Source organism: Equus asinus, chromosome 15 (genome assembly GCF_041296235.1).
Source record: "Equus asinus isolate D_3611 breed Donkey chromosome 15, EquAss-T2T_v2, whole genome shotgun sequence".
Lineage (NCBI taxonomy): Eukaryota > Metazoa > Chordata > Mammalia > Perissodactyla > Equidae > Equus > Equus asinus.
Genome location: NC_091804.1, coordinates 8252159 through 8828874, shown reverse-complemented (window position 1 = coordinate 8828874; position 576716 = coordinate 8252159). Strand labels below are relative to the sequence as shown.

At 41.5% G+C, this 576716-nt stretch overlaps 2 protein-coding genes and 2 pseudogenes across 21 annotated transcripts in view; 1 reads left to right on the top strand and 3 right to left on the bottom strand.

Annotated features, from left to right (window-relative positions):
• The window catches only part of MACROD2 (mono-ADP ribosylhydrolase 2), a 1879180-nt gene extending 1775373 nt beyond the window's left edge, over window positions 1-103807 (top strand). For 3 of the 6 annotated variants that reach the window (XM_070485545.1, XM_070485544.1, XM_044748614.2), the window contains 6 exons: window positions 26206-26283; window positions 40097-40171; window positions 40430-40522; window positions 93938-94015; window positions 96860-96928; window positions 100417-103807. In XM_070485545.1, the coding sequence (XP_070341646.1) occupies window positions 26206-26283; window positions 40097-40171; window positions 40430-40522; window positions 93938-94015; window positions 96860-96921 (386 nt within the window). In that variant the 3' untranslated portion in view covers window positions 96922-96928; window positions 100417-103807. The remainder of the gene's footprint in view (window positions 1-26205; window positions 26284-40096; window positions 40172-40429; window positions 40523-93937; window positions 94016-96859; window positions 96929-100416) is intronic. The other 3 variants (XM_070485547.1, XM_070485546.1, XM_044748615.2) reach the window with 1 other exon arrangement.
• A 176163-nt stretch (window positions 103808-279970) lies between these two features.
• Window positions 279971-557201, bottom strand: KIF16B (kinesin family member 16B). Of its 15 annotated transcripts, XM_044747821.2 has the most exons (27): window positions 555558-555736; window positions 517163-517232; window positions 514358-514471; window positions 508823-508939; window positions 506479-506576; window positions 505630-505739; window positions 502870-503012; window positions 501241-501409; window positions 500930-501061; window positions 499590-499765; window positions 493204-493269; window positions 489402-489461; window positions 420994-421113; window positions 420046-420097; window positions 417937-418074; window positions 404916-404998; window positions 403403-403491; window positions 379606-379638; window positions 379205-379258; window positions 376110-377459; window positions 372216-372368; window positions 370210-370306; window positions 369445-369495; window positions 355043-355165; window positions 334356-334445; window positions 315237-315320; window positions 279971-281273 (listed from the first exon to the last, which is right to left on the bottom strand). In XM_044747821.2, the coding sequence occupies exons 1-27, from the start codon at window positions 555602-555604 to the stop codon at window positions 281115-281117; spliced, it is 3978 nt and encodes a 1325-aa protein (XP_044603756.1). In that variant the 5' UTR covers window positions 555605-555736; the 3' UTR covers window positions 279971-281114. The 15 variants fall into 15 exon arrangements, with proteins under 15 accessions (XP_044603756.1, XP_070341642.1, XP_044603758.1 ...); XM_070485541.1 differs by lacking the exons at window positions 379606-379638; window positions 555558-555736 and adding an exon at window positions 556657-557201; XM_044747823.2 differs by lacking the exon at window positions 315237-315320 and having other exon boundaries at window positions 555558-555737.
• On the bottom strand, window positions 311705-314269 carry LOC106836357 (sentrin-specific protease 2 pseudogene; annotated as a pseudogene).
• A 10236-nt stretch (window positions 557202-567437) lies between the features above and the next one.
• LOC123277447 (large ribosomal subunit protein uL10 pseudogene) lies at window positions 567438-567940 on the bottom strand (annotated as a pseudogene).
• Between the last annotated feature and the right edge of the window lie 8776 nt (window positions 567941-576716).

Genomic DNA, 576716 nt, shown 5'->3' with positions numbered 1-576716 from the left:
TTTTAGGGTATTCTGCAATGCATATCATTTTCACACTGTCTTTTAAATATAACAATAGATTGTAAAATTCTTCCTACGTCTTTTGATAGTCTAACATCACTTAGGTGTATGTTCCAATGAATGAATGTCCATAATTTATTTACCAAGTCTCCACTTTCAGTCATTTTTTTGGTTTCAGTTTTAAATTCTGTACTGACTAGGAACATCCTTTTAACTTTGTAAGTGTTCATGATCATTTCTATAAGAAAATTCCAGTAAATGGAAATGTATGCAAATCTTTGTTTTTTCTGTAACGAATAGAGTTTATTCCTCGTTTTGATTCCTTAAATAATATATGTTCATTCAAGAAAATTCAAATAATGAAAGAGAGTATAAAGAACAGAATAAAAGCCATGTGCAATCACAGCACTCTGAGATGACCAGTCTCATTTGGGGGACCATCCCTTCCTACATCACTTTCCAAATATATGCACACACACAAAATTATATATAAATCAATCATATAATGTGTGATTTTTAATGCAATTTTCCCCTTTTTATTGTTTGCTTACTTCCCACCTTCCAATTAGGGAATAAAGTATACTGATTAACAATCTAGTCTCTGGTCCCAACTTCCAGAATCCAGATTCCAGCTCTACCCTGACCTGGGTAACCTGGGGCTAATTTCTTAGTGTCTGTGCATCTCAGTTTCCTCATGTGTAAAATAGGACTGATAATAGCACCTCCCTCACAAGATATTGAACATTAAAAGGAGTCAATCCATTTAAATATGTCAAGTAGTGCCTGATACACAGTAGGAGACTCAACATTTTTATCCATGTTAAATATATATGTTTATTTCATAAATATTGCATCATATTCTACACACTTTTCTTAATCTGGTTTTATTACAGGCAGCAAAACTTTGTGGAAATCCCTCTGAGTCATTTCATGTCGATCAAATTCATCCATTTTAAAGCTCACGTGATATTCCATAGCTTGGAAGTACTATAATTTATTCTATCATTCTCCTACGATGAGCAGGCACTTTCTTTCCACTTTATTGCCATACCAACAATGCTGCAATAGCCGTCCTTGCCCATATATCCTTATAAGCAGTGCTTTTACTTGTATGGGAAAGATTCCAGGAGTGTGAGTTCTGCTTTGAGGAGTATGTGTTTTTAATAGATACTGCCAAATTGCTTTCCCAAAAGGCTGTAACAATTTGTATTTCCATCAGCTATCATTATTTTTGCCTTTTCTAATTTTTGCCGATGCAATGGGTGCAAAGTGATATCTCATTACTTTTAAAAGTCCAGTATAATTATCCTAATTTTGCAGGTAACTGAGGCTCAGAAAATTCAAATAGCTGACCTGGTTACCCAAAAGGTAGAACCAGAATTTGGAAAGCAAGCCTGCCTGAACCCCAAACCCATACTTTTTCCATCCCCCCGTACTGCCTCCCAAATCATACTTTTGGAGCAAGGGACATTCCTCGCCTGAGGAGGATAGGATGCTGTAGGCCCAGAGCAGTGAGACGGCAGCATGGGAAAGCTGAGACCCAAGCAAAGTGAGCAGGGGAGTGAGACTGAGAGAACAGAGAGGGGACTTTGAAGCCAGCCTACTTGGTCCACATCACAGCCTTGACCCTAATCTGGATCCTACAATGAAATACGTACACAGACACTTCCAATTATATACTCACCAGATATAAAGCCCAAACCCTCCATGCTTCCTCATACTCCACATGTACCCTGTCCTGTAGCCCAAATCACTTATTTGTCATTTCCCAAACACCACTGGCCTGCAACATTCTGCCATCATTCCGCCATTTCTATTTTATTCAAGAATCACTTCCAGTATCTTACCCTTACATTGATCTCTTACCCCATTGTTCCCTTCCTCCTTCCTTCCCTCCCTTCCTCTTTCCTTCCCTTTATTCCTTCTTTTCTTCCTTCCTTGCATCAAAAGTTATCTGAGCAAACATTTCAATGACAGGTATTATACTAGATGATTCGGCGGGGGGAAGGATGCACATTTTCCCCTTTATTGATTTCTCCCCTCCTTATTACATTTCATCCCATACCATAGTGAACTGTCTCTTCTACTGTTTCTTGTAAATTTGTTTGTAAAACTTCAAAAATCATCATGTACCTTGTATCAATATTAGTTACATAACACGTCTAAATCACTAGAATATAAATATCCCAAAATCAGGTACCAAGTCTCATTCATTTTCTTGTTCTGTACAAGCCCAACACAGTGACTTTTGCATAGTAGGTCCTCAAGATTGGATATAAAGCCAATTGTAGAAAATAAACCACTTCTACCTCTCCTAATATCATGGCCACTTTCCCAAAATATTTATTACTATCACTAGGGCTCCTAATAGAGGAAATTCCTATTTCAGAAGTGAATTTTCCCCAAAATATCATGCTGCAAAAACACAAAGGTAAATTCAAGCCAAAGAGTTCTCTCGTCGCTTTCAGAGAACAAACTAAATTTCCTCTAATTAGTGAATGTATCCAGATTATTTGCTATTACTGAAGCTAGTTATTTAAGCTTAATTTATGATGAAGCTTTTCAGATAAGCTTTTTAAATGCTTTGATTAAATATGTTTGAAACTGGATTAAACAGGTGAAAATAGCTAAAATCAATTATCCACTTTTTAGTATTAAAAGTATATTTCTCTACCATTTAATAAAGTTTAAACTATTTTTCAGTGGCAATTGGAAGGCAAGTAGCAATTGCCTTCCAATTACACTTTCACAAATATATTATTTTTCCTTACAAATTAAGTGTGGCTCTAATTATACATTTGTAACATTCAATTCAGTTATATGAGCTCTTCGGACATATTTCTAAAGATCTGGTGAGTGAGGGTTGGAAACAAAATGATCCCAGACTAGGAATTGGAGATTATTTGAGTGGGATGCCAACTGCTTTTTCCAACATGCAATTTTGGACCTAAATTTAGGACCAAATAGGTCAGAATTAATATGAGCATTCCTGGAATCTATTTTCAGATTCACTGGCTGAGTTTTTGAGTTCTTTGAGGCAAGCCATGCAGCCTCAGTTTATTTGGAATTCATGTCACCACTGCTGTGTGACCTTAGGTAACTTTCTTAGGTAGTGCCTCAGTTTTCTCCTCTGTAAAATGGGGATAATAATAGTATTTATATCATGGGGTTGTAAACACTAAAAGAGCTAATATATTTAAAGTGCTTATAATAGCTTCTCAAACATAGTACACTTTCAACAGGTGTTGGCAGCATTATTTTTTCAGGTTATTGTTATTATTAAATTTATGTGCTGGCTTTAGAGTCCTAACTACTCCAAGTAGGACTCTCATGTCTCAGTGAATCGTCGTCAAATCAATTGATGGGTATTAAGCTTAGAGAGGCTCAATCATGTGTGATAGTTGAAATATTTAGCAAAAGATGAGGCCCAGTCCTTGACCATCAAGATGAACAACATCTAGCACATCGTGCTGGTGTGGACCAGTTGGATATTGAAAAGCACCTGGACTAAATGATACGGGCAAGCAGGAACTCTGCAGAACTCCCTGCTAGCCCCCGTTCACCTCTAGGGATCTGATAGCTGGGTAGCCCGGCCTGAACACCAGACACAGACTCTCTTTTTGTCCCTTCTATAGATCCTTTTACCTGTTTGATGTTTTATTCTTTTAGAGATGACACCTAGAATGGAAGATCTGTAAATCCATATTTTAGGATGCTTTTGTCAGCATGACCCAATAAGAGTGATCATATATCTTCAAAATGAGCAGACTTTAGAGAGTGATGGGGGTGCTATTAATAATTACACCAGGACAATAGACCCTACTGGCACCAGAGAATGTGCACTCATCCTACCTAAAATGCACCAAGTCTTTTCTGTCTACAAATTAAAATCACAATATCTCTCACTCATACTTAACAATGTTTCTGGAACTTTGATTTCTAAAATTCTTAGAGCATAATTTTTCTGGCCTTGTCACTTTCTTGTTAATTAGTATAAAAATAATATTTGGAGTAACTCTTTAGAATATTCCCACAAAAGGTGTATTCCTAGACAATCTGGATAAACCCAGAACATGTGGAACTAAGTGCAGTCTATTTCTACATGAAATGTCTTTCATACCAGCTCAGCGACTCTCAAAATTTAATGTGCATTGGAATCAAATACATATTTGAATTTAAAAAATGAATACTGTATTTTAAAGGTGTTTTAAAGGATTTCCAGAGTTAATTTTTAAGATATATGTTTTTGCCGCTACTTAAGATATGACTTCACTGAAAAACAGAGATCATGACAATGGTTCATGTAGAATGGCACGTTATCGTTTTGCAACTAGGCAAAGACACAAGAGAAAGGCAAAGTAAAAGAACTCACTTCAACTTCATAAGCAACATGGTGGGGCTCTTTCTCAGATAGTCCCATCTTTAAAATTTTATAGCATCCATCAAGATGTTAATAAGTGTTCCTTGATAAAAGAGTTCAGCCGCCAAAAAATGTATGAACTACAAGGTTAGAGAACGTTAAGTAGTTTCTATAGTGCAGGATTTATCAGAACCTTCAACATGCTAACATGCATTGAGAAGCTCAAGGGAGACTGAAACATGAGACGTTTCCCACAATAACTGACCAAATCTTATTCTAACTTTTTTGTTGTTTGATGCACGTGTTTTTTTACATAGTACATTTTTTAAAAATCCAGCAAAATACAGTTTGGGAAACAATCCCACATCCAATCCAGAAGAATTAAAGAACATAGTTTAAAGTTTTGATTTCAATAAATCATACTCACTATTATAATACAAAATAAGCAATAGTGAAATTACTTTTTAAAAAATGGAGTGTGAATTTCTTAAATTCATGACGGTACAATGTTATTGAGAAAACATTCTCCTAAGTTTCAGAAAAGGACTTAGCCTATCATAGTTTTTGACAATAGATTTTCAAGTGCAGAAATGTATTGTCCTGCCTCATTCCTAACAATGTTTTTTGTCATCTATTTTTCCCACCACTGTTCCCAGGGGGGTATATTTCTTGAGTGAGAGAGACAGAGAGACAGAGAATATCTCAGAACTGCTACATTCCTTAACAAAAAGAAAGAGAGAATTGGCTAGCTAGTGGCAAAGACTGGCACATTTTTTAATCAAGTACAAAGACAAGATTTCCTAACAAGCATCGATGGCATTTAATGAAAAGTTTGTCTTCCTCTTTCATTTAGAAATTAGCCCTGATATTTTGCACCAGATGTGTCAAACTAAAGTGGAAAGGCAAATAGGTTATTTTCCTCAGGGAGAAGGGACAGCAACAGTCACATACACATGTGTGCATACACAAAACACATGTGCACATATACACACGTGTGTGTGCAGGTACTCACGTATATGTACACACAGACACACCCTGTTTTGAGACCCAACACAAAGCTGTACAAGACAACATTTTTCCCAGCTTGATCTGTGATTGATGATGTTTCTCTGATACTAGGAGACTCATAAAGATCTCAGCTTTCAAAAGGCATGTCTCAAGTGCCATGCAACTGCTTCAGTTTACCTGCATTGGTAAACTGTATTTATCTATATTTTGTTAGATTTTTAAACCATCCGTAGGTGTTGTCTGTGTCAACCACATTTTAAAGCAGAATTAATTACTAAATATTCACTCCATAATTCTATCCTAACCATGTAATAAGATGAATATCTCTGTCAAGCTCTTCCTCAGAGTAGACAGTGAAGGCCTTGAGACCACCCTAAGTACCAGGTATTGGGTTTTTATGAATCTTTCTTTTCAATTTCAGGAAAATAAACAACCATCTTTTCTTATCCTTAGTTCCCTGCTTCCTGCTTTCTGCAACTTCCTTCCAACCAGAAGTCCTGGTGCAGATTAGTCTGGAGAATTTGGATCTATAGCTACTTCTTTATGACCTAACACTGGTGTTTACCAGGATCAGTGGGAGGAGCAGGAGGAGCACAAGCAAAGTCTGCCACACATAAGCCCTCCCCCTCTTGATGACATTCTTTGTCCACAGTCGAAGCCCCTCCCCAGTTCTTCCCCAGTGCTTCCCCCAAGATTGAGCTAATAGAGCACGGCAGACTCTGCTCCTACTTTACTGCCTGAAACAGTGTCTCCTGGATTTATAAGCATCCGTTCTTGCATCTCCAACTTATTACTTTCCTCTCTTTCTACTTACCGGGTCTCCTCTCTGAACCATACTTCCTACTCAACAATCTCCCTCTTTCATCAAGAATAGAGAAACCAGGAATTTGCTTGTGGTCCATATGGTGACCATATGCCCTGGATTTTTAAGTACAATTCTAACTGCAAGATTCTATCTTCTTATCAGACCACATAATATGATTTCTGGGAGGAAAATATAAAAGAAAAAAAATTAACTTCCTCCTGAGTATGGACTATCACCTTATGGGAAACAAGATTCGACTGTTGTCACCACAAGTATTTTGCTAGTTTTTCAGGAGAAAAAATGGAGCTGGGATTAAATAGTAATATTTATATTCCTCTTCCTTGCCCTCAAAATATCTTTGCTGTCATGTCATGTCATCTTTGCTATTTTCTTCCTTTGTTTTGAAAATCCTTCAGCAGTTATAAAGAAATTGTGTTCTGAGAGCTTTGTGCACAGAAGCTAACTGGTTGCATTGAATAATAATGACAATCTACAGAATATCTTATAGTGCCCAAATATCATCTCACTTAATTCTTTCAATGACTCTTTAAGATGGAATATGAGTTAGGTAATGCTAGCAGCTGTAAGAAAAACGTCAAATTTACACAAGAGAAGTAAAATTCACAGTGAGAGGTCATGTTCCATGTAGTCATTCAGGGACTCAAGCTGATGGAGGCTTGTGAATTTCAACCTGTGGTCCCAAAGTTGTCTTGAGTCTTGAAATCTAGTCAGCAATTAGGGAGGGATGCACAGGAGGTTTGTATGGCCAGGCCTAAAAGTGGCATACATCACTTCTGCCTACTTTCCATTGGCCATAACTCAGTGACATGGCCCCACCAGATTGCAAGGAAGGTCTTCCTGAGTCCTGAAAGTTCCTCCTTCCTGTGTGATTAAGATAAGGGAAATGGATTTGTTAAACAACTATCTGGTGTCTTTCAGAGATGGGTGGTCTTATTATCATTATTATTGATATTTCCCTAATTTTACAAATGAGTCAACCAAGTTACCAGATTGAGAAACTTGCCCAGGGCTACACAAGTATTGAGAGCTAAAGAACAGACTTGAGCTTAAGACTTTTTTGGGAAAAAAAAAAACAAAAACTGACAACCTCCCATTTCTATGTGTTTTTTTTTCTCCTTATGCCATGCATCTGCTCTGTATTAAGAAACACATACACATGCTATTAAGGCTTTATGGAAAGTTAGCTAATCCCGCAGGGAAAAAATGAATGGTAAATCCTCGATGTTTCCACATTTCTGTTTTCAAGGACAATAGTGTGTTTCAAATTGTCTGCTGGTTTTTAAAGTCAGTAATGCCTAGAACTAAATGATAATATGTTTAGAGTTTTGCATGCTGTGTTTTATGGCAGACTCACTCTATAATTTTTATAATGTTTTCATTCTTTATATCTTTCCTTATTCCAAAATCATATTTGAAGTTGTTCTCTTAAAAATGACAGCTGTCATGAGCAACAGGGTCTTTACATAAGCTAATAAATGAGAATATGTCACAAGGAAGGCTCAAACAGAACTCTGATTCATGAATTTGCTTATTGGGTTTCCTAGTGGCAGATATCTTATTATATTTGGTATTGGATTTTAGACAGCTGGTTTTAACAAGTCTAAGGTCAAGTGTATATATTTGACCCTATATGAATCAGCTAACCTTAAATAGGTCGAAGTTCATGGCCGTGTTAATATATCATACTTGAATATGATTTCATTTCATAAGTCAAGTAAAAGGTGACAGCTCCCAAGCCCTATTGCCATTAGCAGACAAAGCAAAATAAACAGCTCACAGTCCACTCCTTCTTGAATTCCTGTGATACCTTCATGTTTCCCTCAAAGTAAAAGGCAAACACCTAACTGTGACCTGCAAGGCGCATCATTATGGACTCTTCTTGTCCCTCCATTCTTATCTCATAGAATCCCCTCTCCTCTCTGCTTCAGTCTCATTGCAGCCTTCACTGGTCATCTTTTGTAGAGCCCTTCTCCACTGAACCTCCCTCCCAGCCCCCCGTTTGTTACTTCACTACACTTGCTACTATCTGGAACTGTGGAGACCTTTTTTCTTTGGCATACTTACCTTTTGTCCATCTCCCTCCACTATAATTTAAGTTTCAGGGGGAGGAACGGCGTCTATGCTGTCCATCGTCTTTATCCTGAATGATTAGTACACAGTCTGCCCTACAGAAAGTACCAATTAAAATGTATTGGAGTTTGTTATGGCATCAACAGATATTTATTGGGTTTTAACTCTTTGTAAGATCTTCTGCAATATGATGAAGAAAACTTAGTTGTTGCCCTTCAAGGAATTTACAATCTAGATGGAAAAATGAGATATGCAGGCATGTGTTACATAGTAATATCACTGACAATAATAATAATAGAGGCTAATATTTATCTAATCCTTATTATATTCCATATTCTACTCTAAGAACTTTACATGGTTTCATTCATTCTCCTCTCATCTATGAGATAAATACAGTCATCATCCCACTTTACAGACGAGGAAAGCGAAGTACGGACCAATAAGCTGAGTTGTCTGAGGCCAAATAGCTAGGATGGGAGACAGCTAACAAACCAGACAGAGCATGACAAGTACAAAGGAAGGATTACACTGAAACACGTTAAAGGAGCTTGGGGTCAAGGAGGGTCCCTGGCTTGCGGTTGTCTGTGGTATGTGTGTAGAGAATATGAGATTTGAGCTGGGATATGAAAGATGCACAAAAGCAGTAGAGTGGAAAGAAGCTATTCTAGATGCTCAGAAAAGCATCATGAAAGTTTGGAAGTAGGACACCAAAAAACTATTTTAGATTCAATGAACAGACCATCTTTGCTTAAAGGATGGATCCATCCATCTACTTATTAATTGGTTGCTAATGTAGAGCCCTTATTATGGAGAACTCTGAATGCCGAGCTAAGAAATTTGGGTCAAATCAACATGAAGCAAAAAATTTTCAACCATTGGATACTGTTTGGCTGTAAGTAGTTTTTTAGTGTGGTAGTTGTTACAAGTTTATCATTCTCTTTTTTCCTCTAATTCCTTCTCATAACATCCTCTCCACTTATACCTAATTAGAGTCTTCTTCTTCTCAGCCTTTCCAGTTGGCATTTGTAGATGCTTCTTTATAAGCCAAATTAGATTTTCTGGTTTCTGATGGACCATCCTTTGGCAAGCTGCAATTTTCCATCTTCATAACTCTGGATTTCAAATAAACATGTCTTTAATTATTTGTATAAGTCAGGCTAATACTAAATTCTTTAGAACAGCACTGTCCAATAGAAATAAATGCAAGCCACAAATGAGAGCCATGTATGTAACTTTAAATTTTCTAATAGCTACATTAAGGAAGAGAAAAGGGACAGGTGAAGGTAGTTTTGTTGTTGTTGTTATTTGTTTTTTAAGTTCATAACAGTTACATCAAGGTAAGATTTCAGTTGTACATTATTTCTTGACTGTCATCACATAAGTGCTCCCCTTCACCTCCTGTGCCCAGCCCCCAACCATCTTCCCCCGGTAACCATTGAGCTGTTTTCTTTGTCCATGTGTTTGTTTATATTCCACATATGAGTGAAATCATCTCATGTTTTTCCTTCTCAGTCTGGCTTACTTCACTTAGCATAATTCCCTCCAGGTCCTTCCATGTTGTTGCAAATGGGATGAATTTGTCTTTTTTTATGGCTGAGTAGTATTCCATTGTATATATGTATACTACATATTCTTTATTCAATCATCAGTCGATGGGCACTTGGATTGTTTCCATGTCTTGGCTATCATGAATAGTGCTGCTATGAACATAGGGGTACATATGTTACTTTGGATTGTTGATTTCACATTGTTTGGGTAGATACCCAGTAGTGGAATGGCTGGATCATATGGTAGTTCTATTTTTAATTTTTTGAGGAATCTCCATACTGTTTTCCATAGTGGCCACAGCAGTTTGCACTCCCACCAGCAGTGTATGAGGGTTCCCTCTTCTCCACACCCTCTCCAACATTTGTTATTTTTAGTCTTAGTGATTATATCCATTTTAACAGGTGTAAGGTGGTATCTTAGTGTAGTTTTGATTTGCATTTCCCTGATGATTAGTGATGTTGAAAATCTTTTCATGTGTTTATTGGCCATCTGTATATCTTCTTTGGAAAAATGTCTGTTCACATCCTCTGCCTATTTTTTGATTGGGCTGTTTGTTTTTTTATTGTTCAGTTGTGTGAGTTCCTTATATATTGTGGAGATTAACCCTTGTCAGATATATGATTTGCAAATATTTTCTCCCAATTGGTGGGTTGTCTCTTTGTTTTGATTCCAGTTTCTTTTGCCTTGCAGAAGCTCTTTAGTCTGATGAACTCCACTTGTTTATTTTTTCTTTTGTTTCCCTTGCCTGAGAAGACATGGTATTCGAAAAAATCCTTTTAAGTTCAATATCAAAGAGTGTACTACCTATATTATCTTCCAGAAGTTTTATGATTTCAGGACTTATCTTCAAGTCTTTGATCCATTTTGAGTTTATTTTTGCATAGGCCATGAGATAATGGTCTACCTTCATTCCTTTGCATGTGGTTGTCCAGTTTCCCAACACCGTTTATTGAAGAGACCTTTTTTTCTCCATTGTGTGTTCTTGGCACCTTTGTCGAAGATTAGCTGTCCATAGATGTGCAGTTTTATTTTTGGGCTTTCAGTTCTGTTCCATTGATCTGTGTGCCTGTTTTTCTACCAGGACCATACCACTATGGCTTTCTAGTACATTTTGAAGTCAGGGATTGTGATGCCTCCAGCTATGTTCTTCTTTCTCAGGATTGCCTTAGCAATTTGGGGTCTTTGGTTGCCCCATATGAATTTTAGGATTCTTTGCTCTATTTGCATGAAGAATGACATTGTGATTCTCATTGGGATTGCATTGAATCTGTAGATTGCTTTGGGTAGTATGGACATTTTAATTATGTTTATTCTTCCAATCCATGTGCATGGAATCTCTTTCCCTCTTGTTATGTCATTATCAATTTCTTTCAGTAATGTCTTAATAGTTTTTGTTGTATGAGTCCTTCACCTCCTTGGTTAAATGCATTCCTAGGTACTTTATTCTTTTAGTTGTGATTGTAAATGGAATTGTATTCTTGAGTTCTCTTTCTGTAAGTTCGTCATTAGAGTATAGAAAAGCAACTGGTTTTTCTAAGTTTATTTTGTACCTTGTAACTGTACCGTAGTTGTGAATTATTTCTGTTAGTTTTCCGATGGATTCTTTGGAGTTTTCTATATGTAAGATCATGTCATCTGCAAACAGTGAGAGTTTCACTTCTTCACTCCCTATTTGGATTCCTTTTATTCCTTTCTCTTGCCTATTTGCTCTGGCCAAAACCTCCAGTACTGTGTTGAATAAAAGTGGTGATAGTGGGCATCCTTGTCTTGTTCCTGTTCTCAGGGAGATGATGTTCAGTTTTAGCCCATTGAGTATGATGTTGGCTAAGGGTTTGTCATATATGGCCTTTATTATGTTGATGCAATTTCCTTCTATCTCCATTTTCTTAAGAGTTTTTATCATGAATCGTTGTTGGATCTTGTCAAATGCTTTCTCTGCATCTATTGAGATGACCATGTGGTTTTTATTCCTCAATTTGTTGATGTGGTGTATCATGATTGATTTGCAGATGTTGAACCATCCCTGTGTCCCTGGTATAAATCCCACTTGATCATGATGGATAATCTTTTTGATGTATTGCTGAATTCTAGTTGCCAAAATTTTCTTGAGGATTTTTGCATCTATGTTCATCAGTGATATTGGCCTGTAGTTTTCCTTTTTTGTGCTGTCCTTGTCAGGCTTTGGTATCAGAGTGATGTTTGCCTTGTAGAATGTGTTAGGAAGTGTTCCATCCTCCCTAATTTTTTGGAATAGCTTGAGGATAGGTATTAAATCCTCTCTGAAAGTTTGGTAAAACTCTCCAGGGAAACTGTCTAGTCCTGAGGTTTTATTCTTTGCGATGCTTTTGATTATTGTTTCAATCTCTTTCCTTGTATTTGGTCTATTCAGACTATCTGTTTCTTTTTGATTCAGCTTTGATAGGCTGTAAGAGTCTAAGAATTTGTCCATTTCCTCTAGATTATCCATTTTGTTGGCATATAGTTTTTCATAGTATTTTCTTATAATCCATTGTATTTCTGTGGTGTCTGTTGTTATTTCTCCTCTTTCATTTCTAATTTTGTTTATCTGAGCTTTCTCTCTTTTTTTCTTTGTAAGTCTGGCTAGGGGTTTGTCAATTTTATTTATCTTCTCAAAGAACCAGCTCTTTGTTTCATTGATTCTTTCTACTGTCTTTTTTGTTTCAATAGCATTTATTTCTATTCTGATTTTTATTTTTTCTCTCCTTCTGCTGACTTTGGGCTTTGTTCTTCTTTTTCTAATTCAGTTAGGTGTAATTTGAGATTGCTCATTTGGGATTTTTCTTGTTTGTTAAGGTGTGCATGTATTGCGATGAATTTCCCTCTTAACACGTTTTTTGCTGCATCCCATATGATTTGGTATGGTATGTTATTTTCATTTGTCGCCAGGTATTTTTTTATTTCTCCTTTAATTTCTTCAATGATCTACTGCTTGTTCAATAGCGTGTTGTTTAGTCTCCACGTCTTTGTCCCTTTCTCACCTTTTTTCTTGTAATTAATTTCCAGCTTTGTCATTCATTTTTGCCAGTTTTCCTACTATATGCCTTGCAGTAGGTCTTTTTACATTGACATATCTAGGAGATATGGAAGCCTCTTCCATGCAGATTTCCCTCCCTTTCCCTAGGTCTGAGAAGTTCTCTGATATTATTTCTTTGAACATGTTTTCTGCTCCATTCTCCTCTTCTCCTTCTTGAATATCTATAATTCTGATGTTGCATTTCCTAATTGAGTTGGATATTTCTCAGAGACTTTCTTCATTTCTTTTTAGTCTTAGTTCCTTCTCCTCCTCTGTTTTGAGCATTTCAACATATCTATCTTTGATTATGCTGATACTCTCCTCTACAATGGCCACTCCAGCTGTCAGGGAATCCGTATTTTGCTTTATCTCTTCCATTGTGCCTTTCACCTCTAACATTTCTGATTGATTCTTCTTTATAGTTTCAATCTCTTTTGTGAAGCAGCTCCTGAACTCGTTAAATTGTTTCTCTACATTCTCTTTTACCTCATTGAGCTTTTTGATGATAGCTATTTTGAATTCATTGTCATTTAAATTACATATTTTTGTGTCTTCAGGACTGAATTCTGGGTACTTGTCATTTTCTCTCTGGTCTGGAGATTTGATAGAGTATTTGATATTGCTAGAGGAGGTGGATTGGATCTTACACATCCTGATATTATTTGGTTGCAGTTACCACCTATTGCCACTGGGTGGGGCAGGTCAAGGGCCACACATTCTGAGCCCTCCACCTTCAGCTGAGATCCCAGGCAGCAGAGTGGGTGTAAGGCGGGTTGGGGGAGAGGTGCTTTCTCCTCCATGCTCCCTGGGCTTTCTCACTCTTCTCTCACTATCTGGTCTCCTGGGGTGTTGGCTTGATGAGGTCACCCCCCACGAAAGCCCTCCCACGATAGAGGTCTTCCCTCTAGGCTGAATGGGCCCTCAGGGGTCCTTGATGTTCCCATAAACAAATGTCTCCTCCCCGGTTCCTTCCCTCACGGAGCCTCCTGCAGTCATGGATTGCAATCTTTAGGGGAGGAAGCAAAGTTCTCTCTTGCCCTGTTCCAGCTCCTCCAAAGGGGCTCCAGCCTCTCCACCTTCCGTCGTATGGCTGCATGTCTCTCTGACATTTTTGTGTTGTGCTAGGATGTCCTCTGTTGGAGTATGGATGCCCCTTTTTGTTGTATGTTGTAGGGGAGAGAGTCCCAGGCAAGTTCACACCACCATGATGCTGATGTGACTCAAGAACCATTTCAAAAATAGTTTTAATAGTATACTTTAACAAATATGTTCAAAATATAGTAAATTCAACATGTAGTCAATATAAAAATTATTGATGAAATATTAACAATCTTTTTTGCTTTGTTTTGTACTAAGTCTGTGAAACCCAGTATATATTTCACACTTATAGAATATGTTATTTAAACTCACCACATTGAAAGGACTTAGTGACCACATGTGGCTGGTGGCTAATATATTGGACAGTGTCTAGAGTTGGCTTGCAATAAATATGTTGTAGCAATGGTTTATTCCTTTTAGTCTTAAAGCTTTATTCTTTAGGACTTCTTGCCTGCAAGACTTGATGCAAAGACCTGGACTTTTCCTGATATTTGGGCAGGTGTTTTTCGGGATACATGTCAAACTGCAAGGAGTTTCAGATTTTTAACAGTAAGATCCAGTAGATCTAATATTAAGGAGAGGATTCTCTGAAAATGGCTCTCACATCTTCACATATTGATATGGATCTTACAGATTCAGCCACTCCTAGAGCTTTGTGTTCTTCCTCACCACATGTGGGATCTTGCCCTTCCTGCAATGGAAAATCCATGGTGAGGCTACATAAGGATACTTATTTTTAAAAATCCTACTTTAAATGAAAGATAACTTTGATATAGAAAAGAATACACACATATGGCTTTGGTTAACAAATTCAGTATATCCTAAGGCAGTAGATCTTAAAGAGTGGTCCTTGGAGCAGCAGCATCACCTGGGAACTTGTTAGAAATGCAGATTCTCAGGCCTCACTCCAGACCTGCCCAATCAGAAATTCCGGGGGAGGAGCCAGCAGTCTGTGTGCTAAAAAGCCCTCCAGGAGCTCCCAGTGCACGCTAACATTTAAGATCTGCTACAGTACGAAAATAATATGTTGAGGGCAAAGTATGGGGAAGCAGTGAGTGTTTGATGCTTAAAAAGAGAAAAAAGGTAATTTTCACACCTCAAATAAGATTCACCATTAGATACATTGACATGGCCATAGTGCAATTAAAATACACTTTCACGTGCAAAAATATTAATGAATTTCGCCAACACAACATTGAGCAAAAGAAACCAGACATGGAAGAGCACATATTGTGTGTAATTCTATTTATTTTTTTGATTTCTTAAAGCTGTCCACTCGATTCCAACTCCTAAACCCTGTGTACAGCAGAGCAAAACCCTGCCCTGTCGTTTTGCACCAGCCTCTCACCTTCCAGCACTATATTAGACAATGCTCCACTGCCAGACGTAGGGTTTTCATGACCAATTTTTTGGAGGTTGGTGTCCAGGTCCTCTTCCTACCCTGTCTTAGTTTGGAAGCTCTGCTGAAATCTCTCCACCATGGGTGACACTGCTGGTGTTTGAAATACCAGTGGCATATCTTTCAGCATCACAGCAACATGCAACCACCACAAGATGACAACCGACAGATGGATGGTGTGGTTCCCTGACTGGGAAATGAACTCAGGCCAAATCTTAACCGCTAGACCACCAGGGCTGGCAATGCCATTTATATAAATTCTGAAAACAAGAAGAAATGATAAATGCTGTTAGAAGTCAGAGGGGTGATTTTTGGAGTGAGCATGGTGACTGGAGGGGAAAATGAGTGGGGCTTCCAGAATGCTAGATATGTTCTATTTCTTGAGCTGGTGCTGGTCATACAGGAGCATTCAATTTGTGATAATTCATCAAGCTGTACACTGATGAAATTTGCACTTTTCTTTATGTATATCTTCAATGAAAAGTTAAGAACTCAAGTTTTTTCAAAAATTATGAAGACAACTTTTTAGGCAAGTGTTCAGTAATGTAAGTAACATACACTTTAATTCAGCAGTCTCTCTCTCCCCCAGTTGCCCCTCCTAAACGACAAATAGAGATTTCACCTTAAAGAGACCCCATTTAGCAATTCTCTGAGTTAGAAGATAAATGTAAACTGCCTTGATGCTCTCTTGCATCATTTGTTTAATTAAGGTCCTTCCCTCCCTCTTGGTCTCTGCTCAGTGCCATCCTTTTCTTATTCTTGATTGGACCCAGACCCACCTCTAGCATTTGATTAATGAATCCTTAAAGCAAATCTGGCTCAAGTGGGATCCTCCCAAAGAGATCTGCATTTTGAAAACTCCCAAAAGACAGAAGATATGTCAAGTCCCAAAAGAATGAAATGCTCCTCTGGGAACCATGAGAGGACAGGGTGGATATTTTAGAACAGATGGTTTTATGTGGTGCCCTCTTATATCTCACAACCCAGATGGCCTTCAGCCCATCAGCTTCATCCACTAACGTAGTTGCCCTATTAGATGTGTTTTCCTCACCAGTGCCGTAAGAGCAGTAGAACAGTGTGTGTGTAGCAAAGGGGCAAGAGGGTGATGCCTAAACAGAATGTGGTCTTCCAGACAGAAGTACCACTAACCTCGAGTTTTTGCTGATTCTATCTGCAGTGGTGCTTTATCAGGTAAGGCCACCAAAGAAGAGGTGACTACCAATGTGTGTTTGAGGATTATCCAGTCCTTACATTGTAGGCTCTTTTGGTCTATAACAACAAAACTACTTCTCATTCTTTTCACCAATAACAGAACATTAGAAACTGTTGGTTATTAAACTACTCTGATTATCTTTTTTTAGAAACTTATCAATATAATTTTCTACTATTAACAGAACTGATATTCGCCAGTACACCCTGGTACTGCTGCAAGAATTTTTGAAATACTGAAATATTTACAGGCTCTTTGGCAAATAGTGACTTAAGTCCCGTCCTTGCAAGTAACTGCCATTACTACCCTGCCATCCAAGACACACCAGTGAGGCTCCAGGCCCTTGCCCCAGTGCTGTGGACATGTTCATTCTCATTGGCTGACACTACTGCCAATTAGTAAGTGTTTTGAATATCACCTCAGACTCCCTTATTCATGCTGTCAACTTATTCATGCTACTTTATCCATGTTATCCAAACACCGACTACTTGATGCATTTAAGGATGGATGAAAATTGACTCCAGAGAATTGGGATGGGGAAAGTGAACCTTGCATTTAGGGAAGGTTCTATTTCAAAATCCATTTTGAAACTTTGTTCTGGTGTATGGCAGGGATGCCAAACTTGAATAGCTAACATTTGAAAGATAAATCATCCAAACAGCCATGCGCACAAGTGCATACTGTCACTTTTACAGAGAGAATATTTCTGTTCCCCCAAACACATACAAACTTTATACGTTGCCCTAGCCAACATGATGGTATTTGGAGATGGGGTCTGTGGGAGGTAATGGGAGTTAGATTAGGTCATTGATGGTGGGGTCCTCATGGTAGGACTAGCTGCCTTATTAAGAAGAGGAAGAGAGCGCGATCTCAATCTTTGTCTCTCCAAGTTCCCACACTGAGGAAAGGCCATGTGAGGACACAGCAAGAAGGTGGCAGCTGTCTGTAAGCCAGGAAGAGGGTGTTCACCAGAAGCCGAATCAGCCAGTATCTTATCTGGGACTTCTGGCCTCCAGAAGTATGAGAAAATACATTTCTGTTGTTTAAGTCACCCAATCTATGGTATTTTGTTACAGCAGCCCCAGCCGACTGATAGAGTCAGTCATTGCATTAGGAAAATCTATTATAATGATTCCAGAACTCATGGTTAAACTTAGTCTAAAATAGGAGTGGATTAAAACAAAATCTTCGTGGAAATACAAAATAACAGTTTTAAGTTAATCCTTAGTCTACTGCCCAAAGTCCTCATAAAATAACATTTTACAGGATTTTAACACATTTTTCTCGGTTTATGAGGCAAAACGTTGCCCTCATCATACGAATGCCTCTATACACCCCATTTCCTGTAATACCAGATGCCATCTAACTTTTTTTCCCACCAGGGTCATTTTTGAAAACGAATTTTACTGAACTTGTTTTATTCTGCATGATCAGGCTGTTCCCCTCTTTAACTCTCTCTGTTTCTTGGTCTAGTATCTTTCAAACTGTGTACAAAGTTCATGAGGGTGCCGAACACTTGAAATGAGGAAAAAGGTGAATCTTGAAAAATGGATCTAAAAGAATAGCAAACTTCTTAAAGTAATGTTTCTAAAAATCATTTTAGAAATGCTTAAAGTATATATACACCTTAAAATTAGATAATGAACTTGCAAGAACCACAAAATAAGCAAAGTCAAACTCTTTTGGGTTATGCAGAAGCGACACACATTGAGGTCTCCTCAGGTGGTAGGAAAGTCAGAGCGCAAGGGAACCATTTCATCCGCTCCAGGAACTGGATCGTCCAGGAGGCCGCAGCAGCTCAAATGGTTCTTCTAGCAACTCAACAACTTCTCTAAAAGTTGGCCACTCAAGGGGCACCCAAGACTTTTACTACCTTCTTTTCCTCTTTCACTCTTCTAATGCTACCAAGTAACTCTCTATGCTTCTTTGTTCTACCCCATCCACAGCTTGTGTTTCTTCCCTTCCCCTTCAGTGAATCATTGCTTTTAAACCATTCTATGCTTCGAAGCTTTCTCTGTATATTTTACCACCAAATACTCGAAGGCAAAGTTGCTGATGGATTCCTTTCATCATAATCTAATATTAATTATCTCCTGGTGAGTGGAGCTCTCGTGTCAGGCCAGCTTTATGTCTGTTGGCCAACCTATAGGTGACTGCCCAGGACCCATCTCTCACCAATCACCTGTGTCCAGCTCTCAGGGTTATATGGTGTAAAACCTGGCAACCTCTTTTTCCAACTTCTCTTAGATAGGTGGCAGGCACTTTTCCCAACATTCGCTAATTAAAGGCAGCCTGGTATAAGAAAGCAGCAGACTGTAAGTTAGGAGAATAGGGTAAACATTCACATTTTTGCTACTAAGTAGTGCAAGACAGGTTAGTGACTATCTTGGCTGTCTTTGTTTGGGTTCTCCAAAAGCAAATTCTGAGACAAGGATGTAGGAGCAAATGGTTTATTTGGAAGATGGTCCCAGGAAGCACAGGTGAGGCTTGGGGAAGTGGGGTGGGTTCCTGCTGAAGGGAACTCAAACGCCATTGCTCTAAAAAATATGCAGAGCATACTCAGAATTATCTCCCTGAGGGGTGAGGAACCTGGGGTTTTATCTCCTGAATCCTGTGGGAGTCAGGAATTGGGCACTAGCTCCTGGGTACTTCTGGCCCACCTGGGGCAAGAATGCCCTTGCTCAGAGTCTCAGAAAGCAGTTCAGCTCATGGAACCATCTGCTGCAATTTCAGGAGTTGTCCGAAGGGATATGGGTGAGGCACTGTCAGCTACAAGTCTTAACGGACATGGGCTGTTTCTATTCTAGTTACTCTGGCTCTAGAGAGATCTAAACTCTATATCTCAGAGGTGGGAGTGGGCTGAGAAGAAGTAAGAGACAGAGGAGAGGAGTGAATGCAGCCTTGGGATACCCAATACAACAATACAACTGGTTTATTTAAAATGGATGAAAATTGGATTCGATTTGAATGTTCAGTAGTAAGGACAATAGTAAAATAGCTTGTGGTAGATCCACATAATGAACCATTCTGCAGCCATCCAAATTATAGAATTATAGTTTTGGATATATAGAACAATACCCAAAATATATAATTTTGTATATATAATTATATATTCATCCAAATTATAGTTATACATATTATAGAATTATATGGGAAGAAAACAGAAAAAAGTAAGCACATCCATTTTAATTTGGATGGGTTTGTGGATCCTTCTAGGTGTGAGGAACAAATAGGTGTTAATAAGAAGCCATCCACATCTTTGAAACTCACGTAAAATGAGTAACTCCCGCGAAGGGTCCAAATGCTTATCTTAGTTTCCAAACATGTCCCTTTCCATCATTTGGGAAAAAAGACTTAAGTTGTGCTTCAACAGGGTGGGTTATGACGCAGTCCCGGGGACTGTAGGAATCCCTGGATCTCAGCAGGGTGAGGTGCTGGTTTCCCAGCCACACTCTCCCAGTGTCTGGCTGCAAACAACCTGAGCCCAGAACTCGAAGCATTTATGATCCTACAGGCAGACTGTCTACTGTCTCAACGTCTCCGTGAGACAAAATTACTGAGAAGCAGTGGCCAGCCGCTGGGCTGTGACTCTACTCAGTTAGGGCCGAAAGGCCTCATCCTTTCCCCTAGTTGGAGGGTCCTCTCAGTAGTACAGTCACACAGACTTTTCATTATCAGATTGAATTAAACGACAGTGTAAATAAAACACTTGTATTCTCCCTAAGTTATAGATGAATGTTCTAATAGAATTCCAAGTCAGTTAACATCTAGAACAGTAGCTACTTTTCAAGCCTGCGGCCTGATCAGACTGGTAGAAAAGTATTGTCGAGAGAGCCTGCGGTTCGTGGGTTAGCAAGAGAGGGAGGCAAGATCAGAAAGGAATCAGAAGGATGGAGGGCAAGGATAGCAGGTCACAGACGACTGAAAACAAGAGCAGATTTGCCTTTGTTTACATGGCCAAAGGGGAAACATTAACTTGATGGAAAGGGTAATTAAGCATTTCTTTTTCCATCCTGGTCCAGCTCGGCTTCATATCCAGCTGTTCTGTCTTACATTGTGATGATTCTTTGTTCAGTTTCTGAGTTAACGATGGCCAGTGTGGCATGGATGTCACATGGCACTACTTCTCCTGCTATTAACCTGTAGTTTATAAATAGACAGTAAAAATCTGACTGTGAACTGTCCAACTCAGGTATGCAGACAATGAGGGAAGCGTGGGAATGTTTACAGAGAAGTGTTGTCCAGAACAAAGAGATAATTTGAACAAATCAGCAGATTAGCACCATAAAGTATTTTAGAAGGATTATCTGGCTGAACACCCTCACTTCCTAGATGTAGAAACTGAGATTATGTGAAGTGAATGGATTTTCCTACATTAATGAAGTTTGTAGTTGTAAATCTAGAATCACAACCCCAACTAGTGCCCATCCTCTCATGACGGATTCTCTTATTTGCTTGTATTTTCAGTAACCTGCAGAAGACTATCACCTCCAATGGAGGAATGAGCTGGTTCATACAAATTTACTGTCTGGAATTTGGAATGTGTTTTTTTTTACTTCACTTTTTTTGAGGTAACATTAGTTTATAACATCATATAAATTTCAGGTGTAGATCATTATATTTCAACTTCTGATGGAATATGTTTTCTAATAGAAACAAAGTTAGTGGTACACAATGGTGGTTTTCCCAGCCATCTCTCAAAGACTGTTAGTACCTGGATTCCATATCTCTTGGGATGATCGGCCCCCTTTTAATAGGGGTTAATAATTGTATAATGAAGACAGATGACCAACCATAGCTCAATTGAGCCTCCCGATGCTCAGGGCAGTGTCCTGTCCTATGGACCCAGTTACTTTTCAGGTAAATATAGATCAGCCTTGTATATCCAGCTTCACCAGGACAAAGCACAGTTCATATCCTCACCATCTGAAAACTCTGGGACATATTACAGGATATATTTTTCCTACATAGAGGAATAGTCACTGCAAAGCTTCAATTAGACCATAATTGGCTGTGGAGACTCTAGTTTATTGTGGATAAGCAAACTCTTCAGATGGAGGAGAAACTACTTTATTCTAATTGCTTCACATAATAAACCAGTGATTCAAATGAGTAGGCCAAGACAAATGTTTTGCTTGGTCTAAACAAATCAGTGTACAAGAATCAAAGGAAATCCAGGGGATTGTGTTTCTGTACAACTTTTGCGTCAAGCTAAGATCTTCATGTGTGGATTTTACGTGTTACAGAGCAAGGAGATTTTACATGTAGGTGTTTGTGGATGGCATTTGTTTTGTTCAGACCCATTAGACCTTTTACACCAAAATGACCTTCTGCCACTGTGCTAAATAGCAGTCGGGGCCCCTCTCTTACTAGATGGATTTTGTATACCTCCTGAATTGAAAAATGTCTTCAAAGACAGTTAATGATCTGTTCAGTTTTAGACTTTATAGTAGCCTCTAATTTTGGTGCAAAGTGTTTTTTGCCAGCTGGATTTTCCTCCTCATTTATTAAACACATCTCTATAGTTTTTTGGCAACTTCCTTGAGTCAGATCTACCTTAAGAGTTCAAGAATTGCCGTCATTGATGAATCCGCAGAGTAGGCATCAAGTTCTGTAGCTCATTCCTCATTAACAGTCCTAGAAATCTTTTGTAAAATGGCAGTGTCACTGGCATTAGGGTATACATGTCTATAGTCATTTTTACCCTTGTTGGGGTTGTGAGTCCCTATAAGAATATAATGGAAACTATCTCCTCCCAGACAAATAAACATATGAATATATGCACACATTTTGCATATCATTTAAAAAGGGTTTGTGGACCCCTAGGGTATATTCAGGGATCTCCTAGGGTTAAAAACTTTTGTTTTAAAGGGACGTCTTTGAAAGGCATAGCATTTATTTTGATTTGTAGTTTAGATATATTTATTAAAATTCAATGTTTTTATCATTTCTCATCACAGCTTAAATCTATACATGTGCTATACTGTGTGGACATGTGTAGTTGACTACATTAAAAATGATCCACTTTTTAGAATTTCTGTTTTATTTTTTTAATTTTAATCTATTTAAAATATTCTTTTAAACCTTTTTCAACTTCCTAAATGAGGAGATTTTTTATGAAAACATTTCTTTTTTATTCTTGCTAATCTTAAAAGATAATCTATCTTTAGAACTTTGGCTTGAATGTTTGATGTGATATTTGCATTTGAAAAAATTCTCTAATAGGACATTGACCTTAAAGATTTTGAAAGTCAGAATCTACATATAAATTTAATTCTAGTCCTCTGCTATTCAAATAACACTGACTGACTCTCAGAATTAGGTGAGAACTCGTTTGCTTTTTTTATGCTTTCTTTTTTTGTGAGGAAGATTGGCCCTGAGCTAACATCAGTTGCCAATCTTCCCCCCTTTTTTTTTCTCCCCAAAGCCCCAGTACATAGTTGTATGTCCTAGTTGTAAGTCCTTCTAGTTTTTCTATGTGGGACGCCACCACAGCATGGCTTGATGAGCGGTGTGTAGGTCCGCGCCCAGGATCTGAGCCAGTGAACCCTGGGCCACTGAAGTGGAGCATACGAACTTAACCACTATGCCATGAGGCTGGCCCCAACTCTTCTACATTTTTTTGAACATTACCAAATCATAAGGTTTAGAATTAAACAAAATGTGAATCCATGGTGCAGCAAGAATTTAGTATATACAACTACATTTTTCATGGCAGTTTTTAGAACTGACAGAAAGAATAAGCTCTTTTAGTGACCTTATATACTAAATATATCCTCTCTCTTTCTCATTATGAATAATGATTTTATATACATATATGGTGCAGCTTTCATCACCTCCTAAGCAGAAAAGCTCCACTGTCATTTCAAACCCACAACTAAGGGTAATGTAATAGGACTCATGATTTAAAGCATTCAGGATCAAATCCAGTCTTGCTTAGGTTCATGAGACTGGAAATTCAAATAGCCTTTTTAATAGAGAAACTACAATAGAAATTTTCCACAGCCACCTGGTTATGTGTGGATGCTATCATGAGTTTATATTTTTTATCCTGCTTTATTGCTGTATGTAGAGGTGGAACATTTCTGGAGAAGAAGCTCACATACAAGACAAAATGAGCTTGTGGTTTTGATGATGGGGCATGTTGATACAAAATCCTTATCATCACATAAAGATGTGTATTTGTGTACACGTAGAATATACTCAAATATAATATTTCTAGGATGCACAGTCTTTCATAAATTTTATTTCTGAAATCAAGACACATTCTTAGGATTGATGGTGTGTTATAGTTAATTTGGTAGCATTTTTTTCTAATCCTACACAAAATAATAGTGCAAATAATAATCGATGGTGTCTTGAGTTCAGTGAAATACATTATATATAGTTTAGGACACATAAGATCAGAGACACCTGAGCAATGTTAAAACAACTCCCCCAAGGAAACTGAAATTAAAGGGTCAATTAATTTGCTAAAGAAACAAATATAGGTGATAAAACAGGTACATTCTAGAGATTAATTTTTCAAATACTTTCACCCATCTTATGTGAATCATTAGACCATAAACTTTTAAGCTCAATGCAAATCATTATTTAAAAGACATTTCTTATGTAATATTTGGTGTGTGAAACATAATGTTTATGTAAGTTTAGAAAACATAATGAGTTATTGTTGAGTGTAAATGAACAAATTTTAACTACATGCAAAATCTTGGATAATCTTAAAATGTTAAGGTTGACAGAAATGAGCTTTGCCCAAGATAACATATCAAATAATGCCATTTTCTATAAACAAACTAACAAAAATACTAAAACACTTTCAAAATTAAAAGTTAGCCTGATTTGTGTGGTAGCTTTTTCAATCTTTGCTCATTTTCAGCGTTAAGGTGGAAAAAAGTATTCAAAGGATTTTTTTTTATCCACATGTTAGAGCCAAAATTAAAAAGGCATATTTTAATGGGAGCTAGTTTAAAACAGTTTGACATGAGTGAGATAACAGTTTGGAAAATGTGTCTATGATCAATTTTGCTTCCAAATTTGGGTGTTGAAACTTATTGTCAGTCTCAGGAAGAAATAAGAAGCTGTGCAGATAATTAAACATTTGCCTTGGGGGAATTATTTGCAGTTAATTAAAACCATACACTTTGGGTGTATACTTGCTTCGCTGGTTATTAAATTTGAATCATATGTTAACTACCCAGGTTTCTCACTTGTCCATCAAACGTTGCTTGTGGCAGTTTCAAGAAACAAACTTTCTCATAATATTCCAAACCATATTGTTTAAGGCTATCTTCTAGTCTGAGAAGCAAGAGAGGGAAGACGGAAAAGGAAACAAAGAAAGAATAACATGTTAGACTCCATTTGATTCATTCTGTTAGGGAATCTGTTAAAACTCAACTGAGTGATACTAACTCAGTAGAGAACCTATCTGTAAGTAATAACAAGTGTCGATCCACCATCCCCAGCTTTCTCCACAGCCACATGCATCCAATGTTAGCTCATGGCACCAGAGGGGAAGGGGTTGGGGGGAGAGAAAAAGGGGTAAATGGGCACATACATATGGTGATGGATAAAAACCAGACTATTGATGGTGAACACTATGGAGTCTATACAGAAACTGAAATATAATAATGTACGCTTGAAATTTATGCAATGTTATAAGCCAATATGACCTCAATAAAATAATTTTTAGAAAAGGATTAGCTTATGGCTTTTGGATATCTTTCACTTATGACCCTTTTAGCTGCGTGAAAAATATCATAGAGGTTACTGGATTGTAACCTCCATAAGGACAGAGATTTGGTGCTCTGTTTACTATTGACTCTCTAGCATCAAGAACAGCGTCTGGCATACAGTTGACCCTTAAAAAATATTTGTGGAATGAATGAAAGAACCTATTTTCTGTCTTTCTGCTGACCCACTCACATGCTCTTTCCAATGACTTTTAAAGAGCCTCCAGAGAGGCCTCAAACATCCAACAAGGGACCCTTTCTTGCTTTGCAAGAGTCCATTGTCACTGAAATTCTTTTAGCTACGTTATTTCCTGTAAAGTATACCATATGACAAAAAAAAGATGACCTTGTGCTGATTCCACGTTTAAACATGCTATATGAGGTAGCGGATGAAATTGCACAGAACAGAAGGCTTGCATGCCCCTTTTGCTATTGTTCTACTGGTATGGTTCCTGAGGAAGACAAACTTAATTACCGCTGGATCTCAAAGATCTGCATCTGGCTCTTTCAAGGACTCCAGGCTCCCATATATGAACAACTACAGTAATGGAAGCATTAAGAACATTAAAATTAGGTATTCCTTTAATCTTCTCTATTTTGCCTTCCTTTCATATCCTTTTGCACAATTCTCCTAAGACTTTCACAGATGCATAAAATCTTCTTATATTTTCTTGTTTGTTGCAAAAAGATGTCTCAACCAAATCTCTATCATCTTTACCTTGTAAACTTCGTGCAGATAGCTTATGTAGTATTTTAAGAAAATCTAACTTATTGATTCAAGTATTAAAGTATTTTAATGGTATTCTTAAAAAATAGTAAGTTCTGTCCCCCAAACATAAATCTATCATGTTAGTTCTGGAAGCTACTCTATTTCATGATTAAAAATGCTTACTAGAGGTTTTGTTTGTTTGTTGTGTCAGATTCTGCAAAGGATGACAATATTACAAAAGACAATGAAGTAACAGATCATTCTATGTGTGACCAAGATCAACCCAATGGTAAGTTGTGAGATCTTTTTCCAGTTTTTATTCTACTAAGAAATATTGTATTTTTAAAAACTCAGATTTTAGTTTTTCTGGCAAAATACTGAATCTGGTACTACTTTATTAGAGCTGAATACTATCGGTAGCTACCACATTCAGAAAGGACATTTGCTCTCTACAATTATCATCATTCATTATTTTTTGTACCAGGCTGGCTTCATTTATTTTTGTTACCTGCCTGAACTCTACAGGCATTGGGTTTGCAACTACTGAAATGAAGATATGATAACAAGGAGAATAAATGTGAGACATATACAGAATAGATCCAGGAGATTAAATCTACATATCCTTGGATACCAATAAAAGACAATAGAACAAACAGAAATGAAGCAATCTTTAGAAAAAGAGCAGAAAAAAAGTTTTCCTAATGCAAACCAGTTCCTCGACCCCAAACATGAGAGTACACATTATATTTATAGGCAAAGATAATAAACGCTCAAATGGGAACAGAAGCCTGCAAAGCCTCATGGAATTTCTAAAGATCAGTGATAAAGAAAAGCTTTTAAAGCATAGAGGAAAGTCAAAGTTAGGTTACAAACAAAATCACCAAAATCAGATTAGCCTTAGCCTTCTTCTCCCACAACTTTACTAGAAGAAAATGAAGCAACATTTCCAGGCTCTAAAGGACACAGTTTCTATATTTAGTAAAGTTATTATTCATGCATGAGGTCAAGAGTAATATTTTCTCAGTAATACAAAGATTAAGAAAATATGCCACCCCGTATTCTTTCTGAATAATGTAACAGAAGGCCTGCGCAAAAAACAATATGTATAGAAAGGAAGGAAAAATTCAAGACTGAGAAAGCACAATTGCAAAAGACTATATAGTAAGAGACTCATTAAATGTACGAAAACGTCAAAATAATTGTTTCAAAATTAGTATCAACATATCTCACATAAATGTTTGCTTTTACCTTTGAAAATTATGGTATATGTTGTTTAAAAATGAGAAAGAAAAAGCAGTCACTTCTGCTCTCAGTAATGAAAGTCTAAATAAGGTAGACCGTTGCTCCCACTGAAGACAACTAGACAACCTAGACAAAAAACAAAACAAAACAAAAACAGCTACATATATATGTACGGAGGGAGAATGTCTGCTTAAAGTTGTCAGAGAGCAACAAGATAGAGAATTGTCAGCATAGATTATGGGAGAAAATGGATATCCAGAGATGTGAGCTCAGAATTGAAACTGTTCTTATTTAGTGCATTTGCTGATTCTGTAAAAGGTGTCTTGAGTCCCACTGCTCAAAAGGACAAAGAACTCTGGTAAACCCCCTGTGTTTTGGGTTGAAACTCCAGATATGTACCCTAACCCTAACCCTAGCAGGAAGAATGAATCAGCAGATCAGCCTTCTAAAAGACTGCTGCCCAACTCTGAATCATCTCCATCCTCCAACTAAATTAAGACCAACCCAGATTGTTAGTCCCTCTAGGCACCTGAAAAAAACACATGTAAAATATTTACTAGATGAACAAAAAAGAGTGTTGTAGGTTTCAAACCATTTACCTAAAGAATTTGTTAAATATAATGTCCAGCACACACATACAAAAAATAGCCAGAAAAAATGAAACAAGGTAACACGAAAGCAGTCAAGAAAAGCAAGCCCATTTGGGCTTAAAATATTAGACTTATAAACGCAAAGTATAAAATAATTATGCTGACTATGTGTAAGGAGATAAAGGCAAGATTGAAAATTTTAGCTGAGAACTAGAAATTCAAAACAAAAAAAGAAAAAGAAAACACGAAAAGAAAGTCTAGAAGTAAAAGATACCACAACCGAAATGAAGATTTCAGTTAAGTGGATTTGTAGTTTAACAGCATATTAGATATAGATGAAAAAGAATTTGTGAACTAGCATTTAGGTCAGAAGAATATATCCAGAATAAAAACAGTAGAGGAAGAAAGGATGGCAAACATTAAAGAAAAGGAAAAGATGAAGGATAAAATGACAATGTCTATCACATATGTAATTTGGAGTCCCAGACAGAAAGGAGAGAGGGAATTGTGCAGAAGTAAATCTGAAGAAAGCATGATGAGAAATTTCCTACATTGAAAGACATCAAGCCACATGTTCTAAAAGCCCCTTGACCGCCAAGCAAAATAAATCCACAAGTAGGCCCATCATAATAAAATTGCTGAAATCCAATAAACAGAATATCCAAAAAGCAATCTTCAAACAAACCATTGGATGGATAGCTGACTTTTCAATAGATATAATGGAAATAAAAAGACAATATGACAGAACAGCTGCCAATCAAGAATTCTAAACCCAGGGAAAATGTATGTTTCAAGATTAGAGGTTAATTAAGGACATTTCAGACCCAAAAAGGAAAGGAAAGTTCATCACCAGAGAATTCTGATGTTCTTCAGATAGGAACAAATTGATCTCAGATAGAAGGTCAAAGATAAAGAAGGAATTAAAAGCAAGGTAAATGGTAAGTATTGGATAAGTCTAAATGAATATTGATGGTACAAATCAATAATGATAATAATAATTTTTTACGGGAGTTAAGATATACATAGAACTAAAACATACCACAGTAATGGCATTTATTGGAATGAGGTAAACTAAAGTGTTCTAATGTTTTTCCATTGTCATGGAGAGTAAACGTATGAAGTAATATTAAAATTTGCTAAGTCTCAATAATACCTGAGAGTTAAGAAATTATGTTTCCCTGTAGTTACCCCAACTAACTGCCTGAAGAGACTTCCCAGGCCACAGTGCAGAGAGGAAGAACTCAGGCAGAGCCCAGCAGACTCTTTGAGTTGGAGAGACAGAGCTGAGAGTCTTGGGAGGCCAGGGTGTCTGCTGTTTACAGGGCAGAGTACTGGAGAGGAGAGAGCTCCACAGAGTGAACACTCTAGACAGCCACAGAGGAAATCCCTCAAGTCTTCTACTAAGCACTAATCAGTTCATGCATGGGGAGAAATTGACCAAGGCTGGGTAAAGAACACTAAAGGATTTGAGGGAATGATACCTGGAACTTACACAAGGCTGGACGAAGTACCTGTTCCCACCAGCCAGACTGGAAAACCTAAAAAATTATAGAGGGCTTAGAAGGGTTTGCCTCAGTAATGCAGCAAAACTGACGATATACTAAATGCTGCTCTTGTCCTCCCTAATATAACATAAAAGCAAGACTTGAAAGGATCAAACTGTTTCTGAGTAATTTAACTGCATCCCAGAAGGAAGCTCAAGAACATCATAGGAAAATAAATGTATCTCATGTCCAACAAAGTAAAATCAATAAAATTACCAGGCATGCAAAGAAGTATTGGAAAACAAATCTCCATGCATCTCTAGTGTTTCTGCACACTTTATGAGCAGAGGCATTGCCTGTCTTTGTTTTGGTCAACATTTTCAAGGCTGTTTGTATGGCGAACAATCTTGGAAGACAGAGAACGTGTCTCCCTTTGGAGCAAAGAGCAGTCTTGCTTACAGCCTTGGAAGATAGGAATGGTGCCTCCCTCCAGATCAAAGAGTAGGCATGCTTACTGTTCATTAAAAAAGCTTCAGATTCTCTAAGCTCAAGTTTCCTCCCCTATAATACAACCCACTGATACGGGTGGTACCTGTATCACCTGGTCACCCTGTGAGAATTAGGGCTCAGGAAAGAGTACAAATACTCTGGCTACTGCTATTGTCTGAATAATAAACTGTTCTTTATCTCTGACCTGGAGTCTTAATGTCTTCTGTCAGCATCCAAGGAATTGTGGGTAGCTAACTTGTTAATCTGCAAGTAGGATAAAATCTCAGACCCTTTCCAATTCTTGACAAGAAGTAGGAAAGTATGACCTATAGGAGAAGAAAAATCAATTAATAGGAATTGATGCAGAAATGCACAGATGGTATAATTAATATGAAAGGCCATGTTAAAAGTCATTATAACTGTATTCCACATCTTCTAGAAGCTAAAGGAAGGATTGTCCATGTTAATTAGAGACATTGAAGATATAAAAAGACCCAAATTCAATGTCTAGAGATGAAAAACAAGAACATCTGAGATGAAAATTACACTTGCTGGGAATGATGGCAGATTAGACTCTGCAGAAGAAAAGATTAGTGAATTTGACAATGTGGCAATAGATACTACCCAAATTGAAACACAGAGAGAATAAATGATGGAAGAAAATGAAGAGAGCATCAATGATGAGCTACGGAACAACTCCAAAGGTGATTCCAATTCCAATATACATGAATTGGAGTCTCTGGAGACAGGCATGGGAGCGGGAGACAGAAAAAATATTTGAAGTAAAAATGGATGAAATTTTTCAGAAATTTGATGGAAACTATGAACCCACATATCCAAGAGTTCTATGGCCCCAAGCACAAGAAACATCAAAAAAATTACACCTATGTACATCACAATTAATTTACTCAGCACCAGTGATAAAGAGAAAAATCTCAAAAACAATCAGAGGAAAAAGACACGTTACATACAGATATAAACATGAAGCAGAACTCTCATTGAAAACTAAAAACCACAATTACAAGCTAAAATACAAATGAACCTCACAAGCATAATGTTAAACTAAACAAGGTTAAAAAGCATATATATTGTACAATTTCATTTATAAGTTCAAAAAGCAGGAAAAAAGTAACTATAATGTTTAGAAAGGCATGTTTAAGTGGTAAAACGATAAAGAAAATCTAGGTAGTGATGACTATGACAGCCAGAGTGTTGATTAAATTCTGGTGACTGGGGAAGAGGTACTGATGGGGCTATGAGCTTCTGGCTGTCATAAGCATATACAGTTTTTCTATTTGCTTTTGGTTATTTAATTGAGCTCTCTATATTGTTTGTGTGCTTTCCTGTATGCATGTTGCATTGTAATAGAATATTTAAAAGAGGAAGGAAGAAAAGGAAGAAATAAAAAAGGAAATGAGGAGACAGAAAAGAAAGGAAGTATCAATGGCAGAGTTTATAAAACAAAGATTATGGTCGGGGCAGGGAGAGTTGCACACAATGCTGACTGCAGTAAAGATAATCAAAAACCGGAGATCCGACTCTGCTGTGGGTTCTGACAATATACGTTCAGTTTCAGAATAACAGAAAACTTTTATGATTATCACAAATAGAATTAAATCACAATAGAATTAAAAGAAGGTGTCTTACTTTCTAAGTTTCCCCAAAAGATCATACCAAACATAAGGGTATATTCAGTGATACAAATAATAATAAACAAATAGCAGTGTAACAGAAACACAATATATCAAATAAGATGACAGAAACACAGGCAAATAGCCATGAGAGTAAGTGTAGTTAGGTTATTTATTAGGTGTGAGAAATACTCAGGTTGAATTAATTTCAATAAAATAGTAAAAGTTTAAAGTGTAAAGTTAGAAAAAGGTATATTTGGGAAAGGAACAACAAAAGAAAACATGAAAAACTACTTTAGAATCTATCCAGTTAGAATTCTAGCAGAAAGTCTCAAGTGAGAAAGAGTTGGTCATTTTATATCAATAAAAATTGAAATCCATGATTAAATATAGTAATGATGGGTTTTCATGTGTCAGATGATATGGCAAGATACAATATGAATAAAATCCTATTGGAAATGCAATGGGGAATTCATAGATATAATATTATCAGTCAATGACAGAATAAATAGGCTGAAAATGACATGGAATCTTTGAAAAATGTGATTAACAGTGTAGTTCTATTGTAGGAATGGACAGGCTGATCAATGAAACCAAATAAAGAGTTTAGAAACAGACTCAAGTAGATCTGGGATTTCAGTATATATTCGGGTTGACATTTCAAAGACAGATGACTCAATAAATGGCATTAAGACAGCTAGTTGGCCATTTGGAAAAATAAGCTGAATTTCAATCTCATTCCTAATACCAACTTAACTTCCAGAAGGAGCAAGGAAGAAACATAGAAATGAAACTATAAAAATACTAGACTAAAAGAACTAAAGTGTATTTTTTAAAATTTTAAAATAAGGACTGCTTTTTGAGCTTGAATGCATATGCACAGATACATGATTGTACACATGTATGTTATAAAGTACACACAAACGTACACATCCGCAATATGCGCGTACATATGTCATTATATGTCATAAAGAGGGAAATGGCTACAGCTGAATATATAGATTTTGACATGATAAATAACGTTATAATCAGATTCTAAAGAAAAACTACTAGAAAAAATATCCTCAGCCTAACTCACAAAGAATTAAGTTTTTTATTACAAAAAACACAATTCATAAACAAATAAGAAAAAAAAACAAACAACGCAAGAGGAAAATGGGCAAAGGACTCAATTATAATTTACAAAGGAAGAAATACAGTCATTATAAATATGCAGAAATGACCTATTTCTTCATTACTTAAGGAAATGCAAATAAAACATGATTTCGGTGTCTTCTTTTGAATATCAGATGTTGAAGTAGGATTGAAAATGCACAGAATTGGTATGAATAGGGTATCCAAATATGCTCACACATCATTGGAGGGAGACTAAAGGGCATGACCTACTCCTCAGCAATTTTGACAAAATCTAACAAAAGATAAACTGTTCATACTTTGATCCAAGAATTATACGGTAGGAATTTATCTTTAAAGTAACCCCCACTAAGAGTATAGAGTGAGTTATTCACAAAAATCTTTGTGATACTGCGTTTAATGGCAAAAAAAAAGAGAGGAACCATCCAAAAGTTTGTCATAACATGGAATATAATGCATCTTTTAGAAATAAGACTCCTGAAGAAATTCTAATGGCAGCATAAGATGCTTATAAAAATATAAACTAAAAAAGCAAGAATGAAGGGAAAATTCATTTTGATCCCAGGAGAGAGGATATATTCAGACACATACATAAAGATACACACACACACACACACACACACACGTGTGTGTGTATATATATATACAGATACATATATTTCTGTACACATATACATATATTACAAACAAATGGATACACACACAGGAGAAAGATAGCAGTTTATAATATTAACAGTGGCAATCCCTTAGTTGTAAAAGTATCCATGATTCTCAATACTTGAATGTATTTTTTAGTGTTTCTGTAAGGAAATTGCTTCTCTTTTGTAACTACAGAAAAATAGTAATTTTATAAATAACTTCCATTACGAGAGTAGGTTGTATTGACCCTAGGCGAAAACTAAGGATGAGTAAAAGAAATTCACACTTACCTAGGTTTAACTTTTGCTCTTATTCTGGGGTATTTTTAGACATGGTAAAAAGTAGCAGCAATCACATTCCAAATTTAACAAAAGAATACAATTTCTAATCTTCATGACAAGCATCAAAGAAACAAAATCTTTGTTCGTATCAGATTTGGACATCTGATAATCTGCAAACAATAAAACTATATTGTGGTTGCTATTGTTGAAAAACAGTCCATTTACAAAGTGAGTTTAGGTTCATTCTCTAGAAATGTTTAATTCCAAACTGACGTTCCTAGACCAATTTTTATGCAAATTAATTAGAGCATTAGCTTGAGCCAAACTTAATTACCAGGGCTCCAAGAAGCAATCAGGTGATCTATTTCTAAAGAAAAGCGAACGGATTTTTGGATTATGTGTTCTAATGGTTCCCTCCCATTAGTATGGATGATTGAATTCACTGTATAAAATATATATATATAAACTGTGGGACCCTTTCTGTTCTTTTGTTTCCTCTGCCAGGAGGGATTAGGGCAGAGGATAGTGCATGGAATTCAACTAGACTGAATGCAGAGAGGCAAACATAAAGATTGCCCCCATGGGGTCAAGAAAGCAAGATGGAATGTGGAATGTCTAAGTGCACTGAAAAGAAAGGCAGATGGGCTGGAGACCCCTGAGTCATGATTAACACAAAGCAGGCCTGGGTGCAGGGCAAGGAGCCCACACATACCTCCTCTGTGTAACAGGCCAAATCCTGGCTTGGCTCAGGAATGAGCACATACGATTATTCTTGGATTTCAAAACTGTGCACCTCATTTCTTTCCCCATTTTTTACTAACTTTATTTCAGAAAATTAGAAAGAAGAAAATATATGTATTTCCATTTCAAGGAAAGATTGCCAAAATATGTAAAGCACACAAGTTAAACAGATCAAGAGTTGAGATACATGGAAAAGGCAGGGGAGAGAAATACTCCAAAAATGCTTTGCAATCTACTTTCATCCTCAAAATGAAGCGCCAGACCCTACTAGTCACAAATAATACACAAAGAAAATCCCTAGTATTCATCAACAGCCTTAGGCTGCCAATTCAGGCAGTCTCACCTTATCAGCAGTGCCCTTGGCCCCTTGGATTGTGATCTTCCTGTTCCTGATTGAATTCCTCTGAAAATGTGTCAAGTAGAGCACTGGACTGGAGACAGAAGAACATGAAGTGGCTGCTCCTATCCTTCAGGTGCTCTACTCCTTCCCTTCGTTGTACAGACAAAGCAAATCACAAATTCTGAGTTAAAGGTCCCAGCGACAACCTGGGAGTAGATGTGATTGTCAGTTCCCATATCAACAGTGAGAGAAGGAGGCTGACTCAGTGAACAGTGAAGCTTCCCTCTCAACACCATGCTCCCAACAAACAAACGTCAGTGGTGACTGGGAACTTTACCAGCAGACATATCCTCAGATAATGCCAAAGACAGAGGGAATCTAAGATGTTATCTAGTTTTTCAGCCCTTTTTTAAAATCGATAGTGAAACTGAAGTGCAAAGAGATGTGATTTTCCTAAAACATTCAGTTCTTCTTCCAGGGTTCTTTGCAATAAATATTGTATTTGAAGTGTTTAGTAGTCTAAGGCACTTACCTTGTTGCTAAAGGGTGAAACAGGAAGTAAGTTACATTCCCTGATTACTTTTTACAGACAGCACTGTAATAAAGGGCCAATTAGGGCTGGCTAGGTGGTGCAGCAGTTAAGTTCTCATGTTCTGCTTCTGTGGCCTGGGATTCACCGGTTGAGATCCTGGCTGTGGACGTACACACTGCTTGTCAAGCCATGCTGTGGCAGGTGTCCCGAATACAAAGTAGAGGAAGATGGGCATGTTAGCTCAGGGCCAGTCTTCCTCAGCAAAAAAGAGGAGGATTGGCAGCAGATGTTAGCTCAGGGCTAATCTTCCTCAAAAAACAAATAAATAAAATAAAGGGCCAATTAAGTAGATATTTATTGACTACTCTTTATTAGTAGGTGCTGGAAAGGGAAATATGAATAAAACACAATTTCTATCTTCAAAGTGCTTATAACTTAGTAAGAGAGACAAAGACAGATACAACTATGTTTCAGTGTGGTAAGGAGAATAATACACAGATGAATGAACAAAGGAACTCAATAAGCAAAGATGTGAAAATAAATCACTCCTGCCTAGTGACTCAGAGACTGTTAATAAAAAAGGTAAATTGATGGCTTAGCTTTGACAGATGAGAAGAATTTTACCAGGTAGAAATGGGGAAAAAGGGAATGTCACCAGTGGGAACACATGCTAACAAAGACAAGAAATAAAGTAAAGTGTTTAGAAAATGTTTAGTAGGTTGGGATATAGAGAGAATACGGAATGGTAGGTGATTTGGCCAACAAGCAAAAAAAGCAGACATTGAAGAAGAAAGTTACTCAACTGTTGAATTTCTCAAGTGTTTTCTAGAGTTAAGTAGAATAGACACTGAGAAAAAGTAATGGGTTAGATACACACACACATACACACACACATTTTAGCTAGAAATTTTTCTTCTGTGATATCACTGAAAGCGTTTTTTCTCTATTTTTTAAATTGTTTCATAATAATTATTAAATTATAGAATATGCAATTGTACAAGTATAAATATAAATGCAGTTTAGTGAAACAAAAATCCTATAAGTTAAAATCTCACCTACTGTTCCAAGATAGTCAATGATAACACCTAAGGTGTTCTAGTTTTTGTCCCTGCTGATACAAATATGTATAAGGGCACATGTGATATGCATGTAGTTACAAAAAATGAAATTGTATTCTACCTTCTACAATCTTTTTAAACCTTATAATATGTTATTTAATGGTTGCCATCACATAGATAAAAGCTGCTGCTTAGACTTCCTGTAATCATTAGATTAGAAATTCTATTGCTATTTTCTGTCCTCTGTATCTATCACCTTTTCATGTTTCATTTTGCTCACCACCTTTGCTTTCTAAGTGAACAAGTTAAGAGTTTGATCTCTAAAACATTAATTTGTTAATCTATAGTATATATTCTCTTTTAGGGCATCCATTACAGATGTTAAGACTGTCATTACATTTTTAGGATTGAAGATTTTTCTTATTGTCTTAGTCAATTTCCTCTTCATTCAGTCCATCTTTTCATTTCCTTATTCATCAGTTCTTCCATTTCATTGTAAACACCAAGACATTTTCTATATTTTTTCTTTTTCTAAATATATCTTTAACAAAAATATTTTTCTCTTAGTATTATTCTCCTCTTGTATTATGTTTCAATTTTTAAGTGCCCTGTTTGTTGTTGGATAGCTAAAAATCACTGTCCAGGCAAGATGTTTGCCAGGAGATACAGTGAGAATATTCCTTCTACTTTCCATGTGACAGAATCCTTCTCTCTATCCAGCCATTCTGGTATTCATCCAGTATTTGTCGAGAGGAGAACTAGAATGCAAAACCTGTGGCTTTACTTTTATCAGAAATGGGATTGATTTCCTCCCATTTCATTCCTTGAGGTTGAATTGTAATCTTGATTTTAGAATTTTACATTTGTGCTTGTCAAATTTCATCGTTTATTTAGTCTATTTAAGAGTGTTCCAGTCTTGATTTTGTTGTTTAATACATTAGTTATCCCTCTCAATTTCCTGCGATCTAAAAATCTGTTAAAAGTGAATTTTTCAAAAATTTGAAACTCTGTTTCACGTCTTACTAGAAAAAACTTCTTCCACCTTTAATGCCTGTGTCCTTACAACCATATGCATTTTGAGGACAAGCACTCTATTTTATTTAAGATCTACTCCCAACACCTGACATATCTGCCACTTAGTAGCCCTCAATACATCGTAGAATAAATAACCAGTAGTGTGGTATCATCCCTCTATATGGTACCCAAAGGTGAAAAGGGTGGAAATGGACTTTGGGGGAAAGATTTCCTCAGTTTTATTCTCCATATTAAAGAATTATGGGACCAGTAGTACCATGACATAATCTAAAGAATAAAGTACACACTTGGAAGTCTCATACATTTCTGGTGGGAGTGTAAAATAGAATAAACTCTTTAGAACACTGTCAGAATCTAGTAAAGCTAAACATATGTGTTGCCTATTGCTTAGTGATTTCACTCCTGGGTTTACACCCAGGAGATATGAATACACATGTCCACCAAAAAACATGCACAAGAATGTTTTTAGTAGTGTTATTCATAATGTCCCCAAACTGAAAACAATTCAACATCCATATAACATAATATATCCAGACAGTGGAATAGTATACATCAATGAAAAAACAAATGATTGATATATGCAGCAACTGGGATTAATCTCACAGAAAAGGTATTAAAAAAGTAAGATATAAGAGAGCATATGCTGTATGTTCTGTTTACATGAATTTCAAAAACAGACCAAATTGTTACCATTTACCTGTAGGGGGGTATCCACAGGTATCAACAGAGGGAACCACTGGTGCTAGAAATGTTCTTGATTTGGGAGATGTTCGCACAGGGAGATGATGTGTGTATATGTAAAAAGTCATCAAGCTATATATTTACAGCTTGTGTGTTTTACTATATACCAAGTATACTTCAATTTAAAAATTAAAAGGCAAAATAAAGACATTTCCAGGCAAAACAAAAAGGAAAAAGGGATCTGTAGTCAGATAAACCTAGCTATAAATTTTGAAAGCAGAATGGAGATCACAATACTTACTTTACAGGACTAACACAATGATTGGAGATGGATGTGAAATGTCTAGGTAGGCTGGCATTTTTCATGGGATCAATAATTTGCAGATATAACCTCTAGGCAGTGCTTCTCAAGCTTTAATGTGCATCACCTAGAGGTTTTGTTAAAATGCAAACTCTGATTCTGTATGTCTGGGATGAGGCCTGAAATCTCGTGTTTTTTTAAAAGCTCCCAGGTAATTCCAGTGTTGCTTTTCCATGGACCATACTTTGAGTAGCAATGGGGAGAAATTTTGGATGAATGGGGTTTATTAGCAGGAGACATGTCTTGATTAAATCCATGTTTTAAAAGATAATTCTGCTAGCAATTTACAGGATAGATTTTAAGAGAAGAAAATGACAAATCCAAGAGAAATGGGAAGGGGACTGGAAAGTGGGAAAAGAGAAACATTTTGTAGAATCATAAAAACTTGGCATTTCATAGAATTTTAGGAGTGATGAGAGAAAGTCATCAAAGACAGCTTGAATTTTTAGCTTCCATGACCAGATAGATAAACTTACCTCAGTTATAATTATTTTATCAGATCCTTTTGATTAAAATTGAGCTCAAAAGGAACGGACGTCAAAAAAAACCCATTTTGTTTTTTCAGTCTGGGTCACCTCAGCAGGGAATGAACCAAGGGGAAGTGGTATAGTGGGCAGTTCAAGAATAGCTGTATTAAAGAGCAAGCTATAAAGATGAGAGGTTGTTTAAGGCTTTGATACATTAACAAATAAGCCTAGAAGTCCCATTAGCTTACAACAACAAAAGTTCACTGTGTCCATGCTTGGCTCTGCTCCGCATGTTCTCATTCCAGGATCCAGGCTGAAGGAGCATGCTCTATTAGGAGCAAGAGATCTTGAGGAAACATGCAATGGATCTTGAAGATTCTGCTCAAATGTAGTACACATCGTGTCTCTTGTCATGCCATTTTCTAAACCAAGTTATGTGAATAAGCCTAGTGTCAACAAGGTGGGAGCATACACTTGTCCCACAGGGGTCGCTGCAGGTCACATGGTCACAGACAGAGACATGGAATCTTCTTATAGGAAGAAATTGAGACAAGTTGGAAGAACAATGCAATCTACCACAGGGATGTCCCCAGGAAAAGAGCCCAGCTCCTCTGCATCCCCTTTATGCCTATAACCAAACCTGGCTCTGGAAGGTTTTTTTTTTAATTCAACAGCTAAAAATCCTCAGCATACAATCTTTCATTGAAATGAGGCAAAATGGACAGATTTCAATTTCCTCTCTTAATGAGCACTTAAATGTTTTAAACTCTACAGGGGAGGGGAGGAGGAGAAGCCAGGGGGTGTGGAAGAAAAACCATTACTAGGTAATTAGGCTTGGAGTAATCAAGAGTTGGCTGAATTCTCTCCTGACCTTTGCTATATTTAGTAGGTGTCTTAAGAGAGCGGTTGAGCTATTAGGTGACACAATCCCTGTGTGCTCACATTAATCAAGTTTTTTATGCTCTGTTGATGGAAGAATGAAAATACAAGTAGTGTTTCAATTTTCTAGCAATCCTCAGTATGGGAAATATCTATATCCAAAGGAAAATTAAATGTAGATAACCCATACATCCCAGAAATTATTTAAAATTTCAAAACTTCCAGGTTGTGTCCATTGATGTTCAATGCATTGATAAACTAAATACTAATTACACAAACTGTTCAAAGAAGAGGTTTTTGCCTAAATTATCTGGATATTTCTCAGAAAATAATTGACATAAATTTGATGATTTGCAAAATAATATCTTCACCCTCTGCTTTGATTCAAAACTGTTCTCTACCTCTCCATGCACGATTGGAGCATGGTTTCTGAAAATTTTGCTTTTTTCAAACCAAGGATAAAGCTATGGTCATGCATATCAGAATTTCCTTCATTTTTCAATCACTGTTCTTAACAGGACAAGAGAATGATTCAACGAAGAATGAAATAAAAATTGAGGCAGAGTCCCAGAGCTCATGTATGGAAACAGAAGGTATTGAAAACAGAATATACTGTTATCAAAGAATGAGATAAAACTGTGAACCATGACTTCTGTATATACTTGTGTGTGTTAGTGATATGCATGTGTTTTAGACAATGATTACTAGAGAATGGCAACAATGTTCTGCTCTGTGTGCCTGCTAAAATTGGAGGAAAAATGAACTTTAAGTTTTTATGCTTTAGTCATTGTGTTTTCTCAATGAGTCCAACTAAAATACCCCTGAGCATCTTTCTGTCTCATTCTATTCAGAGCTTTCATCAAACCAAGAAGATGCCACAATTGGGGAGCAACCAGAAGTGATTCCACTAACAGATGACCAAGAAGAAAAAGAAGGTGAAAAAGGTAGGACTGCTCTTAAATGAACCCGTCAAGAACAGAGGGTTTCTTTGGATTCCTGCCTAGGATTCAGCCGTCAGTTACCTTCATGCACCTGCAGCCTGTGAAGGGAGGAAACAAACATTTCTTTAAGCCTAAACCTACTTTTGAGAGTAGAATAAAATCTAGAAGTGGCAAAAGAAGATACTTGTAACAGTTTTTTGACCTTCCAAATAGTATAAAGATGTTCTTATTCATTTAGATTCAATTTAATTTAAAGTTTGTAGTATTGAGAAAGCCTGTAAGAAATCGAAGTTACAGACTAGATGGGTAAGAGTCTTAGAAAACTGAAATGACTTTAAAACTAATAGATTAAGCCTTGTGTATTGATTTCATTCTGTCATCCTTTGTATGGTAGTGATGAAAGGAAGCAATTTATGTAAAATATGCACATTGTATGAACATTCTAAATTGCAAGCTTTGTCTGCTAATAATAGGATAATATAATATTGAATACTGTTAAAAAATAAGTGAACATTATAATGATTTCTGAAGACATGGGAGGAATGAACACTTAGTAAATTTTAAAGCAGTATTGGGAGGAAGAAGCCAATATATTGGAGTAAAGATAGTCATCTTCTTTAAAAATCTATTTTAAAAATTGTTATCAAAGAAATTTAGTATTTACTGAAGAATTTGAAGAAGTCTATTTTCAAATATAAAACAATCTCTTAAAAGAAGCTCAAATATGAAATAAATAATGAAGTAATTTGTCTGGTGTAGTATATCATAAATCATGCTGCTCTTAAATAAATATGTGTTTGTAAAGCAGTTTCAAAGTAATAACTTGACAGGCCTTGTTTACAGAACACAATGATCAATTTTGCTTCCAAATTAAAATGTAGACATGATCTCAATTGTAAAATCAGGTCAATAGTAACTACAGCTTCCAAATTATGAACTCTTCTTGGCAGGAGCATTCACCTAGTTTAATTACTAAGTCATGTTAGTGATTTTGACATCTTTTTTTTTATTTCCACTGCATTCACAGCACAATGTTCTTCCCTGTCTATGCCTCTAACAACTTTTTCTCTAGTGTAAATCCTAGTTCAGGCTCAGGGCACCATGTTCCTGGCAAGTCAATTAACTGGTATGTTTGGAGTAATTCCTGTCTGATGATGATAATAGAGAATTGATACAACCGTTACTTCAGATACAGGTACATGGCATTGCTCCCTTCAATTGTACTTCTGAAAAGTGAAATACACAATGCCATGCCTATTTTCTTAATTTCTCTGCAGCAGAAATTATTTACTTTGTATATTATGCTTCAAGACATGCAAATGAGGAACATCAAACAACTGGTACCTTTTCCTCTTTTTAACTTGACCTACCAGGAATAGCGCACATTCAGTGTACATTGACATGCTACCCTTCTCCCAGTGGCTACTCCAACCTTCAACACTCTTCCAATTACCGAAGAGTTAAATACCCACTTTTCCCCTCTCCCTTGTAGGATGTCAGTCTTCTGCAAATGGTGTAATGGCGTGTGAGAAAGAAGGGAAGTCAAACTCTGCTACTTGCTTGTAAAAACTTTGAAGTTGAATTTCATTATTAAAATTTGATTTTTCTCTGTAGGACGGTAATAATGCCTGTGGGCTTGAATTAGAAAGTTCCATTCCACAGATACTTAATTTGACCCTGCCTTGAATATTTCTGCTTAAATTTGAAATAACTTAAAATGCATCACTTTTATCATCTTATTCTTTGCTTCAAAGTAAGAGTTAAAAGCTATTCTGTTACATATGCGAAAAGTAACTGAAGGAAAATGGGACAACGTGGGTTCATCGGTTCGGGGTACAGTGCAGTAGCTCAGCCCCCTGCTGATAAGCTGTGTGACCTTGGGCAAGTTATTTAACCTTTCAGTGCCTCAGTTTCCTTATCTGTAAGATGGTGATGACAAAAGTACCTGTCATACAGTTGTGATGAAAATTTAACAGGTTAATACGTGTAAAGCAATTACAACAATACCTGGCACATAGAAAGCATCCATACCTGTTTAGTATTTATCATAATTTGATAAATCGAAGACAAAGTCAAGAGAACCTGCATGTGGAATTTCTCAGGCCCATTCATTGTCTTTCCTAACTATTTTGAATCCATAAAAACTCCACATATTCTACATTATCCTTCAACAAGTTGTTCTGCACATTTCATTTTCAGCACCGTCCCCGGCAGGCAGTTTGGATACGCATATTTTATTCTGTAAAGATAGAACAACTAATGAGACGGGGTTGGGGGGGGCATCTCCCTTATTTGTGAAGCCCTTCGTCTTTGTCCAGATCTCAATCTTCTGTTTGAGAAATGCTGATTCCACCATAATTTCTATTTTTTTAAAAAATGCCATTGATTATTCAGAGATCCAGAGAATAGAAGTAGTAAATAAATTCACAGTATTAGAATTTTATCTTTGCTTTCTTTTGATTCATGTAGTCATTAGAGTCTTGTCTGAAAAAATTTTGAGAATATAGCTTCAGATTTTGTGTATATTCACAGTGTCTCTTAGTGGAGAGTTACGCATATCTGTTAATTACTTTTATCTGCAAATAAAAGCAAATGAGCGTTCTATTACATTTGTAGGGATATTCTTTAGTTTTAGAAATATGGGTTCTCTTTTATTTTGAGAATCTTTCTAAGGAGACAGAAAGTGGTTCCCTTCAAAAAATTCCAGACCGGGAAAAATGTATAACATTTTCTCTCATTTTGTAGCATTCTATAAGATTAGAAAATGTAGATAATCTTCAGGAAACATCTTCTATGGCTCCCAGGTGTACGGGCACAGATGTTGCAACATTAAGTTTTGAAGTTAGCTCTACCAAAATATGGGTTTTGAAAAGAAGAGAAAATATTCAGCAGAAGTTCATGCTGATAAAATTACACAATAGCACAATGGACATGTCCCTAGGAGACCTGAAACACAGAAATTTCAACAGGCATAAAGTGAGGCTTCGCATATGGCAGCTTTTCTCATATGGCCACATTGCCTCTTCCTAAATGAGTCCAGTTTTATGCTTTCCCAGCAGGATTTGCAGCACATATGAAATTCAGTAAAATAACATCATTTAGGTTAATAACCAAATAGGAAAGTAATATTATAGGAGATCTCTTCTAAAAAGGACCTCTAAAAAATCTAAAAAGGATTTTTTAGCATAAAGTATAAACCCAGCATTAAAACATTTTTTGAAGATTTTTATTTCTAGTTGAATTTAGAAATATTTGACATAAAATCTTAACTATATCAACATTGTGTCATTACTATATCACATAAGTTTCATATGTTTTATCATGAATATTGTTGGATATTTTCCCCAAGTGTTATACAGAATATATCCATCCCAATTATTTTTCTTGAATCAATTAATAAGTATAATTATTACTGGAATTATAATGGAATAGTAATCCTTTATCTGTTTACCTAAGGTTGTCCAAAATGTTGATGGAGACTTAAGTTAAATTATGGTTTGAGGTCTTCCTGAAAAAAGATGGATATCGAAAAGCATACAAGTAGAAAACGAAGTGCAAGCCAGCATCGAGTATAAATGATCATGTCCTTAGGCTCATGTTTTGCCCTCTGACTAGCAGGACTGTGTAACAAAGTGTACAGAGATCCACGGCTTCTAGCTCTGGCTGTGTGATTCCCAGCAATTATTTAACTTCTGTGAATCCCAGCTTCTGGGGTAGCAAGAAGGGGCATTAACTCAATAATGTATAGATTTTCTCAGAAGACCAGCTCTGAAGAACCACATTCTTGATGCAGCAGGAGATGATGACATGGGAGCCAGCAGTCATCAATACATTGAGAAAGCTGAAATCATAGGTTTTACTCAGTTTTGTTTATTGCATTCTATTGATAAAAATGCAGAGGTGCTGTAGACCAGACAAAAAGATCAGCCAAATTAACCATATTTTATTTCAGGACTTAACCAATAATGAGACAGCTAATTATTCCCTGGAGATACTTTAAATGGGAGAAAATGCCTTTTGGCTCAAATTAGGTTTACTCATAAACCCTGCTCAGGACCAGGCTGGATTTCCATCGCCATCTTTCTTAGTCCATATGGGACTCATCTTTTCTTGCAGCTCCTCTGGCCACTGTTTCATCTTTCAGTGAACACATAGTTAGTGAACCATTTCCTCTACTGCTCCTACCAATCAAATCCATTTGAGATTTATTTCATCTACAAAGCACCACTACAGAGCCCTTGGTGTTTTCCATTATTGATGGGATTCTTACATTGCTGACAGCCCTTTTCTCTCTTCTTGAAAAGCAGCCTCCACACTAGCATTGCAGCAACACACAGCATCCATGATATTCAGCTTTCACGCTCCAGTCTGTGTTCTTTGCTACAGAGAATCACAGTTTGGGTATATTTTTGATCCATGCAAAATATTATATGAACTTGCATCTTAATTAATTAACTTACTGGAACTATATTTTCAGAAGGCTTTTGTATCTCATCTTTTCAAATGAAGTCAACTTTAGTAGTACTGTATTTTTCACATTAGCAGCACTATAATTTAGGTTTTTAGGGAAGTTTCATTTTCAGATGGTTTCTGCTGGTATTGGCCTTCTTTCCTTATCACATTTTGTAGCTGGAACTTGCTTTAGGATATAAGATAAATTAATAATGCTGGTATCTGTTCAGGTTTTATGAATATTTTTAAGTGTTTAATGAAATTCTTTGCACAGGTTAAATACATTGAACAGAAAAATTATAAAGTTTTAAGCTAAATTATTTAGGTTTTCTGCATTTCTATATGTATGCAATATATACATATAGAGAACCAGTGTATTTAAATTTTACTGTATATGATAAGAAGATACATTTTTTATATTCACATATAAGATGATTTTTTAAAATTTGATTTTAGAATGCTAATCTTCATGTCTCCATCTCAAATAAAAATGTAACTAACATAATTTTAAAGTTAAAAAACGTAGAAGAATGAAAAGTATATTCACTGATACAATAATAATTTTGGTTTACATAGTGCCTATGTGTAAATTTAGATTAAACACGTATAAATTTCACATGGAGCTACCCAATAAGGAAGCATATATCAGATCTCTTGAATGTGGCCAAATCCTCCAGCTTACTGTGATCGTCTTGTTTCTAAAATTTAGATAAAATTGCCCTGAACTTCCATTTTACATGTGAATGGGAACCTATGGTCCTTCTCTGAGCGTTTTTTGGGGTAAGGATTATTTCTTCTAAACTCAGGCACCAATTTCCTGCCTCTGATGACTTCTCATTTCAGCTCATGTCTTTTCTTTTCATCATAAGCTGTCTCTGATCCTCACTGTGCCTACCACTCAGACACCCCTTCTTGGACACCTCTCCTCTCTGCAGTCCCTGCAGTACCATGAAGCCAAGGATACATGTAGGCTTGAGTGAAAATTAGGATTGAAACCTGGAATTATCAGTCCATCCCCACCTGGGGAATTTTCAGAGACCATCTCTTCTAATCTATCTATGTTCCCAGATCTCCTTTGTCTTTTTTAAATTTCTCCCCTCGCTAACTCCCCAATTTCACTTACAGTTTAATTTCATATCATGCCTAGGTCTCGTCTTGCCCTGAGGCATATGGCAATGTGGCTTACCAAAGTAATTTGCAAAGACAAAACATGAATACATGCAAAAGATTTTATTTAAGTCATTAACTCATGAGGGGACCATAAGATGTTAAAAATGGTTCACAAGAACTGGCTCGCGCGTCTTTTTGTCCCGGGCCTCCGCGCCTAGTGGAGCGGTCACGGCGGTCTTTGTGCGGTTGACTCGTCCTCGCTGAGGCCCGTGAAGGGAGTGCTCTGGGCGCACGGAGGGCGTTAAAGGACAGGTGCGGCCCGGGACCCGAGGGGCTCCGTAGAGAGGCCGGGCCCTCCGCTCGTCCGCCCGGCCGCTGGGCCCCGCACTGAGCCGCGCCGGGAAGGGCGCCTTGCGGGGCCTTGGCGTCCCTTTCGCTTCCCTAGTCAGAGCCTCTGAGTCACCTTTGAGACTTTTCCCCAGAAGGAGAAGCAGCTCCGCTGTGCGAGTCCCGTTGCTCAGGCACCGCGCCCTCCGGTTCTCACGACCTGCGACCCCGTCGTGTGCCTGTGAGTCCGGGGGAAAGTGGGTCAGGGGCCTCTGCTGCTTTTCCTGGGCGAGAGAACGTGTCACCTGGGACTGTGGCCTTGTCTTTGCGCGTTGTTTATTTTGAACATTACATGAAGATAAGATAGTTTCTTAGGGTCAAGGGTGAGCATATTTGTGTATATAATTATAAGCAGATGTTGACCACAGGTCTTGCATCTAAAGAAAAGCAGGAATAGTCAGCTTTCTCGTCATCTGAACTTCTAGGCCCCTCCATCCCCACAGAGCTTTTAATCGGGCCTCCAGGAGAAAAAGATGGAGACTTTATGACACCAGTTCTAGAATAATGAAGTTTACCACTAACAGGGTGTTTGGACTAAGTATTTCTCCCCCCACGTTTTTCTTTTGTAAAATCCTAAACTTACGGAAAATTTGAACATCCAGCACGAGTGTCATGGTAGTAGATTCACCATTTTTAGCATTTTGCGTGTTTTCTCTCTCCATAGATAAATATGTTTTATGATAACTATTTGAAAGTAAGTGAGTTGAAAATAAATTGCAGACATGATACTTGACCTTTAAATACTTGGTAATCCATCCCCCAAAGATAAGGACATTATCCTATTAAAACCACAATAATACTGTTTCACCCAAGAAAGTTAAAAAGAATAATGTCATCAAATATCCACTCTGTAAAAAGTAAAATTCTCTACATTGTTCCGAAATATGTTTTTGGAACTAGGACTCAATCACTGTTTATATACGGCGGTCATTTATGTCTTTTCCTCTTTGACCTGGATCAGTTGGTATTGTTTGTCCATTGTATTGACTCTTTGAAGAATCACACACATTCTTTTAGAAAGTAGTGCATTGTGATATTTCAGATTTTATTATCTTGGTGTGTTTAAATGTTACTTTCATTTCTTGTATTTCCTGCCAACTGGTAATTGGGTCCAGAACAGAGGTTGGCAAACTTTTTGTCTGAAAAGGTCCAGATAGTAAGTACTTGATGCTTTGCAGGCCATAAGGTATCCAGATTACTCAGCTCTGCCTTTATAGTGGGCAAGCAGCCATAGACCCAAGTAAAGAAATGGGCACAGCTGTGTTCCCACAAAGCTTTATTTACACAAACAGGCCTGTGCCCAAAGTGTGCCAGCTCCTGGTGTAGAGGCTTCAAAAGACTATTTCATAATATTTTGCAAGTGGTGTGTACATCAAATTGCACTCCACAGGGAAGACAAAAATTTATGCCATCCCTCCGTCAGTGGCACTAACTTTGGTTACTTTCTTAAGGTAGTGATCAGCAGAACACTCTGTTTTAAAGGTAGACTTCTCCTTGTGAATAAAAAAGTCCTATGTGGGGTCATAGTTTGATACTCAGAATGTCTTGTTCCCCAACAACCTTTCTAACAATTATCTTAGCAGCTGTTAATCGCCCGCAGTGAATAAACTTCTGTATAGGTTGTCTCGCATTTGTGGGGGTGTATTTTCAGGGCAAGCTTCTCAGGTTGTTTTTCTAGGTCAAAGGGAAAATATACATTTACTTTAGCTGGATATTATAAATTTCCTTCTACAGGTCTTGTGCCATTTAGTAGTTTCTGAATGAACTTTTTAAAAACATATCTAAAAATATGGAGAAACATAAGGAACAAATTTTAGTTTTAACATCAAGGTGCTTGTTTTCAAAAAGAACATCCTGTCCACTTTCATCTTGATTAAAAATATTCAAATATTAAAAAAATGGTTCACAAGAGAATTTATGTATATACACATACAGTCGGGAATACTGAATACATACATACATTCACACATACACACACTCTTTAGGAGTACTGAGACTTGAAAGACTGCTTAATATCATATAGGACAATAAAATGTATTCTTTCTTCTCCACCAGACAGAATACATTTGCACTGCTACGAACAAGTTTCATTTTTATTACTACAAGCATTCCACAAGTTAACTTCTACTCATACAGATATGTAAAATAGTCTAGCTAATAAAAACTTAGTCAAAGGAATAACACCCCTGTAGAAGCAGATAGTCCTGGAAAGTATGCTGCACCACCCCCAGCATCCCAGCAAAAGGACACCCAGGGATGCCTTTTATCCATTATCAAGTCTTGGACAATTTTTCTTGACAGTATACTGAAGGTAAAACTGTCATTTTTACCCTTTTTTCCATTTCACTGAATTCATCAGCGTTAGCTATTTGACAGGTTTAACAGGCAGTGATAAAATAGCAAGACAGCATTGGGGTAGGGCAATGTAATCTCTAGTCACATCTGTGAGGTTGTAGTTGACTTGCTATCGTTTGTGCCGAGGGCTGCTATCCTACATGTACTGCAGATGTACACATACTGTGGACGCAGAAGGTACCTCAATTGTAAGATGCACCATCATTTTATGTATCCTTAAAATTTTTTTTTTAAATCTTGCCTATTAAAGTAAGATAGAATGTTTTCTTATCAGACTTTTTATTCTATGACAATTGAAATAATGCTTTTAGACTAAACAAAACATAGAATTTTATCAAAATTAACTTTTGAGAATACATAAAAGAGAAATTTGTTTAATAAATTAGTGAAGGTATTCCTAAAGCTTCATCAGATGCAGGGTCCTACTTCCGAATCACTTTCGGTCAGAGTTGTCAATAGCTGTGTTGTTTCATACACATTGTCCTCTGTGCCATTAAACAGTTTGATGGTTCAGAATTTAAGAGAATCCACAAAGGAATGAAAAGTCTAGGCTCTGTGCTCAAGTCTGCCATGCTGTTATGTAGAGCTACCCTACTTTTTTGCTTCTACTCAAGACAGTTGCTAACACTTCTGATTCACCACTTCCCCGGCTCGCTCCCTATTTCACTGTTATTTTCAGAGATTTTCATCCAAGCCATTGAAACCCATTCTGCAAGTTTTGATACTTTTGTTTTTGATGTTAGTGGCATTATGGATACAGTCAACTTCATCATGATGTCTTGGCCAACAAAAATTGTACAATTCACTATTCATAGATTTTAACATGTGACAACAATGCACCCTTGTATTATGAATTATATTTATTTCACAGTGCAAACTGCACTAAGTCCAGATAAGGAGCTTAATTACTGGTGATATAATCAAGTAAAATTTTTTTCCTACCTAGCTCATAAATATGACTAGAAGTAGGATCCTTGCCAGCGCATATGTACATCATTTCCTACTGCATAGCCCATAACTGAGAGTGGTAACTTGCTTCATTCATTCATTCAATCAACAAATACTTATTGAGTACATAATATTGATGTATATAGTCAATAAGGACTATATATGTGTTACAGTTATTGCAGTCTGCTGGCCTTTGGTATAAGATTGTTATGGAATAGTGAAAAACAGCATAGGAAATATGAATTTGATGTAAGTAAAAGTAAGCAAACTATATATTATATATTTTCTTATATACAATGTATACATACTTTGCTTATTTTATATATGAAATTTATATGTGCAAATTATACATACAATATATTACTATATGTAATATATTTTACATATATATTACATATATATTTTTATCCTACTTTTATATAATTCACCTTTCTTATGCTTTTTTTTACTATTTTATATGAATCTTATACCAAAGGAACATGTGTGTGTGTGTACGTGTGTGTGTTTCATAGGGTTAAGATTCAGAAGGTCTGACCTTTAGTTCTGGCTTTGACACTAACTATATCTATCAATAAGCTGCTTAAGTCTCTAGGAGCCTCAGTTTCCTCTTTAGTGAGGGATGTACTTGTCCTCATGCTTCTTAGAGTTGTTGAAAAGATGAAATAGAACAATATTTGAAGAATGAGCTCTGGCCTCTACCAGGGGCTAGCAAACTATGACCCACAGGCCAAATAAGGCCTGCTGCCTCTTTTCATATGGCTTGTGAGCTAAGAATGGTTTTTTAAATGGTTGGGAAAAAAAGAAGAAGAATTTGTGAGACATGAAAATTACATTAAATTCAAATTTCAGCATCCACAAGTAAAATTTTATTAACACACGCAAGGTCTAAAACATTTAATATCTGGCCCTTTACAGAAAAAAATTTGCCAACCCCTAGTCTATAGCATACGTGAATATAGCCCAGATTACGCCAAATGTGCAACCCCTTGTTTTCATGCAGGAACTCCTAAATTCTGCAGTCTTCATCAATACTCACAGACTTATGTGCATGCATATTTCACTAGGACTGGGAAAGCAGGTTTCTGCCCACAATGCCTTGTGCCTCTGTAGGCACAGTGTGTGCTCTGTTCACGCCGCTCCCCAAGGTGGTGGGTTGGAAGAAAATAGCTCCCTCTGGTGTCAGCCTCCAGGAGAGGGTCCCAAAGCAGTGTGGCTTGGGCCACAAGCCTTTCAGGCTAGAAATGGCGTGAAGTCACCGCTACTGCCCTGTCCTCAGAGGCCTACTCCCTTTGACTTTGCCTTGTCACCTGGTTAGGCTCATTTGGCTGGGCTCTTTCTCCCTTAGGATAAAAATTTAAGTTTCCTTTAAACACATTTCTTTGCCACTGTCTTTAAAAGGGGGTTGCACCTCCTTAACAGTAAACTGCTCTTTGATTTCTGTGAGTATACTACAAATGAGACTTGCATTATGACTATGAACTAAATATCATAATCATAACCATGCTTACAGAACAAATAACAAATGCTGATCTAACCTATAAAGAGAGTGGGATGCACAGTTAAAGATTGCAATAATATGGATGTGTAAATATGTTCATTTATACATTTTGTTGTTAAGACTAAAATTATTGTCAACCAAAATTTTAACATATAAACTGAAACTCAGATATTGGTTGTAGTAACTGCTTTCAAAGACCACAGAAGTTCAACATCTATTTTAAAAGACTTTTAAAAAAATAACATATAGCTGAAAGCTATCATGTCATATATATTGGATAAAATATTTACTGTACTTGGGTTTAAACTTAACTACTTCACTTGACTCATCAGATGAAGAAATTTCCAGACCCTGTTGATTGTACAAAAGTATATCCATTCTGATCTGGATTTCAAATTTAAGTGCTACTTTTCTCTCTATTTTAGAAGAAAGCTCAATTTGTCTTCATTACTCTTTATACATCAGATGTCTTCATTTCAGCACAGTATGTAAAGAGCAGGTGGTATAAGGAGTATTTTGAATGTTAATTATTTTTTTCATTTATTTCACTGTGAGGATTTACCTTTCAATGTGTTTTTATAATCAAGATGGAAACAATTAGAGAGCTTGCTGCTCGAATGTTTCACTACATTTATTTTATGACACCTGCTGCAATGATTAAAAAAAATAGGAAAAGGGTGGTAAGCATTTTAACAATAACAAAGGGTTTGGGTTGATTGTATACAGTTGCTTTATTTCATTGTGAATCTTCAAAGGAAATGCTGTTGAGGTGGATCAGTCATGTTTCTAACCAATAAATAGCATCTGATTGTTAGAGCTAACATTTTTGACGTAAAAGCATGTCTGCTCATTCTTCAGAGATGTTGTCACAGTGTATTAGCTTTGGATTTTAATTGAAACTAATTTAAAAAAATCCCCACAGGGAAATACGAATGGAAGGGAAAAAAATGGATATTTCTCCTTAAAGACAGATTTCAAAGGAGAATGTTGCTTTTTTCCATTTATCCTATTTAGTTTATTCCACAGATATACACAAAATTTATTTCACTTGCCCTTCATTTTTCATATACTTTCAAGTATAGTTTATAAAATAATATTCAGGATTAAGAGATGCATGTTTCATAACATAATAAGATGACGTACAATTTCAGTGTCAGGGAGTGCTTTTCAAAATTAATATAGTCATCTCGTACTGTGTTACATTACTCTTGTTTTCCCCATTAACAAAATGTTATAGACAATCTTATGCAATCATAAAATAAAACTTGCATAAAATCTAGTAATTATATCTGATTAGATAAGATAAATAATAGACAAGATAAATATAGATATAACATGTACGTCTGTGTGAGAGAGAGAGAGAGAGGCAGAGAGAAGGGGAAAGTGGGAGACAGAGAGAGGCTGTGAGGCTGAGATTTGAAGATGCTATGTTGCGAGCTTTGAAGATGGATGAGGAGGCCATGAGACAAGGAATGCAGGCAACCTCTAAAATCAGGAATAGATAAGGAAATGGATTGTTCCCCAGAGCCTCCAGAAGGAAGGCAACTCTGCCTATACCTTGATTTTAGCCCCGTAAGATCCATTTCAGATTTCTGGTCTCCAGAACTGTAAGATAATAAATTTGTGTTATGTTAAGACACTGAGTCTTTGATAATTTGTTACACCAGCAATAGGAAATGAATACATTACCTCTTGACATCATTTCTCCAAACTATGTTGAGAAATTCAGGCTTGTCTTAATAGCTCCCCAGAGAAAGGAGAAGCTCCAATATCTTTCCATGTTTTAGTTGAAAATTACCATAAAGTTATCCCTTCTATAATCCATGCTAAATTAGGCAGCATTTTTATTATCATGACCCATCCCTTTTTAATGTCAGTCTCTGTTGGTTGCACAACTGGAATTTAATTCAAGTAAGTCTAGTTACTGTGGCCAAAGTAAGTGCCGGTGGAATAGTTATGCAACTCTGGGAGAGAAGAAGAAAAGGAATTAAAGGCGTTAGGGAAATGAAGGAAGGGAGGCGAGAAGGAGAAAGAAATGAAAGAGATGGGACGAAAGGAGGAAGAGAAAGAGGAGGGATTGAAGGAAGAGCAAGAGTTGGTTCCTATTTTCTGGTCTGAAAAAAATAATTATTAAGGTAAGTATGCAACCAATACTTCTTGGAAATGGAGGAGATATAAAATTCATGTCCAACAAACTTTCCAATTTGGCTCTTCTTGAGTGAAAAATAACACAAAATGGGAATAGAGAACTTGCTCTTTTCTAATAGTTTTCTAATAGTTTAAGGTCAAACTAACCATAAGCATAATTGATATACTGTCAACTCTGTACAGCGGCTCTGGCTTAGGTGTGTTTAAGAATTAGAGTGTTTGTTAAAACACAGATTCCTGGACCCTACCTCCAGAGATTCTGATACAATAAGTCTTGTTGGGCCTGGGAATCTACACTTCTTTCAAGCTCCCAGGTGATGATGAAGCTGCTGGTCTGTGGACCACATTTTTGAATGGCACCACTACTCTCGTATTTTGCATCCAAATGTGGAGCCATCCTTTCGAAATTCTCTTAGACCTTTCCCCCTGCCTTATTTTTGTTGGGGGTAGGGTGTTTGAACAAGGCAAAGATACATAGATAGATGATAGATAGATAGAAAGATAGATGGATGGATAGACAGACAGACAGACAGATAGATAGATAGATAGATAGATAGATAGATAGATAGATAGATTATAGAATATACCCCTTCTCAGTAGATCCAAATTACCCGCAAGCTTTGTTACAGCATGTATCGCTGGACCCTATACCTTGAGTTCCTGATTCAGCAGGCGTGGGGGTGGCGGGCAGGCAAGAGTATGCAGTTTTAACAAGTTCCCAGGTGATACTGATGCTGCTGGTCCAGGGACCACACTTGAGAACCATTGGCAAAGTCCTCATTCATTATCCAAACCAGCTGACTCACATCAGACACAACGGGAGGAGATGCTCTTTTAGCATTATTGTGAATTCCCAGGACCTGCAGCTGAGACACTGGGCATTAGGGTAGCTGTGGAAAGAATGGGACCTCTTCCCAACTCGAAGCCCAGTATGTCTGAGCTCAGCTGCCCTTAAACCTGTCTTCCCACATGTGTTCTCCTTGTGGTCAATGTCACAATGCTTGCCTCCCACAGAGACAGGTCTGGGAGGTGATGTGGACGAGGGAACAGAGACTGCATACCTAGGTTAGGAGGGCGCCGAAGAGGGCTGTGTTTGTCCATCAGAAAGCAGACCTGGGGTACTCAGGGTCTGAGTACATCCTGAGTATACATTTGACTTGTGTATCTGAAAAATGTGTTCACCACTCAAGGCTCATTCTTTCCTGGTTTTGATGAAAAGAAAATAAGGAAGATTTAAAAAAAAACTTCCCATCATTTTAGTAGTTTTACCCATCTTCAGACACAGAAGCAAGACAGAGTAACATGAAAGGAAATGGCATTCCCTCTGCAAAGGTTACGAAGAAAGGAAAAAAATAGGATTTGGGGCATAACTGCTGCTCAGCTTGCAGGAGTTAACCTACACAAAGTAAAAATAAACTGATTTACCAGTCCCCTATCTGATTTAAGTCAGTTTGTCTTCCAAAATCTAACATTTTCTCAGCTGAATTTGAGGGGATTAGTTATTTTAAAAAAATAAAAGAAAAGAAGAAACTGCACAGGGCCTTTGGAGCAATGCACATAAGCTGTTTGCCATATTGAATCAACACCTGGGGCATTGATTTGAAAGCTAAACGCAGGCTGTTCACCTGGATTGCCAAGTATAACAGAAGCAACTGCCTGGCTGACAGCATCAGCGCGAACACGCTCCGCCAGGGCTGCATCTGAAACTGCCTCTGAGGATCACAGAAACCTGAAAAGAAGGACAGAGGTTGTTCTGAAACCTAATTCCAATTTAGGGGCATACCTTTCTCTCCTTTCCATAACTACCTGTGATTTCTAATGAGAACTGCTTTTCTAAACCAGCCTTTTCTAAACTGCTCTTCTAATCCCCTTTCTCTCTCAAAAATGTGTCCCTTTTTTGGTGTCGAGGTTTGGCTTTGCTTATTCCCTAAGCACTGTTCTTGCGTAGTCCTCTGAGCTTGCTTGGCCTGCCTTTCCCCACACTCTGAGCGGTAATAGTCTCATTGACCCAGTAATTAAAGAAATCCTGTACCTTTCCACTCTGGCTAGCTGCCCTCCCCTTCTCCCCTATTGTTCTTGTAGGAACACCACCAGCAGATGGTTAGAGATTTTTCACCCTTTCAAAAGCTTTATATTTTTCCCATCTCATCAAGCATATCTCAGCCAAATGTAATTAGCTTAAGGCTTTTGAGCCCTCACGGGAGATCAGTTAAAGACCTGAGCAATTTCAATAAAGAGCTTGAAAAGCCAATCCTGGAAGACTACGCACAACCACAGGAGAGCCTCCATTATTTAGAAGCAAAGAAGGCTCTTCTTTTCCCCATCCACCCGTCTTTTGGCTCTTTAAAGTCTCAGAATATTCATGAGGCCTCTAGGGCCTTGGAGCTCTATCGGGACCATTATTGGGGAGGTGGGATATTTAAGCTTCCTTCAGGGAGGTCAGTGTTTGGTTCCTTTTAATTGATTTCAATCAAGGGGCGCTTTTTGGGTAGCCCTAAGTTACTCCCAAATGGCAAACAGTTTGTTTGCTAAATCTGTTAGCCTTTTCATTCAGTTTTTTATCCTCCGGTTGTTGGAAACTAAGTGGTAAGCCTTCTTTGTGGTTCGGAGCGTTTGATACAAAGGCTAAATTAATTAACTGCAATACAGATTTGCACCTAGCCTTTGAGTGGTGGCGAACCCCCTTTATTTCGGAAAAGCCACATGTAATGTGGCGGTGGATCCCACAGCCCAAGCCTTTTATCCCCATACTTGGGAAAAAGCATGTTTTTGAGACCAAATTAAACTCTCTTTTTATTGAAATGGAGTGAAGTAGCGCTTAAGAATGTGAAGCCCAGATTTTTCGTGGGATGTTAGGAGAGGGGCGTGGGCTCGCACTTGAATTATATGATGTGTATTTTCCCCAAGCACTCAAGTGGGAGGCTCGGAGCCTCAGGTGTTGGGTAGTAGGATGATTAAGTGTGTTCTGTCGGTTTCTCATTACCAAGATTTGGGCAAAAGGGGAATTACTCTTTGTAAATCCACTACCATCTTTTTCAGATAAAAGGAGCCAATGCCAACATTTGATTAGAATGACTTTTTTTTTTGTCTCAAGTGAGCTAATCAGTTTCTTTTTGGATACTGATGCATAAATCTGGATATGTGCCTATAATGAAGATTTTATATATCTGCCACAACTTTAGAGGACATTACGATCACAACTTAGTGGAAAATTACTTTTCAAACATGGGAAGTGTGTTCTGAGCAATGTTATGCCATTGAGTAGGCTTGCAAAGCAGACTGCGAACACTTATGAATTAACTTATTGTCTCCAAAATATGACATAATATTTGAAGTACGTATTGACTTACAAAGAGATATAAGCAGAGTGAAAGTTTTCTGTAGGTAGGATAAATAAGAACTTGGTCTTTTAGACATGCTTTTTATAAATGTTAGTTTTGCATAGAAGAATGAAAAATTAATTACAGTAAAGCTGCACTATTATTGCTTTGAGTACATTACGCCCAAAGAATCTAGACTATCCCAGCCAGCAGGACAGTTCTGAATCACAGAAATATGGGTACAGAATGGATAAGACGAAGAGGGAAGGAAAAGAAATTGCACACAAGACCTTCACTTTATAACACGATACGGAGGGGCACAAGGACCATCAGCAAACTGGATGTCCAGAAAATGTGCAGAAGATATCTTCTATAGAGCTCCTTATACAACAGTTTTGCCATTAGCCAGAGTGCTGTGGGCAGGATAACATTCGTTACATTCCATTTTCCAAATAACTGATGCTTAATCAGAAAACTTTCGGGGCTAGTTACCACCAATTTAGAAATTTCCAAAATGATGATATTCCTTTTCCTCTATTTCGAAGATGTAGAAATTAAGGGTGTGAGGAGTTAATGTACTTGGCCAGGGTCATACCTTTAGTTGGTGGATCCAGGATGTAACATTTGCTGTCTAAGTTGTGGCCCAGTATTCTTTCCACCCTCCCCTTTTCCCCCATAAGCTGCTCTAAGAGGTTGTGCCTGATGGAGTATGATCTCAAGGAAGTGTCTGCTGCATTTCAGCTTAGCTCCTTTCTCAAATGGTAAAATCACCGTCCTGTAAATCTTTAGAGTTGGAATTGTTCCTAGAGGTCACCCAGTTTAACCTCCCAGCCTGATGCACAAAGGCCCTATTCCTTCCAAGTGGATGATGTAGCCTCTGCCACAGGACATACATGATGGGGAGCTCACTACCATTCATAGCAGTTCTTCCATTCTCCGATGATTGTGAGTGTTCAAAAATGGATTTGACTTTCCTGTAGCTTCTGTTCATCCATCCCAATTCTGCCCTGCGTAGGGACCTGAAATGAGCCTGGCCCATAGAATGAGAGCCCCTGAATATTTGAAGGCAACTTGCACAGCCACCTCCTGTATCTTCTTGTTATTCACTTAATTCATTCCTTATTTATTCCAGACACCCCTCATATGACAAGGCTTTCAAACCCTTCATCATCTTGGCTGCATACCTGTTAGCAAGCTAGATTTGCCAACTTCTCTCTCAAAACATGGCTATAGAATTGCACACAATGATCCAGACCTTCATTTATCAAATCAAAAACTAGAGATTTATTTTAAAAGAAATTGCTTCAAGCCCTGGCAACTCTGTGTCTGAACATCTCCCTGGGTGAGATGATGAAGCAGCTGAGCAGTGAGACTAAGAGCCAGCCTGATTCTGCAGCCAGACTATCTGGGCTTCCAGGCAGGCTCTTCTCTAATGAGCCATGAACAGGTGATTTACCCCAGACTTGGTTTCCCCAACTGTGCATGTGGATTGTTTACACAGATAATATGATTTAATATGTGTAAAGTTCTAGCAATAGCTCCAGGCACCTAGAAAACTCTTAATCAATATTAGTTATTGTTGTCATTGTTCTGAAAAGTAGCCCATACTTCAAACCAAGGAAAATCCTCACATTTTTGTGATGAACAATGAGAAACCTAAGAACTACAGGGACATCCGATTAAATGTTACCTTCTGCCCTATAATTATTTGACTAATCTACTCCCTTAGTCCCTACAAGCACAATGTGGGACCACAAGGGTGCCCTGAGAGCCGTCAGCTACTTTCTTCCTCCATATGTGCCCCAGCTAGAAGTCTAGTAGTTTCCTTTGGCTGCTGACGTATTTGATAATAAGAGACCTCATTAAAGGGATACAGCTGATCAAGAAAAACACCCTGCAGCTCTTGGCTTCTGGCAGATGTTCTATGTCATGGGAATGTATCTGTCGCAGCTGGTTCTGTACCCCTGGAGAAATGACAGGGCTGTGGAAACAACTCCAAAATCTGGCAAAAGTGGGCCTGCAAACTTAAGGAATAAAACATGAATAGAGGTAGATCTATGCCCTCCCAGTGACATTATTTTGACTTAGACACCAAATAGTGAAAGCAGCAGCATATAGAACACGTCATAATCACGGTTGACATTTGAATAGAAACATGGCAAAGTGCGGACACAGGGGCATGGAAGCAGCTATCCCTCAGCTTGGAGATTTAAAGTTTCAGGATTTATCATTAATTCCATTCCTTTACTCATGTTCTCTGTTATGGGGTTTTATATTCACTAGAACTTCTTCCAACTCTTGCTATTGGAATCAAAGCGTATTCTAAAGCAGGAGACAGAAACAACATCCCCCACCTTGCTCTGTATCGTTCCCTCTACTACCCATCCTATAAAGAAACTCAAACTCCCCAAAGAATTCACGTTCTCAGGGAGAAGTACTGGACTGAGGACAAACAGAAATTTGGATTCTGGCAAATCTGTAACTGGAAGGAATTGCTGAGAGAGACAGTGGCGAACTCTTTTTAATCCTTCTAGGTCATTGCTGATAGGTTCAATCTTAAACTATAATGGCAGCAGTCCAGTTTTTCTCTCTACTCTACTTGATTTTAAATGCCAGCGTTGAGGTTCTTGCTTTATATAAGCTACATTGTTGATATTTCTTTATTATTCTTAGGATTATTAACAATTATGAACATCTTCCCTTAGGAAAAAATGAGAGAGAGGCAGATGGGCTTGTGATGCAGGTCCTGGGGCATTTGGGTCACCCAAGCAGCACTACACAGCCCAACTGCAGAGAGCTGACCTTCAAAGGGTCTTCTCTGCAGGGCTCCCACAGGACCAGCATCTCGTGACATTTTGTGCTGGGTACAGAATCTCACAGGCACTCACCTCTTATCTCAGCATATGCCAGTGATCACAGCCACAAAGACCAGGGGACAGAATGTGAAAGAATGGTGCTTTGTCTTCTTACCATTTTATCTTATTTTCCCTCTAGAATTTATATTTTGTACCACCCATATTATAACAATAAAGGCAGTTCTAGAGAATGGGGAAAAATGGCACTTTGACATTATATCAAACTGCTTCGGGCTTTACCCTCTTTAAAGTGTGTTCATGTTTTCAGCTACAAGGAGGTTTCTGAAAGCCTTCATGGGCTCCTTCCCATATCTGCCAAGTGTGCTGCTCCTGGGTTATGGTCCTATGGGGTGTTTAGGAGCTTAGGGTATGAGAGTCATGCTGGGAGATTTAGCCTCCCCTCCATCCCTCGTGGGGAACAGACTAGAAGATCCTGGCAATCACTTTCCCTTAATCACATTTTGGGCCCCATGAATCCAGATTCTTCATGATTTGGAATCTAGCAAATCAGCAACTGGAATAAAAACAGCCAGATGAGGGAAGACAGGCTTGGGAACCCAGAGACAGAGACTGTACCCTCTCAACACACAATTTTCTATGGTCTTATCAAAATCGCGTCCCGGGGCTGGCCCTGTGGCCGAGTGGTGAAGTTCGTGCGCTCTGCTGCAGGCAGCCTGGTGTTTCTTTGGTTCAAATCCTGGGCGCGGACATGGCACTGCTCATCAAACCACGCTGAGGCAGCGTCCCACATGCCACAGCTAGAAGGACCCACAACAAAGAATATACAACTATGTACTGGGGGGCTTTGGGGAGAAAAAGGAAAAAAAAAAATCTTAAAAAAAAAAAACCAAGTCCTTTTGCCCCAAATGACATTCACTCTTTGCAAAACCAAGCCAGTCCTTTCAAATGGCAGGAATGCATTTTGAATATTTTACAAGTTGTGAGGAAAAGCTTCCCTGAACAAACCAAACCCATTAAGCTTGGGGCTTTGAATTTCTTACCCTGAGTGGGAAACAAGATGGTGTGCGTCAGCTCGTGCTGGGGCTGTGTTGCTGGGGCAGAAATGTTTGGTGTCACTGAAGCACTGTGAACTGGGAATCTGAAGAAGTGTGTCCTAATCCAGATTCTGGCAGTCTGCTCCCTATTGAACAATGGGGTGTGAGACCAAATACTGAGGTTGCGACACTCGCTTGTTGAAAGTCTGTCATTGTTCACCAACAGGATAAATGGTACCAGCTGGGTATGGTCAGGGTTTGTGAGGCCAAAACAATAACTACTGTCTTAGAATGAACCAGTTAACTGCACCCTTTGGCTGAAATTGCTTCTGTCTGATGTCTCTGAGGTAGATGCAAAGCCCTAATTGTCCAGAGTTGAAGCATAGGTTGAATTACCAGCAAATTCTACTGGTTCTGAGCAGTGCAAGTTGTTCTAAGGTGCAGAATATTAGTCTAGGTCTTCCTAGGAGCAGATGGTAAAATGGGATTTATTTGAGAAATACAAGGTATTTCTTAAGGGAAATGCCTGTGTGAGAGAAAAGGAGGGGTCTGGTTAAGGCTGGGAGAGCCATCAGACCGCATTGTAAGTTGGACTCGCAAGTGAAGGAGATGGGGAAGGAAGGTCGGGAGGTGTGCGGTGTAAGACAGATTTGACAAATCACCTGGGAGTCCTTGAGGCAAATTCAGCCAAGAACAGCCCTGCTTTTGTTCACCTCAGCCATTGGCTGAGAGCAGCCTGTAGGAAACACGGCCTCGGAACAGCAGCTGGGCGCTCTGTGTGTGCTCCCTGTGATGGGAGGTCTGCATGGGGCATTCTTGTGGCTGCCACACAGAGTCCTAGAAACTCAGATAAACATCTAATAAATTACTCCCCTCCTAAGCGCACAATGTGGGAGTCCAGCTAATTCTCAAAAACAAGTCCATTTATCTCCTAAATTGATTATAAAGTGTAGGAACCAAGATTTAGACATCCAAAATAAGCAAAATTTCGTTCAAAACAATTTCTTTGAGAAGTTGTATGCTGTTATTGAGGGCTCTGAAGTCCATCCTAATTGTAGTCGTCTCTGAAAGTTTACTCAGTCCTCGACTTCTCTACCCCACTCTGAGTATGTGTGTGGCAAAGAAAGCAAGACTGAGGCTGTGCGGAGGGTTCCTCCATAAGAACACCCGGGGGAGCCCCACACGCCACGCTTACCCTGCAGTGGACGTGAAGGACCAAAAGGTAGAAGATTTCTGTAGCAGCACCTCAATTTGCACCCCTCCTTTTCCCCCATATTCCTCACACACCACATAGAAGGTAGGGAGTTTGTGTTCTCTTTTCTCTGGCCCAGATTTCTCATTTTGGTGAGTTAAGTTTCTCCTCTGCGTATTCTATCACTCTAAGGTGGTGCTAGTACATATAAAGGGCAGAATGTGACAACACGAGGCCAATTCGTTGGCTCTGTATTTATGTAGCACTTGACTTTCATTCCAATGAGTAGAAAGTATTTTGACACCAATGATCCCTCCCTTTTTTGGGGCCAGAACAACAGATTTACTGGCTCTCTATGTTATAATTGTTGTAGTACCTCATCTGGAACATGCTCTTAGCAGCCAAGTGACCTTTGATCATCAAAGATCTGGGGAACATATTCGTGTTCTCAGGTCACCAGGGATCATGCTTAGAATATGGGAGACAAAGAGTGGTGCCTTATGGGAATACTCTTTGCTCTTGGGAGCAAAATATGCCCGATAATTTGTATCACCTACATGCTTTATCATCTTTGTACTTTTGGAATATGTCACGGATGCTTAGTTGTCTCAAAAGTATAATAATAGCCAGAGACTATGAAATGAAAAAGGAGTATAAAGACTTCACTTCCCTATTATAACTAATACATTTTGAATTGAATACAGTTCTATGTATATAGACTTGTGTGTGTGAGGAAGATTGGCCCTGAGCTAACTTCTGTTGTCACTCTTCCTCTTTTTGCTTGAGGAAGATTGTCACTGAGCTAACATCTGTGCCAGTGTTCCTCTATTTTGTATGTGTGACTCCGCCACAATATGGCTTAAGGAGCAATGTGTAGGTCTGCACCCAGGATCCGAACCTGTGAACCTCAGGCTGCCGAAGTGGAGTGAGCAAACTTAACCACTGCACCACAGGGCCAGCCCCTATATAGACTTTTCTTAATATGCAACCACATTTCTAATGTTATTTAAACTTTAGGATGATGTTTTCCCCTGTATTGTCAAGTTGAATTAAATGAGGAACAATATTGTCATTAATAGTTCTCACATGGACGACAATGTATTAAAATTCAGCCCTGATCATTGCTCTGCTCAGAAAACTATATTCATGGCTACGATTTGCTTAAATTCAAGTTGTCCTAAGAAATACACATTTTACAATGAACATTAAACTGAGCTTTCTGGCTTTCTGGTGATTAGCAGATGTCAATAATCTCAGACCATTGGTAGATGGGTATGCTTAGTGGGTCAGTGGCGATATGTTTTGGAAAATAATGTTGTTCTAGGTATTGCAATATTGAACAGAGACTGGGGCCTTCGATCTCATATTTTCAGTTTAGTTTAAAACCAAACAGGATATCGGTTCAAGATTGCAGACGAACATACGTGTCCACTTCCCTCCCTCCAAAGCACCCCATTGGAATAATCGTATAGAAACATAAATTTGTAGTAAACACCAACAGTGAAGAAATCAGGAGATGGACAATGAATTCCAACAAATCTGTGAACGTTGGGAAGCAAATGGAAATACATTGAAGATGAAACAGAGCCTGGCATAGACTGTAAGAGGCCACAGTGCAGGAGGAAGCAGATCTTCCATTTAGGGACCCAAGAAAGCTGAGGGTTGGTGGTCAGCAGTAGAGTGACCATATAATTTATTTGCTAAACTAGGACACTTTTGGAAGTAAAAGGTGGGACTGCCAGTAATTACACTGAATAGGACAATAGGCATAACCTGACACTGTGCTGGGAAACTAGGATGTATGGTCAGTAGGTAAGATGGAAGTCAAGGCTGAGAAGATGAGCTGGATATGGAGGGTTAGCTGAAGTTCTCTTTGGAATAACCAAAACAGTCAGCCTCCCCACCATGGTACCTAAGGGACCTGGGAGCTCAATTCTAAAGAAATCAGGCAAATAAAATGAGGAGAATTAGGGTTATTTGTTTGGATGCTACTATCCTAGATTAACGCCCCCCTCATTCTGGCATTTGGGGCCTGACATCTGTCTCCTTGTCATTTTACCCCAAGGTAAACACATACATCAACGCATACCACTTGCTTATATAGAACCCCCACCCAATCAGAAATCCTTCTATGGGGGCAGTGGGCAGGGAGCCAGACCCATGTCCCTATCAGAGGAAACCTATATCATCCTTGTTTCTCATTTGTGAACGTGAATGGCAACCTTGAATCAGCAGACATAAGACGAAATCCAGCACTGTAAATAAATATGAGTAGGAGAAAGATTGAAAAATAGAAGTGAAAGAAATGGATAATTCAGAGTGGTAATTTTCAAAAGAACTATTACAAGAAACAAAAAGAAATCACAATAACATAATCTCTTAAAGGAAAAGAAAATTAATCTTCAAAATAAGAGGATGTAATGTAAAAAGCAACAATTATAAAATAAGGAGTGTTTAAAATGTAAAATGAAATTGTCAAAATTAAGAATTAAATCAATACATGAGCTGAAAGATAAAGCTATGCAAGAAGACCAAGAAATAGAAAATATGAGAGAAAAGTAGAAGTCTAATTATCAAAGTAGTTGAAGGAAAGTTCCCAGAGCCAAAAGATGTGATCGAAAGGACCCAAACAGTATTAACCGTACGAATGACAAAGGACTCACACTGAGACGCATCATCATGAAATTTCAGATTGGAAAACTAGCAATAAAACAAACAACAGAAATCAGTCTCACAGAGTCTTTTTCTCAGCAACTCCTAACGTTAGAAGTCAATAGAACACAGCCTTCAAAGTTCTGGGGGAAAAAATGATTTTGAACTTGAATACCCTTCTCTAATAAGGGTGTAGCTACAAGAAATATATTTTGAGATATACAAAGCCTCAAAATTTTTTACCTCTAATATACTCTTTCTTAGGAAATTGAAGAAGCACACCAACAAAATGAAGGAGAAAACCAAAATAGAAGAAAACAGGGGATCCAGTAAATATCAGATTCAACCCCGAAGGGAAACAAAATACTGTACAAGAAAATTTGCTCTAATATGATGCAAACTAAAATGTGGTACCGTTTTAATTGATTTGACTTTGATGCCATGAACATTCTCTATTGAGGGATCCTAGTGCCACACATTGGTTTTGTGGAGAAGATCCATGACTTTAGTGCACCCTTTGACCACTTGGAAACAATATTCATATCATTTTGTAAGATAGTCAACAATTTACATCTATTAATTCAGAAATGCAAAAGGATAGATATGATAATCCATACATAGATTAGATAGTACTGGTAGGCACAATAATCCTTAAGACCCTATCCTATTATGTAACAAAGAGATGAAATTAAATTTGATCCAACAATTTAAAGTATCTATGGGAATTTAACCCCTTTCATATATATTCTCAGTCTTTCATCTTTTCTCCTCTTTCTTTATCTTCTGGCTTCTCTGGCAATGTCCTTTCGCCAACTAATGACTGAGCACCCTGCTGCCATTTAACACCAAAACCCGTAGTCTGTTTCTCTCTGGTCCAGTCCAGACTTGGTGATTCTCTGATGACTCTCCCACCCCTTGACTCTAGTTGGCCTCTCAGTGTGACAGTGATTTCTGGTCTTTTCCTACCCCTGGTGGTTCACATTACACTTTTCAGCTGCAGGATCAATGCTGTACATCTCACAACTCTGTACAGTGACTTCTGGTCACCACTAGGCCTGAAGAGCTGCTGGGAGCTAAAGCTGATCAAACATAGACACCATCTTTTCTCAGCTTATGCAGAAGGGTGGAGGGGGACACCTTCCTAGGACGTATGTTCTAAATCCCAAATAAGAAGTGGAACAAAAGCCCCTCCACAATTCCTGGCTTTCCCCTCAACCTATCTACATGCCTCCCGATTCTAGGTCTTTGGAATTTTTCCCACATTGAAAGGCAGTGCCATAAGGGGTAGACTTTCCATTTACTTTTCCTTTCTGATCCATACTTCCTCTCATCTTTAACTTTAAGTCAAAATTACCTGGGGAGCTTTCAAAAATCCAAAATCACAAGCCGTACTCCAGATCAATTATATTAGACACTCTTGAAATGGGAACCATGTATCAGTAGTTGCTAAAGCTCCCCAGCTGATTCCAATGTGTAGCCAAGGCTGAGAAACCCCGCTCTACATTTCCCCTCCTTCCTGGGGTGGGATTAGCCTTTCCCACTTGCCAGTGGCTAAAATGGTCATTGGCTGCTAGAAAATGTAACGTGTAGGGAAGAGGAATAAAGCATAATCAGAATATTTTTAACATTACAGCCTTCATAATAAAATGCTATGTGTTAATTTTAACATTTAGAATAGATTATTTTGGCTTATTATGGTTACAGAACAGAATAGAAATTTTCTTCTTAACCACGTAAGAGTAAATGTGTGATAGGAGGTGCAAGTGTAAAAGCAATAAGGGAAGCTAGAGGGAAAGGTTGGAGAACTTGTACACTCCAGGTGCATTCATCAACGATTCAAAGGTAACTAATAGAAAAGCTAGAAAAATAATTTTCTAGCTTTTCAAAATCTAGGAAGAGAGGGGGTGGCATTGGTCATTGCAAGAGTCAATCGCTATTGTCTAAGAAAGATAAATAAAAATAGCAACTTGATTCCATGTTATTTAAAAGTAAGAAGGTGACCACCCAGAGAACTAGAAGCAGATATTGTAAAGGCTATCTCATAAGGGTGGGTCTGGAATAGAGAAGAAGAGTTCTGTATTTCTGAAGTTTTGCCTTGTACAGACATCTAACGAAAATTACAAATTTAAAAAATGATAATAAAATTGGGCTTCCACACTGTGGTGCATATCCAGGGAGGGTTTGGGAGAATATCCTCTCAAGGCCGTTTTATTGGGAGTAACTACAGCCCCCCCTCTGGCATAGGTGGAATGCTAGAGCCTCTGCCCTTGCTCACGGCAGTACGACACGCCTAGATTCTCCATGGCCAAGTCCTTCCATTTTAATTAGTAAACAGCCCACCACAGGGTTGCTGCATTTATAGTCTTTAAATTTTGTACGCTCCCAGGAGAGATACAGAGAAAGTAACATTTATGGAGAATCCAGAGTGGCATTCCAGTTTACCACCTTGCAGATTCTTCTGATTGTAACTATAAGTAATAGCATTCTACTAGGGCCACAAGGTTTTAGCAAATGGTTTTGGTCTGTGTGTCACATACCTTTAAATGTTCTGAGAAATATCTGTTGAGCTGGTAAATGGAGCACCGAATTGAATAGAGGAGCTGTCATGTCTCGTCCTGGCTGTACCAGCCATCAACTAGTTCTGCATCCTCAACTGTGTCACTTAACTTCTGGAAGATCTGCAAAATGTGGGGATCCCCTGACTCAAGTTCTAAATTTCTGTCGGCCTTAACACTTTGCACATCAAGGGTTTCTTCTAGAATAGAAAGTGTCAGAGTTTGTCTCTGGGCTTTCTTAAATTTTTCTCTACCACCTCTATTGGGCTTTAAACTATGGGCCTGGCTGTTATGCAGGTCAGCAACATGCCTTGTCTTCATAAATGGGATTAAAATTCCAGCTCTATCACCTTTTTGATTGGATGACCATGAGCACGTTTCTTAACTCCTTCAAGCCTCGGTTCCTCATCTATAAAATGGAGCTCAGATGTTCATTACTGTTAGGAGGATTTGATGTAGTATATACTTTCTAGTCCAAAAAGATTCTCAATAAATGGCAGCTTGTAATGCTGAGGAAGAAGATAATATTAACAGCCTAACACATGCTCCCTAGATTGGAAGACAGATTGTCATAAACTCACAAGAAGCCCCGTGTGAGTTTGCGGATAGCTAGGTCAGATTTCCTGATTTTCCTCATTCGCGAAGCAACAAGCCTTCAGTTCTCATATGGAGTGTGTGTGTTTGGGGAACCCCTGATGGCCATCTGGGTTCAACAGAAGCCAAGAAAAATAACAGGATAGCAGATTAAATATCCCCAGGCCATGTCTCTTTCCTATCCTTGGCCACCTTCCCCAGCCTAAGCATCTGCTGAAGTGTTCGATGCACTTGACATTCCTTTTGGGACAGATCTCCCTTTTGCCGAGAAAGGGCCCTGCCCTTCCCTCCCAAGTTAACCAATGGTCACCATTTGGAGTTCCTTGACTTGGTGCCTTCTGTCTGTGTTGGGGTTAGAGCGCCCTGATAATTAGTTAAACCAAGTCCTGTATCCTCATCTTCAGCCTACAGAAAGGTGAGAGAGAGGCAGGAAAGGAGGACTGGATCCCAACGCCAATGACTTATTTGCTGTGAGCCATCACTTACTCTTCACAGTTTTCCTATTTTTTAGTATGAAAGTAATATTATCTCTTCAGTCTTACAAAGGGGATTTTTTTTTTTTTTACCTTAGAACTATATGCTATTGGGCCTTGAAGATTAAGAAGGAAGAAACTGTTTATATGTTTGGAAATCTTGTTCTTTGTTTTTATTCAACCATTTTGTCATAAAGTTCCTTACTAGTGATTTAACCATTACAATTAAGCAATTGAAATTCAACTGAAATACCATGTCTTAAGTGTACAGCAGGCTGAAACACTACAGCATTCTTCCTAGAAGTAAAACCCTGAATAGTTTAATATCAATGGTGCCCACAAAGTATATTACTATTTTTGTCGTCTCTGTAGAAAATAAAACTGTGATGACCTGAGGAATTGGAGGAGAGTCCACATCCAGTTGCTTTTTATTGAACTCACCCAGTGCTAATTCAGGTGTGTTGCTCTGTTCATGCCCTTAAAGCAAAAGGAGTTCTAGATTGAATGAGTTCATTGAGAGAATTTTCCTGCATAGAAAATAAGCTTAGAATGTTTATTTTTCCATACAGATTTCATAGTTAATTTGTCTTTTCTACCAATAAAAAAACAATGGGTAGGTACTTTTATGGGGAGCAAGCTAAATTTAGGCCATTCTTACAATCAGTCTTCATTACCAAACTTATAGATCCTCCATAGCATTTAAATTTCCATTTATATAAATTTTTGTTTTCTTGAGTTTATTTTTAAATATATTTTATTGTTATTGTTCCTATTGCATAATTAATTTTTAAAATTTTATTCATATTATTGAATCTGAGTGCCAAAACTATTTTTGGTTATTTATTGCTATTTTTATTTTTTCTTTGTATCCTTTGAATATTCTAGTAGAATATTCATCTTTTCTTCTTGTTGATTTATAAGAATCCTTTATAAATTATGTCTATTGATTTTTCATGTTTAGTTTAGAGGATGTAGGGAACTTAGAGATCATCTTATTCTACCCATTTGTTATACAAATTAGGAAGCTGAGGTGCGATGACCTTTCCACTGACACGTAGAAAGTTAGCGGACAAGCAGGACTGAAAAATAGGTCTCCTGGATCCTTCTTCAGAAGTTTCCCTCCCAACCACTTGCCTCCTTGCCTCCACCCTTCTCCTTCTCCTCTTAAGTTAAGCGTTGTCAGGTTTCTTGATTTGATTCAAAGTTACAATAACTTGGTTTCCTACCTCAACAAATTCATCACCAATAGCTGCTGACTCCCAAATCTTATCTTAATTCCTGATATTTCCCGTGAACTCTAGATTTATCTAATAAACCTCTCCACTCGGATTTCTCATTGGCAATCCCAATTTAGCCTTTTCAAGACTGAGCTTTTACTATCCGGCCCGCCATCTGCAATTCTTACAGTCTTCCTCACCTGAGCCAATGCCGATCCCATTGTTCTTGGTGGTCAGATCCAAAATTTTGAAGTCATCTTTGACTCTACTTCTTATCTCAAACTCCTGATCCAATTCATCACCAAATCCTGTCAGTCTATTTTCAAAATATACTCGAATATGGTAACATCTCCCATCTCCTCCACCTCCTCCCCAGTCAAAACTACTTCTCACATCAGTTATCACCATAACCTCCCATTTGATTCCCCGTCTTCATTTTTGGCTTCTTACAGTTTATTGTGTCACCACAGTTGGAGTGATCCTGTTACAGAATAACAATATAATGTCCCACTTCTCCTCAAAATCCTCCAATGACTCCCAGTTTCATCTAGAATATAACCCAACATCTGTATAGTGGCCCATCTTGACCCGCTGCCTCCCATGTAGGTTTTTTTCCTCTGCTGTCAGTTTCCCTTCATTCACTAAGGTCTCTGCTTTTCTTCAAACATTATAAGCATACTCTTGCCTCAGGGCCTTTGTACTTACTGCTCCTTTACCTGAAATGCTCACCTACACTCACACTCAAATATAAACACCAGGACTGCAAGGACTTTTTCTGCTTGTAGCTGCTGAATCCTCAGCACCTAGAACAGTGAGACTCAGCAGGTGCGCAATATATGATTGTTGAAAGACTGAATGAACCATACTTACTAGCAATCATTGTTTGGTGGTGTTGTAAAGAATTTTTTGTGACATCATGTGGCCTTTGCAGAACTACTTGAATTCCTAGAACTAAGATGATACTGCTCAGGTACTAAATCCTTGCATTAAAATAAAATTCAAACTCTTTACCCCTGTCAATCTCTCCAACAGCATCTCCTTCCTTTCTCTCCTCCCTCACTACTCTCCAGCCATACTAGCATCCTCTCTGCTCCTTAAATAGGCCAGGTATGTATGAGCCTCTGGGCCATTTTGCTGGCTATGTCCTCTGCAGGGAAACATCTGTTCCTGCATCTTTGCATGGGTGACTCCTCACTCAGGTCTCATTTGGAAGCTCCCTTCTTGGTCAGACCTTCCCCAATCACTCAAACTAAATAAGTCCCTTTGCTGCATCTCTTTCACACCATACTCTTATTTTCCTCAAAGCACATATCCAGAGAGCAAAGACCTCATCTGTTATTTCCACCACCATGTTGCCAGAGGTTCACATTACAAGACACATAGTGGGCACTCACAGAATATTTGGAGGATGAGTGAATGTCCTTAGTCTAGCTGCTCAAGATCATAAGAGCTGTGCCTCCAAGAGAACACTAGCCACATGGTGCTGAAATCATATATCTGTGATTCTGCCTCCCACAGAGTCTGTGAGAACCACTGGGACAGGTAAATGTTTAATTCATAGTCACTTCCCTGCCATTTCCCACAGCTCCTGGCACCTGCTGGTACTCCACAGATGTTGGCTGAACTAACATGAAGTGGCAGAAAGGCCATACGGCCTCTTCACCGAGTTCATTTCACTTGGAGGGTAGAGAATATGAATCACAGAAGGTTAAATATTAAAAAGTGAATATTATGAGATGACCAAGGGAAGCCATATGAGGAAGGGTACACAGAAGAGTTAACGTGGAGAAATTAAGCGCCTAGAATTAGCTTTCATAGGGAGAAGAAATACAACAGTGAGATCATCAACTCAGGTACTCCTTTCAGAGCAATGCCAAGCTTCCGGTGCTATAAATTTACATGGTCTCTTTTTTCTAGGATAAAAAAATAATGTTATTGATGTGCTACATTTAATGATTCCTGTGAGTAAGTCAGCTTTTTGATTACCCAACTACCCTCCTTACAGTAGCTGTTTTAAACTTTTTCCTTTTTTTTGTCTTCTTTGGTCTCCAAATCCCTTCTCTTCATAGATGGTCCTATTTTCCACTTTGCTGAGAAAATCAAGGTCATTAAAGGGGAAATCCTCCAACTTTCTATCTTCACCACCAAAAATATGTTTGATCCCACACACATCCCTTTCTTATTCTCTTCTGTCTCAGCGTGATAGCTACATTTCTCCTTTCTAAAAATTAATCTTAACAGTACATCTGGATCCCTTTCCCTTTTCTTATCAAACAATACCTTGTCTCCTCAAGTATTTCCAATTTCCCAGCATTCTGCCTATCTTTCTTTCTACCAGTTCCTTATCTTTGGCCTTCAAACATACGCAGGCCTTCCCTGTCTTAGAAAAGCAGTGGTTGCTATTGTTGCCCACCTCTCAAGCTGCCGTATTTTCCTCCGTGGCTGGGTGTCTTATCGGCATGACATACTATCTTTCTTCTTTCACAGTATAGCCCCTCCACTGACATGGAATTCTACTCATGCTTCAGGTCTCAGCTCTGTCAACGTTGGACTCGCATGCTACAAACATGGATACCAAACATTGGCTTTCGCCATTTCACAGTCAGTGGCCTCCTCCCAGTGTTGACTCTGCCTGGCGGTTAGGCAGCATTCCTCCCATGAGTTTCCCTTGACTTTCAAGCATGATGCATATACATCCTCCAACTCCATCTCGGAATTATTTTATTTCCTAATTGTGGACAACATCTCAAGGACTTCTACTCTTTTTTATTTAAACGGTTTTCCTTGGAGAGTTTGTCTACATTTATGGCTTCAGTTAAACAATAAATCAATTTCCAAGATTACTGAGCACATTCTCAGGAACAGACAATGTTTGGGCATCATTCATCAACTATTTGAATGATTCATAGAAATAGGACACTGGACTAGCTGCATAACCATTGAGTCAAACATAAATATGGTTTTACAGGGCTACAAAGAGAACTAAAATTTGAAAAAAGTTTAAAAAGAACAAGCTTACTTAGAATAATAGGTTACAAAATAGTATGATACATATATACACATACATACTTTACAAACTGTAGAGGAAAGCAAATGGAAATAAGATGAGCAAGTAGCTGGGATTTCACCTGAGTAGCATGCTGGTAGAAGTGACGCCTAAGCTGAGTAGGGTTAGCTACCTTGGGATGGAGGTGGGTGAATGTCACAGGGAGAAGGAGCAGCATGTACAAAGGACTGCAGGAGAAGACAATATGGTGCACACCTTCATCTACTCACATTCACTGGGCACTTGCATGTCTACTGACACATCATCAAGATGACTAATAATTATTTCTTGAACACTTCATTTCATGTGAAGCTTCAGGTACTGTAAGAATATTAAGTAGGACTCCTGGCTGTCTAAAGGCCCAAGGCCCAGCGGGGGAAAGGCCAAAAGAGTGATCACAATAAGTCCACTGTGAAAAGGAAGGGCAAGTCCTAGGCTGAGGCCTACCAGGAGGGAAAGGTAAGGTGAGCCTTGAAACAGCATTTGCAGTCCATCCGGTTGTGATAAAAATGATCACTCTGCCAGATAGACAGTAGTGGCAATCACACACATGATGACTTTTTCGAATATGTCCCTTCTGCAGGTGCCTCCTGTGTTAATATGAGTAGGCTAACTGCAGAATAACCTCAGAATCTCAATGACTTAACACGAGAAAAGTATATTGCTTACTCACCTCATACTCCAAAGAGGTTCTGAGGAGAGAGAAGGCTGCTCCACACAGTCATTCAGGAACCCAGGATAATTCCTTCTTATACATCTTGTAACTTTGCATTTCTTGGGATCTCAGTATCCAAAATGTGGTTCCTGGCCAAGCAGCATCAACAACGTGGTAACTTGTTAAAAATGCAAATCTTTGAGTCTCACCACAAATGGGCCCAATCAGAGGCTCTGGCTCTAGGATCCAGAAATATGTGTTTAACAAGCTCTGGAGGTGATTCTCAAGTTTGAGAACCACTGCCAAGGCCTGGCAGATGAGGCCAGGGAGTAGGGGGCTCACACAAGAGGGTTTTTAGGTGCCAGTCCTGGAAGTAGCACAAATGGCTTCCACTCACAGTCCATTGGCTGCTACTCAGTCATGAAGCCCCGCCTACCTATTTAAGAAGCTGAGACACACAGTTCAGCACTGTGCCCAGGAAGAAAAGTGCTCTTCTCCTGACTGTTCTTCTCACTTTTAGTCTCTCCCCCTTAAATTCATTCTCCCTTCAGCAGTCGGACGAATCTTCCTAACAGGCAAATCTGTTATGCCAGTCTCTAACTAAAACCTCCATGAGCCTCTTAGCTTTCCGAATGACACTTCTTAGCCCTCCAAGGACTAGTCCCTGTTGCCTCTCTGTCCTCATGGTTTGCCACCCTCTCTTGAGCTCTAAACTCCAGCTGCAATAACAAGTGGCTGGTCCTTTCACTGGCCACCTGCCCTCTTCTCTGGGCCCTTGTACCTGCTTCTCTTCCCATGCTCCTTTCCTCCTGGCCACTCCCATTCATCCTTCAGGGCTCAGCTGGGAAGTGACTTTGTCTAGAAACATCTCCCTGAAGCTGTTCCCTATCCCTCCCTCAAGACTGGGTTAGAAGCCCTCTACTATCCCAGAATAATTCTTACCACTTTGAATTTCAATCACAGAAGTCTATGGAGGGCAGAAACTGTATCCCACATAGTGTTGCTTCCTCGTTGGCCATGAGGAGCCTGACACATGGTAGATGCTCAGTGAGTATCTGCTAAGTAATTAATTAAAAGTGGTTTAATGGCTGCTCAGTGGGTGCATATAGATGAGAATGTTGATTGTATCGTACTTTGGCCAGAATTTGTTATTAAGTCCAATATGCTCCCTCTTCCTTAATTACGTACTGCGGTTAAAGCACAGGCAAAATCTTCACCCCTGAACAAAAAGAGGCTGCCTACAATAGGGACTAGGGTGAAGCAAACCCATCCCTATCACAAGAAATCAACTCAAAGCCCCACTCTGGTCATAGTCAGCCCATCCTTTTTATAGACAGAAGTCTGCATATCTTTATCCAATGTGAATTTACAAACGTGATTTACATAATAAATAGGAAAATACAGAAGCTCAGGATGTGAAGTGTAATCAAATTACATTGTTTAGAAAACAGAAAATAAAGCTTACTGGTGCTGGTAGGACAAACAGGGATGTCTCAGTAGCTTAATTATTGGATGAATCAGTCCTCTATTCCCATCAATGCTTCCACCATGACTCATTCTGATGGACTAATTTTTAATTGAAAATGAGAAACTCAGAGGACGTCAGAGGGATATGAAAATAAGTATTAGCCTCCAAAAGTTAAAATAATTCCTATGCACAGAACACGAGCAGCGGCAACTGTTACTGGCCCAGGTCTTCCCCTTGCCTTCGATTACCTCTGATCTCCTTCCCTCCTAGACTTGGCCTCATCAGTGACTTCCATCTCTTTCTCTGTTGAATGTCTCCTTAGCCTATAAGCACGACTGCTGCTCCCATCCCAAAACGTATACCAAATGACAGCTGCATCAGTTGGGTTCTCTTGGAAGTAGACACCTGGATGGAATTAGGAGCAAAGGGTTTATTGAGGAAGAAGATACGTAAAAGTCAAAGAAAGGAAGCAGAGTTGTTCAGGGGGAGGTGGCCACCTGCCCAGAGTCACACAGCTAGTAAGCGGCAGAGCCAGGATTGAAACCCCACAAATCTGGCTCCAGAATCCAGGTGTATAACCACCATGTGTACTGCCTGTATCTTCTTCTGCCCTGACAGCGCATTTTATCATTATGCAAATCATAGCTTCTCATAATTCTTTATTGTGGGCCATGCACTCCACTAAGTGCCCTGTTACATACATTACCTATTTTTAAGGTAGGCATTACTTTCTGCCCTTTACATATTAGAAACCTGAGTCTCAGTGAGGTTATGCCCTTTACATATTAGAAACCTGAGTCTCAGTGAGGTTAAATAACATGCCCAAAATCGTTCAGCAAACAAACAACAGAATCAGGCTTCACACTTCAAATTCATGCTCTCAACCCTGACTCCATGGTCCTTTATGCTGTCATTGCCTTTGAGTGAGGACAGAGTTTCAGCCATCTTTGTAATCACATAACCTAACAAATTATAGGAATTGAATAAGAATTTGCTAAATGAATGAATGAATGAATAACGTGCTTTTCCAGTCTGTCTCGAGTTATAGAATTGTGGTCAGTTTTTTAAAAGGGCATATTATTAAGATAACACTCTTCCTAATGTTTCAGTTTTCTTTTTTAAAATACTACTATAGCTTTTATGCCATGAATAAAATTTCTTTTTTTTTCCTAAAGATTGGCACCTGGGCTAACAACTGTTGCCAATCTTTTTTTTTCCTGCTTTATCTCCCCAAACCCCCTCTGTACATAGTTGTATATCTTAGTTGCAGGTCCTTCTAGTTGTGGGATGAATAAAATTTCTAATAGTCAATAGCTTAAGCACACACATTAGACAAGGTCATGGAACCTTAAGGATGCTATGTTGGTGAAAAGCAGCCAATAAGCAGATGATTCTCAACTGTCCATGCACATAGGAAATACTGAGGAAGCTTATTAAAATGCAGATTACCAGGCCACACCAACCACAGAATTGTATTCAATAGATTTGATTAGAAGCCTAGAAATCTGCATTTTATATAATCTCTGAGTGAGTCCAGTGCAGATGGTCTATGAACCAGATTTTTAAAAACTCAAGTGGATCACTGGGGTTGCCATCAGCTAATCAACCTCCATGTCATGTCACATATGAGAAGTCTTAAAAAACATATAGCTTTTCCAAAGGGTAAAATCACTGCTGGAATGAAACTATTTGATGTCCATTATTTCCGATAATGATTTTTAAAACTGTAAGAAGAGACCAAAGACCTAGCATGAAACATGTGGGGGCCAACTTAGCTTAATTGGATCAAGGTGGACAGAACATTTCACAACTATTTAAAAGTTCATACTGATTTTGGGGGGAAAAGCTAATGACTCATTTTGCGTATTCACTGTGTTTATGTCATCCCAGCAAAGTTTTATTTTTCCACTATGTCATTGATATTAAGATACCATTAATTATAAGAATTCTTCTTCGGGGCTGGCCCAGTGGCACAGCAGTTAAGGTTGCAAGTTCCACTTCTCGGCAGGCCGGAGTTCGCTGGTTCAGATCCTGGGTGCGGACATGGCACCACTGTGGTGGGTGTACCACGTATAAACTAGAGGAAGATGGGTATGGATGTTAGCTCAGGGCCAGTCTTCCTCAGCAAAAATAGGAGAATTGGCAGTAGTTAGCTCAGGGCTAATTTTCCTCAAAATAAATAAATAAAAAGAAAAATAATTCTTCTTCTATTAAATGTCACTGAGAAAGAAGAAAAATCCCCAAATGGAGGATTCAATATAGGACAACAAGGAGCTACAGCCTCAGGTGGCTTTAAAGGAGCAATAGGGGACAGTGCCTTAGTTTGTGTCCCTCCAAAAGCAAATCCAGACCTTGCATGCAGGTAGTTTATCTGGGAGACAGCCCCTGGATGCACAAGAGAGGGAGCAGGGAATCAAGACAAGGAAGGGAAGACAACCAACGAAGTATGGGTCATGAGCAGATTACCGCTGTGAGCAAACGGGCTCAGTCCCGCTGAAGGCCCTTTGAGGAACCCTGAGGAACATACCTCAGAATTGCTGCATTGAGGGATGGGGAAGCTGGGGTGTTATCCAATGACTCCTTTCCCTCATTGATTGAGGGTTACTTGGGGGTGTTAGATCCCCAGCACTTTTTAGTGAAGAGCAGTCAATAATCAAATAAATCTCAGACGTCCATATGCACAGGACCCAGGGCCGTCTTATGATTAGGCTGAACAAGCTACCTTCACATGGCTAGTGGAGAAGGAGAGAGATGCAGGCAATCAAAGGGGGAAACTGCCCTCTGCAGCTGCAAGGGGACGCACAGGTGGCCTGAGGGTGATGGTCCAGGCACCAACAATAGCTGCTCCAAAAAGCTAGGAGACTTGGGTGTCTGATCTTTGGCACTGATGGAAGGTTAAAAAAATGTCTCCCTTAAGAAGTTGAATCACAAGCTAGTGCTAACCATGCAGGTTTGTGTCCTGAATTCATATCCTAGTGTGGTCCACAGAAACCTCAGGCAGGGAACTTAATTTAAGTGATCTCAAGTTGGTAATGCTGTCCAGTGACTAACAAGCAAATGCAAATCCTCTGTCTGAATTTGGCTTCCATCCAGGTTGTAGCAATTGTTGGGCCATTGATTGTTCAATTCATCTCAACTCCCCGATGATAAAATGTAGAAAAATATGTGCTCAAATCAATGAAATACAAAAGTAGCAGTTTATCCACAAAACAGATACAACCTCTTTCCTACATAATAAAACCTTAAAGAGCACTCCTTTTCTGTCCCCCAGCACACACACATGTGCTCTTAAGCATACACACGCACACACGCACCCCCCACCACCCCTCTAAGAGACGTCTCTTTATAGTGGAGGACACTTACTGGGATATGAGAACCTGTCTTCTCTCCTTCGCTAAGTTTTACAACCACACAAATGATCGTTGTTCTATTGAAGTCAGCCAGATAGCAATCAGATTAAATGCGACAGAACTAGAAAGCTGAAATCTGAGGCCAGCTTTTAGTATAACACTTCCCATTTTCCCAGAGGAAGCCACAGGGTAGGGGAAATATTCCTGCTTCTAGCTGCGTTATTTTGAACGTTCAAAAATATTTTTACAAGCAACGATGTCTATATAATTCTGTAAAAAGAAAGAAATTCTTGTTTTTTTCCCCTTTAAAAAACCTGGTCAGGGCTGGCCGGGTGGCATAGTGGTTAAGTGCACGCGCTCCACTTTGGCAGCCTGAGGTTTGTGGGTTTGGATCCCAGGTATGGACCTACACACCCTGCATCCAGCCATGCCGTGGCAGCATCCCATATGCAAAATAGAGGAAGATCGGCACAGATGTTGGCTCAGAGACAATCTTCCTCACCAAAAAATAAAAAGGCCTAGTCTTCAGGCTTTTATTTGACAATCATATACAGACTGGTCTACACTTTTTTTAGTAAAGCATTATGTCCTGAGATCAATAAATCAAAACTGGATTCCTCCTCCTCAAGAGTGAATTGTTATCTTCTGAAGAAGTTATGTGACAGGATCTCTAGTTTGGTAAAATAAGTGAACAAAAAAAGGATTGAGATTCCTTTGCCTGAAAGGAAAATTCTGGATGTTATTTTTTCTATTCTGGGAGAGTTTCCTGAATTGTCTCCTAGAACAAGAGATTAAATGTCAAGAGAGAAAGCAGGTGCAAGACCCATTATTTAGTGCCGCTGGAGTCCATTCTCTCACTGGAGTCACTGTTTCCACACAGAGAAGGAAGGCAGCTTGACTACTACAGAAGGAGTATCTATGACAGTCTGAGAGAAGAGGCAAAAAGGCAGCCAAGCAGAGAGCTAGGGATCCCTCAGTTGTAAAAATTCTGAAACGAGCAAGAGACTCGTGACTATGGGAGAGACCACGGTGCCTGGAGATATCAGCAGTTAAGACAAAAGCAAAATTTAGCAGTCAGAAGTCGATCACAACTGGACTTGTGAAGCAACAGTCCAGTTAAGATGCTCAGCATCCAGGAGTTCAGGAAGAGTAGTGAGCAACCCAGTGATGTCAGCTCCTAGAGGGGCTGGTCCTCTAGGAAGGCCATTCTAGAGGGGCATGAATCCAGGAAGACACCAGAGGCCTGGAGGGTGACATCAGCACAGACCCAGCTGCTGTTAATTGACCACCCCCTTTACTCCTGGGCCCCCCAGATCCTCTGATGCCCAAGGAGCCCAGGAAGCCTTGTGCTGCCTCATTTTTAGAATCTTTTTCCTAGATTCCAAATCAAGCCATAATACACTTCTAACCCCAGTGGTAGGAGTTCCAGAGTAACATTAACCTGGTTTTCCAGATTAATGAGGCTACAGAGTGAGCCCATCTTCAAAAGGAAAATCAAACCACCAAGACTTGACCCTGAAATATCTGGCAGGGGAATGTGGTCCCTGCTATGGGACCCTACAGATCCTGTGGAAGGGAGCACCTTTGGCATGCCACCATTTCTACTGAGCTTGCTGCTGCTGACCACAGGGAAGTCCTTGATATTCGACAGGGACTTACTCTCTTGTGAATAAGTTTTTGCTCCTTTCCCTCCCCCAGGCCATCTTAGCGATATGGAAGACATTTACGTACATTGCTTTCAAATGGATTAGAGTTGAAAGAACATGGCCTAGACACTCTTTTAGATATGTGTGTGTGTGTGTGTGTGTGTGTGTGTGCATGTGTGCATGCACTCTGGTAGTGATAAACTCTCAGAAGGCATAAAAATGGTTAAATCCAAAGAACTTCACAGATTAAGATTCAGGTTGCTGTGATAGGGCTTTAGGAAGAAAAGCTAAATGGAAAGTGGGCTTTAGTTTAATACCAGGTATGTTTGAAAACTTCTCCTAGAAGACAACATTCTATCATTTTTCTTTGAAAATGAAGGAATGGTGTTGAGGCGTCAAGAAGAGAAATGGAACTAGCTAAGCAGAACTGACTGAACTTACTTCCAGTGCAAAGCCCTCTGATAACCGTCCTCTGGTGCTTTTATAGATCTGCCAGTTATTTCTTGGCTGCAGCTTTCTTCCTAGGTATAGATTTCTAGTACATTGATCATGGACAAAGGTGATGCATTAGATTTTATTAAATGTTCAGAATAAATTGTGCTATTTAGGAAAATAACATCCAAAGAAGGCAAAATGTAGTGGAAATAATGAAGGAATCTGTAATTAAGAATATAGGATCAAATTATTCTTTGACTAAATAGCCATATACATAACCATGCAAGATTTCAACCCAAGCAGGCAGAGATGCTTTCTTTTGGGAACCTTAAGTGTATGATAAAGTTTCTGAGAATCCAGCATTGGTTATTTTCAGCAGGAAGTTCCTTCCTTAGGAAAGATTCCACATAGAGAACCATGGAAAAGCCTGAAGCTGCCCCACTGTGGCTTCTTACATAGTTAAAACCCTATTAAAGTGAAAGAATCAAGAGACTCCTCTGGAAAAAATACTTATCTCTGCGTTCACTAGGACCCTGCTGCGTGCAGATTTATCTGGTTGCTGTAGAGAAACAAAAGCCACATAAGGGTGTGTGATGGTGGGTGGGGAGTTTGAGAGACACCCAATTTGTATTGTTCCTGCTGGAAAGACCCTGATCTGAGACCAGCACTGACAGCCCCTGTCTGAAAAGGACCTCCTGGTAGTCTTCATTCCCGCCAGGCCCTGGAAGGGATGGGGAATGCATAATGAGACTGAATAAGAATTAGATACCCTAATTGGGGCCTGGAAAAGGGAAAGAAAAAGCCAGATGTGTAGCATGTGATCAGAATCCAGCTCAGTTAAGCCAAACGTGACAACGCCTGGGAAGGCTTCGGTGGTTGTGATCACGTACAGAGGAGCTGGAGCCACCTTGTAGATTTCCATGGGAGCACAACCAGCGAGGGGAGTTGGAGGAAGGGTAAAAGGGCCAAGTCCAAGGTAGTCTGGTTGAAGACATCAAAAACCGAGTCCTCCAGATGTTTTACACTCGGGGGATAGTATACCTATCTAAATGCTTGGCATGGGTGCAAAACATTTGAAACTGACTCAGTCATCCAGCTGCAGTTTAAATGTAATCTCCTTGTCCTCAAAGATTTTTCTTGACCCCCTTCAGAAAAGGCGAATCCCTCTCCTTGTGCGTCCACAGTTCTTGATTCTCTCCACAGTTCTTGTCACTTGGCTTGTGGTTGGTTAACTCTCTCTCTCCTTCTCTCTCTCTCTCTCTCTCAGCTAGCCTGCGAACTCCATGAAGGCATCAATATGCCTCATTCATTTTGTATCCCAGCACATGGTAGGCGCAAAAATATCTGGTGGACATTTTTATTTTGTTTTTCTTCCTAAATAGTAAGTTTCTCTGTAGTTATTCTGACAATAACTCTTGATGAATTTCCAAACCATTCTCAAAGTGACTGTATAGAGGCATATCATCTGGTTAAAGAGAAAAGAAGAGTTTATTATATTTATCAGGATCTCATGCCCGCCTCCAGCTACCACCGCTGTCTTTCATCTCCTACTAAAGACAGCTTCTGATTTTAATTATGGTAGATTATTCCCAATTAAAACATGAAGAGGTGTGTTGCCATGGAAAGTGTGTTTTGTGGAAACATGCGAATTTTCCACCAATATGATCCTATCAGCTTAATCATTCATTATTTGACTTTGGAGAGGAAGCCGAGGGCATGTGTCTACAGGTGACAAAGAGAAGTATAGTAGTCAAGAAGCAGCTTTAGGATTGGGGTTATTTGGGCGAAAATAGATTAGATGAGGGATGGATGGTTTACAGTTGGAGCTTTGTCCCAAAGAAGTATGAGCTAAATGTAAATCAAGTGTATCAGTCTGCTCAGGCTGCCGTAAGAAAAGACCATAGCCTGGGTGCCTTAAACAACAGAATTTTATTTTCTCACAGTTTTGGAGGCTGGGAAGTCCATGATCAAGGTCCTGGCTGATTTGGTTTCTGGTGGGGGCTCTCTTCCTGGCCTGCAGGTGGCCTCCATTTCACTATGTCCTCACATGGCAGAAGAAGAGAGAGATCGAGTTCTCTCTTTATAAGGCCACAGCCCTATCAGATCAGGGCCTCCCTGTGATGACCTCATCTAACCTTCACTACCTCCGTAAAGGCCCTATCTCCAAATATAGTCACATTGCATGTTGGGACGTCAACATATGAATTTGGGGGGGTCACAAACATTCAGTCCATAACATCAAGTCTGATCAGAAGTATCATTTGATAAATATTCCTTAAACCAGACGCGGACAAAGACCAGGTGTGTCAGATACCTGTAGTGAATACCCACTCACACAAATCAAAGGAGTCTGTGCACCTGGTCTTGGGTTTAAGAGGGTAGTGTGAGGTCAGATTTCAAGTCTTACTCTCCCCCAGACATAACAATATGAAAACAGATAAGTTAACAAAGCCAAAAAACAACAACAGAAAACAGTAATCACACAAAAGAATGGGCCGATAGCCAGCAAAAGGAAAGATACATTTCCAGAAATGTGGGAGGCATGAGCCTGATGTCTCCCCAACCCACCCCCTAATTCCACCAGGCACAGAAATAATCCTGAATAGAATCGTGTTAGCAACCACTGACTTGCCCAACTGGGAGAGGAGCAGCCCAGGGAAATTTCCACAAGTGCATGAAGTCATCCAAGAACACCATTTATTCTTCCTTTCCCCAAAGAAATAGGAAAACCTGCTGTAATTCTCCATTTCACTATTTCCTGCTGGGAGGAAAATGGGAGAGAAAGGCAGACCAACGACAAATGACTAGAACTAATTATCTCTAGCAAAAATCCCCAGCAATTTCACCAAATACAAAACAAAGAAGAAAATAAGTAAGGCACAATCTTTGGAGTGAGCAGGAAGCAGGGAGGGGGCGCCCGAGAGCCCCAGATCAAGCCTCCTTGAAGAAGGAGCCCCCTTCCTTCTCTGAGGAATCTGTGTAGAGTTTGCACAGGCTTAATCACCTTCTGGGTTGGGAGGCTGAGAGAGGAAACAGTGAAACAAAACAGAGAAGTTCCGAGGCTGACTCTCTCACTCCTAGAAAGTTCTAAGTCTCATGTTGAATTGAAAAAACCATCCAAACCCCAAAGATAGCCCCCACCATGACAGGCAACAGTGCAGACAAAGTGGGGCGAACCTGGGCTGGGCACAGGACACACTGGCTGAGAAATCCAGCACAACTAATATGGCAAATGCTCTGGCCTCCCCAAAGAAAAGCCCCAAAAGAAAACCCTTCTTCTAGGTGGCTCCTGGAGGACCAACAGGGCACAGATACTGTGAGAAAGGAGTAGCTTGTTACTGTGTATGTGTCACACGCCTCACCTGCAAGCACACAGATACCATAACTAAGGGAGAGAGAGAGAAGGAAAGGAGAAAGCTGGGATGCATGCAAGCCAGCAAAAGACAGATGAGGAATCTAATATGGAAGAAAACACAACCCAAGAAAGATTACAGTCTCCTACAATTACTATAGAAGAACTTCTAAAGAACATTAAAGAGCTTGAAGATAAGGTGATAAAATGGCAGAATGATCTGAAAAGTAACAACTAAGGAGATAAATTTTTGTATCATTACTGAAATAAATCAATTAAGAACAGCAAAGACCAAATTACTGACAAAGAAAAAAAGCTGGAGATTATCACAGTGAAAAAGAACACGGAGACTCAAAAAATTAGAGAAAAAAATAATATATATGGAAGAGAGAAGAAATAAACTGTTCTATGTGGGAACAATTGGTATCACTGAAATTTAGAAGTCAACAGTAGAAGAGAAAATTCCCTAAAATGAAGGGAAAACCGAACTGATGATCTAATGCACAAACCATGTTCCAAAAAGTCAAAACAGAAATCTCACCCCAAGAAGACATCTTTGAAAAGTTAATTAATTTGAATAAAGAATTTTACAGCCATCTTGGCATACACGTGTCACTTTAAAAAATTTCTAAAACTTTTAGAAGAAAGCATAGTCAAATTTCTTTGCTATATCTTAAAATCAAAAGACAGATGACAATCCAGGAGAAAATATTTGACAGATACAGGGTTAATTTTCTTAACTTAGGAAGATTATAGAAAAGTCAGTAAGGAAAAAATTGAACAATCAAATAGGAAAACTGGTAAAATACAAAAACAAATGACAAAAGAGAGGAAGAAAGCAAACAAGGAAGGAAGAGTGGGTGCTTAACCTCACTCATAATATAATGCAAATCAAAACAATGAGGACATAGGACATTCTCCTCGGAAAGTTTGAGGATACTCAGTGCTGGTGAGACTGTGGGGAAATCAAGCACTCTCATAGCCCGCTAATTGTGGCACAGATTGATCTGACCTTTCTAGAAGGCAATTTTGCAACATTTATGAAAATTAGAAGTGCACATACACTTCATCTGGAAATCCACTAAGAATTCATCCCAGAGAAATATTTATAAAATTTGACAAGATATAAGTATAAGAATATTCACCACAGCCATTTGTAAAAGCAACAATATAGAAACACACCAGAAGTCCACCAATATGGGGCTGGTAAAAGAAAATTATGCCTATATCCATGTAATGCGACATTAATTAATACATCATACAATGGAAAACTCATTGATACATATTAAATTTGCATTAAAATGAATGACTATATTAAAATGCAATACTAATCAATGCATATATATAATGTTATTAATCTGTTAAAATAACAAGCTATGTATATATCTTGTAAATGCATACACCCATGTGGAATATGAAAAGCCTATACTTCAGAGAATATAAAGTATCATACAAATTTTATGTAAATGAAAAGAAAGATGAGAGAGATTGTGAGGGAAAGCAAGAGTGAGAGACGAAAGAACAGAGAGAGCGAGAGAGGTTGGGTTGCGTGCATTATTTTTTCCGAGAAGGTAATGGGAGAAACGTAAATGGAGAGAGTAGTTCAGCGTGATTTTTCATTAGCATTTTTCTGAACAGTTTGAAAGTCATAATCATGTATGTGTTCTTTGGTTTTGGTTTTTAATGTCACTAGACTTATGTAAGGGTTAGGTTTATTGAATTTTTTCTATCTTGATTTATTTCTATTTAGAAATAAATTGCATGTTATTTTTTTAGTTAGTATATATCTCATTAAATTGTAGTTTCAATTAATTAAATCTTCATAAAACATGAAGATCTCCTTAATAACAGATCTTAAATTCCGGAAACAAAGAAAGAAGGAGGGAGAGAGAGAGGAAGAGAGGGGGCAGGAAGGAAGGAGGAGAAGAAGGGAAGGAAGAAGGAAGGAAGGAAAGAGGGAGGGAGGGGAGTGAGGGAAGGAGGGAGAGAAAGAGAAAAGAAGGAAAAGAAAGGGAAGGGAGGGGGAGGACAGGAGAGCAAGAATCTAGACCCCCCACATGCCAAGAGGTAAAAATGAAAATGTCTTTGAAATTCAGGACAGTGGGTTAAAAGCACCTGACTTATTTTAAATGATGTGGTTACAGAATTTAAGCATTAGCTTCTGACAAAGAAATAATCCATTCTTGACACTGCTTAATTAAAACATCCCATTTCCAACCAAACTCTTAAAGAAGGGTATAAAAATAGACACGTTAATAAAATTTATATCTAAAATTTGACTTTTTATGGAAGACTCTGGACCAACTTACCTTTAGCAAATTGAAAAGAATGAGTCTTGTTTCAAAGCCAGAAAAAGAGAAATGTGTGGCATTTTATTTTTGATACTTATTTGTTCTTCATCTAGAATGCAAAATAGCTAATTATGGACAAGAAGAAGTAATAAAAGAAAAATGCATTACTTAATAGCAGTAGTGCTTTCGCCTCTGAGATTTAATCCACCTAAGCCAGACCTCCACTCCATTCAGTTATTTTCACTAAGCTTCATACATAGCAGGGACTCAACATATAGGCTGGCTGCATTCATGAATGAATGATACCAAGTAGGAGAGCAATGTGATAAATTCTTGAATGATACAGAGGTGATTCAGCTAAGTTTGAGTGCTTACGGGTCGGTGATGAAGAGGTATCCAGAAGTAGATATTAAACCTGTTGTTTCTCTCAACAAATAAATATTAATCAAGCATTTGTTATAGTCAGTCATTACCTCTTTTGATCCTCAAATGTTATGAGGGAGCTCTCATTACCTCAATCTATAAGGGACAAAATTGAGACTCTGGATGTGAACAGGACTTGCCCAGGATCACACCAATAGAGATGCCAGAGCTTGGAATTGAAACCGGCTCTGCCGACTCTAGAGAGTCACGCTCCATCCCCTTTCACTAATGGTGACCCTCCTCCTGGGAAAGGTGGCCAGAAATTGGCAGTCCTGAGGTTCAGAATCTATCACAGGCAACAGGAAAGGAAGTTACAAAAAACAAAACAAAGGCATATTCAAGGGAGAGAAGGAATTTATAGAGGCTGGGCTTGCGGGTTGTTGTGTGGCATTTGTTGTCGGGAGGTAGGTAGTAAATCTCTGTTAGAAGCTGCCTGGTGTATTTGGTCTTCCTTCCCTTTGAGCAGATGTTTACCACACACCCTTACATGTTATGCAGAACACCTGAATATGAAACCTCCATGCTATTCAAGCAGCTGTGTGAATAGATAAGCCCATGTCATTACCAAAGGCTGGAAATTTCTTTTCTGAGGTTAAATGTATTTATTGTATTTGCTGTTGGAACCACATCACTGAGAAGAGTGACTTCTATGATAATTTAAACAGTGTTGGTGACTTGATTGTAAAGAATAGTTTGTGGGAAAGTACCATCACCACACAGTGTACCGCAAAGACTCAACTTCTCTTCAAGTCCTATATTTCCATTGACACTCTGTTCTTCCTCAATAAGTTGGTATTTGATCTCTTTTCACTTAGTCGCACTTGGATTTTACACCTAAAAAGTGATTTTGGCAGTTGAGGGTAAAGTAAGGTCTAATGGAGCTCATCTCCCCTCTCAGTAGCTTAAAAAGAATGTAAACTAATGCCTATGCGTGTGGAATAAGAGCCACCTTCCATCTGAGTTTGGAAGTTAAATGTATGTGACAAATGCCCTAAACTCTAAGACTGGTTTTCTTCCATTTTAGTACCATAACGATGTCAGCAGAATTTAGCCAGTTAAGGGACTTTTCATCTGTATACATTAATTTAGGATTTCTTAAGGTTTAATACATGCACCATTTGTAGCTCCGTAGACTGATGTAGAAATTGATATATTTATTATCATGTATTTAAAACTTAGGCACAAATCAAGCTCATGATTTTACAGCTACAATTGCTATGAGACAAAATTAAGAAGCCATGTTAGGACTGAGTCAATTAAAAATATATTATTAATTGTTAGCTATCACCACAATAATGTTGCATAACAAGCCATCTTCAATCACGAGGGCTTAGAACAATAATCATCTATTCTTCGGTTCATGGATATGAGGATCAACCGCATTGAGTCTGGGTTAGGAAGGGCGCCAGGCTGTGAGTTGAGTACGAGTCTTATTCTCCTTGGATCAGCCACTCCCTAAAGCATGTGCTTCTTGGGGTAAAAGGCACAAGAGGGCAAGCCCCAACTGTACAAATGCATTTCAAGGCTCTGTTTGACTCGCTTCTACTAATATCCCATTGGCCAAAGCAAATTCTATGGCCAAGCCCAATGTCAAGAGACAGTGAAGTCCACTCCCATGGGAGTAGAAGATAGAGAGTGAACATTTCTGAATAATTACCTAATCCATTACATTAATAGTAAAGTTGGAACATAGATATGGCCAAGTTGTCAAGACGGTTCAAGAGTGTTTGCTCTGGGTCAGCACCACTTTAACTGAATCCAGACAGGCCCTGCTCTCTATAGCTGTCATGACACCTGTGCAACTACATACTCTGAGAAATAATTATTCATAATTCTATTTGTTGCCTGGAGTTTATTGTCGACACAAATCTCAAAAGAAAAACTTGGAGGATCCTCCAACATCTCTCCATGTTTATGTATTTAAAAATCTGGTTAACTACATTCTATATGGATCTCAGTATCTTTTCTTTGTGATGAGACCTGCTTCATTTCTTACTTTCTTTGTAATACAACTGACCTGAAAAAGCTTACCACAATCAAGGCTGAGAGGAGCACAGTTGCAGGTGGTAATTGAAAATGAAAACGGTACTGAATTTCCCAGACTCTTCCTATTTCCGTATCTTTTATCTCCTACTAAGAGCCCTGAAGTTTACCTCTTGTTTGTGCTCCAAGCAGCAGCAATCAAAATGGGGGAGGGTCAGGCAAACTGGAATAAATAAGCTGTAGAGGCAATTTTTGTTTTGATCAGGTTCTGTTGTCTATGTGAAATGGACTCGTTTCTCTGGGGCACTCAGTCGCATTGCCCAGCAGGAGAGAAGCCATTAGGATAATACCAGTTCCACATGCATGTCACAGTTACAAACGTCTGTTCTTCCTTTTTCCCTCTTTCCAAATATACAACACACATGCACCTGAATGCACATATGCACATTCACATAAGCATGCCACGGCATACACACAGTCATGTATTCGTGCCACATTCACACATACATGCATGCATCATGCACACTCATGATATTAAATAAATGAATAATGTCTACCAAACATAATTTTAGAGTCTTCGAAAGCAGATCTAACAAACTATGCCTCCCTCTGCTCTAGGAGCATAGCAGTATACAGAGCTACAACTTTGATTTCTGTTTGTATCTCTCTGTCATGGATCTCAAACCTGCTGCTGCATCTCATGCTAATCTGTGCCAATATGGTGGCACAACCCGAGATTTCTCATATGAATTTATCATGCTGTAAAACAGTGAGGTTGAAAAGACAAAACATAAGGCAAGCAACTTAAATGTTTACTATTTTCCAATATGCCTTTTGGGTTTTGCTCTCTTCAACTTCTTCCTTCCTCTCTCATCCAGTTCTTGAAAGAGTTTTCTATGCTCCTTCATTTTCACTGAACATTGTTTAATTGACTAGCATCCCTCCTGTTAGATAAAAAGTGCCCCATGATGCCACAGGGGCTTCTCCATTGTAATATCACTGGGGCTATTACGGTTGATAGCAATGACTTTGAAAGAGATTTCATGGTAGAATCAGCCACAGGTACCTCCAGATCCCATTGCAAACACCAACCCTGAGGAGAAGTCAAGGAAGTAATGTTTAAATAGTGTTACACTAATTTCCTTTCCACAATAATCATTTTTTATAAAAAATAATAATAATGTTATGTTTTAGTGAGTTCGGATGGTGTCCTGGAGAGTTAGACAAGGACTTAGAACATTTTATTTTCATTTTGATAGTGAAAAAGCCAAAGCTTTTAAATAATATGAGATTTGGCAAAAGTCATTAAAAAAATTAAGTGACTAACAGGATATCCTCTTTTGTGACATGTTTGTTTGTGTCTTGCCCATTTTCTCTTGGATTCCTTGTCTTTTCTATGTTATTTTGTATATTGATTTCTTTACATATTCAGTACAGGAGTCATTTGTAAGTTATATATATTACAAATACTTTCTTCCACTCTGGCTTATTTTGCCCTCTCTTAATGGTGTGCTTTGATAAACTAATGATGCTAATTTTAATGTTTTCCTGATTACCAGTCTTTTCCAGAATAGTTAGTGTTTTGTTTTTCCTGTGTAAGAAATTTTTGCCCAATGATGTGAAGGTATTTTTCCACGTTGTCTTCCCCATTTAGTTTTATAATCTATCTGGAATTTATTTTTGAGTATGGTGAAAACTGTTCTTTCAGTGTAGGTCTACTGACAACAAATTCCATTTTTTTCTCTGAAAATGGTTTAATTTCAAATTTGAAAGAAGTTTTGTTAGGTAGGGAATTTTATGTTGGAGATATTATCTTTGGTATGTTGAAGATGCCATTGCATTGTCTCTGGCTTCCATTATTCTTGTTGAGAAGACATCTCTATAAGTCCTATTGTTGCTATTTTGAAGTTAATGGGTCTTAGTTCACTCAATAATCTTATATTTTTCTAACCTTGGTTTTCAGCAATTTTACAATAATTGCCCTGAGTGAAGTTTGCTTGGAGATCATAACACTCTTGAAACAATGGTTTGCTATCTTCCATTAATTGTGGGAAATTATCAGCCATTATCTCTTAAAATATTGCTTTTGTCCCGTGACACATAGGATAGACCCTATCTGATATTTGTGCTCTTTTCTGTGTTTTCCATCTGTACTTTATTCTTTATATTTTCTTATGACCTAGGTTTCAGTTTGCTAATCCCTTTTTTGGCTTTGTCTAATTGATGCCAAATCCACCTAATTGAATTCTTTAATTATTGTGTATTTTTCAGTTCTAGAATTTACATCTGGCTTTTTTAATAGTGTCCAGTTATTTGATAAACTGTATTTTAAAGTTGTGTCTACAATACAGTCATGCACCCTATAATGACATTTTGGTCAACAATGGACCACATATATGATGGTGGTCCCATGATATTAGGACCATATAGCCTAGGGATATAGTAGGCTGTACCTTAGATTTGTGTAAATACTGTAGAGGAGGATCAAATTTTTCTCTTCCCTTCTAGGTTCTTCTGCCTGGTCTAAGAATTAAATTGACATGAGACAGATTAACCATTCTCAGCTAAAGACAAAAGAAGATGTTGGGGGTGGGGAGAGTCAGGGACTTCCAAAAGGAAGAAGGCAATTCACAAGTAGATGAAAAGGAGAAAAAGTCTGGAAAACAAATATTTGGCCACACAGAAACAGAAGAACATAGAGCAGAGCCCAACAAATAGGATTTTCTAGATTCCTCCCAGTCTACCACCTAGTTCATGTTATGCTAAGGTGATAGCGCACTTCCTGAGACAAGTTTTTCAAATCTGAATTCTTTTAGGCAGTGAAAGGCCATGTGACAAGAAAAACTTTCTGAGTCTTTTGTTTCTTAAAAATAATCATCCTAAAATAATCTTCAGGTTAAAGAGATGCATTTTGGGGTGGCAAATTTTGTTCCACTTCAGTACATTCTATGATGTTCCTACAATGACAAAATAGCTTAATAATGCATTTCTCAGAACAGATCTCCATTGTTAAGTGATGCACGACTGTATCTGGATCTCTGATGTGTCTATTTATTTTGGCCTATTCTCTTGCTTTTGAGTGACTTGTTCTTGTTCTTCTGAAATGCCAGGTAATTTTTGATTGAATGCTGGACACTGTGATTGAAAAATTGTAGAGATAACTTGAGGATCTGGGTGGTTTTATCTTCTTCCAGACAGGATTTATTTTTGCTTCAGACAGGCAGGTATATAGAATAGAACACTGTAATCTAATCAAGAATTGGTTTAATTAAAAATTGAACTTCAGTTTTACTTTTTTGTTTTTTGTTTTCAAAGTTGGTCAGAGACCTTTATTCCGGTCCTCATCATTCATTAAGCAACCTACACAAAACATTTTCTTTATCTCTGCCCCAAGCAGCAGTAGCTGCATCCAGGCCTGAAATAGAAGACACAAGTAGTGGAAGAGCTTGTGGAGAAAACTTATCAAGTGAGATCTCTGCATATCCTGGCTTAGGTGAAGGTAGAATAGGAAAAGTGTAAAGGATAATATTCCAAGGACTATTTGAAGGACTCTGTTCTTCAAAGCTGAGGCCTGCAGAAGAGGTGCTAGCTGAAGGATGCAGGTGAAGGCTCACAAAACTGCCCAGCTCAGCAATATGAAGAAACCAAGCAGATGGGCTTCACTTTTTCTAAGAGCTGGTCTGTTTTAAGTTCATCCTTACCCTCAGAGTATAACACTGCAGGGAGCCCCACAGAAAACTCAAGGTACTTATTAGGGTACCTCTTCTTGTGTGGTCCCTGACATCCAAGTTTTGCCCCTCCTTCCTGCCCCTGCCCCCTCCAAACCTCATAAAACATTTGGAGGTTCTGTTCAATTTCTTGGCATGTGTGGAATGTCAGACTCACCATTTTGTACCTCCTCAAGTTTCTGCTGCATTGATGGCTCTCTGCTGCTTTAAAATAATTTCTTAAATAATTTGTTCAGTGTTTCTAGCTGTTCTTGGTAGGAGGGTTAGTCTACAATATGATAGTCCACCTTAGGCAGAAATCCCTTTCTCAGTGTGACTTTAATTTGCATTTCTTTCACTATTAGCAAAGTGAATCATCTTTTCTCATGACTACAAGCCATTTTTCTTTCTTTTTTAATGAACTATCTGTCAAATTTCTTGCTTAATTTTCTATCAGGTTGTTGACCTTCCTCATCCCTATTTTTAGAAGTACTTTATATCTTAAAGATATTATTAACCTTTTGTCTATGGTAAAAGGTGTAAACGTTTTTCCTCAATTTGTAATCTTCCTTTTTTTAAACATTTCTTATATATTTTCCATCCAAAAGTTTATTATGTTTATAAAATCAAATATTTCCATTTTTCCCTTATTTCTTCTGTGTTTTCAGGGATAATTAGCAAAGATTTCCTGCTCCCAGGCTTAGGAAATTACATCAATGTTTTCTTCTTTAATTATGTCTCTAAGGAATGTGTTGACAAACTATTGAAGAATGGTCCACTTTCTAGAATTGGCAGAGTGAAAAAGGATATGATATGGTGTTATGTCCAGTTGGAAGTTTCAAGTTTTGTTTTCCCTTTCCCAACCTCATCCTCAGAAACTGACGAAAAGAACTCATGGACACAGTTACTGTTTCCTTGAAGGGCTTGGGAACCCATGAGTCATTTTTTCTTCTTGTGTTATCCTTTTCCTGACTTCTCTCATCTACTCTCATACCATCAATGTTACTTCTATATTGACATCTCCCAAATACCTACATGTCTAATTCACAGTTCTCTCCCTCAGCAATAGGTGCAAAAGTTTGTTTGGCATCTCCACTTCGATGACCCTGCACTTGAGACTTCCAATCTAAAATGGCTTTCTTCACCTTCCCCCATTCTACTTGTTTAATATTTCGCCAAGAACTGACCTCCCTACCGTTCATCCACCCAGGCTCAGAGAGTAGTCACCTTTGAGTCATACTTCTTGATTCTCAGCTTTAGTCAATCATTACCAAGAGTGCAAGTTCTATCTTTGAAGGTATCTTCCTTTGAAGAGATTATAAACTGGACCTTTCCCATTCTTGCTTCATCCTCACCAACAGGCACATCAAATTTAACATACTCTGGGCTCAATAAGTACTTATAATGAAATGAATTTAATCTTCTGTTTAAAAAATGTGAAAAAAATAAAAATTTTGAAATTATGGATTTTCCAGTACTTTATCTATATTCATATTTTCAAATGCCTGGTTCTTCAAGTTGTGAAAACATAACAGATATTTAACTAAGACGTAAGAGATTATTGTTCTTTTGACTCTCTGGAAAATTTATCACGATAAAAAAAACAGATGTTAACTAGACATTGTGATGATCGTTTTTCAATATATACAAATATTGAATCATTAAGAAAAAAGAAGAATGGCCCCCTTACTGCTACATTTAAACATGTTATACAGCTCAGTCACAGCAATGGATGACATGCCTTCTGAAGCAGTGCAAATGGAGAACAATCACAATGGAAATTAGTTACAGACTGGATTCTCAGCAATCCAAAATGGCGGCATCTGAGAAGGTCTCCTAGGAAAGCAACTAAGCCATTCATTTGTGTTTAAACAAACAAAAAACCCTCACTGCCAGAAGAATGAGTCTTTCAGCTTTCGGGCATGCCTAACCAAAATGTTTTCTTTTTTTTTGCTCTTCGAAGGTTAAGCTACACAAACTCATACACACACAAATTTCCCTAAATTTAAATTGTAGGTTGTTCTGATTAAACCAAGTTTTCCTGCTTTCATGCTACCAGATTTCTAATTTGAGAAATTGTGGATGTCTGTATGTGATTATCTCATAAATTAAAGAGGATTTAGAAGATGACAGCACTAAAGTATTCAAGCAACTCAACCCACTATTTCCTCTTTTAACCTTTTCTGCAAAAGAAGTTGAATCCCAAGAGTATTTTTAAATTTAAGAGGGCAGTGGAAGGTGACAGAATAATTGGCAGTCAGGCTGTTCTAACTCTCTATTAATCAAAGACTATCTTCTTTCACTCTTCCAGCTCAAGGCGAGGACACACCTAGAGTTCCTGTGAAATGTGAAGGCTCCTGTGATGCAGAAAACACTACAAATCCTGACGGTAACGTTCTGAGCTATTTACGCTTGTGCAAACTACACATCTGGCACATTCTCTATGTGTAATCTAGGATTAAGGGAGCTAGCTATTCTATGAATCAACATATTCAATTAGAACAAGGTAAAGTTAAAAAACCATTTACTGCTAAGAACTAATAAAACTGGCAGCCTTTTTAAAAAACTGACGCTAGCTATTTTAAAACAGCACGTGCCACAGTTTAAACATGCCTTGCAATACTGAGGCCACAGCACATAATTCCAAGGCTAAACTGGACAGAAGTGTAGTTGGTGAACTTTACAGAAATACCTCTTACTTCTGCCAAAAGGACTTCCCTAACTGTGAGCCCTGCCCCACTCAGCATTCAGGGGGACCGTGGCTTGAGTGGTTCTTGGACCTTCATCACTTCACCGCCCCTCAAAGCCATATCAGATGGCTTTGCCCAAAACATAGTGAGTCTGTAAAAGCACCTTAGAAACAAAATTGACAAAAACCTTTCTCTGTTCACATCTCATTTTGAAGGCAACTAAAGATTCTGAGCCTCTTTGCCCCTGCACAACAATGCTGGGAACCCTTTGAAATATCATTACCTGCATTAGAAAAACACCTATTTAAGCACACATGATTTAATAAATATTTAATTCCCCTGGCTCATAGAGTTTAGGAAAACCAGAATTGGTCAGTCATCAACTACGTATATATATTTGCTAATTGGGTTATTTTAGCCAAAAAAAAAAAAGAAAATTACTTGGAGTTGATAATGACCTTGGGAAAAATTCAGCCACTGGTAGAAGTTCCTTGGTGGTTTTAAACAGTTTCATATACCAGGTATCCCCCCATGCTATAGGTTTGCCATCATCTGAATTACCTCCCTTAATTATGAGCCTTTCTGCACAAACTGACTGTTTTTGCTCATGGGTATGCATTATCTAGGAGAATAATGTTTTTAAGTCCCAGATTCGTTGATTAAAAGCCACCACATTAGTCAAGGTCAGTTGAAGAAGACCAGACCCAGCCTATTTGTGACGCTATAGACATGGTTCTTAACTAGTTCTTTACAAAGCATGTTGTGAGGAATATCAGGCCCACACAATGCTCATTGAATAAACAGGAAATAGATGTGAGAAATACTAAGTTTTAGTCCTCACTTGGATGTTTACCATTCACATTTCAGGCTCTCAGATGTCTTTGCTGTAAAGAAACTTATTAACATGGTTTAACATTGCTTTCCCCAAACTCATTTGATCATAGAATGCTTTTTATATTAACACTTGTTAATAGGCTTTGGAACTAGTGACCCTTGGGTGGGAGGAAGAAACAGAAAACGAATGCTCTCCTATACTTTATTCTGCACACTCCCACACTGAGATGGGCGGATGTAGAATAATGGAAAGCGCATGCATTATCCTCTTTATATAGGTAAAGTTGCTGCAGCTGGCCAGTTTACACCTGGGGTTTAGAATGAGCTCACACATCATTAGAAACTCAGGATAGTTTGCAGATGGAACAAAGAGACTTGCTTTTAAAACCTTCCTCCTTGAGAGAGAGTTGGGTGGGATGCCATACAATGTAATTCCCTCTTTTAAGCCTCTTTGGAGTGTGAAAACCAGCATCTCCAACCATTTTACTTTAATCGAGCTTTCATGTTCAAGAAAAAGGGGTTTGGGTTGTTGATTTTGTGCAAATAAATGAAGACTACCCAAATGAGAATAGAGGTTACTTATTCTTAATAGAGTTTACTATCGCAAGGGTGTCAACCATTATCACTTGTCTTTGGCCAACTTAAGGGCAGAGAGGGAAGTGGGAAATCTTTATAGTTAACAAAAGAGAAGTCTTCAAGCATCCTCTGATTGGAGGTTGTTGGCATGGGGAAGCTGGACATGGGCTAACTTAGGTGACTGGGAGATCTAAGTGGGACATCTTAGGTGATTGGCTTACGAACATATTTGGCTTTCCTTGCTTGGTCCTATGTTAGAAGTATGGGGCAAAATATAGGGAAACTGGTGGCCACTGATCAAGTCTTGACCATTCTGGGCTGATTGCTGTACAGGCTGTGGTTTCGTTGCTCAGGCTGGTTGCTTCAGAGGTTTTGAGTTAGAGCTCTCTTGTTATAAATGGTCTGGCCGTTGTCCTTTTATATATTAAGTCTCTCATTTTATAGCATGAGCTTTGATGCTTTAAAAATATCAATCTAATTAAACCTACTGACCCTTGAAAATTTCCGGAGTAACTGCTATGCCTGCTCCGGGCTACTTCTGGACAATGGCAGTAATTATGCATTTGTATTTTTATGCAAATACTCACATAGAACAACACACACAGTAAAGTAAAAGCACATTCTTTATCCTCACTGTTTGATCTCGTTAGTTGTTTTGTTTTTCTATTTCGTGGTGTCCACTGCCACTGCCTCCATTGGCAAGTTTACAGGGTCTGTTTGGAATTTTAGAATTGAAACCATGGCAAACCAAACAGGCCTATTGACATTGCCGTTTTAGAGGGAACCGCTTACCTCCCCGTCTGTTTTCCTTTGTTTTCTCTTTATTTTCTTAGGCATCCAATAAGACTTTAAATTTACCTAAGGATAGTAGTAAGTACACCCAAAATGTCAACCCAAAAATCTGGTATGAAATAATACCTCAGCTTCCACAGTTCAGTAAAGAGGTAGTTCCACCCTCCCTGCGCCCCACCAGAAAAATCTACAAGAATGGTCCCCAAATCTTAAATGAAGGAAAATGCACTGAAAAGAGTTAGGAAATCAGAAAAGTATTAACTCATAAGCTATTTTAATGTGTTTGAGAAATTTGGGTTTAATAAATATTTAACCTTTTTTGTTTTCGTTTCTGGTTACAGTTGAAATGAATAGTCAAGTTGACAGTGTAAATGACCCAACAGAGAGTCAGCAAGAAGATTAAGTAGTGGGTAAGTTGCCCCTGTGGTGGGATTTTCAATTGATTAAACCGGCCATAGAAACTGTTTGTAAGTGGCTTTTAATTTCTCTCAGTTCTACCAAGTCCCTCAGCATGGCTAAGGCTAAACTTTAAAAATTGTTATACCAAATAACACAGTGTAAAGAGCAAGGATTACCCCTAGAAGCTTGCCATCTTTAAGGGAAAAAGATAAGCCACAACATATCTAAATCATGCAGTTCCCTGGTTTTCTGAGCTTTGACAACAAGAAAAAAATGTTTCCTTCCATCTCACCCCCTGGCCTCCTGGAGTGATCAAATTATTTCAGCAACCCCCAGCTGATTCTGAAGCATTGCTTTTCCAGAAGTTACCTGCTGAGTTGTTTAGTATGTCTGTTTTTAAGCATAACACTAAATCTTTGCCCTGGAGAATGTAGAAAGGCTCTTGCGTGTGATAAGGCAGAAACAAGCCTGCCTTGTGTCTTATCCTCTCACACCACTACCTGTGGACCTGTGTGTCTGCACAAAGGTTTGCTGGGTTGAACAAGCCTCAGGGAGCTCAACAGGAAAATAAAAGCCTGGAGCAAACCATATTTAGGAGTTTTTCCAGGCCAATGCTCTAACTCTCTCAGCAAAGACTGAAGTATGTCTAGAATGATGAGTAATCTGTAACCCTTTTCCATATCTTGAGGGCTGGTGAGAAGAATTAGAGGAAAGAAGTCAGGCTCGCTATTCCAATTCCTAGCTTAAAATACTTAGCTATGAAAAAAAAAACCCATAGAATAAATGAACTGTGGGACATCCAGTATAAGACACAGACATATTGACCCCGTTGCCCCCAGCTCCTCCCTGCACCCCCTGCATTTTCTCGGTAGGTCTCTGCACTCTCCCAGGAGCCATGTGGCACCAGCCCCTTGAGCTTCTACATCGTGGCTGAATAGTTGAGAATGTGGGAAAGTAGCAAGCATCTGCCCTTCCCATCATGGTCTTGAACATCACTTAAAACTAAATATATAGCATTTGTATAATACCTGTATGGCATAGGACTGTTAAAAAATATAAACTCATGCAAACATGGTCTTATAAACATTTCTTCTTTCTTTTTTTTTGACCTTGTTCGTGTATTTTAAATATTCTGCTAAGCTGCAGGAATGATCTGGTAGAGAAGATTCCATTAAAAAGTAATGAAATGAGACTAATCCTGAACAATTTAAATTCATGTTCCTCAGTGTTGACTTACTCTTTGCCCTTTTGTGGCCAACCAACTATAGCCTTCTTGTGTATATTTTTTTCTTACAGACACTATTATTTTCCTGTGTGATCAGTATCCAGATAAAGTACCAGGATAAATCTGTTTTCCTTGGCTAATGTGAAAATACTTTCCTTGACCATAAAGATGAATCTGTACCTTTACCCGAATGAATAAGTCGTCCAAACTTAAAGTTCAAACTTAATTTAAGGAAACTCAATTCCAGGAAGGGGCAGTGACTTGCACAGCATCACCTGGCTGGTAATGGAAACCTCTCAGCCCAAAATTCTTTGATGACACTACACTGCTTCCCAGACAATAGTGAGTTTCTGAACACAGTCGTCACAGTCGTCACAGAGAACAGTATGACCTGAGGAACTTTGCGGATTCCCACAGAAAGATTTACACAGCTGGGTTTGTAGAGGTTATCGGGTAGTTCAACAGGAAGAAGGAGCCTTTCATCTGTGCCTCATGCCTTCAAGGAAATTAAAGAAATACAGTGAAATGGAATTAGAATTAGAATTATAGAGTTCAAAGACATAACATAAGGATGTTTAGTGTTGTGTCATTTAATTTATAATTGTAAAAAATTAGGAATATCTGGGGCCAGCCCCATGGCCTAGTGGTTAATTTCAGCACACTCCACTTCAGTAGTCCAGGGTTCGGTTCCCCAGTGTGTACCTACACCACTCACCAGTAGCCAAGCTGAGGTGGTGACCCACATACAAAATAGAGGAAGATTGACGCAGATGTTAGCTCAGGGTTAATCTTCCTCAACCAAAAAAAAAAATCAGGAATATCATAAATGACAATAGGAGAATGGTTCAATGAATCAACAGAATGTTCTGCAAATGTAAAAATAACTTTTCAACAAGTATTTGAAGGCATGTATAGATGTTTATGGAATCTGAACCTTTAGTTCTAGAGAAACATGGCAGGCTGAGTGTGGCTTCCAGGTTGGGCTTTAAGAGCCCTTGTAACTTCCATTTTTGCACTCCCGGAATGCTTTTTCTTGGAATCCAGCCACCTTGTAAAAAGCTCAGGCTCTACTATAAAATGAGGAAGGCCATATGGAGAAATCCTGGAAAGCGAGAGGCCATTTTGATGTTCTAGCCCTAGTGCATACCACCTGGAGCAGATGAACTGGCCAGCTGAGGCCAGGCCAGATTATAGAATTGTGAGAAATAATAAATCATTGATGTTTTTAGCCACTAAGTTTTGGGGTTGTTTGTTATAAAGCAACAGATAACTGAAACAGTGGGGTAATGCAGAACCCCTCCCAATATAAATGCTTAGAAATAAGAGACAAACTATAACAAAAGTATTTTAAAATACATAGCTCAACTGACACGAAAGTAGAAGGGCCAGAAGTGAAGAGGAATTTGAGAGCCAAAGCAATCACCTAGTGAGCTGAAGATGGCTGCAGATGGGTTGTTGATGCAGAGATAGGCCCTTTGGTTAGGGACTTGGGTTCTAATGGCCACCTGGGACCTTGAGCCACCCAAGGTAAGGAAACAGAACTGAAACCTCTACAGAAAAAATCTGCGACTCCCAGATCAAGAAATTAACAGGATACTCGTCTCTGCCCAGGGTGCTGCTTAGGGAAAGAAAAAGGTTCCCAGGATAAGTAGAAAGTACACCATGAGTTTTAAACACAAATTTATGCCATTCAAAGTCATATCGTAATATACAAATTGACATTAATTTAATAGTTGATTGTAGACCAATATTATCCCTGCTGCGGGTGGCAAATCGAAATGTGAAACTATCACTTGGAATTCCTACAGAAGAAAAAAGTTCCTGAAGATGAGTCAATCTTGATGAGCCAAAAGACCATCAAAGACTTTTGCAAATCAGCATTATGTATATTGTTATTGTTACTGTTATTATTTCTATGTTGAGCTCTGGAAACTAGAGTGTATGAATGGGTCCCAAAAGGGAGGACATATCAATTCAAGGTTAGATTTTTCAAAGAATACTTTGAAAAGTTGAGTTAATCGGCCCCATCAGCCGAAGCAAGTTGTCATTGTGGCATACGTTTATTGACAGTGATTTACATGCTTTTCAAAGATACTCTGTGCCAGCAATTACAGCTCAGGTATCCAAAACTCTTTGATAGTCAAATAAAATATTCCTAGCCTGTTTGAGAGGTGAGAAACATTTAAATGTCTGCATTAAAAAGCTATTCCTTGCTAAACCTACGAAGGCGCCTTATCTTTAATCTAACAAATGGTTTCTCCTTGTCTTTGGCAGGGGCACAAGATGAAGCAAAGGAACGAAGACATGGAAGTCGATGACAGTGCTCAGCACTGCTGGCCTCTCCTGGCCCTGGGGAGTGTGGGAAGACAGCAGCACCTGCTGTGGAGGCGGGTGGGGGTGGGGGGAGGCGATCTCACGGAAGGACAGGGAATCCTTTGCTGTAATTTTTCCAGCTGCATTTCGTTCTGTTTACCTGCAGAAAAAGAAAAAGAAAAAAAAAAGAAGTTTCCTTTAATTTGGTGGGGGGACCCACGTTAACACATCTTTTCAGGCACTATTCCTGTAATTTCTGTCTTTTCTCTCAGACCTTTGCCCCAGGGTCACAGTGGCACGGCTGATCCCTCACGTGTGTACCCTGGCTCCTGTCTGCTTTCTGGGTTATTTCACAAAGCTGGTCATACAGTGGTTTCTTCAAAGAAAGAGAAGGAAGATGATTGTTTGATAAGCTGCAGGCTAGATTTCAGGAATCACCAGGCCCAATATCAGTCTAATCCACAAACAAAGGAGGCAGGATAGAAAATGGGCAAAAACCTCAAAAATCACTTGGAAAAAGGTCAGGATGGTGAATTGAAAATAATATTTTATTCAGGGATTCCCAAGATACAGTTTCGTTCCCTGTGGTTAATAAGGAATATGGAAGCAGGATTTAATCCAGAGCAGAGCGCAGAAGCGTAACTAGGAACAAGGGCCTGACAGATGTCGGGTCTCTTCCTCCATCGCCAAGACAGCAGGTGCCTTCTCTGACAGAGACTTTCAGCAGAGCGTACTCGGTTCATGAGGTCTTTGCCGTGTGCTTCAGCATGGAGCCCACGGGTAAGATGTGACTCTGTGCCACCAGTTGTAAGGGATGGCACTTTTCTAGGTGTTTTAATTAAGAGAGGGGTCTGCTGCATTTCGGATCCAAACATATGCCTATGAATATTAAAAGTTCCACTTGAAATCTCTCTTTATGTATAAACTTTTCATAAAAGAACATCTTGTCTTTACCCAAGGTTTGCTGGCCCACAGAGCAGATTCTCACTGGAAGTTAGAGGCAATCAGAGATGTGCTTGCAGTCTCGGCTCCCTGGTCTGCTTTTAAATGGTGTGGTTTGCTCATGCCAAGTCCAAGACTAATTTGATGGCTGGTTCCCTCTCCCAGCCAACCGTTGATTATGGCTTTGAAGGGGAGCAGCAGTACTAATGAGCCAAGATGCCAATGGCACAGTGGGTACAGGGACAAAGGCCCCAGGAGGAAGTCAGAAGTTGTCGCATACATCTACCCGAGAGCCAACATGAACAGCGACCCTCACGAGGCAAGACGCCTGCTTCCCCCAGCCTCCCTGGGTTCTCAGGCAGTTCTGTTTTTTTCTGTGGAAACTAATATCATTTCTTGCATATCTTCTTCAATCCGTCTTCCCTATAAGGCCTTTAGAATTGTGAGTTATTTATATGTTTTTTTCTTAGTACAGGGAGAAAAGTAATGGATCTAATTGAGTATTTCTAAAATAAAAGGATGCTCTGCTTTCTAAATATTCCATGAAATTCTTCAGGTTTGCCCTCTCCTCTATGGAAAATTCACCTTCTTATCTTCCTGTGACTTTTGTTTTGGCTTTTCTGAATTTGTTGCCCCTCTGCATGGCTTATTTGGTATATTTGAATAATTAGCAAGTTATATTTCTGCATAGGTAGTATGTTTTAACATGCTGTATTTTTTTAAAAGCTGCTCATCATCCTAGCAGCAATGCTATCTAAGTGACCTCATGATTTTGGAACATGGCCATTTCTCCTTCTGCCATTATTCTAGAGTTTGATATGGAACCATATATGTCCTCTATTGCCATTAGACATTGCTTTCTAGAAAAACAAGGAAAAAGTTCATTTTAAATAATTCAGGAAATGATGCCATATGGATACTGATAGTTTCCATAATTTATGTCATCTTTATAACAGTTGAAACTCCCCATCATTCTTGTGAAGTACTTGACAAGTGCAATCTGCTAGGAGCACATTTCCCTGTGACTCCAAAACGTTAGTGCTCTCATGCTCAGTGATGAGTTGCTGTTGAAAACAACATGAGAGAGAAAAGAGGGTTGGGGATTTTTAATGGACAAAGATGAAAGGCACTAGTATTCCTGCTAGGAGCAGTCAGGATTGGGATGATTTCAGTCCTGGTGTTCTCCTTATCATCAATGACAGCTACTTTATTCATTTTAAACGTGGGTGGGGTAGGAATGGAAGGAGGGAGTTCTCTGCCTGAAAACAGCAGAAAAAGGAAAGTAAGCTTTGTATCCAGGAAACTAAGAGAATGAGTAGTGAGTATCATCAGCCCCACTCTTGAATTTCTTTAAACTTCATTTTATGATTAGATTGTATTTTCATTTTTGCCTCATTAAGCTTTTTGGTTGCTATTTGGCTATAAGATTAGATGCGTGAAAACCAATAACGAAGTTAAATTTCCATTTCAATAGTAAAATATTAAAAATATAGCTATTGGCCAGATTGAAGACACCTCAACACAGGAAACCTTTATTTCACTGGCGCTGTCATTGTACAGGCTGTACAATGGAAAATCTGAAAGGCTGATTGATGCTCCCACACATGGATTCTGGATGTCAGTTTCCAACCACACTCAGCCAGGCTGTGGTGTGAGGGGTTACAGGAGTGAGGGGGAGGAAGATAGCCCTGTATTAGTCATGTTTGCATACAGAGGACTGAAGTAGGCTTTCAGCATAATAGTCCTAATTAAAAAGGTACTCATTGTAGGAGAGACAAAGGGGCTTTTCCTCTAGCTGGTAACTATTCAGATGATGGACAAGTCTTCCTTCATAAAAGCTTACAAAGGAGGCATCCGAAACACTGTCTCTGATACTGGGTCACATATTAGTCACCGCAGCTAATTGTAAATCTTTCTATGAAACACTGAAAAGCCTCTTTGTGAATTAATACAGTTCTGCTTGATGCACTTGATTTGAAATGACATTTTTCTGTATGTGGTGCATGTTGGCTTTGCTTTGAAAAATAACAAAGTTAGCAGAATATGTTCAATATATTTTCTTGGGGAATAGGGTTTTTATCACATGATTCATTAAGGATTTGCCTTACCCTGACATTTGTGATATAAAGGAAAACCAGAAAAAAAAGTAATTTTCTTGATCAAGATATGTTTTTACCTAATGCAAATAAATGTAGTCTGTGGCTTGCAAGGAAAAAAGTTGTCTTCTGATATCTGGTATAAACTGCTAACTAGAATAATATGTGCCTCTTTTGTTAAACCAGCATTTAAATGCTGGACTGCTTCTAAATCTGTTTCTTTTCATCTATGCCATACACTGAGAAACTTAAACAACTGTTGCCTTCATACTATATTTGTTAGAGCAGAATACAAATAAAATTTGTTTGAGAGGATAAGGTGGAATTATCTGTGTTTTGTGAAATTTATTCGTTAGCCATGAGCAATTAATAACTCAAAATGTTCATTTAATACTATATTTGTTGTTAGTGCCATCGAGTCGATTCCAACTCCCAGCAGCCCTGTGCACAGCAGAGCAGAACCCTGCCCGGTCTTGTTGTGCCATTCTCTCCCCTTCCAGAGCTATAGCAGACAATGCTCCACTGCTATTCATACGGTTTTTGTGGCCAGTTTGTTTGGAACTGGCAGGTCCTTCTTCCTAGTCTGTCTTAGTCCCGAACCTCACTGCAACCTGTCCACCATGGGTGACCCCGCCTGTATCTGAAATATAGGTGGCATAGGTTTCAACATCACAGCAACATGCAGCCACCACAGTATGACAACCAACAGATGAGTGGTGGTTCCCTGGCCAGGAAATGAACCCAGGCTTTGATGGTGACAGCACCAGGTCTTAACCAACAGACCACAAGGGCTGGCCTGAGTACTACGTACGTATTTTGTTGCAAATGTGTGTATTTAAGATTGCCCCTGTAAGTCACCTTTAACTTACCGGTAGTCTTCCCTTGCTAAGACTGGTCACTATTTTGACCATGTTTTTCGAAATTAAACTATAGAGAAGTTTGTACAGACACAAATCCCCATGCATAATTTTTCTCTGAATACTATATAGCTAATTACCCTAGCAACAGCCTCTGAGGTGCAAGATATAAGTTGATGAGATGAAGCCAATGATTCCATGAACATTGGTCCATTCTTTGGAACTCATCATCTACTACTGGAATTCTTTTTGAGCACCTTTTATGAGCCAGTCACCATGCTGGCTATGTGATCGTCACAGCCATGATCCTCCTCAGTGTATTGTTGATGGAATTATGATTGAATTATACAATTGGTAAGAGTTTGGCAATGGATCAACAAAAATCGCTATGGGAAAAACTGAATGTTCTTTTGAAAATGGAAATCTGTATCCCATCAGAGTTAATTCCCTCAGTCTCCTACAGAAGAGGTGCTATCAGGTTTATTGTTCTAGAAGGCAAAAAAGAAAGTGAATCCCTTTATCCAACAAAGACAGAGACTTCATAGGTAAAGGATAATAAGGTTTTTTAAATTGTTGTACCAGAGGGAGATTTCTCCAGTAATAAAAAAGGTTTGATGAGAAAAAAATATAGGCAGGACCATCTTATGCTGCAGTAGGCAACCTCACCACAAATGCTTCAGAGTGACAGTAAAGATAATTTGACATGATTGTAACATTGCCAAATGCACTTTTTTATCTACATCCAATTTTTCATCTCTTTTCCTGTCACTCTTATGTTTCTCTCCCATATTTCTGCCCCTTTGCCTCACTTCAATCAAAGTTGCCATTAAACATTGTTCAACTTTACTGGTGGTTCTCAGGACTAAAAGGAATAATGGTACCCATTTATGTTGTTCTTGCCAGGACTCTGGCCCAGTTGTGGGGCTTTGAGAAGCAAAGTACCTCCATTTCTTGGTTTGAAAGATGGAAATACTAACGCATTCCTGAACTCTCTTAGAAATGTAAACACGAAGACAGTGCCAAGATACTATACTTTGCCATTTGGAAAAGCACTTGGTGAGTTATCAGCACTGAATTCTGCTATTTGATACTTAGGCAAATAGCCTTTTCTTGATCTCGAGACTTTTTACCAAAAGAGTAAGTGATCCTTACAACTGGGTAAGAAATAGGAAATTCTTTCTACTGAAATTGGTTTAAATTTTGCCCCTAAATTAAAGACCCAAGAGAATAAGAGAAAATTGTTTCATAAAATTTAGAGAAATGAGAGATTTGAGTTCTCAAAATATGTACATACAAAATACTGACAGAGTGTAAATCTTTCTAAGTAATCATATCTCTGATAGTAACTACAGTGGATCTATGAACAAAGAAGAAGGTAGGAGCAACATCCTGTATCTCTTGGTTAACATCCATGGAAGGAGACAGATTGTTAAAGAGATAGTTATACCTCCCCTTCCCTGAGGAGGAGTAGACTTCCTTGCCCCACTGAAATTGGACTTGATGATGTAATTTGATTTGGCCAATGATTTGTGGGCAGAAATGGCATGTGTCACTTCAGGCAGAAGCTTGAAGACTCATGCTCTTTTTTTTCTTCTACCATAATGAGCAGCAACCTCCCAGATGGACTGCTCTGTCAGCGTGGCACCTCGAATAACACACAGAGTTGGGTTTCAGGCAAGACTCACTGAGAAAGTGACATGAATGAGAACTAAACCTGTGTTTTGAGATTTGGGTGCCATTTGTTTCCCTGCATAACCTAGCCTATACTAACTGATACACATGCCATCAAAGCATTTAAATGAAAAGTCCAAGTATCTGTACGATCTGCCTCTCCAGCCTCATCTTGTGTGACTCTCAACCTGGCTCACAATGCTGCCAGCGTACTGACCTTCTGTCCACTCCTAAAACAGCCCAAATTCGTTCCAGGCTCAAGGCCTTCGACCTAGTAAACATTTTCTTCCCAGTTTCACTTGACTGGTGCCTTTTCATCCTTGAGACCTCAGCTATAATGTCACTTCCTAGAGATGCCTTCCCCAGCTACCTTTTTTCAAAGCAGATCCTCCTCCGCAACTCGTGTTTGCCTACCTAATGGCTGCATTTGCTACTTCAGAACACAATAAATGTATTGTTTATTTGTTTACAGAGCAGGGATAAAAATTCATATGTCTCAAATGAGATGTGCAAAATATGTAGCTTTTCTTCCCCCCAATAACTTAGCTTACCTCTGTCAAACTGGTTAGAGAGGATTATGGGAAAATAATTTAATCTGCCAATTAAAGTATTTAAAATACTCATTTTGGGATAAAGCTTTGGTCAAATTCAAGTTTTAAACTCTCCACTGAGGCTACTTCTTGCCACCCATATTTTTGTGTCCCCTCTGTTAGATAAAGGCTTTATTTTCTAATCATTATGCAATAAAACTAAGAATAAATAAATTTAAATGCTAAAACAATAGTATAACAATTAAAAGTAATTTTCTAAATTTTTTGTCAAGGAGGAATATCTAGAATAACATAATAGATTATTTAGAAAATAACAAAAATGTGAATACTAACTATAAAAAATGTGAGATAAAGTCAAAGCTGTACTTAGAGAAAAATTGTTTTAAATACCTTAATTATTTAAAATGAGGGTAAAAAAGAGAAAAAAGACTTTTGGAAGCATTCAAATTTAGATTTTGGGAAAAGAAAAACATCTGGAGAAACTGAGAAATTTTTTTAAATGTAAAATGTTAAAAATGAAAATGTTGGTTCTTTGAAAAATCCATTAAAATAGACAACTCTTGAGCAACTATCATGAATAATTTTAAAAGGATAGCAGCATAGGAATTTTAAGTACAATTAAATTAAATTTTATACATAACTATGTAACCAATAACAAGTCAAAGAAATTGGAGATTTTTTGAAATAAAAATTATCATAATTGATACAACATGAAACAGAAAAACCACATAAAACAAATTCATTGCAGAAATGAGAAAAGATATCAAAATCTCCCAAACTAACCATCTATGCCTGTTTATCAGTCTATAACTATCTATCAAAATAATGTGTACAAATTGTCAAAAACCTAAGAATGATCACAGGTAATGTTCTCTGCTTTCATTTCATAATATTTTCATAATTGAATCATACAGTACACTGTTTTTTCACTTGGTCGTGTCACAAGCACTTTCTTGTCAATCAAAGATTTTTCTAAGTCATTTAAAAATATTTCATCATAGGGCTCAAATTTATATTACCAATTCCCTATTCTATGGCACTTAGGTTACTTCATGGCTTTCCCTATTTTAAATAAAACCACAATGAACACTTTAGGTCACAAATTTTTGTCTTCCTCAGGGTATATTCCCAGAAGAAGGCTACCAGGGTTCATAGACACTTGATGATTTTCACCAAATTTGCAAAGCCATACTGCTAGCAATTAGAAAATGAGAATCTCCATTTTGTGGAGTCCTCACTCACCTTCAGGGTCCTACAAATATTGACACTAAAAGATGTCAGTGTGAAAACTGGTTTGTCATTGTTGTTTTAACTATCATTTCTTCATTTACTAATGAGGTTGGACGGATTTCTGCCAGCTATTTGTATTTCCTGATTGGGAAATTAATCTGTCATGTTATTTGGTCATGTGTCAATTGAGATTTTGATTTTTTTGTGGACATTTATGAACTGTTTGCATATTGAGAGTATTACCTTTTCGTCGTATTTCCTGCATATAATTTTCTACTTGTGCTTTGTTTTATAATTTTGATTGTGATATTTTCCAACATACAGACTACTTTTTATGTTTCTTTGCAATCAAATCTCTCTTTCCCTTCGTACTGGCTTTCATTACTATTGTAGTTGACATTTAGTGTTTTTGCATGCTGAGCATCCATTCCTGCTTCTTCAGGTGATGAAGCCCAGCAGAAAACTCCTTTTATGTGTTTTCTGGAGCTGACCTTCCAACCCTACTCTAGAGGTGACAGACATGGGATCCAGGCTGACAAATCACAAGACATTATCTCCCTGTCCTCAGTAGACAGGCCATGTGACCTGAACTGGGCCAATCAGCATCTTCCCTAAGACTTGACATGTGGTTACTGGGAGAGAGAAATTCACAAGTCACAGTGAACATGTCAATCTGGAGATTTTGGCAGCTTTTTCCCTGATTCAGCTATGTGAGCCAATGAATTCCCTTTTTAAGCAAGTTTGAATTAGGTTTCTGGCTCTTGTAACGGAATGGCTCTCCACTTGTCTCAGATTAAAGAATAAAGTTCTCAAAATGTCCTGAAGGTCGCATGTGATTTCACACACACACCTTCCATTAGCTCTGCAAACTCATCTCTTCCAATTCTCCTCCATGGCCTTCACTACTGCAGCCGCACTGGCCTCCTCAAATACGCCAGCCTGTCTCTTGCCTTAAAGTTGGACACTAGCCCTTCTAGAATTCTCTTTCTCCGGAAGTGCATATGGCTACTTTGCTTACCTCCGTGGAGTCTGTTCCAAACTTTCCCAGCAAGGCTTATCGTGATGACCCTCTCTAATGCTGCAAAAGGCACAAGCTCTGGCCCTCCTCCTGGGCTCTATTTTTTCCCCTCCCCATGGCACTTATCACTTTCTAATATACCATATAATTTCCTTAGTCATTAAATTCATTTCACAAAAAATTATTGAAAAGCTCCTCCTGGGGCAAGCCCAGTGGCACAGTGGTTAAGTTCACACTTCAGCTTCTCAGTGGCCCGGGGTTCGCCGTTTCAGATCCCGGGCGCAGACATGGCACCGCTTGGCACACCATGCTGTGGTAGGCATCCCACGTATAAAGTAGAGGAAGATGGGCACGATGTTAGCTCAGGGCCAGGCTTCCTCAGCAAAAAGAGGAGGACTGGCAGTAGTTAGCTTAGGGCTAATCTTCCTCCAAAAAAAAAAAAGAAAAGTTCCTTAATTCTATGAGGAAAAGCTAGGCTCAATGATGGCAGGGATTTTTGTCTGTTTTATTTCCTGGCGAATCCCAAGCACCAGAGCAGTACCTGGCACATATTAGGTGCTCATTAAATAGTTGTTGAATAAATGAAGGAATCCTGCTCAACACTTTGTTCCGGGAAACCCTTGGCAAATTTTCTCTTATGAGGCTGGTGACCACCTCAGTGAGTTTTTTCTTTATTTCTTTCTTTTTTGGAAAAAATATAGAGGGGAGATGAGGTTAAACTGTGGCTATTAAGCAATGCACCCTGTCCCAGGAGACAAGTATCAGAACAATGGGAGAGTTAATAATGTTTGCAAAATTACTGTGAGAATGCCCTTTGGTTCAGAAATTGTGCCTACTCGCTATTGAATACAAAAAAAAAAGAAAAGAAAGGAAAAGAAAAGAAAAGAAAGGTATCAGTTCATTGATCCTACCTCAAATAAAGCAAGGATTGTGTTTGAATATTACCATGGTCCTTCTCTTTGTCTGAGGGTAGGTGATGGCGGGGGGTGTTGTGGTAGGATTGGCTACTCTGGGAAAACAATGCCATCTCAATGGCTGAACACAATGAAGGTTGACTCTTCACTTGCATCCCAGCCCCTTGCGAGTTGGACAGCTTTCCTACAGGCAGTGACACAGAGGCCCCTGCTTCTTCCATCCTGTAGTGTCATCACTTTGGGCCTGTTTTCTCCAAGGTCACCATCGAACAAGAAGAGAGAATGGAGATTGTCATGAGCCAAGCACAGGAGGGACTGCACAACTGCTGCCCGTATTCATTGGCCACAACTCAGTCACCTGGCTCCACTCTAACAGGGAAACGTGGAAATTTTCTAACCTGGAAAATGCAGCTTGACCAAGTACCCAACAGGAAAATGAAATATGTTTGATGATTGCCCAGCATTGCATCTGCCTTGAAAACAAAACAACTCCCTCTTTTGAGACATAGCTGTTTGCTGACAGCAAGCCCTTTACTTCCCCTCCTCAAGAACGAAGGAGCCACACTGGCTTGGAGAGAGTGTTGTCTGGGCATCTTAGACGATTGAAACAACTCCATGATGGGCAAAGGGCTTAACAATGGGGTGGAAAAAAGTCCAAATGTTGTTCTGCATTGTAGAAACTTAAGGATGTAGCAGAATAAGCCTTTGACTGACCTCTATCACTTGTCCTGGAAATGTTTTTTTCATTCGTTTTAAGGAAAATCAAAAGAAGACCTGGTCTATGTGTCTGATTTTTCTAGGTCCTCAAATGTACAGCATTTGAACTTCAAAAGTCTTTCCCTGTCTAGAGAGAGGGAATGGTTCCAGGTGTTTACCTATATTTCCTTTTCTTTTTTTGTTCTTTGTGTGTTTGTGTGTGTTTCCATTTCTACATCTACATCTTTAATGTGCCTTGAATTTATTTTGATATTTGGTATTTGATGAGAAGTAACTTGATTGAGTAGCTTTAAAAATATTCCAAGCCCTAATTATTACATAACATCTGGATCCCATTGCCTTAAATTTATTTGTTTAACATACACTTATTTTACATTTATACAAGCATCTAGTTTATTGGCTACATCTTCCTTTGGGTTATCTAGTGCCACTGTGTTTTAATTAATGTAGTTTTATAATATGTGTCTATGATGGCAAATTCAACGCGTCCACCTTTCTTCATTTTCAAATGTTCTTGGCTATTACTCATTGTTTAGTGTTCCAGATAAACCTTAAAATAGCTTTGTCACATTTCCCTCCCATGGATAGTCTTCCTATTCAATTCTTCCTCTCTAAACATCCCCAGAAACATGGAGGAGCCAAGCAGTTTGGTGAGCCCACGCTTAGTTCAGACAGTAAGAGGAGAGGATATCTGTTTTAAATGCAGCTTCCTGAAATGTTCCAGAGAAGAACAACACTCCTGTTCGTCCTTGGCCTCCTGATGAGGCTGGGCTGTGGTCTGAATAACAATCGTTTTCCAAACATTCTGCTCCAAAGCCTTTTCCTGCCTGCTTGGCCTCCAGTCCCTTCAATCTCATCTGAGTAATTTCATTCTGCATAGTGAGTCAGGAGGTAAAACCTAGGTAAATATCACTGTGTCTTGACTAATCATCATCCACTTTGCAAACAAGTACTAAAGGGCCCAACAGAGCTGGTCCACAGGACTCTATCTGTAGAATTCAAAGACACAGGAGTATGACATTCGCTTACCAAGCGCTCCCGCTGCCACTGCATGGGTCTGAGTTCTTCCTGAAGCAAACTGAAATGCAATCCCCTGGTTTTTGATTCCACTTCACCTGATACTGGGCACCAGTATTTTCTGGCTCAGCAGAGGCTCATTAGCTGCCTAGCCTGACAAAGACTTACACAACTGCATCAGATGTGTTGGGGCCTCTTAAAGGATCGAGGCCAGCCAGGAAAAAAAATAGGGTTTTTTGGCAAACAGAAAGTACAGTAAATATGGAAAGAGAATACAGCTGTTAATATTATTCATTGTTCAACTCACTTTATATATGTTAACTCATTTAATCTTGACAATCAGTTAGGTACTATTATTCCCATTTTATATATGTGCAAACTGAGATGCCAAGAGATTAAGTATTTCACACAAGGCCACGTGGCTAGTCAGCTATAGGGCTATGATTTGGACATGGGGAGTCTGGAGCTAGAGGTTGCTAGCCTAACCTTTGTACTAGGGATTCTCAAAGTTGGGCAGGTGTCAGAATCACCAGGAAGCTCGATGAATCCTGGATTCCTGGACCCAACCTCAGAATTTCTCATTCATGACGTGAGGGGTGGGAAGCTAGGATTTTGCATTGCTATTAACTCCCATGTGCTACTGCTACTGCCCCAGGGGACACACTTGGAGAACCATAGTACTGCACTACACAGAAATGGTTGGCAGATGTGTTCCTGTGAAGGTGAGAAAGGATAAACAGACCTGGAGAGGGATTAAGCCATGCAGCTAATACTCCATTTCTAAAACCAGAATATCTATGTTCTGGTTCCTAAAGCAACCCAAAGCTGGCATTTCCTGCAAGGTACCACTTTCATCCTATTTATGTTTGGCTGTAGGCAGCTATCCAAATACTGGAGAGTATTAAGAGCACTGATTGGAGCACTAAAACATCTGGGCTTAAATCTCAGTCCCATTGTTTACCAGCTGATTAACCTTTCTAAGCCTCAGTTGTCATGTCTATAAAATAGTGATGATAATTATTTACCACTTGGGATTTTAGTAAAGGTAAATTTTATACACACATACACGCACACACAGACTGCTTACACATAGAAATAATGATAGTTATTTATTTCATAAGAAGAGGGTATCTAGTTTCCTTCCTTCCTCTCAGACACAAACAGAGAAATTTAACTTTGAGAAACCACTGCAGTAAGACTTGCCAGAGTCACATCAGGCACTCATCCTTCTTTACAGCTTATAACTGTGACAAGGATAAAAAAGAAAGTATGTGTATTTGACAGTCTGCTCCCACCCACTCCTGTTGAAAGGAGAGGGAATTATTGGCTGACTCATCTCAGGGACCATCTTTCCTTGTGCAGAAGAAACAGGTGAACTGGAAAAATGGAAGATGTCAGAAAGCGCAGAGGGGGTGCAATCTACACAATGGGAGTCTGGGCAAGAAAAGAAAAGAGAGATCTTGAAATAATCTTACTTAGTGTTATAAATGAGAACTCTCAGTCAATCAATAATTAAACTCTTCTTTAAATTCTCTTTAACTACTATTTCATTCATTTATTTAGCAAATATATATTAAGCCCGTGCTATTTGTCAGCCACTACTCTAGGTTCCAGAGAAACAAGGGTAAATAAAATGGGCAAAGATTCCCTCCACATGGAGAAGAGAGGGAGCTATAGAGACTAAGGGGGGGAAAGTGGGAAAGACCAGAGAGTAAAGACCTGAAAGCAATGAGGTCACCAGTCATGTGGCCATCTAAAGGAAGAGCATTTAGTCTAGGGAACAGTAAGTGCAAAGGCCTGGAGGCTGGCTCATGCCCGGCTTCCAAGAGCTCCCAGTGTGAGTGAGTGGATGATAGGGGGGTGAGAGATGGGGTAGAGCAGAGACCAGCTTCCATCACAGAAGGCCTTGTAGAAAGGTGAGTCAACATTCACAGGCTTTTAAGCAGAAGGAGGGACAGGATCCAACTTTGAAAGTGAACCGATGTCAGCGCAGCATGAGGGAGTTGGACTGATACCAAATGAAGCATCTAATTTGGGTCCTGGAGACAGAAGAAGAAAGAGAGAAAAAGAGAATAAAGAGCAGAGGTCCAGGAGAAAGACCTGGGTAGAGACCAAACCAGAGATGCATCCAGATTCTGTTGGCCCTGACTCTCTTCTCCAGTCCTCACCCCACAGTTTTCCCATGATCATAAGGGATAATGTACCAAATATAATGATCTTGTCCCCAATCACCTTGGGTCAGTGTCCTCAATCTCAGTTGCATGTCAGAATCATCAAGGGGGATTTTTCAACATGCCCTGCCCAAAACCAAATTAAGGGACATTCTACAAAATAACTGGCCAGTAGTCTTCCAAGGTATCAAGGTTAAGAAAGACAAAGAAAGAGGGAAGAACTATTCCAGATTAAAGGAGATCAAGAAGACATGGCAACTAAATGAAATGTGGGAGCCTGGAAAAGGACACAGGTGGGACAATCGACAAAATTTGAGTAAGATCTGTAGAACAGATCATTACATGTATCAATGTTAATTTCCTGATTTTGATCATGGTACTGTGGTACATAAATTACGAACATTAGGGAAAGCTGGATGAAGGATGCATAGTAATCCTTTGTACTTTTTTTTGCACCTTTTTTGAAAGTCTAAGTTATTTAAAAATAAAATCTGAAAAAAATGCCATTGCTCAGGCCACACCCCAGACCCATACATCAACATCTTGGGGCCCATGGCCTGGCTATAGGCGCTTTTTAAAAGCTCTCTAGATTATTCTAAAGTGCAACCATGTTTGAGAAGCCACCATCTTGGATTCTGGAAGTCTTTAGGGGGCTTTGCCTTAAAGTTTTCTTCTGTCCAAGAGGCACTAAAAGGCCTCTCCTTTCTGAGGTTGTGTCAGCTCCTCCGAGAGCGTCTGTCTGCTGCCTGAGGCTCTGGGCAGAATCAGAGATGAGGTTGGAGTAAGGGGGATGGGATCATGTAGTCACAAGAGAAGCATCCTTTGAGATTCTGAAAGATGTTTCTCTAGAAGAATCTGGGTCTTTCTCCTGGAAGAGATCAGCGCTGAGAAAGGTAGCTATAGTTCCAAAACCATCTCTGCCTTTTGGGAAAAGGAAAGAGATCAGGTGACATCTTAGGATGTCTCCAGACTGGGACAAGTATTTACCTCCACTGTCAGCTTTGGGGATGTTCCTTTTTCAAACAATTTTATTTTATTGCTACACAGTAGGATGAGTCCTTCCCTACAGAAACTGGCAAACACTAAATACCAACCTCTCCCAGAAAACGCAGCTATGAGAAAATGAAGTTCAATCCGCTTTGATTAATAAGGAGGCAGCAAAAGGCTGACCATGGACTGGAGGCTGCCAGAGAAATAACAAAAGACAGGTAGAAATGTGCCCAGAAGAGCAAAGGGAAAAATCACGAAGGTTAAGCAACAGGAAAAGACCTCTAGATTCTAATTCAGTTTTAGTGGCTGCAAAAACAAGGCTCTTGGCTATTTGCATATAAATGTGCTGGGGGTGGAGGAACCGCAGTACTCAGCTGTGCATCCTAACTTTCGCCTCAAAATCTGTTCCAAAGCAGCTGCAGAAATCAGCTGCAAATCCCATATCTAAAAATGAAAGTCACATGGCTGAGCTGGGGAGGAGGCAAATAGAGGAGGGAGGCAAGGACACCAGATGATGTTCCAATTAACCCATTGGGGCCTACAGCCCAGTTGCATGTCCTGGGAGCCTTTAGACATCTCAATGCCCAGAGCAATTATATCAGACTCCCTAGGGGTCGGTCCCAAGCACAGTGTGTTTGAGAACTTCCCAGATTTGAATAAAGAGCCTGATTGAATACCACGGTTCCACTCTATAGCAGGGGTCCATAAACCTTTTCTGTACAAAGCCAGATGGTAAATATTTTAAGCCTTGTGTCCCACACAGTGTCAACCCCACTACTCAAACTCTGCCGCTGTGGCATGAAAGCAGCCATAGACAGACATAAACTAGAGGTTCTGGCTGTGCACAATCAACTTTATTCACCAGAACAGCAGTTTGCATCCTCTGCTCTAGACTGTTGCTAGCCAAAGTATGGTCCTTGGGCCAGCAGCATCAGCATCCCATGGGAGCTCGTTAGAAATGCTGAATCTCCTACCCCACCCCAGAACCTTCCTGCATCAGAGTCTGTTTTTAAGCAAGGTCCCAAGATGCCCAGAGCACAGTGAAGTCAGAGAAGTAGGCAAAGGTCACGGGTGCTGAGAGTTGACCAGCCCTGGGACCCAGGGAGCTGGCCTGAGTCTTGGAGCATCAATTCTTTTGTCCATAAAACTGTCTTTGGCATTCAGTGTTACTCAGGTGTTCCAGGGGCATTTTGCCTGTATAAGGACTTTGAAAGGCAAAAGTGCTATATGGGGGCTGGCCCGTGGCATAGTGGTTAAGTTCATGCATTCTGCTTTGGCAGCCCTGGGTTCATCAGTTCGGATCCTGGGCTCGGACCTATGCACTGCTCATCAAGTCATGCTGTGGAAGCATCTCACATATAAAATAGAGGAAGATGGGCACAGATGTTAGCTCAGGGCCAATCTTCCTCAGCAAAAAGAGGAGGATTGGTGGCAGATGTTAGCTCAGGGCCAATCTTCCTGAAAAAAAAAGAAAAGTGCTGCAGGAATGTGAATTGACAATATGTCACAGACAGCCTGGCCTCTGGCCAGTGAGGTAGCTGTCCCTTCAGCAGTTGCTGGCCTCTCCATCATCAGTCGTGATGAAGTGGGAAGGGCTGGTCATGCAGGCCCTCATTTCAGAGGCCAGGACACTGAAACCCCAGTCTCCGCCAACCTTGCCACTCACGGCAGCACAACTGCAGAGCCTGACGCAATCACACTGAATCTGAAGGACTCGGGCTCGGAATAAGCTGGTAAGGCTGAATGCCACCAACCTGATTTACAACCCTAACACGTGGCTTTCTGCTTTTACATCTCTCTGCCTCATGCTGTGCGGGGGCCTGTTCGCTGCTGCATCCCCAGTGCCTGGCACAGCATCAGAGCTCAAAAATCTGTGATGACTAAATGATCACAGAGGCTAAGCTGCTCACTTCAGTGGCATCAGTCTTCAGGTCATAAGTGTCCATAACTGACGACTGACCTTCGTACATTAGCAAGGAGAAAGGCTGTGGGTTTTCATTTTTTCCAAAATAGCCATCTCCACATCCCTTGCATGTATAAACCTCTGACAAGTGACAACAGAAGCTATTTTTTAATCTATTGCCTGGAGCAGAAGGCCTAAGGGCCTGTGTCCTGGCCCAGAGAGTTAATGGGACTTCTGAAGGGGCTTTGAGTATGTTCTGTTTTCCCACAAGCCCAGGCTGTGTCATTGTGCAGGAAGTAATGGACTGAGTAGCTCTCTCTCCAAGTGCCTGCCTGCCAGTCAGCTGGGACTAGCCTGTTGTCAGAGGATGTTTGCCAGGTGCTAGAAAAATGCTCTCTCCGAAAGCCCTGCCAGTGATTAAAGTGCGAGAGGGAGCATGTACACACTGCTTCATAAACTCCTGCACCTGCCCGAGGTGTCTCTGTGGACTGCGGTTTCGACACATTGTGTATAGTGGACTCGGAGAGGAGGCATGAGGGGAAATCCATGCAACACTTGAGATCTAGGATGATGCCCTGGGCAACAGCAGCCAGAAGAGTCAGCGTGGCATAGAGAAATATTCTCAAATCTACGGTGCAGATGCATCTCCTGGGCACCTATTTGACTACAGGCCCCGAGGCAGGGCTGGGATTCTGCATTTCTGACGAGTCCCAGGTGGTACTGATGCTGATGCTCTGTGGATCACTCTTCCAATCACCTGAGCATAGAGGAAAAAGCACCAGATTTGCAGTCAGGGTACCTGAGCTAATTCTGTCTCTCAGATGTCCCCCAAAAGCATTGGGTGTGGTAGATCTATTTTCCAAAGATAGCCAAATAGTATCTCACATTCACATACTCTTCTTCTGGTGTGACTTCAACTCTCCTCCCATTGAGAGGTGGAGCCTGTGTTCTCTCGCCTTAAAGAGGGGCGGCCTTGTGACTGCAAGGAAGCGATGCTGTGACTTCCAAGGGGAAGTCGTAAAAGGTGATGCAGTTTCCTCCTGGTTCTTTTGGGATGTTCCCTCTTTGAAGCCAGCCACCATACTGGGAGGAAGCCCAAGCATCCACTGAAAGCTCCAAATGAAAAGGAATTGAGGCCCCACCCACAGCCCCAGCTGAGCTCCCAGCTGACAGCTAGCACCAACTTGCCAGCTCTAGAAGTGAGCTGTGCTTTAAACTCCTCTGATCCATCTGGGAAGTGGATCCTCTCCCTCCAGTCAGGTTGCCCCATCTGAAAGTATGTGGAGTAGAGGTGAGTGGTCCCCACTGAGCCCTGTCCACATGGCAGACTTGTGAGCAAACTAAATGATCATTGTTCCTTTAAGCCTCAAGGTTTGGAGGTATTTTTTTAATGCAACAGTAGTATTTGGAAGCTGCCTTTACTCGCTGGGTCTTCTTTTCATTCTGCAAATCTGATCACTCCCATTATTTAAATTACCACCTGCCTGGATCCCCCTTCTGAGCTACAGAGTTGTATATCTAATTGCCTAGGAGAAATCTCGATATATACAAATCTTTATCTCCCCCTCTATCCCCATCTCCACCTGTTGGTTTGAAATCTCGGGAGCTGCCCAGTTGAAATCTGAAACTGGCCCTTGTACAAGGAGGGCAAGGAGAGACCAAAGAAAGAGGCAGACCCCTCCAGATCAGTAGGTGGCAGGTTTAATAAGCAATGAGACTTACAAACAAGGTCTGTCTTGGGCAGCTGCAAAATGAATAGATCTCTACACCTGCCCACCAGAATCTTAAAAGTTTAAATAGAGGCCTTAACAGGGTTCAGTGGCGTATCCAGTCCAGATGGTCTCAGCAACACATTACTCTCTCAAGGCTGCATCCTTGAAAATGGCTCCCACTGTGAGAATGGTGGACAGAACAGACATTCAAAGGACAGGGGACTGGGTGAGGAGCCTTCGATTGCCTGGGTCCAGCTCACAGGTCAAATAGGGGTCATTTCAACTCAGTGACCTCCTCCAACACTACCCCACCCCTAAATACCTTACTTCTTGTTTGTTTAGTGCCGCTATCAATTTGGTTAATTGAGCCAGCATTCCCTAACCCCAACTCCAACATCAGGTTAGTGATGCCATAAACTTAATTCCCTTAACAGCTCTGGTTTCTGTCCATCCCTCTGCATTCTCATGGGCTCCCTCTGCCCTGATTTATGCCCTCAGTGTCTCCATCCTGAGTTGTTCCAAATACCTCCAGGTGCATCTGTTGTTTCTGAGACCCACCCACATCACTATCCTCCAGGCTTATATCACGATCACCTTGGCCCTCCTCTTCACTGGCTCCTTACACTCTGAGAATGAAGTCTAAGAATATCATGGAAGGCCCCTCATGGTTTGGTCCTCACCTGCTGATCAAGCCTCATGTCCTATAGTAACTACCTTGTTCTGAGTTTATGCTGTCACAATCAAACTTCATGGAGTCCCCCAAATGCACCCTGCCCTTTCATCTCTGTGCACCTTTGTACATGTTCTCTCTGGCTAAAATTGTTTCCTTCACCTCTCCTCCCCATTCTCCTTGTCCTTCTAATCCCAACTCAGACATCACCTCCTCCATGAAGCCCTCTCTGACCCAGGACCCTCCCTCTCGCTCCCACTGTATATGGTTCTATCACTGAATTCCTCACATTTTACTGCAATTCATCTACTCACATGTCTTTCTTGCTTCTAAACTCGAGGTTCTCAACACACATTCCCCAGACCAATAGCATCAGCATCACCCGAGAACTTGTTAGAAATGCAAATTCTCAGGGCCTGCCTCAGACTTACTGGATCAGACACTCTGAGGTGGGGCCCAGCAATGTGTATTTTAGTAAGTTCTCCAGGGGAGTCTGGTGCGTGCTGAGGTTTCAGAACCACTGTCCTGGACCAGTTGGATGAATATTAGAATCACCTTTGAAATTTTCAAAACTCCCGGCCTAATTAAATCAGAGTGTCCAGGCTTGGGACCCAGGTATCAATATTTGTAAAGCTCCTCAGGGAATCTTAATGTGTAACCAAGGTTGACAACCACTAACCTGGATCCTTTCTTCTCAAACTATAGTCCCCAGGCCAGCAGCCTAAGCATCACCTGAGAACTTGTTAGAAATACAGAAGCGCAGGTTCCATTCCAGACATGTTGATTCAGAACCTTCAGTTTAATAAGATTTCCGGGTGGTTTGAGTGCACATGGAAGTGTGAGAAGCACTGTCTTAAATATCTTTGTACCCCAGCTCCTAGCAAAGAGCTTGGACCATAATAGCCACTTGATAAATTCTTTAAAAAAAATACTAAAAATGTCTATTCTGTTTCTCATGGTTTTAAAGAATAAAATGGGAATTTATGGTAAAGTGCTTTGTAAGTAGCTTTATAAATGTGAGGTACTAATATTAATTGATGTATAAAAAAAATGGTTCATTAGGTCATTCATTCCAAAACGTTCAGTGAGAGTCTACCATTTGCCAAATACAATTTTAGGCACGAAAGAGATTATAGTGAACAAGATAGACCCAGCCTCCAAAGTCTAGTGGGAAAGACAGATGTTAAACACATAAGTACACAAATAACTAATTAAAAATACAATGTTGATGAATGCCATAAAAGGGAAGTAATCAGTGATGTGAGTACACGTTACATTCGCTTCCCTTTGTCTCAGTTGAGTGGATTTTACCTCTCTGAGCCACCTAAGGTGGGGTGGGAATATAGCAGAGAAAATCAGTGATTACAGTCAAGGGACCTAGAGTGATGTGGATAAAAGACTTTGACAGTTTTGAGTTCCTTGCAAAGCAGAGTTGGAGATAAGGACTAGGGTGCAGATAGCTTATGTATGAGGAGATCCCATGAAACACAAATCGGGAAATGGGGGAGGGAAACGAGGGGAGCCAATAAAGGAAACATCAGTGAGGAGCTGGGGCCCAATCCCACTGGGACCCTCTGGGAACCGTGTGGGATGTACTTCAGAATCATCCCATGGGAAGTTCAGAAAGCTGGAGCAGTTGTCCAGTGATTCCAATTCCCCAGTGGTTAAGGGTTCCCAGGAGGCATTGATTCCCCCACACTTACAGGTCATTCATTTGAGCAGCTGAGCTACTTCACTGGAACAACGGTTCTCAAACTGTAGTTCCCAGACGGGCAGCAATAGCAGAGCAGCATCACCCTGGGAACTTGTTAGAATGCACGTTATCAGGGCCCAACTGAGACCTACTGAACCAGAGTCTCTGAGGGTGGAGCCCAGCAATCTGTTTTAACAAGGCTTCCAGGCGATTCTGACACCCAATGAAGGTTGAGAACCACTCTATTGGAGAATGTCCTCTGGCAAAAGAGAAGAGATAGCAGGATTTCAGATGGGAAGATGAGACTGTCCTTCCCATGTGTTGAAGTATCTACCGCAACTTCAGGTGACCTCAGACAGGCTGTGGGGCTATGGGGTGGGGCATCAACAGCATCTACCACAGGCTACCTGTTTTTACTTCATATAATCTGGGTTTTTCCATTCATTCATCTACACAAATATTTGCTAAAAGTCTACACTTTGTCATGTGTTATACTCAGGGCTCAGAACTTTATTAAGAAACAAGACAGACTTGCCCCTGCTCTTGTGAAATTTGTAGTCTAATGGGGAGGACAGTTGTCTACGATCTGGTCTGAGAGGTCAGGACAGCTTCCCTGAAGCTTTTAAAATTTAAATGTTCATCTGAATCACCTTGAGATGGCATTAAACTGTAGAATTAGTTAAGTAGGATTGTGGTGGTAGTCCAGGGAGAACTCAACTTGAACAATTTGAGTTAAGGTGCCTTGAGGATGCTTAGGTTGAGACCTGAAGGGTAAGTAATAGGTAGCCAAGTTAAAAATAGGTAGACCAACTGTTCTGGTTTGCCTGGGACTGAGGTGTTTCCTGGGATATTGGGACTTTAAGTGTCCAAATGGGGCTGTGTGGCCACCTAGTATAAATGGTGGTGGAAGGATGAGGAAGAGTAGGCCAAGTGTTTTTGGAGCCCTTGAGGTGAGAAGAGCATAGTATGTTGTAGAAATGGAAGAGCCAATGAGACTGAGAGCATGCAGGAAAGAGTCTTAAGAGTGTCTTATAGGCTTGGGCAAAGCAAACTTTGACGTACATTTCTGAGCCTCCACTCGCAGTGAGATTTCCCTTGCTACATCTCCAGCTAGGCATTTCACAGGGGCCTCTATACGGTAGCCCTACTATGTGGGACTACTGTTTGAGTACTTGAAATATGGCTATTGCAACTGAGGAACTGAACTTTTAACTGTATTTAATCTTACTTATAAATTTAAATTTAAATTGCCACATATGGCTAGTGGCTACTATATTGGACAGTGCAGGTGCAGAGAATGGAATGATGGGAGATAGCCAAAAGTGGATGCTAGGACCAATAGAGTAACTACTTCAGAAGAGAAATTATATTGGCTTAAATGAGGTGGTGACAGCAGGAAATGGAGAAAATATTATATCTGGCTCAGAGAGTATAAAGATATAAGAGGTGAGAGAGAAGGAGTTAGGGATAATTTCTAGGTATCTGCTTTGAACAACTGGATATATGGCAGAGCCATGCACTATGGAGGGTCAGGTTTGGGGACAGCATGAGGAAAAGACGTTGAGTTTGAAGTGCTTGTGAAACATTCATGGGAGATGTAGAGTAGGAAGTCCCATATGTAGGTGGGAAGCTCAGAAGTGGGTAAAGTGGAAAGCTAATGTTTGTTCTACTCAAAATGGCCATCCCCTGACTCCAACCTGCTGGTTCAAATTAGAATGCCATCTTCATACAGCCCCCACTCTTCCTTGGTGGGGGGCAACATGACACAAGGGGGGCCACACTCTCCTAAAGATAGTGATTGCCCAGTGGTGGGCATCCAACCCAAACTCAAGCTCTCAGAGCTCTTCCTGGGCTTTTAAAGTTGGGTCCAGAAAGACAGGAGCTCAGTGACTCTCAGGCTAGGGGCTCTTGATATCCATGTTTCTACCACTTGGGAAAGCTGGCATGGGGTAATTAAGTGGGCATGCAGAGAAAAGCAGAAATGGAAAAAGACAGAGAGAGACAGACATGCAGGCCCTATTGAAAGGTCTAAGAACTCCAACAGTACACTCTTGACTCTCAGTTAATTAATCAACCAAATTTCTGGGCATTTCCTTCTTACAAGGCACTATGCTGGGCTTTGAGGGAATCCTAGAAAAGCATGCCTAAAAGAACTCACTGTCTAGTTTGGGGGACAAAAATGGTGAGAAAAGTGTAACAGCAGTAAAACTGGAAGATGCTACAACAGAGGGCAGACCTGAAAGCATAGTGTGGTCTTTACATTACTTTCTACTACATTCTTCCCATCCAGTAAGTTGCCAAAACCTGTCCACTCTGGGGGAAAAATATCTGTTAAATCAATTCCTCCTATAAATCCTGTGAAGTCTGTAAAAAGCTTTAACTGAACACTCTAACAATGAAAAATAAAACCAAACATTTTCAAATACTGAAATTATCAAGTAAGATTAATAGAAAATGCCATTATGTAAATAAATAAATAAGCAAGCTTAAGACAAGGATTGCTAGTAAATTAAGTCTTTCCTACTTAGATTAATCTCTTTCAACTCAAGGTCTTTAAATTTCATGGTAATTAATCAAAAGCTTAGTTTGCATTAACATTTTTCTGGAAATAAGTCCCCAGGTTAAAACCCTCCAGTGGCTCCCATCACATTTGAGAGTAAAATCCAAATGCTTTATAACAATCGCTAACAACCTATATCATTTATTCTTGCCCATTTTCTTGCCTCGTTTCCCACCATCTTCCCACTATCACCCTCGCTCTCCATACTCCACCCTCACTGACCATGTTTGTTTCTAGAGTAACCTCTTCACTGGCTGGAGTATTGTTTCCCCAGATATTTTCTGGTCTTGGCTTAAAAATTTGCCTTTTCTCCCATTCCATCTCTCTCTGTGAAATAATTCTGATTTATTTCCCCTCTTAATAGATGATCTCTTTATGTATGTGTTCATTGTTTATTTTCTGTCTTTGCTACTAGAATATACTCCCGAAGAGGGCTGAGACCTTGGGTCTCTTTCAGTACTACATTCTCAAGAGTTTGGAATAGTGCCTGGCATGTGGTACATCCTCCAAGCAATAGGCAGAGGACATGAGGCAAAGGTTTTATCTTCAGATGTCTCATATTTTATGTGGGGAGAGCTAACCTTCAAAGACTTCTCTCATGCCTTATTGGCTCAACCTGAATCACATGTTTACTTCTGGACCAATCACCAGCAACGAGAAGTGGGGTTGTCATGATTGCATTGAACCAATTATGACTCATTCCTGGGGAGAGACCAGCCTTCCTGGAAATCACAGGATTGCCACTAGCTACCTGAAAACAAAACTGGAATTTTATTAGCAAGGAAGAAGAAAAGATGACTGATGGATAGGCAAACAGTAGTATCAGTCATTGTACTTGATGTCTCATTTTCCATGTTGAAGTCAAGCCCTTTGAAACCATGAGGAATGTGTGCCTGTCACATAGGATCACACCTATTGCTTTACATTCTTTAGTTTACCCATTAATTTGTTCATTCGTTCTCACAAACATCTTTGAGAACCTACTATCAGTCGGATTGCATCAAACTATATTAAAACCTGGGGATATGAAGAATCAGATAGTTGTCATTTTAGGAGAGATCACAGTTTATTGTATAGATAGGCAGTTACAAAAACAGTTATAATACTGTATGTCAAGTGCCTTAGTGGCATGAAGTGAAAACTGCAATTAGACGTGAGAAGTGTTATTAAATCTCCAAATAGGGGGAATTCAACAAATATTTGTTGAATGAACAATGGGTGATTAAATGAACAAACAAAATAAATGAATGAATGTACCTGCACTATGAAAGCTTGAACTAGCCCTTGTGTTAATGTCTATGTTCTACAGGGGGGAAGAATTATAGGGACATGCGCCCAGATCCGTACCAACACCACCTTTATTTTTTAAACCTTAGTAAAATAAACGAGAGACTGATAGAGGAACTATATAGTATTGCTTGACTAAATTAAACCCAAGCTTTGGTAACCTCAGGTGATCTAAATAGAAAAGAGCTCCCAAAGAAGAGAACTTGCTCTGTGTAGCAGGTATTTTCTTTTTAAAACAATGCTTTCTTAAACTTTGAATGGGTGTAACAATATCTCCCTGACAACAATTTTCTGGGAGATTATGTCTATACGAGCCAATTATGCAAGACCCGTCTAGAAAAGAATGCCATTAATGTGTTATCATTGATTTCTCCACACTTCTCACATTTCATCAGGGTAAAAAAAGACACATCCAAATATCAATTAATGTAATACACCGTATTAATAGACTAAAGGACAAAAATCACATGATCTCAATAGATGCAGAAAAAGCATTTGAAAAAATTCAACACTACTTGATAAAAACTCTCAATAAACTGGGAATAGAAGGGAACTTTCTCAACCTGATAAAGGGCGTTTACAAAAAACTCACAGCTAACATCATGCTTGATGGTGTTACATTAGGAAATGGTGTTACTTAAAAACAACTGAATACTTTCTCGCTAAGATCAAGAACAAGGGTATCTGCTCTTGCCACTTCTATTCAGCATTATCCTGGAGTTTCTAGCCAGGGCAATTGGGCTAGAAAGTTAAATAAAAGGCATCCAGTTTGGAAAGGAAGAACTAAAACTACATCTATTTGCAGATGATGTGATTTTATATATAGCAAATCTTAAGGAATCCACCAAAAAATATTAAGACTAATAAATGAGTTTAGCAAGGTTGTGGGATGTAAGATTGATATCAAAAATCAATCATATTTCTATATAGTACCAATAAACAAACTGAAATGACATTAAGAAAGCAATAGTATTTACAATAGCATCAAAAAGAATAAAATACTTAGGAATAAATTTAACAAAAGAGGTATAAAACATTGTTTAAAAAAATGAAAGACCCAAATAAGTGGAAGGATATCTCATGTCCACAGATTGAAAGGTAATAATGTTAAGATAGCAATACACCCCAAATTGATCTACCAACAACAAAAGAAAAAATAGACAAATTGGATTTCAACAAAATTAAAAATGTTTGTGCTGCAGAGGACACCATGAAAAAAATGAAAAGACAATCCGTAAAATGAGAGAAAGTATTTTTGAATCATATATCTGATAAGAAATTATATCTGGAATATAAAAAGAATGCATAATTCAATGATAAAAAGATAAATTACTCAATTAAAAAATGGGCAAAAGATTTCAGTAGATATTTTCCCAAGAAGATACACAATCAGCCCAAAAGCACATGAAAAGATGTTCATTACCAGCCATTTGGACAATGCAAATCAAATGCATCGATTGCAAACCAATGCAAAAACCGCAATGAGATACCATGTCACAGCCATTTGGATAGCTACAATAAAAAAGACAGACAATAACAAGTGTTGGCAAGGATATGGAGAAATTGGAACCATCATACACTGCTAGTAAGAATGTAAAATGGTGTAGCTGTTGTGGAAAGCAGTCCAGCAGTTCCTCAAAATGTTAAAGATAGAGTTATCCTATGACCCAGAAATTCTACTGCTGGTTACACATCCAAGAGAAATAAAAACACATGTCCACTCAACAACTAGTATGTGAATGTTCATAGCAACACAATTCATAGTAGTCAAAAAGGGGATACAATCCAAATGTCCATCAACTGACAAATGCATAGACAAAATGTTGCATATCCATTCAAGGAAATATTATTTGGCAACAAAAAGAAATGAAGTAGTGATACATAGTACAACATACATGAGCCTCGAGAATATAATGCTAAGCAAAAGAATCCAGACACAAAAGCCCACATATTGTACAATTCCATTTATATGAAATGTCTAGACCAGGCCAATTTATAGAGACGGAAAGCAGATTCATGGTTGCCTAGGGCTGGGGCTGGGGGTGTTGGAGGGAAAGGGGAAATAACTTCTACGGGGTATGGGTTTTCTTTTTGGAGTGATAAAATGTTTCTTTTTGGATATTTGCACAATTTTGTGAGTAAGCTAAAAATCACTGCATTGTACTCTTTAAAGGAGTGAATTATGTGGTAAGTTATGTTTTAATAAAGCTATTACTAAAAAAATACATACCTTTCTGTTTTCTATATTCCACAGAGATTTTGCTGACTGAAACAAGTTAAAAGCCATGCAGATAAAACCACTGGTCTGAGGCAGGCACCATGGTTCGGATGTTAGGGACATTTTCTCTCACAGCTGCAAGCCACCATTTGAGAACAGCTCAACCAGGGCAATGTTTGTTGCAGTTTTCAGCAGCAAAAATTGATCTGGGCCCGTATGTGCAAACTTCATCCCTGACACGGAAGTCCTATATCTTCCAACTCTAATATCCAACTTCCTGATTTTTCTTCAGCCTGAAACACCACACACTTTTCCAGGGCAGCTCCGTGAAATCGCCGAGACTATCTTGGCATTGCTGCCTCCTCCCCAGCACACACTGAGTGCTGTCTCGTTTGCCATCCTTGCCCTCCTCCTTGTTCCTTGTCCACCATGCTCCCTGCCCAGGCAGGCCTTGGGCGCCCCAGGCAGCTACCTGCCTGGCCCACCTGCCCTCTGGGGAAACCACCTTTTCCAGTTCTTTCAAGATCTCTGTCTCTAACACCAGTAGTCACCTGTTTAGCTTCCTTCCTGCACAGTAATTATACTGTATTCATAGCCTGATTTGACATTTCCAAAGAAAAATGCAATTATAGCATCTCAAAAGGCGGAAATAACCTGCTGATGATATTTGAGGGGAAGAAAATCGCTTTTGAGATGTGCTTCAGCGAAATCGCTCAGAACAGTGTCACTAAATGCTTTTGGATGCTGCAGCCTCGCTCATTTTCTTTCACCTACATCTTAAACCTTGCCCACCCTCAAGTTTCTAAAAGACTCCAGTTAGGACAACTCACACTGAGCAACTTAAAACTTTAAGAAGAAACGTGTTTTGTGGGGCATAGAAGACAAGACTAAGGCTATGAAAGCTCTTATAAACTCATCTCATTCATGAACAAAAGACCGCTAAGTGCTGATTAGGAGAGTACTATTTGTATTTTCCTCATTTTAAATTAGGAGCATAGGGTACTGTAGTATTCATTTCCATCTGCCATTACCGGCTGGCCAGAAGATTTCAGAATTTCGATGATCATCTTTTACTACACCTACCAACAACAGGTACATGTTTGAGCACTTACTGAATGTCAGCATTGTGCTAAGCACTTAATACACATTATCAAGTCACACAGACCTGCGTTCAGATTGTTATTTCACAGCCTGTTCGTTGTATGACCTTGATCTGCAAGCCCAGGTTCTCCATCATTTCTAAACAACAAAACGCTCTACAAATTTGAAATATTATTGTAACTTTGCCATACTGTGAGGCATCTGCTTTGCTTGAGAGATATGGACTCTGCCCTGTGTTCACAGGAGATTGTTAGACATCAGGGTATTACAACTGAAGGTCCTTCGTGAAGTTGAGGATGAGTCCTTGAGTGGCAGCCTGGGGCCCCAGAACCCTCAACGGACCAGAGCACTGATGCTATTTTCCCTAGACACCCATCCAAGCAGTCTTCCTCCTCACCAGGCCTTTTTTTGTTTTTCTCTAGCCAATCATCATTTTGGAGGCAGCTCAGTCCAAGGGCAGCTTTAATTAACGAGCCAGGTTGCTGGCATTGATAAGAATTGCAAAGTTAAGGTCGAGTGTGGAGGGCAGTTTTAATTAAAGACACTAAATGTGGTTGCAATTTGAAATGATATTGTCTCTCTATTGCTGAGCTGCTGTTTTATTACAACAGAAATGATGGCCCTCCCAATTCAAAAGCAATAGTAAAGGACTCTGTGGGGAGAGATGTTTCCTTGTACTTCAACTCTTAAAACTAAACGGTGCCTCTGCTTGTTTCCCAGGGTGAGACCAAGTGACATCCCTGCAGATGGTCTGCTGAAGGACCCCTCTAAACCTGAGCGTCCCCAGTACTTGTTCTGAGGCTCCTGATCTGTTCTCATGACAACCAGACATCAGACATTTTGGGTGATGCTTCGCAATCCAAAAACCTAAAACAGAATCACAATAGCATTTTTTTACTATTATTTTTTACTCGTATTCATTGTTTTTTATTTTCAGCATTTTTTAGTGTTACATAGAGCTTTTATTCTTTCAGAAATGTTAATTTTATAGAGCTTTTCTGTTTTTTTCCCTCCCCTGCTATCAACATCTCACACCAGACTGATACATTTATTACAATCTACGTTGACACATCGTTACCACCCAGAGTCCATAGTTTACATTAGGGTTCATTTTTGATGTTGTATATTCTCTGAGTTTGGACAAATGTATAATGACACATGTCCACCATGATAGGATAATAGAGAGAGAAGTTTCACTGCCCTAAAAATCCTCTGTACTCTGCCTATTCATCCCTTTCCCCCTTACCTCTCAGCCATTGGCCACCACTGATCTTTTTACTGTCTCCATAGTTGTGCCTTTTCCAAAATGTCATGTAGCTGGAATTATACAGTACATTGCCTTTTCAGAGTGGCTTCTTTGTCTTAGTAATGTGCATTTAAGTTTCTTTCATGTCTTTTCATAGCTTGATAGCTATAGAGCTTCTCTAGAGGGAACATATTATTTTCTATTTACATTTATTTATAATATTTGACAATTGATTTATTTATACATATTTAAATATTTACATCTTCAAAACCCAATGAGTGAAACCATAGGCACCAAAAAGAATGAATCGCCAGAGATTATAATATTTTTTTAATGGTAAGACTGCCAGTCCATAAGCATGGGAGCTAGGCCTCAACATTAACAACAAATATTGGTACTCCTGAGTTAGTTATAAGAGAGCAATAGACAAAATTTTAAACAGCAATAGACAAAAAGCAAGAAGAATTGTGATTGTGACAAGACACCCTTTAGTGTAGCAAAAATACTTAGGCTTTACTCTACCCTAGATTTGCCACACTGTGCAACCAAAGAAACTCAATACACCATCATTAAACCACAGCATGACCCTGTCATGTCAGGTTAAAGGCAGGTATGACGAGGCTCTTACCCAAGTAGTTTCAATGGTGAAAGTCGCTATCTTGATCCAGTCTTAAGATAAGGGATGGCTTAGTGAGAGCAGATCTTGTGTAGAAGGGGATACGGCCCTTCCCTGCAAGGTCTGACTTGAGGAAGAAAGCTCGTTGTCTCCTCCTGGCCCAGCCAGAGATGTCTGGCATTCCAACTCCTGTCTGTTTACTAAAGGCAAAAGTTTTCAAAGTGGTAGCGTTCATCACCAGCTACAGGTTGTGTTCACTAGCTGCAGGCTAGCTAGGTCCTAATCTTCCTGACCCTTCATCTTTGAATAACTTGCTCAAGGTTCAAAGTCCCATCAGGACTCTATCCCTTAGTGAATCAACTGAATTGTCCCACTCACAAATTTGTCCTTTCTCAAAGTTAGTCACCTTTTATATCCAAATGACCCGTTTTGTCTTCCTTCTCATCCCCATCCCCCAACCCCACCTCTCAACACTGAGATGAGGCTGAGTAGGAGAATAAGTGTGAAAGAGCTGGGCTGGTGCCTCGGGGCTGGTGATGGAGTGGGACTTGCTCAAAGGAACGGGCGGAGTCTCATCAGGAGCAGCCAGTTGGCTGTGACCCTAAGCCAGATGCTCAGCTCTGGCTGTTAAGATGCCAAGAGAACAAGCATCACTCACATTTTTTTCTTTCTTAGTGAAAAGTGGGCTCTGCCTCTTGTTAATTGCAGATTCCCCCCAAAATTAGGAAATGGTCTCAGAGCAGGGCTGCTAACAAGTGACATATATATATATATATATATATATCTACTATACCTTCTTTATCTTCCTTGACAATACCAGCTAAGAAATGAAATAAAGAACACAATCCCATTTACAATTGCATCAAAAAGAATAAAATACCCAGAAATAAATTTGACCAAGGAAGTGAAAGACCTATATATTGAAAAACACAAGACATTAATGAAAGAAATTGAAGAAGATACAAATAAATGGAAAGATACTCTGTGCTTGTGGATTGGAAGAATTAATATTGTTAAAATGTTCACACTACCCAAAGCAATCTTGATAGATTCAATGCAATCCCTATCAAAATTCCAATGGCATTTTTCACATAAATAGAACAAACAATCCTAAAATTTGTATGGAACCACAAAAGACTCCAAATAGCTAAAGCAATCTTGAGAAAGAGGAACAAAGCCAGAGACATCAAGCTCCCTGATTTCAAATTATATTACAAAGCTATAGTAATCAAAACAGTATGATATTGTCATAAAAACACACATAGATCATTGGAATAGAATAGAGATGCCAGAAATAAACCCACTCATATATGATCAATTAATTTACAACAAAGGAGCCAAGAATATACAACAGGGAAATGATTGTCTCTTCAATAAATAATGTTGGGAAAACTGGACAGTCACATGCAAAAGAATGAAATTAACCACTATCTTACAGCATACACAAAAATTAACTCAAAATGGATTAAAGATTTGTATGTAAGACCTGAAACCATAAAACTCCTAAAAGAAGCATGGTTTTTTATGGTTTTTATGTGGTCAGCTCCTTCACATAGGTCTTGGCAATGATTTTTCAAGTCTCACATCAAAAGCAATGGCAGCAAAAGTAAAAATAAACAAGTGGGGTGACATCAAACTAAAACCTTCTGCACAGCAAAGGAAACCATCAACAAAATGAAAAGGCAACCTACCGAATGGGAGAAAATATTTGCAAATCATATGTCTGATAAGCAGCTAATATCCAAAATATATAAGGAACTCATACAACTCAATAGCTAAAAAACCCAAACAATCTGTTTAAAAGATGGACAGCAGATCCAGCAGCTGGTCTGGTGGCATAGTGCTTAAGTTTGTGCACTCTGCTTCAGCCATCCAAGTTGCACGAGTTTGGATCCCAGGTGCGGACATACATACCACTCATCAAGCCAGCTGTGGCGGCATCCCACATACAAAATAGAGGAAGATTGGCACAGATGTTAGCTTAAGGCCGATCTTCCTCACACACACACACAAAATGGGCAGAAGATCCGAATAGACAGTTTTCCAAAGAAGACATACAGATGGCCAACAGGTACATGAAAAGATGCTCAACATCACTAATCATCAGAGAAAGGCAAATCAAAACCACAATGAGATATCGCCTCACATTTGGTAGAATAGCTATTATCAAAAAGACAAGAAATAAGTGCTGGTGAGGATGTGGAGAAAGGGAAAGCTTGTGCACTGTTGGTGGGAATGTAAATTGGTGCAGCCACTATGGAAAATAGTATGGAGGTTCCCCAAGAAATTAAAAACAGAACTACTATATGATCCAGCAATTCCAGGTCTGAGTATTTATCCAAAGAAAACAAAAACACTAACTTTAAAAATATATGCACCTCCATGTTCCTTATAGCGTTATTTACAATAGCCAAGATAGGGAAACAACCTAAGCGTCCATAAGTGGATAAATGGATTTTAAAAAGTGTGGTGTATATATAAAATGGAATATTATCCAGCCATGAAAAAGAATGTAATCTTGCAATGTGCAAGGACATGAATGGACCTCAAAGGCATTCTACTAAGTGAACTCAGTTGGACAGAGAAGACAAATACCATACAATCTCTCTTACATGTGGGATCTAAAAAAATCAATAAACCAAGCTCATGGATACAGAGAACAGATTGGTCACTGCCAGAGGCAGGAGTAGGGGTGGGAGAGATGGGTGAACTGCTTTTTTTTTTTTTTTAGTTTAAATAAATTGGAAAAAAAAGAAAATGACAGTTTTGTCCCTTTTTCATGATCTTTGCTCTTGCAGTTTCCCCTGCCAGCCACTCTTCCCCACTTTAATGTGGCTGGTTCCTTCCCATTCTTCAGATTTGAGCTCTTCTGACCACATCTAACGCCTGTTCTCCCTGAAGTCACTTGTAAGCATCTCTCCCTTTCTTTCCTGACTCTCATCACTCTGAGATAATTACCTTGAACTCTGTGTTTTCCTTGTGTATTGTGCATCCTGTTCACTCCACTAGACTCTAACCTCCATGAAACCAGAGATATTGGCTGTCCGCTGCTCAGTTCTTTCCCCACTGTAGTGCCCACCATGATCACTGTTCACTAAACGTTTGGGAAGAGTGACTTAATGGCCTCCAAACTCTGCCGTAACTTTCTTTTGCCCTCATTTATTATGAATGCATCTGCCTCCATTTCTCAGGCACCTAGATTCTGGTTTAGGACCCTGACTAAACATCTGGCTCCAGCAGCCAGCTGGACATTCCAGCTGTTTTCTTGGTCTTCTCCATGCATCATTCCTTTGAGCCAGCCAAACTTCAGCCACCAGCCCTGAGACACCAGCCCCAACTCTTTCACACTTATCCTCCTACCCAGGCTCATCTCAGTGTTGAGAGAAGGCAAGGGGTGGGGGATGAGGAGGAAGTCAAGAGGGGTCATTTGGACACATAAGGTGACTAGCTTTGAGAAAGGACAAATTTGTGAGTAGGACAATTCAGCTGATTCACCAGGGGGTGGAGATGGAGAAAAGCATTGGGCATTTCCTAGGGTTGGAGCAGGGCCCTCTACGAAGAGGAACAGCAGGAGAACCATGAATGAGGTTAAACTGAGCGTGAAAATAACTCTTGCCTTCAAGAGTCTGACCCCAGACTGACAGATGGGATCACAGTTCAAAATACAATTTGATAAATATTTTTAAGCCTCTGTTTACTTAATACCAGCATTGTGCTGGCCACCACAGGGGTGGGAACACAAAGACAAAAGTTACACCCTCCAGAAGCCCCTGGAAGCTCCTGATGAAGGCATCTCCCGCAGGACTCCGGGCAAGCAGCTCTGTGTGTTCTTGTGCCGTGCACCAAAATGTTCTACACGTTTGGGCTAAAATTAATGTAACAGGAAGAAAACATCACAACATGAGACACCCTTTCTGCCTATGGCTGAAACAATAATAGCTCATATTCATTAAGCCTTTCAAAAGCATTGAACTAAATACTTTTCATGAATCATTTCATTGAATTCTCATAAACCATTTGAAGTCTTATTGTTATGACCAGCATTTACAGATGAGGAGACTAAACGTGTTCCAAAGGTCACACAGCTGGCAAGGGGTGAAGCTGGGCTTCCTACAAGAAAGTTCCTTCTCAGTGGCCTTGCACTCAGTATCTGCCTTAATGCATGCTGTTCCAGGCAGCCTTTCCCCACATCATTTTCTTTTTATTAAAATGACACTGATTCTTCAAGGCTCTGCTCCTGTAAGACTTCCTTTCATGAACTCAGCATCAGCTTCTCTTTCTTCTGCACTTCCATACTGACTCCATTCCACCACTGTTCCGCCCCTATCCAATGCTGACTTTTGTGGTAATTAGTTAGTTCGTTCAGCACTTAGTTGCATGCAGGAGCCATACAGTCATGGGTTCAAGTCCAGCTCTGTCTTTTACTGTGGGGCCATTACTTACAAGCTTTTCTGAGCCTCAGTTTCTCCATCTATTATCCAGGAGTGATAGAACTCACCTTGAAAGGTCGTCATAAAGACTGGAATGGATGTTTACAATAAGGTAGCAATTTTCCCGGTTGCTTCTCTACCCAACTCACTTGTAAGCTTTGTGAGGATAAGGGCTCATGTTATATTCATATCTGTTTCTGGCCACAATTCCTCCCACAGACCCCACCACCTGCTCAGCCCCAAATACACGCCAGCTGGCTGGAGGGTTTAATCAGATGTGGGGATGTGGCGAGAGGAGAAGCACCTCCACTTGTTACTCTGTCACTGCTTCCCCACCTACGGTCACTTGAGTATCGCAATCTTTGTCCCATCCACATATAACCACTATTATTTTATTTCATATTTTTCTCCATATGTATCCACATTCACCCAAACTTTTATTATGAAAATTTTCATAATAAGAAAAAGTTGAAGGAATTTTACAGAAAATATCTATATACCTACTACCTAGATTCCACCATCAATATGTTATTATATTTGCTTTCTCACACTCCTGTCTTTCCATCAATTCACCCTTCTTTTGATGCATTTATAAGTAAGTTGCAGACATCAGTCCACTTCTGGCTTACCACTTCAGACGCATATCATTGACTAGAGTTAAATACCTTTTATAATGTGTTTTATAAAGTTTACATAAAATAAAATGCAAAAACCTTGAGTGTAGTATTTGATGAGTTTTGAACCAAGCCTCTATTAAGATATAGAATATTACTATGACCCCAGGAAGTCCCTTCATGTCAATCCCCATCCCCACCATAAGACAACTATTGTCCTGATATTTTTCCTACTGCTGCCTATTCGAAAACTCTATATAAATAAAATTATATAGTAATGGGGCCAGTCCGGTAGTGCAGTGGTTAAGTTTGCACGTTCCACTTCTCGGCGGCCCAGGGTTCGCTGGTTCAGGTCCCGGTGCGGACATGGCACTGCTTGGCAAAAGCCATGCTGTGGTAGGCATCCCACATATAAAGTAGAGGAAGATGGGCACAGATGTTAGCTCAGGGCCAGCCTTCCTCAGCAAAAAGAGGAAGACTGGCAGTAGTAAGCTCAGGGTAATCTTCCTCAAAAAAAAAAAAAATTATATAGTAATAACTTTTAAAAAACTAAATAAATTTATTTCTAGAAGTAACTTTTTACCACTAGGTATAAATAAAAATCATATCACTTGCCTAAAGTAGGATATACCCATTAGTATACATAAACATAAAAAATAACAGCAAAAAATGAGTATCTGTATGCCATATAAAATTACCCTTGACAAACCTGTGTTTATTTACTATTGTGGTTCTCAGAGTGTGGTCCAGGGACTTCTGGGGCCTCCAAAGACCCTTACATGTTCACTAGATCAAAACTATTTTCATAATAACCCTAAAATATTATTTGCCTTTTCACTCTCATTGGTCCCATGAGCGTACAGTGGAGTTTCCTGGAGGCTATATGGTACATGATACCACGAAAGGCTGAGGGCAGAAGCAGATATGAGAATCCAGCTAGTTTTCTTCCTTTAGGCCAGATATTAAGGAGATTTGCAAAAATGTAAAGCAATCCTGCTCTTTCCACTAATTCTTTTGTTTGGAAAATATAGGTTATTTTAATATAACATGTTTTTTATGTTGACATGCTCTGGGTTTATTGTTATTTTTAAGTGAATAAATATAATATTTAATTTTTTCCAATTTTATTGCCTGATATGGTAAAGATTGGTAGGTTTAATCTATATAAACAAAAGCTCTTTGGGGTCTACAGTAATTTTTAAGAATGTAAACAGTGAGGAGAACAAAATGTTTGAGAACAGTGATATGCTGCATTTGGGGAGACTCTCTCCTAGTGGTAGGAGAGGTTCCTGTGTGAGTCACAGGAAAAGAGGACCTGTTCTTTTCCAGTCATGCTGGCCAAGGTCAGCTCCTGCTCCTCCATTACTCACCCCTCTGGGCTCATCCTGGCAGAGAGTTGGCTGCAACACCTACAAAAATGCACTGATGTGCAGTGCTCCAGAAGCTGCACGTCTCCGCAGGGTGCCTCCATTTGTTTTCTAATTCTCCGTGTACTGGCTTAGTTAGGAGTGTCTCCAATTGAGGGAACCTCAAGGAAATCAGGGGACACTGAAAAAGCCAGCCTTGACTTGGCCTCCCCTGTCTCTGAAATTATACATGCTCCATTGCTAAATGTTGGGGCCAATCTCACTCTGTGAGCAGACACTTCATGCAGTCTGGCTGGAAACACATTTTAAGCCAAACCACTTTTTATGCTTATTTGGATTTTAAAAAAAAGCTCTAATTACAAGATTTAAAGCCAATTTTTAAAAATCAAGCTATAGGTCTAACCTGCAGAAAAGTAATTCAGCACATAGAGAAGCAAAATGAACAGAGGAAATGAGAAAGGAATCAGATCATTACGAATGGGATGCAAGGCACGTGTTTACGAAGGATTGATTTGAACAGCCCAAGTAAACAGTTCGGGCTGTGGGGGAAAGGTTCTTCACATTTGTCTTCTCTCAAAACCAGCATAGAGTTCGCTAGTCTGTGTTTTTTCCCAGTAGCTCTGAAGTCTTAAAAAAATTGTACTCTATTCTTATGTTGCAACACCTTTGCTATTTATCCCACCTGAAGAAGAAAATCAGGTTTCTGGCTTATACAGAATTTATGAATTTCAAAACCTGGGCTTATGTTGCACTATTGTTCTTCAGCTTTATTTTTTAAGTTTTGTGGGGGGGTTTGGGCATTAATACAAGCTAAGCTGTATCCTTGCCCTCACTCCTTTATACCTTTAGCCCAAAATGCAAGGTCAGGAGGCAGCATTTAAAGACATCATCCCACCCAGTCTATTTTTGGTCTTTCTTCCTTGATGATATATAGTTTCGGCCAACATAACTTGGAGATATTCACCTAGTACCCTTGACGAGGTGACAAATATCACAAGAACTGAGAAGCCCTCTCTTCCTCATGACCCCAAGATCTCCAGCTATTTTTTATCTCAGATCAGACTGATGAAAACCAGCTTCTTCAAATACAAATGAGAGCCTCCTTTCGTCAATCTGGAAAGATGAGTTTTTGTGAAGGTGGGCATTCTGTCCCCGCCCCTGCCCCACGAAGACCAAACAGAGGAGGAAGAACTTCAACTGTGACCACAGGGATTTAGGCTATACATTGGGCAAATGCCCTCTACCAGCTGAAGAGTGACCCAAAGCAACCGTCAGATAGGGGGTCTCTTCCAGAGAGAGAATGGTACCTACCAATTTCAGTTGAGAAACAAAGTCAACATCAGTTGCCAAAAGCCCTTGATTGGCAAAGTCAAGAAGGTCAGTGATAAATGGACCAAAGGAGAAAACATGGGGAGCAAAGAGGTGGGTGTGAGTGGGCATGCTACAGAGCCCCTTTTCTTTTCTCATCTTCCCTTCACATCCATCACTCCTGGGAAAAGCAATTAGAGATGAGACAATTTTGAAAATCTTAGGGAAGAGAACAAATCAAAAATGCAACCCTATGCTAGTGTAGCTAAAGAGAAACCTTGGAGAACAGAAATTTCCGTGAGGATTTTAGGTCATTTGCCTTGGAGTATGCAACAGAAACTCCTTCCCCCTTCATACTGATCTAAATTATTTAGCCAAATCTATTAGGCCACCGCCGCTTTTGTGAGAGTAGATCCTTCAGGGAAACTCGAAGGTGTAATTAGATCTGTACTCAAGCTGGTGCACAGAGAACATAGAAATAGCACTGTGGACAGCAAGAGCAGAGGAAGGGACAGCTGACTTCTGGGTGCACACTGCTGAGGCAATTAAGAGATTGTTACTCTCATTAAAGGCGGTTTTCAAAGTTAGAAAAGAAGCCACCTGCTCATGCTGCATGCAGACAGCTGCTTCCAAGACTTTAGTCTTCCTCTTTCTCTTCCTTCTTCTCCCTCTCCCTCATCTTTGCCTTCTCCTACCGCCCCCTCTCCAATCCCTTCTGCTGCTTCCAGGCTCACAATATCAAGAGGCAATGGAACAGACTCGTGAAATCAATCACACAGGTGAATTGCCCATCGGGGCAGCCATCCAAATCAGAAGGCTTTATTTTCTAACTTGAAGTTAAATCACCCCACACATCTCTTAAGGATGGAGTCGCTATAGAGACAGAGCGTTGCTCAAGTTGAGCCTGACAGTGTCAGAGGGTCAGACTCATTGCTTCATCTTCAGAGCCCCAGAGAGAGAAGGCAGCTGGAAGAAACCAGCAGGATGAGCTCACTGAGCGATGTAATAAAAGCCGAAGGGGCGGGCCTGTTTTATAAGCCTTTTGATTAAATTCAATGATGCTAAACGGACTGAGGGACTTTAATAGGCAAAGGCATTTATGAGTAAGAAATGCCTTTTCTGATTTTAGCTCCTAAAGAAGGAAAATCTCATCTTGGACTAAGCCTCTGTATTAAAACAGATTCACATCACGTCTGTCATGGCATTTGGTCCTCTTGAGATCCTGTCCTTTTTCTCTGTCTTGCACCAGTAAATGACTCTCCCATACCAAGAAATTGAAGGAGAATAAAGGGGAAAACAGCCTAAGTTATCAGTGGGACCGTCTATGGTGATAGAATTTATGAGTTAATACCAGATTCCCTGCTTTACCTTGCCTGTGAGACTCAGTCTGTTTTTGAAGAGTTTTTAGGTCAATTTTGTTTTTTATGGTCTTTATTTTCAGCCATCAGTAACAGTTGCAATGGAAAAGACTACTTGTGCAGTCAATTTAATTTGATTATTTGCAGTGGTTTTAAAGCAATAGCTCCCTTTCTTGGCTCACAATGGAATCATCTAGAGAGTTTTTAAAAATACTGATGCCTGGGTCTCACTTGCAGAGATTTTGATTTAATTGGTCTGAGGTATGTTTCGGGCATGAAGTTTTTAAATCTCCCCAGATGATTCTAATGTGTAGCCAAGGTTGAAATCCACTGGCTTAAAGCAATGGTTCTCAAATTTAGCATGTGTCAGACTGGTCTAGCAGGCTTGATAAAACCCAAATTGCAGGGCTGTACCCCAAGAGTTTCTAATTCGTAAGTGCAAGGGGAGGCTCCAGTTCTAACAAGTCCCTAGGCAATGCTGATGCTTCTTATCCAGTTACCACCCTTTGCAAACCACTTGGCTTAAAACATTAGGGCAAACACTTTTCCCTATGGTGCCTTTCATTACCTTGATCTGGCTCCAAGGAGAGTGTTCCAAGAAGCTGACATCCAATAATGACAATATCCATTGGAAAGAGAGAGAGTCTTCCTGTTCCTTAGATCCTGTGGAAGTTTCCTGGGTTCTGATCCTTGTTCTTATATTTTCTAAGAGAATAGACCAGACTTTGGAATGGGTATCTAGTAAAGTGGAACTAGATATAGCTTCTGCTGTAGTTTCTGGCCTTGCTTCTCTCTTTTATGTGTCCTGTCAACACCCAGAAGGCACCTGAGTGAGTGTACATGCTTTCCAGTTTCATGAAGAGGGTGGGCTCTGGTTTACAGCCAAGGCTGAAAGCCCCTCTAGACTCTGCAACCTTGTAGCTTGAGGACCAGGTTGAGTGTGGAGTGTGTGTGTGTCTGTAAAAGTATGGTGTCTTTGGGACCCAATAAGAGGGCAATTCTAGAACCTGTCAAGACTGGCAAGAGCAACACCAGGCAGGGAAGAGTGTCCCCTGGGCTGCACAGATCCTTCTGTGTGGGAGAAGAGGCAGAAGGAGCCATGGTGCCCACTGATCACGCTCCAGGGCTCTCTCTGAGCAGCATCTGGAAGCAGGTCTGATGCTTTAGTTCCAGAGAAGGAAATCCTAGACCATGTCAGACAACTGGGGGTGGTGGAGGCCCCAGTGAGGAACTCCGATATCCCTTGGCATGTGGGTTATCAAAGGAATATGATTTATAACTTTGCTTTTTCCCAAGCAGAGGAAAGTAGTCATGCCAGTTGCATGTACATGAGACAAGAACAAGCCTTTCATTAATATTCTTCCTGCTGAACAGTGATCATAAAACACTATGAAATCTCACCTGTGAAATCTCGTTTGGCCTTCTTAGAACTGTAAGATAGATGATTCAGTTGATGCAAATCATGTCATACACTCAGGACGAGGAAACAAAGACACAGAGAGGTCACACGATTAACTTAGTGCCAGAACTAGGGCTGAATTTCCCAGTACCCACTCCATGTTGAGGGGTAAGGGGGAGGGACCTCAGGCACTGCCTTGGAGGTCAGAGCAAGATGGGTGTGCAAAGCCCTTCCTCCTCTCTGGCCTAAGAAACCTCCTTAGTTCTGTAGATACCCCATGTTTCTATCTAAGGTTTTATTTCAAAGATTTTTGATGGAACTTCCAGAACTCTGTACTTGCAAACTGCATATCACCCCTCCAGAGCTCCTCTTGCAAAGAACAGGGGCATTGAAGGAGCTCTTCTAAGATGGTTCTCACAGACCCCATTTCATTTGAAAGAGCTGCTGAATCAAACTTCAGTGTGCATCAGATTCACCTGGAGGGCTTGTTAAACCATGGATTGCTGGGTCTCATCCCCAGAGTTTCTCATTCAGCAGGTCTAGGGTAGGGCCTGGGAATTTTCGTTTCTAGCAAGTTCCCGAGTGCTGCTGCTGCAGGTCTAGGGACGAATTTTTGAGAAGCGTTACGATAAGACATTGGTCCTCAGCCATGGTTGTGTATTAGAATCACCCAGGGATCTTTGTAAAACTATAAATACCGGAGTCCACCCAGACAAATTAAATCAGACTTTCCACCGGTGAAGGCTGGGCGTTAATGTTTTTAAAATGGTCCCCAGGTACAGCCAAGGTTGAGAACCTCTGCAACAAGGGGAACCCAACAAAGAGTTATAAGGTATTCAGTCCCTTAGGTCAGGACCAGCAGCATCAGCATCACCATGTATCATCCCCCAGAAACTTGTTAGAAATGCAAATACTTAGGCCCCATCCCAGGCCTATAGAATCAGAAATCCTGGGGGTGGGGCCCAGCAATCTGTTTAACAAACTCTCTAGGTAAATCTGAGGTTTGCTAAAGTTTGAGAACTACTACTCTAAGCTCTGGCTTCCCTCCAAATGACCCCCTGAAAGTTGGACTCTTGTCTAGGAGCAGTAATTGAGGCAGGGCCCACAACAGGCCAGATGCACCAGCTGTTCAGTCAGTAACTGGGTTGGTAGAGGCATGAGGAAGGAGATAATTTATCAGGCTGTCAGTGGGCCACCATGACACACTGCTAACACCTTTCCTGGACATCTGGCTTATAAGTTCTTTGAGGTAAGTTCTGCAAATGACTTTGTAATGGGTCTTTCCCCTGAATACCCAAATGCAGGTCCAACTTCAGGCAAAATTGGGATGTAGCTAAAACCCACCTTGGGTCTCCCTCTTTGCTTTTCCTATCCCCCTTCTCCTATGTTCCATCCACTTCCACCAATTCTCCAATGAAGTTGCTGTCGTGGTCTTTCTTGCTATTAGGTTATTCCTGCCCTAGAGGACAGCTCAAACAAAGCAACTAATTATAGTTGCTTATGTCACCACCTCCCAAGGGTATATTCATTCCCAAAGAGGACAACTGGCATGGGCAATGCTTAACACAACAGAATGCATCTTCAAAGATGGAATATTGGACGCTTGACACCTAGTTGGGAAATAGATTGTATCATTTAGATGATCACCTGTTTCTTTGGCATCAAGCTCTCTGTACTCCAGATTTCAAATATCCCTGCCCCCTTTTGCCCTCTGTGTTCTAAATATAAACAATATAATAGATTGAAAAGATGGCCAAAACCTCTTATGCTTCCATCAAGAGGTGGAGTCTATTGTAACATCTCTTGAATCCAGGTTGGCCTTGTGACTTGTTTTGGCTAATGGGACACTAGAAACTATGATGCGGGCAGAGACTTGAACAGCACTTGAGCATTAGAGCTTTATTTCTTGATGAAACCACACGTAAATGAGCCTAAGCTAGCGGCTTGAGAATGAGAGGCTATGTGGAGGGGAAGCAATGCACTCCAGCTGTGACAGAGGCCATCCTAGATCATCCAACCAGCCAACTTACCAAATGACCACAGACGAGAAAGCCCAGCAGAGATCAGCTAAGCTAGCCTGGACAAAAGAACTACCCACCTGACCTCCATAATTTTGAACTAAATAAATTATTGTCTAGAGCCACTAATGTTTGGGTTATTTGTTAGGCAGCAAAAGCTAACTAATACACTTGATCATACTAAAAATTATCTTGATTACATCTAAAGATCACATGGAAAGAGAAATCTTCTTGGAAGTGTTGCCTCCTCTGTGATGTCTTCCCTGAAAATCCCTCCCCCATATGCCCTCTGTTGCTAGGTTGGTGACCCCTTATATGTTCTCCTACAGAATCAGTGTTTACATCTGCCTAATACTTGTCACTGTAATTTCCAGTTATGCTTCTCTGCCTGCTTCTGCCTATTGACTGTGAGACCTTTAAGAGCAGAAACCATATCTCAATTGTTTTTGTATTTTAAGCCCCTAACTCATTTACTTGTTTGTTATGTTGAGCTGAACAAAATGGAATACTTTATTAAGAGGGGTGTGGGAGTGAGGTGGTGAAAGTAGTCGGCAATGATTTGTATTACTCGCAGGCTGGAGCCTAGAATCTCCCCCCAGAACAATCCATATCCACCAAGCTCACAAGATCCAAATGAACTGCTGCTTATCTGGCCCAGGACCCAACAGAACATGGAAGTCTTTGTCTTATGAGCCATGGTCTGTCTGCCTACTTCACTTCACAAGACTTCTCAGGAAAAAAAGTTGTTTTATTCAAACATTCCAAAACCATCGAGTTTACATCATTTTCCCCATTTTACCACCTACGATGCGGCAGGGAGGGGCTCTGTTTACCCATAATGACACATCACAAATCCAGGATTACCATTTTGACTCCTTTCTCCAAAATCCTGTTTCCCTCGGTCACAGCAAAGAGCTGGACAGAACTAATGATACAAAATAGCTCACCCTCAGCCAGCCGTCTTTGGGGTCCAGCATTGTGCTCTGAGCTATACATGCATCACCTTGCCCCGTCCTTACTAAACTCCCTGAGAAGTTATTATGATGCCTATTTAACAGATGAGGGCTCAGAGACACAGAGATGAAAAGATCCATGCACCGGAAGAAGAACCAGATCTTTCTGACTCTAAAATGGTGTTCTTAAAACCATGGTGGTGCTGAAATGGATGATATAGATGCTGTATAGCTATCATTTTGATTCTTGCTTCTCTCATCCACCCATGGAGCTGACTCACTTTGCAAGGGAAAGAGAGAGAGGAAAACTTTGTCAAAGGGTGCACAGCAAGGGAAGGCAGTGGGTCCCTGACTGGGCAATCTTGCATCACAGTTTGGCCTGTTACGAAGATGAGCTGCCTGAAAGGGCCACTGCAAAGCTGCCACCTGAGTACGTTGTTAACAGAAAGGGTCGATGGGCAGTGGCAGGCAGTCAGACAGGGACAGCAAAGAAGAAGATTAAAATAATTACAGCTCTAATTGATCAGCTCTGCTCAAGAGGAGATTAAAAGGGAAAAGGCATATTGAAGAAGGCACTCGACATCCGCCCTGGGCCAGAGTCCATCTGCTGCTGCAGCCAGATCTCCTCCTCTCCCTCCTGGCCCTCGGTCCAGCAGCCCCCACTGCAACACCCCATGTCACAGCCTTGATGAAAGTCATTCTTTGTGGAAGGCATCAGGCTGTGCTCCCGTGAAAAACTGCTATCGCAAACAGCAAGGAGGAAGCGGCTCCAAGCAACAGACAGTGTCCTCCTGTTGGCAAACCCCCAGCATCAGATTGCCAACAGCATGTAGAAAATGGGGAAAGAGATGCCAAGAGCAAGGCCAGCACAGGGCAGGGGACTGGAGCAGCAAAGACAAGCCTGTGCCTTGTCATCTGATAACCTCACCCCAGCAGACGCAGCCTGGGCTCCAAGTGGCATTAGCCCCAATTTCAGCTTAGCACACTTCCTGAGTCAGCTTTTGGCTTCTCGTCATTTGGGAACAGGGCCAGGAAGCAGTTTTGTCTTGTCCCTGGCACCCTTCTGTAGGAATAGTAGAGGAAGGGCAGAAGCAGGGACTGTGGCCAGGGAGGAAATGGGAAGGCAGATTAGGGGGGATAGCAGCAGCCGAAGCATTTGCCAAGTCCATTTGTTTACATGGGGGCTGAGCAAGGTCAAGAGCAGGAGATGGGGGCAGGGAACAGGAAAAAACCTCCAGGTTGCCTTTCCCACGTAGATGGCAGATGACAACACCTAGAGGAAGGATTGGATACTCATTCCTTGTGTTTGGACCCCCTTCTGACTTGTGACACGATGCAAAGAGGACCAGAGTAACCAGGGGCCAGAAACCTCAAGAGTCACTTTGTATGATAGGAGCTGCAGCAGGAATCTGTGCAGGATTCAAAAGAGGAAATGGTGGGTCGAGAGGTCAGGGCAGAGTAATTAGACATTCATCCACCATGGAGGCTGTGGAAGCTGAGGAAAACCAAATCATTCCTCTCTCCTCACTGCCAAGTATAAGCCAGTGCTTCTCATACTGGAATGTCTCATACTGGGGTTACTTTTAAAATGTGGATTATGATGCAGAAGGTCTGGGGTGGAACTTGAGATTCTGCATTTCCAACAAGCGCTCACGTGACACTGATGCTGCTGGTTCATGGATCACAGTTTGAGTAGCAAAACTCTAAGCCATTCTAGAAACAGACAAAAGAACTTAGGTGGAATCAAAGCACTCTTAATAATGCTAATGTGATATTGGAGATCAAGGCTGGACATAAGGCTACAATGGTCTCCATGTCCCTTTCTCCCTTCGCCCCATCAACCAATTGAGGACAGCTGTGCCTTCAGACCAGAGTCATGACTTATCCAGAGTCATAGCAAGAGAAAATGGAAACTACAGAGCTGAGGCTTGACTGGGCCAACCAGGGGCAGACCTTGTTTGGTCTGCTGTATCAGTCAGGATAGGCTAGGTTGTACTGTGGGAACAAACAACCCATAAGTCTCAATAGCTTAGGAAACAAATGTTTCTTTCTCACTCGTGTAAAACCTGCTGTGGGTATGGGCGACTCTCCAAGAACTTTCAGAATTCCAGGTTGGCTTCCATCTTCTGGCACCTCCACAGGAACCTGAGCTCTCATGATCTCCTGGACGATGGGGGAGTGAGCTGTAGAGCCAAACACTGGCAATGAAATGCCTTCATCTGGAAGTGACTCGTGTCACTTTTGCTCACATCTGTGGCCAAAGCAAGCCACAAAGGGAAAAGCAGATGTGGAAGAGGAAAGAAGGACAAAAAGAAATCACTTCCTTCTGGGGGGAGAATGAAGTAGGAGTCCCCTGCCTGCCTTCTGCCACAACAGTTTGTTTTGGGGATGAATCCTATTTTTATAAGAAGCACTTTTTATATAATTGTATTTTTGTATTTTGCATATTCTAATATGATAGTCTCCTTTGGGGGACTAGTATAGTTTTCATATTTAGATTTTTCAATGCTCTTAGGTTCCAATCAGAAGGGCCTAGACCAGAGATCCAGAAGACCTGACTTTTAACTCCAACTCATCCTCTTCTAGTATGTGACATTAGACCATTGACTCATCTTCTTTTTTTCCGTAAAACGGCACTATGTTGAAAGTAGTGTTATTATAAATATACAATAAAATAACAGATGAGGAAACGCTTAAAAATGTTAAAAGTACAAATGTGCTGGGCTATTGTTATATACATGCTTGTCTGAAGACATCTTGGTCTTTCTCTCACCATTTGTTTGAGAACACTAGACTGTCCTCAATTATTTCTGAAATAATTCTGGGTTTCTCAGGAACTATCTTCTGAGTCTTCTAGAGTCTTCAGACATTCCCTGGCTCTATAGCAGTGTCATCGTTTTCCTCTCTCCTTCTAGCTCAGGGATGGAGCAAGAGAAGTGTTGAAACTCAGAAGCTGAATGCAGCAGTCTGTGCTCATAACCCTTGCCACAGCTGAAACTCTAACAGCTTGTTATAGGACCTTTAAAAACACACAGGCTCAAAACTGACCCTGTGTGTTTTTAAAGGATCTATAACATGACATGTTGTCATGTTCTCATGCCTTAATTTGACAAAGGATATTTAATAACAAAGCAAAACTATACCCAAAAGCCATCCAACATCATCCTTGATGGTAAAATGATGAATGCTTCCCCTAGGAGAGGGGAATGCTTCAGAATAAATCTAATAAAAGACGTTTGAGGCTTCTACCCATAAAAGCATGAAATTTCATTGAGAGAAATTAAAGAATACCCAAATAAATGGGTTTGTAAGACAATATTATAAAGATGTAAATTCTCACTAAATTTATGTATAGATTTAATGTAATACTGAACAATATCCCCGCTGTCTATGTGTGTGTCAAAATTCATAAGCTGATTTTAAAATTTTAAACAAATGCAAAACGCCAAAATGCCAAAACAATCTTGAACAAGAGGAATAACGTTGGATGATTTACTCTCCCAGATATCAAAAATTATTACGAGCTACAGTAAATCAGTAAACAAGAATAGACAAATAGAGCAAATGGGGCAGAATGAAGGTGGGAAACAGACCCATGCATAGATGGACACTTGATTTAGGACAAAATTTGCACTACAGAGCAGTAGAAAAAGGACAGATTTTTTCATTAAATGGGAATGGATCAACTGAATATCCACATGGAAGAAAATGAGGCTTTTAGACACAGTATTCATATCCATAGGGAAACAGTGAAAAATGATGTATGAAAATCAATTAATCAGTTCCACATGGATTGTAGATCTGAATGAGAAAAGTAAAGTAATAAAACTTCTCAAAAACACATAAGAGAATATCTTCATGATCCTAGCATAAGCTAAGATTGTTTTAAGAGTATACAAAAAAGCTAACCATACGGAAAAAAATTATTAAATTGAGTACATTAAAATGAGAAATTTTTGTTCACCAAAAGACACCATTAAGAAAGTGAAAAGTCAAATCACAGAGTGGGAGAAGATATTTTCAACACATACAACTGATAAAGGGCTCATGTTCAAACTATATAAAGAGCTCCTTCAAATCATTAAGTAAAAGACAGAAAACCCAATAGAAAAATGAACAAAATATTTGAGTAGGCACACACTTAAGGAGTATATCCAAAATCAGTAAATACACGAAAAAGTAAATGCACATCTAACCTCATTCATCAGCAAGAGATTACAAACCAAAACCACAAAGAGATACCACTACACATTCTCCAGAATGGTCAAAATTGTAAAGACTGGTGCTACCTAGTGTTGGGAAGGTTATGGAGCAACCGGGATCAGTGAGAGTGTAAATTGGTGCAGCCACTTGGGAAGACTGATTACAAATATCCATTAAAGTTGAATATATATTTACCCTACGACCCAGAAATTTCACATGCACCAAAAAATATGTACAAGAATGCTCCACAGCAGCATTATTTGTAATAGCATAAACCTGGTAACAACCCAAATATCCATAAAGAGTGAAATGGATAAGTGATTATGATATACTATACAATAAAATACCAAATACAATTAAAATGAATCTACATATCAATAAGCATGAATCTCACACACATAATGTGTACTGAAAAAAGCCAACCACAAAAAGTATATGTCATATGATACATGATAAAACAGGTAAAACTAATCATGATGTTATAATTCTGGATAATAGTTACCTTTAGGGAGAAAGGAGGAAGAGAAAGTGATGGGATGGGGTATGAAGGGGCTTCCGCAGTACTGATAATGTTCTGTCTTGACCTGGGGGTTGGATATACAAATGTCATCGCTTCGTAATAATTAATTGAGCCAAATATTTACCATTTGTGCACTTTTCTGTAGGCATATTATACTTCAATAAAACATTTATTATTAAACATTTAAAATCAATTTTTAAATGTCATGTTTCCTATTGGACTTAGGAGTGAAAGAAAATCAATTATCTATAAGACAACGTCTCCAAGGAATTTTTCTAATGAAAGGAGAACAAGCATGCAAAATAGTTGGGAAAATAATATTATTTTCTCCAAAAGGAGAAAATATTTTCAAGCTTTTGTGATGATTATTATTTGTGCAAGAATAATAATTATCTTATCCACTGAAAGAAGGTTCACTAAGCCAAAGAATGGGGTTCAATATTCTCCAGCAAAGAAGACTTAGAAAAGTGGGGGCGTCCTTGGATAGTTTTACTTGGAAAGGTTCATGTGAGGATACCTCTGGCCTTGCCAAGAGTCAAATGGATGGGATGAAGAATTGGAATCCCCTAGAAGTCCTATAATTAATTGCTAACTCTGCTGTCTTGGAATTCGGTGTTTCTCAAAGACAACCTTTTTGTCCATCCATCATTTGGCACACGACTCTCGACATTTATTGGTATTGACTAACTTAAAGGGCACCATCACTCACTAACCAGGCTGTGCCCAGGCTGAGATTCCTGCAGAGGAACTGAGCAGGGTCAAGCTGAGAAGCCCTCTGTACTTCTGCCAGTGTTGGTATATCTACGAGTAATACAGAGCGACATGTGTAAGGACATGAGTCCCCTCTCCTCAGGTCCTTGCGTTTCAGAAGCAAACTGTGAGGAATCAGGACCAGAGATGATAAATCTGGCAGAACTGCTCTTGTCTTTCCCAGAAAGTTTCCTCTGCCTATAGTCTTAATAGATGGGGATCACAAATAAGAGCATCTTGATATTGTTTTTGAGAATAATAATGCTTCAAATATTTGGAGCATCATTCCTCTAAAGCTCTCAAAATACTTCCCACTTGATGCTCTCATGAGCGTTTATAGCACTTAGCTCTTCAGGTTTCTCAGACACCAAAGAGTAAGCATTTCAAAGAAACCAACTTAGGGTGAAAATTACTGGTATTGTTAAAGACGCACAATACCCACTCCTGGAACACTTGTCAAACGTTGCCCCACAAGCAACAAAAATCTACTTTCAAACACTCAACAAAAATGAGAGTTCAACAGCAGACTTCAGTCTAATTGTATCAGGGAGAAGCTAACCAAACTCGTACTCTAAAAAGCATAGATGTCTCACTCCATTTCCACTGCCACTGCCTCTTTCAAGGGCCTTCTTGTTTCTCCCTGGACTGCTGCAGTAGCCTCCTAATTTGACCAATACCAATGCCATCCAATAGAACATTCTGTGACTTTGGAAATGTTCTGTATCTGCACAGTACAACATGGAAGCCATGAGCCACATATGTCCAGTGAGCACTAGAAATTGTGGCTCATGTGACTGAGAAATTGAGGCTTTTTAAATTTAATTTAATTTGTAATTTAAATTTAAGCAGGTACATACACTCATGGCTGCCATATTGAACAGCACACGGTAGCTCCTCCACAGTTCTCCCATCTGATGTCCTCAGGAAGATGGCCTACAGCAGTGAGGCAAGGGACAAAATGCACAGAAGTGGGGAACGAGGGTTGTAGAAAACTACAGAAATGCAGCCCGGCAGTTACAGATCTCTGGTTTTTTTCTTAAAGAAAAGTTTGAAATCTGCATTAGTTTTATAATATTAAATCTCTGTCATGAAAAAAAATTATTAAAAACAAAATATCTTGGAACCAAACCAATCCTTCCTGCTGGCCCCATGCAACTTGAAGGCCACCAGTTTGCAATCTCTACTGCAGTTGACTTCTGAAGAGTAGATATACATTTGTTACACCTCTGCTTCAGAACTTGCTCTCCATCACCTATAAATAAAGTCCAGACTCCTAACCTGCCACTGGAAGCCTTCCCCATTGCGCCTTTAACTTCTTCTCTCAGCCTCCCACACACCTGGCCATCCACTTGTGCTGGATTGATCTTGGGGTTAGTTTCTCACTTCACCCTCTCAAAGGGTTTTCCATTTCTCCCAACCCTGAAGTAAAACTCCTCTCTCCTTCTCCTATGATGCTTACCCTCTGGCTTGCCACAGAGCCAGGACTCAGCCCGCATGCCTCTTGGACTAGGTGTTAGCCCCTGGAAACCTTTCCTGTACAGCCCTGGTGTGTGAGCTGAGCCTGGCCAGAAGCAGCTACTTCATGAATGTTTGCCAAAGTCAGCTGGATTGAACAGAGATTTCTTATTTCACCCTTTCATAGCATTTTCCAGAGCTCCCTGGACACCTTGAACACTTAGTTTGTTCTGGAATGAACAGGCAATTCACCCGGGGAAAGACAACAAAGCTAATTTAAGAAGGAGTATATTGTTTGAGTGCTTGGTCACATGGTAACACAATTCTTGGATTTTTATAGTTCAAATAGTTTACAGTTTGGGGCCCAGAAGAAAGAAATCACATCCTAACCAAAGAAGATAACAAAATGACTCAGGTGATATGTGACCACCCCCGAGAAGGTATATAACAATGGTAGTAATTTTTCCAGAGTAAAAGCATAAAGAATAATCCCAAGAGGAGTTATATTCTTCTTGCTTTTTAAACATTTTTAACAAAAATGTATTATAATTATAAAAGTAGGAGTGATTATTGAAGAAAATAATAGAAGTAAAAAATAATCACTCATAGGGGCTGGCCCCGTGGCCGAGTGGTTAAGTTCGCACGCTCCACTGCAGGCGGCCCAGTGTTTCGGTGGTTCGAATCCTGGCGCGGACATGGCACTGCTCATCAAACCATGCTGAGGCAGCGTCCCATATGCCACAACCAGAAGGACCCACAACGAAGAATATACAACTATGTACCGGGGGAGCTTTGGGGAGAAAAAGGAAAAAATAAAATCTTTAAAAAATAATAATAATAATAATCACTCATAATCCCGTTATGCCCAAAAGAACAATATGGATACATTAAGCTTTTATACATCTTTCTATATTTTTTCTTTCTGCCAGTATTTGATAATCCATTTTAAAATTATCATTATAATAGGAAAATTTTTTCTGATTATTATACACATAAACATAATTTCACTTTTCATAACATTCCCTCAAGTGGATGTACTATTACCCACTCCTCTTTTGTTGGCCATTTAATTATTTACATTTTGCATTCCTATGAATAAAGTTTGAGAAATATCATCATGCATGCAACTTTTTCCATAATTAGAATTATTTACTTGGAAAAAATTTTAAGTAGAATTCCTGAGGCAAGGAATCTGAATATTTTAACAGTTCTTATATATAGTACTAAATTCACCACTTTTAGGTTGAGATCTCAAGATGGAAAAAAAAATTTAATGAGAGGAAGGGAAAACGGGCTCTTGATCAGCACAGCCAGTCTTTCTCTGGTCCTTCCTGATCTGCCTGATCTTTTGGCAATACTGCATGCTGTGGTGGATTGCAAACATGGCTACAAATTCTTTCCATGGCTGTTTCCATGTCCCTCAATGTGACTTTGAAGCTACTCTCATTAAGATGTGGAGTCTATTTCTCTTCCCCTTGAATCTGGGCTTAGCCACGCGACCCGGCTTGACCAATGGACATCAGTACACATCACGCAACAGAGGCTCAGGAAGTGCTCACTCATGGAGTCTTGCCCTCTGGCTGCCTTCAGAACTGAGCCATCATGTGAAGAAGTCTGAGATAGAAGACATGGAGCAGGGACAAGTTGTCCCATTTGAGTTCCCCCAAAACCAACCAGCCTGCTGATCTCCAGGCACGAAAGTGAGGCCATCCTAGACCATCTAGCTCCAAACTGGCTATAGATGCATAAAAGATCCCAGCAAATGTCAGTGAAGCCACCCAGCCAACCCAAAGAATCATGATCTGAATAAAATTGTTGTTTTTATGCCACGAAGTTTAAAGGGAGTTTGTTATGCAGCAAAAGCTAATTGATACACATATACAGTCTAAACAGAATGAAATAATTATCAACATACCTGTATCATCAAGAAAGCAAGAAACAATTTCTCCATTTTGACATCTTCAAGACCTCAGTCTCACAAGCAGTAGCACCCAGCTTCTTGCTATGTGATAACACATCTTTGCTAGGTTGCATATACCAACAGTCATTCTAAAGCGGGGTTGAAGCAAATCTGATAACTGCGTCTCCCCTATAAGTGGAATTTTTCCTTCAAAAGCATGACCCTTCATTCTATAAATTTTAGTTTCAGATATAAAAAGGGCTCCATTTTTCTCTCACTTTGTCTTGGAGTCTCCTTGCCTGTGGGAAGAAAGGGAAAAAGATGTGTATAGAATCATAACCTGAACCCAGTCAAGAAAACTCTGGCTCACACCTTGAACACACAGAGCACTCCATCTCCCCACTCCCCCACCTCACACCAACCACCAGACACTATGAGCCAAAGGATGCTATAAAGGGGAAGGGAGAAGTGTGGATTGGGAATGGACACATCTAGGCAACATGCCATATGGCAGAAGTCAACTTGCAGAATTTTTCGTTTTTCAAAATATCATTACAGAGAATGTTATGCCTGCTATTTCCCCCATGAGATCCCAGAAAGCAGCCCCTTTACAACTGGCTTGGCTGAACTTTTAAATGGGTCCGTCTCTCATGGAAAGGGGCCATACCGCTGCATGCCTGTCAACTCTGGCTCCAAAGGAGAGTCTCCTGTCCCTTTGGTCATGTCTTTCATAGTCTGGCATCAAGAGGCCCAGTGCTTTGGCTGATAGTTACAACACCTGTAGCCCAAAGAACAGCCAGTGTCCTCGCTGAAACCTGGCAGCACTCCCAGAGAATAACGGGAGTCCAAGTACCAGCTCTCATTCAAAGGCTTTGTGACCTGGGGCAAGTCATCTAACACCACTGAGTCTCAATCTCCTTAATCATTTCACTGATTTCCCTAGGGGGCTGAGAAAGTGCAGAGTCGATTTCCAAATGCAGAATGTTAAACCAATTTAGCACTAATGAAGACAATTGGCAAAGGGTAGTGTTGAACAGACTCTATGTTTCGAAGTCTTCTGTTAGATTCTAAAAGGCTGTCCAAATTCTTTGCTGTAAGGTTTCGCTGTATGGAAGATTTCAAACTATAATTGCCAGTTTTAGTTGTTGTATGTTGAGGTTTTGCTTTGATGGGATTTTGTTCTGCAACAGTTAGTTGGACCACAAAATACGAGATGTAGCTTCTGGGAAGCTCTGAAGACATATGTATTTTAGAATCCGTGTTAATCAATGGTTCAAAACTGTCAATAGACTATAAAATCACAGAAGACACCAAAATCTGTTCTTATCCTTCTTTTCAGACTTTCATTCCAATTCATCTTTATGTTCTCCTTGAGTGAAGTTTAGGCTGATTATCTATCGATGTGCGTTAATACTTGCAAGGGGGTTTAAAGCAATGCCTGGTACATTGTAAGTGCTCAGTAAGTGTCATATAGCATTGTCATTACATTCATTCTGAGGGAAAATGGTCATAACTGCAATATCCCAAGTAAAACACTTATATTTAAGGACCCTACTTACTATTTTTGATATGTATGCTCTCTTAGACAGAGGTGGGAATGCTTCTTCTTTTTCATCTTAAATAAGGCAGAAGCAAATTATAATTGTATCTCCCTATGAGCCTGTGATTTCCATCCCAAAGAAAGAGGAAGAGAGAGAAGGTGTCGGGGAGGAGATAGAAAGAGAAATATTTTTAGCTTGGTCATCCCTCCACGAACTTGGCTGCAGGCTCTGTATAAGGTCTCTCCCAGCCCCAAACATTGAGCAATGAACAGTTTCTCCAGGGCTTAGGATGGTTCATATAAATGATGGGCTGGGGGCAGCATGGTTAATACGCACATGTTCTTGAAAACATGAATACATAAAGATACATGCACACTATGTTCAACACAACACTGTTCACGATAGCCAAGACTTGGAACCAACTTAGATGACCATCAAGGGATGAATGGATAAAGAAGATGTGGCATATATACACAATGGAATACTAATCAGCCATAAGAAATGATGAAATCTGGCCATTTGTGACAACATGAATGGACCTTGAGGGTATTATGCTAAACAAAATAAGCCAGAGGGAAAAAGTCAAATACCATATGATCTCACTCATAAGTAGAAGACAAAAACAACAGCAAACCATCACGAAGAGACAGAGATTGGATTGGTGGTTACCAGAGGGTAAGGAGGTAGGGACGAGGGCAAGAGGGGTGATTAGGCAAATGTGTGTGGTATGGATGGTGATTAGTCTGTGGGTGGTGAACATGACGTAATCTACACAGAAATCAAAATATATAATGATCCATACCTGAAATTTATATAATGTTAGAAATCAATGTTACCACAACAAAAAAAATTTCTTTAATTATATTCTCTTAGGAAAAAATATGCATATCTTCTTTGGCTTTATCCTTGATGATATACGTGCGAACTGCTGACCATCACTTTCTCTTAGAGTCTTGAATGCCCATTTTGTTGTGATCAAAGGACACAAAAAATGGCCTAGCACAAAGCAAGCGAAAGAACACCCCCACAAGTGTAATGGATTCTTGTGCGAAATCTCTGTTTAACATTCCCAAAACACTATAGAGCACCAGAAATTCTTAAAAAGGAGTGTTATCTGGACTGTTGTCTTTGGTGTGCTGGTAAATAACAATCAGCTTTCCAGGCCTGGGGAGGGGGAAGCAGGGGTGTGGAGGGAGTTCTGATTTGTAGCATTTGCCAATTTCCATGGTGTGAAGTCTTCCAACATGACTAATTTCAAGCAATAATGGCTCACAAAATTCCTTAAAATTTATCAGCTCTCGTGAGACAGAAGGAACTGGCTCACACCACCAATTCTATTCTGGTTTGCCTGTGGCAAAAGAAAATGTAACTGTTGGTTGCCTGAGTATTTTCTCTTCCTTTTTTAATAAACAAAGTGTTCTTTCTTTCACCACAGTCGTTGTGTATGCAAGGGTATGCCCATTGGATTATCCAGTAGAAGCATTTTCTCAGAGCTTAAGCCAGCAGTAGGGTAACCCGTGAAAAGCTTCTCAGACCTTCCTCTTGCTAATTTCTTTTGACTTATTAAAAAAATATGTTGCCCCTATAACCAAGCCAGAATTTGACCTTTAGCTATAGTTTCAAACAGACTCACAAAATTCAAAAAACAAAGTCTCCGTACTTGAGGCTTGTTCTGTCTTCTTTAGTCAGAGGCATACAAAGTAACACTAGAGTATACCTTTGGGATGGAGGGGTGAGGCGCACAGGAGAACATGGTGGGAGGACACAGCCCCAACTCCAGCCTCCACCTTCTGGTTTGTTCATCCTCTTCCTCTTTTCAACTGCTGTGGCAGGACAAGAGACAGAGGGCATCTGGAGAACCTACTATTGTATATAAATAGCCTCTTCGATAATCCTGAGAAAAGAAGAAATTCTGTTCTTCTTTCAAACTGGGAACCAGTATTCTTTTGAATCAATGTTTATTCTCATCTTTCCATTGACAAATGAGGAAATCAAGTTCTCGTGATTAAGCTCTTGCCCAGGTGACTGAATATATTTTTGTCTGCCTTTTTTGTTTTTTTTAAGGGATGACCAACCTGTTCATGACCAATTAACAAGAAAGTTTAAGGAAGGCAGGGCAGTGGCTTCATCTGCACACAGCTTTGATCGGCTGTAGCTCAACCTCTCATCTTCCTCGTGCCTTCTGAGTATTTGTCAATATGGCCTCTCAGTCGTGGGCGCTCAGAGCCGTGATCATCATTAATCCAATACCTAAAATGCCACTTCTGCTCCAGATTACTTTTTATGTGTGTGTTCTTGGACACAGAACATCAGAGCTATAATGAAGTATTAAGGGAATTATTAAGCAAGAGAATATGCCTGACACACTTCCCACACTGACAGTTACACCACAGTGGAGCCAAGCAAAGCTTTGGGTTGTTTCCACAGGGCAGCCAGAATTTGTTTTGAGAAGTCTTGAGTCTGACATATCTGGACCAATTCTCCCCTGGTACATTTTGAAGGAGGTAGAGTAGATGCTCATCTAACATCAACAAAGAGAATGAAGCCCCTCAGCAGAATTCAGGCACAAAAACCTGAAAGCAAAGACAATTTTTTTGGTGAAGAAGATTGACCCTGAGCTAACATCTGTGCCAACCTTCCTCTGTTTTATATATAGGACGCTGCCATGGCTTGATGAGCAGTGCGTGGGTCCACACGTGGGATCCAAACCCGCCAACCCCAGGCCACTAAAGCGGAGCACATGGACTTAACCACTACGCCACCGGGCCGGCCCAAGCAAAGAAAATATTTTGCTATTGACATTTCTTTGGAAACCTCTCAGGAAGTGTAGACTTCGGGAAAGTATCTTAGAAGTTTAATGAGTCCAGAAGTCATCTGAAATGAAAATCAGCAATCTCAGCTTGTCTCTTTGAGACGAAACTCTGTCTTTGAGGATAGGGTCTGAGATCCAGTGAACATCACCTCCTGCTGTCCACACAGTGAGTGCCGTGGTGCTTCTGGCCAGCTTTGCCACTTTCTGATTAATCCCCTAAGAAAAGAAAATCTCTCTCCTTGGTACAGCTTTGTCGTCGCCTTCCCTTTTGAAGGTTTTATCAAAGCAAACAAAACAAAGCCCCTTTTGATTCATCACACTGATGGTGACCTGAACAAGAAAGAGTAAACTTCATAGGTTTGACTATTACAGGCCCTCCTAAAGGACCCCACTCTTCCTGTGTACCCTTATCCCCACTGTGGCCAACCTGGGCACTTTGCTCCAACTAGGCCAGTCTTCTCGATTCCTCTGAACACCCCTGCAATTCCAGCCAGAGTTTATACTGCTCCCTTCCCAAATGGTCTTCTTCTGAGCTGGTTTTTAACTAATACCTCCCTCACCTTTGAGGCTGATCTTCCACGATTCATGCAGCCCTGCTTCATCTCCTCCTTCTCTGAACATCTCCCCATCCCACACAGTTCTTTTCCTTCCAGAATTTCACCTGTGGCCATTTCCCCCTCAGTTTCCCAGCCATGCTACAAGAATCCCCAGGGCAAGCAGCAGATCTTAATTTAACTATATTTTTATCTTCCCGAGAACCTAGCAAAAAGTGGAGTTTGTAAGTGCTTGGTAAATGTTCCCGCGGTAGGGAGATGAAAACACCAAGGATCAGAGAAGTTAAAAAGTTTGTCCAAGGACAGAAGTTAATAAATAACAGAGCCACTATTCAAATCCATATTCTCCATATGTACAAATATATATATACATTTGTATAACATTTTCTTTATACATTCACCCATCAATGGACACTTAGATTGTTTCCATATTTTGAGTGGCTATTTTGAGTAATTCTGCAAGGAACGTAGAAGTGCAGATACCTCTTTGAGATGCCGATTTCCTTTCCTTTGGGTATATACCCAGAAGTGGAATAGCTGGATCATATGGTAGTTCCATTTTCAATTGTTTGAGAAACTTCCATACTATTTCCCGTAATGGCTGCACCAATTTACATTCCCACCCACAGTGCACAAGGAGCACAAGGGTTCCCTTTTCTCCACACCCTTGTCAACACATATCTTTTCTCTTTTTGCTGATACCATTCTAATAAGTGTGAGGTGATGTCTCGTTGTGGTTTTGATAGCATTTCTCTAATTACTAGTGATGTTGAGCACTTTTCCATAGACCTGGTGGCCATTTGTCTTAAGAACCATGTATCTGACCCGCTCCAGTCATGACTGGCTTAGCTCCCGGTTACACATGGGAGTCCCCTAGGTTACAGAAAGGATGATATTCCCAAGAGTTTTGAATTCCTTCTGAACTTAGCTAGAGTTCACTTTGTTATACTTATTTTACAGACTATATCAAATAGTTGAGACTTTTACTTGACAATCAGGTTAAGGATAGAAACAAGATTAGAAGCAGGCAGGGTAGCTAACAAATGCTTACAGAATGAATGCATGAGTGAATGATGAAAGGATGCTTTAAAGAAGAAGGACCATTGATGAGCCTCCAAATCACACTGCCTAAGCTGCCGTCTTCTGTTTTCCCATGAGAGCAGTGTGAATGGAATTTTCATGCCCACTGAGAGCAGAATCAAAGAAAATAGTCTTAGATATTTGGGCTAACAATGCAGAGGAACCTCTTACCCCAGCAAAGGGAGGATCTGTAATATTCTCTTTGAACATCTGAATTGTCTCTGCTCATCAGATTCAGAGCAGTGCACATTACGAAGATAAGATGCTCTTGATTTAGCCTTAGTTGGAGATAGAAGCTGTACCCCATGACCTGTGGCAGCATTGCTGGGCCTGCCTGGCTTATTGCAAGAGGAAGTGGGGTATAGTGTGGAGGTCATGAGCCTCCTGGGTTTGAACCTCACTGGTTGTGAACCTTGAGTGAGTTATTAAACATCACTGGGCAATGAGTCCCCTCTGTAAGTGGGGAGTGAGAATAACACCTGCTGCGTTGTAACGATTAGAGATGTTATTCATAAAGTGACTAATCATAGACCTGTTCAATAATTGGTGGTGGTTATTAGTACTGCTTGTTAACACTATGAAGATAAAACATCATTGCTCCCAGCCTCCTGCCAAGCCTGGGCAAGAAAGAGTTGACTGGAGTTAGCACATGCACAGATTTCCCTCCTCTCCTATAGGCTTTGTTCTGGTCACAATAGTCAGAAAATATGTTATATGATCCACACAAATAATCCTACAGGGCAGGTAATTTTGTGACCACTTCACAGAGAAGGGAAATAAGGCTCAAACAGGGAAGTGACTAGTCCAAGGTTGCCTCTGTACCATAAATGGTAGAAATGAGATTTGAACCCAGTTTCATCTGAGGCCAATTTTCAAGCTCTTAACAATCTATTTTACAACTACCCCTCCCCATAAACCACTGAATGTTTTTTAAAACAGTTTAGCAGATCCCTTTTCAATTATGAGGCATCAAATAATTTGCTAAAGCGGAAGGTAATTACTATGCATACATTGCCACAGGCAGATGTGTCTGCTTCCAGAAGTCACTTCCTCAAGGACCAGGGAAGCCAAATGGTGAAGACAATAAAAAGACCCAGCTCTGCCTTCAGGCCTCTTCTGAAATGGGGCAGGTGAGCACCTGGGAACAGCGGAGGCCAACATCTGTAGGTCCTGCAGTGGCATTCGTGGCTGCTGGGGGCCTGCCTGAGGGTATGACAAGACACTCCAAAGACAGAAAAGAGAAAAGAGAGTCATTCTCTCACTTTCCAAGATGTCAAAGTCAGCCTTCTAAAGTTTTCTTGCCTCACAGAGAACTTTGGAAAACTAACCATGATTGGCAAAGAGCTTGGACGGTGAAAATGCCCTAGGACTGCTCAGGGCTCTCAGATAAGACCCCTAAAGATAAGAATCTCCGATTCTTACTGCCTGGTTCCATCCACAGAAAGGAAGCCACTGTTGCGTCAGTGCCTCCCTCTAAGGGGAGCCCTTGGAGTCTCCCCTCTTCGCCCTCCCTCTTCCAGCCTTGTGCTAGCAGTGGCCTGCAGAATTACAAGCTGCCACTTTTTAAGAAAAGTCTGAAAAACCAGATGGGCTGGATCTGTGGGAAATGAGCAGGCGCTGGAAGCAGAACAAGTTTGCTGCCCTTTTTCATTACACTGACAAGGAGACTGATTAGAGCGCTGCAGCATGTAAGGTGTTTGACTTACAGAGTCTTATTATACTTTTATTACAGCCCTGGAAGGAAGGTCGGGAAGGGACAATCAGCTAGATTTGCAGATGAAGGCACTAATCTCACTAAACTCAGCGGATATCTTGCCCAGGATAACTCAATGACTGGGTGGCTTGGATAGGAGCCACAACCAGGTCTTCCAGCACCATGGTTTATGTTTTATCTTACTTTAAATTTTCTTTTGTGGTTGGCCTTATTTCGATGCCCTTGATTCTTAAATAGTTGGAGGAGATGCTTGTTTCTGTAACTCTAAGTGAGGCATCATCTGCCTCCCTAGTTCAGTTCTCGCAGCCACAAATAAGACCCTAAAACCAATTCCTGCTGTGGCTTATGGCACCGATCTGGAACATATGAGAATCAACACAGTAGCCACTACTTGCTTCTATTTTCAAGTAATTTCAACAATATTTGTGGATACCTCTCAAAGAACAAATTGCTGAGCCAATTGGCCTGAAGAAGTGATTCGATAAGTGTTTAGGGTCTCACTGACTTATTTCCAAGGCTCGAAAGTCCTGTGGCTTGAAAACTTCTGGTCATCTTCCTGTGCATATAGGACAACTGCCATGTTTGTCAGCATGGTCCACAAGATCTGCCACCATTTATCATGCACTTTTATTCATTTTCCCCACATCCTCAGCTTTGACCAACTACCCCCACCCCACCCCACCCCCGCCCCCCCACCCGCAGAGGTCTCCCCAGTTCCCCTTTGTATGAGATGGACTTCCGTTTAGAATTCTCTCCATCCCCTTCTTAGGGAAATCCTGCGCATCCTCACAGTATAGCTAACAACAAAACCTCCTCCTTCCAGTCTACAGCAATCAATGGCAACCGTATTGGTTTTGTGGCTCAGGCAAAAGACCCTAAAATCATCCTTGATTCTTTTTCTTTACATTCCACATTCGGTCCATCAGCAAGCTCTGTTGGCTCTACCCAGTGGCTCAGCCATTTTCCTTGCTCCCATTACACTGTGGCTGGTCCAAACACGAAGACTCTTCAGTGTTTATTATTTGATGTGATCACTTACTACACTTTTTTGTAGTTATTTTTACTACATCGGATACTTTTTGAGGACAAAAACCATGATTTATATATCTTTGTATAATGATGCCACCACCTTATGTGTGAATGGCAATGTATAGTTCGCAAGCATTTTTATTCTCAAATACTGCCCCTCCCCCCCATTTCATAGGTGAGGTAAGAGGTTCAGAGGGGTTACCTGTCGCAGCCAAAGGCGCAGATCTCCCAAGAGGGAGAGCCCGATCTTTGGGTCCCAATCCATTGCTTTGTGCCCAGCAGGAACTCATTAAATTGTCAGTGAAAATGTGTCTTTGCCCTTTCAAAACAAGAGTATTGGGAAGGTGGAAGGGCCCATAATGTAAGCAGACTTGAACCCTGCATCTATTCAGATATATATTCTCAAAGTACGCACTAGGGAAATTCATCAATTTAATTAACATGGTGACCAGTCAAGATATTATCCAGGGTTTTGTTTGCCTTTTTATAAACTCCTCAAAAGGAACTGAAGAATTTCTTTCACCCCAGGAGTATTTATAATACTAAAGAAATTTACAATTTGTAGTACTAAACAATTATAAATTTTAGTATTCCTAATAGCCCGAAACAATCCAAATTTCCATCAACAGGAGAACAGATAAATTGTAATACAGTCACACAATGGAACCCTACCAAGCAACTATAACAAATATAAATGAACTGCTGCTAAATGCAACAACATGCATGAATCATATATACACGATGTTGAATGAAAAAGCCAAGACACAAAGAATACGTACTGTATGATTCCATTCACATGAAGTCCAAGAACAGGAAAAGCTAAAACATTGTGACAGATGTCAAAATTGTAGCTTTCTCTGGATGAGTGGAGAGGGTTACCATTGATTATGAAAAGGAAAAGGGAGCATTCTGAGGTGAATATTCCATGTCAGAGAATATTCCATATCAACATTCAGCAAGCTATAGCCATGGGCCAAACCTGACCCACTGCCTGATTTTGTAAATAAAGTTTTCTTGGAACTCAGCCACACCCATTGACTCACATATGGCCAAGGCTGCGTTCTCACTGCAATGGAAGAGTTGAGCATTGTAACAGAGACTGTACGGCCAGCAAAGCCTAAATTGTTTACTGTCTGACTCTCTACAGAAAAGTCTGCTGACTTCTCTCCTACAGCATCATCTACATAGTGGTTACACGCACGTTTATGAGTGAAAAATTTCATCAAGCTATATACTTTCCATTACAATACTGAACACTGTAGAAGTAAGACAGGGCAGGGAGGAGGGAGAAATACAAATTTAAAATACAGAAATATGTCCTAGAGCAAGTCATTTGTAAAGGTCATGTCGTGTAGCACACAAGTGCATGGGAGTAGATACAACCACTTTGTGAGTGAGACCCACGTCTTGAGCCACCAGGAAGAAGGAAGTAATGCTATTTTCTAAATGGCCTCATTCAGACAAGGCATCATAAGGTTTTTGGGTGACAGACACTCCTGTGGTAGAAACTGAGCTTGAAGACTTGCTCTCCCACTTCTTCAACATGTCACCTTAAACAAGTCACTTTCCGTCTCCAGCCTTCAATTTCTTCACCTGTAAAATGATTATGGTATTAATACCTACCTCACTGGGTTATAATAAGAATTAAATGGCATAAATGTATGTTAAGTGCTTAGGACAGCACCTGGAAAAAAATCTTGGCAACTGTCAATTAGAGAATATAATGAAAACTACAGATGCTCTTGCCAGAAAAATAAACTCGTTCACATTCACACACTTTGAAACAGAATAATAAGCAGAGTCGGGGCTGTCCCTAAAGCCCCCCGTGGGCCCTAGTTCTTGCTGTTAAGGCATCACAAAGGGATGGCAGGCCCTGTGCTGCCTCCAAAGCCCCGAGAACGCTCAGGGCTGACACGCAGCATCCCTTCTCATCGCAGACAACCATCCACAGCCCTGAGGGGGCCCATGCCAGCCTGGTGGCAAACTGACATCTAATTGTACTGGCTTCAACGCTAACTTGCCAGGTGAGCAATGCAGGGAAAGCACTGCATGGCACCTGCCGTGGGATGAAGCCAGCCCCCCACCTGGAGCTGTGCCTGCAAGCGTGGAGATGCAGACAGTAGAGCCTATGGCAGCAACACTGAGACTAGAGCAGCCGGGATAATGACTACTCAAATTCGTTCATCTTCAGAGGCAATTTGTCATTTGCTGGAGCACAGCTGGCCTCCCCAGAGGTACATTGTTTGTGAGAACCAGGGGCAGTCATGTGCCAGCCAGCTGGAGAGGCCCAGCCTCCGCCAGACAGGTGTAGTGCTGTATTCCTTGGTGTGGGTGCACAGACTTTCTCCACACCCACCTTGGGGAAGGCAAGAGCAGGTGCCTGCTGGCGCTCACACTGCTGGGAGATGTGCATTTGATATTCCCTGGCACTGTGGGGAATCAGGTGGGGGATGGGGCCACTTGCTTCTCCTGTAGCCAGGCCTCACTGGCATCTGCCTGAGGGCCCTCCATCAGGTGCGGTGGAAGGACTAGGAATCAGACAAATTGCAGCCCAAGCACAGGGAAAGGGTGCAGGAAGCTTTGTGATTCCTCTGTGAAGGACAAGATAGTCTCTTATCTTCCCACTGTTTCTCCAGCAGGAAGACAGCCTAGATTCCTTACTGTTTTCTGACACCTTTGTGTTTGAGCAGTGGCAATCAGACAATCTCACCATCTCAAAACCTTTTTTTCTAAGTAGAGATTATCTTTCTGTTCTATTTGGCTTTTGGTATTCTTGTAAGAGTCATTGGCTGCTCATGGATCTGCTTCCAAATTCACTCAAGTTGTTGACAGAATTCATTTCCTTGCAGTCACAAAACAAAGCTGTTGGCCAAAAGCCACCCTCAGCTTCTAGAAGCCTCCCACAGTTCCTTGTCATGTGGCCCTTCCCACAGGCCATGTCGCACAACATGGAAACTTGCTTCTGCAAAGCCAGCAAAAGACAAAAAGAGCAAGTCTAACAGCAAGATAGAGTGGTACATAACATAATATCACAGGGGCAACATTTTATTACTTTGTCATATTCTCTTGGTTAGAAGAATGTCACAGGTCCCACCCACATTCAAAGGGAGATCATTATCCAAAGGCAGGAATTCCAGGAGGCAGGAATCATGGGGCCACCTTAAAATCAATTCATCACAGAGAGCAAAAAGAGAAGTCCCAACTTGAGGAGCTATGGGGATCAAGAGGATATGATCAGATATTTGGGGTCTTGAGATCCAGAAGAAAAGATAAATACCCATGGGCATTACTGAACTGCTCTTTGAAGTGTAGGGTTAGAAAAAGAAATATCTTGTATATGCAAAGCTCTTAGAGTTTCCATTGCAATCTCATATGTCATTTAATAGTCCCACATATCCTGCAATGGAGCTTGTTTTGACAGGAGAAAAAGCTGAGATTTTGAGAGGTTAAGTAACTTCCCCAAGGTCACCAGCTGAGAGATGATTAAGCCAGAATTATTCTGCAGGATTTATAATCTCAAAGCCTGTGTACTTCTGTGGTCAGGTTGAAAAGGTGGATGAACCGACAGTGGCTTCAGCAGGAATGGAGTAATGACTTCTGAAAATCCTCTCTTCCATAAAAGCCATAAGAATATTAGCCAAAAAGTAAAAACAAAAAAAAATTGTCAAAATAAACTTTTAAGATCTCTGAAAATTAACCAAAGTCTTGCAACAATGTGCAGAGTGTTTATTTAAGAAAAATATCTGAATCTCGGTAAGAACAGAGAGATTTGTGGTGCTTTAACTTGTCCTGTACCCATCTCCCTCTTCCCAGCTCCATAGCAGCCTAGAAAACTAACAGCCACAATCACAGTGAAAACCAGCAACTTAGGCGCCGCTGTAGGGCAATACTCCCTAGACTGATGTACAAAATCAATATAATCTCTATCAAAATCCCAGCTGACTTTCTAAAAAAAATTAACAAAGTTATCCTAAAATTTTTATGGAAATGCAAAGGACCCAGAAAAACCAAAACAATCTTGAAAAAGAACAAAGTTGGAGGAGTCACACTTCCTCATTTCAAAACTTAGTATAAAGTTACAGGAATCAAGACCATGTGGTACTAGCATAAGGATAGGCACATAGATCAATGGAACAGAAGTGAGATTCCAAAAATAATTGCTTATATTTATAGTCAATTGATTTTCAACAAGGATGCCAAGACAATTTAATGGGGAAAGAACAGTCTTTTCAAAAAATCGTATTTAGACAATTGGATATCCACATGCAAAAGAAGGAAGTTGGATCCCTACTTCACATCATATAAACATATTAACTCAAAATAGATCAAAGACATAAATATGAGCTAAAACTTTTAAGAAGAAACCTTAAGCATACATCTTATGACTTTGGCTTAGGTAATAGTTTCTTAGATATGGCACAAAAAGCACAAACAACAAAAGAAAAAACAGATAAGTTGTGCTTCATCAAAATTAAAAACTTGTGCTTTAAAGGACATTGTTAAGAAAGTGAAAAGACAACCCACAGGATGGGAGAAAATATTTGTAAATCATATGTCTGAGAAGGGACTTGTACTCATAATACATAAAGAACTCTTACAACTCAATGATAAAAAGAAAAAAATCCAATTTTTAAAAATGGGGAAAAGATTTGAGTAGGCATATATACGAATGACCAATAAGCACATGAAATGATGCTCAACATCATTAGTTGTTAGGGAAATTCAAATCAAATCCACAATGAGACACAACCTTGCACCCCCTCAGATAGCTTCAGTCAAAAAGACAGATAATAACAAGTGTTGGAAAGAATGTGGAAAAATTGGAACCCTCACACATTGCTGGTGTGAATGTAAGATGATGCAGCTATGGAACACTGTCTGGCAGTTCCTCGAATGGTTAAAGACCATATAGCCCAACAATTTCACTCAAAAATATATACAAGAAAATTGAGAATATATGTCCACACATAAACTTGTACACAAATGTCTGAAGCAGTATTATTCATAACAGCCAAAAAATGGAAACAATCCAAATGTACATTAATTGATGAGCAGAGAAACAAAATTTGGTATATTCAGACAAATGAGTATCATTGAGCCATATAAATAAATGAAGTACTGACATTCTGCAACATGGATGAACCTTGAAATCATTACACTAAGTGAAAAAAGCCAGATCCAAAAGGCCACATATTATGTGATTCCACCTATAGGAAATGTCCAAGGTAGGCAAATCCATAGAAACATAAAATTGATTAGTAGTTGCTGTGGACTCAGGGAAGGGCAGAATGGGAAGTGACTGCCAACAGGTACAGGGTTTCCTTTTGGGATGATGAAAATGTTCTGGAATTAGATGGTAGTGAAGGTTGTACAACTTTGGTATTGTGCTGAAAACCACTGTCTTAAGCACGTTTAAACGGGTGGATTTTATGGTATATAATTATATCTCAATGTTTTAAAAGACCAATGAGCTAATGAATGGAAAAGAAAGTTGAATTGTGAGAACTATATAATCAGACAAATTCACATGCTTATTATTAGCATTTGGATCTTTTCCAAGATTGCTACTTAAATATTTGCCTGAATAGACCATAAGTATACAGAACTTTATCCACAAATGCTTAGAGCATCTTAAACAGTGTGTCTGAGTGGGATGAGAGGGCAGACATCTCTAATTTTAGAAAGCTACTCAAGAAGCACATACATTTCTGGTTGGAGTATAAAGTGGTATAATCGTTGTTTGGCAGCTTCTTATAAAATTAAACAATATATATTTACCCTACGATCCAGCAATTTCATTCTTAAATATTTACCCAAGAGCAATGAAAGAATATGTCTACAAAAAGACTTGTACAAGAATGTTCATAAAAGCCTAATAAAAATAACTCCAAACTGGAAAATAATCCAAATGTCATCAATAGGAGGCTAAATAAATTGTGGTATATTCATGCAGTGGAATACCACTCAGCAATAAAAACTGAATGAATCTCTCACAACAATAAAAATTGAACTTCATCAACATTATACTGAGCAAAAGAAGCCAGCCTCAAGACAGTATACTCCGTATGGGAACAAGCTAAATTAATTTATGTAATAGAACTCAGAAAGTGATGGTCTCGAGGGGAGAAGAGAATTGACTGGAAAGAAGCACAAGGCAACCTTCTGGAGTAACAAAAAGGTTCTTTATCATATTTTGGCTAGTGGAAATGTGATTGTCTAGAATAATCCAAACTCATCAACTGAACACTTACAATCTGACACATTTTATTATATGTAATTTATGTCTCAAAACAAAAAGGTTATATGATTGTAAATTCGTTTTTAAATCTTGGATAATTCTGATGTGCAACCACATTTAGGAGACACTGATTTAATCTAAGAACTCTTCTTTTTCTTAAGTTTCAGGAATAGCCTGTACAGAAATTTCTATTCACCAGCATTTTTTGTACTCCCAATGGTCTCTCAAGAGAATCAGCCTCAACAGCATAAGGAATCAGTGTTTTAAGGAATTAAATGGTACATTAACTTATTTTATAATTACAAATCCAGCTTTCTTCCAAGCCTTTAGTTTCAATCATCTGTCACCTCAGGCCAGAGCCTGGCTAAATTTTGTGCCTATGTTATTTCCCTGAAATTCCTAATGGGGACAGAGAATATAGTCCCAAGACATAACTGATATTTTAGAGAGCACACTGTCACAGTCTCTGTCATGGCTGTTGTAGGTGCACCTAGAATGGAATGCGAGGTTTGTGTTTACAAGCTTGGCAAAAGAGAACATCAAAGTGTCTCAGCTACAGCTTTGGTCACATTTATTTTATGGAGAGAGAAGTTGGCGGGAGAGTCTGTGTACAGAAAATGCCACACCACATCAGAAAGTCCTGCGTCTAGTGCAAGAGGTGCCTTTGTCAACAGAGGCTCGCCAGTGACCTCCCACCCCCCAGAGCTCCTCTCGGCGGGGGAAAGATTAAATAAGCACTGGAGGTGAAACGCATCCAGAGATTACCGGGACTGCACACCAAGAAAATCCAAAACCATCTCCAGAGCTCAAGGCGACGACTTTGACCAAGCACACTGAACAACCGGGATGCAGAACCCCTAAAGTTAAGGAAGAATGTTCAATGCTCCCATAAATATGAACATTGACACTAACCCCGGAAGCATCAACCACACATTTTCACTTTTGATTTCCCCCCAGGTGAAAAAAAAGAAACGAAAACAGTGTTCAAGTATGAGCCTTGCAATGCAGTAACGTCTGAGTTACGTAAATAAGTGAAGCTTGGAAAGATTCTGGTTAGCTCGTATTTTCTAATTAAAATATTAATAACTTTAATTGAGGGCATGTATGACAGGTACTGTTTCAAGTCTTTAAATGTAGTAAGTTATTTATTTCCTCAAAACAACCCTATGCGTTCAGTAATAATATCATCAACATTCTGTAGTTGAGGAAACTGAGGCCCACAATGGAATTTAGGGATTCCCAACATCAGGCAGCATGTAAGTGTCCCAGCTAGGTTCTTGGAGGTTTCCTGGGAGTTTTCTGATTTATAACAGCATAAATCGTGGCATGGTCTGGCAAATTTGGCTGTGATTTGAAATCTCCTGGGGAAATTTATAAATTCTGATGCCCGGGACAAACCCCCAGAGATTCTGATCGAGCTGGTCCAGGGTGCAGCCTGGGCAGCAATTTTTTAAATCTCTCCAGGTGACTCTGATGAGCAACCCGAGTCAAGAACCAGTGGTCTGAACTCCTTGTATTTCACACCTCTGATCCAGTGCCTTCTCCGAATCAATTGACTCAAATTCTCCTAAAGCAGGTCTTCTTAACCCAGGATTTATGGACACCCAGGCTGCAAATGTATCTAAAATTTGATACTTGGGCCTGTACAATTTCCTCAGTAAGATCATCTCATCAGACTCTCTGTAATAACCTTGACTCAAAAAAAGGTTAAGAACTATTCCAAAGGGTAATAAAAATCGCAGTGCATTATAGCAAATGCCTCAGCGAATATTTCATTTGTTTTCAGGGGTTTTAAAAAATTTCTCTATTTTGGCGACAGAGGAGCCAGAAAGTCACTTAGCTGTTTTCAGAAGTAAATCACAGCAGAACCACAAAGATGTCCCTTTCCCCTCAGAAGGAAGTAGAAGCCCCGGAAGCAATCAGTGTAGCTCTGTGGTCTAGAAAAAGGAGTGAAATGAGAGTTTATTGTGCTTGAGGGAGGAGAAGCTGCCATTCCCCTGAGAGGGAATGGTGTCAAGAGGCAGGAGGCCCATGATGGCTGACAACCAATATACCTGCTGACTTCCTAGGGGTCCTCGTTATATTTAGGACTGATAAGTTCAGCACTTGAAAACCAAAAACAGGTATGCTTGGTGCAGCTGGCCCTGATCGAATAGGTGGCTTCCCCAGGACCCCTCGCAGCTTGGGCCAGCATTGCCCAGCAGATGTTGCCACAGAGACCATGAAACGCCTCAGGTCTTTTAGAGGATCTGTAAACAAATAAAATAGTTTTCCTTGGTGGTGCACCCAACTGCCAACTGCCACTTTGCTGGCTGGAAGTCAATCAGCCTCTTACTCGAAAAGAGAAACAAGGAGGACAAGGTTTCTTGGGAATTTTCTGATTTATGAGAGCATAAGGATCAAGGAGGGCTTCCTCTGCAGAGTAAGATAAATCCAAAATTGAACGTCCTTTCTGCCATTGACAAGTGATGTTGCTTTGAAAAAACTCTTAGTCTCTCCAAGCTCTTATCTGGGAAATGGGGATAATAATGTTATTTACCTCCTGGGGTTGTTAGGAACAGCAATGAGATACGCATATAGAGTGTTGACAGTGTCCCACACACAGCAGGCCCTCAAGAAATACTAGCTATTATCCTTGAAAGGTGTTTGTTGTGGTGTGTAGTTGGTGCTCAGTCAACGTTTCTTTCCTTCACTTCTTTTCTTTCTTCCCTTCCCCTCCTGTGATAGATTAAAATGGCCACAGAGTCTCTGCAGCTATTCCCATTAAATGATGGAGTCAGTTCCCTCATAACTTGACTCTGGGCTGGCCTTTTAACTTGCTTTGATGTCATGCAAATTCTGAGTTTAGGCCTCAAGTGGTCTTTCAGTGTCTGCTCTTGCCTGTTGGAATGCTGCTGCCATGTGAAGAAGCCTGAGCTGGCCTGCTGGGAATGGGTGGCCCAGCTGCAAGCCAGAACCAACCTCAGACCTGGGAAGGAGGTCATCTCAGAACTTCCAGCCCCAGAGGAGCCTCCAGATGACTGCAGCCACAGAGTGACCTCAGGCAAGACCAGCAGAAGAACCACCTGGACATGCCTAACCCAGATGGCTGACCCACAGAATCACAAACAAATACAATAATTGTTGTTTTAGGCCACTAAATTTTGGGGTGTTTTGTTATACAGCAATGGATAACTGACACATCTTCCTCCTTCCTTGTTCAATACCAGTGAATCTCCAGATGATTCAAATTCATTAGAAAGAGTTGAGAACCAAGGGTTAGAGGACAATAGGAGGAGCCAGAATTTTCCAATAGAAGGGACTCAAATGCTCCCTGGCAGTGGCAGTAGGGCTGCTTCCACTGGAGCAATGGATGGATGTGTTTGCTTCATTGTCTTAAGTACGCTCAGTAACTGCCATCGATATCTCTGCAATTGCCTATTATCCCAGCTGTAAAGTAAAATGCAGAACTGAAGGGAAAACAATCAATTTAATTGCACTATATGGACATAACCTATAGATAACAGCAGCTTAAAGAGCAAAATGCCAACCCCAGAAATGTGCACCGCAGAAAATGTGCACCATGCAATTTTTATGTTAACTGGTTAAAAACTCAAGCCCAGTTAAGCCTATATCACTCGGTTGCCAATATAATATAAACAGTCTCATTTATCAAGAGCTTTGCATGAGATGCTACCTAAATGCTTTATTTGTGATTAGTCCTCTCAACTAACCATAAAATGGAGGTACTGTTTTGTCCATTTTACAGACTAGAAAACTATGCTATGCCTCATTTAACTGACTTCCCATGCTCTCACAACTAATCACTGGCTTAAGTAAAATACAAACTATCAGATTCTTTAATTAGAGCTCTTGATCACCTCTAAATGCTTCAACCTATAGGTCCAAAATTGAGGCTTTCAGGTTATTTGGCAATAAAAACAAAAATGTTTAGAGCACACCCTCTATAGATGGGCTTGGAAATGTACTCAAGGGCAGCTTTTCTACCTCTGTCATTCTGTCTGGAGACAAAACCATACAAACATCACTATAAAACGGGTTGTTGGTAAAGTCTGCCTGCAATGTTCCTAACCTGCCTTGAGAGTCAGAGGCTGGAATATGAAGGAAGGGGTGCTCAGAAAACCAGTGTGCAAGCTCACAGGAGATCTGCTTTCTGAGATGAGACCCAAATCTACCCAGTGCCTGGCCCCGGAAACTAAGTAAGTGATGATTTTCCTTGGGCTCTGGTTCTTTAAGGACTTGAAGGCCTCACCTTCCAGAGAAGTGGTTCTTAATCTTCACTGAACTTTAGAACTACCTGGGGATTAAACTGAGTCATTTTTTTCAACAATTCCTAATTAACCTGTTCAACTTTCCACTCCTGGTAATGTCGTAGGTCACGGTCAGTCTACGGATTGGCTGCCCATTGATAGAGAATCTACTCTTGGGGTAATAAGTTCTGCTCTTAGAAGTGAGGGGAAAACATGGCAGAAAACATGGCTATTCTTTTAGACACGCTGTGTCCTGGGAGAGATGCACATTTCCTTAGGAGTAACCATGGACTTATCAAGCAATGTACTACAAAGACTGGACAGATCCATCTTCTTACTTCTCAGCCTGCAGCTTTATATAATGTGTGCCTGGTTTGAAGAAGAAAAATTCTTGTATTCTGAAAGGAACGTGAAATTCATGAGTTCCACTAAGGATTGATGGCTGTTTTGTAAACTATATCCAGATAATGCTGTCTGGATCTAGCTCTAACTAGATCTCCTGACATGGCTCCTCAACCTCCAGGAACACTTTGCTCCAGACCAGATACAAGTTCTGCCTTCAGCCATCCCCCAGTTCCAAAAATAAAGCCGCACAATTGTGTAAGCACCAATACATAGTTGGGCAAGTCTCCATATCGCCCGCACATCTTAATTCATCATGGTAGACATCTAAGCTCCAAGTAAGGAACACTGAAGCTGCAGCCAAAACCCATTGCCCTACAGTCATTGTCCTTGTTCAGATCTCTCCGCCTGGTGTCCTAACATATCTAATGCCTGAGATTTAGGATGGTACATGGCATTTTAGGGCCACTTGTGATATCATAAACCAGAGTATTTTCTCCACCTGTCACCCTATCACAAGGTGCCCAGAGCAACATACTCCATAAATATTTATTGAATTAGATACTATTGAGTGACCACACCACTGACCACTTCACAAGCCAAAATTATGCTGCAATCACTATGGTCCTGAAACAGGCATGAAACAACCCAGATACTTGATAGAAGCACCCAGCCCTACCTAGAATTCAACCAGGCTCGAGCCTCCACAGACTCCCAGATGAGATTATTTCAGACTATGAGCCCCTAATTCATATTGCAATTTTACTAAAACTTCTTTTTGTTTTTCAAAGTCCAATACCAACACTACCTCCATCTCTTCACAGGGAAACCAAGCGAATAAATCATACCTTACAATGTGCCTTCATGATTGTACTACTCACCACAGACTATTCATGCCATCCCCTAGAATCATCCACTTACCAGCTTGCTCTTGGTCTTCCCAACACAGATCAATTGTCAGTGTAGATTTTTCTAGCCTATGAGGTTCCACTATCTCTATTTTTAAAAGGTATTCAAAGATGTTGAGGACATTTCCCAAGACCACCCTGCTAATCTGCAAGAGGATAAGATCTAGAAACAAGGTGTTTTGACTCCTGGTCCAAAGATTCTTTTACCAATATCATAATTTAATGATCACTTGGAAAGTGGTAAAATTTAGAATATATGAGGGGGGGAAAGCCACACATAAGGTGGATTCAGTTGTTATCTCTCCCTCTATCCTAGAAGAACATTTTATTATTATATTATTATTATTTTGGTGAATTTTACCAAGCTTTTATTTTTTTAGTTTTTTTTAAATTGAGATAACACTGGTTTATAACATTATATAAATTTAAGGTGTACATTATTATATTTCGATTTCTGTATAGACTACATCAAGTTCACCACCCAAAGACTAATTACCATCTGTCACCGTACATATGTGCCCTAGAAGAACGTTATTAAGTATTAGTTTTCTTAAGTATGCCAAGAAAGTGAGCCATCCAATAATTGCTTTTCTTGTATAAAGGAGAAATGAATGCCAACTCAAGTATCTAGCTTGAGTACAGGAGAATAAAGGAGTCCAATACAGAAATGATCCATTTGATCAAGGAGTTTCACCAGGGAGAGCCTTCTTTTTTCTCTATTTCACTGGAAAATAAAAAGAGTTACTATCTATTGAGTGCCTAACCTGTGCCAGCCCTGTTATGAGTATTTTAGACATACATACTCAGTTCTCACTTTATCCTCAAAATAACTAACGCAGTGGTTGCCATCATTATCTCAATCCTATATATGAGGAAACTGAGGCATGGCATAGATTGTTTACCTAAATTAACAAAAGCCATGCTGCAAGTTAGTAGTGAAATTTGGATTCAAATTCAGGCTGTCTGGGTCCAGAGTGATGCCCTATGCTGATACTACTTCATCATGTGATAGGCAATATTAAGGCCAAGGCAGATGAATTTTTAGGGATAAGTCATGTTGTTTCTCCTGGATGTATTTCGTTCTGCTAACAGTCAAATATGGGATTTCCAAAGTCTCATAGCCTTAAGATATGAATCATGGTGGCTTCCATCTGACAGAGCAGATTGCACTGTCTTCCAGAAATATAGTCTGTAACAGGTTTCCTGGAGAGCAGGATAGAAACCACAGATGCCCCCATCCTCTTCCTGCTGCCCACTTAGGATAAATTCAGCTGGTGCCATCTTGTCCTGTGAACTTTTCCAGCTCGGACTAGAACTAGGTGCCCACTCATAGAATCAGTCTTAGATACTACCAGGCACACACAGGCCTTCCTTTTATTCATTCCTTGTCACTTTTTTTTTTTTTTTTTTTTTTTTTTTTTTTTTAAATTTTTTTTTTTTTTATTAATGTTATGATGGATTACAGGCTTGTGAAATTTCAGTTGTACATTTTTGTTAGTCATGTTGTGGGTACACCACTACCCCCTCCGTGCCCTCCCCCCACCCCCCCTTTTCCCTGGTAACCACCGATCAGATCTCCTTCTCAATATACTAATTTCCACCTATGAGTGGAGTCATATAGAGTTCGTCTTTCTCTGACTGACTTATTTCGCTTAACATAATGCCCTCGAGGTCCATCCACATTGTTGTGAATGGGCCAATTTCGTCTTTTTTTATGGCTGAGTAGTATTCCATTGTGTATATATACCACATCTTCTTTATCCAATCATCAGTTTCTGGGCATGTAGGCTGGTTCCACGTCTTGGCTATTGTAAATAATGCTGCGATGAACATAGGGGTGCAACGGACTCTTGAGATATCTGATATCAGGTTCTTAGGATAGATACCCAGTAATGGGATGGCTGGGTCATAGGGTATTTCTATTTTTAACTTTTTGAGAAATCTCCATACTGTTTTCCATAATGGCTGTACCAGTTTGCATTCCCACCAACAGTGTATGAGGGTTCCTCTTTCTCCACAACCTCTCCAACATTTGTCGTTCTTGGTATTCCTTGTCACTTTTAAGCTTCACAGCTGAAGCCAGGGTTAGTTCTTTTATTGGTTGTTGAATATATTGGCGACAAAGCCAAGCAGGAAAATGGCGTCTTTCTAAAGGGCAATCCTGTAGAATAACTTGGGGATTGTCTTGAGAAATCACGGCTTACACACGGTGGGGCAAATTGAAAAAATGACCAGAATTTTGCAATTCCTCCAATCAAGGGGCGGAATCTACGTTTCTACCCCTTTAATCTTGGTTATCCATGTAACATGCTTGAGAACGTTGGCAAATGTGACACAAATTGAAGATTAGAGTGTGTATTGAGGCTTGTCTTCTCTAGTTGTGCTTGAGACCACCATACAAATGAGTCCTAACCAGCCTGATGAAAATGAAGAACCAAATGGAGGAAAACCTAGCCAGCCCAGTCACTAGCCACCAAACCATCAGACATGTGATGCCCTCTTAGATCTACCAGCTGTCACAGGGTCCACCAGTTGACCACAAATGCACGATGAAGCCCAGTAGAAACCAGATCAGCTGGCCCAGTCCAGAAGACCCTCCCAGCCAACCCACAGGATTATAAAATAGATAAAATGGTTGATATTTTAAGCCTCTAAGTTCTGCAGTAGTTTGTTACATAGCAAAAGCTGATCCACACAGCTAGCTTTGCTAAACTAGTTTGAAAAACGAAAGCACACAGTTCAAATCACACCAATTTAAAAGACAAGTAAGAAATGAGAATGCAGTGAATTTTGTTTCTGTATACCTGCAGCTAATTAAAGAGCAGATGTTACACTTTCCAAAGCAGAATTATGAAATGATAGGAAATTTTAGAAAACAGAGCTTTGGTTAAAAGAACCAGTGGTCTCTTCTAGATTAAAGAGAGCATCTTGCGGATTGTCAAAAGGTCACCTGAGATATTTTAAACAACACTACGCAACACTTGTGACCCATTGGACCTTGTCCATGTGCAGTATAGAAGAAAATGGTTCTGTTTAACCGTTGAAACCTTGCATATTCTGTTTAGCAGTTCTATCAAAAAGATTCCACCTTCGTTCACGTAATCATTCCACACATATGTGTCAACATGTATTGTGTGTTAAAGCACTGGGCTTGATTCTAGAGCAAAACCCGTCAGGGATGGAGCTTACTCATCAGGGAGGTTGTGGAAGCCTTCCCTTTGGAAATAATACTTGAGCTGATGTCTCAAGGATGAATAACATTTAGCACACAATCTGAGGAGTGAAGACTTATCTGAGAAGAGTGATCAACAGATGCAAAGCCCTACATTGGGGAAGAGGAAATGAGCAAAGGATGAGAGATTGGAAAAAAAGATCAGGATGCCTGTGTCAGTGAGTGATGAAGGCCACAACTCAATAGAAGCTTATAGTAGTATTGACCTTCAACCTAGCTAAGAGAGGCCCCAGGCTTTAGAAGGACCCATCTTTAGAAGACTGGTTTAATCCAGCCCAACGTTTCCTCACAGGGCAAGGAGCTTCTGGAGCTGAGGAGATGTTGCTTTCCCAGAGTCCATGCTCTCCTTTTTCTAGATGGTTCTTCAGGTAGAGGACGCACAGAATTCTGAATTCCTTCTTCAAAGAAACTCCACCCTGCTTGCTAGGCCTACGTGACCTCTCTCCTGGGTTCATACTTCTAAGGGTGGACCATGTTGTTGACAAGTTACCTCTAGGCCTGAAAAGTGGCCACAGTACAACTGTTGGTGAGGCTATGGACAGATGTTGGATAGGTAGGTGGGATGTCCATTCACGTTCAAGACTTCTTTGGTATGTGATGGCATAGAAAAACAAAAGAGTCCAGGAATTTTAAAGGAAACGTGGCTTTCTAGATGATTATGAAGGCATGGTTGTCAAGATAGACAGATAGAAGATATTTTATTTAACAGCTACCTTGATTTATTATTTTTAAATATTTAAGCATAGGCTCATGTTCCTCCATTTCCACTCTTGCCCAGGGACCCACAAATGTTAGGTGGTTTGCTCAATAGGTAGATAGTGGCCAAAGAACACAAAACCTTGCAGGTCAGGGCCTCTTAAACTTGAATGTACCTGGGAATTATCCAGGGATCTTGTGAAAATGCAGGCCCCGATTCTGCATCTCTAAGAGGCTCTCAAGAGATGCTCGCATTGCTGGTATAGGGAACGCACTTTCAGCAGCAAGGTGGTACAACATACTAAGAAGTTTTATTTCTATTTTATTTGTATCCGAAGAGTTATTACAAGTTCTTAAGGAATTTCAGGCAACAGATTTTCACTCTGAAAAAAGAACAATAGCTGGGAGGTGAAGAACAGATTAAAGGGCAGAGGAATGTGCTGACTACATGGGGCAGGAGAGGAAGTAAACACACTCAGTAGGTAAGATCAGCAAGACTTGTTGAATTGGATAATGGAGGAAGAAAGTGGTATGACCTCAGGAAGGACCAAGTTCAAAAGAGTGAATGAATAAATAAATGAACTGATGAATTACCTCTCTGTCATTCTCCCAACAAAGGTTTCAGGATGGCAGGACTTAGGATAGTTAGTTGTGTCTGATTTCAGAGAATTGAGGGGCATTTTTTCTGTCCCCTAGTAGATAGTTGGAAGCTGTTTTCACCCAAATTACCTTTAACCTTCTTTTTTTTTTCTCAGAGAGCTAAAATAATAGAAATGATAGCAATTATAATTATAACCATAGCCATCTTCTTTCATCTGCATTCCTTCCGCATTTAGTAAGGCCATCTGAGCAGTTTCTTCCTTTAACTGAGTGGTTGTAACAGCCACACACTCTCCTCTAAGTGATTTCTCCAGAGCCCAGTGATTAAATGCAGAACTCGGCTCACGCTACCTTATTTGGAGAGACACTCTGGACCCCCATGAGCCCAATCATCCTACAGGAAGATGCTCTGTCCCTGGGGGCAGCCCTCCCAGGAGAGGCTTGCTTGCATCCAGGCTGGGCTCTTGGGAACGTTTCCTGACTTCAGAGGAAGCTTCACTTTGTTTGGGATGTAGGAATCGGATCCAAGGTCTTGATGGGTTAAACTCAGCTGCACCAGCTGCAGAAGCACGCGGTCCCAGAGGAGCCGGTGGGCTTCAGAAGCTGTGATTATCTCCAGCAGCACATGGCATCCTGGGGTATGATGCCTACAATGGTCTGCTGCTCTGCTAATCTGCACCCCTCCCCGCAACTTTCTGCTGTGACTCACAAAAGGCGTAAGAGGTAACACTTGGAGGAGCTTCTAGGCTAAATTCAGGGAAGTGTCTTAGCTTTCTCACAAATATCCAAGGAAAAAATTAAATTTAATGTACAGCACTCTCAGCCTTGTGTATTTCCCATTCTCATACTGTTAATAATCCCAAAGATGGCTGGCTTGCTTTGCATACATTTCAAATGCATCTTTAGCTTTTTTATCTTTATCAGCCTCTCCCTGTCCTACTTGCTGCTTTAGAACTCTATCAAGTTTTTATATGCGTTTGCTTCTTGGCTTTAACCCATTTCATTATTCCCTTCTATGGAGCTTTATACTTTATGAAACCTACTGCTTCCCACAACCCCCATGCACACCCTCTGCCTTCTTCCTCCACAGTCACCGTGTGAAGTTGCCACCTTGAGCTTAATTCACGGAGTCCCTGTTTCTCCCTCTCTCTATAATACCGTTAGAAGAAAACATTTGGGAGATGTGCTCCACCCTTAGCATTTCTTTTGCCAGGTCATGAATATTAATAGAGAGACCCAGGTGCCTGGAGCTCACAGCTCCTAATAGAATATGGGGCCTGGGTGGGCAGGGGATCAAGAACGACATGGGCCTGGCAGGCTTAGTAAGGAGTGCTGGGGCTTGCGGCAAGCTGAAGAGCACACATCCCACTGGAAGGGGACAGCCACTGCTCAGGTCCAGACAGTAATGTCACATGGAAAGTTATTCTCATACCTTTCAGTTTTATACCAGAAATTGGAAGTTCAATTTTAATATGGAACCTTCAGACTTTTGTCTTCTGGCTCAATTAAATAAGAAATAATGAAATAGCATATCTACAGGCCAGCAGTTTATTTCCCCTAGTCTGTAGTTCTTGGGGCTTAAAGCACCCCATAAACACATCCCCACTCCCAGGGATTTGGAAATACATTGTATTAGCTCACCTGGAACTTCTTACTCACAGTGCCCTGGACATTGAAAAGAAGATTCATTCAAAGAGCTCAAAATGTTAGCCTACGTCTCCCAACACATCTTCTATCAGATTGTAACCTGAACAGAGCTGGGCAACTTTGAGGCCCTTCTTTGCTTGTCAGTGCATTTAACAACAATAAAATCTGCTTTTAGAAGCTTGGGAAATGACATTTGTCTTTATTCTAGACTTTCTTAAAGGGGTAGCACAAGAGCGTTACCAAGATCATGGAATTCCTCTTAAAACTAATCTTTAGTTCTCTCCTTTGCTGCCCAGAGTTTCCCACTCTGCAGCTGTCAAGCATCTCCCCATCTCTCATCCTGCCTGTATGTAATCCCCAAACATTCATTTCCCACTTTTAGTACTTTTCTGCTCAGCTCTCAAATCTCCCATTTTGGGGAGAATACACTGCTTTTTTCCTCAAATGGATCAGCCCTCCTGCCCTGGAATTGTGGCAAGAAAAGTCGTCCCCCTAGTATATATAGAAGGGTTATCTTCATTATTTGAATATTCTGATAGTCCTCCACACAACCATGTGAGCTCTAAAGAGTTTGTCTTGCAAGGTTCCAGCATCACTCAAAATCCTGGGAGCATTAGCCATGATCACTCACAGCTCCCGGGGAATGTTTTTGATCTTGAGCTAATTGTCCTTAAAGCTAATTTGCTTAATGATTAGTCATCTAAGGATCAAGTTACTTAATATTTAATCCCTCTGTGAATTCCTTCCAGTATCTATCCTTTTTTGAAATCTATTTGACTTTTTAATCATTTTTAAGCAAATTTACCTATGGGCACTTCTGAATTATTCTTATGCTTTAAGTACCAAACTCGCACTGACCTTTGGGTGCCTCTTGCTATTTTCTGTGCAATTCAACAATTTAAGAATATTTTAGCCAACTATCTAAAGAACTTATTTTTGTATCTTATTGACATTTTATGTTTAAGATCAAAAACATTTGGATTCTGGATAATCTCTAGGTGAAGTGATATGCAGTGGAACTTTCTCCACTGCCAGGGGCAGAGCGACTGCACTGCTGTGTGCGCCCTCTCCTCAATACCGGTTCTACCCAGGGATGCCTTCCCGGGCTGGCCCCTGCAGTCATAGGTCACCCAAGCGTCTCTCTGTTGGAGAGGATTTCTTGTCTCTTCTGGAGAGACAGTGACCCTGAATCTGCATCACCCAAAACTCTTCCTGGAGAACTTTATATCTGCTCCAGGGAGCCCAACACTAACTACCAAAAGTAGTCAGGTTTCCCACCCCCAAGACACAAAACCTCCCAATACAGCATGGATTTGATGCCCACCTCAATAATTTAGTAGGTGGGGGCTTTGAGCAAGTAACTAACCTCTATGGACCTCTAGTCTAGAGGTCCTTTCATCTTTAAATGAGAAGAATCCTAACTACCCTCATAAAGTTCTTGTGAGAATTTTTAAAAATCTATGTAACATGTGGGATAAATGGGAGGCGCTCAATGCGGGAGGAGGAGGAGCAAGAAGAGGCGGTATCGTTATTATTCTACACAAAAGAGCATCTGAAATAGACCCCACAGAGGAACACGGTCTAATTAAGGAAAACTGCTCATATCCTTTGGATTTATGACCTGATGAAAAAAAAAATCATTCTTTGACATATTCTCTGGAAATAGCCAGAAAAAACTATGAAAACAATCCATAAAATGTTACTTCTAGTTAAATTAAAATTGTGGGGAAAATTAATCATAGTAGTATAACTCTTTGCTCCACAGTTTGTGACCTTGGAAGTATTTTGGGCCTTGGCCTTGCCCGGGAAACCCTCTGAATTACTGAGCCCAGGTGATGAGTGTTTGTTCTCTCCTGGTTCCTTCAGCCAACCTCACCCTCTCGCCCAACGATCACCTTTCCATCTGCACTGCCTCAGGCAACTTCTCTTTATTAACAGGTTAACAGGTGACAAGAGAAGGTATGAAAGGCCAGAAACACCTATACGTGGCTTTTTCCCTAACAGCATGAAACTTGAAAGTGAAAATAGAGACTTTTTTTTTCAAGCAAACTTACTGAGATTATAATGGTTTATAACATTGTCTAATTTTGGGTGCACATTATTGTTTATCAATTTCTGAATACACTTCATGCTCACCCCCCGTAGTCTAATTTTTATCCGTCACCTTACATACGTGCCCCTTTATCCCTTTCGCCCACCCCCCCAACCCTCTTCCCTGTGGTAACCACTAATCTGTTCTCTTTATCCATATATTAGTTATCTTCCACATATGAATGAAATCATGCAGTATTTGTCTTTGCCTGGCTCATTTCACTTAACATCATACCCTCAAGGTCCATCCATGTTGTTGCAAATGGACAATTTGTCTTTTTTGTGGCTGAGTAGTATTCCATTGTGTATATATATATATATATATATATATATATATATACCATATCATCTTTATTCATTCATCTGTAGAAGGGTACTTGGATTGCTTCCACGTCTTGGCTATTGTAAATAATGCTGCAATGAACATAGCAGTGCATAAATCTCTTTGGATCATTGATTTCAAGTTCTTTGGATAAATACCCATTAGTGGGATAGCTGGATCATATGGCATTTCTATTTTTAATTTTTTGAGAAATCTCCATACTGTTTTCTACAGTGGCTGCACCAGTTTGCATTCCCACCAGCAGTGTATGAGCATTCCCTTTTCTCAACATCCTCTCCAACATTTGTTATTTTTTGTCTTGGTAATTATAGCTGTTCTGACTGGTGTAAGGTGATATCTCATGGTAGTTTTTATTTGCATTTCCCTCATAATTAGTGATGTTGAGCATCGTTTCATGTGTCTATTAGCCATCTGTGTATCTTCCTTGAAAAAATGTCTTTTCATGTCCTCTGCCCATTTTTTGATCAGGTTGTTTGTTTTTTTGTTGTTGAGTTGTATGAGTTCTTTATATATTTTGGAGATAAATCCCTTGTCTGAGAAACGATTTGTAAATATTTTCTCCCTGTTGGTGGTTAGCATTTCCATTTTGCTCATGGTTTCCTTGGCTTTGCAGAAGCTTTCTAGTCTGATGTAGTCCCATTTGTTAACTTTTTCTTCTGTTTCCCTTGCCCCAGCAGACATGGTATTCAAAAAGATGTTGCTAAGACCAATGTCAAGGAGTGTGCTGCCTATATTTTCTTGTAGGAGTTTTATGGTTTCAGGTCTTACATTCAAATCTTTAATCAATTTAGAGTTGTTTTTTATGTATGGGGCAAGGTAATGGTCTACATTCATACTTTTGCATGTTGCTGTCCAGTTTTCCCAACACCACTTATTAAAGAGACTTTCCTTTCTCCATTGCATGTTCTTGGCTCCTTTGTCAAAGATTAACTGTGCATAGACGTGTGGTTTTATTTCTGGGTTTTCAATTCTGATCCATCAATCTGTTTGTCTGTTTTCGTGCCACAACCATGCTGTTTTGATTACTGTAGCTTTGTAGTATGTTTTTAAGTCAGGGATTGTGATGCCTCCAGCTTTGTTCTTTTCCTCAGATTTTCTTTGGCTATTTGCGGTCTTTTATTGTTCCATACAAATTTTTGGATTCTTTATTCTATTTCTGTGAAGAGCATCATTGGGATTCTGATTGGGATTGCATTGAATCTGTAGATTTCTTTAGGTACTCTGGCCATTTTAACAGTGTTTATTCTTTCAACCCATAAACATGAAATATCTTTCCATTACTTTATGTCTTCTTCAATTTCTTTCAATAATGTCTTATAGTTTTCAGTGTGTAGGTCTTTCACCTCTTTGGTTAAGTTTATTCCTAGATATTTTATTCTTTTTGTTGTGATTGTAAATGGGATTGTATTCTTGACTTCTCTTTCTGCTAGTTCATTGTTAGTGTATAGGAATGCAACTGATTTTTTTAAATTGATTTTGTACCCTGAAACTTTGGCAAAATGCTTATATCTTGCACTCTGTTTCCAGGGATCTGTAGAACATGTGTCTCATAATACAAAGGGAGAATATGTTAGAGACGGAGAAGATACGTTCTTTCTGAGCTGCTTTTAGATGCACCAACACCATCTGGCCCCCTAGAAAGCTGTGGAAATGGAATATCTGAAGTGTGGGGTTCCTTCTCTGCTAAAGCTTGATCTTTCTCATTTTCCCCTCGGTGGAGGAAGCTCACTGTCATTAAACTTTTTCCCATTCCTCACTCTCAAGTTCAGCCTCTTATAGAATAAAATTGTCACCTGTCATTGGATATGACCAACGACTGGTAAGTTTATGGCAACAAACAGTCCAATTTCCTTAAAATCACACTCAGCTTTCCTAAACCAGAATCATCCAGGAGTCCTCAATAGACACAGTGCTGCAGGCAAGATGCCCACTGGGAGTGGAAGTGTGCCAGTCCATGTAAGGTGCAGGCAGCTGCTGCTTGTCAGTTCACAACCAATGGCAGCATGTGGAGGAGAAATCGTCCTGGTCGGGGATTAAGAGGCCTGTGCTCCCTGCCAGGCCCTGCCACTAACAGCCCTTTGGCCTTGCATAAGTCTCTCCCCATCCGACTTCCTCCTCCCCAAAGCTAGAGACTGCGCATGATGATTTGAAGGTTCCCTCCAGCTTCACATTTCTCCTCCATCTGCTCAACCTCCCAAGGCCCCTAGACCCCAGAAGTTCAGCTCCCAGCACACACATGCAGTAACAATAGCTTGGCCCCAAACATTTTCTTGGTCTTTTGAAATTAATACAGATGTACCTTTCCAAATCCCTCCTTCTTTCTATCTGATTAATTTTTTCCTTATTACAAAAGCAGTATATGTTTACTATAAAAATATTCACACATATAGATAAGCAGAAGAGAAGAGAAATCATCCATAATGCCAAATTATTTCAATCTGTGATGTGTAGGTAGAGGTTCTATACACTATTTGTAGCATTTTTCAACTTAACCATACATTGACATATTTCTCCTTATATTTTTATATCATTTGAAAACATCATTTTAATGGCTACAATTGCTGTATCATAAGATTGTACCATGACTCAATTTACCAATTTGGATTTTTTCTTTTGCTCTTCTTTGGGTTGCCCTGTCCTCTCTTTGAATGATACACCTAGTTGTTCTAAAGAATATTAATACATGAGCGAAGAGCTCTTTACTCATTTGTGGCAGTGTTTTGAATAGCTGGAAATTCTTTGAAACTCCTCTAATGGAAAGGAAGAATGTAATCCCACTCCTCTTTAATCTTGGCTGGTTTATTACTCACTTGTACCTAAGAGAACAAGGCAGAAATGATGCTGTGTGACTACTAAGTCTTGATTAGAATAGGCCATGAAGCTCCCATCTGAGTATCTTGGAAGATCTGCTGTAAGACTGCTCACTCTCAACATACTTTCTTGGAACCTAGCTTCCATGTTGTGAGGAAGCCCAAGCCATGTGGAGAGCCCATGTGTAGGTGTTCTGGTTGACAGCCTGTCCCTCAGCCCAAGCATCATACATGTGAGTAGGGAAACCAATGGTGGAAACTAATCCTCCAGCCTCAGCTCTCCAACCTCCAGATGTTCAAGTCACCCCCAGCCAATCAAGTCTTTCCAGCTGAGTTCTCAGTCATCATGGACCAGGGAAGAGTCTTCCACCTTGCCAAGTTTTAATTCCTGGCCCACAGAATCTGTGAGCAAATAACAGTTGTTAATTTACACCACCAAGTTCAGGTGCTACTATTACTGTTAGAGTTTTTCCAGCCTAGCCGAGGAGGAAGGATGATTGTTTTGTTGGAGAAAGAGAAAACACAATAATGAATATATTATTGCATCTGTGACTTGAAGGCCTCTTTTATTATTCTTTTTTTTTTTTTTTGAGATTGGCACCTGAGCTAACAACTCTTGCCAATATTCTTTTCCTTCTTTTTTTTTTCTTCCTGCTTTTTCTCCCCGAGTCCCCCTAGTACATAGCTGCATATTTCAGTTGTGAGTCCTCCAGTTGTTGCATGTGGGACACTGCCTCAGCATGGCCTGATGAGTGGTGCCAAGTCTACGCCCAGGATCCGAACCAGTGAAACCCTGGGCCACCAAAGCTGAGCATGTGAACTTAACCACTCGGCCATGGAGCCAGCCCCTTCTTTCATTATTCCAGTCACTGCAGTAAGGGAGAGAGTTTACAGAGTAAAGGGGAAGACAGAGACAGAGTGGGATGGTTGAATGAAAAAGGGAGAAAGGATAATGTTCAGTCCGTGTGGACTACCAGGGTAGAGTCCCAAGGGATTTATATTTAAGTCAGAAAACCAAAGGCCTTGAGTATATTCCCTTTCTTTACTTCATTGGTTGGGGTTAAAGTTCACTCGCTCAATTGCTCATTCATTTAGCAGGTGCTTACTAAGTATCAGTATATGTTGGGATCCTGGGTAGGCCGTGACAATACAGAAGAATTAATAATAAACAGGACTCAGTGCTGTGTAAGCCCTCCTTGTTCACAGGTACTGTGAGGTGAGACTCTAACAACTACAACATGCCCTTGAGGGGAAAAAAGGGAAGAAAAACAACTACAAAAGTTCAAATAGAATCTAATGCTTTACAAAACCCTACATTCACATTCTACATTCACATTTACCATATCAACTAGTCCTCTGAACAACCCTGAGAATAGATATTACTATTATAATACCCGTTTCACAGATGAGAAAACCGAGACAAAAAGGATAGAAGGAGTGTCCAAGGTCACAGAGCAAGTAAGCAAAAGAGCTGGACAGTGGACTCTATCTCCTCCATCTGTGCTGGGCCAACGTGCGTGTGGTATCACTGGAGCTCCATCAGCTGCACGGCTTTGCTGCACTGTGACAAAGGCAGTAATCCGTCACTGAAGGCTGCCTGTGCTTTGAAGCCTCCCTTGCAGTCAGTTTGGGCCACGTGACTAGGATTTTGAGCTAAAGCAACATGAGCACTTCCGGGTTAAAGCAGTTCAGAACCAGCATGCCTCCTCCATGGCTCTCTTCCTCTTGGGAAGGTACTGTGAAGACCGCATGTTGAAATGGCAGAGCCTCTAGCAGAAGGAGCATGGATATCTGAGTGTCTGTTACAAGGAGAGCCTCTGCCAGAACATCTCAGATCTTGCACAAGGGAGAAATTGCTCCTTGTTGTGTGAAGCCTCTGAGATTTCAGGGCTTATTTGTTATGCAGCAGGTGTTCTCCTACCTGACAAATACAATACCCCATAATCCTGTATCTGGCATCATACTGGGTGCTGAGGGTAAATGGAATTCTAAGACGTTCTCTGCCTTCAAGGAACTGATAAAGTTGCTGAGCCATTACTCAAAGTGAAGGGTTTTCTGAACAGATGGTCAGGCTGAGTCAGCAACTTAAGACCTGTAAATACCATTGACAGGTCCTGTCACCACATTTGAGAAGAGTAGTTATGGAGCACTGTTAGGTGGTGGCTGCCATTTTTAAGATGTTACTGCAGTGTGAGCTGGAAGACCAGCACTGAACCTGGGTTCTTAGAATAACCCAAGGTGCCTATGTCTCCTCCTGGAGCCTCCACATTTATTTTGCTTCATCTCAGGTCTGTGGTTGTGGCATCTCTCTAGGCATCTTTTGCCCAGGCACCTGGTCAATGGCCTTGGCTTCATTTCCCTACTTGGTTCTTGCCTCTTGTCTTGGAGCTGAAGATTTCCCATGATGGCTTGTTTCAATCGTGCTGTAAGCCCTCTCTTGGCAGCCAAGGAAAGGCACTATGCTCAACATCCTGTTGCCTAAGTAGCTGGTCACCTCAGTGAGGAGGAAAGGTCTGTCTCACCTCAGCCAGTGCCTTGCATGTAAACTTTACAAGTCGGTTAACTGCTCTGGGACTCAGTCTGCTCATTTGCAAAGTGAGAGAGTTGGCCAAGATATGCCTTCTGGTTGAAACACTAATCCCCAAGGTCACATAACTAGTCAGAGCCAGAGAAGAAAGTAGAACCAGAATTTTGGCCCTTTGTCCTTTTGCATCTGACACATGTAGGGTTCAATGATTAAATTTCATTTGACACAGGGAATTTCTCAGGATGGCCACCCAGAAGCTGGGACAATTCTTATTCCTTTCACAAGTGGTGAGTGTTTTAAAATCCTGGTTATTGGTTCAGAAAGCGTGCCCCCATAGCATTGCCTTTTAACCCCTGTCTCTTGTTTTCTCTCCACTCTGTGAGAATTTGCTCCTTGTTCATTCCCTTAATAAACATTTATTGAGCATCCACACCATTCCAGTGCTGTGTTAGAGCTGGAGATACAAAGATAAAGAAAATGTGAATCCTGTTCAGAGAACCAAAGGATTTTTTCAGAAGACAGGTCCATAATCGGGGGGATTATGGAAGTTGTAAGATTGGGTCTCCAACTCAGGGTCACTTAGAAAGGGATTTTGAAGTTAAATCTTAAAGCATTAGTAAGAGTTTGCCAACTCTCATATTTTTGTGAAGATTGTGCCCAAATTTACCTTTCAAGGATAAACTGTCAGGTCTCCAAAGGAGAAATAACAAACAGCATATTCCTTTCCTTTCTCAACTGCCTGGCTCTTTCACTTGACTTTTAAGACTCTTGTCTCACCATAAACTCAATAGCACCTATTTAGAATCCCAAAAGCCAATAACTCAACCTTTGGTTTCCTCTGAGTAGTTTTGTACCCTCCTTTTTCTGGGGCAATCAAACTCAGCTTCTCTAGTTTCAAAGGCGCAAACCCTATAGGGAAAATGATTTCCAAAAAGAGTAATTTCAAAGGACAATATTTCAAAATATTATCCCCATTACAGAGTTAGGCCCAAATATCCATGAGGTAGCAACGTGGTCTTCTTCTGAGCCAAGGAATCCAATCCTACATACTATGGAACTGGTACAAGGCCAAAAATTTGAATCTCACTTGCTGTATGGCTGTTATGCAAGGAAAGGTCCCTCAGTGAGAGAGGCATGACCAGGCCTCCAGACATGTCACGGGTGGGCTTTGTGCTTCTCTTGTCTTCATATAAGCGCTAATCCCCTTTAAGGGTCTGAAGCAGCCTTTTACATTTTCAGTAATGTATTGATTTCTCAGGGAATAGCTCTCAGAGAAACTGTCCTCACCTCCCTGACCCTCTCACATACAGCATCAAATGCTCCTCTGCAATAGAGCGCATGCCCTTGTGAGTCCTTGATTCTGAATTAATTTAGCAAAGGGATCTCTGCTTTTGCTCACTATTGAGTTCTCATGCTTGAAGAACAGTGACTAGAACATAGTAGGGACTCAAAAAACTATGTTTTTGAGTGAATAATATTTGCAAATAGAAGGATTTACAAAATCTTTAAGGAGAGTCTACAGTTTGCTTCCCTTATTAGCCTGCCACTTGATTCTGTCCTTGGGGAGATACTTGAAATGAAAACTCCTGCCAAAATGCAGATATGTTTTCTGAGAAGGTTAAGAAAGGAAGTTATGTCAAACCCAAGTCATTATGGCAAATACCTAAGATTGTCTACATCCAAAATGAACCCCAGAGAGTCCCAAGGAGCATATGGGATCTCACCTACTCTTCATAAGGAGAGCCAGGGATGGGCTGGGTAATACCCAAGGAGTCATACCCATGATTCTGGGGATAGGAACACAGCCCCTCAGTCAAAACAAGGGGAAGGAAGAGGGGGACAAAGAGGAGAAATAAGTCAGAAACAAATTCTGGAGGTCAATGTGGAAAGCATCAGGAGAGTTATTAAATCCCAGAGTAGAAGTCTGAGTTATACACTAAAGTCTGGCCACAAATCCAAGAGTCGGTTCTGGGAGGTGAGTCCATCACAGCTAGGTAAGCGTTGTGTAGGAGCGAGTGGGACTGGGAGTGAAAGGAGAGAGCAATCTTAGAACATTATCACTGTGAGACCATTACACCAAGACGACCAGGGCTGCTGCCCTGGGCCCCATTCTTTAGTGCAGCACTTTCTGAGAGAGCTATAAATGCAAGCCATGTAGGTAATTAAAATTTTTCTATAACCACACAAGAAAAAGAAAAAAGAAACAATTGAAATACACTTAATGAGATATTTTGCATTCTCTTTTTTTTCCTTTATACTGTTTTCAAAATCTGATATTCCCTTTATAATCAACTTGTTCAGCACATCTCAATTCGGACTAGCCACACTGCAAGTACTCAAAAGCCACATGTGGTTAGTGACTATCATATTGGGTAGCACAGCCCTAAGGGGCTCCACTCTGGTCCTCTTCTGGCTATACCCCTGACTGTGGGGTGAGAAATCTGTGCAGCCAAAACTACCTGCCCACCTACAGCCCCCACACCTCATTCTAGATCATACATTAGGTCTCTGAGACTTTCACATTCCCTGCCCAAACGGTCCACAGCCCACTTCCAGGGTTTTCATGGACCCTTTCCCTGGGTCCATCACAGGGGAGGTCTACTCTTCTGAGGGTGAACTATCCTGCTGCTCTGTGCACTTGTGGATTTGAGATGGTCTGAAGGGATGCCTGCTTATGGGGAGGTATGGACAGAGCATGGACACGTGGGTTGAGATTCCTGTGCAGGACAGAGTTGCAAGTGGGAAAAGAAGAGGGACAGGTCATTCACCGGCACAGGGAGCCTGGCCATCTCTCTCCACGCTGCCCGATGCCAGTAGAGAACTCTGAGGTGTCTGAAAATTCTACATTCAAAGCTAAATTTGACAAGTAATTTGAAAATAAAAGATACTTTATTTAAGAGTTTATTAGCCTAATTTATAACTTTAAAATGTTTAGCCATAGGATGTGAGCCTCCATTTTAACTCCTGCCCATGACCCCACAAATGCGGGAAGCAAACCTGATCCTCAGATTTATTATTTACTGTGGTATCCATTATTTATTTATTTATTTACTAAATAACTTATTTAAATTTAATAAATTTATTAAATTATTATTTGTCTTTAGGAAAAGTGTGAGGAAATTGGGCCGTCTTAAAGATCAGAGGTACAATGAACTCTATGCAACACACGAGGAGAAATAAATTATTTGGCGTAAGGGTTCCAGTCTCAATTCTACTGAAGGTGATCTCAAAGAGATGAAGTTATATCACTTCTACTGTGACAGCCCCCCAATTCCAATTAGCATAATTAATCACTCCTTTCTTTTTGTTCCAACAGAGTGCCTTATTCAAAATTTCTTTTGTAGAATATATTATGCATCTATATTTTCTTCTGAAAGACTCGTTCTTTATTTTTGGGAATCAAAGATCCTTTAGAGAATAGTACAGTGAAAGCCATGAGTCCTCTCACCAGGAAAAAATGTGACATTTGCACAATTGGGAATATGATTTCAAGAAGTTTGTGGACTTGAGGTTAAAACCCCTGAATCTGGGGACTGGCCCCGTGGCTGAGTGGTTAAGTTCACGCACTCCGCTGTAGGTGGCCCAGTGTTTCGTTGGTTTGAATCCTGGGCGCGGACACGGCACTGCTCATCAAACCACGCTGAGGCAGCGTCCCACATGCCACAACTAGAAGGACCCACAACAAAGAATATACAACTATGTACCAGGGGGCTTTGGGGAGAAAAAGGAAAAAAATAAAATCTTTAAAAAAAAAAAAAAAAAAAAACCCTGAATCTGAGTAGACTACATAAGGGAAGGCACTGATTCCATTCTGTGCTATTGAAAACACAGTAAGTGCCCAAATCAGATAGGATGAGTAAGCAGCATGTTTTAGGTATCTATGCTGTGTAACAAACAATCCCAAAACTTGTGGCTTAAAAGAAGAGTGTTATTGGTCAGGATTCTACAATTCAGGCAGGACATAGTAGGGACGGCTCTGCCCCACATACCGCTGGCTAGGGCGGCTTGACTGAGGAATGGCAGAGCCAAGATGTCTTCACTCACACTTCTGGTGCCTTGGCCGGAACCAAGGGGGGCTAGCTGGACTTCATTCTTTCTATCTCTCTCTCACTTTCCCTATAGCCTCATAGCTTCCAGGGATCTTTGCATATGAACTCTCTGTCAGGACTAGTCAAACTTCTTCATGGTGATCCAAGGCTTCAAGAGGGAGCCTCTGCTTGTTTCTTTAGCCAAAACCAGTCACATGACCACGCCCAGAGTCAGTGTGAGAGGGAATTATGCAAAAGTATGAATACCAGGATACATGGTTTATCGAGGGGCACCAAGTAAGCAGTCTACAACATAGCTTTCCTGAAAAACAAAAAAGGGCAATTATTGAAAGAGCAAATAATCCCTTAAAGATACTCCACAGTGGGGTGGGGTTTCTAACTAATTCCTCCCATTGTTTAGGCCTCAGACAAAAAAAACCTCTTTCTTAGGGCACGTGCCTAGAGCACATCTTCTTCTTGGGCACCATCCAAGAACCCCACACCTTTCTTGATATGTGATAGATACATATCATAGCTCTTAATGATGTATTAGGGTGACTGTCTGATTTCCTATCGCCCAGACTAAATTATGTACTCTGTGAGGACAGACACCATAGCTATTTTGCTGACCATTACATCTCAGCTCCTGGCACAGGATCAGCCACGTGGTAGACTTCCATAAATATCTGAAGAAAGAAGGGAAGAAGGGAAGAAAGAAGGAAAGAATGAAAAGATAAAGGGAGGAAGAAGGGAAGGAAAAGGATTCCATATGATGTAAGTTACAGGAATTCAAGATATGATTTGATTAACAGTAACATTCATTGGATAGTAGTTATGTGCCAGATATGATGCTAAGGCTAACATTTCATTTAATCTCCAACAACCCTGTGAGAGAATTAATATTATTCATTCCATTTTATGGATGAGAAGCCTGAGGTTTACAGTGGTTATGTGATTTGCCCACGGCTAAAGAGCGGGCAAGTGGTAGAGATGGCATCTGACTCTGAGCAGTCTGACCTCAGAGCCCACACTCTTAATCACTCAACCAGTAGATGACCTCGAAGGACAAATTAGTGTTTAGAAGCAAAGAAGAACACTTACTTGAGTGCCCTCTCAAGGACTTTCAGAAAAAAGATGAACACATAGTAGAAAAAGAAAGAAATGCTTATTGCTTTGTGGGGGAAGAAAAGGTTTCAAAAGAACAGTAGAGATCAAGCAGAAAAATGGAGTGAAAAATGAAAGCATCAGGGAGATAATGAGGCAGAAAGGAATGATGGGGTGGGATGTCTGGGTGGGTGGACCCACATTTTATAAGAAAGGGGGTGATGCAAACACCTCCCAGGAGGTGGGAAGGAGAATTAGCTAGTTAAAGCACTCAAATTGGCTTAGCAAAAGGCAGCTCCTAAGATGAGTCATAGTTTCAAAGAATTATGGACAAAAAATGTGCAAAATAGAAAATTTTATAGCAGGTACAAATTTTTATTAATCACAAAACTCTCATATGAGACTTGTGGTTTTCTGCTGCAAACAGATAAAATGCATAAATCTTTCTCTATAGAAAAGTTAAAAAGGCATAGCCTACACCCACCAGAATACCTAAAATGAGAAAAGATGAATAAAATCAAGCATTAGTGAAGACGTTGAACAATGGAACTCTCATACTCTGTTGGTACAAGCATAACACCACTAAAGAAAACTGTCAGCATCTACTCAAGCTGAACAGTCACATGTGTTCTATGACCCAACAATGTCACTCCTGAGCATGTTCCCAACAGAAATGCATCCATGTATTCATCAAAAGATGTACTAGAATGCTCATAGCAGCACTATTCATAATGCACTCCAACTAGAAACCATCCAATTGTCCAGTAACCATAGAGCAGATAGATTGACCATGGTTATTCATACACTGGAATACCACACAATAATGACCATGAACAATGCACAATTATGTACAAAACTCTGGATGAAAATCACCAACACTAACATTTAAAGTAAAGAAAAAAAAGAGGCAAACCACCCTACAGGAAGTCCAGATAGTGATTCTCCTTGTGGGGAGATGGAGTTGTGCCTGGAAGGGGCCTGAGGGAGACTCTTGGGCGACACATGCACTTCTCTGTATGGATATTATGCTTCAATAAAAACTTTCAAAGAAGTTATAGCCATGTTCAAAAACAAGATAAACATCTGCAAGAACTCAAAACTGAAGAGAAACACAAAGAGATAAGAAGAGAAGTAGTGGGCAGGAAAAAAGTCAACAGGAGTCATGTAGCAATTTCCTGTTCACAGTCTGTTTAGGGGTCATGGGGGAGCATTCTGGAGGCTCTGGAGGAATCCTCAGGCTGGAGATCTTGGAAGAGTTCACATCCCTCTCTTGTGATGTTGTTGTTTTAAGTCAATTTTAAGAAACAGGAAGTACGGCTCTTATCTTTTTTCCCCAGCTCCTAAATTGTGCCGTACACATGGTGGGTTCGAGTAAAAGTATGATGAACAAGCAATGAATAAACAGAAGTAAGTGTCTCTTTTTCAAAAGTGTGTCTTGCTTCAGTTGAATTTCTCTAGCCACAGACCATGACACAAGGAATGTATGAGTTTATGTGGGTGATGCCCTCAGGAAGTACCTGTAATGGAATGGGGAAGTGAGACAGAGAAGGGAAGAAGACAACACCAGGTGAGTTAATCAATAGATTTCTACCCTGGTCACCTGGGGCTCAATCCCACTGAGGAGCTCACAGTACGAAACATACCTCAGAGTGGTCCCACCCAAGGTGTGAGGAAGCTGGAGTATTGATCCTCCAGCTTGCATTTGTCCATGGCTAAAGGCTGTGCTCAGAAGGTTAACTCCCTGGCGTGTCTTGAGAGTCACAAGTGCTTCCACAGAATATCTTGTAATGCGAGGCACTGAGGGAAAGAGGGAGGGGCACTAAAAACACTTGCTACAGGTGGTCATGAGAAATCCTCATTGGAAACATAATTTTGTTTTCCTCTGGTGATGGATATGGGCCATGACTGAGGACCAGAAAGATAGAATTGGGGTTCAAGAGCTAAAAATGAAAATCATAAAAATCTCAGTAGGAAACAACCTTCAGATCCTCTTCCCTGGCCACTATTTGATGTTTAAATCCCTTCCTCACACTGTTCATTCAATGAAAACCCCTGAAGCAACCTACCCGAGAAGCTTTAAGAAAAACAACAACTGAACACCACATGTTTCGTGTGCCTCTTTCCATCTGTCTGGAGCCCCACACTTTTAAATAGTTCACTCCGAGAAAGGATATAGCCTGCTTGGTCCATCTTCCTATTGCAACTTACATGAGCTACCATAGTTTTCAACAATGAGGCATGGTACTAATTGGCTTTCTCTCTTCTGTTTCCATTCCAGGATCAATTAGAGGCTGGAAAGAACACAAGATTCATTTGAAATCTCCAGGAAAGGCATTTGGATGCCAAAATTTAGTATCAGTGTTTAGAAGATCTAAGCCTCAGCTACTTTGGAAGAAAAGATACTCTTGCCCTGCTCTCATGCAACCCCATCCATCTCATTAGAATTCTCCCCCACCATGGGTGTTAATACTAATTCCATAATGACAGGGGAGCATTGACGTAAAATTTAACAATGCCTCAGTTAATCATTGAAATTAGCTTATTATGGTAAAGAGGGGATCTTCTACTTTTTCAGTGCCAAGTAATTTCAGATAATAAGCAAGATGATGAAATAAGATTTTAATGTATTATAACCGCACAGAAGGCATTGAGATTGCTTGCACAGAAGTTTTGAAATGCCCAAAAAACCTACAAAACCTAGCCCTGAGCGAAGGCTATTTGACTACGGTTTCCAAAGGGGAAGTCATCCAGGGCCTGACGATTTGACGAGGAAAGGTCATTTAGAGATGCTCGTTCAGAACCGCTCCTTGGAAAAAAGCAAAATCCTTGAACTGCTTTCTGGTTTGTGATATGGTGAGAACTTAAAGCCACCGAAGCTAAGACCAGGTCTCTATTTTGAAACGACTGATGACTGATTGTGAATCTAAAACAATTTACAGCACAAGGAATACTTGCACGTTGAGAGTTATTATCAGCTTCTTAAAGGGACTGACCGTACCTGAGTAACAACAAGTATTATTGTTTATTAACCTGCAATGGCATCCAGCCCAGTAGTGAATACATAATAGGTTCTCAATAAACTACTGATTGGAATAAATATTTTAAGGTGGTTTCCATGGAGCTGCATTTAAAAAAATTTTTATCTAGAAATAATTTTCAAACCTACAAAATTCACAAAATGAGCTATAGCTTTTAAAAAATTGAAATCATCTAGTATACCTGGGAAACAGCTGCAAAACCCAGAAACACATTTATAAGGGCACTGGTAAGAGCTGCTTTCTCGTCCTAGAGTAGGAGCATCTTGTGGTGGGAAGGAACTGGTTTAGAAGACACGACTTGCCCTCACAGCCTACTTCTGTTTCTTTGCCTTGGTGCCTCATCTTGTGGGAAACTGCAAATGAGAGCATTTAAACTGTGAGCAACAGCCCCTCTCTTTTATTTTCCGTTTCTATTTAGCTTTTGCACTAGTTGAACAACATTTCCCCAGTGTCTATAATCCCAGGGTTTCTAGAAGTTGTATAGACATTAAATCAGTTGCACACAAAAGATCTGAAAAATATGTGAGATAATGATGTGTACAAGGTGAGTTCGATCTGGGCAGCGCCTCTCAGCTTCCTTCCTTCTCATGGGAGTTGAATTCAAGACTATTCTGATTAATGATTTTTTGGGCTGTTGTTTTCTTTAACCCGCTGTTCTCCCAGACTTCTGAATTTCCTTGTCTATTAAACAGAGCAGAACTACTCAGTGACCAGCTAAAACCTCTTTGGTCTTGGACAATTGTTTTCATCTTTGCCACTGGCTTTCATTCTGGGCTTTTGGGTTTAACTTTGCTTTGTAAATGACCTGTAGCTGGACATTGATGGAGGCAGGTAGTTGGGGAAAAGGACCCAAAGGATAACACTGTGTCAATTCTATTAATGTCAGGGAAACATGGATCAAGAAATAGGTCTAAGATTAAGTCAGAGATTTTGCCTTTGCCATCTGCAGCAGATCCTATTTCTAATGATAGCCACAATGATATCTCCCATCCACTTCTCTTTGTAACACGTGACTGACACTCCTCCCATTGAGATGTGAGGTCTATACCCTCTCCCCTTGAGTTGAGGCTTGTGACTAAGGCAGAAGTAATGCTATGTGACTTCTAAGGATAAGTTATAAAAGGCCAGATAGTGTTCTCCTGGGACACTGACTTGGAGTCTTAAGCTGCCATGTAAGCAGTCTGACTGTCCTGAGGCAGCCATGATGTGAGGAAGCCCAAAATAGACCAAGCAGAAACCACATTGAGAGGCTCTGAGAGCACACAAAGGGAGAGAGAGGTCTGACAGCCGCCAGCTTCAACAGCCCTATAGGTGCGTGGCTGCAACCACTGGAAACCGGAACCAGAACCACCCCACCAGGCCCTTCCTGAATTCCTGACCCTCAGGAACCGTGAAAGACAACAAAATGCCTGTTGTTGTTTCGAGTCACTACGTTTTGGAGTGATTTGTTACCCAGCAATGGATATCCAGAACACCATCCATATCTGAAAAAGTTTAACAATATCAGGAAGAAATAGTAATCAGATGAGACTCCATTGATGTTATATTATTTTCTTAATGATAATTGGTGTAACACATTTTTGAAAACCTGAATATGGATCAGCAATCATGTGATGTTAGTACTTCTCAACTAATTTATCTGTTTCCAAACCCTTGGTTTACAAGACCATTTTAGGAATGTAAACCTAACCAGGTAGACTCAACAAACCAAGTTATGATCTTGGCGTGTAGGGAGGAAATTATTTTTATTCAGTCTGCCAGATATTCTTGAAAATTGTAACATGTTATATAATTGGTTTTGAACAGGAATTATCCCCATTATTGATAGTCTGATCTTACAAAAGGTTAACTCAATAGAAACTTGGTTTACTTGATCTGCATTGTGTAAGGTGAGAGAGCAGAGCTAAGATGTGTGCTGAATATTAATTTATCATTGAAAGGGGACTTAGTGATGTCCCTGATAACTAAATTCTTGGAAGCTCAGTCCTTCAGCACATGAACTTTTCACATTATTCAGTCTTCTTGACATTAAATGTACCCCATTTGGGTAAGCTGCCACATACTTTGAGAAGAAAGGAGTGCACCAGTCAGCTTTGGCTGTGTAGCAAACCATCCCAAAACTTAGTTGCTTAGGACAATAAGATTTTATTTAGGGGGCCAGCGCTGTGGCTGAGTGGTTAAGTTCGCGCACTCCGCTGCAGCAGCCCAGGGTTAGGATCCTGGGCACAGACATGGCACTGCTCGTCAGGCCACATTGAGGCGGTGTCCCACATCCCACAACTAGAAGGACCTGCAACTGAGATATACAACTGTGTACGGGGCGGGGTGGGGGGGGGGGTGGGGTGTTGGGGAGATAAAGCAGAAAAAAAAAAAGATTGGCAACTGTTGTTAGCCCAGGTGCCAATCTTTAAAAAAAAAAAAAAGATTTTATTTAGCTCATGATTCTGTGGGCAGTTCTTCTGGTCTGGATTGTCTCAGTTTATTTCTATTGGACTCATGTATCTATGCTCAGTCAGCAGGTTAGCTGGATGATCTAGGATGGCCTCACTCACATGCTTGACAGTTGGCAGGCTCTCAGTCAACTAGGGTTCTTGAGCTCTTCTCTTCATGTTCTCTCATCCTCTGGCAGGATAGCTCAGGCTGGGTGACATAAGGGTCTTAAGTTTCCAGGTGCAGCAAGAGAGAGGAAACCCCAAAGCAGAAATGTCCTTCAAACCTCTGCTAACATCCCACGGGACAAAACAGATTGTCTAAGGCTAGATTCAAGGTGTGGAGTACAGGCTCCACCTCTAGAGGAGAAGAGTGACCAAGTTACACTGCAAAGAAGTGTGCGTTCAGGGAAGGGAGGAATCCGGGGCCATTTTTGCAATCTGCCATTGGGAATGCTCATGGTCATACCGTAAACCTACAGCAAAAGTCTGAGAACCGCAGCTTTCACCTCATTTCTCAGCTCCTGCCAAGAGGACCCCAGAAACAAACAAACAAACAAACCCCCACCCTTTCCAGATTTCTAACAGCCTGTCATCTCCTAAGAAAAGGGGCTAGAATATTCGGTTCTGGAGAGTTAGCTCTGAGACACAGAGCATAATATTTTTTTAAACACATAATGATACTGATTCAATGTAACAGCCGTGAAAAGATCGTAAAAGGAGAAGTTAGTGAGAGGTTCATAGGAAATAAGATTAGAGATGCTGTTTCAGCTCCGTGGCTTGCACTGGGCCCTGGGAAAAGAAACAGAAAAAAAGGTTAGTTAACTTTCTCCCTCCTAATGAACATTATGAGGACAAATATTCTGTTCACATGTACCCCTTCAGCAGCCTGGTTAATTTGTCAAGCCCAACTGGACACGTAAAGAGAGCCCCTTTATCTTCATTAAACCCTATGAGAATGAATGGCAAACAATCATTAGTCTGGCCTGATTGGTTTCATCAAGGGCCTGGAAAGCTCTTAAAAACCCAGATGCCTTTAGGGTTGACTGGCTTGGGACTTGTTCATCTCTTGTAACAAACATTGGCTGTTCTTACCTCAATCCATAGACTCAGATAAGCCATAATCAGCTTCCAAGTGCATGCAGCAGAGAAAAGCATGGGTACACAAGCACACGTGATTGTGTGCACACACACATACACAGATTGATCAACCAGCATAACTGAGATGGAGATGTGAGAGACACAAGGAAGACAGAGGAGGTAGTGTGGTCTCTGTCCTCTCCCGGCCACATTGACTAGATATGAGCCCATAAGGAACCATCAGAGACAGGGGTTAAAAGCATGGACTTTTGAGCAGACTGCCTAGATGTGAATCCTGGCTCTACCACTTTCTAGCTGGGTGACCCTGGGAAAGTTACTTAGCTTCACTGTGCCTCAGTATCCTCATCTTTTAAAACAAGGTAACAAGGAAACTCATGAGGTTATTATAAAGGTTAAGTAAGTTAATACTGTTAAAGTGCTTATAATAGTGTTTGCCCTGTAATAAGCACTATGTGAGTGTTGCTGAAGAAGTATGGCTACCAGGGCCAGCATGAAACTGTTGAGGAGTGGCTTTGTAACACTCTGAGATGCTTTGGAGCCCAAGTGACAAAGTGTGACTGAAAATTGGAGACATAGTTCTCTTCCTGCCCCAACACTGAGTCTTCACCAGCCTTGGAATGTACTGAAAGTCTCGGAATCATTCTTCTTTAACAGGGACGTGGAAATGAGAGTTGGGGGAAGGGCAAAGGCAGGGATGGGGAATCTCCAGGCAGAGTCACAAACAGGAGAAGAAAGGCAATGACAATGATGGATCATGTGACAACAGCTGAGACAGCAGACAGACTGCTTTGTAGATGTCTGTGAGAGACCCTTTGTGGACCTCCCAGAAATACCATGCTGGGAATGACTTGACGGTTGGGGTTTGGGATCCTCTGGAGGTATCTTCATCTATTATCTGGGAATTGATGCTGACTTTCACCTAGGATCTTCTCTTGAAGTATCCATTGGAGCACCCACATATGGCCTCTCCCTTGGCCTGAGCTTCCCCACAGCGTGGTGGCCTCAGGGGAATCAAATTTCCTCTGTGGCAGGCCAGGGCTCCCAAATAAAGTGTCCCAGCTAGCAAGGTCAAGGCAGCATTGTTTTTATGACCTAGCCTCAGAAGTCACACAGCATTACTTCTGTCACCTTCTATTCATTACTAATGAGATACGAGCTTGCCCAGCTCTGAAGGAAGGGAACAGAGACTGCACATCTTGGCGGATGAAGTATCAAGATCACATTGCAGAAGAATATACAGAATAGGAGATATTGTTACAGCTAAAATGCAATCAGCAGAAGGGGATATTAGGCCAGAAGACATTTGCATTACATATTTTTCATTTAATTTCATTTAACTTTATCTGGATGAGTAAATTATCCACTTAGCCTACACAATTTTTATCTTTCTCTATGACAGTATTACAAAGGTTCACAGAAGTCAAAGGAAGACCTACACAGCTCAGGACCTCCAGGACAATAACCGGGGTCTCAGTCCGACCAGAAACTCTCTGCCATCTCTTTTTGTATGTTGTCCTTGTTGTCTCCTACCAAACCCGGGGAACCTTCTCCAGGAGGCTGGGAAAATGACCAACCAGTAACCACATAGTAAGACAGAGCTTCTTTGTTCCAGTGTCAATATATCGGTTCCAGGGAAAGACACTGATTGCTCTGCTTGGGTCACAAGAACTTGCCTTGGAATTGTTCTTGCTGGAGAATGATGCTCTATACTTAGCCAGGGGGCCACACATTTACTCCTTCACCTAGGGGTCAGGATCAGTTGCATCTACTGAGTACATTTCTTTATCTAAACATATGTGTGTGTGTGCATGCTTGGTCATGAAAATAAATAGTAACTCAAAGCCCTTATTTGCACATATTCTAATGTATTCTATTTTTCCATAGGAAACTTGGTTGGGAGAAATAGTTGACTGTCTGAGCTGTAAGAGCAGACCAGTTTTTCTGTCCAGCAAGGACTTGAAAATACCTACGAACATTACTTGGGGCTGGCTAGAATTCACAGGCAAAGGAATTAGATGGTGCATAGTCCTCAATGCTAGTACGTCGAATCTTGGAGGGTCTCTCACCATTTGGAAAGTTGATTTTGGGTGTTATGTCATCCTATCCTTCTAGAAACATGGGTAGCTCCTGGTCCCAGCTAGCTTGTTGCTAAGCAACCATGGAAGAGCTCCCGGGATCATTCACTGGCAATGAGAGGGGGTGATCCTGGAAAATGATGGCAAGGATGAAATAAACATTTTAGCAGCCTAATGGAACCCAAAAATAAGGTTTTTATAAAGGACACAAGGTTTGTCCAACACAAGGTGATGAAGAAATGTCTCAAAATTAACTAGCCAGCTAGACAGCTCCCTAGAGTCCCTCCAGAAGATATTAGGGGACTGACTTCAGCTCCATATTGTTTAGCTCAATAACGTAAATTCAGTTTTAATCAGTCACCTCTTTGAAAGATATCTTTAAACCAGCTGACAGACAGATGACTGTGGAAGCCAGATCATCAGTGAGGACCTTGACTACTCTGTAGTATCACCTTGCTAGCATGTTGGCTTATCTGGTGTCCATACCACATGTGATGGCCAAACTTTGGACAGTGGTGCTGATGGAAAGAGACAACATACCTCAGCTGTTTCTCTAACTATAGTGCTCAGGGATAAAAGGGCATGGCACTGACTTCCAAAGCTGATTGAACATTCAAAAGTGATTATAGCATCACCATCCGTGGTAGATTGTCTCCTAAGATGACCAAATCAATCCTTCCCATCCTCATGCTCTTGGCGGTGTGAATTTGCTGCTCTCCCCACCAAAAGGTGAAGTCTATTTTCCCCTCTCCTTGAGCCTCAGCTATCCTGTGACCTGCATTCACCAAAAGAATGTGGCAGAAGGGAGGCTGTGGGACATCTGAGTCCAGGCCTGAAGGCACGGCAGCTTCCTTTTTTGTCCTCTTGCCATTTGAAGAAGACCAGTAACCTGGCAGAGTGGGAGGCCGTGGGGAGCAAAAAGCCCTGAAGGAGAGAAACCATACAGAGGAGAACCCAGTTGCTCCAGTTGACAGCCATTATCAAAGCCCCAGCTGGGTGAGTGGGGGCATCTTGGCTCCTCCATCACCAGTGGAGATGCCCAGCTGGCACCATGTGGAGCAGAGATGAGCCATCACCCTTCCCCTACTGTCCTTGCTGAAATCATTGACCCTCAGAGTAGTGAGCAATAAAATAGCTGTTGTTTCAGCCACTGAATTGTGGAGTGACTGCACGTCAACAGGAAACTCACCCACCCTCTTGTTCCATTTGGAGGAATTGGTTCCCCAAACTGGGGAGGCCTGCCAAAGCGGGCTGTTAAAAGGATCATAATATGCTTCATGTCATTATCACTGTCATTATCACTGGGTACAGAGCATGTCTCTCAAAAGGCTAAAACCAAAACTAAATGAGCTGCTTTTCTGCAGGGCCAGGCCGTGCCATTCAACTCCAACCATCTTATTTAGTCCTAAAAACGTTTCCAGTGACCCTCGTAGGGTCAGCGAGCATCCTCAGTTTTCTGAGCACCACTGTGTGCCATTTTAGCAACCCTGAATCTCTTCAACCTTTATGACTCTTCTCATTGTGCTTGACAAATGGCTGTTGACAGAAAATTGTTAGAATATGAGATTTGATCTCTCACGGGTGTAACTCTGCAGCAAAGCTTCTATTGGATATCAATGGGGACGTTCAGGCTGCTGGACTAGTTGTTTCCCATGTTAACACCTAGATCCTGAAAACTATCAATTCTGCCCATTGGTCTCCATGGACTGAGGAAAACTTTCCAGCGCCTTAGGCAGGTCCCCTCACTATCAGGTGGTCAATAAATCATTTGCCTAGCTGCCTTTTATGGCTGCCCAACACATTAGCATAATAAAAGTTTGAATTAGGTAATGCTCCTTTTTATTGTCAGCAATGAATTACCTCATGGGGCCAGCAGATGCACAAATCCAGTGTGCCCTTCCACATAGCGGAAGGCTTCTGACAAACGCAGAAGGTAAAAACAAAATAACAACATTCCAAGATTGCTCAGCATCAATATTATAGGTTTGTTTTACTAGATTCATTTTTGCTCTTCATTCAATAATAAACACTATCATAATTTCCAGAACAACCATGGCATACCATCGGGGCAACATTATACACAAACTTCCAATGGTTTTTCTGAGCCCAGAATGAGAGGCTTTCTGCGGGGTGTGGTGAAATCTTCATGCTGGAGAAAAGTTCCATTTCTGTTCCAGTCGACCCCAGAATGAGGGTAAAACAGCACATTCTGCTAATAAATATATGTAATAACACTAGCATCCATGTTTGCCATAGAAGGGAATATCATACTTAGATATCTAAATGGTGACATAGTGCTGTGACTTTGAAAGTTATGCTACGTTTTTAACTTTTAAGCAAAATTCATCACATAATGATTAAACGCTTACTGTATACAATGAATGGTCCCTTGATTTTCTCACTCTTTGAAGCCCACAGACTAGAACCAGGACACTTGGATATCCAGTCTGTTGGCTCCTCGAGGGTGAAGCCCGAGTCTTCATCTCTGCTCTATCACTAACATCTGGCATACAGTAGGCACTCAATAAATGCTTACAACTGAACAAATACTTCGGCAATGAGAGTGCGGGAAGGTTTCCCGGAATGAGAGACCCACAAATTGAATCTTAAAGGATAAGTAGAGTTTGGCCCAGTAAGGAAAATAGGAGAAGGACATCCCAGAGAGAAACAATAGGAAGGAGGCATGGACAGAAGAAACAGGAGGTTGTGGACTCTGAGGATCTCAGAGCGCTACAGCTCTGGTAGGCTGAGGGCAGAAACGAAGCCAGCGAGGGAGGCACCAGCCAGGTCACGGAGCACCATAGAGCACCGGCTTGAGTCTATGCATCATGGGGAATATTGAGGGATAGGAAGAAGAGACAGGTCTCACTCGTGTTTCTGATTTAGAAAGATTCTTCAGGCTTCTGTATGGAGATGCCTACCCGGGAGGTACAGCTAAAGAGAAGGAGACAACCTGGGAGGCCAGTAGAGTTTTGGCCATCCTGACAACCCTTCACTGCCCCCACGGGTGCATAGCACAGGCTGGTTCTGGCACTCTTTTCATCTCAAGGCCACCTGAGACTCTCAACAACGTCAAACAAAGTAGCTCAGGGTCCCAGTTCTTTAGGCATCTCAAGTCCTGCTTGCTGTGTTTCAGGGGAGTGCTTTGTTCTCAGTTAGAATGCTGCCCTTCCTCCTCACCCCTTCTCTCCACCCGACCCCCTTCTCATCCTCCCATTAGCGGGCACAGCCAGGAGGATGGGCAGAGTAGAGAAGGCGGACAAAGCGTCATCATCTCTTTCCCAATTTCAACATTTCTGAGGAAATCTTCCCTTGCGGGACAAAGAATCCTCCAGGTCTTGAGTTGGCATTGGGAGGACAAATCTTAAATAGCTACATTTGCCAACAGAGAGCTTTCCACCAGACTGGGGGAGGAAGCCACTTTTTATTCCCTGATGATTGCCATCAGAAACAGATCGAAAATTGTAGGTATTCAGGTTCACAGGCCTTTCCAGACCAGAGCACACCGTGAACCCATTTGAGCAGCAGGCATTGTTTTCAAGAACACTATGGGTTTTGGAAGAGAAAAGGCCAAACCTTGTACTATTTTGTAAAGATCAGAAACTGCCCACCTAATGTGGGCCCTTTTCAGATTAGTCTGTGAAAATAGTAAGTTTCTGAGGAAATATTCAAGACATCAAAATTACTCACAGTAGATGAGAAAAATGTCAGCAAATCCTTCGAAGGCAGGTTACTGTTTCTCATGGCAAAGGGAGCCTAACTGGTTTGCCAGACAAGGCGACAGGCTTGCTTTGCAGCAGAGGGATTTCGTTTGAACAGAGAGAAAAAATTACTGATAGGAGAGGCTGTTCGGAACTGCAATGGATTGTAAAGAAAATCCCTTCAAATTCGTTCCTCCTACAAATATTTATTGAGCACCCACTATGTGCTGAGCACTGCTCTGTGTTAAGGGAACTTATTTGTGAGTACAACAAAGATTCCTGCCCACGTGGAACTTATATTCCAGCACAGGGTCTAAGAGAGACCAGACCAATGAGGCTCAGAGAGACTGAGAGCTGCCATACACCTGAGCCCAGTGTGGGACAGGCCAGTGTGGGACAGTGGGGACAGTTCAGTTTGGGTATAGTCCAGTATGGCACAGTCCGGTATGGTACAGTCCAGGGTGGGGACAGTCCAGTGTGGGACAGTGGGGACAGTTCAGTGAGGGGACAGTCCAGTGTGATACAGTCCAGTAGGGTACAGCCCAGCGTGGAAGAGTACAGCGTGGTGTAGCCAAATGAAAGTACAGTCCAGTGAGAGTTCAGCCCAGTGTGGTATACCTCAGTGAGGGTACGGTCAAGTGTGTGGTACAGTCCAGTGTGGGACAGTGCAGGGGGCACAGCCCGGCATGGTAGAGTGTACTCTGGTACAGTCCAGTGTGGGGACAGTCCAGCGTGATACAGCCCAGTGAGGGGACAGTCCAGAGTGTGGAAAATCCACTATGGTAGTCCAGTGTGTGGTACAGGTCTGTGTGGTACAGTCCAGTGTGGGGACAGTCCAGTGTGATACAGCCCCATAAGGTTACAGTCAAGAGTGTAGACCAGTCCACTGTGGTATAGTCCAGAGTATGGTACAGTCCAGTGTGTGGTACAAGCCAGTGTGGGGACAGTCCAGTGTGATACAGTCCATTGTGGGGATGGTGTGTACAGCCAAGTACAGTGATCTGAAGGACATGGCTTACCTCCAGGAGAAACCAGGACATGAATAAAGTATTTGGATGGGCTAAGAGGCAGGGAGTGAGGGTGAACCTAGAAATGTGTTTTCGAGTTTAGACAAGGGCAGAACATGAAGTTCCTAGGCCATGCTAAGGAATTTGGGCTGCCTCCTGGAGAGAAAAGCAATTGCGGCAAGGTGGGAGGTGAGAGCTGACCTAATGAGATGAGTAGAGGAAGCAAGGAGAACAGCAGGGTCCAGAGCAGGAGATCAGTCAGGCCACTTTAGTGACGACATAAGTGAGAAATGATGAGACCCTGAGTGAATGGCTCAAAGGATAGGATTCAGTGGTCATTGGGATGGAAGCTGGGAGAAGCAGTGGCCTTTGAAAAAGTGGCCAGGCCTTGCACTGAGGTGACAGGATGTCAGGTGGTGCCATGGACACACACGGGCAAAGAGTGCAGGAGTGCTGAGCCAAGTTCAGATTGACTCTGAAGTACCTCCTGGGACGTGTGGGCAGACACACTCCAGCATGAGTCTGCACCAGGAGAGATGACTCAGGGAAATTCCCTTCTGGGGTTATCTGGATGTGCTATGCATGACCCCTGGTCTGGTGGCTCAACGTATATGAGGACGGTGGATGTGGGTAAATGAGATGACGTGGCCTCGGAAGAGAGCAACACAAGCCTTCTTCAGGTAGACGGTGGGTGAATCAGCAAAATGCAAAATTCTCACTGCCTGCCCTTTGCCGAGGCCAGCTCTAGCCTGGGGTAGAGGCTCTTTTACTGATCAGAGCCCTTTAGAAATGCGCTCTCCAAACCCCTCACCTACAGTACGACTCAAACCTCCAGGCTCTGACTTTCCCTGGGTGTCTGACAATTGATTCAGTCCTGGTCCTCAGAGAGCTCAGAGGGGACCTATCTGAACAGGGACAGCTTATCCACCTCGCTGCTAAGCCACCCTGCAACTGACTGGACTTAGCCCTCTTGACATCCAGACTCTCAAAACAGATGCCTAGTTTGAGGGGCACAGTGACTAAAAGAGAAGCACAGCATGCCTTATAAGTTCTCCAGACCCTGGTCCTCAGTCCTAAAGGTAACGTGATCTACAGCCAGGGTTCCCTGCTCTGTGGTCCCCTTGGAGGAGAAGCAGCGGCTATGCTAGAGTGAGTCCTTCTCCACCTCGCCCTGGCAGCCTGACCACTGCAGGACTTCACAGTTGCTTGTGCTGCAGGAGGACAACAGAGCGGCTGGATCTCTACTGATGTGTCCAACAGTGGTCAAGACACAGCTGCATTTGCCCATCCCCCTGGCTTGGCTCTGCGACACTGTGGTTTTGATTTTTTGTTTCTTGACGTCAGAGGTTCAGGAACAGTCCCAGGCAGGTCAGCAATTCTATTATTCATAATCAGAAAATCTCCTCCTATTCTTCACAGACTCCTAATAAGGACCTGTGGGGTGTCATTGTGGTCCTCTCATATCTATCCACCCAACATGAGACATCCCAAGGCATAACTCCCCATGAGATGCTTAAGGAACTTTTCACAGCAACAAGGACACGATCCTGTTGGAAACACCATGTAATTTCCAATAATAGCAGGCACCAAAAGATGACATACAGAACGCAACAATGAGACACTTTGGACACCTTCATCCTCTTACAAAGGGACAATCAGAGCCACAAGTATGAGCAGAAGAGCACAAGGGTCCGTAAACTCCCTCTAGAAAGGGGCAGAGAGTAAATATTTCAGGCTTTGTGGACCAGAAGGCCTCTGTCGAAACTGTTCTACTCTGCCGTTACAGCAGCCATTGACAACACAGCAACAATTGGATGCGGTTGTGTTTGTGTAACACTTCATTTACAAAGCAGGCAGTGGGCCACATGTGGCCTGCGAGCAGCAGGCAGTAGTTTGACGTAGAACAAAGACATGGAACAGGAGAAAAGAGAGGACAAAGCCTTCAGTGACGGCAAAATGTAAAGGATGGGCAAGTGGAGAAGGGGTGAAAGCCAGGTTACAGTGGGGTAAAGAGTCACGATTACGCATGTATGTATGCATCTACACACGTCTACACACATATAAAATACTTGCATGCATACATATAAGTATAGATATCTATATGTTTATGGGCACACATATTTCTCGTGTGTGTGTATATCACACACATATGCTTGAGGATTTTTGTTTCTGGCATTTTAGAAAATTGGATATACTGAATAAGCTGCCTATTGGAAAAGCAATTCTGAATAAAATAATACATCCCTGATCTGGATTGGGAGTAAGGAATCCTCCAAAGAATCCAGAAACAGAGTGAAAGGAGGAGCCCTGTGTGTTTGCAGCAAACCGTGAAAAACATTGAGCTCCCTCTTTGTCAGCTGCATGGGGCCCCAGGGAAAGATCTTGAGATGTCACCCAAGCAAGGCAGGGAAGCTGATAGGAGCCCCTCAGTGTGTTTACTACACCCCCGTCACCGTAGGTGTTCCCCTGCTGCAAGGCCTCCCCAGACTCAGCTGATACTCACAGAATAGCTGACAAGGAATTCAGCGCAGCAGCAGCAGGACATGCTCGGAAAGGGATCAGGAGACCGAAGGCCATGGCTTCTTTGTCCTCTCGTGGCTGGGCCTCATTGGAGAGCTTTGTTTCCAGATCTCTAACAAGCACTGGTGTGTGCGCACATGTGTGCGTGTGTGCACATGCATCTGTAAGTGCGTGTGTGTGTGTGTGTGTGCTTGGGGTGGGGAGGCAGATGAGCGAAGCACCTGGGTACCTTGGTACCAGGTAACCTGTTCATGGTGGGGTTCTCTTACAGACACATTCTAGCTACATAGCCAGCCTCAACCACTGAAACCCAGCCCCTCTCTCCAGCCTCCACCAAAACCAGAACAAGGCATAGGTCCAAATATTGTTACTAAACAATGCTGACAGGTTGCCCCCTTCTGCTGTGAAACAACTCACTGTCCAAGATTACAGAGCACTTTTTATTGTTAGTGAACAGATGCCAGAGGCTTGGCCAAGGGTCAGTAGCTCGGGAGATGAGCATGTGTCAGTACAGTCCAGTGGAGGCGACCCCATGCTATGCCCCACTTCCAGCCAGGACTCCTTAGTGTCAGGAATACCTCTGTGGTCCAAGAAACCTGAAGAGAGAGTTTGACTTACAATGGTCCCGAGTTGGTACTGACCTAGGTAATAGACAGGAACAGATACAAATCTTTTGTGGAGAAACTCAACTTCATCCAGAGCCTCAAAGAACTCACATGGGTCAAGTTTCAGGGAAAATGGGCAGCTCATAAACAGGAACCACCCATGAGTGAGCAGGAATAATACCCATGAGTGAGCAGGAACAACATAAGGCAGGAACAGAATCACAATGTCTTCAGATATTGGAGTCATCAGGCTCATGGTGTAAAATGACTATTTTTCATATTCTTAAAGAAATAAAAGAGAAATTTGAACATATGAAAAAAGAATCGGATACTCCAAGGACTGGTCAAAAAAACTGAAAAAGAGCCAGATAAAATTTCTCAAAATGAAAACTATAATAATTGAATTTTTTTTTAAATGAATTAAACAAAATATTTGACACACATAAAAAGAGAATAAATGAAAATGACAGAATAAAATTATTCATTATTTAATCCAAAGGTACAAAGGAATGGACCAAGTGAAAGAAAGAGGCGTGGTGGGCCCTCTGCAAGGAACAGTCGAGACTCCCTGCAGGCATTGCCGCCAGTTAGCCCAATTTGCTAGGTTGTCTCTTTTGTTTCTTTTAGGGTGTTAATGAGAAAAAATAATGACTTTTTTGTGACATCTCCTGATCTTTAAATGCTGCATACTAATTCAATGAAAACAAAACAGGTCTGTAAAACAAAACATTGCTGCAAATTTGTGGCCAAGGTGTGACTTGTTGACAGGTCTGATGATAGCAAGAAAGTGGAACTCTAGGAGAGGAGAGAGGGAACCAATGGTGAGAGGTCATTAGGGGCCAGGAGGGATGTGGTCTCGGGAACGGAAGGGGATTGAGCCGTGGGCATTTAGGGTAGCTGCTTTTCCTCCTAGACAGGAGGGACAGAGCTGCACATGGATGTGTGTTAGGCTTACTACATCCTGACCAGCTTGAGGAGTTTAACCTAAGACCCTGGTAGTCCGTGAACAAACTGCTCTTGACCTTTACCTAAGGTCATTCAAGTCAGGGAGTTTCTATAGAACCAAACTGAACCTTCATGTCATACATAGCACTGGGACGGTAAACATCCTAAGTGAATAAAACACTGGGGCACTGGATCTTACATAGGCTATGATCACAGCTGAATCGTCAGAAAGAATCATGAAAACGGTCTCTCTTGCTGCCACGCAAGATGACAGAAATTTCCTACAGGCAAATAATCCTTAAATATTCACCAGAGGATTAATGGGAATCCTGGAACAACGTAATAAGGAAATAGCTTTTCTGATGCTGATTTCTAAAGGCAGACTATCTATAGTTTAAGAATCCAGGGAACAAAGAGGTGACAAGCAAGGTAAGATGAAGAAGGGAAGAGAACGGATAAAATACCATCCTGATGTTCTGAAAAGCACTAAAAAGTGGCAAGGTGGATTCTGGGCCTCAAGTAAAAAAATGACATTGTTCACTGAGGTCCTCAAGAACTTCCAGATGACCTGGCATCACAGAGAAAGCAAAGAGGTCTGGGTTCACATCCACCTCCACTCCACAGGAAAGGAGCTTCCCTTCAAAGACCCAGTCAGCTTGCCACCCCCTGTATTTGGAGCACCCAGCATGGGAGCCAGCAAATAAAAATGCTCAATAAAGGCAAAAGGCAATTTCTCTTTTCAGCCTAGACATCCCCGTATGTGGGTGGTTATTTTTTTGTGTGCTCATTCTCAGCAGCTACTGACCTCTCTTTTCTGCTATTTCAAATAACCAACACTCCATGTACAAAGGCTGTGTGCTGTGCCAAAGTCTTCAGCTTAGCATGGGAAGGCATATTTAATCAAGATCTATGTAAATTCCACCCACCAAGACAGTGAATATTTTCCTTTGCTTTGAAAATACAGTTCACCTCTGTCTGTATTTGTGTTTCCACAAGCGGCAAAGCCTTCATTTATTGTTTTCAATCTCCCTTTTATATTCAACCTCTCCCATTTTAAATTCCTTCTTAAAAAAGTAATGTCTGCCCCAATAGATACAGGTCTTTACACACAAAAAAATCACAAAATAATTTTTTTCTCCCTTGTGTCCTTTATATTAGATGCTTTCAAGAGTATTACTAAGCCAAACACAGCCCAATGCTTGCCATTTATCTTACTATTATCTTGGCTACAATTTCAAATCACATTTTGCCAGCAAAATGATTAGGCAGCCTTTCCTAAAGCCCAAACACATCCTTTTATTTTAGGTATTTAAGTAGTATTTTTTAACACATTAAAAATGTGTAATAACATGGGAGTCATTTTCACTTTAAGACAAAAAATATAGATTGCCTTTTTTCCCTCCGCTAGAAAGCCTTGTTACTAGATTGTCCAGAGGGGCAATAAGAACTGTGTGGGCCTTTTGTTAAAATGCAAGGTCTGATTTGGAAGATCTGGGCGAGAACTAACATTCTGCATTTCCAACAAGCTCCCGGGTAAGGCCGATGCTGCTGATCCAGGACCACATTTGGAGAAGCAAAGTGACCAGAGCAGTAGTTCTCAGCCTTGGCTCCGTATGGGAGTCCCCTGAGGAACTGTAAAAGCACAGCTTCCCTGGTCTCACCCCAGAAAATCCCATCGAAAAGCCTGGAGGGTGGCCTGGCTCTCAGACATACGTGAAAGCACCCTGGGTGACTGTAAAGTGCAGCCTAGGTGGCGAACTGTGATCTAAGGCAGGACCCAGCTGGCGGACATTCCACCTCCTGGACTGCGAGTTCCTGCGGGGCGGAGTCTACAGCTCTGACATCGCCTCCTTCATGAACACTTTATATCTAGCTCATTATGGAAGTACAGCATTGTTCGCAATGTCATCAGTGTGCTTAAAATTAAACATGGGCCCCATGGGGGGAATGATCAGGTTCCCTTTACCATTTACATTGAGAACCAGCACAGTTGGGTCAGTGGCCCCCATGGACACCATCTGAGTGGTCTAATGTGAGAGGTTTCGGAGTCTTGTATCGTTGATCTCATTTAAGCACCACATACAAAAACTCTGGGAGGAAGACAGTCTTCTCCATTCTCCAGATTAGAAGACTGAGGCCAACCTAAACGGAATACTTAAATAATTAGGGGCTAGTCTAAGGCTGTATTTCCTAAAGAGAAATATTATTCTGTCTCCTCCTTGAACAACATAAGCACACTAAAGACCTTGACAAAGACTTAAGGTAAGGAAGTTGTGTGCTGAGGGCTCCACGGACTGCTTGCAATTTCTCAAAGATCCCCAGGCTTTGGCCCAGCTGATATTGAAGACAAGCAGTCTCAGGTCCCTGCCTGGCTTAATGATCCAGCAGGGTGTCCTCACATCTTCAGAGACCCACCTGTAAAGATCTGTACTGTGTGACTATCAAGTTCCCAACATATGATGAAATGGACACAAATGCAATAAAAGAAATGCATTGTGAAAGACAGATCTGGCTGAGGACACAGGTATAGAAGAGATGCTACATTCAGAGGATTCCTCGGGCAAATTTAAAAAGCCTCAGGCATCTACTCCCTGGTTTGGAATTGATGATAGTGATACTCCTCCACTGACTCACTTTTGGAAACCCATCTTAGCTCTACAGTTAGAACTCATCACATTACTATCTATTGGCAATGGGAGTCTGGGTTCTGGTGAATTTTTCTAATATAGTTGAACTTCTGTATGAAAGGTCATCATTTCCTCCATTTACTTTTATTTCCTCTCTATGACCTCTAGAAAACAATCCATAAACACTATTGAATAATGAGATGACATTGAGGACACCAGATGAACACTCCAGTGACCAGTTCTGCTGGGTCAGAAAGGATTCAGGGGTTCACTTATGGCAAGCTTCCTACTACACACATCATACTCTGCCACATTGCTGTTGGTAAAACAAACCACTGCAAAAGGATTGTTTCAATGGAGAGTCCAAGTCCAGGACTCATGGTGAAGGCCAAGTATAAGCAATCATCACTGGTATGTGAGTGCAGATGAGGATCACAAGGTCAGAGTGACCGTTAGCTTACATTCAGACTTCAGTAAATCTGTTCCATTTTCTGAGTCTCCCAAGGTAGGGTTCTGATATGTGTTCAAAAGTCTCAAGTGGCATGGCTGCTGTCCTGCCAGGTCCCACTCCCCTCTGACATCGAGCCAATAAGTACTGTTGGTCTGTAATCTTGCCCACAGGGCACCAAGTTAATACACATTAGAGGGCTCCCCAAGAAGGTCTGCTTGTATCCCAGCACGTTCCAGTATTTCAGACTGTATCTAGAACCCTGGTATCCTTGAGTCTCTCTAAAACAAACCAAATTTGAGTCTTAGCCACCACATCTATTCACAATGTATATTCCCCTCCTGCGTCATCGAAGGACTCTTCCTAAAGCCCTTCTTATGATGAGTTTTCTTCCAGGAGACCCCAAGCAGACAAATGTCAGTTGGGTTCTCCCACCAGCCAACTAGTCACATCCAAACCTTCTGGACACAAGCAGTGGGCACAACCGAGACTGAGACAAAAATCAGTAAATGCAAAACGGTGTTCGGCCATAGATCCAAGGAAATGAAGGGAGGAAATGCCATTTTTACTTAAGGCTCCTTTTTCAAAGACAACAAACACATGTTTAGGCTGACAAATGGTGGGCTGTTTGCTGCATCTGACATTTGAAATGAAGCCCAAAATTTCCAGAACAATAGGAATCTACCATGTCATCTCGTAATAGATTTTACTAGGATCAGAATAAACTTGCCAAATGGGAAAACCCAAATCAAATTATTATTCAAGCAAACAAATTGAAAATGAAGGCATTCCCGGATGCTTTTGACAAGGGGCAAATGGACTAGTAAATCAAACATTTCATAAATAAATTAGCAAAACGCATTAAGTAACACTAACATTAATGTCACATCCCAGACTGTCAAGGTTCTTAATCAAATCTTTTCAATCTAGGCCCTGATATTGTGAAAGGGTCAGTTCTTACAGGTAGCTCACAACACAAAGCAAGTCACTCCAATGACATTTCTGCCATCACCAAATGTTTTTCTTCTGATCTGTCTTCAGGTCTGACATTTCTGCAAATTAAACTGGATTACATTATCCAAGATGGCTTAAATTCAATTATCCAAATACTAACCAGCCAGCTCCATGACTAAATTCTCCACCTGCTGCCTGAGCTTTTTGGGCTTGACATCATGCTGGTTTCATTTCTGTTTTGAAATGGACAAGTAGACCTGGATTTCCCCTGGAAAAGAACCTGGACATTGTCTTTCCTTTTCAAATTACTTCAAGGATCATGGTGAGATTCTCACTGTAAAGGATTCAACAACGCAGAAGTGCTCTCAAGCAAGGGCTCAATGTTCTTCATCTCCTCCCTTCCCCTCTCTTCCCAATCTTATTCCCCGGTCTGCTTTCTTGGCCATTTATTTAGACTTCCAATTTTACACAATTTCAAACGATGTCAGAATAGACATCTCTACCTTTGTGCACTTCTCTAGGTGAAAGGGAAGTCATGTTCATTATTTATGAAAAGACTGTCATGTTGCCTTTCCATAAAAGACTCTGTAGGTTTGTATTCCCTGGAACTGTGTATCAAAGTGCACATTTCCCTTCAGGCTCATCAACACTTCATATTACACATCTTTTCATCTTTGCCATATGACAGGCCAGAACAACGCATTCCTTGTACTTACAGTCCCATGGTTACTTGAGATTGTACATCTTTTCAGCTTTATTGGTCTCTTTTACACATAGTTTTTAAACCTGGCATAGAAAGTTAGAACAGTCTTTTAAATCTGTGGCAAACGTCACCACCTGGGTACCCCAGCAGCACGGCTTCCATTGCCAAGTCTCTTGTGAAAATGGTTTCTCCTGCTCCTCAAGAGTCTTGGGAGGAGCTGGGTGACATGTAAGGATCCCTTCTAATGTCTCTCTTCTCTCCTTAGTAGGGGAAAAAAATCAGGCAAATTGACACCCAGTAGGTCATAGCTCATCAGATACGTTCAGAGGGGTCTGATTCTCATGTATATATGCATACACACTCACACATATGTATGCATGTATAAATGTGTACATATATATGTGTGGACACATATATATGAGAGACAGACACACACAGGAGAAAACAAATAATCCACTTTTCTCCCAAGGAGTTCAAAATACTGTTTTTATTACATTATTTATCATAAATAGGTAGACTTATTAGTCTCATTTGCCAGACAACAAATAGTGTCGTTTGCCAGATTGCAACACTTCAACCTGAGAATAAATCTTTCTCTCAAGCTCTTCGGGACAACTGCAGCCATCAACCGTGGCACAAGGCAGTCTTGACTGGAAATGGACGGTCATTAGCTCTACCCAAAGAGTTTATGTCTAAGGAGACAACCTACACTACACGCTATGCTCTAAGGAAGCTTAGACCTTTGGTGAGATGCCTCCACTTTAGAATCCTTCCCTATGGCCTTCTCCAAGTGGAGGGAGGAAAAAGCCTATTCCCCAGGAACAACAGAGCACACAGGGCTGTGGCTAGTTGTTGGCTTCCTATTAAACATTAACATCCCCAAAGACGGCATATGTTTCAACGTAGCAGCACTGCTAGGACTTTCTGTCTGGGGACGAACCTGAAGACTTGAGCGCTGTGGTCAGGAATTTACTGTGATCTCTGCCCTACTATGTACACTAGGATAAAAAACTAAGTAAGATGGTATTTTTACAGCAGAAATGATTTTATCCAAAATGTTAAGATAATGGAGCTGTGTTTTAATCAACTCAGAATCCTGGGAAATTAAGATATCATGTAGAACCACTGATGGGGCTTTCAAGTTTACCTAACCCAATGCCTCATTTCACAGAAAGTAAAACTCAACAAGAGGCAACGACTTGCTCAAGGGCATGCAGCTAGTTCATGTCAAAGCTGGGTCACCAAACTCCCTGTGACTCCGCTGCCCTCTGTGCTCTGCTACCTTTCTGTCACTCGCAGGTTCCTGATATTGAAAGAATGAAATCAACAGGCTTCTGGTTCAAGATGTCACATGGAGTACACTCTTGTAAATCCGCCTCCTTCCCAAGCTCCACTGAGGCAACAGTAAGGAAATAAAAGAAGGCATAGAAACAAAGTGTTGGAATCTCAGAAGCAGATGGATCAGTGTTAGTTAACTCCAGAAATCTGAATCCTTAGCCAAAAAGAACCTAAAATACATCAAAGAACTCCCCAAAGTTTCAGGAATCATTTGCACCAAGGACCTCTGGAATGGCGAGGTGTTGGTGGAGTGTGTAAAAGGAGAATTGGTAGAAAGTCTGCTTATGAGGCAGTTAAAACCCAGATCTCTTCCATATGTCCGTGCCGCAAAGTCACTGGCCCTCCCTCACTGCAGTGGAAGAATGGGAGCTGATAAGTGAGATCTAGTTTGTAGGCAGTTTGTAGATGTTGAATAACAGTCTTGACTGCAGAACCAAGGGCTGATGAGTCTGACAAGATCAGGTACCCAGTACCCATCACTAATAGTACTAACAATTGTTTCCTTAAATATTTGCCAAGGATCAACTCCCAAATTAAACACAAAACATAAACGGTGAAGACCAGAGCTACTCCTGCTGTAGATTGACACTGGGTATGACACCAAAAACTGCCAAGGTCATTCCCTCTTCTGGAGACTTTGAGTTAATCAAAAGGAAGTTGCCCTGGCTCGACCTGACTTAATCAGAGGAGCCTTATAAGAAGGTGAAGCATCAGAGAGACATTCTCCTGCTGAACTGAAAGTAGAGAGCCATGCTGTGAACTGCATAGGGTGCCATGGGGCAAGGAACCGCAAGTGGACCCTGGAGCAGTCCCAGATGATAGCTAGCAGGAAGGGGGCCTTTTTTCTATAACCGCATAGTGAATTCTGCCAATAATCAGTGACAGAGAACCCTGAGCCTCAGATGAGAATCACAACTGTGGCCAACACCTTGATCTCAGCCCAAAAAAACTCTGACCAGAGAAGCCAGCCAACCAATACCAGACTCTTGAACCATGGAAATTGAGAAAGTGAATTTGTGTCACTTTAAGTCACTATGTTTGTGGTCATTTGCTATGCAGCAATAGAAAACCGATACCTCTGGGTAGTATCTGTGGAAAAAAATGGCCGTGAAAGAATAAGGCAGAAGTAGGCCACAGGCCAAGTCCACTGTTTCTTCAGCAGGAGTGAATTTTTAATCGTATATTCTCTACATTTTCCTCCCACTTCTAACTGGAAAGCGGACGATGTTTCTCATTTCCCTGACTCAAATGGAAACAAGCTTTCAAACTTACTCCTCTCAATGGAGGTAACGGAGAGCCCAGATCAGGATCTCACCACATTGACTCCTGAGCAGGGGCGGGCTCATTCAAAAGTGACCAGACTGAAGGCAGAGGGCTCTGAACAATATCATCCCAAGGTGAAGGTGGCTGCAAACGTGAGTCAGAATCCACAGCCCAAGAGAGAAAAGGCAAAGGCAGAAAGAACAAAACCTGGAGCTCTGATTACAGCTGGAAACAGAGATCCAAAGCAAAGGAGGCCCTGTGCCATTTCTGGGAAAAGCCACGGCGCAGCGGGCACCTGGGAGGTCAGCAGGTGAGTGGTGTGGGGGTTCCAGGATAGCAAAAAAGTATACAGCTAGGAGATGCACCCTTCCTGGGGGCCTTCACCAAGCGCTAGCCCCCAGTTTGGGAAGCCTCCGTGGCAAGCCCTCATTAGCTTCTCCAGAAAGCTTCTACACATCTACTGTGGAATCTGTGTATGAGGAAGTAAGCCAAAAAAACCCACATGCCATGGCTGGAATCAGCTGTGTATAGGAAACTTCCCCCTGGAAGCCACTCAGCTTAAGGCAGGCCTTGCTGGGAACATGCTGATGGAAGTCTCAATGGGTCTCTAATGGATGTCTCAGAAGGAATCATCATTAGGACAATTCGTAATCTCAGACGTGCCTCGTGTGGTAAGTCAATTTGTTCTATCATAGAACAGTAAAACAGAAGACCCAGAACATTTTGGCACTGGCTCACCCTTTCATAGCCCACCGTGGAATCTAAAAGTTGGGAGGTCCCTTAGTGAGCACTGGCCTCAATCTCCCTATACAGGTAGGGAAAGTTCAAAGAGAGGATGTGACTCCAGAAGAATCCAATACTTATTTTCAAATATCCAAACACTGCTACAGGACAGAGTGACAAAGAAAGGACTGGGTTGGCATCCCAACTCTGCATCACGAGTGGTGTGACCTCAGGCAAGTCACTTCACTTCTTTGAACTTGAGTTCTGCAGAAATGGATATAATAAATACACGCATAGGATTGCTATGAAAATTGCACAAAGCAATCATGGAGAAACCCACAGCATAGTGCATAGCATATAAATTTTCTATCCATTTCCTTGTGGGTCTTAGGACAAACTCTTCTTTCCTCTCTACTCTTTGGACCCATTCCCCAGAATCATCTTGGAAGAAACCAAAAATCCTGAGTTTCTGAATCTGTAGTCGTAAACCCTGAATCTTAGAACAAACCCATCACACTCTCGAGACCCAGAATAAAATATCGCTGATACTCTCAGCCTCCCACAACAGCCTCCTGACCTTGTAAGAAAATTCGTAGCATGGTCCACAGAGAAAAGGCAGGAAAGATCAAAGCCCCGAGTCCCAGTCCTGAACACAGGGAAAGACAAGCTGTCTTGAAGGGATCAGCTTGCTCAATTGTAGATGCTTCCAGCATGTTAAACAGAAACTGAACAGCAACAATGGAAACAAGACTCAGGGCAACAAAAGTGCAAGCATTAAATTTTCATGATTTCAGAGCTTACGACATGCATGTTCATCACTATGGCACTTTTTATGTCAGTGAATTTATAACAAACATAGCTGTTGAAAATCAGCGTTATTCATGGCAATAGCTTAGCACATAATGCTGGCATTTTAGAAATTGTTATCAAAACTATTTGACTATAAAAACTAAGGAAACCTTTAATAAGTAAAGGAATGTAAATGCCCCAACACCACTACCATTTTTAAATAGGCTAAAAATGGTTCACTGCTGCCAGCTAATGCTCTCCTATCCTGGCACCTTGGTGAGGTCAGCTGGGCACATTTTTTTCAGAAAGGAAATCGATACAGAAAGTTTAGCATTTGTTTAATTCATAGGTACTGAAATCTAGCTGGTTTCTAGGTCACATCCCCCATTCCAGAGTTGTTTTCACAATATTTCAATCCCCAACCCACCACACACACACACACACACACACACACACACACACATACACACATTGAGTAAGAGGAATTCCTCAAGGGGCCAATTTGTGTTTTGAAGTTTTCACTGCCTCTTATATCCTAGGAGCATCACTCCAACTTGCTACCTAGTAACTCCACAGTTTGAGGACCATCTTTTTAGGCTGGGTTCTCCTAGACAACAGACCCTGAGACAAGGATTTGAGCATAAACGGCTTATTGGGAGAAAAGGGTGACCTCAGGAAGCACCATAGGGAGTGGGGAATGAGACAGATGGGAAGGCAGCCAACATAGGCTGTGTTGATGAGCAGGTCACCCCTGTGGACAATTGGGCTCCATCCCACAGGGACCACTGGGAGACCGTGTAGAGCACACCTCACAGGAGGTCCCCCTCCAAGGGGTGAAAGAGCTGAGGTATTTATCCACCAATTTCTTTTTGTCATTGGTTCAAGGCTGCTCCAGGTAAACTCCTCTGCGCTTCTGGCCCGCCCCACACACAGACCAAGCACAGTCCTGCAGCTAGCAAAAGCCCTCAGGTTTTTTTCAGGTGCTAGCAATGGGAAGCCATCAGCACAGCACACACAGAAATGCGGAGCGGCAAGTGAACATAGGCAGCACACCGACAATGTCTGCTTCATGCTATATACAAACCTCCTCAATTCCAGAATCTCCTAAGTCGCCCTTTACCACTTGTCTTCTCTCTCCTAACAGTCAGGCCACTCAGAGATGGCCCCTGGAAGCTCCCTCTCTAGAGGATTCTACCTGTGACTTGCCCTCGTACACAGTCCTGACCAGGATCAACACTGGCAAAATAAGAGGGGCAGATGCAGACAGGCACCCAAAGAGAGGCAGTATATGTAGTGGTTAAGAGCATGGATGCTAGTGCCCCACAGCCTGGGACTGGATGCAGATCTCTTATTTCTCATTCCAAAGTTGTTTCAACACTGGACCATGATCTTTTCCATGAGCCAACCCCATCAGCCAGATTTCTAAAAGACCCTCCAAAAAGCAACAATGAAGATGTGTCAGATTAGTACCAGACCTATACAAACACCACCACACACCTGGCCGCAGGGGCTTAGTGCTTGGAGAGCTGAGCCATGGAGCAAGAAAAGGCCATTGTTTTCTGGAAGAGTCTGAAGACATTCTGGGAAGGAGCTGTAAGGGATAAGTTCCAGCTTGGCAAGTGAAAAGCAATGGCAGAGACTCACAGATTCATTGCAATCTCACAGACCACCAGCCAGGCAAGGAGAGCCGTGTGGAAGTGATTGGGCATAAGAAAGACCCAGAAGATTTTAATTTAAAAACAATTTAATTATACAAAGAAAAGAAGTAGATCCTGAAGGGACAAAAAAGGTGGAGGATGCATGGGAGGAAAATTCTTGCGTATGTATATCTCTGAAAAGAAAAAGAGAAAAGCACAGAAATAAATAGACAGAGAACTAAGTTGGGGAGAGAACGAATGAGAGAAAAAATTAAGGAGGGGACAAGGAGGGAAATAATTTGCCAGTTGAGATTTTTAGTTCTAAACAACAGAAAATAATTCTGATTGATTCAAATCTAAAACTACCTATTGGTGGGGGCTGGCCCCGTGGCCGAGTGGTTAAGTTCGTCGTGCTCTGCTTCGGGGCCCAGGGTTTCGCCGGTTGGGATCCTGGGCGCGGACGTGGTACTGCTCATCAAGCCACGCTGAGGCGATGTCCCACATGCCACAACTAGAAGGACCCACAACTAAAAATACACAACTATGTACCAAGGGGCTTTGGGGAGAAAAAGGAAAAAATAAAACCTTTAAAAATAAATAAAATTACCTATTGGAAGAATAGTTCAGAAACCAGGTGGTAGCTGGGGGGAATTAAATAAGCAGGCCTCAGGACAGAATGAGGCAGCTTCCCAGATTTAGGGAGCAGGAAGAAATGGGTCATCTCTTCAAGTGTCTGCACTCAGTACTCACCATTTTCTATCAATACTCCACTGAAGACTCAAATTCCCTGGAGAAAGATTCTGGGTCTATTTTTGATCACATGACCTGCCTTTAGCTGTGGGTTTGGGCGACGGGTCATGATTGACAGTCTCACACAGATCACAAAGAATGGGGGAGGGGCGTCTCCATGACAGCACTAAAACAAAGAGCAAGAGATGCCAGGCAGGCACAAGCAACAGCTGTCTACTACAAACGGAACTCAAAAGAGATGAAGGCAGTGGGACTCAGGGGCTTTGGGGAGGACCAGTTACAAACCTTGGAAAAAGTTGGATATAGGAAGGGGAAGAGACAGACAAAGAGAAAAAAGATAAAAAAAAAAGATACATAGGAAAAGGATACAGAGGAGAGAAGCTAGATAAAAAACGAAGAAAACTAGCTTCTGTTGGGGAAATAGAAGGCAAACAAGGGGAAGGGAGAGAAGAAACTGATATGGGAATGGAGATGAGGGCAGGGAATCATGTAAGGCTCGCTCATGACTTCACGGGTCTGTGATGATATTAACTACAGGCACACTACCTCTTGTGCCCGTGAAGTGGATGGCAAGTAGGAGGGGTCCCAGGCTACCCCAAGAGAATGACATTTGGCATCCCCTCCTCTCAGCATGGACATCCACTAAGCGATTTGGTATCCACAATTGGTATTGTTCCAGTCCTCTACTGCTGTGCACCAAACCACCCCAAACTTAGCTTGAAACCAATTATTCTTCTCTCTCATGATTCTTTGGTTTGACTGGACTCAGCTAAGCAGTTTTCACTTGGTGTGTCTCATGCAATATGGCCAGGTGTCAGCTGGGGCTGCAATTATCTGAAGGCTCAACTGGGCTGGAATGTTCAAGCTGAGTGTTCACATGACTGGCAGTTGATACTGCAGCTCAGCTAAGGCTGTCAACTGAAATACCTCCATGTGGCTTAGGAGTTTCACAGCATGGCAGTTGGTTTAGGAGAGAGGGTGTCCCCAGACTGAACGTTCCAAGAAGCAGAAAGATGGAGCTGTCAATCAAGTAAAGCTAAGCCTGAAACTGGCACAGCATGACGTCTGCCGTATGCTATTGATCAAGGCAGTCATGAGGCACACCCAGACTCAAGGGAGTGGAAAACAGATTCCTCCCCTTGATGGAGGGTTTGGCAAAGTTATACCACAGAGGAGGATGTGGGATGAATGGCTATCTTTAGAAAATATGATCTGCCATCAGTACCTAGCCTCTTGACAATGAAGAATGATTTATTGTCTCTTTACACCTTTCTGAGCTGTTAGTTGCAAATTGAGCACATAAATTATGAACTTCCAATACCATGCCACCCTCCAGAATGGCCTCATTTCAATGCAAGTTGATTGGTCAGAGAAAATGCTATCATTTCTAAGAATCTAACTGCCACATTCTTCTTGAATGTAATTGTCCAGTTGAGGGCACACTTAGTCTGTACAGAGCCCACATAAGACAGGTGTTTGCAGTAATATCTTCTCATTCATTCCACAAATGCTTTAGTCCTAGGCACCACGGTAAGTACTGAGGATGCAGAGATTGGGGATATAGAGGCATAGTCTCTACCCTCATGTATATCTCATCTTATAAAAGCCCTGAGGGGGTTAGAGTTTAAATTCAGCAAATAAGCTTAAAATTGCATATCATCAAAATCACTCTTAAAAATCCCTTAGGAAGTCATCACTTTGTATATTCTCTTGAAACAAGCCCACCACAGATGTTTTTCATCCATTGTTGGAAACTGATCATTATTTTATTTTGTTGAACATCAAATAAAATAGCTGCTTTCCATTTAGGAACCACTTTTCCTTTCCTCCACTCTTACAATCCTAGTCTTCCAGACTGAAATGGCCTCTCAGTTGCTCTCCCTGCTTACACCCTTGCCCAACTATAGCCCAAGTAATCCTGCTTAAGCTGAAGTCAGAACACATCACTCCTTTGCTCAAAATAATCTAATGATGGCCATCTCACTCAAAATATTATCCAAGGTCTTCTCCGGACATCACAGCCCTACCTGATGAGGCTCCTCTGTACCTCTCCAACGTCATTTCTCACAGCATTCTCCTTCACACCCTGCACTCCAGCCACATAGACTACTTCCTCCTTCATGGGAAACTCACTTATGTCTCAGGACCTTTGAACTTACTGTTCTTTCTGCCTGGAACATTCTTTCCTGAATTAACTCTGTTAGCTCCTTCACCTCCTTCAGGTCACTGCTTAAAAGGAACCTGGGCAGAAAATTCTTCCCTAAGCACAGTATATAAAATAGCATCCTCTGTAATTTTCTGTCCTCCTTATCTTGCTTTATGCTTCTCCAGAGCATGTATTACTACTTGAAATTGATCATCTGCTCCCTCATTGGAATGCAGCTTCCATGTGGGCAGCCCTGTACACTAGTGTATTCTCCACCCCTAGGATAGTGACTGACACACAGTACTCACTGAATATGTACTGAGTGAATGAAAGGATGGATGGATGGATGGATGGAAGGATATATGAATGAGCAGATAGATAAATAGGTATATGCAGTAGAGGCTGTACCTGATCACTCTTTTAGGACCAAGGCGGCTGTTTCCCCATTGCCAGGAAGATTAGTTGCTATTAGGGCCCAGCTGTTTGCCCAAGGTTGTGCCTCCTCCCTGGGGGCAGCCTGCCTCCACTGCCTGGTTGATTTAGGGTATGTAGGCCTGGCCCCCTTGACTCAATTTGGGACAATTCTAAAGCCTCAGTTGCAATTGCACCACAGTTTAACTTCTCCTTGCGCAATTCTTCTCCCCCAGTCTCTACAGATCTAGGTCCCAAGATCACTCCCCAATAAATCTCCTGACCACAAAATTCCACCTCAGAATCTGTTTCCTGGACACCTGACCTAAGACAAGTGGTACCAAAAACACCCATGTCAAAACACTGGACTCACAAGCAGTTCACATAGGAACTGAGAAAAGCTGAGTCACCAGTAGATGTGAACCTTCTATTTCAATCATATCCCAAGGTATTTGCTCACAAGTAGAAATGCTGACAAAGTCACATGTGCCATTTGAACTCTGGTGCTCCCCTTTCCCCTCCTTCTGTCCCTCTCTTTTTCTCTCTCCATGCAGCTTACGTAGTTGAGTTCAATTATATACAGATAAGGTGCAATTCCACCATGTCCACCTTGACCAAGAAAAGCATCTAACCCAAGGTAGCCAGACTAAAGCTTGTTGTATAGTCTGGAAGAAAAATCTCTCCCCCAAGAGGGGTGAGGTAGATTCTGATATACCTGAAATATGAACTGTTAATTATGGAAAGGTCAGTGAGAACTGAAAAGATGCCCCAACCAGCTGTTAGAAGGGGAGAGCAAGGAAGATACAATCAGAAACATGTAAATGGAGGAGTCCGGTTAACAGGGAAACTCCAGAATAGAGAACCCCAGGCTCCAGCTGCTGACATGCCAGAGTTCCCTTGCATGCTGAGTCACGGTCCAGTTCCGTACTCTGAGACTCAGACATGCCATGGGCCCCCTAGCCCTCACTGCTTGTTGAGCTTTCCCCACTTTCATTACTACTATTGTGGCTGTGATTCCTGTTTTTCTAATTCCCATATGTATTCTTTCAATAGATCCATTACTCGAGGCTTATGGAGTTTTTTAAACCCCGAAATATCTTACTGGCAAATACAATTATTACAAAATAATAACAGCCAATGCTAAAGAATGCTTACTACATACCAGGCATTCTCTATCATAAATTCTCACAATAATTTGAAAGAATGTACAGGTAAAGACACTGTGTTTAGAGAGCACGTCCAATACTAGGGGATCGGTTGAATAAATTATTCAGTCAGCTCAAAGTAGCTGAACTGGCTTCAAAACTAGGTCCACCACATTCTAAATTCCAAATCAGTCTGATTCTTCAACAGCGTCTGCAGTAGCTGAGGTCTCTTCTGCAGTAATATGTACCATCTTCACCACCCATCAAAGAAAGAGACGGAGTTAGGTGGAGAGCTCGACACTGCCATTAGCACCACAGTTTGCTCTTTGGGAAGCCTCAGTGGATCCTAAAGGCCGACATTCAGGAGAGTTTGCCTCCAGTGAACTCCTCATACAAGAGAGGAACAGGAGGCCTGCCATGCAGACCAACCCTAAGGAAGTTCCACTGTGGATTCTTAAAGAGAACCAGGTGAAAGACTGCAAAGGAAAGTCATCCTGCCACTTGATCTACTGGCCATGTGGAAAAGCAGAAACCATCCACAGCAAAGTTCCTCTCTCGCGTAGGTGATCCAAACATCTGTTTACCTAACTGTGCCCCTTTTTATGCACATACATACAGGTATATTTTACAACAGTGCCGTCTGTGTTACCAGAGTTATGGTCCTGTCAGTATTTCCATAAAAATGACAGCAAATCTTTGGTTTTTGAGGTTCAGAAATATCCTATAAAAACCAGGTCTAGGCTGAAACTCATTCCCACCAAGTTCCAGCCAAGAAACTAATAGATTTTGTTGGCAAATTAAACAAATGTCCATTTACTTGGCAGGCTAAAAAAGTACAAAAGTTTACAATTTCCAGAGGCAAATATGTATTCATAATGGAGAAAAAAGTTAAATCCCAGTAAAAACAAGATTATAGACTTAACCTTTATTTTAATAAGTCTGTAGGCCATTCCTCTGATTAATTTAAAATGTTAAAAAGTCAGGTTAGTAGTGTACAATCTACAGATGTTTCCTGATTGCATTTGCTAGAGATTCTTTTGATAACAAGCAGCAGAAATGGTCAATGGCTACCTCAGGCAAGAAGGAAATTCATCAGAGGGCTTTGCAGGCTCTCACAGATTAAGGAGAGGAAGGGGGGTTGCCAAAGAACCAAGGCTGAAATCGATGGAAACATATCCAAGCGGTCTTGGTAGCATCAACTGCTTGGTAGCACCATGTCTAGAATGAAGACACTCTAACACTTTCATCCTTCTCTGTCTCATTTCAGTCTAGATTCAAAATCCCAGGAAAGAGTATGGTTAGTCAAGCCTGTCATGTGGCTGCCCCTTGTTTCTACTGCATCTGTTCCTTGGGGCTATCACAGTGGTGGAAGAAGCATCCAGCAGCAGCATTTATGACTTCCAAGAAAAAGAGAGAGACAAAAAAGAAGAAGAGGAAAGACAAAAAAAGGGGAGAAGGAGGGAGAGAAAGAAAGAGAGAGAGAAAGAGGGGGAAAAAAGAAAGAAAGAAGGAAAGAAAGAGAGAGAAAGACAGACAGAAAGAAAAACAGAAAGAGAGAGAAAACCACATGAATGTCCAATACTAGGGAATTGGTTGGATAAATTATGCCATAAATGCACAATGGGATAGTAGGTAATCATTAAAAGTTATAGGAAAAATATTTAATGACTTGGAAAACTGTGGTAAATATAGTGTTAAGTAATAAAGAGGGTTCCCAAACAGTATGCCCAATATAATCCCAATTTAGGAAGGAAGGAAGGAGAGAAGCAAGGAAGGAAATAATAAATAAGAAAGCATGAATGCATGAAAAAAATTGGTAACAGGATTTCAAGTTATTCTTAGTTTCTTATTTTAGGTAATTTCTGTGATCTAAGTTTTTAAAAATAAATGTATATTGCTTTTGAAAGGATGATAAAAAACAAAAGTACTTTTTAGGTTTCAAAACCTCCTCCTACCTGTACCCCCATGTTCACTGCAGCATTATTCACAATAGCCAAGACATGGAAACAACCAATGTTCATCGATGGATGAATGGATAAAGAAGATGTGGCATATACATACAAAAAAATATATATACATACGCAAAATGGAATATTATTCAGCCATAAAAAAGAAGGAATTCCTACCATTTGCGACAGCAGTGGATGGACCTCGAGGACATTATGCTAAGTGACATAAGTTAGACGGAGAAAGACAAATACTCTATGATCTCACTTATGTGTAGAATCTAAAAAAAAAAATCAAATTCATGGATAGAACAGATTGGTGGTTGCCAGAGATGGGAGGTGGGGAGTAAGGGAAATGGGTAAAGGGGGTCAAAAGGTACAAGCTTCCAGTTATAAGATAAATAAGTCCTGGGCATGTAATGTAAAAAACAAGTAAACAAAAAACACCTCCATATGAATCTCTGAGGTAAATACAACAAATAGCATTATTACTCCATTCCATAGTTGGAGAAGTTGAGGTCCAGAGAAGATCTGCTCAGGAAGAATCACAAAGCAGAGCTGAGAAAGGAATCTAGAGCCTTAGTCTCAGTCTTGGCTCTCTTTTCCTCTCTCTTCTTGGAGGGCTGGAGTCACCTGGATATGACCTCTGACAAAGGGAGTGAAAACTGACAGTCAACACCCTTCTTGTGAACCAGTCAGCCTCACTTGCTTTCTTCAGCTTTGAAAGCTGCCTTTGAAGCATATCAAGCTTGGGTTTTTTCTCCTTCTTTGCAAGAGAAGGTCATTAAAGTGAGATTGGAAATTCTGCATGTTGTATTGGAATTGCTGAATGTTATCTTTGACATGCCATTTTAAAATCATCTCTGTGTCTGAAAGGTCACTACCGCTGACTAAACGGCATTGATTTCCAGGCATTTACAGATGTACATGACGACTCCTGAAAGGGGCTTCCATGGATTGAGGAGCTGAGCCAATGGGATGCGAGTGGTAAATATCTCCTTGGAACAGACTCATTATAAGAGAAACTAAACCTGGAGGCAGGTGTCACCAGCTGGCTTGAAATGGAGCCATGCTTTCCTGAGATGACAGCTTTCGCTGTAACATCCTCATAGCCCAGCCTACCATGGCCAAGGCTATGATGCCCAAGAGCTCATTTGCAGCTCCTCCCTCCACGTACCCAAGTGACTGATATTCCAGAAAAGAAACTCAAGCTAGGCTTAATGGTCTGCAGGGAGTGGGGCTGAGGCACAGGGTCTATGGATGCTTCTTTTCACTGGGAATTCTGAAAGCTCTTAGAAAGAGCAGTCAGATTTCATTTAAATGCTTTTAATTTGAGATACTTTTGTCATTGCTGAGGGCTCATGGTAATTTCTGATTTCGGGAAGTCAATTGAACCAAGACCTACCATTTTTTAGCATCAAATGCAATGGCCGAAAGTCAGCAATGGGTCTGCCTCATGTGCCTTTGTTGGGTGGCTTCTCCTTACACCCCACAGACTAGCCTTCAGACTAGCCTGTGTGTGGGGAGACACGAGAATTTCATCCCAGGGAAGAGATCAGACTGAAAGATTAGCAAGTTAGTTTGCTAATCCTCCAAATCAATACACATGCCAAACCAATCCAAAGAAATCTGTATTGCAGTAGAGATGACTCCTGCCTACTGTGTGGGTTTCTATTGCTTGCGCTTTTCCTAGGCATTTAGGTAAAGATTCTTGATTCTTTCCTGTATGGTGTCCAGTTTTTGATAAGGGTAACAGGAACATTGGATTTAGCAGCAGACCTGGACTGAAATACTAGCTTTACACTTCCCAACCACATCACCTCAGAAAAGTTATCTAATCCAGCGGTTCTCAAAGTATGGTCCAGGATCCCCTGAAGGTCTGTGAGACCTTTCAGGGCTATGCAAAGTCAAAACTACGTTCAAAAAAATACTACGATTTTATTAGTCTTTTTCACTCTCATTCTCTCACAAGAGTACAATGGAGTTTTCCAGAGACTATAAGACACATGATGTGGTTATCCCACTGATGGCTAATAGAATGTGCGTTTGTATATACTTTTGTCTTAAATTTTTGTTTTAATTTCTAATAATTACTGATAGAAATAATCCACATAACAAAAATCTCTTTTAGATCCTTAGCAAATTTTAAGAGTATTTGAGAATCGCTAATCTAATCTCTTTGTGCCTCTGCCCCCCAGTGTATCAATAGGCTGTTGGGAAGATTAAATTAGATGAAGTACATGACATTGGGAGCAACACGCCAAAATCTCTCCTTCCCTGGTCAAATACAGGCATTGTTCCAGCTTGCTCTCAGCACTCAACTTCACCCTCTATGGGAATGAGTTTCGTGCCTGCTTAGAAACACCTATTGCCCTCTCTCCATAATGCCGGACCCTTGACAGTCTCAGATTCAGTGCTCCTGGGGCCTTCCTCTTGGATCCAATTTCCTGCCTCAACTTCTCACCCCTGGCTTCTCTGTGTGTCATTTCTATAGATATTAGGTGCACTGCACCTTATTCAACTATATCCTGTAGATACTATGAGACCACACCTCTGTGGGATGGGGGCAAGGTCTTTCTTAAAATGAGTGGTCATCTCTGGTGTCAACCATTCCATTAAGTAAAGTGTTGTAAGATAGCACCCAGAGCTTGGAGAGGAACACTTCAACAGTGTCGCTCAAGGTCTCATTCTTGGGCCAGGATTGTGAGGAATGTAAGTGGATTTGTGGTGGCTCCTGAAAGTAGAGGAAAAATGGCCTCTGGCACTTGGAGCTTGGCAAAAAGGATGGTCACATTGGCAGGTTTCTGCACACAAGTTAATTCCCAAATCCTCTGTATTAACTTCTCATTGGTTCTTCAGAAAAATACAACCCCCTCATTTCCTCATCTTGTTATATCTGAGATCCTGGCATACCCATTTCATCTATAAGAGGTTGACTCTGGCATTCTGTGTCAGATGAAATAGAGCAGGAAAAGTTTTGTGGCAGGAGAACCCAGCAGAGGCAGTGGGGACAGAAAGGAAATTTGGACTGAATAGATATTTCTCAAGTAAGATATAAGGATTTGTGATTGATTAGATGGGAGGAGTCAGAGGGAGAAACTGAGGTAACATCAAGGATTCCGGCTTGGAATACTGATGGAAGAGAGGTCATTAATTGAGACAGAGAGTAGTGCAAAGAGAGATGGATTGGGAGGGAAGGACAGTAGTTAGAAATTCTGGCCTAAAGCTTAGACTAGAGGTCAGCCTGAAGGTCACAAAATGGCAGCTGAATCCCACAGGGACCGTGCTATGCCTCTGAGACATTTCTGAAGCAAGCATACCTGAATTTGCAGCTGGAACAACAGGGCTGGCAGAAAAGCCACAATCTGTTTTCTAAGATTCTCCAGAGTCCCTATTGCTGATTCTTATTGTTAACTGCCTTTCCTGCCTACACTTCTGGTCCCTGACTGGATTTCCCACCTTGGGCTTCAGATCTGCTTTTGTACTCCAAAGTCTTGGCTCTCCTTCTACTCCTCATATCATCCCTCTTTGCATACTTTGCCCTCCTGAATTTACCTAGAATGCTTAGAACAAACAAGGCAAACTCCCCATGGTGAGTCCTGCTGCTTAGTTCAGCACACACTCTCATATTTTGCACGTTCGCAAGACCAGGCAAGGAAATCCTTCATTCTTCCTTTGCTGAGTCCCTTTATTAGAAGCTAAGGGAGGGGTGAGATCACAAAGGAAGAACGTGAAGAGCAAGAAGACAGAAGGATCCCAGGAGTATAGGAACAATAAAGTACCCATTAGCAAACTTGAAAAACTCTTTTTTTTCTGTGGAGTGCATTTCCAAGTCCTGCTTTCAAGGGAATTATTTTAAATGGCTAACCAGGAGAACTCATGTCATTTTGGTAAATTTGGATTCGAGTCAGTTCTCTTCCCCTAAAAATGATTCAATTCATTGTAGCAAACGTTATTCCATTCAAACATCATATGTAACAACAGAAACAATAACAACAAAAATATCTGTCAACTGTGCAGTGGTTTGTTGGTTTCTAACAATTGTTTATACAAGTAATCTCTTAAATTTTAAGAATATAAACTGTCCCTTATAATTCATTTTTGAATGAAATTGATTGTTTACTAAATATTTTGCAGGAAGATGAAAAACGATACTAGCTGGGGTCAAAAGTTTGTTTAGTTTGGATCACTTACAAGTTTTTGCTCAGTGATGAGTAAACTAAAGCTCTATCATGGCTAAGTTTCTTCTTAGGTCGTGTTACAGTGTCAGAGGTATGGTTTATCTGTCAATTTTGACCTAAGTAACAATCAACAAATTCCCCAAAATGCTACTTGTCAATAATCGACTTGAAATGGATGAAGAAAGTTGTACTAGTCAGGATAGGCTAGGTTATGCTGCAGTGACAAACAATCCCCAGATCTCAGTGGTTTAAACAGCAAAGATTTATTTATGATATATGTCCATTACTTGTAGATGAAGGGGTTTGCTCCACATCATCTTCACTTGGAGACCCAGGCTAGTCACAGTCGCAGGAGGGAGCGGGAGAATGAAGAATCATCATTCACTCTTAATCCTAGAAGTGACATATGTCATTCTGCTCATACTGTTTTAATCCACAAGTCATACGAGTTGGCCTAAAGTCAAAGGGGAATTGAAAACAGAAAATCAATTATATATTAATAAGTGTAAAACTTAACAGAACATGAATAAAGACATCTTCATTTTTAAACTCTAAGCTCATCAGCAAGACATTCTGCACAAAGACAAAAGCAAAGAGAGTAAAAAAAGTAATGACCCCAGAACATATGTTGAGAATTTGAATTGTTTCAAATTATTTCCTAATGTTAGGAGCAACATATTTGGGGAAAATAGATCATATCATTCATGTTTTACTTTATTGATGAGATTCAAGCACTTTAAGTGACTTGTCCAAGAGCACACACCTAGTTTGCAGTGGCCACTCACTTTCTAGTAGTCTTTGAAGTGGGAGCCCTGCAAAGGCTGAATTTAAAACCCACAATGGTAATAAAGGCACACCTTGCATTAGAACTTTTTCATGCTAAAAATCATTGAATACTTCTGTATTCTATTTGTAAGGAGCTAATTGCCACTTATTCCAATGGGAATAAAATTAAATCACCACTCAGAGACCCCATGTGCTCTGCTGTAAACCTGGACAATCTAGACAGATAAGCAGTTGCTTGTTACTTTCTCTATGAGCTTATGTTTCAGTAAAACCTCAGGGTAAACTCTGAACATATGCTTAAGCATGTCATTTGAAGTCAAGTAGAAGGACTGGCAAATATTAAAGAGACCTGAGAGAGCTTGATTCACCCCAAACAGAGTTCTCCAATAACCATATGCTGTTAATATTCCACAGAGGAAATGAAAGATATGGGAAATTAATTGCAGAAAAAAATATCTTGACCATAACTTAGGCAAATTAATTTTCCTTCTGAGCTTGCTTAACAATCAAAAATGGAAACTTCAAGTTGGCATGCCTTCCTTTCTTATAAGACATTTTTTGTTGGAATCAAAGACTTGTCTCTAAGAATTACAGAGAAACATAAAAACAAAAATAATAAAGCAATTTCATGATAAGAAATGATACCTCTACCATGAGGTCTGATTCCACTATTCTTTCAAGTACTTAAAAGCAGCTTCATGTTCAAAATTTCAAAATACAAAATACAAAATACAAAATTTAATAAAACAAAGAGCTTCCTACTAAGAACATTATGGATACCTCAAGTGTGTCAGGGTATTAAGTAGCCAAACCATGAGTCTGTGCTCTGTTTCCTATAGAGAGTGTGTCCTCTGAGGTCACATATGCTGTCAGATGTCAGAAGCTGACACTACCTCGCTGACTGTGTTTTCTGGGTGAGGATTTCTGAAAAGAGAAAAGGTAAATTGAGGAAAGCTGAGACCCTAAGGGCACAACTCTTAATAGAAGAACTTTAAACTCCTGTATATTGGGAGTGAAAGTTACTCTGCCATCACAATGATCAGGAAGCTTTTTGCCATGTTGTTGTTGTTTGTACTGCGGCTCTTTTGGTTATATTTGAGGGGGTGAGAGAGCTTACCACTACAGGGACACAAGCACATTGTTTCTTGTTTAGCTTTTATTTAATCATCACAAAATTAAATGTGAAATTCATCTAGACTTGGAAGGAGGTAAGGAAGATACGAAGCCAAACAACTACAGCAAATGATTACAGCCCAAAGATTATAGGATATGAGAACAAACTAGGGATGGAGGGTGTTCTCTTCTGCTAAAGAAGGAATTTTTTGGTGGTTAAGATAAAAATGCAAAATCAAATCTATGAAAGTTGCCTACACTTAATAGCAATCTTCCTGCTGTGTAGCCAATCTTAGATCTAATGCATTCCATAGATTCCACAATATTCATATCAAAGACCATATGCTTGCCATCCAGCCATTCAATCTTAACAGTGTAGATAAAAAACCAGGAACAATTTGTGTTGTGTCCATCATTTGTCATGGATAAAATCTCAAAATTCATATGATTTGGTATGGAGTACTCACCAGGAAATTTCTTCCCATAGATGGACTTGCTACCAGCCCATTATGGCAGGTGAAGTCTCCACCCTGGCACTAAATTGTAGAATAATTCTGTTAAAGCATAATCCTTAAAACCATATCTGTTTTCTCCAGTGCTGAAAGCACTGACATTTTCTGCTGTCCTCTGGAACTGGGACTGAAAACAGTTTGAGAGGCTATAACCTAGGCTCTCCCTCAATGTTGATGTGTTGAATAATACAAGTGGGTTGACCATGGCTGGGACTAAAAGCAGAAAGGGCTCATAGTTAACTGGCAAGATTGTGGCTCTGAGTGATGTCATCTGCAAATCAGGGACCCAAACATTTTTAAAAGAACAAAACTTTAGAAGAATGTTAGCACATTTATGATTTCAATAGCATCCCTTACGTGAGTACAGGATGAATTATACAACAGTATTTAGAATATGCTAGAACAGAATTAAGAGTTGAATGTATAGAGCATCTTACCATCTCAGTAACGTCATTGCCTTACAGAATGCCTTTGCTAAATAGGAGCTGCTAATCTGAACTTTGTCCATGTCACAAGCAAGTAAATTGAAGCACAAAATATTGACCACCCTTCTTGATCTCTCAGCCACACTCAAAACGATTGACCTGACCCCCTCCTTGAAATATTCTCTTAGCATGAGTGGGGCCCCATGAAAACCATACAATCTCAATCCTTGTACGTACTTAACCACAAGCACTGCTTCTGTCTGGGGAGACCTGTTGTTGAGCTTCACCCTCTGGAGAGACACCAGATGATAGAGAGCCAGGTCTTTGACTTTTATGACTCAACAGTGTTTTGGTTTTATTCCCACTTCTCTGGCCCTTCTCTATCTCTACTATAGGCCCGCCCTCCTCTCTCTAGCCATTTAAAGTTGGAGCTCCCAAAAGTTTGGTCATTAACTCTTTTTTCTTCTCTCTCTGTACTCTCTTTATTATAATCTGTTAAACTGAGCATTCTATGGTAATTCACAGCAGTGTGGTACTGTAGTCACCCATTCCCACTGGTTCTCTGAGACTAGATTGGCTCTAGATCCAAACATGATAAATGCCCTGTGGTGAACCATGGCATCCCAATCCTTGCACCTGCCTGACCACAAGCACTGTTTTTGTCTGGGAAGGCGTACTGTTGAGTTACACCCTTTCGAGAGACACCAGGGGATAGAGAGCCAGACCTTTCCACATACCCATAGAAATTGTGATTCTGACTGACAATCCCTCCCGGAGCATCCTATCCCCACACACGAGTGATCCACGAGTCTGAATATCATCTGCACCAGCTTACTTCTCCCTCCTGCCAGGCTGCTATTGGGCCTGAGGGGAGTTGAGACACAAAATTCATCTTCCTTGAGATTGGTTTTCATTTAATGTCTTTGCTACTGAGTGTAAGTCATGTTTTCCTGTTTCTTTGTATGTCTAGTAATTTTAGATTGTATTCTGAGCATTGTGAGTGTTATGTCATAGAGACGCTGGATTCTGTTATGTTCCTCCAAAGAGTTTTGTTTTTATTGTTGTTTTTGTCTTGTTTTGTTTTAGTAAGCATTTAACTTGGCTGTATTCAGACTCAAAGCCCTATGCTCCTTGCAGTAGGTGGCAGTTCAAATCTCAGATCAGTTCTTTTAGCCTTAACTGGGATACTTGGATTCTGCCCCATGCACCCACTGTTGAGGGCTCAGCAAGAGAACTGGGTGAGTTTTTACATAGAATTTGGATCTTCTCCTTTGTGATCCTTATCTTTTTAAGATTCTCTCTCTTTTCAGTAACTGGGTAGTCCTGGACTCTGTCCTCTGGTTCCTCAAACCAGATAAAAGCCTGTGGGTTTTATTGAGTTTTAGCCTACTCACATGGTGCTGAGTGAGGCCTTTCCTTGTGTTAAAAGTTGTAAAGTATGGGAACATCACCCAATGCTGGTCCCTTCTTCCAAGGGTAAAACCCATTCCAGTTTCTGCTTGATCTTGGTCACTTTCCATTGCCTACAGTATATATGTTGTCCAAAGTTGCTTCATTCGTATTACTTTTCCTTAGAACCAGCTTCAAGGCAACTCCAGGGTTTGAATCTTCAATTCACTAGTTGCATTAGTTGTGTGACTCTGGGACAGTTTTCTAAAATATAAAATAAATATAATGATCTCTATCTTATAAAATCATTTTGAAAATAAGAGAGAGAATGCATCAGTCACACAATAAATTCTGGTTTATTCTCCCCACCTCAGCCCCAAAAGGAGCTCATAGTTAATCATCAAATATAGACTACTGAGTCTATCACAATCACATGAGAGGTTTTTTGTTTGTTTTTTTAATGGAGCATTGCAAGATGCTGAAACTTCAGGGAAGGGGTTTGTATTTTGAAAGATCTTCCCATGGACTATTTCTTAGACAGCTAAGCTATTTTTCCAATCAAATTGATTATGATATGTTTTCTTTCCTTTGCTGAAAATATTCAAGAATTTCCTGAGCAACAGTTATATTCTATGACCGAGCAATTTGCTACAGAATTTCCAGTGTCTATTTAAGGAAGAGAAATAAAAACAGTATCATAAAACTATTCATAATAACACCAATAAATGCAGTAGCACATAATTTATTTTCTTAACTTTCCCACAAGACTGAAATGCAAAGCCATAATAATATGTACAAAAATAACATGAAGTTTGGAGTACATACACAGAGGTTTATTAACAGGAAACCAAACTAATGTACAATTGAGTATGAGAATCAAATTATAAATAGATCAATAATTTTTAAATTTCATTTGCTTATCAAAAACTACCTATATCATGTACATAACCCCCTAATGAAGACACAGCCATGAGTTAGGCAAAGTAGAATGGATTAACCCTGGGGTTGCTTGGTAGTCATTGGCCATGAGGGATATATAGAAGACAGTGCCTGTTCCAAGAATGGGCATTTCCTGGAAATGGTCTCCCTCTTATGTCTATTCTCTTGAAAGTCCTATTACTATCTACATACCTTGACCACCAATGAGTGGATTAGTGGTGCCTTTCAAAGTAGATGGTGTTCCCTATACACTTAATTAAAGTGGACCTCATTCCATCATCCTTAAGAGCAATATTATGCAGAAAAATCCCTATGTGCAGACATTGACTACAAATTTGTCTCCCACTTCAGTCCTTAAAGTGATCCAGTTGGCCAAAGAGTTCTGCATTTCTGGAATAACATATAAGTTCAATGCTTTTTCTCCTGAGAATTTCCTTCCATGAACGGAAAGGAAGTAGGGATGGTTATGTTCCTGACATGATGTGAATCTCACACTTTCTAATAAGGTCCCACTTGCAAGTCATTTTGTTAAATGGTAAAAATATTAATGTCCTCCTCACGTTGATAAACTTGCAAAGGGAGAAGTCAAATCAGGATGTTTCTCTGGCTCACAGATGGACTCAGGTCATTATGCACCTTCTCATCAGACAGTACCATCTCAGGCCTTGTGTGCCATAAACATCAAAAGAAATTATCTCACAGATGGGCTGGTAGCTTTGGTCTGCAGGCTCTGGTCTGCAGCTGTGTTGCCATTTTTTCTCACAATAGCAAATATTTCAGCCCTGAGACATTTTATGACTAAAAACGCACTTATTACTTGACTTTTCACAAGGACCCTAACAAATGACCACAAAAACTCCTACCCCAGTGGTTTGCAATTATGGCTACCCATTAGAATCACTTAGGAATCATTTTAAAAATTGCATACCTGAGCCTCACTCTCAGAAATTCTAATTCAACTAGTCTCGAGTGGGGCCCAGGCATAGCACTTTTTAAAAGCACCCAAGATAATTTTGCAGACAAAGTGGAGAGTCAAGGTGGAGAACTGCTGCTCTCTCCAAGTCTCTCTCTGTCTAGGGCTTGCAAAAGTAGCCTTTGTGGATTCCAAAAAGAGAACAATATTTCTTTCTTGCCTTTTTGGTTAATTTCCCAAATAATATTTTTATTTAGACTAAAGAGAATATCCATCTCTTGCATCTGACTTTCCCTCTATTGTTTGGCTTTCAAAATGGTGATGGACAATGGGGAAGGGAGCAGAGGGGCAGAGCACTTGGGAGGGGAGTCTAGGCTCATCTCATTCCTGCTGCTCTTTGAGGTGTACATAGACATCAAGATAATGACAGGGGACGGAGACGACAGTAATGCAGAATGCTACTGTCCTACTGGGCATCAGAGGAGATCATAAGTGGTTTGTGGGCTGGTGGAAGGCTAGTTGGGAGGGAAAAAATCAAACAATAAAGAATGATCAAGTGGAATATCTATGGTTGTGGACATTGCTGACCATAGCCACTGTGTGGACCAAGTGACCAAGGGACTCTCCCAAGAGCTGTCTCTAACTTGTTGCTTCTTTGGTTGTAACAGAGTCGGCAAAGCCTCAGGGCATTTCCTTTCTCCCCCAGCTTCATAGGTCCGTGTTTTAAGATACCATTTTGCCAAGTCTGTTTCTCTTTATCATGTGCTTATCTCTCACACACATACAAAATCTTCACCCTAGTGATTGGATTGGGTTTTACAGATGCTTCCTCAGTGATCCACAAAAATGATGTAATGGCAATGCCTTATCTGTGAGGGCACCTGAGAAAGGACAAAATAACACAAATGAGACTCGACTTGAACCACTGATGATACCAAGTTCTAAATTTACTTCTGATTCAAAATTTACCAGAAATAACAAGACAGCCAAGCAGCATTCCCTCAGAAGGATCCCAAACTGTCAAGCCAGCTCTCCACGTGTCTGTTCTCTCCTGCACTAGGACTGATCTGGCTCTGGTTTCACGTGTGAGGTGTAAGCGCTGCGTGTTCTACATTGCTTGAACAGAGGGGCCATTTCCATCGTGAAACATCTCCTTTTTATCCCTATACCTCTGATGGCAGCTGACGTAACACAGATAATGCAAATGAGATCCAACATGAAGCACTGATCAGATCTAGTACCAAGTTTTCTTCTGATTCAGTTTATAAACAATAGCAAGATACAGTAATTAGCAAATAAATTATATAGCTTATGCAACATTTTCCACTGAGCCATGTTCCGTAAATCCATAAATTTCAGGTTTATTTACAATAAGCAACTGACATAGACTAGGTATATCCTGATAAAAGTAGCTCATAGACAAGGATTCTCCTTTATCTTTCTGCTGATAAATGCCATGTGTGTGTTTTCCAGGAAATCTGGTTACCAGTGAGTCTGCAAGGGAATTTGTCTGGTTCATCTCTTTCTTTCCCAGGTGTCCCAAGATAAGGCCAAAAATAGGTGGCAGGCCTACTGCTAACCTTTTTCTTTTTAACACTTATAAATTTTTTAAAATGGTTCCATACTCATTGCCATCTTGACTTCCCAAGAAACCTCTGGAGCAGACAGATCAAGATTCTTCTTTCGTGAGTAGAGCAGAAGAAATTCAAACACAGAAAAATTGAGTGAGTCATCCAGTACCTTAAAGCAAGTTGGGAATGAAGCAGCTTAAAAAATTCAGCCCTTGCTTTTTAATATTTTGTCTTATACTTTCCCTCATGGGTCATGATTCTTCATCAAGAACAATACGTGAGTCACCCTTGAAACTCTCATATATATAAAGGCAGAAAAAAAATCAGAAGCACTGTTTTAAACAATGACCATTGGATAATGTAGCATGCGCTATTGCAACTACTGAGAGCAATAAATCCTAGAGCTCTAAGCTGTGTGGGTGATGGAGGTGCCAACAGACGTCTTTCCAGCCATTGCTTCCAAGGAGAATGGAGCAGGCCTGGAGGTTATAATAACAATGATCCATTTTTTTATGTATACCTAATATTCCATCTTTTAGCATACAAAGCATGTTCTTGCCATATTCATCTTTGAATCTCTGGTGCCTGACATAATGTACCTTACACATAGTGGGTGCACAGTAAAATTTTTTGTTGGACTAAATCACCTATATTTGGAAACTCACAATAAGCTTTCAAAGCAGGCATTTCAGAAATAATTATCTTTACTTTGCAAAGGAGGGAAACAATGCTTAAGGAAATTAAATGGCATTTTCAAGTTTACAGCTGGTAAGTACCCAAATCAGGGCTTACCCCCAGATCTCCATGAACCCAAAGAAGATTCTCCCCCCGATGTCGGGTTATGTGAATACTATGGCAGTGACTTCTTGTCTCTTTTCACAACCAAGGTCAGCATTGATATTCAACAATCTATTCATTGATTATGTGACATTTGCCCCTAACAAACTCCAGTGCAATTTTGTTATTCAAAATGCAGATGCTGAAAACCTTCTGGAATCTTGTAGTCAACGAGGCTTCACAGTGAGGAATAACAACTGGGCACTTAGTGCAAAGGTCTTTGGCACTAAATACCCATGTGCCTTGAGCAAGTCCCTTAAGCTAACAAGCCTCTGTTTGCTTAACTGTAAAAGAAAAGGCTTAGAAGAGTTTGTCACTATGTCTGCTTTGATTTCTAAACTCTCTGCTAACTCTCCACTTTTTATTTTTATTTCATTTTATTCCTACATTATGCACCTATTTAGGTGGGTCTGAAGAAACTGGAATTATGTTTTCTTTTACTTCCTATTCTTATGATGAGGCAGTTTAATTTCACTACCTGTAAGGTCCCCCAGGTGAGATGCCTGGCCACCATCTTCAAGCACCTTCTGGATTAATCCAGAGTAGAGCAATGAACCTCATCCTGACTCAGGGGTGATTGACTCAGTGCTGAGTCACTTTTGTGCCTTTTAGATATGTCTCTTTCAATCTAGAAATTGTGGGGGACTGGAAGACACATTTAATACAACTTTCACTCCAGAATAAGCCAGAATAACCCGGAGCTCCCGTTGACTAATGAAACCCTGTTTAAGGTTTACTGAAGAGATAAAATAAATATCAAAGCATCACAAAAGAAAAAAGGACAAAGAGGGAGAGGAATAAGAAAGGGGGCAAGAGAAAAGAGAAAGAAGCAAGGAAAGAAAGCGAAAGTAGCTGAGTTCACGCAGAGCTAACCCTGGGCTGGGCATCGTATCCACGTTGTTGCGTTAGATTCTCACCACGACCCTGTGGAGCAGGCCTCATTCACGCTTGGCAGCTGAGAAGAATGAGGCTGAGGGTGGCTACAGGCGTACATCACTCCAAGAACAGTCAGATAACAGACACCAGTCAAGTGGGCAACAGGCAGTTGAGGCGACAGTGAGAGTGGGAGGGGGAGGTGAGCTGGAGAGGGCTTGTCACACTGAAAAGAGAAAATCTCACACTCCTACCAGCTAAATCAAATATGTCCGCCGGCCAAATTCAGCCGTGGACTGCCAGCTTTCAACTTCTGGTAAAACAAAGCTGCTATATAGGGGAACCACACTTCAGACCTGTGCTTTGGGCACACAGTGCCGGATTTTCCATCAGTGGAGGCCAGGATCAATTTTGTCAAGGCTTATTTTATTTCTGTCCCTGTTCCTGGCAGCCCAGCAGAGTCAGCATTTCCAGATCCTGCAAGTCCTGCATCACGAACTTTCCCCAACACTCAGTAAGCGATGGGGGACATGCAAGCTCAAGTATTACTTTTGAGGACCTGTAAGCACTGGATCAAACATAGCTAGTATAAGAAACCCAGAAGCCTTTTAGGGATCCTCCGTCAGCCCACTTATCTCCATCCTTAGTGGGGCAGGGGGTGGTTCTACCAGGAAGGCCATCGCTTACAGTGATGATTGCTTCTCCTAGCTACCATGGCTCCACATGTTTGGAAAGGAGGGAGGATGACACAGCCAAAGCCCAGACCTTTACCCAGACACACCTCAGTCAACCCATGACGCCTCCCAGGTGCACATCTTCGTTGGCCAAGAGCACTGGAGCCCGGTGACATGCCCGCCACTGGTTTAATTTTTCAAAAATGCATGCAACTCAGCGATACGTATTTACAGGAACGCTTTGTTTAGCTAAAAGCCAAACAAGAGCCACTTTCTGATAATTCAAGTGAGAAAAACCTGTTTAAGAAACCTTACAGAGCTCATGAAATTGTGATTTTATCCCAAAATTCTAGTCATACAAGAATCTGGGAGGAACTCCCCAAACTTAGTCACAGTAATGACTACCTACCTAGAGGTATCATTTATGTATAATTAATTCATGATATGCTGAAATACATTTGTGTATTTTTCTTATCTTTTTACTTATAACCATCAGCAAGTCAGGGTAGAGGAGAGAGACCTTTGGGTGTCCTTTGGGATAATTTCAGTGTTCTTTGCCCCAACTGCACAGCTGATGCTCAGAGCATCAGTGTTAATACTCTTATCTCTCTCTGATGCTGTCTTTTGTCCTAATTCTGGGTCCAGTGTGAAGTCTTATTACTCTTATGTGATAGATTTGATTATTGTTACACTCCTTCATTCCCCCTCCCACTATAAAATTATACATCCACACGCTTTGTCGTGGGACTTTGGAAAAGCTCCCTCTACACGAGACAGAGTACATTGCCCCACCTACTTGGTGTTGGGCTTGGCCCAATGATTGCTTTGGCTAACGTAATCTCAGCAGATGTGAAACAAGCAGAGGCTTTCAATGTGCTGGCATGGTTTGGCCTGTGACCCACCGCCATGAGCAGGGCAGACACAGGAAGCCGCCTCCTTTGAAGAGCCTGGGCCCCAGAATGAAGATACCTGAGCAGCCCTGAACCCAGCCCGTAGCTTCAAGCAGAGCCATCCATTCGACCTGAAGTCACACAAGCAAGAAAAGAAACCTCTGTTGTTGTAAGCAATTGACGTTTTGATGGTTTTTGTGCAGCATTATTTTAGTCATAGTGATTAAGGCACATCTCCAATAGACATCCCATGAATCTGAACATTGTGAGGCCTCTGTTAAAGATTACAACCAAGAGCAATTGTTGCCTAGAAGACAAGGCCAATTAGATACACGTAGAAAATAAATATGAGTGGCCCTCAAACCAGCAGCCAATCAGTTTCTGCCTAAACATTAACTATTTGCCTGTAAATCTGTAGGTTACAGAGCCCCTCCAGAATATAAAAGTTCACATTCGTGGGCTCCATATTTTGTGCTGTCATCATTGAACAGGATGTGAAAGGCACAACTCCTATAAGAAAACGGAGCTTTTAGAATACAGGTCTTCCCTTCACCCGCTCCTGATTACAGGCACAGAAGAAGAACTGCTTAGGGGACAGGCAGTTTGCTAGAGTTCAAGTGTACACTGATGTACATGGATACACCAGCTAGATTTTATACAATCTCCTGACCATTCCCTCCTGCTTAACATAGGCAAAACTTATTTGCAATTAAACTATTAATTACAAATCAGGTACCATTATTGAATACTTGCCACATACCAAACCTTTCATCAAATCCTTTGTGAGCATTATTTCATTCAAAAGTCACAGCAATTCTATAAACTTGGGACAATTAGAATTCCCATCTTGCAGATGAGGACATGAGGCTTAGAGGGTTAAGTAATTTGTCTGAAACTACACATCTAACTTATAAGCCAGAATTTCAGTCCAGTCTTTCTGAGTCCAAAGCAATCCCTTTCTCTAGCATTTGCCCATCTTTTTGCCATCACTCTTCTCCTCTCTCCAATTTTAGGAAATTTCTCAAGCACCAAAGGCCAGGGCTTGAGCTCTCTCAGGCTCCCAAAGGTTCCCTATCCCTGGGCTCAACCAGTTGTTTTGCAGGCAGATAACAATGACAGGATCATGACAGTGGTTGCCTGACCTCTGGCTTTCAAAGAAAATAAACACAAAACAATCATGCCTCACTGTGATACATCCCATATGCCAGTGCCATGTTGGCATGGAAGATAATTTGGGCATCGAAGAAGCTATAAATCCACTTATAAGGAAGGTGTCTTTTGGGATAATTCTACCGTAGAAAAATCCATTGACCCTTGCATTCAAATTTTAGCAAAAACCAAATGAAATACACCTTCTGAGAAATCCTAACAAGAAGATTGCATTCTTCCCAAGAGTTGCTGCTGAAGGTGTCTTGACTTTGACCAACTCTTGGTCCCCCAAGCAGAAATACTCTTAAAAGGGAACAAAAATATTACAATAAGCATGAGCTTTTCTCCGTGTTTTCCATACACAAATCCTTCCTCTTGGGAAATAGGTTCTGCAGGTGATATAAAAGAAACTCTGGAGTCAGATAGGACTCGTAAATCCCAGCTCAGCCATTTACCTGTGTGACCTTGGGTAAGCGAGTGACTTCATTTCACTATAAGTTTCAGTTTTCTAACTTACAAATCAGGGATAATGTCTTAAGTTAGGTTTCCCAGAAGCAGATCCCAAGATAAGGATTTGAATTATTAAAGAGCGCTCCCAGGGGAAACTGGAAATTGAATAGGGGAAGCAGGAGAGAAAGGTGGAGGAAGCCAAGCAAGAGTGCAATCTCGGGCTAAAGTCCTGCAAACGGCAGCTTCAGGCTAACCCTGAAGGGCACTCGGGGCTGCATATTCTGCCTCAGAATTGGCTCCACACAAAGGTGCTTTCAGATCTCTGCCCCCATTAGTCATTGGTCAAGGGCTGTGGGAAGGAGGGTGGACGTAAATTCTGAGGCACTTCTAGATCTGCCAAGCCAGCTCCACTAGCCCAAGAGAAATCTTAGGAAGAACAGCCAAAGTGCTCTCTGCTGGAAGCAAACACACACCCAAGCCTGGGAGTGCACAGAGTACAAAACGGGTGAAAAGGGACCGAAGGTGATCTGGGTGGAGCACCAACATTTTTTGCCAGAAGCAATAATACCTCTCTTGCTTCTGTATTTATCTCTCTCTCCAGACACACAGAACACACTTTATAAATAACATGTTAATGCTGTTATTATTATTATTGCACTAATCTTGCCCATAAAAGCTTCCTCTCCATAAAAGATGGCCTCTCCAGGTGGCAGCCGGAGGTCCATTTACTGTGCATTGCGATGCTCATGTGTTCCATTGGCCAGCCAGGTTGACGCCTAAATGCTGATTTCATGTCATTGGCTTCCTCCAGTTGGCACCATGCTTGTCGCCCAGTCTCATGACCACTGTCTTTTTGGGGTCTCCTCTACTAGGGTCAGAAAGGCCCCACTTCCTGCTAGGTGGGATGTTTGAGAGGGAGGCAGGTGGCCGAGGGCTCTGGCGTGAGTGCTGCTTTCTCTCTCGGCAATGCCATAGGCCCCCAGCAGAACTTCCCAGCCCCAGCTCCTCCTCGCTCATTACATAAACCCTTGGCCCTTTTAAGTTTCGCCTATTCATCTTCCCCTGAAGGGCTATGGATTTCTTGGAATGATCCACAGTCCACAAAAGGGCTTCCTTGCCCTTTATGCCTAAGATCCTATCCCAAAAGACCTGGTGCAGCCCTTTCACCCCTAGGGAGCCTGGGACTCCTACAGGAACAATGCAGCCTGCACTTTATTTAATTAATCTTCCTTTACAATCAGCTTTTTCCATGTGGCAGCCAGGCAAGCTCATCTATGAAGCAGCCTCCCCTCCATGACTAATCTTCTATGTGAAAAGATTGTGCTTTGCTCCAAAGCCACCCTTTACATACATCAGCTCACAAGAGTCGCATCTTCTCACAGTGCCAGACAGCCTCCTTGGCCATGCTACCCTGAGGCCTCATTTTTTGGGCTGTCATGATGCCTGAAATTAATCTAAGAGGGACCTCTCTTACAAGAGTGGCATCAAACATCCAATTCAATTTGCTATCACCCAAGATTTCCCAGGAGTCACGCCGAATGAGATAATCAACGATGATTACAGGCCTTGGCCTGCCTCGCTGAGCCAAAGTGTTAAAAGGAGGGAGAATTTCTGCTTCGGTGCTCACCCAAGTCAGGTGCTAATTCGGGCAGATCCATTACTTTTCTCAGCGGCTCTAAACCCTACGGGCTGCAGTAATCATGCAGGGTGGGTAGAGGAGATGGGCCCTCCCACCTAAGAAAAGAGAATTCATTTTTGCTTCTCCTCCCACCCCAGAACAACAACAACAAAAATGTATAGAGCATCTGGAGCAAAAATAAGTAGGCTATTCGAACAAATGATGCCAAAGAGATTTAATTTAGACGGCTAACTTTGCTTGTCTCAGCTAGAGACTAGTCAACACGTTTGCTACTAATCCAATCACAGGAAAGTATTAAATTACTTGTTGCTACCATCCTAACCCTGCCAGGACTGTTTTCTGCTTGGCTGATGGTTCTGAAAGACCACAACCCCCAGGGAAGGCAAGTACACAAATGGCTGGAGGAGGCCAAAGAAATCCTCCACATCCCACGCCCTCCCATCACTCTGCTCTTTCTTGCCTCAGCCAGTCTTGTACTCACCATCTGGGGGTGGGGGGTCCTGGGCTCTGCACATTTGTACAAAGGCTATGCCCTAAAGTGGAGAGGTAATTGTGTATTAGTTACCTATTGCTGTGTAACAAATGACCCCAAACGTAGCAGATGGCAACAATAAACATGTACAGTCTCACAGTTCCTGGGGGTCTGGAACCTAGGAACGTCTCAGTGGCATGGTTCTGCCTCGAGGGTCTCTCACAAGGCTGCTCTCAGGGTGTCAGCCAGGGTTGCAGTCATGCCAAGGGTCAGCTTGGGGAGGATCAGCTCTGAGCTCACTCATTCACACAGCTGTTGGCGGGAGGCCTCAGAAGATCATCTAAGCATGAAAATGGAAAGGTGTTGTATTGTTAGGCCCTGAGTTCATGCGTGAGGCAAAGCCCAGTGGTGGCTGCATGTCTGTGGTGCAGAGTGTTCTCTCTGACTCCATAGAAAGAAGAAGGGGTGTCTGCATGTCTACAGAATTGGTCCAGATGCACAAGCTCAGAACCAGAGCTGGAAGTAGGGCCTGCCCTCCCGAAAACTTCACCAAGGGCAATGGGCGAAGGATGTGCATGCTGGCCTGGGAGTTGCCCGGGTCCATTGTCTAGCGCCAATCGTCAGCAGCACACAAAGGACTGCAGGTACGAACTGCAGACGTCAAAAGGTAGAAGAGGAGAGACAGGACCTTGCTAGGGAGGTCTGGTTGTTGATCTCCTGTCTCCTTTTGTGCAAGACGGTTACAGTCACGGTCTGATGAATCTCACCTCCCATTAGCCACACCTCTGGGCGTTGTTCCCCTCCCACACTGGCTCAGGGCTTATCTATGAGCCCTGCTTTGGCCAAGTCAACCGGATGTAAGCACTTGGTACGGGCTATGAATTGGGGTTTGTTCTCTGGAAATGCTGCCCTAAAACCATGATGCCATGAAGACTCTTACTGAGAAGAAAGCAGGATATAGACCCCATGGCAGGAAGTTCCAGACATCCTTGCTGAGCCCAGACCCAGCCAACCTGCCCCTCCAGCTGGGTGCAGTCTCATGAATGATCCCAGACAAAACTGACAGAGGATCAATCCAGGAAACTCTCAGAATTGTGAGAAGTGATCAATTGTTACTGTTTCAGGCCACTAAGGTGAGGGGTGATTTGTTACACAGAAATAGTTAATCGATACACTCTCACCACCACCAGAACTGTCAAACCTACCCAGGGAGGCAATGGTGGAATTTGGAACAATCCTCTGGTCCAGAGGCTCCCAAGCCAGAAAGCAGCCCCTGCCCAATGGCTGCTCTCTCTCTCTCGGTTCTGTCATGGAAGTTGTTAACAAACGTCATTGGACTCAGCCCAAACAGCTGAATTCCACCACAGACAACGTGATGCAAAGGAGATTACCCTAAGAAATCACAAAGCAGAGGCCTTTGCCAAGCCAGTGCTTCCGGAGAGTGCAGGGGGTCGGACCAGGCCCACACTGTGCTCCGAAGAGGCCTCGTGGAAAACAAGGCCTCCACACATCCCAGCGTGTGATTCCTCAGGACAGTGCTCAGCACAGCAGCCATAGCGCCACAACGTCACCCAGCCAGGTTGTTTCTCAGGGGAAAATGTTTTTCATTTCACCAGCAGGAGAGCAGACTGGACCACTCGGGTGACGCGAAATGTCCTGGGATGCAATCAGGCCATCCTTCTGCCTATTGAGAAGGACGTGCTGTCTGGGCAACATGGTACCACAAACACGGACAATTCCTTCTCCATATTACCTTGGGACCAAGTCTGTCCCCTGAATCAGTCTGCAGAGTGAAACTGCTGGATGTGAGGGACAGCTCTGCCACCCTGCTCCTCTGCCTGATAAAATTCCACTCGCTTGTTCAGATCCAGGCCCAGGGTCGCCTGCTTGGGAAACATCACTTGCTTTAATCCACTCCGCCGCCTGGCAGAACAAGACCCCCTAGGGCGGCATCCTTTCCACTGCTGTGCAGCATTACCCAATCACTAGGGTTGGCTGTGCCTCCATCCCAAGGACTCCGGGTCACTTTAAGAGGAAGGATCTTGCTGTGATCATCTTGATACACTTCATACGCATCTGACACATGGGAGACATTTGGTGAATAGCTGCTGAATTCATTCATTCAGTAAATATTTATCAAATTCCTACTTTGTGCCATATTCTGGCTCTGAGGTCACAACAAGTAACACAGCACACAAATTCCCACCTTCAGAGAGCTTACATTCCACTCAGAGGAGACAAGCAATAGGCAGAAAATAATAGGTAAAATATGGAGCATATGAGAAGGTAATAGGTGCTACACAGAAAAATAAAACAGGAAAGAGGAACGAGGAGCAGCAGTAACAGTAGTAGTAGTAACAGAAGCTGACGTTTGAGCAAAGGCTTGAAGGCAGAGAAGGATTTAGCCAAGTGGATCTGGGGGAGGAGCGTTCTAGGCACAGGAAACAGCTAGTGCAAAAGCCCTGAGGCAGGGGGATGCCTGGATCATCTGAGGAACAGCAAGGAGGCCAGGGTGGCTGTACCTGTCTGAACAGGGAGCACCTTTTAGAAGATGAGATTGAACTAGTAGTGGCAGGGCCGGGGATGGGGGAGGGCGGTGCAGATCCTGAAGAGCTTCGCAGGACAGAGTAAGAATTTCAGCTTTTACTCTGAGTGAGATGGGAAACTACTATGGGAGTTTTGAGCAGAGGAGTGACATGATCTGACTCAGGCTTTAAGAGGAATGACTTTGTTCAATTCAGTGAAAGAAGGGCTGTGGGAAGGTACGAGCGGAAGCAGTCTGGAGGTAATAATAATGACCCCAGGGAGAGACGATGGGGGCCCAGAACAGGTGGTGAGAAGAGGTCAGACTCCGGATGTATTCTGAATAGTATTTTCTAACAGACTGGATGTGATGTGTGAAAGAAGAAGATGTGAGGAGTCACGAGTAATTTCAAGATGTGGGGATCTGAGCAACTGGCAGAGAAGACCTGCTGTTGGCTGGAGTGGGAGACAGAGGGCGGCTCTTGTTTGGGAGAGACAGGGGCCCTGCCCGGCCATGGCGAGTTTCATATTTCTGTTAGTGGAGATGTTAGGAAGCAGCAGGATATTCAAGTCTGAAACCCTGGAGGAGGTGCAGGCTGGAGACATGAATTTGAACGAACTAATAAACTTAGGTGCCTCATTTTATTTTGATTTTTCTTTCCTCAACAGTAACCTGGGGAAGAAGGAGAGGATATTAGGTGAGATTTTAGCCTAGATGATTATCTACAATCCTTTCCCGTGCTAACACTAGTCAGTCATCTAAACCACAATTCAGCATCCTACCCTGTTCACCTCTTTGGCATTCTGCCCTGGCTGGCCTCTGCATTTCTGATCCACTTTTTGGGCGCCTGCAAGACATCCCTCTTTCAAACAGAGAGCCAGTCTGTGGCCATTGGTGAGCAGCCCAGCTCTCGGGGACCCCAGGCTTCTGGGTGAAGAGAGGGCAAAGCCAGCAAAGGGAGGCACAACTGTCCCATCGCTGGACAGCAGTGGCTGCAGAGGACAGGCTTGCGGCTGCCCACCTTGTACAAGAAGCCAGTGCTGCCCACTGGGCAGGGACACAGATGACTTCATTCCTTCTAACACGGAGCAGGAGGCTCTTGGCAAGACTGCCTTAGAAGGCGGGTGAATTTGTGTCCTGCTTTGCCCAGGACAGCCCAGGCTGGTGTCTTTTATTCCAGAATAATTATTAATAGCATCTCCTTTCACTCTCAAAATTACTACCTCAAAATTACTCTCAAAATTGCATGGTCACCCATCTTGTAAGCTTGCCTCTAGACACGTTTAACTCAAAAAGCCCCCAGCCTTTCCATGATGACCCAGAACTTTGTGACTTTTGAGCGGTTATGAATTAATTTGATCTTTGTGGACCAACCCTGGAAACTAGGCAAAAGCACTAAATTCTCCTCTTCTTGAGCCCCCATTGGAGACGGAAGGACAAGGACGCAGGCAGCAATCTCCTATGACCCCCACTTAGGAATCACTGGGGTCACTGTAGCTTTCAAAGTCCCTGGACTTACTTTCTTTGAGTCCAATGCTCCTAAGTGTTCTGTGGCCAACAGTGACAGTGTAAACGGCTCAGGTCACCTATGCAGCGGGGGCAGAGAACACACTCCCTGGTTCTAGATCCATTCATATAATTGATCGTTAATACCCTTCTCTATCCTCTCAAGGCAACAAGTGTTTATCAGAAGTCTTCATCTATGCAAGGCATAACGTTGTTGTTGTTAGTGTTGTCCAGTCAATTCCGACTCCCAGAACCCTAGGGACCGCAGAGCAGAACGATGCCGGGTCTCCTTGCACCTTCCTCTCACCTTCCAGAGCTGCTATTCACAGGGTTTTCAGGGCTGACTTTTTCAGAAGTGGTGGCCAGGTCCCTCTTCCTAGTCTAGTCTGGAAGCTCTGCTGAACCCTGTCCACCATGGGTGACCCTGCTGGTATTTGAAATCCCAGTGGCATAGCTTTCAGCATCACAGCAACACACAGCCACCACAGTATGACAACCAACAGATGGATGGTATGGTTCCCTGACCAGGAAATGAACCGGGGCCACAGCGCTGCAATCTTATCCACTAGAGCACCAGGGCTGGTACAGGCATAATGATGGATTCGGAAAAGATTCATACATTAACCTCACACTTGGACTGGATCTAGCACAGAACATAAATATGTACAGAAATCATGAAGACCTGATGTACAAAGTGAAATGACAAGAAAAATCCAGCTGATCAGAAGGCAGTCTGATGATATAAAATCCTCCTGTCCTTCAACCAACATTTTGTGCATTGATTATTCACTCTACAAACATTTGTTGAAGTGTCATTTATCTAGTGCCAGCCCCTTGACATACTTTATCTCATTTAATCTTCACAGCCCTCCTGAGGTCAATGTAATTATTTCAGCTTTGCAGATGGGTAGCATGAGGCTCAGAGAACTTAGACAACTTGCTGAAGGTCACATGATTGTGGAACAAGAATTGGAACCAAGGTCTGTATGTGTGCTCTTTCCAGATGCCAACTCCCCACAAGGTGCTGGCGAACCCTTCTTCCCTGACTCTGCTAAATGTCACAGTCATTTCCTTGGAACACACAGCTAAGCCTTTGTGGGAGGACCCACACCCACTTCCTCTCTGGCTGAAGGCCAGAGCCGGGACTAAGGTGAAGAGGTGGGGCACCCGCCTCCGGGTTGAGACTTAAGGGGGGGTACCAAAACCCTTAATAATAATCAAGATAAATAATATATTAATGCAATATTTTTTTTAAAAACAATCAAACTGACAAACTACAGCGCTTGGGCTGGCTGCCTGTTTTTATAAATAAGGTTTTGCTACACTTCACATGCTAAGACAGACCACATCCATGGCCCCGTGTGCCTGGTTTCATGTGTGGAAAAGAGACTTTCTTTGCCTTTTTAGCCTGGAGCGCTTGTCTGTAAATAAAGCCCACAAGGTCCTGGACAATCACAAAGAGTGACCCCGGGAGGTGGGGTGCTCTCTGCTTCCCCCTCAGAGCCGGGGCCACCCGGACGCGATTTTCACACTTGGAGAGCTCGGGAGAGTAACCGGAAGGGCCGAGGGCTGCGTGGACAGATGCTCAAGTCCCGATGCCCGGGAGGGGTTAACTTGGCGTGCGGTGGGCACGTAGAGGGGCTCCGTGCGCGTCTCCACGCCGTAAATGGGATGGGAGCTGGAGTCACTTAACACACATTCCCTGCAGCTGCGTCGGCTCGACCGCACACATGCAGGGACTCCAGCACCAGCGCCGAGTAATTATTAGTGGGAAAAAAGAGTGCTGGAGCCCCCAACAGCCATTTTTAACTGTGGACATTATTGCTTGATTTTGAGCTACACCCAGGGACTCGTAAGAGGAAGACATAATGCTTGTTTGTGGAAATTTTATAGCTAATTGACATTTTTCCAGTGCTCCCCCGACGGCTGTAGTTACTCCTGATTAGAGGGGCCGCGGAAAGCATCAAGTTGTACACTATTTCCAGACGGGGCCATATTTCTGATATACCACTGGAAAAAAAAGAATAAATAAAAAGCTGTCAAAATAAAAACACTCAAAAGTGATAAAGTGGAGCTGAAGTGATTGGCAAAAGCAGTTCTCTTTGTGCAGAAATAATGCATGCTATTTTCATATTAACTGAGGATGTTTTACTATCTGGGGCTGTCAGATTTCCTCCCTTCTTGAGAATATTCTCTTCCTTTTTATGTCTGCTGTTTGCTCTCCTGAGAAAGGAGAACATGGAAGCAAATTTCTTCTTTCCCAATCTGTGCACCTCTTCCCACTTATAGGGTCCCAGACTCTGTCCTTGGTGCTAGCAGTAGAAGTCAGTGCATCACATTCTGCCTGCTCTAAGTCAAGTCCATGAGAAAACACGATTAGAAGTCAAACTAATGCTAGAAATTCCACTTTCGTCTCTGGCCATATTCACATACAGATTATCCAGGAAGATTAGTAATTAGGATAGCACAAGATACAGCAATAGAAGTGAGGAATCACTTGGCATAAATGCCAGTTTGGGTTTGTAGAAACTAATGAGTGTATGTATGGATCTATTTACTCTAGGTTTCATTCTAATTTTCTTGGCTTGAAAAAGTCACTGCTTCATGTGGAATGAGTTCATATGAGAACATTATTTCCAAGATGGAACAGTATTCCAGATGGAGACCAGCCCATATCAACCAAGTTTTCTGGTTGCATGGTTGAATATCACATTCACCCATATGGAGGTCTCCTAGCCCACACATTTCTTGATTAAAAACATATCTCACGACAAATATAAAAATCATAAAATGCAATTGAATAGCCATATTTAATATCTAACGTCTGTATATCAAAAACATATGCACTTAAGGCATAGCAGAGTCAAGTGTTTGCTTAAAACCTGTGTTCATGTAGTTTACACACAATTCACATAAACTCAGAAATCAGATTTCTAAGTCAAAGTGGCAGTGAAGGAGGAAGAGAGAGATTGCTACAAGCAATCACAGCGACGGCAGAGAAGAAAAGCCTGGCAGCAATGGGAAAGATTTTTAATTCAAAGCAATTAGACATGAGAATTCAGTGAGCCCTATATACCAAGTCTACTGAATGCAGATGCAAGGGCCCGAGGTAGCCCTGTGGGCACTAGTGTAAAATGCCAGACAGTGTGACAAGGAATGTCCTGGAGCCATTCAGGAAAAAGTCATGTTCTGGAGCTCTGTTTAAGAAGTAGGAAAGGATATATTTTGGAAAAAAATTCTAATTCTAAATGTTCATTATTATTGTTATTATTATTAATTGAAGGCAATTAAAGAGTAAACTCTGTATCAGGTAGGACTCTTTTGGTGTCAATTAAGAGAAACCCAATCAAATTAATTTAAGCAAACAGAATTTATGAATTCGAGTGAAACTTGATAGTTCAGAAACAGCTGGATTCAGGTGGTTAAATGATGTCATCAAGCATTTCCATCTTTTCATCCCGCTTTCCTCTGAAATTTGCTCTCCTCCAGTCAGTTCAGTATCCAGGACAAAGAGGGTTTCTTTGTGTCAATGGCTGAAGCCCAAGCCCTGGGAAGGGTTCTTATCGGCCCAGCTCAGGTCACGTGCCATCCCCCAACCAATCGCTGTGCCCAGGGCAATGCAGAGTTCTGATTGGCCAGGCCTGGGTCACAGACACAGGAGGCTGGAGAGGGGTGGGCTCAGTTCCGTTGCAGCGTGGGCTGAGAGGAGGGGTCCTCCGGATACCCAGAGGAAAATCTGCAGGCTGAGACAGGAAGAAGGAGTAAAACAAATAAAACAAATGGTGTTCGTTGCACCATTAGCTATCATAAAATCAGTTTTCTAGAATGACTCAGTGTCACAGAGTTTTAGAATCCTGGATCCCAAAGAAACAGAGTCTGAGAGGGAGAATTAGGTGCAGGTAGATTGTTGCAGAGGACTCCTGGGACAGCATCAGGGAGGGAGGGAGGGAAGCTGGACCGGGCAGAGAGAGGAGTTGAGCTGTTATGAAGCAGCAACAGCAGCCTCAGCCCATCCCACGAAATTGGTAGAGTTTGCGCAGCCCTTCCAAGTTACTCTGAACTGAGGCGCGGGGCCGGCCCTTTGCACTTCCCGCACTGAGCAGTCATCGGATGTGGACTGCCCCTAGGGAAGGGTCCTAGTCTTGAGGGAGGACGCTCCCTTCAGGCAAGTGCAATTCTTGGGGGAGGGACTCAGCGGAGAGCCATCACCAGGCAACATTCCCAGCCTCCAGAGAAACGGTGCCCTAAGCTGAAGGGCAGATTTGGGAGGAGCACCAGAAAGAAGAGTGCCCACGTAGGAGGCAGTGTAGTGAGGGGAGTGAGAGCAACACTCCTGAGTGTGAGGCCGTGGGCTTCAGATTCTATCTACCCTGATGCCAGTGACCAGCGCCACCTGAGTACACCGACCTCAGAAAAGGAGGTGGGCGCTAGTGCAGACGGGCAGAGGCAACGCAGCAGGCTGGCGCCCTTTGTGCTGAAATGATGGGAAAAGGAAAGACATTATCCTTTATTGAACACCTACTATGTGCTAGTTCCATGTAGGCTCTTTCTATCACACAAGGGATTCTGTGAGTATCAGACGACGAGAATGAAGAGTCTCTGTAGTTAATAATCTATAATTAAGAAAAAAAGCACAAGGAAATTAAATGCTAGTTCTTGGGGCTTCATTTTAAGAAAAATCTTTCCAAGTTTGGATTACAGAAACCATACCAACAGAAAAGGAAAGAGGGACACAAGGTTTATACAAAATCAATTCAAAGATAAGGAAAAGAATAATTATTCAAAAGTGAGCCCCAGAGGTAAACAAAAGTGTATTTCTAAAAGCATGTCAGGGAAAGCAATTCCCAAGAAGAGGTAGGAAATTAAGGGAAAGTTTTAACAAGTGTAATCACAAAATTAGCCTAATTTCTGAAGGTTTCTTTTTAAAGGAGAATCACAAAGAAATCCAGAACATTAGGTAAAAAGAAGGATGGGTGTTCTAAAAAAAGAACAATCAGATAAATATGGTGGGACATGACCAATACGTACAGTATCTAAGAGGGAAAGATGTGAGAAAAAAGATCCTCCCATTTGCCCTCCATTGTTCACAGTTTTTTCTTTTTGTACAGGAGTTATCAACCTGGAGTTTGTAACTGAACTGAAGAGGTCCGCGGATCCCCCGAAATTGAATATAAGCTTATGTGTGTGGACACGTGTACATTCTTTTGAGGAGACGTTCCGTGGATTTCAGCAGACTTAAAAGCAACCATAATTCCCAAAATGTTTAAGGACCAATGTCCCAGCCCAAATAGTGACTCTCGTGGGTAAACAGTTGCAACAGGAAGAGGAAAAGATTTAGGAAATACCTTTCTTCCCTTTTTTCATAGACTTCTCATTTTCAGGCTTCAAAATTAGAAATAATGAATATTCAGTGAAAGGTTTCCCACCTTCCCCTGCCCACATCCACCTAATTTTCCTCCACACAGCAAATAAAGTTATCTACCATGTTTTGTGCAGCTTCCCAAATGTATTCTCTATATATTTGTGTGTGTGTGTTCTATAAGCATATATTATTATATGGGCAAATTTATAAAATACACAATAATATGTATATAGTATATGGGCATATATATGTATATATAATAAAATTATACCATAATATATGTGTGTGCATTCTTTTATCTATGTATGTTTTTACCCAAAGAGTAGTGTATTATAGACACTATCCTCTACTTTCTTTCTTTCACTTAGTGTATCTCTATCTGGACATAAAGATCTTATTATTTTTTTAAGGCTCTTAGTATTCCTATTCATGGATGTATCGTAATTTATTTAACCAGTCTCGATGATAAACATCTTGGTTATATAAAAATATTTTACTAGTATGGAAACTGCAATAAGTAAGCTTGACAATGCATAAATTTGTGTGTGAAAATATCTGTAAGATAAGCTCCTATAACTGAATTGCTGGACAAAATGGTAAGTGCATTTGTAATTTTGATAAATATTGCCAAATTGCTCTTTGAGCTTGTACCCATTTGACCTCCCTCCGGCAATTATATGAGGGTGCCCACTTCCTCACGCTCTTGCCAACAGAGTGTGTCAACATACTCTTTATCTTTTCCAGGATAATAACTGCGAAAAGTATCTCAATGAAATTTCACATTTCTCTTATTTTGAGAAAAGTAGCACCTTTTCGTACTAGTACTATTTGTATTTACTTTTCTGTGAACCATCTATGTATATGCCTTTCCCATTTTTCTATTAATTTGCAGGAAATCTTTATATATTAAGGTAATCATCTCTTTGAGATATGCTTCAGAACGGGGTTTAAGTGATTGTCAGATGTATAAAAAGAAAAAGAAGCTCAACTGTAAATATGTTCCAAGAGAAGTGGAAAGATACAAAAAAAGGCAGAAAGAATTAGAAGGAATTAGGATAACTAAGCTGAAAGCGACTAAAGGCAAAGGATTCCTGAGAGTTAAAATTTAAATCTTAGAAGAGAGACAGATCTCCCATGGAATAGGAAACAAGGGAAATGTACTAGTTCAGACAGGCTCAACAACTGCAACAAGTATGCCCTACAATGCAACAAATTAAATGTAGTAACAATTGATTTGTTGCCCAGTAACTCTCTGCGCCTGGTGGCTCTCCTCAGTATGTCGATTGTAGGGCACACATCCACCACCTAGGGTCTTGTCATGGTTTGTAGCCACTTGTGGAAAGAAAAGAAAGTATAAGCAGGTACAGGCACTTCTTAAAAGCATTGGCCTTGAACTGGTTCACATCACCTCCACGTATATTCCATTGGTTAGAAGCAATCACAGCCCATACCTAGGTGGGATATAAAGAGCCTGGCTGGGTAGCTACTTCCTAGCTACAACTCTGTTACTATGGAAGCAGGGAACAAATTTTCATAGTCAGCTAGCCATCTCCATTACAACTGGTAAGAGACGCAAAGGGTCTGATACCCACAACTCTGGGAAATGGGGACAAAAGTCATTCTTAGTGAGCAGAAGACCTTATCCAGCTTAGTGGTCAGATGCTCATGGCCTGCCCTGCTGTCTGCTCTTTTCCCTGTTATCTCATCCGTGTCTAGAAGAGTACCCAACACATTGCAGGTGCTCAGTAAAGATCTGTCAAATAAACATTTTATACCAAAGAGGAACAGAAGCTGAGGCTAGAGGGTGGGAAGCTGGCCTTGCGGGGAGCGTCAGAAAGCAGCTCACGGAAGCTCAAGCCCCACCTGGTTTTTCCAAGCGCCTCCTTACTCTCGGCCCCAGGATCTTCATGTGTCACTTGGGGGACTTCTGAGCATCCGAGCCTGGCCTCCATATTTCCAAAGAAGCTCAAAGTGGTTTGTCATCAACCCTCAAACTCCTAAGGGCTTCTCTCTAAAAGTCTTCATTTTTAGTACGAACAATAAATATTTTAGTATGAACAAGAGCAAAAATAATAATATTTGATTATTTTTTATTACTTTCCATACATTCAGCTACTCCTCCCGATTTTCTGCTCCTCCTCCTATCCCCAACCCTCAAAGAACACAAGACACAGAAGAGACTGGGCCACTGCCATTCCTATTCCTTCCCCCAAAACAATTGGGTCCCTTTAACCAGCATTATAGACTGGGGCGATTTTTTAATCAGAAATCAGGTTCCAATTGATACATTCATAAATATTTCAGCCTCAGGACCTACAATTGCAGGCTTAGAGTCATAACACTTGTAACAACCCCACTAGCTGCAGGCACCGTCCCTGACAGGATGGTGTGTTCCAATGCCATGGCCGCCAATGGAGGGTGCCGCTCTCTTGTCAGGAGATCTGCCTCTGAATTTTTAATTTTTTAATTTGAAACGGTATGTTTTACACAATGGAAGTCATTAAAGCTGTATGAAGCAAAACAAAACAAGCCCAGGCATAGCTTGTTGTGGCAGAATTGATGTATGCGGTAGTTCGGGCAGGGTTTCTGCAGGGGGAGGAACAGATACAGACATGATCTTGGCTTCTGTTTACTGCCCTCCTGATTTGAGACAGGTCAGGCTCAGGAGCCACCAAGCACTGATGCTGACCAGGTGGGCCTGGTGGGGACAGGCCAGCAGACAGTGGGAAGAGAGCAGAGGACATTTTGAAGCGTGTACTGTGTCTAGAAGTGCGGTGGGTTTCTGATGTGTATTATCTTATTTAACCAGTAAAACAAACCTGGGAAGCCCTCTCCCTATTTCATAGGCAAGGAAGTAAGAGGACCTGGTATGAATGGCTCTACAAAATGTGCATGTAAAACAGGTCTACAATCCTTATCAAAATCCCTTCAAGCCAGCTGAATTCAGAATGTTCCAGATTTGGAAAAGGTGATGTGGGGCAGCGATCCCAGATTCTGTGACACCCCAGCAGGGGCTGAGGGGAAGCCCCATCATCTAAGAGGAATACTTCTGCAGCAAAACACAGGAATATTCTCACCGAGAGGGATCAATGAAGAATACAAATACCCTTATGTCACTTCCGGTCAAGTTTTGCTAGCTAATGAGACTGCATCAAACCTGCGGGGAAACAACTTTCTGCTTTCCTAGCATTCTTGAGTTTGGAATCATGAATTATAAATGATGGACCTTATTTATCTTCTCCCCTACGTCGTTTCCCACTTTCCTTCTTTGTTTCATTTCTCCCTCCGGCTCTTCTTTCCCTCCATCCTTTAGTCCATCCATCTCATAATCACTAGAGTGTGTTCTGTGAGGTAATAATAGGTCCTACTTCAACCAACCTCCCCTCCCATCCTAAATAAACAAATCAACAAACAAAAAGATTCCATACTCCAACGATTTGGGAAATGTTGGATAAAAATGTTTCTTACTGCCTCAATTACAGAAAATCTCAACATTATAAAATGTGGTGTAAGTTTCCAAAAAAGAAGATATGGTGCGTATTTGACCCTGGACAGCCCTGTAGGCTTTTAAAGAGAGGACTCCTCTCGAAGGATCCATGCTGTGAGTCCCCTACACTCCTGGGCCTTTCTTATCCATCTCCCAAACTTCAGCTAGTCCCATGTATTAGCTCGGGAAAAATTAGCTGAGACTTCTAAGGATCTCTGTTGCAATGCTGAAAACTAACCCTTAAGTTTGTCTAGAAAGATGCCACACTTTAGGGATCTTTTAGTGCTAATATTATAAATATCTTAATAGTATATAGTAAAGCAGAAGTTCTTTATTAAGATAAAAACTGATTTTTGTCTACCTCTTTTCTGTATTTTATGCATCACAAATGACTCTATGATTTTTTAAAAATGCTGTCACATTTCCATAAGCAATTTGTCACCAGATTTAGGGGAGATGAGACATTCTAATACATCTAGCAGATTCCAGTGGAAAGTACAGATTTGCTCAATGCTTTGGTAAGTAGCATGTTCAAATCAACAATATTGGAGCTCAGTCTCGATCGTGGGCTCCCCAGTTTTGGATCAGCAGCATCCTATGTGAGGAACACAGACACACAGAATCTAGGGAAACTCTTCATAAACACAGCCAAAGCAAATTATCAAGAAGTGTGGAAAACAAAATGCTTTCTGGTTGGCTTCTTAAAATTTAGAAATGGGCATAAAAAGTCAAATATATAGCCCACTATAAAAATTCTGAAAATAGAAAAAAGAATAAAGAGAAAATAAAATGTCCGCTAACTCCACCATCTTGTGTGTGTGTGTGTGTGTGTATATACTTTATATATGTGTGTATATTATATATGTTTTAGGTATATATGTAAAGGTATATATTTTTGTAATAAAATAGTTTTATTTTTTACTTATTAATAGTATACATTATATAATATAATAAACTAATAATTATATTATATTAATAAACATATATTTTAACAATGGGATCATGATCATAATGGTAGTTACTGCTAATTGAGCTTCTACTATGAGTTAAATTTATACATACTATTAATAAGCTGTTTACTTAATTAACTCCTTTAATTCTCTTAAATTTCGGACAGGTGCTGTGATGAATCTCCATTTTCCAGATGAGAAAACTGAGAGATCAGAAAGGTCAAGTGCCTTTCCCCAGGTCACACAGCAGGGTGGTGGTGGAGACTACTGTGCAAACTCAGTCTGGCTCTGCAGCCTCCACGTTCCATCACTAGGCTAGTCACACTCTCCTATAATCTGCTTTTATCATGTAACTGATCACATTTATATTTCCATGTCAATAAATATGGACTGCATTCTCATTTTTAATGGCTGCCTTGCATTGCACTATAATAGAGGCACCACAATTTATTAAGCGATTCCTCTATTTACAGGCTTCACGTCAGCTCTGTCCCAGTATTTTTGTTATCACAGAACTGCAATAAGTGTTCCTGTACCTTCTTGTGCATTTGTCTGATTATTTTTATAGAATTCTAAATATATGTGTCAGGTGTCTATTGCTCTGTAACAAACCATCCTAAAACAAGACACTTTCTAAAAGCACCAATGTATTACTTCTCATTCTTGTGTGGGCTGGCCGGGCTCAGCGGGGCAGTTCTCCTGCTCCGTGAGATGCTGGCTGGGATCACTGCCACGGCTGCAGCATCTGGAGGGGCAGCTGGAGCTAGAACATGTATGTTGGTATCCCTGTCACATCTCTACCAGCCAGAGCCTCGGTCTCCAAGTGGTCTCCCCAGTTGAACAGCCTGACTTTGTCACATGGTGGCTCAGGTTCCAAAGCGGCAAAAACGGAAACTGTGGACTCGTTAATGGCAAGCTTCTGAAGTTGTACACTTCACTTCTGCTGCCTTCTACTGGTCAAAGCAAGTCTCCAGGCGAGCCCAGATATCCGATGGGAGAACAGCAAATCACGCTGCCGTGGGCATCTGGGATGGGAGGAATTGTGCTTTACAATCTATGGACAAGTTAAAGCACACGAAAATTATTAAGGCTTTTGACAAACTCTGTCCCCTAGCAAAAGAACACAGGCAACTCCCCTACAGCAGAGAGTCTGAGCCTCTGTCCCTCCTTCCGTTCACTAGCAGGGGACCAGAAGCCTTTTTTTCTTTTTCACCTTTTATTAAGATTATGATAGTTTACAACCTTGTGAAATTACAGTTGTGCATTATTATTATTCATGTTGTAGGTGCACCACTTCACCCTTTGTGCCCTCCCCTGACCTCCCCCCTTCCCCCTGGTAACCACCGGTCAGTTCTCTTTGTCTATATGTTAACTACCAACTATGAGTGGAGTCATACAGAGTTCGTCTTTCTCTATCTGGCTTATTTCACTTAACATAATTCCCTCAAGGTCCATCCATGTTGTTGTGAATGGGACGATTTTATCCTTTTTTATGGCTGAGTAGTATTCCATTGTATATATATACCATATCTTCTTTATCCAATCCTCAGTTGATGGGCACTTAGGTTGCTTCCATGTCTTGGCTGTTGTAAATAATGCTGCAATGAACATAGGGGTGCATGGGACTTTTGGAATTGCTGATTTCAAGTTGTTTGGATAGATACCCAGTAGTGGGATGGCTGGGTCATATGGTATTTCTATTTTTAATTTTTTGACAAATCTCTGTACTGTTTTCCATACTGCCTGCACCAGTTTGCATTCCCACCAGCAGTGTATGAGGGTTCCTTTTTCTCTGCAACCTCTCCAACATTTGTCACTTTTTGTTTTGGTTATTTTTGCCATTCTAACAGGTGTAAGGTGATATCTTAGTGTAGTTTTGATTTGCATTTCCCTGATGATTAGTGATGATGAGCATCTTTTCATGTGTCTATTGGCCATCTGTATATCTTCTTTGGAGAAATGTCTGTTCATGTCCCCTGCCCATTTTTTGATTGGGTTATTTGATTTTTTGTTGTTGAGCTGTGTGAGTTCTTTATAAATTATGGAGATTAACCCTTTGTCAGATATATAACTTGTAAATATTTTTTCCCAATTAGTGGGTTGTTTTTTGTTTCAATCCTGTTTTCCCTTGCCTTGAAGAAGCTCTTTAGTCTGATGAAGTCCCATTTGTTTATTCTTTCTATTGTTTCCCTTGCCTGAGAAGACATGGTGTCCGAAAAGATCCTTTTGATACTGATGTTAAAGAATGTACTGCCTATATTTCCTTCTAGAAGCCTTATGGTTTTAGGTCTAATCTTTACGTCTTTGATACATTTTGAGTTTATTTTGTGAAGGGTGAAAAAGAATGGTCAATTTTCATTCTTTTACATGTGGCTGTCCAGTTTTCCCAGCACCATTTGTTGAAGAGACTTTCTTTTCTCCATTGTATGACCTCAGCTCCTTTGTCGAAGATAAGCTGTCCACAGATGTGTGGTTTTATTTCTGGGCTTTCAATTCTGTTCCATTGATCTGTGTACCTGTTTTTGTATCAGTACCATGCTGTTTTGATTACTGTAGCTTTGTAGTATGCTTTGAAGTCAGGGATTGTGATGCCTCCAGCTTTGTTCTTCTTTCTCAGGATTGCTTTAGCAATTCGGGGTCTTTTATTACCCCATATGAATTTTAGGATTCTTTGTTCTATTTCTGTAAAGAATGTCATTGGGATTCTGATTGGGATAGCGTTGAATCTGTAGATTGCTTTAGGTAGTACGGACATTTTAACTATGTTTATTCTTCTAATCCATGTGCATGGAATGTCTTTCCACCTCTTTATGTCATCATCAATTTCTTTCAGGAAAGTCTTGTAGTTTTCGTTGTACAGGTTTTTCACTTCCTTGGTTAAATTTACCCCAAGGTATTTTATTCTTTTTGTTGCGATTGTGAATGGGATTGTGTTGTTGAGTTCTTTTTCTGTTAGTTCGTTGTTAGAGTATAGAAATGCTACTGATTTATGTATGTTGGTTTTATACCCTGCAACTTTGCTGTAGTTGTTGGTTATTTCTAATAGTTTTCCAACGGATTCTTTAGGGTTTTCTCTATATAAGATCATGTTGTCTGCAAACAGCAAGAGTTTCACTTCTTCATTGCCTATTTGGATTCCTTTTATTTCTTTTTCCTGCCAGATTGCTCTGGCCAAAACCTCCAGTACTATGTTGAATAAGAGTGGTGAGAGTGGACACACTTGTCTTGTTCCTATTCTCAGAGGGGTGGTTTTCAGTTTCTGTCCATTGAGTATGATGTTGGCTGTGGCTGTGTCATATACGGCCTTTATTATGCTGAGGTACTTTCCTTCTATATGCATTTTATTGAGGGTTTTTATCATAAATGGATGTTGGATCTTGTCGAATGCTTTCTCTGCATCTATGGAGATGATCATGAGGTTTTTGTTTCTCATTTTGTTAATGTGGTATCACGTTCATTGACTTGTGGATGTTGAACCATCCATGTGTCCCTAGTATAAATCCCACTTGATCATGGTATATAATCTTTTTAATGTATTTCTGTATTCAGTTTACCAAAATTTTGTTGGGGATTTTTGCATCTATGTTCATCAGTGATATTGGCCTGTAGTTTTCCTTCTTTGCGTTGTCCTTGTCTGGTTTTGGGATCAGGGTGATGTTGGCTTCATAGAATGTGTTAGGAAGTGCTCCACCTTCCTTAATTTTCTGGAATAGTTTGAGAAAGATAGGTATTAAACCTTCTTTGAATGTTTGGTAGAATTCTCCAGAGAAGCTGTCTGGTCCTGGACTTTTATTTTTTGGGGGGGTTTTGATTACTGATTCAATTTCTTTACTTGTGATTGGTCTATTCAGATGCTCTATTTCTTCCTGCTTCAGTTTTGGGAGGCTGTAAGAGTCTAACAATTTATCCATTTCTTCTAGGTTGTCCAACTTGTTGGCATATAGTTTTTCACAGTATTCTCTTATGATCTTTTGTATTTCTGTGGTATCTGTTATGATTCCTCCTCTCTCATTTCTAATTTTATTGATTTGAGTCTTCTCTCTTTTTTTCTTAGTGAGCCTGGCTAAGGGTTTCTCAATTTTGTTTACTTTTTTAAAGAACCAACTCTTTGTTTCATTGATCCTTTCTACTGTCTTTTTTGTTTCAATTTCATTTATTTCTGCTCTAATTTTTATTATTTCCCTCCTTCTACTGACTTTGGCCTTTGTTTGTTCTTCTTTTTCTAATTCTATTAGGTGTCGTTTAGATTGCTTATCTGAGATTTTTCTTGTTTATTAAGGTGAGCCTGTATTACAATGAATTTCCCTCTTAGGACCGCTTTTGCTGCGTCCCAAATGAGTTGGTATGGCATGTTTTCATTTTCATTTGTCTCCAGATAATATTTGATTTCTTCTTTACTTTCTTCAATGATGCATTGTTTCTTCAGTAGCATGTTGTTTAGTCTCCACATTTTTGCCCCTTTCCCAGCTTTATTCTTGTAGTTGACTTCTAGTTTCATAGCATTATGGTCAGAAAAGAAGCTTGATATTATTTCTACCCTCTTGAATTTGTTGAGGCTTGCTTTGTTTCCCAAGGTATGGGCTATCCTTGAGAATGTTCCATGCACACTTGAGAAGAATGTGTAACCTGCTGTTTTGGGATAGAGTGTTCTACATATATCTATTAAGTCCATCTGGTCTAGTTTTTCATTTAATTCTATAATTTCCTTGTTGACTTTCTGTCTGGATGATCTATCCATTGGTGTTAGTGGGGTGTTGAGGTCCCCTACTATTATTGTATTGTTGTTGATGTCTCCTTTTAGTTTTGTTAATAGTTGCTTTACATACTTTTATGCACCTATGTTGGATGTGTATATATTTATAAGTGTTATGTCATCTTGGTGGAGTGTCCCTTTTATCATTATAAACTGCCCGTCTTTGTCTTTCTTTATCTGTTTTGCTTTGAAGTCTACTTTGTCTGATATACGTATGGTGACACCTGCTTTCCTATGTTCATTATTAGCTTGGAGTATTGTCTTCTATCCCTTCACTCTGAGTCTGTGTTTGCCTGTGGGGCTGAGGTGTGTTTCCTGGAGGCAGCATATTGTTGGGTCTTGTTCTTTAATCCATCCTGCCACTCTGTGTCTTTTGATTGGAGAGTTCAACCCATTTACATTTAGAGTGATTATTGAAATTTGGGGGCTAATGCTGCCATTTTATTGCTTGTTTTCCAGTTCTCTTGCATTTCCTTTGTTTCTCGTCCCATGATTTTTGGACTACCAATTCAGGTAGGTAGTTTTCTATATTGTCTTTCTTCTTGTTTGTAATTTGTGTCTTTATTCTTGTTATTTGTTTAGTGGTTACCACGTGATTTGTATAAAACATCTCATAGAGAAGATAGTCCACTTTCTCGTAGCCTCTTATTTCCTTAGATTAAGCCATTCCATCCCTTTACTCTTCCCCTTCTAGGTTGTTGATTTTTTTTCTTCCTTCTTGTGTTGTGAGTTTGTGGTTAAAATGACAAGATTATATTTATTCTTGGTGTTTCCCTTCCTTTTATCGTTAATGCTATACTTAGCCTTTGCTAACCTGTTCTGATGGAGAGCTGTAACTATCTGATTTTGTCTTTTGTGGCTGGTTCCGTGGCCGAGTGGTTAAGTTCGAGTGCTCTGCTGCAGTGGCCCAGGTTTCGGATCCTGGGCAGGGACATGGCACTGCTCGTCAGGCCACATTGAGGCTGTGTCCCACATCCCACAACTAGAACGACCTGCAACTAAGATATACAACTATGTACGGGGTGGGGGGGGGGGGCGGTGGGCAGTGGGTTTGGGAAATAAAGCAGAAAGAAAAAAAGGAAGATTGATTTTGTCTTTCTACTTACCTCCTTTGCTCTGGGTTTTGGAACCCCTTTCCTTTTATTGTTTTTTCAGGTATGAGGGTATTCCTGAGCCTTTCTTGTAGGGGAGGTCTTGTGGTGATGAACTCCCTTAACTTTTGTTTATCTGGGAAAGATTTTATTTCTCCAGCATATTTGAAGGATGTTTTCGCTGGATAGAGTATTCTTGGCTGCAAGTTTTTGTCCTTCAGAGTTTTGAATATATCATTTCACTCTCTTCTAGCCTGTAAGGTATCTGCTGACAGCCTTATGGGGGTCCCTTTGTAGGTTATTTTCTTCTGCCTTGCTGCCCTTAGTATTTTCTCTTTGTCATTGACTTTTGCAAGTTTCACTACTATATGCCTTGGGGTTGGTCTTTTTACATTGATAAAGTTTGGAGATATATTAGCTTCTGTCACATGGAGCTCCATCTCTCTCCCCAGGTTTGGAAAGTTCTCAGCCATTACTTCTTTGAACAGAATTTCTGCCCCCTTCTGCTCTTCTCCCTCTTGGATACCTATAATCCTTATGTTCCATTTCCTAATTGAGTTGGATATTTCTTGGAGAGTTTCTTCATTTCTTTTTAGTCTTATTTCTCTCTCCTCCTCTATCTGCAGCATTTCTATATTCCTATCCTCCAAAGTGTTAATCCTGTATTCCATTTATTGACCCTATTGTTCAGAGAGTCCAGATTTTTCTTAACCTCCTCCATTGAGTTCTTCATCTCCAACATTTCTGATTGGTTCTTCTTTATAATTTCAAGCTCTTTTGTGACATAGCTCCTGAACTCGTTGAGTTGTCTATCTGTATTCTCTTTTAACTCCTTGAGTTTTATAATGATGGCTATTTTAAATTTGTTGTCATTTAGGTTATAGATTTCAGTGTCTTCGGGATTGTTTTCTGGGTACTTGTCATTTTCCTTCTGTTCTGGAGATTTAATATAGTTTTTCATACTGCTCAATGGTGTGGATTTGTGGCTCTGCACAGAGATAGAATTTAGTTACTGCTTCCACTTGCTTCTACTGGGGCAGAGGGAGCAGCAGCTGTGTAATCTGCACCTACCAGAATCCCTGTCAGCTGTTGCTGACCAGACCTGGGCCCCTCCTTGTGATCAGACTGGCCCTGTGGGGTCTCTCGTCAGCTGTGGGGACAATCGCAAGGGGACATCAGGTTGCTGGTGCCTACTGTCACAGACCACCTAGACAAGCTCCCTCCTTAGAGTCTGCAGCAGTGTTATGGGCTTTCACAGCAGCCGGGAGCAGGTTCACCTAGACTTGCAGCTCTGCCACCATCAAGGCCCGCAAGATCTCACTTGTCCACTGTGGGCCACAGCAGAGCTATGGGTATCTAATGCAGTCATGATATGGAGCTCATGGGTATCTAATGCTTGTAAAGATGCCTGGAGACCATCAGCTTCCCCTCGCCAGCATCAGAGCCCAGCCTGGGGCACCTCAGAAGAATGTCAATTGGCCTATGGAATAAATTAGACTTCGTAGCACTTTTCCAGGTTTAGAGTGGATTGAGCAACAGGTTGCTGGGCCTGAAAGCTCTGAACTGAGAGCCAGGCCTCTGGGATGAGTTTTTGACAGTGAGGTTCCAGTCTCCAATTATTAAATCAAATACTAACCTAGGTGTTGCTGTGAAAGTATTTTGCTGATATAAGTAAAACACCTAATCAGCTGACTTTAAGTAAGGCAATTGTCTTGGATAATTTGGGTGGTCAGGACTGAATTCATCGGAAGGCTTAAAAACAGGACCGAGATTTTCAAGACAGAGAGGGAAGAAATTCCACTTGTGGATGACAGCTTCTGTCCACGCCTGTGGAGTTGCACTCCATGCACGGTCAGTCTTCCCTTCATTAACGCTGCCCTATGGATCTCAGACTTGCCTTCCAGCCCATAATTGCACAAGCATCCTTTTTGGGTGAGGATCTGAGCTCACTGAAACCACTGCAATGACCAGAATGCCTTAGCTAGTCCTGTACTTGGGGACTCCAGGCCTGGGTTTTAAATTTTGCCCCTGGATGGAACAGTGGAGAGAAAGGGTAGAAAGGAGGGAAGAAGTGTGAGCAAGTGTGCTTCAGAGCCTGGGCCAAACCTAAACCTGCTGAGGACAGAAGAGAAAGAGAAGGAAGACTGGCAGATTCACTACAGTGTTTGATGGTGGGTCATACAAGACAGGACAACTGAGTGTCCGAGTTGACCTGGAGCCGTGGGGAGACTGCACTAGGGCACTCCAGAGCATGCCTTCCCTCCCCTCACAGCTGACTTGTTGTTTGTAAAGCTAGGCCGTCTCTGCCTGGGATCCCACACAAACCTCTGGCTGCGAATCCACCCTGCCAGGCCTCTGCCAAACCACGCCCTCCTCTCCCTCCGAAATCTGATTTCATGCTCCAGTGTACCATGACGTTTCCCCAGGTTGGGGCCATCTGGCTGCAGTTTGCTGTTTCCAGACTTCCTAGAAACCCAAGTTTCTCCCTTCTTCCATGTCCCACAGACACACACAGGCATCCGTTGCACCTGGAATGTCTGTGAGCCTCCGGTTATAAACCTTCCCTTTGCTTGCTATCCGCTTGAGCCTTGTACTAAAACAAGAAATAACAACACGTTTAGAAGCCTGGAAGAAGCTCTCCATCTTGGGGTTTTGGGGCAGCACCTCCAGTTTGCTCATGCTGAAGCAAGGAAGGTCAATCAACCCAAAACTTGACTTTTCCTTTCCTCTCAACACTAAAAGGCTCAGGGATTTGGGCCAGAACAGTTTTAGAAAGCCGTAATCCTTTTCATCAGCTTTGGGGGTTTTTTTTGTCCCCAAAGCCCCAGTACATAGTTGTATATCCTAGTTGCAAGTCATTCTAGTTCCTCTATGTGGGATGCTGCCACAGCATGGCTTGATGAGAGGTGCATTATGTCTGTGCCAAGGATCCGAACTGGGGAACCCCGGGCCGCTGAAGCGGAGCATGTGAACTTAACCACTCAGGCCCTGGGTCGGCCCCTATCACCTTTGTTTTGGAATCACATTTGATGCCCATCCATCAAATTTTGTTGGTCACACCTCTGTGGGCACTGTCTTTCTATCTCCACAAAGGCTGCCCCAGCTGAGGCTCCCATCACCTGTGGCACCCTAACTTGTCTCACTCCTTCCACTTTGGGCCCCCAGTCCATTTCCCAGCAATAGCCTGAGGGATATTTTTAGAATCTTAGTCATTGTGGGGGGTCAGAATTGGCCACCCCAAAATGTGTCTCTTTGGCTTGCTTAAAAACAAAAGATTCTGAAAGAAACTTTGACCTCCCCCCCAACAGACTAAAAGAAACTTAAGATAAAAGGCCTGTCCCAGGCTGGTGACAGGCCATCATCATAGATAACTCTGGGTATCCTAGCCTGGGAGGATCCTTGCTAAGTCCATTCTTATCAAAGTTCTATCTACCAAACCTTTGCTTTTCCATCTCCTTGTAAATTTCCTTCTTCCCCGTTGAAGGCCCAAATCACTACCCCAACATCCTCCTTTGTCTTTAGCTAAAGATGCTATTTAAGGTGACAGCTTTGGCCCTTCTGGCAAGTTAAAAAGTTTTCCTGGGTTTCTCTCAAGTGTACATGTTGTAAAGCTTTGTTTGATTTTCTCCTGTTATTCTGTCTCATGTCAATTTAATTCATAGACCAGCCAGAAGGACCTAGAATGGGTAGGTAGAATTCTCATCCTGCCCTACTTCATCATTAACCCCAAGACCCTAGCCAAAAACACACATACCAGTTCAACTTAATAACCATGGAACATGCTTGGCACTGAACTAGGGGAACTGATGATGAACAGAAGAATACGGTCCTCCCAGAACTCACCATGTAGAAGGGAGTCAGACAGGGAACCTGAAGCCTTCCAGACAGTTGTTAAATGTCCTGTATTTCCTACTGAACTTGGGATTAAGTCTAACCTCTCACTGGGGGCTTTTCTAACACGGCCCTAGCAGCCTCAGCGTTCACCCTACCTCTCCATGAAGACTTACCACACTGGGTCCCCGCAGGCCCCTAACACACTGAGGTCATCCTTGTCTTCCACTCCTGCATGCAAGCTGCTCCATATGTTTGGAGAGCCTCTGTCACTTCCCCGGTAAAATACTGGTGTTTCAGGTGAGTTCTGATATCGTACCTCTGGGAGTTCTCCTAGAGACTTGTAGAGCTGGGAAGAAATCCCTCTGGGTCCCTTTCCTGTAAGAATCACCCTGACCTAATCTAGGCCAATGGTCTTTTAGCTGCAAGATGGTGGAAACACTTTAGTAGGGATGGGGCTGGGGAAGGAACTGAAAGGGAGGGGAAAGGTGGAGAGGGAGAGAGGGAAGAAGGAAGAGAGAGAAAGAAGGGAGTGTGGTGGGAGAGGGAAGAGAGCTGCATAGCTGGCTTGGTCAATGGACCACCATCCCTATCATCTATTCCACAACTTTTATTGAGCACCTGCTGTCTGTGGAATGAGCAGTGGAATGGTCCCTGCCATCTGCATGCTGATAGGCTAGTGGGAGGAGACAGATTTGCAAACAAGCCCATGCCCCCACCCCAGACAGGCCCTGGGGCGCAAGCTCACAACTGGAGTGTGGAGGCTGAAGTTCTGTTTTTATTTTTCTCCCACAGGACTGTTGGCTGTCTGATACAAAAGAAAAAGAAACAGGCATGGTATGGAATAGAGTCACCAGGGCAATACCCTTTACTGACTAAATTACTGAATATATATAAGGTACAATTTAAATATAGTCAAATTCACCCTTTGCAATGTATGGTTCTATGAGCTTCCACAAATACATATGGTGTGCACCCACCCCCACAATCAAGATACAGAACAGTCCCCTCACCTCAAACATTCTCCCCGGCGCTGCCCCTCCATGGTGAGCCCTCCCCCACCTCACCCCAGACACCGGCCACCACAAATCTGTCTCCTTTCCCTGTAGTTTTGCCTTTCCAAGATTGCTATATAAAAGGAATCTTACAGTAATTATATTAAAGAATCATTATTGATTTATAGCTTGGCCCAGTTCTATGACTGGTTTCCCACTTTCTTTTGCTGCATTATCTTTGATCACCTCTGCATCAGACCATGATGTAACATCATCTTTAGAGAGAATAGAAAGACAGTCAGGCTTTCCTTGGCGTCACAACTTGTTACTGGCAATGCCACATCTTGTGGGCAGTGCTTCTTGCCTAAGGGCAGGTCCTGGGAGAGCACTAGCTCCTCCAGCTCACTAGCGCCAGCCCCTCAGGCCTTGGCCTTGGCACTGCTGGTCCAGCTCAGCCAGATCCATCCCCTCCCCCACCCACACCACTCTGCAGCTGCTCTAGGTGATGGAGGGAGCCTGTGGGTCCCACCGCAGTGCCGCCAGGACTACCAGGTATGGGGAGTGATCCTCAAGAGGGGGCAGAGCTCTCACACCCCCAGCCCCTCCCACAAATGGCGGGGCTGCTGCTCCCTCCTTAGGTCTTCACAGGAGAACCCACGGACCTTAGAAGGAGCTCAAGCATGTGAGATGCTTAAGCTTAAACAACTTCACAGGAAGTCTGCCTCTGCCTTTGAATTTCCCTCAGGAAAGCAGGGGATTTTCAGGAAGCAGCAATTCCCCTGAGCTTCAAAAGATGTATACCACTGTTCATGACTCTTCGACACTGGGGTGCAGAGATGGCGCACGAGGCCGTTCTGTGTGTGCCCTCCAGGCCTCCGGAGGCCTCTCTTCCAGCTCTCAGAAAAGGAAAAGGGGCACAACTCAAATTAGTAGATTCTGACCTAGAGATTTTATGTTACAAGGAAGAGGAAGACAAACCTAAGCACTTGAACAAATTTTCTGAATTACCTGTATTCTGCCATTTTCCTCTTTACTAAGTGGATGATGGCTAAGTATCAAGATTGCTTAAAACATGTTTTATCTATTCAGACTTCCCCTTCTGAAAAATCTCACTTTTAATTGAGTTCCCTTGAATTCATAGGTCTGGTTTTGGCTTGTCTTCACTGATGAGCCCAGTGACAGCGTATTTCTCAGATGGCAAACAGAGGCTGTCACAGCTCATGCTCCTGGCACCTTCACAAGACAAAGCTCTTTGTGATCAGATGTCCTCTCAGCCACTTGTCATCCCCTATGCCAATGAGCTGATCGTCTGTCATTGATACCAGCAAATTTAATGAAAATAAATGAAGTTCTTTGAGCTTCCTGGACAGCATCCATTTCAAGAGGAAGACAGACAAACACTAGCCCAGCCATTGTGGGCTGGCTGGAGGGGTGAGAGACGAAAGTAACCACGTATTAGAGGTTCATTTCACTTCTTGAGGATTTAATTATGTATTTACATATTTTTGAGCCCCAGAGCCAGAAGGCTTTTCTATGCCATTGGAGTTATTTCTCGTGATCCTGGAAGCTTTGGTCAGTTCTCTTCCAGCACTCCTTTCCTTCATGACTCCTCTACTACCCAACCCCGCCCATTCCCCTTTGACTTACCTCCTGGCATAGGTAAGAAGGAAAGCCCAGATGGGAAGACTAGTCTTGGAATCCATGGCTTAGCAGAACTGGCCTCCTCATGAGAAAGGCAGTCATGTGGAAAGGACAACTAGAGACTGGGAAACACAAGACTAAGACTACACCACCCATGCCTTTGCTCATGGGATGTTAAATGTCTTCAGGAAATAGCTATTCCCAAGTTCTGAAGTTCAGAACAGCCAGGAAAATAGCCGTCTCAGGTCTCTGAAGGTCAATGTCATGATTCAGTGCCAGGAATGTTATGGCTGATCATGTGGATAAATAGAGAAGTCATTTCTCAGGTGAGTAGCACTTCAAATTGCTCAGGCAGAAGAGATGAAGCTGCCTAAATTGAATGGAGGGTCCAAGGGGAATAGAGGCAATTCCAATACAGATTAGTAAGGGCACTATTGCCAGCTGCAAACAGACCACTAGAAACCACTGCATCTAGTCCACAGCACGGAAACTCTGGGTTCTCCAAGCCTTTGACCATAAAGCTTACTCTCCTGCCAGATGCTCTAGAAACATCCTCATCTATGCCTGTAGGGCCTACACAGACTGTAGCTCAGCCTTACACAGCCATGGAATTAGAGCAAATCTTCCCAAATCTATTGTCTTAGTTACCAAAGTAACTTTCTTGGTCACATAAAGGAAGAAGAACCAAAAACCAACTATCGTTTTGGTCCAGGGATAGGTATCCTAAGATGTTTTGGTTCCTTGCCTTTTATTTTATTTTTTTGTAAGGAAGATTGTCCCTGAGCTCACATCTGTGCTCACCTCCCTCTATTTTGTATGTGGGACGCCACCATAGCATGGTTTGATGAGCAGTGTGTAGGTCCACACTTGAGATCTGAACCCGCAAATCCTGGACCGTCAAAGCAGAATGTGTAACCTTAACCACTATGCACCAGGGCCAGTCCCAGTTCCTTGCATTTTAAAGCAGTCTTTGAACAATTCTTTCCATTTGAAAGGTCTGGGAGAGGCAGAAGATGCTCATGGTATCATTTCCTGCATGATGAGCATTGCACCATGCAGGCACCACATGGCCACGGCTGCTTCAAGAGAGAAAAGTGTCCAGTGTATTAGGCCACCTGATAAAGGTTTCGGAACAAATTTTACCTTTGCAGGTAAGCTTCCAGAAAGCAGAGGCCATGCAGATTAACTCCCAGGCTAGAATGTTCCTTGCCCAGCAACTGGTGTAGACAGCAACTCAAGGATGCCTGGTGATGGGTTGTTGTGGGGGACTGGAGGACATAGATTCCGGATTGTTCTCCCAGAATCAATTGATAGTTGATGAGTGTTAGTTAGGTTAAGGCTTCAACTGGAGCGAAATCTCAGAGTGCCAGTTAGTGAACACTCATCTCCCAGCTCCAAGCCTATCCTTCTCTACTCCACTCTGGGACACTGGCGCTGGGACTCTGCAAAACTTACTTCTGCTTTGCCAGCTGCTCCTGTTAGGCTCTGCCAAGACAGGGTACCAGAGGGAGACCACAAGGCTGGAGGAGAGAGAAGGGAATTGCTCCTTTTGCTTTCTGTTCCTGTGAACATCATCCCAGCAACACTTCCTGTCTGCTTTCTGTTTCTGATTAGATTACTTCCTGTTCTTATCAGTGTTACCTCAGCCTCACTCCTGCCCCCCAGCAGCAGCAGCTGAATCCAGTTTTCAGTTTTCCCAGCATTTGCCAACAAGCCTCATTTTGGCCTGACCCTCAGAGAATGCCAGCACCCCCTCCTCAGGGGCCAGGGTCCCTGTCCCACAGGAACTTGCCCCCGGCTCAGAACCCAGCACCAGCACCGGGGCCCCCTCCTCTTTGGGGGGGTCACAGTTTCAGCTCCATGGGGCCTTTCCTCAATGCTTCTAAGTTTTAATAATTCCAACCTCCTTCTTATGTTCCCCCAGCCCTCAGGGTGGCAGCTGCTTCCTGTGGTTACTACTCCCTGATACCTTGGAGTTCTCTTGTTTTGACCTTTTCAGTTAACCATAATTATTTTAAATTCTCTTTATGAAAATACTGCCGTGATCTCTATCTCTTGATGCCCCCATGACTGATGCACTCAGGGTTTTCATCTAACCCGGGCAGTGGCAGGGGACCTGGAGTTAACACAGGACATTGAGACACAGGTCCCAATTAGCTCTGTGACTTGAGTGAGCCACAACCTCCTTCGAGCTGCTTTACCTTTAGTAAAATTAAGAGATCGATTTCAAGCAGAGATTGCAAATGGTAACCATGGGCAGAGCGCAGCCTCATGAGAGAGGTTCGCCTGGCGCCTGTGAGTGCGCCTCTATGACACAGTCTGAACTTCCTTCGGTGGAGCATGCCCTCTCCACTCACATCTGTATTGTCTAGCTCCTGCATGGAGGCTGGATCCAGACTGTTTCCAAGGCTCCTTCCAGCTCTGACATCCTTTCATCGCTGGCCAGGAGCAATGCTGTCCTGCTCATGACTTGAGGTTTTGCTGGGAGCTTGGAGAATGTCCCACAGGCAGTCCAACTGATGGAATTTCTGTCCAGTTACAGGCACAGGAAAAAATGCAAGAAATAACTGGCCCCTCTGTGCCAGCTGCTCTGGGCAACACAGACGCCCCACAGATATTAAAAGTGTGCTAAAGTTGTGCTCTTTTGAGTCCACGTGGATTGTAACCATTCCTCATGCACAATGATTGCTGCCTACTGGCAGGTTTGCTGGAACAGATGGAGACTTTGCTTCCATGCTTTGAATGCTTTGCCTGGCTCAAAGATGCAGCAAGAGTTTGGCCGCTGGTGGCAGAATGTTTTTGGTTTTCTGGGACACTAACAGGGCTCCTGCCATCCCCAAGGGTCTCTGAGCCTCTCAGGTGGGAGCCCTGCACTGCTCACTGAGGTCACAGCCACATGTGTCAGGAGGTGGCACACTGACATGGCATGGCACTCGGCAGAGGCAGCAGGAAGCCAACTTACCTGATATTGAAAAGACGCCTCCTGTGAAGCCGGAAGGCCCTAGAGGACCCGTCTTCTTTCACCTGCAACAGATTCGTCCCTGGACAGGGGCTACTAGGGAGACTGCCTTTGAAGGGTTCCCGCCTCCACCGCCACCAAAATTAACTCTTGCCTTCACACATACACACACCCTGACTCTGAGAAAGGTGGCCTTTGAGCCAGCACAGCTGAGGAGTATTGTCCCCTTAAAGAGAAGGCCTGTGGGCCTGGCTGTTTGAGATACATGGGGGCCGCTCTGCAGCTCGGGCCCCCTTGTCAGGCTGAGCACAGCCCGTCCCCCTCCATTCCTGCAGCACCGTCTCCTCACCCGAGATGTGTCCTGGGCCCCACGGCCTCTTGCTTTTGTGGGAAGTATCACTAACTTGGCCATAGCCAATGGCAGTCTGTCCCCTATTGGTGACGCAGGTGTTGCTGGGGGGCCAAGGAGGACCCTTTCTGCTTGTATCCAGTGAAGAAGCTAGTCCACTAAATAGCCTGATGAATTAATGCATGAAGAGCAATAGTTGTTTTGAATGACAGCACTGAATTCATGTGAACGAGACCTCACTGAGACTTTTTGGAGGCTCCGGGTTCGGGGTATCAGTCTATGAGCCACCTGATAGATAGAAACCGACCTGCTTCACTGACCCACAGTCTCGGCGGCTGAGAGGCTTCTGTTTTCTATTCTAGGAAAGGGGCTTCTCTGAATATCCAAGGGATGGGTTATAGGCTCTCTGTTTAATCTAAAAGCAATCTTTTCTCTTATGGGGGAGGTTGGGATGATTATGTTCAGGCCCAGAAGGTAGAGAGATGACTTGATGTCAGGGTGGGGCTGCAGGTCCCAGCATCCCCAGGCTTAATGAGGACATAGTGCTCCTGTGAAATTGCTGGCCTAAGTCATAAACTGAGCCCCACAACCAGCACGTAGCTTATGGACAGCTGCGCCTGCATGGGGCTCCCTGCGCTTCCATTTACAAAGTAAGGATTGGGTTGGAGCCCAGAGACAGGACAGGAACTATCCGTGGGCTGCTGGCTACTGCAGTACAAGGTTTAGACACACCCCAGCTGGGCATCTGAGGGTGTGGGGAGAGCCTCATGCTTCTCAATGGCAAGAACCTCTGACATCTCCGAAGCCCAAACACACCCAAGGTCAAAGTACAGGAGGAGAACAGCTGGCCTCTGGGTGGCACTGGACAGGACGCTGGGTGCTGAACTTGTCCCATGGTTGTTCATGTGCCTTTCATCAGGAAGGTCGTTTCTCTCCATTATATGTGATTTTAAAGGATGCGGCCTTGTTGCACAAGCTCTTACCTTCCTCCCCTGGGAATATCCTTTCGAAATGGTGGAGCTGATGGGAAACTCGATTCCACTTACTAAGTTCTGCTCTGCAAGTTTCCAGGTGCCCTTTCAGCTGCCTCTGTGTCCCTCCCCAGTCTGTCACTCTCTCTGAGGTTCTCTTCATGTTAAAACTACGATGGGTTTCTTCCCTCCTGCGTGCTCTTTCCTCAATTTGGGGCAGTCTCTGCCAACTCGGCACTCACTGCTCCTCATTGCTCAGGTCCTTGCTCAAACGTCACCTGCTCCAAGAAACCTCGGAGCCTCCCAGATTAAATCATTTCTCCAGTACGTTCTCTCCCACACCCTCTACTCTTCCTTCGTAACAATTATCACATTTTGTAGTCATGTAATTATGCAATTATTGGTCTGAGTGGAATGACAGCGTTCCGAGGACAAGCCCTCGGCCACCCTGCTCACCACTGTGCGGGAGGCCTGGTCCCATGCCCAGACATAAGAGGCTCATGGGTATGTGTTGAATGACTGAATGGTGAAGTGTGGGGTACCGCTGATAAGCAGGCTAGTTCTCTAACAACCAGGAATATGGAGAACACAGCCAGTTTGCTCTACACTTTCTGTGCCATGCTCTTTCTCAGCGAGGAACTTGACTCTTAGCATGAGGCCAGTGGAGTCACAGGAATGGCCAGAGTTTGGTCTGACCCTCCCTGCTGCAACCCCATTGTATAAGGGGCTGGGGCAGTGGCCGGGATACGAGTCTACATAGGCGGCTTCAAGTAGGGCAAGGGTCATCCATACCTTATGAACTTTGTTGAGGCTCACCTCACTGTGCTTGTCCCTCCCTCTCCCAGCCCCCCAGGGGTACACAGCAGGAGAGGGGTCAGTGCAGTGTGAAAGGCAGGGCGAATGGCTTACACTGGGTGCTAACAAGGTAGGGAGCCTCGTGCTGGGGGCCAGGCGGTGGTGTCTGCAGTGGGGGCCGGGCCAGCCAGCACCAGTTTTCTGATCAGATTTGCACACATGGGTGACATGTCCAACAGACAGCGAGCCCATGGACCGCAAGTTGTTCAGATGAGGAGTCACCCAAGGACACTCCACGCTCCACACCCCGAGGGGAGCGCTGCCCTCTTTGGTCACGAATTCTTTACTCAAAAATAGCCTACATGCGGGTACACCGAGGCTGCTGTTCTTGTATCAGAAGGCATGGAAAATCTTTTATAAATGCAAACATGATCTTCCTCATCCGCTTATAAAGGATAAATAGCCAGTATTTTAATACTACTCTGCAACCGAAGGCTTGCACCCTCTGTGAATCAACTTTATTACATTCATGGAAATTAGGGCTTAAAACATCATAAATTTTAAAAAGTCATTTATGATTGCCTCATCTCCTCTCCTTTTCCATGGCTTCCACCTTGTTTTCAGGAGAAAAGCTGACAGAGTTTAGAATCAGCCCAAGTGCGACCATTAATGAAGCTCTTCCTCACCACAACTGGCATTAGGTCCGCAGTGGTTCTGCTCTGGGAAGCTGCTCCCCGGCAGCTTTGAGGCTGCAGCTGCAGCCTCCCGCCCTCCTCCGGGCCCTTCCTGGCAGCTGAGAGGGAGGAAGGAGCCTCGGGGACAGCAGCCGCTCAGGCTGTTCTCTGGTGAGAAGTGCTCAGGCACAACTTGAAGTGCTACTGGAAAGACACAAACACTTCTGCCAACATTCACTGGGCATAAGGATTCGTGACACTTGGAGGAAAATAACTCTGCTTTCATATATTTTTCACATATGTTTTTCTTCCAGATTTAAATTCTGGAGGAAGGTCTCTCTCTCTGGTGACCTGCTTTAATGGTGGCAAGCAGCTCTGTTGCTAACCCTAAGCGGCTTTTCGCATTCTAGCGATGCATCTTCCTCTGTGCATTCCCAGTTTTGTGCCTCACGTACCTCCCTGTCTTCAAGTGCTTAAACAGAGATGGCTTGTGCATCTTTTTGCAAAGACATCTATTTGTCTCTCTCCGAAAGGGGAAGATTCTGCCTTTCCAGCAACGCAGAAGGAGCAAAACCAAACTGATGACTCTCAAATTCTCACAGAAGAGGTAGTTTTTGGAGAGGTAACCCCTAGGAAAAAAGCCTCATTATTTAATTTTCAAATAAAGGGGTATCACATGAGTATAGTAAAAGAAAAGACGTTTTGTATTTAGTCATTTTGCAAGAGATGCACAAAAGGGAGAACCTTCTAGAAAGTCATGGGGTAACCTTAGGAGATACTAGCTTAGTGCCTGGAATTCTGCAGTGTAAGTGTGCACAAATACTATCTGCAGGGAACAAGGACAAGCTCATATCCTTCAACCCCTTCAGCTCAGTCAACTGCCTTTTTGTCTCTCCCACCATTCTAAAATGTAACAGGTTTCTACTGGGTTCCCAAACGAGGGGCCTCCTGAAGGGAACAGTCTGGCCAAGACCAACATGGCCCCAACAACTCTCAGGTACCACTGTAGGATCAATGTGAAACATGAGGCTTTAGAAATTTATAGTAAGAAATGGGTGGATTTGTTACAACTTGGAAATAATTCTGTATGTGCGAAATTCAAACATTTGAGCAGCACAGAATCGTTATCAATATAATGTGTTATCATCAGAAAAAGCACCCTAAACAACAGGGAAAAAAGTCAATAGTCCGGTGCTCTTCTTGCACATGGAAAGAGCCCTGCCAGTAAAGGGGGGCTACGCAGGCTTCATTTGCCAAGAATGAGTCTCCTTAGATTAATGGCCTTTAATTAGTTTTCCCAAAACATAGATCACCTGTCATGCTAATTTAAACTGAAGCAGTTGATTGTGCCATGGAGTTATTTCACCTAAATTTCCTTACTCCTCTTATTCAAAAACAAATAAAGACCTTTCCAGTGACAAAGTCCGATCTGAAACACCCCTGCACGTGTGTGCAGGAATATGGGAGGACAGGGGCCTCACGTGGTAGAAATGTCCAACGCGGACTAACGACACCTTGAGGCATCATTTCCAGCATTTGTGAAAGAGACTGCCTCTTTCCAACACCACTGTTTGGAAGCAGGACGTCATGTCAGGCTTGAGTTATTACCGCACTCCTCTGGGGGGCTGAGGCTTGCCTTGTGGTGGGCTCGGCAGGAGCAATAAGGAGCCAGGTCACAATATAGCACTGCTCTCCGCCTTTGAGAGCACATTTGAGGACATGGGGGGGGGGGCATGGATGGGATTGTGTGCTGGAGGAGATGTGTCCAGGGGGAGAAAGTCTTGTCTTTAAAAGTTGAACCCAATACACTAACGTGCCCCAGCTCTCAGGTTGGGGACTGCAGCCTCATAGCAGCTACACTTGCAAGTTCCCGAAAATTCTAATCTGTGAGAGCTTCTGGTTGCTTCTGCCCAGACTTCCAAGCATCTACTGTCTAAAGCAGTGAGCGGGTAGATAGGGACCCAGTGAGCAGAACTAGCTCTTTCTGCATACGAGTGTAACAAGAAGTGGTCCCAGGGCCTGGGTATCCTGTTCATGAATCGTCAAAGCATCTCCACATTATGGGCCAGAGAGTCTTCCAGATGTCCCTCGTTAGGAAGCCAGCATGATTGGTTACTCCCTACTCACATGCCAAAATCAATCACAGGGTTGAATTTGAATCTTTTTAATTCAGAAACAGCAAAGTCTGGGTGGGAGCGAGGCTGAAGGTGATCATACTACTTGTGATTATAAACAAGTTTGGTGCACATATTTTATTAGAAGCAAGACCTAGCGTGCTAATACTAAAGAATTCTGTTTAAGCTCCTTAGATTTGTCAAACTGACTACGAAAATATTTCTACGTTGCTGGCGCCTCCATGTGAACCGCCCGAAGTGCGCAGGGTGGTGTTACCTTGTTGTTTGATGCACTTGAAAGGAAGAAAATAAATGTGCTAATTTCCTCTCACTCCTTTGAATTAGTTCAAATTAACGAAGCTTCAGCGTTGTCATCCGGACTGTCATCTGTCTTATCTTCACTCCAGAGAGGGATTCCACTGTTTGTTTGGACAAGACTTCCCAGCGCCTTTTCACCATCCCCTCATTTTATTCAAATCAAGCTGCCTTTGAGTCCGATTAGAAGTTTGTATTTCACATCCACACACCAAGGACTTCACTGGTCCAGCTGAAGCAGTTAGTCCTCTGCTTGTTACCTAACCGTGGGCTAGGACGGAACCGAGAGAGCATCCTGTGTGACGGCTTCAGATGAGAGACTCAGGCTCAGAGAGGTGAAAGGACTCCCTCACGTTACAGCGGTGAGAGCCAGAGCCAGCGGGTGCTTGATCCACGCTCAACGCTGATTCCTTCAGATGGGGATCGGACACAAACATCTTCTGAGTCCTGCACCTCTGACAAATACGTGCCCAATTATTCTCGCCAAGTTATTACTGCATCTGTGTGACTTCACTGAAACACTTGCCATGAGCCTAGCCTCCGACACGGGTCCAAAGGGCAGGAGACAGATTATCTGGTAAGTTGAAAACCATTTAGTTTACTCAGCAAATGAGGGACAATCTTCCTCGACTCCTTTGAAATGAAGGACCTCCGGTTAATTATTATCTCCTGCCTTTTATCCTTTAATCCCTGCTAGGAATTGCCCCTACATGTGTCTGCAGTCCTTACTGCAGACAAAAGCAAGTCTTTCGGTAGCAATTTTTAAAAGTCCTCATTTTTCTCATGCTGAACTGTGATATCTAATTAGTGCAAGCACAGTTTTTCCTCTTACTGGGACAACTGCATCTTTAAACTATTTTTCAGGTTGTACGGCTCTGTTGTGCAGGCATATTCTAGAAGCCTGAAGGCAAACATGTTTTGTTAGCCATTCACTTGTGACTTCAATCACTACTATGACTGTGTCTTCTGCAACACAAATGCTAAATTATACATTGTGTATCTTTCCAAGCACATTAGATAAACTTTTAAACAGACCAGTAAGAATGAGCACGTTGAAAGCTTAAAATCAACTGAACTACAGAGTAGATTCCATAACTTCATTTAATACTGATAGCAGCTCAACTTAAATTTTGAAAAAGCAAATACCTTTAATAAATTTGGTGTGAATGATTATATATTTCGATACAATTGTACAGGGCTGTGTACATGTATAATCTGTAGGTAGAATTATATGCATGTCAATGTATACCCCATATATATTTTTTCTACTCACATTTTTCTGTAGTGAAAGAAAGCCATTTTACTGCACACAGATGTGCGGTGCTACATGAAGTCCTGAGTAATTTAAGGGATCATTAATAAACCACTGTAAGTTCTAGTGTTTCAGCTAAAGATGCAGTAGATTCTGTAACCAGAATGTGAACGAAATAATGTTTAAAAATATGCATTCAGCTATGCGCTCATTTTGTGCTTAGCAGGGAAAGCTGGAGAATGCACAGCAGCCATTTACATCTGGGGAAATTTTCTTGAATTTCAAGATTAAACAAGCATCTTATTTGTATCGATTTATAGAAGTTTTAAGTGATGTCACCTACATCCAATGTGTCAAGCACGGAAGACTCCAGTCACAATTGGACTGAAAATCCCTTTTGCAGAATATGAAATTCTGTGTAAACATCAGTATTTAGGTCTTATACAAAAGTTCTGACTCAAACAAGGGGGAAAAGAAAAAATCCAATGAAATAATTTAAAATGCTTTTCTTGGGATATAGCCAGCCAGGTGGAAGGAATATAAAAAATAAGAGTATATTTTGGTGAAAGAGGAAACCAGATGAAAGTCACCAAAGGGAGGTCTGCTAAGCCACCCACTTTGGGAGGTTCCAGGTTGACCTGGCTCGAGGAGCCCAAGATAGTCAAGCCACATCCACCTTTCCACAGAGGATGGACTCCACTGTGCAATGAGAAGGAAGCCCTGTGGGGAAAAGGCCACATTCAACCGCAACGGAACAGCAACAGCTGCCCGTGAGGGTCACTATCTGCAAGCAAAGCATCCCAGGCCCAAACCCAAGCACTAGGTATGAACTCGTGAGGGGGCTGGGCCAGCCACGGGCATCTGCCGGCACCACGTGGAGGCCGGCCCGGACCTCGTGTGGAGGCTCCCTGCACAGGGGGCCTGCTTCGACGATGAGAAGGCACTGCGTTGGTGGTTCCTCCGTCACTCCCAGCTCTACCCGGTCCCGTGGCTGCTGTAGTCAAAGACTCCTTTCTTGAAGAATGGCGAGAACTCACAAATGGTGTGTTTCGAAAGAGTCAGCCCCACTTTGCTGATGTGAAGGGGAGACGTGGCAGACTGGAGCATCACACTGAAAAAGTCCCTGAGGTATTTCTGGGGGAGAGACAAGAGTTAAAAACATGGTCAAGACACTACTGGGTGGAGTCAAGGAGAAGAGATGTCCAGAAACAACTTCCCGTGCCCCTGGAACTGCTGTGACTGTCATTAGAAATGGCACACAGGGAGTCTCCTCAACTCCTCCGCTATCACCAGACCAGCTTAGGACAGACAGCCACGATATCCATGACACACACAGGTGACATCTCTTTGGCTCAGAGCTCTGATTCATGGCAACATGGCCTCGGGCCTATGTGCAGACAACGTCCAGAGAAACGCCAATGCCGGGCACAGGGGGTCTGCTTTTCAGCATCAGTGTCACTAGTTAATATCCTATTTTTTTTAAGTTATTTTTCCTCTAACTTACTCATTAAATAGAAAGATGATTAAAAGGGGGATATAAAGGCTAGCCACCTGTATAGTGCTGAACGTGCTGTGGACTGGCACAGTCACTATCTGCTTTGGATCCTTCTTATAAACTAAAGGAAAAGGAAGAGGCTGGACAAGAGCAGCAGTGCTGAGTACCAACATTTACAGATCATTTTGCAAATCCTATAATCATCAATGAAAAGAAATTCTTACTAAGAGCACTTGCTCAGGACCCCCTCTCCCCGCCGCCGCCACCCAACGCCTCCCCCGCCTCCGCTGCACGTGTCTGTCACTGCATCCTTAGCCTTTTCCGGCACTCAAGAAGCAAAGCATGTCTGGGACTAGGGTCAGAGATGCTGGAGATGAGATCAGACATGGCTGCTGGCAGGATGTATTAAGGGAAAAGAGGACACACAAGAATAGTTAATATATTTCAGGTCAGGCCAATCTCATCTATACCAGAAAATGGGGTGCATGGGGGCGGTTTTAAGCCTAACTCACTATTACCATTTCAGCTTGTTTAAAAAATATAAATGATCCTGTCACAAACTTAGAAATTAAATATAATTTTGGACCCCGAGTAACAAAAAAAATTGTCTAAGAAACATGGCCTAGGCCTAGAGCAGTGCCTCCTAACCAGGGGTGACTTGCCCCATAGAATATATTCAGAAATGTCTGGAGACATTTTTGATTGTCACTCTCGGGGGGAAGGTACATCTAGTGAGTGGAAGCCAGAGATGTGGCTTACATCCTACAGTGCACAGGACAACCCCGATGACAAAGAATGATTTGGCTCCAGATGTCAACAGCGCCACAGAGGAGAAACCTTGCCCTAAAGGAAGCAGACTTCACCTACGTCTATGAATTGCCAACCTGAAATTTACCTCTGAAAGAGGACACTCAGCTCAAGGAAAATTTGTCAGGTTTCTTAAAAATAGTAACAAGGATTATTAATAATTAACATTTGTACAGTAAGTTATAGTTTCTAAAAATCTAATTTTTTATGCTTTATGACAATACAACTGATGCCTAATAACTGCATATTCTTCAAATGTACAATCTTATGAGGCTTAACACATGGATACACCTGTGAAACCATCAGCAAAGCAAGATAAACATATGCACTGCCCCCAAAAGTTTCCCAAGTCACCTGATTTTATGTTATCATCATACTCTGCGTAGAATTACCTCTTTTTATTACTGTCATACCCATTTTCAGGTGAGGAAACTTGCAGGAAATGTGAGCAACACCAGTAATCAAGAGAGGAGACTTGAAAACAAGTGTTTTTAATTCAGACTCTGTTTCCCCTGTTCAGTATTCCTAACTTACTGGCCTCATGGCAATCTCTTATGAAAAGATCTTGAAACGGAAATCAGGTCGAAGTAAGAAGGCGCCAAAACCAACTGCTGAAAAACGAAGATCTTGGCCCAGGGCTTCCTTGCATCAGAGCGGCAAAGGGGAAGCTAACTGCCACTTTTCTGGGGGAAGGGAAGCTGAGTATCACCTTTAGAGGGACCTGCATTCCATCAGACATGGTTACTAGTCAATATTGTGGACCACACCTGACCAGCCACGGCTCCCAGTGAAACTCAGGTGCACAACTAATTGTTTTTGGAAGATCAAGTGTGAAACGATTTAGAGTGGGGAAGACAAGGAGCTCATCCACTTGGGCATGCAGCTGCCACCCTTCACAGCGTAAAGCGTGGACAGAGCTGGGCCGGCTGCGCAGACGTCACCTCAGCAGCCTTGGCAGCTCCTGCTTCAGGTCTCCCACAGGCTGCAACAACCTGCAGACTAATGCTCACGACACACCTGCCTTCAAGATGGATTCTGACAGAAGAGAAGGTATTTAAATAGGAGGAACAGATGTTGTATCAGCATTTGTCATAATTAGTTCACAAAGCAGAAGCCCTTTAAAGGGCCAACAAAGCCTGAAGGGTATAATGAAGAGAGAAGTGAAAGTTAAAAATATAAATAAAAGAAAAAGAGAAAGTCTTTGAGACGTCTTCCCTGCCAGAGCACCACCATAAAAAGAGAACAGTATATTAGCTGCAGGTAATGCCTTTTTCTTTAAATGAACTCATTAGCATGTCTTGATGAAAACTCAAGATAGATCTGATTTGACTAATTATAAACATTACAGAAGAGTTTTTCTTTGCAAAACAAATCTCTGCTTAGCAGAATTGGGCAGCTTCAGCTTTCTTTACACAGACTGCTTCCTTGGTGCAAAGAAACGCTTTGAGGAGGAAGTGTTCTTCGCAGTGAACTCAAGTGCTCTACAGCATACGAGGGGAGGCACGAACACAGCGGCTGCGTCCAGAGCCACGGGCTGGAAGTGGGCTGGGCACATTCTTCCTCATGAATGACAAAACCAAAGGACTAGGGCTAGGGCTGGGGACAGAAGACAGAACTAAAATTCCAGAAAGTTCTTGAGGTCACAGACAGCATCTCACTCTTGGCACACTGCCAAGCTTGTGACAAAATGCTTAGATGAAACTGTGATGATTGATTTTGATGAGTTCATTTTTACAAAATTGAAGCATACACAGAGAAAACAGCACACATCATAAGTGTACAGCTTAATGAATTTTCAAAAAGTGAACATACGTGTGTGATCAGCATCTAGATAAAAATAACACAATGTCTCTAGCACCCAGGCAGCCTGCCTCACACTCCCTCACAACCTTCCCCTCAAGGGTAACCACTATCTTGACTTCTCCCACTAGGGATGAGTTGTGCCAGTTTTTGAACTTCATATTAATGGAATCACACAGGATATACTCTTTTGTATCTGGTATTCACTGCTTAACACAACACTTGGGAGATTCATGCACCCTGTTGGATCATGATCACTGCTATATAGTATTCCATGTGTGAACGTACCCGCTGACTGACTTGAGCGGAGCGGCGTGCAATGGCGATGGGTTTGGGTCTTTCGTCTGAGCTCTTCCTCAATAATGAAATCTGCTTCCACATGACGGTGTCTGGTGCATCAAGTTTACTATTACTATTCCTCCAATAAACAAGTTTCTCCTCAGGGTTTTAGGCTCAATCCAAGATCAGCTAATTACTTGAACTCTGCTATCATATATATTTAAGATACATTATAATTATATATAAAATACATACTTAAATGCACACATTTATGTTAGTAATTTTTGGCACCTGTGCTCACAATGTTTTCTACAGCATCTGTGGCTGAAGGGAGAAAATTAAAGTTCTTCCCGTCAAAGCTATCCCTTTACTGCTGAGCCAAAGACATCCTAGCCCTCCCTGGGATGTGAAAAATAAGTCCAGGAGCTGAGCTGCATCCCCAGGGCGGTATACTTTATAAAAGAGTATTACAAAAATGGAAGGACATTAGGAGTTTAAGTGGCTTATCAGGGTCAGAAGGGCAAAGGAGGAAAAGGATTTGTGAAATCCAATATCCAATTTCTGTTTCTTTCACGTGGCACTTTCTCCATTAAAAAAAGAAATAGAAGCAGACATATTTAAATCTCTGTAGCCATTAGAGACCAGAGAAGGCCTGAAACCCTTGTCCACCCAGGCGGGGGGTGTCACACCTGAGTCTTTGCTTTGTTAAACACCCTAGATTGGGGCTCCCAGGAACAGAAGCCGCACCCCTGGGGTTGTGCAATGTTTCAGCCCTGCCGTGGGTCCTGGGAAGATGAAAGTCAGATTAAACCAAATCCTCTTTCAATAAGACTGCAAACCGGGAAACGGAGAGGCAGAGTGAGAGGGGGTCTGGAAAAGGTCTGTCTTAGAGTGAGCGATGGAGGGGAGGGGAAGGGGCCGAGAGGAGAAGGGGGCCAGAGAGAGATGGAGGGGCTGGCTGGGGGAGGGCAGGAGAGGAAGGGCTGGGAGAGGGGGAGAAGAGAAGAGGCGCGGAGAGAAGGGAAACAGCACAACAACGTTGGAGATGAACGTCATTGTTTCCCAAGTTGGCAAAAAGATTTAAGAATAGGAAATATATTAGACGTTTATCTAGGTTTTCACTTTTTGCTACTTGGACCAACACTAAAGTATAAGGAGTTTTCCTATCACTACTTTCAGAAGGTCGAACTTAGATGGCTAACCTTTAAGGGTCTTTCGGTACTGACAGAGCCTTGACTTCACGAAGAGCCTTTCTTCTGCAGGTGGTGGGCGTATTTTATTGTTTTTAAAGTCAGTCTATGGAGGCGCAGTGAACAGGGTGTAGAAGTAACTGGGAGAGATGGGCCCCCAGGGGTCAGTTGCAAAAAAAGTGTTGAATTGGCACAAGCTTTTAAAATCCCCCCAAAACAAAGACAAAATCCGCAGAGGGCCTGAGAGCTTTTAAAGGGGAGGCCAAGAGACACCAAGGGAAGGTGTCAGAGACGCCCCACGCCAGGCTCCTGACCCCTTCTTTCCAAAGTGGTCCTTTTGTAACTCTACCCTGCCAAGACCCCTCCGAGAATTTCCTCAGGAGGAACGAGGGCACACACCAGGCTGAGCAGTTCCCATCGCATTACTTTATGGAGGGGCCGTTGATGAAGGGCTTGCAATGTACTGGGCACAGTGAGAACTATTAATGGTCTGTCTCATTTAATCACCACCACAACTTTATGAGGTAGGGACTATTATTATCTTCATTTTCTAGATGTAGAGACTGAGGGCCAGGAAGCTAATATAATGCCCTAACCATCACAGAGCACGGAAGTGGAAGAGCCAGGACTTGCATCCAGATCATCCCACTCCAGAGGCTGGGTCTCCTTCACCAGGCTGCCATCCACAGGGGCTGCCATGCCCTCTTCTCTGGGCACTGCTGTCTCTCACTGGGCAAGGCCATCTACACTGGGCATCTTGGCTGCTTGGGCCAGATAAGCTGCCTTGCCCAGGCCTGAAGGTGCTCTCATAGAGACCAGTGGGCGCTGCGTTCTCTAGAGCTAATGTTCCATACAAGCATGGGGAAAGACCTCTTTCCTGTAAGGCTTAGACTCTTCTACAGGAGTCCCATGCAGCTGTGCTCATGCTCCGATATCTCACTCACAGAGCCTTGGTGGGCACTGGCCATTTTTTGACTGTCTTGACTCCATTTGCCTTCTCAAACAACACTCACATTCCCTCTGAAAAAGCACCTTTCCCTTCTTTGGGGATTGGTTATCTGGCTGACGTAGGGCAGAGAGGCTGGTGAATTTTTCCTATTCACAGCACACCCTAGCGGAACATCCCCAGCCAAGCGTTTACCAGGAAGGCTCCTGCCCCAGACCCTGATATACACACAGGCCAATCTTTAAAATTCCAACACCATTTCGAAAGACAACAACTAAACATTTTAATCTTTTGAACCACAACACAGGGTAATGTGGTCTATTGGCTGTGTTAATGAGTTCTGAGAGGAGAAACATACTCCCTACAGCAATACAGGGCAATTCAGCAAGAATTCAGTCAACTACTTTAGAGCTTTAGCCTGGTACCACAATCAATACACAGCATCACGGAAAAGAAGGAAAGCAGAATGTGCTGCTACATGCTATTTCACTGTAGACGTTCCTGATGAAGATCATTATGTTAACACGATTCACTTGTGACCTACAATACAATTTCAGTCTGAAAGGAAAAGTACTGAAGTTACTGGAACAACTTGGGCATAAGCTGGTCTTTAGACAGCCTCTGCTGGTTTTTTCTTTTCAACTCTGGAGCTTCTGGATGAAATGCTAGTCTGGTCATAGGGACTGACCACGTGCTCTATGGTCCATCTAGGCAAAAACTAGTGACATCAGCAGGGTGTTAAATGGTGTGGCCCCTCTCATCTTGCAGCCATTCCCTTTCAGGTCTGGGATCTAGAAAGAAGGGAAGGTTTGAGACTAGGGAAAAGAGGGACGGTGGGAGGAGTGGTACCCAGGCTCAGCCAACAACGTGAACAAGGGAGCAAGACCAGCAGGTGTAGGGCTCTGTGTGGGAACAGCAGGACTTGAAGGAGAACACAGAGGCCCCTGAATCTGGATTTGGGTCTGCAGGCACATTGTACAAAGCCATTCCCAGTTCATGAGCTCAGATGACCCCCAAGACACACTGAAGAGGAGGAGGACAGGTATACGTATCCTTTGTTTACAGATGAGGAGACTGAGATCCCAAGAGGCAGTGACTTAGCCAAGACCTACAGACTATAAGAAGCTGACAAAATGACTGGCTCTTCAAATTCAGGAGAAACAACAGCAAATATAATCCTTAAGGCGCACTCCTTCAAGGCTGAAATGTAATGTGTAAATGTAAATGTAAATGCAGCCCCTCTCTTTGGGGGCTGTCCATGCCATGTTCACGTAGGCTCTCAGAATTTACTTTGAATTTCAATCAACCACTCTGTGTAGGGTGTGTGTGTGTGTGTGTGTGTGTGTGTAGAAGATATAGGCATGAGGATGGGCCACAGAAGCACTTGGAAGACCTTAACTTCTTATCTTTTGGCTCCTCTATTTTAATTAGCAGGGGGATAAAATCATGACCACTTTATGCAATTAAAAAGTGTCTTTTTTAATAGGGCTCATGACTGTAACCACAGCCTATTGCTTATTTCACGTGCAATATATCACCCCAGCTATGACACTCTGTTTTCTACCCATCTCATTGTTGTGGAGCCCTCTTCATTTTACAATATTTTTACTTAAGTCCACATTTTAAAGTTATTGAAATTATTAAAATTGAAATGTTCTTTAAAATGTAACAGGGCCTTATCCACCTTTTCCATTGTGACATATTAACAGGGAAGATAGTTCAATGGCATCGCTCATTTCTAGAAGTCATCAGCCACAGTGGTTGCTTAAGGCAACATTATGAGTCTAATAAGACTTAGAGGTGTCATCTACCTTGCAGCACTTGGAAAATTCACCATCGACTGATGGGCTCTGAAGATAGAGTAAGCCCAGACGAACACACACTGGGATGGTTCCAGACCGGAGAGAGATCTGATCACCATGGGCCATGTCATGAATCGATCCAGTGGGGTCAATATTATTCACTCAGTCAAGTCTTCCCAGTTCTAAACTCTCATAAATTCTAGTCTGCACATCTCTCTCTGGCTATTTAGGAATCCTAAAATTTGTCTCCATTGGATCAAATATGCTGGGTTCCTTTCCAGACATGCCCCAAATGTCCTCTATACGCTGATGAAATTAGGACAGTCTCATTCAAACAACTCATTCATCCACCACACAGTTACTGCACACCTGCTCTACACGAAGTGTGCCAGACACTGGGTGTCCCGTGTCGAATAAAACACAGTGCCTGGCCTCACAAGGTGCCTGGGCTGCCCTGCACCATCCCTTCAGTGTTCAGAATCGTTCTTACTGGTGCTCTGCTCCCATGATCTAAATTCTACTTATCTTTTAAGGACTGGATCAAGGTTTGTTCTTTGTTGACTCCTCTCTCTTCATGCTTCATTCACACACCCAACAAATATTTATTGAGAGCTTTCTACATGCCAGCGCTGCTGGGGGTTTAGTAGTGAATTAAACAAGACAGTTCCTGTCCTGAATAACTTGCAGGCCTCACAGGGACATGGATAGGTAAAGCAGTAATTAAAATATGGCTACAAGAAAACAGGGATGAGATGCTTTTGGAGCACCTAGAAACAGCACCCAGCCTAGTCCTGGGTATTGGAGACATTTATGCCAAGACCTGAGGGGTGAGTAAGAAGCAAGCAGATGAAGATATTGGGGGAAGATACTGGAGGAAGGCTGTTCCAGGCAGTGGGGAGAGCATGTACACTGTTTCACGGTAAGGAAGCAGAGCTAGGGGCACCACCGATGGTCCAGCAGGACTGGACTGTGTACCATGTGTGGCCCATTCAACCTGGGGGACACACTCCTGGAATGCACTGCTCACCAATCAGCTCTCTACCCATTCTCACACTGGGGGTCCTGCACCGTGTGCTGGTGGTCTCTCTTCTCTCTGACCCACGGAGTCCCACCAGGCCTTCTGGGTGGAACCTGTTACTTGTTTTAACCGAAAGAATGCACCAGAGGTAATGTTGTGAATGAAGAGGCCACCTTGCAGGTTCTGGTGCCCCAGTTGAGCCCAGTCCTTAGCGGACCCATGATCAGAATGTAGCCATACAAGTGGCCTGACCTGACACCTGACACTTGGAAAAGATGAACCACTTGGCTGAGCCCTGCCCAAATTCCAGAACTACAGCACCAAAAGCAATACAAAGGCGGCTGCTTTAAGGCACTAAGTTTCGGGGTAGTTTATTACACAGTGACAGATAACCAAAGTACATGTGTGTGGGAATAAGGTAAGAGATGAAGGAATAAATGAAATTAAGTCAAAGCAGGATAAAAAAAAGTTACTTTGCTTTCTATCTATAATTTATGACCAAGCATAAATTACAGTTCTATTCTACTGAATGCCAACCTCTTCCAACCTTTTTAGTATTTCTAATGAATAATTCTGTCTTAGCAGGTACTTCTTTTCTATCTATCTTAGGCTTTAAAGTAAATACTTGAAATAAGTAGTTATCATTTGAAATATGGCATTTATTTCTTGATGTTATAGAGAATTCTGAGAGCTCCTGGTTAAAATTCATCAGGGTGAAAATGTTAGTCTGTGATTACAGAATCAGAACTATTCATTACAGCTATTCAGAGAATCTTTTTTATGAGTTTAATGACATAAGCATATTGTATTGAATTATTATGGTGCTGCATCAATTGGGCTCATAAATTTAATATACTCAGTCTGGTTCACATATTCTAATAAAATCCAGCAAGCTTTAAAAATTTTATAAGCAATGTGCATTTAAAGTCCATGTGATATTCAATTTTTACAGGTTGACGTGCTTGCTTGGGGTATTAAGTAGCTTTAACGGCCATGATGACCTGGCCGACCAGCAAGCTTAGGGTGATACTCCACGAACAAGCTACCTTAGAAAGCCCAGAATCTGCTTGGACCATGAAGCTGATTGATTTTTTTCTCTAGAGCACAAGTCAACACCAGTCCCATCTTTTTGGATCCTGGAGGGGAAGAGAGGAATTGAGTTTGTCCTGCACCTGTGAGCCAGAAGCACAACATGTGTCAGCTCTAACAAAGTAGGCAAATAGCTTCCAAACAGTCTGGTAGGCCCTACTCTCAGCTTCATTTGGTTGAAGCAAAAAATGGGAGGATGCTGTGGGGGTAGGCCAGTTTCTAGTGCTCACCTGGTGTCTTTGACTTTTGTTTATTGGTATTTTGGATCGAGGTAGGAGATTGCTAACAGGCTAAACATTGATGCATAGCAACCCAACTTCCTCAGCACGGAGTTGGTGGCGAGGCCAGAAGAGAGCCCTGGAGGCTTCCATCGGCCTGTTTAGACTGTACACCTGCTGGAGTCTAACTTCGCACTGCAAGCCGGCTCCTCGGCACTCAGCAACCATGCAGCCACCGTGCTGGGCATGGGCGACATTACAGCACAGGGGTTTGGAGAAGTCCCTGAAGGCCTCTGCACCTCAGCTTCCTCATTTGATTATATTATCTTCTTTTTAAGATTAGAAGATTAAATGAGCTACTGTCTGTAAAGTGGGCAGGGCCCAATTCACCTTATTAGCTACATAGCTTTGTCCTCAGGGAGTTAAAAGGCAAGTATGTTAATTTTCTCCTCTTTTAGATATCTAGAAACACATGGGCTTAAAAGGTGGAAGTATTTAACTTTAATGTTTTCCCCTTCAAAGGAAAGTGGAAGACAGCAAGTATTGGAATGGTTGTTTTCTAAAGTCACCTTATATCAGATATTGGCAGACCCTTTATTTGAAGAATTGCTTTAAAGTAAGCAAGAACTAACATTTTTTCAAAATTGGGAACCATATTAAAAATAATAAAAAAATCTAACCTATACCGGGTAAATTAACGATCCCCCAAAAGCTCATTTTAAGATACATTTTGGATACTGAGATTCCGAAAAGTGCCGTCTGGGGGAAAAAACACAACTATTCTTTTCTTTGTTTCTAAGCTCACGATTCCTTCCTGCATGGAGGAAACCTTCAAAGAGGTTCCTGGCATTCTGAGAGAGAATGAGTGTTCCAAATGACCGATTTGACTGGCAGACTTTCAAATGAGAATCTTGTTGTGTGGTACCTCTCGGCTATAATGTACTTAAATTCAAAGACCCAGGTCCTAAAAAACTCAAGAATCAAGAAGTCGTTGCACATTAATCAGTGGCATCCCCAATTCTCCCTTTTAGTAAAAGCCGAGACCTGGATGCAGAGAGAGGCTTCGGAAACGCTGAACGACCTTCTCGTCCTTTCTGCCAGCTGTGGCTGCAGTTGAGCAGAACAATCCGTGCCTCTAAGGTCTGACCTAAGGTCGTTTGTGTATCCATGGCAAGTTTTCTTTGGCTGGCCTTGGATGGGGCCACCACTGAATAAGACTAAGTCTCTGAATACCAGGAAAAGAGTACGCTTTTCAGACTCAGGGAGGCAAGACCCATTGCCCCTTTTTTATTCTCTGGACCAGGGGCTCCTGATGATCCCTGTGGGACTATTTGCCCTGCAGATTATCCTGCCTGGGGAATTATTCCTCAGTGTCCACACACTGCCCTACGTCCTGGGGGAGCCATGGTCATACCCCAGGTGTGATGAGGACTGTGGCCCTGAGCGGTGGGCCTGTGACCCCACCCCACATAGAGGATTAGCTGGGGATTTGGATTATCTGCACCAATGATCCCCTTCACTGCGACAATGACCGAGGCTTTATGTCAGGGAAGGTGAAGGCAGGGAGAACAGCCAGATTGAAAATTCTCTAACAGAACATTTCTCATTCTAAAACAGGATGGAATAGGTATATACTTGATACATGGAAATGAAAATAAATTTCTTTACCAAATAGATATTATCTACAGAATTTAGCATCTAAGTTAAAATAGATAGACACTGAACACATGTACTTCCTGCACAGGACTTTGCTCATGAGACACTGTCCATTAGATGACCAATGGGTTAATGGCTCTTAGGGAATGTTAATAAATCTTGATAAACAATGCGAAGTTCACTTCCTTAGGAGCTTACCTTGCAGCAAAACTTCATAGAAAGCAAAACTTTCTCTTGAACAAAGGTTATTTACTAAATTACTATAGAGAAGGAAGCCTATCAAAGAATTTATGCTTCAAAGCCAAACTTAAAAACTTAAAACTATCCTGGACATCTGTCAAAGTCTAAGAAGCTGCTGCGGAAGAGAAGTGAAGAACGCTGCCGGCTGGGCAGGTGACTAAACGTGAGCTTCCTCGGACCCTCGCGTCTGCTGCGCTCAGCACCCAAGAAGCCTGAAAACCGTGCAAGCAGCAGGCCTTCAGGTGACAAGACTTCCAGCATCTGTGGCTGTTCTCAACTGAAAGGCTGTGCAAGTAGTGCAGTGAAAGGCAAAAAGAAGTACTGGCAAATGTGGATGGAAAGAAAGTCTTACAGATCACAAGGAAATCTCACTAGCTAGGGGATCTTGCAGAAAACTATGGGGCCATTTAATGTAAAAAATAATGGGCTAATTTTACTTAATTTGACATCCACAGATTCTGCCACAAGGAAACTTGCCTTTCAAAGTAAGAACTGACAGTTTATACTGACTGACCTATTACTTGAACTTGCCCAGATTCTTTCAAATAAGAAACTGCAAATCAATGCAGTTTTGTGAACTGGAAGACAAGCACTATAAACAGAAAAGGAAAGATGAATTGGCAACAACATGTACCAAGAAGTGCAAATAGCCCAGACCATGGAAACAGTAAGAGCAGACAGGGTCCTCGGCGGCTCAGGACACTCAGCTAAAGCCCTGCGATCCCCTGGGGATCTGATCCCAGCCGGCTACAGAAACCCATGGAGCAAAAGGCGACGCCTTCATTTACTACCATTTGTAACTTTGATTAGCAAAAGCTTTCTTAATTTCAATACCAGTTTCTTAATATTACTTATAAATAATATGAAACAGGTGATCGCAATTAGAAAACAGATTAGAGAAACAATTTTTTTTTTGGTTGACTGGAATGAATACTCTATATGTAAATGTAAATGCATTGCAGTGAATTGCTGGGAATAGAAATAAGTCCATCTAAAACTGGAGGGGAGCTTAACATGGGCAAACAATGAAGATAAAAAGTTACAAGGAATTGGAACAAACTGATGTTCTATCCACTTGTTTCCCCCAAATATTGTCCCAAAGGGCTGCAACATATGCTGTGATTCATTAACACACGTATGGAAGAAAAAAAGATTGCCAAGGGAAAAAACCAACTAGCTGAATTCTAAAATAAAGATGCACTTTACAAAGGTAACAAAAAACAGGCTGTAGGTTCACTGGCACAGGCCATGGTGAGCACCTTTCATCTGAGAAAAGCACAATTTATTTGGGAAACAAAACTGAATAAATGGAGTTAAGGCGAACTAAGCATCTTCAAGAAAGCCAAATGCAAATGGGGCAAGGCTTTATAAAAGAGAAAAGGTGATTTCCAAATGTATATATAAACAGTGAGTAGAGAACTTAGTGGAGACAGGACCGAGACAGCAGTTCTTAAAATAAATGAATGTGCAGGAAGAATTTTGAGCACGTCTTTTGGCCAGATGCAACAAAGGAAATGTATAAAGAGGAACTGTGCAGACATCAGTGGAAATAAACAAAATTGACTATTTCAGGGAGCAAGAAGCTTGGCCTTCAGGTTTATAACAACACTAGAAGATACAATAGAAAGTGGAATGTTACAACAAGCGAAGAAGGAGTGGGGTGGACCACAAAGCTCCAGGCTTCTCAAACAATCTGTGGAGATGGACCAACAGAAACAGAAATGGCAAATAGAGGAGAGAGGAAAATGAGAGGAGGACCAGGCCAGCAGGTTCAACACAAACAAACGGGATTTCAGAAAGAAACAAAAGAAAAAACTTTAAGAGAGGAAGTCATCACAAAAACCTCCCAGAGATGAAGGACGTGAGAGAGATGAGGGCCACGCAGGTAAGTGCAGCAGAAGTGATGGAGTGCTTACCAAAGCACAACTGTGAAAGCTCAGAACACGGGAGATGGAGGAAAGGCCCTACAAGCTTCTGGTAGGGGAGAGAGAAGGATCATATCACAAACAAAGGATCAAGAATCAAAATGGCTTTAACTGCTAAACAGCAGAGAGTTAGAAGATAATGAAGCAAGCCCTTTGAAATTCTCAAAGAAAATGGTTTCCAGCTAATATATCTAGCTAGTGTGTTGGTGAGGAAAGTTACTTTCAGACATCTCTCTAGAAATTTACTTCTTCTACATCCTTTCTCAGGAAGCTACTAGAGATGTGCTCCAACAGAATGAAGGAGCAAATCAAGAAAGGGGGAAAAACCCAGGGCACAGAAAGCAGGGGCAACAATTCAAGAGAGAGCAAAGGATGATGGAGAAGGGAGATAAGAGCAGATGTGACTCCGTTTGACTCCAACAGGCATGAAGTTTCCAGGATAGACTTCTTCAAGGAGGCTGTATTCATGAAATACCTGATGGTCAATGTCTTCAGAAGAGATTCGTACAAATGACCAGGCATTTGAAGTTGAATTAGTGGTCAGGACACAATAAACGAAGCAAGCAAATAAGCTGCTCGCGTGTACTCCTGACACACTGTGTGGAAAGGCTGAGCAGGGAATGGCAAGTGCTCTGCCTGTTTAAGGACATCGGGGTTTGGGGTGCATGTTAGGGAACCACCGTCCACAGTGGGACGTCAATAGATAAGACCTCAGATTAAAACAAAAATCAAGAAGCAACAGAAATGCGATTTTAGTTTGGAGGAAAATACCAAAAAGTATTGAAAGGTTGCTGCTGGGGAGAGAGAAGGGGGCGTCAAACAGAGGGCAGAGAGTGCTCTTCAGAGAAGCCCAGAGAACGATTTCAGCAGATCCACAATGACAGTGACTTAAAAAACGTTTTGAAAACTACATATGTACACAACACAGCAATAGGTTCTCTGTCCGTCTCTCTCTCACACTCACACACACATACACACTCATGGAAAAATGGTCAGATGGATATAGGCCCAACCCACAAGAGCAGCTCCCTGTGGGCAAGTGACTCAGTGTGAGATCCTCTCAAAGCAGACCTGAGGTCCTTTACTTAGGGGTGATCCTGGCCGTAGAGCAAAGGGGAGGGAAGGTGAGAGAGGGAAAAGGAGAAAAACCAACACAGGGGGTGTTGTCAGTGGGTTCCTGCTGCAGGTGCCTAGACTCAGGCCTGCTGGGGACGCTGTGAGAAGCATGTGGCATGTGCCTCCGAATGGACCCTGTGAAGGACGGGAGGCAGGCACACCTGTCCAGAGACTTTCAACTCTCACTGCTGGAGAGTCACCTCCAGGACCTGACCTCCCTCCAACCATGGACTGGCCTGGTCACGGCTTGAGGGAGCTGCCTCAGCTTCGGAGAAGGCTCAGAGCCCCAGTGGGATGCTGCCAGCACACAGTGGAACTGTCTGCCATGGTCACAGCCAATACCACGGTATGTGAAGGGGACATGGGGCACACGACATGTGTCAGCTATGAGATGGGAGCGGGGTGGTGGTGATTAATGGGGATCCTGGCTTTAGCTGCTAAGAGGGAGCCCTTCATTTAGTGGAGCCTGCTATCCACCTGGGGGGCCAGGCTGTTGGGGTAGTCGGTCTTTGCTCCTGGCTCCAGCTGCTTTGTTTCCTCCCCAGTGTTCTTACTGTGTCTTTAGCATCTCCTTTTCTGATGAGGACTTTCTGATTTACAGCAAGCTTACTCATTATTTGCCTAAGGGGAAACAAGCAGTTTTAAAGAATTTAAAATGCAAGTTTTATTGCAACGTTAGGTGATAAGAACTCAGGAGAACGTGGCTCATGCACTGGGCCTACCTGTATCTGTCATCAAAATGATTCTAGAGCATTCAGAAGACGAAGAGCCCAACTTGCCCACTGTCTTAGCTAATATCCACTTGGCCGGACCGTGGCGTCTCCACGGGACCAAGTCAGAAGAGCTGCCAGTGCCAAGGTCCCCGGGGGCTGGGCTATGCTGCAATCATTTCCACAAACTCCTGTGTTTTATGTTTTTATGACAAAAGTGGATTCTTATTTTATTCTACTATATAACTCTATTTATCTATATACAATATTGAATTATATCTGTCATTGGCGTCTCTATCACATCTAGAACCTATACAGCTATAATCTACATCTATATTATACATCTATAACTATATTTATAAATTAGAGCTCTATCTATAGACAATCAAATCCATATAATTATATCTTATTATATCATGCTTTATTATTCTAAATTAATAATATGTCACTGTATGTCCCCTCCTCCAATGAGTATTAACAAGATTGTGACTGCATTTAAAACAACAAAATCAGGGGGCTCTAAATGACAATCCGGTCGCATGATGGTGCCAGGAAGGGACTAAGAACCTTACTGATGGGCCATCCCTTCATCCTCACCCAGGATGATGTGTGCACTGGGGGGAAAGAAAAAAAAAAAAGCTCTGGCAGAAATACGCAACTCTAACTGAATAAACAGGAATGCTACTAGAATCAAAATGGTCACTAATTCCAAAACAATAATTCAGGCATAATCAGAAGGTGGTCACTGTTTTTTCTACCATCAATCATCGTATCTCCTGCTATTCTCTTCCCCTACTCTTAGCTCTGTTTCCATCTGACACTTCCCCTGGGGCCTGGGAGCTAATTAAGTGCTTCAGTTTTAAAAACCTTCCCTTCTTGCTCCTGTTGTGCAGCAGCATGACTGTAAGATGTAAGGGGAGGCAGAATGAGAAAATATTAAAATAGTATTTAATTAAGCAGAGTAAACAGTAAGGTCAATAGTAACTTGGAGCTAACATCTGCCTCTGAACAAGGCAGGCAAGCTACCTCCAGGTACGGGCGACAGAGGAGTGAGCTGTGCTGCATGCTCCTTCGTCTGTGCCACTTGCGACAGCTACTTCTGCTTCAGAGGCAATGAGACATTTAATAAAAGAAAACAAACAGTGATGCCTCGCTGGATCTAGGAGCAGGGCAGAACAACCCTCCAGCTGTTTAACACTGCAATGTTCAGGCCTCATTTCTTTTTGCTTTTAAAAGTAACCAGGGAAATAAAAAACGTTCTACACTGAACAGAGCGCAGAGCTCTGAAGCCTGCCGTCTTGAGCTGTGCTGCAGTGCTCTCACCTGATGCTATTTCCATAAATAGGAAGGAGCTGGAGAATCTCTGCTATAGATTTGTTGAGCCCCAAAGACCTTGTAAACGAGCACGGGAGCTGGGGAGATGACAGATGTTGCTGAGTCAATGCTAGGACTGTGCATGAGGTGGGACTGTAATTGGGATTGATATTAGAATCTCAAAAGCTCAACAAACAGGAAAAGTGCCACTGCGGCTGTATCTGGGGGGAACAGAAATGACTTCTGTCGTGGTTAATTTTGTGCCAACTTGACTGGGCTACATGTGCCCAGATATTTGGTGAAACATTATCCTACTGTGTCTGTGAGGGCCTTACTGGATGAGATTAACATTTGAGTCAACAGACTGAGTAAAGCAGATTGCCCTCCCTAATGTGGGTGAGCATCACCAAATCAGTTGAAGGCCTGAAGAGAACAAAAAGGCTGACCCTCCCATGAGTAAAAGGGAACTCCTCCTGCCTGACTGCATTGAACTGGGACATTGGTCTTTTCCTGACATTGGACTTGAATGGAAACATCAGCTCTTCTTGGGTCTCAAAACCGCTGGCTTTTGGAATGGAACTTACACCATCAGCTCCCCTGGTTCTCAGGCCTCTGGACTCCGACTGGAAGGACACCATTTGCTCTCCTTGATCTCCAGCTTGTGGAGAGCAGATCTTGGGACTTCTCACTCTCCATAAACGCGTGGGCCAATTCCTTATAATAAATGACTTTACACACACATATACGTACATTCTATTGCTTCTGTTTCTCTGAAGAATACTGACTAATGCAGTTTCCAAACACTAAATTAGTGGAGTGGCAAAAAGGCACTATTTCAACACCATGGGTTGTGTGTAGAAACGTAAAATTCACAAATATATTTAATACTGGATTTCACTGTCTTGTTAAGATTAACGTCCAGGGTCTTCGGCATTCATACTAATTTCATCATCACCCCCCAGCTCTCATTCAGTTGAATAACAAGCCATGCTAATTGTACCTCCTGTGTATCTCTCTAATATCCCCACTTTTCTTCAGCCCAACTGCCATCACATCCTCCTTCAGGCCACAGTCATATCTTACCTGACAAGAGCAACAGCCTGGTCATTGCCCTTCCTGCCTCCCATCTCCCCTGCTCCCACACATTCTCTCCACAGTAATAAAATCTCATCCTTCCACGTGTCTGCTTAAAACATTCCATTGGCTCCTCACTTTCCTCTGGATCAGGTCCGAAGTCACGGAGATGGCTTTAGGATCTTACTTTTACTTCCCTGTCTACCCCTGTACCAGTCTCATCTTTCCACAATAGGTTCGGATTTCCTGGGTCCCAGCCTAGTCCTGCTATATCAGAATATATTGGAACAAAGTCTGAGAACCTGCATCTTTCAAAAAGCTGCTGGAGATAATTTGAAAGATCAGCTTGACAGGTTTGAGAACCACTGCTTTGGGAAGCACATCCTCTCAAAACCACAAAGGCAGTTCATCACTATCCCCATAGTTACGACAGTGGCCTGTAATCACTTGTTGAGTTGTCTCTGCTCTGACAGGACTGTGAGCTCTTTCAAGACAAGAACCATAGATGACACAAGCAGGGCAGGCTCAATCTGGGCATGTGAAGTAGCCCTGAGCATGGACAATGACTGCCATTGTCACAGAATTGTTTTAATGAAGGCAGCAAACGCTACAAGAGACAGACCACCAGACATCACACGCTTCCTCTGAGATGCAATGGGAACAACATTACCACCTATATAGTGTTCTTGCCAAAAAGAAAAAATCAAACCTGAACTTGATCAAGCCTCTCAATCTAACTACTGGTTTTCAGAAAACGCAGGACTAGAGGAGCATGGTGAATGACACCATGGGGAGGCAGTTAGCAAAGTATGAAATATGAGAATTCAATGGATAAATGACATGGTTTCTCCAACAACAGATGGTGAAGAAAAAAGAGGGAGGGGAAACCTACAGATTATTAGACACTTTAGAGATGGATCAACCAATACTACATGTGGATATAATCTGAGCCTTGATTTATCCATTGGAAAATAAAGAGAGAAAATTGATGTGGCATGAACATTGACTGGATATTTGTTTATGCTGAGAGATTGGTTAATTCCTAGGATGTGTGTATGTGTAATGATAACGACATTGTGGTTATGTTTAAAAAAATAAAGTTTTGCTTTTTAAGAGATACATCCTAAAATTCTTACAGATAAAATAATATGATGTCTGGTATTTGCTCTAAAATAATTGTGTGAGTGTGTGTAGTGGCTAGGGGTATAAATAAAACAAGATTGGTCACATGGTGATTAAATATTGAAGCTGGGTGATATGGGAGGGTACACTCAGGTTCATTACATTATTCTTTCTGGTTTGGATATATTGTCATAAGAAATAAAGTGAAAAAAGAAACTACAGGTTATTGATTTCTATGTCATGATATCTCAAAGTTCCTTTAATGCACTAAAGTTTGGAAAGATATGGTTGTATAACCCTTACATAGAGAGATTTGCTAATATAATAGGATTGCATTCTTTGATTATAGGAATTCTTTTAATATCTAATATTAACAAATCTAACACTCCCAGGTAGAGGCAATTTCTCTTTTGAGTCTGAAGCAGTTGCAAAGGATTGTCAAAGAAGGTCACTCTATACCAAGGAGAACCGGGGCCATGTCCTTAAATGAAGATGTTCTTCTCTTTCCCATGGGAAATTCTAACCACAATTGGATGCTAAAATTAATGCGCTCCAGTCCTTTTGGCTCTTCACATTAGCTTGACAGATTGTTTCAACTTTTTTGTCTGAAAGAACTAAGGGGAATTTAGTTTCAGTACAGTAGAAAGTTAAGAGGCAGAGGAAGGGGCAACCTGTATTGAGATTTCTTAAGTGACTCGAATAAAAAAATCTTTACAAATTATACTGACATTGTAGTTAAATGTAATAATAGGTCACTTAGGATATCCAAAGTACTACTACAAGATAGAAGAAAACAAAGGTCATCTGAACCAAAAATCAGCGTGCAAAAGTCTTTGTAGTAATATATGAAGATTATAGGGAAAAAGGATCTTTACAACTGTTTGTCATTTACACTGGTATTCCACCTGATCTCTAACCTACTTGATGGCTACATGTGATTACAAGAGATTTCCTTCCTGGTTTCTGTGTTCAAATGTTTTAATTTGCAAAGGTGGTCTGCTGAGTGGGCACCTCATTCAATTTGCAGACTCTGAAAAGTATTGATTCATATAGACAGATATCTACTTTGCGTTTGGAAAGAACAAGTGAATAAAAATGGTGCTTGGTAAACACAGATGAAATAGTGACTTTCAAATTTCAGAGTAATAAGAGAGCCACTCTTAATGAAATGTAAATTACCATATGCCAAGCAGTGGAGAAAATATGTAAGAAAAACACAATCTATTTAGAGGAGGATTACCTTCCTTTTAACTATACTTCAACCTTAGACTCTTAAGAAAAATGTGTAAAAGTGTCAAATCCACTCACCTACTCATTCATCCATCCATTCTCCTTCCTTCCTTTTGTTTAACAAAGTAATAAAAGGACAATGGAAAAACAAGAGGATAGAAGGAAGATAGAAATGAAAGAGGAATGAAAAGAGAAAATGAGGAAAGGAAGGCGGTTATAAATGCATGATTGCACAATTATTTATTTTTAAATGTTTTCTTATAGGCTATTTTTAAAAGCAGTTATAGCTTGACAGAAAATTGAGAGCAAGGTACAGAGATTTCCCATATACACCCCTTCTCCCGCATCAGAGGATTGTATTTGTTACAACTGATGAACCTACACTGACACATCATATCACCCAAACTCCATAGTTTACAATAGGGTCCACTCTCGGGGTTGCACCTTCTATGGGCTTTGACAGATGTATATGTTGGGGGAGGTCATCTAAAGGATGTGACTGTTAGTTGACCCCTGAGCTGGACCTGGGCAATCAGAGGCTCCTCACCCCCTTCTCTGTGCCTGGAATGTCTATTCTGCCCACCGTTCCCAGCCATGGAAGCCATTTTCAAGGATGCAGCCTTGACAGAGCAATGTGTTGCTGAGACCATCTGGACAGAATACGTGACTGAACCCTATTAAGTCCTCTATATAAACTTTTTAAGATTCTGGCAGGCGGGTGCAGAGATCTCTAGTCTTGCAGCTGCCCAAGACAAGTCTTGTATGTACTTGCTTATTAAAACTGCCACCTACCAATCTGGGGTGGTCTGCCTCTTTCTTCAGTCTCTCCTTGCCCTCTGTGTATGGAAGCCAGCTTCAGATTTCACCAGAAAGCTCCTGAGGTTTCAAACCAACAGGATAATAGCATGTATCCACCATGATAGGATCACACAGAGTAGTTTCACTGCCCTAAAAACCCCTGGAAACAACTGATCCTTTTATTATCTCCATAGTTTTGCCTTTTCCAGAATGTCATCTAGTTGGAATCATGAGTATATAGTCTTTTCAGATTGCTCATTTCACTTAGTAATATGCAGTACTTTTCATGGCTTGATTACTTGGTTTTTCTAAGTGCTGAATAATACTTCACTGTCTGGATGCACCACAGTTTATTTTTCCATTCACCTACCGAAGGACATCTTGGTTGCTTCCAAGTTTCGGCAATTATGACTAAAGCTGTTATAAACATTCATGTATAGGTTTTTATGTGAACATATGTTTTCAACTCATTTGAGTAAATACCAAGGAGTGCAACTGCTGAATCATGTGGTAAGAGTGTTTAGTTTTGTAAGAAACTTCCAAACTGTCTTCCAAAGTGGCTGTATCATTTTGCATTCCTACCAGCAATGAATGAGAGTTCCTGATGCTTGACATCCTCACCAGCATTTGATGTCCTTAGTGTTTTGGATTTGGGCCATTCTAATAGGTGTACAAAGGTATCTCATTGTTATTTCAATTTGCAGTTCCCTAAAGACACACGATGTTGATGAGCATCATTTTATGCCTATTTGCCTCCTGTATATCTTCTTTGGTGAGGTGTCTGTTAGATCTTTTGCCCATTTTTCAATTGGCTTTTTAATTTTCTTATTGTTGAGTTTTAAAAGTTCACTGTATATTTTGGATAAGAGTCTTTGTTCAGACGTGTCTTTTGCAAATGTTTTTTTCCCAGTCTGTATCTGGTCTTCTCATTCTCTTGGCATTGTCTTTTGTAGAGCAGAAGTTTTCAATTTTAACAAAATCCACCTTATCAATGACTTCTTTCATGGATCATGCCTTTGATATTGTATCTAAAACATCATCAACCTATCCACAGTCATCTACATTTTCTCCTATGTTATCTACTAGGAGTTTTATAGTTTCACGTTTTACATTTAGGTCCATGATCCAGATTGAGTTACTTTTTGTGAAGAGTCTAAGGTCTGTTTCTATATTAATTTTTTTTTTCTGCATGTGGATGTCCAGTTGTTCCAGTACCATTTGTTGAAAAGACTATTTCTGCTCCACTGTATTGCCTTTGCTCCTCTGTTAAAGATCAATTGACTATATTTACTTGGGTCTATTTCTGGATTGCCTAATCTGTTCCATTGATTTGTCTATTCTTTCACCAATAACACACTCTCTTCATTACTGTAGCTTTAAAATAAGTCTTGAAGTTGGGTAGTGTATATCCTCCAATTTTGTTCTTCTCCTTCAATATTGTATTGGCTATTCTTGGTCTTTTGCCTTTCCATATAAATTTTAGACTCAGTTTGTCCATATTCACAAAATGACTTGCTGGGATTTTGATTGGAATTGCATTGAATCTATAGATCAAGTTGAGAAAAACTGATGTCTTGACAATATTGAGTCTTCCTATCCATGAACATGGAATATCTCTTCATTTGTTTAGTTCTTTGATTTCTTTTCTTAGAGCTTTATAGTTTTCCTCATATAGATCTTATTACATATTTTGTTAGAATTTTACCTAATTACTTAATTTTTGGGAGTGCTAATATAAATGGTATTATGTTTTTAATTTCAAATTCCATTTGTTTATTGCTGTTATACAGGAATGTGATTGACTATTGTATATTAACCTTGTATCCTACAATCTTGCCATAATTGCTTATCAATTGCAGAAGAATTTTTTTTGTTAATTATTTTGGATTTTCTACATAGACAATATGTCACCTGCAAAAAAAGACAGTTTTATGTCTTCTTTCTGAATCAGTACACCTTTTATTTCCTTTTCTTGTCTTATTGCATTAATTAGGACTTTAAATGTTTAATTTTAAAAGTATACTGTAAGTCACTGTATGGCAACTGCAGTGTAGCAATATTTTTAAAAATGATTATCATTGCTAGTGTTTGCTGCGTGCTTGGCACTTGTCTAAGTATTTTACATGAATCATCTCATTTAACCCTCACAACAACTCTATGAAGTGGGTATCACTATCCCACATTTATAAACCCCTTTATCCCCATTTTATAGATGAGGAAACTGATTCACAGAGAGGTTAAGTAACTTGTCCAAGGTCACCGAGTCAGAACAGATTCACAACCATGTCTGCTGGACTCTATAGTGTATGCTTTTAATGATTATCCTTTATCAATTTCTTCTATTAGGTGATTTTTACATAACATTCTCATTTGATGCCCTCAATAACTCTGAAAGTTAGCTCTTATTTATCCCTGTTTCACATTGAGATTAATGGAGCTCACAGTGGGTAAGAAACTTACCCAATGGCATATACAAAGTGGCAGAGCTAGGATTTAAACCCACGTTTAAGCACATGCTCTCATTTTAAAATGGTTAGGGGCTGGCCCCATGGCCGAGTGGTTAAGTCCTCACGCTCTGCTTCGGCAGCCCAGGGTTCGGATTCTGGGCACGGACATGGCACTGCTGGTTAGGCCATGTTGAGGCGGCATCCCACATGCCACAACTAGAAGGACCCACAACTAAAATATACAACTACGTACTGGGGGGATTTGAGGAGGAAAAAGTAGGAAAAAAAAAAAAAAAGAAGAAGATTGGCAACAGTTGTTAGCTCAGGTGCCAATCTTCAGAAAAAAAATAAATAAAATGGTTTTTCGTCAGAATAAATATGTGCTATTTGCTGTTCAATACAGCTTTAACTGCGCATTCAGCAAACATTCACTGAGGGCCTGTTAAGGGCCAGATGCTGTTGTAGGCACTGAGGACAAGGCAGTTGGAATCCCCATCCTCAGAGGACTTAGCTTTTAGTAAAACATGAATCACTTAAAAATCAACCAACAAACAAACCCCTCCAACCACTGCTAAGTGCTGTGCCCAAGAAACAAGAGGGGTGCCTGGTGGGGAGGGCAGGGGAGGGTTGCGTCCACTTGAGGGCAGGCATCTCTGAGGAGAAGACTGAGGGAGCTGCTCCAAGCTCAGAGATTCTTTGGCTGACTTAAATTACAACCAATAAGGAAATAAAGGTCGTGATCGCCAGCCTAGAGTTTTAGATTGGGAGCACAACGGTGGAGAACAATTTCTCCACTGTTTGTGTGTTTTCAGTCCCACAATTGTTAGCTATCATCCCATACAGGATGCCATTTGGGGAAGGAGAAGGAGAAAACGGCAGAGAGTAAAACTGTTTGATGACAGTATGATGCGTGCAGCCCTTCCCCCTCCAAGCCTCCATCTGAGTTTGGAAGTTGTTGCCTTCCTTCAAAACATTTGTTTTGATTTTGGTTTCCTCTTAAACCAAGGACTGTTCACGGAAACCAAAGTGAGATTTCTCCCTTTGGTTGGGATACACACTCTTTGATGCGACCATAAAGCACCAACTTATATTGATACTGTAAGGCCTTTTATTGTATAAAATGATTTCTTGACAGGCAGTCTGCCTCTAGAGTTTGCTGTTTCTTATGCTTCCTTCTCTCCCTCTGTGGCACTGCTTACTTCTGCAATATATGCTTTCTCATGTAATTCCAATGATTCTATGGAGTAGATATGATTTCTGCCATTTAATAAGTAAGGAAGTGAAGTTTAGGGAGGAAACTAACTTAGTGAAGTTAGGGAGGGTCACAGATACTAGTGTACGATATCAAAGGGTTTCAAACCCAGGTCTAACTCTAGAATTTTCCACAGTTTTCCAATACCACACTGAGTTCCCCATCCCCTTCCCAAATCTTAACCCCAGGATTACACCATTTTCAGCTTCTCCGACTCCACGAAGCACCAAAATGGACCAGCTGCCACAGTCCAGCTCAATCTCCTCTAAGCATCAACAGCCACTTAACCTCCTTCAAAAAAGCTTTGCTGCTGACAATGGTGATAATAGACTAATAACAGAAAACATCCCCTGCTAACGTGAATAACTAGATAACCAGAAGAAAAAATAAAAACATAAATGAGAAAGAAAATGGTTCTTTCTGTGAGGTGTTTCCTAAATCGCTGCCTATGTTTGATAATGGTTCTATCATCATCAATTTTGTAAGATCAGCAGAGAGTAGATGGGAAGAATGTTAAATTAAGCACAGAATTGCTAGATATCTTTCAGATAGCCAAATGAATGAGAAGATGCAAGGATTTTAGCTCCTGAAATTTACTGTGCAACTGAAAGGGCTCAACCTATAAAATCTCTTAACCAAATGACTCCATTGTTGGAAATTTAAGGTTTGAAAGTAAAATAAAACTAAAGTAAAATGAGAAACTTGTTAGAAAAGCTAGACGGTGTGTGTTGCAGACACCATCAGCCAGAAAAGTGACTCTGGGCAGTGGGGGGAGTGGTAGTGGAGATACATCAGTGCTGACAGCCACTACTAACACCTATGTTTGGCAGATAAGGCATTTGAACTAACGATTTTATTTTGAAAACAACATGTTCATTTAGCTCACTGTTCCCATTAGAAGGGACAATGCCTATCAACCCTGGGCATCCCTTTACTCTAAGAAAAAGATAAGAAAAGCCGCTGGGAGCCAAGCTGGTACTCACAGCTAACCTGCAGTGTTCTTCTGTCAACTGCAGACAATTTCAAAGAATATCAACATGAGTCAAGGCTACTCTGTGACCATGAAGGAGTAAAACAAACAAACAAACAAAAGATCACTTCACAACCACGTCTGAACACAGACAAAAACATGAACATTGTACAACCACAGATACGATCAAATTCCCCCAATTCTGGCTAATATGGGTGACTGCTACTTTTTCATTAATCACAGTTTTAACTTTACTCTGTGCTTCTTGCCTTCTAGATAAAAATCATTAAGACACCTAATCATACAATTCGCCCAGCATCCAATCTAGAGCAAGCCCCACTTTCTTGCACACTCCCCAAAATCACCTAAGCTAAGCCCAAATCCTATCCTAAGTTCTCTGTAATACCTTCTTGCCGAGATGCCCCACCCCACACTTCCCATGGTATTTGTTCCCCCTTAGTGCAGTGAGCTAATAAATCTAACATTGTTAAAAAATAGGTGTATTTCTAGGGATCTCTCACTGAAAGGCAATGACATTTGTCTATTTTTTTCACAGGCAGAAGCTCATGGGATAAATCAGGTGAGTCGAGAACTCCACAGTGGGCTGTCTAGCAGTCAATAACCCAGGAGACATGCAAAGAAAACTAAATAGCTGTGAGTAACAGCTATGTAAATGTGGAGGAACTGTGCTCATTTCATAACGATCTCATGCCTCCAATCTTTTTCACTCTGGACAATAGCTCCATCATGATTATATCATCCGAAAGCCATTTCTGCTTTTCAGATTACAATATTACAGGTTGAAAGAAAGGCTGATATTACAACAAGAGATTCCTGGTATCTTCCAGGTATCACTATGAATAAGAATACTCACATAATTTTAGAGTCTTTGCCCTAAGAAATTGATTGTGCAAGATGTGACAAACTGAGATACTCTCTTGTTACACTTAATGACTGCTGGTGGGGGTGATCTTCTGTCCTTCCTTGGCTCTCAAAGCAGATCTAAGATGTGCCATATCTTAGATCTCGTCATTGTCGTCATCATTACCACCACCACCATCTTCACTGTCATTATCGAACCACCTACCACTTTTGAGTGTTCTTCTCTGTACCAGATTCCACGTTACGTACATGACCCATTTAATCCTCGGTCAACTCTAAGAAGGTGGTATTATCACTATCCTCATTTTACAGATAAGGAAACTGACGCAGTGACATTAAATAACTCCAAAGCGACAGAGCCAGGATTCAAGACTGGGCTGATCCACTCCAAGGCCCACACTCTTAGCTACCACATTATTTTTATCCATCTTGATGTTTTAACTATTGAGATGAAAATGGGGAAGAAAGAAAGAAGTGGCCCTGGGCTGCTGCCTGCTCTAGTACTTTGAAGAAACCTTCCTAGAAGTTTCTCAGGTTCTTACTTCCAAAGGTGGCTGCATTATTCTTGAAAGCTTTATGGTTTTAGAAGGTTTCACTTGTTTTCATTAATTACAGTTACTCCTTGAAATGAGAGACTATTAAGATGATTAGTAGAAATGTTTCCAAGTAGATGATAACATCTCTGAAATTAGTAACCCAAAATGCACCTCTTATCAATCAACAAAAACAAAACAAAAAACTCACCAATTTGGGGCTAATGTGGGTAGATTTTCTGATAATTCAGTGAATAATGCAATGAATGTGAGGCTCGTACGAAATAGCATAGGAGATTAGGAATCTAATTTGATGTCAAGTCTGCTGCCTTCTAACTTGGGAGTACATGAGAAGTTTTGAGACATAAACATATCTTTAGGTACAAGTGAGAAAGTGACAGAAGTCTTAAAAGAAGTAGAAGTGAGGTTTCATGTAGTTTCCAGAAAAGTGGCATGCAAAGTCTGGTTTGTATTTTAGACACATCACAATTTAACAGAGTAATTTTACGCCTGTTGAATCTACATATAGTAAAAAGAGAGCTGGGCTTGTATTTTATACAATCTTTTTGTTTCATTTTTTTCATTTCATTTTTCTAGTAATTAATTCTCACTCATCTTGCAAAAGTACTGATAAAGGATGGAGTGTAAATAACTGGTCCTTTACCACTGCAGTTTTGAGAAGCAGTATATTCTAGAGTCATGTGTTCAACTCGGGATGTTTAAGGCCTATTGTTAATGAATATCATATCACATTTTAATTATTAGAACTCAATTTGATATCCATTTGGATATCCATGTAATATTTATATGCTATATATTTTTATATAATACATATAATATTTAAAGTCACAAAAATCTCTTTAAAGATATGCTGAGTTTATATTCCTCAGTAATTCAGATAGGAAATAAATCTGCATAGGAAAATGTGACATCTCATATCTTTAAAAATAAAAAAATCTATAAGCACTTGAGATTCAGAACCTTTGATGAGCCATGAAGCAAATCTTAAAAAATTAACGATTGCAATACACATCTTTCCTTAAACAACAACAAAAATACAGCCATCCCTACTGCCAGGGTCAGTTAAGAGATGAGGAAAAGGAGCACCACGTTGCTCGAGAGTGTCTTCAGTTCCAGAACACTGCTTGGCACAGAATAGGTGCTTAATAATTGCTGAATGAATAAAATGGTACTTAAGAATAAATAATTAGGGAACGGATCTTAGTTAATATTTTGGTGATAATGCTGGAAGATGACGTTTCCTCAAAAGAAATACATTTATTTACAGGAAGACCCAACGCCATTTCAAACGTGGAGCGTGTTGATCGTGGAGGGAAGGTGCATGCTCTGAAAGTCACTCTAGCAGGAACTGAGCCTTCACCACTTACTAGCTATATGGTCTTGTTTATCATCCCTAAGACTTCATTTTCTCGCCCGTAAAATGGAGATAATAATAGAACTTGTCTCATAAACCGGTTGGGAGGAGTAAATGACATGATACATTAGCATTTTCCTCATGCCTACTACTTAGTAGACACCTAGTAAATGTGAGGTAGCAGTAGCATTATGCGGGAGCGTACGAAATTGCCAATACTCCACCATTTTTGACTTACAACAAGGGCAGTTTCCAATGGTTCAACCTAATAGTAATGGGTATCTGTCTTCAAATATAGTAAAAATCACATTTCTGCACAAAATAAGTCATCAGGCAGAGTGATGTATACTTTTCCAGTTATTCTACAGCTTTATCTGCCCTACATGTCTCCTGGACTGCTGTCTGGGTTACAAGAAGGGCTGGATGAGCCTGGGAAGCACGTCACACAGAGGGTGTGCTGCCCTCATAATCCTCTGACTGCCTGATGGCAGGGTCTGCCCATGACACGCACACTTCTATTGACCTGGTTCCAGCACGGCTATGGCGGCAGTAATAGGCAGATCCGTCCACCTTGGAAACCTTCAAAGATTCTGCGGCTCTTTCTGAGCAAAAGCGCTGGGAAGCGTTTAAGCATGAGATGCAAAACAATAACAGGCCAGATTCTGGAAAAACTGGCTCCAGGTATAAACCAGAGTTGGCCTGATAACTTTGTGAGGGTGAAGCTGATACAGGTTTATCAGTAAGAGTTAGCACCGGAGGCCAAATGTATACTCCTCCATTTACCAGCATCATGTTCTTTCTTACTCCTTTTATCGTGCAATATATTCAATGTGACCATCCCCAGGCCCCACACTGCTACTACCACCACCGCCACACACACCACTAATACTCCTCTCTCCAAAACATCTCACGACAGAAATTTCTGTTACTACCTATCATTTTGACAAACAATCACTTTAACAGATTTAACTTATATAACTTGGCAAGTGGCAACATGGTGTCTATGTCTTTAACATGAAAACACTTTATATTTTTTGCTGATAAACTCAAACACAAGATCCAAATGTTGGAAATATTTTAATAGCAAGAAAGATCAAAACACAACTGAATGCTTGCTTAAAACACTGCTTTTTACAGCTCAATCAGGGCGAGACTTATAAAGTTGTAATTCTGGCTTTTAAAAATCGTCAGGTAATTCCTTTTCAGCAAACACTATGTAAGTTAGTGTGTATTAGTTCAACAAATGTGTCCTACTGGAATCCACCTTTCTGGATGTGCTTATGTATTTAATATACCTCCAGGTAAAGTTTCATATAGGAATTTAAATACATGCTCTTAGAGGGAAAGAAATGTCTCATTTATCTTTATATTCTATATAATACCTAGCACTGTCTCCAGCATGTATTAGGAACTAAATAAATGTATAACTAAAGTAAATAGAATAGGAAGTTCAGGGAAGATAGTTATGTTAATTTTCACATGAAAATGCACTAAATCAAATAGTGATTTGTTACAATAGTCTTAGGAAATTAACCCAAGAAGCTCAGATTAATTTTCCATCTAAGTGAAGCTGAATTATGCTCACTCCTTGAAAAGAGCAAAGATTTAAAAATCAACATTAGATGACATACATTTAATTTAAAATATAAGTGCCTATTTCCATGAGATATGGAATCCATTCTATAAAGGCTAATACCACACTTGAGTAACAGTCATAGGCAATGGAAGGGATCCTCGTATTGGTAGAGACATTGACACAGAACTCTACTCATCAACAGTTGATGGCTTGGTAGGACTAAGTGATTAAGTAGGTGACACTGAAAGAACAAACATGGGCCCACCCAAAAGTACCAAGAGTGAAAGAGTGCCCTGAACTTTGTTGACTCTGGAAGCTGGAATGGAAAGACGAAAGTCACAAATGTATAGCACACCAAATGCCCCATCTGTTGTGGCACAGCTAGGCACTGTGTGAATTTAATTAGAGTCCTGAGTAGCTAGGAATGACAACAGTCTATTTTCTGTTGGTTTATAAGCGTGTTTTTATATACTATCATTCTCCATGTTTCCATTAAAGACAGTCTAGATAACTGAGGCAGGTAAGAGTTAGGTAAAGGAAACTATCATTAGTTTTATTGTTATTTTTTAATGATGAAATCAACTTTTAAGAGAACTTGATAAAGTAGACTCACCATGGTAATCTTTCTCTTGAAGGCAAATTCTTCAGCTGGGTATTAGGATCATGCTATCTTTTTTTTTTTTTTTTTTTTTTTTAGAGTTAACTGTAAAAGAGCAGCAGAAAACCACTGCCCGTTATGTTTGCAAATGAGTGAGTGAATGAATACTTGTGAACAAACACACACACAAAAGAAATCATAGAATAAATCTTGCATTTCCCACATTCATAGGGAAAATAAATCTTAAAAAAAAGTATTAATTAGCGTTTCTTCTTGTCGGGGTTGAAGAGTCCAGGGCTCTGAGCAGGCACAGCCTTCCGAGCAGGGTTGCAAGCAGCCCTCCGCACGCCAAGTCAGGACTAGGGTGCTGCGAGAGGCCTGGTGGGCTCTGACAGCTCAGTACCTGTGCGAGAACAGAGTGATGCAGGGACTTCTTAACCCACAATGCATGAGGTATATGGAAACGTCCGTCTGTGAAAGAACCACCAGCAGCTAGAGGGACCGGGCAGGGCATTCTCACAGTAACTGCTGATGAAGGATTTCCCACACCATCTTCTTCCGGAAGAGAGGCATCTGGTGCTGAGTAAATGTGATAGGTTTGTCCCTAGAGATATAATCTGCATATTTACAAGTAAACATTCCACAATCACTCCCATTCACCTGTTGAGGAATCTCATGTGGCTTCATGCTGTAGTGGGTCCACTCTAAAAGATCAATATTTCTTTTGGTCTTACTTTCCTCCTGTAAATACTGAAGGAGAATCTCACAGATCCTGTGGCCCTTTTGTCCCATAGAATCCAGATATTTAAGACACTTTTTTCTTAGGTCTATCACCACCAGGCTCCAATGTACCTTCCGATGAATAGGCACCAGAATAAGTTCCTGTTCAAAGAGATTGACCCCTTTGGTCCATCTTTTCACTGCTTGGTAACCCCCAGACTTTAATTTGGGATAGAAGAAAGTACTGAATGCATGAAGTGCTGGATACCCTTGTTTTTTATTTCTTTCCACCAGAAGATTCATGTAAAAATTAATGACTTCGTCATTGAGCCAGTGATAGTTCTTCAAGGTCTGGATATCTCCTCGAGTGATTCGGAGTTTGAAAGCGCTACTTAGAATCTCATCCTGAGGGCCATGGCCTAGGGCATTACTGATTTCCTTTTCCATGTCCTCTGTAAGTTCAAGAAGATCATCTGTCCTCTTATGCCTGTCTCTGCCTGAGCAATTTTTCTCTTTAGTCTCAAGTATTGACATCTTCCTCCTGAGTAAGCCATTGCTTCCACTGCCTAGGCGGAGCCGGGCTGACACTTCTTCAGACAGGTCAGGTTCCAGCTGGTGTCCTCTCCTACCTTCATTTTCGAGTCTGATTCCAACTGTCTTCTCTATATCAGAAATTTTCCCCTTTGAACATCTCTTTTCACTTCTCACAGAACACAGAGGTCCCCTTGTTTCAACAACTCTATATGATTTTGGAACAAACTGAGCTGTTTTGACTCCGTGACTTTGCTCTTCCCCCCAGCCTTTGGTCTTTAATGTGTCCGTGTGACTTCTTTGAGAACTATGATGAGCTGAAGTTACAGGAGGAACAGTGTTTCCATGACCACCTTCTTTAAGTCGCTCCAATAACCTCCGGTACTTCTCTCTTTCTTCTTTTTGAACACCCTCCTCCACTGTACAATGGGGACGCCTCAGACCCTTGCCACCCTCTTCAGAGATCATCTCTGTTACAACCTGCTCTTGAGGTTTCCACGTTAAGGAACTCTCTGGATTGCTTTTGCTATGGCGACGGCCACCGGGTCTTCTATTATAGCCTTCTGAGTTCAAGGTAAAACCAAAGGAAGGCAGGACTCTGCGAGGCTGATCTCGGGTTACTGTCACTCTGATCTTTGGATAGTCACTTATTCCATTAGGAGATTTATTACCCAGTTTCAGCATGTTGTTCCAGGATCCAGAACCTGTCAGTTCACAAGATGAGGAGTTTGAAAATACCTCTTCTGAAGGGGCCACATTCCGTGTTCCATTACAAGCAGCATTTACCATGGGCTTTGTGTTCAGCTGGAATGGGAATCCAAATAAGCCGGCAGCATTGTAGAGACTGGTTTTCACTTGGTGAATAAAACAATCTAATCTTGGTCTTTTGGCTGGTATTTCATCAGTGTCCACTGTAGACGACAGAGTGCTGTTCGAGCGCCACCTCTTCAGGAAGGCCCGGGCAGGGGGCACCGGCCGGTCACAGAGACGGAAAATGGTGCCGAGAATCCTAACCAGCCATTTGTACATACCAGGCCCAAGCAGCAGAAGCGGCCGACACACCCCGAGACGCAAACCCCAGAGCTGTCGCCGCCGCTGCCGCCTTCGCCGCCTCGGCCACCACCGCCAAGGAGGATCATGCTATCTTATAGGATGATTTTTAGAAGCCTGCAATGACCCTGCCAAAGCTCCATCTTAATAGTTTCAGGATCTCTTCAAACATGTAACTCTAAAGTTTAACTCAAATACCGGTAAGCATGGCCACACCCTGAAAACTCGTCTTTCCTCCATATAGAGCAGTTCTATACAGAGGACCTCAAAACTCTAAAATGTCCCCCATGGACCACAATCTCCTAGTCTTCCATTTCTCCATGTCCCCTCCCTCTCTACTTTTCCTCTCACTGGAACCTCCAGCCTCTGGAAGTTTCCCTAATCCTTGGTTCAATGACATTCAGTGGACCCCTTGGGCAGCCATTTCAAACTGGCTGTCACTGGGAACAGGTATGATATCTGATTTTTATGTAGCACTTCACACTTCAGAAAGGGATCTGAGGCCTTCTCTTGTTTGATTTCATTTGCAAAAGATATTATTATTCCTCTTAAAGAAGTAGCAAAGAGGACTTTGAGAAGCCCCCAGAAAGTTTGCTGACATTAGACTGTATTAGGCTATTTGTAATCTTATTCCGTCTGCCTGAGTAGCTCACAACGACAAGAGAGTAGCCAACTGAGGACTCTCTGTGACCAGGCCTCAGTACACAGACTCAGGCTCGTTAGCATCAAATTCCAATCAAATAAGCAACTCTATCCTAAAAAGAAAGACAAACTATACAAAGCAGTGACCAATGTGTATTGGCAGAGAGGTAGTCCGAAAAACAACAGTTGTGTTGAACCAAAGTTCTGCATGCAGCTGGCTCAGAAGATTAAGTTAAAAGAAGTCTAAGAAAACCCAACCATGACTGAAATAGGTACGTGTCTTTTTGCTTCCAACTATCTTGAAAAAGTAACAATGATGCAATACTATAAATCTTTAGTTAATTAATGCAAGTTTTTTGCAGTAAGCTTCATACCCTCATCCCGTATTACATACCATCTGTCTATGGTGAATATTTAGTTCTCACTCGCAACCTGCTTCCTAACCCTTAGAATAAATGTACCTCCTTAAAATCCAGAAAACTGTTTCAATAGACCATAGGGGGATAATGACTTAAATTTTAAATAAACTGCTAACATTACTTTATAATCTACTGCTGCCATCTCCTGTGTTAATGAAGCAGCACCTTCACACTCATGAACAAGAGTCACAGTGTTTAACGGGAATAATTCTCACTGGCCAATCAGATGGCAAATTTTCAATACACAGAGAAAGGAAAGCTTAATTCTGTTACCTCCAAGTGACTTCGCCTCTCAGCAACCACACGTTCATCCTTGTTTCCAAAAAGTTTCTTTGGAGGGAATTCGAGGGTAGCAAGCTGAAATACATATTTTACAAGAGAAGTATTAATAGTATACCTATGATCTTTGGACTGTTATTAATCTATCATTTGGAATCTCTATCATGGGGTAGAAAGAGAAAGAGGTCGGAAGTTTAAAGATGCCAGGTCTTGCTTTGCTTTGTCATCATCCACCTCTGTACCTTGAATAGATCAGGCAAGACTCCACAATGGTCAAATGAGAAGGCAGGATAGGATGATGGGAACTCAAAGAAAGGCTGACCTGAGTCTCAGTATTTTGTCTTCAGCAACATATTAGACTCTTTGCCAGATGGTGTTTTACAATTTTTTTTTTCCAAAATGCGAGTTTGTTCTTCTTTTAGTCCTCTTCTTAAAAGAGAAATCAATTTTTCTGTTGAGGTGAGAATTTGAAAACTCAACTCGCACACTACCTGAACACTCTGTGAAATGGTTCTCAGACCACTTCTAAGGTTCTTTAAACATTCCATATTGCCTTTTCTCAGCTACTACTGCAAATGGACATTTCCCATGTGAAAAGAGGACTTCTCTTTGAAACTTTTCACCTTGTTTCCTAAAGAATAAAGGTTCAGAATTTGTTTTAGCCAAGTCTTGGAATTTCATAGTTATTTTCCTTATGCTTCTCTTCTTAGAGGTGTAAAAACCATGATGAAAACGTAAGCTTTATTATAGACTCTAAGGCAAGAAAGAACTCTATAATCTGGTGAAAACCTGACCAGCCAGTGTTGCTTTGGTTGAATGAATGCTAAGAAGCAATAATTGTTGGTGTTGATGAAATTCACTATTTCCTTCCTTCCTTACCTTGTCAGGTTCAGACAAATTGAGAGACCAATGAAGCATTATCAAGAAAAAATTAACAACATTTCTCCCACAATATAGGTCACAATATGCCACAAAATTCCTATTTTATACATATGCAAATCTCTCAGTTGATTTAAATTTATATTGCCACAGTGAGAGACAAAAATTAAAAGCTAGTATCTGAATATATAGTACTTTAAAAACTTAGTTTTAAAGTAAAATATACACACAGAAAAATGCACATAAGTGAACAACCTGACGAATTTTCAAGTCTGAACACACTGTGACCGCCACCCAGATCAAGAAATAGAACACTGTCGGCACCCCAGAACCCCCAAGTGCTCCATTCCGGTCACTCCCTCCACCCCTTACAAAGGTCAACCCCAGCCTGATGGACTTCTAGTTTGTGCTCTTTTTGAAATTCATGTAAGTAGTATCATACAGCGTGAACTCCTCTGAGTTTGCCTTCATCGCACTGCCTCATGATTGTGAGATCATCCATGTTGTTGGGCATAGCATTAGCTCGCTCATTCTCGTGGTGATAAATTACTCCATTACGTGAACATTCCACCATTTATTTGTTGAGTTTCTTCTTAGTTTCCAGTTTTTGGTCATTAGGAATTGTGCTGCAATGAATATTTTCCTATACGTATGGATTTACCTATAGGAAAATATGTAGAGATTTCTGTTGGTCATACTCTTTAGGAGTAAAAATGCATGGGTGTGCAAGTGTTCAGTTGTATTTGAAATTATGAAACCAAATTTGGTTTTGCAAAGTGGTTTTATTAACTGACATGCCTACTAGCAGTGACGGAGAGACCCAGTTGCTCCAGATCCTCACCAATACTTGGGACTGTGGTTGTTTTCATCTTATCAGTTCCAATGGGTACGCAGTAATTTCTATTGTGGTTCAGATTTGCTTTTTCTAATGACTACTGAGGTTGAGCATCTTTTCACACGCTCGTTGACTATCTGGTTAGTCATTTTGGGGAAGTGTCTGTTCAACTCCTCTGGCCATTTTTTTTATTAGGTATCTGCCTTCTTCTTGATAATTTTCCCCTTTCGTGCTCTTTAAGGTATCTTTGATGACTTTTTTAAAGTTAACTGAAGTCGGAAACGTTCACTTCTTTCACACTCTAGTGCACTTTCTACCAAAACAAAGCAAGCTTCGGGTGGGTGGGACGTAGCACCTCTTCTCCTCGTTTTCACACCAATGTCCCAATTGTGTTGCTGACATTCAATTTTAAAATCAGTTCAAGGTCAAGTGAAAGACCAAGAGCACTGAGGTAAGACAGACCCAGTTTGAATCTCAGCTTGACCGCTAACTAGCTAAACCAGCTATGTTTCTCTGAGCCTGAGTATTCTCTACAGAAAAAAATGCAGACAGTCATACCAAATCCCACCAGGTTTCTGGGGAGATTTAGTGAAGCAATGCTGAATGGACTTAGGCTACTATTATTCTTTGTTATAGATCTAGTAATTACTAAGAAAGCAGGATGCCCCATCCCCTTCATCCTCTCTCCATCCCTGGACCAGTGATGTGGCTTCAAGAAGCGAAGGGTTTTCTGGAATCCTGGCCTCATTGGCACAAACACACTTCCCATATGCTGCCGCTGAGAGAAGACAGGTACACCAGAGCTTGTCTTTTGGGCTTCATCCAGCCTCGATTTCATTTATACAAATGTGTTTCCCCCCACGGCAGAGATGCTGAAAGCTTGGCAAGCATGCTTTCACAGTTGGTTGTTTTGTCATTTTCTTATGAAGCTGATGAGGTGATGTGGTTTCTGTCAGGGGAAATTTATAGTCACACTTGCGCGCTCAATCAGAAATGGCGCACTAAATGGACTTCAGGAAGCTGAAGCAGGTGAGGATCAAGCATTTAAATTTCCTGGTAGTCAACAGTAGTGCTCCATCTTGAGATGGAGGCTAATACTTTGTGCTATTAATATCCACCCTGTGAAATAACTATGTATAAAGTTATAAAGTATAACTATGTATAAAATTATGTGTAATACTGTTGTTCAGATTTTAGGAAAAAAGAAACAGTAACCTTAAACAACTTTTAGGCATATAATCATAGGACTATAGTATTCAACTGTCTAACTTTAGAGATAAACAGGTCTAGAGTTAAATGACTTGGAAAGGTTTATATTTGTGGGGTAGCAGAGTCAAGATGAGGAATCTGGACTGACTCTGGGTTTTCTGTGACAGCGCTATAAAGGGTGTCAGCAGTGTATGGAAGAAACCCTTCTGAAGCCCTTGGGGATCCAGGATTCAGAAGAAAGGAAGCAATTCCTCCTTAAGTGTATTAAACCAGAAAAATGATGTATAGCTGCTAGGCAGTGAACAACAGTGCCAACAAGAGCTGTCAGCAGAACCCCACTGAAGACCTGTATGCACCAATGGAACAGGAAAGTGACAGGAGTCAGGAAAGGCAGTGGAATAACAGGACAGAGGATGAGTCTGGAGGCGGGTTCTCCAGAAGTCCGTCCCAGGACATATAAGATTGACTAGTTCCTATTATTTTACTTCTCCTGTAATAAAAAATAAGAATAATGGTGGCTATCCTTACACATAGTTGAAGTGTTGGAGGGAAGGAAAAAAGGAATAGGAGCAGAAGTTCCAATGTGACTTATGATAGAAATGCACACTTCTGGGGCTTCATGCTCCATTGGTGGGGCTGGGACACAAACAAACTAAAGTAGAAAGGCAAGGTCATGAGGCAAAGTACAAAAAAAAATAGCCTCTATTAAATAATTATAATTTCGTAAGAACAGCTTTACAACTCTCTTCCTTCTGATAGAATGGAAAGGACCTCATTTCTTCTTTTTAGAGAATTGTAACAGTGTTGTTTAGGCCTTGCTATCTATAAGCTCTTAGGTTGAATGAGATGAAATTGCCAATGTTGTAAGTTAAAAATGCTTGAATAGAGCAATTCTAGCTGGTTAAACCCTGTATGAACAGTGATATTTTTAAGTGACCACTAGGGCAGAGACACGTTTCCAGCTGCTTTACATGCCAAGGGTAAACATTCTCATTTGATGGACTGTCAGTTGGTTATAGCTAAACCAACCTTCTTTCAAAAGAATATTTTTCTTAAACCACTCAAAAATAAAACAAAACTAGAAATACATTTAAAAATAGATAACACTGAGGAAACCACGGAGCTGGGACAGCAGGACTGGTGGCACAGGCAGCCATTTGGGGACCAACAGGTGTTGACATAGAACAAATTACAGGGCCCTCCTAAAATCAGCCAATCTTCCAGAAAGGGGGGGAAAAAGACCATCATAGTCTTTACTTGGATAGGGGGAAAGAGGACAGGGGGAATTGCTGCTTCATCCAAAAATAATAATACTATAAAAATTCTTAGAAGAGTTTAGAAAGCTGGGGTAGCAAAGAGGCCTGAATTTCTTCTCTGCACGAGCACGAAGCTCCTTTCTCATTTATTTTAAACAGAACAGCCAAAGCAATCTTTCGGAGCTTTCATTTCTGGATTGTGAATTATTTACACTGTCCAAACGTTTTTCAAAACGGACAATTTACCAAGATCGAAAGAGACACTGGTCTGAACAAATAATGTGCCTGGAGAGCCAAAAAAAAAAAAAAACCCACAAAACCGCTTCCATTTTGCTGAATGCACTGCCGTCTGAAAAGCAGAATTTCCAACAGATGAAGATGACAAGACAGGCTCCGAGAGGGGATTCTGAACCATCCCTGCTTCTCCACCCATGCCCTACATACACCAACATCTTCTGTTTACTTGTTTGGTTTCTCATGTTAAACAGAAAATTTAAAATAAAATAGCAATATTAGCTAGACATTTTCATTTCTTCTCAAGTTCTCAATATTTACAAATTTCCATTTTAGTGCCTCATTTTTAATGCAGCAGACGGTCTGGATTTGACTCCCGTGAGAAATGCTGTCAGGAGCAGTGGGTGGCAATCTGCAGGTGGAGAGGACCCCTCTTTGATTTCCTTTGTTACCTCTGACAAAGGAAACACAGGGTCCCATATTTCTAAAAACTAAAGTTCCTGAAGTTCTATAGTCTTCACAATAACTAAATTCTAAAGGAACTCGGGTAAATATTTCTGATTCACAGAAAAATGATCAAGATGCTTGGGATTCAGTAACAAGGGAAAAGTAATTTTCTTTCTTTCTACAAGATTTCATTTTCATAAAGAGCAAGCACCATCATTTCTGCTTCTAACTTTCATGAAGAGAGTCATGTTGAAAAGTGTGATTGCAATAAAAACAATCTTTCTACAACCCATAAAATCCGATGGAACAGTTCTAGTTAAAGATGGTGGAATAAAGGCTTTATTTGCTCCCTTTGTCTCCTTCAAAAGCACCAAAAACAACGAAAAAGATCAAAAGTAAAGTAAACGCTCTGTCTCCAAACTAGGAAGCCATCAGAGCCCCACAATGCAGGCCAGGCAGCACCCCGGGAAAGCAGTGCGGAGCAGGGACAAGATGAGGGGCTGCTGAGAGACCTCATCACCTCACCTCCAGACGGCTGGCCATGAGCTGTCCACCAAAGTAAGCATCCAAATTCTCAGGCATTCCGTTCCTCAGTGACTAAACAGGCTGCGTCTGGGGACAAGGATAAGGTAGGGGACACCCACAGCAAAGAGGAAGGCAGCGGGAGCTCCGGGACCAAGAGCCTGGAGAGGCTCCTGTCTCTAGTGGCAGAGAGAGAAGAGGCCAGAGGGCAAGTTTTTAGCTTTACTGCCCACAGCCAGTGATCCCACAGCTCTCGTGAATGCCAGAAAATAAGAGAAGACGTATCTCAAAGCAAAGGGAAAAACTGGTGGGAAAAAACTCAGAAAAATTCTAAGCCAAAGTTTGGGCGTGCAGCACCTGCGGCCTTCCTCCTCCCCAATATTGGTTCCCTCCTTCCCCCATGATACAACGGTGTTTTCCCCCAACGATTAGTTCACTTCACTTAATGAGGAGAAATAACTAGAAGAAACCAAAACTGGAACTATGAATAAAAACGGGTGGGGTGAGGAGTTGTTGAATGAAACATAAGCAAAAGGAAGATAAAGAACACACATCACAAGAAGGATTGGCCAGAGATAAACAGGAAGAATTCAGACAAAAAATTATTCATAGTCTTAAAGAACTATAAAAATCAGCTCTAAAAAAGAGATAAAAGAAGTGATACACAGGTTGAAAGAAGAGACTACAAGGGGGAAAAATAGGCTGAAAAGTGAGGCAGCTGTTAGAGAAATGGCTGATTCTAAGACTGGGAAGGGAATATGTAAGATGCGCCTGAAGCATGTTGGAGTGCCAGCAAGTAAAGAAGCACCCAAAACCAAAGCACAATGATGGACTATGTTAAAGGAACAAGAGCTCCTAATGGCCAAAGCTGAAACAATTTGAAAAACAAAACTAAATTAAAAGAAATAGTATTGGCTTATAACCCAAAATATAATGACTGGAGAAACAATTGAGCAAATAAAGAAGGGGAGAGGAACAGACAAGCCTCCCATGTAGAAAAATTCAAAATAATTAATGGAGATACTTCACCATCAAGGAAGTGGAGCACATGTCCCCATTACTAAAATGTGTGCTGTGCAGAGTGACCTCCTTCCACAGTACAGCACAGAAAGGAGGAAAACCGAGTAACTTTCCAGTAGAGAAACCTGGAGAAACCTCAGCCAGGTGATCGACGTCAATTATCAACAGTGCTAACTCATACTAATAGTGTATGTATCCTTTATATGATGTGAAGATAATAGCACTTTATCTCTGTGATTTTCCTCTCCAAAATCCCTAACTCTAGTCTAATCATGAGAAAAGCATCTGACAAATCCCAGCTGGGGAGGTTCTGTAAAGTATCTGAGCAGCATTCCTCAAAAGTGTCAAGGTCATTTAAAACAAGGAAAGTATGAGAAACTGCAATAGCCATGAGTAGCCTAAGGAGACATAAGGACTAAATGGAATGTGGTTTCCTGGATGAGATCCTGGAACAGAAAAGGACATTAGGTAAAAACTAAGAAAATCTCAAAAATATACACTTTAGGTAATAATAATGTATCAATATTGGTTCACTATACTAATATAAGTTGTTAAAAATAGGGGAAAGTGGGTATGGGGTATTTGAAAACTCTCTTTGCTAACTTCACATTTTTTTCTATAAATCTAAAACTATTCAAATAGGACTTTTGGTTTCTGATCTGATACCTAAGGAGATGGAAAGCCACTACTCCTCTCCTCACAACAAGAAAAAAGCTGAACAATCTAAAATTAACAAGTTTTCTTAGATTCATCAGAGAATTCAGGTCACAGGGCAAACTATGGTCTCCAAACTGGAGAGACAGGCGGAGACAGAATCATAGCTTAGAGGGCATAGGGGCCCATGGCTGGAGCCAGTTTTGGTGGGAACAATGTACACTGATGGTAATTGATGAATTGCTGGAGACTCAGTGTAGACTAGTATGAGAGTTAAAAGCTCCGAGAGGGGGCAGTCTTGGCTGGGGTAGGGTCTCCACACTTTCGTGAATTTTACCTCCAGGAGCCCCACCAGATTCTCACTGTGAAGATGGGAGAAAAATCCCCTCTGTTCCATCAGGAAGATGGGAGAAAAATCCCCTCTGTTCCAGCAGGAGGAGAGAAAAAGTAACCATTCTGAAATACACCCAGAGCTCTCTGTTCTCCTTAACAAGGCCTGCCCTCAAGGGAAACTCTTCTACTAGAATCTAACCGCATTGGCTTTTACTGAAGCCAAACCACCGCCCTGGGGAAGTGAAGTGCCCAACTCAGGCTCACTGAAGACGAGACCTGATCACCTGATCACAGGCCCACAGAATGCTGCCATTCCCCCACACCACATCCCCATCCGCAGGCTCCTGCACAACAGCAGGTTGGGGGTGGGGGTGGGGGGGGGCGGGGAGGGACACAGCTAAAAGAGCTGCAAGCCTGTTGAAGAAGTCTCTGGGAAAACCCAGAGACAACAGTGGAGACCAACACAAGGGCTCTAGAGGAGACTTTAGCCTCTGACACCACAACTATCACAAAGAGCAAACACAGCCTGTATGCTGGCCAGAAAAACATACATAAAATCTCATGCTAAAGGCCATCTACCTCAACTCCTTTCACCCAATACTTCATGGCCAGCTTTCAGCAAAAAATTATAAGGCATGCTAAAAGGCAAAAAACACAGTCCAGGGGCTGGCCTGGTGGCCGAATGGTTAAGTTCGCGGGCTCTGCTTCAGTGGCTCAGGGTTTAGCTCGTTTGGATCCCAGGTGCCGACATAGCACCGCTCATCAAGCCACATTGAGGTAGCATCCCACATGCCACAACTACAAGGACCCACAACTAAAATATACAACTATGTACAGGGGGGCTTTGGGGAAAAAGAAGGAAAATTAAAATCTTAAAAAAAAAACAAAACACAGTCTAAAACTATTCTAAGATGAAAAAGGTTGATTGAAAAAGAAAAATCAGTACCACCACACCATCCACCCCTGCCCTTCCCCTTGCCTCCCCCACACCTGCTCAAAAAAAACAAGTCAGCCAGAAGAACTCAAGAAGGAAATGGAAGAAACAAAAACAGTATTGGAATGAAAGCCCCAGCAGAAGGAACAAAAGTAGAACAAACACAATAAAAACACAGATTAGCATACAATACATAGAGGAGGGAAAAAAACAATGGAAAATGAAATGTGCTCAGGGAAAGAAAGAAAACGTGATCCAAGAGGCTTATCCCTAATCAAAGTGTCTGTCAAGCGTACAGGCCACAGACACACCTTCTCGAGCAGATAAGAACTCAGGTAAAACATATTAACGTGAATCTTCCAAAACATATTACACGACCAAAAGTAACCAACCAAGAGACAGCACAACAGAAAGATCTCAGGAATGAAGACACCACGGGAAAGTAAACACTGCCTCTATTTAAACTCCCAACTAAGAGGGAATTATGTATAACATATGTGTAAAAGAATGTGAATATTATATCTTGACAACATAAAAATAATATAATTTTAAAATTTGGGAGATGAGAGGAAACAAAGTGTGTTATTCTTATCTTTGTTAGAAGGGTCAACTGATCTCATCTTTTTTCTTAAAGTTGCATATATTTTAGAGAACTTATAGCTTGTGCTGGAGAGACATTTAATTTGAAGTTCAGCAATTTCTTCAGTTTTACTTCATTTTCTTTCACTTCAGTTAAATTCAAGTAAAATTACTGTTTGTAATTAAAAATAGCATATCTAGAATGAACCCAATGTTATAAAGTTATCTCATTCTTTTTTCTTTTTCTCATTTTAATGTATCAATCTATATATCCATCCTTTTATCTGTGCCTGTTAACTTAAGTACTTAAAATAATGTTCATTAAATGGTAACATTAATTATATTTAGAGAATGATTTTTAGTAATCTGTTGCTTTCTTTTTGTATTATGTGGAATTTTTATAAATGAGCATACATCATTTTTATAGAAACAATAAAAAGTGATTATCCTTTTAACAAATTTAATGGAACTGTTAAATTAACACCATATGTCTTTTTCTTTTAATAACCTGGGATTTGGGGCAATCAGATTTCAAATCTTAGCTGAGCAAAGAGCTGGTTGTGTAATCTTGAGAGATGTCTAAAGCCTCTCTAGTTTCTAGCTTTCTCATCTGCTAAAAGGAAGGAATTGAACTAAGATGTTTAAGTTTCCTTTCAGCTCTGAAATTCTATAACTCAGGTACTGATGAATTAAAATCTCTCTATGCTGAGTTAGAAGTAGTACTTTAGACACTATGGAGATATTTTACCTATTATCTTGGCTTTGCTTTTGAGGAGGGTACCTTACTTTCTGTAAAATCTTTGTAGCATTCTTATTTGAAGTAAGGCAAAGATGTGTAGAGGGAAAATAGAGCCTTATATAATAATGAAACATGTTTCAAGAGCTTGTAGAATAGAAAAAGGACAGGCACAAACGGGAATGCAGTATTCATGAGAAAACCCTTAAAATGGTATCTTTCCTGCTATAGCCATTATCCTTACAGTAGGAGTGGGAAATGATGCAAAAACATTTGAGCTCTTATGGGAAAAACTGTACATTAAAGTTAAATATGACGACTGAGGTCAAATAAATTGGATATTTGTGAGAGACAAGATAGGCCTAGAGAATACTGGAAGAAAATTTAACAACAGCCCAATGGCCTACTTTGTATAATTATGAAATTTGATTATGCAGAGTAAAACATAGGAAACAAACAAAAGGGCACATTTCTTTGGCCTAAGAGAAACATAATGATAAGCTTGTTTTGCAATGCAGTAAATAAAACCTATTTAAAGCCATTAGAAAAATGAAATCAATAATTTTGCGGTCTTACTGATTTCCAATGAAATTTGTCTTTCCCTTCTTCAATGCCTGTGGAGTCTAAAAACCCAAGTTATTAACTTTACTTTGAATGTTCGACCAACAAGCCTCTAATTTTTAGGTTGAACAATAGATCTACATGAAGAATTTTCAACAGTCAGATAAGACAATCAACAGTCCTTATAACTAGCATAGCCACTGTACAGAATTATTTGTGAATCTCAGTTTTGGGAAAATGAAAGCGTTGAGTATCCATTCATCCATCAAGTTAGCTAGCTGTACATATGTGTATATTAGACATGCAGTCAGCATTCTCTGTTGCTTTGTAATATTTCTTACTGCTCTTAATGATCTCAGAGTGAAATTTTCATCTACAAGTTGGTTTTTCCCTCTCTGACTCCCAGCGGACTGACACAGCTCAATTATCTTCTATGAGCCATCATGCTCAAATCCTGACTTCAACGTTTATTACATTATAATAAGATGGGTTGGTCAGTCTGCTGCCATCAAGAAGACAAATTAAATGTAATGGAAAAGTTTGCTTTTATTAGAAGCCTTTCTCTCTTGGCCAAGTTCACTTTTCAGGTTAGCCAGACCCTGCACTGAGTCCAGGTGGGCTTGGAGGCAACAGACAGCATAGGTTTTAATAAACGGCGTCGCTATTTCTTTGGATATAAACAATGGCAGCCCTAATATAGAAAAGAAATTAAAATGAGTAATAAAAAGTCTTGCCCATCTTTTATGACTTTCTAACAATTAAGCAGCTAAAACTCGATTATAAATCACTGAAAGAAAACTGAGAACAACTAATAAAGTGTGGAATCTCTACTAATGAAAGGAAAACACTTGACTTCTGTTACCACCTAATAAAAGTGTACTTTCTTGTCATTCCTCATTTACTAGGCATTTTATTTACTCCTGTAATACTTGGTTTCCTAACAAGTACCCGAATTTTAAAGACTAGAAGGAAAAAATTCTATGTGGCACTCTAGTCGGTCAAAGCAGCTATAACCTATGATAACTGGCAGCATTTGAAACGTCCACACCCTGCAGGTTTGTGGCTGTAAATTTCAGCCACTCCAGCTTTTGAGAAATGGAAATAATGAAAACTCATCAAAGGGCTGCCATAATTCTCACAGCTGACTAGATGAAAGAATTTCTGATGATCCAAAATTAATAGCAGCTCCCAAGGCCTCATAAGAACAGCTGTCACTGAGAAATAGACTCACAAACAAATAAGCAATTCTCCTCCAAGTTTGATTTGTTAGAGGCGTGAGGCAGCAACTTTTCGGGCCAATTTAGATGGATTATTAAAGGAGCAACGAGCTACCTTCAGACCTTTGATAAGGTACCTCGAGCACACCACCCAATATTTACAAGCACCCACTATGTGCCTGCCCCAGAGCTTGGCACATACGAGACTCTCACGAAGTATCTGCTGAGTGAAGGAGCAAGGCAGAATTCCCTGCTGGTGGCCCGTGGAGCAGCGAGCTATTACAACCAGCACATACCACTAACAGAAGCTGCTGTCTATTGTCACTGAAGTGCTAAAACCTGAAGTCATCCTAGGTATAAGATCATAGTTAGAAAAACAGTGAGGGCTGCACTGACTTCATTACAGTTGGTACAAAAATTGTAACTTTTCCACATAAAATCACACTCCTCTCAAAGCCAGTGTCAGTTTTATTTAGGCATAAGCCAGTGAGGATAAATTTGAGGACATTCATCTGTGTTGCAACAATTTCTGAAAGTGAGAAACATTTCAGATCTGTGAGAATTTAATACCGCATTTTTAAGAATAATTATACAGTTGAACTAAGTCGGATGCTTGTATTTTCCGTCTTTGACTGTGATGCTAATTGTCTCTTTCAGGGACTGAGACATGACAGGAACCTGTCATTGTCATGACTTTCGGTAGAAGGAACCCAATTACTAGTTATCATTCATGGGGATTCACTATGCAACAGATTTTTATAGGGAACAGATTTTCTTCTCTTCGATCTCACCTGGAGCACTCTAAAAATTCCTCCTTCTCTAACAAATGTGGTCACGGAGAGGGACACCCAGGACGAGGGACACAGGACCAGGAATCAGGAGACACAAATCTCGCCTATTCCCCAAGTCTTGATGCGACTTTGACAAAACTTTCTCTGGGTATTTGATTCCTTATGTCTAAAATGAAAAACCGGACTACCCAATCTTTCAGGTCCCTTGGAGTACTTCTGTTTCATAATGTGCAAATGGTTCCATGGAAGTTTCCTTGCTGGTTACAGAGGAAAGCTGACACAAGTCTATGTTTCATGTCTTTGATGATCAGAGAGACCATCAACATGTTTTCACTGTCTAGGTTTAAAGTTGCCTGTCATTAATTTTTGACAAGAGTACTTGTCATTGGAAATCACCTTTTAGATTTGGCGATCTATAATAATGAAAAATTAACTAATGCTCCCAAGGTGGATGCAACATCCCCCAACTACATGCTCTCAGTCCCCATGTCAGATTTACTGAATCAGAATTTCCTAGTTTGGGGCCTGGGTCCACATATTTCAGAAAAGCTTCCCAGTTAATTCTGATGCCTTCTGCTCCCCTACCCACACTTGAAAGCAGTGATTTAAGTACTGTTTTTCTATCAGGTGGAGAGAATGGTGATATAAACCATACAGTGTCATACCTGGGCCTCTGATCACATACCAGGTCAGGAAGCTGGCAGCATTCTATTTTTGCCTACATAGCTGTTGGCTGTTTAAAAATTCAAGGAGGATGGGGACTCGGCACAGCTGAATTTATCTAAAGTTTACCGGATGCTCCCTGTGGCTATGGTTGGTAGCATTATAATTTGGTGGTGAGTAGATCTGCAATTTTTATATTAAATTCAGAATGCTGGTTATAAAACTGTTTAGAATGCATTTCAGTGATGGATGGTAAATAGCTGTCCAAGACAAATACAAGGCCAATAGCCAGTTTCTTTTCTTTCCCTTTTTTGGTGCTGCTTTGGGAAAATTACTTAGAAAATAAAGAAGGTGAGAAATGGTTCTATCAGCACAAACTGAAAGTCCATATACAAATTAAATAACCTCTTGCCTAATCGTTTTCTTCCCTCCCATTGGCATTTACTGCTCACCCAGAGACTGCCAGATGTGAGACAGAACAGTCGCTTGAACACAGCAATCTTTCATTTTTACTCGAAAGCTCTGAAAATATTTTTCTCCCTCAGCTCTGTAGGGAGAAGAGAGCCCCCTTGGGGATGCGGCTGATGGAGGCTGATCCTGTCTGACACTCCGGGTCTCTCATGACTCACTGTGATAACTCGGTTATGATGCAGACAGGCAACATGGCCTGTTCCACGTAACTTATGATCTTACCACGCACACACATTGAAAGTTCCCTAAGCATTTATTTTGACTGTACATTTTAATACACAAGATGTCCCATTTACATGGTTCATCCTCTTGCCTCTAGGCAATGCTGTCTCAAAATCACTCCTAGCCAAGATTATAAAAGGGACCCCCAATGATTGATTTCAAAGCTTAACTGCTTCCACTGTAAGACGATTCTCCGCGAGGGAAGGTGTCCATTTGGCTCCAGCACTGGGAAGGGAGGACTCCTTGTTAAACGTACTAAAATAAAGTCCTCTAAAGGTTAGACAGAGGGTGGCATCTCTGAACCTCCTAGAAGGAGCAGTGACCCTCTGATCTTCCAGCCCCACATCCTGCTACTTTAATAAATACACTCAGAGCCCACTAGACCACTTATCCAAAAAGGGGGGCACTGGGAGTGCAGAAGGGACAGTTGGTCTTCACTAGTCATTCTAATGGCTGAAAGCGGATGTGGTTTTAAATAGTCTTTCTTTTCAGCTTCTGGATGAGCTAGCTTCTGTCTGATGGGCTCTCTGACTAGGATCTGGATCCACAGGTAAACATTATGGGCACTAGAAGGAAAGAGTAACTCTGCCTCTTCTGTAGAGAAAAGAGAATGCATAACAAGGCTTTGTTTCTGAGCACATAACTTGACTGATATTTAAAAGTATTACACTGGTATTAATAGAGTAAAAAAACATAGCTTTCATATAGATAAAGAGCACTGCAGAAATGATTTGCATGACAAAATTTCAAAGACATGCTCTCTAGCAGATGCTGCATAATACTTCATAGTTGCTTTCAATAATATATTTTATCTGAGGCTCTCACAGTCTTTTACAAACTAGCTGTGGCATTATCATTTTACAGATGTGGAATTTGAAAACACAGGGTTTAATATGATTAAGATTCCATACAAAGTCAATGAAGGGGAGCAGAGAAGGAAAGCCAGAAGGAGCTATATTATCTTGCACAGTGCATGTCACTATATCAAGATGACAAATTAATTCAAAACAAAAGGGAAACCTATTTAGAATCCAGAAGAAACCGCTAAGATTAAAGAACATGAATAAATAAAAATAAAACAATTTAAAAACCTTGAATAATGCAGCACCTCCAGTGAGAACTCAGCCCACTCATACAGTGAATCTGAAAACAGAATGAGCGCAATGCTTACATATGATCCAAGATCACCCGCAGTCAGTCCATTCCTTTTTAGTATTATACAGGACAAAGAACTTAGTTTTCTGTTTTCATTCTAAAATTTGTCACCATACAAAAATAACGGACTAAATTTTTTTGGATTTCTTCTTTTTTCCCTGCCCTTAATTCCCATGCTCCAGAATTTCATAGAACCCAGTAGCTTCTTGTCCTTTCAGTTCTTAAATTCATTTTGCTTGTAATAACCATAAGTTCCTCCTATTTTCTTCACAGACATATATCTAATAAGCAACAATTCCTTCCTGTTTATCCCTGAGGGGTCTTCAGTCGACCAGCATCATTGTCCTTAAGGGGACATTATAGTAAATAAGTAAGCAAATGAATATGAGTAAACAGGGAGACTGAAAAGACGTAGCTGAATGACGGCTGAGGAATTCTTAAAGCCTCACTAATGGGAGTGAAGGCCCTCAGGGCTCTCAGCCTACCCAATTTCTGTGTGTTCTTTCCTATCTTGGCCTTTGGTAAATCAAGTCTTTAAGAACAGCACCCAGACAGCTGTGTGGACTGCTGCAGACACTGCTGTGATGGCCTCTTCAAGTCTGTCCCTGCCAGGGAGGTAGTGATCTCTGTCTTACATCCCTCCCAGGCCCCCTGAGCCTAAGGCCAGCCTATGGGAGCCCTGTGAATCTGAATGTTGAGTTGGACACAAGAAGACCTTCTAAGGGCACTGCAAATGGTGACCTCTGAGGTTAGATTAAGAGAAACTTTCACATTCTATGTGTATATCTTTGAACAATTGCAATCTTTTACCATAAACATGCAACTTATTTGGAAAAAAAAAGATTACTGAGAGGGGAAAAAAATCTCCATAAAAGGAACTGTCACATCAACTTCCTTTAGAGGTATATCTTCCAGGAGAACACAGCCAGAATTGCAGAAGCAAATGTGAATGAATAGGATGTAATTTTAGACCAAGTTCCAAAAGGTTATAAGCTATAACCAAAACTCAAGTTTTAAGGTGAACAAAGATTCTCAATCTTGGCAAGTATATGACAAATTCTGTATATTTTGAATTCAAGTATGTTTTTTCAGCTTGACTGAAAATTTGGAACCTTCTGTAACTATGTAAATTTAATATGCCTTATTAAAAAAACATTATCATCAACCATTTACTTAGCAAGTAAGCCTATGTGAAGCCAGGCTGCACAAAAGAAAAATCAACTTTATGGAAAAAAAATACAGCTGATATTCAACTTGATATTTAAGCTTCATCTTGAAAGGTTAAATGGACAGTGCTGTTCTCTCACTGAAATAAGATTTATCTAGCTCTAGAATAACATGCTACTGTGTTTTTAGAGATTATGTGGGTTTTTTTCCATTTAATTTTTTATATTACTGTTGGTTTAGAAACAGGAAATAGAGTCAAAACTGCCTGGGCTTCTACACCAGCTTCTGCTCACCAGTTGGGTGACATGAGGCAAGTCTCTTGCTCCAACCACAGGAGATCATGAATCTCAGAAACATAGCACACTGTGACCTGGGGGGGACATGCTAAGCTCTCAGTAAATGGTGAGAAAATCAGTCAGGGCTGTGGCTATTGAAAAGCTCAGAGGCATCAGCAAGCCCCTCCCCAGGATCTGTAATTAGTGCAGTTCCCTTTCTAGATACAGTGCTTGTTCTAGGATCTTACCGCGTAGTTTCAAATCACTACTCACATTATCTCGTCTTTTTCAAATACCTGCATGCATGTGTCTGTGGATTCTCTTTCATAACTAACTCTTTTTTTTGTCCTTATGAGAAAGCAATTACAAGTCACAAAGTTGGACTCAACAAGCAAAAGAAATTTCCACACTTAGTTATCATTTTGATTACAAGTTTGTCTTCAGGTTTCTGTGAGAAGTCATCCAGGAATAGAATGGAAATTCCAGCTGAGTTTCAATGTTCGGACCTTCTTTAATATCATCCCGTGGTTTCCCTTAGCACTAAGAATAAAATTCACAGCCTTACCTGATCAAGGCTCTCCCCACTCCCTGCCCGCATCTCTACTGCACTAGCCACTGTTCACAGGTCTTCCTGTTCTTGCAATGTGCCAAGCTTGGGCCCATCCCAGGGCCTTTGTGTTTGCTGTTCCTTCTACGTAAGATGTGCTCACCTCCAGATTTTCATGCCCAGATCTTTCTCAACATTCAGATCTCAGCTCGGTCTCACTCTTTCAGAAAGCCTCTCCTGGTCCACTCCATCTAAAGTAGCCCCGTGCCCAGTTCTCCTGCCACACTACCACAGTGCCTTGTTTTATTTTCTCCATGGCACTGAACATTTTCTAAAATTATGTTATTTATTTGTTTATTGTTCATTCTCTCTGCTTCTTGACAAGAGGGAATGTGGCTGTCTTGCTCACAACTGTATTCACATTGTGGAGTTGCTGAATATAGATTTATAAATGAAAGAATGAATGAAACCAGCTTGATTTTTTTCATTTGAAGGTCATTTTTTTCATCATATACACAATACACTCTTTTTCCCCTGAAAATAATAATAATAAATAACAATAATTTTATTGTATCTTTAAAGATTACTTCTGTTTGTTCTAAAGTTTTCTTTAAAAATGCTGATTAGAGCTGTGCATTGTGTCTTGCCTCATAGCCTCATATTTCAACTAAAAATACCATTTCATCAGAGATCCCCACCCTGACACGACCTTATACTAAAGTACTCAACCCTTCGACCCCATCACATTTCATTGATATTTTTCCTATAAGGCATGTACCTCACTTAAAATGGGAACTGCCACTTGGCATGCTTACTCTTTAAGTGTTATTATTATACTTTCTTGTTTTTTATCAGTCTGTCCCCATATGAATTTAAAATATATAAGAAAAGACACTTTTGTTCTTGTCTACTACTGTAATACTAGAATCTAGAAAAATATGCCTACTTAGAACAGCTCTGAGCTAATGGCATTGAAAGAACTGATATGAAATAAATCATAGAATGAAAATCCTGGTAAAGTCTGTATCCTGTTTCAAGTAAATTGCTTTCTTCCATCTATTAATGCGGGAATTTAGTATGTTAATATGAAAATCTATACATTATTAAAGTACTTATGTAGTAACTTAAAACCAAGCAGTTAATGAGCTGCAAAGCTCACTTTCAAAACAAGTTGCTCTGCACAGTTAATGTGGACACAATACTTCTACTTTGGATTGTCAATAGTAACTTGGCACACAAAGAGTAAATTGCAGAAACAAACTTAATAACTTGGCTTTGATGTAGTTACTTCTGGAACTGAAGCCTCTTGGGAAAATGGAACTATACTCATACCTGAAGCTTCTTCCATTTTTAATAGAATACTATTATGATAGCTTAACAACAGGATTTCAGAGAGAGCTCAATTTTACCTGGACTCAAGTCTTCTACACATCAAGGAGCCATTCTATTTACAAAAAGGTATTTCTCTTTATATAGTATACAAGAGAAGAAAGAGTGGAAGGCACGGAAGTGTTATGGAAATGTAAGCTATTTAATGAGAACCAAATTAGGGACAATGTCTGGCTAAATTATTTTTTAGGATATCAGAGGAAACTATAAAAATAGAGCTGAAAAACAGTACTTAGGAAAAGCAGGCTAATTAGACAGTGACTGCTGAGTGATTTGCAGTCACTTCAAACCAAAACTCCCAAAGAGCTGTGCCTACACTAGGTTTCCTCTAGCTGAAGTACCAAAAATTAGATAAATAAAATAAAATAATAATAATAATAACACATTCACTTGGAAGAGACACATTAATCTTAGGAATACTTTTCTTCACTTACAAGTATTTTAAAAATTAGTCTTTGTCCAAAAAGGAAAAGATTACTAATATATCGATATGCTCTGGATATCTCATGAGATACATGAAATGCTTCCTTGCTTCTAGATAATTCCATATTTACTACCTCCTCTCCACGTTTGATGGCAAATTAACTTTTAATGACTTTACTTCCCTTTAAGTGGAAGTCTAAGCCTTAATGTAGTCTTTTTTAAGAGAAAAAAGGACAAATCTATACTGAGGAATTTATTAGTATTTCATTTTAATAGGTCTCACAGTTGAGAAGTTGTAAACTGATTAAAATATTTATTTAAAATTCATCGTAAAATGTACGAAAAGGACAGAATTCATTTACTGTCACTTTATCTTGAGTTCAGAAAATGTTTAAATTGCGTAGAATAGAAATGGAATAAAGGACAAAAATTAAAAAGCTATCTTTGACAGATGAGTAATTGAAATAAAACTTGGTGAGACTTGTAAGCTAAGGCCTAAAGAGAGAGAGAGAAGGAGGGCATTGATAACGCAGTCAGCTCATATACCTTACGAAACAAATGTTCTTAATTGGAGATAATTATTTCATAGCTTACCTCTGCATACTTTAACTTCAATGTTTTATGCATTTCTCGAAAACGACTGTAACGCCTGAATACGGTCCATGTCTCATCTAGGACAGTAATCTATTAACCAGGAAAATGAAAATAAATCAGCATTAATTAGAGGGAAAAGTGACTAAAAATTTTTTTAAATAATTTAAAAATTAACAAAAAATGATTAGCATGTAAAATTTCTCCAGAATTGAAAACATTAATCTAGCTGCATAAATAGGACATAAATAATAATTGTACTCTACTTCAGCGTGCATCTCTGGTTCCCAAATCTGGGTATAAGCCACACGTGCTTATCTAAAGTGAGGTACAGACAGATACCTCTTAATGGCTTACAGAAAGTATCCTTTGAACCTCCACTTGGGTTGTAGAAAGGAAGCCTCACAGGGTGACCTTTCTGTTACGGCGATGTGCCCATACCAAGGGTCTACCCATTTTATACAAAATGCCAGTGCAGGCCACCAGATGCCACCACAATAGACAGGAGGAGAAAAACAAGAGAAAGAGGAGAGAAAAAGAAGGAAAAGGAAGAGGAGAAGGAGGGGGAGGAAGGAGGAGAAAGAGGAGGAGGAAGGACAAACAGAAAAATGAGAAAAAATCTGTCTGCATCTTGATTATTAGTATAAAAACACACAATATATTTTGCTTTATTTCAGAGGAAGAATTCTCAATCCAGTCTTGACCCTGCAGTTGAACTTACTGTTCCTGTTGAACGAGATGACTGAGTGGAAACTCTGACACCCATCAGTCACATACTGAGGTCACAGCGACAAGGAGAGGCTGGCAGACACCACTAGCCTTTACAATCACACCTAAAGCACAGGCTAACAAGTCTCAAATTCCTACCCCAGCTCCCACCTTTCTTCCGAGCTCCAGACCTATGTACCCAACTTGGAGACATCTGTCTTTAGATGTCATACAGGAACTTCAAGGTCAACTTGTCCAAAACTGAACTCTATGTAGTCTCTCTAGTCTCCATTCCAGCTCTGCTCTGGTGCATCTTATCTCATTCATTTCACCACCATCCACCAACTAGCCAGCCAGACGCTGCAGCCACCCCTGATCCCCTCCTCCCCACTAATAGGCCCACAGGAGAGCAGGCAGATGTCCTGCTCTCCTTCTACCTCCTCAAATTTCTTAGAGCTCTAGCCTTCCATCCTTCGCCATCACCACCACTTTACTCTAGGCCATCAGGTCTCACGAGGCCTCTGCCAGTTTCCACATCCACACTTACCTGCTCCAATCCGTTTTCTGCACAACTGACAGGGGAGCTTTTAAAAGCTTAAATTTGATAATTCCACATGCCCCCTTAAGACCTCCCAGTAGCATCATGCTGCTCTTAGAAAAAGACCCAAATTTTTAATCTTTAAGACCCTAATTTTTAATTTTTAACCTACTGCCTGCAGCAGCCTCACCTCAAGCCTGTCTCCCCTTCGGTGCCTTCACTCACGCTGCACTCCCTGAATGCACATACTCCCTCCCACCTCAGGGCCTTTGAAAGGACCATGTCCCTGAATGGGACCCCACATATCAGAGAAATGCCCTTCTCAGGCACAGGAATTCAGCCTGATTCACCGGCATGTAAACCACAGGGGATCAGCAGGTAAGCAGAAGCAACAGTGAGGAGGATACCCATGTGGACAGTTTCACGAGGAGGAGCAAGCCTTGTGCTTCAGCCTCTCGCAGGTTCACTCATTTCCCAAAGTGGCAAATACGATGATTTGGGTGTGTACAAGGAAGTACGTTTTTTATTTTCATCATTCTGATTCTGTACTCATTATTTACAATAATTTTTAAATTGTGGCAAGTTTCTTCTTATGAGTTTCCTTTAAAGATATTTCTATAAGGGAAAAAAGGTAAGCATATTTACAAAAATCATTAAGTGAAAACAGCACAGGTGCTCTGCACCTGTAAGTTTTTAAAACCGGTATGCAAGTCTCTCAAGCTTGGGAAGCACGGCTCCCAGCAGCTAAGCAGGGTGGCCTTTCTCTCTGGTTCTCTCCTCCTCAGCAGACCCCACTGAGGCCCGGTAAGCTAGACCAGCACGATCAGCAGGGGCGTGAGGGCTTCCTAAGGGCAAGAGCACAGCAACGCCCTGCCTTGGCTGGACACAAAGCAGGGGTCAAAGTGAGAACTGGAACAGGAGTGAGCATGATGCTGCCTACCTGCCAAGAAAGCTTAGAGAGCTCACGGAACCACACCTGTGACCTGGGAACAGTAAGCTGCGGGATGCTCACAGGCGAGACCATCCCGCGTTGGGACTCTGAATTCCACAGAAAGTCACTGAAGAAGCCTAGCGTGCCCTGGTTGCTCAGACTCTAACGCCCCCGGGCTCTCGTTCCTTCTCCCGAAATCCTTCCACTGAACCACGTGAACTCATGGCCAATCATCAGCAACATCCCCTACATTTCAGCCTCTTCAGGGAACATTTCAGGGAAAACAGCAGGGACTGTTTTCTCCCCACATTCTTCATCCCATTGTGCCAGAAGGTGGGCAGACATTCTTGTTTGCAATCCAACTTCCAAACCATCGTTCCTCTATCCTTTCTAAAATCCCTCCTCTGAGAAGCTCGTGCCTTCAGATCCTGCCACTCTACCCATCTTTCACCTTAGTCACTCACCAATTCCCCAAAACCAAGATTGTAAGTTTTGCTCACTGTCATCTGCTCCAACACTATGGAACTTCTGCCATGATTCTTGGTAATTTCATTAACCAACAGACGATCCCTCCAACACCCTGGCCTCCTGTTCCTTGACCTCCACCCTGGTTCCTTCCTCCCTCAACTTGAAAAACATGGACAGTCAAGACAACCATTCCCTTGCATTCAACCTCAAATCTCTTTGTCCCACTCTTGAAATTCCCTGGACTAAGCTAAACCACAATCCTGGTTCAATCTAACTGTCTGCTTACTCCCAGCCTGTACCTGCCCAGCAGAATGTGGCTGAAGAAAAACACACCACAAATGGAACGACTGGTCTCATTTTAAAGTCATAATCACCACACCTTCAAGGCAGCCTGGATGCCTCCCACCAGTCATACGACATTTCCCAATTCCACTCACTCTTCCATTCTCTTAGACAAAGATACTTAAATAGTTTACTCTTTTTCCTCAAGCCTTCATCACCTCTTTCCCTTACCATCAGCTGATAACCTTAATTCCTATTTCACTGAGAAAATGGAAGTAATCAAAAGAATGTTTCCAAAAACACCCTCAACCGAGTCTACTCATCTGCAGGCATGCGATGTATATCAGTGCTCCTAGTTAAGCCCAACTCCTCTTCTTACTGGATTCCATCCCCTCTTGCCTTCTGAAGGATACTGCAATAAACAATTATCTTCTCTCTCATGCACCAACACAGTCCCACCCCCATTAGATTATTCACATCAGCATCTAAACAAGCTATTAGTTCTCTCATCTTAAACTCCCATCTTGACCGCCCTTTCCCTTCCAACTACCACTCCATCTCTGTCCTTCTCGTTATAGCAAAACTCCTTGAGTTTATTCTTTTTTTTTTAAGATTTTATTTTTTCCTTTATTCCCCCAAAGTCCCCCAGTACATAGTTGTGCATTTTTAGTTGTGGGTCCCTCTAGTTGTGGCATGTGGAACGCCGCCTCAGCATAGCTTGACGAGCAGCACCATGTCCACACCCAGGACTCGAACCGGCGAAACCCTGGGCCGCCGAAGCAGAGTGCGCGAACTTAACCACTCGGCCACGGGGACGGCCCCTCCTTGAGTTTATTCTTGATGTCATAAATTTCTTTCTTCCGATTATCCCTTGAATCCACTCCACTCTACTTACCATTCTACTCAAACTACTCTTACCTACTCTTACCAAGATCATCAACAACCTCCACATTGCTAAATCTACTGGTGAATTCTCGGTCTTGATCTTACTTGATCTATCTCCTTGTAGCACCTTTCTCATTTGGCTTCCAGGTTGCTACACTCTCTTACCTTAGTTTTCTTTGCTGGAATTTCTCCTCATCGCCCTGACCTCTAAGCATCCAAGTGCCCCAGGGCTTAGTCCTTGAACATATTTCATTTTCTACCTACACTCACTCCTTTGGTGATCTCATCCCATGTCACAGCTCAAATTTCTATGCTGATGATTCCCTGGATACTCATATCTCTCCCCTGAACCCAGGCTCATATATTCTACTGGGTACTTGATATGTCTGCCTACTTGGACGTCTAATTACATTCAAGTTTAATGACTAAACTTACCAAAATTAATCTCACCCAAACTCACTCCCCTTCCTGCTTCCCCATCTCAGTAAATGACAATGCCACTCTTCTGCTTGTTCACTCCAAAAACTTTGGCACCATCCTTAATGCTCCTCTTTCTCTTGAACCTCATATCCAATCAGTCAGCAAAACCTTTCCAGCAAACTCCAAAATATAATGAGAATCTGACTGCTTCACACCATCTCCACTGTTAACATCATGCTCTAAGCCACCATTATCTCTTGCCTGGATTATTTTTAACAGCTTCCTAGTTGGTCTGTTTGCTTCTGCTTTTGTTCTCCCTCCCCAAATTTCCTTTCATTTTTTTCCTCAATATGTCAGCCAAAGTGATTTTTTTAAAACATTAAGTCAGATGCAGCCATTTCTTTACTCAAATAGGACATCCTCCCAAGATGTTCCATTTCACTCAGGGTGTAAGTTCAAGTTCTTCCATTGATCGACAAGGATCTGTATGATCTGTCCCCTCCCTTACCTCATCTCTGATCACTCTCTCTGTTGCTCACTCTGGCTTCCTTGCTTATCTAGACTACATCAAACAAGCTACACAGTAAGTATGGCCTCAGGGACTTTGTATGTGATTTTTCCTCTTTCTAGAATGCTCTTTTCACACAACTAGCTCCCTCACTTCCTTCAAGTCTTTGCTCAAAAGTCACTTTCTTGGTGATGCCTTCTCCGGATATCCTATCTAAAGCTGCATTCTCCTTTCCTCAACTCAACACTATTTACGCCTCTTCTCTATTTTTCTAATAAGCACCTCTTATTATCTAACACAGTATATATTTACTTATCTATCTTATCTTTTTGTCTCTCTTCCCTACTAGAATGTAAGCTTCAGGAGAGCTGATTTTTAGCTGTTTTTCACTGTTCCTTACAAGCGTACTTGACACATCATGGACATCCTGAACGAAAAGTTGAAAGATGGAGCTCCAAATGGACTTGTCTTAAATATACTCAGGCTCTTAGTGACAATGAACCAGCAACACCTTTCTTCATCTCTCTGGGCAGAAAAGGTCTTCAAAAGGCCTCAAGAAAAATTAGGATAATTAGGAAAATTAGGACATCTAGCTTGTGGGGCTTCAGCTTGCAGTTTCTTCCTCTTTGTTGGTTTCACAGCTCATTAATGTTGGACCATTTTTTGAAATCTCTGATTAATGAAAGAGCTACTTCAAATCTACCTTGTCATTTTGGGTTTCCTTCCTCTTATTCATACTGGCCCCAGAATACTGCCTTCAAAAGGGATATCAAGTTCTCTAACAACATGCACATACCAAATACTGGGGAGGACATAGCATGGCTAAGTGATTTCCTGGGTAGTAAATATTAAAGGCTCCTGGGTACAAGAAGATAAGACAGCCAGAAGAAGATAAAATCCCTGAGAGAGCCCTCAAAAGCATCCAACACACTTCCTTCTGCTGTCTTGATATCAGCCCCCAGTGCTTATAATGGAACATGGGATGCTACCCAGGTAAGTGTGTGGAGCTGGGAAGGGATGGAGAAAGAGCGCCCAAAGTGAAGAGGGCTGCCCAAAGCTTTGTACATGTATTCCTTTGAAGTGGGTTTAATAAGGTGAGTCAAGGTATCAGAGGGATCTCTGTCTTCACTGAGTTTCCCTGGTGACTCCAAGAGTCTCACCATTAATGAAGAGGGAGGGGACGCTCTAGAACCATTAACGCTGTGTCTATAGGTTCTCTAAAACATTGGATAATTAAGATCATTATTGGCACATTCTGGGTAATGATTTCTTCTGTTACCTCATATTTTACTTGATATTTTAATAAACTCACATTAGTAAACCCACATACAGATTTCAATAACTTCTGCCCTCAGTATTTCAGTCTATCATCTAAACCACTTGTTCTCAAAGTATGATGCCTGACCAGTAGCATCAACTTCACTTGTTAGACATGCAAATTCTGAGGTCTCACCCACACTTACTTGATCAGAAACTCTGGGGTGGGGCCCAGCAATCTGTGTTTTAACAAACATTCCAGGGCATTCTGATGCAGGGTAGAGTCTGAGCAGCCTTCCTGTAAACCACTCTCAGTGATGCTGCTCCAAGATCAGACACGGTAAAGTCCCAGTACCCTCTCACCCCCCTCCTCCCAAGGCCAAAGCCCTCAGCATGGCATTCAGGGCCTTTCCTAGGCTGACCAGTGCTACCCTTTTGAACCCCAGCTCCTAGTGCATTAAAAACCTCAACCTTCAGAAAACTGTCCACACAGACACATGACATATTTGTAGGTCTTCTGAAGGATCTTTGGAGTGGCCCCCTCGGTCGTATATCCCATTCTTCAATTGGAGAGCTCTCGCTCAGCCTCCAGGATGGCATCCAAAACACAATGCCTCCCTTGGCAGCATCCCCACTCCTACTCCTTTCTTCTGGAAGACTCACTCCCTCTTCCATGATTCCTTAGCATTCAGTTCACACTTTGATCAGAGCACACATCACAGGATATTAATTATACGATTAATGTTGTACTGATTAATTTATATAACTGCTATTAATAATATAAATGTCTCTCTACCCTACAAGATTTTAAGCCTTCTAAGGGAATGAGCCTTTGGTAGTAACTGAGGTGAAGGTGGGAGGCCTCTGTCAAAATAAACATTTATTGAGGTACTACTATGTGCTGGGCACCGTATTAGAGGCTGGCAGTTTTCTGAGAGATATACTTAAGATGATTTTGCTTTTCAGATCAGGTAAGGGTTCCAGGCTTGGCCTAGATCAGTCAAAATGGAGAACAAGGCTTGCTGTAATCTTGGCTCCACTTACTCTGTTCTAGTGGTTTCTTTGAGGTTCATCTGAATCAAAGATTTTAATTAGTCACATAATAGTATGACTTTTTTAACTGCACTGATGCATTTAAATGGCGCATTCTCAAAATATATGTAACACAAGTCTATAGTGAGGGATAGAGAGACTTCCAAATTCTTCACCCTTGAGATTTTTTACCTGAATCCAGGTTAAATTCAGGGATTACAAAGGCTTAAGCTTCCTACTTTATGTGTAAAACATTTAGATCTCCCCTTCTCTATGAACATGTAAACAAGATGAAGATAATAACAATGAAGAATGAACACTGCCAGTGACCATCGCAGAAATGGCAAGCAAGCAACCACAGGCATCATCTCTCCATAGGAAAATGGCGAAACTCCTTCTTCATAATGGAGGCACCTTCGCGCCTAGAGCTGGGGAAACGGTGCATGTGAGGTTTGGAAAAACTACACAGACAGAGAAAATATACATTAGATCCTATCTTGCCCCAAATTAAAATTAGGCATGAGATAAAGTATTGATACAGAGGGGAGAAACCAAAGATCACTATAACAATAAATCACATCAAAATACTCATTGTCTTCCTCCGTGTTGTGAATGCAGGGCATCATTACGCATGTCTTTGAGGAGTAAATTCATCACTTCTCTCTCACTGAATGGTTCTGCTGATACAAATCCATCTTTTCTGGGCCATAAAATGATCAAGTGCAACTTAAACACTATAAACATGTCCACAAGATGAAGTGCATTTACTTATAAACAATTCTCAATTGAGTGCTTTCCACAAATTTATGTTATATACACATTTTCCTGGTTTAAGGATTCTCGATTTTAAGATCTGTCATCAGTATATATTTGTTTGTATATATCTAACTGTGTAAGGAGAATCAACAGTATTTCATCCAAAGAAAAATACTCTAACTGGCCCCTGTTTAGACAGTTACTTGTAGAGTTCTCCTCAACAACATTTGTTTTTTTAACAACATTTGCAGGAGCTACCATGAGTACATAAAAATAAAATTCCTTGTATTTAGTAATGGTTTGAAAGAAATGGTCTAAGACTAACGTAATGTATCCCAAAAAAGTTTTGGCAGATTTTTGCAAAATATGGCCTCTATGAACACGTTTGAGGCAACATGAAATACGTAACAAATGTTTGAATCTGTATAATAACAAGCATTAATAGATTAGATTTAATTAAAATCTTTTCAGATAACTGTTGCAAATAGAACTAAACCAGAGGTGGTGAAAGAAGCCAGCACCCCATTCGTCACAGTGCCAGCCTGCAGAGATCACAGCCCGCCATCCAGTAACACCTGGCTCTCGTCCACCTCTGAGACCCCCAGCGTTCTGAGGACAGACAGCACCAGTGCTTTCAGATTTCTGACAGGCACACTCACCTGATGTGTGCTAAATCCGCTGTCCGTCTTCACGGTGAATGCCACCCCCTCTCCTGGTCTCCTAACTCACCTCTTCTCTTCTGATCACTCACTTATAGGCCCAGGCTGGACTCCGGCTCAGTCTTCTTGCCAGTGGAAGGAAGTGGCACCGCTACCTCAAAATCTCCAGCTCCCTAGACCTTCTGGTGGGGCCCCATCAGAACAATCCCCTAAACCAGGCAGCCTGTGGTAGCAGCTTTCTCTCGTGCGTGCTGCCCAGCACTGCTGAGAACAGACCCTGCCCCCCAGGGAAGGGAGAATGCATCTACAGGAAGTGCATGCTATTTCAACGCAGCAGGGTCACTTGTGCTTGGAAATCCTTCCAAATTACATTCTCTGTGATGAGCATTTAAAAATGTTCTCGATTTTCAGTCCTCATGGACAATGACCTTGTTTTATTGAGATGATGAGGGTCACCCAAGACCAGCTCCCTGAGCTCTCTGTCAGCTCTCCTCAAAACGATGCTATTGTGACATTCACTCTCCTCCTCCCTTCAAAACCTTGTCATCTTCACCTCATTTTCCTTATTCGTTTCTACCTGAGAGCCCCTCCCCAACACTGGCCTCAAACTGTACTATTTCTGTTATCAAAATAGCCTTTGTATCTCTCTGCCCTCAGGCCTCAGTCCTCGGCGCCCCCATTGCCTAGAATGGCCCCTCTCTCCTCTCCACTCATTGAAATCCACCCATCTCCCTCAGGGAAACAAAAATGCCGTCCACCTGACTGCCCCTCTATGTGCCCCTTTGCCCTGCACTGTTCTATGTTTCTGCTCGTTTCTCTCCCCTGACTTAGTACTGAACTGATTATTCGTTCACTTTTTCTCTTCCTCAATCTTGATACTTCTGGCGTGGTCTTGTAAAAAATATATTGCAGGTATCAAATAACTATTTGCCAAATAAATGAATGAATGATGGAGACAGTAGGGCCCAGAGTCTCTTTTCAATAAACACTTGTCTACTACATTTTCCAATCCCCTTTCTATCCTGAAATGTGGGCAATAGAATGACTTGTATTTTAGCCCTTTTCTGACTTATCTGTAATTGTTTAAAGTTTTTAGAAAGTAAGCATTATGGGAGATAAGAGAGAGGGTAAAGAATTACAAAACAAAGAAAGAATGCCATTTACCAAATTCCTTTTGGAGAGAGGAGTCTGCTGATTTACAAGAAACAGTGTGATAAACGATTTGGGGTAAGAATGAGTGCAGGTAGGGGTGGGACTCCTAAAAAATACATCAAGAAACAAAAGGTGGTCTCTAAATTGCCTTTAAGGGGACGATCCTATTAACTTCAGAACCTTTTGCTCCGAAGTGTACGGTCCTCTGGGTCTGCAAACTTAGGGATAAAAGCCAAGGAGGTGGGCTGGAGCTGAATCCCTCCACTTAGCGAGGGGGCAACAGCTGGCCCTCCCAAGGGACATCTAGGAAGGAGGAGTGGGAATGCTGGTGGTCTGTGGAGAACTAATTGTCTAATGGGGTATTTTCAGTTATTTGCTTTGATATGTACAAAGTACCCCATCCCCTTCTCTGGTTCCCCTAAGGAACTTCAGGAAAGTTAACACACCTTTCTTTCTGGGGAACCCAAAGGAGTACTGAGCTCTGTAGCCAAGTGGATGTAAAGGAAGACACTGTGTCAGCGACCATCCAGGGGGTACTGGAGGCAAGGGAAGAGCTGCCATTTGAATCATGTCCACAAGCTGCAGAAGGAGTTCCTGAACCAATCAGGCACCCTCCTCCACGGCAGTGGGCCCCAAGAACCAACAGCTCCACCAACTACAGAAATTCTGTCCTAAAGACACCTGAGGGAAGAAGCTGGGTCCCAGCAGGAGGAGGACGGTCTTACAGCCAGTACACTGCGTCAGGAGAGAGGAGTCTAAGTTCCAATCTAGATCTGCCCCTGTCTGTCGGGAACGTGGATGGGAGGCGTTTGGAGAATGAAGATCCCTGAAAGCAGGAGACCCATGCAGATATAAGATTAGAGTGCACAGAAGGAAACTCCCCAGACGTCCTTCTATGCAGGTGAATCACCAACAAGTACAGAAAGTGCCTTGGAGCCTTTGGCTTCACAACCTGGTGTGAATCTGGTGTGCTATTAGGAAAGGGGGCCAGCGCTTGGTCGAGTGCTAAGTTACACCATTCCTACATAACTCTGAAGTGATGCAAAATCAAAGAGGGCTTCCTAGCTGACCAAAACCTCAGCCTTCTCCAGTAACTAGAAATAACGACTTCTTTATGTTTCAATTTCAGTACTTTCAAAGTATGGGTAATATCGTTTATTTTAGTACACTTACTTTATAGAGTAGTTTGAGGGTAAATTTGATAGAATGTACAAAGACCCTAAGATTCTGATAAGATAGATGCCTTTCAAATCAAAGATCATTACTAATAAGTACTTCTCCCTTCCCCTAACACCTCTGTGAAACAGGAAAGGAATAGGGGGAATTATTCTACTTTAAAATTATGGGAATTGTGAGAATGGCAGCCTGAGCAATTTTCCTTGAGAATACCCAGACATTCAGAGGTAAAGCTCAGAATTCAAACTCTCTACCAGTTATCAGTGGAGAATGGAATAATGAAAAGCTCTGGTTTAAGACAGACCTGGATCCTCACTTTAGCCCAGTCACTAATTAGCTGGTGGCTTCCGCTAAATTACATAACTCCGCTAGGCCTTAGTTTCTTCGACCGGAAAGTGGACTCATTGATACCTGACCTGCAACTGAACTCAAAAATGTGAAGCAACTAGCAGAGTGTTTGGGTTCTCAATAAATGGTATCTTCTGGCACTGTGATCACTTCCTAAAGAAAGGACTTTTATTATGCACTATTGAAAGACAAGGGCATCCAGGGACAGCAATTGCTAAAAGGGGAGTTCAAATAATTTTGTGATTTATTTCACAACAAATGTTATTCTAGGAAGAGATATAAAACTCTCAAAATTCTGAAATTAAAGAAGAGGAAATATTAATATATTCTCATAGGGGAAAACCAACTTGAAATGGAAATTCAAGGTAGGACCACCAGGTTCGATGACTCTCCTCTTCTGTGCTTTTCTTCTTTGTCATTTCTCATACGGGCAGCTTTACTTTGTGAAGATATTCACAACTGCCTAAGTAAAAGCAACATAAAAGATCAGTTTCTTTGTGTGAAAACAGGGAAAGGAAAAATGCTTTTTCTTAACTTTTTCAGTGAAAGACAAAGTTCTCAAAGAGATGGGAAGGGTGCTAAAAAAAAAAACCAGGAGGATAAAATACGATTCTTCTAGTCCCAATGTTATTTCTTTCACTTGTTATTTACGTTTGAAAATGGGACCCAAACTGAGCATTTGAATCTAGATGGACCACAGCATATGCAACACTCCATTTGTCTCAGCTATGCTAATATACATGCAGGGAGAGAATCCATCAAGTGACTAATAAGCAGAGATTCAGATGCCAACACAGAAATCCTTCTGAACATTTATATTCCACCAAGTTGGGAGTGCTTCTAAAAGATGTATGTGTGCATAGTTTATCTAATAGACTGAAATGGCTCTTATTTCTGTTCTGCCAAATAAAGAAAAATTTCTCTGACTGTAAATGTGATTCCTTCAACTCCCAAACTGCAAATTTTCTAGGCATTTCCTCTTCAAGCTCCCTGGCAGGTCTATCCACCATCAAATTCTCCAGGTTTGTCAAAGCATTAGCAATAGCCCCAATTTACTAAGTGCCTGTGACTTGGCCAGAATTCAAGGTAAAAGTTAAAACACACACAAAAATAACACTAAATATCAGCAAATTTTGAAAACAGGCAAGGATTTCGAGACGGCTACCATGTCTAGGGTAACACTAAAAGCGGCCTCAACTTCTAAAGAGTGCAGAAAGAGGTGATATTCGGAAGGTACCTTAAAATAAACAAGCAAGGGAACCAGTGCAGATGCGCCAGAGCAAACTAAACTAAACTAAAAACTCAGAGGACTTAGATCTGACATGGACGTTTGGTCCCTGGATCTACTTACTAGCTGTGTGGTCTTGGGCAAGTCACTCATAATTTCCTACTTCATTAAATGTGAATAATAGCCCCATTTTGGGACATTCCGGCAAAGTGCCTGGGATGAAGAAGGCACCTAATAGATGGTAGTGTCCTCTCGTGAGGAGAGGATGCAAACTCAGTTGTCTACAGGGATTAGTCGAACAAAACTCTGAGGGGCCCCATAAGTGTAAGAGAACAGGGAGCAGTGCGCAAGTCCAGGTATTATTTGAGCCCATTCACTTACACTACAAAGGATGGATGAGCTCCTAAGAGGGCCTAAGCACAGCCAGTAAGTAAGCCAGGAGGTTATGAGGTACAGGCAAATCTCACATAACGTATCAGAACAGATAACGAGTAAGCAAGCAGCTATGAGACACAACAGAATACACAAGACATGCTAACTATTGGCCTACAACCTGTAAGGCATGCCAAAGATAGACAGAATAAATACGATGGAAGAGATAAGATCGTACTTAGAGACAGAGTGTGTTAAGTCATGATCGTGTCCACTTGGGGCCAACAGCCATGTCAGACCTGAACTGATCACTCTTGGTGACATGGGACAGTGAACTCGTCCCATGCTGGCCCCATATATGCTCTACTCAAGAACAGCAAGTGAAACCAGGGATGGTTAGCAGGCCACTGGCCAGACGTGCTGCCATGGAGCAAGCGAGCATTGGCTCCAGGCACCCTGTGTCTGCCGAGGCCCCCTTGTTCAAAACTCTGGTCCTAGTAAGGACTGTGGGAAAGGCCAAGGTGGCAGAGAGAGACAGGACAGGTGAACATGGCGAGACCCTGAAGTCCAGCAGCGTGCTCTTCCCACTGCCTGCCCCTCCCTCCCCCTGCTTCTCTGTGTGTTTAAACTGATTTAACACACTGTGTGACCAGAAACTTAATTTGGTCTGCGAGCCTTTTTCTACTGAGCAGTAGAACCTTTTGTGTACCTGGAGGCTTCTGTTCCACCAGGTCATCTCCTCTGTGACAGGGAGCACGAGGTCTGTGGCAAATGGAGGGCACATGTCCCACCCTGAGAGGAGCTGCAGGTCCACTCCGGCCAGGGCTGCCCTGCAGGAACATCTGCCAGGGTTTCCATATTTTCTGACATTTCATGGAAACTTGGGAAATCTGAATTTCCACAGCAGATCTCCCAAGTTTTAAATGTTGACAACTCATTCAAAAATTTAAAAATCTGTTCAGGCCAAATAAACACATCATCCACTGCCAGTTTGCTCCTGCTGCCCTAATACTGTTCCACAACTGTGTCAGTCCCCGGCCCCGAGGTCCCTGTCATGTGGTCCTTTAGTTGTAAAAGTTCCAACTTGAACTGCCACCCTGAACTTTTGCAGTTTAGCACATCTCACCTTCAGGGTCTCTTCTGTTTCGGGAGGACCCGGCAGACCTGAGAGCTCCCAGCGCTCAGCATCTCCTCGGCTCTAGGGTCACACCCACTGAAGGTAGAAGGGAGGGCTCACATATATGAACTCACATGACTGGAGAGAAAATGCCCACCACTGACCGGCGTGCTCAGGAATTCCTCTAAGGAGGTCTACACGTTCGTGCTGGAAAACTCCCTTAAGGTTATACTTTCTCGCCTTCATTCGTTACTCTTGTTTTGTCTGCTTCTCCCCTCTTTCTCAGGCCACCGACCAAGTGTTAGAGCAAAATAAGGTGGCATTGTGGGGCAAGAGGAGAAGACTGTTACTGTGGTACCTCCAACAAGAAACAGATGAGTAAAGGTAGGACAGGTGTTCGGACAGTGTGTGGTCGAGGTAAAGCATGTAGTCCTGCATCTCTGTGGTCTGCAGGTGGATCGAAGTGATTCTGGACAAAAGAGCTGATCTCCCGCAATCATGTAAGGAAAAGTAGGGACCAGTCCTTTCCTGAACAGTGTGAGGGCAGTGTGACTAGGGTGCCAGAAGGCTCCTTAAAGGAGATGACCCTACAACATGTGCTTCCATGTGCAAGGGGCTGGAGAGTGCTCCGGTGCCCAGGATAACGGCCAGAGGGTAGATATGCAGCAGAAGTCTAGCTCTCTGGGCAGATGCACCAGAACAAAACTAAATTGAACTACTTTCTGGGGCTGTAGACTGCCAGAGGCAGGAGGTGTGTGCACTGGTGTGCTGGAGGGTAGAGTGGAGAAGGCAGGAGGGGAGGCAGGGAGGTAGGAGATATCGGCTTTCTTGGACTCGGACACAACCAAAAAGCTTGATTTGCGGACACTCTCACTGGACGACTAGAGTCAGCCACATCATGAGGAAGACAATGGGCGAGATGGCTAACCAGTGCTGAATCCATTGGCATAGATAGAGCATGAGGAGCCCGTGGGCGCTTTTTACAAAGGGCACATGGCCATGTGACCCCTGAAGCTCTAAAGAGGCTATGCCCAGTGAGAACCCCGTGTGGCCAAGCTTACATGGGTCATATTGCTGAGTAATCTCCACTGGGTGACCTTTACCAGTCAGGTAATGAGGGCTGGGGACTCAGTGCGGCACTGACTGATGAGGGCCAGGGGCTTCCACCTGTGGGAGACGACCAGCAATAAACACGACAGTGACTGCAAAAAGGAAACAATGTGGCTGCGGGCTGTGACATCTGCTGAGAGGGGAGTAAAGCAGGAGAGGTAATGGGATGGAGAATGAGTTGGAGCACTACTGCAGATGTCAACACTCTAGGAAGGAGACAGGAAGACACCCTCTTATAAAGATTACTTCCAGTTTTTACAGGAACAAAAACTCTTAAGAAACAAAATATTAAAAGAATACATGAGGGGTGGCTTCTTTCTTTCTATTACCATGTTAAAAGGCAAGGAATTTAAAACAACGCTGGCAACATCAGCTTATTTCCATGTTCTTATGACATAAGAGTATGACAGTCTCTGTTAGCCTTAACCATAGATTTCCCAGGCCAGTGTTTTGCATTATGCTGAAATGCAATTTTAAAATTAAACTTTACCCACTCTGGCCTAGCTAACTGAAAAAGGCAAATATAATGCAGTGTAATCGATTTCACGTATCAATCACTGAAGCACAGGTGAAACGGGAATTTTTAAGAAGACTGTTGTAGTCCAGTTAATGGTGTTACTTGTGACAGCTGCAGGTTAGTGCAAGCACATATTTCACAGGTACATTCTGCTGACCAGCAGGTGACATTCAGCAATATTCAGCATGGAATGTGCTCTTCTCAAAGAGAAGCCAGACTGGCACACCTTCAACTTCTCTGCCTATCTCTGACGTCAGTTGGCAGGACAGACATCTCTTGACATAAACGTGGATGCAGTCCCAGAAAGATGTATTATTGGGACGTGCTGGATGGGAACTGACTCCCTGACCAAGGGGTTCCCAGGTACGTGTCCTTCAAGGATCAGGAAAATCTAGTGGGGGTAGGGCAACACGAAGATGACAACTTTCCATATTGTCAAATAAGGACATTAAAACAAACACCAATCCACAAATTATGATACAGCCATAAAGTAGAATGCTATTTAACAATAAAAAGAAACAGATTATGGTTATACTTAACTATGTGGGTGGATCTCCAAAACATCATGTTAAGGGGACACAGCTAGACACAGAAGAGTACGCGCTGCCTGGTAGCGTTCACATGGCATGCTAGAACAGATGCAACTCAGCTGTAGTGACAGAAAGCAGATCTGTGCTTGTCTGGAAGCTGGATGAGGGCATTGACTGTTTAGGGGCATAAATAACTTTCTGGAATGATGGAAAAGTTTTAAATCTTGATTGCAGTGCTGGTTACATGGGTGTATACATATGTCAAAACTCATCAAACTACACCTAAAATGTGTAAATTTCATTATATGTAAATTATACCTGAACGAAGTTGAAAAAATTAAATGTGACCAAAAAACAAAACCTATCCACTTACCTATTCTCATACAAGAAAGTTGTTTTTAATCCCTCAAATAAAGAAGATATAAAGACAGTCCTTTTGAATTAAATATATTTTACTTTAATGAAAAGCTCTATTTTTCTCATTTTAAAGCCCAGTGATGGAAACCTCCTCAGGACCCACCAGGGATCAGAAGATGGGCATCTGAGAACCACTGCTGTCTCCCCCTCAATTCCTCTGCCTGTGCCCTACCTGGAACATCCATTTAGCACTCCTGTAACAAGGCTCAGGACTATTTCATTCCACAATGAACAGACCTGGCTGGAGCTACCAGACTGGTGATTATAATGAAAATGGCCAAGAAACACGAATGATTTAAACAACTAATAAATTCCATCTAAGAAAAGAGCAGGAGGTCGAGGGAACAGAACGGGCGAGGGAGAAGTGGAAAGAAGGAGAATGTCAGGGAGCTACACCTCCGCACCCTCGTCTTCTCAGGCTCTCTGGGGCCTGCCAACTCAGCCAGTGGAGAGTGGTACTCAGTGGGCCGTGTGTGTTCACAAGTCAGCTCAGTCCCTTAAACGAACTGGCAGTGACTACCAGCAAGTCAGACAGTCCAACGGGGGGCTAATACTGGGAGGGTGTCAAGACCCTGCCCTGCTGGTCACAGAGGACACGGCAGCTTCCTATGTGCATCAGGACCCCAGAAGACCCTTAGGACTATCATGGGGGAAGGATGGAAAACAAAAGTTGATTTTTTTCTTAAAGAGAAGTAGCAAAGATTTTTCTGAAGTATAAAGTACAATAACATAAAATATCTATATATAAACATCATATTTTCCTTCAAAGAAGATCTAAACCTAAGTAGAACAGACGATTAAAAATACTTGTTACCTTATCCTTCTTAAAGCCAGTAGCTCACCAGGAGAAGAATTTAGTAGTAGCCAAAATACTATGCTGAGTGTGACTATTTGTTCTAGAAAACACTGCATATGCATGAAATAGTCAAATGATGGATGGAAAAGGTTGGCATACTTACTTTTTAAACTCAGAACACTGAGGGGGGCTAAAGAACCAAAACAACAACAAAAAACCCAAACCCCAAAACCCTCATAAAGACACAACTGTACAACAAAAGTCATTAAGGGGATTCCCAAAGGTAAAATCTCACTTATTCTCTATGTCTTTTCATTTTCATTTATTTGGTATTAAACAAACACTTACCCAGCACTTTACATACAGAAGCTCATACATCCCTCACACCAACCCAGATGGGTGGGTTTCATTACTCCCATTTTACAGATGAGACACAGCAAGGCTGTGACTTATCAAGGTTACATGGAGGAGATTGGACAGGACGTTGGTGCACCCAGCACTATTCCCACAGCTACACCCTGGCTGGAGCCCCACCATTTTTGTTTGTTCTATTCACATCATGTTTCTTTCTAGTACTGGGCCCTGACACCTCTGTGATGGGGCATCCCCATGGGCAGGTGAGGCCCTCAACACATCTACCTGTGAATGCATTAGGTGGCCCTTCCTACACAGAGAACTAGGAATTCTCCAGGCAAATGCTAATAGTCCGCTCCTGGTGCTAATTATTACAGCACAAAAGTACAAAAAGGAAGCAGAAAAACGACACGCTTTCAGAACTCGGCTTTGATAAGTTCAAAGAAAGCTAAACTCTTCGGATTTGGATTTTATGTATTTTGAAATGAAAGCTTACCTTCTGAAGGACCCTATATGATTTTCAGTATTTGGTTTCTCCAACTTGCATTTACAGTAGCATCTTCACAATTTTGGCCAGATCTGCATATGGCCTGGACTATTATTTGTTTGCAATTTTTATTTAAATCAACTCAGTTTTTAAAAAAAATTAAATATCTTCTTTATCCATGTCAAGTTCTATGCATGAAATTAATTTAATAGGTATATTTTATTAACATATTTATCTATTAAAATAAATCTGCATACCAACTAAAATCACTGCACGTCCTCCAGTGCTATGAGTTCCACGTTCTGGAGAATTTGAGTTCAGAGATGGTGAAAATCAGTCTTTACCCTCTAATTTAAAAATTGGTTCAGCCACTATGGAAAACTGTATGGAGGTTCCTCAAAAAAGTAAAAATAGAACTACCATATGATCCAGCAATTCCACTTCTGGGTATATACCCAAAGGAAATGAAACAGGAGTTCAAAGAGATACATGTGCTCTCACATTTACTGCAGGATTATTCAGAAGAGCCAAGATACGAAATCAACCTAAGTATCATCAACGGATAAACGGACAGAGAAGTTGTGGTGTACATATACAATGGAATATTATTCAGCCATGAGAAAGAAGGAAATCCTGCAACCACATGGATGGACCTTGAGGGCCTTATGCTAACTGAGATAAGGCGGAGAGAGATTGTGTGATGTTACTCATACGTGGAATCTAAAAATGTCGAACTCGTAAAACCAGAGTAGAATGGTGGTTACCAGAGGCTGAGGGTGGGGGAGCTGGGCATATGTTGTTTAAGGACACAAACTTGGAACTAGTAGATAAATAAGTCCTGGAGAGCTAAGGCACAGCATGGTGATTATAGTCAACAATACTGTATTATAAACTTCAAAGTTGCTGAGAGACTAGATCTCAATTGTTCCCACCACAAAAAAGAAATAATTATGTGACATGACAGAGGTGTTAGCTAATGTTATGACGGTGATCATACTGCAATTTATAAATGTAACAAATCGACATGTTGTATACCTTAAACTTACACAGTGTTCTATGTCAGTTATATTTCAATTTAAAAACATGGAAACAAAACACACCTTCAGAAATTGTTTTCATATATGTATATAACATTATATCTATGTACAAATGGAACTCTACACACACACACAATTTCAAAAGGCCAAGAAAAGGAATTGAGCAGAAATCAGCATTAGGTCGGGGCAGTGGGAAGTACTGGATCAAGGACATGGCATAACATTTTAATACGAAACTACAGAATCTGGCCAGTAAAGTTCCAAACAACACCACCACCACCCAGCCATCATATCTTCTCAACAGAAACCTCAAACATATAAATTAATGCCCAGGTTTTTTAAAAAGAGGAGAACTCAGTATGTAGAAATAACAATCTGAAAACTTGATTGATTAGAAAAGTTATTTGCACTGTTTCCTCAGGAAGACTGAAAGAACATGCATGCCCAAAGGGAGGGATCCCCCAGCGCCCAGGGACTCCCATGAGGTACATGACATGGGGGCGGGGGGGTGTGGTCCCGGTTTCAGGCTCCTTCCACCCTCCTGGCCCTCACAGCAGCTCCATGCTTATCTGCTTTCTACAGTGTCCTTCCTCATAAGATACTCTGAACAAAGCCCTCAGTTAAGAAGAAATTTAGAAACTACTAGCATTGTCCAATTTCCTCATTTATTAATGAGGAAACTGAGGCTCAGAGAAGTTAGTTAAAATACTCAGGGTCACCCAGCAAACCACAGCAGAATCAGAGTATAAAGAACTTAGTGTCCAGATTGCCAGTCCGGTGTTTATCTGACCAAGACCACCTACAAGAACACCCTTACGCAGTCATATACTGGCCACTCCGATAGACGTCATTACATCAATACCTTCACCTACCCTTGAAAATGAAGAAGTCTGATTAATCATTAATTCCTTGAGGAGGAGACAGTTGCCAGCAATATTTAATGAAGTGTTATGAGTCAATGGAAATAAATTAGAAATAAGATGAAGTCATTATTTCGGAAAGTATGATGTAAGGAAACAGGCACATCCCTTCCTGAAAAGTAGTATAAATCAAATAATGCCTAAAACAGATTAGCGAAGCTTTCTAATTAATAATAATAATAATAGAAACAACAATAAAAACAGTAGTAACAATAGCAATAACTATAATTTAGTGCTTATTATGTGCCAGAAACTAGATCCAGCAAATTTATATGCATTGATACCCCTGTGACACAAATATTATTATTCCCTTTTTTAGAGGTAAGAAAGTTGAGTCTAAGCCCATGGGTAAGGTGGCCAACTGTCCTGGTTTGTCTGGCACTTTCAATGCTGAAAAAGCAGGGAAATCCTGGGCAACCTGGGATGGTTGGGCACCCTCCCTGTGGGGCTGTGACAGGAACTGCATGCCTGCCTGACGCGGCAACCACGGCTACCGTCGAAGGACAACTTACCTCCACGTGCTACAGTCCAGACTTGGACACACTGGTTTAAAGAAGGGCGTGGCCAACATCTTACAAAACAAGATATTGACACGCAGCTTCATCTCCTTTCACAAAAAAGACAGAGAAAGCACTGCACAGCCGGAGCCTCCGTTCCTCCAGAAGAAGAAAGAAGGGACACTTACCTTGACCTCAAACTCGAAGTGCTCATCCTTCCCTTGCCCGCAGAGAACATAGCGCGGAATACTAATTTTAATTGGGTCCTTCAGGTCGTCTGGATTTGCTCCCAGAGAGCGAGAAACCATCCGCTATCAAAGGCACATCAGACAGGGAGAACAAAGAGAAACCAACATCACTCCGTGGCAAATACCCTGCTCGGGCGGGCGGGAGAAAATGTGCTTCAAGTAGAGAAAAGAGCATCAAACCAGCAGAGTTTATTTAGAAAAATGATGATTTCCTTTGAAAGAGAAACACTAAGTCTCTCTCATAACAAAAGACCATTTCTTTAGGGAAACTATTTCAAGAAGTTAGGGCGAAAGCACTTCAAAATGTTGTTCGGCTTTGAAGTTCCTTCCAATTTATAAGAACAAGTGGAAAAAAGGACAGATTACATATCCTGACTTTTAAAAGTATCAGCGTAAACCAGATTCTTTTCTGAAAAGTCTTGATCATCTGACAGCTTCTTTTTTCTTCACAGACTATCAGACTGCTGTACATAAAGCTCTAAATGCTAGAGATTTTATTCAAATTTACTTCATTTTTAACTTCTAGGCATTTTTATAACCCACTGTAGTGTGGAAAGCTCTTTAAACTACAATTAAAACAAATGCCAAGTATTTTCTTTAGGCTTCATTTGATTAATAAGCAACTTGGCTCTGACAAATATATTTATGGTCTACATGGTGGGAAGCTAGAGGGGTTTGAGGAAGAGGCATTGTGAAAAAAATAAATCTTCAAAATGAGTTCTCGACTATGAACCAGAGGAAATCTCTGAACAATCCCTATCATTTGCCCTAACTTGAGGCTTTAGAAAACATAAGAAAATATGTTTTTAAAGCAAGAGCAGTAATAAAATAATTACAATCATAATTATAGTTAGCATTTATTGAATACATACTATATACCAAGAACCGCACTAAACAGTTTATATGCATGGTTTCATTTAATCCTTAAAATCCCCCTACACATTAATAACCATTATTAAGCCTACTTATCAGATGAGAGGCCCAAGGCTGAGAATTTAGGTGACTTGATGGAGGTAAGTGGTAGAGTCAGGATTTGGGCTCAGGCTAACCTGGAGCCCACCTATGGTCACCGCTATATTGCTATCATGAAATTTTAAAATAAGTTCACCCATCTGAAATAAACTGAGCTAACGAACACTTCAACATACACAGAATTTAAGAAGACAGAGAGTTCATGATTATGCAATGAAACTCACTTATTTGACTAAAAAGAAACTAGTAGGCAATACGCTCCCATTCCATCAGGCAGAAATGGGTCTTGGACCCTTGGATCCTCAGTCCGGTGTAACAGGGATGGTCCAGCCTAGCTGCGTGTATGTGAAAACTCAGCTTTCTGGATGACACAGAGGCATATGATTTGTCCCAGACTACTGCTGTCAGCTGACAGTGTAAACATTTTGGCCTGATGTGAAATTACCAAAGCCTTTTAGAGCATCTTAACTCTTCCCTGCATCAAAACAAGAACCATGAATTTTATTGTAATGGTGCACCTATTTAGCTGTCCCTAATGTCAAAAACCAGAGCGGAAATTCTTAAAAGAGTTTCTCAGTATGTGCATGGCCAAAGACCTTTCAATTCACTGACAGTATATTTCCAAATTACTGTAAACACAGACATTTCCTGAAACATGGAATATGTTTATCTATTTGAAGGTGAAAAGGCAGAAGAATAATATGGTTGTTTTATTCATTTTCAAAGAACACTTTGACCTACAAAAGCCAGGGTTTAGCCATGAAGGTCTTGCTCTGTTGCCTTAGCTCTGTAACCTTCTATATCATGCTTAACAACTATACTTTTCAAGTAGGACCATAATCTCTTTTCCAGATCTGATACAATCTCTTGAGAAACCACCTTGTTGCAGTGTATGTGTGTCTGGAGACCGGAGAGGAGAGTGGTGGGGTTTGGAAGCACACTGCCATCTAGAACGACCTCAGCAGAGGGGAAGCTGCTCTAGGGATTTTAAGCAAGAACTAACAACAGATAATACTAGTTTACAGGTAAAGACCCACGCACACTACACCTTAGGAGGAACCTGGATCCTCCCTACTGGTTAGACCAAATGTCAATACCGCAGCTGCTTTGGTGAGGAGCTATCTCTGTATAGTTATAGACTCCATCCTAAGAAGCAAGAATGAGGAAAAGGAGGAAGGAAGAAGGGCAATTAAATCTTTCTCCGTCAATCACCTGGAACAGTGCATTACCATGTGCATTATGGGTTCTTAAAAAGGTGGGGATGACAGTATCAACAAGTGTGACACACTTCGTATTAAAACTCCACCATTATCTGCTTCCCTGAAGCAGTCACAAAAAATGGACTTGGGATTCCATGTGGTGTTCACTTCAAAGACCCAGTGAGGAAGAGAAGACTCAGAATCAAATCTTAGTGTTAGGACTTGGTCTCTGAGTGACAGTCACCCACCTTCTCTGCACCTCAGTGTGGTCCTCTGGAAATGAACACGATATTTACCAAATCCCATCTATATGGCAGAAACCCAAGTGTGAACAAGGCAGTGTCCTGCTCCGTGGGATTTCTGGTTGGAGGTAGACTCTGACAAGTAAACTGATAATTACAGCAGGATTAGAAAGTTGTGATGCAGGCACCAACTGAGAAAAACTACGAATAGGGACATTGCTCTCTAAATGTTGTGAATTTTACTGAGGAATAACTGCAGTCAAAACTACCCAGGTATATTGTTAACTAAGCAATGGAGACTTAATCTTAACTTCTAAATGGCTTTTCTTACAGGCACCCCTGTACACAATCAAACTTTGGTATCTTTTATTGAGCACCAACCATATGGCATGCACAGTGCCAGTTCCCGGGAATACAAAGTACCGTTTACAAAGTATACATAATTTCTAAGGCCTTTAATTTTTTTCAATTGCATTAAGTTTGGAACAAAGATTTGGTTTTTTCATTCTAGATGGATTATATTCCAAAGTTAGCAAATGCTACCTTAACTTTAGTTTTTTATAAGTCAACTTTTAAAGTGGGATAAGAAGGTTAACGGAGGGTGTGGTAACTACACAGTTATTTTAAAACTGGAAAATTCTCTATTTCTAAGAACATATAATTGTGAAATCAATTGCTAATGAAAAGAAAGTTGCTTCAGGGGCTGGCCCAGTGGTGTAGTGGTTAAGTTCATGAGCTCCACTTCAGTGGCCCAGGGTTTGCTGGTTCGGAGACCGTGCGTGGATCTACGCACAGCTCATCAAGCCATGCTGTGGTAGGAGTCCCACATGTAAAGTAGAGGAAGATGGGCACAGATGTTAGCTCAGGGCCAAGCTTCCTCAGCAAAAAGAGGAGGATTGGCAGCGGATGTTAACTCAGGGCTAATCATCTTCTTCAAAAAAAAAACAAAACAAAAAACCCCAGGAAACTTGCTTGAAGCTCAGCTCAGGCTCATAAATCTTGCCCAAAAAATCCCTGCCTTCAATAACTTAACTGAGTATATGAATTAAGTAGGGACCAGTTATCTGGGAGGAACTGGATCTGATAATATTTATGTGGCTCACCTACATCTAGGACAGCCCCTTACACACCCGCACCTGCACCTCAAGAAATAGTTCCAGCTGGGATGCAAGAGCACTGCCCCAGTCAGGATCGGAGAGGGAAGGGTCACTGAGTCCTCCCTGAGAAGGATATTCCTCTTCACTATTTTGCATCTTGGGGACTAGAAATGTTGTCAGAGTCCCCTGCTATCATCCGTGGCCACAGTTTACTTCAATCACATTTATTTCATAGTAACTCAATATTAACAAGTGTAGAGGAATAAACAATGGCAGAAATAAATAACTGAAAAATAAGCCAGGGATCTGAAGGCATTTGACAAAAGTATAAGTAGATAGAAAAATCAAAAAAAGTATGTTTCCCTCAAATCATTGCTGCAATGTAATTGTTAGAAATTAGTTCTTGAAGGCAACTTGAGAAACGTAGAATTCTCAGCATACAGCACGAAGGTTCCTGACATTCTCCTAAACCATGTTTACATTGGGCAGGAAGGAAAACTAACATAAATGTCTCCTAAAGTTATTTTTTATTTGGAAGAAGCTACATTTTGAATATCTTGAGTTTTATGCTAGACAAGTAGATCTGTGCTATATCTCATTATTTATGGAAGCTTTTAAATTTCTATGGAATTATTTATTTTGGAATCAGTCAGTTTTTCTACATGTTTCAAAGAAGAATCTTAGAAGAGGAAGTTAGGGACACATTGCAGAAGGAGGAAAAACAACAAGGAAGGCTGCATGTTCAGAAGCACGTCTCCCAGCAGAGCAGATCTGGCATGGATAAACACGTAGGACATTTCAAGGAATTTTAAATGCACTGTGGAATAGTTATTTAGAAATAAAAGGGCAAGGAAAAGAACATAATTAGCAACTTGGATTACATTTCTATAGATAAGAAATATCGTCTTTTAAAATAACAAAGAAATATTTTTCTGATAGCTTTAATGAAATAACGTCCTGTGTCAACAAATACGCTATTTTTCCATTGTTGCGGAAACACTATAGCTGAGTCCTCAGCCAAAAGAAGCAGGCAGAACACAGGCCACATTCTGATTATTCAGATTAGAATCTTCTCTTCATCCTCAAGCTGTCTCCTTCAAAAAGGGCAAATTAAGGAAATTAATAGGAAGTGGCATTAACATCCACTTGGACCACTGCTGGAACTGCAGAGGGCAGGGAATGGACCAATTCTACAGGGAGTCATCAGCATTTCCCCCTAAACACTCTAATTACGTACCAGATGGTTGAATTCAGTATATGCTTTAACCATGACAAGGTCAGAACTAAGGACTGTCGGCTGATCTCCTAGAGGCAAATATCCAAGCTTTGCTTCTCAAGTTCAGGCAAAACTGAGTTTTTATCAGATTAAAAAAAAAATTCTGCTCCTTCCTCTGTTTCTACAGGAGCATATATTTCTAATGCCTCCTTTTTTCAACCACACATACCATGGTGACAGTTTTAATTAGAAATTTTATATATCAAGCTCCTCCTATGTATGACCCAGCAGTTTTAAAGCAGGGGTCTGGGGCAGAGATGGGAAGAAGCTATTACATTCTCAAATATGAGCCATGTTATAAGAAACAGGGAATAGAGGTAACTTGTATGAGCAGGCGCAAATTATGAATATGGTAAAGAGCCAAAATATGTTTATATTCATCCTTGAAGGAACTTTGCACTAATACTATACTATCTTTAAAGACTTAGCACATACAATTGAATTGGATTTTACTAAGACCTGTGGCCACAGGGACACCCTGTGTACATGCTACAGGTACACCCTGACTATCCCTGCCAAGGTCAAGACTTAACAGCAGCCTGACTTGAAGAAACAACACTAACCTTATCTCATCTTAAAGGGAGTTTAGAATACTCACATCAGAGATAAGCGTTTTCACATAAAGAAGTATTTCTTTAATTTTGACGTACGTCATTGGGGATAAATTACCCAGAAAATGACAAACTGTGTTGGACATAAACGCTTGTGGAATATCCTGAGTTTAGGGGCCTTTGGGCAAACCCAATAGGTTTAGTGAACATTTCCAATCCATGATTCTTACTGGAATAGATTATTTCATCCACATAGATCTGAGATGATCAACTTTGTTTCAAGGTTTCAAAATACTGGATGTCTGATGAATGTTTCAACTTGAAACTATTAAAAATGTCACCATCTTTCTCTAGATCATAAAAGACTAGTTTCTTTAATGGTCATTGTCGCTGGATAACTCATCATTAAATGGGTAATTTACAAGAAGACTAACAGGTCTAGTATGACTGACTGAGAACATGGTTCTCATTCTCAACATGACTACAGACAGTTTAGGACCCCAAGGAGGGACAATCATGTGTTCTTCCTTCCAGTTCTACAATGTCTTTGATTAACCATGAAAAGTACCACACATATTCACTCACTGGTTTTTGCTTAGCCCTAAGTTTAATGCAAATTGTGCTGAATTCTAAGGTCCATGAGAAACTGATGTGGGAAGAAGAATTCTCTTTATCAGGTTTCTGTACAGCACATTGTTTAACCTTCCAACTAAAGGAGCAACACTGAGCATACAAGGTTATCTGTACCATATTTAAGCTATGATTATATCCAGGCTTTTCTTCTATAGGAGCTAAACATGCAGAAAGCAAAGGAGAGAGATAGGTCCATACAAGAAAACAATGGAATTGCAAAGAAATTTGTAAGGCAATTCTTGAAAAAAAGACCCAAAATAACTCAGAAAAATAATCTTTAACGTTGACAAATTCCAAGAAAAAACTTACAAGTCAGAAAAGAATCAACTTAATTTTTCCAAATATTCATTTCTATGAAAAAGAAAAAACTAAAAATTTACTCAGACAATGTCAAGAATAACCATGACTAACAGGTGACTTTGGCTTTGTGGAAAGAATATACGTTCTAGAGGAAGAAAGTCTCAGTTTGAGCTCTAATTCTGAATCAAGTGATCCCTTCTGAGTTAAATTCCCAAATATGAAATAGAGATAAATGACAACAATTCCTCCATCCCAGGAGGATCACTATGGGACTCAAAAGGAACAATACATGGGAAAGAACTCTGTCCATTGTAGACCACAGCATACAGGGTGGTTGGGATTGTTACCACTGCAATCCACTGTGACTTCAACAACTAAAGATTTTGACTAGATATTTTTTAAAAAGGCAGAATGAGTAATTTATAATAGAATCTCTTTCCTTCTCACCGACTGGATTATTCAGTTCTATTCCTTATAAAGGAGGCTTTAAAAAATTACAAGGGTGCATCCTTAACAAGAGACCAGAAGGTAGTAGTTTGAAATTGTGTTGTGTAAGAAACAGCAGAGGGTGTTAGAGGTAAAGAAGAAAAATCAGAGAAGGTGAGAGAGATAACTGTCTTCTTCGAAGGCCTGTGATATAATAGAAATTGTGGAACAGATTTGTTCTGCTCTGCTACAGGGGTGTGCCATGGATGGACAGATTCTGCAGATAGAGATCACAACAAGGAAGGTGATCGGAAGAAGGGTCTAACAACGAGAGCAGTTCCCAACAAATCAACTGGTTCAGAAGTAGACAGTGATCAGCCCATCCATAGAGGTGTCAAGCAAAGACTGAATTGGAAATCAAGTTGAACTAGTAATTTTAAAGGTCCTATGATATATGTTCTTCCCAGTACCTGAATACTTCCATTAGGGAGAAGTCTTACAAGTTTTATCCAAATTTTATCTTCAATAGAACCCTGGAAACCCTGACAGAATGCATCCACAGTAGATTGAATTATTGATCTCAGTTCTTCTCTCCCCTGTAGTAGGAGGAGGAGAAGGAAGAGGAGGAGTAGATATTCACAGTCTTGCCATGGCTTCTTGGTAGATGGAGTGTACTTCCTTGTCCCTTGACTTTAGACTTGGACATGTGACTTGAGTTAGCCAATGGGATGTTAGCAGACACAAAGCATGGCTGCCCTTTTGTGCTTCTGTCATCATCATCATGGCCACTGCTCCTTCGGCATAGACCCCAAAATGAGATACGTGGTGCAGACCAACCCTAGTGAGTTGCAGATGACCTGTAGCCTACAGCACAGCCACCTTAATTTACTTATAAAGCATCTGTGAGAAATAAAAGCTTTTTCTTTTTCACATGCCACTGAAATTTTCGAGGTTGATGGATATTTGGCAATAGCCGACTGATATAAAATCCACCACAAAGACACTTTAAGGAATGAAGCAAAATTGTCTAAGATGCCTACTGGGGGCTGTGTAACTAAATTAACAAAATGAGCTCACTAGAAACTGGTCTATCCAGTAAGACTGCTTGACCATTGAAGAAGCATTAATAAAAGTGCTCTAATCTACTTATTCAAAACTTTAACTCACCTAGGAAAAAGAATGTAAGTAAAATTACTGTAATTACTTTTGCTGGAAGGCATAAGCATTCTCTCCAAAGAATGCACATATATTTTTTGAAGAAATGAGAACGGGGAAACAAACTGTTTTGAAATGTTTTTCAACAAAGACTAAGTAAATTCACCCTGCCAACCACAAGTCTGCAAAACAACGCAGCTGTGAGTAAAATGGATTTTAATCAAATTCAGATGAAATCACTTTTTCAAAAGTACTCAAAGAGGTATTGTCTAGAATGCATTAACAAGTCCCACAATGTAAATGTTTATGCTTATATCACAACAATGCAAAATGCAACATAACAAAGCACGTATGAGCCTAATTTTTTTCGGATGCAGGAACTCACCACACTGGAGAAGATGGGGCATTGGGCTGCACGCTGAGACTCTCACGCCTGCTCCACTACAGTAGAGTCCTGGCCTCAGAACCCCCGACAAATGAGCCAGTGGAGCCAGGCGGAGGCCTCTGGGGTTGAAGTCACAGTGGATCATGGCACAAACACTACTCTACTGGCTTCTGCAGGCATTATGACAACCTCAATATGTACTTCATGGATAGTAAATCAAAGTCTCACATCAGACCACAGTTGATCTCAAGGTAAGAAGTACGCTTAGGTGAGAGAAGTGACATGTCAAATCTGAACTGCTGGAGGCTGCTTCTCCTATGTGGTGAGATCTGAACGTAATCCTCATTGTCATCCACTTGGATCATAAAGCAGACTGAAGAAGTCATAATGAATAACACAATTTTTATGCAATACTTATGTTTGCTGCATGCTCCATCTGTAAAGAATATCGAAGACCAAAATTTATATCATAGTAGAATTATGCTTTTTTACTTGTGAGGATAAGCAAGTCTGTCTGTTAAATATATATACCACTCTTAGTTAAAAATTTTATACTACTTATGTATTGTTTCCTTTTGGCCATAGCATCCCTCTGTTGGCATCTTACATTCTACTCCCTCTGCTCTTCATGATCATTAAATCTGTTCTTCTTATCAAGGATATATGAAAAAATACTCATTAGGACAATTAAAAAAAGGTAATTAGCAAAAAGCAAAGTATATTAGCTGAAAAAGTGAAAAAATATGAAAATAAATTAGGAGAAATATTATCAGTAAGACATTAGAAGACTATCATGGTTGATTTTAGAAATTTTTCCCATGGTAGGAGATCTACCAGCTAAGAATGTGACAAACTAACTAATTTTAATGATGTCCTCATCACAGATTCAAAAGCCTTCACACAGAAGGCAACAGGGTGTGTACATGTGTCTGTGTGACCAAGTAAGTGTGTGATAGTGGGGTGTTGTGGAAGTTACAGAAACAGACTCCACCCAAAACATTTGAATCCTATTGCCTCAAAAAGACAAAAAGCAGCCACTTAGCCACTGCAAATAAGGCCATGGCCACCAGTTTGTGGGTCCTAATGCATTATCCAGTTTCCTGCCTTTCCCGTTCACTTCTCCAGAACCTGGGTCGAGGAAAATTAATGACGAAAATGTGGAACAAGTTCAGTAGCTTGTTCTTAGATTTGATGGGGAAAGAGGGAAGATCCGCACTTCCTGGCCAAAGGGAGACGGAACGCTGCTACGTGGGTTAAGCTGCGACACTGTCTATATCATAGATTAGGAACAGAAAGGAAGAGGGGGCTACGACATTATTTTGCACGTTATTCAAAGATGTGACCAGAATAGAAAATGACCCCTTCGTGCCAGGGCTAAAATCAATGGTTTAACAGAATTACTGACTCACTCAGCTGCAAGCTACCGAGGGCCAAGCATGATCCTGGCGGGAGAGGAAGGAGAATGGACGGAGCAATAAAATCCTATGATTCCTCCCTTCTGAGACTTTGGGATTCAGCAGAACACACATAGCTGGGAGACAGGAGAACACAGGCAGAGCAACTCAGGGTCAGATGAAATAAAAACATAAAATGTGTAATCTGATTCCTTACAGGAATGCAGAACAGAGGTGAATACAAAGGAAAGGGTCAATCAGAGGAGAGAGATTCGGAAGAGCAGAGAGGAGGAGGGTAAGTGACTACTAGACGGCACTTTGTGAAGACAGAAGACCTCCGTGAGGATGATGGGCATGAGCTCATCTCAGACGGGAGGCCAGCAAAACACTTCGGTCAGAAGTTACGAGTGATAGGTTAAGTGAGAGGCAAGAGGGAGGGCAGCCAGGGAAAAGTGCTGAATGCCTTCTGCCGTGACCCTATATTGGATCAGACAGCATAAAGAGGGCACTAGAAAAAGTCAGACTTGGGGATGAAGAGCCTTTCTAGGATAGAAATACAAGAACTCAGAGAAAGAGAGAGCATGTGGAATAGCGGGAAGGGTAGTCAAAAATAAACCAAGTAAGGAGCTGAAATCACCTAGGTTGGAAAGGAATAGTCACGAAGTCTGAAAGGAAGAAGGAAAAGGCAATTAACTAAGGAAGAAGATACCGCAGGGCACCCAGGGCTGTCTCCATTGCAGGCATTACAGTGAGAGGAGGGCATTTCAAATCCCTGGGTCCTTCTGGGAAGCCTGATGCATCACTAATGTGCTCTGCTACAGAGCTGTCCTAATCATGGCTAAAACGGAGGATGTCAATGAAGGTCACTGCCAGATCGGGCACCTTTTCAGGCAGCACAAATTAGCCGGAATCCAGCAGGCACACACAGATTCCAAGCCACCATGCTATAAGTGGACGTGACGCAAAACAAAATCAGAAATGCTTTAATCATCTCACAAATAATGAGGTGGGCCCAAATTCACAAGGCTGAGTTTCAAGAAAATGAATCAAGAAGGTGATAAAGACGTTTTATCATTGTTCTGCTTTCAGCTATTTTTTTTTTATTTTAGAGACTTAAAATATTTACATTTTCAATTTTAGAGGTCTGCATTTTTCCAGTTTCAGATCAGTTAGCTACACTGAACTATTCATAGTCCTTGACTGCTTTCATCATGTTCATATTATTAAAGATCTCAAAAAACAGGCAGAGTATTTCTGCAGGCCACCTCCCTAGAGCCTTGTCAAATGTGAGATCAGCCACAGAGCCTCATCCTGAGAGTTGAGGGTCAGTTTCCAGACCTCGGGGGCCACATTCTGACTGCCCTGGAGACACAACGGGCAGGGGACCAACTGGTCATTCTGGGCTTCTTCAGAGTGCTTACATGGACCGTTTCTTGACTCTGGTGGAAGTTCAGGTTTTTGTAAAAAGACAAGTTCAACTGCTGATAATGTTTTCTCTGGAACAACGACGCACCTGAATTCGCTTAAAGCACGGCATTTGATCACGTCAAACTGTGCGCGTGGAGGAGGTCTGCTTAGAGACCGAGTGTGAGGATGAAACACTCGATCTTCCCTCACAAGTGCAATGTGGGTGTTCAGAAGGACTAGTGACTGGCAACAGTCTTGGCCGGAGTCGCCCTCGACTCTGACCGTTGTGTAGAGCAATAACTGAACTTCTGCCAGAGAGGGGATGTTGACTTGCATGTTCCCATGAAGAAAGTAAATCATGTCAACCAAGGTATTCTTGAATTTGGATGACAACCGGACTCCGTTTGCCAAAACTAAATCAGGGATTTCAGCTTTCCAATCAAGAGAAAGCTGGACCAGATCTTCCTGGAGCAAAGGATGCTTAGTGTAGGCAGCAGCCTCAGATGTGGGCATCAGCACACAAAGGAGGTCACGGCATATCTGCTGACAGAGGTTTTTGTTGTAACTAAATACAGTGAGCAGGAGACTCTCTGCAGAGCCCAGGAATCGAATGCTCTGTCCACCAAAGCCGATTTGTATCTCCTGTAGTCCAGAGAGAGGGAGAGCGTGAAAAACGCCCAGAGAGCCTGGACCGTCATCTGACGGAACCAAAGCACACAAAGCTGAAGGAAGCAGGAGCAGACACGCCGGCTGGGGGTCCGGCTCTGCGCAGTTTGCAACAGCAAGCCAGTAAATGCCTCTGACTTCATTCATGTCACCCAGAAGTTCTGGTGGGGAACAAGCCACGTGCTCAAGAAGGTCTTTTACAGGGCCCTCTTGGAGTTCCAGCATGTCGTCTGGGAACCGCACAAGCATCTGCTTGAATGCAGGGCTCCCTCTAGTATCTGCATATTCCAGGCGGAAAACTGAGCAGGGCGAGGACCCTGGGAACTCTGTGGCTGAGAGGGCAGCAGGAGGGCCCGGTGCTCTGTATGGCATGATGCTCTCTGCTGGCCTAATGGCCCTGGCCTCTTTGCTGTCACTGCTGCCAACCTGAGCTTTCTGGGGAAAAGAATGAGATTCTAATGACACCGTGTATGACTTCAAGGGCACATCCAGGGGTAAGTGTTTCAGAATTGGCATTCTTCTGATGAACATTGTCATGTGGGAGGTGAGCCCACTGGGGTCACACAGGCTCCCCACATGCCTGGCTTGGCTGATCACCCTTGTGCCAGCCTGTAGCAGGTGACTGCTGGTATCTTTATAAAGGTCTGAGAACTTGTGGTAAAAATATCCCAATCCACTGTTTCTTTCTGTCTTGATATCAGTCAGCAACTCTGGAGAAGTAACGGTTTCAGCAGCTAACTCATTCTCAGTTTGCTGCACCCTACAATACTTTGAGGCTGGTGCGCTCTGAGGAACACTGTCGGAAACGCTCTCCTTGCTAGAAACACTTTCAGAAAGAACAACGCACAGTAACTTGCTTTGCCTGGTCTGCTTGCTTCCACTATTTATAGACACTTCCTGGGACGTATGTTGCAGCCAAGTCCAGCTGGACTCGATTCCCAAGCTGTGTTCATCTTTATGAGTCATCGACTCACCGAAGTTTTCTGACTTACCCTGCAAATGTTCAGCATCGCTGGTGTTGCTTTCGTTAATAAAAGAAATTTTAGGTAGACTGAAATGTTTTACTTGAAAACCGCCCATGTGCTCAGGACAATCACTGTTCTGCAGCATCTCGTGTATTGAAGGCTGATCCCTTTGCTGGTGGGTTCTCTCTCGTGATGCTGAGGAGGGAGTTGTCACGCCTGAGATGCTCTGTGTCCTTGGATGACTCCGGTGGTTGTTCTGACCCACCTTACTCCTCTCCTCTCTGCTGGAAGTGTCAGTACCATCTCTGGGCGGCAGCAGGGCAAGATACCTTTTCTGTTCAAGATGTCAAAAACAGTTGAAATGGGGATGGGGTAGCACCTTTTGCGATTCTTTCGCACGTGAAGATTCTTGCAGTCATTGGTTCATTGTGTGGATTAATTCAGAGGGTAAAGCAAAAGCCTAAGCCACTTGTACTGATTGATACATGATTTAAGAACAGATGATCTGATTCACACGCAGAACATCAATTTCCATGTCTTATAAATTACCGAGTATTTTGATAGAAACGCGTTGTATCCACAGTATCCATTTCTTGGTCTAAGATTTCATTTACTCTAAAATAAATCCTAAGACCTTTGATGCAATTTTCAAAAGGTCAAATTTAGTTGTGAAAATAAGTCCATGACCATATATCCAAAATGTAAAAGTAATCAGGGCACACTTCATGAAAATCAGATGGCAAGGCCAAAAGAAATTGACGAGTATTCCAACCGTCACGTTTCTCTCACCTCTTGGTTCATTTCATGCGAATCTTTAATTTTATCTGTCCTGGTCAGATTGCCATTACTGTATCTACAAACCAGCACCATGAAAGGCTTACTGCGTGCCTGCTGCAGGCCAGGCACTGTGGACACAAAGCAATGGAAGGCAGTGTCCTGCCCTTCACGAAGTTATCTGCTAAGGAGCTGGATGTCCAGAGGAAGATAATGTCATTACTGACGGACTGGAACTGAAGGCACGGCGATGGCCAAAGTCAGTTAGCCCACTGTGGAACACCCACTCCTACACCTCTGGCTCTCTGCTCAGTAATGTATGGACACCATCGGTTAGATTTCCACCACCTAGTAGTTTTGTCTTTTTTTTTTTAATTTAGGAATGCATGGGAAAGACAAGTCCCTCAGTGGAGGAAAATACAAGTGAAACCTTACAAATCATATGTTTGAATAAACCTTGGTTTGACAATCCACCGGAGAAATTAGCTAATCAACCAACAGTATTTCCTTTGTACTACGGCCAACTCACAGTCTACAAAGTGAGCAGGGTTTTTAAATCATCAAGAAGTATTCAGTCTCATTTCCAAACCCCAGATCTGATTCTGATTATATAACTCTGCCTTTTAAATGCAGACCAAGGGAAAGGATACTGTTACAATGAAAAACTGGGCAAAGAGCCTCCACCACAGCCATATGCCATTCAAATAAAGTCAAAGCCATTTTCAACCTGCAGGATTCCGTTTAATTTTAAGTCCATATAATAGCTTGCCTTCCCTATTAGCCATTAATCTCACTGGGACTTCAAAATTCTAATTATGCAACTAAACATTAAGAAAATTTAATCACACGAGCATGCTATAATTTAAGGCGACCCTATCAATCTGAAAAATCATTACCTACCTCATATTTTAGCTTACGTTGAATGGTGCCATTGTGAAGTTTCTCATTATCCTGAAAAGAAAAGAAAAAGCCCTCTCTATTAAATTACAGCATGTTCATAGAGGGGGAAAACTGATTTGATTAGAAATATTTATGGGAACAAAATTCTAAGGAAACATACTTGTCATTCAACAATGACAACCATTCTATAGAATTTACATTCCCAAGGTAAACATGACTATCGATCCATCTGCCTGTAAGAGAACAGAACCATTTATTTCTAATCTTAAAATTCTAAGAATATTAAAAGTAAGATTCCCTTAGGATACTTCTTAATTTTCAGGTAGAAATGAAATGTCATTATTCTGATAAAAATCAACTTGTCACAAATATGTATCTTCTAAAAGGCTAAACAATATTTCTACTTGGGATAATTTATTAAGCAAATTAAATACTTAAGGAAATTAGCTGTATTTTTTGAGAGAAAAGAAAAACATTACATGCAGAAGTTTTACAAATCAAAGTAATAAAGCATTTTAGAAGACTTTATATTCACTCAAGAATTTCCCCCAAAAGTACAAAGTTTTAAAGTAAAGTTACTCTTGAATTGGCACTCTTTATAAACTGTTAAGCTCCACTCAAGCAACATTTAATCTTTCTAGAACATATCATATCTTAATTTTCTCACTGAGAAACAGTAATAAAAGACCCCACCACCACCACCAATAACTTACTGAAAGGTCATATTAAAAATGAATGACTGTATTCACTCAGCCCTTCACTCACCTTCGTCAGATCTGCAGAGGTATTGCTGTCACTGCCAATCACATGATGCAAATCCTGAAGACGTCTTTGGACTTCTTCTTCAATGTAAGCATTGATCCTGGAAACAATGGAGACAGGGTCTCTGAACCCTTCTAACCAGTCAGGGCATCTGAGATCCTTTCTCACTATGCCCTCCATAACAGGGAACTTCCTCACTCTAAACGCCAAACAATAATTCGGGACCTTAAACATTTTTCTACTTTCTAAGAAATCTAATGCCACGTGTTCACCATCTGTGTTTTCCCCAAATGAGAGAGAACTGGATGAATAACAGCATCCTGGGAACTGAAGGGAGACTAAGTGATTCCGTCCACCTCTCTCCTGGATGTCCTTGGCGGAGGCCCTGCTGCGGGTAGGGGAGAACCTCATGCACGGGTTTCAGACAGCTCCACAGCCTCACAGCATGGGTCTTGGACTTTGAGACCCAACACTTCCTCTCTGAGTCTCGGTTTCCTCACACAGAAATGGAGATAGTTATTTCTCAATCACAAAGTCATTTAAGAGGATTAAAAGAAAACAAAAAGAAAAAGTGGACGCACTCTCTACGAATCGTCAATATTCTGATGGAACTATGTCTTGCATTGTTCCTGCTCTCTCTTCTCTCTCCAGCTAGGTTACCCGCACCTGGCCAGGACACACCACATTTTAAAGGTCTCTACCTTCCAAAATGCCTGGCACAGGGCTAAGACAGCAGAAGCCAGAAACAGCTGACTTTTCAAGTAGCTGTCAACTGAATATCTGGTACCCCATACAACATAGGTGAAATTGTATGAAACATAACCATCCACCCAAAGGAAACAGGGAGACTAGAGAATTTTAGTTCTATCTAAAATCTTTCTAGTGGCTCAAACTGCCCAAATAGAAGTCTTACTCAGTTCTAGGCTCTCCCTCCCCCAGTTCTACAGACACTGATTAGACTGATCAGTTAAAATGAATGGTTTAGCATGTTTACATCTTAGCACACTAAAAGAAAATCTAGTTTCATCTTTCTAAGTACATGTATAAGCCTATAAACATTTCTGTACTACTGACCACAGCTAAATGATTTTCTGAAATGCTAGGTAAAGAAATTAATACTTCAGGTAAAACAGCCCAGAAGAATGGAATTAGGGTAATAAAATACAGTATTTATCTTTCACTATTAAAAATAAAATCATGTGCAACTGAACCTGAGCCAAGGCCACTTACAAATGAATTACCTCCCTGGACCTTTACTTAAATCTTAAACTAGGCCCACAGAAGATGCAGACCTAGATTTAAAGAGCTACACAGGCTCACGCTATTCCAAGTACATTTTGACATCCAAATATGTATCTCCTTATACCCAGGGCTTAGGACTGTCAAATTTGAAATGTCCCCATGATATAGATAGAGTTGAGGAAAACAATTAATTTTCTTATAGGTAAAGGATGATTAATCGACTTATCTGAGAGCTCTAAGCCACAGGGCAATTCACAACACCACCCAAGTTGAGAATCATTTTCCTATAGTAACATCAGATATATATTTCTGCTACTCATGATCACTCTGAATGTACTGGTACAATTTTTGTAACAGAATTCATCTACGTGTAATCAATGACTTCAACAAATTAAGTGTCAGCACAAGACCTTCCTCTTGATTCAATGAACTCTACTTCTTTATTCCTCTCAACCCGGCCTTGCATCACTCCCTTCTGGATAAGCTGGTTTCCCTGGACCTTTTAATTCTACCTTCTGGCACAAACTACTTGCACTAACATTCCTGTATTTGGCTGGCCAGGTCTCAGGTTTTTGGTGCCCTTCAAATGATACTTTACCCCACCATGGGCCAGGCAGCTGCTGATGAAATCAAAGCACATTTCAGGGACACGTACTACTTGTTGCCTTTGACAGATCCTTCCACATGCAAACTGGCCAACATGAAGTACAGTGAGTCATTAAATAACATCAGAAATGGAGCAATGACTTTAGTTTAATGTCCATTACCTGGCGTCCATCAGAGGGACCAGGTGAGATTTTTCAGCACTGGATGGCAAGCGGGAAGAAGCAGCTTTCTCCTCCAAGGTCTCAGAATGCCCTTTTTGAACACCATCAAACTCACAGATCTTCTGCTTCAATTGCTGGATTTCATGTTCTAACCTATAGAGATGGAGTTACATGAATTCATTCACTAACAGTACTTCCTGAGCATCATCATTGGGTGGGACATTGTTCTGGAAACCCTGGGGGATCCAGACAAAAACTCTTTGTGCAAAGATCTTTACCTTCTAGTAGAAAAGGTACCACATACCTGTAAGACAAGGTATAACGTGATAATGGGCCACAAGAGGGGTTCAGAACAAGTGCTGCAGGCATCCAAAAGTCAGAGAGAGCTTTATCATCAAGGGCAAAGATATTCTTACTGTACTCCAAGCCAATCCAAGAGGGAGATATGCAGGTTTCTGAGCCCCCTACCTTTGCTTCAACAAACAGTTGGCTGTTGATCATATATTGAGATCCCACTAAATATTTCTGTTTGACAAAAGAGATCCACGCTTTAGAGAGTTTTTAAAATCACTAATATAGGAGTACCTTCATGGTCAAGGCAGTTCTAAGTTGAGTCTTCAGAGGCCAGTGGGAATTTGGCCATTTGGAGATGATGATAGAAGGTTCTCCAGTGCAGAAAGCAATATTAACAAAGGGGCTAAGCCATGAACACCAGGAATCCACTTTGGCTAAGGCAGACGGTGTGGAAAAGGGAAACAGGTGAGAGAGACCTAGGAAAGCAGGCCAAGTATCCTGAGAAATTAAAATAAACCATAAATTGTGGAACCAAACATTTATTTCTAATAACAAATGATACATCTAATACCAGGTTATGTGTAAGGCCATTCTCCCACTGGCCCAGGCACACTTGAATCCAGGTCATCAGTCTAGACGGACAAGTTTGCCAGTCAATTTGGTCCAGGGAACACAAGACTCAGCTAGGGGCTGTAGCCCTCTCACTGTGTGAACTGGGGCAAGTTAATGAAATCTGGGTCTCAATTTCTTCATATATGAAATGAGAGAGTCAACTAGTTTCTCCAAATTCCTTCAGCACCAAAAATTAGAGATTCTAGCTTCAGAGGCTGACCACCATGACTGCCAGCTCTCTGGTGTCATCAGCAGCGGCTTGACTGCTCTATCCTAAACATGAAAGCCAAGCTCTTCTCTCTCCGAGATGTGATTATGAGGTCGCAGGGGTCAGCACTCATGGCATCCACAGAAGGCAATGCCCTGCTTAACTCAGCCCTTCCTCTGCCTACTGATTAGCAAGCACTCACTAAGCATCAACTTGCAGACCATATAGCATTTTCAACGGAGGAGGGAATAAGCATAAAAGAGTGATATCAGGGGCCATGTGGTGGGCAAAGAACCATGGAACAATATTAAACAGTCCCAGAGATGGGAAGGAAAATGAGAGGGAAGTAGGTAATTGCCAATGTTTATAATTAAGACGACGTTTCCTGGAGCTGTTCAAAGACATCTTTCAGAGCTGAGGCAATGGAGACTCCACAGAGCCAAGGGGTTTGAGTGGGGCTCTGAAGGCTGAGCACGATTTATATGGGTGGCAAAGGACAAACAGGGCATCCCAGGACAGGGTCGCAGCACACATGAAGGACTGGCCCTGCTAGGCAGCAGCTCTGTGGCCAGGAAACAACAGGACAAAGAGTTGAGTGGGACGTAGACTTAGACTTGAGTTGCAGCTCTGCCACTTTCTAACTGCCTGATACTTGTTTCCAGAGATCACATGACCAGTGGGTGGAAAGGAAGCCAGTAAACGGATTAAATCTTGTTCATAAAGCCAGCCCACAGGGAAAGCCAAGCTCAGTGCACCATTGTCCTGTCTGGTTCCACATGCATTTAAAATTTCACACCTGCAGAATTTCATAAGTGGTCAAGTCAGGCAGGAGAACCCAGAGGGATAATAAGACATGAATCCAACACCCACAGAAAGCTGCAGGAGCATCACAGTCAGAGCAAAGGGCTCAGAATTTGTTGGCCTGAATTAGGTCATAGAAAAGTCTACTCCATCAAAACACATGAAGTTAAAAGCCTCTGCGCGGCTTCTGGAGAAATGCTGATGGTGGGAAATCACGTCCGTGGCAATCACAGGACTGTATCTGCTATAATAGAGTATTAATACTAAATGCCCAGGGATTGAAGCCGGTTGACAAAAGCCAGCGACATCAAGCTAAAAGCTCCTGCTGCATTCTTACTGCACACTGCAGGATACAAATTGAGAGCGTGCCCTCTGCTACTTTAAATTTCCTGGGGCTGGAGCTTTGTCCAGCAATTTTATTTACATAACATACCTGCGATCATTTTCTTAAACCTCCGACCTATTTCTCTGAAGTAATAGCATTATTGTTATTTATTGCTGTTATGCCTGAGGGAATTACCAGAGTGATGGTAAATAGAATCCACAGTATAAGCAGATCATTTGAAAGGTTGTCCTGACCTTTTCAGGCAAGATGATGGACAGAGGCTCCAGCCACACCTCACAGTAGGTCTTGCCTTGTCATCAGCATTGATCCCAGCCCACTGCCAATGTCAAACTGGGCCCCTAGAGACACAGCTTCTGCTGCAGCCCCTCAAGAGGTGCTATGGGGGAGAGGAACGCTGGGGAGACGCAGTGTTCCAGGCCTCCCACCTGCGCTGCAGTTAGGATCTCAACTGACCAAAGGATCCAGAGCTAAGGAAGTGCACAGACACCTGATCTCACCCGCCCCTTCCTGGCAGGTGAGTACACTGCGGCCCAGAGATGAAGATCCTGCCCAAGGGCAGCGAGGCAGGAAGGGGCTAAGCTGGGGTTCGAAGCCCCCTTGCAGGACTCCAAACTGGATGATGGTTGCACACCAGGCAGCCATCAACCTTTCTGGGAGTCTTGGCATCACGTCTGCAGGGCTACCAGAAAAAGCGTTCTCAAATTCATGTTCTTCTTTGTTTTGAGGACCTACTAAGTGGGAAGCATGGTGACAGGGAATAGGTGGAGGAAGATAAAGATTCTTTCTTTACCATGAAAATAGTACTAGTTCCTAGTTTTATTTTTCACAACACCAAAAATAATATTCACAAATCATCACCAAATCTGCTCAAATGTACCACTGTGTTCAGAATCATCTGGAGAGTTTTGTCTGCTTGGTGGTTTATTCTTTAACACAGAATCCTAGGGCCTCCCCTCAAATACTGTGACTCACAAGGGTGGGAGAAGTATGGGTCTTCCCTTCCCTACCAGTGTGGAAGTCGGTACACTCTGTGATCTGTGCACATGGGTGATGCTCCAGTGGAACACGTGCTAGTCATGGAGAAGATGTGAAGCCAGCGGCGAGGAAGGAGAGGGAAAGCAGAAAGGGAGGAAGAAGAACGCAAAGAAGGAAACAAGGAGGCAAGGAGGGAGAGAAGGGAAAAGAGAACAAGGGAGGGGGGAAAAGGGAAAGAGGGAGGGAACAAAGGAAATGGAAGGGAAGGGAAAGACAAAGGGTGGGAGAGAGCAACGGGGGGAAAGGAAGAGTGAGGGGGAATCTATAAGGAATCAAGGCCAAAGCTTTCTCAGGCTTTCACATTTATCAAATATTAAAACATACACATTCGATAGGTCAGTGGGGTAATGGACAAGGGCTTTGTTTTTGTTTGTGTGTGCTTTATTTAACATTAGGCCAATGATTCTAAAACAAAGATCATAAGCAGAAAGAAAAGAATGTTTAGGGGTCTTTTCTCAAGTTTGGTAAAATAAGCATCTGCCTGTGTATTAGACAATAGAAAGGTTAAAAGAATTACTTTTTAAAAACACAGTGGGAGCCACACTCTGAGGGGCAGACAGTGCACACTCATCCGGCACTTTTCCTTCCCGCGCCTCACCTCTCCTGGTCCCTCTCCAGGGCTTCCTGCTCGGCTTCCAGGCTGGCCCGGAGCCCCGACTGCTCGCTGCTGCTGCTGTTCAGAGTGGCCAGCTTCTGCCTCTGTTCTTCGATCTCCAAGCCCAGGGTGGAGCGCCTCTGCAGGGCTGAGTGCCTGCGCTCCAGCCTGGCCACAGCGCGCTCCAGCGCCTCTCTCTGCTGCTTCTCCCGGGACTCAAGAATCTCCTTCTCCTTCCTTCTCACTTTTTCTTCCTGACGTGCGATGTTGGCAGTGAATTCAAAAGTGGCTTGGAGCTTCTGCAGCTGGCTCGCATTGGCTTGGTACCACGCAAGCTGTTCCTCTTTTTCCTCCATCTCTTTTTCCACTTGATAGAGAGTGTTGTCTAAGCCAAGAGGGCCTCTGTCAAGGATCTCAAACGCTCTCTGCTTTTCTTCTAACAGAGTTGGCAAACGATTCTCAAGGAGGTACTGGAGCTGGCGTTCTTTATATTGCAGCCTGTACTCCGCTGGCTTTATTCTCTCTAAATTTTGAGTCCCCAAGGTGACACTATCATCATTTTTTTCCAATAACCCAAATTCTTCTTCATTTTCAGATTTTAAACGTTCTAGGATTTCCTTCTCTTCTTCAACTTCTTTTTCCAGGAGGTCTTTCTGCTGAACCAGGTCCTTCTCCAAATTGGCTAGCTTGACCAGCTGCCTGCTCTTGAACTCTAAGAAATGCAGCTGAGCCCTTTCTAACTCCTCACCATCGTCGTCCCCTTCGGCCCGTGCTTCCTTCACCCGCAGAAGGGCCTCCCGGATGCCTTCCAGGGCTCTCTTCTCCTCCTCCACCCGCTGCACTTCCCCTCGCCGGAGGAGCCCGATCATCTCTTGCTTCTCTCGCAGCTGCTCCTCCAGATGGGCCACGAGCATGACCTGCTCCTTCTCTTGCTCCTCCAGCCTCTTTTTTTCCAACTCAAACTTGGCATACTGTTCATCTTTTTCCTTTTTGAGCTGGTCCAGCTCTTGAAATATCTGAGTCTTCTCGGCCTTCTCATTGTGGTTGAGTTCCTGGAGCCGCTGGAGTTCTTCTTTGACACGGAGAAAGCTCTCTTCTTCTTGTTTCTTCTTCTGCAGCTCGATTTCCTGCTGCTCCCTCAGCCTCTCCTCTTCAAACTTTTCCTTCTCGGCGAGCAGATCCTTCAGCTTGCTCTCGATGTGGACGCTGCGGCGTTTCAGGCTCTCCTCCTGCTTGCGGATCTGCAGCTGGACAATCTCCGTCTCCCTGCGCTGCGTCTCCACCTCCTGCTGCATCCGCTCCAGTTCCGCCTTATCTGATTTTTGCTTTTCCTCCATTTCTTCTATGAGTTTCCTGAAATGCAAAATGTTGACTGATCACTGTGTTCAAATGTTGCTTTAACTTTTCTCTAACTGAAATCTTCTGAAAATGAACGTACAACATAAAGCCAAACCCTTCACCAAAATAATAACAGATGGAGTGCTGCTTGCTCTTTCATTTCCAGTAGCATGCTGTTTAATTTTTCACTCTGTAACTGTCCAACATATCATTTGCCTAATCTCCTAAAGTAGCCTCTGATATCATTTCTTTGTAGAGTCTATAAGCATAATGTGTTATGCATGATATAATTTAAGAAGCCCCCTGAGCTCAAAGAGAAAGAACCATGCCCAATTTAAATTTTAATGTGAATAATCTTACTCAGCCCAATGGCTAAAACGCAACACAAATGCGGTTACAAGATGACATTAAATAAAAATGCTTATGCTGTCCTCAACTCATTGAGGTCAAATATCAGTCAAGATAATTGACAATTCATTGTTCCAGCTCAAATAACTACATGCTACTTAGCATTTAATCACTAGTTTAGGACAAATGGTGATCATCAAATGGCCCCAAATACTCATTTATTAATGCATAACATTGAAAATAACTTGAGTCTCCATTAGAATACTTAAATGCATGATTCCAGGGGTTACATGTCATGTTTTCTCTTGGAGAACAAATGATCCTTACTGGGTGCTAAATCAATGTTTCTGGTTTGGAATGGCCCCCAAAGCAAGAACACAGGGAATGGAAGAGGATCAGTCAGTACATTGCCTCCATCTCCTGGCCCACCAAAGATCTCTTACATGACGCTGGAAACTAAACTAATTCATCTGTAACATCTAAATTCCAGATTCCAGAAAATAAACATCCAGTTTGTCGATTTTCTATGGCCTTAGTTTCTACTCTAATATCTATCCTTGATCCACTTCTTGGTTTGTTAAATAGGACAGGAAAAAAACAAGAAGAAAATACAGTTTTAATAGACAACGAATTATACTCAGAACACATAAAAAAACCTTTTCAAATCAATTAAACAACCAGACACAGAGACACTCACAGACACACATCTCCCAAAAGAATAGTGAGTAAAGAATATGAACAGGCAAATTACAGAAAGGGAAATACAAACGTCCAAACATAAGGAAAGAGGTTTAAAAGGGGGGAGGTATAAGGAAGGAAAATTGTCATTCTTTAGGCTTTTTAAAAATACAGGGGATGTTGGGGCTGGCCCCGTGGCCGAGTGGTTAAGTTCGCATGCTCCGCTGCAGGTGGCCCAGTGTTTTGTTGGTTCGAATCCTGGGCGCGGACATGGCACTGCTCATCAGACCACGCTGAGGCAGCGTCCCACATGCCACAACTAGAAGAACCCACAACGAAGAATACACAACTATGTACCGGGGGGCTTTGGGGAGAAAAAGGAAAAAATAAAATCTTAAAAAAAAAAAAAAAATACAGGGGATGTTATTAAGATATACTTTTGAGTTAAATTTAAACAAGTATATATTTGGTGTATTAAATTTAATGGGTGTGTTAAAGTTGCCTAGACTCTATTCCCCCTTTCTCACAAGTATTTGAAAATGAACTATTAAAAAAATTCAAACATGAAGTAAAACTACCCAGCTAACGAGAAATGACTTACAGTCATTAGACATGTAAACAACAGACAGAACCAGAGGGAGGTACTGAACAGACACAGAAGAAATCAGTCTGGAACAGTACCACAAGAATCCACACTCTACAGCAGTGTTAAACTCATATCCCATGGGGCTTACCTTTTACTTTCTAATTTTTCAAGTTCTTCACGCTGTTGCCTCTCAAATTCAAGTCTAATAAAATCAAATGAAAATGAGTCACTTTTCTGAGTTGTTCCCTCTCTCTCTTATTCTCTGTATATAGAGCTACATCTTACAAAGAGAGTCAGTTCAAGTATTATTTTTAATTTCCATGAATTAACAAGTTTAAAATGTATTCTTTGCTCTATGACTACGATTAGAAATTAGATATATTTTGAGTACTTGAATTGAGACTGAAAAGAGCATATTTTACTTGAAGGAAAACAAACAAAATATGACTATATTGCAAAAGCAGAGTTAAGAGAGACTTCTAAAGGATAAGCATGTCTACTCCATGCAGCTTAGTCACTGATGAGTATATAAAAATGGAGAATCACTACCTTAGACAGATGGGTCCTTTTATAGGGAAAAGACTGCCAAGGAGGTAGAGAGAGAGAGAAAGAGCACAGACATCAATTAAGAAAAGAATTAACCGGGGGAAACATCAGGAGAAAAGCAGTAAGTGACATAAAAGCCAACAGCCATGCACAAATTGTACTGTATTTTTATAAATGTCATATTTCCCAATAATTTCTTGAAGAAAATCCTCCAAAGAGTTAGCTCTTCTGTGTTCTGCACACTTCCCATAATAATTACAGCACTGATAATAACTGTGTACCAATAATAATTGCGAATAGTAATCAAAGCCATATTTTTACTACTTTATAGTTATACGGCACACAGGCTCATCAAGATCCTCCTGTAATTAGTAGCTATATGACATAGGAGTTATGGGGGCTGCATAGATCGTGAACAGATTTACCAGAGAAGTAGCAAAATAAAGGGAGCTAGGTCATTGGGAAATTTAAAACAACTCACTAAAATATAGATAACACAAAGTTGATTTTTTCTCAAATACCAGATTTAATTATTGAAAGATTTAACTATTCCTATTAAATAGCATGAACTGTAATTCTTAAACTTAAACATTTTCCTGTTGTGATAGATGACAGACACAGCTAAAAAGCTGAAGTACGGAAAAATGTACCATAAATTGTTTTCCTTGGATAAAGTGCAAATCCAGACTGGCAATAGTTACTTCTACAATGAGACACATATCTTTCAAATAGCTCTGTTTCCAGTTTAATCTGGGCTAATATTGAGAGTAAATGTCTGAGAGCTTTTGTGAACAGAACTGAGCACTGTGCTGAGTGACTTACACATGGTATCTCACTTTGTCTTTCCACAAAATCCTTAAAATAGCAAATAGTATGCCCATTTTACAGACAAGGAACCCAAAGCTCGGATATGAGAAAGAACCTGTCCAAAGTCACAATGGTAAGATGTGGTGGAGCCAGGATTTGAACCCACAAGAGCCTGCTTCCAAAACACCTTCTAATAACTTATTTAATGAGCAATGCTCAAATTACATGATATACAATGAAAGTATTAAATCTTTCATTGAAACTTGTCATTTAGAGTCATAGTCATCCTCCTGTAAATGGAAATAATCTGTAGATTATAAGCATCACCATCCACGAGAAATAAATCACAGATATATATGAAAGGTATGTACCACTGAGCTCAGCCCATAGGTCATTATATTAAATAGGTACAGGGCTTCATCAAAGCTAATGTACAATCATTCTTATTTATATAACAATAAACAGAACCTTGGGAATGTTTCCTGGTAGATATTTATAGACTTCAGTACAGTTCAGTCTTTCCAGAGATATTTACATAATCCAACACATCACTGGATACAATACTTTCAAACCCAGAGAATTTCCCCAATGGTATTGTCTGTATTCTCTATTTTTATTTCCTGTGAACAATAGCTCAATGTGACCATCAGTAGACACTTCTCTGACAACATCACATGCCTGTGGTCATAAGGCAAATGCTACTCTGAGAGTTGGGAGAGCCGGGTTTGAATAAAAACCCGATCGCCTGAGGACTGCTGACAATGTGCAGGCGCTGGGCTTGGCACTCAGCATGCCCTACCCTCACTTTGTTCTCCTCAGCTCTAGCAGGCTGACACTTTTGTCGTCCCATTTTTAGAACAGGAAACTGAGGCTTAGAGTGTGTAAGTAGCAGAGGGAGGACCTGAATTCAAGTTTGGTACTAAAATCTGTGCAGCCACCACTAGAACTGTTGCTAAGGCTGATGTGGTCTCAGGAGGTCATAAAATGTGAGTTAAATATCTTATCTCTAATGTGTCACTTTGAGCACCTACTGTTTTTTTTTTTTTTTTTTTTTTTTACTGAGCACAGTGTCAGGTACTGTGCTAGGAATAGGGGATAAAGCAGCCTGTAAGGGAGATGTAGTCCCTGCCTCCATGGAGCTCCCAGTCTGTAAGTAGTAGTCAAATGAACACAAGGAGTACACCCCAGTGTGTCAGAAGACAGGACTCAGGAAGGACACAGTGCTGTCACATACAGAGCAGGGTACTGATCCCAGAATTTGGTAGTACCTAGACTCAAGGCAAGCTCCCCAAGGAAACCTATATCCCAGCTGCGCCATTCTTTCTCATGCATGCCATAGAAACTGCAGAGCAGCTCAATAAAACCAGATCTTGGCTTTCTATGGGGGAAGTGGTAAGACATGAAGCTCAACAGGACAACAAAAGCCAGGCAGCAAAGTGCCTCAGAAGCAGTATTAAGGACTTTAAACTTGATCCTAAAGACAGTAGCAGAAAAGTGTCTTGGAAAAGGGTTGTTGAAGAACACATTGACTGGTCTTCTGTAGAGAACAGATGGGAGGGGAGGAATATGGGAAGCTGAGAAACAAATTAGGAAGCTAGTGAAGTCATGTAAATAAGAGATGAAGGAGGCAGGACCTGAGATAACTGGGATAAAGAAATGATGATAACTCTGATACTCAAAAGGTTGAGTTGACAGAACTCGGTAACTGGTTGAATTTTGGTGGGGGCTGTGATGAGAAAGGAAGAATCAAAGATGACCCTCAGGTTTCTGGTCAGATTTCAAAGGAGGTGGGAAAGCAGAACTTAATTGCCAAGAGGCTGAGCTAAGAGGTCAACAAGTCTGAATACATATCCTAGTGGTTGTGAGACCATGTATGAGTTATTAACCCTGGATGCTTAATTTTCATGGAAAATGAAAGAAATAACAGGCCCTACATCAAAAGGTTGTAGCCAGGACCATACGAGACAATACACGCAAAACACTTGGACAGCGCCTCCACATACTAGGTGCTACAGTGTTGCCTCCTGTTGTCACGACCCACTGAGATGAGGAGCCCCGGGGAAAGAGCCAGGTCGCGGTTGGGGAGAGGTAGCAGTGGTAGCTGTATTAGTGTTGATACTCACAGTGGTGAAGGCGAGGGTAGCGGTTACATCCATTGAAGCTAACATGCATTGAAGACTTTCTCTATATGGGGTTCTGAGTACTTTGCAATTAACTCTCACAATGGCCCTATGTGGTAGGTGCCTTCATTATCCCCAGTTTACACACGAGAAAGGACCATATCACTAGTATATGGCAGAATCAATCGTGAATCTAGAGCCCATAATTTAATTATTTTCTCTATCCTGCTTTCAAGAACATAAGCTCAATTTTACACATGTTAAATCTAATGATTCCAGAGGGCCATCCAAACTGAGATGTCTAGCAGGCATGGCGATACATACAAAGATCTGGCACTTAGACCCTTCTCAAGGATGGAGATATAGACTTGGGATTTACCAGCATCTAGATAGGAACTAAAACCTACAAGAGTAGATAAGACTACCCAGGACATATATGTGGAATGAGGATAAGGGAGCTTAGTACTAAGGCTGGAAGATGACAGACAGTGCAGTGACTGACACAGAAGGATGTACCCTCAAATGAGGCTAGGGACGAGCAGTTAAAGACACAGAGAGAAGATCAGAAAAGGGTAGGCACACAAAAGCACAGGGAAGAAGGTGTTTCAAGAAAGAAGAAGGGGTCAGTAGTATGAAATTTTCAGGAATGTCAAGTAAGATAGGGCCCAAGGAGAACTCATTGAACTTAGCAACATGGAGGCACTGGTGACCTCAGAGTGACCTTTGTCGGGATGGGACCAGACTGTAGTGGGTTGAGGAGTGAATGGGAGGAAAGAGGAGACTGTGAATGCAGATATGGTAAAATTTCTCAGCGATTTCAGTTATGAAGGGAAGGTGGAAGGTTTAGGAGAATGGATGTTCATTTTAATACCTGGAAGAGACGGTGCATATTTACATCCTGGTATAAACAAGCCAGAAGAGAGAGGGTGGAAAAAATTGGAGACAGGCTGGGAATATCTGATGGGTAGAGAAGCCTGAGCTGGCATGAAACTAAAGGATAGAACAGTAGCTAAGAGTAAGGGCTCTGGAATTAGTCTAACCCAGATAAATCTCGGGCTCCTATGTGACCACGGGACAATCTCTCAACCTCTTGAAACTTCAATTTGCTCATCTGAAACCAGACTCAAAAATAATCCTAGTTCTTGGGGTCGGCCAGGTGGTGCAGCGGTTAAGTTCGCATGTTCCGCTTCGGAGGCCCGGGGTTCGCTGGTGCGGATCCCAGGTGTGGACATGGTACCGGTTGGCAAGCCAGTCTGCCAAGCCTCCCACACATAAAGTAGAGGAAAATGAGCACAGATGTTAGCTCAGGGCCAGTCTTCTTCAGCAAAAAGAGGAGGATTGGCAGCAGATGTTAGCTCAGAGCTAATCTTCCTCAAAAAAAAAATTTTTTTTTAAATTATCCTAGTTCTTAATTGGAGGAGGATTGAACAAGAGTACACACTGAGCACTTAGCAGTTAATAAATGTTACCTATTAATGCTACAGGATCCACAGTACAGGTAGGGAAATTACCCTGAGAGAGGCAAAAGGGCAGTTCAGCCATTGGGACAGGAAGGAAAGAGGGAAGGATGAATGCAAAGCAGGCATGGGATTTGGAGGTGTTGTCCTCTTGGGCTTCTGTATTCCCTGTGAGATCAGAAGCAAGGTTCTCTGCTGAGAGTGAGGAGGAAGAGTGGTGGGGTTAGAGGCATAAAGAACATAGGGATTATTTGTCATAGGTGAAAGGGCCAATGGTCAATAGAACTGATAAACACAACAAGCAAAAAGAGGTGGCTGGGCATCATCCAAGCTTAGAGACCATCAGTTTACAGAAGCACCAACCTCTTTGTTGATGTGGCTTTCTCTTATAGCACTGAGTTGAGATGCCCAGGTACAGGTTCAGGGCAAGGGGACAGTTCAATGGTTCCAGCTGGGACTCTGGCAAGTGGGAGAACTGAAGGACCATCTGAGGATTTGGGAAGAGGATGGCTCAAGTGTTGGGGATGAGGACTTGATTGGACAGGGAAGTGAGGATAAGACAAGGCTTACAGTTTGGAGAAAGCAGAAAATCAAAGAAGTCCCAAGCTAAAGAAGTAAGCACTCCTTAAGTAACTAGACGGTAGGATGAGTTATCCACATGGAATCACCCAAGATAATAGCAGGACTTAGAAAGATGGTGCAACTTAGAAGGAAACACCTGGAAGGCAAGTAGATGACAACAGCAAGAAGCAGGAAAGAGTGGGAGAGGTAGCTCCCACAAGAGAAGAATCAGGAGTGCTCTACAGAGTGGAGGTAGGGTGGCTGAGAGCAGGTTGGGGCAGTACCTAAGAGTCTGGGCTGGTGCCTTCTTGCGAGTTTTCATTTTAGAACATTTGATTGGGATGAGGAAGGGAAAAGTCTTTGGATCAGTGGCAGCTGCCAACCTTAGATGCATGAGGCCACAGCTCTGATCCCTCCTGAAGAGTAGCATCTATTGAAATGTAAAGCTGAGTTAAGAAATCAGAGATACCATTTTAATTCTTAATGAACTAGTATCAATTTTATTTCTGTGATCTGTTTTTAAATAGGAAAATGTTTGATTGCTTTCTACTGAAAGCAATATGTCCTTGACAAATAATGATTCCCATTTCCTCAAAAATAAGAGTAAAACAAAAAACCATAAAGATGCTCAGTCTTAAAGTCTCAAACAATTCAAGGAGAGAGTCATAATTACAAAGTCAGGAAGTGTATTTTAAATATGAGGTGATATTAGCTGCTGCTACTACTGTATAACTTCTGTTAAGTAGTACATATTTACTAATCATACTTTAAAATGCACCTCTTTCCATAATCAATGACAATTATTTTAAATAGCAAACCTCAATGGATTGTACAATATAAATGTGTGCTAATATCAAGGAAGGAGTATCAACTATAATTGTATTTTAATGTGACTTCATTTTTAAATAAATGTAATTCACTATCTTACGTTACTGAAATTATCTTGGCTCCAAATGCTAATTTCCTAAATGTTACAATTAAAAGGAAAACCACAAAACGATATAATTTTTGCAGCTGTTCTTAGCATTTTAAAATGACTTTTGGAAGGACATATACTATGTTAGGTCCAACAAAAAAACATAGCATACAATCTATTTTTATGAGAAATAGCCTTGTTTTTGTTTTGCATTAAAAGACATCTAGCATTTTTAGGTATAACTGCACATCTTGCAATTTATATTCCTGTTTATCATCAGCAACGAAAAAGCAAGGGGGTGGGAACTTCTCAGTTCACACCATTACATTGAAAGTGAGACTGTGATTATCAAAAAAAGAAAGAAAAATTTAAATAAACTGAAAGCATAAATATTCAAGTCCTTGTGTTGTCTCAATGGTGATTTATTTTGTACCTGTGAAGTCACTTCACTTTCCAAAAGAAGGGAAATGGCTACTCAAGTCCAGCCAACAGTTGAGCTGGCAGCTGTCGGGGGGGTAGACAGGGAGGGAAATGGAAGCTGAGCTCTAGATCATAATATGACTGGAAGAGAGCTGTCACTTGACAATGGAGGTAAGCTGAAGGTGAGGCAGTCCCTCACACATGGATATTTTCAGTAGTTATGTGAACAGGTAAGGGAAAAATTCTTGGTCAATGGGTGGGTCTGGACTTTTCCTACATGACTTTTAGGTTATAATCAAAGATAGGGATGACTTCATGGGTCCTGTGTGCAACCCATGAAGTCACACAGGGCCCCGCATTCACTTGATGCTCTCCTGTTGTCATCTTGAAATTCTTAATATTTGAGCAAAAGCTCTCATATTTTCATTATGCACTGAGCCCTGCAAATTACGTACCTGGATCTAATCCAGTATATGTCATTTTTTAAAGAACTCCTGTCCTGTTGCCTGGAATGTTTGGTGGTATTCCCAGAACAGACTCTGGTAAGGGATAGATGGAAAGGAGCTGGAAAGAAACTAGAACTCAGGGTAAGATGGTGCACCTCTCCTTGATCCTTCACAAAGGATTGGGTTCTGACCACGATGCGTCCTGCAATGGTTTAGACCAGAATGGCTGACCTTCTCATCACCCTACCCCTCTCAGGAACTTCCAGCCAGTCTCAAATCACCTTACATCTGAGCAAATCCCAAGGAGGCTGGGGGATCTTAAAGACTAAAAAGAAAGTTTTGATTTGATATCCAATTGTCTCCCTGACCTTGGGAACCCTGACATCCTAGATGTTCTTTGAAGGATGAGCAGAAACCAGATATTACCCAAGGTAGGTGCGGGGAAACTCATGAAAAGCAGAACTTGCCTGTCCAGCCAGCCTCTGACTTCACGGAAAGGCCCTGCAGTCTTTCCTGCGTGCATCAGCTCCCACGTAAACTTTCATTAGAAAGCTCAGAATAGCTGCTTTGTAGAGATGCTTGGAATCACTACACCACTCACTCCCTGTATCCCTTTTGTTCCCCCCAAATTGCTGTGTGACACATCAAGCGATCCTACAGTAGAATAACTTATAACTGCAATTCAAGGTGACTGTATCAAGATGGGGTTTCACAATGCAATTTAATCTGGGAGGCTGTGAAATTAAAGCCCTTCTAGGTAAAAGTCAGAGTTTATAACATAAATATCCTTAGTACCTTGGGAATGGTTTTCTAATGAACTTTCAAATCCCTGGTCTAGAAAGTACTTTAACTAAAGACTTTCCAGGAGCCAGTCTTAAGCCTTTTGTATTGCAAATGGAAAGTGCTCAAAGAACCAAAGACTGCTTTAAAAAAACAGTAAAATTTGATACCATAAGCATTTTAAGTGAGTTTCTCCCCAGCCTGTTTCTTGTAACAGGGGTAAGACTTGCTCTAATAACAATAGCCAGGACTACGTTAAACACAGGAACCTTCCTGATTAAGCCGTAAGATCACAGACGGTTTCAAGTACAAGGGGACCCAAGAGGCCAAGCATTCAACTTAGCACGCACTCCTACATCCTGCTGCCTCCCCTACTTTAGAGGCCAGGAGACTGAGGCCCAGAGAGTATGAGAGAGATGTCTAAGGTGACCTCCTCTCAAGAGGTGGCAAGAGTAAAGCCCACCTCCTCCTACTCCTCATCCATTCTTACTTTGACCCTGGAATTCTTCTCACCTCCTCAACCAAATCATGGTAACTCTTACCCTAGAAACAGCCTCCTAAAAGTTAAAAATGATTCATCATTCCAAGATATACCTCTTCCTGTTGGATAAACCGGAATAGTGTACCACAGGCAATTTTCCTGCCCCTTCATTCAGACATACATGCCACATATCCAAGAAACCTTAAGGAAGCACCTACTGTGTACAAGGCAGTACATTAGACTCTGAGGGAATACAGAATGGATAAAGTGCCTCTGGGTCTTGAGAGAAGTCTAAGTGAAAGAAAAGATGCATGTGTATCAGTCACACTGAATGTGATGAGCCCAAGGAGAAAGTTCCATTTTTAACAGAAGATGGGGTGGAGGGAGGGCATTTACAGCTATAGGGATGAGAGGAGGCTTCACAGAAGAACTGCTGTTTGAGCTGGGCCTTGACAGATGGACAGAAGGAGAGAATTATGATGGGCATGGTGTAGTGAGGGGGGAAAATCTAGGGGAAGAAAAATCAGAGAAAGAAGACAAAAGATATAAGCAAAGGAAGCAGTAAACAGCCTTGTTTGGCTGTTGCTTAGAATAAATAAAGAGAAGTGGTGATAAATAAAGCCCAGAAACTAAACCATAGGCAGAATATCCAAGGTCAAGCTGACACTCTCTGGGGCACCTTCCTGGGCAACCTTTCCTCCCACCGCCCTGGATAGTTCTGTATTGAGGCACTGAGTATGAGGTTCAGGAACAGTGGGTCAATGGATGCAGTGGTTCACACACCCATTGATTCACTTGTTCAACATGCCATCCATGTTCTAAGCACTGTCCTAGGCACTGCGCATTCAGCAAAAGGAACCAAGTCCCTGCAGTCGTAACCCTTCCATTCTTTTTTTTTTTTCTGCTTTTTTCTCCCCAAAACCACCCAGTACACAGTTGTACATTCCAGTTGCGGGTCCCTCGAGTTGTGGCAGGTGGGATGCCGCCACACCATGGCCCGATGAGCGGCACCATGTCCACGCCCAGGATCAGAACCGGCGAAACCGTGGGCTGCTGAAGTGGAGCGTGCAAACCCAACCACTCGGCCACGGGGCCGGCCCCTGTAACCCTTCCATTCTAATGAGGGGACAGCTAACTAACAATGAGTATGTTATGTGACAGGTACTTTGAAAAAGAATAAAGCCAGGAGAGAGGGTGGAGAGAGATGGGTATATTTAGGAGAGAACAGAATGAAGAGAGTGACCATAAGGATGCATCTGGTGCCAACACGAGGGAGAAGCTAGGTCAATGACCAAGAGACAACCTGTGTGGCATGCTGGGAGTACAGCAAGATCAGCACGGTGAGAACAGATGGAACCTGGGGAGAGTGATGGTATAAGAGCAACTGTGGCCCAAGAGGGAGTCAAGGCCAAGATCACCCAGGGCCCTACGTGTCACAGAGGGCAGACAAGAGCCCAGTCCACCAGGGCTCCTTGAGGACAGAGATCCGTCTTAGTTGACTGCATATCCTGACGGCCTTCTGCAAGTACATACTAGGTGTCCAACCAATGACTGCTATGGGTAACGCTTTGAAGCCAGGGACATGAGCCAGACCTAAATCAAACAAGGTCACAGAATATCTGGGCGAGGAAGAGATGTTGTCGGTCAATGCCAAGTTCTCTTTCCCTTAAAAAATAACAACTTTTGCTACTTCTCATGCTTCCAAGATGAAGGTAATTCACGGCAGCAAATTTAGAAAACACAGGTGAGCAAAATACAGGTAAGGCCCTCACATGATTGCTCCATATGGGTATACAGCCTTCAGGCTTCACAGCCATACACTTAGACACATAGACGAGAGCCTACAACAGAGTCTGTTTTGCGATCTTTTTCTCTTAATACATACCTTGGACAAATTCCCAAATCATTAACTACTATTCTACAACATAGTTTAATATCACACAATTCTATAATAGAGATGCACCGTGATTTATGTAAGCAATCTCATATTGTTGGAAACGTACATGGTAGATGATTCTGACAAAAGGTTGGTAGGATCTACATTAGGTAGCACAAGAAGAGGTTAGTTTAAGAAAAGAAAAGCTGTGCATATTTGTGGGCAGACGGAAAAGCGAACAGAGACGGGAAGTTTGAAGGTGTGAAAAAGATTTAAAATGCACCACAGTTCCTCTGCCTTGACGATACATCGTTGAAGTGGAGAGCTTTACAAGTCTGCTTTACACATTTGTACTCCTCTGATATTGTGCACTGACAGACAAAATACTAACACACCTAGCCAGGCAATGCTTGAAATGTGTGCGTGGGCCTCGGCCTGGGCCTGGGCCTGAGCAGAGGCCTCAGGAGCCCCTCTGCACCTCCGCTGGCCTGTCAGCCCACTCCTGCTCTGCACTCTCATGCCTCTTCTCTTCTAGATCCCCAAACCTTCCTTTCATTATTTCTCTCTCTGACATCTCTCTTTTAATACCTCCTCTTGTTGCTTTAATGTAAGCAGCAGCTGCCATCAAATAAAGAATTTGGGGGGGGGGGTGGATTTCACTGACAAAATAGCAGAAAAGACTCATATAAGCAGATTAATTGAAACATAATCAACAATTTTACATGGAAAAAAAGAAAGAAATGAATGGCCCAACATGTTTGAAAGCCACTGCTCTTATAGCACAGTAAATTGAGCAACAAGAAGGTCTACGTGGCCAGCTGAAAAAGCCAGTACAAGAACCACCACCCTTTCTGTCCTGAGCACACACTGTGATAACTCCTCAAGGGCAGGCAGCAAATTTATTTAAAAGAACTTCTCCCATTTCTTATAAGCACCAAAAGTCCTTAGAGACTAAGTGTTAAATTATGATATAAACATAGAATGAAGATTTGTGCATTCAATGGCATGGAAAAAGTTCATACTAAAATGTTAAAGGAAAAAGCACAATACAGAACTGTATATTTAGTATGATCTCAATTGTGGTTTTTAAAATATTCTATATGGTGCATAATTACAATATCTGATGTACAATTAAATATATATACTTCAAAATATAAGCAAATACTACAAATGTAAACCAATCATTATTTCTTGGTGGAAGGACTGTGAATGCTTGTGATTATTTTATTCATTTCTGAACGTGTACTTTTTTATAATAAGCATTTCAATTTGTAATGAGACAAACTATTTCAAAAATTTTTCTTAATCTGCTGTCATTATAGCAACCATTTTATTTCCTTTACGCTTCTAGGAATCTCTGGTTCATTTCCATTTATTTCCAACAATGATGATGATTAACCTTAGTAGATCATAAGATATGGGAGTTGCTGATGATGACAAACATGTGATGTCACTGATGTGGGACACAGCTTTTCAAGGTTAGAATTATGATGTGTAATAAAAGAGGGGGATGGAAATGCCTCATCAGGGAACAACTCACACATACACAGTCAGTCAACAATTACTTCTCAAACAGCTACTCAGAAGTAAGGACACAGTATTAAGAAAATTAGACCCTTTCACTCACCACTAAATATAGAGACCAAGAGTAGACAAACAGTTGCACCCACAGACACAATTACCAACTATTTAAAATGCTGTCAAAGAAAGGCAGACGATGCTACAAGTGAGTAGTCAAGGAGATGAAATTTGGATTGGGGTTGGTAGGGCCTTTAAGAGGAAGTGACATTTAAACTGAGATCTTACAGACTATGTAGGATTTAGCCATGTGAAGAGCTGGTGGACACATGAACAAGTGTTCCAGGAAGAGGAAACAGCATGTGCAAAGACCTGGAAGCAAGCACAGATCTGTAACACTGGAACCCTTGACTGAATCAGCAACATGCTCTAACCCAATGAGTTGAATTACAGAGAACTCATAGCATATAATCAAGTTAATACAATATGTTACCTCAAAGGAAAATCATGCTGTCATGGAGGACTAAGAGGAAATCTACTATAATCCACCCTTTCCCATACCTGCCATCCATCCTTTCACGAGGAAGAGTCTCAGTTCCTCAGGTGACCTTTGCAAGTTGGCTTTGTGTTGTACAATCACATGAGTGAAGCATACATGCTCGGGCAATGCGAACACAAAGTAACTGAATACAGACAGATTGATCTTTGAATCCCACAACTCATCTCCCCACCAATGCGAACACAAAGTAACTGAATACAGACAGATTGATCTTTGAATCCCACAACTCATCTCCCCACCTACTTTGAAAACAGAAAACACAGGGAGCTCATCTTTTAAAGTGGCTCACAGTGGAATAATATTCAAGGACAAAAAAGAAAAACGCAAAGTCAGTAATTAACACTAATCTCTGTTAAAGGAAGGAAGAAGCCCATGTCTTTCAGTTGCTTTCATCACAAGTTCCCCAAGACTGTGTATCTTAACAAGCTGTTTAGGGCACTCCACAGAAACTGTAAAGTTAGTAAATGGGCCATAAAAAAGCAAGGCATCTGAGACCAAAAACTGGAGAAGAAATCAGCCTTGCAGCAAGCCAAACTTTTGAAAAATGGTAAGGCCCAATAAAATAAACGAGCAGAGGCAAACACAGTAAATTATCATCAACTAAAACACAGGCTAACTACCAAATCACCAGCAACATAAATATTGCCAACTATGTGTATAAAACTTTCACACTCAAGGTCAGCAAGTAAAAAAACAAAAGGATAAAGTACCAGATAGTGAGAGAAAAGTGGAGCTAGCAAGGCACTGAGTTTACAAGGGAAGGTGATCTTTCACCCCAGGACATGCAGTGAAAACCATGCCCTCACCTGAAGGGGAAAATCTTATCCAGACACCTCCAGCTATGACCAGATGCTTTTCTGAAGCCCCTTCTACATGGGTATGAATTCAGGGGGGAAAGTGAATTTACTTAGTTCACATTTATTAGATCCTATTATGTTCCAGGTACTTGCTGGGCACCGAGTGAGCAATAAACTAGATGCTGTGCCTGTTTTCTGGAAGCTTACAGTCATCTACAGTGAAGCTTAGGCTAACACAATGAAGGATAGAACCCTGTTATGGATGTCTTCTTACTTTCTCCTTAATGTGAGGTATTTACCCTTCCAGCTGAAGGAAGGCAAGAAGAGAGCGAGGACGAGAGGGAAAGAAGGAATGAGGAGGGAGAGCTTAAGGAAGAAACAGGGAAGGGTGGAAGATAAAAGGGAAAATGAAACTACTTTCTTCTCATACAATTGTTGTCAGCCTGTGAGAAGTCCTCACTACCATCTTGGTGCCTTTGGCTTTTGGCATTCAAATCCCAGAACTCTTCGTTTGGAATCTAGTTCCTTCTAGCTCTGCATTGTGAAACTCCACCCCTACTCTTAAACTGAAAGGACTAGGAAGGCTGGAATAACCTCACACGGCATTCCACTACAGCATGTAGCTCAACACAGGACAAAATAGGTGCTTGACAAATCCTTGGAGATGATCAGGATGCCCAGGACATGCTTCTAGAAAGAGCCACTATTAGCAGGATTCCCCAGACTCTACTGTCTGTGAATACAGCCTAGAACCGTATCCAGGAGGGTGTACTTATATTGAGAAAAGTCTACACTTCAAGAGGATATCTTCCCAGTTTACAAGGAAGTGGAAACTCTCCTCAGTATCAGTGAGAACAGCAGTGATATGTACAAGCATTCTGTAGAACAATCTGTGAACACGTATCAAACCTTAAAACTATACACACCCTCTGGCCTAGACATTCCATCTCTACTTTGTTCTCCCCTGAGGAAGTAATCATGAATAAGCACAGAGATTTAGCTACAAACACCTTCACCCCAACTGCTTGTGAGAGCTCAAAACTTGACAACAAAATGTTTACCAACAGAAGATAAGTTAAATAAAGTATGGAATATCCATACAATGGAATATTGCATGGACACTAAAGTGATGTAGGAAAAGATATATATGCAAAAAATTCTTACAAGTCCAGTACGAAGCCATCTTGGTAAAAGAACACACATAAATATAGATAAGTACAAATGTAGACATATAAACATGTATACATACATACGCACACACACAGAGGGAGGCAGAGAGACATGGCTAGATAGTAGGACAGACAGATAGTGAACAGACAGATTCTATATAGACTAGAATATACAGCATCATGTTAATTCTGCAGTAATTTCTTCTTTTCTGCTTGTTTGTGATTTCTAAATTTTCCATAATGAACACATTAAGATAAAAAATTAGATTAAAAATAATTATCACTCATCTAACTTCATCCCCTAATCGTTGAAGACTTCAGACCATCTTCAGAGTCGGGGGCCTTCCACAGCTCCTGAGGTCTGTGTTGGCCCTGAGGCTTACCAAACCCCATCTCAGGCTGCTACACTCCATGAAGCTGCTTGGATGGCTTATCAAACACAAGTCTGATTCTGACTTTTGATATTTTTGGCCCAACTGCATTTGAAACCCAAGTGTTTCTCTTCTTTAGAATTTAATTATTCAAATATATCCATTTAAATGGGCTCACCACTAGTTAGTGCTTAAAGGAGCTAATGAGCAAGTAAAAATTTCTTCTTTTATTTTCAAGATTCAAATGAACTTGGAATGTATCTAATTTAGCTTAGAGCACTTTCAAGAAGCTGTGAAAGCTTCCACATCCTGCCAAATTAGCTGCCTGTTTGCAGTCTCAGAGCAAAGCAGAGGATGCCCAAGCAGTGGGCTTGTTTTCTTCTGAAAGACGCTGTGCTGGTTGAGGAGGAATGTCTCCCCTGCAGGAAAATTATTTCCTGGCAAAGACCCTGGCTGGGCACTTCTCCAAATTGGAACTAACTCCCAAAAGAAGTTACCAGGCTGCTTTGCCACATCCAAAAATTCTCTGGCACCCAGTACCACGCATGTGTGTGTACAAATCCTGGTTTCCAGGGTGCTTGAGATGCGAGCCAGCAGTAAGTTCCAAAACTATGTTAGAAACGATACACTTAACTTTATGTGCCCAGTTGGGCTGATAAGATGTTCTTGGCCAGCAAGGACTTTACTTTTAAAAACTCCAAATCTTACTAAGATTCAAAGCATGGGGGTAAGACATGGGCTATTCAGAGAATTAGTAGGTTGCCTATTGAACAAAGACCAAAAGTGGGTTGCTTTGAAGATAAGCTGGATCTTACTGGATACAATAATTTGCAAACCAGACAGAATTCTTTCAGAGAGCTTTGCTCTAAGAGGAACTGAGTAGTGAGTAAATTTTCAGTCTATTGCAAAAAACATACTCAGGTCTATAAAATACCAAGGAAAGCAAGAGATATTTGTAATAGTTAAGAAAGCCACAAAACGTGTGAAGTACATGTGTGTGAGTGAGAGACTCACAAATACAGGGGTGAGCCAATCTGGAGACAGCAAAAAGCACATAGGATCCATTCGAAGCCACAAGGCCCCTGGAGACCTATGAACAGACACATCCTTTGTGTTGAGAGTACAACTGCTGGCCAAAACCTACAGCTCAGTGAGCATTTGTTAAGTGCCCATTATGTGCGAGATTCTGGCGATTCAAAGACAAGCAAGGCCTGGTCCCTGCCCTCGTGAAGCCTACTGCGAAAACAGGTATTAGCATCAATTAAACAAATTTGGGAAAAGTATCCACAAAATGCCTGCCAGAGAATAAAGAGGAAGCATTTAACTCAAAGTGGAGATGCACAGAACACTTCCTGAGGTGATAACTCCCATACTCAGCTTGGAAGATGAAGAAGATTGGCCAAAAGAAGAAGAGTAGGAAGGTTTTATAGACAGATTTGACCTGGAAACAGGTGTAAAAGCTCTATTTCATCCACTTAAACCAAAGCATAAAGTTCAAAGTGGAAAGTGACAGAAGATAATGTTGGAGAACAAAGTCATGGATGAGCACGTTGGATCTTGGAGGTCACCCCACAGGCACTGAGGGGCCAGGCCAGATGCTGGGAAGAGGAGCGGGCCTGAGAGGAAGACGGTGTCACCATGAAGGGCTAAGGAGTGAGGTGAGCTCCACCTTTCAGCTCAAGGTTGGGACAGGATTCCAGGGGCAGATCCATGAGTCTTTCCTGTATCATCTCATAGAGGAAATCAGGAATTACGTTCAAGGCCATGACTGTCACCCTGATGACTAGGGAACATCTGCTACTCCTCAGGTATTGACCACGCTGGCCATTTAAAGAAAAAAAAAATCTCTCTTTCACGTTCTTCCACCATGATGGGCAGCAAAATTCTCAGTGAAAAGGCCCCACCATGGACTTGCTCGGGGTCGGGGTGGGGACAGCAAGAAGGAGAGGGCTGTGAAGACGGAGTCCCTGTATGGAGCCAAACTGGGAAGAAAAAATATTCCCAAGAGATAGAGTGGGCAGTGATTTCTTTCAAATGACTGGAAAGCAGGTTGGTGCTCGGGAACCTGGGGCGAGAAGGGAAAGGAGCTGTTGAAACTCAAGAAGAGTCCCAACATTTGTAGACAGATGTGGTCATGGGGGTTTAATAAGAGAAAAACAGAGGAGGAGGAGAGGAGGGGGAGTGGGAGCATGGTGGCAGCTAACATTTATTAAGCAAATAGTTTGCATTATGTAATAATTTACAAGACCAAAAAGTAGTTTGCCTAAGAGGTGGAAAGTGTTAAAAGCAGAAGGAGAATGCTCTGAAACAAGTCTGTTTGAACAGGAGGTGCCCCACCAATTCTTTTTAAATTCCTGTTTGTTAAAACTGCTCCTAGAGAGGTGACAGGGCAAATATGGTGTAAGTGACACCAAACTCTGCACTTATGATGAGGCCGTGGCCACCTGCTGATCACAGGATTCCGTGCATACGTGGGTAGTCTCTGAGATGGCTCACTGTACTGAGATGCAGCACACTGGAGTGCGTGGCCTGGGCTGAACTGCATGGCTTCCCCTACTTTAAAGATACCCCCAAGTAATCCAAGTTTGGCATGTGCAAAAGACAATGCTACCAGCATCCTGACTTCTGACAGGCTTTACAAATGTCTTCCCTGTGCACTCAATCATGCTCTGCGATGACTGAGCCCCAGCACAGGGGCGGACAGATGAGGAGCCCTCAAACAGCAGCTGAATGGATGAGGAAGAAGTGGTAGAACTAGCCAATGTCTATTTTATTCGACAGAGGGAGCCGCCTTCATCCTGTGCTTTTGACAAGCCACACAAGTAGTGAGACTCCAGCTTTTCCCACGGGGCGTGTGGTGGCTGACAGAGGACTCAAAGATACGGTCACTTACGGGAGAAAGGTCAAGGCCGTGGGCCCAGTTTTTCAAGGTTGTACTCATTATCCTCCCTGCCTCTTGACAACTGCTCCTCCTCCTGTACTTGTATTTCAGCTGGGTAGCATGCAACCCCCAACCAATTATTTAAGTCAGAAAATGGTAGTCAATATCTTCGTTTCTCACATCCAATTAATCATCCAGGCCGCATGACTTCCTGCCCTAAATGCCTCTAGAGCCCGCCCCTTCTTCTAGTTTCCTTCAACTGCTGCCTCAGTTCACGCCCTCACCTCCTGTGTCCTTCCCATAGCTTCCTCAGTGCCCCTGTTACTCAGCCCAGCAGAGTGATCCCCCTCAAAGCAAAGATGATTACGTCTCTCCTTGGGGAGAAACACTTCTTGGATGCCTACCATCAACCGGGGTTTGAGATACGTGAGAATGAGCTGGTTGAACTGAACTTGGCAGGGTTTGAGAGAGGTCATCAGGATATTGATCTATGTGAGATTTACACACATATTTATTTACTATACTTTTGGGGGAATTAAATTTTGAGATTTTCTTTCTTTCTATATTTCCATACACTATTTTCCAGATTGGACATTCTTGAGAAAACAGAAGGAAAAAAAAAAGAGTGAAGAAAAGCCACAATGAGATCTCACCTCACACCCATTTGGAGGGTTACTATCAAAAAAACAAACAAACAAAAAACAGAAAACAGTAAGTGTTGGCTAGGATGTAGAGAAATTGGAATCCTTGTGCACTGTTGATGGGAATGTAAAATGGTATAGCTATGGAAAACAGCAAAGTAATTTCTTAAAAAATTAAAAACAGAATTCTCACATGATACAACAATTCCACTTCTGGGTATATACCCAAAAGAACTGAAAGCAAGCACTCAAACAGATATTTGTACACCCATTCTCATAGCAGCATTATTGACAGCAGCCAAATGATAGAAGCAACCCAAACGTCCATAAACAGATAAATGGATACGCAAGATGTAGTATATACATACAATGGAATATTATTCAGCCTTAAAAATGGAGGAGGAAGTTCTGATACTTGCTACAACGTGGATGAACTCTGAAGACATTATGCTAAGTAAAACAGGCCAGTCACAAAAAGACAAATACTGTATGATTCCACTTTAGGAGGTACATAAAGTAGTCAAATTCCTGAGACAGAAAGTAGAATCTTGATTGCTAGGGATTGGGGGAAAGAAGGAATAGGGAGCTAGCTTAAAGGGTACGGAGTTTCAGTTTGATAAGATACAAAGAGTTCTGGAGATTGGTTGCACAACAATTTGAATGCACTTAACAGTACTGAACTGTACACTTCAAAACAGTTAACATGCTAAATTTTTTGTTGCGTATTTTACCATCATTTTTAAAAAAAGAGTGAAGAAGGAGTTATCAAATGCTTATGAGTATACAGAAAATAGTTCTCTGCTGCATTTGGGGCCATATATTTTAATAAAAAACATAAATTCTGAACATGCCGACCAGAATTTATAAAAACGTTGTGCTTACACAGCTACTACGAATGTGCCTGCAGAACCTGACCTGCAATCTCTCTCCTACTTCTAATCCAGTCTGCACAAACCCAAAAGTGCATCTCCCCAAACACAGCTCTGTCCGTTCATCAAAAGCAGACTGTAAATATCCGTGCTTGGCTATTAGAGTGCTCCCCAGCCAGGCCTTTGCCTGCAGATTCCTCTTATCTCTTCCTAAGGCTCAGCAAGATGCTCTCCTTCCAGCACTCATCTTGTTTGCTCACAAAATGTTCCTCCCCCAAAGTCTGCCTCTCCTACTTGCAAACATCTTAGGAGCTAGCACAGAATCCAGTTCATTTGTGAATCTTGGAGAGAAGTCTCAAGCAGAACTGAAGGGAGTGATTTGGGGTTGCTAAGGGGTGGGTGTCCAGGACTAAATCTTTGGTTAATATTCTTCCATGCTTTGTTCTCCAAGCTAAGGCATTATTACACACTTTTAGCATCCTCATGTCCTCAACTCTAGAGAAGAAAGCACTAGACTGGAGGCTTCTGAGAATCTTTTACTTAAGGTTCCTTATAACCCCTGCTATCTCCTCCATACCACCCTTCAGACACGGGCTCTGGCTATTTATTACAGGTTGTATGTTGCTAGGGCACTGAGAGGACGCTAAACAGGGTGAAACTGGGGAAGATGGTATGACAGAAAAAAAGGCCAGGCCTCCATAAGCTTTGAGGACAGGTGGGTTCCTATAAACTAAGCTTATAACACAGATTCCATGACCTGGGTAGAGGTGATCTCAATGTCAAGAAAGATTCCTTCTGGAAGTCTCAGTTTTCTAAGTTAACCAATACATTACAAAGCACGGCTACACAAAGAGAACCCCTTCTGAGGCACTTCAACTCGCACCAACGGCTTCTCATTGGATCTCCCAGGGGGCAGCTACTTAACCACTGCTCTTTGCCCTGAAGCATGTACCGCCTGGCCTTCACTCAGATGGGTTCACATGCACGTGTGCACGTTCCTAGGCAGAGAGAACACGGCAACTGACACTTACAAATTCCGCACGCATACCAGACTCTCAATAAATATGTGCAGACCTGTTGAAGCATCTCAGCCGCACTTTTCCATTTTGAGAAACCAACATGCTCTTGTGTCTAAGCAGTTTATTATCCAGATTGAAATAACAACTATTCAGCTAGAGTCCAAGTAGTAAATATATTTCTTTCAAGGTTCTTCCAGTTTATCACACTGTGCTTAATTTAGGCTGAGGGTATTTACATCTGTGACATAAAAAGGTATAAACAACACATCTATAGCTTTGATCCTGCTTTGTTTTGCCGAGTTGCTGGAGCAGAAAACTTCACAAGAAATCAGAGTAGGCACTTTTCTCCAATTATGTTTTAATTCATGGGCAATCATTCTCTACAGCAGGTGGTAAGTAGAGTAGAAGTTAGAGAGAATGAAGGTATGATGAAGTGTTAAGTAATTTTAATTTTAATTTGTACAACTGAGTATTGCCGGGGTGGCAGAGACAAAATGTCTCTGTCAACTGAAGCCAGGTGAACAGGATGTACAATGGTAGCATCAAACGCATCCAGAACCATCTCCTCAGCCAACTGTACTGCAGTCTACCCAGACTGTTTCTCACTTGAACTTTCTGAGTGCCTTGGCCTAATTCTTCATTTCATCATGAGGCCCTCTTCCTACCTTTTTGCTTGAGGATCCTGAACATGACCTTGAGATTATTTGAGTAACTGCAGTGTCATTTTGGAATTGGCCCAAGCCGCAAAAGCACATTCCTTTGCATAGTATGCCATTTTACACTATGCGGACAATCCATGCTCAGAGAAATTAGTGAAAAACCTTTTCCAAAAAGACTCATCTATCTTAGGAAAATTTCATTCTTAATCTGTTTGCTAAACATTTATTACGTATGTTATGGGAATGACACTTTAAAATACAGAAATTAATAAGACAAGCCTCTGACCTCAAAAAACTTCCAGTCTAACAGGAAAGACACTCACACACTGAACTCTGACCCAGCTGTCAGCCTAGGTCAGTCCTCCTGGTATCCCCCATGTCAGGAATGGGTGCACCATCTGCCCAACTATTTAAACCTGAAAGCTAGGAATCCCCCTTCAGTCAGGATCTTCATCTCTATGGCAACCACCCAGATCCAAGCCACTGTTCTCTTTCACCTGGACGAAGGAAACAGCCTTCTGAATGGTCTCTTGCCTCTATGCTACCTTCTCCAAATGACTACATGCTACTATTTGTAGTAAGTACATCTTCAGGCTACCCTCCTCCTTAAGGCCCTCTGACGGTTTCCCAGCACTCCTAGGAAACAGTGAAACTCTTTCCAGCGGCCTCTAAGGCCCCTGACCACCTCCCCTCCACCACTCTCCTTCTTCTTCCTCTTCTTCCTGTATTTTTCCTCTTCTCACTTGGAAGCCATTGTGCCTGCTTTTCCTTCTGCCTGGAATACTCTCCTCCCTCTCCTTCTCTGCTGCCCAAGTGTCATCTTCCCTCTGCTCAAGTCTTAATGTTCCCTCCTCAGGAAGCCTTCCCTGATCACTCCATGAAATACTGACCCAAGTCATCAAACACATTTTCTTTTCATTTCATTTTCACTTTCTGAATTTATTTGTAAATTACCTGTGATTGCTTTCTCGCCTCCACAAGCAGTGAACTGACCCTGTCAGTGTTGTTGGTAACTGTGCCTATGCTGGAATCTTCACAGAAGGCACTCAGAGAGGACTTGTTGACAGATGAGTGTATGTTACAAAGAAGAACAAATAAGGATGACAGAAATGGAGTAGTGTGCTGTGAAGAAGGGACATTTATTTTTGATCAGGGGAGGAAAGGTGGGAATAGCTTCCGGAGGAGAGATCGTACTTACTATGCCTTGGAGGAAGAATGGGCAGCGCATCTCAAAACACATGCCAGGCTCTGGGACCAGCAAAGGAAAAGCCCCAAAGGCATCGCTAGCCCAGCTGAGTCTGAGCACAAACCTGAACCTGAAATGCCTGGTTCCCAGCACGCAGGGAGGCAAGTGCTAAGAAGAGCCAGGGGACAGAGAGCCTGAGGGACATGGTAAGGGGCTGGAATTTCATTTTTAAGACCATGGAAAGTCACTGAAAAGTTTTAAGAATGAAAATTAGGACACTTGACCTACATTTTATAAACACAGAGAAAAAGCATTTTAACTTAAAAACACACAAACAACAAAAAATGGCATCACTTTTAGGGGGATGGAGGAGAAAAAAGAAGGACTTAGATCCTATCCATAAATGCTAAGGAAAGAAGGGGCCACAGCTGGCAACCCTGTGTCTCAGAGGATAGGCCAAGTGGAGATCACTTTTTGGTTTTCAGAGGCATTGAACAGCCACACAATATTTGCAAATGGTTTCAAAGTAGAAGGCACCACCATCAAGGATAATGAAGCTGGTGCCTGGATGTCAGGACTGGAACTATGTCCCAAACTGGGAGATGAATCCAAGCAAGCACTCTTTGTGTCCCAGAACAATTTAATTAGCCAAACGACATTGAACAGATGGAAATGCACTATTTAAACGGAAACTGACCCTAAAGACCTGCATATTACATTAAACTTAAATAAAGTGAGCATATGAAAGATTCAATCTCAATCTCTAGTTGCTAAAACTACTATAAGGAATTAAAGACCCACAACAAAATGTGCCTTCCAAAGTACTGATAATCCATTTGCTCTGACACTGTTCTCATATTTCAGGGGTCTTATCAATCAATACATCTTATTTCAAGATAGACCTATTTAATGAGCACAATTCTCCTCAATAACCATGCAATAAGCTAGAAGGGCCGAATGGCATAGACAAAGGCTGACACAGGGGAGTAAACTGCTTGCTTCTACTTCTAGAAGTTCTAGAATGAGGGAGAGGCCCAGAAGCCTGCATGCACGGTATTGCACTAACTAGCTTTTTTTTTTTTTTACAAAGTGTCAGAGTTCTGGGCTTCAGCTTACTCACTCATAAAATGAGGAAGCCAGAAATGTGATCAAAGCCTTCCCCATCCCCACCCCATTTTACTCCTATAACAATGAAGAAATTCCTCGTAGACATATCTGCTTTCCACAAACCAGAGTACTGACTTGAGCTGAAGGAGAGAAAGCCATCGAAGATGTGGCTCAGTGCTTGTGAGAAGTGATGAGCCAGGAGGTCACGGGCAATGGAACTGGCCCCCAGGTCTGAACTAGCACCCTGATTGGAAAAAGGCATGTAGGAACACGGTCAGAGCGTGATGGGAATCAGGCAGACCTGGACTCACACCACAGCTCTAAGTAGGATACCATGGCAAGACACACCTGTATTGAGTTTCTCTGTGTGAAATGGAGAAAGAGTCATCCTGAGAATTAAAAGAGAGAATAGAGCAACTGCTAAATAAATGACAGTTCTAGAAGATGATGTTGGTGTCAGTTTTATATCACTTAGTTAGCTATTAAATTTACTTCTACTGTTTTATATGAGATTCTCCTTGTAGGAGAGAGAAAATGATGGACTCTCACAAAACTAGAAAGGATCCCAAAGTCCTTTCATCCTGTCCCCTGTTTTCAGGCATTTTCATTATCACGGCCGTTCTACCGATGAAACCACAAAGGACCTGAGCAGTTAAGCTGACCACCCAAGATCACCCAGCTATGAAGTCCGTTTAAAACACTACCGTTTGTGTCCTCAGTGGGCCCCCAGTGCTTGGAAGCAGTGAACATAATTTCCTGGGCTTTTTAAAGCTTTAAGAATCAAAGCTGTTATTACAATAAATTTATAAAATGAGATGAAAGTGACTAAGCCAAAGGGATGGTGCGCTGAGTAATCAAAGTATCAACCCTAAAATATTAGACAGTTATGAAAATGAAAATGAAGCTGTAACAATCCTTACTAATGCTTATTATGCTGTTAAGCAAAAAATCAGAATATGTAATCTCATTTATGTTGTGATTATAACTAAGCAAAATTATGTAAATATACAGCAAGGGCTGGAAAGGAACTTGGAAAATGACTGTGGCTGATAAGGAGGCTCGATGGCAGTTTTATTTTTATCTGGTGACTTTAATGGAGTGGACACAATAAACACCACAACAGTGACAATCACAGGGAAGGAGATGTGCTGGTCACTCACCCTGGGTTATATAACATGACCGCGGAGAGGTTCTCACAGGACTTCGAGAGGTCAGTCATGGACAAGCTGAAGGAGGACAGAAGGCCACTCTAAGAGCAGACACAGGGCAGAGCGGTTACCTTAGCGGACAAGAGGAGGCCTGTGCTCTGGACTCCCTGCTTTCCACTTGTGAGAGGCAAGCAGGTGCGCACACTCCTGACTAGCACATCTAACAAATGCTCTCCCTGAGGCCGGCACCCAGGGACCAGTGGGCTGGGGAGCCATCTTGAGCACGCTCGGAGGGGAAAGCTCACTGGGAACTCCACAACCCTGCTGGTCTCCTTGACCAGGCTGCATCAAAGTCAAGGGAAGGAGTCATGACATCTTTGTTGTCCTCCATTCCCTGGCAGGAGCACTGACCTCATATCAGCTGCACTCACTCACACTTACTGAGCGATAAAGATAAAGGAGGAAGAGGTGAAGGGAGACCAAAAAATTAAGAGCTTGACCTGCTTTGCTTCCATGAAAAGCTACTGGCAAACATGCTTGCTTCCCTCTTCCTCTGCAACTGTGTACCTAAAAGGACCCTCCAGGGAGCCCCCGGGCTGGAACAGATAGGAGGCTTCACTGGTGGGAACGAGCACCTCTGGAGAAGCTGGGGTTTGCAGCTGTGCTGTCTTGTTATTTCCCACCTGAGACACTGGCAACTTTCGACAGCCCTTAATGAAAGCGGGCTGAGATGCAGGGCTGTGTAACTCAGTGGTGAAAGGCAAACACTTGCGGGTCGGCAGGTCAGGGCTGCAGCCCCGGCTCCCCACTTGCTGCCCACAAACAAGTTAGTCTCAGTTTCTCATCTCGATCATCTGTGACATGGGGTAATAACAGCTGTTGTGCAGATAAAGTGGTAGCATGTATGCAGAGGTTTTGCACAGTGCCTGGCTCAGAGAAATGTTAGCTGTAGTCTTCAGTATCTTCCTCAATCTAAGGACAGTCCCTAAACAGATTCTCTCCCTCATTTCTTCCCCTTTCTTTCTGGTCCTCCGCCCTCCTCCCCCATCTAGCACTTAAGTGCCCTCTGGATGTCCCCATCCAACTAAGCCAAAGCGTCTCCCAATTGTCATAAACCCACCCCTGCTCTGCTTCACACCCCACTCAGAATTCCAAATCAATACGGATGGAAAGAAAGAGGGAGAAGCTTTTGGGATGAAAGTGATTCTGACACTGGGTTAACTCCTCAAATAGATGCTCATAAGTGGAAGTCACTCTCCACTTAAGGCAAAATGATGCCGAACTCTTTTTTGGGGGTGCAGGGTTGAAGAGAAGGGGCTAGAGGAGCCATTTCTCCTTCTGCTCTGGACTTTACTTGCTTGCTCTCCTGTTTCATCAGCCAATCACCCTCCCTAGAACCAATGCAGGTTACAGAAGGGCTTTTAAGTGGTTCAGAAAGTCAAACTGCTGGACCCAGTGTGGAGACACCTGCAGGCCCAGCCCCGTCCAGAGCAGGGTCAGCTCCCAGAGACCTCACACCGCTCACCTTCCTCTTCTCCCTGAGCTTGGCAGCTTCCTTTGGATGGTTAAAGCGAAACATATTGGTTCTTCCCAAGAGAATCACGGCACCTACGAGCACACAAAACATGAATGAGTTTCCAGGAAGCAACCTGGTCAGTTGGCAACATCATAACGTGAAATTCTACAGTTGAAATGCAATTTCCAGTGTACTTTAAAACAATAATAAGAAAGTCTCAAAAGTCTGCTGACATAAGCCAGCTTTAAATCTGCAAATACTTTTATTTTTACAGCCAAGTGTCACAATACTCATGTTACCCAAGACAGAAGTGACGGGTCTAAGCCTTATAATATTATGAGATTTAAAACCTAATATACAGGCAATGATACTTTTGACTGTTGCAAAGAAAAAAATAAATCAGTTCTCCAAAGAGATGTTGGAATCAAGCAAAGCATGGGGTCGCCAACTTAGGAAATGTTTATTAATGCCAAGAAAAGCAGAAGTCTCCAAGGAAAGTGCTTTTGAAAGAAAACACAGTGAAATTGGCAGAGCACAGGTAACCGTTATGAAAATCTCCCTCAGAACCTGATGGGGAAGAAACTGTGTACAAGCAGTGTCTATTTCCATACAAAAACACTGCTTCTTGTTAAAGTCCTATTAAAATTTAGATGGTTACATAAGACACACAAGAAAGGCTCCTTTTGACAACTAGGGTCCTGCTTATTCAGCAAATGACTGCACAAGGGGCAAAAGAAGCCAACGTAACTGCCCAAGAGTAACAAAAATGTTGAGGGAGGGCAAATTTCAGCTTGATTAAGTAAATAAGTTAACAAGTAAACACTTTCTAAGGTCAGAGCTGTCCAAAGCTGGCACGGGTCCACGTAAGGTAGTGAGCTCAAGGAGGCATTTAAGGGAAGAAATGCTCCAAAGAGTTTCACTATCTTACCCAGTCCCATCCACACCTGAGAGTCTACTGTGCCTCAGAACAGACACTTATGTACAGTCTTTGCCCTGAAAAAGAATGCAACTTATTTGTTGCATACTAGAAGTCAGCCATCAAGGATGACATGTCAGGAGATGTGAAGCATCTAAGTGATGAGTGCAGGCTGCAGTAGCTGTGGACAGACTTTTCTACCAAGGACCTAAGTTGGGTCTCACAGGACAACTAGAAGACAAGAGAGGTGTTCCATGTCAGGGTAACCATGGGGACGGGCTAAGCCTCAGACAGGATATGTTTGGAGAGAGGAGGGAGTCAAGTCCACCCAAAATGCAGAACATCTGAGATAACAGATAACCAGAATCGCTACTGGACAGATGAAGCAGAAACAGACTGAACAACTGGAGAGCCAGGACAAAGAATGTACACCAAAGGTCACCAACTGGGGGCCAGAGAAAAAATTCAGCACATGGATGTGCTTCCTGTCCTGAGCAACATTTAAAAAACAAAATTATTAGTTGCCCACAGTCAAACATCTGCAGGGTTTTTTTTTCTGCTTTTTCTCCCCAACCCCTCCCCCCCACACCCCCAAAGTACATAATTGTATATTTTAGTTCTGGGTCCTTCTAGTTGTGGCATGTGGGACCCTGCCTCAGCACGGCCTGATGAGCCGTGCCATGTCCACGCCCAGGATTCGAACCAGCGAAACCCTGGGCCCCTGAAGCAGAGCATGCGGATTTAACCACTGGGCCACAGGGCCGGCCCGCAAAAATCTGCAGTTTTTTTCTGGCTGTGTTTCTTTCTGGCTTCCCTTTAAAAATTAGAAGATATGGCATCAGGAGATCTGTATTGGGTTTGGCAAAAGTCCATGGGCAGCTGCTGGCTGCCTCGTTTGGACAGGGCACGTGACCTCTGGGCAACCCAGTCACCAGCCTCTCACTGGGGTTCTATCTCCCCCTGGCTGTTACCTGCAGGTAATATCATGACCCCAGAGAGTTATTCTGGAGCTTCAGATCAGTATATCCACCAGCCTATTTGACATATTGTCTTGGACTCTGAAAGGGGTTTCAAATTCAATATGGTTAAAACCTAACAGGTTTCGATCATAACCACAGGGAGCAAATGAAGGGCTGGTTCTGGGGGTTGTCATTATTAGGCAGAAATGGAGTCCACATGAAAAGGAGGATGCAGTTTTAGGAGACTTAGAAGGGCCGCAGTGGATATTACCCACTTTACAATCTGCTTATCCACCTCACAGAAAATTGCATTCGTGTATTTTCCAATTACGGAAAGGCACCATTACCATAATTAAGAAAGGTGTTTCTCATGCCTTTTATGACCAGGACTCAGAACTGTGTGCCATACAGAAAGTCAAAAGTTAAGCAGCCATGTCTAGGATATATGTATTTTTAATGCCTTAAAGTGACATTAGAAATTAATAAGGCAATTTCATTTATGGTGTTAATTACATCTAATCCAATTCTGTTTTTTTCTGTTAATCAAATGCCCAGCCATGCAAGTTAAAGATTGCTAAAATATGTTAATGGAAAGATAGAATAGTATTTCGGAGGCATATATCATATCACATTAAATCATTGAAAATAATCTTGCCACCCATGTTATCTGCATCAAATACACATAAAAATTCTTTTAAGGAGTTATAAAGAAAACAAAACTACCCATGACTGCTCTTGGTTTCCATCTACATAACATGTGTAAACCACCTGGCACACAAAAGGGCTCTGTTAGGGCTGGTCGCCTTCTCTTTCCTTTATTATATTCCTTTACTCCACAAACCTACAGACTTAAAAAATTTGCTTCGTTTTTATGTGATGCTGCTGCTCATTCATTCATTCAATAAATATTCAATGAACACCAATTATGTGCTAGTCACTGTGATAAGCCCTGGCAATAGAGAGTTGAACAAGTCAGACATATGCCTTGCCCTTACGGAGCTTATACACAAGTATGAGAGTTAAAAAATCAAATAATTCCACAAAAAAATGCAAAGCTGCAACTCAAGAAGAGATCCCCTGCCCGGTGCTCAAAGGGCACATAGGAAAGGGGCTGACTGCAAGGGGGGTTATGGAAGGATGCCTCAAGGGAGGTGGTGGTTAAGAGAAGCTTTGAGGATGGGAAGGAGGAGTGGAATGGCATATGTAAAGGTCCTGTGGCAGGAAAAAAAAAGATGACGATGATGAGTGATTGAAAGACAATTGTATGCTTACAGCTGAGAGAACTAGGGAGAGCACTGCACAAGACAAGTCTTGAGAGAAAGGGAGGAAGCAGACCATGTGGAATTTTTCAGGATACAGTAAAGCATCTTGTATTTTATGCAGGAACAGGAAGACATCAAGGCCTTTTTGCAGCAGCATTACATGATTCAAGTTTCAGAAAGATCATTCTTTTGCCTGAAGAATGAACCAAAGAAGGCAAAAGCAGATGCAGATAAACAAAGTAGGAGGCTCCACAATGGTCCAGGTCAAAGATGACAGTGGCTCAGAACTGGGAGTGAGGGGTAGAGAAGGAGGGAAATAAACAAATCAGGAAGATATTAGCAGATAAGATCAACAGGACTCGACGACAGGCTAGATACAGGGACAAGAGAGATGAAAAGGGCTCCTGGGTTTTGGCCTGCCATAACTAGTTGGATGGGGAGCTGTTCACACAGGTTGAGAATCCTGGAAAAGGACCAAGATTGGTTGGGGGAGAAATCATGAGTTTACTTTTAGACATAATGAATTTGAGATGCCTTTGGCAGGCAGAAATATGGGTCTGAAGCTCCAGAAGAAAAGCGCGGATTATCTATCAATTTATCTGCCTGTCTACCAACCTACCCACCCCCCTACCTACTTACTCTCAAATACATATAGAGACACACACACATGTACATACCACCCCTGTATCTGTGTGTATATACATATATATATACACATTTATCTACAGACGTTAGGTAGATATGCATACATATATGTGCATACATGTATGTGCATGCACACGCAAGTGTGTGTCTCTCTCTATATTTGAGAGTCATCTCTAATAAATGAAGCCATAGGGGTGGGAAAGTCACCTGAGGAGAGAACAGAGAGATGGAAGAGAACAGGACCTAGACTGGGCACTTTGAGGAACGCTGGCTTTTAATGGCCAAGTAGAGGAGGATGAGCCTGCAAAGGAAATGGAGAGAGGCCATCAGAGAGGGAGAAGGAAAACCTCAGAAGCCAAGGGAAGGAGTGGTCAAGGATGCAGAACACTTCTGAGAGATGAGCCAAAAGGAAAAGACTGGAAAATGCCATTGGAGTGGCGGCCCCGGGGAGAGCGGAGGAGCTGAGGAGTGAATGAGGGAAGGAAATGCAGATCCCGAGTACACACACTCATCCAAGAAGCCTGGGGATGAAGACAGTTGGTAGCAGCTGGAGAGGGTGATGGATCCCACGGGATATTCTGTTTTGCTTTTGTTAAAGGGAGACTCCTGAGTACATTTTAAAAGCAATTACCAAGCTGAAGAAAAGAAGGGAATGAATGAATGAGAATGACCGACGGTGTAAGGTTTCTGGACGAGATCTTCCCGAACTCTTGGCGTGGTCAAGGATGAGTCTCCAGAATTCAGCGTCCTCACTTAGGCATCCGACTGGATCCTTTCTAACGTTCCTTCCAGATCTTAAATTCTCTTTAACTACGACCTACTCCTTGATCTGAGGCTACTGTGATTAATCACAGCAGATGGACTTTTTGTAACACAGTTAATTTGTAATTTTTAGAGTATATCTAAACCTCCTTGAAATATATGATGGCTTCTTTGGGATTATTTCAGAGCTTGTTAACTACCTGAAGACAGACAAATTCCAGATGGTCTTAAAAGGGAATGGAGGGAAAATGAAATCATAAAAGGCTAGACAAAGACACATGTAACCAGACAAAACAAAAAAGCTTCACTTATATCTCTGTGAATGAGAATACACTGAATGCTGGTTTCACATGAGATTTTATATTTTAATATTTTAGGTATACTAAAGACATTAGACATGTAAACATTTCTAGTGATTTCTAAGGAGTGTACAGATAATAATCATTAATATCACCATTAATTACTCTCCTCGAATTTTATGTGAGATTTTAAAATTCTGCTACTGCACAAACAAATCAACTTTTTTTCCTATTAAATGTTGTCATATGAATATTTCTGAGGTGATGACATACAAATTATTTCATTCTCAGTTACAATTAATACAAACATAACATATAAAGACAACTATGTTCCCAAAAGTGCATGGTCCAACATAAAATGAGCTTAGAGGCCACTGCAGTAGTAAAGTGGGGGGCCCTTTGTAATTCTGCTTCAGGGCTCCTCATTCTGAATTTTAATTAGTTTAGGAAGCCCCCCCACCAACCTCCCACACAGACAAGATGTAATGCATTGCAAAGCATGCTCAGTGAAAGAGAGGTTTCCATTTCCACACAACAGTCAGATAAGCAGAACTCTGTCGGGGAACATACAATTTTACTGAATGAGAGGTCGGGGTGAGGGAAGACGGGTGAAGTGCTTATTTTGTTTCCCAATTTAAGCAAAAAGAAACTTGATTGTGTGTGATAATTTTCCTTCTGATTTAAAATGTCTTAAAAATATTTATATAAAAATAAGTTATGATGATGACACCATTTGGGGGACCCGATAAAGAGAACGTCTAATTTCCACCAACATATGCCAGCACTTAACAGATTAATATACTCTAGGGCCTTGGACTCTTGTGACATTGACTTCATTATTTAAGACACCTGAATTATAGTAATTTTTCTCTATCTCAAAAATGGCTTTGGGCAGCAAGATGGGGAAGATTAAGATCTGACATGGTGCTCATGGTAGGTAAGAAAATATCGCATGAATACTAATGAACTCAAACAGGACACACGGCCTGGGGCTGGTGGCTGGCATGGATGAGTGACGGGCACTCGGCATCAAGGTGGCGGGTGTCAGTATCAAAGCACACCATCAGATCACCAGTTAGTATTTGTGAAAGACAGACGCGCACATGACACTTTACCAAAAGCCTATCACATAGGCCTTGTCCCTTCCTTTCAACACTTATAATTCAAATATGGATTTACAATTTCCTGCTTTAGATAAATCACTTAAACCCTTATTTACTCTTCATAAAGTAAAAATTGCAAACTTAGATTCTGGTACTCTGGAGAAGAAAGAAAATTGATTTTCAATCTTTGTTATTAAGGTTTCCAGCCAAATAATCCATCAAGAATTATTTGCCCAACTGTGTGCAAAGGCTGAGCGTGGAGCTTCGCAAAATTACAAGATGCTCCAGACCCATCCTCCAAGAAGTTTTCAGACGTGTATGCGAGCGGGTGGGGGGTGAGTGGGAGCTGATTTTTTTTTTCTTACCACCTCAGGGAAGATACAAAAAGAGTACTGATATGGAACAGCTCTGGTCCTTCTGAAGGAGAGGGCAATTCCTGACAGTAGGTAATAAAATGATAAATTCTGAGGCACTGAATGGAAAGCATTACACTAACTAGTCAAACTATCAGTAACTTTTTTTACTTCATATTCTTTGTTACCAATAATACACTACTTATTCTCTGTTAGTAACAATCTTAACTATTCGGTTCTAGCCTCCCACGTACTCCAAGCTGTCAATATCCTATGGTTCCTCCCAAAATAGTTCTTCCAAAACGCCTCCCTTCTCCCTAGGCTCCACCAGTCCCTTATCTTCATCACCCCCTTGACATTACTGCCCATCTGCAAGCCTCCATTCAAGCTATGCAGACACTGCACTGTCCTCACCTCTGCGACCACATTACTCATCTGCTGAATGGTCAGCACCTTCCACAGGAAACTCCTGCTGTCACACTGGGATTGCAGAGCCTACAAGACTGCATCAGCAGCAACACTTGTTCTTTGTGCCATTTCTTATTAAGTATATGAAAAAGAAAAAGAAAAATCTAAGGTCTGAGACTCTACCAAGAAGGCCCATGGACTCAAGGCCCATGGACTAGACACCACGGTCAAACTCATGCTTTCTTTCCCAGCAACTGCCTCCTTTGTCTATGGAATCACACTCTGGAATCACCTACAGAGTCACGGGAGTGAGGAAAACTAAGCATGAGCGAACACGAGGACACACCAATTGAAGAGCACGGTTCAACGTGATGCCATATATCCCAGGCACTGCTTCTGGAAGAACTCAAAAAAGAGGAGAAAAGCTTCATACACCAGAATTTAGGCAACGTCATCACATTTAATTCTCACAGTACTAGCGAATACTTTTCACTTTTGTGATGTTACCAGATGAAAACACTCCTGTAATTTAATGCAGGGGAAGTACTGTTTACACAATCTGAAAGAATAAGGCTGCTGACTGAGACAGGTAAAAGATCTCCCCCGTAATGGTGACAATCTGCTAAATATAGATAAATCTATTAGTTGACATTCCCAAGCGCAGGGAAGTGGTAATTACTACATGTGCTTTTTAAGAGGACAGCCTCACTAACACTTTTCCAAATGAATAGTAATTTACCAATGAAAAGAGACATTTAAATGCCAAATATCAGCGATAAACTGGAAACTGGTAGTGAAAAGAGAGGAAGCTGCCGGTAGCGCAGGGTGAACCAGGAGTCCAGTCACACGTGGAGTTAACGTGGTTAGCTCGCTGGGCCTCGGGGTAACAGCCATCTGCATGCCCTGTTCTTGACACCTGTACTTAAACTGTTTCATGGGTAAAAGCCAACGTTGTTTTTGGACCATGAATATGCTGCTGGGTTTAATCGTGTCTCCCAATTACTGTTACCTTTGAATGAAGGCCATATACTTTTTTCTTTGCTTTAGTCTTATTTTTTTCTTAAAAAAATAAAATTCTACAGATAGAGTTGAAAATCCCTTTGTAGCCCCACCTGATTAAAAACCTCCCTTCTCTCCAGAGGCTCAGGCTACTCTGAAGCAGGCGTGTGCCAGTCCCAGTCACATCTTATTTTTACTACATATTTTCATAACCACAAACCATGTATCCTATATTTTGTGTTTTAAAAATGTGTTCCAGTTCTCATTTTAATAACCCTCAAAAATCAAGACAGGTCAAGTGGAGAAGTCTAACCCTTAACTTCTGAAGGACTGCATATGTTTTTCTCTTGATGGGATCCTTCAGCCTTAAAATATGTGTATTAAAAGAAAAAGGTACTATCTTGCTTCTCTCAGGTAACACCTTGAAACAGAGAGTCATCCTGCATGTCACTGCCCTGTGACTTGCTAATGACACTCATACTCAGTGCACCATGTTTTAACACTTTGGAACATAGCATTTTTATGTCGATTTCATTAACAGTGATATGAGAAAGGTTTTCAGTAGCACAGCAGAATGCCAGAGGAATTCAAGCCCATCAGATCTGAAAGTCAGGGCACCATGGTAATAAAACAATTAAGACTGCCCCGCAGGGAAAGAAAATTCTGACAATATTAACCTTGAATGCCAATTAGTACTACTACTTTCTTAGGACAAGTCATATCTTCAATATGAAGACCAAAATTTTAGCTCCAGTCATCACTAACCTGAATAGGTATATTTTTAAAACGGACTTTCAATTTAGGTGAAAGTTTAAGATTAAAAAACCACTAAATAAAAATACCACAGGGAGATATATTATTTATCTACCATGCCTCAAATCCACAACAGAATTAGAGACATAATCAAATAGCTACATAAGAAGATGGCACTGGAATAATAAGCAATTTCTTTGAACTAAATAAATAAGCCAATAATCTTTTCAGGGGGGGTAAAAGGATAATGTCAATATTAAATATCAAATTCTAGACAGTTCTCATAATGAACAGTATATGCTCTAAAAGTTCCTTTTTCAGTTTGTTGTTTGGAACTCAGGACTGATTTTTCTCTCAGAAACATCTTTACACATAACACTCAGCTTCCAGACAAACTCACAGAGACTATTTAACCCATAACACGGCGGGAGCAGTGGTCACTGGAATCTGCTCAGCATGCTCCGTGTCCAGTGGCCAGGACTGTGGGTGGAACAAGCTCCAGAGGCTCCAGAGAAACAGGCCTGGAGCAGGGAAAGCACACAGAGAAGAGAGAGCCAGGCAGGTCCGACAGCCAGCACTGACGTTGGTGGGCTATCTGTGATCCCAGCATTGCTGATACTAAAGAACTCCCCCAAATTAATCCCAGTCGTAACTCCTTCTCTAACTTTCTGTGTATGGCTCCACAAACACAGCACGCTGCATTTGGGTATCTAGAAGAACAATGCACAAGACTCATAAGTCCTAGGGTCCAGTCACTGAATTCTTTGAGCTTCCCCTTCCCCATAGGGTCTTAAATCAGTATCCTTAAAGGCCCTCTGTGCTTGAAAAGACTGCAATATTATCATCAAAATCGATAATGATAGAATGAAAGAGTTCTTTCCTCCACATTTTTGAGCAGTTGATGTATAGAGCTATGTTCAGAATTTCGTATACATGAATAAACACAGGTCAACAAGTACATATATCAAAAACCCTCAAAGTTTTATTGGAAGAAATAGATAAAAATTCAAATATAAGAATAGGCATATTGAATACAGAGAAGTCTCAAGATGGAAATATATTTTTTTTAAATGTGAACAAATCAAAAGAAATTAGAACCTAACTTCTCAAAGGATATTGTAGCACCACAAAATGATTCTCAAATTTCTTTGAAAAAATTAATAGGCATGAATAGCAAAAAATTCTCTCAGATAAGGACAGAAATTAAAGTGTATTATAACCCAACAAGCATTGAAACTGTGTGATACTGGTACAAAAGTAGAAATACACAGTACTGGAACAAAGTGGGCAGCCAAGAAATACATACAGTGCTATGTGTGTTTTTGTTTTGGTAAAGTAAGTTTCCTCAAAAGGGAGGTGAGTCTAGGGTGGGGAAATGTTAAATTAGATTAGGTCTACACTTTATATATATTTTAAATGTATTAAACAATTAAATATTTCAAAATGAATTCCAGAGTTCTACTCATGCATTAATAATCATTGAAAACAAGTACAAGCTTCTTGTAAAATCCTGTTTCAACAAAGTCCTCATAACAAGGTCACCATCCTCTGATGCAGCAGTACAGTGACCTCTACTGAACAAGGAAAGATCTCTCGTCTTTCCCCACAGCCCCTGCACCACCCCTGCCGCCTGGAGGAACAGCAGCAGGACCTCCACCTGAGGTCATAAGAGAGAACAGACAAGTGGTCTAGCTGCAGTCTAGATCCAGTTACATAATTCACTTGTGGGGCCATCTGTCAACTATGTACCCTTCAATTACCCCGTTAGCACACTAGGGCCTGTGGGTTCCCAAGTAGGGAGTGCCACTGAAGAGCCTTACATGGTGACCTTCTGTCTGCCAACCAATTATGGTGGCTTTCTGGGCTCAGAGCAGAGAGAGTCTCTCACTGTGACTAATGCTGCTGCCTGGCAAGACCGGCTCCTCCATCCCATAGTGCCAAGGTCCTTGTCCTGGTTGCAAAAAACCAGGAAATGCTGCTTTGGTAACGATCACTTGGTGTTCATTGTGTCCTTGGTTTGGCCTGGTCACCTGCTACTGCTGACCTCTGACCTTCCTGGCCAGCTCCAGGGCATTCAGATGTTTCCCAAACTCAACTTACCTTGAGACACAAAAATGCTAAGAGTAAAAAAACAGATGGAAAGATCAATGGATGGGGGGATGATTTGGAGATGGGTACATGGTGGGTGTCCCACTAGTTGCTTTTAGGTCTTTCATGAACTCTATGCACCTCATATGAAAGCATCATCATCCTCGTCCACATTATCTGTCTTTCATTTCTAAGGTAACTCCTTGCCACTGATTTCTGCTTGTGACTTCACTAACACCATAAAATACATGCTTTCCAAGGGCCTATCTGTCCAATTCCTATGTCACAGCAGATACATTACAGTATGTAACTATGAAAAGTTGTCATTATAAAGACTACATATAATATACAAAAAAGGGCTTAAGATATAATGTCAACTTTCTTTCCTTCCTTCTTGTGTAATTCAGTCAAAAGCCATTAGCAGGGCTGAGCAAAGTAGGCATTAGCATGGGAATGGGAGGGTGTTTTGGTAAGGGGGAAGAAAAGTTTCTGTGCTAGGAGAAGGGTGAGGGCAGTGGTGGCCCAGCATTGGGATGTCACAGTCTGAGCAGGAAGAGGAGGGGCCCTGCATGAGGAGGGGGCAAAATGATAAGATACTGGTTATATAATGGGAGCCAGGTTTGTCACTGTCAGAAAAGTGAGCTACAAGGAAGAAAAGGGGGAAAACTAGAAAGAACTCTATGGTATTGAGTTGGAATTAGAGGTGCTGATGTGAACTCCCGGTTAGCAATATAGATACTGAAATATAAATATTTCAATATACTAATACAGATACAAAAACAAATATAGTTATAAATGTTGTACACACATATTTTCCCTAACTCTGTTGACTGACAGGACCTAGGAGCAGCAACACTTCAATAGCAATGAGCACATGTAGTGCCCAGATCTTGGTTTCTAAATCTCATTCTCCACTACATGGAACCAGGGCTTCTTGGAGAATTGGCTGATTCCAGGAAAGTGTAAGATGCTGGAATATCTTGTTATGTGAGAAAGTAAAGAACTGTTCACAGATGATGGGGACGAGCCAAAAGGACATAGAAACCAGCTAGAAGGAACTCCCATTGGCCAAATCTGGGAGAATTTGGGGATCAATAATGATAGAAATGGACCAAAATCTACCAAACAAAATAGCAAGCTGTGTGACTCTGTTGCTTTAAATATATATATGAATAGAAAGCAAGAAAAGAAAGCTCTTGCTTACAGGAAAAAGCCAACTAATAAATGTAGAAGGAAGAAAATCACCATTCAGCAACCATCAGAAGAAAAATTAAATCAGACCAAAAGAAAAAAATAAATAAATGGATTCTAAAACCACAGGGTGAAAGTATGATAAAGAATGGAATATTTATTATCTCAAAGTACCTTCCCAATGTAGTTAAATTATAAAATTAATAAGTTACAAATTTATAGTTTTATAAATTAAAATTATTTCTTATAAAATAAAATTTTAAATTAATTAAAAAGGGATAAAAGAGCAATTTCACAGTGAGGAAGCTTGGCAAGCTCCACCTTAATCAAAAGATCAAAGTGAGCATCATTAGTAATGGGACAAATAGAAACTGTATAATGGGACATGAGAAAACTACAGTATCATTTCTCTGATATTCCTGTCAAAAATGCATAATATTAGTCTACTCTTGAGGAAGCATAAGGTAAATTCTACATTTATTTAGAGGGACCTTCTACAATGTATCTGACCTGCCATTTTCAAAGCTGTCAAAGTCGTAAAGTCAAGGAAAGACCAAGGAACTCTTCCTGACTGAAAGAGACCAGAGACATGTGGCAACCAAATGCACAGACAATGCTGGACTGAGAAACGGACCTATAACGGACACTGTCAGGACAAAAGGCAAAACTTGAAGGGGCTCTGAGAACTGGATAGTAGGAATGTATCAGTGTTAGTTTCCCAATGTGGATGGCTGTGTTGTAGTTACATAAGAGAATGACATCGTTTAAAGGAAATACACACTGAGGTATTCAGGGGTGTTGGGGCATTATATTAGCAATTTACTTTCAAATCCTTCTGAGATTAAAAAGCTCTTTGTACTATTCCTGTACCTTTTCTATAATACTGAAATTATTTAAAAAGAAAAACAAAGATATGATACCACATCCCGTATGTATAATTGTAATTATTCATAAAAAGAATGTAAATAAGGTAATAAAATTATTAAAAGAAGCCATTGTGTTAAGGTTTTGCATCTAAAGGGTACTTTTTTAACTTAAAAAATTCTGCTTAAGTCCTATTTCCATAACAGCAATAACTTTTAAGACAACTACATATATGCTCATGTTTAATTCAACATGACAGTGGGCATTATAAAGAAGTCCATCAGCAAAACAGCATAATGAAGCAGGCGTCACTCTTTCATACTTAATTGGTAATTAATTCTAAGATGCACATGTTCCCCCAGTACCTAGCCAGCTTGTTTTCTAGTAACAATATATACAAAGAAGATTGAAAACCAAAAAACAGATACCTTGATTGAGGTGTGTGGCCTCCGTGATCTGAACACCATTTACAGAGCACTGAGAGCCACTCAGGGGTATCAAAGTCACCGTCCCTCCAACATTTTCAAAAATACAGTGCTCACTCTCCAAGTCAAGGCCATGAAGAACTAAGTCGGAAAAACAAAGGAGAAACAAAATTTTTTCTTTGGTATCTAGTGCAATGATTCCAAACCTTTGCGTATTTTTCAACATTGCATAGTCTTCCTTTTCCACGTAAATATTGTGAAGTGATCATTTATGTATAGTGAGGAAACTGACTTCTGGGAGTTCGCGGCATCAACTGATAGAACTGGAGGTATCCTTTGAACATTATTACCTCAAAGGGTCTGGATGTCACCTGTATAAGGAAAGAAGTTCTAGAACATTAATTTATTTCATCTTCAGGGAGAAAATAGTTGAGTAACTTGTCTTAACTGAACACCAATGATTGAGTCACTCTGTTTGATGCTGAATAAATTTCCTCCACTAGTCACCCAAAGGTCACAGTAAAATGGAAGAGACAAAAGGGCTCATGGGTCAAGGACTTATTGTGACCTCCACATTTACAGATAGTGTTCCAGGAGCAGAGACCGAAGGTATACTTGGCATGGCATGGATTTTGGGAAGCCCAAGGAAGTCTCCAGAAGCTGTACTGGGATGCACACTGTCACAGCCTGTGCCAATTCTGAAAGAACTTTACATCTTAGAGCATGTGGCTGCAAAGGTTTCCCTAATCATGTATGACTATCCTGAGTTATTCTTGTTTAATGAATGCCCAGGCATGGCTAGGCACACCGGTCAAATAAACCTACACAATTTTAGCCGCAGTTCTTAGCCAGCTTCTCAAGAGTACGGAACAAATAGTTCCCACTATTCTCCACAGAATTGCACTACTTAACTTCTCCGTTCACAGAAAATGTGCTCTTACCACTCACCATCATTTATAGCAAACCCCAAAGGTCAAACACATCATTTAACTTTTAGAACAAGAGGCCTGATGCCCAGTCGTACTCAAAAACAGCTGAACCTAAGGACTTCTGGGAATTGGTTTTCAGCTCTCCCAGTTTCATAGCAAATAGTAAATACATGTCGGAATATGCTAGGGTTGGCTTGATTAATAGCTTACACTTGGCAAGAAAGCAAGTTCATGGCCAGCAATTCTAAAAAGAGCTGAGAAGATCTAATTCTTCAGCTGCCAATCCCTACCTTGCATAACACATATATACGCACACTCCACCACCACCACAATGAATTCCATAAGTTATGTTTTTAAAGCCTGGCAGGACCTCAGCCTGCCCAAGCTGAACCATTGGTGATGTGCATGCCTCACGGGGACTTTCAGGAAACCCAGGCAGTCCTGCCTCCATATGTGTGGATGCTGAGTATGTGTGTCTCCTACTTTCCAGGTAAATTCTACATTTACGTAGAGGGACCTTCTACAATATATCTGACCTGCCATTTTCAAAGCTGTCAAAGTCATAAAGTCAAGGAAAGACCAAGGAACTCTTCCTGACTGAAAGAGACCAGAGACATGTGGCAACCAAATGCACACACAATGCTGGACTGAGAAATAGACCCATAACGGACATTGTTGGGACAAAAGGCAAAACTTGAAGGGGCTCTGAGAACTGGATAGTAGGAATGTATCAGTGTTAATTTCCCAATGTGGATGGTTGTATTGTAGTTACACTTTGTGTAACTTTCATCATCTTTGTGCAGGTAAGTGTCTATATCTTTCCCATTAAGGAGTCTTAAATCTTTTATCTGTGTCTGTTGGCATATTTCCATCAATCATTGTCCCACTGTGACAAGAGTAGAGTGAATTAAATAACTGTTCTCTTGACAGACGTGACAGAGTATAGAATGTACACAGGGTCTGGGGAAAGGACTCATAGTTCCATTTTACTCACTAAATTAATTGTTCTGTGTTATTCATTTGAGTTTTCAAAATTATAGAAATATACATACTGATCAATATTGTATTTGAAAAAGAGTCTTCTCTTTTATAGTTACTTCAATGTCAGTCACTCAAAAGAAAGTTCTTCATTAAATGACTTTTTAAAAGTCATTAGGAAGAGTAAATTGATAAAGATTCTCACCAATATCTTGTTCTGTTGAAGCATCTTCTCTACCAACATATGTCTGACCTTCCTAGGGAGAAAATTCAAGTAAAACTTATTAGTAAGAACATGAGGAATGGTCTGTTTATCCATTTTTCATGTAAGCCCACACAACCTGGTGACCGATGGGCTGAGCAGTGTCCCAAGGAAGGCCACAGCCTCAGCGCAATTAGAGTCCACTGAGGCTCTGTAACAACACCCAGTGTTGTCTGAAAAATGACAGCAGAACTCCTGAGGCTTTCTATTCAACAGTGGTTGGGCTTCTATTCTGGCATGCATCAATTATTTGCCCATGACAGTAATCTCACTGATGTTTCTAATTCTTTCAGCAAGTTTCTCCTCCAGTGGCCAGGGGTTTCTTTGTGTCTAAGGATATAGTTTATGGGAGCCCACAAAGCACAAGTGCAATACCATTCTCATCTGAAGTCATGGATCAGAGAGAGGACACCAAAGTCAAGGTTACATAGGCAACCACAGATACTGATGTGGAAACTCTGCTCTCTTGACATGAATAGCCTGTTTGGGAGTAGGCCAAAGAATGTAGGTGGGAGACACAACTTTATAATTAACAGAAGGGACCAGAAAACTGTACACAGAGCAAATCCAAGGTCCAGGTGCTTGTAACTTTTCTTCCTCAGTCTGTCTGCTTTTTTGTTCCTTACCTCCCTCTTACTGACTCTATAAATTAGAAGGCAAAGTGAATAGATCTTCATTTAGCTTTAGAACTACATAAATATGAGAACTTCAAATACTACAGAATCCCAATGAACTGCTGAAAATCCCCAAAGGGCTCAAGAATTGGCTGTATACTCTCTAATGAAATAGCTGTGTTCATGGACATAGAGTATTATAATAAACCTTGCTAGTGTCTAAAGGGAAAACTGAAAGCAAAATGAGAACGTTCCACTTAAGCAGTTTCTCCCTCACCTTCAAGTGATATAAGATGATTCCAGTACTCAGAAGGTCATCATCAATGCCAATCAAATGGGGCAGCTCAGAATCCAAAACGACTCCAATCCCTTCTTTCCTAAGGGCTAGAGTTTGTTCCTGAAATGAGGAGGGAAAAAAAGGATAAAGTTACCCTGAGGAAACAGAACTTCCTTTTAAGTGTTCTTCAGAATGTTAAGATAAGCAATATTTTATTTCTCATAAAAACACTGCAAGAAAAATGGACCTTAAACTTCATGGCAAAATCCTGGAATATGGTAGGCAAAGTGAACTTGAAGCATTGAAGGCTGAATAAAAAATGAATTAAACTTTTTGCCTGATATATATAACCTCTGTGAAGCCAAGCTCCAACCTTGCCCTAGGACCACCTGACTACAAAGGACTCCTTCCCGCTCTTCAGAATCTTTATTTCACTTAACACCTAGATGTCTCCTGATTTGTTGGTCTTCTCTCCAGTTACAATGGTCAGACTGGGCAAGTTCCTAAGAGCAACCCTTTCCTGTGCATTGGCTACCCCTGCACTGAGGCACTGGACCCTCTGTCTCCTCCTATCTACCGGATCATTCTGACTTAGACAAAAATCTGCTATAGATCTCCCACCACCACCACCACCACCATCTCCCTTGGCCCTGCGTCTCCCTCCAGCTACCACCAATTTCTCTGTGTCCCTTTAGAGAAAATCACCTACAGTCTCATACACTTGTAGCCCTCTCCTCCTGCTCTCTCTCGAAAACCCCAAGGAGGCTTTCATCCCTTGGGACTCTAGTATCTACAGTCACTCGCTTGATGATCTCATCCTGTCTGTTGAGTTTATCTGCAATCTGTATGCTGGTGACTCTCAAATCTAAATCTCTGGGCAGATCTCTCCCTTCAAAACTCCATACTTATGCATGTATACCCGCCTACCTGGCTTTATCTGTGGGGACGCCTGACAGGCAGCTCGGACTCATTACATTGAAAAGTCAACCCTTGATTCTCCCTTCCTCCCAAACCTGCACACTATCCCATCTTGGTAAATGCCAACATTCTTCACAGTTGCTCAGACCAAAAGCCATGGCTACACTTTGCTCCTTTCTTTCTCTAGATCCTACACACTTAGTGTTGACTCGACCTTCAAAATAGGCCCCTAATCTGATAACATCAAACCACCTGAACCACACTCCTGCCTGGTGCCAACCACCATTATCCTTCACCTGGATCACTGCCACTCATGCCCCAACTATGCTATGTGCTCTACTCGGCAGCCAGGGGGATGTCAGGGCAGGCCACTCTTCTGCTCTGCTCCTTTAGATGGCCTCCTATTTCAGTGAGATAAAGCTAACGTCTTTGTAAGGCTCTACAAAGCTCTCCATGATCTCAGCCCTTCTAACCCCCAGCTCTCCTCTCCTGCCTCTCCCACTCCTCTCTAAGAATTCACAGCTCCTGGGGCTGGCTCAGTTAAGTTCGTGCACTCTGCTTCAGCAGCGCAGGGTTGGCGGGTTTGGATCCCGGGTGCAGACATGGCACTGCTGATCAAGCGATGCTGTGGTGGTGTCCCACATATACAGTAGAGGAAGATGGGCACATATGTTAGCTCAGGGCCAATCTTCCTCAGTAAAAAGAGGAGGATTGGTGGTAGATGTTAGCTCAGGGCTAACCTTCCTCAGATAAAAAAAAAAGCACAAAACAAAAGAACTCACAGCTCCTTGCTGTCCTTAAACTTGCCAGCCTGCCCCTACCTCAGGGCTTTAGTTGTCACTGCTCCTTCTGCTTTTGTGGTTGCTGTTTCTTCTGTCATTGTCTATTCCTTCTCTTCCCCTAGAGCTGGGTTTCTTAATCTTGGCACTAGTGACATTTCAAACCAGAAGATTCTTCACTGTGGGAGGATGTCTTGTGCTTTGTACAATGTTTAGCAGCATCCCTGGCCTCTTCCCAATACACACCAGTGACAGGAGATTTTCACATATTGAGGCATATTCGGGTTCAAAACGGATTCAGCTGAACTAAAAAGCCCAAGTTATGGCCTATCAAACATACACTGTACGTCTGCTTTAAGCATTAAAGAACGCACTCTCTTCAGAGAAGAATGCAAGCTTCCCCTCCTACGCCCTGTTGGTAATGCCCATCTAGCCCCTTTCCCTACTTTGACCTGCTAACTTGCAACTAAATACCTCTTTGAAACACTGATGAAAACGTATCCTGGGTGTGTTTAATGGATGTTCTTTGTTCTAAAGAAGATGTAAAACTGTACTGAAAACATGCTTCTCCAGGATGGAACGCTTTCTAAGGTCTTCCCGGGTCATAATTCTCAATCTGGCTCAAGTAAAACTCACCTATTTCTCTTATCTATAGAATGGTTATTGGTTATTTCGCATCAACACCAGTAACATACTACCCCTCTTCCAAGGGTTGTGACAACCAAAAATATCCCCACACACTGGCAAATGTCCCATGGCGGACAAAATCAGCCCCAGTTGGGAAGAATTACCATAGACACATATCTAATTTGACTCTTACTTCCCCAAGTCTCTGCTCAAGAGCCATCTTTCCCCATCACCCCACACAAAACAGCAATCACCAACCTCCCTTATCCTAATTTGCTTCTCTCCTTAGCAATTGTCACTGTATGACATGTTACATGCAAGTTTATTACCTGTCCCCTGATTAGAATGTAACCAACCCAGTACTTAATTTCATGTCTGACACATAGCAGCTCCTCAATTAATATTTGTTAAATGAATGAATGAGTGGGTAGATACTCAGAGTTCAGAAAAATACAGGAAGGAGGGTCAATGGCAACTCTAAGAGAAGAGACTGGCGGGTTCATTTGACTCTAGATGAAAGACCGCTAAAATCAGGCTTCTAGGCAAGTCTGAGGTGGAAAGCAGACAAATTCCAGAAGATTGAAGGCAAAGATTCCAACCTTGAGGTTGGGCTGCGCTGAGTTCAGATTGAGTCACACGCAAGAACACAAAGTTGTGCTCTGTGATTGCAGGCGTGATGGGAGCAACAGAGGAGCAAGTTCCAAGCTATTAACCGGGGCTCCTGGTCAGAGCCACTCATGGTACATCTCCTCCCCACCCCCACCCCTACAATCAGACAGCACTGACCAGGGCGCAGCTCTGAAACTCCAGCGCCCAGCACTACCTGAAACAGCACCGGTACTCCTTACACTCCTGGAGGGAATAAATGTATCTTGTGTCATTTCAATGTTAAAACAATGTAAAAAGTCTGCCATTCTCTAGGTGAAGGATTCAGAATTTCACAACCCTGTAGACAAGGGCGCTTCTAAGAGGTGGTGGGGAAGGGCGCTGGAAAGAGAGAAGTCCCCCAGGTCTTCATCTCTGCAGACTCTTGAGTCTCAAATGCACACACGCAGAGCTGGAATCATGTAAGAGGCCAATGGAATGGAACGGCAAGAAAGATAGTTTAAAAAAACATAAAAATCACCACTTGAAAGAAAGCAATTTAATTTAACAATCGTTAAATAGATACGCAGAGAAAATGACCAATGCATAACTTAGATTCAAGAAAAGGAAATGAAGCGTATCATTGTTCTTCAATTACTCCTCTTATCAGCCAGGCTCCCATTCCAGAGCTCAGAGGCGTCTAGGTCGGAGACTTCAGTAATCTTGATTTACTGCACTGAGGCCCTTGCAAATCTCAGCTGAAATGAGCACTCTAAATACACCAACCCCTACTCCTGCCTCTCGGATATGGGCCGAATTGGTGCTTTTCATCCTGCCTGCAGAATTCAAGCAGAAGTGGAAAGCATGTGATTTTTTTTAAGATATGTACTACAGTGAAGAATTTGATCGCACCGCTCCATTTCATAAAACAATGTCCTCACTGGAAGGTCTGGTAGCTCTGAACTGTGCTTCACACTTGGCAGGTAGCCTCTTGGTGATGGATTGTTCCAGGACTTTAGAGGTCCACTTGAAAAGGAGAGTGACGGTCCTCACAAGTCCAGAGAAATATGCATTTTCTTTCTGCATAAAAGTGGACAATAACCCTCCAAAAAGGCAACATTTTAAACTCTGATAGCTCCCACTCAAACTAGAGAAATTGTTTTGGACTCTATCCCAGTGTAGCTTAGTATTCTTTTTTTTTAACCATTAAAAAACACTTTTTTTCCTTTCTTGAAATAAGTTTCATAGACTTTGAAAATCATTTGAAATTCGTAACTTTGGAGCCCTTAGGTCAAAAGCATTCCTTGTCCCACACATCCGTAACGCACACACACACTCTCTTCCATACACAGAATGGGTAAAACCTGAATGACAAGAAAGCTTTCCAGGATTGGGAGTAGGGGCAGGCGAATGTATGATTAATGCTGCCCTGAAGCCCTATGACATTCAAGCTGCATTCACTACATGATATTATAAAAGTGTCACCTCATAAAACCAAAAATGAGGGTTTAAATCATTGCTCAAGTGAAAAAGTAATTTCAGACAAAAATATCTGTCATGTATAAAATATTTATTGAGTGGCATCTACTGTTATACATAATTTATGAAACACCTCTGATAAGATGGAATTTTAGCATAGCAGAGCTGGCAATCCCGTCCTCAATTCCGGGCACACTGGGCCCCAAAGAAAGTGGTAAAATATATATAGCTGCACATATTTTTTGTATTGGAACAAAGCTTTTGGCAACCAATATTTATATAAAAAGAAAATGATAGCCTGACTAAAAGTGTCAAAACAGTATCAGCTTATTTTAAACATTATGTTCATTACATTCACAAGTAATACGTTCAATATGTTTTTCTTCAACCTCTGAATTTAAAACACATGTCCAGTGCCCAGACGTTCACAGCATCACTTCTGGCACGTTCTAGTGGTTCAGGTGAGTTGCGGGCAGGACTACCCAGATTAGGGGGAGAAGACCACACGAGGGCGTGGCTCGATGGGAACGCCCATGTTGCCACCACCCTCGTTTATTAGATTAAGCAGGGGTCCTACATCTTTTCAACACAACCACATCCTCAGTGTCTAGCACTATGTCTGACAAAACTCAACAACTTTCCTGAATAAATGAGTAAATAAAAATCAATATAAAAACTTATCAACAACGCAAATCTACTTTTCCCTCTTGAGAAGCCTACCTGAGAGCTAGATCTTGCTTGGGAATTACTGTGAAACTCTGGCAATGTGTCTGTCCCACTTAAATTAAGAACTGTCTAAGAGAAGAAATTGTGTCTCCTCACACTGAATATGTTATGTGAACAAGGCTGCACCAGGCACACAGCAGTCACTCAGTAAGTGCTGATTATTTGGCACTGTAGGTAATAAGTGATTTTAAGTGTAATTTTCTTTTGATAGTCAAAAAGTAGATGTCAGAATCTTTTTGAGGAAATTCATTCTACAAAGAATTATATGTTTCACTAACTGGTGGAATTTTCTAGAGTTGACTCACAGCATAAAGTGCACTTAATTTCTGCAGACCTGACTAGCACACTCAGCAGAAGAGGAAGAGGAACGCCACAATTGGGCTTAGAGCACATGCCCCGAGTGGGTGTGAGAGGGAGGAGGAAGGCAGGCAGACAGGAAGACTTTTATAAAAAGTAAAATTATCCTCCAGCAAAGCTGCTAATTTTTTTTAAAAAAATGTGTGTGATTTCATTTGAATTTAACGGAAGGAAAAGAAACTCAAGTATTTGTTGAATTTCAACCAAATGTTTATTCACTACAAGACATATTTCCTAAAATATCCTTCTAAGTTAAGACATTATGAACATAGTTAGAGGTTGACAGTACTGCATGTGGATATTTTTCATTTGTTTTGGTTTTCAGCACCATTACTCAAGTTTGTTCACGTGTGAGAACACCTGCCTCCTGCCCTGACACCTGAACGACACCAATAGCTTGATCAATGGGGCCACCTGTTGGGTCACAGTTCCTTCCCCTCGGAACCCTAAAGATGTGGCTCCACTGTCTTCAGAAATTGAACGCTGTTCTAAGGAACTACGAAGCTAGCCTGGCTTTTAGTCTGTGGCAGATAATTTGGTTTTATGCCTGGATGTTTGAAGAATTTTCCCTTTATCCTGGAAATTCAATGGCTTAATTAGGATAGATCTCAGTATCGAACATCTGTACTTTAAATTTTCCTGGAACACAACACATTCTTCTAATCTGCAGACTCAGTTTTTGTTTATTTATTGTTCATGAAATTTGTCTTGTTTTTATATTCCATTTTCTGTTTCATTTGTTAACTGTCTACTTTGGGGACACCAATTATCCTTATATTACATTGTCTTTGTTGTCTTTATCTTTTAGCTTCAGATTACTTTAGTATCTCAATCATTTATGTTCACTGAGACTTTCAAGCCTATTACTCTTTTAGTAATTTGATTGCAATGACCTCTATTCTTTTCCTTGATATTTCTAATTTTATTTATTAGTCCTGCAATGGATGTTGTTTTGGACCTCAAAGTTTTTCTTTAGGTCTGCAATCTTCCTTTTTTCATCTCATTCTGTATCTTATTATTACCTTGCTTTGTTCATTGAATTCACATTTCTCACGAACTTGTTCCACAGAATGAAACAGAAAGGAAATCCCTTCTATGCCTTGAGATATGTTTTCATCTAGATCTGACCTTTCATCTTCAGCATGCTATATTCCTTTTCTTGCTTTCCCTTTGTCTACCCATCTGTCCATCTATCCATCCATCCATTGCTACAGCTATGTTTATATAATTGCCCTTTTTTTTCCTCATCTTGTGTATGCTTTGGTGAGTCTGTCCAGAAATTCCATACGCTCTGAGACAGGATGGGCAACTCCCTGACTCTTGTCCTGCCATATCCATGATCTTTCTAGTTCAAAGACTGATGGGGCCAGCCCAACAGCACAGTGGTTAAGTTCGCATGTTCCACTTCAGCAGCCTGGTGGTGGCCGGTTTGGATCATAGGCATGGACCTATACACTGCTTATCAAGCCATGCTGTGGCAGGCATCCCACACATAAAATAGAGGAAGATGGGCACCGATGTTAGCTCAGGGCCAATCTTCCTCAGCAAAAAGAGGAGACTTGGCGGCAGATATTACCTCAGGGCTAATCTTCCTCAAACAAAAAACCCCAAAAAACCAAAGACTGAGTAGTCTGTGTTCTATCCATTCTTCTCTAGCCAGATGGAATGACAGAGGTCCAGGAGATCTCAGCTGACACACTGTAAAGACTGTGAGGTCTTGGGCTCTGCCCTGGCATAGCAAACACTCTTCAGTATTGTCTACCGGGCTCCTTGCTCCTGCTTGAGAAGAGAATCCATTCCCCTGAGGAAGGCTGTTCCCAGGCTCCTCCTTGTTTCCCAGGTCTTCACTTTTGAAGTCAGCTCTGCTTCTTGCTTCCTCCCAGTTAGCACCACCAGCCACTTCGAGGATTTCTCAATAAGAACAGGAAAATCAATGTGCTCCTCCTCAGATTTGAGGGTACTGGGGAGGGTTTTGAGAATCCTTGCTGATTCAGCTTCTGAGGTGTGGCTTAGGAACACCCCCCACTACAACCTTCGCTTTTCCTCAGCAGCCAGCTCGTGACCTTTTTCATCTGCTTCCTATTAGTGGGTTCACAGTGGTGTTTCTGCTGCAGGGTGGAATGTTTGCTTTTATTACTATTTCCTCATTTCTTTGAAATTCGTGATGTCATCTCCAACTGCTTCTTTAACACCCAAGTCAAGAATAGGATTTCAGCAGACTATAAAAAGGACGGAAGAAAACAAGGAGTACTCCAGGTTTGGAGGATTTCTTGAGTAAAGACATAGAGGCAAAAAACCTGAGCATATACAAGAGGAACCAGTGGACATCCAGTTTAACTGATAAACTTGGAAAAATGGTCTGAAAAGCCAGGCAGATGGGTCCTAGTTTGATTCAAAAACCAGGAGGCCATTGGGAATTTTGAAAACAGGAATTGGTTGGTACTTCAGAAGATGAATCCGGCAAGGATGGCAGGATGAAGAGTAGAGGAAAAGGGAGGCGGGATTAGAAGGGAAGGGACAGCGTGAGAGAGACTGTAGCGGCAGATGCACTCTATGTGATTATTAGTTTAGACCGATTGACCGAAATTAAAGACATCTTCCTCAACTGTTTTACATACTCCTCTTAATGAGAAATAAGGAAATTGGAGAGGTGCAAGAGTTGCAAAAATCTGATAAATATCCAAAAGATTCTTACTGCTAGGAAAAAAAAAATCCTGACATTTCCGAGTCATATTTTCCAGACAGCTCAGCAAGTGGATATTGTTGACTTGTTAAAAACCATGCATCAATTTGACTAGCAAGTGTTGTCAAGTAATTTACATGTTTTTTTATAATATACAAATAATAAATAGTCACTGTCAACACAAACCAATTACCTCTGAAATCCTAAAAGTACCACAAGCTGCCATTCACCCAGAAGCTACTGTTTCTTGTACATTCTTTTGCACGTAGAATCTTGTCCATCTAAGAGATAAAGGAAACAGCCACCAAGATTACCAGGAAGTCACTGAAGCTCATCTGTCAACCATCTTAACCACCATCTCGTCTTCCTCCATCCTTTGTTCACGAAACCTGAGCAGCCTACGATGGGAAGGTATAAGATCTCCTCCACATTCCTTCAGGAAATAACTTTTATTTTTGCTGTGTTCGCAGAGTGAATGATGAGGTGAATAAAAACAATATTTGAGGGCCCGGCCTGGTGGTCGAGTGGTTAAAGTTCCACACGCTCCAGTTTGGTGGCCAGGGTTCGTGGGTTTGGATCCTGGGTGCAGACCTATGCTACTCGTCAACCACACTGTGGATGTGTCCCATGTACAACAAAATAGAGGAATATTGGCACAGATGTTAGCTCAGAGCTAACCTTCCTCCAAGCAAAAAAAAAAAAGAAGAGGAAGATTGGCAACAGATGTTAGCTCAGGGTAAATCTTCCTCAGCAAAAGAAAAAATCCAAAAAAAACCCCACACAATATTTGCTTGCAAGAAGCATGTTCTACATCCCTGCCAAGCTGATTGGTAACACACAACCTCTCCTGTGAGAGCTCCATTAATTATGCTCTTTGAACTATAATCAGATTTTTAAAAAATTGAAAACACAGAGAAGGTATGGAACAGTCTACAAGAGTTAAGGACTGGAAATCTACCTAAACTGAAAAGGTCTGGCAGATACCACAGACCTAGGGAGGCAAGGGAGCACTGGGGATTAGCCTTAATCAGAATGAGGCTCCAGGAAGGAGGTGGTTCCGGGGAAAAGGCAGAATCAGCAATCCACAGGTCGGAACAAAAAGAAGGAAGAATCAAGTCAGTCAACCTAGAAGGCACCCTTGATCCCTCTCTTTGCCTCAAACCCCACAGCCAGACCACCAGTAGGCCAGCAGTTCTGCCTGCAGGACATAGTCTGAATCATCCACAACCTTCGGTCTCCACTGCTACCACTACCACCATCCACTACCTAGAGTCTCTGACACCCCCTAATCAGTCCTTCCGCTTCCTCTCTTGCCATCCTACAATCTGTTCTCCATATGACAGCTGGAGCCTCCTTTTCAAAATGTCGAGGTCATGCATAAAACCCTACAGTGGTTTCCCACCCATTTAGAAGAAAATGGCCCCCACATCTCACTTAATCTGGCCCCTACCCACCTCTCCAATCTCATCCTCATCTTCCCTCCTTTTTCCACTGGACTCCCAACACTCCAGCCACAGCGGCCTCCTCATTCCCACTGCAGGGCCTTTGCACATGTCGTTCCCTCTGCCTGGGAAATGCTCCCTCTAAATCTTTGTGGCTTGCCCTTTCTTGTCAATCAGCTCTCATCACACATGCTACCTGCTCTCTAGAGATCAAAGACACCAGACGGACAAGGTCCTGCTTACATAAAGCTCACCTTCTACAAAAGTAACCACATCCCTATTCCCAGGCACGTTCTATCACTCCACCTGGCTTACTGTTTTCAGAGCACTATAGGCTTTCAAAATTAAACATCAATTTATTGTCTGTCTACCCCTCCAGAAAGCAAACAGTGGGTCCAGCACAATAAGTCAAGCTCAGGGAAAAAGAGAGCAGGCTGGGGTTAGTGAGAGCCAAACTACTGACCTCTATCCCCAAGGCTGAGACTGTCTCTTATCAGTTCTGTTCATACGCTCCTTGCTAGGCAAAAGCAGATCTTAAATCTCAAAAGAATACTTAAAATGGCCAGAATAAGCCAGAAGCTTATAAGGGAACCTTGTTTAAACGTGAAGGTTTGATTCTAAAAGGCAATCAGCATAAATAGTAAGTGTCCAAAATCTCTGTACGTAGCAACATGAAGTTGATGGCAGACTGGCACCTGTTACATCATAAAAATTGAAATAGGAATGCAAAAGCCTTGCTTTCTACATGACTTTGAAACAATCCACATCACCTGTGGTCAAAAGAAACATTTAGAACAGATGGTGACCAGTCCCAGGCTCACCAGGGCAGAAAGAGGAAAGAAGAACCTGCTGCCACCGCTCCATGGTACCAACAAACCTAAATTTCCTGGCATTGTTGGCAGTTGGCCCCTAAACAGTAAATAGAATTAATATTGTCCTTTTGATCAACAGAAACTCTTGGGGCATTTCAATTTCCACCACTCTTCCCACTGCAGAAACATCATTCTTTATTTAAACACTGAACAGCTAACTGTTGGCAGGCGGTTCGGAGAAGATGCTGTGTAGATCTTTCTGATGAAACAGTCCTCTGCCGGCTGAGCAAATCACCCAGATGTCGGTATTAAATTATGCAAAATGCATAATACCAATTAAAGAAATTACGTGTGAAAATATGCAAGAGCAAATTTCCTCACATTAATATTTAACTAGACTTTTTAAGTACAGCAGGATCTTGTGATCACAAGTACTTTAGTATATTTGACCTAAATGGAAGCCCAAAATACTCGGGAGGTTCACCAGAAGGTTCCACAAGGGCATTTCTTTAGAGTACAAACTTTAACACAAGGTAAGAAAGCTCAGTGAAAGGATTACTTTAAGTGGCATGTTGTAACCTAGGAAGCTTCAATCTGATCTTAACCTTAAACTCCGGTCTTGTAAAGCTGGCCTACTCTTGTTTCTTACTCACAGAAACAGGTCAAGCTCATCTCCACCTCCCAGCCTTTGTTCAAGTGATAATGTCTGCTTGGACAGCCTTCTAGTTCCTTCCTCTACCTGAATCTCACCCCTCCTTCCCCTCCTCCTGGAAAACACTCAGAGCCTACACGGGTCCACAGTGGACCCTTCCTCTCAATGACTACAGTTACCCAACCTAATCATTTGCCTCTCAGTCAAAAATTGACTAGTGTCTTAACATGTACGCATTGCTCGCTTCTCCTGCAAGACCAGAGGATGACCCAAGAAGTTTTTTAAAAGTATCATGCCTGCGCCCTGCTCCAGTCCTTCACATGAGCCTCTCAGGGTCAGGCCTGGACACAGATATCTTCTTAAGCTCCCAGGTATTTCACATCGAGGGTTGTGCCATAATTTTCTGTATCCCCAAACAACTGACACCTCTGTTCTGCTGGGTGCACTTTGAGGATGTTCCAAGAGGTGAGTGCTATGGTTTAGACAAGACATAACTTTTGGTGAGGATGTGGAGAAACCCTTGTGCACTGTTTGTGGAAATGTAAATTGGTACGGCCACTATGGAAAATGGTATGGAGCTTCCTCCAAAAATTAAAAATAGAACTACTGTATGACTCAGCTATCCCACTTCTAGGTATATAACCAAAGGGAATGAAATCAGGATCTCGAAAAGATATTTGCACCCCCATGTTCACTGCAGCATTATTTACAATAGTCAAGATGTGGAAACAACCTAAGTGTCCCTCGATAGATGAATGGATAAAGAAGTTGTGGTGTATATATATATATATAAAATGGAATATTATTCAGCCATTAAAAAAAGGAAATCCTGCCATTTGCAACAACAAAGATGAAAGCTGAGGGCATTATGCTAAGCAAAATAAGTCAGACAAAGACAAATACTGGATGATCTCACCTATACGTAGAATCTAAAAGAAAGCAAACACACAGATACACAGAATGGACAGGTAGTTGCCAGAGGCGGGAGCAGGGAGTGAAATGGCTGAAGGTGGTCAAAAGGTATAAACTTCTGGTGGTAAGAGAAATCAGTTCTCAGGATACAGCCTGGTGACTAAAGTTAACAGTACTGTATCGTGTAATTGAAAGCTGCTAAGAGAGTAAATCTTAAAAGTTCCCAGGCCAGTCCTGTGACCGAGTGGTTCAGTTCGTGAGCTCTGCTTCAGCGGCCCAGGGTTTCACTGGTTCGGATCCTGGCGTGGACCTAGCACTGCTCATCAAGCCGTGCTGAGGCAGTGTCCCACATAGCAGAACTGGAAGGACCTCCAACTAGAATATACAACTATGTACCGGGGGGATTTGGGGAGAAAAAGCAGAAAAAAAAAAAAAAAGAGACTGGCAACCATTGTTAGCTCAGGTGCCAATCTTAAAAGAAAAAAGTTCTCATCACAAGAAAAATAAAATTCTAACTATGTGAGGTGATGGATGTTAACTAAACTTACTGTGATCATTTCACAACTACACATATATCAAATCACCATGCTGTGTACCTGAAACTAATACAATGTTATATGTTGATCATATCTCAAAATTGGGAAGAAAAAAATAAAACAAAACAAAAAAGAAAATCTGCAGGTGTCTGGAAGCCAAAGAACTTCCAGCCAAATTTCTATCAGCAGAAACCATGCCTGCAGAAACCACCGATGAATGCTTTCAATAAAAATCTGCCATCCTCCAGAGGCAGCAGGAACACACTCAGGAAATAAAATGCACTCTGTGTGGCAAGTTGCACAGGTGCCTTTGCATGATGCTGTGATGTCACACGGCATCTGGATTCCTAGCTCTGAATTAAGCAAGAAATAAACAAATATTAAAGCAAAGATCCTCCAGTTCACCATTTCTGCAAGCTATTTTTTTTTTCACCATTCTTTCACATAAAAATAAGGCAGAACACACATGAAACAAAGAAGAAGAGGTCTTCCCTAACAGGTGAACGAAGGGTAGTGCAGAGATGTCACTTGTTTCTTTGCCACTTGAGTCAGTACCATGACCAGAAGGGAATTTAGAAAACAGCAAGGAGGAGATGGAAAGAGAGGGAGGAAGAGACAGAGAAAAAGAAAAAGGCAAGGGGCTAGCTTGTGGCTTCTCACTATTTCTCCCTGGAAGGTGCACACTCCAGGCAAGCTGGGAAGGCAGTGAAGTCCACCTCCCAATGGAGGGGGCTCCTTCTTTCTCCTAGTTAGCAATAAAACCCGCCTTTTACAGATAAGAGAGAGTACAACGCCCTATCCTCTATCAACCTAATATCCACCCCAAACACTAAAACCAAATTAGTCCAATGAATCAAGCTGTTCAGACAGCTGCTTACACCACGAGTAGTGATGGCTCGTCCAGAGCACACATCAGTAAAGGAGTGAGTTTCCGCCTGACCCTGCAGGAAACTGCCGAAAAGGAAGGAAAGCCCAGCACAGGGCGACGTGACCTGGGGACTCAAGGAATGACTAAATAAACTATCCTCCAGGAATCCAAGAAGTCAATACTTTCCAAATGGTCTCCCACTCAAAGCCTGACCTTCTGAGAGTTCATGTCATTTACACCACAACACAACACTTATATGAACACCAATCCCAAAAGACCAGCTCCTCCTCCCCCAACCAATTTGGCAGGAATATAAATGCATGTCTTGGTTGTATAAATACTCTTATGGTCAACAATATTTTACACAAGTATTCCTGTAAGTGATACATTACACTATGAAACATTATTAATATACCTTTAGCAAGATAAATTGCACAGTAAATGAAAAGGGCACATTCACTCGGGTTACGCAAGAGGAGGACTGTCAAAAGCCCAAATACAATTTTGAATGCTGACTGCACATGGCCTCAATAGTTTATTAAAATATGAAACATAATTCATTTTAAAAAGAGAAATTACATTTGAAAGCTTTTTAGAAGTAAAGAATGCGTGGCTAAGGTTATAGAACTATTCAAGGAAACATGAAATTCAAGATAAAAAATAAATTCTGTTTCCTGATCCATTAATAATAGTAAGGCAGTAAATGAAATAAAAGATACACCTGCAACACTTTCCAATCAGGCTTCAATTATTTCTGCTAATAAGTGCAGCCAGCCACTTATCTAAACATCTACTTCTCACGATCATAACCAGTCTCAAGTCAAAACCAAGGAAACAAGTCTTTCCGAAGCCATCACAAAATCCAAACTCTGAAATCCATGTCCTTCATTCATTAAAAAGCAACATATAGGGGCCAGCCCCATGGCTGAGCGGTTAAGTTCGCGTGCTCTGCTTCGGCGGCCCAGGATCCTGGGCGCAGACACGGCACCGCTCGTCAGGCCACACTGAGGCGGCATCCACATGCCACAGCTAGAAGGACCCACAACTAAAATATACAACTATGTACTAGGCGGCTTTGGGGAGAAAAAGGAAAAATAAAATAATAATAATACAAAAAATCTTTAAAGAAAAACAACGTACATGCTGTAAACTGGATACAATCACTTTGGCAAACTGGCAGTATCCTCTATAGTGAAATAATCTCTGTACCACGTGACCCAGTATTCCACCCTAGGTACATGCCCTATCGCAGGAGTCAGCCAGCTACAGCCAAAGCCCAAATCAGGCTAGCCAGCTCTTTTTTTTTTTTTTTTTTTTTACAAAGTGTATTACATAGTACACCCAATGTAGCAAGAATGATTTTTACAGCTTTAGATGGTTGAAAAAAATCAAAAGAACAATCATACTTCATGACATGTAAAAACTACATGAAATTCAAACTTCAGTGTCCATAAGTAAAGTTTTATTGAAACACACCTTGCACATTCATTCATTTACGTACTGTTCATGCCTTTTTTGTGCTGCGGCAGCAGATGTAAGTGGTTGGGACACAGGCAGTATGGTCCATGAAGGGGGAACTGCCTACTCCTAGCCCTTTACAGAAGCATTTGAGGACCTGCACATATGGAAATGCAGACGTGTTCACCAAAAGACATGCTTTCAAATGCTCATGGCAGCACTATCAAAATACCCCACGAAAACCTGAAAGCTACCCAAATGTCCATGAAGAGTAGAAGGGGTAAACTGCCACTTACTAACACAATGGAATAACATACAGGAAAGAGAATAAACAAACAAGAGCTACAGAAAACACCAATGAATATCACAAACCCAATGTGGAGTAAAGAAGCCAGATGGACCGGGAAAAACGATGTGAGGCTTCACGTGTCTAGGGTTCAAACACAGGCAAAACAGTCTATACAGACAGAAGTCAGGATAATGGTTACCTTTCAAGGGGAGAGTAGTGACCAGGAGAGGACCAGGGGAACCACTGGGGCTAGAAAGTTCTGTTTCTTTATAGAGATGTTGGTTACAAGAAGTATTCACTTTGTAAATATGATTCAAACTGGATACTTATGATTTCTGCACATGATTGTTCTATGTCAATACTTCAGAGAAAAGTGTACCAAAAATTTCTTTTAAATTACATCGAATTTACACAGGCTTGATAATGTGACTTCCTGAGCCACCATGAGTAGACATGGCCAGTAAGAAATGAGGAAGCACAGGACAAGGACATTTAGCATTCAATCTATGTGCACTGCTGCTTCTGCTATCATGCAAAACTGACTCAAGAACATAAGATGCGGGTGTAGGGGCATTAGCTGGCGTGCCCCTTTAAAAACCATGTGTCCTTGAGGCTCCTGTCTGGGCTATGCGCCAGCACTCACAATGTTCTGGGCTTGGCCAACCCAGCTGCTTTCTTGTGGGAGAGTTAGCACCAAGACCCTCGTGGTCTGAGGGAACACAGAGGCCTTCCGGGGGGGTTCTGGTCCTTGGAATGCAGGTCATACAGGGACAATCTCCCTTGGCAAGCGCACAGCCTTTGTTCCTCTACCTACGGAAGCCAGCTTCTCTCAGGGGGTGGTAGCAGGCGCACGTTGCTGTCCAGCTGGCCGCCACTGGACCTTCCCTGTAAACCCATATGTTCATTCTGTGTCTCTGGGTCTTTTCTTAGGTCTCTCAGCAACCTATCGCACACTGCTCACCCAGATGGGCATGTGGCGAAACAGTGGGGCAATTTAGCACCGAAAGGCACAGTAGTAAGTGTGGCCTCAAAATATCCCTGTAGAGGGGCATAAAATGTACTCAAGTTTTATAAAGATGACATCTGGGTCATTAAGGAACACTCAGCTCCCCTTACACTACAGTAAAGTCGCACTCCTCACCTCTCAGCTGCTTGTCGTTTTAATCACCTCACCTACTCAGGCCAGGGGAAATCACTCCCCAAAGGCGCCACATCAGAGACCGGACCATTTTCCAGCCGCGCGAGGTGCCATTTCCCCTCCCAGTAATTCTCCCACTGTTCACAACAACGCTAGAACAAATCCGCATGACAGGTATTTAGGCAAAGTTCTACTGCTATGCTGTGTTTAAGATGATGAGGAAGCCAGTTGTCTATTTTCTGAAAAAGTGCCACCCCAAATGGGTAACAATGTGTTTCTTGCTCTAAAGATAAACTTTCGTAACCTGGAAAACAGAAACTTAAAGCAAATGCCTCACTCACAACAGCATCAGATAATGAGGGCTCTGTACCAACATTAAACTACCACTGATAATTCACCCTGGGCAATTTTGTAAAAGGTGAAAGACCAAAGTACATAGAAATTTTAAACCTATAATCATTTTCTGTTTCTCCATGAGAAATCATCACAAACTTAGTAGCTTAAACACCACAAATTTATTTATTTATGTTTTTGAGGAAGATCAGCCCTGAGCACAAATTTACTATCTTACACTTTCCATGGGTCTGGAATCTGGTCATGGGGTAACTATTCCGTGCTCTGGGTCTCACAGGGTTACAATCAAGGTGCTGGCCAGGACCGTGGTCTCCTCTGAGGCTCAGGGTTCTCTTCCAGGCCCATGCAAGTTGTTGGTAGAATTTAGTTCCTTACAGTCATAAGACCAAAGTCCCCAATCTTTTTTTTGCTGGCTGTTGGCTCAGGGTCACCCTCAGATCCTAGCCAAGTGGCCCTCACAACATGACAGCTTACTTCTTCAAAGCAGCAGGAGAATCTCTTCCAGTCTGCCATGATAGTCTTATATAATGTAGCATAACCACAGGAGTGACAACCCATCGTATTCACAGGTCTCATGTACACAACAGGGGACAGGAATTGGAGCCATCTTAGAACTCTTCCTCCCACAAAAATGAATAAAGGTTAGTTTGCCTGTTGAAGGCATTTACAACTTTAAAAAGTGATACTATTTTTCTTCTGAGACACTTAAAATCTGAAATTTCAATATACTAAAATTAGCTAAAACGAAGTTTTTTTTCCAATAGGAAAACAAACTAAATTTTTTCTCCTGGTTTGTTTTCTACCAACAAAGAAAAAAAGTGTCTATGTCCAGTCACGGTTAAGAAAAAACCGTAAAGGAATCTTCAGTTGCAGGGACAGACTACAGCTCCTTTTCATTATGTCTGTCCTGAAAACACTCTCCCTCCTTCCTTTCCTAGTGTAGTGGTGTACCCTGAAACGTGTTAAGGAGGCAGTGTCAACAGCAGACCAAAAGCCTGGCCCTCCCTCTCCCTCATCCTTTACTTCAACAGTGAACTAACAAAGGATGTTAATCTGGCACAGAGAATAGGAAAAGATATCACATTCTTTTCGTGTATTTTATGCCTGGAAGTATGTATACATAGAAGATGATGCAGAACAGGAGCTATAACAACAATCCACAGTGTTCACCAATCAAAGAAAGGATGGCTCCTCCAGTCTGGTGTCCTCCTCCTCCTGGAACCCTGCAATGCTGTGCTTTACAATTAACGTGCTTCCATATGCCCAGTGAGAAAACAGAAACATTTACCAAATTATAGTCATTCCCATGGTAGTTAACTGAGGCCAAGAATATGCCTATACCTCTCTGCACCAGCCACAGTTTCTGGCACAGATAGTAGGCATGTCATCATTGTTTGATGATTACTGTGGGTTCTTAGAAGATGTGACAAAAACATTAGGAGGACAAGAGATATCAGTTCAGTCTAAACATCTTCCTTTTGGAAAATAGCTACTATTTTGTTCTAACTCTGATATTTTTTGTTGTTGCTTGTCTGTTTTGAGCAAGACGATATGGCACCCAGTCTTCCTCTAAACATGGGGCAGGACTCACTGCAGATACAAGGACTGAATAAATATTGTTGTGCCGTGTTCTGATTTAGACAGCACCTGGGTACTCTCCCCAGAAGTAAGTTACTGAACTTGAGAACTGCTGAGTGTGAGGACCTTTCAGTCTCTATTCAGAGACGCTCCACACTGGGCTGGTCAGGAGAGGCAGGGCTCTATCATCCTGCTTCCTGGATTCGAACCTGGGCTCCCACTCACAACCTGTGATCTTAGGTGAGTTCTTCATGTTGCTCTCTCTGTGTTTTTGTAAAGTGGGGACAACACTAGTTATCTCAGAATGTGTGTAAGTTTAAATAAGATGGTGTGCACAAAGCATTTAGTGGCCTGTACAACAGGGCCTAGACCCAAGAAAGAGTTCAAAAAATGTTACATATTTATAACCTCATCATTATAACACATAATTATTCTCAACAGGGGAAAACTGCCCTTAGAAAAACAGTTACCTCCCCTGAAATGGAGCAATCCTCTTAGAGACAGCCTTGTCCAGCCAGAGGCACAAGCGCACAACAGGTTTAATGTTGATGACCTCAAGTCTGCTTTTTAAAATTATCAACAGATTGTGTCATTTCACTAAATTTTGTGAATGAGTGATAATGCTCCCTCCCATTCTATATCAGTATATAAAGAGCTTCTTCAAGTTTTGTACAATTATATAAAATGAGAGTGGATACACCCTCATTTATTTAACTATCCTCTATCTGTGGGCATTTAAGCGGCCCTAGAATCTTTCAATCGCTGGCCATCTCCAACATTGCTGAGACGAATAACACTGCATGTACAATGAACCTTGTGCTGGTTGAGGGAAAGGATAGACATTCATAACTGACTCTCATTTACACATCGGAAACAAGACAAAAACCTCCCTCAGGGCTTGAGAAGCTAAGTTCTACACAAAACTTAACCTTGGCCAAAAACCTCCTCTGTTTCCAGGGGCCGAGTGTACAATGTGTTAGTTATCACATGTGCACTTATTAGAGAATTTTCTGGAAGAAAAAGCAAGGAAATAAGAATGAATAAATAAATATATACGTACATATATTGTATACTATATTATTCCATATATATTTATATACATATATATGTATTCATACATATATGTGTGTATATATAAATAGTTTTTCCCCTCCCTTAATCTGAAGTCATTCCTACTAGGGACTTTACAAAAATTTAAATATACTCTTAAGTGAGCAATTTGAATAACAAACAAAAGTCACAAATGGCTTAGAATTCCAAGTGCTCTCAAATGTCACAACCAAGGAACAATTTTCATGGACCTTTTCTGAAAGTATCAACCTCAAGGTCATGTCACGTTTTTGCCCATGTCAACACTACTAGAGAAGGAGGAATGTCAGGTCCTTTTTCACAGAACCACAGGGTGCTTACATCCAGAGCAGCGCGATTCAGAGTATAGTCTGCAACCTTTGCCACCATTCCACGATAAGTACAGAAATTAAAAGCAAGTATTCAGAAACTTTAAGAGCAATTGGACAGAGTAATTTTATGAGCATTGACTCTAATAATAAAACAGTGGCACTGGTATTTTCATGTATCTCGTTTCCCATTTTATTATTCTAGTAATTCGTTTTTATTTTATTTTATAGATGTATCAGTGCACAATCGATTAAAATTTAAAAAACAAAAAGAACCCTGCATTTGACCATCAATCGTGTAGACAACCTCTTCCGGTAGGATTCTGCCAGAATGGGCAGCCTACGGGAATGTAAGAAGCCTGTCGCGCTGTCTTGATGTCACCAACGGCCCATAAGGAGTGGGAGAGATGAGGCAGGAAAAAAGAGGTTGTCAACTTGAATAAAAACAAAATTTACCCCTGTGCATCAGTTAAACAACGAGAAAACAATCAGGAATGCTAAAAGTCCACTTTTTGTTAAAAGGTAAATTCAAAAGTTTAGGAGAAACCATAAAGGCAAACCGATTGTGGTTTTAATGAGAACAATGTCAAACATGGGCCGTTCCAACATCAACAGCCCTGTAGCCGTTATCAAAACACCAGATCAGGGTTACTTTGTACTTTAATTAATCTAATGAACCGGTCGTCTGGCTTCAGCAGACATTTTTAAATGTCACTGCATACCTCGGGGCTCCAAGTGAACCGGGTGGCGAGCTCTTCTCGCCATCTTGATTCCATTAATGCTTGCCTACGGGAACATTTTACGTCTGCATTCTCATATGCCGTGATAATGTCGTCAATTTATGCTTCATGATCCCAATTAAAATACAGAAATGTTAAGCAACGGAAATCTACAAAATTAGAACAATTCCTTAAAAGCGACTATCCCCTTAATTCAAAAAACAAAATATGAGACTATAGCTGCCAGACTTCAGTTACCTAAAAGGTCCATGGATTCTAACTGCGAAACAGGGAAAATGTTGATCTAATTACTAGAGACCATATTATTTCAATCCTAGGTACCGGATCAATTTAGGCTTAAACCAACAGCAGGCACGTTAGGTAGCATGGTGGATTTCTGAAGACTACAGACTGAGCAGTAAGTGCTCCTATATAGAACTTGCAGACAACTTGAGAAAATATTCGGACTCAAAACACCCACCCTACACTGGATTAAATCACCCATTCTCACCAACTCTACTCCCACGTTACCTCTCAAGAACAAGAACTTTGCCTTTTTTAACCTGATCTTCCCAGCCCCAGCACACAGCTGAGCCTCAAACAAGAAATGAAGGTTCTCTTGCAAACTAAGTGAACACTTTAAATCCTTCAAATCATGGACTGTACTTGAAAACAGAAAAAGAAGAAAGAATATAATACACCTCTTTGGGGACTTAACTGATTTACGATAGATATGGACCACTTAGAATATCTTTTCCTTTTTTTCTTCCACTTGTTCTAAGATTTACTATGGCCTAAAAACGCTACCCTTAAATTAGACAGTCTAAGAAAGTTGCAGATAAGTAAAAAATGACAGAGACTCATTCAGATGTGAAAAATATTCCAACGTTTTTGATCACCTTCTTGAACTGAGATCAGAGAACTGCCTTGACTATACTCACTGATCACGGAAGGGTGGGGTGCAGGGCTTCTACAGGATAACCTGCAATTTCATTCGGAAAGGAAAAGAGGTGCAAGATGCTTACACTGGAAACTCCATTAAAAATGCCCACCCCAAATTAAAATCTCTAATAAAAAAAGCTCTGGCTTCTGATGGCAACTGCTAACACCAGAGGCAGCTGTTCTACTCTCTTCTACCTCTGCACTGAAACGCTAATGAAAACACAGAAAGAAATGCAAACTAACAAATACTTTGGAATTTAGAAATATTGGTGATAATGGGCCACATCCTGAGAGATATTTCTATCAGTAAAACTATGGACAGGTAAGCGAAAAAAAACCCAGCAAGGTCGGACAGAAAGACAGATTTCTACCCATTCCTCTCCATATCCCACTACCAATGCTTGGCGGGAAAAACCTCCTTTCTGAAGTAGGCTAGACCATTTCATCATCCCAACTCAATCATTCCCGTTGTTAGTGCTCTTTCTGCATCAACAGTCACTCACAGCCAGAATGGAAGGAATAGGGCATTGCACACCGTGTCGTGGCATTTGATGGAGGTAACAGGAAGGGGCAGAAGGAGGGAGAGCTACCCATGCAGTGTCATATAAAGAAGGCAGTGTCTCATGCTGCATTTATGCTAAGATAAAAAATAGACATATTTCCATCTATTATGAATAAATCTTCCCTTCAATAATCCCATAAAGTACAGAGGGAATTGGCCATCTCTCTTCAAAAAGGCAAGCCGAGCTAAACAAACGAGTGGAAGATAACAAGAATTCGGCAAAGGGCAATCCACTTAGACCAGTCCTTCAGCTTGTGATCTGGCAAAGAATTCTGATAAGAAAGAAGGTAGGCAGTGTTGGGGACCAAAGAAAATCCCCACCCAGGGAAACGCAACAAGAAACAACAAGCACAAGTAACCACAAACAGAAGCAACAACAATATCACAACATTAGCAAACACCAACCAGCACCACTGACCACAAACAAGGAACAACCACTAGCAAACAATCCAAACAACAAGCAACAACAGTCCACAACAGGAGCCAACACAGGGACTGTCCCTCCGATGCAATGCAAAATAAGGGGAAGAATGCATTCGAGACACCAGGAATAAAGTATTTTGCTCTGTTCTGTTTACAATAAAAAACAGAAGCTAATCCAAGAAAATGTGTCCTCGAGAAAAAAAGAGATAAATGACAGAGAGAAAAAGAGAGAGATGAAATGGCTGAAATCTGAGTGTAAACTCAGAATTAAATTCTATACTATAAGGGGAAAGAACAAAATCTCCATTCCAGATAACCAAAGGAGTGAAGCAGAGAACAAACAGGAGATGCAGTCACAGAAAGCAAAGTGTAAGGAATGAAGAGATAAAAACAATGCAGGAAAAGATGACAAATATAGAGGAAGGAAAATGGAAAACCTAAATGAAAGGAAATGGGTACTCCAGAGGAAGAGAAGAGAACAAATGAAAAAGAAGCTACGAAGAGTCAATGGAAAGAAGCTGAAAAGAGGCCAACATGTGACAAGGAAAAAAGGCTCTCTGAGCAGGAAGGCAAAAGGAGAACTGTAAAACTTTTAAAATTTAAAAAATAAATTTAAAAATCCTATAGTATCAAAAGGGGTGAAGATTTACAAAGGAAAAAAATATTAGGCTGATATTAGAATTTCCCTTGGCAATACTGACCTCCAGAACATAAGAAAGTAACAGTCACAGCTTTTTGAGGGGAAAAGATCAAGAGAAAAAATTTCTACACTCACATGGTTTTCCATTTGCAAAAAAAAAAATAGCAAAAGCACCCAAAGAAGGTCTGCAAACCCACTCTGAAAACAATTACTCTGAGATGATAAATAAGAGATGATCCAAACAAAGAACTTAAGAAAGGAGGTGGGCAGGGGGCTGTGGCCTAAAGGAGTGGCAGCAAGCACTGAAACCTTTGCAAAGTGAGATTGTTCTTAATTAACTGGTGGAAATAAGATTATAAAAGTAAATGCAAATGTCAAAATTGGTAAATTAAATAGAATTATTAATAATAATTACATTACATCAACAACTGTAATGGATGGCAGATGGGTGAGAGAATTACTAGAAAAATAGCTGCTAGAACTGAACTGAGTTCACAAATTTGGTTCAACAAACTTTCAATGAGTACCCCTCAGGCAAGGAACCACGGGACATGAGGTGAATGCAGTTTTTAAAGAGGGTAACTGTGAGACTGAACAGCAGAAATATTAAAAGAAAGTTTAAATTAAGGGTGAAAAGAAAAGAAAGACAACTTCTATCTTTCAGAAAAGCAAGCTTTATAATTGATATATTGTGGAAGGCTGGGCGATGGAACACAAAGGGCAAACACAGATTTTTTTAAATTCTAAATGCAATCTAGTCTACTTCAGTATGAATCTATGTAAAGTTTACTTGTGTTTAAGTTCTAACCTCTTCCTATTTTATAGATCTTTGCTAATTTAGATCATAAAGGAAATAAACAGGAAGCTAGAAGAGACACAAATACCCACACACACAGCTCAGTGTTGGTGTTCACACCACTAAGGACTGGCAACACAACAGAAAAGAACTTTACAAGTAAGCCCCAACTCTACCTTTAAACATTTGCACACAGAGCCCAAAGACTCAGCAGACATCTTCTAGCTTAAAATACCAGAATGCTAGGTTACTGGCTTAAAGTTGGCAAAGTTCTACTGTAGAAGCTTTCCTAGTATGAGGAACACAAAGGACAGGAGAGCCAAAGAGGATCTGAGAACTCTGTGAGTGCATCTGCAAACACACACACTCACACACACACACACACACGCACCCCGCCCAACAGGCTCATTCCTCTGCTCGTTCCCCAAGTTACACATGCTTTATTACTACTGTTCCTGTCTGACTGTATTCTAATTGTGTGCTGTCTTCTCCCTGGGCTGTGAGTTCTTCGAGAACAAGGACAGCATCTCACTCAGGTCTGTCACTCCAGCACCTCACAGTGCCTGGTATCTGGTATCTGCTCAATAAATGGTGCTGGCTGAACTGAGCTGTAAGTGAGAAGAGACCCAGGACATTTGGAAACAAGCATATGGTATTCAGGTCCATATTGTGATTGATAGGAGTTCAATGATGAAGGGACTTAAACGTGCCACTATTTGGAGACAGATAAATAGTAAAAAATTATGTGAGCAGGTTATAGCTTACTGTCTTCCACCAAAGAATACTGCAATTTGTTTTAAGTGACAAGTAATGGAGAGTATGAACAGAGTGCAGGGCAGCACGGATGATGACTGTGTCATCTTCTACATTCCTGAATATTTGCAGACAGCTCGGGGTGAGTCAAAAGTCTCTGTCTCAATGTTTCTTCCACATTATGTAGAAAATAAACTTGTCAGCATATATTCTGCAAGCTGCCTTCCTAGTTCACATAGAAAGAAAAATCCAAATGAGAAAGACTGAAATGGAGCAAGTCATTTAGCATCTCATGTGGCTAATGTCTTTAGGGAAACATTTCTATAACTGTAACTTCCTTATTTGGCCTTCTGATGGGAGACATTTATAGCAGCAGATGCAAGATGCTGCTAGACTTGGGGGACATAAAAACACATTTCATAGAATAATGAGGAACAGGAAAAAAAAAATGGAGCTCCTCCAGCCACTCGGAAAGTTTATGCCACACACACAACTGCACTTCTCTTAGTAGTTAAGTTTTCACTGATGGCGATTCCTGATAAATCATAAGTGACCCAAAATAGCTCCCCGAAGTAGCTGGCAGACTTCCTTTTTTGGATCCTATGCCATTTTCATTAAGCTGAAATAATTACTACTATGTAAAAAACAAAAATGCTGTTTCTCAGAATATATTAGCCACGTTCATTTAAATCCCTGTCCTGTGAACTTGACAGACAGAGGTCAGGAGGGGAAGTAATTATTAAATAAACTTTGTCCCATGCTCCACTGCCCAGTCCTGGTGAAGATGGCATATGCAACGCACCTGAAACATTCCCGAAGACCCCTGTAGAAAGGGCTGTGAAGCAAAATTTTTTTATTCAGGGGCCAGCCCCACGGCATGCCCTGCTTTGGCAGCCCAGGCTTGCAGGTTTGGATCCTCGGTGCAGAACTAGACCACTCGTCAGGCATGCTGTGGCAGCATTCCACATACAAAAAAGAGGAAGATTGGCACAGATGTTAGCTCAGGGTGAATCTTCCTCAAGCAAAAAAAAGAGGAAGATTGGCAACAGATGTTAGCTCAGTGCAAATCTTCCTCAGGGGGAAAGAAAAATTATTCAGACTTCTGTCTCACTTATTTTAATACTCAGTGTTTTAAAAATAAGCTCATATTTACCTACTTTACTTATTTATTTACTTTTTTTTTTTGAGGAAGATCAGCACTGAGCTAACATCTGCTGCAAATCTTCCCCTTTTTGCCAAGGAAGACTGTCTCTGAGGTAACATTTGTGCCCATTTTCCTCTGTTTTATATGTGGGATGCCTGCAACAGTGTGGTTTGCTAAGCAGTATGTAGGTCCACTCCCAGGATCCAAACCAGCAAACCCTGAGACACCAAAGCAGAGTATGTGAACTTAACCGCTATGCCACCAGGCTGGCCCCGCCACATTTACCTATTTTAAAAAGAATGCATAGGCTCTATCCAGGTTCTGGTAGGAGTATGGAGACTGCTCACACTTGAATCTTCCCACTTCTAAAAACCATGAAAAGCAACTAGAAGAATAAACAAAATCGATAGAATAGATGACACAGGAAATGACAACTGTGTGCAGGGGAGAGCATATGATGAGGAGGAATGAGGGGAGGGTGAGGAGTGAGAGACATTGTTAGTAGCAGACTCGCAAAACACCAGCAAGAAAATATTCACCGCCAGAGGAGAGGCGCTCACCCCTTGTGGGAACTGCCCTGAGCAGGTCTGAGAAGAACAGAGTAGAGCAGGAAGCACTGGGGAAGCAGAGGGAAAAGGTACGGAAAGGGATAAAAGAGTGAGTACCGTGTAACAAAGAAACTGCCCACTCCAGTAGGAGCAGCAGATCTCTCACGCTGAGAAACTGGGAAGGACGCTCTAAGTCTTCCACCCTCACAGGACCCTCCTGCTAGGAAATACTTCAGGAAAACACAAATAATTCAAATAGGAACAAAAAAGTGAGCAAGACTGCCATATCCACTATAAGAAAAAAAAATATTATTTCTCAGCAGCACAGAAGAAAATTCACCAGAAAAATATAGCTGCAAAGCTAGAAGTTGCAATAAAACACTCCGAGTAGTCAAAGACAACAGAAGGAGGGGAGAAGAAAATGTACAGAATTCAGGAAGGATGAAAAAAGAAAAAAAAGCAAGAAATGAATATTAGAGTACAAAGAACACACAGGCAAACAGAAATCCTAGAAAGCACAGTAAAAGACATAAAGCATCGAAATGAGAAAAGCTATGAAAATGAAACAGAGATAGATAGATGGATAGAACAAAAAGTGACAGATATACAAAAGTAGTCAAAGGAAAAAGAATACACACACACACACACATACATATATATCTCCAAATAAGAAAACTAAAACAATGGAAAACGTAGAATAGAATGAAATCAAAGACCCCTGAGAACCAGATGGACTGTCTGTGTCTAACCTAAAAGCAAAATGGGGTCAAGTGGCCATGACAGGACTGGGATACCGCAGTCACATACTCTGTATTTAGAAAACCACAGAACACACTCAAGTGTTTGACTCCGCCAAAGTTTCTGATTTTACAGAAGTCCCTAACAGCCACCTGGACCTAACCAATAAAACTAACCCGCACCAACCAATCAGGACTAAGAAGACTTGCATCCCTCATTTGCATAAGCAGACCTGAGTGGGAACCTGGGTAGGAACTGAGTACCTGGGCGGGAAATTTTTCTATAAAAGCAGCCCCATTCCCTTGTTCTCCCGGAGCGTACTTCCATTTTGCTGCCAAAGACTACGTCTCCCCAGTTTGCAAACTGTAGAAATAATAAAGCTTTCCTAACTAAATTCTTGTATTCCAGAGATTTTTGTTGACAAACAGATCCAATATTTGAAATCTAATGCAAGCAGATGTCACTGAAATAAAGACTCTAAACCAGGCGTTGGCAAAATGGAGCCCAGTGGCCCAACCCAGCCACGCTCATTTGTGTATGTATCATCCATGGCTGCTTTCACACTGCAACAGCAGAGCTGAGTAGCTGTGACAGGGTCCACATGGCCTACAAAGGTGACCACTCTCTGGTCCCTTACAGAAAAAGTTACCAATCCCTGCTCCAAACTGTGAATTGGACAGCACTCTAATCACCTGGAAACACCAAGACATGCACTAGGAAAATGAAAGATGAAGAATCTTTTGAGCAGCCAGTCAAAAAGACCAAGTCACTTCTATGGGAAAGCAAATCAGGTTGGCAACTGACTTTAACATCAATTCAATGCCAGAAAATAATGGAGCAGCGCCCACAAGGAAAGAATGAATGAACCAGGTACGTATGCTTTGAGGGAGTATTTTTCCTGAGAGATCCTCTAGAGAAATCTACAGAGGACAAGCTTTATCTAACCAAGAGATGAGAGAAACTTCAGCAAGAGGGAGTGATGGAGACCCATAAAATATTTCACTGTAGAACTAAGACTTCAACAAATTTGGGAATAAAGATGACTGCGAATAGCATGTAAATGTTAATGCATGGTTAATGCACTGATAAGGCAGCAACAGCACAACTCAGAGGCCATCTCATAGGACCAGCAGAGGCAGAAAGGATGGCATTTTAAGCTGATAAACCTTATTTAAGGATACAAAGTTAAACACTAAGGTATGTTACACAAATGATCCAAAGTGGAAGTGGAAGAGGAGAGGAAACTGGAAGAAACTACAAATTAATGTTGTTGTTGCTCATTGCAGAGGACCAAAAGGCATGCTCTAAACTAAAGGAAAAGGGGACTGAGAGTCTCGTGACTCTAATGACATAGAAGTAACTGAACACAACAGAAAAGTACAGCCCTCCCTAAAAAATGGAAGCACAAAAACACATTGGTAAGCTAACAGGAAACATAGGGAAGATGCTTTAAAATGCACACACATATGCATACATAAGCAATGTGTAAGTTAATACCATGGAACTAAACCAATCATACTGGCTGTATCAAAATGTAATAACAGGCTTAATTCAATGACTTTCAGATTGATTAGCAAAGCAAAACTTTTTTCTGTGCCAGGTACAAGAGACACCTAACACAAAATCCATCGGATTCAAAATAAAGTCAGGAGCAATAGCACACAAGACAAACACAAACCACAGGAGCTATGTAGGGGTCATGATCTTGACATTAAACAATACAGAATTAAATAATGTAAACCGTGTGACATAGGTGAGTGAATAGACGACCAAAAGAGAAGGCCTAAAAGTTCAGAGATAGATCTATGTACACGTGGGAAGTTAACAACTGACGGCATATCAAACAGTCACGTAACGATCAATTTAAAATATATGTGGTGTGACAACTGAACAGCTATTTAGAAAAAGATAAAGCTGACTCCATAATTTACATATTTTACACAAGATAAGCTATATGTGGATCAAAGATTTAAATGTAAAATATAAAACTATACAGATGCTATGAAAAAATAAACTATACTTACTCCTTCATAATCTCAAAGTAGAGAAAGCCTTTCTAATTATGATTCAAAATTCAGAAGCCATAAAAGATTTAGTAAATTTGACCATAAAAACTATATGACTATATTATATGCTTTATATATACATATACACACACACACAATTTATAAGCACAAACACAAATTTCCACATAACTCATGTATAAAGACACACACCACATAATGACATAAAAAATTAAAAATTGGGGAAAAAATATTTACAATGTATATTACTGACAAAGGGTTAGCACATGAAGATCCCTAGAAATTCAGGGAAGGGGAATGACTAAAAAGCCAATAGAAAAATAAGAAATTTATAGAAACAGATAATTCACAGAAAAGGAAATACAATTAATTGGCCCTTTAATAAAACATTCTCTTAATTTCACTCATTAGAGAAATGCAAATGAAAACTGTTGTGATCCATTTGTGATCTATCAGACTGGCAAAAGTTTAGCTTGACAACATACTCTATTGAGAGGCTGTGGAGTAAGCAAAATGGCACGACCCCTATGGAGAAGAATTTGGCAATATCTTCGTAAATTACAGATTAATTTATCCTCGACTCAGCAATTTTACCTGTGGAATTCTATCCTATGAATTCGTAGGAAAAAGTAAGAAATGACTTTCACACACAAATACATATACATACGAGTTATTCAGTTATTCCTTATGATACTGTTTATACTTCAGAACACTGAAGAACAAAATGCCCAGCAACAGAGAAACCTTGGGGCAATCTACAGTGGATACAGTATATCTATCCATACAACGATGTACTGTGCAGTTGTAAAGAAAAAGAAAAAGGGAGGGATACCTCTAAGGAGAGCTAGGATATATTGCTAAATGAATAAAAACAAGATGAAGAATAATGCATATATTTTCTTGTCTTATTTTTTGGAGCAAGTGTGGAGAATAAAAATATATATTTATGTTTGTTTCTCAAAAGCATATTCATATTATTCATATTTTTCAAAAGAAAAACTTGAAAGGTAAGCAAGTGACTAATAAGTTACCAAGGATAAAAGTAAGATTTATCTCTATGCACCTTCCTATATTAATTTAGGCTATAGAATTACATAAATGCAATATATATTATATATGCACACACATGTATACATAAACACACAAATACATATAGAATTTTTATTTATGTGTAACACATAATAGGTAAATATATATAATTTAAAATTTTTAAATGCTAAAAGTGAAAATAAACTTAAATAAATGAATCCAAGTGTTCATCAAAGTGAAAACACAATCATTATTTCAAGTGAATTTATAACACTGCACTGACTACATATCTTCCTTAATAGAAAGCATTCTGAGGACAAAAGACTCTACAAATTTATTTAAAATTTCATTTAGTAGTTTTAATATTAGTTATTAGTATGCTGTTTTGAAACAGCTTTCAAATAAATCAAATAATACACAGAATTAAATAAATAATTTCTTAATAGTTTTAGGAGTCAAGATTTTTAGTTAAGGGAAAAAGATGTATAATTATGAACTCAAGCAAGCTAAATACGAAGCTGGTATTTATGACATGGCTCAGAACCACGGCACCCCAGCAGCAGTGAGCACCCCGATGTTTGGAGGTTGGTCTCTAACGCTGTTCCTCACTGATATGAACCAGAACTCCCTAAAGAAACAGCTAATTTCAACTCTCAGACAGAAAAGGTTCAACGCGTACCCGGGACATCTTGTTCTGGCACAAAACAAGAAAGTTTTCAAAGATTTCTAAGGTGTTAGGGACACAGGTTAAAAACAGCCACTGAACAAAGTTGTGAGAATTTGTACATCAAAAAGAATAATGATTGTAGTTGACTGAAACACACTGAATCCAGGAAATTCCATTCTATAATAATCATCATCATCATCAGAGGAAAAGCCAGAAAGAAAAAAAAAAACCCTCTTATTTGTCATCATTTGATGTAACTATGAAATCAACTCCTTACCTTAAAGTATATGATAATTAAAGGCAAAAAAAATTAAGCATTTATCTTGCCTTTTCAGAGGATCTAAACTGGACCTGGTCACAGGAGAAGCTCCACTTCAGAGAACAGTGCTGACTAACAAAGTGGAAAGGATGATAAAATTAGAAAATCATTATTCTGCAACTTCTAATGAAACCATTGATTCAGGCAAGAATTATCGACTGTTGTCAAAACCAAGAAGTAAATGGCTCATGGGAACTAAAGTGACAACGTATATTCTTTCTTATTTCCACTCTAGTGCCCAACAACTGTCTGCATATAACAGAGACAAACACCAAAATAAATAAATAAATAAAAATAAAGGGGGAAAAGAACAAGAGAAAACGGCAGTAGGCTAAATTAAGGAGTGAGGACGGACTACAAACCACCTGCCAGGAAGTCCTACATCGACATTCTTTTAGGGTGGGACAAGCCTCTGACCTTAAATATATCTGCCAATACAAAGAGGGAACACGTCTGTCTCATGATTCACAGCGTCTGAGTTAAAAACAAAACCTCTCCTCAGCACAGTGCCCACCCTCCCTAACCCCAGGAGATGGCTTCCCACGGTCTAGTCCTTAACGACTCCTCAGCGTGAAGGTGGCAACCGCTTTCCAGGGCATTTCTTACAATGTCCTTCAATAGAGGCTGATGGGATATTGCCAAAAGTCAGCTCAATCAAAGCAGTTCTCCTAGGAGCTACCCAATCTCATCCAGGCATATAATTTTGATGGTCTGATCTAATCTAGGGAAAGATTTCTAGGTATCTAGAATCTAACTCACCACATTTCACTCGCACAAACACACGGCAGATTCACATTTCCTCTGGGAGGCCTGATTTGGAATACACAGCTCTGCAACGCTTAAATTCTCAAATTCAAACTGACATTAATGTCTTTGCAGTAGACTGCTCTTCTTTCTTTAAAACAAAAATGCAGAAAGAAAAGGCCTTCAATGATCTTGCTAAAAACAGTCTCACTGTTTTTCTTATTCCAGTTAAGGCACGCACACAAACATGCGTACACACATGAATGCTTTACTCCAAAACATACACAATTTGTGTGCTTTTTAACCAATAGGTCCTGATGGAAGGTGGAGCCCCCTGAGCCCCATACTGTAATCCCAAAGAATTTGAAAAAGATAGGCACTAAAAGAGATGGCTAATATCATAACAGCTGAAACACGAGTAACTCGCCCAAATTACACAACTGGTAAATAGTACATCTAGGACTGGACCTTAAGTAACCTGACTTCAGGGACCGTGACATTAAACACTACACTCTGCTACCTCTCGATACCACATCCTCCCCCAGAACCACGGATCATAGATCCTGTCCCCATGTTTTTTGCCACAGTTGGCTGGGGAAAGACAAAACCCCAACTTGATTACCATTTTTAGTGAGCTATGAATGCTGTGGAGTAGACAAGGCTCATCCCATCGTGGAAGGACCTGCCTCACTACTCAGCTCTAGGCTTCAAGGGTAGAACCATCTATTTCTAAAGCCACAGGGTAGAAACAGATCTATGATGCTTGAAGATTCCATCCATGGATCAAATCAAGACACAGAAACAAGTGAGGATAATTCCCCCTCCTCATCCTCCTCTCCAGCTACTCTCATTTACAAGCTAGTCTAAGCAAGACAAATATGGTCAGAATCCCAGCAATTTCTCACTCTTGCTGACAACACTGATAAACAGTCCTTAACTTTGGGAGACCTCAGGTCAAATTCCTCTTAGAGACATGCCATGCAAGTGTTGCATTTTTTGTGAAAACAAAAGAAAAATAAGCAAATTGTGCCACCAACTTAATATTTCTAAATCTACGGGTGCTGTTGCTAAATGACAATTATACATATTCAGAAAAAGGCAGAAAACATGTAAAGCTACAAAATTTCTGTAAGCAATATCTCAGCCCAGAAATCATATTCGCTGTTTATCTAATAATTAAAACTCAATGGCTGACCGCTCAAATGAAGTTATGGACTTACAATTTAATGTCACCACAGCCTTTCATTTCTGGTCCATGAGATGTTAAAACGGGAGGTGGGGGATAAGAGAGTTCCGAACACCCCCTGCCTTTTGAAGCCTTTTCTGCCTCATCCACGAAAAGCCTGAATGTGATTTATAATCAGATATTCATTTAACAGCCGAGCAGGTCCTCCGCAAATGCTGTCTAGCCTTATCTGGGTAGAAAACAAAGAGGACTATGAATAATGCCTTGAAAGGTGTCTGCCTCATGCAATCTTGAAACTTCCAGCTCAAGGTGTTAATAAGGAGTCACAGGAAGGCCTCCCCCAGATAAGGAACTCTACCTTGACACGGACAAGGTCCTGAAACAGGGCATGATGATAATCAAGGAAAGCTTCCTGGCTTATCCACATCTGCATCACTGGTTCAAGATCACAAAAAAAAAAGATGGATGGGGGGCCGGCCCCGTGGCTGAGTGGCTAAGTTCTCGCACCCCACTGCAGCGGCCCAGGGTTTCGCCGGTTCAGATCCTGGGCCCAGACATGGCAGGGCTCATCAGGCCGTCCTGAGGTGGCGTCCCACATAGCACAACCAGAATGACCTACAACTAGAACATACAACTATGTAATGTAATGGGGGGCTTTGGGGAGAAGAAGAAAGAAAAAAAAAAAGAAGATTGGCAACAGATCTTAGCTCAGGTGCCAATCTTTAAAAAAAAACAAAATTGGACGTAAGATACTTTTATTCTTCTAGGAAGAAAAAACACTACCCTGCACTACCCAAGTAAAGCACAACCAAGAGGAAAGCTCAAAATCAGTGTTTCAGGAGGTGGAGGGGGGTGGTAATAGTTTTCTTTTGGCTTCGTGAGGCCCTTCTACCTTAATCAATCAAGAAATCCATTAAAGATTCTGCCCCAACCCAGATCAAACAGTCTAGGTTTGCTGTGAGCCACATTACTGCCTGCCAAAACGCAGCTGCTGTGAGAGCAATCCACAAAGGCACTGAGGCTGCCGACGATGAAGAGCAGCTAAAGGAAATGACAGATGCAGCATCCACAACTGCCCAAATGAGCAAGGCCAGCAGAGAGGACGAAACATTAACATAGCTGCTCCACATAAAAAGAAAATGTTAAATCAGGAATAACCTCACCTTCTCACAGTTCTTCACTCTTCCAATCAATGACTCGCTTCTGTTACCTAGGCAATTGCTCATCCAAAGGTGAGCATGATAATAAAAGCAGTTATTAAGAAATCAAATTCTAGGATAAGAGTCAAAACAGGAAGCCACTGCTGAAACTCATGTTCTAACAGCATTTCTGATATCAATTTTTCAATAATGGTCTGATGTGTATGGGGAGCATATGCTGTACTTTTCCCAGAAAACTCCGTCTTTATGAATAAATGTGGTTAATATAACAAAATACTACTTTCTAGCCAAGATTAGCTTCAGAAAATAGCTTACGTTAGATGAAATGCAAAGTGAAAGAAAGGAGGGAGAGAGAAAAGGAGGAAGGGAGGAAACCCACATACAAATGTGCACACACGCACATGCACACCCACAGCACGCCCCACCAGCCACTCTGCAGGAAAGCCAAAGAGATTAATTAGATGATTTCTGGAAAGTGCTTTGAATTCTTTTGAAGAAAGGTGCAATATTTATGGAAGGTATTAGTTTTCTTATTATTCTGAAAGGCATTTTCATTCACTTCCCAATGAAACATAATACAACTAATATCCAGTCGGCTTTCTTTTAACCATGAACATTAATCAAATCAGAAGTCTTTTTAAAACTTATATTAAGCAAACATCAATTCCCCATTCAACAATTCTAATACTTATATGACTATCATTTTTTTAACAAGTGCCGTGAGTCATGATTTCCTGCCAAACTAATTTAATATAAAGTTAATTACAGGCATACAGATATTTCTGACTTTTGAGAGTTATGCCCTCATCACCAAGACTATCATACACAAATATTTATTGACTACCTACCCTGAGTAATACAGAGAAGCATGAAATGTAGTGCCTGACCTCAAGAAGCTTGTAACTGCAGAGTGAGGACATGAACATAAAATATTAAAACTATCCACTAATATCATATTTAACCAATACCGTGGCTGGGGGTGGGTGTCAGGTATTGTCCACCAAAGAATTTTCTGAAAGCCTAGGCTTCTTTTAAAAAGCTCTAAACCATTTTCTCAAATGCAATTACATTCGAGGGCAATTTTCCTAAAAGGAACAGCACATTTGCTGTCTCCTGAGTAGAGCACACTGTCCTCGACCGCTGGGACTCTCAGGCACCATTATGACTTCAAATGACTCGTGCACAGAACTCAACATCTGCCTTCGTTCGGTTGGGGCTTTGGAAGGTGGGGTGGAGGCTGCTTTCATCCTAAACCAGGGGGCCGTCAAAGTGCTTGGACTTGTTTAAATTATTGTGCCTTTTCTAAAACCGGCAGGTTGTCATTTATCCCTGCTATCTGAGCCTGCTCCTCACAGCTCCTATCCCACTTCTAATTTGCTTCTTGCTAATCTCCTGTGGGCTGGGAAGCTCAAAAGCCCTTCTTAAGGTGTGTGCACAGCCTTCTTTTGACTTTGACCAGTACTCAAAGGGCTGTTTTAGTGCTCAGTTATATTCAAGATAGCTGAAACTGTCAAACAGACGTGTGTCTCACTTCTCCACTCATAAATGCCAAGTTTAAAAGAATAATAGGATACAACAAAAATGAGGAAAATAAAGAAAAGTACTAGGGGGGAAAAGGCAACATCTATACAATGGAAATTTCAAGTTGATTTTGTTAGGAATTCAGACAGAAGGAGACTGAGGTGATCAATGCCTGGCACATCTCATGGTAATATGCTTTGAAGATAAATAGATAATGCCACAAAGAAGTACAAATAAAAATTAAATGCAGGTTGGCTTCAAGTAGCAAAAATGGTCTAAGATTTCTCCTCAACTCTAGGATTTGGAAGAAAACAGAGCATGTTCAAGCTTTGAGAAAAACATGGGCCCTATGGGCTATTCGGCTGCCATTTACATAGAAAAGCTGTGAACATCCCAGGGACAGTCCCTCCATTCATCCAGACAGAAAGCAAAAGGAAGAGAGGATGGGGTAGCCAGTGGTCAATGAGCTGGTGGGAAGCAATGAAGATTAGAAGCATTGGGTTTAATCTAAATAAAGCCTAGATACAGAGAGAAATGTTGAAAGAAACAGACCTTGAAAAAAGAGTGTAATAATAAACCAATAGTCTGGAATTAAAATCCCAACATACATCAACAACGCATGGAAATGTTAAAAACAAACATTCTCCTAAATATCTATTGAGACAACGAAGGAAAAAAACTATCAACTTTTAGAAAACCTATATGAAAATATAAATATTACATATCAAAATGTATAGGATGCTGCCAAATTCATACTCAAAGGAAAATGCATAGCCTTAAGTAATTTCATTTTTATACAAAAGGCATAAAAATAAAGTTTTTAAAAATATAAAAGAAGGAGAATAAGGAAACAGGACAAGCAGAAATTAATACTTTGAGGACAAAAAACAAACACAAGACTTGAAGATACCAAGGAATAAGAGAAAAGGAAACCTTTAACACATCTAACAAAAGAAGGACAAATGTAAAAACAGAAAATTAGTAATGAGAAAGACATAGGATATATTTTAAGGATTTCTTTTTCCTCTTAGTAGTAATTTCCAATCTTTTTTCTTCTTTTACCCACTTAAGAAGCCAGAAACTCAGGGAAACCTATCAGTTCCTCTTTCTGAGGAAAAAGAAATCTACAAGTAGGAAAGAAATAAAATCACATCAACTCTTTAAGACCAACAGGCCTGTTTTACCCATCAATATACAGGAAAAGATTAAACACAAAATGAAGTATATATGCATCACAACAAAGTCAAACTAAAGGGAATTTACACTTTATATTACATAATTTACATATTTGAATTTATAAAATTCAAGAATATCAATAATTGAAAACCACCACCAACTCAAGCCCCCGTTGAGGACCCACTGACTGACAGAAAAGCTCGTGCTGAAATTACACATTTCTTAATGAAATTTACCCTTACAGATACCAAATTTTAGTGACCTAAGTTACTAACAAGTAAGTGTTAGTTATAAAAACAAAAACTCACAGAATTGTGCACCATACGCTCAGAAGAATTACAAAAAAGACAAATTTTTAGTAAGTTTCTGGCCTACTAAAACAAAGGTAGGTATTTAAGAACCACTGCCCACAAATAGGAGCCTCAAACCACAAGTCTTCTAAGGATGGAAACTTCCAGAGGATATTAAGCATGCATAGATTTAAGGGGATCAATTTCCAGATCTCCAGTTCCCACTCAGACGCTTTCTAAAATGGATCTGCCTGAGACGGTGCCTGCAGGGCCCGCCATTCCCAACTCTGCTCTTCTCTCCCACCTCCTTGTTCACAGATGTTCTTCTTTCTTTTTACAACAGAAAGACATACCTGCTCCCCACCCTAATTTTCCTACAGTGCATTCAAAGCACCAAACAAAGAGAAAACTGGAATATTTGGTTTAAACCTAAGCCTCCTTAATCAAGGCACGTAATAGTACTTCTCATCCTTCCCTATCTTACACATATTTCTGTTAAGGACAAACCTGGTGGTGGAATCCGGGTATTTTGGCCTGTGCTGGGATGCTCTGCATTTAGACACACTACAGTACCTTGACAATGAGGCAAACAGAGGCAACAACAGTGTCCTTATTTCAAGTTGGCAAAGTCACAGTAAGGCACTGTCTTAGCTCTCCCCATCTAACTATCAGAGAATTGGAAAAGGGAAATGACACAGATGCCAGAGAACTGCATATTAACATATTTGTTTGAAATGAAGAATGAAGTCAGATTTTTTTAAACAAAAAGTCTGATTTTTCTAACTGGAATGACAATAACTCTACAGCTCCATGGTTTTCACCACACACATGTGCACTTGCACAGACACACCCATACCCACACACACAATATAGAGACAAAAATACATTTAAGGCCAATAATACAAAATTGCATTCTCAACCTTTCCAGAGTGTACGGAATTTAAGAAGGTGCCTTAAGGTCAAAAAGCAACAGGTATGAGTGACAGTCTTATGATAAGTGAAGGTAAAGCCTTCTTTAGTAAACTTCCCAGAAACTGAGAAAGTGAATAATTCTAATGAGTGGGTAACAAAGCCTTTTTGGAAGTCAGGTGGTTTCCAGTTCTTGACTTTAAACAAAATTGAAGGAGGACCAAATCTCAAGTTGTCGGCACACAGAGTATGAGCAGTGATTTTTGATGGTAGATTACCACGTGACTTTTTGCTTATTACCTAACACCATTTTGAAGAAGTGAAGGACACTGCTGAAGCAACTCTCCTCCCGTTCCCATGGACTCATCTATGTGAGAAGGTTTATCAAGGGTAAATCTGTGCCCCTCTATCAATGTCCCTATGAACAGTCATTCAATTGAGGGGAAAGTCCTATACATTTTGTTAAATGACACATTTCTAATAGCATTTTTAATGTTTAATAATTAGTTATCAAAATGTTTAATACTTATGTTGCTTTGATACAGTGTGCACCACTATTAATTATAATGGTAACTCACTCTGGAAGAAATTTTCCTAATAATTACAGCCTCATGGTTATGGGAAATATTTTTAATTACATTTCAATTTATTTGCATGGTTTTATTATAAGGGATTATGATAGGATGATCAAAGAAAAACTTCCAAGCACAAAAATAGGTTAAACTAGGAAAAAATTCTGTAGGGAAAATTGGGTATATGGGTTCAAGGAGAAAAGAGAATGATGTAATATTTCCAACAGTTCAAGAGAGAGACCTTTAATTTATTTTCACATGGATATGGTGGATGCTGAATCCCTGTGGTTTTAAATTCCAATGGATTCATTTAAAACACTCACATAAATTTTATTTTAAAATATTAATATTTAGGGGCTGGCCCGGTGGTGTGGTGGTTGAGTTTGTGCATTCTGCTTCAGCGGCCTAGGGTTCACCAGTTCGGATCCCAGGTGCAGACCTACACACCACCCATCAAGCAATGCTGTGATGGCATCCCACATATAAAATAGAGGAAGACTGGCAATAGATGTTAGCTCAGTGACAATCTTCCTCACCAAAAAAAAAAAAATCAACATTTAAGATCCACCAAAAATTCCGTCTTGTGCAAATGTTAAATGTGTGATAAACCATAGTTAGATACCAGCTTACAGATGTGCAAGGGAGTGCAGAGTTTTGCAAAATGTCTTTAGCACATATGCAAGTAAAGAAGTCAGAAGGCCTCTGCCTTCCCGTCCCCAGCACGGGTACAGTTATGATAGGCATGCACTCCCAGCTCCAGACTGAGTGGTTTCCCTGTGGCACCCTGGCACTAAGTTCTTCAAATAAATTGGACTCTGATTTCCTTTGTTTACTCTTTGATACCTGTACCCCAAATGCCTACCACAATGTCACACGACAGTCAGGCAAAAAGTGTTGGTATTCAAAATGAAATAAAATGTCATTTACCAAAGGTTAGAGAGTAATTCCCTGCTCTTTGAGAAGCTGTTCAAGCTGAACATTTATCAGACACGAGAGACCAGATGGGTTGAACTTTGGACTATATGAAGAGAGGCCAGGAGGCGAGGTCATAACCACCATGAATTCCAGGAATGACCTTTGATAAATCATTTAACTGTTGGATGCTTCATGCAGGTTTCCATCTATTTAAAAATACACGTAGAAGAGATAAGGACTCTTGCTCTATTGCAAAAGTGGTCTCACGAGGATTAACACAAGCCTGGGAAAGCATTTCCAGCTCCTAGAAGAAAGAAATGCTTAACACTGGGACAAAAAAGTGTTTCAAGGAGTCATTTATTCTACTGTATTCTCTGCCTCAAGATAAAATCAGAAACAATTCCACACAGAGCTGGAGGTGGCACTGGTATTTAACCATAATGAATGGGAAGTCAAGAGGTTCTTCAATAAGAAAAAGATTCCTTGCTAATGCAGTTTAGATCCCCAGCCTCTTGCGTGGTTGGAGGTAGTGAGACAACCTCAGTCCATCATGCAGCCTCTGTCCTCCACTAGCAAGGCATTCCCCATACCCCTAAAGTACTGTGTCAGCTACTTCAGGGGGCCCTTGCATTACCTTTGATTTTCAATCACTTTAATACCTGCTCTTTTAAAACACGTGGCTGTATCTATACACACTCCTATACATAAACACATATGCATATGCAAAGTCTCTAGGTAAATTATTTTAAATAAAGGTGAGAGAAAAAAATCACTTTTAAGCCTTCCAACAAGAACCCAACACATACATTTATGTATGTGCACAACATTTACTTAATCACATCACATATCAAGTTCACACGGTCAGTCTGAAAAAAGCAGATCGATCTTTTCTCTCACTAAAAAGAAAATTCTAAATGGAATGCTTCATGAATAGACAATTAAATCATTTGCCTATACTTCTGTCTTTTCTTTTTCCCTTGAACTTAAGGATAATCAGAATGATGGAAGCTTGATGAAAGTGGAGCCCGGATCTGTCTTGTTCTGTATCCCCAGCGCCTTCTGAGCACAGCAGCCACACAGAATTACTGCTGAACAGACGATACGGCAGTGATCCCAACACAAAGCATGAGGTCTCGGCGCCACTCACCTCAGACACGCAGGGCAGGGAAGTCGGAGTTTCCCAGTGCACCAGTTTTAAGCGAAGTTTTTTTGGCTTATTTATATTGAAATACAAATTATTTTTCCAGCTTTACTGAGATGTTATTGACATATAACATATGTAAGTTCAAAATGTACATGATGATTCGATATACATACATACTGCAAAATGATTACCACAATAAAGGTTAGTTAACACTTCTATCCCCTCACATAACTACCTTTGTGTGTGTGTGGTGATCACATTCAAGATCTACTCTCTTCACAACTTTCAAGTATATAAAACAGTATTAACTATAGTCACCATGCTGTACATTAGATCCCCAGAACTTATTCATCTTATAACTGGGAGTATGTTGCCTTTGGTTGACATTTCCCCAGTTCCCCCAGCCTCCAGCCCCTAGCCCCCTACAACCACCATTCCACTCTTTCTGTGAGTTCAGCTTTTATAGATTCCACATATAAGTGAGTATATACAGTATTTGTCTTTCCCTGTCTTATTCCACTTACCATAATGCTCTCAAAGTCCATCCATATCATCGTAAAAGGTGAGGTTTCCTTCTTTCTAATGGCTGAATAATATCCCATTTTGTGGACACACACACACATCACATTTTCTTTATCCATTCATACAAAGATGGACTCTTAGGTTGTTTTCATGTCTTGGCTATTGTAAATAATCCTGCAATGAACATGGAGGTGCAGATATCTCTTCGAGATAGTGATTTCATTTCCTTTGGATATATACCCAAAACTGGGATTGCTGGGTTATATAGTAGTTCTATTTTTCCCTTTTTAAGGACTCTCCATACTGCTGTCCATAGTAGCTGTTCCAATTTACATTCCCACCAACACCGCCCAAGGGTTCCCTTTTCTCCACAGCCTCACCAACATTTGTTATCTCTTGTCTTTTTGCTAACAGTCATTCTAACAAGTGTGAGGTGATAGTTCCTTGTAGTTTTGATTTGCATTTCCCTGATGATTAGTGATCTTAAGCATTTTTCATATACCTGTTGGCCATCTGTAAGTCTTCTTTGGAAAAACGTCTATTCAAGTCCTTGGTCCACTTTTTGATTGGATTTTTATTTTGCTATTGAGTTGTATGAGTTTCCTACATATTTTGGATATTAACCCCTCATCAGATAGATGGTTTGCAAATATTTTGTCCCATTTGGTAGGTTGCCTTTTCATTCCGTTGATTGTTTCTTTTGCTGTGCAGAAGCTTTTTAGTTCGATGTAGTCCCACTTGCTTATTTTTGCTTTTTTTGCCTTTGCTTTTGGTGTCAAGTCCAAAAAAGTCATTGCAAAGACCAATGTCAAAATGCTTTTTCACTATGTCTTCTTGTAGTAGTTTTACAGTTCCAGGTCTTACATTTAAGTCCTTAATCTATTTCAAGTTAATTTTTGTAAGTGGTGTAGGATAGGGGTCTAATTTCATTCTTTTGCATGTGAACATCCAGTTCTCCCTACGTCATTTTTATTGAAGAGACTATCCTTTCCCCATTGAGCATTCTTGGCTCCCTTGTCAAATATTAGTTGATCATGTATGTGTAGGCTTATTTCTGGGCTCTCAATTCTGTTCCATTGGTCTATATTGTCTGTTTACATGCCAGTACCACACTGTTTTGATTACTATAGCTTTGTAATAAAAATATAAATTATTATAATGGGTAAAACAAGACTAAACAAAGATGAGGGCTTGAATGAGAATCCATTCTGGGGTTAATTTCAAAGAAAAAAAGAACTGAGACCTAACTGCAAGTTTCTAGTCTACCATGTAAGAAGCGTGGAAGTCACCACACCATCCTAGCAATAAGTAAAAAGTTGAAAAAACTGAAAAGCCAACAACTCTTGTTAGATCCGTCAGAGAAGTAAGGTCACAGGGCCAACTGCTGCCCCCAAAATGGGAGGGATAGACAGGCAGACACAGAGGATCACAACTTACCAAAGCAGATAACAGTGAGAAAGTGCCAGGGTAGGAAAACCCAAATGATAATTTGACAAATTAGCAGAGGCTCAGTGTGGACGAGTCTGATGTTAAAAACTCCGGGGAGACCTAGCCATAGGGAGGTCCCCAAGCTTTTGTGAGGTCTCCTCCAGGAGCTCCACCACGTCCTCATAGTGAATATCAGAGAAAGATTTCCTGGTGCTTCCAGTAGGAGGAGGGGAAAAGGAACCATTTTGAAATATGTCAGAGCATTTTGTTCTTCTTAACAAGGTCTGCCCTTAGGAGAAACTATTTTTCCAGAGCCTAATCTGCTGGGGTCTTATGAGAACCTAACCTACCTGGGGAAAGGAAAATATCCAACTCCAGTCCACTCTAGCCAGCACGTCCTACCCTAAGGGGACGTGGGGGGAATGAGTGAGAAGCATCGTGAGACTCACAGTCCAGGGGCACAGGCTCACCAAAAGACTGAGACCTAACCACAGGACTACAAAATGCTTCTCCTCCCGAACCTCACCACCACATTCCCACAGGCCTACTGACTGCACTTCCTCTTACACAGCACAACACGTCCACCTTTCAACTAAAAATTACAAGCATACTGAAAAAGAAAAACACAGTTTGAAGAGACTGAAAAAGTATCAGAACCAGAGTCACATTATGGCAGGAAAGTTGGAATTACCAGACGAGGACTTTTCAAAAATGATGACTAATATGCTACGGGCTTTAATGGAAAAAGTAGACAACATGCAAGAACCTTTCACAAAAATTAACTCAAAATGGATCAAAGACCTAAATAGAAAGTGGAAAACCATAAAACCCCCAGAAGATAACATAGAAGAAAACCTAGATGACTTTTGGTACCGTGATGACTTTTTAGATACAACACCAAAGGCACTATCAATGAAAGAAATAATTGCTAAGTTGTATCTCATTAAATTAAAAACTTCTGCTTTGAAAAAGACCTCTAGGGGCCAGCCCCGTGGCTGAGTGGTTAAGTTCATGCACTCCGCTGTAAGCGGCCCAGTGTTTCATCGGTTTGAATCCTGGGCGCGGACATGGTACTGCTCATCAAGCCACGCTGAGGTGGCGTCCCACATGCCACAACTAGAAGGACCCACAACTAAGAATATACAACTATGTATCGGGGGGCTTTGAGGAGAAAAAGGAAAAAATAAAATCTTTAAAAAAGAAAAGAAAAGAAAAAGACAACATCTAGAGAATGGGAAAATCAGCCACAGACTGGGAAAAAATATTTGCACTCTTAGTGTTGCACATTCTGTGGGCTTTGACACGTATCTACCACTGTAGAATAACTGTACTGCCCTAGAAATCCTCTGGGTTCCGCCGATTCACCCTTCCCTCCCCTACAACCTAACCTCTGACAACCACTGATATTTTTACTGTCTCCATAGTTTTACCTTTTCTGGAATGCCACAGAGTTGGACTCTTACAGTACATAGTCTTTTCAGACTGGCTTCTTTCACTTAGTAATACACATATGGTTCCTAAAATATTCACTGTCTGGTGCTTTACAGAAAGTTTGCCAACTTCTCTTGTAGAAACCGTGCAAAGCAGTTATAAAGATTACCTCTTACATGCATTCTTCCAGTGAGGCAGAAATGATTATTATCCCCATTTAAGGAAGAGGAAGCTGAGAATTATCAAGGTTAATTAATTTGGCCAAGTCACAAGAGGTGAGGCCAGGCTTTAATGCCAAACTCACAGGCTTAGAGCAAACACTCTAAACCACCAAGCTCTACTGGGTGACAGCTGGAGAGATAACTTAAGCCTAATTTTACAAAAGCAAAGAAATCTTCATTGGTACAAAGGTAAAAGCCTCAACCAGTCTCTGGAATGGAGAGACCTCCACACACTCTGGAGGAACATTTCCTGAATCCTATGTTAGGACTGATGTCATAGAATTACCAACTCCCCCATGGTGATGTCATGCCGTTTGCTCTTGCCACCCTGTGGATGGAGCCAGAACCTCTCAGTGGACTGACCACCAACATACTGACTTGGCATGCTGCCCTTGCTGACCTATTCTGTGTGCCACCACCACACCAATTCTCTCTCTAAGGACTGCATAAGTCATCATCTCAGGGCACCTCACTCCCCAAGCTAAACAGACCTTGGTGGGCCAGCCTCAGAACCTAACCACAAGTGAATATCACTACTCGATGGACAGAAACGAGCTCCACGTTCTGAGAAACTAAGCACATCAATCATTTTTCGCCTACATCCATCTCAGAACCACAGAGCACAAGAGTATATTAAAGGCTCTCCCAACATTCTATAAACAAGCCCAGTTTTGTTTAACTCAGTATTTCCCATAATTATTTGAACAAAGATTTCTCTCTCTCTCAAGGAACTGCATTAACACTGGAAAAATCTGTCAACAAATAGTTCCTGAGTGCCAAGCACTGAACTAAGGACTAGAACTAGAATCCAGAGCTGATACATATTAAACACATAATTGCAAATTATCAATTTAACACGAGTGCACTGTGAAGGAGATGCACAGGGACTAGAGAACACACTCTGGGAAATACTGGTATGGCAGAAGGACACTGGACTGGGAATCAGAAAAATATCTTCTGACCTAAACTCAGACACTGACTCCCTGTGTAATCCTGAAGATCACTCAGCAAGGCAATACCATATGCAGGCTTCAGATGCTCCCAACTACGGCCTGAAAAGGTTGAATAAGCTCTACGGCTCCATCCATTTTGAACATTCTGTGTCATTAATTCAATGTGAAATGAGAGAAACGAATAAGAAATTTCCATATACTACTTAGACACTTCAAAAGACATACTGATGGCTCAGATAATGAAACTAAACTGGAAAAATGTCTTCAGAATATATGTTCAGAATTTAAATTAGCTCTGAGTGTTTTTCCCGAAGCAATAACGAAGCAGTAAGAGCTTTAAAGGGGAAATTAAGTGCACCATGATCTGACCTATGCTCTTTCTCCCGCCTTGGCATCTCCATCCTCCCACCTCCTTGCTCCAAGCTCACTCAGTTTCCCCAAAAGCCCCAATTCCCCAGGGTAATAGATTCTTCTGAGCTCAGGCCATCAGAAAGTCTTTATTATTCAAGCCAGGATTCCTAACGTCAACTCATTTCTATGGTTAGCTTCAAGGTCAACTGTTTTCTGAACCCCTCCTGACATCCTCACTATCATCTTCCAGAAGGCTTGACCTGTTGACCAAGCCCTCCTTTGTGTCTCCACCAATCCTAAGACTGACTTCTGGCCAGCCTGGTCACTCACAAGCTGTGTAACGAGTTTCTTATTTACTGCAGCCTCCATTTCCTATAATAGAATAAGGAGTCTCCACACGGCAGGACTGTTATGAGAGTCTAATGAATTACGACATGTAAAGCGCTTAGAAGAGCGGCTGGCACACAGCGAGTGCCTGTGGTCAAGACGGCCTTCTACCTCCCCTTTCTTCCTCATGAACAAAATCCCAGTTTTGTTAGGGATGGCAATGTGTCAGCTGAAGAAACCACTTCCTAGTTTTCCTTGCAGCCAGAGGGGCCACACGACAGGCACGAGCTCTGCAATGGGACATAAGCCAAAGTTGCTGAGGAGGGCCAAAAAGAGGAGTGAACCAGCTGACATACGCCCACTGCCTTCCCCATTCCTCTTGACTAAGTCTCAGATATGATCACATGGTTGCAGAAACCGGCTCGAAACCATGAGGGTAAAACCAAGAGAATTACACAGCCCGCAGCTCTGGCACCTGTGAACCACTAATCCATGCCACCAGCAGCCGGCTCCGCAGCTCCCCTTCAGCGAGGAAAAACGGGACACCCTTCACTGGTTTAAGGCACCTTCTCTCAGGTGGCTATTATCTGCCAAATCCGTCCCTGATACAGTTCATTCTTATTAACCGATCACTTCTAGCAATTTATTTCATTATTCGTTTCAAGTCTGGTTTCCCCACCAGATGAGAAGTCATTCATGTTCACACAATCTCACCAATCAATGCTCAGAAATGTGAAATGAATGAATGAAGTATCAACAATGGCCATCAGTTTGTCTCCAGGTCCTTTGTAGGAGAAAAAAAGATTTTTCTTCTTCCCTAACTAAACTGAGTATTCTATGGATTATTTAGTATTGATAACAGTGCCCACAGAATAGTCCCTGAGACTAAAGTTCTTTATTTAACAAGCCCTTTTATAAAAATATTTTGTGCCAGGTACTGCTTTCAATGTTTTCACAAGCAACTCATTTAATCCTCATAACAATCCACCAAGACAGGTACTATTATCTCCATTTCACAGGTGAGGAAACTGAAGCCCAGAGAGGTTAAATAAGTCACCCAAGGTCACACAGCTAGCAACCAGCACAGCAGGGACTGGATTCCATGCCATGCCGAGGGTTCCAGAGTTCACATCCTTAACTGTTCTTCTCGGCCGCCTTTCAGTCACTAACTGTGTCAGTGCCTTCTTCTTCCTGTTTCACACAAACGAGGAAGGAGCTGGGAGAAAATTCAACCTGAACATCTATGAAGGTTCTTGGCTCCATAAAACAGCAGAAACCAAGGCAGAGAATTCTCCACCTGTTACACTAAGAGCCAAGGTTACTTCGCTGCAGTGGATATTATCAAACGTACAACTGGTGATAGAGAAAACAAGGAATTGTATATTTTAATTCTCTTAAGAACTTCTAGGGGCCGGCCCCATGGCCGAGTGGTTAAGTTCACATGCTCCGCTTCAACAGCCCAGGGTTTCCCTGGTTCAGATGCTGGGCGCAGACATGGCACTGCTCATCAAGCCATGTTGAGGTGGCATCCTACATGTCACAACTAGAAGGACCCACAACTAAAATATATAACTATGTACTGGGGGGCTTTGGGGAGAAAAAGGAAAAAATAAAAACTTAAAAAAAAAAAGAACTTCTGGAGTTAAAAATGAGGGAAAGGAGAGGTAAAAAAAGAAATGACATAACAAGAAAAGTCTTTTAAGTGGCAAACGTAAGCAAATGACAAAGAAAGCTTTCCAGTGGCAAGCTAATCACAATGACCGCCTCAGACGCAGACCAAGAAAACTCTTTCAGCTGTACAGTATTATCCAAGTATTCTGCTCTCAAAGCAACTTTAGAAAAACTATTTTAAAAACGGAGAAAAGAACTTACAGAAATGTGGAGGTATATTTACATCTTTCGGCAATTCTCAAGTTGGCTGCAAGAAGACATTACTTATACCACGTTCTTCACGATTTATCTCTCACACAGATTCAGCATCCAGAAATCGGTAATCAGACCCAAGACCACTTAGCAATTCCTGTCATGTCCCTTCAGACAACTTCACTTCCAAGGGCCCTGGAACGAACGCTAGGGAGAGAGCCTGTTTCTCCCATCTGCAGTGACATCTAGTGCTAAGAAACTAAAATGCACCCTGTAGCACAACATTCTTTCCATTATCATTACATTAACTGCATATTATAAAATAGGAATATGTACAATTCTAAAATATATGGCTTTTTCCATAATTGGAATTGACAATTGTCAATTGTCTTCTGATCCAAAATTTAAAATACCTCATAAGATACACTTGGTTGGCTGAGGCAAAGAAATCATTTTGTTCTCCAATTTTTTGGTTTTAAATGCAAACATATCTTTATTTACGAACAACAGACTGGATTTTAGGAGATTCTGTAGACATTAAAAAACTTCCTGTTAAATTTAACCAAAAAGCATTCTGGCTTATACAATCATAAATATAAGCCCTTTATTCAAAACCAACTTTCAAAAATCTCTGAAGGAGAATAAATTAAATGCAGATGAAGCCCATCATAGAATGGTTTGCTGATTTAGGTATGCCATGGGCTAAATCTTGTCTCTAAATTTTACATATTAAAATTATATTCTAATGGATGCAGGCTGGCCATATTCTCTTCATCAAAGTAAAATCACATTTTGGTACTAAGAAGCTAAGCGTTTGGAAACCATTTCAAAACATAAATAAAGTATAATTAGAGAGCACTGGATTAGCAGAGAGAAAACAGGATCTAGTCCTGGTTCGACCTCTAGAACTTCAAGACCAAGTGATTAAATTTCTCTTGGCTCCGATTTCTTCATTTAAAAAAAAAAGATAGGGTGGAACAAGAGACAGTTTGCCCAGATTCTTTCTTGGACTCCTTGTTCCAACATTCTATGTTCTATGAACAAGATGATCTCCAAGATGTCTTTGAGCATTTTTTTAAATTACTTAAACCACACACAATGACACAGCACTGTGAGGAAGACAGGGCTCAGATAAGATTCAGGAACAAAGGATTTTGAAGTGAAATCGGCGTGGAATACACAAAGATCTTTTTAAGATGTGGAATACACAAAGATCTCTTTAAGATGTTCACATGATGACTCCTGACCTGGACCAAAGACACATTAAATCGCAGCCACTATGACCTTGCACTTTCTAAACCATAAGTAATGCCTAAGCTCTTTAATAAAGACCTTGAGAAATCACGGTAATTTAAGTGGGCTTTGTTGCTCAAAAAGAAGATTCATGAACATTCTGGTTAAGTGGTTTTTGCCACCAGAATAAGTTTAGGCCTTTGTTTAGTTTACAAGGAATGTTCATTGAAAAAGTTTTCTAAGATGAGGAAAGAGATTGAAGTTATTTAAAATACACTTGGGGTTTTCTACTACAATCATGGTTATTACTCCTTCACTTTGCAGAAAGAACTTTGAACCGGCAAAAAGAAACAGCTATGGTTTGGAGGCCACAACTAAAAAGATCTGAGGGTGAGGGAAGACCAGTAGAATGAATAGTCAAACTCAACAAAGAAGGCAGGAAGAAAATAAGATAATTTGACCCAAAAACCAACCAGATTTGGGTTGCCTTCAGATCAATGCACAGGTACGCCCCAAGTGTCTCAGAAGGTCCCCCTTGGGCGTTTGCGATAAGCTGATGACTGAGTGAGTGACAGCTATCTGAGAAGACTCGGGTGGCAAGTTCATGCATAAACACAGTGAAGTAAACTGGAGAAAGCTGGAGGAGTGCCCAGTGACCCAGGACATTAAATAGTGACACAACTCACTTGATAACAAGGGTCTGAGGAGGAGTCATTTACAAAATGAGGCCAATTAAAAATAATTGGGGGGCCAGCCTGGTGGTGCAGCAGTTAAGTTCACACATTCCACTTTGGTGGCCCAAGTTTCGCCAGTTCGGATCCCAGGTGGGGACCTACACACTGCTTGGCAAGCCATGCTGTGACAGGCATCCCACGTATAAAGTAGAAGAAGATAGGCACGGATGTTAGCTCAGGGCCAGTCTTCCTCAGCAAAAAAAAGAGGAGGATTGGCAGCAGATGTTAGCTCAGGGCTAATCTTCCTCAGAAAAAATAAATAAATAACTGGAAGTTTTTATACCATCAGGAAACTCAAAATAGAACCACAATGTGTTACCACTACACACCCAAGAAAAGTGGCTACAACGAAAAAAAGACAAAACAGCAAATGTTGCTGAGGAGGTGGAGCACCTGGGCCTCCCATACGTGGCAGGTATGAGTGTAAAGGATACAACCACTTTGGAAAACTATTTTCAGTCTCTCCTAAAGCTGCATACACACCTACTCTAAGACTCAGCAACTCTACTCCTAAGTACACAGCCAACAGAAACACGTACATACATTCACCAAAAGACACACATGAGAAGGTTCTTGGCAGCACTATTTCTAGCAGCCAGAACCAGGAAACAACCCAAACTCAAAGAGTAGAATGAATACACAAATGATGATATAGCCACATTAGGTAATACCATGTGACAATTAAAATGAACACAGCTATGTGCAAAAAACACAGACGGATCTCACAAACACAATGCTGAACAAACGAAGCCAGTCACAAAAAAAATACCTTCCTTGTGATTCCATATGTATAAAGTCTAAGAGCAGAATAAAGAAGACTATGCTTTCAGAAGTCAGGCCGGACATCTCCCTTGGAGGGAGCAGGGACTAGAAGGGGGTGTGGCAGGGACACTGAGGGGCTGGTAATGTTCCGTTTCTTCACCTGGTCACAGGACGCATGGGTGTGTTTAGTTTGTGAAAATCATCAAGCAGTACACTCATGATTTGTGTAATGTTCTGAGGTATGTAATACATCAACGTGCAGACTGAGAACAGGCTCCAAGGGCACATTCAAAACGAAGATTGATCTAAAAACTCCAGCAGCAAGGGGCAAAAAAGAAGCCATCACTGAGGACCCCCGAAGACAGAGAAACAGGGCAGGGTCCCCACACCCAAGACGTGGGGCCCACAGGGATAATTCCTCGCAGTCTCCTGAGGAAGAACCAAGCTCTTCTCAGATAGAAGGAACCCTCAGAACTCACCTAGACCAGCCCACTCCACTTATGATTAAAAAACGGAGACCGGGGCCAGCCCCGTGGCCGAGTGGTTAAGTTTGCGCGCTCCGCTGTGGCGGCCCAGGGTTTCACTGGTTCGAATCCTGGGCACAGACATGACACCGCTCATCAAGCCATGCTGAGGCGGCATCCCACAACTAGAAGGATCCACAACTCATAATATACAACTATGTACCGGGGGACTTTGGGGAGAAAAAGGAAAAAAATAAAATCTTTAAGAAAAAATAAAAACAGAGACCAAGAGAGTATATGGGCTGGCCCAGTGGCACAGCGGTTAAGTGCACACATTCCGTTTCGGCAGCCTGGGGTCCACGGGTTCGGATCCCAGGTGCAGACATGGCGCTGCTTGGTGAGCCATGCTGTGGCAGGTGTCCCACATATAAAGTAGAGGAAGATGGGCACAAATGTTAGCTCAGGGCCAGCCTTCCTCAGCAAAAAAAAAAAAGAGAGAGAGAGTGTATAATTTGGTCAAAGTTACATAACTAGTTAGAGATAAATCCAAGTGTAAAAGCCAGGTCACCTCAGTAAGACTTACATAATTATAAAATGTCAAGATATTTCAAAAGCCTGAATTACGCAACCACCTGAAATGAGGAAGAACTCAAGGAAGTTCGAGTAGACAGGCTTTTGTCCACGTCATTCTAAAGAAAGAAGCAGTAAGAAGGTGACGCATGATGCACAGGACATCCACTGGGAGGAGAAAGGGGGCCTCAGAGAGAGGGAAAGAAAAGCAGTCTCAGAAAAATCCGCAACACAGCACATCACAGATGAAAGAGAACAAAACTATCACTATATCTCTACATCTCCTTCCTTCACATGCAACACCCACAATAATACTTTGCATGTCTGGACCTCTTTTCCTTGCCAAAGAGCACATTTTATATATCTGTTTTATCGACAATCATTATTGTAGTAAAGGGCAATAGAACAATTACATAAAAGCAAGTCTCATATTAAGTAAAATATTGTCTATAAAAGTAGACAAGAACACACAGCTGGCTGGATACATTTCAAAAAGAAAATCTGAAAGATGCCCAGAAAAGTCATTAATATAAGAACAAATGCTAATAACACATCAGGGAAAAAAAATGATACCCAGGGAAATAACCAAGACTCTTTGCTTAAGAAAAAGACTAGAAATGAGCCAAGGCAAAAGAAATGCCTAAGCCCAACCTTGGTGGAAATAAAAAAATCAGAATCATTATTAAAGAAAGAGCATTACAAAACACAGAAGGAAACCTGAGCCATTATTTCAGGGAAAGCAAATCTTGTCCTGACATTTACAGAGATAACCAAGCAGATGGTGCTTAAACTGTGGTCACCACCTATTTCGGTTTTTAAAACACTGATGAACAACCAATTCACTGCAAATATAGGGTCTCTTTTTAAGACCACTTTTTTCCATCTAGCTTTATAACATGAAAAAGACAAAAAGACAAAAGGGTCAGAGAAACACAAAACAAAAGCCAATGCATTTGAACATGGAAAAAAGTGAGGTCAGTTTCAAACAATTAAGGAGACACCACAGTGGAGTCAGGAGCCCAGACCTGGAGACAGGGTTCAAATTCTGACCTTATCTCTTCTTTCCTTAACCACGTGCCCTCAGGGCCTCAGTTTCCTCATCTGTAAAATGAAAAGAATAATATGTCCCCCTAAGGCTACTGAATGAACAAATTAACACATATAAAACTTAAAACTTCACTGGGCATGTGGCTATTAAACACTTATATGAGGCTAAGATGCAGTGGGAAAACTGAACTTTTTACTTTTATTTAATTTATTGGTTCAAATTTTTAAACCACATTCAAATGGGTTACTGGAAAACTTTTAAATATGTTTGGAACATACTTAATATGAGAATCTACTTTTCAACCATACATTTTATGAAATCAAAATGCAGACCAAGCTTATCTGATGCAAATTTAGTATCTGACTTGAGATGTACTATAAATATAAAATTCATGCCATGTCAAAGACCTATTAAGGAAAAAAGATTATAAAATACCTCAGTAATAATTTTTATATTGTTTATATGTCAAAATGGTAATTTTTTAATATAATGGGTTAAATAAAATGTACTATTAAAATTAATTTCAGCTATTTCTTTTTACTTTTTTAATGTGGCTATTAGAAAATTTAAAATCCTACATGTGGCTTGTATTATATTTCTATTAAACAGTGCTGACGTAGAACAATGCCTGGCACATAATAAGAGTGCAATCAATGTTATCCACTATTATTCCTACTAATATTATCATTATTAATTGCTAGATGCAAGGCAGTTGTGGGGGCAGGTCCAAAAACAATTAAAATATGTTTCTACCTTCTTGACCTCAGGTCTAGCAAAGGAAAATCAGACATATCATGATAGCTTTCTCAGACACAAATTATTAAATACCTAGCTGTGACAAAATAAGCCTTATGGGGTGAAAAAAATACCCACAAAGAGCATATTAAACTCATTAAAAACCTTTGAAATTGCCATTCTAAAAATCTACAGAAATCATAATTAATTTGTGTTAATCACCCAATGAGACTAGATCCAGATGAAAACAGAAAGAAACATCACACGAGGAGCCCACACAGACTGCAGGCAAACAGCTGCTGCTTGTGGATGGGGAGGGGCCTGCTCCTGCTGGGTCCAAACGTGATCTGCTGGGGCAGGGTGTCTGGCCTTGCTCCCTTGGCTCAGCCCACGCTGAGAGCCAGCTGGATGGGGAGCAGCAGATATTTGGATCAGGGATCTATACTATAAAGCTTGGGCAGACACATGCAGGAGAAAAGCAAGTTGGGGCCAAACTCTTATCAGGACGAGAACCAGAAAAGGGGGCCCAGGGAATGCATACACCCAACAAAAAAGGCTCAAGAATGTTCATGGAAGCACGATTCATCATAATCAAATGACAGGAGATAATAACTCAAATAGAGATAACCAACAGGAGAATGGATAAAAAGAGTGTGGCAGAGTTGCATAAAAAGAAGAAACTATTGCTAAACACAGCATGGATGAATCTTAGAGACAACATGCTGCATGAAAGAGGCCAGACACAAAAATAGAATATACTAAATGATTCCATCTGTACGAAGCTCAAGAACAGGCAAAACTCATCTATGCAGTAGACGTCAGAACAGTGGCACCTCTGGGAGACGGGCGACTGGAGTAACTAACTGGAGAGGGAGCAGAGGGAACTTCTAGGGAGCAGGAAGCGCTCCACATCTTGATCTGGGTGTGAGTTACATGGATGTATACCCAGGTAAAGATTCATCAGCTGCACACTTCAGATGAGCACTTTCTTACATCTGTTCACTGAGCTGCACACTTTGTGTATGTTGAAGCTCAATTAAAAACTAAACTCAAATAGCTTTTAGAAAGGTCCTGTGAACAAATCACCTATTTAACAAAAAAGGAAAAGAACCTATTCAGCTGAAATTTCTTTTCAAATAGCACCACCCAATGTCTCCAAATGCTGGCGTGACAGGAAGTGTTGTGTGCCACTTTTCCCTTGAGCCCACACCCACACAATAAACACGTCGAGATGTGCCGTAAGGGATGACCTTCCACATGCTTTAGGGCTGGGGGTCCCAACCCTGTAAGGCTCAAGGCACTTGTTTAAAAATAGAGATTTGGAGGTACCATCTCTAACAATTCTTCTTTCATGAGTCTGCAAAGCCAAAGTAGTCTTTTAAAAAGGACCCCAAGTGATTCTGACTGAACCACTTCTGCACGGAAAATCAACTTCTCTGACACGAGAATAACTGGTATTTAAGTTGTTTTGGATGAGAAACTGAACTTAGCAACTTAAAGAAGTGTCATAGCAAGTTCTATTGCTTGATTTCCCATCTGCTAGGAACGCCAGTATAATTTTTACTTTAATGGCAAGGACAAGAAAGGCTTAAATATAAAACATTACTATAGAGTGTATTGGATCTAGAGGAAAATGACCGTCTTCAGTGATATCTGTGTTGTTAGATTCTTTCAAGGAGAAATCACAGCTATTTGGAACTAACTCCTCTCCTCTATGAGACATAGACAACTGGCTCAGGAAAGCTGTTTTTAGCTGGCAAAGCTGGCACTATAAAGCATTATATAAGATGTTAGAAATTTATAGCCATCTCTCCCCTTGCAAGTATCAGAATATCCTGGTACTAAATATCCACATGCAACCTAGGTTCATATTTCTTTTTCAGTAGATGCCCACTTGCTAATTATACTGTCTTACAGATACAGACTTCTAAAGGCCATCACTTCTGCTAGGAGACTTGGAGCTCTGTTGCCTGGAGTTAAGAGAAACTGCTGTCATCCTTAAATAATGCAAAGGCAAAATCAACCAGGATGCTAAGGAAAAGTAAACTCTTAAAACCTGCTGTTGTGTTACAAATGGAGGGCAATGCCAACTGGCCACTCATAGCAACTGTTGCTAGGTAGACTGGGCTGGGAAATATCAAGCTAAAAGGGTCAACTGGAAATTAAGCCAAACTCAAAACTAAATACGAAAGCTGGAGAAGAGAACACATCCACATTTAGAGCTCATTTTAAATCACATAATCAATCTAACGGGGAAAAGGAAAATGCATTTAAATACATGGAATTCACTGTGTGCCTTCTTTCAATTCTAACATCAGAAAAGAGTGATCTCCCCTGTATGGATGTTCACACCACAGTACAGATACGCAGCTGGCTCTTTCACATAACTTTCCAGCTGAATATAGGACTTCTGAGTCATAAAGGAAGTATGGGAAATATTGTCTCTTAAGAAATAAAAATATTTCAACTAACCTGCATCTCCTGTTCGCCTTGAATATATCTCACACTAAAGTAAGTGCCCACGTTCTGTGTCTGTGGTGGAAAATGCGGATGGCATCACCAAGATTCATGTGCTCCCCCGACTCCACAATGCACAGTACCTGTGGCACACGGGCCTGATCTCACCCCAGCTCCAAAGGGGGGCCCTGGTTCATCTCAACCAATCAGGGTGACCCATTCCCTTATCAAAGCCATTGGTTTAGATAACCCAAGCCAAGGCCAGTCAGCACCAGGTAGCTCCCCAGCCCCAGGGATTGGTTCACAAATGCATCAATCAATGCAAAGCTCAGAATTTTGCTGGGGACTCTGAAACCCAGACTCCTTGAATTTAGATGGTGTGGTGGGTGGATATAAAGCTACAATTGCTGCTCTTGCTTTGCCATTCTGAGAGCAGAATGCCTGAAGATACAGTCAATACACCAAAAAGGCAAAACTAAGGACAATCCCAGAGAACCAGAGCCAGTGCCCTGATCAAACCATGCCTAAATCCCACCCTACCTCCAGACCATTACTCTTCTGTGAGCAAATAAACCCCTTTACCATTTAAGCTACTTTGGAATTGATTTTTCTGTTATTCGAAATAACAAACAAACATAAAAACACTACATGACAAAATGTCTTACAAGTATAGTAGTCCCCTCTTATCCACGGGAGATACATTCCAAGACCCCTAGTGGATGCCTGAAACCACAAATAGAATTGAACCCTATATATACTATGTTTTCCCCTATACATATCTATGACAAAGTTTAATTTATAAATCAGGCATAGTAAGAGATTAACAATAACTAATAATAAAATAAACAATTATAACAAAATAGTATAATAAAAGTTACCATAGATCTTAGTAACCTCAGCATATGATTTTTTTCTTTCCTTGTTAAGTTGAGAATTTTCACCTTTTCCCTTAAAAGAAGTACTTTACAGCTTCTCTTTGGCATACCAAATTGCCAGCATCACTACTCTTGTACTTTGAGGCCATTATTAGTAAAATAAGGGTTCCGTGAACACAGCACCTGAGATACCTAGACAGTCAATCTGATAACTGAGACGGCTACTAAGTCACTAATGGGCCGGTAGCAGAAACATTGTGGATCCGCTGGACAAAGGATGATTCATATCTCAGGTGGGACGGGGCAGGACAGCATGAGATTTCATCATGCTACTCAGAATGATGAGCAATTTAAAACTCATGAATTTTTATTTCTGGAATTTTCCATTTAATATTTTCAGACCACGGCTGACTACAAGTAACTGAAACTTTCAAAAGTGAAACCTCAGACAAGGAGGGACTACTGTAAAGCCGCACTGTATAAAATTATATACTTTAAAAAAGTTTCATATATATAATTTTTTTTTCTGCTCAATTGGGAAGGCCTATATTACTGGCAACTCAGTTTTACATTTAAGAGGATGGATTCCAAGAAAATAAAACAAGTAAGAAAAAATGATTAACACTACTGTACTGCTTACAGTGCCGACCAAGTGCTGGACACCATTCTAAACACCTGCACATGCTCAGTGCTCGCTTTCCATAATAGGTACTATTACTGTCGGCAACTTACAGCGAGGTTCAGAAAAACAGAGGGCAGTGTGACCAAGGTCAGAATAATGCACAGGCAAAAGTCACTGTGGTACGCAGGCCGAGAACCCTCTGTCATTCCCAGACTCATTCCATCAACGCCTACTCCTCTGGAAACTAACAGCTCTGAGAACCCCTCCGAGGTGAGCTACGTGTGCTCCTGGGCCACAGGAATGACACACTGATCTGTACCATGAAATGGTCACTTTTTCAGCTTCCCTGCCAACTAAATCAGGTTGCTACAGTTCCGCACACCCAGTGAGTTCAGGTGTACATAAAGCATACTTCCATATGACCAGGCAATCTTTTCCTCCCTGACTGGGGCAATAAATATGCTGTAAGAGCCCGTCAGCACGCATGCCTCACTGCAAGAGATCAGAAGGAAAATCCCATATGTATTTGAAATAATTTATCGCACGGTACCAACATTTAACAGGGCGCATTTGACTTATTTCTGAGCCTTCTGCTCCAGAAACGTTATTCAAAAGTAAGAACCAACAAATACTTGCAAAACCTTTATTTATGAGCAGTCCTTTCAAGATGAAAACTGCCATGGAAAATATGGTAGTCTCGGCATTATTAACAACATCAGAGCTGGTTCTGTGAATAGTTCAGCTTAGCTTCTGCCCTGCCAACTTCTTCAGTCAGCCTCCAGTGCTGCCACGCCAACAGTCATCTCCCCTATTAATTATCAAGTCCCAGTTTCAGAGAACAATGAACTTTATTACTTTGCCTTTCATCTTAAAAAACAGTTGCAAGAGTAGAACTTTAGAAAAAGGAGAACACATGGTATGATGGAAATTAACAGTCAGAGTCTAACTTTAATGAAAGGTTGACAAATTAACAACTGTATACTATATAAAGTGCAGTAATTTCTTTTTTCTCTTGCTTCAGATCAAGAAAGAACCAATGAGATAATATGTGTGAATGCACTAAAAAAAAGATCAAGGGCTTTGCACATGGAGGTACTGATGGTGACTTTTGTTCAAATAGACACGAAGTCATCCACATTAGTCTGCAGATTAAAGCAGGGAGACAGATAATTTCTCACAATGTTCTCTTAGTTCATCTTTATTGGAACCCCTCATCCCACATCCTCTCTCCTTTCAATCCTCTCTTCTATGGAAAGACAGGAACACACAATTACACACACAGTTGCAAATCACCGGGGCTGGCTTGGAAAGCAAAGGGATAAGCAAAAGAGAAAAAAAGATGCTTAGGGTCGATTTTTTTTGCAAAAATAGAAAGAATCACTGCTTTCCCTGTACCCATGCCTTTGGGTAATCCCCTCACCTGCAACTCTAGGTTTAGTCATACGACTAACTTTGGCCAATGGAACATTAGCAGGTGAGCCGCAAGTGAAGGCTTGAAAAATGCTTGGACAGTGGGGCTCATCCTCTCTTGCTCTCCCTAGGACCCTGAGACCAGCATATAAATGAGCCCGAGGATGAGACACACAGGCCAAATCACCACCAGCTGACATCCAGCCAAGCATCGGCCATGTGAGTGAGGCCATCCCGGACCATCCAACCCCAGGGTAGGAATGAGAGCAGCTGAAACCCGCTGAGCCATCCTGGACCACAAAATCATGGGAAATAATGACAGCTTGTTTAAGCCACTGGGTTTTAGGATAGAGTGTTACGCAGCAAAGGCCCTCAAACTTGTCCTGAAACTTCTCAGAAATCAGAGAACACAGCTGAGTTCAACAATTATTCACTGAATAAAGAACTAGTATACAAGACACTAGAATTTATGAGAGCTACAAAGATGACTGAAACATGTTCCCTGACCTCAAGGAATTTATAATCTACCAGTAGGAATGACAAGTACGAGGCAACACGAAGAATGAAACACCACTCCTTCCCGTCTCCAGGAAAGCCTGTCATTCACATGGCATTTGTGAACTCATTCCTCCAAACAACTTCTCTGGCAACATACAGCCACGTGGGGCCTTTATAACCATCCATTCATTCAGTGTTCAGGCCTACGGAGCATCAAAGAAAACACATAGAAACCATGTCCTTGTGGAGTTTATATCTAATGGATGTAAGTTTTAAAACGCTTTCTAAGTTTCAGAGACTTTTCAAAGTGCTATAGATGTAGATACATATATTAACTCATTCAGCATAAGTTATCCTTTTAAATAAATAAATAAAACTAATAAAATACTGGAACTGAAAAACTAAGACACTTATTTTACATCATCTGAGGCCTCAAATATCAGTCTGAGAGGTAGACTATATTGTTCTATTAACAAATATGTTTTTAAAAGGAGAAGAGACGAAAAAAGACTAGATTACGGGAGTTTTACAACAGAATGCCTTATTGTGAGAAAAAGTCTTCTAGCACTAAGATCCAGTCTTCACAAGGGAAGGAACTTTTTTGCTTTGCTCACTGGATAAACCTGGTACCTAGAACTATGTCTAATACATAAGATGCTCCCAATAAACATGTGTTTAATGAATGAGAGGAGAGAGGGAAGGAGGGATGAATGGATGGATGGATGGATGGATGGGTGGCTGGATGGGTAGATGGCGGAATGGATGGATAAGTAGGTGGATGGGTGGTGGGTGGATGGATGGGAGGGATAAAATGAGGCAAGCTAGGCAGGCCACCACAGGGAGAATATTTTCAAACTCACAGTTATGCTAGCAATTTCTTTATCGAAGTAGGCAGCAATCGTAGCTAATTTAGAGTATCAGCATGACAAAAGGAAACTCGTCACCTTTTATCCCTTCTTTGCGAAAAAGCTTCAAACTTTTGAAAATAAAGTTTTTAAAAGTTATAAAAAGTGAAACTCACAAGGCAGTTATTGAGAGGCATGACCTGCACATGGACAACACTAGGAAGCAGGGCCTGAATTGGACTGACTCTCTTTTTACAATGAAAACCCAAGGGGAAAGAGCACTGACTTCTAAAATCCCCACGGCAGCCAATCCCTGCTCGGATGAACACTTGGAAGTTCACTGTATTATCTTCATGTGCCAAACGAGCTCTCCAGACAATACTGTGTATTTTTAAGAGGGCCGTAACTAACAAGAAAGAGTATGTGTGACGATTTGTGGTCAGAATGTCGAACTATGAAATGCCCAAACACTTGCTAATAAGGAAGATGGCCCATGTTTGAAAGAGCTATCTCCTCCTTAATCCAAATTCTGGGCAAAATCGATGTCCATATATAAAATTCTATCCTAGAGCCACCCCCAGGTTCAATTCTTATACCAAGAAGAGGTCAAGATTAACTGCATCTAAAGGAGACACAGGCCACAAAAAACGTCGTTTCTCCCATGTTGCTTTATAGGTTTTCTAGAAACCAGCGGATTCAGTGCTGTGGACAGCAGGAATCCAGAGGACCACAAACCTGGCCTGCCACCAATCTGCTGAGCGACAGCCCCTGTTATTAGTGCTGCTTCCAAATCTGTTACACTCTCCAATACACGTCTTCTCCACAAAATGGAAAACTGCAGACAGTCCAAAAAAATCTTTGATAGGCTGCCATAATCTTCCAGAGACAAAAGTTCAGCTGACTGATTCTAGCATAACACAGAAATAAGTTGGTTTAAAGTATGCCTCTCCATGAAATTTAAACTCAGAAAATCTTAAACCAGTAAAGGATTTCAGTTTCATTTTATTTCTCATTAGTCAAAACATTCTGAAAGAGTAAAAAATTCTCTTCCTTCAATGCGTTCTCTGCTTCTGCCACAGGCTTGCAGTACCCTGCCTCTTCGACTCCCCAGAGATGGGATGCTAAGTAAGACACCAGCACAATTTAAACTTAGATATTATTTGCATTAGCATCCCATCATCACATAGATTCAAATATGCTCCATCCTCCAAATTCAACTCAACAGTTTACGTGCATAAGAAAAAAAAAAAAATCCCATATAATTAATGTCTGAAAAAAACAACTTTAATTCAACTTATACTCGTACAAATAGCACACTTCTCAAGGACAAGCCTCTCCAGTTACAGCCTCTGTGTATGGTAGCCTGCTTCCTCCTCTGCCCACCCCCAGGGAGAAGCCACAGTCAGACGTCCTGTGCAGGACAATGAAAACACAGAGGCAAGTCCGATGCTGGAGTAGTCAAAGGATACATTTTCAGGAAGGAAAAGACTCTATCTATTAAAAAGTGAGAACAACCAGTGCTGGAGGGACTCACAGAGAGAGCGCTCTCAGGGCCGCGAGGACCACTCTGCGGTCCGGCTCTGGATGGACGCTGCACAGAGTCGGCTCTCCCTTCTGTCACACCATCTGTCAGACACTTGAGAGCCTGATGCTGCAGTCCAAACTGTCTGTGATTTATTGCGAAGCACAGAGCTCAAGGAGTTATTTGGAAGTCAGATAACATATCTTTGAGCATTTTTTTTAATCGTTTACAAAATGCTGGGACAGAGAAACTAAAACATGCACAGAGCAGACAAACCAGAAACATGCATGAAGCGGGGGTGGGGAGAGAGAAAGTAGGAGTGGACAAAGAATTTGGAGATTCTGCATTACTCGAAAAAAATTGATCAGCAACAAAACATACAAGATTTATAAAAAGCCAAGCCAAAAGGTACACAGGAGGGGTATTAAGTAGTCACTTTATAAACCACTTCAAACACTAAGCAGTCGCCACAATATCGCAGCCATGCAAAGGGGAACCAATACTAAGCCCTCAGGAATGCACGATCCATGGCTTGCAGATGCTGGATTTATGACAACATTAAGTTTCAAGACCCAAGAGAGTTATCGCAGTTTCAGACAAATTCAGCCAGGATGAAAAACACATTAAGGCAGCATTCTAAGAGACTAGAAAGATAGATCAAAAAGAGAAGAAGAGTATGTTAACACAGATTCTGAGAAGCCGGCAGAGCAAGTCAAGAGATCAGGATGTGGACTTTGGTATCAGACCAGGTCTAACTATGAAACAGAAACTATTTCAGTATTTACATCCCAGGGGTTTTACTATAAGGAATTGGTTACTCGGCTGAAGGAAGAGTTGAGAAGCCATTGAGGATGGCCACCTGCAAACTGACAACAGCAGTTAAACCAGCATCACCTCCAGACAGGAAGGACAAAGAGGGGAGGAGGTTTTGTGGAGGCCAGGGCTGTGTCACTTGGTGTAACTGCGCTGGGGATGTGGGTGCCACAAGGAGACACAAGGGAAGAGGTCTGGTTTCTCCCTCCAATCTCCCACAGTGAGACCCACACGAGCCCGGGAAAGCACAGCCCACAGGGGTCAGACCCTGTGATGCAGAGCAGAGCAGGAGAAGGCGGAGAACAGATCTGAGGGCAAAGATGCCCAAGACTCCTCCACTTTACCTGAGCTTTTCCAATGCAGCACTCAAACCTTAAGGTGCAGACACATCACCTGGGCATCTGATTCAAATACAGATTCCGACTTAACAAGTCTGCAGTGGGGCCTGAGATCATGCATTTCTAACCAGCTCTCAGAGGATGCTGAAGATGCTGGTCCAGGAACCACACTTTGAACAGCAAAGATCTAACCGATCCAAATGAAGGACCGGACTATAATCAAAAGAAATTCAGCCACATTCCTTCCAAGAAACAAAATACAGTCATATATAAGCCTTTTGAACAGGAATGAGAAGATCATGACTGACAGTACAGGAAGGAGCATGACCAGGGTACAACTGCTGCCTGTACAGCGCTCCACGTTCCTTTCCCACGTGGCATCAGCTGTGTGCGGTTCAAGGTGGCTATGGGCAGACCGTGTCCTCTTATAACTCCTAAGTTGAAGTCCTAACACCCAGTACCTCAGAACATAACTGCATTTGGAGACAGGGCCTTTAAAGAGGTAATTAGGTTAAAAGGAAGCCGTTAGGGTAGGCCCTGATCAAATCTGACTGGTGTCCTTCTAAGAAGAGATTAGGACACGCAGAGGGTGACACAGAGGAAAGGCCATGTGATGACTCAGAGAGAAGGCAGCTCTCCACAAGCCTCGGAGAGAGGCCTCAGGAGAAACCAGCCCTGCCGACACCTTGATCTTGGACTTCCAGCCTCCAGGACTGTGAGAAAATAAATGGCTGCTGTTTAAGCCACCCATCCGTGGATTTGTTACGTCAGCCCTAGCAAATTAACAGAAAGGTTTTGTCTTTGTTTCTCGATACCACTTTACTCCAGTAAGTTTTCACTACATGCCTGCTCTGTCAGAAGCAGAGTTCTAGGAGTTGGTTTACAGAATGATAAAGAGACAGTCCTTGTCCAGATCCTTCTCCTGTTTAGAGGGAGAAACCAAGACCAGCAAACTCAGATTATGATAAATACCGTGATGCGACAGAAGTAAAACCAAATGCTGTAGAATCACAGAGGAAAACAAAACCACTCTACCTGCAAAGTGAGAGAGATGAGTGATCAAAGAGAGCTTCAAAGCAGATTCTGACAGGCATAGAAAAGGAGCATCTCGAATGACGAAACAACACAGGCAAAGGCCGCGACACCAAGACACCAAACGCCCAGGAGAGTGCAGACATCTGGCAGGGCCGGGTGGGGGTGCCAGGGTGCTGGGGCGGACAGAACCGTGACAGGACACAGGAAAATGAGATCAGTGACTTTGGGGGCCAGGCAAGGGAGTTTGGACTTTAACTTCTTGAAAATGAAGATTAATGAAAATGAGGAAGGCAGTTTAAGGAGCAAGAGTGTGGATACGGGGTACACAGTAGAGGATGATAAAACTCTCATTACCTAACTGCCTAAGGACTATCTCTTTAAGATAAACACACTATCTTCTGTCATAGGTTAGCTACTTTCAAAACACCCCCAAGCACTTTAGCATCTCTTACCCCAGTTAAAAAGACACAAGCCCCAGATGGAGGCAGGTAGCTAAGCCCACCAACACTAACCAGCTAAGCGCAGTTCCTGCCTCTCCCAGGTGGGATTTTAAGCCAACCAGTCTGGACTTCCCTGGTCAGCCCTGATAAGGGCTTGCAGAATAGGACCCCGGCTCCCCCAAGGGAGGGTAACCTGGCCTCCAAGGATCCTCTTTTCTTTTATTAATAACTTGTCTGTCCCGCCCAACTCCTACCTATAAAAACCTTCCTTTTTGTACAGCCCTCAGAGCTCCTCTCTACTTACTAGGTGGGATGCTGCCATATTCACGAATCATTTAGAAAAGCCAATTAGATCTTCAAAGTTACTCAGCTGAATTTTGCTTTTTAACACCCCGTTACCTTTTATATAAGGAAGAGGTTACCATCCACCACGATTTCGAAGCTAGGAACTAGGATAAGCGACAGTTGTGGTTAGTAATTATGAGCCAGTAAGTCAGAAAGGGAACTGAAGCCGAACATCCAAGTTCTGCAGATCAAAGCCCAAGGCTCCACCGTTATTCACCATGGTGCCAGCAGCTCCGCAGAAAACAGCCAGGCCTTTCGTCAGAGCCTGTGTCTACACAGCAGCCTCTCACCCCCACTCCACCCACACTCAACAGCACCCTGGATTTCACTCGCCAGAGCAAGGGAAGCCACAGACTAGACGAAAAAGAAAGGAACAAAGTTACTCCTTGGCTTGTAATCATCCAAGAGCTCAGCATCTGGTGATTTCCATGAACATTAAGGGACTTTCAAGAGTAATTCTGACTTCAAGGGTCCTTTGCCTTACACATTGACTTGAGACTCCCCTGCACGAGATGGGATTTCCATGAATTCCTGAAGTCAGTCCTCCTGATGTATGCTGACAAGCTAATCTCAAGGCTTATACCTGGAACAGGAAATACAAGCACATCGCACAGGTAGCTTAACAATGACAAAGAAGGTCACTGTGAGGACTGAGAAGATGGGTTATTGCTCTTTTCCTTAGTCTTCTTGTTACCGAACCAAAATGGGTTCACCTACTGGCGAGTTAAAATCAGACCCTTCACCAGAAGTAGTTGTTACACAAAGTAGGGAATATTTGCAGCAAATAGGAGGTCACGCAGAATCATTTGCAAAGTTGTGGTGGCCCTAACACAGGGAAGCAGCGGCCTTTTATTTCAGAGAGGGAATGAATATTCAAAAGGGAGAGGTGGGCAGTTGCTTGCCCAGGCTCAGTTGGAAAATGTGTCCACATACAATGCAGGTTATGGTAATAAGGCCTAGGCTCCTCCCAGAGAGGAGATCTTAGCATTAAAAATGAGGCAAAGGTCATAGGTCGCTACTGTGGTGGGGCCTGGTCTGGTTCAGGATGGCGGATGACTGCATTTCTTAAACAGTTAAATGCTTCCGAACCCTCCCTCGAGTTCCTGAGGGCAATCAGTCAGTGATACTCTCTTCAAACAACACCCATGAGTCTTCTCTGACATGACTTGTCAATAAAGTTGGGCAAGAAAAAGCAACACGATAGGCTCTCATCATGCGAATAAACACCAAATTGGTCTTTGGGTATCCCTTCAATCCCCTGGATGTTTTAACTCTCTTCAGGCTTCTCCCCAAAGGTCTCTCCTTGGATGTTTAGAATTTGGGGCTTGGAAGGAGGATAACTGACAACCTGGTAGCGTAAACAACCAGGTCCTGATGATGAAGATAATCCCTGGAATTTACTGCTTCACTGGGCCTGTCTCTACAAAATGTGCAAATTCACTGGAAGAGCAGTACCCAGAATTCAAAGTTTCACAGTTTAACGTGGGCATGTGTATACTAAACCACTGATCTCAAAGGAGGATTACACATGTATCACTTTGCCATGGCCTTATTGTGGGTGAAATATACTTCTTCTCCCTTGACTTTCAGTTCAGCCAAATGGCTTGCTTTGGTCAATGGAACGCTAGCAGACACAATACAAGCAGAAGCTTGAAAAGCACTTGCATGGCTAGGCCCGCCTGCTTGTACCTTAGTCAAGACCATGAGAAGAACATGCCCAGATGATCAGCTGGTCCAAAAGGATGAGAGACATGTGGAATAGACCTGGAACCCACCCGCAGCCTGGATCCAAGACCAAACAAAGCAGACTAGACCAGCCAACCACCAGCCAACCTGCACATGCAAGAGGGAAAATAAATGTTTTCAGCCACTGGGTTGGAGTGGGTTCTATGCAGCATTACTGGAACGATAGCTGACTGATGAACAGTCAGACAGCAGAAATATGGGAAAGGATTACACAAACCACCTAGATGCAAACTCATCGAATAACAATCCCTTTCCCCATCAATTTCCAAAGAAAGTTTTCAAAAAAAAGCATTTGAGTAGCCCCCTTCTTCACCTCAGCCCTCAGGCACTGTCTTCCAATAAAGGAGGAAGACAGTCCTTAAAATATCAAACGTGAGCAGAAAACGAATACAGATTTAAAGCACAAATACCAGCAGAGAAATCTAAAACGGGTCTGCAAGGTCAAGAGAAGGGAAAAATTTAAAATATCATTAGCCTTTCTCATAACCTTTAACACCCAGCACATATCACATTTCTATTCTTCTCCTCTGGAAAGTTGTAAAAAAATGAAAATAATAAGATTTATGAAAAACTGAATTGGAACTGGAGGAGAATTTAGCTTCAGGGCCCAGAATTGCCTTATCAGGAAAAGGATGGGAAAAGTTCAGGGGTTCATGGTGCTGACTCTCAGCACGGCCATCTTTGCAGAGATGTAAGAAAACGCCCACCACGGTGACAAGGAGAGACACAGGAACCAAAGAGACGAGGCTGAAATCTTTCAGTTCATTGCTGCTTTGCCTCCTGTGCTAACAGGCACTATGTATTCCTGATGACTTTTCAAATAGCTAACTATTTGATTTCTCTTTTCCTTAAATGAAGCAGACTTTAGTCCTCTCTCCTTGGCAAACTTTCTGAGGAAAGTGTACATCACGCCATGAAAGGTCAAACGAGTTGGGCTGCATAAGTCAGCCGCTCGACACTACTTCTTAGAGTTGACGCAACGTAATGAAAAAATACCCACATCTTCGGTGGTGGTTATTCCACATCTGACTATCCTGAAATGCCAGAGAGGTCTTTGCTCAGTTTCCTGAACAAAAATCTCTCAACAAAGGAAACGCTGAGGAAGTATCTCAGAATAATCCAACATTATCATCATAATCAGGAGCAGAAAAAAGAAAGTCTGAACACAGAAGCCCTCACTTTTTGCAGTACTTTCTGCAACTGGAAAGAATGTCTTCAGGATCATTACAACTCACCACCATTGAGAAGCGCAGCACAGCCTCCAACCTCATGAGAAACAGTCTTTTTAACCCCCAGAGAAGGCCAAGTTGCCTAAATGGTACAAGGAGAACTTCACATAATAAGATGCTGACCCCACTCTCAGAGAAAGCTATTAGACACAGAACTCAACATTAACCCAGGCCTTCAAAAGTTACCCCCATGAAACAGTAAATGGGTGCCCCATTTTCATGTGAAAGGGATCCAAGTTAGGGTTCTGCCAAGACATGCAGCTAAACTTCATCTATCCAGCCTCGCCAATATTAAAGAGACACTTACTCCTTTGGGAAAGTTTTACCTCAAGAGACCTCAAAAACAAACCTAGGATTTAATAGCCTCTGAATCACCTTCTCTCATGCATAAAGTCAGACAGATGCTATCAAAGCAGAAAATTCAAGTCTAAACCTCAAACCCGGTATGGCTGACCCTCAACAGACACAGGCTTTCTACCAGCTCAGCAAAAAACGAGAACAGAAAGAAACGTATGTGGAAGCATAGAATATGAAAAATGGAGGCCATTATCGATGTCCTTTAACAACGAGTCTTGCCAAAAATGCAGACCATCACTGTCTAGCCCTTGAGACATACAGGAAAAAATTCCAAGAGAAGTTACTAGTTTAGAAATTTCTGAAATCTAGCCATGCTGTGCACACATATTCTAAAATATTGCCATGTGAAGTATCTTTTTCATTCAACATATCACTTTTATATTGGGTTTAACAAAAGTGGAAAGGTAAAGTGGATGCCCTTGAATATTAAACAGAGTCTAATATGTGCTGAGTCAAAAATGGAAAAATTCCAAGAAGTGAAAGCAAATACCTTAAGTATCAGCATCACCTCTCTGTGTTAAAACACATACAGCTTCAATGTCTAACAGCTCCTTTCCCCTTTCTTCAAACTCAAATCAGAACCCCGACCCCACAAGCGACTGATCAGTTCCAACTGATCATACCTTAAGCATAGCACACAACAGCCATATTTGAGGGAGAAAAAAAAGTTTTACCTACTTAAGCCAGCATAATAAGAATAAGACACCTTTTTATAGTCCTTACTTTCAAAATATTTTGGGTTTCATTCCACTTATTTGTCCATTCCTTGGTCAATTCTTGAACCTAAAAGGAAAAATATACATATATGATTGCTCCATTAAAATAATTATTGTGATTTTCTTCTAGAAAGTTTCCAAACTCTTATGGCTTATGGAAGGATGGACTCTGATTTTTTTTAATTGGACAGCAATTTCTACCCTTGAAAGAACCATCACAAAATATAAATCAAACAAGCTGATCTCACCCTACAACCTACCTTACAGTGAAGGAAAGAACAGAAAAAAAATTGTCAAGTCGCCGAGAGTTTTACAACAGTATTTTTCACGTGTATTTAAAGAAAAGCTGCTTCCTTGGATATTAACCAAAATTACAAGTTCAAGGAGGACAATGTTTCATTAAATGGGTTAATTTTTCCTGATTATACTTTAGGTCCTAAGAAATAGTGATTTACTCTTCTTTCTAATTAGATGTGGTGATTAAATCATCTTGGATGCTGCAGCTTCTTAGGAGATAATCTGCTTTTGTAGCTAATTAATAGGGTTTATAAATCTCATTCTATCTCAAAAGAAAAAAAAGGTGGCTCTTTAATTGACTCTTCTAGTGAAAGCAAAAATCTTTTTTTTTTTTTAAAGATTTTTTATTTTTTTCTTTTTCTCCCCAAAGCCTCCTGGTACATAGTTGTATATTCTTCGTTGTGGGTCCTTCTAGTTGTGGCATGTGGGACGCTGCCTCAGCATGGTCTGATGAGCAGTGCCATGTCCGCGCCCAGGATTCGAACCAACGAAACACTGGGCCGCCTGCAGCGGAGCGCGCGAACTTAACCACTCGGCCACGGGGCCAGCCCCGAAAGCAAAAATCTTTTGATAAAAATCAGCTTCTTTCCAGTCCACTGTGTATCTTAGGGGAGAAAATATCCCCAGCAGTCAAACACAGCACAGTTGTAAATTCCTTCTCAAAGTTAAGAAAATATTCTGCTTATTTCATAAAACTTTTTAAATGATCTTAGTAATTCATCAAGAAGCAAAAAGTGAAACCTCTTTGAGAGGTAGAAAAAAAAGAATGAAAAATGTGTTCTGTAAAAAGGACTATACCTGGGCCAGGAGGGTGACTTGTGAGAGAACTTGCCCTTGCAAAGCTTTCCCTCACGCACTTTACCGATCCTGCCTCCTCGCCACTCCCAACAGCAGACAGCATCCCATTTAAACCCACAGGTCTTCCCACTAATGACTTATCCTATTTCACCAGGCCCAAATAAATGCACAGAATACATTTGCATAAACTCTCACTGCCAAGAGGAAGACACTTTCCACAAGCCATTAAGTATTGTAAGTGGAAAGGGCATTGTGTCAGCAACCTTCATGAAAGAAAGTGCTTGTTACTGACAAGAAATGGAGGACCTGGAGTGACGGTTTATCCAAGTGGAAAACCAAAACATCTCTCACCCACCTAAATTCAATTGTTCAGTGGTCATTCATTTTGCTCCTCAATTTACCTCAAACAGAACTATAGGAGTTCTAAGTTAACATTTTTTTAAATAATGGATCTTTTACTAGGTACTAATATCAAAATCTATCATCTTCTTGGTAAAAAAACAAAAGAAATAGGACTGAGCCTCTCTGTGCTTTTTGCTTGTTTTTAATGGTTGGATACGATTGTCCTGATCTACCTGGATCTGGTCACACTCCAGTCCTTCATTTCATCACTCAAGTGATGCCAACCCACAAACTCTAATGACGGCAATAAAAGTCACATGGCTATCAGGGCATTTTGTTTTGGAAAAGTTTTCAGAGAAGGATTAATCTTATGCCTTCTCTCCCTACAGAAAGAGAAAGACCGTTGTAATGAATTTACTAATTTGTAATAATTAGTTACCAGATCCTCATTGGCAATTTATCTGAGAAACACAAAGCATTCAACAATAAACGCTTCTGCATTTCACCAACAGATAGTTCTCCCTGAAGAAACTTAAGCCAATCAACCCTTTTCCAATTCAATAAAGTAATGCTAGCTTTAAGCAAATATTAAGTATGCCTCGGGTTTATTTTACTACTAAATTTAAAGCAAATAATCCTCACTTATAAAATTAAGAAAAAACGCAGGGCCAGCCCTGGTTGGCCCAGTGGTTAAGTTTGGCATGCTACACTTTGGCGGCCCGGGTTCAGCTCCTGGGCATGGACTTAGGCTGGTCTGTTAACAGCCAGGCTGTGCTGGCAGCCCACATACTTAAAAACAGAGGAAGATTGGCATGGATGTGAGCTCAGGGTAAATCTTCCTCAGAAAAAAAAAGAAGAAACACAAATGTGTGATACCACCTCTAACAATGTGATCAGGTGATAAGATTTACAGCCGAGCAGATGGCAAACAATTTTAAAAGGTCAGCAAAAACCTAGATGAAAATTTAGAAAATGTTATGAACAATACAGACAGTCACAGCATGTATAATGGATTCAAATTAAAATGTTTATTGGTTTCTATTAACTTGCTACGTATTCCTGAAAACTATTATTAAGAAACAATTTAAGACTATATCCAGACATTTCAAAGCACTCAAAATTAGAATATGTAGCACTCAAATACAAAATTCCACAGAAAAATAGGGATTGGATTAAGAAACTAATGTTTCTACTAATGCTATTATCAGCAAGTTAATCAGCATAATTATCCAGGAAGTGTCAATAACTTCCTAACCACAATCCAATTTATATCTTCAATATCAGTGTATCCTTGAAAGAGCTTTACAAACAGAATCCAATTTTATTTTTTAATCTGTTTGAACCATTCAGCAAGGTGAACAAAATCCACTCCAAAAATGTCCTTAATGCCTATTTCTCTTTTCATAGAGGGCTTTTTTTTTAAGCAAAAATAGTATAGAACCAAGTCAGCCATGAAACTGGTTTTCAAAAAGCGCCAGCAGACAAACACTGGCTTGGGCCCATAACATCTCTAGAGCCACTCTCTCCCTACCTCAAATCCCACCTCACCCAACAGAAATCAAGCGTCCACCTGAAGTATTTAGATACTCGCCCCACCGAAACAAAGTCAAAGATGACAATAAACTCAACGCTGGTCATGGCTTGGCTACGCTCAAGCTATGGGATCCCAGTTGTTTCACGAATGTTGAAACAGCCTCTCAACCAAAGACTCTGGTCTAATCTGAAGGCCAAAACGGCCTCACTGCTCCCTCAGCACAGCCTGCACGTGAATTTCAGCTGCAGTTAACCATTACATTCCAGACAAATCCCATTTATTAAGTCACAGAGAACATGATGAGATACTTAAAAAGTTAATTATTGTGCTTCTTTGGAAACACTCATGTGGGGGCCAGCCTGGTGGTGTAGTGGTTGGGTTTGTGCATGCTGCTTCAGCGGCCTGGGGTTTGTGGGATCAGATCCCGGGGGCGGACCTACACACTGCTCATCAGCCATGCTGTGGTGGCATCCCACACACAAAATAGAGGAAGACTGGCATAGATGTTAGCTCAGCAACAATCTTCCACTGAAGGTTATGATTTAAAAATAAATAAGTTGGGGCCGTCCCAGTGGCAGAGCGGTTAAGTTTGCACGCTCTGCTTTGGTGGCCTGGGGTTCGCCAGTTCAGATCCAAGGCACAAACCTATGTACTGCTTATTAAGCCATTCTGTGGTAGGCATCCCACATGTAAAGTAGAGGAAGATGGGTACAGATGTTAGCTCAGGGCCAATCTTCCTCAGCAAAAAGAGGAGGATTGGTGGCAGATGTTAGCTCAGGGCTAATCTTCTCAATAAATAAATAAATAAATAAATAAATAAAGTCAAGGTATCACTTACTCTTGCTTCATTCTGCTGAAGTTTTTCTTCCATACTTAAGGCTGTGGGTGAGTCTAAGAGGGCAATCTGCAATTTAAACCATAAGAGAGCAGCAATTAGTAAACAGCAATAATCTAGAGGAAGGGTTTATCCATGATATAAGAAATCATCAAAAATTGCCAAGTAAACTATTAAATAGAGGTAAAATGTATTGTCCCACACCCCCCAAAAAGTGTCAGTCATCACCAGGTCTTTAATCCATGGGGTCCGTATCTCACAATATTCAAAACCACAGCAGCCTGGTAAATCCACACTTGCAAAACAAATCAGTAAAGCAAAAGAAAAAGAAAAATATGTAACACACTGACATTTTACCAAAATCAAACATGATCTAAATCCCTAGATCCTAAAGGATTCATTTGTTTTGAATATGCACAAAGTACAAAATTCAAAACGGAATAAGCGTAAGTCTTGCTCAACCACAGGCTTCTGAGATTCATCCGTGTTGATGCATCCAATTGAAACTCATTTATACTCATTTCTGGATGATACTCCGTGTATGATATGGCTGCACCAAAACCTATTTATCCATCTCCTTACCCATGTTGCAAAGGTATACAGGTTGACACAGGAATGACAAACACCAAAGTCAGGTTAGAACTAGAGAGACAAGGAAGGCAAACGGAGCCAGGCAGGGCACACGGTGGCTTCACCTGTACTCGTAACTCACCCCCTGAGAGGCAGGGGCCCAGTGCTCCCTACATGTCATCAGGAAGAAAAAAGAAAGGGGTGTCCCTCCCTCCTCATCCCACAGGCGGCCACCCTTGCCCAATTTGCTGTGTAAACTTATTCTGTTATTCTGGTCATAAGCAAGCACGCTTTTGCTGTTCTTTTAAACACAGTCAGCATGCACACTACTCTGAATATTGCCTTCTTCCCTCAACAATATAACTTGGGGAAAATTCAGAACAAACAAATCTACTTCATTCTTTTTAACAAGTCCGATTCCAGTGTACAGTATTCCATTGCATGGACAGTCTATAATTTATGGCAGTATTTTCTTATTCATGGAAATGCAGTTTTTTCTAATCTTCTGCTTTACCAATAACGCTACGATGACTATCCTTATACCAGTTGCCTACAGTATCCATGGCTCTATCAATAGAATAAATTCCTAGAAGGGAATTTGTGAGTCATGCATATGTACAATTTTTTTTAATTGCCAAATTGTCCTCCACAGAGGCCGAGCCTTTTTTCCCTACTATTTACTTTTTGATTTCTACTCAAACAAATGTGACACCCACAAAGTGGTCTTCTTAGGCTCAGTTAAACATTCAGACTATCAGGACTACTGTGGGCCACACTTGGCGTCTTTCTACTCAGCAGAAAGCAGAGCTGCTGGCAGGGAGAGCGAGGTCCTCGGGCAGTCTCTGCAGCAGCCCTCACAGCTGTCCAGGAGCTACTGTCTTTCGCCCTCTTGAGGCCTAGAGATTCAAATGCACATGTGTGGGCCCACCCTGGCTCAGAAGCCATACCCCACAAGAGGCAACATTCTTGTAACAATGCCAGAGGCACATCCTAAGGGTCTGCAGGTGACACATCCAGTTACAAGAGTCACTGCACTCAGGGAAACCCAAAGCTCTGGCTTCTTAGCAGGCATTTATAGTTTATATATAGTTCCTCCTAATCCAGATGCAACTCACCCATTAGGGGTCATTTTTATCATTAGGGGTGTTGCCTGGTTACACAGCTGGCATTCCATTTTTAACCAGTTTACACAGAATGAAGCCAGCAAGTTAACCCAAGGTCAAATTTGTCCTTCATGAAGGAAAAGGAGCTTTGCTAACACATTGCTACACAGTATCACTGCATCGTCTTGCACACAGATGGTACTTGGTAAATATTTTTCATTGAAGAAACGAAGGTGGCAGACATTACTGTGACTGCATTGTCATAAACCATTGACAATTTTCAAACCAATTAGTAACCCCTTTATAACCTGGCTAAGTTTACAGACTTCACTGTTGGAATTTTTCATCCATAATCAAAGCTGAAGCATTCCTACCACATCAACTCAGTAGATGACTAAACTTCTAACTAAATATACACATGGGGGCTATCAGGACCACTATGACTTTTGGAAAATTATGTTAAAGCACATGTAAAGAAAGACCCACCTAAGTCTTTATAAAAAAAAATCTTTGGTAAAACAAAACCATTTTCGATTATATTATTCTTTACAAGGTGTCTGTTTAGAAGAAAAATGTTCAAGGAGGGCACGGAGGGGGAAGTGGTGTACCCACAACATGACTAACAAAAATGTACAACTGAAATTTCACAAGCTTGTAATCCATCATAACATTAATAAAAAAAAAAAAAAAAAATGTTCAAGATTAAATTCATGTGTTAAACCAAGGGTAAGACTACATCAAAACTGCAGCAATATCTACTCTACTAACAACATATACAAGCACCTCTCGCCTCCCACCCTTGCCAACGTACCGGGTATCACGCATTTTGATCTCTGCCCACGTGACAGGTGAAAAGGACATCTCGTTGTTTAAGAACCCTGAGGTATAACTTACATGCAGTAAAATACACAGCTTGATAACCATGCATCCATGCATCCATATACATACATACGCTCATTTCCCACTTCTTAATATTTGCATTTACTGTATTTCAAATGACACTGAGCATACCTTAACAGGTTTAGAAGCCATTTGAAACTCTTTTGTCTATGAATTGTGCTCACATTCTATGTTCACTTTTCTGTCAGGTTGTGATCTTTTTCTAATTTTCTTAACGGAAGTTCTTCTCATAATAAGGAAAGTAGTCTTTTGTTGCATGAGTTGGGAATCTTTTTTCCTGGTTTTTACTGGTTATAGCAAATTTTCATTAAGTCATGTAGATATGCAATGTCCTCACTTATTTTTGTCTATCTGGGCTCTCACGGAATGAGAAGGAGGAGTTAACATTCCCCGTGACAAATGTATATACGGCTCTGTCTCCTATTTCCTACAGTTTTGTTGTTGTTGTTTATGAAAGCTGATGTCATGTTTCATTTTAATTATGAATTGCACTCTTCGTCATGATAAAGTTCTGTTTTTTTAGGCTCAAATGATGCTGTTTTTGCACTGCTTTCTTTCGCCTTGAATTACCTGGAAGACCTGTGCCTATTCTTACAAACATCATATAACTGAGTTTTACTATGTCACCCTCGCTGAGATGTGTCTAGCTTAAAAGTTACACACAGTGATAATTCTATTATCTATCTATTATTTAAGTTTTTTGGGACTTCATCTACAAAAATGAGGACTTCGTCCTGCTTCTATCTTCTCTTACTCATTATTTTGTTTCCTGACTTTTGTTACTTATTTCATTTCTATATTGTTTAATTTGCTTGTTAACTCCAGACACATTCAAGAAAAAAGAGCTGAGACTTTTTCTCTGCAAAATTCAAAGCAGAAGTCTGAAAATATGTTTTCAATATAATAAAAGAGAACACTTGAAAAGACAGGATATTTGAATGCTCATCTTCATTAATCATCTGAGAAGTGCAAACTACAGTCATTCTGTGATGCCACTAGGCATCCATCGAATGGTCACAATGAAAAACGGACAATACCAAGTGTTGGCAACGACCTGCAGCAAGTGGAACTGGCACTCTCATGCACTGATGTGGAATACAAATTGGTATAACCACTTTAAAAATTGTTTGGTAAAATAAAATAAAATAAAAATTGTGTGGTAACATCTACTAAAACTGAACACCCGTACGCCTTCTGACCTACCAACTCCACTCTTAGGTATAAACCTAAGAGAAATGCACCTGTCTGTTTTTAGGCATACAGAAGAAAGTCCATAGCAGCACTAATAGCCCCAAAAAGGAAACTCCCCAAATGCTCACCAAAAATAGAACAGATAAGTTAGGACATATCTGCATAATGGAATACAATATAGCAACGAGAAAAAACAGACCTACAACTACACGCACCAACATGGATGAATCTCACAAATACAACGTGGAGTCCAAGAAGTGAGATCGAAAGAATGTATACTGCAGGACGCCATTTATATAAAGAACAACAACAGGCAAAACTGAAAACTAACCCATGCCTTTAGGAGTCAGAAGAGGACGGGCAGTCCGTGGGAAGGAACCCTGAGGGGGACTTGTAGGGTGCTGGTAATGTTCTGTTTCTTGATGTGGGTACAGGTTAGATGGGTGAATTCAGCTTGTGAAAATTCACTGATCTGTACACTTACAACACGTAATTTTTCTGTATGCATATAAACTTCAACAAAGAGTTCATATACCAACTACTAACATACATCTGTATATTTATATCTATGGAGTAGGAAAAGCAAATACAACACATGTGAAAATCTTCTGCTTTATCTAAATTGTGTTTTTGAAACCCTTGAATCACATGACATTTTGTAATGGCAAATACGTAAAAAAAGCAGGAGTTGGTTTTTATTTGGCTGTACTTAGAAAAATAACCCCAGAAATGGAACTTCGATTTGAGAAACATTCTCAATGAACCATGGCAGGATTTGGAATAGAATATCGTGGAAATAGAGCAATTTCATCAGAAAAATTTATACAGAGATCTTTGATGGGCACTTAGCAACACCTGCTTATTTTATTGAGCAGCACAAATTTAATTAATTTAGGATAAGCTTGTATTATCTCAGAACAATTTATAGCTTCATACTGTGATGAATTATTTTAAATTGGACTCCCATTTTTACTGTGATATATTAAGTTTAGCAAAGAATTTTATCTTCAGTGTGTTCTAAAATAGACTTAACTACATTTCCCATCCTCACTCCCAAGACTAGAGCAACAAAATACTCCTTTAATTACAGCAGTGGTCTTTGGTCATGAAAGAAACAAGAAAAAAAGACCACAAAACATAAGGCAACTGAAGATAGGCCTCAGATCGAATTCGTAAAAGTTTTAATAAATTAAAGTTTTTCTGCCCAGGGGATAAGGTTCCTTTCGAGGATTTCTTCAGTTTAATTTTAAAAGACTAATTTTTCTTTTTTTCCTTCATTCTCATAACTTAGTAAAAGGTTAAGTATTAGAAGTTGAACCAAGAATTTCCCAAATACTTTCCTTCACATACAGTAGATGGAGTGATTCTGTCAAATCCTCCTTAAATTTTTACTTTAGATAAATAACGTTTTGAAAACATTGGAAAAAGACCCCAATAACAAGCTGTATTAATAAAAATGATTATTGTGGTTCATGTCATAAGTTATTTGAGTCTCATAACATCACATACAGCTGGACTAGTCATTCTGACAACTTCCTTTCATACATGGGAAGGCTCCACATCAAAAAGCAAAGTGTGTCTGCAGATACCTTTAAGTGCAATCGGAAATTCCTATTCAGCTGTTGCCTGCCATCTTATGGGAAAAAAACTATCAGGTGTATTTTAGGACACAGGAAACTGAGTGAGGTTTTCATCCCATCAATATTTTCATAGGTCAAACCACTTATGGGATGTCAAGAGCTTCAGGGGCCATATATTTCTGATGGAAAGGTGTTCTAAAGAGAGCACTTTGAATTTAAAGAAAAGTATTTTTTTAATGATACACTTAAGACATCCATCCACGGCTAAAGAAACTGGAGGAAATGTACCTTTGTTTTATTTAAACTGGAGTCTAACTTGCACTTTTAGAAATCTACGCTTGATTTTCTTTCAAGGGCAGCCTTTCTTCATAACAGTGTCTAAACCTACCAGAACCTAACTCACACTATTCATCCCAGAACGTAAGGCTGTATGTCCACTATGCAGATTATAAGGATGTTTATTTGACAAACAAAAGGACAAGGCTCCTTCACCAGAATCTCCCAAGAGATCCTGAAGTGAGGTCATTTCAACAGTCAAGCAAGGCCCCATGGACGTTATTTCATCCAGGCCACAGGTATGTCCCACCTGTCACTGGACCACCATAACTAGCTCTACAATGGGCGATACAAAATAGAGATTCAGAAAGGTGTTCAGACAAGTCTTTCATTCCGTTAAAAGACATTTTCAAGTTACAAAATGCATGGGTAGAATTTTACATACTGCTCCAAACACTTCACTTTCCTTCCACTAATGGAGATTATGCTGCTAATCCTACTGCATACTAAATTTCCATCCATAATTGATAACTATGAGATAGCTAATCATTTCAGGCTTAGTGGATAAAACTGTACACACGAAGTACATAATGAATGCGAAGGCCAACAGGAGGGTGATGAAAAGGAGAGACCAGCTAACTCATTCAAAGCTTTACTTAACACTGATTTACTCAAATCAATACAATGAGTGAGATAACTGTCTCATTAAGATCTAGAAATAGAAGCCATTACTCAAGGAAAATGAGCCACAGATCTCAGAAAACCCCACCTGATTCCCTTGAGCAAGCAGCGTTTTCAGTCTGGCTATTTCAGCTCGAAGCTCACGGATGAGTTTGACGTTGGCGTCCTCGTTAATGGTCGGCTTGTTGATGATGTTTTTGGCTCTATTTGCATAGCGAAGAGTACTTAGGGTTTCTCCGTAATTGACATCAGCAGGCGAAATGGCTGTGAAGAATGAATTCAAAAAATATTTTATCCAGCACTCCGTGTTTCATTTAACACAAAGTTGGTTTGTAATTTAAAAGTCAGATTAACCCCAGGTCATTGAATAGACTAAATATTCATTGCCAAAGTAATGAATATTAAAAATTATCTAAGATTTATAGGAAAGGAACTCACTATACCAAATTAAATGTCATTTTGGTCTTCTCAAGACTAGAATCAGCCATCTAACCAATTCTAAAATGAGATATGTGACACTCCACTGAACTTAGGGAGTTTTCTCTGTTGAAAACATAGGAAGAAGAGGATTTCAAGACTATGTGTACTTCTTATATAAGTAGAAATTAAAATTCTTTTAAAAGTTCTGGCAAAGCCTACCATCTGTAAAAATCCAGAGCATGATAATTTTTGAAAGGAGTCAGTACATCAGTTAATTCTTTTTCTCTTAAAGCTCTGGTTACTCGCACCTCCCTCCCACAAACTTTAGGGCTCAGGTGACTACACAGTTGCATCTGGGGTGCAGACCCCAGAAGAGATCCCTTGCCTCCACAGTGAAGGCATGGCATGGGGAGCCGGGGAGACATGAGACAGGGGAAGGGAAGAGGAGAGAGAGAAGGAAAGTGGAGTTAGGAGGAAAACAGGTTTGAGTTCGCTTCAACAGTTACCTCCCCTTTGTACATTTTCTCTTCCAGTTAATTAGTGAAAATATGAAAATGAAGTATATTACTGTTATCATTATTTGCTGTATTTATTGGGTTTTTTCCTCTCAATTCTTAATTTTAAATTTCAGATTTACTGCTTTAAAATAGAAAAACAAAGTTGGATGATTTTTACTTAGGTCCCTATAATGATTTTCTCCTATGAGGTTATGGAATTAAGTTTCTATCCTATACTTTAAGCAAAGAAAAGCTGAGAGTCATTCTGCATGTGTTCCAGCTTCCATAACCAAGAACGCAGCAAGTCTATGTAACTAGGAAGAGGGAAAAAGAGTTAATAATAAGATACTACAGACTAGATCATAGTCGGTGATTTTCTCCAAAATAGAAAAACTATTATTTTTTAAGATAAAAAAGGTGTTATTTCCTAATGAGATACTTTAAACTTTAATATTTACAGTTAATTCACATGGGACATTATATGCTGGGGAAGAGAACTTAAAATTCTTACTGGCAATCATGATAGTTTTAGAGTTTCCTCCAAGGCTATCTTTTAACAACCACGTCAAAACAGAATCCCTGTAAGGCACAAAAACTTGCTTCTTCTTTACAAGAGGGTTTGCTGCATCCTGAGATAAATCGGCTGTAGGGAGGAAGACAAAGAGGACCAAAAAAAAGACAATTATTAGAGTTTCTCTAATTTCAGTTCAAAAACCTTAAGGATATTACCTCGGTTTGTAGCACTAATATTAAACATAATTGTTTCATGTGAATACAGTACCACGAACAATAAGAGGAGGCAGGAGTCAGGCATCAACCTACCTAAGGCAGAAATGACGTTTCCCAGAGTCACGAGCGATTTGTTAATGTTGCCCCCTTCCTTCAGTCGAACCCCGGTGGCCCCGGTGGCATCTGCACGCTCACTTCCGGCCAGATCGACTAAGTGGATCTTACTCACGGTTTCACACGGCATTTCAGAATCAAATTTTGCCTGTGGTAAAATATAAAAGCAAAACTGAAGAGGTATAAAGAGCCCTCCGTTGTTTATGACACAGATTCTAATTATTTTCCACTCTTCAATGTTACCTCTCAGGGTAGGTGTTTTGTTTTTTTTTTAATTTTCTTGTTTCACTGGCCTTCTTGCTGATTATTAAAACTTTGAAATTAAACTGACTACACAAACATCTACCATATGTGACTCAAACTTTTGGAAGAACTCTTCCATTACTGAAATCACTCGGGCACTCTCAGCAAAGGCTCACTGAGTCTGACTGTGGCAGAAGAGGAAACTAGGCACTGAGGGGCTCTCACGAAAGAAAAATATAAGTAAACAAATAATTTTGTTCTCATCTAGAATCTTCAGCATTCCAAGTACAACAGCTCTCCAAAATATGATACATGCAAACAATTTTGTAAAAGATCATTTGATCAACATTGGATGTTAAAACATTTGTTTCATAAACTATAAAAAAGTGAAAATCTTAAACACTATATTCCTTGATTCTGAATTCTACCAAAATTTTACTTTCCCAAAGACTTTTAACTTAAGTTTTACAGTCTGAACCAAAACACCAAGAACAAATTACTCTATTTTTGTAGAAATGCAAGGCTCTTAGAAACTAGGAACGGCTATATCCTAATCCACGTTAACCAGAAAGCAGGTGAAAACCCAGGAAACCACAGTAAATCAAAAGCAAAGGTAAACCAAAGGGAAAGATGCAGAGAACTTACTGGGAGTTGTTCTGTTGACCTTAGAGAATTTTTTCATTTTCTTTGCTCTCTGATCTCCCTCATTAATAAAGCGCTATCTTTTTGTATCTGATGTGTTTAATGGTTAATAGAGGCCAGGACATCCCCAAACTCCTAACATATGCTTAAGCCCTGAGAGGACCCTACATTTTTGTGAAAATCTGTTCTACTAGTCTAGATGTTAAAATATTTACCCTCGATAACTTCCACACATATTAAAAATGCTCTCCACGACTTGAGCAAAATGAATTCTTACATTAGGAAAAATGTTCGCTGTCCTTTAATATCATTCTAATAATTGCAATCAACATTGTGGGGTGAGTTCCATGGAGTGATAATGTACTCCGATGAGTTACCTTGGCCTCCAGCTGGTCTGACTCGCAATCCATTATCTCCCACAGAGCTTGCAACAATGAAAACTTGCTTAATTAAGCACAAAGCAAGTTTTTTTATGTCTAGAACAGGGCGGAAGCCTGCTAAATATTTCGTAAGGGTACACATCAGGACATTTCAAATTACTATGATTTAACCACAGAGAAACCCAGCACACAGGACACGTTCAACTCTAATTAACAGAATACGACAGTAAGTCACCTTTGCCTGCTGCTGCTCCTGGTTCAACAATGATCGGTCCTCAGCTGATGCTCATCAGTGAGTGAAGACCTGAGGGATGGAGCCAGCTGGCCCCACAGCTGCCCTTACCTGAGTGAACTTGATGGTGAAGATGGCATGAGACCTACTGCTGACGTCGTTCATTCCAGTCGCCGCTGTGGTACGGTTGATATTTCCCGCATCCATAAGTTCTTCTACATCACCATAATTCTGTACTAAATGTTTAGATAAATCTGAAAAAAAAAAGAGCGACGAAATCTCCCTAATATATAGTAAACAGAATAAGAAATTTACCTCTATGAACTAATACACAACTGTACGAGCTGTTGACTTGTTTAAAGATCCTACTGGTTCCTATAGGGTGGTAGTTTATAACGCAGACTTGGGAGCCAGGCTGCCTGGGATCTGATCCCAGCTCTGCTGCTTACTAGTGGACTGACTTGCTTATGAACAAGTTGCTCAACCTCACTGAGCCTCAGTCGCCTAGTCTGATAATGCATACCTCACATAGGGTATTCAGGAAACATGCCAGCTATTACGATCAACCTCATTAGCATTAGTCATAGTAAGGGAAATGTGAACACTGCCCTCATGAAAAACTCAAAAGCATTTTTTTAATCCCTTTAAAAGACTTTTTATTCACTTTTTTGGGAACATTCATATGGCTCTAAGGTCAAAGGCTACAAAAGGTATACCGTGTAAAGGGTCTCCCTCTACCCACTACCCCTCCCCCTCCTACAGCCTACCCCCTACTTCCCCTTCTGTCAGGCAACCCACTGTTTTAGTTTCTCCATAGCTTTCTAGAGATGACCCATACATATACAGAAAATTGTATATAACACCATCTCTTTTCCCCCTTTCATGGTAGCATACCATAAACACTGTTTTGTACCCTGATTTTTTCTATGTAATAATATATTGAAGAATGTTCTGTATCAGTTAAGGTGATTCTTCAATCATTTTTATGGCTGCTGAGCATTCAACTGTATGCATGAGCCATAACCAAGTTAACCAGTCTCCAACTGAGACCGTAGAGGTTGTTTACATTTTATTTCCAATTACAAGTAACACTGCTACAAATAATCTTGTACACAGATCTTTTCAAATGTGTATGAATATTTCCACAGAATAAATTCTTAAAAGGTAGAATTGCTACATCAAAGCACACTGAAATTTTGATAGATACTGCAAAACTGTCCTTCATAGAAGGCAATTTACACCCAGCAGTAGCAATGTACAAGAATGCCTGTCTCCCAACACAGTATCATCAGGCTTACTTACACCTGCCAGAGACAGGGAACAAATATTATCTCCAAGAATTATTATTTTGCTTCTCTCTGATTATGTGTGAGGCTAAGCATTCTTTCCTCCTTTTAAAAATCATCTGTATTTTCACATCCTTTGTTCATTTTTCTACCTGGTTGTTGGCTCTGTCCTTATCGATTTATAGGAGCCCTTTCTATATTAGGGAAATTAGTCCTTTGTCTGAAACTTGAATTGAAAATATTTTCCCCACTTGCTAAGTGTCTTTTTACTTTGCTTATGATGTTTCTGCCAAATATAAATTTTTATTTTTTTACCACTTCAATTTTAACACTTTTATTTCATGGTTTCAGAGTTTTAAGTCAAATTTTTAAAAGCCTTCCCCCTCAAAATTTCTGGAAAAAATTAACCCATGGTGTTTTGCAGTCATTTTATTATGTCATGTTTACATTCCAACCTGTGTCCTATTTGTCATTTATCCTGGTGTAAAAATAGAGCCATGGTCCCAATTTACCCTTTTTTTCTCCCAGACAGCGTAGTAACCCATATTCCCCCAATGTTTAAATAGCAGATTTATTAGAAACTAAATCCCCATAAGTATCTACATCAGATTCTGGATGTTTTGCCCTGTTTGATTATTCTCTCTCTTCATAAACCACCTTTATAATATGTTTTAACATCTGATAAGACAATTAAAGAAAAAACACAAAGGCACAGTTAGGCTAAAAACTGCAACAATAATAGTGATGCCACACTCTGCAAAACAAATACACAGTTACACACACTACTTTGGGCATAAGAGGCAAAAGTTCAATCAGAAATTTAATAAAATGCAGATGGGGTCCTGCTGGTGCACCTGGTATCTCCAGGTGAAAAAGACAACGAAATAGGAACATCTTTAAACCCATGACTGGTTCTCAGCCTGGCCTCCAACAAGACACACAGGAAGGACAACAGCCACCCGAAAACACATCTCTGTGTGCAATTCCCACAGGCCAGCCATGACTCAGCTGCCTTATGACAGTAAGTGAGAGCAGCTTCATTCTAAGGATAGCGTTAAATCCAGCCTATTTTTAAACTAATTAGCAAGGGCCAGCCCTTTATCCATCATCACTTGTGACATTCCTCACAACTGACTGACACAGCTAGTGTCACAACACAAATGCTGAGAACCACAGCACAGAAAACTCTGTAAATGCTTCTTCTCAACAGGTAAGAAGTCTTAGAATCTCCTCATGGTCCCATGTTACCATTAAGGCTGGTAAAAATACTGCTCAAATGCAACGCCATTTAAAGAGACAGGTTACCAGGCTGTTTATGTTGCCTGAGAACAGTAGAAAACAAATTTCCAGAGGGTTCTTAAAGCCAGAAGAAATATACTGGCAAGCCCCACAAAGTCAGTGAATGCCCAGTGAAGTGGAAATTCATTAAATGAACATTATGTAGTGACAGCATATGTCATTTTTACCATAATAAAATGCCAAAAATAAATTTTTTAAATCTCACCATTATCCTACTTTTTTTCCTTTGAAATTATCATTTTACTCAAATTCCCAAGCAGAACAGGGCTGAAGTAGTTACTCTTACCCTCAACATAAGGTCCTTCTTTTGGATGCTCACGGACTCTCAAATTGAAGGTTTTAGATGACTTCCGCCTAAGGAGATCTCTCACATGTTCATTATAAATTTCTAAGTAGCTAAAAATTTTAAATAGAATTGAATTCAGAAAAATTATTTCAGACATTAATAACAACAATAGTAACAGCAGCAACATACATTTATGGGTGGTAACTATAAATCAGGTACTATACTAAACACTTTATGGATTATTCCATTTAATCCCTACAACAGCCCAGAGGGAGGGGGGCCATCATCCCCATTTTATAGGTTAGGCCATGGAGGTTTAGGATGATTAAACAATTTGTCCAAGGCCACACAGCCACTGAGAGGTCAGGCAGCCATGAGAACCCTTGATTGCCACATCTGCCCCCAAAACCACTGACAAGACTGGCTCCCCACACAGGTCTAACTCCAAGGAGGAAAAAACACCTCAACTTTCCAGATTTATTTAAAGATTAGATTTATAGTGATCCTACCAACACAAAGAATAATGCAAACCTTATTCAGCTAAAAGAATAAAGCAAGTGAATTGGGTATTCCCTTAAAAGTCAAAAGCTCACTCCATTTGAGATAAACATCCCATGTTAGACTTTCTGACCAAGCTGGGTTATTTCTACCTCCCAAATCCTAACCCAAATTATTCCCAAGAAAGTCACTAAAGACATGCATGTTTTAAGCTTTACTTCCAACCACCATAGCACAGAAGGGGGAAAAGGCAGACTCGCCCTTCAGGAATCCAAAGACTTTGTCCATTCCTCGAGCCTGAGAGCAAGCTCCCTCCAAGCCCACACTCAGTTACGCAGACCACAGGCCTACCTGACTTCAGTTCGAAAAGATGCTTCATCCCATCTGGTGGTTTCATTGATCCGACTGAAGAGCCCTTCACAGATCCGAGGTATTAAGCCAGAATCACCCTGCAGTTGGAAGGAAGAAGGCCACAGCTGTTACTTGAAATAAAAGCAACCACAATTACCTCTGTGATTTGCTGGAGTGAACTTAGACACAATGGGCCTGCATGCCAACCCCAGGCCTCCCACCCCAGCCCCAGACACACCGTCTACCCCCAGGATTGCTTCCTACTCCCTGAAACGAGAGGACTGAGCTTTCTCACGTCCACAGGCTGGGACTCTGGTAGTACACAGCTACCACTGTTACTCAGTCAGATCAGGGATTGCAAACATAACAAGCCTCATTCTCTAACCTTCAAACAAGACAGTCAACAGCTGCAGAACCAATGTTAGAAATCTGACCTGGTTAAACAACCAAAAAGGTGAAACATACACTGCGCAGAAAAGAAATACTTCGAAACCTTAGTAAGTCCTCACAGTAGCTAATCATTGTCTTAAAACTTCGCGGACAGGACCACAGTAAATGTGGTACATCCCTACTGTGATACACTAATCCCCTCAGCCCTCCTAGACAGGAAGATTCTAACACATCTACTACTTATGCAAAGAGGGCGGAATCAATAACATTCACATTTCAGTCAGTCTTAAAAGCTGATCAACTTCAGAATGAGTTAAAGATGAGGCAAAACATTCCTGTTAGGAAACCCAAACCTCAGAGCTTCAATGTTTTCTTCCGACGTCCCTCCCTACCTTCACCCAACCGTCCACCCAAAAAATAAAGGAAACTAATTCTTATCAAGGAAAAATGGGCCTTTCACCATATTCTTTTTTATTTTACTTTTTAAAGAAAGAAGGAAAAATATCTAGAGGCCAGCCCCATGGCCAAGTGGTTAAGTTTGCCCACTCCACTTTGGCGGCCTGGGGTTCACTGGCTTGGATCCTGGGCACAGACCTAGCACTGCTCATCAAGCCATGCTGTGGGGGCGTCCCACATAGAAGAACTAGAATGACCTACAACTAGGATACCCAACTATGTACTGGGGCTTTGGGGAGAAAAGATAGAAAATGAGGAAGATTGGCAACAGATGTTAGCTCAGGGCCAATCTTCCTCACCAAAAAGCATACCTTTAAAAAAGAAAAAAATAAAACTATCCAAACAGTACTCAACTATAAGGTCAGAGAAAAACAGTTATAATTTATGAGTGCTTTATAAATGTTTAACTTGCATAAAATAGCTCTAGGGAATCAACATGCACATGTCATTTTAGAGAAGGCTTTTCTTTTAAAGGCACAGTAGGAGAGCAGAAGAGAGAAGTCATGATAAAAGGCAATGTGAAACTCTATAAATTATCTGTTTGTTCCTCTCCTATTTTTCTCCCTACTTTGCAGCATCGAGGATTCACAGAACAGTAATTATCTACTTCTCCTGTAAGGGAAAAGCCTGGACTTAAAGCTGGGACACACGCCCTGAAAGACTTTCATCTGGAAGGACCGAGCCTCCTTTACACACAACTACTTCCGGGAACCACCAAACCGTTAGCGTTCCAGACGCCACCGTGCCTGCTGGCAGGAAGCCCTGTGGTTCTCTGCCGGCACCTCCACATCTAGAACATGCCACAGGTCTCAGAGACAGGGAGCAGGGTTTTCACCATGACACAAGAAAAGTAAAACAAACAGGCACTATCTAGATCTGGAGAAAACACAGAATGAGATAAAGTTCCTGCAACGAAGTCCAGTTTTTACTCCTCCACATTTTGGGGCAAGTATAACCTTTATGTCTGTTACTTTATATGACATAACTACTAAACTCTACACACTATGTTTATATCTACACAGACTCTATAAAACTGTACAATTCTAACTCTTTTTGTGTATTTGCCGGATTTATGTAGTAACTTTCCACCAAAGAGTTACTTTTTTTTTACACTTTTCTTGGGGAAAAATGTTTTGAATAATTTTAAAAAGAACAGAGTTCTGTAATTTTATTCAAACTGTTGTGTTGGCAGAAAAGAAGAAAAAAATACTTATGGGCCCAGCATACTTTTCTGATAAGATTATATTATAGCCTTTAAAAACGGAAAATGAACTGAGACTTGCATCCATTATTCATGCTTATAAACTTAAAACTATTTCTAATTTAAAATCTCTCAAAAGAAATTTAGCCAAACTTATTACTGAGTTTTATCTTATTGCTAAAGAATGACTGGAACCTGAAAAGCAAGTTAGTACAGGGAAAGGAGATGAAAGAGATAGTTGCATCAGTCTGCAGAGAAAATGAGACGTTTTCTTGGCACACAGGGTAAACAACGTACAGAATCTCCCATCATAGTGTATGACTTTCCCGATCCAGTTTGCCCATACGCAAAGACACAAGCGTTATAACCTTCAAACGCAGACTTCACGACATCTGTGCCGAGGGTTTTGAAAACCTGAAAGCCAAAAAGACACAAAAGATACAATTACCATGGATTTTAATAAAAGCCCCTTTAGTGTTCACAAAATTCTTGAATGCTATTTCACTCTTAAGGATTAGAACACATAAATAAATCCCTGCATAACCATTAACAACAGAATAGGTATGGGCCTTGGTTTTCAATCAACAGGAAACTTTTTAAGCAAGCAAAAAAGCAAACCCATCCTTTTTCCTACTTGAGTTAAAAAATGTCTGAAATATAAAAATGTAAACAAGGTAAGGTGACAATCATGTCTAGAAGCAAAGATGATTTTAATGCATGATGATTTACCATTTCAGAACTAAATTTATAAAGTTATTCATTCTATCAGAGCTTCCAGAAACTATTCAAAACCGAAAGGTCACAGCAGCCAGAAATTATTGCCCAAACCATGCCAAATGAGTGCCATGACTGTAAGGGTCTGGCTAGTCATCAAAGTAAGTCTCTGGAGGTCTCACAGAGCTGAGTGATGGGTGGGTGTGGAGGAGGCCAGGACGGCTGGGTTCCCCAAGTCAGAGTCCAGATGCATTTTCCTATTGGGATATTTGCCCAGGATGGAGAGGGTGGGAAGACGAGCTGTGTGGGGATTGGGGGTGTACCTGAGTCCATGTCACCTGCTCCACATAGTTGCACTGGGACACTGAGAATGAAAACGGGGGAAGGACAACTACCTCACCCAGACAGCTGATGTAAATAAAGCAGACCAAGATGTGTGGTCATCCTAGTTTCACCCAGCTGGGAAAAAGACCAAGCAAAGCTTTCCAGACCCCCACAAGCCTTCAGGTTGCCTCATGCCCTCTCAGAGCAGCACCCTAAGGGCACATAAAACCCCTTCTTGTTTCAAAACTGAGGCCCATGAGCAGCTGAAAAGCTATCAAAGAGAGGGAGCATGATCAGGTTCTCCGTCAGAGCCATGAAAAGGGGAGGCACTGCTTTGTGGGGTCACCACAGTCCAAGGTGGGGGCTCATCAACCCTTCAGGAGTGTTCAGTCTCTGCGAGCGGTGCCAGGTTAGCCCAACTGGAGAGCCATCATCTCCCCTGCAGAGATCCAGGCCCTCCGGCCAGAACACCCAGCCCCTAGATGGGGCTGACAAACACAGGCCATCTTGATCTCAGCTCCACATAAACCCTCCCTGCTAATGACACAGCCTGTCATCCAAGGACAGGACGAAATACCACCGACCGGACTTCAGCTTCCTTCAGGCATCATCTTGTTTGGACTTTGTTTCCTCAGTCTTGTCAGTCAAAGATTTACAAACTATCACTTCAATTAAATCATTTCCACAAATGGCCAGTCTCTTTCATTCTAATTTTTATCCATTTCGGCTTTAGGAGCTGATACTTTCTGATCTTATTCTCAAATTCTGCTGACTTACTCAACTGTGAACTGGAACAGCAGGTCACACTGACTGGGCGCTATCTATGTCCTTTCATGTGCTCACACGTTAGTCCTCATAAAAACTCTGCAGGTGAGCAGTGTCGCTAGGCCCTTTCTTCAGGGGGAGTGTAGGTCAGTGGGCACACGGAGAGAGTGCCAGAGCTGGGACTTGCACCCAGGCCTTTCTGACCCCTAAGCCTATGCTTGCAAGCCCTCATCACTGAATGTTCTCCTCCCACACCCACAAATCAATGAGGACGCCCCAACCCCACCTGGAAGGGCCTCCCTTCCACAAACTTCTGTGAAGAAGCAGAAGCCAGGAATCCCAGGGAGACTCAGGGCTCCAGACCACTCATCTGAGGTTTGTTTTCACTACTGTATATGAAATATGAGGAAAAACTCTAAATATTTCTCCAATTCTCTCCAACTAAATAAAAACAAAAGGCATATATCGTTTGTACCATTTCACACAGTGCCACTGCATAGGAAGAAGAGCCTTCCACAAACTTCCCAAAGAATGACGGAAGGATCTTCCTCACAGTTTTGTCTGGGGCTAGAACAACGTCATGGGAAATGTCCTATTTAAGCCAAACCCAGAGGTTTTCAAAATGAAATTCTTCCCTAGGGTTAAAATCCAAACTCAGCATTTTACTTTATTTTCCAGAAAACTAACCCAGCTAAAGTTCTCTGAGAGACTTAGGGGGCCCAGGAGGGTGAGATTGGTGGACATGACTGCAAAACGGGCCTAGAAAATGTAGGTCTGGAGGTGCAGAGACCCAGGCCTGGCTCAGGCTCAGTTTCAAGTAACCCATCAGGAGGAGGCATGGGACCCAGAAATGCAGCAGAACACTGCCTGCATCTCTAGGCTTCTTGGCGAGGAAACCAGGCTACTCCATTGCCACACACACAAAGGACTCACTTACCATCATCCAGCAAACCAGGGTGGGGAGGGAAGGCCTGCTTTAGGAGACTGATGACCTGCTCTCCCCACTGGCATCAGAACCCCGCTGAGATCCCTCACTTGGCCTGGTTACCCAAAATCCACACTGCTGCTTCTCTGAGCACAGATTTAAAGCTGATTTCCAGAGTAATCCAAGGCTCTGCAGCCTCACCTGAGGGGAACCGCCCACCAGAGGGCACTGTTAAAACAAGACTCTCCATCTAGCTTGTCAACTGAGAGAGTCTAAGTTTCAAGCGTCTCCAGGGTTGAAGTAAGGAACAGGTCGTGAGAGATCAAAGCCTCCCTTTGGAGTTTTAAAGAACCATTAAGAAAATAAGACCTCATTTAATGGTCTTTAATTTACATGAGAGTAGACTTAAATCGCTCACTTTTTTTCAGATTATAAAATTAATCTGGAAGGAAGAAATATTAATGGTCATCTTACCAGGTATTTGGTTAACATTAAGGGCAACTTGACTTGAACTGCAGTAATAGGCATGATATATTTTCTCAAGATGCCTTTACATTCAAATGATTTTAAAAAAGAAGATGATGACCAACATGCTAAGTTTGCATCTTCCCCTATTTGTACCAGAGACAGAACCTGTCAGCTCAATTCCTGTGCTGGAAATGGCAGCATGAAAACTTTTGTCAATATTCAAAATTGACTCCCTTTTTAGTAACAACAGGCATTAACATTAGGGATGAGAGAAGATTACCTTCTCGTTAATAGACTGTTTAAAAAATAGGTATTTTCCCATATTTATGTTGATTTTATTAACATGTGATACTACCAGAAAGTAGTATTTATAAAACTAAAAAAGCCTTGAGATATGTTAGCAATGTAATGGAACAATCTCAGATTATTTATACTGAGTCAAAGAACCCAAAGATCTGAGAAGAGATGGTGCATGTACACCTGAAGCATGAAAATTACCCTTATCAGCGAAAGCTTTCCCCAATCTAAAACTATTTTTAAACTCTAGGCATTTATTTTTAACTTTCAAAAGAACGAACCTTGTTACGGCTTCCCTGATCTTGACTCTTGTAGAACCCAGGAAATGTCATCCGCTCCCATAAATTAACCATCCATAAACAAGTTCCTTTGGCCAGAAAGGTTTACTGAGCATCTCCATGTGCCAGGCCCTGCTGTCACACATGCTCTACTCCTCTGTCCCTGGGCTTCCCCTCAGCACATCCCTCTGTCCCCAAAAGGCCTCAAATTCAGGTTAAATAGGGGGGAATCCAGCTCCTTATTAGGTAAGTTAGAAGTGGAGACCATGTTCATGGCTCTTTATTCATCCTCTGTTGAAGATATACTGAAGACTATACAACGAACTGGCTTTTCCCTTAACAAATTCCCTTGTACCAGCCACTTCATTCTCATTCCCATATAAAGCCAAAATCCACATTCCAATATCTGTAACATTCTATCCCTCACCAGACTACTAGCTATCAATATTGGTTACTCCAATTAGCTCAACACCAAAGTCATCTTCACTCACTCACTCACTCATTTATCACTCAGCAGGGCTGCCCTATCCATCTGTCACTTAGAACCCACCAATCCTCTTCTCTCATACCCTTAAGACCTTCCAGGGGCATCTCCACCACTCTGTGCATCAGCCCCCAGATCTCAACTCCACCACTATTAAGTCGATTAGGTCCAGGGACTTGAACAAGTTAATTAAGCTCTCTTCGACAAAGAAAAGTGCAGCTGTAAGTTGCCTTCATTTGGTTCGCATGAGGATTACCTGAGATAGCGTACATGAGCACCAAGCACAGTTTCCGACACCAATGCAAACTCAATCAACATTAGTTCATCTTTCCTCTCCTGGCCCCCACCAGGCACCTCACCTCTCTTTATGGCTCCCATTCTTATTGCTGCTATCCTCTCTATTTTTCCCTGATGTTGAATCAACATCTTCTGGATATAATCACTCCGGTCTTCTCCTTTGAATAACTTCTCTAAGTTCTCAGCCTATCTTAATTCCAACATTTGCATTCCTCAGAAAGCCAATCTCCTCCACAAACCATTTCTAAACCAACTACATTTCTCAAATGTTAAGGTGTGTGCAAATCACCTGGGGATCTTGCTAAAAAATGCCGTTTGATTCAGTAGGTCTGGAATAGGTCCTGAGATTCTGCATTTCTAACAACATTCCCAGGCAGTACCAAAGATTCTGGTACATGGACACACCAAGTTGCAAGAAACTAGACAATAATACCACTTCAAGATGCAGCACATGAATTACAACCCAGGGCAGGCAGACAGGAATTCCTACCCTCATTTTAACACATGAAGACCCAAAGCAATGTGTCTAAAGAAGCTGCTAACAAGCCAAGAAGTCGTCCAGCCATGAAGCTCGTGTTCTTCCCCCCAATACAGTTGCTTCCTCATAACGCCCCTCTCTGCTCAAACACCCAGCTTATCCCACCCAGGGAAATATACTGTCCTGCTCACATGAAACATCAACGTGCGATGGTCCCCTGGGAGGATCTTTAGGTCTGTTCTTATCTGCCTGTCATGTCTACATTTTAGATGGTAAAAGACTATAGTACACGTTTCTTGGACAAATTCCAGCTTCATTCTAGGTTCTAGGAAGATTCTGGATGAATCTCTTTCTAGAATTCTACTTTCCAGAACCTAGAATGATCCATTCAAGCAGGGGAAGTGTGACTTGGGTTTGAAGTCTACCTCCTAAAGCTCTGCATCACAGCAGGGCTCCAGGCGAAGCGGCTTATTCGCCAGGCTTAGCGGCATATAAATGTCACCCCGAAAAAGGCATAAATGCAGAGCTCCTTCAAAACAGTAATCATGTCCAAGTTTTGAAACAAAAGTTATGATCATTAAGCTCAGAAGAGAAAAGAAAAAAAATCAACCTTTTGGGGATTGAATTCTTCTCAGGCTTAAGATAAACGGTGCCATGTAACAACCAAAAAGCTAAGTTAGCCAAGGCTAATTTTATATAAATTATATTCAGACAAAAATTAGTAAGATGTTTTAAAGAATTTTAGGGTACGAATTTTTTCTCAATATGAAAATAAACCAAAAGAAAGATTTTAAAATCATACCATTTCTTGTGAAACATAATCTGGACTTTTTGTATCAGCAGAATAAAAAGAAAAGTCATAGGTGAAGGTCTTGGTCCGCTCTCTTCCTGAGTCCCCAGTCCCTCCTTCTGGTATCTAGAGAGAGATGATTACGGTGATAATAATAATAATAACGTAAGGAGCACTGTCAGTTGACAAGTGATCCATCCAATTCAAGAAAAAACTTCATAAAAAACATATGATCACCATTTTTCATATTTACACCCTGACTAAAAACCATTTAATTCTTCCTGGACCCCACTCCCCCCAAAACAAATAAGTAAATAAAACCCAAGCTCCTCCCAGCAATCCAGGCTCTCTATGTCAGGATCGAAGATTTTTCTGGATTTTTTATCATGCTTACCTTAGATGAACCCAACACTCCAGCCAGACTCTGTTTTTTCTGGCTTCAATGCTTTTTAATGTTCCCTCCACCTGAAAACACCAGAGCTGGGGTCTGTACAACTCCCAGGGGTGCTATTCACATAGAGCATGATGTGACTGGAGCCCTCTAGAGTTGGGCAATTTTGTGGCGCCACTGAAAACTCCAGGTCAGAAGCATCCTTCACACACTCCAACCAGAAGTAACTTCTCCCACCTCAGCGAGACCAGCCACTCCCAAGACACACCATGAGCTTATTGCAGATCTTTGCATATATCTTATCTACCTTGCTATATACCTAAATTGAACCAAAAACCTTTTAAAAGGTTTAAAAATCTTCATTTGGGGGGCTGGCCCCGTGGCCAAGTGGTAAAGTTCGCGCGCTCCGCTGCAGGCGGCCCAGTGTTTCGTTGGTTCGAATCCTGGGCGCGGACATGGCACTGCTCGTCAAACCACGCTGAGGCAGCATCCCACATGCCACAACTAGAAGGACCCACAACGAAGAATATACAACCATGTACGGGGGGGCTTTGGGGAGAAAAAGGAAAAACATAAAATAAAATAAAATCTTAAAAAAAAAAAAAAAAATCTTCATTTGCTACCAAAGCCTTACACAGTTCCCTAGACATGGGAGTAAATTTAATGAGCATTATATTTTCCAACATAATTTGGATACTATAAAGAACATTTTTTAGGTTCCTATTATTAACATGTTAAAAATCTTGCATCGGGGCCAGCCCTGTGTCCGAGTGGTTAAGTTCACGCACTCTGCTTCGGTGGCCCAGGGTTTCACTGGTTCGGATCCTGGGTGCGGACATGGCACCGCTCATCAGGCCACGTTGAGGTGCCGTCCCACATGCCACAACTAGAAGGACCCACAACTAAAAATACACAACTATCTACTGGGGGGATTTGGGGAGAAAAAGCAAAAAAAAAAAAACTCTTGCATCTGTTCACTATGTCAGACAAGGAAATGCTGTAAAACTCAAAAAGGAACATAGTAGTCAAGGAGAACAGAGTCCATAATGCACAAAGAAAGGAGAGCTATGCAAGGCCAGGGTAAATCTTCTTCACTCTGTCTCAGGAAATACAATTTTTTAATAGTTAAACCTTGACCACAGCACTGTGAGCATACAAAGATACACAGCAAAGGTAAAAAGCACAGAATGGACAAGTAATGACTGGCAGAACATGAGAAGAGGTAGGAGGTCAGAGCAGGGAAAGCTAGAAGAAACAAGGGTTGTGGTCAGTGGAGAAAGAATGACATTCCACTGGAGAATACCTCAGGCAAAGGGACACCAGAGCCTCAAAGGAGGCCACCTATCAAATTATCCAGAGCACGGCCCAACTGGAAGACAGGAGCATTCCCCAGCTTCCGTCACCTGAGATCAAGTTGCACTACTTTGAAGGTGGATTTCAAAATGTCCACTCCCTTGAGCCGTGAATTAACAGAAATCCAACCAGAGAGTGACCTGCACATGGCCATGGAGCAGCAGCTGCAGAAGCCCAAACGTCTAAGTTAATGACAAATATCGAAGGAGAAAGGGGTTGAGTCCATAAAGCACGCCATTTCTTTATTATTTACACTCTTATTTCCCCGCTAAGTGAAAAGTATTCAGGGTCCTTAACAAACTCCCTGACCAAAGAAACAAATTGGATATTTTAAATGCAAAAGGAAGAGCTTGGCCATCTTAGAAAATTCTCTTTTTTCAATTCAGATTTTTTTTATCTTTTCTCCTCTGAGTTCTGAACAACAATACCAGCTCCTCTTGCCAAGTTTATAAAACATAACTATTTTCTTTAAAAATGAAAAGAGGGGCCAGCCCCATGGCCAAGTGGTTAAGTCCGCATGCTCTGCTTCACCGGCCCAGGGTTTCACCGGTTCGGATCCTGGGTGTGGACATGGTACCGCTCATCAAGCCATGCTCAGGTGGCGTCCCACATGCCACAACTAGAGGGACCCACAACTAAAAACATACAACTATGTACAGGGGGCGCTTTGGAGAGAAAAAGGAAAAATAAAATCTTTAAAAAAAAAAAATGAAAAGAAATCTAGGGCCAAAGCTAATTTACTGATTCACAGAATGCATCCAATGCCAGGCTAAGCACCCATCGCAGGATCCAGGATGAAAATGCCCGGGTCTGGGCTAAACCCAGGAGCTCCCGTGTGGGAGCTGCAGTGTGGCTCTGACCTCCAGATGAAACCAGGGATGGGGAGGAAGCAGAGCACCGACCCTTCTGCTTTCTCACTGCGCCCAAGCCAAGCGCAAGCTGACGCGGCTCTAACCAAACCGAGAAAGGAGGGATGCGGAAATGGCAGATGGGTTTTATTTACCCAAAATCATTTTGACAATAAAACAAACACAGAGTTCACTGAACTGGAGCAAGGCTAGGTCGCTACTTGCCTTTAGGTTTGTGATTGTCGTTTTGCTTTTCTCCATATGAATAATGAATTTGGCTTCCAAGTCCTTTTCCCTGCAACATAAATAATTCAGGATGGTTAGGAGAAAAAAAATCACTTTTAAAAAATGTGTTTTATTTCCTTTTTACATATAAGGGTTTGTTTTTAAATAGCATCTGAAGCACAACCTCTAATACCACTCCTCCCAAATCCTTACTCATATGCAGTCACATCTCACAGAACAAGGTTTCGGTCAATGATGGACCGCATATATGGCGGTGGTCCTATAAGGTTACTACCACAGAGCCTAGGTGTGTAGCAGACTATATCATCTAGGCTGGTGTAAGTGCACTCTGTGATGTTCACAAAACGATAAAATTGCATAATGATGCACTTCTCAGAACACAGCCCCATCATTAAGCGACGCTTGACTGTAAACATGAAAACACACAAAACAGATGCTACCACCAAACACTTAAGACTGACAAACAGGGCCAGCCCGGTGGCGCAGTGGTTGAGTGCACACGTGCTGCTTTGGTGGCCCAGGGTTCGCCAGTTCGGATCCCGGGTGCGGACATGGCACCGCTTGGCAGGCCATGCTGTGGTAGGTGTCCCACATATAAAGTAGAGGAAGATGGGCACAGATGTTAGCTCAGGGCCACTCTTCCTCAGCAAAAAGAGGAGGATTGGCAGCAGTTAGCTCAGGGCTAATCTTCCTCAAAAAAAAAAAAAAAAGACCGACAAATAACATGCTGTCAAAACCTGAAAGAATTTCTAACTGTAAGCCAAAAGTATTATGGATGAAATGACAGAAACCATGGAGGGCTGCGTGATGCATGATAAAAGCAGCCCTCCACGTGGTTACAAAAAGAAAGACCCTTTATCCCTCCACCCAGGATAAGGACTAAGAAGAAAACTGGAGTGGTCAGAACCAGGTGCTGCTTCAGGGCACTGCCCCCTCCCCTCCCACCCTCTCTCTACACCCATTCAGAAACTGCAATTCCTAGGAAACAGCAGAACAGGAAGTCAAGAGACCTCCTAAAAAGTACAGTTCTCTAGAATAAATGACCATAAATCTACACAATGGAGTGTTATGTTATTGCAAAAGGAAAGAAGAAGATCTCTAAAGAGTGCCATGGAGTAGTACGGGATCCATGGCTAAGTGGGGAATGTAAGGTGCAGAAAGGCATACACAGAATGCTACCGCTTCCATTTAAGGATAAAAAGGATAACCTGTGTATTTTTCAAAAGGCCATCCATGAAGAAGGAATAAAATGGAGTGGAGGGGACAGATTTCTGCAAAAATACCTTGATCTGTAGATCACCTGTAGAATGATGAAAATAATTTACACAAAAATAAAGCAAAATTATTTTTTAAAATAACCTATAATGCAAAATTAAAGTTGAAGCAAATGAACCTAACTGTGCACCGCATGGTGAAAAATGACTTCAATTATGACTATACAGAGGAATTCGACTATATAATGCAGTGGGCTACAGCCCCAGGAAAAAAAGAACTATAAGGAAATCTTAAAGCATTTTCAGCAATAACATTTTTAGTGGTAAAGTAAGTGTTGTTATTCTGAGATTTCTGTTGTGTATTGTAGGATAATACATGGGAAATTATGTTGGTGCCACTGAGAACCAAGGTTTTTGGTTGACAGGAGATAGAACCATAAGATTGATACGGCTGAGTAAAAGCTCTGACTCTGAATGGGACATCCTAGCATGCACTTTATCTGAAATTGAAAAAGAAAAAAATACTCCCTAGCTTTGTCCTCTGAAAAGGCCTAGAATCTTATGCCCAAACTATCATCTCTAAATACCCCTTTCCACTAAAGTAAATCAGGGCTCTTTGGAGAAAGACTCAATCTAAATATCTGAACCATCTCCTCACACAAGAGAGCAGGGGCCCCACCATACCAAAGATTAGCCAGCTGCCACAGACAGCTCCTAATGGCTCCTGATGATCCCCGCCTCCACGTATTTGTGCTCTTGTGTGATCCCCTCCTCTGAGAAGGGGCTGGACCTAGTGACTCACTTCTAATGACCAGAGCACTAAGGCACCTAAAGTGATGGGGCTGTCATTCGAGTTTAGTTTACCAAAATATTCAGATTTCTGACTTGCTGGCTCTCCTGCGAGTCTCTCAGAGCCCTGGCCATGGGGACAGCCAGCTGCCATATCGTGAAGAGCCTTCTGGAGAGACCCACGTAGCAAGGAACTGAGGCCTGCCAGTAGCCATGTGGGTAAGCCTGGAAGTGTCCCTCCCTCAGCCAAGCTGGAAGGCACCTGGACTGTAGCCTTGAGAGAGACCCTGAGTCAGAGGACCCAGGTCAACCCTACCCAGACTCCTGACTCACAGAAACTGTGAGATAATACATGTTGTTATAAGCCCCTAAGTTTTGGGTAATTTGTTACACAGTAAGAGATAACTGATACAAGGGCCATGTCAAAAGGACTCAGAAGCCAGCCCTGACAGGCTAGCAATTAAAGTTCAGTGCTCTCACTGCTCCAGAGGCCCAGGTTCAGTTCCCAGACATGGAACCGCACCATTCCTCTGTCAGTAGCCATGCTGTGGTGGCGGCTCATTTAGAAGAACCAGAAGAACTCACAAGTAGAATATACAACTATGTACTAGGGGCTTTGGGAAGGAAAAAAAAAGAGAGGAAGATTGGCAACAGACGTTAGCTCAAGGTGACTCTTTCCTAGAAAAAGAAAAAAAAAGGACTCAGGAACCAACCTGACTAAGTTCCCACTGGCCAAAGGTGAGCAGCAAGAAGAATAACTGCAGTAGATTCAAACACATAAAATATGAATAAATTTATGATATCATAATTAAAAAATAAAAACTGAATTGAATGGTCCCCCTTGGAGAATCAAAAGGATCATCTCGGGACCCAGCCCGGTGGCATGGCAGTTAAGTTCATGTGCTCTGCTTCGATGGCCCAGGTTTGCTGGTTCAGATCCTGGGCACAGACCTATGCACCGCTTATCAAGCCATGCTGTGATGGCATCCCACACATAAAATAGAGGAAGATAGAACAGATGTTAGCTCAAGGCTAATCTTCTTAAAAAAAAAAAAAAGGATCACCTCATTATTTTGCAAACTAGTAACTAAAGGGAAAGAATCAAGCATTTACCCTGTATTCCTAAACAATCTGCACTCCAGGGTAACCAAATAGTTGTTTTGGAAAGTTTCCCCTTTCAAGTTACTCCACCTACTAAATGAAGAAGGAATGATAGAATTAGAATATCATCATTTTATTACCCTGGTGAGTTAACGGCTCTAGGAAGCGATCATCAGTGGCTGCTAACTCCAGCCACTAGGAGACAACCAGACATACTGCGCATCCAACTGAAGGACCAACACCACTGCCATTGAAATCTTGACGCTCCTCTGCCTAAAAGGCCTCACTCTGCTCTAGATCTGATTGACAGGAAACACAGAGGTGGGGGAACACGTCACACAAAGCCAGGGATGGGATCAGCAAAATCCAGACTCTGGGAAGGTGACAGATAGATGACTCAGTTTATTCAACGACAACAACAACAAATTGCAAGGAATATAAAGATGGAAGAGGAATCTATGGATTAAAAAAAGACTTTAAAGACATATCAACCAATTGGATCTCAATTCAAACAGAAAAAGCATTTTTAGAAATTCATATGTAGGGAAATGTTAACACTGATGATATTTGATATTAAGCAGTTATTATTACTATTTTAGGTATGATAATGGTATCATGATGAATAAAAAAAGTCAACCTTTTAGAGATACATACTGAAACATCTACAATGATATGATGTCTGGAATTTACTTGAAAATAATCCGGAGGTGGGTGAACCAGGGGGGAACAGCATCCTGACCACCTCAGGATGAACAGAAACAGACTAAGCACCAGGCAGAACAATTAAACCCAAAAAGGGTGTTGTAGTAAACTCCATTCGAGAACCACAATGGATTCCCACAGCCTAGTTTAACTTTTCCAAGACAGTTTGAAGAAGTGTAGGGTTGAATGAGCAGAACAATGGCTTAAAAGACAGGCAGACAGACAAATGGAATCCCTCCCATGTGCATGGCGCTTCCACTCCAACCTACTGGGTCTTGGGCAGCTCCACTGTGGACCCCCAAGTGAGAAGTGTCTCAGGGACACCCCATGTCCACGTGGCTGTGAAACAAATACTTCACAAATGACCCCTTCCTACAGCATTCAACTACCAAAATTACGTCCTTCCCAGCAAGAGACTCATACAGATTAGTTTTAATACAGCAGATTGCCACATCTGGATCCCTCCCATTTCCACGTGGGTCACTTCTCAATCATTCACTCACCTACTGTGTCTAGATCTTTCATTTTAAAACCACTGCTATCAATAAATACTTGTTGAGAGCACAAAATTATCCAGGGATCTAAGAAGATCAGAAGTGACTGTGATAGGCCCACACCACTTGTCAACTCTTACCTATAACACATGAAGGAATGTGGCTCATACCGCATGACAGTACTTTCCTAGTTTTAAATTAATATTCGCTCTATAAAAATACTAGGAAAGATACTGACTGAAAGACGGTTATGGAATACGAGCTACTTCGGTATCAAGACTGAAGATGCTGGGTGCCTTTCAGAGGTTTGCGACCGTGAATCATATGTGTGGGCTGTGGTGCTGGGAGGGGGAGGTGGCGGGTTCACTGTTCTGAGAGCCCACAGCCTTCCTCAGTTTCTCAAAGAGCTCTGTGCCCCAAAAGATAGGAACCCCAGTCACCTGCTTGTAACTCAAAATGTAGCCCAGGACCCAACAGCATCAGTAGCCCCAGGAGCTTGTTAGAAATGAGGGATCTCAAATCCCACTACAGAGCTACTGAGTGGAACCTGCATTTCAACAAGAGCCCTAAATGATTCTCATGAACGGTTAAGTTTGAAAAGCACTGCTTTGACATTATTTAATATGGGTGATAACTTGTCTTACATTTACTTTCATGAAACAAATGCCACAATGTTATCTACTTTGTATACTGGGAAACTAACTTTGTAGTTTGACCTTTAAGGTTTTTTTTTTTTCACTGAGGAAGATTAGCCCTGAGCTAACATCTGTGCCAATCTTCCTCTACTTTATATGGGGGTCACCACCACAGCATGGCTGAGAAGTGGCGTAGGTCCGTGCCTGGGATCTCAACCCACGAACCCAGGCCACTGAAGCAGAGCATGCAGAACTTAACCACTAGGCCCTGGGGCCAGCCCCTGATCTTTAAGTTTTATATGAAACACTGCATGACAGAATATGCACTTAACCTAAGTCAGCTGACACTGTCCCTACTCTTTACTCTTAGTTGTACAGTGACCAAGAGCAATAAACGTCTGATGTAATGGAATCTAAGAAGTCATCTGAGTGTCATGACAAACAGATTCCCTCCTTCTTGGCACCCTGCCAAGCTATCAGCTTCTAGCCCCTTCTGTAACCAGATTGTTTCCCAATGTCAATGTAAGGCTGCTGCCAATAGCTTGAAGTCATTTTAAAGAATAATCATAGGGCATGAAGATTAAGGTAGAGGCGATCTGTTCCAGAAAGGAAATTTCACAGGTAACAATTTCCTAGATTGTTTCCTTCTTAAGCATAAAATCTAAAACTGTAAGAAAAAGATCTATCTTTACTTGGAAAATCATCTGTAAGTATAGTATTATAAATACAAAGATGCTAGCTAGAGTTTTAGCCATAGAGAGCAAACTTCACTCTCATTCCTGAAAATACTTATGGAAAAGTCAATGTAATCTCCATAAAGTGGTTATGACGGTTGGAGTAATGAAATGTTGAAACTAATCCTCTGGTGCATTTATCCCTTGTAGATGCTAAGAGGGTTGTCAAACTTCCAAATATTTCAGAGATGAAAGAAAGGAAGCAGGAAGGCTCCAGGCCCCTCGTTCCCTCCACACCCTGCTGACCAACCCTGCTCAGCCCCTCGTCCCCTGGAGACTGGCCGCTGCTCACAGTCCTCTCTTCACCCCCGGCCCTGTAATTACCGGAGGTGACTTCAAGGTCCACATGACATTCCAACTGACAGCCTTACGTCCTACTCCCTCATCCTCCCCACGCAACAGTCAATTACTTAGTCCTGTACAATCTACTGCCAATTGCCAACTTGGGCCACATCTCCCCACCCCACAGACACAGTCCCAGGTCAGGCCACCACCACTTCTCCCTAGTCTCTGCCTCCAGCCTCATCCCTTCCCATTCACACTCTACTCTGCTGTCAGAGGGATTCTTTCAAAATATACCTGTCACCATGAGGCTCCCCTGCTTTAAACTTCAGTGACTTCTCAAAGGCTACTCTCTGTGGTATACAAAGTCCTTCGTGATCGGAGCCTACCCAATGTTGCTATCCAACACCAGATCAATCCCGTCCCCTTCTCCTGGCCCACTCCCAGCCATCCCTCCAGACTCAGCTTAGACTTCTCCCACTCTGGAGAGCCTCTGCTGAGTCCTCTGCCATATCCCCTCATTAGATGGTCCCCCTGCTAGTCTTACCACCAGACTGTGAAGTTCTTAAAAGGAAAGACTCTGCCTATCTGGGTTGGCATCCCCAGGCCCTGGCACAGTGCCTGCAACCTTGAGGTGTTCCTAAAATGGTTGTTCAATGTGATGGACTAACTGACTGAAATGTTAAACGACTGGCTCTGATCCCAGCCTACTGTTGGCCACGCACATCCTCTACTGATCGCAAGTCTCCCTACTAGACCCCCTACCATTCTTGCTTTCCCACACACTATGGTATCTTCCACTTTCCATCCACATTCTCAAGCCAGGCTTGTCTCAAGTTTAACTTGACTCACCTATGATGATAAACCTTCACAAACAATTTCCCTTCACACACCTACTTAGCTCATCCCACTCATCCAGGTTTCATGCCTGCTGATGTCATCTCTCCAATTAGTCTAGAGAATCCCAGAGAAGCAAGAACCCAGCTTCCTTTACACTCCACAAGCTGAGTCCACGGAGCACAAGGGCAACACTCACAATCAGCACTCAGTGCTCTGTCTTCTAACCCTGCAGCTGAAAACTGTAAAACCCTGGCCACTCAGAGTTCCCCCGGCCTCAGGTCAATTTCCTCTGACATTTAAGAAACATGGGAAATAAATCTTGACATTTTTCTCATATTGAAGAAAATAAATAATCCTAAAACATTATTCGAACATTGATTTGATAAGAGCAAAATGAACTATGTCTCTCCCAGCCACTTTGGTGAATTGGGTTTCTCAACCGAAAAGTCAATTATGGTCCCTTCATATAAATATTTATTTATTTATTTGAGAGGCCTGGAAACTAGATCATAAGATGCTACAAATGAACCAGCTGGAGTAAGTACACTGAGTTATAGATCAATATTGGGGGGGAGGGAGGAAGGAAAGGAAAAGATGTAAAATATCCAATCAGTAAAAGAAGTGAATTATGTCAGCTCTCAGATATATGAGTAGGAGAAAGCTTACTAGAAAAAATAACCCTAAGTTAATTCAAATATTTTGAAAACATTTTTAAATTATTCAGCAGTTCAAATTGATTCCATTTGTTCAGTTGACGGTATTTGGTCAGTCCACAACAAACAGCCAAAGGGATAGCGCTGAGATCTCCAGACTGAGCCACTTGCTTGGAAGACTCTAAAGAATGGCTTCTTCACCCCACATTCTGAAGTAAATCAGTATCCCCCAAATTCACCTTAAAACTTACATACTATTAACCAAAATTTAACTGCCTTCATTTTGGTGGTAGGACACTCAATAGCAAAAATAAAAATAAAAAACTCTATTTTTAAAAAGAATGAGTGACCTCCATGTGTACTATTACGGAAAGAAGTCTGAGGAACTCCGTCAAGCGGGAGAAAGAACAAGTAGCAAACCAGGTGCAGACCATGATCCAGGCTGCAGTTCAACGAACAGATAAATAAAGCGAGAAGAACACACACACAAATGCCTCCAGACGCACAAAACATCTCCGAACATTTCTGAAAGGATAAACAGGAAGGTGCTAACAGTGGTTACCTCCGGAGAGCAAGTGGGAGCAGGACCTCAAGGGAGGAGAAAATCAACTGAACATTTCATTTTTGGAATTTATTTTAGCATGATTTAATATTACTTTTACTAAAATAAATGTAGTTAATTAGAAGGAAAAAAGCCCCTCATTTAAAACTTCAGATGGGTCCTCAGGGCTGTCAGGTAAGCTCAGGTCCTTCTGGCATTAAAATGAGGGCTGGCTTATTTACCCTCGTCTCCTGACTGTCCAGCCATACAGAGGGCAACTCCCCTTCACCATGCACTTCCACACCTCCCCCCCATCAGTCCTCCTTGTACACTGCTCAGATTTGCCTCTTTCCCTCCCCACCCCTCTACAAAATGGTGCTTAACATCCAAAACCAGCCCCAGATTCCCCCTCTTTGGGCAAGCATTCCTGATACCCTAAGCTCAATGAACTGCGCAGTCCCTCTGCTCCTCCAAATGGCACCTGTCTTTCTCTTTCATTAGTGTTCCAGATAAAGGATGCCCAAGCAGATTTGCATTTCAGATAAACAGACAATTTTTTAGTATAACTATACCCTATATATTGCATGAGACCTACTCATACTTTATTTTTGCTTGCTAACCCTGACGCCACCGTGTCTCATGCAAGGGTGTGCACCCAGAGGGCTCCTCCAGTGAGATACACATGTATCCGCCTCTCCTCCTCAACCCCACAGTGACTGAGCCATCCGCAATTATACTGGCACCCGCAGTACTCAATGGGGTAGCAGAGGCTCCATAAATATGTCTCCTCACCTATGTCAAAGCACAGAAACAAACTCGGGGACAGCTATTCTACTGAAACCCTCTCTCCCCATGCTGCCCCTTATCCTTTCTGGCCCGTTCTGCGTATTCAAAGATCTTGGGACTGCTGACTTCTCTCAGTCGTTCTCGGTGAAATCATAAAAGCTCAATTTTTGAGAAAAACCCAGGGGAGATAAATACCAAAAAGAATTCTGGAGTGGGTTTCTCAGGCAATCACCCTGACTTCACTTCAGCTCCTCAGATGGCGCCTCACCACACAGTGGTCACCTAGAGGTCAGTAGCACCATGACCTACATCCAAAGGTCGACAACAAGCGGCAGCCCATGAGAAACCTACACAGCCTCCACTCCATGCCCCATGGGGTGTCACTGTAGACAAGCCAAGGACAACAACGCCGTCAGTCCCAGGTGCTCTGAACGACCCATGCTAACTGAAAGCCTCCACTGACCCCTGCCATAGCCGGAGACAGCTATTAAGCTGAGCCTTTTATCATCTTCTTGGCCCAGCGAAAGGTGTAACAAACCTAAAAGATTAGACAAAGAGCCAACTGTTCCGGGTTGAGATCCTGGAGAAGCATACGGTCTGAGGGAGCTCAGCATACAGGGGTTTCATCAAGGTGTGCCCTTAGGATCAATGCCTGGGGAAAGGAGGCAGGAGCAGGACTGGACACAGGGAGCAGTGGCACTGCCACACAGACCCAAGGACAGCCTTGGTGACCCCAGGGGCAGTTCTGGAGCTGTAGTAGCCCTTCAGAGTTGCCCAGGTTGGGCCAAGATGGAGAGGTGTTCATACCCCACACTAAGCAGTAACAGACTACGGGCTGCCTGGAGAAGGGACATAACCTTGAGCCCCTGAGGGGTGACACTGAAGGCTGCACTGACAGGACTCTAGCAGGTGGGCAACAAGCCCTTCAGCAAAGGAGGATCTGGGCACCAAGCATGGGGTTCACCACACCAACTCCCCTGAAAGCGATGCTGTAGAGGGTGCTGACAACGGCAGCATTAACCACCACCCCAATCCCCAGCAGAGAGTGATAAGCCGGGGCTACTGGGCAAGAAAGAAGGTGGATCCTTTTTTTTTGTTTCCAGTTCAGGGAAGGATAGCCTAACTACTAATCAGAATTGTCTCAATACAAAATGAGCTGCCTTGAGATGTGCAGAGTCCTCACTGAGGGAGTTTCGTTGGAAATCGACAAACCCTTATCTGGGACGCTGTACGGGGAGACTTATGTATTCACTCAGTCCACAAATCTTTAGTGCGACCCTCCACACGGCAGACACTCCTCTCGGTGTGAGATAAAGTGGCACACAATACAGTCTCAGCTCGCCCTTCCTGGAGTTTGCATTTTAGTAAGGGGGTTAGAAAAAAACAAATACGACACCATTTTAGACACTGGTAAGCGCTACAAGGAAATGAAAGAGTGTCATGGGGGGGGGGGGCAGGCCCCGTGGCCAAGTGCTTAAGTTCACGTGCTCCACTTCAGTGGCCTAGGGTTTGCTGGTTTGGATCCTGGGCATGGACTTACATACCACTCATCAAGCATACGACACAGAAGAGATGGAATGACCTACAACTAGGATATACAACTGGGACGTTGGGGAGAAGGAAAAAAAAAAAGGAAGATTGGCAACAGATTTTAGCTCAGGGCCAATCTTCCTCACCAACAAGCATTAAAAAAAAAAAAAAAAAGAGTGTCACAGGATAGGACCGAGGGCAGAGGCAGGGGGAGGGAGAAAGGATCTTTCCAAGGGGGCGACTGGAGCAAAGGCCTGACTGGAGAGAGAGGCCAAGGGCCAGGCAATGATCTGGGGAGAGCAGTCCAGGTTAACAAAACAGCAGGTACAGAGGCCCCAGGGCAGGTGCCAGCCAGAGGGTGGAGGGAAGAGCGAGAAAGCCAGTGGGCTGCAGAGAAAGAGGGGGAAGCAACATGGAAGACGAGGTCAGGAAAGGAGGCGCGGGCCAAATTACGTCAGGCCTTCCAGACCCTGGTTAAATGGCTGGAACTTTGGAACTCAAATGTGATAGGAAGCCACAGACAGAGGGAGGTTTTCTGCACAGGGGAGTGGCAAAATTGCATCTACACCTTGGAATGATCCCTCTAGCTGCTGTGCAGACTCTAGAGAGGCGAGAGTAGAGCAGGAAGACCAGTGAGGCTACTAAAGGCCACACAAGAGACGCTGGACCAGGGGGAGAACACAGATGTAGCCAAAAGACGACGGGGCCGGATCCGGGATTCCTCAGCCCTGCTGACCAACAGAATCATCTGAACGGCCCCAACCCAGACCTACTAAGTGAGACTTCCCCAGCTGGGGGACCAGGAATCTGCATACATAACCTCCTAGGAGATTCTGATGACCAAGCAGGCTTGAGAACCGCTGCCCTAGTTGATCTGTGATGCCCTCCTCAACCCTGAGGAGCCGGGACTCTATAAGAGAGTGGAAGCTTAACAGCCTCTCAGCTCTTTCTGAGACCGCACTTCACAAGGTGGCTCACCCTTTCATTTGAAGGGAGCCCAACTCACCCATCCCCAGTTCCAGAACAAAAGTCCAGAATAGGACTACGCCTTTGGGTTGTCATGGCTGGCTTCCAAGTGGGGCTTCTCTTCTGAACTCTAGAACACCAAAGTTACTGAGAAACACTGTTAAGTGGGGAGAAAGAGTAAGTAGCAAAACAGCATGAAAACTATGACCCAATTTTTGGTAAAATAGAAAGGAAGAAGGAAAAGAAGGAAAAATAACATGCATGTGTACTGAGTAAATATTTTCCCAATTTTCCTAAAGAAGGTACATAACTAGTACCATTCTACAAGTACAGTAGCGATGTTAATTCTCTAACGATGCCTTACTCTGAGCATGAGGCTTAATTCTGTCATGGAACCCTGGTCCTAGTTGAAAAAAGCTGGTAGAAAGCTGAAGAATTTCATACATTACAGAATTCAAGCCCAAAACCATAAAGGACTAAATTTTGCTCAAGACTAAAGATGATGACACTTTCACAGGGAACTTTGGAGACTCTGCAGGGAGGACAACTGGGGAGCAAGATGGTGAAGGGCTTGAGAGCCAAGATGAAGCTCAGGGAAATGGAGCACGGGACAAGAGGAGGACAGACTCAGGAGAGAGAGGACCTGCCCACGATCTCATCTCACAGAGACTGAGGCCCCAGGCGGCTAAGTGACTTGCTCCAAGTTGCTCCTACAGAGTCAGCATTGCGAAAGGATAGAGGAAGTAAGCAAGCAATCCATACTTCAAAGCCACAGAGACCTGCCGAAAGTAAAGCCAGCACACCTGGCTTGGTGGGTATTACATAAGCTTGTGCTCCCATGGGATCAGCGGGCTGGGCAGCACATCTAAGGAATCCACATGAAGATCACTCTCTAAACAGGTTGGAGTCGTCAACTGCATCAGGCGCTGGACAGAGGGGCTGGAGCCCGTCCAGCCTCATCTCCCACACACGCCTCGCCGCTCAAGCTCCCTCACCCCACTCCAAACTATTCCTCCTTCCATGACTCACAGACACCCGTCTCCCATCTACACCTGGTCCCTCTACCTGGAATGTACTTTTCTCCTCCATCTCACTTACCTTCAAAGCCCTTAAAGATGTCTCTCCTCCAGGAGGCCTTCCCAGCCACTCCTAGCTAATATCTTCTGTTTGATATTCCATAACACACCACCGCTCTTTCCACATTCTGCCCATTTATGCTGGACGACTACATGTTTGTCTTCCCACCAGTCTAGACGCTTCCTGAAGGCAGAGATAATGCCCTACTTTTTATATAACCCACAGTACTCAGCACTGTCCTTACATACAGCAAGCACTTGGATGAATGAGTAAGCAAATGAAAGAATGAATGAAACAGCTGAACTGAACAAGATACTACTCTTGAAGCCAAGCATGAAAGTGAAGTAAACGCTTCAAAGTTTATCATACACTTTCAATTTTTAAATGCAGATGTGTTTTCTCCCAAAACATCAGTTAACTTGGCAGATGTCAACTCCAAAGGCAGAAATGAAGCTCAGCTCTTCCCACAGACCCACAGCTATGACTCTGACTCCAGAACCAAGGCACAGGGACCTTCTGTCTCTTTTGAGTCACAGGAAACAGGAAAAGCAAGGACATGCATATGGCCAAACTTCTTTGATATGCTTCTCCAAAACACACAAGCAACATATTTATGAAAAAGTGGAAGTTTAAAAAGGGTGGTGTAAGTATAAACAATGAGAACATAAGAGTACACTCATGTACTGCATAACGACGTTTTGATCAACAAGGGACCGCATATACAATGCTGGTCCCATTAGATCAGTACCATACAGCCTTGGTCTGTGTTAGGCTATACCATCTAGGTGTGTGTAAGCGTACTCTATTCGTTCATATAAGGAAGAAATCACCTTCCGATGCATTTCTCCGAACGTCTCCAGGTCATTAAGCGACGTGTCACTGTATCTATTAATATTTCTCTTGTTTTCCTGTGTTCAGACATTACATCAACTATTTAATGCCCAAAGATATCCTAGTTTCTTGCTGCAGCGCCACAAAACATCAAGAAATGAGTTTTCTCTGCTCTTACCCACACTATCACTACAATTCTCCCTCCAGGTTTATCTCTATTTTAGAAAAATGTTCTCACTGACAGCTTTTGAGGAAAAAAAAACCACAATAGCTGGCCTGTAAAAAGAAGATTGATTCCTTTTACAACATTGCCAGCTAACGATACCAGAAAAGAGAAAAGTATGCTTCAACATACTAAATTGCAGGACTTTTTTTTCAAAAGACTTCACTTCGAGTCAGAGCAGAATAAGATAGAATCTTGGTCTGGTGTAGCTTTTGCACCAAGCACAGCACCCAACACCCCATCTGATGCTGCCAAGCAGAGCAGCGTAATAATTGTGAGGGAAGCAGTGGGCTTCGTGGACCTGTGTTCAAATCCTGACTCTTAGTAGCTCTGTGACTTTGGCATCTCGTTTAACTTTGCAGAGCCTTGGTTTCCTCACCTGTAAAATGGTTGAATACAACCTATCACAGGGGTGCTGAAAAGTACTGACTGTGCAGCAATGCTGTGAGTACTAGGCTTCCCTGATGTATAATTTTGTGCTGAAAGATGTGACAGAAGAAAGCAGGCAACACAAGGCCAGGCACACAGCAGACAACCAATGCGTTCATTTACATCACAAATCCAGGATTCACCCATTTATTCAAATAGTGCTTATTGTGCCTCTATTATTTGAGGCACCAGAGAAACACCAGTGAACAAAACCAACAGGAAGCCCTGCCCTCTGCGAGTTTACATTCTGGTAGGGAGATTCATTTTACATAACCTTTCCAGTACTTTCCCAAAATGGGTGGAAATGGAGGGAATCCAGAAAATACATTTTGCCAAATTTTCTAGCCAGATCTCAAAAAAACATCAAGAACCACCATATAGTTGATCTTTATAAGTTTTGTTTATAAACATTTATCTTCATCAGCACAATCCAGAGGCCACAGTTCATAACAAAGACAAGAATATCAGAAACACCTAAGTTCTTTCACTTATTTTTAAACACTTGTGAATTATGCTCAGTCATTCTGACTATTTACTGAGTGTCCAGTCTGAAGACATGGGATGCACGCTGTCCACCGTGCCCAGCAGCCCTGTCCTACCCCTCCGGTGGAGTAAGCTGGCCACGCTCACTCAGACATTAAATTAGAGAGAGCAACAGTGACCAGAGGTAGGAGAAGGTCAACAGACAAATGCCCATGTCTCCCCTTTATGAGGCTCTCTGGGGGATACAGACATGTAATCACAGGGCTTGCCCTTCAACGGCTCACAATCACCCCACATGGGTGAAAGCACACAGGCTGTAAAGCAAAGTCAGTCTGGGGGTTGGATGAGTGGTTCGCCCCACCCCAGGCGTGGGACGCCAGACCAAGGAGAGACCTGACTTCAGCTGACATGGTGAGTGAAACAAAGTTGGTCCAAAAAGGAAGCCCAATCATTGCCTAAAGCAGCACCCACACTGTTTATACTGGGAGTACTGGGAGAGAGGGGTGTAGGTCACGAGAAAGTTCCTTTCCAGGATATTCTCAGAACACTAAACTGAGTCATACTGCCTTGCTCTGTGCCTAAACACCCTCGGGCTTGACAAAGAGCTACTCCCTGCCAGCCTTGGCTTCCACTCCTTCTCAGACACAGGGAATGCCATTCCTCACCTGCGCTTTCTGAGCAGTGATGTCACTCACACTGCAGCAAAGAAACAACACAGGAAGAAGAAGCCACACTCGGGCAGATTTTCATTTTGCTGTCACCTGGGAACACGAGGCACCAACAGAAAGAGAGCACGCTAACCCTTATCGGGGGCATCTGGTGCCTCAAATACAGCCAGAACATCAAACTCCCAGCAAGGACTCCCAACCCAGGGTTCTCTGACTCCGCCACACACAGCAGTCTCCTGGGGGCTTACAACTGCTGATGCCAGCTACACCCCATACCAGTTACATCCCACTCTCTCGAGTGGGACGCCATCAGCTGAGATGTGAGGCCAGTGTCTTAACCTCCTGGTTTCTCTACTTCCCCCGTTAAATGTCTCAGAGGGACAACCTGGGGGTCATCCATGATCAGACGCCCACCAAAACCCAAAGGAGAAAACAAACCATGTCATGGACCTGCATGAAACCAGACGAGAGACAGGGAAAAAGACCAAGCAGGCCACCAAAACCCTTAGCAAAGGAGAAAATGCCTTCATGTGCAGGCAGGCGACATGCACAGAACTAGAGCGATGTAGCTGAGCATTTCAGAGTCCAAAGAGCCAGGTTCCGGCTATGGACCTCTAACTGACCAAGGCTTTGAGGACCACTAAGCCTGTCTATCCATCCATAAAAGGGGGATGAGTCTCGCCTGCTTACCCACCTGAGAGAGGGCTCCAAGGTTCAGAGGACGGATCCGAAGCTCTCCGTGAAAGAAAAAACTTACAGAGAGGCAATTGCTACCCTCACTCAACATCACCAGCACAGCTCACAGATGCTCCCTATAGAGCTGTATCTGCTAGAAGCCCCCACCCCCACCACGTCCCCTCTTTCCTGATCTTCGGGGCAACCAGGAAAGGACTAGCATCTCTAAGTGTTCAGTGAAATTCAAGGATGCTTGTGGCACAACAGTGGGAAAAGCGAAGAACATTCAAAGATGATACCTCCCTAAAATATTGAAAACACTAATATGGTAGGAAAGTGGTAAGGGGAAAGGATCTAAAGTAAACAAAGAGTTTTAAATACAGGAGAAAGATTTTTAAACATTCATTCTAAACCCGAAGTTTTACAACAGCATCCCAGGGCTAGGACTGGTGGACTCTGGGTTCGAAAACATCCTTAATTAGTTGTCAGTATTTTAAAAATCAGAAGATTTTATGTAAAAATCTGGGTTTCCGATTTCTTTGAAATAGGGAGGACATGGCCTTCCTGTGTCCACATTCCATAGGACAGCAGAGGCGGCTTCCCGCTACAGTCCCACCCAGCCCACTCTGGCTAGCAGCATCCACCTGGCTCTCCAGACATGGGAGCTGAGACTCCTATGGGAAACTGTGAGACTAAGAGAAGGGATTATGCCTCCAACAGCAAAAAACTTTTTTTAAATGTCTAATCGGCAGCAAATCTAAAGGATCTGATTGTGGCTTCTCAAACTTCACTACTTTCTATTGGGTTTTATCATCTTCTCCCACCCAGGGTGCCTCTAAGAGAGAGAGCGAGCAAGGCAAATGCTGGCCAAGGTGATGAAACTAATCCAGATTACTTTTAACAAAGTAAAAGATGACTTAACCCAGCTAGGAGTAAATAAGGTTTGATTTGTTCAGGTTTTCTAACTTCTTATTTAGAGTTTACTAAGGAAACCACTAGTGAGGCGCTTTTTCTCTCATTTCCTTCTCTCCTTTCAGCAGAGGCAGCACCTCCCTAATCTTCAGTCCTCTGACTCCTCGACAGTATGCTCACCTCCTGATGCCCTCCAAGTGTGCAATTTTCAAAGAATGAAGCTGCCATTCCCCAGAGCCGTAATGCAGGGGCAATATTAGCAGGTTCTGAACACTCAAGAATTCATCCCAGATTCCTTGAAACTGAATACACTACCACAATTTACAGTCAGAAATAAAAGAAAGAACCTTGTCATCAAGCCAGAAGAGCCTGAGGTGAGAAAGCCGTCTGATATCACCTCGATCTTTGCAATAAGACAGAGACAAAGAGCGAAATAGGTCTGGCCTCATTTCTGGGGCTCAGCTGACCAAAGAGCCTATGCACAATAAAGCAGGCCCCTCCTCCGCCAGCTATATGAGGGCGAAGGAAGTCTCAGATTGCACCTGGTCTAATACCTACACCTTTAATTTGGACCTCAGGCCAGGAGGAGGAGGCGGGAGCTGGCACATAATGTAATGGCACTCACAGTCTGAGGTCAATAGGCCTCATCTTGAGATAATACGATGACATCAAATGAGCAGTTCTACTGCTATTCCACTCAAGTCCTCAGCTCTCAAGTGTCACCTTCCATTCTTTTATGATTAATCATACTTGTTAATTCAGCCTCCATTATGCTGCACACTGACGCTTCCTCTGAGCCCCCTCATGTTTCATGGCTCTGCTCTGTTTGCATTTTCAAAGCTCAACAAATCCAGTTCAGCACTTGAAATAGGAAGCTCTCCAACAGGAGCGGGAAGAAACAAGGCCCTTAGCTTCCTACAAGTCACACAGCGAAGGGACCTGAAAACAGCCATCTGTACCTCTGAAAACAAACAAGTGGATAAATCATATCCCACTGAAGCCACACAGAGAAAGATGACTGCCAGCAAATGCACTGCCGACGTGCAGCCATGACCAACTCCCTTCAGTTCCTCAAATGAGGCCTCTGGATCTTGCCCATGCTTCTCCCTCCCCGTGCTACACTGGTCCTCCCTGGCTAAGGCCACTTCAGGTCTAGCTGAGATGTCTCTGCCTCCTAGTACCTTCCCTGATGCCCCAATTGGGAGTCACACGCTGACTCTCACCATGGGCTTCAGTAGCACCACAAGACCTGGTCCAAGAGAGGCAAGGATGCCTGGCTTGTGCACCACTATATCCCCAACAGGCAGCCCAGCAGCTTTAAAAGGTTATGGGGGACTCTGCAAGGTCAAAACTATTTTCATAATAACACCAGGACATGATTTGCCTTTTTCATTCTCATTCTCTCATGACTGCACAATGAAGTTTTCCAGAGGCTACAAGATGTGATGATGAACCATTCTGATGGCTAAGGAAATGTGTGCTTGCATATTTCTATGTTGTAAATTTTCTGTTTTAATTTTTAATGTGGCAAACATAGATTGATATAACCCAGAAAAACAAAAGCTCTTTGGGGTCCTCAATAACTTTTTAGAGTATAAGAGTCCCCAAAACCAAACACCTTGAACTACTGGTCTAGCACAAGGTCTTATACATACCCGGCAACATTTAAATAGTTTGTGAATGATGAATCAATCAATCAATCAATCAATCAATCAATCAATCAATGATGGGTGGATGGAATCTCTTTGTATCAATACACTGACGTCTACTTTGTGGTCTGTTATGGACAAAAGATGGAAAGAAGAGCTGCCCAGGGGTCAGTTTACTCTCTCTGTTAAGAAGGCAAAGAAACAGATTTCGGGGAACCATCAAGTGAGAAAGAGCCAGGATCATGGAAGCACATCCATGACTCTACACCAACTCTTCCCCCAGACCTCTCTAGCATGTTTTGGTGTAGGACATACTACATTCTGGATTATTTCAAAATTGGCCAAAGACCTGTTACGCAGCCCATCCCCTCAGCCACCTGGGAGTTGTCACCCATTCCTCCTCCCACCTCCATCTTATCTGTCACTCTTAACTCTTAAATATCACTTGAATCCTTCAGGCTTGAGCTTGGATGTCCTTCTTCCAGGCAGATTTCCTGGGCCCTTCTCCCTAGCCTGGATCAAGTCTCTGTATTACAGGTTCTTATAGAAGCTTTTTCTTTTTCTTCCAAAGCACTTCCCTCAACCTCTAAATAAATACCCATTTGTGGGATTTTCACAATATATGTCTCCTCAACTAGATCATAAGCTGCAGGAGAGCTGGAATGTGCCAGTCTTCCTTTCACAGTATCCCAATCAACAGCACAGAGCCTGGGACAGAGCAGGGGCTTAATAAATAACGGAGGATGGTTGTTTGATTGGTTTGGTGGGTAGGTGAGTGATGGGGTTTGGGTGATCAGAGAGGTAGCTGGTAGGATGTGGGGGGGGTCAGTGGGTGGGTGGATGGGGTGAACGGGCAATGAGGATGGGTAGTTGAGTGGATATATCACTGACTTGCTAGTGTCTGAAAGGACAGTGGCTGAGTAGGCGAGTGGGAGAATGGATCCACTCCAACTAGTTCGGGCCCCTCTTTGTCCAGCCATAGCTGATGGCCTCCCAAACAGGTCTGGTAGCTGTCAGTCTCACTCCCTGGCTTTGTAATACACAAATCTCACCATGCTACACCCATTTGTAAAATGGCTCCCATTACCTACAGAATCAGCTTAAAGTCAAATCATTTTTAGAACAATGGATAGGAAGAAATAATAAAGTCCAAACTGCACAACTGGTCAAACAAGGCACCCCCATCATCTGGACCTCCCACATCTCCAGCCCCCACTCTCAGCAGCCACCTGAAGTTTCAGCCAGGCCATAACATTTTGCAGCTCCCTAATCGTACTCCGCAGTTTAAGGCCTCTGTATCCTTTCTGCTTAAAGTGCTATTGCCAATCTTGTCTGCTTGGCTGACTCATCCTGCAGAGCCCAGCCTTCAGTCATGGAATCCTCTAGAATGTTTCTCTCAGCCCTTAGAAGGAGCTCCACTCACACTTCCCCACCCCATGCTGTCGTGCACTCAACACACCATTATTACCCAGAGACCTTGTGAGGTTCTCTCTGTTTCTGCTGCTCCTGCTAGGTCACAAGTGACCAGAGAACCGGATCATGCTGTTGTTCACCTCTGACAAAAGAAAGGCCTCAATGAAAGCTCCATGGTTGGATGGATGTCAACGTCAGCAGGAAAACACCTCCTCTTCACCAAGTTAAGCCTAATTGGACCCCAAAGCTTAACTTCTGCCATAACACCTTGCCTGCAGACTTGAGCTCACACTGATCTTCCTTTCTCCAAATACCTACTGTACTTTATTATCTACACAGCAGAACCTAATACTTGGTGACTAGTGGACTCCATCTAGTCATTATTGAGTTATATAAGATTCCGTCATTATCATAATATTCATGTCAAAATCCTAAGAGATAGAAGATAAAATTATAAGTTACTCTATGCAAGCACTTCCCAGTAGTTAGTGGCAATGCCAGGATGCAATCCTAGGACCATCTGATTTACCTACGCTTCCCATCCATGCCCCTGTCACACCTTCACTATACTGAGCACTGTGAGAGAAAGTTTGGGATTACAGGGCAGTGAAATCTCTGCCTCACTAATTTAATCAAACCACAGTCCAAAGGCATCCTTCCAAGGAAAAGCTTGCATAAGAAAAAAGCAGTTTCTTATATGCAGAAAGTACTTAATGTCTGCTGAATGGATGAACGAATGAATAAGAAATGGCAAATCAATAACTACAAACACGCTCCAAAAGCTAAGGAAGATGGTGCAGCAAATAAATCAGATTTATCCAGGACTGATTAGTGACAGCTCTCTCTCCAAAGTCAGAGTAAAATAAAAGGGAAAGGCGGAAAGATGGCCCAAGCAGAAACAACCAGGAAATCCTCTGACTCTTCAGAATCAAAACAGAGAGGAATTCCAGCCAAGATCAAATTAGAAACAATCAAGCCAGATCATAAGCACTTATGTTCCAGAGAAGGAGGAATGAATTCCTTCCAATGATTCTTTAACTCATTTACTAGTCATCAGAAAGGGCAGAAAATTTGAAAACTATCTGTTAGTAGAAAGTGCAGGCTGGAAATAAAGCTCCCTTGGGGAAAAGCCTACCTTTGGAGAGTTCCTACCTTCCCTTCTCGCCATCCTCCTCCTTTCAACAGTGGTCCACTGACCTCACCATACATTGAGCATCGGCCCTCACCTCCCCAACTCACCTTCAGCGGCTGTCCATTGACAACAGAATAAGGGCTGCTGATCTCAGTGCTAGAAGGATATCACAGATCACCTAAATGCAAGCTCTTTACCCTGATGCTCTAGCCTGGTGATCAGACGAGCAAAAAAAAACCAGCATAGCCAGGTGCCATCACACCTGCCTCCTCAACAGAATGGCTCCCTGCCTTCTCCCTCTGCTCCTCTCTTCAACCCTTCTGCTCTGAACTAGCTGGTCACTCACTCAATAGCCTGAGCTCCCTGAGGACAGACACCACGCCCATTGGTGTCCCCAGTGCCTAACACAACGCTTGGCACTTCGCAGGTGGTCAATGAATGCTTGCAGGGTAAACGATCATACGAATGATCATGATCATATACTTCCATGCCTCTTGCTCAAATCATCCACCTCTATTCTTGCTCCCTTAGAGTCCATTCTCCACCAACAGCTCAAGAGACCTTTGACAACGTAAGTTAGATCAGGTCACTCCATACTCTTGCCCTTCCAATGGCCCTAACCACACTTAGAAGAAAGCCTAACACCTTCCCATGGCTTCCTGGGCCCTACATGATCCACTGTACTTCCCCTCCTTCACTGCACTCAGGCCCCATTGGCCTCCAGTATCTAGTGCACATTCCAGGTATGCTGCCGCCACAGGGCCTTCGTACCTGCAATTCTTTCTGCCTAGAACATTCTTCCCAGATAATCCCACGGTTCATCACCTTCTTTCATCTGCACAGAGTCCTTCCCTTACCACAGTTATCTATGGTTATCTGTCCCTTTACTCTGCTTTGTTTTCTTTATAGAACTTTCAACCACTTGCCATTACATACGATCTATTGTTTACTCACTAGACCTGTACTGCCCAATATGGCAGCTACTAGCCGCCTGAAGCTACTGAGCACTTGAAATATAACTCGTCCAAACTGAGTTGTGCTGTAAGTGTAAAACACATACCAGATTTCAAAGACTTCATACAAAAAAAGAATGTAAAATATCTCAGTAATACTTATGCTATTGATTGCATATTAAAATAATATTTTTAATATAGTGGATTAAATTAAATCAATTATTAAAGTTTAATTGCATCTATTTCTTTTTACTTTTCAATGTGACTACCAGTAAATTTTAAATTATACATGTGGTTCACGTTGCATTTCTATTAGACAGCATTACACTAGAATATAAGCTCTCTGCGAGCAGCCACTCTATCCACCTTGTTCATCAATGAATCTCCAAACCTTGAACAGAACCCTGTATGCAGAGGCACTCAATAAATACTTGATGACTGAAAGATCTTTCCCCTGCTATGATTCTTTCCCATCTTACAGTGTCCTGATCCAGCTTCCCCCTCCCCTCTTCCTGGAAGCTTTCTGGGACTGTCCCACTTGGCACGTGTTCTCCCAGCACTTAGCACAGGGCCCAGCTCAGACAGACAGTAAGTCCAATAATTGAGCAACCATTAATTGAGCATCTACTGTACATTGGATGTTTTTACGTACCATCTACTTTATTTAATCATCATAGTAACACAAGAGGAAAAGGAGAGGGGACTATTGGACTCACGTTTTAGAAGAAGGATCTCAGGTGCAGAGAAGTGAAGTGACACACTCAAGCTCACACCACAAGCAACTGGCAGACTGGGAGTGCAAACCCCCGCCTTCGGGCTCCAGGCCCCGGCACCCGGCCCTCCACCCAAGGCCCAGGATGGCAGCTGGCAGCACATCCGAATGGTCTGTTGGACCTGCACAGGAATCTGTTGGCTTGTTGTGCTAGCTATAATCCTTGCCAACATTTGAAATTTTGAGGATTTCAACAGTCCAAGTTCCCAGTTTTATTCAACACTTGAACAGTTGCTACATGCTAAGCACAAGGAAGATATCCAAGAACAAGAAAGAAATGGCCCCTGTCCTCATGGGAGATTTGGAAAATAAACCAATAAATAATGAAAATACATAGTAGGCGAAATTGTGATAAGAGCTGTAAAGAGAAAAAATAGAGAAGGGGGACAGGAAACACCAGGGTTGGGGGTGCTATTGCCAATGGGATAACTGAGGAAACTGCGTTGGGGAGGTGACATTTAAGCAAAACCTCTAAGGAAGGAAGAAATGGGACAGGTGGACATCCGGGGAAGGAACACCTCCAGCAGAGCGGATGGCGAGTGCAACGGTCCAAACTGGCATCACTGGTAGGAATGGAGAAAGTGTCTCTCTAGATATGGGTGCAGTAGAAATAGATAATTCCTCCCTTATATGGTATGGAATTGTCACTGGAAAGTGGTTTCCCAGCCAGTAACTACACTTCATCGCCTTCCTTGCACTCAAGTGTGGCCATGTGACCAAGAGAAGGTGAGCACTACTGATGTCTGTTTCTTCCACGCCAAGGCAGCCAAGAAGTGGGTGCACGTCAAGAAGTGGGTGCACATCCCCCACCCTCTAGCTCCCTTCCACTGGTTGCAGAGAGACGACAGAGCAGCCTCAGAGAGTGGAGGCTCCGGGAGAAAGGAGAAAAGCCACCTGCTGACGGAAACCACACACAGTGATCTGCTTACATAAAGAAACGGTAAACTTCTTTGGTAACTTTAGTGCTAAGCCATTAAAATGTGGGGGTAAATTTCTCACAGAAGCTGGCAAGTGGCCCTCCACACAAGACTACCTCCCTGACCCAGAAGCTGAGAACCTGCTACTTACCCTCTCCCATGCTCAGGGTTTCTAATATGGATTACTGCAGGCCTGCCTGGTCCATGTGGGCCCTGAGTTTTTGGCCCCTGTACTATAGATTTAACTAATTTTGCCTAAAACCAATCCTTGACACAACACTGAAACCTGCATTCTAAACTCCAACTCTTTCCACCCCATCAAGGATTAAACGTCCCCACGTATCCCTTTCATTTGACATGTGGAACTGAACAATTAATCCAACCAAGGTCTTAACAGCTCAAAATGCCTGCCTATACTCCCACAAAGGATGCAAGAAGGCATAATTCCTCAATCTTTTGAATAGAGAGAGCAATTCTGGGGGAAATGTTATCTGTTCTTACCCTTAATATCATACCAGTATAGGCAAGTTGGCCCTATGAACAAGAAAAGCTTAATTAACAAGATGCTAATTAAGATGTTTTACAAGACAATTAAATGCATTGTGTGATCTTGGACTGGATCTTGGACCAGAATAAAAGACGTTACTGGGCAATTTGAGAAATCTGAACAAGCAAGAGCAGTGAATAGTACTGTATCAATGTTACTTTCCTGATTTTTAATTATACTATAGTTATATAAGATGATAACATTTGAGGAAGCTGGGTAAAAGGTATATGAGAACTCTGTACTATTTTGGCAACGTTTTGTAAGGAAAATTTTAAAAATATTTTAAAAAAGAAGAAAAGTTCCTTAATTGGATCATCATATATGAGCACCAGCCGAGAACGACTATTTTTCTCACAATTACCTTTCTATTGATCAAGCTGACATAGCTCATATGAAAACACTAACTTCAGGAAAAGGAAGAGAACAGACCAAAATCTATTTCTAAAAGCTTTATCTCCTGCAACTTTTTTCATTTTTGAGCTAGTTTCCACTACCCTGAATCATTTTTTCTTGAAAGCTCCCTAGGGAACTTTAAGTTCCACTCGGAAGGAGCTCTCCAAGTGATTTACCTGTACCCCAAACAGAATCACTGTGATGGCTGAGACTGTCAATAAAACCCTGAAAATAAGCATCAGCAGGTACAACCAGCTGAGAGCCCCCGAGGCCACAAGGACTCAGGAAAGAAGGCTCATGAGAGTAGGCGATCCATGGAGGGTTCAGGATCCTAGACTTTGAAAAGTTTGAAATTCTCATTCTAAGCTTTGTTTATCCTCTTGGGGTGGTGAGCAGTCCCCCCCAGCACCCCGCCCCCACTGGCTTCCAAGAGGAAACAGGACTGAGTGACTTTGACTCTAAGGGCACCCTAATTTCAATGTTCTCTCCTGTACGAAAATCAGATGTTACCAACTTCTGCTCTGGACAGCAAACTTACTACAGTAGCGTCTTTCAAAGTGCGGATCGTAAAATCAATGTGGGTAACAACTCTTTTCTAAAATGAAATAGAGAGTAGAAGTGTGCTGAGCTGATAAATGTCTTACTGTAGATGGTGGAAGCACACAGTCCAGTACCACTATCATCAGCCTTCCTAAACACAAATGTCCTTCATTTTAAATAACATGATAAATCGTCTTTCACTAAGTCAAACGGAAAGAAATGTTTTAAATGAATCTTATATTCATAATAACGTTTATTAGAAAATATGAAATGTATTCCCATGGGGGAAAAATACTCTTGCAAACTGAAGTCAAAAACTTGTAAAATATCTCCCTCAAGATACTTATTTATTTCAAAAACATTACAGTGGAGAAACCCAGCAGACACCCCCTTAACCAAGTGATCAAGGTCCACATCAACAGTAATAAGACATCATGAACCCCCTGACATGATACGAAATGGAAGGCACAGCATCACTTATGTGGTGTTCTCGCCAAAACTGTGTAACTTCAATTTATCATGATAAATCATCAGAGAAACCCACACTGAGGGCTGTTCTACAAAATAACTGACTGACACTCTTCTGAGACTGAGAAACTGTCACAGCGCAAAAGAGATTAAGAAGACGTGGCAGCTAAATGCAATGTGGGATCCTGCATTGGATCCTGGAACAGAAAAAGGACCTTAGTGGGAAAACTATAGTCTAGTTAATAGCATTGTACCAATGTTAATTTCTTGGTTCTGATAACTGTACGATGGTTACATAAGACGTTAATATTAGCAGAAGGTGGATGAAGCATATATAGGACCTTTCCTATAAGTCTAAAATCATTTTAAAATAAAAAGGTAAAAAAAACTTTTTCTGAAAAAAGGAACAAGATGTTTTGTTCCATAAACTATGTATCATTTAAACAGTAAGAGAGTTATGCCTCCAATTCTCTAATCATAAGAGATAAATACAATATGTATTTGATGTGTAATCTGCGTATAGCTAATTTAACACACAGGGGAAGTGCTGAAGCTGTCACTCTTTACCCAGGCTCTCTCTCAGCTCTCTTCCTCCGCTCCCTTCCTCCTAAACACCCAATAGGAGAATCATCAAGATTCTCTCTTCCTCCTCATGAGAAGCAACATGAGACATCGTACACATGCTGGGCTACAGATTCCTAATTCCTCACAAGCATCCACAAACTGAAAGACCAAGAGGGAGGGAAGTGGCAGTTGTTAATGCAACAAATATTTTGAGTACCCCTCTCTGCCAGGTACTGTTCTCGGCCCTGGAGAAATAGCCATGAAGACGACTGACAAGGTTACTGCCTCTCACAGAGTTCACATGCGAGAAGGAGAGAGAGAACAAACAAACAAACAAACAAACAAAAATACACTCATATGCACACACACATGCACATATACACACACACAAACCCAGATAATGGTAAACGCCACGAAACTAGAAAACCAGAGTAACGTAATAAAGGCTTCTCTGAAGAAGTGATATCTGAGCCAGCACCTGATCCTTCTCTGACTCCCAGCTCCCTCATCTATAAAGCAGAGCTAACAGTATTCCCTCGTACAGAATTGTTAAGAAGTAAATTAGATAATGGCGGCATAAGATTTAGCAGAATTCTTAGTAAGTGAATGAGTGGCTAGAAATAGTGATTGATGACAAAAATTATTTAACACCATTACAGTGAAAGCACTTTCTCCACTTATTTTAAATTCTACATATCCCATTCAAATTTGCTCAAAGTGTCTGTGAGTAGATTGCTGATCACAGAAACAGCTATTTCCCCTCTGCTGGGCAGCAACAATGAATAATGAGTGCATCTGGACCTGGATGGAGCAGCAAACCCAAATGCTCAGCTGAGGGGTGAGAGCAAAGGAAAGCTCCCAGGCCCTGCTGGCAGCCACCCACTCTGTGGCTGAGGGGAAATCAGTGGGCTGAATCCCAAGAACAAGGACCCCTTCCCACGAAGGAGTTCTCCCTTGACTTTCTCTGTAAGTGGAGCTGACAGAAGACTCCCAAGCCACCCAAGTCAACACAGGCTCCGGGTCCTGGGAGCTGAGGCACCGCCACAATTTCCCTCAGGCTGCAGGTGTAACTATAATGTATCTTCTTTCACAAAATAAACATTAGCAAGACTGCATTCTAATTACAGAACCCACAAAAGCAGCAAAAGCTATTGAAACAATTTAGAAAACTAATCATGAAATAAGGATATGTAAAATAAATCAGCTTCAGACCACAGAGCTATGTATTGTACAACTGGACGTTTCTAAATAACCTCTCTCTGATGGACAGACAGACAGAAGGACACACACACTCTCTCTCTTTCACCTAAAATAAAGTGGCAAAAGTTTAATACCAAATTATGTTTACTAAATACTCTAAGTCACTGAAGAGCCTTTTTTTAAACACCAGGACTCACATCTTATATAAGTACATCATACATATTAAGATACTTTTAAATTTTGCACATGAAAAAACATCCTCAGTCACTCGCTTCAGGTCACTTGTCAAGCCCACCAAAACAAAGGAAAAAATCTCCACATGGCCCACACTGCAGAGTCAGGAACAGCGCAGGCCTCCCCAGGGGATCTCGCCTGAAGCCACAGGTCCCCACTCCCCGCAGAAAGCTGCCTGCTCTTTCTAGCCATCCCACTTCCCTCCCCCTCCCCAGCAGCCTTCTTTCTCCAACTCCCTAACTCCCTGTCTGCTTTCTTTTCTCCTCCTTTAAAACAAAAAGAGACACAAACACACACCCCTCTCCTCTGCCGAGTCCAGGCTTGCAATGCTCAGGAGAGGGCCAGGACCCGCGCACATCACACAAGTACAGGAGTTTGGAAAGATGTTATTATAGGAGCCAAACTCTGCACAGGCAAACACGGATTAGTTCTCTCCTTCCTTCAATCCCTCCATTACCTGGAAGGGCAGGCAACAGGTGCCACCTCCATGCCCTCATCCCCCAGCCTCCTGCCCCATGACACGGGCTCCCAACCTCAACTAACACAGCTCGCTCCAGAGCCGAGCCTATCGCCTCACTGGCCAGCTGGGCCCTGGCCTCGGCCTGCGCCGCCCCTGAGGCAGGCACCCCTCTCTCTCTCCCACCCTGTCGTTCGTGATGTTCCACTCTCCTGCTTTTCTCCCGTTCTCTCTTTGCTTGGCCCTTCACTCCTGCCTCCTCAAGTGTGGCTGCCAGTAACAACGGTGATGATAAGAAACAACAGCAGCTTTGACTCACCAAAAGGTTATTACGGGCCCGGAAGTGTGCCGAACCCGTTGCACAGACTCTCTCATCGGATCCCCTCAACAACTTGCGCAGTATTATTTTACAGCAGCAGTTCTCAAATGTTGTAGCTTCAGGACCCTTTTACACTCTTAAAAATTACTGAGGGGGCCAGCCCTGTGGCGTATTGATTAAGTTCAGTATGCTCTGCTTTGGTGGCCTGGGTTTGCCGGTTTGGATCCAGGGCACAGACCTAGACCACTCGTCAACCATGCTGTGGCAGTGCCTCACACATAAAGTGGAGAAAGACTGGCAGAGATATTAGCTCAGGGCTAATCTTCCTCAACAACAAAAAAGAGGAAGATTGGCAACAGATGTTAGCTCAGGGTGAATCTTCCTCAGCAAAAAAAAAAAAAATTACTGAGGAGCCCAAAGAGCTTTTCTTAATATAGATATATCTAATTATAGTTACCATATTAGAAATTAAAATTGAGAAATTTTTAAAACACAGGATGCACAGCACACAGACTCACATTATCATCATACATCGTGTAGCTTCTGGAAAACTCCACTGTATTCTCATGAGAGATGAGGGTAAAAAAGGCAAATAACATCTTAGTAGTATTACTGTAAAAACAGTCCTGACTTTGCAAATCCCCTAAAAGTCTCAGTGATCCCCAGCTACCTCTGGAGTACACTTGGAGAATCACTGCTCTACAAGAAAGAAACTGAGCCTTACAGAGTAAAATCAACTTGCCCAGGTCACTCAGCCAGCCGCCTGAAGAGCTGTGTCATAACCAGGTCATGCGGTTCTGCCCCTCCTCCTTTACTATGGCCTTCCTCTGAGACGACATGCACTTCCACCATACCCACAACCACCTGCACAGCGACCCACCTCCAAATGTGCATCTGCACAGCTGGGGACTCGCCCGAGTTCCTACCACTGGACCCGCAGCTGCGCCCTGAGCCACCCCAACTGACCACCAGGCCCCTCCAGCCCACCCAGCTCATCCCCAGCATCCTGACTCTGGGAAAGGTATTCTTCCACTTAATTCAGCCCCAAACCACTCAGGCATCTTTGACTCTTCACCTTCGTCCTGCTGATTGGGCTTCAGAATGTCTCTTCAAAAGCAAAACAACAGGATGTAAAACAGTGTATATATTACCTTACGTCGCACACAAACGGAGAAAAAAGGACTGGATTCAAATGCGCCAAAAGTCTACAAGTAGTTATCTCTGGACCATGGAATTATGAGCGATGTGTGATCTGATTTCTGTGGTACACTTTTCTGCATGGCACACATTTTTTATGAGCCAAGACATTATTTTCACAATCAGAAAATACAGTGAAAGCTGCTTCAGGGTTCTGTTTGTAAGTTTTACCCTTTCCTATCACTGTGCCCTCTCCTATTACAACTCCAACCTGGTCCAGAATCACATCGTCCCGGGTCAAATTCAGTTCTCTTTACAGTCTTCCCACACTGGCCTCTGCCCACTCAGACATCTTGGGCCCGGGGTCCTGCATTACAAGTGTGGTAGGAAAGCCAATGGGATCAGAGTGCATAAAAAGCACTTAGCACAGCACTGGGCAAACAGTAATAAATGTTCATTGGTGCTGGTGCTGGTATTATTTCCCTACACTACTTTCAGATGAAACTCCTGAAAACAGTAAGCGGCAAATGACAACCTTGTTCTAAAACCACCAGTAGCTCCCAGTGCTGAACAACACAGACCACATTTATAGAGCCCTTACTGTTGGCAAGTGTTAACTCAGTCAGCCACCTCCTGGGCCCCCGGAGCTGGGCCCTGAGAAGATCCCCATTTACAGATGAAGGAACTGGAGCACAGAGCAGCTCAGCAGGTGCCAAGGCACAAAGCTAGGATTCAAAGCCCGAGCTGTGGTTCATACCCCTTCAGCCTTACAGCCCAACAGAAGTCTCCACAAGGATGGACGTGTTCTGGATCTGCGCCATTCAATATGTGGCTATTGAGCATCTGAAATGTGACCGAAAACTAAATTCTAAATTCTATTTAATGTTAATTTAAATAGCCAAATGCGGCCAACAGCTACCACACTGGCCAGAGCAGCACTCTAGAATAAAAGCCCAAACTCCCAAGCTTGACAAAGTCCTCGCAACACCCTGCCTACCTAGCCCTCAACTAATTCTCACAAAAAGCTTCAGTTGATCTAAAATCCCTGACTACCGTACGCCTTCCTACCTACCACCCATCCCCTGCCCTCCTCTCATCTAAGTCTTCTGTATAACAGAGGGGCTTTAGAAATGAGACTAAGAGAGACTTGGGTTCAAATCCAGACTCCACAATAACCTAGCTGTGCAACCTCAGGCAGGTTGTTTCAGTCTCTGAGCCCTGCTCCTCATTTGTAGAATAGGGTAAGATGCCAACTTCCAAAGAGCATTGTCAAGCACTTAATAGATCCGTTCTAAATGGTTACTGGTAACACCCCTTCAGGCTCAATCCACACCCCACCCTCTTATCTGATAGACCAAAGGAAGCCCTGGAGACCTCTTCCCCTAGCAGCAGGAATCCCCCAGAGGCTCGCTCCATCTCAACCACACAGATTCCATGGTTATTTTTACGTGCTGTGTGTCCCGCCCTCTCTGCCACTATACCAGCAGTCCCTTGAGGCCAAGGGCTTCCGTCACCAGCGAGCCCGAGGCAACAAGTCACCAGACAAAGGACTCTGAAGGGAATTGGAGCCAGCCCAGCCCAACCCACCATTATAGTCTGAGGGGTCTCAGTCTCCCCTCTGTAAAATGGGGATAAAAAGCCCTCAGTCGGTCAGTTGGTGGGAGGAGGAAACGAAGTTGCCAAGGTAAAGAAAGGAGCACGATGCCCGGTGAGGGGCAGGCCCACGTCCCAGCCTTAACACAAGAGACGCACTAGGAACGAGTTCCCCTGGCACTACTTTGCTCTTAAAATGGGAAGATTTCAGTACACTTTAAAGAAATCAATCCATGTCAAAATACCACTGCTGCTTTCTTGCTCTTTTCCTTCTCTTTTTAACTTGATAGACATGACAGGAAGAGGCAATTCAGTCAGACACTGGAAGGAATGGGGTGCACCCGCCCGGCAAGATGAGCAAGCACACTTTGAAGCCACCACCTGGCCCCAGGCCGGCACGTAGTACACGCTTTTGGTAATTCATTTTTTAAATACTTGTTATTGAATAAAGTTACCATCCTAAGTAGTAAAAACAAGAGCAGTAACAATATCCAGTCTTTACAGAGCCCTCGCTACATGCCGGGCGTTGTGTGGAGAGCTTCACCTGCCCGCTTTACATCCACTGAAAAGACACAAGCCCCAGATGGAGGCAGGTAGCTAAGCCCGGCAACACTAACCAGCTAAGAGAAGTTCCTGCCTCTCCCAGGCGGGATTTTAAGCCAACCAGCCTGGACTTCCCTGGTCAGCCCTGGTGAGGGTTTGCAGGATAGGACCCCGGGCTCCCCTAAGGTAAGGTAACCTGGCCTCCAACAATCCTTTCTCTTCTTTTGCTAATAACTTTTCTGTCCCACCCAGTTTCTCCCTATGAAAGCCTTCCACTTTCTACTGCCCCTAGGAACTCCTGTTTACCAGGTGGGATGCTGCCTGATTCATGAGTTGCTGAATAAAGCCAATTAGATGTCCAAATTTGGGATTTTCTTTTTTAACATCTCATTTGCAACAACTCACAAGTGGATCTTCAAGTCTATTTAGTAGATCTGCAAACAGCACTTTTTAAAATGAAGCGGAATAGAATAAAATAGGACAGAAGAGAAAATACAAGAGTGAAACACCTCCTGAATCTTTTACATATCTAGAGAGCCTCAGTTCAAAATGTGTTTTTCATTGTGAGTCACAATTAAAAATATTTGAAAAAAGGGGCTGACCTGGTGGCATAGTGGTTAAGTTCACACACTCCACTTCAGCAGCCTGGGGTTCACAGGTCCAGATCCCAGGTGTGGACCTACACACAGCTCATCAAGCCATGCTGTGGCAGCAACCCACATACAAAATAGAGGAAGATTGGCAACAGATGTTAGCTCAGGGCCAATCTTCCTCACCAAAAAGGAAGACTGAAAAAAGATCCTGTCTCACAACTTATAAAGTATGTACAATTATTATCACCATTTTACAGCTGCAAAAACTGAGGCTTAGAACAATTTAACTTTCTTGCTCAAATTTCCCCCACTTGTAAAAGACAATAATAAATATAAATGAAAAGCAGTAAGATATATTGGAGTATATGAGGAAGCCATCTGGTTTAAAACTAATTCGGCCTGACCTTGTTTTCTGGAAGGGCCAAACGTGGCCTGTTGAGCATGCATTGTACATCTGCTTTAAACAGTGACAATGTCCCAAAGATAAGAATGATGCCCTGAAAGATAGGGATATAGCTTCCCCCCATATTGGCATTTCCTTAAAAATAAGCATCTCTTCCTGGATACTAAGGATTAATTATTAACCTGCTGTGCTCACTTTGTGACCAGTGACCTGCTGTGCCAGCTAAGCACCTCGTGACAGTAGTAAAAGAGATATTCCTGTCATATGTGACGTATGCTCTTTGCTCCAAGAGGGTATATAACCACTCTGTACACTCCATTTCCTGGACATGCTTCCTTCCTTGGGGAAGAAAGCCTCCCGAGGCTACAGTCCTCACACTCAGCTCATAATAAACTCAACCTGAACTTTGATTTATAGATTGATTATGGATTATTTGTATCGACAAGAGCCAAAAGTGGAACCCCTCAGACCTTGACTCTCTTAACACTGGCAGATCAATGGGACAGGATGGACAGCACTGAAGAATCATCTAGTGTCTCCATGAAAAAACAAGCAAGTGAAACCAACAGGAAATGGACAGATTAGTTGCCAAATTATTATTTGTTGTCTCTTCAGAGGTGAAAAAAGATACATATCCTATAAAATTATAAAAAAATGAAACCAGTAAAAAAGACTAGGCATAAGAACAATGGGAGAAATCACAAAGAAAAAGGTATATAGACAATACATAAATGTTGAACTTTTGCCCATAAAAATTATGAACGAATTAAGTTTCTGCTAACATTTTACTCATTTTAAAAAGCATAGCTGTGACTATCCTAAGAAACTGACTTTGGGCAATGCTACCCAATTGTTAAAATGGCACGACAGTAATAATCTATATGTGCTAAGATTGTTGCCAAGATCACCTTTTGTACCCCTGGCACAGAGCAAACTCTCAGTAAAGGCAGCTGCTCATGCGATGCGACAAAACGGCTCTTTCAAATTTGAAACTACTACTTCTGCCACATTAACCAAAAGCCATAAGGTAATAAAAACAAACTCATCACATCTTGGCCTGAATTAAGCATTAGGTGTTTCTTGCAAGCAATGGTTACTGCAAAGGCTCCTAGCTCAGAAACTCAGCATCTCACCACCTTGCCCCAACCTTTAAGAGCCTGGCTGCAACCTCCATCCTCACTTCCCAATTGCCCCAGGCCTTTCCTTTCTGTTGGCTGCTTCCTCTTTGCCTAAAGCTCCTATACTCTAAAAACTAACATTAAAAAAAAAACCTTTATATCTGCACGCCCATATTCACAGCAGCACTATTTACAACACCAAATCCTGGAAACAACCTAAGTGTCCGTCAACAGATGAATGATAAAGATGTGCTGTATATATACAATGGAATATTATTCAGCCACAAAAAAGAAGAAAATCTTGCCATTTGCGAGCACATAGATGGACTTTGAGGGCATTATGCTAAGTGAAATAAGTCAGATGGAGAAAGACAAATACTGTATGATCTCACATATATGTGGACTCTAAAAACAAAACAAATAAAAACTCATGAATCAGAGATCAGATTTGTGGTTACCAGAGGTGGGAGTGGGGAATGGGTGAAATGGATGAAGGTGGTGAAAACGTACAAACTTCCAGTTATAAGATAAATAAGTCCTGGGGATGTAATGTTCAACATGATGACTTTCCTCAACACTGCTGTATAGTATATGTGAAAGGTGTCAAGAGAGGAAATTCTAAGGGTTTTCATCACAAGGAAAAAACTGTTTTTTTGGTATCTATGAGATGATGGATGTTAACTAAACTTACTGTAATCATTTCACAACATCTGTAAGTCAAGTCATTATGCTATACACCTTAACTTATATAGTGCTGTATGTCAATTCTCTCTCAATAAAACTGGAACAAAGTTTAACAACGTCCTTCAGTCCTCCCAGACAACCAGCTAAAAATTCGTTCTCCCACGCCAATGACTTTTTAGTTAACTTACAAATTACATAAACAAGTTTTTAATTATTAATTATAAAACCATCCATGAGCAAAGCAAAAATTCAAACATTAAAAAGAGAAAACAATTCATCGGTCCTCCTCCTTATAGTTACCACTATTAGGCTTCCTATGAATCATTCTGTACAGATACAGCCTTGCGTGGGTGTATGTACACATTTTTTCACACACACACCCCTCTACTGTAGTATGGATGTCTACGTGTAGAGATCTTGCTTTTCTCACTTAATCCCCTATCTTGGAACTCTTTCAAGATCAACACATTCTTTTATAAGTGCTGCACAGCATTCTACTAAATGAATAGGCCATAATTTAACAAATCCCCCATCTTTGTACATTTAGGTCATTTACGACTTTTTTTTTTTTTAAAGACATTTATCCATCAAGTTGGCAACATGAAGGTCTTTTTCTTTTTTTTAAAGATTTTGCCCTGAGCTAACATCTGGTGCCAATCTTCTTTTTTTCCCTTCATCTCCCCAAAGCCCCCTAGTACACAGTTGTATATTCCAGTTGTAAGTCTTTCTGGCTCTGCTATGTGGGACACCACCTCAGCATGGCTTGATGAGCGGTGCCATGTCCACACCCATGATCCGAATCAGCGAAACCCTGGGCCACTGAAGCGGAGCACACGAACTTAACCACCGGGCCACAGGGCCAGCCCCCATTTATGACTTTTTATTGTTACAAACAATGATGCAAGAAACACCCTTACACATTCATCTTCCTAGGTAGGAATACAATCCATAAAATAAATTCTTAGAAATGAAATTGCCCTATCAGAGGCTTTATAAACATCCAATCTTGACAGCTCCTGTCAAATTTCCCAGTATGGAAGTTTCAGAGGTTTGGTCCTTTTATGATTCCATCACCACTCCTACGCCAGCACTTGTTGTTCAGTTAATATTCACCGTCTCACTGGTGAAAAATGATTTCTTCCTGCTATTATTATTTGCATGTCTTTCTTTATGAGTTAGGTCAAGTATTTTTGGTTGGCCATTTGTAGACATCTTTCCATTTCAATGCCAACTTCTGGATCATTGTCTCTCCTTGAATGTCTCCAAAACCAAGGACCTCATCTTGCATCATCAGGGCACCATCTTGGCAACATTTGACACCAACGATCACCACCTCCTTCAGGAGACACTTCTCCTTTCCCTGCCGTGACAATCTGCTGTGCTGGTTCTCTTCCACCAGCTGCAAGCCAGTCTTTTCCCTCGAATCCTAAAGAAAAGCATGTCCCAGTGTCTAACCCCTGGGGGTTCCCTTTTCTTCTCACTGTAGCATTCTATTTTTTTTTTAATCTACTCTGTGTGTGTGTGCATGTGTATCTGTGCTTTATACATAAAAACATGATTTTCTCCTTCTGAAACTAACATTTATGTGCAAAAGATTTCCAAATGTCAACCCTCAAATCACCTGAGAACTAAACCCATGTTTTAGGTCTACCGAACACCAGCAAAGAGACAGATGTTCTTCCCACACTCCAGAAAATGAACAGGACAACACATGGGCAGCACTTGCTCTGTGCAGGACACTGTGCTTGTACTTGACACTTGCTGCATCTCATGTAACTCTACATCTCCAAGAGAGAACACACCAACCTCATCATCCACCTTCCCCAAACGTCTTCTACCTCCTTAAGCATCAAATCTCCATTAATGACTCTACGTTCTTCCCCATCCCTCTCCTTCCCATCCAATGAGCTGCCAAATCCTGTCAACTGCGCCAGTGAAGTGTCTCAGTGTACTATCCAGCCTTCCCATTTCCACCTGTGACCCAGACTGCGGCTTCCTTACCTCTTGCCCTAATCATGATGCCACCGTCAGAGTTCTCTGCTGAGAACGCAAGTGTCATCACGCCTCAAAGCATGTGGCTTTTGGACCTGTTTCCTGCCATCCCTCCATCTACCCGGGCTCCAGGCCTACGCTGGCAAGGCACCACACTCGCAGTATCCCTCTCCAGGCCTGAGATGACAGGAGTCCTGCCAGCATGCAGTCCCTCCCTCGCCAGACAGGAGGCTCCTAGGAGACTCTCATCAGACCCCATTTACCTTGTTCCCCAGATAGAACCCAGCACAATGCCATGCATCTCATAGGCCCTTAATAAATGCTTTCTAAAGTTACTCAATACAATCCAAAATTTGCTCATTATTATTCCAAAGAAGGAAAGGAATTCCTATACCCATGTAAATCCAGAATAAAGAAAAATCGGTTTAAATGATCTAAATGACCTTGGGGTCTATTTGTCTTGTATGACATAGATATTCTCTTAGAATTTACAAGGAAGTCAAACTCCTTTCCTAAAAATCTTTAGAAATAACTTAAAAGTCACAAAAGCACTGGTTTCCAATAGTTACAAACTAGAACAAGGATTCCCTCCTTGCCAATAGAAAAAAAGATTCAGATGAGTCAAATAAGGTTCTGGCAATCTCTTGATTTTATGATCTCTGATATGCCAATCAGCTGTCAGAACTACCAAAACATTGACCTCCACAAGCTTATATGACGAAAGTGGAAAGGCCATATGGTAAGTCAAATGTCCAGCAACTGGACTGAGAAGCCAATAAAAACAAATGGTGAGCCAGCCCTGACGGCCAAGTGATCAAAGTTCAGCGTGTTAACACAGCTGCCAGTTTGTTTCCCCCTCACAAAACCACACCACCCATCTGTCAGTAGCCATGCTGTGGCAGCAGCTCACTAGAAGAACTAGAAGGACGTAGAACTAGGATATACAAGCTAGTTCTATGCACTGGGGCTTTGAGGAAAAAAGAAAAAAAGGAAGGGGGGGCCGCCCTGGTGGGACAGCAGTTAAGTTTGCATGTTCTGCTTCAGTGGCCCAGGGTTCACCAGTTCGGATCCCGGGTGCGGACATGGCACCACTTGGCAAGCCATGCTGTGGTAGGTGTCCCACATATAAAGTAAAGGAAGATGGGCATGGATGTTAGCTCAGAGCCAGTCTTCCTCAGCAAAAAAAAAAAAAAGAAAAGAGGCGGATTGGCAGCAGATGTTAGCTCAGGGCTAATCTTCCTCAAAAAAAAAGGAAGAGGAAAATTGGCAACAGATGTTAACTCAGGGCGAATCTTTCCCTGCCCAAAAAAAAAACCACACACACACACACAAATGGCCTTGTGTGAACTGCCCCCATAGACTCTGAGGACATATCCCACTTAGGTCTACTTCATTCTTTAAAGTTAAGCCAACTCTTCTAAAGCATCTTTCTAAACATTATAAAGAGGTCATTGAAAAGGAAGCACAGAGTATTTTTCAGTGAATGAAGAGTCAAACCATTCTGAAAAGCATTACTTTGTAGAAACATACGAAAAGATTAAATTCTAAATGTGTTTACAACTCTCTCCCTCTTAACACCAGCATATTTCAAACACGTGTACTTAAGCGTCCTTGAGTTTTTCTTCCCCCAGAGTCAAAACTTTGTTAAAAGTTTTCCCATCCGCCCTTTAACCTGAAGTTAAGAACTGCTAAGTTACTGATTAAAACTTAGCAGTTCACACAAAACTTCGGGTTCACATCCAAGGATTGGAAATCATCTCTTACTAAGAGATTAAAAAGTAACATTGTTAACACAGAACTTCTGAGTTGGCATAATCGAGGGAAGCTGGCCTCACAGCTCGTGGTGCCCCGACAACCACCCCCACGTCCCCCCTTCCAAGGATTTTACGCCTTCACGGAAGTGATCCCTTGACGCTTTTTAAAGGGGGGACAAGCAAACCTCAAGTTAGTGGGATGGGGAAGAGTTTCTACGAATCTTCTCTGGTCTCCTTAACTCTCCACCGAGGGTCCCCTCCAGGGCAGCGTGAAAGGGACAGCAAAGCATGACGTGCTCCAGGCCCCCAGGGGGCACAGCCAGGAGCCGGTGGGTGACATTTAAGTCCACGCTGGCCTCTGAGGAGAGCTGGAGACCAACTTCCTTCGGGTGCGGGCGTGCCGGGGGGGAGGGGGCGCAGGCGGCCCCACTCACCTGCGATTCATGGGCCGGACCCTCACGGCCACCTTGACCGATGCCATTGCTCATCCCGGCCCGGCCCGCGAGGGCTCCCACCTGCCCGGCGCCCCCGGCCGCCGGCGACTCTCGCGACTCGGCGGCGCTCCCGCCCACTTCCCTCTCCGCCCCGGCCCCTCCTCTCCCGGCCGGACCTGGTGTCCCGCGGCGGCCCCACCTGCCGGGCCACTGAGCATGCCCAGAGCGGCTCCGGCCCGCGTGATCCGTGCGCCGGGGTTTGGCGGCGGCCCGGAGGGGCGGAGGGGCGGGGCGGGATGCCCGGGCGCCGCCGCCTGAGGTCGCCAAATCAGAAAGATCCCCGATGTAGGAAGTGGCCTGGAAATCACAGGAGAGGACCCAGGCGGAGTCCCTCTGGGTCCTCATCCCCTGAAAAACGGGAAGAGGAGGAAGAGGGAAGGATCGCAGTAATTTAGGGCCGGAGCAAGGACCACAATCCTGAGGGTCAGATTACCAAAAACACGGTTTTTCAACCCTTAACAAGGACCTGGCTCTACCCCACCGTGCAGAAGTTAGCTCGTGCAGTTACAGAGCAGGAAACTGAGGCATAGAGATTATCACAGCTCGTTATTGGGAAACTCCGCTAGGGCATTCTCCACCACTCTAAGGCTGAAGAAGCGAGAAATAAAAATAAAAGGGTACTAGATGTTTTAAATGCGGGCGAGAATGGCTATACTGGCTGAAATCAGATTTGAATTGGACTTTTTGGCACTTACGTTACAGTTTAGTAGTTTAGTTTTAATCATAAGGGAGTTAGGGGTGGGGACGACCCTCTCTTTAAGGCTTAGGGCCTCTGGTAGAAGTAACCCCCGCCCAGGAGAATCGATTCAGTCAGTCAATCACACACCCAGGAAGCCACCTGTGAGCTACAGGGTTACCTGTGGGCCACATTAACCAAGGCATCAGCTCTGCGTTTCTCCTGCTGCCCCACTCAGAGCCGCTCAGCCCAAACAGCCCACCCTACCAAGCCCAGGACCCCACCTTCCTACGCCGCGTCCCACAGCTGACAGGTACGGGCGGGCATGCCCACTGAATACGGTGCCCCGCCTTCAAGACCCACCTTGGCCCCCATGGCCCTAATGGGGCCACAAAGGGATGCTCTGCCTTCACACAGACCCCGCCCCTGCGGACCCGGGAGCTGGCTGGCAGCGCCCACAGTTCGAACGAAGAGGGCAGGACAGGGTAGGAGGAGCTGCTCCTCTAGGAAGCCGAGCTGTAGTGGAGCTGCAAGAAGTTGGAGGCTGGGCTCCTGGGTTTGAGCCCCAACCCCACCACTAGCTTTGGGAGTCCTCCAGCCTGCGTTACTGGGCGCCTCTGAGGCTTCTGCCTTACTGCAAACCAGGAACAGCTCCGTGGAGATGGTTAACGCATTAAGAGAGACGACGGCTGCAACCGTGTGACCCACTCAGACAAGGAATCATTATTTCATCAGCTTCCCTAGAGCCCCGCGGCTGGCCCGGAATCAGCATTCCTTTTGTTTCTAGAACCCTGAAAACCCTGGGTTTGTCCCCGCTTGCTGGCGCGGAGCTGGGTGCGCAATCGACAACCAGCCTGCGGAAAAACGAGGAGCGCCAGATTTTCGAGCGGGCCGGGCATGCGCGGCACGGCAGGCTGGGTTGAGGCACCGCCCCAGGCAGGGGCGGGTCCCGCCTTATATGGGAGCTGCGCGGGGACAAACCGCGCGCCGCGCGCCCGGGGGGGCGTGGCCTGACAACGAAGGGAGCCCCTGTTACCCCGGCTCCTGGCCCGCTTGCCCCAGACCCGGCCTCAGCGCCAAACACCCCAGGGGCCCACACCCGGCAAAGCCAGCCCAATTCTTTATTTTTTTTTTCTTTTTGGTGAGGAGAGATTGGCCCTGAATAACATCTGTTGCCAGTCTTCCTTTTTTTTTCTCCCCAAAGCCCCAGCACATAGTTGTATATCCCAGTTTTAAGTCATTCCAGTTCTTCTATGTGGGATGCTGCCGTGGCATGGTTTGATAAGCAGAGAGTAGGTCGGTGCCAGGATCCCGACGGAGAAGCCCAGGTTACCAAAGTGGAGCACGAACTTAACCGCTCAGCCACGGGCCCGCCTCCCAATTCTTAAAGACAGCAAATTAAACAAACTTTGTAGGAGGAGTTCTACTTTAGCCACTAAAGCGATTTTCTGCGCCTAGAGTTTTATTGGTGGTTGTTTGGGAGGTTTCATTTATTCGTTCCTTTCTCAATGTATTTCCAGCAGCCCCATCCTTCAGTAACATACCCATTTGACACAAAACAGACCATCGCTGCCCCGCAGACACATTAGACCCCAAACTGCGCGCCTGGAGCTTTTGAATAGGAGGCGGTAAAGCTTCACCTCACCGTGGAGGGACGGACCAGACACTTAGCCAGAGAATATTTCTAATGGAGAGTGAAAGAAGTCTCTGAAAGGGAAGATGAATTATAAGATAAGGGATTGGCTCATCTTCTCAAACTTTAATGTGCATACTTTTAAGTGCTTTGCAGACTTTAACGCTCACAGGATTCGTCTGGGAATGTTGTAAATTGCAGACTCTGATTGCGCAGGTCTAGGGTGAAGCCTGAGGCTCTGCGCTTCCAACAAGCTCTGGAATCGCGGATGCCGCCGGTCCGCCACCCACACTTAGAGGAGCGAGGAGTTAGTGATCACTAAACAGTGTGGGAGCTTTGAAATACTGATGGTGGAAAACACTCATGGGTCTCAATCTGGAGTCCAAAGGGTCAGTGGATGGAATTTAGGGGTCCATATCAGTTAAGTATCGCGGCCTAACAGCCCAAAATTAGCGGCTTAAAAAAAAAAGCCGTTTATTATTTCTCACGGTTCTGTGGGTTGCTGATCTCACCGGGCTAACTTTTGGGGTTAAAGGCCGAAGGTTGGGCTCATTTGGGATGACTGGGAAGCCTGTGGCTCTCTCGCTATTTCATACTCAAAAAGGTGACACCAGATTTCTTTGTTCTGCAAGGCAGCCTTTCCGGAGGGCAGGCCCAATGACTCTGTTGAAGTCCGGTTTACTGATATTCCACTGGCCAAAGGCAGCAAGCCCAGCATCGGTGTGGGAGGGGTCACCCACCAGGAGGGAGTATTCATGGAAGCCACAAAAGTTAGAAATCCACCAGAAAGGGGGTAACTTGGATGAGAAAAAAAAAAATTGCATCTGTAATAGCATCTAAGTAAAATGTGTTAATTTTAGCAATTCCAGAGATTCTGCCACCTCTGGAAATCACACATAGTTTCGTGTTGTTATAATTGTTGCAACTTTCTCAAATTGTTAAAATCATTATTATTTTGAAACTTTGGTAGTCATTAGACTGACATTAAATCTTGGTATTTAATATAACCACATATACTCTATCACAAATTTATTTTTCTTATATCTTGATAATTGTATTTCTTTATAATCAATTTTCTTTTTAATCCCATGTATTTTATTGTGTGCATTTAAAAGATGTTATTCTGAGGAGGCTGGCCCGGTGGGCTAGTGGTTAAGTTCACATACTCTGCTTCAGCCACTTGGGTTCACAGGGTTAGATTCGAGGCACTGACCTACACCACTTGTCACTGGCCGTACTGTGGCAGTGACCCACATCCAACATAGAGGAAGATTTGCACAGATGTTAGCTCAGGGCGAATCTTCTTCAGGAAAAAGAAAAAGTTCCTCTGAAAATGTTGCTTTCACCAGACAACCAAAAGGGGCCATGGCGCAAAAAAAGTTTAGAAATGCATGATTTAGAAATTCTGTGTGTATGTGTGTATTGGTTTTATTTTGTTTTCTTGTTTTTATATAGTTTATTTGAGTCTTCATTTATCATTGAATTCTTTTTTTCCCTGATGTTTAGCAGTCTCATTACTGCCAAATAGTTGTGAGTGATTTAAATTCCCGGAGTCTGAGCTTCTTCATTTCAAAGCGAGATGGCACTAGAATAGAATATTCACTCCACCTCAAAATATTTGAATCATCTTGAAATACCATTACCAGGGGAAGAAAAAATACTATATCCCTATCAGCTGTGTATACAGCTGTGTATTTTTTTCCCTTTACTCTAAGGAATAAAACTGATTTACTCTCTCACAAACACAACTTTTAAACAGCCCTGATAAACAGCAGACTGGCACGTAAATTGGAACATAGGCTACAACTGACAGCCCAGGAACCCATCTATTTTCCCATGTTCTAGAAGTACTGACCGCCAGCATTATGTCGCACAGTACTCCTTGTGGAGGTGCCTTGCCCCCTGGGACTTCAGTTGAATTTAGGACCTATGCAGGGCGCCAATAAACAAAAATAAGTGTTCTCCTACTCTTCGAACAAATGCGTAATATTTTTTGCATTTTCAAATCCAGAACAGAAATTACAGATTTCAATCCAAACCCAGCACCATTCTCATCTTCTACATCATAAATTTAAAGGTAAATTTAGGATCTTCTAAAATACTAAACGTTAAAAACAAAGATAATTTGAAAGGTGTCCTTTCGGGCCAGAGAGTGAAACCTGAGCACCAAAGTGACAGTAAAGATAATCACAAAAGTCATAAGTGATAATTTTGCTACAAAGTTATGGGCCGTGGATGCCAGCTTCCTTTTTACAGCAGAGGTGAACAAAGAAATCACAGCAGGTTTAATTTAATCGAAACTATCACCCTAAATCATACCCATTTTGTATACTAAAATGGAAAACGATTGTTTTCAATTGCAAATAACTGTACCTATGGTCACAAATACTTTAGAATTGATGAGCTTGTAGAGTGTGTGGCAGCATTGCAACTTCCTCAGAGGGAGAGGCCACATTTAGCTGAAGGGATGGGGAAAAGTTTTGTGGGTGAATTAGTTTTGGAGAGGGGCTTTGCAGGAGTGGTGGAATTTGAACCCCAAGATGGATGAGGAGCTGAATTTGGAGGCAGAGGAAATACCTTGAACGAATGTTCAGAGTTAGAAAAGCAAGGTCCTGCTCTGGGAACAGTGAGAAACCTCTTTACCTGGAACAGAGTGTAAGAGGTTTAAAGATAATTACAAATTCTTCCCTCCCTGTACTCATACCTTGCAATGTCACTTTGCAGTATCCCTCAGTCAAGGGCGGAGCCTGTTTCTCCATCTCTTTAATACAGTTGGCCTTGTAACTTGCTTTGGCCCATAGAAAACAGCAGAATTGACTTTGCTATTTCCAAACCTAGGCCTCAAAAGGCCTTGCATGTTTCCACTTTCTCTCCAGGAACCCTGCTGCTGTCAGATGAGCAAGCCCAGGCTAGCCTGCTGAATGATGGTGTGACCCAGTCAAACACAGTACGGCAGCTGATAGCCAGCGAACCACCAGACACGACAGTGGGGCCACCTTGCACCAGCCAGCCCCAGTCAACTCATTAGCTGATCACAGATGTGTGAGTGAGGGCAGTCCAGAATGACAGAGTCTGTCCAGACCAGCAGAATCAGCAAGCTGAGTTGTAGACTGAGGGGGTCAGAATATACCACCCCAAAATATGCCAATTTGGCATAAGAATTATTTTAAGCTGAAGGCAATCAAGAAGTAAACACAAAAAGCTTTCTTTGCCCTCCCCCATCTGCCTAAAGGCAGGACATAAATTTCCCTCTAGGAAGGTGTTCCTTCTGCCCTCTCCCATACCAGGAGAAGAACGACCCTTATTACTGGAAACAGAGAGACAGCAAACCTTACTAAAATAACCCTTATCTTCCACTAGTTTCCCCCGTACATTTACTTTCCCACCATTTGCTGCTCCTAGAAGGCCAACTCCCTTTTCCTTTCTTTAGTCACATTTCCACAATTTGTCACCATGGCCTAACCACTTTATGGGGTTTTCATTTCTCTTCTGTGATGCCCTCCATGTGTGTATGAAATGAACTCTTTCTCCTGTCAATCTGCCTTTTGTCAGTTTAATTCGCATACCCCACTAAGTAAACTTAAGAGGGTACAGGAAAAGATTTTTTCCTCCCTGTCAAGACTCATAATAACCAATGGTTGTGGTTTAAGCCATTTGGTTTAGAATACATGAGTGTTATCACGTGCATCCAAATACCTCCCATCTTATATAATGAGAAAGGTTTTAGACGGATGTGGCAATTCAGGAGCCTTTGGAATCATATGAGTGACATAAAAAAACACCTGAGAGTTGGGGCCCTAATTAAAGACCTTTGGAGTTGTAGTTTGGAGCTGAAAGAGTCTTCACAATCATTTCTCACATTATTCATGAGGAGACTAAGGCTCAGACAGGCAACGTGACGGTGGATACCACTTTCCTCGCCACCCACCCCCTCATCAGAACTTAAATCAATGAAGCAGATTCAAGGAAGAACGAATACATCGTCTGTGTTCCCACCACCACGCCTTAGCCTCTGCTGTGTGTCCAGCAGGACTGCCATCCCCTCTCCTCCTCTCCTACGGCCAGTTCTTCCTTTAAGTTCTACTGTCCCTAGCCTTCCCCCACCGCATCAACTAACAGTACTCGCTCCCTCTTCTCAATGCCTTGAAGCATGGTTGGACCACTCGTTTCTTATTCATTGGAGAATTTTAAACCTTGGTTTTTGGTGTCTTTCTTCCAAGCAGCTTATAAATCCTTTAAAGGTAAACAGCAGGTCTTAGAGTTCTCTGTACTCCCAGTAGTGCCAGGAGGGTAAATGTTGAAGGTGACAATTAGCAAAACCAATAAACTCATTACACTATTCTATTTCTGTGGATGGCCAGTGGATAAATATGAATTTCTATGTGATGATTCTTTGGCTCATTTTGTTCTTTTTTGTTCCTCTAACCAGGTCATAACATAAAGGTTATGCCATTTGTTACTGTCAAGCTTAATTAAGCGCATTATAATTCATTAACCCCTGTGCTTGCTTTGTAATTAACATTGATTAACACAAACAAGTACAAAATAGGCCATCAGCACTTTCCAGAAGTGCTGATTACAATTTTATTGGTAATTCAATACAGTATAGAAGATGACAGGATAGTAATTTGCACTCTCTTTACATAAGGAGACAAATGCTACCATGCAAAACTAAGCCAAGAAATAAACTACTTTGTTCATTGGATTCACCTGATTAAACTTTGACCCTGTGAGCCCACCCTATGACTATTTAAACCTTGAGTAGAATGACTAAGGGCACAGCTCCAAGTAACTTGCATCATTGCATCCCTGGCCTCACGGAGGGAGAGAAGCGTTTCAAGCTGACAGATGGATGGTAGAAGGTCCAGTCACAGCAAAGAAGCCCCCAAGGCTCATGACAGACAATAATGGGGCCAATATCACATTTTGTAGTTCTGGGATAAGTCCAGGTTTTGATGGCAGCAGATTGAAGATGCATAACAATGAGCGCCCCGAGGCATTGGATCTGAAAAGCTCTGAGTGACTAATTACCTGAAAATAAACTCTATCTGTCTACTCACAATGTAAAAAAACAAAAGCAGAAAATCCCTATATTCTAGCATATTTGAGATTGTGGTTAAGTTCCGTTTCTTCCTGACCTCAGAGGTCAGGCATGCATCTTGACATCCTTGCTAAGAGGAGTCCAGCAGGCTCACATGTGACTATGGTCGATTTCCAGTGGGGAAGGGTACGCACTTGAACTTTTGCGTATTTCTAGGATGCTCAGGAGCTGCAGCAGTTTCTGTTCTGTATAAAATAAGTAGGGGGGACTCTGCCCCATTGCTCTCCAGGGAAGTATTAACAGAATTGATGTCATCCAAATCAATTGGCCCTGTGCAGATGACTTGATAATGAGGCCATGGAATTCTTACGGTTCAGTTACTGCTCCAGAAAGTATGCTACAGAAATCATTCAGACCCTTTAAAAGGAGAGTTAGTGCAACATGGGGGTGTTTCAAAGTCAGTGCTGAAAGATTTGTATTGTTTATGAAGATCTGTGAGATACCAAGACTTCTATATAAATGTGTGACTTGTAGAGAAAAAAGCTGCCAAATGAAAAACTACGGGGAAATTTGCTGAAGGTGATATAGCTTCTAAGTATTGAACCTTCAGTCTGAACCCAAATGTCTGTGTCCTCAGAGCTAAGCCTTCTCTGTTGACCCCCTTCTCCCTAGCAGAGGATGTGTTAGAGAAAGTGCCAGAAACAGAAAATCAGCTGTCAGAAGCAAAATTGAATAAAGAGATAGACAAAAAGAACACACAAAGATGCACCGATACAAAGGATCAGCCTTAAGCAAGATGATGACATTGGTGACATTTGTCTCTGGTGTCCACTGTCTTCCACCTGCCATTATTGAACATCGTATTCAGTGTCTTATATCAGACCCAATAGAGTTGTAGAGAGTCATTTAATCCTCTCTCCTCCACCATCCTCTGTCTATCTTTCATAACTATAATACTTTTTTTCTTCATTTATCTTTAAAAATAAGACATAAAATACATTCAGTTGGGTGCCTAAAGCATACAAATCTTAAGTGTACAGCTCAGTGAATTGTTTCCATATTATTAATCATATATATCCATTTAACCACCACCCAGATGAGAGTCCAGCACATTTCCACCATCCCAGAATCCTCTCTTGAGCTACAGGCTTTTTACTTGAAAGTCAGGTTTCTTGAGGTATCATTTTCACACAGTAATATTCACTCTTTTTAGTAGGCAGTTCTATGAGTTTTGACAAATGCGTATCGTTGTGTGGCCACCAACACAATCAAGATGTAGATCTGTACCCTCACTCTCCTGAAAACAATTCCTGTGTGCCCCTTTGTAGAAAATGCCCTCCGTTTCCAAGCCCTGGCAACCACTAATCTGTACTCTGTCCCTATAGTTTATCTTTTCTAGAATCTCGTATAAGCAGAGTCACACAGTATGGGTCTGACTTCTCTCATTTATATAAGACATTTGAGATTCATTCATGTAGTTGTATATATCAATAGTTTCTTCCTTTTTATTCCTGAGTAGAACTTAATTATACCACAGTCTGTATATTCATCAGTTGAAAGACATTTGTGTTGTTTCCAGTTTTTGACAATTATGAATAAAACCTCTATAAATGTTCACATATAGGGTTTTGTGTGAATCTAAGTTTTCATTTCTTTTTGGTAAAAACCCAGGAAATGGATGTCTTGGTCTATGTCAGGTGCATATTGAACTTTATTTTTTTGAAAAAAGCCAAACCTTTTTCCAGAGTCCTTGTACCATTTTGCATTCCCACTAGCAGTGTATGAGACTTTTAGTTGCTCCATATTCTCTTTGTTTTTAGGAAAATTAGCCCTGAGCTAACATCTGCCACTAATCCTCCTCTTTTTGCTGAAGAAGATTGGCCCTGAACGAACAACCGTGGCCATCTTCCTCTACTTTACCTGTGGGACGCCTGCCACAGCACGGCTTGATAAGTGGTGTTTAGGTCTGTGTCTGGAGGTCCAAACCGGTGAACCCCAGGCTGCCAAACTGGAGTACACGAATTTAACCACTTTGCCACTGGGCCGGCCCCCTGCTCCATATTCTCACCAACGCTTGGCGTTGCCAGTTTTTTTAAAGTCATTTCACTAGGTATGTGGCATAGACTTTTGAAGTTGAGCAAACAAGTTCACAGAAGTTATTGCTATCTTCAGAGAAGACAAAATCAATCTTAAACATCTATATCTATGAGAGCCTCTTGGCTGCCTACTAATTAGGCAGTTCATGTTAATGATCCTAACTGGAGTTACTTTTCCTCATTCAGTCCAATTTTGATTAGTTGTCTATATCTCAAGCAGCATGGATGCCAATTTCCTAGCACACCTGTCTAAGGTGAGAGTCCTGTCTCTTACCTGCAGCTGCCCTACAGGTGATACGTAAAGGTTATAGCTCCTCGCTTCCTTTGGCATCTTTAAGACACCCAACAACCTACCTTTAATCACCTTGTTTGGATGTGTTTTCTGTACCCAGAAAATAAAACATCCCTCCAGCTTCTGGTTTCAGGAATATATCTATCAAAAACATTCCAAGTTGGAGGAGGGAGGAAAAAATGCTTCATTGCAGTAAACAAATTGTTACACTCAGGGATTGCTAGAGAATTCAATCACTTTCCTGCTCTGCCCTCAATATGCACAGTGCTATCCACTGCTATTCTCCAGAAGTAACCGCTGCTGATTTTTCTGACTTGGGTAGAAAACACAGGTAGTCAGAACCTGGTCCTCTCGGATTTGTCATACAAATTCCTCCCTGGCCTGTTGCTGCTCTCTGGATTTCATTGCTAACGTCTTGTTCATTTGCATCCGTCTGCCCCATCTGCTGGTTCTAACGGTGTGCTGTCAGCAATTAGTCTGTGATGCATGTGCCACCTCTTATGCATTTCTCATGTCCCTCTTCTCCCCCCCCAGCTGTTCCCATCTTTCTGCCTCATCTCCAAACGCAGAAACACACAGGTCAACCTCAGCTGCATCTGTTCATTTTTCTAAATTTCATTACTTAAATACACGCACAATTGCTTATTACATGCAGAAAGGATAAATTCAAACGGTACAAAAGGGAACAGAGCTAGAAGTCTCTTCCGTTCTCTTTCTCAGTTCCCCAGTTCCCTTATTCAGAGGCAACTACTGTTACCAGTGTCTTGTGCCTCTCCAAAAAGAGATAGTCGATTGGTCGACAAACATACAATCTAGATATTGTTATTCTTTGGAGAAATAATACCAAACTCTAACACCTTTTTGCACTTGCTTTTTTCACAGAATATATATATATATATCTCCTGTGAAGTGTTTCATCTGGGTATGCCTGCATACACTAGTGAGTCCACCTCACTAGATTTGCCTCATTCTTTTAAAGAGTTGTTTGATATTCCATGTTCTGAATGTATTATGATTTATTTTACCAAAGTCCTTTTTAAAGTATCTAAAAGAATGACTGAGTAGCTGAAACAAGATAGAGGTTTCTATCACGCAAAAGATGAGCATTTAGGTGGCTCACGTATTGGTAGCTACAGTCTCAAAGACTGAAGATCTTTCCATCTTCTTGTTCTTCTGTTCTTAGCACATGAATTTCTCCTTGTGTTTGAAAGTTGCTTAAGCTCCAGCCTTCACTTCTGCATTCCAGCAAGAAGACCAATATGTTCCCTCTCAAGAAAGGCACTTCCTAGCTCACAAAGTCCTTTCAGTTATATCCCATTTTCCAAAACCTAGTCACAAAGCCGCATGTAGCTGCGAGGGGGAATAGGAAACGTAGTCACAATCCAGGGAACCTGTTCAAACTTTGGAGTTCTATTTAGAAGGAAGGAGGGGAGAGTGGATATTGGGGTACAACAATCAGTTTCTGTCTCAGAATTTGCTCTTAGATACAAAGCTGAAAAAGAGATCTTTGTGAATGTTCCATTTCATACTATGTGGGAAGATCTGTAGAATTTCTGGATTACACGGTGTGAGCAATTGTATTTTCATGGATATTACCAATTGCCATCCATTGACAAGCTAACAATTCATACCTGCACCATTGTTACACGAGCGTGCTTGTTGTCCCACACCTTCAATAGTCCCGAGTGTCCTCGTATTTTCTGATTTTTTTATCTTTACCATTATGATAGGTAAAATATAGTATCCAAATTGTCTTAATTGGATTTAATAGAACTTTCTGTCATTTTTAATGAAGTTGAGTAGTTCTTCAAATGTTGAGGAACCATTTGTACTTTCTTATCTCTGAACTCTTTCCATTATTTGCCCATTTGTTCATTCGGTTATTTCCTTGTTACTCTGTAGAAAATCCTGATAAGTTGAAGAAATTAGCATTTTCAGTAGCATTCATTATAAATATTTTTTTCACAGTTTTGGCTTTGTTTATTGCGTTTTTGTTTCCATGTAGATTTTTAAAAAGAGAAGTAAACCTTTATTTCTTTGTTTCACAAATAAAGCTGACTGTCTTGGTTGCTTTTTTGGTGATTAGGCAAAGAGGCCAAATCCCATATCCTGGTCTGACTCCTCCCACACTTCCTTTGCTTCAACCTTGGCTGGAGCCACAGTGGCAGCAGGAGCACCAGTGGGGGTAGTGGCCATGGGGGCAGCCGGCACAAATGCAGATGCATCAGCCAAGAAGGCCTGGCCCTTTTCAGCAAGTGGAAAGGTGTCATCAGCCCCCTCAGACAAAGCCAGGACCCGCTTGTACCCATTGATGATAGAATGGGGCACAGATGCAACAGGTGGGTAACCAAGCTGCAGACGTACACTGGTGACATGGCAGGCACCCGCCAGGAAGTGAGGATTCAGTTTCCTCCTTGAGGCCAAGCACTCTGGGGTTGTGGATGCTGCTGTTGTCGAACAGCTGCTGGATGACCAGCCTGAAGGAGAGGGGCCGATGTTATCACCTTAAGCGGTGTGGCCTCACTGGCCCCCACCTTGTCTCCAGGCTTAATCAGTTGCACATCACTCAGGATTTCAATGGTGATATTTTTATGTATTGAAATTTATCTCTTTTAAAAAAATGCTTCTGGGTTTTGTGACATTCTTAGGAAGGCATTTCCCATATCAAAATTATAAATTAAATTGTCAGAATATACAACTATGTACCGGGGGGCTTTGGGGAGAAAAAGGAAAAAAAAATAAAATCTAAATTGTCTTATGTTTCCTTTTACATAGTAGTAATCAAGGCTTATTACTTATTAAACAAAGAGGCTCCAACATGATTTATTTTAACTTGGTTTCTGGTTACCCTGGCCCCTGACCCATCTATCTTCCTCCAGTGATTTGATAGCTTGGCTGCATCTTAAACAGAGGCATCAGTTCTTTGTCACTGAAAACGAGTACATCTTAATTCTACTTTCTATTTTGTATGTCCTGTACTATCATATTATTCCCTACATTTTGGAGTTACATACTGCGGTTGTATCCAATTTGCCACCAAGGAGAGTTAAGCACTGAGAGGTTCAAGCATTCAGGCTCGTCTGCTCACTGCCCAGACACTGAGCAATGCAGGGATAAACCGCAGGCAGTGGTTAGGGAAGGAATTCAGGCTTTGGAGGTTGTTAGGGGCTGGCTGTGTCCTCCTCAAATTCTGAATGAAGTCCTAACTCCTAGTACCTCAGAACGTGACTGAATTTAGAGATAGTGTCTTTAAAGAGGTAATTAAGTTAAAATGACATCATTAGAGTGGGCTCCAATCCAATATGACCGGTGTCCTTATAAGAAAAGAAAATTAGGACACAGTTGAGCACAGAGAGAAGACCGTGAGAAGACATGGGGAGAAGACGGCCAAGACAACAAGCCAAGGAAAGAGGCCTCAGAAGAAACCAACACTGCCGACATCTTGATCGCAGACTTCTAGCCTCCAGAGTGTGAGGAAATAAATTTCTGTTGTTTAAACCACCTGTCTGTGGTCCTTTGTTACAACAGCCCTAGCAAACTAATACAGAGGCACACAGACCTGGCTGAGTCAGTTAGGGTCTTTGGTTGCCAGTCTTAGAAGCTTAGTCAGATCTACTGTCTTAGGTCGTGTTCTTTGTACACTGTGACGGGGCTCTGCATACAGGGGGTGTATTGGAAGAGTTCACAGGAGCCACGCCTGTGAGGGAATAAAGGCAGCAGAGAGAAGGAGAAGTTGAAATGTGATGTAATTGCATCAGAGGCTTCAATTGATCCTAAGGGGAGCTCAGGCCCCCAGATGGCCTTCAGTGTTGGCCAGATTGAGGCAAGGGGGCTGAGTCTTTGTACCCAGCAGCTGTTCCCTGGAAGAGGGTCTAAACTGAGGTGAGGAAGCTCTGCGTGGCTGATGACATTTCCTGAGAGGGCCTCAGCTGTGAGCCATCAGGGCCAGCACTGCTGGCAGTGGGAGAATGAGTGCCCTGGGCCTAGAGAGGGGGCCGGTGGGGCACTCCTGCATCCACCCACCTACACAGAAGAGAAGTTCACAGCATGTAGGGACAACCTGAAGGAGCAGCCTTTAGGAAGGTCGTGGGCCAGAGTGGCCATGGGGATTTGGAAGGCAAGAACAAATGGGGCAGCTTCTCTCGGCAACAACTGTGGGGATGAATCGGCCCCAGTCATCGTTATGCCATTCGTTTCAGCACTCAGAGTCATAGGGGAGAGAGTCTATTTAACTGACTTGGATCAGCTACTTGCCATTTGGGCAAAGGAGGCCATGGCCCTTTGACTGTAAGTTCCTGGAAGGCTGCACAATGTGGGGGAAGGTGGTTCCCAAAAAAGGCCAATTGCAATGTCATCAAGAAGAAAAGAGGTGGCTACTGGGCAGGCGAAAACATCACATATCCATTGGGCCCAGGCCATCTGAGCTGGAATCTCAGTTTGGGGCAAATAGCTTGAACTCATAAAACTTTAAGTGCTTCGTCTGTGAAGCTGAAACAACGTTGCCTACCTCATAGGATTTTTCAGGTTTAAATTATATCTCTATCTGTCTTTCTACCTAATGTTTGTATATATGTATGTGTGTACATAAATTTTGCATATATACCTCTACATGCACATTTATGTAATGTGTATATGATGCCCATATAATGACAGCCACAATTTATTTGACAGTTTACAGTTCCTAGGACCTCATCAAGTGTTTTCTATCATTTTGCCTGTGTTTCGCTTCCCCACCTCTTCTTTGAGAGCAGGAGGGGCATTTTATTTGTCTTTTGGAAGAGCTAATCCCCAAACTCTACATCTGGAAAACCCGTTAGAGATGCTACTTCTTTTTGCAGAGAGGACTGTGGGGTTGTGAAATTTTATATCTTTCTCATATTGGATGTGCAGGCGGGCATGAATTTTCGCTTAAAACAATAATCAGGAGTGAAATGAGGAAACCAAAAGGAGAGTTGGCCTGAGGCGTCATCTGCCCACTGGGGTAAGTACAAGCAGAGCCTTCTCATGGGGTTCTCGACACCAGGTGGTCTGAGGCAGGGCAAGGATGAGAGCAAAGAGCCAGGCATCAGGACACTGATCAGATACCAGCGAGGCTCCAGAGTGGAGCACCCAGTCCCGTTTCTTTCTTTGCTGCTTCTAGAGAGTGACATTTATCCTGGGACCTGGCAGAACTTGAATGGAGAAAGGGGTGGTGAAGAGAGGACAGCGTGAGGCGGGAGGGGGTTGAAATTTTCTCCCATACATCTATTTTCAAAAAGAGATCTAATTCCAGCACCAACGTGAACTTCACTCCCACACACAGACACCAAGAGGGATGGCTGCTGTGGACCCCTCTCAGCTTGCAAATGTTTCCTCTCTGAGGTCACACAAATAGCTGATACATCCATTTCGCTGAAATAAATGCCATCATGGAGGTCTTCTTGTTGCTGTCAGAGGTTATGAACGGCGTTGATGGAGCAGGGTAATGACATCGCAGAGTGATTGAAAGGGTTTGGGATGTGATTTCCTATTTGGTTCTGACAAAATAAGACCATCATCTGTGCTTCATCTTTTTTAAAGAGATTGTTTCCCAAGCTGTTTTGTGCTTGAAGTCTGTTGCAGCACTAAGGAACAATATTAGCCTGTCACGATTATAGATCAGTTCATCACCACAGTCAGCCTCCAATCTCCTTCAACTCCTCCAGGGAAAATGACTTTTCTGGGTCTACCTTATCCCTGGGTATTTTACCTTTGGAAAAAGATGGTGCTGTAGTCATCTGTTAGCTGTGGAGAGCTATCAGATAGCACTTACCCAGGAGCCCTGGGGAACCAGGTGGCCATCTGTGAAAGATTGGGACCCCCATTAGCTCATGGCTCAGCAGAAATGAGACACTCAGACCCATGGATGCGGAGAGGGAAAGCGTTTGCTTACACAAGTTGGGGAAACACTTGCTGTTGAAGGACATCAGGCTCCCTAGTGCATTTCATATCCGTTGCTAAGGCATGCCTAGGTCTGGGGGCTCCTGGGGCCAGGCCACAGCAAGGATCTCAGGGGAGCTCTTGGTATCCTCACTCCTACACTTCTACCTCCTGGGAACCTAGGAAGCCATGTCATTAATGTCCTGGTGCCCAACACTGCTTCACTCAACAACAGCCTGCCATCAGACCTACTAACTAATTTTCAGGTATCAGATTGCCGGCTCTACACTGCAAAGAGTTCTTGCATCCCAGGGGCTTGCCAAGCAGCAGGCTCCAACCCAGCCCTGCACACGTCCACACAGGGAGGAGGAGGACCCCTGGCCTGCTGCTTCTCCCGGAATCACAATGTCTTTAATTCACCTCCATAGGTAGATGCAGCAAGTGTAGACAGCCAACAAGTTGCCCATTGGTGGTTTTTTAAAATTGGTAAAATATGCATAACCTAAAGTTTACCATTTTAGCCATTTTTAAGTGTACAGTTCAGTGACATTAAGTACATTCACATTATTGTGCAACTATCTCCATTATCCATTGCCAGAACTTCTCCGTTTCCCAAACTGAAACTGCCATTAAATGGTAACTCTCCATTCCTCCTTCCTCCAGTCCCTGGCAACCACCGTTTGACTTTCCGTCTCTATGAATTTGTCTATTATGAATTTGACTACTCTAGGTACTTCATATAAGTGGAACCATACAGTGTTTTCCTTTTGTGATGAACTTATTTCACTTAATATAATGTCTTCAGAGTTTACCCATATTGTAGCATGTATCAGAATTTCATTCCTTTTTAAGGCCAAATAATATTCCATTGTAGTATATACCATATTTTGTTTATTCATTCATCTGTCAGTGGATATTTGGGGTTGTTTCCACCTTTTGGCTATTGTGGGTAGTGTTGCTCTGAATACAGATGTGTAAGTATCTGTTTAAGTCCTGGCTTTCAGAAGTGGGATTGCTGGATCATATGGTAATTCTATGTTTAATTTTCTGAAGGACTGTAATACTGTTTTCCACAGAGGTTGCACCATTTTACATGCTCTCCAGCAATGCACAAGTGTTCCAATTTCTGCACGTCCTCACCAACCTTTGTTATTTTCTGATTTTGACAACAACCATCCTAATGGGTGTCTGCAAAGTTGCTTCAAAATGGAGGGAGGAGAAAGAATATGGAAAGAAAACCAGTGAGAAGAGGTCACTGAGTACTGAACCAAAAAATTAGTCAGTTAAAGAGGGGAGTGATGTGTGCATGTGTGTGTGTGTGTGTGTGTCTGTGTGTGTAGTGTGCATACATTTTACAAGATAAGAGCCAACATCATCAGAATCTTGTTGCTGAGGACTAGGGTCTCTTTTGGATGTAAGGCAATGGACACTCCAATCTTTCAGACTTCTAAACTTTTTCACGTATTCTCAGGCAATAAGCTTAGACCATGGTCATCCTTTTAATCTATTAGCTCCGCAGAACTAAAATATATTTATTAATAATAATAGTGATAAAAACAAGGCTGATGGCCACCTGGGAGGAGATATTTACAATATCTAAAATTGACAGGGGATTATTTAAAATATGCAAATAACTCCTGCAAATCAATAGGGAAAATCAAGAAGTCAAATAGAAAAATGGGGGAAGAATATGGATAAGCCATTCAAAGACAAGGAAGTTTGAAGGATGAAAATATACGAAAAATTCTCAACTTCACAATAAATCAGAGAAATAACAATTAAAACGAGGAATCCACATTGCACCCCAAAGAATAGCAAAACTTAAAAAGCTTTAATAAAAAAAAGGCAAGTGTTGTGGGTAGGCCAAGAACTTCTGTGCTCTGCTGTTGGAAATGTAAATTCAGACAGCCATTCTGGAAAATAAAGTGATGTTGTTTCATGACATTAAATATGTTTAAGACAAAAGAGGCAGCAATCTCTTTCCTGAACATCCCAGAACAATTCTTGAATAGGTCTGTGAGAAAATAACGGATGAGAATTGTCATCACAGCATTGTTTGTGGTACCAGGGGGTGGAGAGAAGCAATTTGGTGTCTATCACAATCGGACAAGATAAACAAAATCAGTGCATGCGCCGCAGAATATGATAAAGCAGCTCAAAGAAACATATTAAAGTTATACTCAGCAGCATGGAGATACGATAAAAGAAAATGTTACAGGAAAAAATCAGGAAACAGACTGAGATATACAGCATATCGCCTTTGATACCATTTATGTATATTAAAACAGACAGATACAAAACAATGCTAAGTGTTTTTAAAGGATACACACATATTAGGGATGCATGTGAGCACAGTAGAATGTGTGCCTAAGAGGGGGAAAGGAGGATGGATATGAGAATTAGGAATAAAGAGAAAACAAACAAAAATAAAACAAGAGAGGGGACTTGTAGCAGACCACTGATGAGAGCATAATGATGATAATAGAACTGATGAACATGGTTAGCTCACAGTGCCTTAGCCGAAGGCCAAACGTAAAATAAAACAAAGTAAAAGAAAAGCAGAAAAAGATCCAGTGATCAACATTTGAGCTGATTGTTCTGTCTATCTTACATCATGACACAGTATCTGTATATCTATATCCCACAACCTAGAATATTTCAACATAGATAGTGAGAAGTTCTGCATAATAAACATGATGAGATTGCCTCCTGTTTAACAAAGACTGAATGCTTTCCCCCTAAGATCAGGGACAAGACACATCTGCTCTCACTACTTTTATTCAATATTGTACTGGAGGTTCTACTGAGGGCAATTAGCAAAGAAAGAAAGGAAGGAAAGAAGGAAGGAAGAAAAGGCAGCCAGATTGGAAAAGAATTATTAAACTATCTCTATTTGCAGAAGACATATATAGAGAAAATCAAGTTCAGCAAGATTGCAGGATACAAGATTAAGGACAAAAATCAATAATATTGCTATATTCTAAAAAGGGATAATCCAAATGTGAATTTAAAAGCACAAAGCCATTTATACTAGCATCAAAAAAGAATAAAATACTTAGAAATAAATGTAGCTAAGTACAAAACTTACACTCTGAAAACTACAAACCATTGTTGAAAAGAAATTGAAGATATAAATAAATGGAAGGACATCCCATTCATGAACAGAAAGATGTATTATTGTTAAGATGGCAAATACTCCCCAAATTGTGTTAACACAATCCCTATCAAAACCCCAGCTGGCTTTCTTGCCCGAACAGCCAAGCTGATGCTAGAATTGACACGAAAATTCAAAGGACCCAGAAGAGCTCAAACAATCTTGAAAAAGAAAAACAAAAGATAGAAGACTCACACTTTTCAATTTTAAAACTTACTAAAAATCTACAATAACGAAGTCAGTGTGGTATCAGATAGGCATACAGATCAGCGGAAAATAATTGAGAATCCAGAAATAAGCCCTTATATTTATAGTCAATTGATTTTTGACAAAGATGCCAAGACAGTTTAGGGAACAGAGCAATCTTTTCAACAAATGGTCCTGGGACAACTGGATATCCACATGCAAAAGAATGAGTTGGACTCCTTCCTTAAACAATGTGCAAAAATTAACTCAAAGTGAACCTTAGACCTAAATGTTAGAGCTAAAAATTATGAAATTCTTAAAAGAAAACATAGGAGTAAATCTCTGTGACCTTGGGTTAGACAATCGTTTTTTAGATATGACACCAAAAACAGAAGTGACAAAAGAAAAAATAGATAATTTGAATTTTATCAAAATTTAAAATTTTTGTGCTTCAAAGAAGACCATCAAGAAAGTAAAAAGACAACCATAAAAGGGGAAAAATATTTTCAAATATTTGCAAATCATATGTCTGTTAAGGGAATCACACAACAAATTCAGCAATTAGAAAAAGATGACCCAATTTAAAAACGGTCAAAGGGTCTGAACAGCCATTTCCTTAAAGAAGATAGACAAATATCCAACGAGTGCATGGAAAGATGCTCAACATTATTAATCATTAGGGAAATGCAAATTAAAACCACAATGAATAAGCACTTCATACCCACTAGGATAGTTATAATAGAAAAGACTCACAATAAGAAATGTTGGCAAAGACACGGAAACACTGAAACCCTTTGCTGCGAGAATGTTAAATTGTCTTGCTACTTTGGAAAACAATTTGCTAGTTCCTCAAAATGTTACACTTAGAGTTACCATATGACCCAGCAATTCTACTCCTAAATATAAATTCAAGAGCTATGAAAATATATGTCCACCTAGCACTTATGCAGTAATATCCATAGCAGGATTACTCCTAACAGCCAAAAAGTCGATACAATCCAAATGTCCATAACTGATGAAAGGGTAAACAAAACGTGATATCCATACAATGGAATACTACTCAACAATAAAAAAGAAATGAAATACTAATACCTGCTTCAACATGGATGAACCTTGAAAACATCATGCTAAGGAAAAGAAGCCAGTCACAAACGATCATAGATTACACGAATCCATTTAGAGGAAATGCGCTAAATAGCCAAATCTCTAGAGACAGAAACTAGATTAGTGGTTACAGGGGCCTGGGGACCAAGCAAATGAGGACTGACTTCTAATGGGTACAGAGTTTCTTTTCCGGATGATAAAAAAACATTCTAAAATTAATTAGGAGCGAAGTTTGCACAATTCTGTGAATATACTAAAAATCGTTGAATTGTACATGTTAAATGGCTAAACCATATTGATACGTGAATTATATCTCAACAAAGCTGCTTAGAAAAACAAAAGCTTTATTCGTATTGACTTTGTTTTCAACATCACTGTATGCATCTCTAGGCTGAAAGTCAGCACTGGAGAGGAAAAGAGAACTAAGTTAGTGCTTTAAAGAAGAATGCCAAATAACTGCTTTAAATGATCAATCACTTGAGGGTAAAGTGACACACAAAATAAATATGGAAATGAGCATTTTTCTCCTTCTGTTGCACAGCATGAACACATTGACTGCTATGGAAAAGACAAAATTTCCAATAATTTTTGGCTAAAATATACAGTTCTATTTACCAGCATCAAGAAAAAATTTCAGAGCCCTGGAATGGAACACATATTGAAAGGCTCTTCAAATCACCTTGCTAGATATGATACTAGTACTATTCACCTAAAGAGAGTGAGGACAGAGTGCACCAGAAGGGAAATAAGAAAGGGGGTCGTTTTATATGCAACATGTGACCTTGGGAAGGAATTGTCCCCTGGTTGGGCGTATACATCAGCAGGAACCCGTCATCAGACTACCGCAATCTCAACTTCTCTGCAGTACACCTAGAAAGACTGGGTCCCTTATCCACGGTAGACCTTGGGCATCCTTGCCAGGATAAAAGAAGTCTTACTTCCCTTTCTTTGTTGTGCCTCACATTGCACGTGAAATGGCTCAAGTCCGAATCGTTACCGGTGTCGTTCATTTACATGAG

Excerpts from the sequence above, each read along its gene's own strand:
- KIF16B (XM_044747818.2), bottom strand. The coding sequence starts at position 555,604 with ATGGCATCGGTCAAGGTGGCCGTGAGGGTCCGGCCCATGAATCGCAG. Across the intron at positions 503,013-505,629 it reads AGAAGGACCTTATGTTGAGG|ATTTATCTAAACATTTAGTA; the intron begins GTAAGAGTAACT and ends TTTTTTTTTCAG. Across the intron at positions 489,462-493,203 it reads TTCAGCAGAATGAAGCAAGA|GTTCAAGAATTGACCAAGGA; the intron begins GTAAGTGATACC and ends TTTTCCTTTTAG.